The sequence below is a fragment of the Solea senegalensis genome, linkage group LG3 (assembly GCF_019176455.1).
Source record: "Solea senegalensis isolate Sse05_10M linkage group LG3, IFAPA_SoseM_1, whole genome shotgun sequence".
In the NCBI taxonomy this organism is placed as follows: domain Eukaryota; kingdom Metazoa; phylum Chordata; class Actinopteri; order Pleuronectiformes; family Soleidae; genus Solea; species Solea senegalensis.
In genome coordinates this window covers 22,702,594-23,279,309 of record NC_058023.1, presented here as the reverse complement: position 1 = coordinate 23,279,309, position 576,716 = coordinate 22,702,594, and the positions used below count along the sequence as shown (strand labels likewise).

Below are 576,716 nucleotides of genomic sequence, written 5' to 3'. Positions count from 1 at the left end.
ACTATTTCCTATCAAATTAGTAGCAAAATATTAAGCCAATAGAGTATTGATGCAATCTTTACACAAGAGAGTAGAAAAAGATTTAATCTGAATATGTACAAAAGAAAGTATGATTAAAAGTGAAAGTAAAATGTTAAGTTTTCTATATTACAACATAACAGACACAGGATCATACTGGTGGACTTCTGAGAAACCAAAACAAAAACAGAGTAAACCCTGGAGACAGCTCACCTTCTTCACCTCCACACCGCTGTCTGCTCTCACCATCGTCTTCACGTGCGCTAGACACGGCGACAGATCACGTCCCGAGTAAATAAATTAAAAATTAAAAAAATCCTACACGGAAATTCGCTCATTTGGACACCAAACGCGTTTGCTCCAAAACCGAAAGAGATGATCCGCCGCCGAGAGTGAGAGGGAAGAGCAGGGAGGCAGAAGCTGAACTGTTCACCTGCAGGTCGGGTTACACGCAGCTGAGGGAGGGAGAGGATCGTCCTGAGAGTAAACGCTAGACTGAACAGCAGCCAATAACACACCAATCGTGTGTGAGTGGACGGAGCCAAGAGGCAGAGAGGGGAGGAGAAGAGGAGGAGATGGAGGTGAGGTGCACACAGATGAGGAGGAGAGCGGGCGAGAAGGCAACAACAAACTCTCATTATTTTAGTGAAGTAAAGTTAGAAAGATATTCACACATCCGAACTTCCGCAGGCAAGAACATTAAAACGAAACAGTGTTGAAAACACATATGTTGAATCATAGTGATGTAAAACAAGCTACAACCTCGTTTTCATCAAAAAACAGCTAGTGAAACTGCATTGATTTCGACTACGTGCAGTCGTCAGCGAGCCCGGAGCGCAGGGACCGTCTACAAAGTGCAACACCCTAAAAAAGATATTTTTAAAAGATTCAATTCAATTCGTCACCATGATGGTACTGCTATTAAACTCACCTCATGTGTTTCCTTTGGCTTATACTACACCACTTAGTTTGAAAGCACTATGCCTTTATATTACCTTTGGTGAATATTTTATTTTCAGTAAAGTGACATTATAAACCTCAGGGTTCCAATTATACAAGTCATATTAAAAGTAAGTATTTTTAATTGTTAATAATAAACAGTATGTTAATGTACCCTGTTGGTTACATTGACATTTTATTTAGAAAACATACTGGTTTTTAATGGTTTTAACAATTTTTTAAATTTAAGATAGATTAAAACATGAAAAGATTTACATTATTTTAACCAGAAGTGCTACACCATGAACACTGTGTTATAAGTGAAACTATTATTGAATGAATCAGGGCTTCAACAAACTTACAGTAAAGGGCAAACATGCAGTGATTTGGACTTGTGGCTGAAGGGTTTTTGGTTCCCTCTCTCCTTCTCTCTGTATATACAGTGAGTGTGAGAGAGAGATAATCAGCCACCAGGTAGAAGCCCAAATCACTGTAAACTATCGCCATATTGACCTGAACAGCTTTAACGGTCTGTTTAAGTAATATCTTGGGCAATTGAAAGATAATTACACGTCCATACAAATAGTGTCATAATCTAAATATAAAATGTCCATTTCAGTTTTTAAGCTTTTAAAACACTGCTTTTGCATGCATCTCATAACTGCAGCAGAGACTGCCACAGCTGTCTATGGTTCATTTCACCATTGTGCTGTTAATGGCAGCTTGGCAAGAGATAGCATCCCAATTAACCATGTGTGACCCTGAAGATGTCTTCTCTCTTACAAAGTAGCAGATTTGTTGCTGTTGTGTAGCACTGTGCTGTTAAAGGTCGATACAAGGGCAAATCATGTGCCAGCAAAAATGCATTAGTCGTGGAAACCAGTAATGAAATGTTTATGCAGCTTATAAAATCAATCTTTACCCATTTTAAACTAAAAAGCTATTTTCAGATTTGCTCGTTGAAGCAGAATATTTATAATGGCATTAGTCTACTAATAATCCCCAGTATTTATGTGGTGTTGGAATAAGAAAATAGCTGCTCCATTTCTTCGCTTTACTTTGCAATATCACAATGACATGTAACTTTGTTTTCTTAAATGCTTCTGTCGGAGCTGCAGATGTGGTTTCCCACTGTCTGGGTGGGTTCAGATTGCAGAGTAGCAGATGGTGCCTTTCATGCTGCATCAAAGTAGTCTTCAACCTAATCACTTTGTCAAGGTTGTGAGCTGTGAACTTGAAGCCCCGTCTGCTGTTTGCTTCCCCGTTTACCGTCTTGTTCAGTCGAGCATCTGCACTTAAACACAACCAATTCAATTCCTGGAGAAAGTAGAGGGGGAAAGAAAATCACCTGAATTATCATCTCTGAAAATGAGTCAATTTGTTTAGTTGGAAGAGAGGCGAGAATGAGGATTGTTGTCTCACAATCGTGACATCAGTCTAATCACAATGCACTTGTAATTATGAGCTTTCCACCCGGGACACTGTGACAGGACAAATCGCTGTACGTTTCCATGGCGCCGGCGATCAAAGGGGAAGGTCTCTGGGGACTTTTGTCAGAGTGCCCATCTTTGCTATCACACAGTTGGAAAACTGATGGACGGCGCCAGTTCCTTCTTTATACCCGATGACTTAATGCTCTTTAATGTGGAAGCAGTAATTAAAATTTGGAGCATTGATTTTACAAATGACTGTAAACCTAATCTTGCAAGAATCAGACAGCAGAGCTTTCATGTAACTGCATCAATTTTAGATCCCAGTAAAGCAGATAATTATCCAATAATAACACAATAAGAATGAATGCCAGCAGGACTCTGAGTGCTGGCTGAAGACACAAGACAATTCGTTTTCGGAGTTCAGCAACCCATCTATCTGTCCATCCATGAGCTAAGACCACATAAGGATGATGATTGTGCTGCAGATAAAATGGGGCAAAAGCTGTGTTCCCTGAGGTTTGGACGGTGACATTTGTACAAGGAGGACAGTGGTGAAATCCACCAAGAATCATCATCCAGCTTAACAGCATCGTTTAGCTGAACTCCTCTCATTGTGCCATTACAGAGCTCAGACAGGGTCACGGTGGGAAATATCTTTCGAACCAGCTTTTGTGTTCCCTCACATTCCCTTGCAATAACTGATTCTGACGGCTACTCAGAGGTACCCATTTGTTACTTACTCATAATTAGGTGCAATTTCTTTTGTCAGTGTTTTTTTTTTACTCAATTATAAACCAACTCGACTGGTATATTTGAATATTTTAATTATGACAGTTCATTACGAGGACGCAATTGCGTTCAGTTTGAATTTAAGCCCAGCTTTGTGCGCATGCATTGTTCTCACTTGGCACCTCCACATTTGGGTTTTCATGCACGTCAAAACAAAACAAACACAAATCCTTTCAAACCAGACAAGTGTTGTGGCTCCGCATCAAAAATAAACCGTCACCCAAAAGTGACACTAGCCATGAGCATACTGGTACAGATCTCTCCTCTGCAGCTGGTTGCTTAGTGACAGAAAATACAATAAACAAGAAACAATGATGACAAGTAGGAGCATGGATTTATGCCGATGTTTTTTCAAAGGTTTCCTTTTCAAAGGTCTCCTACCATGAAGTAGTTGCGATATGTTTTAAAACTACAACATCGCAGTGTGAATATGGAGCTTTCTTCTCATGACAGCACAGCACAACTGTTTCCATTTCCATTATTATTAAACAGATCAAAATCAAACTCATTTCTCAGCAGTCTATAAAAAAAGTCTATTTCACAATTTCAGGCACTCCATAACTGTGTCAGCTGCTGATATTAAATGGTACAATACTGAGGTGTTCAAATACTGTGTTGATCAGCGAGAATGCAATGTTCTGGTGAGAATGAATAAACTCACACTGATGAAGAGCAAGGACAAATCCATCCATCCATCCGAGTGCAAATTAACTTTCTCTTGAATTATTCACCGTGTGAACAGCTGTTGACAAACTACATCATATGGAGTGAACTATAACCGTCAACATGTCCTGTGTCACTGCTCTTCAAATGTTTTGAAAATAAAAGCGTCATCCAACCAAGGTCAAAGGTAAAAATAATAAATAAATATATGAGCACTAGAGACAAATTATTTCTGAAAATGTAGTCATTTATTTGACACTTTTACAGCTGCTGTGTATCTGTCATCTATCAATGACGACCCTTTCAACTGTTGCACTCGAGGCTTTGACAAAGCTTAGGAGCTGCGAGATGTTTTAATGGCAGGACCTGCCATAATTACGATATGCCATAATTACTGTAGGGGTGTACAATTACCGAGCAGATCAGGTGTGAGTGAGAGACACGTTCATTTTATAGTATGTTTGTTTGTTTCACTATGTGGCATCACCATTTGCAAAAGCCATAATTATTGGTAGTAAATAAATCCCCTACAATTAAAACTAGCCATTTCACACTTCAGTAATTACCTCTGCGCTAAAGAGCTCAAAACAATTAAAAAATAAAGCTGTACATCCCACTACAGGACATTCTTTCATTATGATACAAAACTCTGGTGCACTAACGTCGAAGATTATTTTATATAATTGCTGACAACTACTGCCTCGCTGTTTTTATACGTTTAAACTAAAATATGTATATATATTAAAAAAACCTCTCCTCTGTGTGTTTTCATCCAAGCCTCTCTGTTTGTTTTGGGAGCCAGTGCGGCAGCAGAGCACATTTGTTGACACCCATGAATGTGACCTTGCAGAATTTCCTCCAGAGAATTAACCACGTTCTTCGACTAATGAGGTCTCAGACAGAGAAAGACTATATGACCAGAGTCAATAATGGTCTGGTTTTAAGGAGACTGAGAGCCATGTGAGCTGCTAAAGGGACTCACTTGACTTGAATTGACTTTTCTTCTTCTTGATGTCTAGGAAACCTGATGGGAACATGGATGTTTTCATTAGTGAGCAGCCAGCATATGGATGATGAGGGCTATTTATCTCACCATGTGGGGGTAGTGGGGGTTTGCAAACTTTGTTTGGCAAATATGAAGTCACTATTTGGTTTATTGCGATCACTGCTGTGGAGCGTATCATGGCAACGCTAATGTATTTGTAATATATGATGTAGATGAGGCAGAACAACACCCTGCTGAGAACAAAGGAAGCACAGGGTCGTCAAATATTTGTTTTGGTGTGTGATGGGTGTTCTAGTGCAGCGTTTAGTGAAAATGAATATCAAACATAAAGTGCCACAGACACACATTGAAACAAGTTATAAAATACTCAAAGACACACTAACACACTGTTGACGAGCAGGTGTATAAAATATATCAAACCTTCTACTTTAACCAACATGTAAGAGAGAAAACAAAAAGCAGCATAACCTCAGAGAAGCTCAACGTGCAAAATGCTCTAGTCTTAATGGGACTGAAATTCTAAATACAGACAACGCATAACAACATTAGTGATGACATAAATAAACTGACTTATACAATATAAATATTACACAGTGAGAAAAATCCATATAATCTGCAATCAAAATGTGGATTTAAAACATCAAAAATCTGTGTTTCTGCTATTTTTATTGTCCTATGTCATTTATAGAGACTGGGATCCACAATGTGGGTCCATGTGTAAAACAAAAATGAGGGAAATACTGTTAGATATGATGGTTTATGAGTATACGATGACTCTTAAGTGGCTAGAATGTCTTACTAAAAAAATCGCCATCATCTCCCGTTGAGATGGACAGCCATCATGATAATATTTTATATTAAAATCACTTTGGCTAACCAAACACAACATGCACCATCACCGATGATATAATAGCACCTGCATATTTTGACTCTATGTGCTCAGAGCTGCTTATTGCCAACAGACGCTCGGTGTTGTATGCGAGTTCAAATCCTCAAAACACATTATTCTGCCTGGTTCAACGAGCTGCCTACCACCTCCTCTTTGATAATGTGTGGGTATGTGTCACCTTGCAGAATCCTTGTGACACTGAGAAGTGTTTTGTAGTGTTTAAATGTGTCCAAGCCAACAAGTTTAACTGGGAATAATGGAACAAATGAAATGGGGATTTGTATTGTTAGGCAGGGATGTGATTTAGTAACACACACCTGTTATGAACTACAGCGCCTGCAGATACATGGCAACAACAAGGATCTTGCTTCTAGAGTCAAGTACTGTGTGACCTACCCATACACTTGAATAATAACACAACCCCTGACTCTCCTAAACCTGGAATGGAAATAGAATTAGCGTGACTGGTAGGACCTGGGTTTGTCCTGCTATTACCTGTTGAGAAATATCTGCTGTGAAAAAGGTCCATTACGCCACGTTTATTCTTATTCAAGACACGCTTGAACGAGATTCTCTCTGAGACTTCGCACAAGAACATAATGACAACAAATACCAAAAGACTTTGCCTGTTAGAGCTGCACATTTATTTGGGTTAGATTGTCTTCTGGCTGCTGTTTAATACATTGGCAGATTCAGGTCTGCGTGGCAGCAGCTAACAATGACAGCCTTTCTCAGTTCGATCTTCATATTTCGCAGGAAATTACATAAAGCTCTGATCCTCGAGTCCAGCTCCAATTAAATATACATCCCATTTTCTTCCAAACCTCTTGTCTAATTTACATCAATTCTTTGACTCTTATTTAAATAAACATGACTGGTGTGATCTCAATTTATTTTTGGTTTATGCAGTGGGATTAGAAAATGTGTTTTTCTGCATATTATTTCTAGGTACACATAAGAAAGAGAAAGCCTTCAGTCTTTTAATCTGAGTGAAACCATTTAAAGCACAAAATTGTTTACATGCAACAAAAGAAAAGCCTTTAAAATGGAATAGAATGTGCAATTCAATTGTTTTACAAATGTCTTGGGACAAGTTAATAGGTCAGCATGCATGCCCGACTGTGACACTGCTAATCCTACAGTTGTCAAACAGCACTCTCATGTGGACACATGAGGTATTACTGCTCAGTCACAGCTCATTTCTGTGTGTATTCATATACTTTAGCAGGCATGTTCAGTTACTTTTCAAAGACACACTGTCAACTTTTGTTCACATACTGCAGCAATCACACAAAACGGCAGCAGATGTTTGACGACTTCTGTCTTTACAGATTTCAGATTCACTCTTTAACTTGCTGGGCCTGATCCTGGCAGTGTTCACATAATAATTATATTCACTTAATCGCATCGCACTTAATGTGAATAGGGAGAGTGTGTCAAAATACACCTTCAAAGTATTTGCAATTTCACACATTTACTGGCATTGCCATAAATCTAGGTTTACACATGCAAACAGTAATGTAGGCTCCATTATAAATCAGTGTTAAGTTACAGTAAGTGGCATTCTACGTAAACCTGAATACATTTAGTTTCTTTGCCCCATCAGCATTCACATGTATTATCGGTTTGATTAGATGTACCGTGTATTTATCTGACATTATGTAGTAAGAGATAGGTCAAACCCTTTAAATCAATGTGACCCTGACTGTTATAGTCAGTACTCTCTCACTACTGTCATGGAGAAACATAAGGGAAGTTGAAAATAAGTCTGACTGTGTGATAAAGGTTTCTTCTGGTGTGTGAGGATTTGTGGAATCCTGTTTTGGAGAATTTCAAAGTCATGATATCCGACTTTATCCTCGACTTCACGAAAGCATGAAAACTAAGCAGTTCAGTGCACCTCAATTATTAAAAAGGGAAAAATAAGAAGCATGTTGCTTTTTTACTAGCGCGTAGGATCTGGAAATACAAATGATTCTGCAAACATTTTGAGGTGACAATATATTGTCTGTTTCGAGAATGTGCTGAGCAAATTAGAAATGGAAAACTGACATTGTGACGAATGTGTAAAAAGGAGGAAAACCAATTCCATTTAAAGCTTTAAACTCAACATTACAAAGCTGTCACCTAAGATCAGTGCAGATAAATGAGTAAATAGGTAAGCCAGAGGCAAAAATACAGTGATGTGATGAAAACTGGGCTTCATATAATTTTATTTGCTAACCTAAAATAACCAAATCACCAAAGATATACATTGAACCAATTAACCTATTTTTAAAGATCTGTTTTTGCCATTGACACTCAGAGACGCCACATACAGTTTGTGTTTTTGTAGCTGTGTGTTCTGTGTGCATAGGTGTGTGTTTTAAGCCTGTTTTGTCATGGACCGTTTTTCTTCTCTACCATGTTGACACACGTGTACACACAGCGACAACTGTGGGAGGTGAATAGGGTTGTTTTCGTCATACATCATGCCATCACCACGAAGTGAATGTTAAGACCCTCCCCCAAAAGAAGACACACACGCGCACACACACAGAGGTTTGTGCAGCTTTTCTTCTTAAGCCTAAACAAAGTGATATCCTTAAAGTTAACCATAACCAGTTAATTCCAAACTCTAACTTTCACCTAACCATAATTCTAATCTCCTCAGAAATTAGCTTGTGTCTCATTAGGACCGGGTTTCGATCACCATGAGGACTACTGGTCTTGACAAGATCAGTGTTTATGCCAAACAAGGTCCTAAAGAGGTAACAAATAAAAGGTACACACACACATACACACCCTTATCCCCTGCAACATTTAAGAGGAAAGGTCCAGGCTAGAGGAGGTTAGAGAGTTCACATTCCAGGTAGATAACACATTCTGTGTCCTTGAGTAAAAATTCAAAGCCAATGGTTTCATTTTTTCCAGTCTTTGAGTCTTAAAAATCATTTGGCAAATATACCTCCTTTTTGATTCCAAGTTGTATCCCCTATATCAATTCCCTGTGCATTCAACATGTTCCTACTTGGTGGTTTATAATGTCATAGGTCAAATCCAAAAATATAAGAGTAACAGGAAGGTGGTGGGGCCCAATGAAGGTGGCAGAAGTACAGACAAAGCTTTACCCTCACACTCAGTCGATTCTCCCTCTGCTGCTAAGAAGCGTGTCATCTGCAGCTCCAGAAACAATAATGTTCTCGCACAGGGACTTCCATTACCCCACCCACCCACATACACACACTCAATGGCCACACAAAAGCCCAAGGAAAAGAGGGAGGAGAAAAAAGATGACCCTTGATAAGGCACGACTGCTGAGAAACTTTCAAAGGCCCTTTCCATTTGTTCAGCTGCCTAAAGGAAAAGTACCAGACTCTGACTTGCCACCAACCCACTGGCTTGCATCTCAGTGAATTAGAGCAACTCAATTTGTGAAAACAAGTGGCACATGACAATCCATACAGACAAATCTCTGTTTGTCCAAACCCTCTCACAAGGGACATTCTCATCATGGAAAAAAAGGATTTTCAGGTGATCTGAGACATGATCTTTGGCAAAAGTTTGGCACATTGAAGGTGGTTGAAACTGCCAGTTATGTTAATATATGATCCTGATGAGGTCAAAATAGTATTGTGGAAATATGCATAGACCACTCTTGCACTTATGGTTATGTGAAAAACATCTTTTACATTTTATTCTACATTACATCAGTAAATAATCTAGACGCACTCAGGTGTTTGCGTGACCTTTCCGGTGTTGCTCTTTATGCTACGTTAACTGGCTACTAGGGATGTTATTATGAATCATTAATCAGTTAATTGCCTTTTTTTTACGAGCCCAGGTCACCCATTAGGCCCTGATGTAACACCGTGAAGAGTTTAAACGAATGATATGTCACCTATTTTTTTGTCACGCAACATGTCAGTTTCCTTTCGTTTTCATTTCTATGGACCTCACATGCTGTGTAATCAGAGAAAAGTGGACATAGTGTTTCTGGTTTGCCAGTACATTTCCTTTTGCAAAACCTCAAGGTGCCTTCAAGCTTTTCAAAGTTCAGATTCTTGTGGATGAGGTCACTACCAGCAACGTTTCCACGGGCTCGTCTATGTCTAAAATCGTAATATTTAAGAGAGGAGTCTGGCGTATTTAGCGACAGCACTGCTGATCGCGATTGGCAAGCCGCATCACAAACCCTGCCGCTGTATTTCAGTCCAGTGACTGTGTCAGAAAGTACTGAAACAAGTACTGAACAAATATTTTAATTGACTGATTCTAATGATTCAGTTACACTGAAAACAACTGCTTTACAAGTCACTAGTTTGTGTGTGTGGCGTATAAAACAAAGTCGCGGCAGTTTCATGCAGCTGTGCAGTGATGACTCCGCCCACGTTAAGTAGGTACTATTTTGTAGTGGAAAACCAACCTAAATCGTGCCGTGCCGAACCAAGGCGAGCTGGGACCATAGGTGGAAAAGGGGCTTACCAGTTGCCACTTTTATGTAAATACGATTTAAACCAGCAGAGCACCTCACACAAAACACTAACATAATTTGCAAAAGACAACAAAGAACATGGTAACAAATATGAGATAAAGCAGTTCAGCATGCAGCTCTCTCTTTTTTGCAGTACCATTATTTTTCTAATGCATTCAGCATTGAAACAGGTTTAAAAAATGTCTCTGGTTCTGGATGTAAACTGCGTTACCTGGTGGAAAGAAAACACGTTTCCCATGGTCGCCCCAGTAATTGTAAAATATTAGTACTCAGCATTACTTAGTATTTCCATATGCTTGTTATTGTGATTTGCTAAATGAAGGTCATATAAGTTAAACACCACTAAAGGATGCGTTTAAAATTTAGACAAAAAATATTTATTGTTCAAAATTAACTGTATTAACCCATTCAACTAAATCAGTAGAGTAAAATGCCCTGGAATTTGACAAGTTCATGTTCACAATATCACTCATGCACAGAATGTCCAAAAATGACAGCAAAACACCATCGACTTGTAAACATTCCTTTCCATTCTTATCCTCCGTCCTTCCTCGTATTTCTACCACAACACTCCAGTGAGTCTCTGTGCGCCAAATGAACGTTTGATGGACAGGAAATGGCTGTATTGTGACAGCTTATCTAGGGCCAGTGTGGCCTTGGATACACTTAGTCACACAAAGGATTTGACGCATGTCTGTGTACCCTTCCCAACAAGCACGTTTCATGTACGCCACTGGATATTTAAACTGACACTGAATAAAAAAAAAATAAAAAAAGAGAAACTAACTTTCTCCACTGTCTCCAGGAGGGTGCGATGAATGTGATTAGTTCATGTGACAACTGAAGCTATAGGCCGAGTCTGTCACATGTAGACAAACTAAGCTGCAGTTATTTCTGTAGCTTTACTTTTTATAGCACATTTAGTTATATTACAGATGTGTAGCTGTTTGAGACTATAAATATCAGTATCAGGTTAGTATCGTCAATTTACAGAAAGGTCCAGTTGGGAACACTTTACAGATTTAGTTGGTTTAGCTGCAGGACTGAAAATGATAAGGCTCACCGCCAGTTGCAAATAAAAGTGTGTGTGTGTGTGTGTGTGTGTCGGAGAACATTTTGCACAAATATTAATTAGTCAAATAACTCGACTGAGACAGAAGCAGCTTATTCTGTCCTTCATAATAATTTGTTCATATTAAAGTAGGCCATTACTCACTCAGTAATTAACCTATTAAGCTTAAGCTGTAGTTCATGTTTAAGCCAAATCACAAAACTTTTTCTGAGTGTTTTTTATGTTCTAGTTATGTTTTCATTTATTATTGCCAAGCTCAAGAGATCTTTAAAGAGGATAAAAATCAATGCTAATGAGTTAATGAAAAATATAGTATGTGCACAGCACGGTAGTTAAGTTTTAAAAGCATCAGATAAGATTGAACCTCTATACAGAGGCAAATCCCATTAAATGTATGGATTTGTAAGTGTATACACAACAGTCCATGTGCTTATAGAATATTAGAATAATATAGGCTTTGTTTTAGAATTTGTCACACCAGATGGCCTGTGAACATATTGACCATTATGACCAAGCTGTGCAGTAACTGACAAACTGCACGTGTCGCCTGTTTTCTGCAAACCTTTTTAGGGACACGTGTGCATCGCTGCAGTGATCTCTCCAACCCTGGCGACCGTTGGCTTGTTTGGGTTTGTTGTAGCCAAACCCCCCAACGGCAGGAGGGGAGCAGGGGGCTCCTTTCATGAGCATGTGAATGTCAACAGCAAAGAAAAAAAAAAAAAAAAAAAAACCTGCCCAAAGACCCATTAGTGAGCAAGGTTGAGAAAAATAAATGGCCGAAAAACACATTGCATAATAGGTTGTGTAAGAAGTCCCAAAAATTAATTGAGCAGTGAAGCGAAATAATTGGGAAATCATGTTGAGGCCTTGCAGTATTGTGTTGCCGCCCCGGGAATGAGGGGCACACAGGAGGGATCAGAGGATGCACCAACAGGAACACCACCCACTGTGACTTCATATTGTTCCAAACTAAACCAATCCAGACAAACGTATACATTTCTGAACATACACACACACAGCACAATATTCTTTTAACATCCTCGCTGGGGTCATAAATTAGATACAAGATGCCTGTGTAGTGTATGTAAACACTACTTATCCAAACTGGAGACTTCTTAGAGATAAGAGAGAACCTGCACGTTTCCTCACCTTGATTTTTACAGCTTTACAGGGTAATGACATTGTTGACCTCTGAGAGACAAATGATTATCACCAATAACGAGATTGCAGCTTCGCGTCCATGTGGTGCAGTGTGCGTACACTCATGTGCGAGACATGAGATTCCTTATTACTTGTGACGCGTGCTAGCTGCTACATGTGACTGCCTCAGCTGACTGGAATGTTTTATTTGTCTGATCGATTATATTCATTAGAAAAAAGTACATAGGGGAATGAGGTATCGTCCCCCTACGAGTGGGTCTAAAAAATGTGGAAAGTGTTGCAGTTTTAAGGCTCGGACCAAATGTCACTGGTAGGCACAAAACAAAAAGATATTTCTTGACTCAGGGGAAACTAAGTTTGGGAAGCACAATTTTTCAAAAATATTAAATACTACTCCTATTCTAGTACTACAAAGCTAAATGCAAATCTGTGAAGCATTCCTTTAAGTAATGAGAATGTATAAATTATTTCAAAGCAAAGTTTGCAACTGTAATAAACTCTCAACTGACCGAACCCACTGGAGACATAATGAGTATGCTCTCACATCGCTTGTGTTGAGTTTCTTTGTTTCCTTAGTTCTGTGCCACTTTGGCATGTTCACTTTTGTGAGTCCGCATGTCAGGACTTCCTAGTTACATGTCAACATGGCGCACATTTAAAGAGTGAAAGTTAGGTCATTAGTTAAGTAGGTGTGGTCAAGTGAAAAAAAGAGTCCTGATCAAAGAACTGATCCTCTAATGAATATGGATCTCTAATACTGTCACTCAATTGTTTTTTTATTTGACTGAAACAAATAATCTGAATATAATAATTCCACTCAGGAACAAATTTGTTATTAAAGGCTTCACCTTAATTAAGTTTTTACAAAAAACAGCATTTGTTAGACTTGAGGTTATTCTTAGACGATTGTTGCTTTGATGGTCAGAACAACATCCATCTGGATAAACATGCATTTCTAAGAGGTGAAGGGTCTTTGTCAGAGTCTGTGGTCCGAGATGAAGACTGTGTTTTTGTCCATCAAACCACAGCATAAACACAGATGTGGTTGTTGTCCATGTAGAAAACAGTGGGAGACAACGCCATGCTTGTCTATCATCAGCAAATACAATATTCGAGGTTCAGACAGAGACTTTATTCTTCATATGCAGCCAAGTTATCCCACTAATCATTCTAACACGAGTAGACTTTTGACATTTCTGTGCAAGTTACATAATGGGAGCTTTTGTTTGACTGGTTTGCTCAACAGGAGGTATCCACAGTAACAGGTATGTTCCCGTCTGAAGTTTATGTAAGCTCTATTTGTCTTTTATGCTCAAGTTCAAGCTGTTGATTTCAACAGTGTTTGAACAGAGAGGACAGGAAGGCTGACCCTGGTTCAGCTGCATGTCACTGTTCAAAATATACAGGGATTCAAAAATAATAGTAAGACCAACCCTGGGGGTCAGTTCATCAGATCTCTTAATGCTCTGCCATTTTAACAAGACTTAAAAAGGTGCAAGAACATTTAGGCAGGCAGACATTTAATATAATATCTTCAAGATAATAAGTTTGTAAACGTGCATGTTTACTAAAAGTAACAATCATTTGGTTTACGCAGTTTAGAGTGGTGGGCAAGGGAGCCCTTTGTAACCATCTGCAGTCTTATCAGTGGATCCCACTAAATCTTACACACTGGACCTTGAACTAATTTCTAATTATTTATCGAATAACCGCTAGTCTACAAATCGCTAAATGTTAGGTCCAGAAAACATTCATGATATATTAAAATAACATAAACCTAGTAGGTCTCTGAGATTTACAGGTCTGAAAGTCAAGCCCAGAGTTCAAATCTAAATCTAGCAGCATTTAGCCGTTATGCTGCACAGGAGAAGCGATCAATAGTACGGTGGCCTGGAAGTGCAAACTAGTATAACCAGTATTTCAACTGGTTTGCACTTCGTGGCCACCGTACAATAGATCTGAAATCAGCACCAAATGTGAATCTTTTTCAATCGAGGGTAAAAACATTTCTGAGATGCTTATTACTGAGCTCGTTTAAAGCACTTTAATCAATCTGCAAATATTTCTCAGCTCAGTGTTCATGAAGAAGATAGGTCCTGCACTAATGTTGACACTTAGAAGTCCTTGCACTGTTTAACAAACCACAGTAACCTCAACCAAAGCACAGACTGTTCACAGAAACAGGATATTATGGTAGATTAGAGTTCACAAAACATTCCCAACATAAGTGTCAATTGATTGAGCGGTGACACGGGGGGGGACAGTACAATAAATGGTCCCATCAATCTATCAATTTACTGTTGCTTTCCACTATTTAACAAACTGCCGCCAACTAATTATACAGTTGTACAACATTTGTGTGGAAGATGCATGTTTTCTGTAGTTGCATTATAAAGAATTGCATAAAAAAAACAGTGCTTTCAACTTCTCAGCAGCACTTTTTTTTATTAACCCTAAGCTAATTAGATAACATATCTATGCAAATTTAGGTCTTCTTGCTAAATTTGAATAATGATTTTAATAACTGTGCTGAGCTTTAAGACTGCAACTCACAACTGCAATCCAATATGAAGTTAATGAAATTGAAAACTGATAACATAATGCCCTCAAAATGAGGGTCTCATGATTAGAAACCCCTTTGTTGTTTTTCTTGTAGGTCAAATTAAATTTCAGTAAATCTCTAAAGTGAGTTGACTGATTCCACTATCTTTATTGAAAGAGGTTTAAAGGCCACAACAAAGTAGATTATAGTCATGCACGTGAGGTCTTCTCAGGTTACTGCTTTACTGCCTGTAGGTCATTCCACCACAAAGATATTTGTTAAAACAACTTAAAGACAGTAACACTGGAGCTGCACAACTTTTTTCCATAAAGACTTTTTTTTGCAACAAACAAAAAGGAGTCAACCTTGAGGGAGCTCTTATCGATCGATTTATTGGCTATTATTAATAAAACATAGGATAGTAGAGTTTTTAACGGCATTCCATAGGCATTCACATTTTACTCTGCATATAAAATATACAAATAGCAAATTGGCACCCAGGGAGGAAAGAGACGAGGGGAAGTCATGCAGCAAAGGACAGCGAATGGAATCAAACGCAGGTCACTGTGCCCCTTGGCACTCATCTTTCATAATAGAAATGTGTTAAGCTGTTCTGTTAAATTTATTGGCATAACATTAGCAGATCTCCCCTCAGCCTTCGTGCGCCGTATCTGCAAATAAATCTAATGAAGCTCTCTAGCACATTGTGTGGTGTCACTATGTCAATCGAGGCTTCAAATCTCTCACCTCTCGCCAACTCCACCAGTGAAATGTGCTTTCTATTTCAGCTAAGTAGGTCACCCAGCTTTCTGAGCTAGGTTTCACGAAAATTCGGACGTGCATCTCAGCCTGCCAACGGTCACTCTCGGAGAGTGCAAGAAGGCTCCTGACTCGGCAGATGCCATGTCATTATAGTCCACAATACTAAGTATATAACAGATAGTAACCATACTGCTACTCTCATTCATGGACAGCTCATTACAGAAAAATATAAACTGCAGGATTAGGGAAGAGTCCGGTTTACTGAAGCACCTTCTGGTGACCTAAAATGGTCCCAAGAGCTAATAAATGTACCTGCGGATGGAAACTAAACCCAATCACTGTGTCAGAAGTGTTTAATTATTGTCAGCTGAAGGAAACTTGCTCCCATGTGAGATGCTTTATCGAATATCTGTGTTGTGACTCAGAACACGAGACAAGTCACGTAACGTCAAAATACAAATTTCCACAGCTGCATAGACACCATAACTGGAACATGGCCATTTCTTTACAGTGCACCCTTAAATCTTGAAACACAACAGCAAATGATTTGTCAACAAGTCACATGCAAAAAGCAGGTATGTAGAAAACTGACTGTTCATTACAAATGTTCATTACAAATGGATGTAGTCTTCCACCACTAGGGGGTGTCTTTGCTGTTTGTAAAATATGTCTGTTTGAAACCAATTATATGGGGAAGTAAGCCGATTTCCCACTTATTTAGAGGAAAATAAACTGGAAAATAGTGCACAAGAGCCTCGTTAAGGTGATGCCTCTGAACTTCTAGCTGCACAACGTCAACATGGCACTGGCCAAATCACAATTCTGGAGGCTTCTAAACCAGAGTCTGGATTCTTATGGGTGACGTTACGACTGACTGCCACTTGAAGAAGCTACTGACAAGACAAGCCTCAAAGTTTTACTGTACATGAGAGCATCCTGTACTTCCTATTGAGACAGTTCGCACTTCTATTAAGGTCTTTGACGATTGGTTGAAAAAGTTAATGCATTCTTACTATTCTCAACATAATTTTCTGAAACTGTAATATCGTTCTTTTTAAGGATCTATACAAGTTTTCAGTCACTTGATGGTCCTATAGGATACAGAGAATCCTCACACAACAGATTAGAACATTTGTATGTTACTTTCAAACTTATTCACAATAACATTCTGATCCATTTCATTATTTCTGTACATATTGTTGAGATATTCGTTTTGGACAATTACGGTTTATTCATCGAGGGTTTTTTTTGTCCACTCAAAACACACAAGCCATATTCTTGACCCTTACATAAGACTTTGACTTAAGGTTGTACCTCATTAAAGACCAGGCTTTGGTTCTCAAGAGGATAATAAAAAAAGTCAGTGCTGATGTCAGAAAAAGTCCTTGAGTTGTAACTATGGACACACAGTAAAAACTAACCCCAGCCTCTGTGCAGGGTAAAAATAGAAAAAGAGGCGACATTATCCACAACAATAATTAACCTAACATTTTAACCTAACAGTACAATGCCATTTCAGCACAATAATAAAATTCACATGAAGATAGAGCAGTTCTTATTAGAGATTGTGATTACTAATTAGGGCCTTGTGAGGATGATTAGAAAACTAAATGGCACATGAATGGTTCTTCATGGGACCACCAGTGCTTGCCATTAGTTAGCCAGACTGTGGCGAGCCGCCATGGTCTAATTTGACCTGCTAGAGTTTCATAATAATCCAGAAACCTTTGAGGGTTTTCCACATATAACTTTATAAAATATAAAAGTTTTTAGAAGTTTTAACATAAGAACTTTCTGTGACTTAATGTTTGTGTTGTCCCAAACTCCCCAACCCATCCTGACCAGTTAATGCCACATACTGAATCTAATTATGTTGGAAACAAATAGCCCCACACTGAAAATATAAGGTGTCAAAATGTGACTGTATGTGATGACTGGTAAGGGATCAGTCATCACAAGACATACCTTTTATCCAGTGCATGCTGGAATGGGCTTCAGCTTCCCATGGCCCTGCACAAAATGAATGAATAGATGGCAATTAGGCTGTACACCGAGAACTCAGTGAGCTGTGTTCCCCAACTGTCAATCATCTAATTGTACCTCCTTAAAAGGAAATGATGTCCGTGTTGAGAGTTGAAAACTTTTGCAGATGTTGTTGAGCAAACATCGGCTTCCTTTTTCCACCCTGAGAACAGTGGGAGGAAGCAGAGAACATTAGATACAAAGGATGAGTCCATTACATTTTCGTAGGTTGCGTGTTAAACTGGGCAGTACATGTCTGGAAGAAGAAAAGTGGATTTGTTCAATGGGCTGTTTTATTGATAGTTAATTTAGAGTTCTATCGTTAGATTAAAAACAAACATTGTTGTTCAAACATGGGGATTGTTTTTCAGTCTGTTTTTCAGGAAAAAAAAGGCACATGAGCAACAAACAAACCATCTTCAGTCTCAACATGTTGGATCATAATTCGTAAACATGCATTCCTTCATTCTTCACCACCATAGGCAAATATTAGTATATTCACAATGTCCACTGCAGCACCACACCCTTTACTGCTCACTACCACACTCACCAACAATCACACACCACAGAAACAGTTTAGTCTATGGTGGTAGCAGGGCGTAGATATTGAATTGTCAGTTTGGTAATATATAAAAAATATATACACACACACACACACACATATATATATATACACACATATACACACACCCACACAATATTACTATACTGGAAAAATTTGTGATTTTAAAAGGTTCCTTTTTTAAATTCAAATTTTTAAATTCAAATGTAAAAAATAAATTCTCCCCATTTGTAAAATAAATATCTTACTACACATTTCCAGTGTATACTCGTACATACACCACATATTTACACTTTTAAGGTGTATCGCTTTCCTCCTGCTAAAGCAAACATCAAAAACACAATTTCCCCTCAGCATACCATGACATTTCTAATGCAGGTCACCTGTGCAAGGGTACTTTCATTCTCTTTCACTGAGGTTAACCCCTGGTGTGTTTTCCTGTCCTAAACATGCAGTTTCATTCTAATTATTCAAAAGCTTGACTACATTACAATAAAAGTTAATGTTTGTTTCCATCCAAAGCAAAGATCACAATAACTCATGTTATTCATAAGAGTGACTCATATTAGCATCCAGATATCTTCTGCTTTTTCACTGTGTGCATGTTCCTGTATGTCTTGACAACTCAGGGAGTGTCTGTGGAAAATGTTTAACCTAAGCACAGCAACAAGAGACATTGTAAACAGAATATAAAAACAAAGGATAGAGGATGCCCCAAAAAACAGCGGTCTACTTCTGGCAATGCTAGTATCAACAACATAGCTAACATTTATAATGTGTTTGGCCTTTTTACTACATGTTTAATAATATGATATTTTACGTCACATCACATATAACAAGACAAACTTACAAATGTCCCTCTACTTGTTTCATATAGCTGGGTTGCTTCGTCAGTCAGCAGCAGTGGTTTTAGCATGAAGTTAATTATCATTAACGAGCATCAGCTGTTTACGTCGTGCAGGTCTGTGGGCGGGTCGTGTGGCCGTGATTGGCTGGATGGACGTTCAATCAATCTATCATAACCAATAGATTTTCACGTATGGGGGAGAGTAATCGGAAAGTTTTGGCAAAATCCTCCAGCTCTCCTATCATTAGACGTCCTGACTCCTTAGAGTGTGTCCTTCATGGTAGGGTCCTACAGAGACTTCATAGCATAAATGGAACAGGCTAGCAAGTTTGTGCCACACTGAAATATAAACATCCACAGCATTCTGGTTAAAAAGACTGTGAAGCTATGTAGCATGTGCAAACTGTTGATTTCATATATGTTTATGCTAACTAGCGGTATCAGCTAACAAACATAGCCAATTCAACGAAAGTTAATGTTTTTTGGTAAAAATGATAAATGGTAACTGAAGTGGGGCCTGTAGCCAAGCGGAAAGGGCTCTCGGCTTGTGACTGAAAGGTTGTCAGTTTGACTCCATGCCAGTCACATCCAATGTTTCTGGAAAAGTGCTTGGCGTAAAGATCTCAGCCAAATTAAATATGAGGATTATCTGCTGTGATGAACCCCTTGAAAGGGAGAAACTAAAAGGCCAGTAGGGGGCCATTCAAGTGATAAAAATTCAGACCTTTCTGGAATAAAGTAACTATTCAGTCATGGGTTTAAGATTATATCTCAATATTCCATCATGAAATTGTAATAAAAAACATTAGTTTCACAGAATTTCAAAATAAAAGTGTCTATATGTGTTTTTATGAAATGATATATATAGTTCACAATAAAAATGGACATCCATTGTAACTTGGTGGGCCACATGAAGTTGATGGAAGGGTAGACTGTGGCAGGTCACTGATTTAAACAGTCCTGTTAAATCTATGAAATATTGCAAAAGCTGTGACTAAGAGGTGACAGTAGTTTCACCCCAATTTCCTTTAAAGTTGCAATATTTTTCTATTCTTGAGACTCTTGAGAAATGACAAAGAGACACTTCATGTTTTTATTTAAAACCTACAAGGAGTGTTCAAAAACTTTGTGCAGGTCCTACTACTTATACGGATTTACCATATATGTTCTCTGAGTTTAACCAGAGAACTTCCTAGTTTACACATTTTGTTTGTCTGCAGTACATTTCCATACTATGTTTACCTTAATGTACCAGTTGTTTTTGTGGTCAATTTTTCCATTTAGTTTCTGTTACCTGATGAATTATTCGGTCAGTTGAATGCAAGAAAGCAGTAAATGAGTGCACTACTGTCTGACCGGTGGTTTATAATTATGAGAAATATCACAAGGCCAAAATACAGAGGCACGCTCACATTTTTTCCTACTGTCGATTTAGAGTCAGTCTCCATGTCGTTGCACTGTGATCGACCAGAGGGGCTTCAGCTGAACCGGGATTTTAACCCCAAAACCTTTGAGCTGTGACACTCTAGTAGTCGCCTTCTCCTTGGATAGTATTCTAACATAAATCAACATCACAGACGTGTGTATTTCATGAACACTATGCTCACATTTATAACTGGTCTAGTACCTGTTACTTAAATTAAGACAGGGTTAGCCATTAGATTCGGGCCTCTTGGTGTTGGTGGTTTGCCAGAAGTGCCCAAATGTCATAGAGAGGAGGTAACTGCAGGAAAATGAATATACTACCCAGAAGTATATTTGTATAAATCAAAAAATTGTTTTGTTTTGAGAATAAGCCTTTTACATGCATTTGAGGAAAAGGCTGTAATTTTGGTATCCCTATTTAACAGTGTAGTGAGTAAGCCAGGAACTTATGATCTTTTCTGGTATGGGAGGGTCACCGCAGTTCTATTAAATGGATATGACTAAAATGTGACAGTAATGTTCTCACCCCACTGTCTTTTTAATGTTGCAAGATTTCTCTATTTTTGAGACTCTCAAGAAATGATGCAGGGACACTTATGAAATCTCTTCCAATTTAATTGAATTTCTCAAGAAATGAGACAGAGATTGTGTTGAAAACAATCCAGCATGTATAGTGGTGATATCGCAAACAGGAATGTGGCTTTGACATTGGTTTGAGATCACTGATTTAAACAGTCCTGTTAAATCTATGGAATATTGCAAAAGATGTGACAGTAGTCTCACCCCAATTTCCTTTAATTACTTGAGACTCTTGAGAAATGATACAGAGACACAGAAAAGAAGTGAAAGTTCATAAGGAAACTTGGTGCAAGTCCTGATACTGATAGGGATTGTGTTCATTCAAATGTGTTTTTTAATGGAAGGGGTGTTTATTCATTTAGTGTACAGTGTTATTGTTTTTCTTCAGAAATGCATATGTTTCTATGCTGAAAGAATATGTGAAAAATTGGGTAGATTTACCATATGCGGTATGTTCTCCGAGTTTAACCAGAGAATCTCCTAGTTTACACATGTTTGTTTGTCTGCAGTAAACAGAAGATGTAGACATTTCAGAAATAGCAGGTGTCACAGCAAATCAAAAAAAAGATAAAACTACTTTCCACATTCGCTGTTTTAGCTGTGGTTATTGCTTAATTTCTACATCTTACCACCATGTAGTTCACACATATAACAAAGCTAATATTATAGTGTAAAAAATACTGTCTGACCAGTGGTTTATGAAGGCCATGAAATGCTTGGTAAAGAGAAGGGTGAGTGGAGGGAGTTGTTACATTCTTGAGTCTCACCATTTGATGTCACTCATTCTTACATACTGGGCCTTTTTAAGCACATCCTAATAAGCACATCCTAATAATAAAAGCTGTTTTCACTCCCACTGTCACTTCACGCTATAATTGCAGTGAATTGGGGGTGTGGAGTGACCGGCCAGGATGTAAACAAAGAACCTCAGTCAGTAAACACACGCACTCATTAAACAAACATCTCATATGATCTAAGATACAATGTGCAAGGGCCACACACTTCAGCCAATATAAATATGCATTCAGACTCCATGTCACGAGATAAAGAAGTTGGAACACTTGAACTGGTTGGTGGAGGCAGTCCCTACAGCGTGCCACTGTAACATTTAGAACTTTGTGTGCATAACTTTTAATGATAAATATCGCTTACACTTGTCAAATGAGTTCACACCGTGCTGATCAACCTTGTCATTTCCACACAGCTCTCTCTGTGTTTCTCAGTATAGGGGTGTTTAGATTTTGTGTTGCTCGGCAACATTCCGGCGTTGCACACGGGGAGTGGAGTAAACAGCAACACTGTGCTAGTAAAGCGAGGCTTAGCTGCAAACAGGTTGGATTATGACTGAAAACACAAAGACGTGCCCAGGAAAAGTGAATTCTACTGCTCACAAAACTTGGTTGTTACATATATATAAACACTCCCTACCCCCACCAGCATCTGCGATGCCACTGTATACACACAAATTCAGTTGAGGGCTGATAGTATTGATTCACAGAGCCTGTTTTTGGATATTATTACAGATGTAGCGTTAGAGGTGCACCCTACTGGTTATCGGGGGTCCACTTGTTATTTGTGTTTTTTGGGGCTCCAGAAATGCCTTTGAACCTTTATGGTTGTCATCTGCAATAGACTGGGGAACCGGTCAAGGGTGTACCCTGCCTTTTGCTCTTTGTCAGCTGGGATTGGCACCAGCACCCTGATGTGGAGGATAAATCGGTAGACGTCGACTGAATGAATGAATATGGCTGTCATTGAAACTGTACCCAGGGGGGGCCCTTTTCTCCGGGGGCCCCAGGCATTTGCCTGGTGCAGGAGATGCTTCTTAAAGAACAGACACTCAGGATCAAGTACGAGAGCCACTCTGAACATACTCAAATCCTCTTCCCATCATGCCTCACTTTATGATGATTACGATGGCCCTCTTGATCTGCAACATCAGAACAGGACGAACCCGTTTCCCGCCCCCCGTGATTAAATTCACAACTTCATTTCGAGAACAAATGATGCCACTTTTTGACAGCTATCTTTAAATATCTTGTAGACCTTCAACAATGTGAGGATATCTGTCTAAACAGTGACCATCCACGCTGTAAGTCCAGGTTGAGATCTCTACTGTGGCTTTACTACTTAAAAAGAAGAAGTACGCCCCCCACCAACTGCTTCCTAGCACCAGTGTCTTTTCACTTGTAAAAGGCGGGGGTGATCTCCAGACAGAAGGAGTGCACCTCCCCACACCCCCTCCTCCTCTCCCCCCCCAGCAGATCGCGGCGTTGTAACACGACGCTCCGACGGCTGCCATCATCACATGGCAGATGGAAAATTCCACTCAGTCTCCATGCTTGTTAAATGGGAAGGGTCTCCAACTCCTGTTTGCATTGCTGCGCCTCCTCCTCCGCCTGCGAGCAACTGTCTGCCACGCTCGAGTAATAGGTAACTTATGCATCCATTCTTTTATTATTATTATTATTATTATTATCATCAGCGTCATTATTGTTTCTTATTAGCAGCAGTGCTGATAGTCTTTAATGATTATTCTTGCACAGTTTGCACCCGCGCATGTGTTTTGCGAGTTCATTTTGACCATCATATTTGTTGTTAAAAATCCAGATTGTGTTGCTGTGCAGTCTGAGAAGATGAAGAGAATAAAAAAAAGGATTTAAACCAAACGAATTTTAAGATGCATTCTATTTTGATCAGCAATGTACACGGACGTATGAAGTGAAGCTGCAGAGCAACAGTGGCTGAGTGGGATGAGCTTCCTGTAGAGCGCGCGCAGGGCGTCACTAGAACTAGGATGCTTTTATTTTGATTTTGTTTTTGTTTTTTATTTCTCCAACAACACGAGGATTTGTTTGTCTTCATTTATCTCACTTGTGAGACTCGCATAATGTGCCACTGCGCTCACCAGTTGATCGCATGGAGTGAAAGTGTACGTTCTGCGTGGCTCTGCTGTGTCCTGCGTGCTGCTCCACGTTTTTGCTCGTGCGTCCCGTGTTTTTTCCCTCGTTCACTTCACGAGAAAACACAAAGGCGACTGTTATTGTTTGCGCTCTGCATCCTCGAACCACTGTCCCTGCACTCGGCTCGGAAATGGTAGAAACACGGCAGAGATTGTTGTACGTGGAGTGCTGAGTGGAGGAAAAATGCTTTATTTTGTGATCAATTATTCATATAAAAACTGACTTATGTAACTGGGCATGCTGCGCGTGGCCCGCCGGGTTCATTGACCACTAATACATGTGTTGTGACTTGTAATCACAGGATCAGATTGTTGTCATGCGTTGATAGAAAATGTTTTGAAATTGTTCATTGCTGACATAATTGGACTTGTTTAAACTGTAGCCTGTGGCACTACAGCCCACAGGCTACAGTTTCCCTGGAGTCTCACTCTCACTGGAGACTGGATTAATCACATTAGCACACTCATCTAAAGTTCATCTCACATGTTCTCACTCTTCCCACTCGTCACATTTGCTGTTGTTCAACTGGAATCGTTCTTTCAAGAGAAAATCAATGGAAATAAGGTGGTGATTCATGCAGGCAGATCCATAGAATCTTCTCAAATATGTGTCATTGTCACTTTCTGTACAAAGACTGTGTCGAAGCATCAGAAAAACCAACACAACGCCCGCGTCAAGTCACATACAGCAGAGACAAAGACTAGATTCAGCCAGGAGAATATTTCAGCTGAGGCGTGTTTGAGTAGTGAGTTCAGCTTCTTGCAATCGTCCAACTCAATGCTAAAAAAAAACTCTGGTTGCCACACAGTGAATGTGTATGTGCACTTAACCTAGTCTAAACTCATCCATCTTACTTATATAAGAGTGGCATTTTAAGCTCGCCCATGTCTTTGTTGTGTGTCGCAGTGATCGTGACACAGTAAACGCTGCACAAGTGCATGAATTGAAATGAGAAGGACAGTGAATGCAAGTCTTATTATGCCCGTTCGTTTAAAAGGGCTGCAAGTTAATATATTTTCTCTATCTCTTGTTCCTTTTTTTTGATTATGTTCTCATTTATGCGATCACTTGCTTTGCCAATACAGCGTCACAAAATTGTTTCACAAACCGTTAAATGCACTGAAACCAAAGATGTTCGGTTTACTGTTAAAGATGAGCAAAGTAACCCCAACACATTCACATTTAATTAACTTAAACTGATAAGTGGATTATCAAAACAGTGATAAGCAGCAGTTTCGTAGTCAAAATGTTTTATTTAATTTATTGGGTTATATTGTATATACATATATTGGGTTATATATATATATATATATATAAACTCTCATCACGGTGACTCCTCAGGAAACTTTATTGGACTGCAGGTGGTGTTTGAACACCTGTAGTCAGGGTGAAGTGAAGCTTGGATCCTTGGCTCCTCATTGGCTGTTAGACCTAAAATGACACATATAGGTCAAACCTATATGCAGCAGTTGGGGGTGGAAGTGCCACTGCTGCTGCTGGCTGATGTAACTTGGACCTCGATTGAGTCTAAATGAGCCACATGTCTTTACACCAAGTTAGTCTCAAAGGAGAGAGAGGGTGTCGCTGACACAAAGACACCGCGTGTGTGGCAGTTTTCCAAATATACTCAATACACTGAATGGAAATCTGAGATGGTGGCACACACACCGTACATTGTAAGGAGCTGCAGCCTATTTTTATCTGCGGGACCGCATTTATGTAATCGTTCATTCAGAATCTTGAAAGGTGGAATGAAGCAATATGATCTATGATGTTAGATAATTAAAATCGAATTAACTTTGTGTAAATATCCATTGAATCACGTGTGAAAACTAACACCTTGCACCTTGAACTTTAAACCTATTGTTCATTGTAATTGCAGCAGAAAAAAAACGCCATCCAAATTGACATTGTTCCCCTGTGAGCCTTTCCCCATTTCCTTCGAAGAATGTGTTACACCATGTCCAAAACAATGCAGAGAACAGCATTCAGTGTTATCTACCTTGTTTTTCACACAGGGTTCCTTTTAAGACACGACACATTATTGGGGAAAAGTACTCTCGTGTCTTTACAATGATGACCAAACAGGAAGGACACACAGCCTCACACAGATCACAGAACTAGATATAGCTACATGAAGACTGTTGTACAGCATCTTTTACGCCGTGACTTGTGACTCGACTTATCAGTACTGTCTTGGCAAAGATAACATTGACGTACCAACTTACATGTATGAATGACAACTTTACAGGTGCATTGTTTGGGTTTTTTTCAGAGAACAACCGGTTGGCTGTCAGACTCTTACTTCTGTAACTTACTAAAGACGTGATGAACACACAGACCAGAGCATCACCCCCTAGATTGAGCGTAGGCTGCCTGAAAAGAGTTTATATATCGGGGTATCGCTATGTTGTGAAGACACTGTGTTATAAAAAGGACAAGGTCTCTCTTAAATCACTGCTAAATGATGAAAACGTTATAGAGAAGTAGTATAGTAAGTATAAAAAGTATGTTTTTGGCTTATTTAATCAACTGTCCATCTACGTTTGACTGAAATTTTGTACAAATTGCAACTTGTCAGCTATCGTTACTGATACTGATTGCATAATATGCCGTTGGGGCCCAGCGCTGGTTGCTGAAGCCTGGGCCTGGTAGTAGCTGCTGCCTCTGCTTCCACTGATGGTAGATTTGTTTATCTAGTTGATCTGTCTGCTCTACCCACGCTAGCTTAAATGATTTCAGAGTCACGATTGCAAGATGAATGGAGCCCGTTGTTGATGTCGTTTGCCAATCTGCACCACAAACATCAGCTACACAAAGTCACTTGTTTACCTTATTTACCCGGGATGTGGTCAGCTACAGTAGAGAGCTGTTGCGGGTCCAACTACATGACTACTTCTGGCGCGACTACGGTGCGTGTCTCATCATGGTTGTCATCAATGCGTGCGATGAGTTGTTGGAGAGCGGTGGTAAAATAAGTACGGTCCGTGCCGCGCTGTTGTTACGATTATCACTGTTGTTTTTAGCAACCAGCCTAAGAAGGAGCCCGGCAGGTATCTTGGGTGTGTGACTTCCTCCACATGCTGGAAGCAGTTGACCAATCACAGCGGACTGACCGGCTGACAAATCAAAGCAGAGTAGGTTTTGGCGAGGGAAGACCGGAGCACTTTATTTCTCTGAGAGGATTAAAAGAAGTATCCACTTTGGGTAAACTAAAAAGTTTTCTGATATTTCAACATGTAAACTTTGTAAAAGTTGTGACCTACATATATGTATTATATGCCTTGATATGTTCCCCTGAGACAGGAGGCAGCTACACCCAACGTTGTTGAACTTTGTTTAGTCTACAGTAAGTCACCGGATGCAGACTATGGCTATAAGCCTTCCATTTGCTACATATTCCATATGCTTTTCTTCCACTCTGTCAGCGATACCCTTAAACCCCCCCTCTTTAGAATTGGAAAACACAATAAAAGCCTGAGAACTACTCATAACCCGCATGTTTTGGAGAACTTTTGGAACATGCAGTAACATAGACCTGCTCATTCCTTTAGGTGAACGTATATTCTTAGAATCTGAGCCAGGATTACAATAGATGATAATCTGTTAACTACATCATTTAATCGATCAATCTAAAGATATCTAAGTGACAGATTAGGCAAAGGGGGACTGTCATTAGTCTCTTGTTGTCAAAACGGAGCAGCAGCCAAATGCACGACAACAACGTGTCTCTGAACAAACAGTTCAGCAGATTCGTTATGAATTCTTCATTGTGTCATTATGTGTTGAAAGACTTAATTCTCCTTGGATGTGCTGCACTTGATTCGGCATGAAGTCTGGCAGATGAATTGCCGAGGCAAGGTTTGACAAATTAGGACAGGTCTTGATGACAGTCATCTGATGTCTTCAAACAGAGACACTGTGAGGAGCACTTTGTATGAGACTTTTTGTTCCTCACAAATGAGCTTGAAAATATGCAATTTCCTGTACGGAGCATTTGCCACGGTCCTCCATTGTTGGCCAGAGTTCAAGTGGAGGCAAATCAGCAAACACCATAGCAAATAAGTCTGGAAATGTGGTGTCCTCCTGAATGAGCACTCTGTTCCAAGTCTGTGGCGGCCAGTGACATTTTTGTACAGGTGACATAACAACCTGAGATATTTGGACAAACGCATGCTCCCGTGCCCTCAAATTACACTTAGTGGATGATTCTGTAATGTCACGCGGTGGAAAATAGCACAGACTGAACATTCTTAGTCTTCAAGCTCCGGTGTGGTCAACCAGAATCTGACATTAACTCAATCAGTCACGATAAAAATAACACAAAAAATATCTTGTTGGGCCAGTAGACTAGCAGTACAGTTAAGCTGAGCTGCGGTTGTACTTATTGGAATTATAGGTCATTATAAATTCATTTATTATAAAAGTGACAGCCCTACCATGCACTTAGTCAGCTCTTTAAACTGACATGAAATCTCAAATGTACCGGCCTGAATTTCACTATGTTTTTGTCACTGTTGTGTTATGCTAATTTTTTTTTTTACCACTTCCTTATATTATTTCAGAGTTTTAGTTGTAGTTATAGCTCCAGTCAGACCATGTCTGAATAAAGGTTTACATGATTTCCAGTTGGACCAACACAAGCATTTGTGTTTTTCTAGTGTTATGTAAATGTACTGACTGTTCCTCTCAAGGTCAATGTCACTCTTGTTACAAAGCAGGATACCTGCATCACCATCTGCACACACGGACTAGTAGATCGATATTAACTGATAAGAAGAAAACAGCAAAGACTTTTCACAAACAAGGTTGTGACACACCACAGTTGTGCTCGAAAGGTCAATACAGTGTTTGCTGAAGCTCATCTCGCCTTCTCTGCCTCATGACGACACAAGAGTTTTTGTCAATATGTGTTTTTTGTTTTTTTTGTTCAATCAGAGTTTTCCACTTGCCTGTTGAATTGTCACCGTCCCTTCAATTTCACGATTGTGTTCAGAGAACGTCACAAAGACTTTTTCAACATGCACACATGAGGTGCAGTTTTCCCAGTTTTTAGCGCTTGCATTGTACTCATGTCTGTATTGTAACTGTCAGTTAATGGTTTGCACAGATCGGTCCTTGGAAATTCTGCAGCAGTTTCTTCAGAAGGTGAGAGACTACAGTAATATGAGAGAAAGGGAGAGTCCGGGATAGTGGGTTCTCGGGGGAGAGCTCCTCTCCTATTATTTCTGCTAATGTATCACATAACCATACATTTTCGTGGTCTAAACTCAGCCTGAAGGCATGTGCTGGCCCAGAGCCACATTTAGGGCTGTATGAGGCAAAGAAAACAGCACTTTGTTGTACCCCATTCCCACCGGTCAGAAAACCACATTAATTCCAGGTCCAAAAAAGTTTTTTTGGGGGGGATTTTGGAATTTGTTAAATCTGTCTTCACTCCCTAATTACTCTGCAGTGCAGGAGTTTTATCAGCTCCAGCTTCAGTCGGCATCAGTGGGAATGTCTGGTGCAATGCTACGCGCTCATTAGGCCGCGAACAGGTTAATTCAATGAGAGACAACCCAGGTAAATAATGCAAAACGGTAACCAAGCTGAAAGCATGTGAGTGTGAAGAGCACATGATAAAAAAAGGAATATGTTATGCAGAGAAGGAGGTAGTCAACACACAGAAAAGCCTTATAATGAGCAAAGCCTCACGGGCTGTTCTGGAACACGTCAACAGTAGCTGTCGGGAGATGAATCGCGATCCGTCTGAAACACATGAACACAAATAGAGCTGCAACTAACGATTATTTTCATAATCGATTAATCTGTCGATTATTTTCTCGATGAATCGTTTGGTCCATAAAATATCAGAAAACCTTAAAAAATGTTGATCGGTGTTCGTCAATCTTGGAAATGATGACGTTCTCAAATGTCTTGTTTTGTCCACCAACCAAAATGATTCACTCTTAATGATTTCTTTGTTATCCAGAGCGAAGAAATGAAGAAAATACTCACATTTAAGAAGCTTAAAGGTGACATAGAATGCTTGTATCACACATATATGTTAGTTATGGAGGTCTACTTACATATATTAACTTGTTTTCCTGATTAAAAACCTCCTAATCGCTGCAAACGAGCCGATCAAAATATCTCCTCACTGACGCTCTCGTCAGCCGCGCTGTTTCAGACCAAAACCACACCCCCAGAACGTAGACTATGTTGTGATTGGCCAGCCAACGAGCGCTTTCCCACTGTCCTGTGATTGGCCAGGTACCTGGAAGTGACGTAATAGATAGGCCAGCTCTCAGATACACAGCTCCCCCTCTGGCACGGTGGATGCTCTGCATCTCAGCAGCTACAACGAGAGTAGTTCTTCTTCTTCTGCGGTTGAATGTACGCAACCGGATGTGCCCGGACGAGTGCCCGCACCAGGAGGCGCTACGGTGGTGAGAGGAGTGGTGAGGATTTCTGATGACGACATCAAATTAAGGGCTTCGCAGAGCCCAGGAAAACAATACAACACTATTTTCTCAGCAGTGGCTGAACTGTTTGTTCTGAAACTTTAGGGTTTCATAAACGAGGTAATGACGCAGATACACACACAAACGCAGCGTTAATTGGAGCTTCCGGTCTATGTGGGCTTTAAACTATCGGAAATGTTGTTTTAAACATTAAAAAAGCTTTGAACCGATTCATCGGTTATCAAAATAGTTGTCGATTAATTTAGTAATCGATTAATAATGAAGTTATCTTTGTTTGGACCTAGAACATAAACTAATGTTTGCTTCTCGATTCACTTGGTATTGAACGACGCCTTCTTTGACCCAGGTGTCAAACCGCGGCCCTCCTGACACATCCATCTGCTTCCAACGTGTAAAACGCAAGACTGCAGATTGACAGGAAGAAAACTGAAGGAGTGTGTGTGTGTGTGTGTGTGTGTGGGAGGAGGTTGTCTCAATGTGCCACATTCAGAATGATGAATTCCTCCTACGTGGACGCACTGGGAGCCTGGCTCATTTGAAAGAAGGCGGACTCTTCGTTGTACACAGATGTCTGTCTCGCACAGCTCCATGTGATGTGGTTGCATTTTTTGTCATGCACAGTAAAACTTCACTGACTTCAGGCAGCAGCTGTAAATCTATGCTTACATCATCCTGTACGTACACAGTGAGTATTGTATTGTATTGTGGTTAAGTTTTACTACTCGCTGTGGTTTGTCATTGAGATGATAATGGTATGGTGATAATTTAGGGTTAGGGGCGTAATGGGCGTAGTGGCAGGGCATTTTGTCTCGCGCACAAGGGGGCGGGGGCAAGTAGTGCTGAACCCATCAACCTGCTGAGCAACCTGGTTTTATAGTAGGAGGAATAGGATTCACCTCTTTGTTTGTACTTAATGTTTAATTATATTTAAATGTTACAAAACTCAAAACTTGATACCATTTTGACTTGCACAAAGTCACAAAGCAGTAGAAAAAAAAGAAACGTGGAGGTGGAGAACTTGGTGTTCGACTGTTGACACCTGGCTTTGTGGTATGTGAACAGGTCTCTCCTCCCTCAAGGCTACTCAAGGCTTTTTTTTTTCTGAAGTCTACATAGTTACCCGGCAACTTCAGTGACAGACATAGTAAAGTTTTGTTTGTTGTTTTGGACAGAATTAAAGTCTATATGCTAATTGGCCATTAGCCAGAGAGATAGAAGCGTGTCAATATTTCCAAGAAAAGAAAAGAACATTCGATGAACTTTGAAAGTCCAAACGCGATAAGAATCCAATAGGATTACCTGTGAATCGATTCTACACTGACCTCCATGAGCTTTCAGTCCAAACTGCTTCCAGTGAAAGACTGTGGTCGCAATTTGAAGCAGAACTTACACTTACTTCCAAAACACCGATACATGAACATGAGACACAAAGACTAAATAGAACCGAGGCCGAATGAGAGACACTTCGCCGATTGTGCCGTGTTTGTGAGATGGACCGTTCACGTGCAAGCAAAAGCACGAGTTTAACGGGTTTCTACCAATATTATTGGCCAAGTGTCATGTTATATATTTGACAGCAGTCACCTACGTGTAAGAGTCCACAGAACAGATAGATGATAGATGCAGGCGACAGAAATATCTGTTACCCACTGACCTGTGAAATTCTTCAACAGGCCAAACTTTTCCATAGTCCATGTCATAGCCCTGAGGTCATTTGATGGAAAGTAGTCTTTTATTTAATATTTGTCTCACACAGGGCTGACATTAACGATTGTTCTGACTCATCAGCAGATGTTTGGGTTTTTTTTCTGATGTAGAAGTTTAGTCCTGATTATTTATGTATTCGTTATTTATACAAGCTAAAAATAGGGAAGACCGACACTCTAGCGAACGTAACTTGGGAACTAATCACATGGAGTGTTTAGCAAAGCCAATGTTTCTGCTTTTTCCAGCTACTCCAGATTCTGTTGTTGTTGTTTTCTTTTATCAATTTAATGAAAAAAAAAAAAAATTCTTGTCTCGTAAGAGAAGGTCTTACTTTTCACCATGGTTGTGTCTCATCAAACAACAGCAGAGGAGAAAGTCAACTTCTGACTTACACCTGCAAAGTGTTCCTGAATGGTAACTTGTTTCACTCACTTATTTTTAGTGTGTCGTTATGGCCACATTACTTCTAGAAACACAGCTGAAATGCTGCCGTTCTTCAAATGAAAGTGTTTTGGACTTGGCCGTGGTTTGGTGGCAATTAGAGGAGTTTTTATGAGGTGTTGTGCTCTTGCTGCAGTGAAGCAGCCACTTCAGAGACCCACAGCTGCACTGGCGCGAAAGAAGCAAATAGTGTTGCCTCAACTCTTACTTGAGCAAATCCTTTTTCTTTCTTTTTTTTCACCAACCCCATCTGTGTCACAACAAAGAAGAAGACACTTTCTCAACACACAGTGACATGCTTTGTAAAAAAAACATTGGCAGAAAACAGCCAGTCCAAGTTGGAGCAGCCTGTTTCAAACTGACCAGGTTAAACACAATATGTACTTCAATTTGGTTTGTTGTACAATAACTAATGTCTCTGGGTAAAGACCTAATTTGTGGTTATAAATATGCCTGAAGCTCCAAATACAATTCCCACCATGTGCACCAGCTCCAATGCTGTGGTCGATCGAGCACATTTTTTACGATTTCAACAGCGTTACAGGGGGAAATAATGTCCTACTGTAGGTCTCTGCTTCCTTTCTAAACGTACAAGAAGAGAGTTTGTTTTTTTTGTTAGCATTCATTTAGTCTGATGACGTGGTTTGGGCGTAATTTCTTCACTTGTCAGAAGACAGTGTACATCGGATTTTAGCTGAGTCATTGCTCACTTCTAAAGTTAGCTGCTTCTCTCTGAAGTTTGTGACCCGCCACCGCCGCCAACCATTTGAGTCTGGCATGTTGTAGAATTGGGTCATGATGGAGCACTTTCTGGTCAGAGGTGACAGGCTGAATATGTGTACGAAGCCCCCACGTACACTCCCAAGGTGCCATACTACAGGATGGATAGGGTCAAGGAGTTCACTGTTGTGGGAGTTTGGTATCTCACTTTAGGTGATTTGTCAGTGTAGTTCTTTTAAAAATTATCTTGTAAGAATATGTCTGAATTCACATGACAGTATAATTGAAATGATTCAATTATTATCAATGAAGTCACAGAAGTGATTATGATTCTGAGCTTCATTGAAAATTAGACCTCATAAATGAATTAGTAACAATGGAGTCGCATATTTGATATTGAGGGCAAATATTTGCATATACATGTATTCTAAAGGATTTACTCAGTTATTGTCTCCTGTTGAGGAAAACATCGCCGTCTTTGACTTTCATTGGGGCTGAATCACAAAAGTAGACAGAGATAACGCTTTATCCTTGACGTGAATGTGGCCTCGGGCAAAGTGACATCCCAACAACACTGTCTGCCGATTCTCTCATTGGTCAGTCAGTGGGCACAACCTACACCCTAAGCCTCTGACTATTGTCCACAGTGCAGCTGGGTATCTCTGGGTCTTGTGTGTGTGTGTGCATGTGTGTGTGTGTGTGTGTGCAGCTGCATGAACAAACAATCTGTCTTTGTGTGTGTTTCACAAGAGGTGGTACAGTGACGTTAGAGCCGGTGGTCTGTGTGGGAGATCACCGTCTTCGGCTCGCGAGTTCATTGTAGGTCGATACACATGAGCACGTCCGATGTGGACACTTAGCATCCGCTTAAAACTGGGTGGTCATATAGTTGTCATGTGATCCCAGGTTGAAGCAACAGTGGGTATATAACATATAGTGTCCTCAGTCTGATGGGGATGGACATTGTGTCCTAAGATTCTCTCTCTCTTTGTCCATTCATTATCACCTAGAGGCGCCCCTCTTGTTGGTACCTCAGTTATTTTCCCCTCCATTGGCCTTCTTGCTCTCTTCTGTTGAACCAGACATGTTTATATCTATGTGGTTACAACCATGCTCAAGGGAGCGGCCTATGCAAACTGTCTGTCCTCATTGGTTGAGAGAGGCCCTCCCTCCTCCATTTTAAAAGCCTGTATTTTCACCTGAGTTACTGAAGAGCTGCTGCGGCTCCTCACACTTCTGTTGTAGCATACATCCTACTTTGTTATCACAAAATCCTCAAAAAAGAAAGCGTAGGGGACAGAAAAGGGAACTTTCTTGATAATAAGAAGTGAGTATACACGCTTTCTCTCAAAGCTTTGCTTCATTGTGCATGAAAATAGTCTTTCAGTCACAGATTTCCAAAGGGAAGTGTCGTCTTACACGAGGACTTTCTTCTGTAAACTGTAGGTTTTTGGAGCAAATGCCTTTTTTTCCCCCTCCCCTTGCTTTCAGTTTTCTTGATTTACTGCAGAATGTTGAACTGTTGCAGGCAAGAGCCAACTGCACAGAAGTGGTTGGCTGATGCAAGACTTTGTTTGGGTGGAGGATATATGAGTTTGATTGTTTCAGACTAGATTAATCTCTTGTTGTTCTTTCTTAAAATGTAGTTGTATTATTTATTGTAGAGATGAAAATGCATGATGTTGTGTAACTAAATTAAGCCGAAGAAGACCATTCATCTCCTACTTTCTTTCTTTTTTCTATTGCAATAGAGTCGCAATGTAACTAAACTGTGTTATCTAATTCACAAGAAGATGGGACATTTCCACAGGAGACAATTCAGTGAGAAGTATCTGTATTGCATTTTCTGGCAACTGGCATGTAACATAGAAGAATCTCAAAAATAAAATGCCTACATTACAGCCTGTGTAGTTCAATGAATTGCTCAGACATAGAGTATTCCCTTGCAGAATTCATAGTAGTCGTAGTTTCTGTGTTCCTGCGAAATACCAGTCATTGCAAAAGTTAGAAGCGTCTCCTCCCTCCTCTCCGCAGTCTCATTGTTTACAGTTGTTTCTTCTGTTTTTGTATGTGGGTTTGATCTAGTTTGCAAATGGGCTCTGAATTCCTCATTTACAGCTGTGAAAGCCTTAAGAAAATGCGAGAAGTGGCCATTCAAACTCTAGTTTGCATGCATTGTGTTAATTGCTGGTGTGAAGTCTGATCTACATCAGGTGTCTGTCTTCCTTGCTGCGAGGCAAACTGCCAAATGAGTGACTATCTTATTAACAACAATGGCTTCAAACCCTTTAACACAGAGTGTACCGAAGACGACACAGACAGACGTTCCTTGCATTTATAGATAGATCGGACAAACGGACAGGAACTATACTTTAATGGTATGTAGTTCTAAGTCAATGAAAGAACACATGCAGCGTCGCTCACCGGCTGAGCATCCGGCGCTTCAACTGAGTCAGCATCAAAGCCACATGGACACAGGCTGACAGACAGACAGACAGACAGACAGACAGACGTTCCTTGAATGAATAGAATGATAAAGTTCAGCCAGGTTAATCCTCCTGGCAGTGAGATGTGCGGAAAGAGTCAGCGGTTGTCTCCCGCCACACAGCAGCGTGTGACACTGAGAGATTAGATGTACTGGTGTGTGTGATGTAGTTGTTAACGGTAATGCGGCCACTAAATCTGTGTTGGCTCTGGGATATTGCACTCGAAAGCTGCATTCTTCTGAAATGAAAACAGCAGACTATTTAAAAGGAGAGCCTTCTCCTGTGGGTCAAACTGTCTAAACCAAGTGGGGTATTTAACACCTCTGACATTATATGCAGTGTATACTTTTGGTACATACTGGTTTCCATCGTCTACTGTAAACACTTGTGATGCAAAGATCCTGCTGTGCAACAATTTCCTAAACAAGACAGTTTCTTACCTCATTCCCACTGGTCCACAGACCTGTTTAATCCATAGTTTAAATGGGTTTTTTTTACCAGTGGGGATGTGTTCATTTGGTATTTACCTCCAGATTAAATGACTCTGCAATTCAGCGAGTTTTTTCTTTAATCGGCATTTGCTGTAATTGACACTTAAGTTTTTCTTAGATTTTTCTGAACTCTTATTGTACCTGCAAACATTGTCTTAGAATGTGAATTAATAAAATGCAGTACAATAAATGTATACATTTATTTACGTTGACTGAGACGACGACATTAAAAACAAAAGACTTGCTTATACACATTTATGACTAGCACTTTATAGTTTGACTTATTTGAAGCTCTTACTTACTTCTAGCTCTTGTTTGTACCCAAATGTTTAAATGCACTTATTGTAAGTCGCTTTGGATAAAAGCGTCTGCTAAATGACATGTAATGTAATGTAATGTAATGTTAAAACATGTGCTTTTAGTCCAGAAGTACATAACTTCAGACAAAACATGTCTGACTGTTAGAAATCGCTTTCTAGCATATTATGGTGTTCTTTAACACAGAGGCTACTGTTCAAGCCACGCCTCCTCGTTGTTTGCATGATTTCACCGGAAATGACCGTAGCTTCTTAGCTTTTCTAGACTATTGTCTGCCACAAAGTCCTGGACAAATTCTCGTCCCATCGTCTCTGCTGACCTGCTTGTAGCTGTGCTTGTGCTGTGTCGAGGCGCGCGCCTGTTAGCGTGCTGTTTTTCCTTGTTCCTCTTATGAGCGTTAGAAGCTACGCGGTCAGTGCTCGGTGTTTTTCACGGGTCCAGTCGACTGTGTCCGGGCAGAATTTGCCGAAGAACATATAACCTGGCTCACCTGAATTTTTACTGAACGTTTTTACAGTGTGTTTGTCTCACATGTCTGTTGTGAAGGGATAAGCTGCACTGGTCCCACACACATAACGTCCCCCCCTGGAATATTGTCAAGGAGAATGTTCCGACCTCTCCGGAAAAACTAAACAAAATTACAGTCAAATTAAGCTGCCGTGGGGTTTTGTTTTGTTAGTTTGTCAGGTTTGAGATTTTTCCTTCCAAGCCTGTAAGTCCAGCAGCCCCTATACATAGACTAGCTTGGCCTTAAATATTCCACTCCCTGTCCTGTGCTGGTCCTGTCCTACTTACATAAGTTGACTATTATGTAACCCCTATATAATGCGTTTCTTTTTCTGTTGAAGAAGGCTGTGGTCGGGCGGCCTCATGAATGTGTCTTTAACCTGGTTTTAGGGTTTGTTGACTTAACACCAGCCAGTCATCTGTTTGCGTCAGCATCGGCTGGTCATGTCCTTGAGAAGGCATCAGGTTCGGCATAATGATGCCTTTTGTTTGTCATTCATGTGTTTTTACTCAGTTGTTATATACAAAGTACATAGGACCATTAATACCATAAATCAAGGTGGTATAAAGATGAAAAATAGCAGTAACATACATGACTTCTGCCTTGTTAGTGTTGGTAAAGCTGATTTCGGGGCAGTATGATTGCGTCATGTGCTAACTCTCCTCCGCGAGGTAACATAACAAACACCCTCATACTTCCAGGAAATGAGATTGACTGGTTTACAGTGGAGAGGGGCCCTGTTCTTCATCAAGGCCAAAAGGGCCCATTGTGGACAGTGAGACCAGAGAATAGATTATTATGCAGTTGCAAATCGCTTTTCTTATGATCTTTGCTTTCGACTAGAATCTGAGGTCATACCACGATTATCTGTGTCCACCTCTTAAAATGTTTGAATCATAATAAAGTCTCTGAACAGCACTTTGAATCTGAAGTGAGGTTTGAACTTTGCGTCACTGACTCTTTCCTCCCTTGTTTTGTCTGTTTGTTTGTTAGTTATTTCCAGAAGTATCTCCGCCTTGTCGACATCTTTGCCCCGAGATTGTAAAAAAACGGAATTTCTCTGCCTTGTATCGTCCTGTGCACCGCTATGCCAGGAGCTATGGATCACATGGAGCTTAGAAAAGTCTGCACGGAGGCTGATGATGAGAGCAACGACAGCCTGGACGACCGCTACATAGAGGCAGAGAAGGCCACCATAAGCAGGTCAGCAGGTCACATTTCCAAATGTGTTGACTCCAAACGGCTTCATGTGACACTGTAACTCTGGTTATATATTTTGGACCTACTAATACTTTTCTGTATAAGCCGCAACTACTGTCTCCATGGATCGTAAAAGAGACACCTGATTAAACCAGCAAGTGTACAGTCAAGGATATATTATTTGGTTATAGACAAGGAATGGAAGCTTGTAATATTTGTTTGGAGATGGTAAATGTTAATTCAAATGAATGGATTCATTCTAGCAGGTCATTAAAAGAGCAAAAATTACAATTTGTATCAATAGTTTAGATATATATCTATGCATGTATACAGTATATATAGTGTATATTGCATAAAGAGTCATAAAGTGCCTTCTTTTCAAGCATCTGCCGACACTGATTCTTTCTCGGTCCTCACAGCCAGTTCACTGACGACATTGATGATGGAGAAAGCCAGAAGTTCTTGACAAATGGGATGATGAGGAAGAAGAAATATGAAGATTATCATGACGAATATGTAAGAAAATTCACAGATCACAACACTGATGTCATCAGTTTGTTTTCCTACCGTAGAGTATAATCTGTAACTGTATTTCAAAGCCAAAGGTTTCTTGTGCGTGGTTCACCCGTCTTAAACAGATTTTTCTCCCCCGCTCCCTCTCTCTCTCTTCAGCATCCAGGTCACACCTCCTTCGGGATGTCTGTCTTCAACTTGAGTAATGCCATCATGGGCAGCGGCATCCTGGGCCTGTCTTACGCCATGTCCAACACTGGCATCGTTCTCTTTTCGTAAGTTGCGATCGAAGCGAGATGAAAGAAACAATAATGCATGCTTTTTGTGACAAGGCAGAACATTTTTGATCACACTGAGTAAATGATGAGGTAATGGAAAATGAGTTACGTTTATCAAATGCACTTGACACAGTTAGATTGGCTATTTGATAGCATGCATACTGATAAGAAGAAGTCAAGGCTGTGGCCAGTGGAATCTCTACATTTCAAGGTAAAAGCACGTAACTACAAAGAAGTTGAAAGGACTTCCTGACTCAGGAAGCCAAGCACATAGATGCAGCTTTGTTTGAAAACATTCCATTTTGCACAGAGTGTAACTTAAAATTAGTCACTGCGAGGTTACATTTATTCTTGGAGGCAATCAGAGCGTGAACCTTTGTACCCTCTGCCCTCAAGTGCACGACCAACACTGTCCCGTGCACGAATGACTTCCAAAATCTGACACCCCTCTCCGTCACCTTACACCCTCTCAATCCCACCAACTCTGTCCACCATCCAAGCACCTTTGCTGGGTGGCCTGTTCATGAGCGGGCAAAGTTGCAGGAACGTCTTAAAACGTAGGCGCTGTCATGTCGCTGAAACACAGTCGAGATGGAGCAGGGAACCATAAGCTTTTAAAACCACACAGCAGTGAACACATCTGAGCAGCTGCTGCGTGACTCACGAGTCCTTGATGTGTGTTTGATGACACCTGAAGTTGCTGAGTCATAGTTTTGCTGGTTATCATCAGTCAGGATGGCCGAGTGGTCTAAGGCGCTGCGTTTAGGCCGCAGTCTCCTCTGGAGGCGTGGGTTCAAATCCCACTTCTGACAGTTATTTTTTTTCTTTTGAATGATATATTTGATAAAATATAAAATATGTTTTTTGAATTGTTTCTCATCCAAATCCTTTTAACCTCCCTCTGCTGTACATTAAATTAACTTGGTATTCATCACTTTTACGCCAACACTTCCATTTGAACTGGGAGTAGATGCTGATTCAACACATTCCCAGTTAAACCAGGATTTAAATTCCCATTTTTTGACCAGTGGGAATGGGGTTATAAACCTGATGTTTTACTGTGTTGCACCTAGCATCAAACTTTGCTTTCCATCTCTTTGCAGAATCCTCCTCATCGCCGTTGCCATTCTCTCCCTGTATTCTGTACACCTTCTCCTTGTGGCGTCAAAAGAAGGAGGTTGGTATTCCACACAACTCCCAAACTCGGCGGTTTCCTATACGACTGATGTAGAAAGTTACTGCTGGTTTCTTTACCCTGGGGGTCAGGACCCACAAAAGTGGTCCAGGATTATTTTAAACACGAGTAATAATGAGTACAAAATGAAAATATGGAACAGCAGTCATGGAAGATAAGGAGAATAAAGTTTTTTTGACAGAAAGTAAGCTCACAATACCAGAAATTTAAACTACTGCTAGTGAAGTACTTTCTGCTCCGCAGTATTTTGCATCAGATAGTCTCACAGTAAAACCTTCATTGTTATTGCATCATTATTTATTATTTTTTTAATCTTCTTCATCTACTTCTGTTCTGTTCTGGCAGGATCCCTCATCTATGAAAAGCTGGGGGAGAGAGCATTCGGCTGGCCGGGGAAAATGGCTGCTTTTGTGTCCATCACCATGCAAAACATCGGAGGTAATGACTTATTTTGTGCGTTTATTGTACAAAGACCAACAAAAGAACTTTATGATTATGATTTTAGGGGCAACACGTTCGACAGAACAACAAAACAAAACAAAAAGATTCTTCATTCAACCATTAGAGGACTTACTAAGATACTTGAAAACCTTTTCCCCTTTACATTGTCTGAGTTATATATATATATATATATATATCGAGTAAAAACAACACACATTTTCCCTGTTGTCGTTCTGCAGCAATATCCAGCTACCTCTTTATCGTGAAGTATGAGCTGCCTGAGGTGATCCGGGCCTTTTTGGGTTTACAAGAAAACTCCGGGTGAGTGAGTTAGTGTGTGTGTTTCTCTGTGTGTGTGTGCGCTGTTAAGTACACGTATGTAGTATCATCTGCCCTGATCTTAACCCGTGTTTCATGTTTGCAGTGAATGGTACATGAACGGAAACTACCTGGTGGTGTTTGTGTCAATTGGAATCATTCTGCCCCTGTCTCTCCTGAAGAATCTTGGTAAGGATTAAGTAAGATTAGAACTCAAGTTGTCTTTAGATTAATATTTAAGCTTTTGTCAGGGTTCGTACAACAGAGCTTGGATCCAATAGGCACGAGACAGATACGTAAAATCTAAAATGAGGCTTTTTTTGCTCGCTCAAAAACACGAACAAAAAAACAAAAAAGAATGCCGAAGGCAAGAGAAAAGGCGGAAAAACAAACCTATAACCAGAAAACGTAAACTACATCAACTTGATTCAACACTCTAAACATGAACAAGGTCACGAAGAACATGGAGACAGAGGACGAAGGGAGATGAGTGACTTAAGAAGGGCAAAGGGAAAGTGGACCAGGTGCTGACAATCAGGGAATGACACCAGGTGCAAACACTCAAGGTAATCAGACAAGACAAGGACAAGGTAGATGAAGTGTAGACCAACAGGAAACCCTAAACCCTCACCAAAATAAAACAGGAAATGACAAAAAGTGACTCCCAAAACAAACAACTAACAAATTTGCCGATGTGTAACATCTGTATATTTACATGACACTAGTGTTAGTCAGACTAACTGAGTAGTCTGACTTCATGCTCTGTCAATGAATAGAACTCAATATAATAAGTCGGTGGACATACAGAGAGTGGCGCTTGGCATGCTAACAACTTGCTAACAAAGTGCTTCTCGTGTGTTATGTAATAGGTCAATATCGCCACCTAGCGACGCAGAGGCGGACAGTCGGTCAATAGTTTGCCTGCTAGTGATTCTGGGGAGAAGAACAGTAGTCCAAATTCAACAACAAGCATAGCTCACGTTAAGTGCACATGGAAACGTACCGACTGACTCCTAATAAGGGCTAATGTTCACTTGATGAAGCCTGAAGCCAAAGGTCTCAGTGCGTCCGTGATCGAGCAGCTGCCCCGAAAGCGGCTCCGCGCATGCGCCGGTAACGTAACACTAGTCGAGCCCTTAGTCAGCTCGGTCAACTCCGGAGTTCCAGTAATGTAACACTGCAGTTTAGCGTGAGGTCAGCTCAGACACTCAGATGGAACACACTAAGCAAACGTGTTTCTACTCGTCTCAGTCCTGACACGCAGCATATGGGAGTTCAATGGCCCAGATGATGACATTCAGATAATGGGCACTGACTTAAGACCTCCCTGAGCTGATACTGACTTTGATAAGCCACAACAGTGTTGGTGATGAAGCTATTGAAGTAGAGTTGCAACTCAATCCATTCATTGTTTTCTGGATTAGTAGTTGTTTGGTCCATAACACGTCAGAAAAGGTTGGTTAGTGTTTCCCAAACCTTTAAATGATGATGTTCTCAAACAACTTGTTGTGTCCACAAATGGAAATGTTTCTAATGCTTTATTTTTTGTTCATATGGAGCAAAGAAACCAGAAGCGTTTAAGAGGAACTTGATTGATTTAGTGAAGGTTGTTGCAGCCCCGCTCACAAGCATTCGTTTCCTTGTGTTCTGATATCTGAGCTGATGCTTAAAGGTCGGTTTTTGGTGACATCTGAGAATTGGATGTGACGTTTATTTTAAAATAGACAGCTGATGTGACTGAAGGCCACAGATGTCATTGCTGATTCTTTTCTCTTTCTCTCTCTCGCTCCTCGGTAGGTTACCTGGGCTATACCAGTGGCTTCTCCCTCACCTGCATGGTCTTCTTCCTGGCTGTGGTAAGTTCAGCCTCCTCACAGTGTGACATTATGGACTGGTCAACATGTTGATTTTAAAGCCTGATGTGGCCACATCGTATTAACTCGGTGACCCAGGCAGACAGACAGGATTTTTTTTCTTCACCTTATCAATCACACAACACATCACATTTAGAGGAACGTTTCCACGAAAGCGCTCTGTGATGCGCTCTATCGTCCTGACTGGGTTTTTTCCACTCTCCTCTCTGAGGCAGTAAACTTCCACTGCAGAGAGAGAGAGGGGGGGGGGATCCTCTGTCACATTCTCTGTGCCAGGAAAAACCAGCAGTGTCTGCTTAAAGGATGGGGTCTCTCGCTCTCCCTCGCTCTTTCTCTGACCGTCTGCAGTTTCACAGTGAACAGAAAGTATTTTTACACTTCTCAGTGCCCATAATTTGATTTATTTGTAGCTGCCAACGCCGATCAACACACCGTTTTTCCTCTGTCAAAATCTTCCTCTATCTGTCCTCTGAGCCAACAGACGTGCACACTGACACACACACTTATGCACAGTCAGACTGGATTAAAAACATCAGTTAGTCTCCACAAATGGAGAAGACTTCAGTGTTTACTAGCAAACAAGTCTCGCTCTCTTTTTCACACATTAGTCCTTGTTTCAACCAAAGCAGGATAGTTCGGTTTGGTTTGGTATGTGAACGTAATTATTTGCTTTTTGATTTTAGAGAGTTGGAAAGGGTACCCCCCTGTTCTGGGTTTGCGTTAGTGATGTGTCGTCCGTGAGGAGTCGCCTTCTTTGCAGCGAAAGAGAATCCATGTAGGCAGGAGCGGGACTTTTTATTTCGATGGGCACACCTTGTGGCCAAGGCCATGCGAGGAGAGACTAGGATCATACCATTATGTAAAAGAAGGAAAGGGGCAGACCCTTCGAAGATAGCCAGTGTGGTGGTACAGGCCAGCTTCATACAGAGCGACAGAGAGATGGCGGGGGTGTGGGGGGAACCAGATTTAAATGCAAGCTCAAGAAGAAATGAGCGGAAACCGAAAGAGAAGCAGCATCTGGCTGCATTTCAAAGATATTGGAGACTGTGAAGCTCGGTGCAGGGTTAGGATGGTTGGTTCAGTTATAAGAATAAGGCTTTTATGAAAACACTGATTAAAAAGCTGCGTACCAACGCACAAACCATTCATAAATGCTAAATTAGGCTAAAATAGAAGGCTCTGAGTGAGACTCAGTGATTTAGGAGCTGTCAAATGAGCCGAATCTTTGAAAAGAGCCCGACTTCCCATCACTCGTTTGCATGTGTGATGGCTGTATAGTGATCGCCGTGTCACCTACTATATATCATACCATTGTGAAAAAGTGTAGCCTGCTAATAGATAAAGAATAATAAGATGCTGGCATTATTAGTTAAAAACAATCCTCTTTGTTTTCCCACCGTGGTAGAAATGCACCTTAACTATATTAACTTGTTGTGCTGGTGTTTTGTTTCACTCTCTGATAAATTTGACAGTTTCAAAAAAATGATTACAGCGTAGAGACCATAACTCTGCGTGGTTATTTTCCAGATTATCTACAAAAAGACGCAGGTGCCCTGTCCTCTGCCTTTCCTGAGCCACCACTCGTCCAACCTCAGCATGAACTCCTCGGACATGTCGGGGATGTACGCGCTAAACCATTCCATGGAGTTCTCCCGTGCTGATGTTTCCCCGTCGGTGCCGGGCAGCCCCGACGCTCACCACTCCACCGGCGTCCACTTCGAGCCTCACCCCGATGACGACGAGAAGTGCACGCCCAAATATTTCATCTTCAACTCACAGGTAGAGTGGGCTCGGCGGTGCAACCTCTCACTGACACGTTAAGAGGTTGTTTCATGTTCAGTCTCAACACAAGAAGACGTCAACACTGTATTAACCAACTGTCAGTTTGTCATCAATGGAATTAAACAGAGGAATGTACACGCTATTCAAAGCTAACAAAGCACCAAGCATTTGCAGAGGCATGTTTGTTTAAGGTTGGGTTTTTTAGGGTGTGTGGAGTTTTTTTTTATATCACAAATCATGAATATGACATACTTTTAGTTTACACAACAGCCATAGCAGAAAGTTCCTGTGTGTTCAGTGTGTTCCTGATCTTTAAGGCTTAATGAAAGATTTAAAAGGTGCCCAACCTGTCAGTAGCCAGAGTGAAGCTGCTATTAAACCTCACTCTAAACCATTAAATCCATTAAATAATGTTTCTTCTTTTTTTTTAAAACTCTCTGTGTGTGATTTTATTTCAAAACCTGTCACTCTGACAACACTAAAATGATTAGAATTTTGAAACGGGTTCTCCCGTTTCTTCCCCCAGTCCAAACACATGCAGATTTGAGGATTAGGGGAATTGGACACTCTGTAGGTGAGAGTGTTTGTCTATGGACTGGTGACCTGTCCAGGATGTGTCCCTGGGATTGTGGACTGTGGTTTTCTGTCTGCATGACTGTTTGGTGTCTTTAATGTGTCTGTAATGTGTTTATTTCTCTGCCATGTTCCCACAGACAGCGTACACTGTGCCAATCCTGGCCTTCGCCTTCGTCTGCCACCCTGAAGTCCTGCCCATCTACAGTGAGCTGAAAGAGTAAGTGTGCTGCCACTTTAAAAAAAAATAATAATTCCACCGCACACAAACTCATTATCAAGCCTTGCAGATTGTCTTTAGTACAGACAATTTAGTGTTGGTCTCAAAACAAACTCCTATTGACCACAACATAACTGTGAACAGGGATTCTATATCCTTAATGATTAGGCAGTTTGGAACATAATAATAATCATTCAAAACTAAGAATTCATCAAATTCCAAACCAAACTCAAAAGAGGGGTTTTCAGATTTGTGTGTCACCATGGATAAATACACAGTGTGTCACGCATATGATGATAAATTGACCCAAGAACTCCAAACCTGAGAAAAGTGAGTAAGAGTGTGTGTGTGTGTGTGTGTGTTCCCTTTTTCCAGTCGCAGCAGGAAAAAGATGCAGAACGTTTCCAACTTGTCCATCTTGGCCATGCTCGTCATGTACATGCTGTCGGCGCTGTTTGGCTACCTCACATTTTACGGTAAGAAGTAGAGCCGCAACTAACGATTATTCTCATATTCTCGATTATTGTCTCGATGGATCGTTTGCCCCATAAAATATCAGAAAACCTTAAAAAATGTTGAGCGGTGTTCGTCAAACCTGGAAATGATGATGTTCTTAAATGTCCACAAACCAAAGTGATTCACTTTTAATGATTTCTTTGTTATCCAGAGCAAAGAAATGAAGAAAATACTCACATTTAAGAAGCTTTAACAATCAGAAATCTTGTTTTAATCATGACAAAAACTTCTAATTCATGGATTATCAAAATAGTTGTCTAAAAAGAATTTAGTAATCGAGTAATCATCGATTCATCGTGCAGTGTTGTTAGAAAATAGTAACGACTGTAACCTTTCGTCACATTTGTGACATCACCAGTTTTGAGCGGGTGACGTGGCTTGGCAAAAACCCTGGGTATACCCCTTTATCTTTGTGTGAAAGCATCTTACTCCCAGACTTTGTTCCCAGACTCTTTTATTGCATTCATGTAACCGGTGTTGTTGTTTTTCCCGCAGGTAGCGTAGAAGCAGAGTTGCTCCACACCTTCACCAAGGTCTATAAGTTCGACACGCTGCTGCTGCTGGTGCGTTTGGCCGTCCTCACCGCCGTCACCCTGACCGTGCCCATCGTGCTTTTCCCCGTAAGTACAGCACACGCAAACACGCCGCCTTCCTCTGTTGTCTGTCTCACCGAGCGCTGGCGCAACCCAGTTGACGTCAGAGCGCACAAACGCGCTTCACACAGAAACACACCAACACAAACTCCACCCTTTAATTAATTTAAAGGATCTTGACACACCGACCGAACCCTGCAGCCTCTCTGGGAGTCGTTTTGTGGACGAGGCTGATTTGTTTCCTGGCAGGTGAAAAAGAACACACTGTTCAGTTTTCCTCGTGTCGTCATCTGAAATCCCCAAACACATACGCCTGTCTTACTCTTCGTGTCTGGTCAGTGTTCACTGGCTTTTTTTCGCAAGATGGAGCCAAAGCCTCTGTCAAAGTCTGTGTGCGATGACCGGCCACCAAAACTATTTGTCTCAGTCACATAGCACTCTCCTCTCACTTCCCTGCCCTTATAGGGTCATGGTCTAATTTTAACTTGGCCCCAATCTGACACAAGGAGAAGAAAAGTGGCTGCTGGCCTGAGTAACACACACACACACACACACACACACACACACACACAGAAAAGGAGAGAGCGAGACAAGCAGCTGCTTATTCTTGTGTCTTTTTCTTTCTTTTTTTTTCCCCCACGTGGTTGTAGTGACACTAGTGTGCCACCAGATGGCAGCAGATGTGTTGCTATTGAGACTGAGGTGTAGCTACAGGCAGTGTCCACTGGATGGCAGCAGATTCAATGTGATTCAGTCTCAGGGGAATGACAGAATGATGCAGCAGTGACCAAAACACAGCTGGACATCACACACACACACACACACACACACACACACACACACACACACAAACATGCATTTGTACAAATGGAAATAAGAATAATACCCCCTTTAATTATTACTCTTATACACAGCTCCTCATTCTATTAACACACAAAGAGAAAGTACATCAGAAGACAGCGTAAGAGAGAAAATGTGACCGAGGTTCCCCGTCTCTCTCTGAAGTGGAAGTTTACCACCTCGGGAGAGGAAAAGAACCATTGAGACAGAGCGGGGTGCAGTTTATTGACAGCGTAGCAGGGAAGCAGGAGCGCCAACCTCTCTAAATGTGGGTGATGTGGGTTAACTTTATTTCATTTAGTTGGCAGCCACGTCGCCCCAAATTTAGTCAGCGCGCACTGATCTGTGTCTTTCACACGACACAGATTATACAACGCGGATGACAAACTGGTGATTTGGGATTATGTCTAGTCAGGGGAACAGCAAACATGTAGTTACCGTACTGAATATTCGTGTGTGACAAACACACACACACACACACACCCCCATATTCTGTGGTTTGACTTGGAGCAGCCCTCGCAGTAAAGACAGTGTGATTATAGTGGAAACGGACGAGGGTTGCTGTGTAATTGAACACAGGCCTGAAAGGTGATGCAGCGAAAAGAGCAGTGGTGAGGTGGAGCCCAGTGAAAAGAGCAGTAACACAACCTTGTGCTAATACTCGCTTGTTCACTAGGACACTGTTTTAAAAACTGGTTCTTGTGTACTGTAGAAACACCCGCATGGAAAAGGCAGAACGTGAGTCACGGCCGTGGTTTTGTGTGTTTCATTCGACTGGCCAGCGCTTCATCTCGCCATAATTTAACCACAGATCGAAAAGAATGACTTCGTCCCACAGTCAACTCTGCCAAGTTTCCATTTGACATTTAAGAATCTTCCCTCAGATAGCCTGACCTTCATCTTGAAGGGAAATGCCATTGACCTTCGTCGAGAGATTAACAACAGCTTTGTCTGCGGCCATCCTCGGCTCAGGTGGGGAAGTTTCTCCATGGGAGAGGGGAGAATGTGTGCGTGTGGGAGGACTGAGCGTTTGAAAATACAAGTGTAGGTGTGGACCTGTGTGTGTGTGTGTGTGTGTGTGTATGTTGTCCAGTCACGTGAAGGATAGTTGTAAAGGGAGGCCAGATTAGGCTTTAGCGAGATCCAGTTCATAATGAAAGGTCTTTGTGTGGAGTCAAACATGCCCCAGTTCTCAGGGTCTTGCTGGATTCATGAATCCATGGGAGAGGTCTGCAGATGAGCGTAATAACAGCGTAATAACAGCGTACTAACAGCGTAATAACGTTAAAATGCCGCCATCATGTACTTTGCGTGTCATTAGTAGCACTTGATACTGTAAACTTTAAAAGTGTCCTTTAATCACCTTTAAGCTTTTAATCCTTTAATTGTTAATTCAATAAATAATGAATTATTAAAACCACTGGGACAAACGGTGTCTCATATTTAATTATTACCTTTATATTAGTAAAAAAAAATTACTTATCTTTGTTATCTTAAACCTGTCAATTCAAACATTTGGCTCTCACTTATAACCTTTATCGAGTGTAATATAAAGCATTTGTAAAGCTTCAGGGGAACCTCTACAATGGCATCAAAGTTTCCACTTTATTAAGTGATGTAAATGAAGTCGTATTTTTGTGTGGAACAGAGATACGTTTTTTGGCACACACCACCTGTGTGCCTATCAGCTGTGGAATTGTGGAACTGAAATGCTGCAGACTATTGTTGACATGGCAGTGAAGCTCATTTAAAGCGATGGTTCGTTGCTTTTGTTGTTAAAAACACGCAGACACCATTTCCTGTTGATATTAATACCCATGAAAAGGGACTTTTACAACGTGCCTCTCTCTCTCTGTATGTGCGGTTTCGACTCCAGTTTTGAATGTACTTGCACTCTCACGTGTGCAGAAATCTGGACTCAAAGAAAACACGACCCTTGTTTTCAGTAAAAACCGGTTCAAGGCGAGAAGGTTTGCTTTTATCTGTTTCTGGTTTGGACAAACGTTGCAGGAGCAGCTCTGGTCTCAGCACCTGGCTGATTCCAGATCTGTCTGCCTACAACTCGTCCGTCCACATACCCCCGTGTGTTTATGTGTATGTGTTTAAAAGTGTGCAAACATCGCACACTGAACTCCAAAGCCTTTGCACCAGTTAACAGCCAAGTGCTGAATAGTTTGGAGCCCTGGAAAGAAATACCACGCCTAAGCCCGAGTTTTAGTCGGAATTATGCAACTGGTGACCGGGGAGAGAGAAGTTTCAGGAGAAATGAACTATCATTATTATTGTATCTGTCAAACAAGACGTTTCTTTGGCTGTCCATGTTAAAGGGCAGGCGTCACCGCGGTGCCTCCTGACAGTCACGAAGGAGTTCGCCTGGCTCAATCTGACAGAGCAGAAAATCCAGTGAATGTTTTTTTAATCTCCGCTGTGCACCCACTAACTAACTGCATATGAATCTTGTTTCAACGTGAAAGGAGACAAAGAAGGCCTGTGGAGTTCTTGGTGCAGTGGCTCTCAGAGAGACAGATGTACAGCTCAGTCTTGTCCTTTTCAGGCTCATTAAATAATGACAGACCTTCTCCTCTCTCTATCTTTCTCCACACACACTGTTTAAGAGAGTCTGCCACGGCTGGGATTAAAATGTGTCGCCATGGCGACTGATCTATCTGAATTTAGCACTAGTAACTAAAAAGAGGAAGGAAGACAGGCTCGTCTGAAGTAAAGGCGTCTTATACAATAGCAGCTTTTTGGAAAGACACACCTCCCACTTGCTGGCAAGGCCGTCCTCCTCTCACAGGCGGCTGATGCAATCCCATGGTTCCGTTGCGCTGTGGGAGATAATCCCCTGCCTTTGTCAATGGGTCCCACAGGCACCGCCCCCCTTCAACCTTCCCCCCTGCGTCCTGTGAGCTCCCCGTGCCTCAGGTTTCACCTGCCAACCTTTCACCCACTAGTGGCTCCAACAGGCTGTCTGTGGCCCAGCAGCTTAGCTGTGATCTCCAGGTTCTCCATGTTTCCCTCTCACACACACACACACACACTCAGTCACACACACACTCAGTCACACACTCAGTCACACACTAACTTTGCAGGACTTGACACACTTCAGTCAAGGCCAAGTGTGGGAATCAGTGTCAGGCACAGGGCAGCTGAGCTGACGCTCTGCCGACTCGACTGTTAATGTTAATGGAACGACTTGTGTGTTAAACATAGACATACAGTAGACAGACGACATGGACCACAAAGGTCCAGTGTGTACCCATAAGGAGGTGTAATCATTCAACCATCAGGTTTAATAATCACTTTATAATAAAACATTTCTTGGTTTTTCTAGCCTTAGAATAAGTACTTTAAGGTCTTTGCATGATGGAGGCCACTATCTTGCACCGCCATGTTTCTACAGCAGCCCCAAGCTGTTGAAGCGCAGATGAAAAAGAACGGCTCGGCCCGCTCTAACCTCGATGCATAAACCAGTTCAAAAGAAGCAGGAAATGACAGAGTTGTGTTTACATCCTTTCTAGTAGTAGTAGTTCCATTACATGCTTGGTTAGTCTTCTGTTTACTTCAGTCTTCTACTGTGGACCTCTTATACGTGATTCTGTTCTAATATTAATGAAAGGAGTCTGTGTCAGCCAAAGCTTTAAATGTCAATACTCTGTATTCCACAGATCCGCTCCTCCATCACGACTTTGTTATTCAGCGGTCGGGAGTTCAGCTGGACTCGCCACCTGCTCATCGCCGTCGTGATTCTGGCCTTCAACAACTTGCTGGTGATCTTTGTCCCGACGATCAGAGACATCTTCGGCTTTATTGGTGAGTACAATGTGCGGTTTGTCACGGGGAAACTTTAAAATGTCACCAAGGTCAAATAATAATAATAATAATGATATAAGTTGTGTATAAAACAGTTGCAGTTGAGGCCTGCACCTTCATTTCATGAGTGTTCTTGTTCTTCTTTTTAAATAAACGCTGGAGGCACAGGCGTTTCTACGGTCAGGTTGTGCCAGCTGTGCGTAACGACTTGCAAACACAAACTCACAACACACACAATGACAGAGCGTTCTGATATTTAACAAGGGAACAATGGGCCGAATATATCAGTTAAAGAGTTGTTATTGTCTGAAAACTGTCACAAAGACTTCAACTTGGCTCCAGTAGCTAATTTGACCAGATTGTGTTGAGTTTAAAAAGAAAAGGACGTTGTCCTTCATGATTTCATTTGTCCTAATTATCTTTTATTTATTTTACCTCAACGCAACATAAATTCCAATAATCAGGTGACGGTGTGGAATGCTGCTCTCTGATTGGCCGAATAAACCATTTCCCTCTGCTTTCTGTTGCAGGTTCTTCTGCGGCCACCATGCTCATCTTCATCCTACCTGCTGCCTTTTACCTCCGCCTGGTAAAATCAATCCCGCTCCGCTCCCCACAGAAGATCGGGGTAAGAGTGCAGGAACACACACACACACACACACCGACAGCTTTCTCACTGTATCATGTTCCACACTCTGCAGACTCCCGCTGTGCGTCAGCGCACATTCAATCCCTCATCCGCCTCTTGTTCTTGTCTTCACTTTGCAGGCGGCCGTCTTCCTGGTCGTGGGAATCGTATTCATGATTGGCAGCTTGTCGCTCATCGTCCTCGACTGGATTCACAACCCGCCAGGCTCCAGCGGTGGCCATTAAGGTCCGCTCCTTCTCCCCCACTCCAACCCCGACAGATTCACGTTAGAAGCGGCGCCCTGAGCCCCTCCCTCCGTCCCCACTGCGTTCTTCCACTTCCACGTTTCCCTTTTTGCCTCATCTGTTTTCAAACGTCAATCATGAAACCTCAGTATAAAGACATGATGTGCTGCACTATGATGTGCCCCCACGGAGAGAATATCACTGGAGGGAACTTCTTTATATAAATATATATATACATATATATATATATATATTTAGTTTTTTTTTGCTGCAAAGTTCTGGATGTGACACATCGAAATCAAGAGAATCAAATCCCAGCGAGGGGGGAAAACAGACTGGTTTAATGTACTTTACTGTAACCAGTTTGAAATCATCATCATCATCCTCCTCATTATTCTAGTTATTTTTGTTAAACATGAACTGTGTGGCAGTCACGCCGGGATCTGTGAACGTCAGTCGCCGCGAGCCCCTCACAGAGTGTTCTGTGCGGAGGGTTGTCCACCATGAAACAAGGAGCACTTAGCACTAGCGTTACACTTCACTCTGGTTATGTGTGTGTGTAGCGCTAACACGCGCGCACCCAATCTGCACGGACGTACAAATGTATCATCATCATCATCATGAAACAACATTTTCTCTGCTGTTATGCCACGTGTTAACAGTCATAAGCTTTGCCAAAGTCTCCGTGCGCGTGAATCGGCCCGACTGTCCACACTCTCGAGGATCTGTTAGTCACACAAATGATCCACACTGACTGTCAACAGAGGGATCTGAACATGCAAAAGTATGAATGTGTGAATGCGTTTTATCTACTGAAGAAAAGAAGAAAAGGAAAAAAAAAAAAAAAGGTGTTGTACATACGTAATAGCTTACTTTGACCTCATATAGCGCCGTGCCTTTCAGGCTGGATGAAGTCGAGTCCTCCTTTGGAACCCACATGGAATAATACACACACACACACACACATGTATATATATATATATATATATATATATATATATATTAAAAGGCACTTAATAGTGTTCTACCACGTAGTATGCTGTAACAGTGTGAAAACAAAATAAGAACAAAAAAATGATGAATTCAATTCAACCAGCAGGGCTCACGGAAAGATTACTTTGTAATCGAAACTATGTGAATTACTTTCCACATGTGCCAAACAATTACTCTCTCCGACATAAACTGGGCCTTACTTTTATGTTTCTAAAATAAAATGTGCCTATACTCTGTGTCTAAAAATACTTTGATATTTTGTGGGGAAGGTTATTCTTAGTTTTTCCTCCTCACCTAGAATTAGAAGAAAGGAACAAAAGCAGTGTTTTGTCTTCTCTCATCGCTAATTATCAATATATGAATGAGGAAGTGGCAAAAAACTCCCAATAAACTTATATGTGAGTTGAAATGAAAAGATATTTTTAGCTCTTCAAGTTTCAATTGACGGCGTCACATGACAGCGAACAAGCTTTCCCCTTAAAATGTCAAAGTATTACTTTCAAAGAAGACGGTTAATAACATCACACGCTTCAAAATATCTGAATTACAAGCAGAGGAGCAGCGTTTCAAACCTATTATACACGCAGAGGATGTGACCCATGCATGCTTGACGGTAAACCAAGCTCAATCGTCTTTTAATCTCAGACTCGGATTATAAATGATCTGTACTTTTAACAAAAATGGTCACGTTCACCCTTCACGAGGGAGAAGTCTCAGCTTTGTTGTTGTTGCGGGGGAAACGTGAGAAGCATTTTTTTTGGAGCACTTGAAGCAGAGCACACAGGTCACTTTTTCTGTCCCGGTTCACGCGGACACAGTTCAGTCATTGAGCTCCTTGGACTTAATATCAGGTAGTTACATAACTTCAGTATTCACGTTTGTTTATTTTTTTAATAAAGAGGAAAGTCAAGATTGGACGATCGTCTGGACTGAACAATATTATGGGCTTGTACTGGAGCCTTTGGTCGAGTCATGGATCCACCAGACTCCTTCATTTGACCTTTTCTCTCCGGCTCCAGCCAAAGTGGACAACTTTTATAGATCCTTTGTGGATCTATGTACATTAAACAGATAGATATTTCAAATGAAATAGTGTATTATGTGCATGTTTTTGGATTTTAAACATGGTCTTTTTGGACAATTGTAAATGCTCTGTAAATAGTCTTTATATTATGGTACACTTTAGACTCATCGTCTGTGAGCGGGTTGTCGGGGATTCTGCCTTACAAGTATTCTGCAATCCAGTGTTTGTTTTAGTATAATACACTTTAAATATATATATATATGAAACATGTGTTAGTCTTTTGTCTTGCTCTATTACTAGTTTGAAGCTTGTATATTTGTTGAAACTTGGGTCTTTATATCCTTTTTTATGTTAACTCGCCTTCTCTGCATGAATTAATCACCTGTCTGCGTCATAACAGTTTATTTCATTGGTTTTCTGGCAAACAAGGCAACAGGTTTCAGAACAGGACGCCTTAATAATCTGTAATTTAAGGTATTTACTGAATGCCGAAGTATTTCACACCACGCTGTTATCATTGCCTATTTATAGCATCTTATTTGATGATGTTACTTGAACTGAAGCTTTCCACGGTCTGAGCGATTCTGCGAGCTTTGGTACCGGCTGTAAATGTTCAATCATGGATTGTCCGCCATTTGAAAATCTTGTGTGCTTTTTTTTTTCCCCCCTTTAACACTTTGACGAATGTTTGCCTGCTAATAAGCATTTCTTTGTTGTTGTTGTTGTTGTTGTCGTCAGTGGTGTTTCTGATCACTGGCAAATCAGTAGAAGATTGGTGAGATTTGGGTTTCATCTTTTTTTTTAAAAAAAAAGCTCATTTAGAACGAGAGGCATCATTGTTTTGTTGTTTTTTAGCAGAATACTGCCAACGCTACACCTCCACCCCTTTTAGTATCTCAGGTATTGACTCTGGATGTACTTTTGCGTCATCGTTTCATGGATAATCTCAAATCTCTTCACCTCTTCTGCATGACTGAGCCAAGCTGTACAATGGTGTTGTATATTGGTGCTGGCCTAGAAGAAGAATCATCTTGCCGAGTTGTAAATGCCGATAAGTTCCCAGCAAAAATGTCGACTGAGTTTCTCACACTACTTGTACAAAAGCACCAGCTTTATTTTAGTTTGGAGAATCAAGCGTGCCTGCTTCCTGTGGATCAGGCTGGACGTTCATTCACATTTGTAATTTTACCCAAATGAAGGGGGTGTTTTGTCATATTGTTTTTCTTTTTTTTTAAAAAAAAAAAAATCAGTGATGCTGTTTCCTTATGATGACCAATAAAATGTGAAATGTAAAAGTTTGTTTTTGTACTTTTTGATGCTCTACAACCAGCTTCTTCACATGCGGCCTATAGCCTGTGGTTTCACTGTCCCTCAAAGATTCCTACACACTCTGCATTCATACAGTCGTCTGATAGGTTTGCTAGCATTGTTAGTTATTTTGTACCCTGTTAAAAAGGTACTTTCGTGAGTCGTATATGACACGTTTACCTTTATTTCAAAGAGAAACACATGCTAATGCTAATGCTAATATTGCGCACCTGTTTATTTCATACAATGACAAACAGGTTTTGTTTTTTTATTTAAAATAGTGACAGCTAATACTGTGCACTTTTAACACACGTTGAGGTTATGACCAAAATGATTTTATTGCTAGTTCTTTTTATTATATTTCGAATGCACTTTTTAAACATGTCCTCACCTGCTGCTACATCTCCTGGTTCGAATAGTGCACGACTATTAATTGTCATTGAATAGTCGTGCACTATAAGGAACCGAGGGTCAACTGACAATGAAGTCAGTTAATAATATGCATATATAATGTGCTCAGGTTAGTATTCAGGAACTAGTCTGTGGTGTTGGCCACATATTCAATGCCCTGTGGATCGGCGTATAAACATGACTATACGCCGAAGAATCTTATCGTTAACTTAGAGAAAAGGACTTCACGTTTATGAGCTGAGCTAAATTGTGATTTCTATTCACCATATACTGTATATTATAAAAAAGGAAATATGTATCAAATGAATCTTGATACACATCACTGCAGATACTTAACTCAGCCAAGGAGGTCATGTTTGAGTGTCTGTGTATCAGTGTGTGAGCAGCGTAACTAAAAAAAAGGGGATGGGATTTGGATTAAATAATCTCCAGGTTAGGTCACAAGGAGGAAAGTATAAGGTTTTAGGGGTTTAGAAAGTGATCCTGGTACAGATCACTTTCACTGTCACACTGACATGCCTACTGATTGTATATATAACAGTTTGCAAGGAAAAAGGAAGTTTGTTTTTTTGTTTTCCGTTGGTAACCAACTTGTCAGGTTCCAAACTAAATTCCTTTTCCTGCACTTTCATATTGCAAACCAATATGAAAGTGCTATGTGTGTTTTCTCTAGTTTGTTCCATACAATGAAACAAACATAGAGGCTTTTTACACGGAACTACTTATAGCTGTCAATCTTAAAAAACATATCTTTGCTTATTTACAATGGAAGCCAAGGATTGTATAGTCATTTTGCAGTGATTTATAGTCGTAGTATACGTAGTGCTGTACAGTACCAGTGTCATTTAATAAACTTGAATATACTATATATCATCAATTACACAGTCTTACATAATCTTATATAACATTTCCGTCTGTTTTGACAATCATACGATCATATGAGGCCTCGACAAATAAAGCAGATCCTCCTGTTCGTGTCTCGCTAGCATCTACTGGTGACTTGTAACACCAGCTCGCAATGTTCCCAGAAGGTTACATGAAGGGGTGGGGGGAAAAGGGGATTAAGTAACCTTTGCAGTTCTTTCCAAATTCACACAGTATCTACAGGTCAAACATCAGGCTGGACACGATAAGCTGCCGCAGATATTCATTCAGGGAGGTGCCTGTGGCCTGTGGCTTTTTCACTTTTCACTTTACTTCTGCATTTGTTTGATTCGTGCACACACACACACACACACAATATAAGATGACCAAAGGAGCACTGGAAATGTTAAAATAATGATTTAATGGTTAAGTATTAAACCTTTACAGACTAGGAAAAGGAGAAAAGAACAGAACAAACACAGGAGTTTTGGCTGAGCTCTTAGTTTAGCATTTATGGTTTTCACACATCCTAAGGATACATGGTATGTTTCTTGAAGTTGCTTGTGTTGTTTTTCTTTTAAGATGACTATGAGCTAAGGTAAACTGACATATTTGTAATTACACACATATATACATATACATATAGAGGGCTGGTGGGGAAGGACACAGCATCAGGATGCAGGTCACATTCCCCCCACGTGGTTTTGTTATAAAGATGGTTACACAACAACCTGAGCTTTGACCTCTAGTTGATGCTCAGTTGCGTCCTCCCCTCACGTCTCTGTCCTCTGAGCTCTCACCTCCGCCGACATTTTCGACACCTTTTCATTCAACCTCCTGTATTTCAGCCTCACTCGCTCTCCTCCATTTTGCCTCCTGGGCACGCAGCGGGCGACCAAATGTGAGAATACTGTTAATCCTCCACGCAGGAATAGGCAAGGCAGAATAATCAGATTTGCTGAACTGAAAGCTGCATTTGTCGGCCGCAAGCCAGGTGCATATACGCATATACGCATATACGCAAACAAAGAATTCCAAGTGCGACAGCGACAAAAGGGCATGCCTCATGACTGCAGCTGTTTGTGATATGAATCACCGGTATGAAAGAATAACAGGATTTCCTACACTTTGCAAACTATTGGTGAACGACTGGGAGTGTGACGTCACTCAGTAGTTCAAGTAGTTTCACAAGAATTGGATTCACAATCCATTTGTCACTGAGCTTCACAACAGAACTCCTTCTTTATGACCGAAATCTGTGATCACTTAAAAGCAAAGATCAGAAAATAGTTCCAAAAAATCAAAGAATTAAGAACAAAAACAAGTAATCATTTAACCGGTCTACTTTCCTCTCCTCATATCTTGTGCCCTTCTCCCTTCATCAAATTCCTTTCCACTTCTTGTTACCCATTAACCACCCCATCACATTGGATCCCTGCATTTTCCTCTCCTCGATCTCCTTCTTTTTTATGAGGATTAACTGAGCTGTTCTGTACAGGGGGCTGACTTCCAGGAATATGCTTACGGTTTATAACCTAATATCAGTGTGGGAAAAAGCCTGAGCGTCTGCGGAGATTTCAGCCACACACAGACAGTATTGGTGTAAAAACTCCTACAGTGTCCTCAGATTGGTCTAACTAGTAGACTTCACGAGAGCCATACAGCCAAGGCTAGTGCAGTGAGGAATGGTGGTGCACAGTTTCAAACAGCTGCCTGCTGCTGTAAATAACACTGATAAGAGCTGTGAGAGTGAGGCAGTGAGGGGAACTGTAAAAGGTGGATGATACATTGTGGACTGATTTATTTAAGCTGTTGTGAGTGACTTTCAAATATGAAGAAACGCCCGTAACATTCAAACCACTGTTGAGGATGAGTAAATGCTGATTTAGCTCCACATGACTCTCTCACAGCAGCATCTAGAGCTCGTGTCACTTGATGACATGCACGCGGCGCACACAGGATGTGCTTTGTTCTACTTCAAGGCAGATGGACGCAACGGCAAGATTGTGCTAGTAAAGCGACACGGCTGCAAACAAGTTGGTGAAAACACAACTTGGAAGTGACGCGGTCATTCGCTCGCGTGCTGCTGCTGCTGCTGCTGCACACGCACAAATGCTCCTTCAGTCAGGTCTGATAGTTTTGCTTGACTGGGCCCATTTTCAGATGAAGAACACAGCATACAAATATGCTCATAAACACAAGGCAGGGGTGGAATAATCGAAGGTGGAAAGAGAACTGAAATATTCTGCTCAAGTAAAAGTATCACTATTTTGATACATTTTTACTGAAGTACAAGTAAAAGTACTCGTGTGCTCAAGTTAAAGTAAAAGAGTAGCTTGTTTAAAATGTACTCTTACATACTTTTTTAACAAGGTTGTCCTTCTTTCTTGTGTCGTACAAAAAGGTCATGGGGACACAAACCTTTACCAATGAAATAAAATACGACAACACAATATTGTATCAGTTAAAATGGGTCACATTTTAAATTACATTTTAAAAAACCACACTTAGGTTAAATTCAAATTTAAAAGTACACAAAAAATCCAAATGGTATGCACTACACTATTAATATTAAAACTATTGATCACAGCAACTTTAAAAAAAAAAAAGAAAAAGAAAAGGGACACAGAGTTCTCTATCCATCATTGATTATGATATGTGGGTCATGTGCCAGCACACAAAGCAGTGATGCCAGCTGTTCCAGAGGAGTCAAGTCCTGGGATACAATATGTTCCCGGTGTGACCTCATCTTCCCTTCACAGTCAGATGTGCCAGGAAGACCTTCAGAGTGAAGCATCATGGGAGGCATCCTCATCTAGTGATTTCACTTGACTTTTTTGCCCCCAGTTATCTGATCTCTTCACCGTATCCCTGTGAGTGAGTGAGTGAGTGAGCTCAGCTTCTAATATGGTTGGCAAGTTATTTTCATGCACCGGCTGAGCCACAGATGACTGATGCAAGGATCTGCCCCGTGGCAACAGAACACTCTCCCTGCTTAAAAAGGAAAATCGCACATGCCAAGTGAGTGTTGTCACAGACACTGAAAATAATGATAAAAGCACACACGCGATCCCCAAGGTCAATAAACTAAACTCTGTTCAGAAAATGTGCTCATGAAGGATGACAAAGGACATCCTGCATGGATCGCAGCACACGCTGTATCACCAAGGTTAAGCTGTTCAGTATAGGTGTTAATAGGCTGTTGTGTAACAGCAATTCAGTGTCCATTACAGCAGAGCAGTCAGCTCAATGTCACGACCATGCAAGGAAGAAACAAAACATGGAAGGATTTTCCTATGTGTGTGTGTGTGTGTGTGTGTGTTGAGAGGGAATGTGTGAAATGTGTCTGCCTTCGTGTTATATAAGCGCTCAGGCTGCTGGTGGCTGCAGCATCATAACACAACAGGAGCATCACCAGAGACAGGCAGATGTCAGCCTTACACACACACACACACACACACACACACAGCAGGAGAGTCAATAAACACAAACACATGCTCCTGTGTGTGTGTGAGTGTGAATTGTCCCCATGCATCATAAATAAACAAACTTGTTTTTCTTTGAATTGATGTAGACTTTCCTACACGTCATTGTCTCACATGTTAAAAAATAAATAAATACCCAAAACAATATAGTTTTCTCTGTTGTCTGTTTTGTTTTTTTGCACCTTTTTGTAAAACATGGTTTATTTATATATTAATCACAGTGTTGTTGTAGCATATGGAGGTTTTTAAATAAAAACTATGGTATTCTTCTTTTTCCCTTTAATTCTTTTCAAATAATTGTTAATCCAAACCATTTCACCTATTTGTTGATGATAAAGATTTGGATTTTTTTTGTCAACTGTCATTTTAAGCTGTCAAGCATCATTAAAACAAAATTTGTAGTGTCTATTTATACAATTAACTGTGTACGTATCCGGTTTTGTATATTTCATACATTTTCTTTTATGATTATTCATTATTAGTCACAGTTTGCCTTTTTTGTTTTTTTTTTAAGCGCACAAAATGTTCTTTGTGGCGCAAGCATGCATAACATTTCTGTTGTGTTGACAGTGCACTGAGAGTACTTCCTCTCAGGCTCTCCGGGCGTCCGGGATCACAGCTCACTGTTTGATTTGGTGTGTTTTACTTGAGGGTGCAGTGTGACACACACACAAAGATGGCAACACGGTGGTAAAACCCACATTCTGGTGCAAGAGGGCAACTGTGCAGAGAGGTTTGGTATTGATCTGTCAGGAGGCGCTTCTAGGATGAGTCAGCAGATGATATAAGAGTGTAAGAGTGCAGCAGGTCAGACGTGTCAACATGGCGACGCTGCAGAACCTCATTATCAAATGTGACACTTGCGTCTCAGTGGAAATAGAGAATTAGAGAGAATTTATTACATTATTATTAGTAACCCTTTAACACATAAGTCTCAAAATGTCCATCTGGACTTTTTTTTGCTTATTTTAACCAGAAAATGTCCTGTGAGTAAGTGCTTTTGTCCATTTTTCCAGAATAACTTTCAATATCTGGGGGTTATTTACAATTCACTACATGTTAAAATAGTGTATTAATAATTTCAAATGAAGAAAACCGAAAGGGTTAAATTTGAAAGTGTTTGAGAGTATAACAGTATAAAACACTTAAAATAAAACATTTTGAGTTTTTGTCTCAATGTCCAAAAACAGGCCAAAAAATGGAAACTACGTACGCTGATTTGCTGGCTTCCTGCAAAAGTACGAGTGGAATTACCGTAATAACCACATGTCACTTTTGACTTTCAGCTTTTAGAAAGCGCTGGAATTTTTCCGACAGCACAAACTGCCGCATAACTACGGTAATGCAAAGTGCGCTTACACGAACATGTTGTCGCTAAAAGCACTTTTCCGTTTCAGTTCCCTGAATCCCTGCTTTTATTGCCAAAATATTTGCAAGAGCAGCTCTGGCGTCTCCTTGATTACAGAGGAGTAAAACATAACTCCTTGTGTGAGGAGGAGGGAGGAAAAGCAGAGTTTACACGGTGTGATCTGAGAAGAGAGTTAACAATAACAGTTTTAATAAAAAAACAAAAGACCACTTAGTTTCAGGTCATTCATTTTCACTTATTACTAATTACTGTGTAATGTGCAAAAAATGTTTTATTTTTTCACCTGACACTAGAAATGAACATTTCCACTTCACATTGACAAATACTTTTCAAAATAAAGGTTCATTATAGTGAAATTGAATTGTATACTTGGAATACTTGAGTATATTGGACTTAACCAGCTACACTGGTTTGACATAATGAAGTTCACCCTCAGTTGCTTAAAAAACAACAACATTGTTACTTCCTGTGGATAAGATAACATCACAGAATTGTGACGCATTATATTTGTGATTAGAAACTTAACATTCCACAGTGACAGGCAAACAATGATAAGTTAACATGTGTGCTGGAAAAGATTCCTGGTGGGACAGAGTGTACAGTTCAAAGGTCACTGTTGGGAGAGTCAAATCATTTTAACCAACAAAAATGCCATGAATGTGATTATGTGCTAATAACTCATTGATATGATGATTGATATGTATTGTTGTTTGTGTTTGACCCAGCTTCAGATTATTCTGTTTGTTTTTTTTAATCTTTCAAAATAAGACGCCTCCAACATGTCAGATTACTACTCTTTATTTTTAATTTACGCCCACAAGAACTTTCAACAGTTATGCACTGCAGCTTTAACACTAAACTTCAGACATTCCTGGATAATCTAAACGTGTGGAAGCCAGAGGACAAACGCACCATCCAGACCAATATCTGGGGGATTCTGATACATATGTCAGATATTGTATAAGCAGGTCTCAGACAGTATGGAATTCATAAAAGGTAAATCCATGGAGCCACAGACCCTCTCATGATGCTTTATTAAAACAAAAACAAAAACGACCCCCAGCAGCACAAAGACTCTATGTAGTTTTGAATGACTTTACTCCACACTTCCTGCATGTGATTGAATCCTCATAACCTGGCATGACTAAGCAGAATGTGATAGAAAATACTGAAAGATAATGATGACTAGGTGGACTGAGAACAATGGACTCTATTTGTTTTAAAGGAAAAGGTGTATTTATTTTGGAGTCAAGTGCGCTTACGTGTCGGCGTAATATCATCTTTTGCTTTTTCCAAAACATGAAACATGATTCACCACTTCCTTTTACCGCCCCCCCCCCAAAAAAAAAACACATATCAGAAAACAACACGCACATTCAACACATGGCGGTTTTCAGCAGGTCTGTGGAGAAGTGTGTTTCTTTCTTTGGAAATGTTGCACATGCCTACAGGTGATAACAAAGGCTTTTTGAAATCTTTGCTTGTAGGTGCAGTTTCGCTGCATCACAATGCCTCATCAACATGCATTAAACACGGGTGGATGCGTATCAGGTTACAATCAGCAGCCAATGGCAACTTCTCTACGTTATACCTTTAGTGACAGATCTTGTGCCGCTGCAGCTCCTCTGCTTGAGTGTTTAACATGTCATGGGTGTTATTTTCACCACAACAACAAACTGCAGACACGTGTTTCTCAGATTATTACTTTGAAAGTGAGAAATGAAACAAATAAAAGTCAATTTTCATCACCAGAAGATTGGGTCAAGCTTGAAAGCAAGCAGTGAGTAAACCCCTTCAGCGTATGAAGAAGTGACAAGACAAAGGATGACCTTTAACTATTTTAGTCTCAGAAAAGTACAGACACAACATGTGCAATAGAAAACAGCCAGGAAATACATTTCATAGGAAGGAAATAGTATTTTGTTTAAGATATTTAAAAGCTGAAGGTGGTGGACTTGTTGAGCTGCATTGTGACCAGGTTTTAAGCAGAAAGAGTAACATATGGAACAAACCAGACGTTACCTCTGCTTTGATTTTGATAAAGAAATAGGTTCAATCATTCGATCCTTCACCTTCTGAGCACTGGCACTTCAGCTGAGCGTTCAGTTTCATAACCTCCACCACGTAGGGAGACTGTCTGTCTGCAGGATTACTCACAATCCACCCAGCGTCAGTGTGGTTTTTTTTTTGGTGAAAGACCGGGTCATGCCTCAAGGAAGCTTTTGTGTTGATTAAAAGTGGACATGTTACTATCTGTCCTATCCAGAAAATCTGCAAAAATGCCACCACAGACAAACAAAGACACACATATTATGCGTAACAGCGTGTAGTGTTCGACATTTGTTGCTCGGAAGGGTTAAAAAATGAGCATGAGCAAAAGTTAATCTTTCATTAAAATGCCATTCTCTTGAATGTGACTTACTCAGTAAATGCAGTTATATTCAAAGAAAGGCTTAAATCTGTGAGCCTCTGAGAATTTGCAACATTTTCTATTCACAGGCCTGTTTCCCTGTTCACTGTACAAATATTAATATTATTAGAAAATAAACCCTAAGAACAAGCTGCTGTCAGGAGATCAACTGTCTGTGTTGATTATGTAGAATTATAGAACAAGTATTCGTCTGATATACAATATCAAGTGAAGATTTTGCTACAGCTGCTGTCATGAGTTTGACTGAGGACCTTTCTGTGTGGAGTTTCCATGTTCTCCCCCGTGTGTGTGTGAGTTCTCTCCAGGTGCTCTTCCCTCACACATGCAAATTGGGGATTGACCATAAGTGTGAGTGTGAATGGTTGTCCCTTGGTGACCAGGTACAGGGTGTGCCTCGTGTCAGCTGGGATTGGTGCCAACACCACCCTGCATGTTCCCAATATTAAGATCTTGATACAGTATACTGGAAAAAAGTGTCTTTATGCTCTGCCAGGAAGACTTTTGGTGGTTTTCACAGAATCTATGAATAACCTACTCAGTGCATGCATTTTAAAGATTAAATATTATGAGTTGATTCAGAAGACATTGGGACAGTATGGAGCTGTGTCACATAAGACATCACTCCTGAACTGAATAGTATTTCATATAGAGTCATACGCAGCAAGCATTCAAGGTCCACGTTGACAGTTTTCAGCAGCGCATTACTAGGTCAACAGATTCTTCATTCCCCAAATGGGTAAAACTGACCAAAAACAAACTAGTAAATCTGAGCACAGGTGGTAGGATTTTGTGCCTTTTTTTTGGCCTTTTATATCGAGTTAACATGTTACATGAAACTTAACATGTGTGAAACATGCTTAGATTTTAATTCTCTAACCAGTTCCTCCAGTACTGCCTGCTACTGTGGAGCATCCTCATACTTTTAATTTCTTTTTAAAAGCAAGTGTGGATTTAATCATTGTCTGTTTTTCCTCTGAATAGTTATCGTCTGCATCTAAGCTGGCATGGCCTGTGGGATATGCCGCAGATGTTTGGTACAGCTTATTTTTTAAAGCCGTCTTTCCTCATTGCCACATGATAGCATGAAGGGCGGACCTGCTGTAACACACAGTCATGATGACTCACTGCCACACAGGACAGAAGACTGCAGTATGTCCAGCATTCAGTGACAGCTGGCAACTGGCTGAACAGTGAACACAGGCTCCTGCAGTGTGTGGTTACTCCTTTGTTTACGTGGGTTATTTCTGGATCAATGATTGCCTCTTTGCTGTCATGCCCATCAGAATGTTTGCGCTAGACTTGCTTTCGCATGGTTTTGAAAGACACATGCGAGCACATCATTTTCCCCATGATCCCCAAAAATGCATTTCAACCATCAAAACAAAAGCACTAGTACGACATCAGCTCCGTCCCATAAGATCACATTTGGCAGTGCTAGAACAAAAGTGAAAACATTTAAAAGCATCATCAACCCTCCCCATTTCTGCTTCCACTTTCTCTCACCAAAGTCAAAGAAAGCAAAGCCCGGTCACAGACGGCTCCTCTCTTATACCAGTGTGTGCTAACGAGGCACAAACCAAACACACCTGGGTGGATCGTTAGCTGAAATGTCAGACAGGTGTTTCAGCAGAGCATGTGCAGCAACACAGGGAAAGTCTACAATAAACTAAAAACAACAACATTTACATGTTGTTTTCTTCATTTGTTATGAAGTCTAAACATGTGCATTTAAAATGCCTGCATCACAACTTTTGTACAGATGTTAAGACTTAAAAAAAAGTGCTTATTTCACTACTTTTATATTTATTAATTCCATTAAAAATGCACACAGAGAGAGTTAATAAACACAAACAGATGCTCCAACTCACAACTTTAAAGGGCTTCTGATGGTTAGAACGAGGTTTGTGTTTATGGAGTTAAAAGGAGACTCAGGTCGATTTGAGGAGCGTGTGATTGAGGATTATTACACACTGGACAATTTCATTGAATATATGACCCTAAGAAGTAAGTTTCTGTGTATAACTGCTTAAAAACAACTGTTTTTTGCAGCTTTAGAATAAGTCTTTTACATGTACTCTAGGCAATGGCCTTGCTTTACATAGGGAACCAGGATTCTGCAGCAGCCCTCATGGACAAACCAGCCAGATTATGTGTTTCACATTTTGAAGTGGAGACAATAAGGGTCCATTGTAGTTCCCCTGACATGTTTCTGCAGTTTTACTGGTTCATACTTTCCTCATTCCATGTCTTCAGAGCACCACTACACAATAACACTCGTGGGTACATGGCCGCAGTAGCGTTCATGAGTTGTTCATGTGTAATACCAGCGGACCTCCTCACATAACCTCAAGCAAGTTACCATCTTCCGCTCTTTTGACCAAAGCAAGAGTGCACCACCGACTGGAGTGGAAAGTGTACGAGTCCGTGTGGTCACAAAGTGTGGCATTTTGGCGAAACGATGACATCATCATGGTTATTACATGGTTTCTGTGCTTTGTTTTCATCTGTACTAAGATGGAAAAATACACGGACTGTAACACTTAAGTCTTTGTTTGGCTGCGTATGAGCAGCAGAGCTTGTAATTGCAGGTTTAAAAAGCTACTATTACTGTATCTTATGCTAATGTGTTTATTTAACTTTAAAGGTATTTAAAGAAGTGTCTGATGTAACAAAGGTAATGTTTTGTACTTGTTGTGGGGCAACTTATGATATGATCATTTAATGTCCCTTAATGATCTGCGCTTTGGAAAAAAAACACTCCCAACCTCCCAGGTCGATAGTGAGGAATCTCGACTTTAGAAACTTTCCCTCATATTCAACACTGATACTTTACACGTTAAGATCAAAATACACAACGTAACACCTCGCAATGCCAGCGTCCAGTTTGAACCGTGTCTACGGTCAACATAGCCGGCCTATAGATGGAAGGGCTGCAATTTAGCAAACACACTACAAATCAATCAGTCATACGTAGCTACAGTGTCACACTGCACTGCTACATACTTGCACTCATAGTGTCACAGTGTGTTCACTCACCACACTTACAAAGTCATTTCCAAGAATAGCTCTGCAGTGCGAAAATGAAAAAGTGATGTTGTTGCAAAAGCACAGTTGAGTGTCAAGACGAGAGCTGATCAGTTTTAAGTGAATACACTGTGATGTTGTTTTTCTTATAGACCTCTTCATAAAACTATAATGACAGAATGACTCTGAATAAATGAACAAATCAATGCAAAATGCGATGCTAAAGCTGGCAGATTTCTAACTTCCTCTGTTGCTGCAGTTACCATTCCCCTCACTGTATCACCTTGCCAGCTTTGATGAGCTCAGCAAAATACAACTAAATCGGCCCAAACTCAGGAGCAGAGAGGACTCACTCCAAGTGGAATTCTGGCTTCTGACTGAGTAAAAGTGTTGTGTAATAACTCTGTGATAGCTACCTGATCACAGAACTATATCATATTTAACATAATAACAATCTTGGGGCAGTGCTGGAAAGGCGCAGAACAAGCGCGAGCGCCCTTCCTCCCCCACCATCCTGTTGGCGATCAACACCATTCGTCCAGGAGGGCAAGGGGCAATCAAGCCTCACCACCATAAGACCAGACACTGGGCAGCTGGGCAGAGCACGGGAATGGAAGCTGTTGGCAGAATCGAGCACAAAGCTCTGCTTCCCAGCTGAGATCGCATCCACCAATTGCGACGGGACCGTGTTCTGTGGTCAGTCTCACTCAAGCTCGTGTACATCATCGAGCTCACGGTGCCCTGGGAGAGTGCAGTGGAGGAGGCCTACGAACGCAAGAAGCTGAGGTACGCTGAACTTGCAGCCGACGCACAACAACCAGAAAGCGAACATACGGCCAGTGGAAGTAGGCTGCAGAGGGTTCGTAGCCACCTCAACATCCAGGGTAGACCTCTCCAGGGAAGAAGAGAGAAGGGGAGCCAGTGTCTGTGGGCCTTCAAATGAGTTTGATGGCATCTAGGGAGTGAACCTGGGATGCTGGGAGTCATGGGCCTATCAGTGAAAGACCCAAGAAGGAGGGCGCCCACTTGACAACCCAATGGATGCCATCACTCAATTGACCATCCCACAGGGTGTCATCGGTCCTATTATTTGCACATCGGAGGAACAGTGGTGGAAGTGGTCTCCAGCCTCGGGTACCTGGGCGTGCATCTGAAGGATGACCTCACCTGGAGCAGCAACACTTCCAGCCTGGTCCGGAAGGCACACCAGCGCCTGTACTTCCTCAGGAGTTTGCGACACGCTGGACTTGGCACGGCAGCAGAGAAGAAGGCTCTGCAGAGAGTGGTGAAAGCTGCACAGAGAACTGTGGGCAGCAGCCTTCCCACCACCACGGACCTCTTCACCTCCAGATGCAGGAAAACGGCCACCTGCATCATGCACCCTTCATCCCCTCTCCTCAGGCAGGAGGCTACGGAGCATCAAGAGCAGGCCAACGAGACTGAGAAACAGCTTCTACCCTGTCAGACTCATGAACTCTCTGTAGCCCCCATAGCCTTCCTGCCCCCAAACAAGCAACTACCCTCCACGGTCTGTACTGTTAAAATCTGTTCTCCTCATTAAAGCCATTTTAAGGAAAGGACAGGAAAAAAGCAATGTTTTCATTACATGGCACTTCTGGAAAATAACTAGTACATTGTTTTACCGTAGTTGACACTTCACCTCTTCCTGACATCAGGTCCCAGTTTGTGTCTTCACTTTTAGCTGCAGACAGGAAACTGTCATAGTGTAAGTATTTCATTACACTTCCTGTGTTCAGTGGACAAGAGACACGCAGAGTAGACAGGAAGTCAGAAGTTTATCATGTACTGACAAGCCTGTGTTTCTCAATCTCTCAATCACTAACCACTATTTCTGTATGATGTTCATTTTTGGTACGAAAATATACCAAAAACACACACACACACACACATATTCTCTCTCACATTAACCAATTTAACCACATTCACAAAATTGAATATCAAATATAACATACTGCACCTCCATTTTTAGGGACTATTAAAACATTTTTTTTTGTCTATTTTATCTTCATTTAACCCGGAGGAAGTTCCTTGAGATAGATAAATCTTTTTTACAAGAGAGACGGCAAAACCAACTCACCACACACAGCTCAATTGTGAAACACATTCAGTAGAGAATAAAAAACAACAGTGAAATGTATGAACAGGAGGAGAACAGAAGCAACTCGACTAACACTTGTGCCCTCCTCAAATTTGCTACCTTTTGGACACCTTTGTGACAAAAATGTACACCTATGAAAAACTGCTTTTAAATCATCATACAACAAGAGTTGAAGACTTTAAATGCCAGTTTAATTATTTGAATTAATTTCTAACTTCCTCTGTTGCTGCAGTTACCATTACAAAAAATAAAAAAAAATAAAATGCAAAATAAAATACTAACACAATCAAATCAATTTTGATTTTGTTGACATATCCAAGACGCTAATCACCACCAATGCCCGATCCCCCTACTATTTATTTATAATTGATGATTCAAATAATTATTAAACATGGATTTTCCTTTTTTAAATTTAGATTATACTGTATCTTCAAGTTTCTGCAAATGACACCATGGAGAAGGAGCAAGGTAAGGAAAGGCCCTCTTCCTCAATTCAGTTTAAATAAAAAAAAAGTATTTTCTATAACCTTTGACAATGCAAATTGCAAATCTCAAAATCTTATTGTATAAACTGTATTAACATTTGTACAATAAATCTCTATGTGTGTGTGTGTGTGTGTGCGTCTGTTGCTGCTCCATTAATTCCACTGCCCTGACTTTACCCTGCGCTGTGAACTGATTTACCTTTCCGTGCCCTTTTTCCATTTTTTTTTCCCTCTCCCCGCTGCTAGTCCAAGACGATCGGACTCACTTTGTGTTTTAAGAGCTACACTATCACGCACAAGTACACAAACACACATGTACCGCCCCACAAAGCAAAGCAGCTGGAGCTGTGCGAGGAGTGAAACTGAAATAACTATCTTCACAGTTTTACGTCTTTTTCAGGTCAAAAGCAGCCGAAAAGCCAAGTTTCAGTTATAATCTAAACATGGGAAAAAAACACACATTGTGTTACATTTCCCACATTACAATGTGTTCTTATTTAGATGGATTTCAGTCAAATTCACTTAACAGAAAAAGGAAGAAATTGGAAAGAAATCAAACAAAATCAAAGATAATCACTAAGTGGAAAACTTGCAGTAATAATAAATGCAAAATACACCACATTGCAGGATAAAAAAAAAAAAAACTGAAGCCTCTTAATTAATTATTGCTGTGTTTTAGTTCGAACCTGTAACAAATCAGAATTAAACAGATTTAACAAAGACATTTTAGATTAAAATTTATTTAAATTAAAATTTAAAATAAATGATTTGTAATCATTGACCTTAGACCAGGATGTTTTTAGTCAAAGGCGCAATTGTTTTGCTCTGCCTGAAGACTAGAAGTGACTATAACAACGCGGGTCTGAAACTAGTACTGGTATCATACTGGAGGTGAGGTAGGACATTTCAATCATCATAGCATTTGAAACGAACTTTAAAAAAAGATTTATTATTGACTATTGTGCTGCCAAATAATAATTCATGTGTGCAACAATTGTTGAGAGCGACCTCTGACACATTTGTTTTGCCAGTCTTTCAGTCTCCACTCTCTTTGTGAGAGAGCGTACATCCCACAGCAGCCCGGCAGAGGTGGACAGGGAGTCAGTGGGTTCACAGGGACGACCGAGGGCCATCCTGGGTGGAAAGTTTTTGGAGAGTGAGACGAACGGCCTGGCCCTCCCCTCTGGGGCCCCTAAGACTAACGTGATCCCTCCATTTGTGCCCTTGTCATAAAGAATGCGCCCGCTAAACCACTTTCCCACCAGTAAGAGGATTACTGAGGTAATGCTGCTGAATTAAGAGATGCTCCAGCACATCTTGACATAGGAAAGATGATTTTTTTTTTTCCAATGGATGTATCTGGTCAAAACTAAACTCATGGAGATGGGAGCTGGAAATATTGGTGTTGGTTTTAGTTATCTGTGATTATTTGAGCGTTTGTCCTCTTTGTAACACTCTTGTTTTGTGCTGAACGAAGCATGAAATGAGGAAGCATGTCATTACTCTCAACAGTCATTTTTCCTCCCTTAGCTTACCAAGAAACCACCCATGGACCTTTCTAGGAACGATATTTTAGAGTCTAGCACTAATTTGAGTGTCTCGTTTTGTTAAGTATAACTCACCAGATACAGTAAGCACTAGTCTAGTGTATGCCGGTGAACAAAGTTCTTGGTTACAGAAAAACTACTGAGCAGATTTTGGAGGATAATTCTGTTTTCATAATGGATGATCACATGAATTGTTGTGTTTCTGGTTGGTCAGAAGGAACCGTGTATATGTACAGTACATACAGAGAGTGTGTCTGTTCTACAGATAAATAATCCACACACAAAAAAAACTTGACTAAAGTTTTGATTTCCTGGTGCGCAAGTCAAATGATTGGTAGGATAATAAATATACCACACCGACACTGGGCAAAAAACCTTCAAATTCAGGTTTAAAGGGGTTTCTGACCAGTGGAAATGAGTTTACTCGGCGTCCAGTCTAAATAACCGAGGAGCACAAAGTTTGTTTTATCTTCACTTAGTTTCTTCTTCATCTTTTGCTCTTTTTTTCAATGACGCAAAGTCCTGAACATTTTTTGGTGCAAGACAAATACGCACATTCGTCTTTTCTGTCAATTAACAGCCATTAGCCATGAATGTTTCTATTTTTTCACTTATGAAGTCACATTTTACACACAAATATTAGTGTGAAAGGGACCATCTTCATTTTGGCTGTTCCAATATGACGCAATCTCAACAAACCTTTTGTTCCTAATATGAGTTACGTGCAATCATTTCGAAGCTAACGCTGCGATGGAATGCAACTGGCGTGGAAAACTGTGTGAAAATTCAATGGTTATTTTGGCGTTTGAGGTAAATCTACTGGAGTGCAGTGACGGTTGTTGGATTTTTCCCACTGTGTTCGGAGGTTGTGTTTACGTAGTGACCTTGATCCTGTCGCAGGCCTCACGTCCGATCAGGATCAACTACGCCTCTGTGTGCGCGCGTATGCGAGCGTCACAACAAGGTTTCCAAAAGATAACTCACGTCCTTTTTGGCGACCTGTTTGCTTTTCAGTCTGATGGACACCAGCCTCTTTTGTGTCACCAAAATACAGCGGCTGCACTCACACGCCCACAGAAAAAGGGGCACAAGCGCACCCACATGTGGAACATGGAATTTAAGATTAAGCTAACAGTTGAAAACTCACCAGTCCCAGAAACTGTAGGATCCTACACCAGTTCAGCTCTCACGCATTTGACCCCTGCAGAACTTTTCATTCACACCTGAAACAGTTGAGGAAAAAACCCAACATTTATTTTCCTAATAAAGCATGAGGTCTCCTCCTGTGTGGAAAAAAGGGAAGAAAAAGTTGCCAGTCTATATTGTAATAAAGATCCTCCTCAGAGGTCGACTATTCCAAGAAGACACACAGTGGGGAAGGGGTAAGTAAGTTTGAGGAGCAAGAAAATCCACGGAAAATGAAAGTTTAACACATAGAGACAGGCGGGGGGACTGGACACAGGAGGGGGGGGCTTGGTGGGAGACTGGCACATTTAGAGGTGATGTTCATTTGGACAGTATACACTGGACTTACATAAGAAATGGACAGGAGGTTACCCACTGTGGGATGCTTGGACCTTAACTGGTCATTTGTGTGGATACTGTTAAAGGGAAAGTTCAGATTTTGTGTAATGTGCATATATGTGGTATTTGCACATTGTCAACACTGACTTTGCCGAGCACGCCACCATTTACATGAACCACCCTGGGACACAGAAACTCATTTGCACTGATAATACGTGTGACAGCAGGGACACAAGAGTTTTAACGGTTTGGTTTGGTACAGTACGTATTTTTTTTATGTGATTCCATTGGCAATAGTGCCAAAATAACCAACCACTACTGTTCCATTCTTTGGTACCTTTCCCTTGGCACGTACCAGAGTGAAATGGCACAGTACAGTCAGGGCGGAGCCACACCAGCGACAGTCAGTCACAGCAATCACAGTCGCTGATTGGGTGACAGAAAAAGAATAAATAAACCATGGAAGTTGAAGCAAACACCCGCCGTCTATTCTCCGTACAAAGACTGACGTCCTGTTGAAACAAGCAGCCACAAATCGGGCAGGAAAATAACAGCCGTTACGATTTCACGCTACGTATCACACTCCAAACTGTACTGTACCATGATGGAAACACAGCATTACATGGCATTGTTAGTCTGACTAAACCACACTTTTATGTAAACATGTTCCGCCAACTGAAATTGTACAAAGTCAAATTTCTAAAGTGCCCAGACAATGTGGTTCGGAGTTATGCTACTATTGCAGATTAGCACTCAAGCTGGCCTGAGTGGTGAAATTCAAGGATTTTCTAGGCTGATAAGGAGACTGATTATATGCCCTTATCAGCTTAAAGAATTAAAGACATTCTTAAGTAAATGTATGTCAGTAAGTAAATGAATATGAAGACTGGCACCCGACATGCTAGCAACTAGCCAACTAAACTAATCAAAACATGACAAAAGACCTAGTTTGATGATGTCAGGAAACAGTGTGGAATCATTGTTGACTTCTTCACCATTGTCAAGGTAAATCTTACGATGCCACTTATGGGGTGTGGCCCCAAAGGTAATGCATCTGATGTCATTCAAATTTAGGAAGCATTTGGAAGCATTTTGGCTAATTTAAAGACACTATTCAACAAGTTATATTTGTCTTTTTAGATATTTTAATGCAGCAATGTCACATATTGTATATACAGGCAGAGTTTTTGTTTGCTATTTGCTACATTTGAATGTGTTTTCTTGTGACTTCCATGTTGGAAGTCCTTTGTTCTGGTTTACATAAACTCACCGAACAGGGCGGCAGTAGACCAGCAGCTCCTGCGTCTTCAAGCTAAAAAATGAAAGTTAACATTTCCTCTATGAAACAGGTGTTTTCACTCCCAGATGATTACACCTATGTGGTTGGGTGGGGAAGTGGGCGGGGCTATGTAAAAACATAAACGTGAGAGAAGCCCCTCCTCCTCATGTAGCTGAAAGAGATCATATTCAGTACAGAATGGAAACACAAGAGAAAAGAACCTAGTAGTAGTAGTAGTAGTTTGTTATGGTAATAAATAATAATGTATAGAACTTGCTGTGGTGAGTGTGTGGAGGAATGTCATTCAATAGTTGAATGAGAGAGAAAAAAATAAGAATTTATCCACAAGTGACCTCAACGAAACAGGATCTCCAAACACACTGAGTCACTCGTCAAGTCGAACCAGTCACAGGTTACACATATAAAGGTTGTTCCTCCTGTTTATGTCCTGAAAGCAAATGTTAGACTTTCACTCAAGCTCACTTTTGCTGAGCCATTGTCATTTCTATTTTGTTCACATTTGACATTCGCTGTCCACCATTTTGCAATGAATTGCTTAGAAGATTTCAAATAAAAAACAAATCAAATGTCACGTTAGCATGTTAGCTTCTCCTTCGCTTTGCATTAGCACATGTAGCATTGTTGTGCGATACATAAGTAAGAGTGGAATCTATCATGTCTCATTCTCACCAGGAAGTTGTTGTTGTTTGTTTGGGGTTTTTTGTTTTAATCATATTATTATTGTGTTATAATGACTCAGCAACGTCATCAAAGTTGAGCGACCAGTTATTTATCTAGTGTAGAGCAACGAGTACAGCACTCAGTGCACCACAATGTCATAACCTAATGTTGCTCATCTCAAGTGACACGTTTGCAGACACCCGAGTAAAAAAAATGTCTCATAAAAGTAAAGATTTTAAAAGACTGCCAGCTGAACAGTGTTGCAAGCCTTTCTACTCATGCTTCAAATCGCCCTGTTTCTTGTGAAAGCTGTGGTTTCCTCCATTGATAGTGAGGACAGGGACAGGATGTCTCCTGTAGCATTTCACCAAATGATTACAAAATAACAGCCTACACTACAACTACGATGGTTGACAATTAACTTCTCAGAGGACGTCATCCGACATCAGCATGTCTTCATACTCTGCATAGGTGTGTGTGTGTGTGTGTGTGGCAGACTAATTCCCCAGAGTAATTAAACAACAAAAAGCAACACACCCACACCAAACTCTGCATTGACTTCTATTCATTTTAAAGCCTGAACGCATTACCCCAAACCTGAATCACAAGCAGCCAATGCTTAACCTTAACCTTAACCTTAACTTAACAGTACTTTACATCCTAACACTGACCTCTACCAGGACCTCATAAATTAAATACGGTAGGACCTAATGAGGACGACTGGTCCTGACAAGGTCAAGTACATGCACACACACACACCCATATGAGTTTGCTGAGTGGCATTGTTGTGGGCTTACAACCCAGAGGCAGCTTAATCATGCATTATACAGTTCACAGTGTCAGCTCGGATCCAGACGCCGTTACAGTGAACGCCTTGTTTCGTAAAACTTCTCAGGAATTGGCTCCCGGTGTGACAGCGGCCACATGACACGGTCGGCATTTTTCAGTCGCAGGGGTCGGCGAGAACTGACAACCCTGTTGAAGAGGGAATGAGTTGTCACGTTCTCTTTACCGTGGTTTCTACCCTTGTTGACTATTTCGACCACACCTTCACTTAACAGGCCAACCATGGACACTCCCTCAGCTACACTTCCTGATCTTCCTCCAGTGGGTTCATTCACATTGTAGTAAATGTTCCTCTGACCCCTGCTCCAGTTTCCTGAGCCTTCTTAGGTCTGCTGGCTCGAGCTAAAACCCCAAACAAAGGCTTGTACATAGAGTGAGACACACAAATGTACTAATGTGGGACTGAGAGCTGTGGAATGCACAATGTATGTGTGTGTGTGTGTGTGTGAATGTGACACAGATTATGAGTATAAACACAAGTTTTCTTCACCTTTGAATAATTGATTTCTCTCATTTTTAATGTTAAAAATGTGCCATCTGTGTTTGCTGTGTTCTGTTTCTCTTCTGTTGACATGATAATGAATATGAATAATTACATTATAATTACTATTTTTAGATTATTCAAACATTGTCAAGTCTGAGCAGTGAAGTGGAGTGAAGTCAGGAAAAACTAAAGTACTAGTGTGTATAGCATCTGAGTTACAACTACACTACAAAGACGGGACTTCCTTTTTGGGGGGGGTGGGTTCTTTTTTCTGTTAATGAAAAAGGAGAAATTGAGTGACCTTTACAAGAAAATGTCTGCACATCATTAAAAAAATCCTTCCTCGTCACTATGGAAACAGTGATCACTCTCAGAGGGTAGAATGTCTGCAGTAATCATGTGTCATAAGATCTCAAAGCTCAAAATTAATGTGAGGCCTAAAAGAAATTGGGAAGCGGTTCCTGGTATAAAGACAGAATGATGTTGCATCATGTGTCCAAGACAAAAGACCCCTTTATTTCCCTTCACCTGCAGCTGATTCCTGCAGTCAAACCTGAAGTGATTTCTTTGTTATATGAGCAAAGAAACTGGAAAATAATCACATTTAAGAAGCTGAAAAATCTGAAAACTGTTTCTCAAAATGACTCATTGATCGTCAAAATAGTTAATAGTTAGTCTGGCGTGTGTAGCTGTAGTACAAGTGGTAATAGTACAAGTAGTAGCGAGCCTTAAGAGTAAAAGTGGTATTACTACACCACATTGTGAAATGTATGACTGCACATTCACAGTAAATTACAGACTGTATGTCTTCTGTAAATCACTGCGTCCACAACACTGTACTTTCATGGCATAAATACTGTATTTATCAGTGTAGATTACACTTTAAAGATTCCTCCAGAGGGGTTTATTATAATGCAGGAAATAATTGACAGCGGACCATCGTAAAAAAGATGTTGTGAGTTTTGCAGTGGAGGGAGATAGTGACGAAGAATGTGTGCGTAATCCTTATCAGGATGTTGTAAAGCAGCAGAAAAACAGTTGTAGTATTAGCAGCAGTTGCAACAGAAGGGAACATTAGTTTCCAGTCCTGGAATTCAAAGGTTTTTCCATACGCCAGCCTAATAATTAACAGAGTGTGCTACGCTCAGTCCTCACTACATTAATAATAAACTGGAAACCAGAGCTGTGGAACATTTCCCTCTGTCTCTCTCTCTCTCTCTCTCTCTCACACACACACACACACACACACACTACACCTGACCTAACGAGATGAGCCAACATAATTGAGGATCAGGATGGCCGCTGTCACATGACGCCGTTTGAGCGTAATCTCCTTTAGATATGGAGGTCTGCTTTGAAGCTGCGCGCCCACCCTGATGTGGACCGACAGGCGTCCGGGCCACTTTCAGTCCACTTTCCCTTCAAAGGAAATACATCTGACACGAACCTGCGTCTGCGTATCTGACAAGATGTGCGAGTTATCGATCGAGAAAGTCAAGAGAGGGGCAATTCTTGTAAATAACAAACACCTAAATCACATAAATGTGATTGTGTAGTTGTAAAAATGGGAATTGTTTATCTTCATTTTCTGGCAAATGAACATGATTTCACCTTCATTTTTACAACACTGGGCCTTTTCCACCACAACAACAACACAATTTAGTGAAGTAAGTGCACTTAGCTAAAGGTTATAGATCAATAGAACATTAAAGCCATTTGCCAGGATCAAATGTTGTGCCGTTGTACGTTTGCAAACAACAGTCACATTTCTGAAGCACAATTACATGAATTATTCACGAGTCTACACACATGTGCGTGTCAACATGACACTGTTTTGACTCACTGCAGTGCTTTCGGGTAAAGAGAGGAAGCGAGGATGATGGTGGTTAGTACCTGGTTAGGCTTAGAGCTCTGCATCCAAATACACAGCAACATCACACCATGACTTCTGCTATCAGCCACAACTCAAATAAAACTCTATCTCACATTCAAACTCTTGAGCGTTACTGTGTGTCACTTTCACAAACAGGTTCAAATAAACAAATGCAACACTTACTAAACCTAATGGTGAACTTGGCGATAGCTAAACATAAAGGATAATTAGTGGAACACCTCAACGTAATGTTTTGCGTATTTCAAATGGTTTAAGTTGCTGATAAAACACTGATAATGATATCACTGTAACTAACACCAAGCGTCGTTATGATTAATAATGAAAAGTATTGTGGTGTAGTCCTGCCGTCCAGGACTCTGACTCAAAAGATGACTCCAGTACTGTTGACTTGGACTTAAACTAGACTGGATTCAGACTGAAAAGTCGAAGATAAGAGCTGTGACTAATTCTCGTATAAAAATATACACATGTCACATGTTTGAAAATGAAACTTTGAAACAAAAAAAATGTGTGAGAGACACACGAGTACGTACTTCTCGCTCCTCCTTCCTGTGGGTGTTTTCTCGATAGTCATGCAGCTCTTGGCAGACACTAAACACTGGACGTTCCTTTGATGACTTAAATGCTGACAATTTGACTACTACTTTTTTTAGTTTTTTAGTTTTTTTTTGGTGGCTGGGACTTGAACACTGAGGCCTAGACTCAGACTCAAATTTGAACTTCTTGGGGACTAAACTTAAAGTAGTGGCGAGCTTGTTATCGTATGTGCTGTTTCTATTCCTGAGTCATGTAAAGGTTTTGTACACTTATTTCCACTTGCCATACATCCAGGTTCTATTTTCATCCACATATATCCAAGTCTCTCTCGAATCAACAATACATGGAAATTATTTATTTGACATTCCAAACTGTAGACGCCTGGTTTATTAACATAACGCTGAAAAAAACCTTTTTTTCAACATTTTCACCTATCCTAGCCCAGCGTATAACACCGGGAGCGAGTGTACACTAAATATTTTCTATTTTAATATATCTACCATCGCCATCAAAGACATCAAAGATATCAAAGCTCCACGGTGCCCTTTAACTAATAACATCAAAGGTCCACAATACCACACTCCACAGTCAGTTGACTCCTTTAAGTGTTCACATATCACAGTGTAACGTACAGTATAATCCTGCATTAATCGATTAAACTAAATATACACAATACTCGCTCCTGTCACACTCAACTCAGAATTTGATGACTCTCACTTAAACTTGAACATTGGGGACTCGACTTCAATACTATCAGATGCTTTATTATACGGCAGTTGATTGATTGATTGATTGATTGATTGTTTGATTGATTGACTGACTGTAGTCATTGATCAACCCGCTGATAAACTCAGTACAGTGCTGGTCTGTAATACAGTGTCCGTAGGTTTCCACTCTCTAGGTCACTCCTCTGTTTGTACACAAACCTATGGCTGCGTTAGGGTAAGGGAAAAAAAAGAGGAGCCACGCCTACTGTTCGCTCCTCTCCTCCATTCTTCCTCCCCTCCCCCCTCCGTCTGAGCTGATGCAACGCTCATCTTTATAAAGGGTGAGTCTCCACCTCTCCCTGTAGCAGATCAGGGAGCTGTAATTGAGTGCGCCACTTCTCTGTGGAAATTGCCTTAATTGTAGTGACTACATTTAATTCCTGTCTTGCGTCAGCTTTCTTTGCGTGTTTATTTGCTGCTTGGGCCAGTGTTTCTGACTCTGATAACAGAGGGTTCTTTCTAAACGATATTTCAGCTTTTTTTTTCGTTCATATTTTCAACGACATCCACTGAAGGATCAGCGGGTCTCTCGTGAAGAAATCATCTGGACATCTTTTCATTCATTTTTCGCACCAGTGGAAGGATTTTACAGGGTTCCTGCCTCATCTGAAAGGTAAGACTGCCGGCATTTTCTCCACTGACAGTCAGTCAGTCAGTCAGTGATGAGTGGGTGTAGACGCGGCGGCACAACTCTCCTAATCCATTCACTGTCTGGTTTCATTTGCTTTGAATTCTGAAGATCACTTCAATTAAAATCAAGATGTTGTCTCTTATTTGAGCCCAGCTAATTAATATTACATCTATATCCTACCACATTAAATGAATGTTAGTTGCCGACCCCCCTCTGAGTGACCTGAGGCTTTATTTGTAAGCAGGTCAGTCCTGGTCTAAATAAATATATGATGAGTGTGGTGCTGCAGTGCTGCTCTCGTGTCTGGAGGTGGTAGAACAGCTGTCACTGTGCCAGACCAAGAGTCAACACAAATGTCTCCATTCCAAAATATCACTGTCGCGCCTGTGTGTGAGTCCATTAGAGAAGTGGCTTTAATCAGAAGCACCAGACTGAATTTGAGCGCTCTCTGCGCTCTGCGCAAAATGGAGGGGCCATGCCCATAAAGGGACAACACGTGCCTTTGTTTCCATTGGAGCCGGTCCTGGATATAATGTCACTAAACGCCACTGGAGTCACTGCGCCTTTTTTTTCCTTCTTTTTTTTTAAGGGGAGGACGCACATGTGCGCACCTACTTAATGATTGTTGATATAAAGTTAAATATTAAATGATCAGTTTTAGTTCAATCTGGTTCTTTTATTAGGGAAACACAAATCACATATGTTGTGTGTGCGAAATAAAAAGACGCACGTTTCCATGTGGTTTAGAGGGAAAACGTGCGCAAAGTCTGCGGCGTTTTCTATGTTTTTTTTTTTTGTCATTCAGCGCCTGACAGTGTGATGCCGGTCTGGTATTTTTCCACTGCTGCGTCACCGACTCCCCCCCTCCCTCCCTGCAAAGGCGAGTCACATGACCAACTGCGCGGCCATAGGGTCCATAATATTGATTATTCTGAGGGGACGCGTGAACGCGCACAGCTCGACGAGCTGGAGTGGGCGGGCATGACGCAGACAACAGGAATGCGTTAAATTTGTAATAATAAGGAAAAGAAGAGGAAGGGGAAAAAAAGAAGTAAGATGAAGAATTAATTTATACAACACATTTTTAAGTGCGAGCAAATGACAAAGAAAAAAGAAGACAACATAGAACAACAAGAATAATAAGAATAAAAGATAAAAAGTAAATAATAAAAGCAGTAAAACACAAGGCAGTAATTCAACAATCAGACGCCAAGTGTGAGAATATACAAAACATACCAATGATAAAAAAGGGGGATGTCACATGAGGCAGTAATGCAACGTCACACATGCTAAACGCCCTTAAACCAACAAAGAAGATATATAAAATAAGTAAATGTGATGTGTCATTTTTCTGCAGTATGAATGAGATTGGCACCAGAACGGAGATGGAGTATCTGAACCAGTGTCAAGATGAAGACAACAGCAGCTTCAGTGGCATTGAGGCCACCTACCAGGACAAGAAAATCCCACTGGGCTGGTGAGGAGCGACTGCAGTACTTTTCACATCTGAACATAAACACTCCACACACCCCAAACGCCCCTGGTGTTCATGTCTTTAAATTCTCTTCTACTTCCTTTTCAAACCAAAGCTCGGATCTGGACCCAGAGAATCAGAAATTCCTCCCCGAAAACAGCCTGGGAAAGAAGAAGTATGAGACTGAATATGTAAGAGCTCCTCTTTGACTCCACTTCACTCCTCTCCTGTAAACACAGGTGTCACCGTTCCCTAACAGTCTCTCGTTTTCTCCACAGCATCAGGGCAATGCTTCCTTTGGCATGTCCGTCTTCAACCTGGGCAACGCCATCATGGGCAGCGGCATCCTGGGTCTGTCCTACGCTATGGCCAACACTGGCATTGCCCTCTTTGTGTAAGTCTCTAATTATTCATCCGTGTTCACAATAAAGAGACTGAAACATTTTTGAAAATGGAAAACCAGCTCTTGACACACATGAGTGTTGGTGTCATATCTCAGCCACAGCAGAGGAGAAAGCGTGTAGAGGTGTGGTTTCATTTGCTGCATCAAGGTCTTACGCTGTTTAGATACAGGGTGGTTATTCCCCGCCTGTGGTGTGTGTGTGTGTACCCTGAGGTGACTGCACAGGAGGTGGAAGGTTTATAAATGCTTACTGCCTCTCAGTCACGTTTGCTATAGTTCACTGTGTTCTAGTAAGAGCTCCCTCTACTGGTTATACAATGTAACCAATTTAAATTAGACCCTGGATTTGTGATATTTCCTCGCTGCGCCATTTTAAGTGTAAGCAAATTTGGAGATTGATGTTGTCAGGTGAACTAAGATGCCACTTCTCCTCGGGTCATACCACCACCTCAACAGCGTTCTCTGTCAAATTATTCAAATTATTCTAAAGTATTTTTAGAGAGCAGAATCACTTGTCCACTTGACAGTCGCACGTCTGTTTGAAAACACGAGGAGTGACAGGAGAAGCAGCTTAGCCGAGTTAATCCGGCTGCCTTTGGGCCAGAGTTACGTAAGGAGAGCACGGAGATCATGAATGGAGCAGGCGACGCTTCACTGTCGTCAGGCAGCTGACCAACCTGAGCCCGACAACTGCAGGAAGTGAGGGATTACAAATCGCGTGTATAGTTGCTCCCTATCTCAGATTAAGACGATGTCGCCAACAATGTGTTTGCGTTTCAAAAACACAAGTCTGTTGACATCAAACAATGATGCCATCCAGAGCATATATTTGTTGATCCCACCGTGTATAAAGTGATAACAGGTTGTGAGTGTCAGAGGCAGGTAGGCACGTCAAAGGCTTTAAGCAGCTGGACGATCAGAGTGTGTCTTTACAGAGCAGCTCTTAAATGACCCGGACTATTAATACACCAGGCACACAGTGCTGCTGCTGCTGCTGCTGCTGCATCACAAGGGCGCTAAGATCATCCCTTACAGGGAAAACGTTGCAGTTGATTCTCCCACTCACGAGAACGTCGTGACAAAGTGCACTCGAGTCACAAAACCTCTTGTCCTGCCTCAGGCTGAGGAGAATTAACATTCCTCTTTATATTGGCCTCTGTTTACAGGATTCTCCTCGTGGCTGTCGCCATCTTCTCCTTGTATTCTGTCCACTTGCTGCTGAAGACGGCCAATGAAGGAGGTGCGTATCTGAGACAGCCGTGTATCAGTGTCTTCTTTGGATTTAATTTTTTTTTTTCTTAAAAAGAAGCCAACCTTTAATTTGTTTTCTGTTATTTCCTCTCCATAGGTGCACTTGTGTACGAGCAGCTGGGCTACAAAGCCTTCGGGTTGCCGGGGAAACTGGCTGCATCCTTCTCCATTACCATGCAGAACATTGGAGGTGAGAGACCGTGGCTTTTTGATTAAACTATTTGTTTTCCGTATTAATCACGCTCTCTATATCCAAACTGAGTGGATGTTGGAAAAACAACTATTGTCAGGCTTTGTTTTTGGAAAGTGGAGTAGCTTCCAGTAGAAACAGGAGTCTTTCTTTAAGCACGGTGTTGTTCCGTGGAAGTGCTAATTGCTTTTTATTGTCTTTTTCAGCCATGTCAAGCTACCTCTACATCGTCAAATACGAGCTGCCCATCGTCATTCTGAATTTTGTGGGACCCAACAATGAGTGAGTGATCAGATATCTTCAGGCCCGGAAAGAGTTGTATACGTTGTTATTGTATATAAGAAAATATCATCCGGTATCTGAGAATCTTGACCCACAGTTAAACATCGGCGCCACATTTTCCCTCTCCGTTGAACACAGAGTGAAATAAATGTGTTCCAAGGAACCGGTCTGATCTGCCTCGATCGGCTTTTGGCCAAAGAACAATCGATAGAGTTTCGGTAACGATTTATCTGTGGCAATGAAAATATCTATAAAGCAGTTGTGCAAGGACGTGTCATTTACTCATGCCACCGGATGTGTTCGTAGAGTCAGGACAGAAGTGTTGTGTTTGAAAAAAAAACGTTTAGACTTTCTAAATGACACAGACATCCGAGGTGAAGCCGCACAACAAAACCAAACTGCTGTCCTTTGTTTCCAACCCCCAAGTGCTGCTTGTCAGAGAAGTCTCTCTGTTGTAGCGGGGGAGGGATGACATATTAAAAGAACAGTCAGTCAGTCAGTGCTCAGTCGCTTCAAAGAGCCCTTTTAGGAGATACGGCTGGGTGCTGCGTCGAGACGGAGCGCGAGATGAGCTCACCACAGACTCGCTGCAAGTCCAAAAAACTGGCGCGGCTTAGTTTGTGAAAGATGCAAAAAGACACGGGATGTGTCAAGAATATTCTTTCAATGTGTCGTTTGTGCTCATCCTTCTACTACCAATGCTTACATTATATACTTAAAATAGATTGAATATAAGTATTATTTTTTTAATTACTTATGTGACTGACATGTGGTTCTTTGCTGTGTTATAGAGAGTGGTACACTAACGGAGACTACCTGGTGCTGCTGGTGTCCTTCTTCATCATCCTGCCCCTGTCTCTGCTCAAGAACTTAGGTAAGAGCTGCCTCCGTGTGTTTCTCAACATGTTCTGAACAAAAAAAAAAAGTCAAGAGTACTTTCCACAGGGTATCATAAAAACAGTAGCTCATGTGTTGGTGTGTTGCCTCCCCTCTCCTCTCCAGGTTACCTTGGTTACACCAGTGGTCTGTCTCTGCTCTGCATGGTGTTTTTCCTGGTTGTGGTGAGTCAAACACACACACACACGTATTTCCTGCACACCACATTGGCACATGAAGCAGTCTGTTGTTCCAGAGACGTCTTAAGTCAGAGAGCACGTTTCAACTTTTCCACAGCAGCTCCCCTTCCTTTGGAACTCTGGGAATTCATAGTGATTTCATAGTGATTTCATTAAACCACTGTCATGAAAAACACAACAAAGTAACTCTGGCATCTTTTTACTGATTCCTGACACTAGTGTAAATGTCAGCACACAACGCTCACATCTACAACCTCTTCATTTGTCCTCCAGGTGATCATCAAGAAGTTCCAGATCCCGTGCCCTCTGCCCGAGGACGTCCACGCTCTCAACGAAACCTTCAGCAAGCTGCTGAACTCGAGCTTGTCCCAACTAAACTCCACCGCCGTGGACTACAGCGAGGACGCCTGCACGCCGAAATACTTTGTCTACAACTCGCAGGTGAGGCTCTTTGACGCGCAAAAGTGCAGAGAAGAGATCGTTTGTGCCACAAAACCCCGATCAATCGTATTCATTTTGTCGCATTTTCGTGGCCCTCCAGACCGTCTATGCCGTTCCCATCCTGACCTTCGCCTTCGTTTGCCACCCGGCCATCCTGCCCATGTACGAGGAGCTCAAAGAGTGAGTGCGCAACTTTCTTTTTATCCAGCTGCGGCCTTATCAGCACGATGCCAAATTAAAATTTTCGGATTGATGTGATTTTTGTGTCTCAATTCAATATTTTGTCTCTTTTCAACAGCCGCTCCCGCAGAAAGATGCAGGGCGTCGCCAACGTGTCCTTCCTGGCCATGTTCATCATGTATCTGCTCGCCGGACTTTTCGGATACCTGACTTTCAATAGTGAGTCTTTCAAGTTTTGTAAATGCACCACAATGCACTGGAATCAAATGACTACAATGCAACAATGAGTTAACAACACCAGTGTGGGTGTAACAAGCAGTCATTGCACCCAAAGTATTGTCAGAGCAGGTCATTGACCCAGAGTTAAGAGGACAAGCCTCCAAGTCTTAATTAAATACAGATACAAAAACTATCAAGGACAGGGCCAGGACTGTTACGTAAGACTGGGAAAAAACCCACCTGATGCAGAACTGACAAGGGCGCCAGCATGTTTGTGTTCCCGTTTGCCGTGGCTGGAACATCTGAGTGAATATAGAGAAGTGTTCTTGGAACAACTAACTGGTTATACAAGAACAGGGCTGCCAGCAACGGCTTCCTCAGTCGTCACAACAGGGCAAAGCTCTGCAAATAGTTTTTGAGCAAGGGCGTGTAGGGATTGAGAAATCATCGTGACGTTTGGAAAAGGCAAAAGTGAAGCCGAGCACAAACACGGCAGCTAATCTAACGGAAGGAAGAAAAGAAAGAACAGTCTCACTTTAGTGGCACCATTCTTTTCAAGTACAAACACACACAGTCATAATTCATGTCTCCCGTTTCTGTGGAATCTACATATTCGTCACGTGCATCTCGACCGGTTTTACCTGTTCTGCTTGTGAAGTGCTTCGGCTCTAAATGGAGTCTCGCCTCTTTCTCCACAGTTCACGTGGAGCCTGAGCTGCTGCACACGTACTCCAAAGTCTACAAGTCCGACGTGCTCCTGCTGGTCGTCCGTCTGGCCGTTCTGGCCGCCGTCACCCTCACCGTTCCCGTGGTGCTGTTCCCTGTAAGTGTCAAAGATCTTAGTTCCTCCTCCACACGGAAACAGAACTTTCCCTCTAGTGTCAGAATAACCTCCCCCCGTCTCTCTTGGTAGATTCGCACCTCCATCAACCATCACCTGTCCAGCTCGAAGGAATTCAGCTGGATCCGCCACATCATCATCACCGTGGTGCTGCTGGGATGCACCAACGCCCTGGTCATCTTTGTCCCCACCATCAGGGACATCTTTGGCTTCATCGGTGCGTGTCTCTCTGGGTTTAATGTCTAAAAAAGACAAACAAACTCCAATACAAATAATGTTATGTGACTAACGTTGGGATTTTCCTTCTGCTCACAGGTGCATCTGCTGCTGCTATGCTCATCTTCATCCTGCCCTCGGCTTTCTACATCAAACTGGTTAAGAAGGAGTCCATGAAGTCTGTGCAAAAGATCGGGGTAAGGAGGAGTTTTAAACTTACGCTCAACGCCCATGGACTGCTGGGACCCGTTCGCCGTGGTCAAAACACACCAGCTCATATTGTCTCTCTCTCTCTGTCTCTCTTTAGGCCACTGCTTTCCTGATGTGCGGCCTCGTGGTCATGATCGGCAGCATGACCCTCATCATCATGGACTGGATCCATAACGCTACAGTCAGCGCGGACAAGCACGACAACGGACACTAAAGCCCCGTGCCGCAGCCGGGATGGAAGCGAGAAAGACGGCGACAACCACAAGATCTTACAACAACAAAAAAGAAAAAGAGTAATGTAAATTAAGAAAAAGACAAGAACTCACTTGCTGCTCAGCTCTGACTTCCTGAGCAACAGACCATTGCCATTCCAAGAGAATGTATTGAAACTTTGTACAGTTTGCTGTTATAGGCCACAAAGATGGTGTTTTACTTGTTTTTTTTTCGTCTCCCTTTTTATCGTAGTTTTTTTGTTGTTATTGTCGGGTTTTTTTGCTCGTTTTTACTCTCTTTTTGGTACAGCTGAAAACAAATATATGAAGGTGCCTCATAGTCTTAGAGTTCACCATGCAGCTCACACTCAGGCGCGGCGTTACGTGCATGTGCACGAGTGTGGCTCTGACCTCAGATCTGGTCTTACTGGGAGAGGTACGTGCATCTGTTGACAGCAGGGGCAACACATTTGAATGTTTATCCTCCTTAAGGACAATTAAGTTCCTTCCAACATTTGTTTCATCTGTTTACTTCTTCTTTTTTTTTTTTATCCTTCTTCAACTTTGCCAAAAACAATTTATTTGTAAAGCATCTTTGTAAATTGAGAGCACTTACAGTTTAGCACACTTGTAAAAAAACAAAAACAGATTTGTCAGTTTTCACAGGCGAGGCCCTACCACGCCACCTGCTCAGTGTTTGTACCGAGGCTTTGTGACCTTGCTTATAGTGTCAGCTTTCCTTGTAACACATACAAGTCAACAGAACCTGCCTTTTTGAGCCCAACACTGGGAGCTGCAGAGTATCTCACAACAGGACTCTTGTCAAACTGTATTTATTCTTTAAAAACCTGCTGAAGGTCCTGTTGGAATCGCGTGTGCAGCGACGACACTACTGCTTATAAAAAAAACCTGGAGGCTGCTAAGCCGTCAGTTCCACCCTTCTATGTTTAAGGGCAGGGAGGGAAACTGAAACTGTTTTTCTTTATGAGAGAATACCTTGAATTTGACCACATCTGGTGGTTGTAATTTACCTGTAAAACTTGCAACAAAACAGAAAAAAAAAGAGAAAAAAAAGCAACCTTAAAACTAGAAAGTCAGTCGTGCTCTTTGCTACTGACGACCAAACGAGAGCGTCTGTCACCAGATTGCGAGTGTTACACAGTTTGGTTACACAGTTTTCTGCTCTTGGAAAATGTTTCACACTGAAGAACTTGAAAGCTTGATGGTGACTTGCTTCCTGTTGAGTCTCGCGCCCGACGGCGCGCTGTGCTTCCAACACTAACGTTAAACATCACCAAACTGTTGTTGTCCAACATCTATTTATGGAGAAACCATAAAATCAATGTAATTTAATCTATTTTACTATATTTATAATATTGTATGTACATACATGTGTATATATATATCTACTGAGTTCAACTGTATATACGCTTTGTTTTAACTTTTTTGATGAATTGGAGCTGTCAAACAAAAATGATAAACCCAAAACTGGTGAATTGACGATATCGAATTTGCTTTAACGCGCCAGAGCTTCTTCTGTTCGTCTTGGTTTGACCGACTGAATTTTCCCGCTCTGATTCTGTGAAAACTGTTACATGTGGAAATCCTCGAGAGAGGCCGCAGCGGTCTGTCTGTTTGTTTGTTTTTTTTTAACGGCGGCCCCTGAACACAAACCCCACCCCCTGTATTCACAAACTGTTGTATATGCTCGTCTTGGTTAGAGAGTATGTCAACCATCTCTGGACCTCAGGAGCAAAGAGGGCTTCGCCCACCAGTGTTACACTCTTGTTTCAATGAAACACTTTGTATATCCTGTAATTAATGTCAAATTAAAATCAAAGATAAAAACTATGACATGGTCTTTGTCGTCTTCATTATGTCTTCTGTCCGAGCGGAGTTTGTGACTGTAGTTTATGGGCACACAGAAATAAAAGTGGACATATTCCTTCTAATGTCTGGTCAGAGGCAGCTAAAGGTATTGATTTGAAGCAAAGTTTATACATTAGAACTTTTAAAACTATGTTTTTGAGGGAGAAAAAAAGTTCAGTAACCAATATTACCTGTTTATTTGCTACTTTTTGACTAAATTCACTTCTGCTTTGACATGCACAAAATGAAATAGATTTGATTTCCAGCATTAGGGCTGTAAACAGAGATAAGAGCTTCTTTTTTCCACCCCGTCACTTTCCCCTGTGGCCTTGAACACAAACCTGGATCAGCAAACCTGTGATAAGTGTCCAAACCGGCGCACAGATAAACTACAGCACAGCCTGTGTTTTTGCTGTTTCTCTGGACAGAGCCTTGAAATGTGGTCTATGACCTGGACCACAAGTCCTCACCATGAGAGTGACAGAGCCTATCAAACATGTGGAGTGTTTTAAAAGATGCAGTTACTCTCTACCTCAAACCACTGAAGACTGACGGGATCAGAACTGTGTGGTTGTGATTACTCATCCATGAAGGGACGTCTGTTCCTCTGGCGTTTCCTTGACAACACTGCTCCCTAGTGGTAACCAGAGGACAAACCAAGATGGGACGAATTTATTTTGGATGCAAATAACTTTCTTTTTTTTTCCATTATTGCAAAACCTGGAGGGAAAAGAACTCTAAATTTACTGCAGTGCTATATGTTGCAAAATTTACTGAAAACATAACAAAATAAGACGTTACTTGTTACATCTTCAAATATAAACTGGTGATCAACACAGTCAATCAAACTATGGTAAACACACACGACTTTGACTGATTGGATGCCGAATCGGCGATGTGGATAAAATGTGTCCTGTGAACTTTGAAAAATTCTGCTTTGTCAGTTTCAGGGGAACGGGAATTGAGTGGGTGATGACAAACTGTACACACACACAGACACATATATACTACCATGTAACTCCCTTAACATCTCTAACCAATATATTGAGAACTCAATATAAAGACTGTTTGTGTACAGACCTCCATCCATCTTGGTTGTACTTATTCTTCTATTGCTTTATCCTCCACACGAGGGTCACGGAGGGCAGCGGTGCAATTCCCAGCTGATATATAGAGTAAAAGATGGAGCACACACTGGACACGTCACCAGTCCATCACAGGTCTACATAGAGACAAACAAATATCCACTCTCACATCTGCAGTCAATTTAGAGTGTCCAATTTTGCCTAATCCCCAAATCTGCATGTTTTTGGGGGGGTTTGAAGAAAACCCATGCACACACAGGGAAAACTCCAAGCAGAAAGGCCTTGGATGTACCATTAAAAGCAATTTTCACATACTTTTCCATTCAATTTTCCAGTTTATCATCTTAATATGATTGATACCATACACTATGTACATTTTGGAGAGTAAAAATTACAATATTATATAACACCAAGTTTACATTTGCACCAAATACACTTTGGGACAGTGTTAAATGCGCCTCTTGGTCAAATAGTTAAATTTCAAATTTCAATTTCACAGTGTATTCAACTCTTGTGTCAAATCAACACTATATATATGCACAGAGTGTATTTGGGCCCAATCAAAAAAAAAGGAACTAAATTGAATATTTTACTGTTACTTTATCACAACAAAGTTTATTGTGTACTTATCTACTGCAACGCTGAAACATTCTGTTTCATGGTTTCATTTGATGCCTGGTTGTTATTTCATTGGATATTCTATCAAAGAGCCATCATGGTTTAAAGGCCCAGTGTGTAAGAATTAGTGACATCTAGTGGTGAGACTGCAGATTAGAAGAAATGGATGACATCTCCACCCCCATCCCCTTCCCAAGACTATGAAAACATTATTTTAAAGCAATTACACACTAGACCCTTCCAAATGTTACACACTGGACCTTTTACAGGCAGACAAACTGTATACAGAAATGGACACACATCATGGTACCAGCCACTGTTTGTACGGTGACTGTTGAGAGATGCAACTGAGCAAACAGCTCGACTCCAAGATGGAGACAAAAAGAAAAGGTGCCAGTCACTCAATGAGGGAGAGAAGGAGGTGTTTTCCTCTGACAAACACAAAGAACATCAGGAAGCAGCTAATTTATTTTACTACTCTCTGGACACTTTGCACAGTTCATGTTCTTGCACTGACATTTATTACACATTGAGGCAGGATGTTGGGGTCAGTTTCATCTGATTAGCCCCTCCCCCAGGACCTGCACCACACAGTCACTGCTGACTGGCCATTCCATTTAGCACTTCGTCCACCAAATCAAAATTATATTCACACTCATCAGATTCCAGCCCATGATTGGGCAACAGATTAATCGAGACAACGCACCTTTTGTTAAACTAGCATTTTTCTCTGAAATATGATATATTTAACAAAAAAAAAAAAAGAACATTGACAATATTCTGTTAATAAGCTATGTGATCAGGCTGCCATGGAGGAGAAATCTTTCGTACCAGCCAGCACCCTGGGAGAGGCAATCTAATACAGGAGCTAATGTTGTTCAATGAGCGTTGCATCACAAGTATCACCCCCCCACCCACCCTGCGCTCCTTACAGTAGTTCCCAAGCCACATGATCTATGCAAAATAAAGGGCTCTTGCATTATAATTTCTGATTGGGTCATTCTTTCCTAGCAAAATATGAAAATCTATAGAAAAAAATCTTCATCGTTCAATAAAAGGTACAGATATCAAAAAAATGAAAATGCCGGCTCTCCAACAACTTTCAGTTTGGAGGCCAAATTCCAGCTTGAGGAAATTGCACTTGAGCAGCTGAATGGGTCACTGAGGGCGTTGCTGTGCCGTCAGCACAGCCGGTGGTCACTTCTTGCGAGCGTGCTTGTATTTGTCCACGTAGGCCTTCACCAGGTTGGCCACCTTGTTGGTGTTCACCTCACCGCTCTTGCTGTGACACACCTGAGGAGAAAAAAAATACAGCGAAGGGTCAAACAAACAAACAAACAAACAAGGGTGTAAAGTGACCACATGTGGGACATTATGAAAATATGAAATCCCAAGTGGACGTTAGAGTGATCAAGAAAGAAAATGGACGACATAAGAAAGAGTAAACATTTCAAAGTGATTGTTGCCTCTGCGTATACAACTTACTCACAATCTCCATCTCAATTTCGTCTTTTCAGCTCCACCTGATGGCAGTTACTGTCATTACATGCACAACGCTAAACAGGCAGATGGAGTGAGCAGTGGTGATGATCATTCTGACACATTTCTAGAAAATAACATGTCAAGACAATCATATTTTGATTGCATGATTATTGAGGGGGAAAAAAACTGCTTTACTGTTTTATGATTATAATGCACTGTCATTTGAAAGATTACATGTCATTATGGAGAGACTTAAGTGCAACGCTCCTTTTCCTGCTTTGCTGCTGTTGGTTTACATTATTATCTTGTTATTGTCTTGTTGGTGGACCATACTTATGTTTTGCCTGCAGTCTGCCAGTTACACCTGCAGAAACTGTGCTACTGTTGTTCATAGAAAAATGACTTAAGTTTTTATGCTTACACAATCATGATGTTTTTAACTATGGTTAATAGTGAAATTGGTTCATATATTCATCCATAAGAAAACTGCACACAAACGATAGCAAATGAATCCTTACTGTGACCCCATTTGGACATAACATTCAGTTAAACAGCAATATTTTTATTTAACACATTTTCAGACACAGCCCTGCAGGATGAGAAGGCGCAGGATATGTTTGAATTTCACGGGTGGAGCAAATGTAATTTTTGCAAGTGCTCACCTTCTCTACTGCCTTGCGCACAATCTCCTTGTACTCCTCCTTGGTGATTTCCTTCTTTTGGTAGTAAGGTTTAATGGCTGTCTTCACTTCATTTACAGCTCTCTCTTGAATCTGTTGTTTCTAGAACAGTGAGAGGATGTTAGATGTCTCGAGGATGAAAATAAGGACAGAAAAATACGCCATTACTTCAAAGTTACCTTTTCTTTTTTAGAGCTGTCGGGTTGAGCCTTGTGATGACCATACTGAGTTGTAGAGGATGGTAGCACTTGGCTGAGTGCCATCTGTCCCTGGGTCACTCCACCAGCTTTGGTAGGAGTGGGGAGCAGGGCAGGTTTGCCATAACCCACCATGGTGCCCACCATCTACGGAAAACCAGGATTTAAAAACACATTTGTGGAAAAGTACGTTTACATACAGCACTCGTGTATTTTAAAATGTTGAATGGACCTTATGCACTGAGCGTCACCTACTACTTGCGCTAAAATATAAGCCAGCTCCCGTAACTTCCGGTCAGTCATCAGTAATGGGAAACTTGGACTTTTTAAGGTAACGTTAGCGATATACTGTAGCTCCAACCCTTAATTTTTAAGTAGTTATTTCAGTAGTTAGCTCCAAGGGATTCAACATGGCATAAAATGAAACATTTTAAGGGGACAACAGCAGATCACTGGAGGATCCCTCTGTGTAAATACTCTTGGTAACACGTATCCGCATGTTTGGCTGACAGCTCACCGGAAATAGTTGGGCTGGCTGACTGAAAACCAGGAAGTGGCATATAGTCAATTCACCACAATTTACCATACCTGAGTCATGTGGGGATCAGGCTGGGCTGCTGCAGTCAGGCTGCCATGCTGCATGGGTGGAGGCGGTGGGGGAGGAGGTGGGAGGCCCTGAGCGCCGACAGCAGGCACCTGAAGCAGTGGCACAGCAGGGTGGAGATGCACAGGGACTGGAGGAGGCATTGCGTACGGTGCAGCAGGCTGCAGGCTGACAGGCAGGGCTCCTCGTGGGCCCTGCATGGGGTAGTGATGGTGAAGAACATTCAGCTGAGGAGGATGAGGAGGAACCACGTTCATCACAGGCACCGGAGCGTTACCTGGGACTGCCTGGGGAGGGGGCTCACTTTTAGGGGGATCTGCAAATGAAAGAAATGAACATTTAGGGCAGTGTTTGGCAGTAACAGTGCGTTACAGTAATGTTTGAAGTTTGACGGTTGATTCAGAGGACGGTGTATTTGTATAAGCACAGATATATTTCAATTCATCCATTCATTCATTAATAAAATGTGCACTTGAGAGAAGGTGTTCAAGCAGAACATGGAGATTCAAACAAGTAATGCAAGTAAAACAAGACCTTCAAAGGGTCTTTCACTTTTTGTGCATGGTCCCATTTGCAATATAGCATTACATTTATATTTTCTTCTAGTATCAAATATACCAGTTGGGTCTGAGGAAAGCGTGGATTCAAGTCGGGCTCTTTTTAAACATCCTCATTTTCTCAAACAGCAACAGTAGTGTTTCTGACAAGTAAGAATTTAACAGAAAGTTTTGACAGTAATAAGAGAAACTGAAGAGAATTCACCTGCTACTGCAGCTGGTTGCTCTTCCTCTACTCGGTTCCAGCCTCCCGGTCCACCTCTCTCCTTCTTGGAGTAATAGTCCTGAACGTCAGCAGGTAGTTTCCTCCTGACAGCCCAGCTGGATGCCGAGGACCATCCAGAGCGGTCGAGCATAGAGTCACTTGGATCTGACTCTTTCCTCCGGCCACCACCCCTGTTTTCATTGAAGCGACTGTATGCGTCATTCCCTGAATTGTTGCCTGTACCTGAGAAGTTGTTTCTGGGCTGCCAGCGGTTGTCTGAGGTCTCTTCCTGCTGGGAGTAAAAGCTCCTATTACTACCACGACCTGCACCTCTGCCACCCCGGCCACGTGACTCTCCCTTACTCCCACCACGGTTGTCTTCCCAGCGTGAGCCACCACTAAAGCCAAGGTCCCGGGTCTTGTTCTCAGCTTCACTAGTCTTTTCTGTGACCCAGTCAGGATTTTCTGACCAGCCCTGGCGATCTGGGGAACCTTCAGAAGGCACACCATTTTCAAAGCGGCCAGCGCCTCCGTGATACCTCCGTCCCTCACCACCAGACCCACTGCCCTGACCTGACCTCCACCCACCTCGACGCTCCCTCCTCTGCGGAGACTGCTCTCTGGATGTTGGATATTCAGGGCTGGGACCCCGTCTGTGAGACCTTGTTCTGGATCGAGACCTAGACCGAGATCGGGACCTGGATCTAGAGCGACTCCTTGATCGTCTTCTCCTCCTCTCACGACTACGCTCCCTCCTAGAATAGTCTTTCTCTCCATCACAGTCCCGGTCACGATCACGGCCCCGGTCTCTGTCTCGGTCTCGGTCTCTGCTGCGAGCTCGTGAAGAGCGGCTAGAGGGTGGGCTGTCATCTCGCTCTCTTGAGTGTGAGCGCCTGGATGGCTCTCGCGTAGAGTCTTTCTTAGGTGACCAAGTGGAAGTTGGGGAGTGGAAGCGGGAGCGTCGCTGCCTGCCATTCTTCCTCTCCTGGCTCTTTTCCCTCTCAGGTTGGCCCTTGTAGTTCTCGTCCTGGGTGACCTGGCTCTCTGAAGGAGGGGATCCTACAGCAGCTGAATCAGCATTCTCCTTCGACAATTCCAAAGTGGCACTGTCACCATGCTCACTTGTGGGTGAACTGCAGTCCATGGGGACAACGTTAGTGTCATCTGTAGATGGATGGTTTTCCATGCTTTCTACAGAACCATCAGCTACTGAAGGTTCCTCTGATTCGGCCCACTTTGTATCGCCGTCCTCAGCAGCTTTTGTTTCTGGGTCAGTTACACATTCCTCCAACTCACCAGCAGGAGGGGAGCCAGTCTGGACCAAGTTTTCGCATGATTTGGCTTCCACTTCTTGCAAAGATTCTTCATTATCTGCTTCATCTGACTCTGCACAAACGACCATGTCAACATCCGGATCTGTGTGCTCATCACAATGGGGAGACATCAGGTCTTCCAGCAGAGCATGTTCAGAATCAGGGGGTGATGGAGAGGCTCTTTTCTCAGAGTCCTTGTCTCCAGATGCAAAGGGACTGGCTGGCGGCTCCTCCTCTTCTTCGTCGTCGTCCTCCTCCTCCTCTATTTTGTCCTGACTGCTTTCAGAGCATGAATTAGGGCTATGAGCGGGCGAATCTGAGAGACAGGACGGGTCCTTGTCATCTTCTTCTGGCTTAATATCTTGTTCATTGGGTGGTTCCTGGGTCTCATCAGTGTCTTGTCCCATATCATTACTCAAAAGTCCTGAACTTTCTCCCATATCAGGACTGTTACAACGGTCCTGATCTGCAGTAAGGCTTCCTTCAGCATCAGATTGCTGCTGCTCGGATTCATTTGTGTCCTGCTCATTATCTATTTTTTCCTCCTCCATATTGTCACCTCCATCGTCCTCTTCCTCCTCTTCACTTGCTGCTGGGCTGCTAACAAGTTGGGAAGAGCGTTTTTTTCTTGTTTGGGCTTTCCGCTTGCCACTCGCCTTTCGGTTTATTACCTGTTTGCCCTTCCTCTTGGCTGGTGCTTGAGAAGTTTTAGTCGGCTTGGCGGACTGGTTGGTCGATGAATCAGAGTCTGATGAACTTGATTGAGGTGGTGATGGGTCAGATGCCGGAGTCTCTTCCAGAGTTTTGCTGTTGCGTCCAGATCTTCTGGTTGGTAAAGAATCAGCCTCTTTGGTGGAAGTTTTGGAGGTTGAGGCTCGGCTGCCTCTCTTCTCTCCCCCTTTGGGACATGTGATGGCACAGACGACACCCTCAAATACTGTGGGAGAAAAACTACATCAGTAATTGTATTTACAGACCCATCAATGATTTTCTCAGCACAGCCTGTCGTCTGTGTCTCCTTTAAGCCAGTCTATGGCACTATGCAAATATAGGGTATTGTAAATAGTTTGTGTGCACATGTGAAAACTTCAATTCATGATAGACATTTGCATAACAGACTAACTTCTTAACTAGCCAAATTTTTCTAACTCTCCAAATTAAAAGAATATGCACACGACTGACAGGCAGTTGAAGTGCATTTAACATTCAGCAAGCATCTTGTTATTTTTTGGTGATGGAAACTTTCACAGATTGTAGTAGACATGTTTTGAGGGTGTCTGTGCTCCACGAAAAATCATCTGTGAGGGAAGACACTTCACTCAGAATACATCCAAAAAAAATGTATTTGGGTTTACCAACTTTAGCAACTAATCATTAATTACACAAAAGATTTCCACCGTGTCTCAAAAAAAACAAAAAAACACTAAACCATGCACTTAAATGAAAAACCAAAGTTTTTCCAATGACATTCATTAAGACAATCTTACAATCTATTAGTAACACATTCAACTCCAAAGGTGTCAGATGTGACTCACCAAAATGCCCAGAGCCCAAGGGTGAGCTGGGGGTGAAGGAAGGTGGGCTGAGTCCAAAGGGAAACAAAGTTTGGCTGCAACTGGCTGGATAGAAATTCTGCCTACAAAACACAAAATGGTAACAAATAACCGTCAGATTTCCCATCAGTGACTTAATTAGACCTGACCTTGATTTTGTTCGAACAAAAAAAAAATTTTTGCTTGTAAGAATTAAAGATCATGACCCTTCATTATCTGATTGGGTGAACTTGGTTTTACTGCAATGATAATTGGCACGAGTCATGCACAAACACCACAGTCCAGAGGATGGAGAATCATGTTTTGTAGTGTCTACAGTATGAGATCAGATCAGACAGGAATCGAGGTCAGCCAGTGTAGTATTTATTTTGTGTTATGGGGTTTCTTAAATGCATCTCATAGCTGTTCCTCCTCAACATTATGTTCTAGAGATGCACAGAAAATTCAGCCACCAAAAAATTTCAGCTGAAAATGGCCAAAAAAGACATTTTTGGCCGAAAGACTTTTAACACCGAAACAGGATGTTGTGATGACACATGCAAAAACTGTGGCCAGCACGCACCTGTCCATTCCCGGTTAGAGTTTGTCCAAGACTAGTTTGGAACACCAATATAACAAGATGTGAGTAAACGGTGAAACAGCACCTATTAAATACTGGAAAGTCTCTGCACAAAAGCGAAACTTGGCTGCATTGCAGATTATCATTCACTTCACACCAGTGGTTCTTAATGGAGAAGATTCTCAATTCTCGCCCCTTTTGAGCAGCTAAATAAAGAGATTAGTTCATCTGATGCATTCTCTTAATTGCAGCACTAAAGCGTCTTCTACACAAAGAGGTTGAGACAGACCACGGAGTGAAAACAATGAAAAGTGCACTCTTATGAGTCTGTCAACACGTTTTAATAAGATCTACCAGGATCCCCTGCACTTCATCGCGACTGTACTCGAGCCTCGTCATGAAGATTATTATTTGGATGCTTGAGTTAAAGCAGCGTATAGAGAAATGATCCAGGCTACGTTGGATACGGAGAGCCCGCTAGGAGACGGCGAAGTGCACAGTGCAGGAGCGGTTCGCAGGGGAAAAAAAGGCTTGTCTGTCTACACCAGATGGGGGCATGCACCCTCGTTGTCTGATATGTTCGATGAGATATTAAGATATCATGCAAAAATTGATACCAGTATTACTGTGAATGATAAGACATGGTACTGCTATAGCCACAGCAGAAATTATTCGGATCAATGTTGCACACAAAAGAAAGAAATGCTCTGAACTTGGATTTCGAAACATCAATTTCAGTTTAGTCATCATGTTTAAAGAGTCCCCACAGCCTGTGAAAACAGCTGTTAAATGTATTCTGTGGTGCACGGGGGAGATGATGAGGCTTGCAAGTTGGGAAAATAAAGTCGTAATGGCAGTCAGGTGGGGTTTATTTATTACCTTGAGGTGCCATTAGCAGGGATGGCAGCAGAAGAGGACAGCCATGGACAGCCCTGCATCTGGGGTTTGCACTTGGCAAAATCAGTGTCATAAGGTATGTCCTCTGTCATCCAAACAGGCTCCGCACTGCAGGATAATAAAAACAATTTATTATTTTATGAAGCACCTACCAAATGTGCAGAGGACTATATGGACAATATTTAACAGTATGCTCAAACTGCAAGGAAAGATCTTTGGACGTAGTGTACCATGCAAACCAGCAGGTGGCCTTCTTAAAATATAATGATGTTTTTCCGCCACAGTACAGAGCAACATAGAAATAATATTTAAGTAGGTAGTACAATAATAGTTATTATAAATATGCAGGGATCAAAGTAATCCCAGTAGGCCAGTAACTATCCACACTAGTCATTAACCATTACAAACATAAAAGCTTAACATAGGAGTACAAAGAGCAAGAAGATGAAATTTATGATTTTGAAATAAAAACATTGAATCGTAAAAAGGGTAAAAATTAAAGCAAAAGCTGATATGGATTTCACACACTGGTGATGTATCATGTTTAACATATTTTGTTGCCAGCTTACAGCAGACTGTGACAAATTTAATAAATTCCTTCTAAAAAAAAAAAAAACAACAACCCAATTTTTGTCAAAGAGATGTAATTTTCTCTAAGGGTAAATGTTTATTTTTCCTTATGTGAAAGGAAATTACATGCTACACTTCTCCTCTACAGACCAGTAATCATAGATTCTCCTGATCTGTTGATTTCATTATAAACCAGACTATTATGACCATTTTACAACTAGCTTATAACCAACTTATAACAGTTACTTGTCACACTACAGGACATTAGTCGATTTTTTCAAGAAAACATTATCAATGTATTACTGTACATGTCATAATTTACTAGAATTTAAAAACTCATTGAAGGATGTATGCCTTACATGTCCTGTGTTGATGTGGTTGTTATTGAGACACAGGGAGACGATGACCAAGCACAGCACTCTGTCCCTCTCACCTGAAGAGGAATCAGAAACTGATGAGATTTAGCATTATATTAAAGCTAATACCAAACAATGGGCACATTAGAGAATTAACCTTTTTTCTGCTCAAAGAGGAGGGGTCCTCATCATTACCTGCAACGTACATTTACATAACATTAGACCTCGCTGAGGAAATGGAGTGGGTCACAGATTTCTTAAGGTTAAATGGGTTTGTAACTTACATTTCCTCACAAGTCCTTTTGTTTTGGCATCTGCTGTCCTCTCAGATTTTTGCCATCTTAATCTTCTGGCAGATTTGTTTCTAAAAAAAGACAATAAAATTATAATTGTTCTGGGATTGCTTTTGCAAAACATGATTTCATACTCAAACTCAAGTACTTTTCCCTGATAGTGACTGATCAAATAGTTTCATAACATTTCTTCACTTTCTGTAAGCCCTTATGATCCTTTAATTACAAAACATTTCAACACTCACTTGAGACAGACTTTTTGTTCAGGATTTCTACAGCAACAATTGTCAGCTTCAGGTTGAGTTGTTTGCTTCGTCACAGGAACCTTAAAACAGCAATGACAAAAGCAATGTGCATTTTATGGTAAAAACATGTGTATGTGAGAGCTCAAAGATATATCACAACATTTGCTAAACTTATTGTAAAATTTCTTTGAAATGTTTTGGATTACAAAACTAGACCAGCAGTTAATAGGGCTGTCATCTTTTAAGCCAAAACTGGGATATCGATTCGAACGTTTGGGAAAGTTCAAATTAAAACCATAAAAATCTATTCAAGTTTAAAATATACAGCCTACAAACACACAGACTCTGTGAAGCTGTAAGTCCAGCTTGACCTATATCCTTGCTCACTTTGCTCAACAGACGTAGACAAAAGAGATCAATCTAAAACAATACGACAAGCTCCAAAGCAGACAATTAAAGCACTAAAGCATCTGAAAGTGGTTGTGTTGAGGTATTTCTGGTTCAGCACTATAGTTCGTATGGTACTGAACAAATCTGTTAGCTTAGAGCTTAGTTAAAAGGTAACGGGGTCGACAGACACTTCGAAAAAACTGACAACCCTAACAGCTAATGACCTGCTTTGTTTGTTTTTTTGAGGATGTCATGGCTGCATTTCAAAGAGAAAACAAAACGCTGGTATAATAAAGACTCACCTGCACACAGCGGAGATTCCCATCCCATCTGTAAACATGAGAGAAAGGTCTTCTGTCTACTGGACAGGAAGGAGCCATCTGTAACTTCAAAATAAGAGATACCAATTACTTAAAGCACTTTGGAGTTAAATTTGTGGTTTCGATCTGAGTAGAAGTAAATTCATGGGTATGTATTCATGTGAGCATAACTTTGACAGATGAAGATTTATTCATGTCATTATTAGAAGCACATGGTCATAGTCTAATAAACAGTGAAAGAAACAAAGTCTCTGCCATTTCATTAGTCCAAACACACACCACTGTACTTCACATGCATAGCAGCACTGAGAGTTACCTCTGCCCATGTGAGAAGGCATCTGAGGCAGAAGACGTGGCAGCAGCTGTCAGGCATGGCAAGCTCGCCTCCAGCCAGGATGCCCAAACAGATCGGACACTTCTCCGCCTCCTCAGTATCTGCCCCATCTGACGGGCCCTGACCACCTAAAAAAATACAGAAGACGTGATATTGTATTTACAAAACAAATATTAAGAAATATTTTCTAATAAGATCAATTGAATTTAGAAATCATGGATCATAAAAATGGATAACTACTTTCAGGTCCAGTCATGTCTGGCCCTGGGCTGTCCCGATCACCACTACAACAGAGAAAAGAAGGAGGAGATTAGGAACAAGTTGAACGAGAAACTATAACTGCAGCATGATACATATTTAGGACTGTCATCTTTTATTTGAAATTAAACATTTTATTTCAATATGTGTACATTCGAGCTGTTATTTTCTGTTTGAACTGGCTATCTGTCCAACGTGTACCCCACCTATCGCACTATGTTAGCTGAGATTGGCACAGCACCCCCTGCGACCCCCATGTGTACAGGTCTCTGTTGTGTACAAAGGCAGCCGCAGAGATGCAAGCCTACATGAGGGAGGCTTTGTGGAGTTCTGGCTCAGAATAAAATCTTGTGAGAAAAGTTCCTCCTGCATTTACTAAGTACAATTGCACACTATGGTTTGTGCTATGGTTGTGGACATATACATATACATATGTATTTATATATATTTTAGTAGGGATGAGACTTTTTCCGACAATCGAGTTAAAATGTCGGGGGGGAGGGGCGTCTGGGATTTTCAGTGTACTTGTGAATTACATTTTGTCTTTCAAGATATTATATTGCCTATTCAAATCATCATAACGTGCGCTACACAAATGAATATGGCATCTCACCCAGTCAAGTCCTGCATTCTGGTGGACACTTAACGAGCACAGGTTCAAAAACCTGAGCCGTCTGGCAAAAGCCTACCTATGCATCCCTGCCACATCCGTGCCAATAGTGACTACACTGCGCACTAGCCTTCTTCCCAAACACGTGGACATGCCGTGTTTGGGTCAAAAAGTAGGTGAAATTCAATTCAATTAAATTTTATTTGTATAGCGCCATAACATACATTATCTCAAGGCACTGTACATAGACAACATCAAGGAGAGCAGAGAAACCCAACAGTTCACACAATGAGTAAGCACTAGGCATCAGTGGAGAGAAAAAAAAATCCCTCTTAACAGGAAGAAATCTGACAGAACCAGGCTCAGAAATGGTAAGATAATTTCACCTATTAGAGATGAGTGGATAGCTTGAAAAAAAAAAAGAATATTTGGATGAATTGCTGGCGGGTCACGGTTGAAATAAACAAAGAAATTAATAAATAGGGTTAACAAAAAATGTGGGTTAACATATTGACTAGATCTGAAATCTGACATTATTTTTCATCAGGCAGAAATAAGTTGACCTAGACGATCTGCGCATCTGTAGAATATTTTCCACCCTCCGCATTGCTGGTGCTGTTAAAAAAAAAAAGGCTGACACATCGTCAAAAATTCAACACGTGGACCTCGACAATCGACTCTCAAAATGCTGTGTCGTTCCCATCCCTAGATTCTACACAGCTTTAGACTTTTACTGTCATTGATTTTCAAAATCAGGCCCCTGCACCGGGTGACCTGAAACTGAAACAGAATCTCTTAACAGCAGTACTAACAATGCACTGACCGTTTCTGAATGAATTTATGAACACACTCAGGAATAAGCCGACTATTGACTCTACACTATAAACCCATGTCTTAGTGTACACTCCAGGCTCCTCAGATATATGTTATAAAATACCTTGGGCAATGACACATGAACTATGAGTGGGGCAGTGGTAAATGTGGTAAATTGTAAATGTCTCTGTCTCTAGGTACTTGACTAAACAAATACATGTTTGCACATTGCACATGCTTGCCCTTGCAATTCAAAAATGCACCTCAACAAGCATTGGCAAAGTGGTTACACTGTATTCAGGTGTAGGCACACTTATCATGACAAATAGTAAATCTAGTTAAGCTTGTTCATTTTACAGTCTTTAATTATTTTGCCCCAGGGTACATTTAATTCTGGGTTTCAGAGTGCATCCCTACACTAAGAAACAATAAGCTCTGCTATTCCGTTAAAAATTCAAGATAGAAATGGACACTGTGACAGGAGAGTTAAGGGTGTGTTATCTTCCTTAGCTTCCTGCAAATGGCACCTGCAGTAAGCAGAAAAAATGGTTGTTGGGTGGAACTGATTAACTGATAAATGCTAACATGCATAGTTCTGCAAAACCCAGATTTCAGTGCCACATGCACACACAGCAGATAATACTTTCTGCCTCACAAAAGCAGCTGAATCACTTTGTGCCAATGTGTCTCAAACAGCCAAAGTACTGAGTGTGCATAAGCTGTGAGCAACTTGAACGTATCTGGGTATCTACAGTATGAGGCACACTTGCAAAGCCAGTCAGGATTTTTTTTCAACTTGCACAGCAGCCTCTTTACATATACGTGTGATAACTGGCATTAAACGTATATTTAATTGTGGCAGGATATGCAAAGATGAGGAGGAAATGATAGTGGTATCACCTGTTAACAAAGATGCAAATCCAACTACCCAACAATAAGTGCATCTTCGTCAAGGTAATACCATGTGTTTCCTTCATTTGAACAATTTCACCTTTAATGACCTTTATTCAGTCTAAAGTGACTGTACACTTCAATAGGAATCATGTTAAAATTTTGGATGAATAAATATTGATGCCCTACATCTGCTAACATTCAATATACCGTCTCTTTTTATTGCATAAACTACATTGTAGGTCCTCTCCAACATTTAGTCGCAGTGTGAGTCACAGCTACAGTAGTATACAGTAAGTACATTTTCATTATTTTTACATCACAACCTTGGCTGATGTGCAAAGGCTGACAAAACAAGCAACAAAGATACCATATGAACAGTTCAGTAACTGTGACTGGTCAACGGCATTAAGAATGTTTGTGAAGAACGTATATAACCACATTTCCCTTCTGAGTAACACTTAAAAAATCATAACAAATCAACATGACTTGCTTTGTTACAGTGAAGGACTGATCATAAAAAGCAACTGAGCTAGTCACATAATTCAGTAATGGAGGAAGGTAATATACTAATGAACTGAATGTGTTTATTGATGGGGTAAGTGTGTGCTTACCCCATCATTGTCACTCCTCACAGAGTGAAAAAATATTGCATAACATATGCAACTGTATCTTTTCTACTATTAACCTATAAATTAAACAATAAAAATCTATGTGACATTCAATTGTCACACGACTCCCATTAACATGTTTGTCAGTAATATCATGGCTTCCAAATCATATTGAAAATGTAGATGTAAAAAAACAATTACAAAATCCCCAATGTGAGACTTGTAAGACCAGAGGTGTTCCAATGCACACATCAATTTTGTAAATAATACATAATATATTATATAGCTCATATAAGTGCACACGTGTGACGGACAGCAGGCGCAGGTAATAACTCTGCCAAATCTTGAATCTCAAGGCTTCAAAACAGGAGTTCAGATTCCTTTTCCACCTTGTTTAAATTATCTTTATCCTTACTAAATTTTATTGTAAAAGCACAGCAGTGCATTTGGGCACAACCCTAAATATGAATGAGACGGGAATTTAAAAATGTCAGCATCACTTACTGTCAAACTAAGGTGTCTCAGCAAATGGTATGTAAATAAGATAAAAACATAAGAATGAATGAATGGCCACAAAATCAAACCATGGCCATCACATGATAATGTAGCTGATGATATAATATTTGAGTATGGTATCTGATAGATGCATCTGTGATAATCTAAATTCAAATTACAGCTTCTTGTCATTTTGTGTTGCTGCTGTGCTGTTGTGAATAAGATTATAACTATGTCAAAATGTATTACATTTAAAGCATAAAGAAGTTGTGCAGAAAAGCATGTTCTAACACATAAAAAGATAAATTGGTGCATAAATATTGTTGGAGTAATGTTCAGTGTTGCAGTCTGAATCTTTCTTGTGATGCAGCACATTCTACAAGTGAAAGAGAAACAGTTTTCCATTTAAAACTAATTTTACTGAACCAACAATAGCTGACAACGTTGGGGATCGGGTAAGACCTGAGTGTTCTGATTAGTTGTGATTTTAGGATTCTTTAATCCAGACTGCACACTCATCATTCACCTTCACTGTCATAGTTGAAGTAACATAAGTCTTGCACGCCATCAGGCCTCTGCAGCGAGCAAACAATGAGCAGATTGGTCCTTTGCCCGAGACTTCCTCCCATGACTGATTTGGTGGTTTAGTCCACTTTAATTGTTTTGAAATTTGTCCAAGTGAAATCTACACAACAGACTCAAATCACAGCCACTGCAAAGGGAGAGAGACCAACGGGTCTCATTTCAAAACACTTAAAATAAACCAAGTCAACACAAGCCATCAGTCTCTAGCCTTGTGCTCAATCTGTCATCTCACTCAGTTATTCGATGGACTTTAGCTATCCATTTAACACTACCGGATAACTTGTTATTTTGAAATCATCAACTGAGCTCTGGCCTAACGGTGGATTACGAGCATTGTGTTAACTTATATCAGATAGCGTGACTGTTGTTAGTAAATAGCAGCTGAGTTCGTGTGTATCGATAGTTGTTTGGGGCAGATACGGCCTGGTTCCTGAGGGCAGAATATTAGCACCAACTTGGCCAACCAGTGCCAACACGACGGTGACAACATGGTTGTTGTTGCTTTACCAGACAGCTACTGCTAGCTAAAAACACCGCAACCTAAGCGCTAGCTGGTTGTAGTTAGCACGGAAGCAAACACGGCTAAATAGCGTCTAATATTAGCAGCGGCGATTACACTGAAGGTCATGAGTTAGCTGGTTGGCTAAGCGAATTTAGCTGAAAGCTAGCTGCCTTGAACAACAGCACCTGCCTACGTCGCTTTTAGCTTGCTAGCTATTAGCTCCTGTTAGCCAGCAGCGACAATTGTTACTCACCTTTTAGTGCAACTGCGGCTGGTCTGCACCTTTTAAATTATGTTTTAACCGTCCAAATCCCTGCTATGAAAATGTTGACGACTCGCACTATCTGGGAAGTGTTTCTGGCTAAAAACGCAGTGGAGCTTTCAGAAAGTCTCAGCCACATGTCTCACAGTCCGGCAGAGAGTCCGTGCAGCTGGCGACACCAACATGCGCCGCCGGGTATTGCAGAGCGGATTTGTCCATCTGATGATAATAAAAACAACAAACAGCTGAAGTTATCTGCACACATTTGGAATCTTTTTTATCTGTAAATTCAATTTATATTTTTAAACTTAAATATGTTACTATGTAAATTATAGGTGGACAAATGAATTTTGTGATTAATTTTGTTGGTAAAATTTTAAAACATTTTTAAAATACTTTGCACTGGCCACTTATTATTTATAACCTCCATAAATGCTGTTCAGTTTCATAGACAATTTATAGTAAATTATCTTTTATTTAAAATATGCACTGAACATGCAATGCAGATACAAAATGCAGATTGAGACTATAAGTATTGTAAAATAAAAGTTTATGTTTTGTGTATGTTGGTTAATGAAAAAAAGTTAAATGGCCAAACATATCAGTCAAAATATAAATGAATACACATATAAATAGAAAACTAGCACCATATCAGCCACTGGCTGCACAGATTTCTGGTGATCTCTCACCATATGATTAACAGACAAAAAATATATCAAGCTTTTAATCTACCCTTTTTAATAACTTTGTTTTCTTGTACACATTTCATTTTATGATTGTCACTTTTATTGCTCCATATTTAATGCTTATGTAGTCAACTTCCACTTTTTGTTTATCATGTACTTTCACGTCAGCGCAGCAGAAACAGCACACTGGATCAAATCTTACAAGTGAAACATGAGTAATGTATTCAGTGAATCACTTAGTGAACACTGATGAGTTCAATGACCATCACAGACACAACATAAGTCAAAGCGAGAGTGGGCACACAGGAGAGGCCAACATTTAGCCGACACAAAATATCACAAGCTGTGTGTGCCTTTTTACTCAGGAGAGAGTGATTGATTCAAGTCCACACAGGCATCATCATGGTAACGTTCTTTGGCCTCCAATGGCTACAGAACCTGCAACATAATGAAAGACATGGAGGTTAAATTGAGCACTACAATCTAAAATAATCTAACACAAACACTTCAGATAATACTTTAACCACCAACAAAAGGTCTCCCCTTTTGGTCATTGCAGTAAAGAAAGCACTTAACATGTTTGAGAGGAGGTGGGAAGTGGAGCGCTCAGCAAGTCTTTAACAATTCAATTATGCGTTGAAAGGAGCAAGGCAAGAGTGCAGTGGTTGAGCAGAATAAGGGGCCGAGGTTGCCAGTAAATAGATTGTTAGTTTCTATCAGACATGAAGACGTGTTTGAGGTTCTCAGTGCAAACCATGAAAACTGAATTCGCAATATCAAAACCAAAGACATGCAGTCACGTCTTTATTTAAAGCAGAGTACAGTGAAATACTGGTCCTCTAAACTAAACTGTTTTAAATAGAATACCTATGTTAAAGTGGATATTTTCAGTCTTCAATGTGTGGCAAGTTCATAATTAAGGGAACACAGCGTCTTTGAATCCAGCCCTCGATGGTTCGGCAACTCATGTTTCCATTGATGGATGTTACATGATTTTGTTGCCAGGGAATTATACATTTCAAATCAGTAAATACTTTATTTGGGATTTATTTGCTTACAAACATTCATCTGTAGCACGACTTCAGCTATTGATTACACTAACAGTCCAGCTCTTATCAGTTCATTTCAGCTATTTTAACAACTGTATCCATGACGCTACTGGACTCCACTTAGTAGTTTTTTCTCAATTTAGTTTAATTTATTAAGCATTTCAGCTGGTTTTAGTCCTGTACTTAAAACAATCTGGCACCAGCTATACTTTGGTTACCTTTATTTTTTTAGCCTATATAAACTTGTTATATATTGGATATCATTTAAGCCAACAACATATATTTTCTTTTACAGTTTTAAATGTTATCTTGCCATCTTGTTTTTACACATTTATCAATTTGGCTACAGTTGGCAGTAATGAATTACATCCTTTTATTCAATTCAATCACAACACAAAGTGTTAAAGTGTTAAACAGCTCAACAAACAAATTTATTTTTCTTTCATCAAATCCCTGATATAGATGTTTTCCAATCATCTGAGCTTGCTGCACAGGAACATATACATGATCTGCTCTACATTTACTGCTCAATGTGCATTGACGAAAATGGGAGAACCTAGTGGGGGAAAAATGAAAGGAGCAAGTGAAAAACCAAAAGCAAAATGTTCAGTGTTTTATTTAAAAACTATAAACAGTCACCAAAGTAAATAAAGCCAATCTCTAACAGACTGTTAGGTCTATGTATAGTCACACATCCTACTGACACCGCAGAAATGAGGATGGTTGGGTCGCCCCGGTCAGATGCTAATACGACAGGCAGTCATAAATGTTACACAACACACGGTAGAGAGGACAGTCTGAGGACGTGAGCCGGAATGTGGCATGGTATTAAGAATGAAAAAATAGTACAATAAAACTCCACACTATATTAAGATAGAAAAAAGTAGTGAAGAAAATATCATACCTGCACGTAAAGCAAAGAACACAGGAGAAAACCTGTATAAAAACTCCATGTATTTAAACCAATTTACAAATACAAAAGAATTTTGGTACGCGCACTGTGCCCGTACAATGACAAAACGCTTACAGTGGATATATGTCACTTGTGTGTGCGTGTTGAGGGGAGAGTGTGAGAGGGAAGAGGAAGGAAAGAGAATACCTTCAATATTTTTTTTTCTTCTACAAAATGACATGATATATTATTCCATACTCTTTCAGCCAGCAAAATGAGTTCTACAAGGTATTATAATACAAAAATGTCACAGTTCCACAAAAAACTGTTTTTCCCCCATCCCTAAGCTTTACAGCATCAGTACCTTTGCAGAATTATTTACAGGTTTTTAAGTACATTCATCCACTGCTGAGTATAGAATCACATTAGATACAAGTGACCAGGGATCATAAAAAAGCAAAAAAAACAAAACAAAAACATACTAGTTTATTCAATCCTACCAAAGTAATGCTTCTATTACTCCACAGAGCAAGTTCTCCAGTGGCTGCATCGGCATGAAAGAGGATCTTCTTTATATATATTCACAACATATTTACAAGATTCTTTTTCATTAATTGTAATGGTATTTATTTCAATAATAAATAAGTGAAAATATATTGACTCAAGTAAGAAAACCAAGCTACCAATTTTCTAAAGAAAAAAAAAGTTCTCTGCACCAGTTGCCAGCTGAGTCCTCCTCCACCCAACCCTGTGGGACACCAACGATAGGCCCCGCCCCTTCCACGCCCCCCTGCCCACATGTACTCTTCAGTCGAAAGCCACTCACTCCAACGTACACATCAGTTAACGGGAACAAGGAGAGAAAAATGAAAAGAAAAAAAAAGGAAAAAAGAGAACTTGAAAAAAATGTGCTCGTGTTTGGGGTTTCGTTGTCGAGTCCCTTGGGGAAGCAGTCGTAAAGCGCTCCCCCTTGTGGGCAGCTGGTGGAAGACCCCGTGGCAGTTTGTTTTAATGTGTGTGTGTGTGTGTGTAGGGGGCATTTTGAACACAGGTGGCCAAGGAAGGAGGTGAATGGGGTTGAGGGGAGGGTTGGCAGGTGCAGCAGAAGGAGGGTCTTTGTTACAGTTCCTATCCTCTGCTCCCCACATGGACTCGCTACGGCTCACTGGTGGCTTTTCCCCCCTCTCGTCTCAGGAGAGGGACGGGGTCGTGGTTGAGGGGGTTGAAAAAGTTGTCCTTTTGGCGTTATGCCTGAAGCGTGCGTGTCAGTTCATAAAGGCATTTGGCGAGCGTGGTGGAAACCTCCATGTTACTTAGTGCGAGCACAGAGAGGTGCGTCTCATGCCTCTTTACCAACCTGAGAGACAAAAGGAGGACAAAAAAGTACAAACTTTAAGTTGAGGAAAAAAACAATAGCAAAGGATGTGAGGGGTTCATCATGTCTTGTGGCACTTTCCACAAAGTTCAACAGTTTGGCCTGGCTCATACATTTTGCATCAGTGTGACCACAGAAGTCTGCTATGGTCCATTTGATGCAATTGTTGTCATGCACCATCTGTGGGCAAACACAAGCACCTCTATATTTAATGACTGCATGGACCGTGCAGTGTGTGCTCCCTGTACCATGACACTTTCAACATCAGTTGGTGGTGCGCTCTTGTTTTGATCAAAACAATAAATCCTACATTAAAAATTGGACTCTGGTTTGCTGGTTAAAAGCAACCCGGAGGTAGGACTATACTATTTAGTCGCCAGTGAGCGACTCTACAGGTTGTAATACGAAGTCACTTTAAATAGAGTTTCAGGCTTTCAAAAGAACATGATGTCAACTTTGAAATTATGTTCCCATTGAAGTGCAGCACATCTGGGTTGACACCAGTGTGAATGGCAGCTGGTATTGTCTGATGGGGCCTCACTGCAGGTCACATCTGAATTTCCTGTTCCAAAACCTCAAAATGGTGCTGGCTAAATCGCGTATCTCAAAGCTTCAAAATGAGAGTTCAGATTATGTTGGGCAACATAGCTGTCAGTTGACACTTGACATTGAAGATGATGCTAATCATAGACACTTGCTCAAAGTAATGTGAGGAGGTCCACCAGTACTCATGCCATGTACATTTCTGTGCTCAAAGTACATGCAAACGAGGGCAAAATCCTGGCAATACATTGCCATGACTGGAATGGGATGTAAAATGGCATGTATGGAATGCTGGATTTACATGAAACCATAATTGTAGTATGAATGGAAATGTGTAGTGGCTTTCTGTAGACATGAAAAGTGGAATGTATGACCCAGGACTTAAGCTTCACAAAGAAACATCTGTTGCAGTATTTTTCATATTTTAAAATAGACATCCTTTCTGTTACCACCGAACAAATACCATGTGAGAAACTTACATGCGACCACAGTCCGAGTGCTTGGCGATGTTCTTCAACGTTAAGGCAGCAGTTAGTCGTATGTGTTTGGTTACTGGTCCCTCTTTCTCATCCTGTGACAGGGAACAGACAATATAATCATGAATTCACCTTATATAGAAAATTAAAATTTGGTAACAAAGTATGCTTTTAGCATCTCAACTTGCCAAGAGTTTCAGAAGTCAGTCGTAATTGTGTGGGTGACTTTTTAGTTAAAAATAAATAAGTAAATCAGGGAAATGTGGATCCAGTTCTACTCACAGTGAAGTCCCTGAAGACCAGGTTTCGAGAGCCTCTGCGAAGGGCCATGAGAGCTGCACTCGGATGATTGACGATTGCTTTTGGTGCTCGTGGTGCCGGAGAACTACCTGCCACTGGAGGAGTCCTTCAAAACAAATAACACACGTAGGATCAGTGCCATTTGTCCCAGAATCGGTGTTGCTGCATTTCCTAATATAACAACAGTTGTGCTAATTTGCCATTACCCCCCTAACAATCTCCATTTAATTACAGTTTAAACATGTTAAATTGTCCATGTTTACACACTGGACTCAAATGAAAACCAGCCAATCAAGTGTTTGCTGTATGCTACTTTATAACTCATCGGACTGTATTTACATGGCTCCAATAAACAGACACTCTGATTATGACTCATCGACATCAAGTTCACTGCAGGGAAAACCCTATTAAAATGCTATAATCTGATTCAGACTATGTCTGCATCGTGTGACAGAACAGAATCCTCCAGTTCTTCTGAATGTGACCTTCTATGGGTAAAGGTAATTAATTAGACATTGGAATACTACTGGCTGGAGACTTTATTGGAAATGTTTAATTGATTCTCATTTACTTTCGAGGGTACAAGCACATACAAAACACCAGCATCAATCGAGAACTAAAGGTAATTTGAGATTTAGAAAGATGTTCATACTGGGAAGAAGTCTGATTGGGACTTTGTGCCTGTTCCTCTAGCTTGAGTGCAGCCAGCAAAGCCTCTCGAGAACAGTGTTTATCCTGGGAAACCAAAAGCAGACACATTTAGGTTAATCAGTATTATACTGTTTAAATAAATAATAAACAAAAAAAAAAGTCCTAATCAGTCAACATCATCCGCAGTTTAAAGTAGGGAGTCTTACCTGTAAATGTGTGATGAAGGACAGTCTCTGCCGAGGAAAAGGTTCACATCCTTCCCACAGACACTGGCCTCCATACATGTCCTTCCCACCATGTTTCGTTGCTGCGTGGTAAAACACCTGAGACGGTGTTTCAAACCACCTGGACAAACAAAGAGGAAAAGATCAGCAGACTGTTGACCGTGACTAAACTGAGGTTAGTTATGGACATTAGACGGTGGGTCTGTGCAGCAACGATGCGTACCTTTTACAGGACTGCCACAGACATTTAAAGTTCTGGCCTGCTTTCCTGCTTTGCTCTGGTGGCGCTGCGGAGGTTTGCTGTGCTGGGAGGTGTGGGTTGTGGTTCCCTGCTGGTGCAGGCTGAGATACAGGGGATGGGGTAACTGTTGGCTGTGGAGAAGAAACATATGATAACAGACCATATTAATATCCATGTGACTGAAGATTCAAGATTGAGTTGTTAATTAAAAGAATATTCACAGTTGTACTGGTATGCTCCATTATAAAAATGATGGATTTGTTTGCTTAGAAATCAGAAAGGTGTTGGCTGAGATGTAACCCCTGTCCATCTAGTGGTAGGAGTTGTTCTCTCAGCAGCATTAATATAGGAGGTGGGTATCGGTGAGAGCCACATGGTCTTAACTGGTCTCACCTTCTTAACCTCCACACATCAATTCCAAAACCACACCTGAACCCTTTGAGCCACAAGTGCTTTGGAGTGTGTACATACAGTATTTGTTGCAGCTGTTAAAGCTGCAGTGCATACATTGTTTTTGCTACAGCATTCATCTGCAAATAGGCTCCGTCAAGTAATACTATCAGACCTGACTGAAAATGTGTTTATCTGTATACACTGGCAGTGCAGGAACAGGTGTGGCAAGAAGCATTAAACCTGTGAAACTGCTAAAGAAGATGTTTTTTGAGCAGTGGAAACACCTTCGTAAACTTTTTATTTTATTATGAGTTATACGCCAACATTTGTGCAGCCATCTTGCTTAGTAGCACAACGTTGCTGCTGGCTCAGTCTGTAGATATAAAACTGATATCATTTTCATGTGTGTAGTTTGACATGATCTAAAGACATTTGTTTATATTTAACAGTCACACACTACAGCTCATTTCCACACTCACTTCATAGAACCTTAACCCCAGCAAAAACAATAACCACGATAAAAGGGAAATGAGATGCGTTACATTCAAGAGCAGGGTAAGAATTTTCAGTTAAGCAAAAATACAGATGCATAATAGACACTCCTATGCAAAACACATGGGGAATTCCACATCTAGCCTCATTCTTATTACAGTTCATCAATAAGAAGCAAATGGAGTAGTAACAACACCCTGTCCAACTGGAACACCATGTGTAAGACCATCTCTGGCCATCTGATAATAAAACATTACACATTGCGTATACAATGTGAAACTTCATAAATTAACTATCGATTTTCAAAATGCTTTGACACATAATATTAATGCTGAATGTAAATAATAGCTGCACTTGTTTTCTGTAATTTTCAGTACTGTGCAAAGGTGGTCACACCCCAATCTGGTCGACAGACTTGTGTATCTGGCAAATAATATTGCAAATTCAGTTGGGCTGTTTGCCTCGATGTATGTAACAATGAAACATTATTAAATTTGAGTTAAAAGCTATCTGGGCTTCCTCCTGTTGTCAGTGATTCGTTCAGGAAGAGCTGTACATTATGAATACTAGCAGCACTGTTGTTTAAGTAATTAAAATAGTTGGAAGCTGGGTTTTTTTTCCTTCAGAAAAATGTATTTCAAAAAAATGCAAACATGTCTCTTGTGCTTTCTGGATATCTTCCAATAAGGGAATAATGAAATGGTATCGTCATTAAAGCATTGCTGAAACAACAACTCTAACGGTGGCCCAAGACTTTTGCACAATACTACACATGACTTACAATTACTACTAAACAGACATGAAATACATATTTAAGGACAAACTACCCTGCAGTGACTCACCGTTGAGCCAGCTGCCTCTGTGGCGGAGCAGTTCCTCTGCTGAGTGGCATTCTCTATTGCTACTTTGGCTACTGTGCTTGGGTCTGTTCCTGCTGGCACTGCCACCATGGTGGCACTGCTGCCGGCGTTGTTGGGGTCACTGATGGTGATGATCCGCACTCCCACTTTATTAGGGATCCCAGAGGATACTGCCGCCGTGCTGCGGTCCTCGTGCTCAGCTGGCCTCTTGAGGCCTCGAGCCTCAGAGGCCACTCCATTTGCAGGAGAGGCAGAAAGACTCTGGGAAGTAACAGCGGAGGGGAGGGAGGAGTTGGGAAGCAGTTGCTGTCTAAGCACAGCATGGCCAGGCCCCAAAGGTCCATTCGTTAATTCCGAGGGAAGCCTATTGCCTACTGCCTGGGGTCCGTTGGCCAGGCGCTCAGCCTGCTGGGCTTTGGCAGTGTCCTGCTGGGGGAGCAGAGGACTAGGGAGAGGGGGGTCAGAGCTGTGACTCTTTTCAGAGGGCCCCACCTCCCCATTCCCCAAGTACTGTTTGGAAGCAATGTGATTTGGAATGTTTTTGTTTAAGTTGCCACCACTGTCACCCCGATCAAAGTCACACACTCCGTTGACCAAAGTCTTTTTGGGGTCGGGATTGCCCTCCGTTGGTTTGTTCAGGCAGGGGGACAGGGCCTGTTTCCCATTAGCAGGGTGACTCTCTGTAGCTGGGCCATTGAGTGCCCCCTGGCTGTTCCCTGAGTGGTATGGAGGTAGATCGGACTCCATGCACTTCCGACCATTAAGCAGCTTTGTACCTGCCACAACATCGCCGTTACTTGTTTTGCCATTGGAGGACTCTCCGTCTGCCAAAGAGGAGTTCTCCATCACCTCTATCTTCCTCTCATGGATGTGCAGCCCCGTGGCATCCTTGGCCTCCTCCTCCTTTTGACAAATTATCTTGTCTCCTCTAAGGGGAGTGGGCAGTGGTGGTGGCGGTGGTGTTGGAGGAGCTGCTGGAGTGTGATGGGGCATCGTTACGGGAGAAAACGGAGGAGGGGGAACGACTGGAGCCACAGCACCTTGGCTCACAGCAGCAACAGCAGCAGTAGAGGTGGTAAAGCCAGTGTTGGGGACCACGGTGAATGTGACTTGTCCAGTTGCCATAGGGCCCTGGATAATGGTAGCTGCTCCTGGGCTACTAGTGGAAATGAGCTGGCCTGGCAAGAGCTGGACCGTCTGTAGGGCTGGAGCCCCAGCAGCAGGAAGCTGACCAGGAACTAGCTGAACATTAAGCTGCTGAGGCTGAGGAGAGGAATTCTGTGTGCTGTAGCCTGCCTGGTATATAATCTGTGGACTGGAGGCTATCGTGCTATTGGGAGAGGGCACCTGTGGAGCAGGCAGGATGAGCTTCCCTCCCGGTGTAGAAGGCCCTCGCTTTGGAAGCAACAGCTGTTTAATCAAGCTGGACTCTGTGGAGGTAGGTTGTGAGGGAGGAGATTGGGAAATGATTTGGAGAGGCAACTGTTGTTGTTGATGCTGCTGTTGGTGCCGTTTCATGGACAGTGCGTGGCTGAGAGTTTGATTGGGCTGAACCTGGGTATTGGACTGAGAGGCAGGAGGTGTGCAGGGACTGGAAGCAGCTCCAGGCTGCCCTGCTATCTGGATAGTCGGGGCACCTGGTATGGTGGCAGGGTTGGCAAGAACAATCTGGTGTATGGCGGGGGTGTAGGCTGGGCTCTGCTGAGGATTGGGGCTAACTATTACAACACCCTGCGCCTGCTGCTGAGGCTGGTGGTTGGGACTGGCTATCGTGGATGCTGGTCCACTTGACTGGTTCGGCGCAGGTTTGGGAGCAATATTTTGAAATGTGACACGTGTACTCTGGGAACTGGGCACACTAAACGCTTGACCACCCCCCACCTGGATGGAGGAGGAGGGTGCCGATACTGCAGCAACACAGTGAGACTCCACTTGGGGAGCTCCACCATGAAGCCCAGCCAAGGGAGGGGTTTGAGGCAGAGGAGGATGCTGGGAGATAGGGGGGCACACACCTTGTACCCTGGCGGTGAGGATATGGCCCTGTGGTACCTGCTGAAATATGGTGACAGGTGTTCCAGTAGTAGGTATGGGGGAGTGTTGCAGTTGTTGATGAGCTGCAAGTGGAGTGGCGGGGTTCTGAGGACTGTGGTTCTGGGTGGCCAGTGTTGACGTTGGAATCTGGACCACTGGACCGGGTCGCTGCTGCTGAAGCTGCTGTTGCTCTGCTGCCAGAGGATTTGGGGGTAACTGTGGAGGCACCTGTGGGGGCATCTGGGGGCGAGAAACAGTCGGATAGCTTGCATGGGTAGGTTCCTGTGCAGTCAAGGCCATGGATGGGGCGGTAACACCAGTGTTGTGGTTAGGTCCTGGGGTCCGAACAAACTGGGATCCATGAACAGAGTGCCCTGGAGGCAGGCCTGGTTACACACAGAGAAAAAACTGCTCAGGTCTAGTCAGCAACTTAAAGCCTAGTTTATTCACATTCTAAATCCTTACAGTGCCACAATTAGGAGGTTGTGACGTTACACATTATCCATTTCTGATGTGATGCCCTCAGGTATGTTGATAACATATCGAAATGGGTAAGATATACAGTACTGTACAAAGGTCTAAGGCCACCATTAAATTAGATTTTTTAGCAATACTATAATGACCATACAGTATCATTATTTCTGAATCACTTTACTGGAACACAGCCAGAAAATACAGGAAACATGTATACAGTTTAAAATAAAAACTTGGAAAAGGAAAATTATAACTTCTCCAGGTTAATGTAATTATTTAGTGTAGCACAACCCTGGTTCTTTTAAAACTGGAGAAATTAATGTTATTGGTAAAAATATATGTTTGTCCTGTTAAATGTTTACAAATATCTGCTGTAAAAAGGTTTTATTACACCAGATTTAATCAAGACGTGTTTGAACATTACATAGATATACTGTTTGAATTAAACTCAGTGGCAGCTTGTTAATATACAAGGCCAAACTCCCATTCACATCATTCCAATACAAATGCCAATGATCACAGAATTAGAGACATGAAAACAACAAAGCCGTTGGTGGTGACCTGAGACATTTACACATTACTATATATGAAATAAATATAATTGTAGGTAGGTTTCTTTTATGTCTTTGAATTAGTTTATCCATCTTGGTGGAACCAATGAAACCAGCTCTGCTATCCCTGTAGGCCTGCCAGCCTTCACCTCTCTTCACCTCACCATCTCTTTTCTGAAGGGATTTTTTTTCCCTCTATCTTTTTACCTCTGCATATTATAGCTTTTGCAATTTGGCTGTTAGCATTGTCAAGCAAGCATCAAAACTGAGCCGTAAGAGAAGAGTTGGCATTTCTGAGAAACCATCAGTTTATAGTAAAGTATAACTGGAACAAACAATCTTAACGTTAACCAATTGTACTTGTTATACCTGGCGGTGGGCCCTTGGGGTCTCCAGGTGTATCTTGTCGTGCTGCTGGAGGTGGAGGAGCCGTTGCAGAATTTTGCTGCTGTTGCTGCTGAGACTGCTGGTAGTACAGCTGGATGGGCAGCGGGATCGATCTTCGCCGTAGCCCTACCAGAAGGATGTGAACTTGTCCGTTTGTCTTGGGCTCCTCCTGCCGCCGCATCGTGTGGTTGGGGAACACAGTCCTGTAGTGGAAGGGGCAGACGGATATCATAGTCCGTTGCAATGTGGAGTCACTATTGTGATGCCATGTCCCCTCTCCCTGCCACACAGATGCAATTGCCTTGCAATAATGCATTAGTATATTAATTATTCAAAGTCTATTAATCTCTAAGTCTTTAAATCTCCTCTGCTCCTTTTCACTTGTATGGCTGCAGCATTATCATATGCAATTAGTCTACTATGATACAGGCAGAGTGATTATGTGATACACAAACCAGCAGATAGATCCTCGGTCACTTTCTAATGCGGCTTTTTTTTTTTTTTAAGACTTATACACATCACACAACAATCAGCTATTTTAAAAGTGTGACATGGACATCAAAATGTTTAATATTTAAGCAGCTTTATTTTCCTACATTTGTTGGCATCTTGTTAAGTTTTACTTAGGTCGTGCTGCAGAAGCAAACAGCAGCACAGACAGTGCATCAAACAGAGGAAAAAAAACAACTTTTTAATGGCAACATCTGCTCTGGTCAGGGCACAGAGGTTTATCAGTTCTGTGTTGATGGAACATAAATACAGACTAGCCAGGATAAGAAAACTCACCGCAGACATTTGAGGAAGCCAGTGGCGTTCAAGATGTTGCTACGTCCCATTTTATTGCATGTGGCCAAGTACTCAGAGTACATTTCTGATCGAGATACAGAACCCTCAGAGTTTGACTCAAAGTGTGCGTTTAGCCTGATTGAGAAACAAAAAGCACAGGTTATTATCATTAAAACTCTACTTGTCCACTGCAATTAAACTATGGTTGGAGATGCATGTTTATAAATTAATCTTACCACTGCAGTGTAAATTTTTCCCCGTCTAGTTCAACGATTCCAGGTGGTGGAGTGGATTGTACTGCGACCCTTGTTACTGCGGAGACAAAAACAAGAGAAGCGTTAATGTAAAAAAAAAACAAGTGAATTATCAAATCTCAACTGAAGACCACAAAGCAAACCCAAAGAAAAACATTGATTCAATTAATATCATTTTTGTAGTGCTCCCCTAGCCATCCACTAGATGTCAGCACACTAATAGTTTTGCATTAGAAACCATGTATACTGAAATGAAACTATAGCCCAAGGTTAAACAGGTGTAAAGTCTCACCCTGGGGTAATTTGTCGATTAACACAATCAAGGCACTGTGATGAAGTTATTATTTATCTGTTTCCATAAAAACTCTGTTGTGTATTTGTAACCGTGGTTGTCTTTCCATTAGGTCTCAAAAACATCTAAATCTGAACTGCTTTCTGGGGTATCTGTGATAAAAAAATATCCCACTGTGTGGCTCAGCAACAGGTAAGTGAGTCAGTTGTACTGTCAGTAAAACGGGCAGTGACTGTGGATTTCATTTCCAACAGCTGCATAGGGAAAAATAAATTAGAAACTTGTTTAGTTTCTGGTTGGCTTCATCATGTTGAAGCTGTTGTGCAGTATTTTCAAAGTTCATCTAGCTCAAACATACAATGGTTGACATTGAGATTTTTTACCAGTGTCTTATTTATTTATTTATTTATTATATAGGTGTAGTCATTTGCAGTTTATTTGCATGGACACACCCTTTCAGTTGGGCTGTCTGCCCATTGATGGCAAAGTCAAAATAAACAAAAGGCACAACATTGATAAAAAACAACAACTGAATTTTGGATCAAGTAGAAACTACTTTAATATGAAAAACACTCATGTTATGGTTGGTTATCCATTTGTTCCAAATCTCCAGTGTACCTTAAAGATTTAGAAAGTTTTATGTTGACACATGCCAACATTAACCTATGATGGTTACATTCCTGAACAACACTCCACAACTGCACTTTCAAACTAGTCTGTTTAGAAATTAGTCTGGAGTTTACACAACTCCAATCTGCAGTGTCAAAAGCAGCATTTCAACCACAGGTATTTTGCCCCATATTTAAGAGCCCTATGCAAGTATATTTTGACTTCATGGATGAGGGTCTAAATATTTCAACCCCTATTATTTCAAGTCACATTTTTGCAAATGAAATCCCTTTTCTGATTCACAGCAGCATTATATGAATTAGAATAGCACAGCATTTATTTGTACAGCTGAAACATACCCTTTACCATTTGATGCACAGTATCAGGTCATAGCTAAGAGCAAATAAAATCACATACAGTTTGCTGTGTTGTGCCTCAAGTGTGAATGATGTAAACCAAGTGTGATTACAAATTCACACAGTCAAAGGTATCCTTTTTTTCTTTCTTTCTTTTTTTAAAATTAAAATCATTTTTTTGAAAAATACTATTAGATATATGTATTCTGCATTACTCCTGCTGAGCAGACCGGAGTCAAACCACTTCTAATGAGCACAGGTTGTTCAAACATTAGACTCATTCGCCAAATCTCCAAACCTAGCAATGTAAACCAATGTAAACCAAAGCAAACAATGAACTGCAACAATCTTTTTGCTGATTTAGAAAAAATATAATTCTAATTCCTTGGGCTGACAATTGCAGGTACTTTTGGTTGAAACATAACAGGTGGATTGTGACTGACAGATGGAGGAGATGCAAAGAAACTCACCAGGTGCTGCTGCTGCTGCTCCCTGCACAGCAGCAGGTACCTGCTCTACCAGCTGTGGTCGAACCTCGGCTGCCTGGTCAGCACTGGCCTGATGCTCAATCAACCGTACAGCTGTTAGGGCATCAGGTCCAAACGTATGAAGGTCTACTGATACTAATCGCACTAACAGGTCTGAGAAGAGAGTGAGAAGCAGGAAGAAGAAAACAAACAAGGGTGAGCAAAGGGGAGGGTGGTTTAAATCTATCATAATTCAGCTACTCAATCAAACTCAATGAGACAAAGCAATCGTAAATTTAAAGGGCAGAAAGTAAATGTCATAGAAACCAGTTACACATGAATGGAAAATATTTTAGAAAGGGAAGCCAAGTAGAATCCTATGGCCTGCTTACCTATGCTGTGGTCGACAGTGGCAATCTTGGTGCAGGGAATGTCTCCAAGCTGAGCCAGTAGATATAGCACCTCCAAGGAGGCCATGAGGAACATAAGGTCAGGCAGGGTGAGGAGCATCATTACCTCCCTGTACGAGTCCTGGTCCACATACTCGCAGATTAATACCCCATTGTCCTCTACCTTACTGAGGTTGCCCAGGATCTCCATGGCTAAGGAAGCAAACACAAAAATACATCTTTATCTCAATAGCATTCACAGCCAAAAAAAGTTAATTTAGTTATCTAATTATGTAATAATACAGCCTACTTCTGATGTATATAAACATGTCTTCATGTTGAAGAGCACTAACCTCTCATTTTGAGGAACCGGTCCCTGGACATTAAGCATTTGGTGATGGTGTGAAAGATCAGGTGAGTTGTCCGAAAGTCAACGGGATCCAGCTGGAGCTACAGGGTGTCAGACAAGATTAATTCAGTCAGACGGCAACAGCAGCAACATTCCATGTAAATATTTTACAGTCCATCCTCCTCAGTACTGAGATTACAAACCAGCAGAGAGCATGCCACTGTACTTGACCAGAACAAAGTCTGGCTTGGTACTCCATTTAAAAATGGGAGGGTCAAAAGTGCCAACTTCATCACAACACATTACACAGAGATCTAGTTGGGTTTATATTATTTACACAAAAACATAACAAGACTGCAGCTTCATAAATCTGAAGAACGGTTTAATTGCCCAACACACAAGCATGTGATTAATCACATCCAAGCCTGGCTGATTATATCAGGGACTCTATGTATGTTTCTAAAATTAGATACACGCATTTTCATGTATCTCACACTAATAAATTGAAATAGGCCCGTACAGACAGACAATATTTCATCAACAATTTCTAAATGTAAGCCTATTTTGAGTGTGTGGCTCTGACTTCAGTGCATGTCTGTAGTTGCTATACAATATGATGACAAATTTAGGTTGAATTAAGATGAGAAAGTTATTCTAACGATGGATGAGACTGCTTGTAAACTGACAGCTACAGCTTCCTCAGAAATGAAAACCATGGCCACCAGAGTCTGGAAAATATACCACTATTCTGTCCCAAAACAAGCCAGCGCATATGTTTTGCAACAGCCACTAACTACTTAATTTTCCATATTAATTAGTTAATTTTAAGTACATCAAGTGGTTATACTGTTGAGTTGTTTTGTCTTTTATAAAACTGTTTCTGTTAATCCAAAACCAATTTGAAAACCCACAAACTAATGAATATAGACACTTAACATGTTTTCTCTTACTACAGCCTGCTTTTATATGTAAAAAAAACAAGCTTGACAGAGCTGCTATGCCTTAGTTAGTGCTTCTAAATTTAAATTAAGCCAAATTGGGGGAGGAGCTTAGCTCATAATGAATTAGACATATTAAGACCAATGCAACCAATAATGTAATGCAGTTGACAAACCCCACTCACAAGAATGGAACTGATATCATGCATTAACTTAAAGGACTCTTCTCCTACTCAGTCCATTGTGAATGAGATAATGATAACTGTGTCACAATGACCTACATTTAGATGCAAAACATTCCAGAACTGACCCAAATATGACAAAATCTTGCAAATATGTTTGTACTTGTCCCCAAAAAACACAGACGAACCTCAGCAGCCACGTTGCCCAACGTGTCCAGTCCGAGCTGTCGGAGTGAGATGAGGTTACAGTGGGCACAGAGCAGGAGAAAGCGCAGGCACGTTCGGTTGGCCGCCAGCAGCTTGACGTTGGCCTCTTCGAAGGAGAGGTTCCGCAGGATAACGGCAATCTGCAGCACCCGCTGGGCCTCCATGTCACTGATGCCCTGGGACCGTGGCGGGTGGAAGAGGCTCTGCCACCGCTTCTCACATGATGTACCATCTGTAGAGCGAAGGAGGGGAAAGTTTACCATTACTGTTTACCAGACGAGGGTGTGAGCACACGTTTATCAGGGATAAGCAGCATGAGAGCGCATGAACATTTGGTTATCACATTGTCATTTAGGGACTTCCAACCTTTTCACCATAATTTGTGTTGTTTTTCTGTCTTTATACGTAACAAGTACATGACAAGGATGCTTATTCAAGGTTATTTATTCTACTTTTGTTGGGATGCTGTGATCTTCACTTTTCTTTTGTTGTTAATCTTATGTAGGCAAGGTTGGTGAAGACGCATCCCACTTCTTCCACACAACTATTCAGACCTTTTTTTTCTAAACATTGGTTATGTATGACTCAATCAGTGGCAGATCAAACTCCCAAACCATCCACCTTTAGGGAAGAATTAGAGACCACCTCCTCAGATGACATTGCCCGCTTTGCAGCAGTTTCATTTGTTGTTTTACGCGAATCACTTCTGGAATTCCAACACTGATGTTACACCAGCGTGAGTAAAGCTTTGAGTTACTTGAGCAACTCTCATCTAATTTTTCAGACAAACGTATTAGTTACATTTTTACGGTTTAATGTAAAACAAATTAGGTAAAAAAAACTGTGACAGTCATGTCATTCGTGCATATTTGATCAAAGGGCATGGGCACCAGATACAATTATATGCACTCACTCAGCATGAACCATCACAGAAGATGGATGTTAATACCAGGTGTGAACAGTGCCTTAAACTGCCTCTCATGGCCTTAATCTCCAAGTGTGTTTACCTTGTGCTGGGCTGTTCTTGTCCCAGATCAGCTCCCTGACTTCAGTGTCCTCCACCACCTCTCTCCAGAACTGCAGAGAGACAGAAGCTGTTAGCAGGGCCATTGAATGCATAATAATTACACTGATTTAATACATACAGTAACCTCTATGAGAATCAAATAAAATCTATAATACTCAGGCAAGCACATAAATAAAAACCCTCTACATAAGGAACGAATGGCTATAATATTATTTGAAATTTGAATAATTAAACCATAATCCTGTTACATTTACTCTAAAACTAAGATGACATACAGAAACAGCTTGTTATGTCTCGACAAGAGTCCAAAACACAGAGGATTTTACGTTGGTTCAGGTTGGAAATACACAACTTTGTGGACTTCAAGAACACATTTCAGTCAGAAAATCACATTTAAGATAATCTAAGTAAGAAGACCAGACTGTGGCCCAGAGTAAGACACAGAACTGCTGCTGGCACCAGATCTCACCCACAGTGAACTCTGATCTTATTTAACGATAAACTGCCCTGAATTGAGGAAAATAATGACTTGCTTAACAACCATGACTTGGCTTTTATGCATTTAATTTGACTGAAATAAAAGCGGCTGTATCTCCATTCTGTTGAAAGATGCCTTGGAGAAAACCACACTCAGGAAAGAGTAACCGTCTTAATTCCTGCCAATATTCACACTGTTAAAAGTATGAATTCTTTGTAAAAGTGGCATTTAATTTCCATGGCCAACAGAAGAGAATACACAGCTCACACACATAAAATACCCAAACTTCTAACTTTACCTTGAAAAAGTCCCGGCAGGTTTTCTCCTTCCAGTCTGTCCCAAACACCCCAGAGAAGCTGCCTAACGCTACACATGCAGACAGAGGGTTATGTTAAGCAATGTTAGAGATTAGCACTTATATTTCCACTTAGCAATTATAAAAATATGTATACAATTCAAATTAACTAGATTTTCCCATACAAAGAAAGATTTGCAAAGAATGTGTCACTTTTTAAAATGTTTTTTGCTGAGCTGAGGTGCATATTAGAGAAACAAATCAAACCAGAAACAAAAAAACATAACACGCCTTTTAACTGTTCATTATCCGAACTAAAAGTATAATCTGAGTGAGGTCGGGGACTTACAGTCGTCGAAGACGCCGGCGTGGGCCAGCAGCAACGTGACAAGTTTGGGGTCCTTGTCCAACTGCATGGCATGCTTGCTCTCATTGGAAAGCAAAGTGCAAACATTAACAGCAAAGTCCACTTCGTTGGGCAGGCCCGAAAGGAGAGACAGCACCAGTTTATTGTAATCACACGGTGGAACGAAATCCGTAGACAGTCCATAGCTTTGGCGGAGATAGTCTGAATATGGGGGGAAAAAACAACAACTCAGGGTTACTTGAAAATACACTTCTGTCAGATACCTGGAAAAACATTTGTCATTTAAACAGGCTTAATATAAAATAGTCATCACAAAATTGCCAACATGTGTTTGTAAATGAAAAGAAACATTTAAAGCTGATTAATGAAGGATCAAAGCAACATCGCATATTCACAACAGCAAGCAGAGGAGACAATGTGTCACCAGTGCTACAGGGAAGACATGAAGCAGTTTATTTCTAAAAGTGGAAATCAGTGGAAAATGTAAACATCAGCAACAGAGGGGATTAACCACAGCACAGAGCTGCAGAAACAAGGGAGAGGAGCTGTCATTTCATTCATTGCACCATTATTATCATACTACTGCCTTCACAAATCTTTAGCCACTTAAACTCTGAGTGGTTTTTACTTTCAATGAGTTTAAGCAAAACAAACGTACTGCTGTTGGGTGAAGGTCTCGTCTCACAGATCAACACGACTGCTCTTTCACTTTTTAAGTGACTGTGCAGAGCGTAAAATTGAAGATATTGGCAGACAAAATTGAAGACATACTGTAATAGCTGTAATTTCACAAAGGGGACAATCAACTGCTTGTATAATACTGTATATACTGTATATGAGGAGCCGGGTCAGCTCTACAGAAGCCGCCAATGTGGGACCACCGTGTTTTTACAATGGCCCACGATGGAGAGACTGTACATGTTTTGACCCCTAACTTGCGTAGGTTTTCCAACACACTTGGATGAGGAGGGTGAGGTGATAAATATTCAGCTACAACATTCCACTTTCACTTCAAAGGCTGATAAATTCTACACACTCCAACTTTAAATGTGTAATCCTAAAAACTAAAGCGCTGTTTGTGGTGGAAAGAATCAACACTGTACGTCAGTTGACTATGCATTGATTTTCTGTTATCAACCACTTCCATACAGATATTTTAATCTTGTGCAGAGTTTTAGCAGACTACTGCTGCCTCTGGAATCCGACCATAAAAGAGAAGAATCTGAGTGAGCAAATTTGATTTCCATGCTAAAAAGCATTCTGTGCCGATTCTCCTGCACCACCTGCAGCACAGCAACACCATGTAGAGCTGCACAGGACGGAGTCAAGCTTGGTGCCACATTTCCAGGTGGTTAACAATGGTTAAATAACTCATCATCACGGAACCAGCCAAGTCAACAAAAAAAACAAGTTCAACCACACTGTGCCACAAATACGTGTACGACAAATACCAATGTCGTTCTAAATGTCTGTATGCGCGCTACACCAACAAACTCCTCAAAGCAGATGCACATTAATGTTTTGCGTGTTTTGTCGTTCTACAGTGGTTTTAAACGGCCACTTTTTAACCCCACAGGAAAGTGTGGCAAGTAACCACTTTGCCAAACGGGTTAGGGTTTGAGGGACCATTCTCTGCCCTGAAACACTGGTGTGACTATTTTTAGACACACCTTTTAGACAAACCAATCTGTGCAGGTAACCACTGGAACTTAATACCTTATTCAAATTAAATGTTATTAAAAAAAGAAGAAATAATAATAATCTTTAGTTTCTATCAGCGAAGCAAATTTTAAAACCAACTATCAAAGGCAGTTCAACTGTAAATGTCATAGTATTCTTCACCGTCTTGTGGCGACAAGCCACAGAATAAACTCATCACTATTTGTTGTGCATCTCTACCCGACGCACATGTGTTTTGGAGTCAGTCACCTCAGCAGGCAGTGGACTGATTACCTGACAAAAAAAGGGTATGTGACCAGAGGGCTGGGAGCCTTTTAATCTAAACTCAAATGGTTAACACAACAACAACAACAAGTGTTTTGTGCTCCTCTTCATCAATACCTGCTGTCAGGGCGGTCAATTACCTCGACAAGAAGCTCAGTGGTCAATTTCACAGCTCTGTGCAGCTAATGGACATCTAACATTCACAGCACAAACAAGGGGCTGGGGCTTTGGTCTGCAGCACGACAAGATTTAGTTTGAAATATGATGTGGCTACACAGAGACTGCGCTTTCAACACAAACAGCAGCAGTGTGCAAAAAGAAAGAAGTAAAAAGAAAATGACATATATACAATTAGGTGTGTGTAGGCAACTTGCAAAGAACAAATAAGCTTGTGTGATAGCCTGGGATTTAAAAAAAATAGCCAATGGTGCTTACAAAGTGAGGAATGGAACTACATGAGAAAATGTGTAAATAATGTGTGTTAAATACAATGAGGACACATGAAGTGGACAAACTTCAAAAGATGAAAGCTTAGCTCTTGCAAATGGTCTTCTGGCAGTTTTGTGGACAGTGCAACACTATCTTTTTGTCACACGGAAAGGTAATAATTGGGCTGTCGATGTTAAAGCTCAATAGTAACTGTGTCATGGTAGGATGCATAAATTTTATTTTATTTTTTTTTTAAAAACTATGGGTTTGGAGATCTTACTTCTCAAGTAGAATTTTATAAATCAAATTGCTCAATTTGGAGACGACACAATGTCTTTAAGTGGAATAGTTTGACATTTTAGGAAACTCGTGCAGTGCCCATATCTCAGGCTTCAACTCACTCAGCATCACGTGCATGACACATTGCCTTGCATATCCTCTATGGGCACGACTGTCTTTAGGCATAGGGAAGCTGCTTGTTTAGTGAGATATGTGTTTGATTTCTACCAATTATATAAACCACTGTGCAGACAATTTAAAATTATACACAATTCCCAATCTAAAATATGTAACTTTACTTCTTTGATAGTATTAAATAGTCTTTCCCCCTCCACAACTACCTGGCAACACAATGGAATTAGACCCACATTGAGATTCACTGGCCAAAAACAGCGCTGCCACCTACACCCACTGGCAGCATCTGTTATAGCTGAACAGCTGCTATAACAATTTAAATAAAACCAGGACATTATTGGCAGATATTGCTCCCAAAATCTCTCTGCTGATGGAAAAACATTTTTATCAGCACATCCCTAATGTAATGTAATGGGTTTAAATGCAACAATGAGTTGGATTCCTTGTTGAGCCAGACGTTTCTCTGTCATAGGGTCTTTCATGTGTGATGTATTTAAAAACAATTCAACATGATCTAGCTGAACTAGGGACATGGGAAGGAGGCGCCAAAAAAAAGCAAAGATAAACTTCGTTAGGCACTTCTGGAGACAACACATCCAATCTATTCCAGCAGCTTAAAAGGAAGCATCCATATGAACGTGAATGTGCAGAATGTTTTGCTTGGGTCGGGGAACAATCTCACTGATCTGTATCTGTCAAGGTGCCACAAAATAAACAAACTTAGTAGAGCATGAAGGGAAAAACTGCTCAGGTGGTTTTGTTAAATCAAACTGAGGATATGGTGCTGAACAAAGCTGTGGACAAGTTAGATATAAGACAGTGATGCACAGACAAAACAGTGTCACATTATCTGCCAGTGTCCTCTGTGCAATATTCCGTCCAGAGACTGGTTTATACGTCTGGATACTTTCAAAACTGCTCTCTGTTGAGGATGGTCTGCTCCAAACATGCTGCCTCATTTTCTGTTTTAATATCATGCCTCACAAAAGTTGTGTCTGGTTTTGCTGTCACAGTTCCATTGAGTCATTACATCTGTAAAGCACTGACAGCTGCCATATTAACAAAAGCTTTGACTTCATCTACTGCTGAAGTTGTAGCCACGGTGCTAACACGTAGCCTAGTCTCCCATGCATCCCTCTCTCACAGCTCTGATGAACTGATGCCTTGCTGTGATCACATCTGAGCGAGTGCGAGTCGACTGACGAGCACACAGAAAGAGAGACAGTGGGTGGGGACAAGAAGCAAGAAGCAAGCAGAAAAAACAAAATATGCGCATCCATGTCACTGATACAGATCCAGGCAGAAACAAAGAGTTGAACACAGTGAGGCCATCTTCTCTGCCTACCTGATACAATATGTTGCTGGTAGTTGTAAGAATTGGGAATTGCACCAATTGGGAGAGAGGCTTTGGGATTCCCCGGCTGCGCTTCCTCCTCGTCCTCGCCGAAGTGGTGAACTTTCTCATATTTCTCTAGGTATCTGCAGAGAGAGAAAGAAAAAGAACAAGATAATGAGCCAAGACTCCCTTGGTGTACATTTTATCAGGAATTTGTGTTTCAAGTGTGTGTGAGGTCTGTCTTGACCATATGGAGCACAGAGGCAGCATTTGTCTCTGTCATACTTTGCACAAATAAAGTAAACCACTGTGACACATCGGAGTGTCGGCGTTGTGAGACTGAAGCTTTTATCAATTTATCACCAAGATTCAGGTCTAGCATTTGTACCCTATTATAGTAACTTACTGACAGGGCCTATTGTTATCTTTCACCAATCTTTAAAATGTCAAATTAAAGCAAAAATTGTTATATCTGTGTGTGTGTGTGGGGGGGGAGCATATAAATGCAATGCAACTCAAACCCAAAAGGAAGGTTTTACAGGAACTAATCCAGTGCACACCATGTAGAACCCTTTAAAATCAGGATCTTTAAATGCCACTACCACACTTAAATGATTACCAATAGTTAACAGTCCCAATTATTACACTCTAGAAAGTGACATCACACAGCCTGGCAGAGCATTGTTTGATGAACAGAGAAAATCAGGCGGAATTACAGCACTGTTGACAGACAGAAAGAGCGTGCAAAAATAAATGAAGCAGGCTTATGCACAATAACCCGCTGATCTTCTGCAAAACATGTTCATTTAACCCATAACTCATCTTATCCACATGGCTATCCTGACATCAGCATCGTCAGCAACAGATACAAAACATCACCATTTATAACCTTGTACAATAATGCCGCTGCTGACACACGAACATTAACAATGCAGAGAGACTTTGAAAATCAACAAGACTAACCCAGCAATAAAAGAAACATGACAGACATAATTATTATATTATTAATATGATATAACCAGCTGGACAGATTTTTGTGTACCATGTGTGAGCGAGAGATGAGTTTACCAAAGCTTACTTCATATGAAAATTAAGTCTGATATAAGTATAAACAAGACTTTGTCCCCTTCTACTCTCCCTTCTAGGGTGCACGATGCCACCGTCTCATGTCCAATACCCATATCAGCATTTCTGTTAACACATTAGCGCCATTTCAAAAACATAACTCTCCAGCTAATACTCTTCTCCCAAAGAGAAGAAATAAAAAAGCCCATTGCTGATTTTTATTTACATTTTTTTTTCCAGTCTGATTTTTTTTAATATATGGAGCAAAGATACCAGAAATTATTCACATTTAGGTAGCTGAAAATCCAGAAAACTTCTTTTAATAACCAAAAAACTCAAACCGATTATCAAAATAGTTGCAGATTAACTTAGTAATCGATGAATCGTTGCAGCCCTAGTGTCAACATCAATTCACAGCATCAATGTGAGCGTAGCGAGCCAGCATTACCACACAGCAATGTTTGAGGGCAGCATAGCAATGTGCCTTTTTACGTCCGGGTACAGGCTGTGCATGTGTGAACAGACAAACGGCTGATAATACGACAGGTGAAGGCAGAGCAGACTTGTGCCTGCTCTATGATAGAAAGCAGGACCTTGATGGTCTCTGCAGGTGCCGTGAGGACGGAAGATTAAGATATTGAGTCATTTTTATTGGGCCGTAAAAAGCCCCAAACATTTATTAAGTTGTCAAAAAATAAATTACACAAAATAATTTCATTTTTGACTGCACACCCGTCTGTTATTGAATTACTGCCCAGCCCTACAGCTTCAATAATAAGAGGATGAGGAAATAATTCCACCTTAAGAGTTCAGCATTTATACACTAATGTCTTTCATCTGATATCTTTGATTCGTCATCAAGAATAAAACGTATCGCTTTCATGTGCATGTCTTTAGAAAAGACGTCTTACATACCCAGTATGATTATAACTATTATTATTTCACAAAACAAAGTTTTAACCTTAAAATGACACTTAAGGACAATGAACAGGAGACAAAAACACACCACAGCTCACTTCTCACAACATTTTCACAGAAATGTTACTCATTCAACAAAGCTGACAATATATTATAAAACAATATTCAAGCAGTGCACAAGCTGAGCCTTGATGAAGAGTTAGAGATTTTACTTTCACTCACATAGGGAGGAAATCAGTTGACTGACCTTCTTGTACATGTTGTCAAGGAGACACACTGCAGTAAAAACAGTTCCTTCATGTTACTTTGCAAAGCATCTTCAAACATGAGACCAGCACAGTCATGTGACCTCACATTAAAGGGTATAAAAAAAAAAACTTAAGTTATTTCAGCTCAAGTGCAGAATATAGCATTCTTAGTCACCTATGGCTGTGAGAGACATCATGTCAACATGTTTTCCAAGAAGAGACCACTGGCCATTTTAAGCGGATATAGATCACTATTTAACTCAACTTGTCACAGTGATGTTCAAGTTGATTGGAAAACAGAACCTTTGGGGGATCAGTATAAATGTGTAATCTTTCTATTATTCTGTTTCCTAACAGGACAAGACTTTCACTGAAAGATAACTTGATTGACAGCACAAAGGAACTGCATAATTCCGAGGCCAAAACTCAGGGATCGCCCACAATTTATCTGCTATTACACAACAAAGTAGTGCTGCAACAAACTGTCATTTTCATAACCAATTAATCTGCTGATTATTTTCTCCATTCATTGATTAGTTGTATGGTCCATAACAATTTTGCACTTGCACTTGCAATGTATTCAGTCTTGTTTTGTCAACAGACTGAAGGATTTCTTTGATATGTTGAGCAAAGAATGCAGAAAATATTCACATTTAAGAATCACTACAGTTGACGATTAATTTGCTCATCTATTAATAGTTGCAGCCCTACAACACAGCACAACAGCAGCTCCGAGGAAAAATAACCAGCATCCTTCCTGGCATTTTGCCGCTTCTTTTTCACAGCAACCAAGCAGTTCACTCTTTAATTTCAATTTTGGATAACCAGAGAGTAGAAAGAGGTTGAGTAGGAAAAAAACGTGACTACAAACAAATAAATGGGATTATAAATAACACTCAGGTCGAGCGAGCTGACAGTTTTCATGATTGTAAGCCCAGCATCATCGTAATTTGTTGTGCAAACTGTCATGGAGATCCAAAAGCAACTGGATTTACAGATTCCTTGAAGATGTTTCAAGAGGCTTCTTCAGTTGTGAACAGACAACTGGATAACCTTGATGAATGACCATCTACACAGACATGGCCCAGCCCAACACACCACATCTCATAGAAGCACTACAACACCCCTTCGTAGAAAGAAATACCTGTAACACTACCAACTGTGGTCCAACTAGAGCTGTGACATGCACGAACAAGTCGAATCTTTTCAACGATTCGACTCGCAGTTGCAAACCGTTCGTTTGCATGCCATTCTTTTTATATTGTCCACGCTGCCTTCACGTGACGTGTGTGTGCCCTGTGAGTCTGAGTTGAGCGGCTTGTGACATCGTCTGCATCAACCTGAGGGAGGAGGCGAGTGCACAGCGCAACCCGAATGACTGACTGAGTGACTCCAAAACAAAACACAAAACTGCTGCTGCTGACAGACAGAAAGGGAGGAGGAGATAAAAGTAGGGAGCACCGCGCTAAAATAATACTGCCAAAATGAGGAAACGTAGCAGCATCTGGATGCACTTTTCTGGGGCAGACAGGCAAAGGCAAAACAAAATGCAAAATATGCCAAAAAAGCATCTCCAAGCTTTTTTAGGTGGGGGAAAAGCCAATATAGTGATCTCACTGTCAAAGAACAAGGATATGGTGCCACCTTATGGAATGTTTACAATGAAAACACAAGCCAAATGAATATAATCAATATTTCAGAATAACTTCCATCAATAAAGTATGTAATTGGTGGAATGTGTAAGTTTGAGTCATTCTGATCCAAATCTTACCTTATAATTACAACCAGTGATTATTTTCTTGGCTTGTTGGCTTCTAAAAAATAATTAAATATAAAAAACGAGCCAGTCTTTTGAACGGCTCTTTGAAAAGGAACGGCTCCTTAAGATCCGGCTCCCTTCAAAGAGCCATAAATCCCAGCTCTGGTTCCAACATCCAATGAGTAATTCATCTCTCACTGTCACTCTTGTCACATTTTAGCTAAATATTCCTCTCAACTGCCAAATCAGACTTTCTTGGATATTATCAACACCCAAACGTGATGTTGGGAAATCTGCCAGACAAAAAGCAAAACACACACATACTTCTACAAGCATGCACCAAAATACCTCAGCAGTGAAGGAGCGGAGAACCCTGCCTGTGTGGCCGTGAGTCACTGAGCAAACAACCCTTTTTGAATGAGGCCCCGTTTGTTCACTGTGGCCAAGGTAATCCCCCGTCCGCTGGCTGCCGGGTGACACCTCGCACTATAAATACCCTCAGCCTTCATTTGTAGAGAGTGAGGAGTGCATGAGAGGGAGAGAGAGCGGGAGAGATAGGCCGCGGTCCCAAATGCAGCAACATCTACCGCTGTCTGGGCACGAGCAAATAAAAAGGCTCTGGTAGAGGCATAGAAAAGAGAGGGAAGAGGGGTTGACTGCAACTGCTTCTTCCTGCACTTCCCCTTTTTCATACACGCACAATGAGAGGAACATCAGCCCCCCCCCCTGCTCCCTGCTTAAGTAGAATGCGATTACCAACCAAGAGCAAACTACTGGGATTTCATCCCTTTAAGCAAACCATTTAAGGAAGTGTGAGCATCATCATTAAAACTGATCTTTGCTTTGCTTCGCTTCCTGGAAAAACTTTGGGAAACTAGCATGACAAGTGACAGATAAACAAGCAGCTTCAAAACAGCCTCTGTCATTGGTATTGTGTTATTTACACTGATGTGGATCACACAAGCTGCTCACGGACACTCCTGGCTTCCCAGATGCCTTCAATGTGTTAGTGTGTGGGAGTTGATTGCCCCCTGCTGGACATGGACACAGACATGCAATCAATCCCACTGCCAACCCTCTGTACACAAAGGTTAGCTGGTAGTTAATGGTGCAGGCCTTTCAAAACACAGGCCGAGGGTGGCTTCCTTTGTCAATAGTCACCAGAACTTTTGCTGGTGACAGACGGAGCCTATGGAGAAATTTGTTATTTAGGTCCCATTAACAGTGTTTGTTATGCAACAACAAAGGTCACTACAGAGTACTGAATAAGAAAGTGAGTAAGTAAATAATGCAAACGGAATAACCTAAGGAGGAGTGTTTTCACCCAAGTGGCCAAAACAAAACAATCGCAGTTTTTTCCCTACATCTGCCATTGTTGCTATGCTAATGGTCACCACTCATAACTTGTTCAGGTGAGCATTAAGCTGCATATTAAGATTTAAAAAAAAATCTACAATGATTTTTGGCAATTTAAAAACATTTGACTTAAATTAATATGAGCACAACAGCACCACAGCACCACAGGTGCAAAGAAAACCCTAGTCGAAACAGGGTTGCAAACATCTCTATTTCATTATCAGGCCAGTGAAGCTCAATGACACAGTGATTCATTTCTTGGGAACAAAGTAAGCTTTTTTGCAGAAGAACTAAATTTCACATCAGCGCAAGATCAGCCACAGGTGATGCTTGTCAAAGAAAGTGCTTATTTGACCAATCTTTTTCCTTTTTTGCCTCTTACTGAAAAAATGTGTTTTCCTAAGACTGCGTGCTTCATTTCTTAAAGGATTAAGGTCCACCATCTACCTTTGTGTTATTGAATTTGGAGAAAGGTTTTTTTTTTTGTCTGTGTGATTTTGCTTCCTTTGTACCCAAATACTCATCCTATTGCTATTTATTTTGTGGATTTCAGTTTCCCATGAGCCTGGCTCTGGCTTCACAAATGTTTGGATGACATATTGCCAATTTACCACTTCCGGCAGGGATCTGGTTTGGGACCTTGTTCTGTACCAATGTTTGACCCAGATAATCTGAGAATTTAAAGGGTTTACAGACCGAATGCTCAACATTCATACTCTGGGGTCATCCCGATTATATCAAATGTTTAATATTCAGTTACTAAATGATTATGTCAGCACTTTAACAGCCAATAAGAGATAGATATTAAAGGAGAATGAGGATCTCGACTCCAGTTCTGGAAGACAAACAGTTGTTAAATGCATCTACCTGAACATTTCAGAGCCATTTATTCAGCCTTTGGCTTTTGTTATTACCCCTCACTGCAAAGTTAATACCATCATTACAGCCAGCTATTGCACCAGCAAGCTGCCTTGGTTTTTCTCTTCACATTTTAAAGTTTTGAGACAAATTGAGAAAAAAAATACTCTAATCTGTTGTGATGTGCTTTCAGTCACTGTAGCGATGCCATTTCTACTTGTGCAGCCTTATAAATGTTGGACATGTGTGTTGAGTAAAAGGCCCTTCAGCTATTCTTACTTGTCCTGAAAAGCTGGAGGCTATGAAACACCAAGTCTATGTAAATGAAATGATTCTAGCATAAAAGATAGAGCTGTCAATCCGCCCGTTAGCAAGGAACCTGGAGGAGAACAGACAATCATTGGTGGCCAACGCTGCTGGAAGGGAGGTGAAATTACAGACTGGCCAATATAGAAAGTCTCAAGAGCCTTCAGATGTTATCTGTGAAGTTTGCTCTGCTGCCCTTATTTTATTAGACACTTTTCAGTGGTTTAATTTGATGATTTGACACACAAAGATATTTGTGGTTCCAAGTTTTTACATCTCCACTCACATGCTGTAGCAAAAATAGCATTGTTTGGTGTTGCTTCTGAACTTCTCTTCTCAGGTCAACCATAGGTAACCAATTGTGGGTTACTGTAGCTGGGTAAAGCTCAGTCGATGAAAATAATTATCTATAAATATTAAGGAGGCACTGAAATCAGCCAATCTGAAACCCTGCTGTTTTTCAGGTCTTCAATTTACCTTGATAATCCTTAGGCAGTCTGTGCAACTGTTTACTGACTTTCAATGCCTACAGCTTTTCCTTGACAGAGTTGTGTCTGAAAAGTTGTGACATCACTACCTTGTGCTTCAGCAACACGGGACAGGCAAGCAGCGAGTGACGGCTGTGTCGCTGAGCTGCTTGCGTACCACACACATCAGTTGTTCACACAGTGAGTGTGGCAGCTGTGGAGCTGCTGCTGTTTTACAAAAGGGCTTTCCTTGACAATTTCCATTCAAAAAATACATTTTAAGCTGGCCCTGTACTCAACTAACGGCTTCGATCATCCAGTGTGCCAGCAAATATTTCACTTTGGGTGAACAGGTACATATTTAAATATTTATCTTGACATATTCAGATGATTTTCACTGCCGTCTATTCACTAGAAGGTGTGGTTACTCTAATATGATAAGGTGGGCACCAAAAGTAGTTTTTATACAGGCTGTGCACATTTCCTCAAGGATTGTGCTTTTCATCATTTCCCAGGATATAGTAACTAGAGCTGCATTATGATCAACAAAGACGTAACATCTCGCTTTTCATGCAGGGCCTTGAACATCTCTTAAGTCCACACAGCACATCAGATGAGGCAGGGGAATAAAGACACGGCTAATGCAAGTCAGATCAAAGGCCACTTTATCCAGATGTTTCAGATGAGCAGGAGAATCTACTGGCACAAACAGGAAAAAGAGCAGCACCGCAAAACAAGATGGTAACTGGAACAGTCATATCATAGTGTGAAGATTAACACTTGCAAAGCAGAACAAGGTGTTGAAATGTGTTTCTTGTGTGTAAACTGTGAATATTACACTTGTCGTAATACACAAAGCACAACATAAAGAACGCCATTGATTATTACTACATTAAAATATGAAAAGATGAGTCCTTACATTCACAGACAGTGGAGATGAAATTATTTTTCAATGCCTGCAAACCATTTTCAGCATTTAACGTTTTCTACGTCCCTATAGAAGATAAAGTAGAAAAATGCATCTTTGCACTTTGCATCAGACTCTATACTCTTAATGGGTAACCTGTGTGACGCATGCGAACTTCTGTTCCTCTACCGCCTCTGTATTTAAGAGTTCCTTAATGATCGGTTTCAAAACTCACATGGCAATGTTTGATAGTGGAGAGGGATTTCCGGGGATTTCTATGGCTGTGGTAATTCCATTGAATTCACATTTAACATCAAAATGTAATTCACATTTGAGTTCCTGTTACTGACCAACATTACTGACTGTAACTCAGTTGCTAAGATACAGGGTGTTTGATTCTTTAGTGCAGGAAAATAAAATACCAATGCACAATTTCACATGACAACAAAAACACTGATTGCTAGTGTTATGAGAGATTCTGGCCTCAGCAGTGAGGTCACAAGTCAAATACAGTTGAGGAAACAAACTGTTACCAAGGCCTGTGCTAACAGCAAGTTAATAATAAATGTAAAACATTCAAATCCACAGAAACTTTAAAAACTGTCAGTTGAGTTGCACCTGCTTCACACAGCTGAGAGGCAAAGTTAAAAGTTTGGTCCAACTATTTAGCCGTTATGAAAACGGCATGTTCCAATCTCAAAAAGAAAGACTGCTATGCAGTGGTTGATTAAGCAGAAAGAGGTGGTGTCACAAGCTTGTTTCTTTTGTATAAATCACCGTAGATAGTAAAAACTGTCCTTGGCAGAAGAGCTAGAAGCCTAATGTGCACATAATATAGCACGGATGAGAAGGTACAATCTGAAACACTACTGAAATCGGTTCAGTGGATCATTCACTGCCATGTTTATTCATCAAATCAATTTTGATTCAAGCACGCAAAAGGTCCTCTAAAAAAAAATATTCCTCAAAACAAATGTCAATATTACCGAGTCACGTTAGAACAACATTCCTTATATACATTGCAAAACAAGGCTGAACAACTTCCGTTACACATTTTGAACCATGTGTTGAAATCTCATCAATATAACAATAGATGACTTATGCATTTAAACTAACACAAAAGCATTGAGTGAGTTGTTCCTCGGTCGCCTCCCAGTGAGGATGCAGTGGGAGAAGGCAAATAAAGGTTGAACTGGAGCATCTGTCACCTAACTTGGCTTCTCAGTTAGTTAGTATAGTTCTGGGGAAGAAGTCCCGCACAGGCTGTGGCTACACCAGATGCTTCATTTCAAAACACCTCTAACTCACTCTGTGAATTACAGTGAGTGCTTGGATGCAATCCACCTCCAAAGCATGAAACAGTAGAAAAAAATCATTGTAAAAGAGTATCGACTCACAATGATCTAAATCAGTGTAGCCATGGAAAATTGCAACCAGCCTTTGGAAAATAACTAAGTCTAGTGAAGCAGTGTAGCATACAGATCTGTAGAATATAAATGTATGGCAACCTATGGAACTGTGTTCAAAGTTTTCTACAGTCACAGGTAGAGCAGAAATGTGTGCATTTCACACATATATACAGTATGTCAGAAATGTTAAAGAATGTTGCTGTTGCTTTCCCATAATGCTTTAAAAACAATCAGTGGTGTGCAATACATTTTAAGAACCCTTCTAAAACTTTATCATGGTGTATGCAGGCCTTGGTCATGTTTCTTGTTTTCCTTCAACACTTCAGCGCTTCATGTTAGCAGCTCTATCGGGCAACATCTTATTTACTGCATGTCTTTTCAATCAATAATTCCTTCAATCTCATAAACAGAGCTTATTCTCTAATGTGTCACTGTGATTTGATGCCAGTGCCTTGACCTAGAGTGTGAATCCTTCCACCCAAAAGCTGAAATGAAATCAGTGCCGTAAATAGGACCGACAAACACTGCACTTTAACAACTGGGAAACGAGCTTGATAAATGTTTCTGGACAGGATCGCTCACTTATTATCTCGCGACATTCAGATATCAAATCAGCGGCAGTAAGAGCTGGCACTGAACTGCTTATTAATGACCTCTGAGTGGGAGGTGCTGACCCACCAGACCCACATCATCTTCCCACTCAATCATAGTGGGAAGTTTGGTCAACAGTTATACCACCCAGTGAGACAACAGTCACAAGTGTGATCCCAGCAATCACACATCCTTCGCTCCTACCTGCTGTTCTACACTTGTGGGAACTTTAAGCTGACAAACAAACAAAAAACGTAGTTGATGTTTATTAAAAATGTAAAAGTTTAAAATGCCTGCAGCAGCCAGAGGTTAATCATCTATTATCACAGCTCCAATGAGTGTATCCAGTGTAACTGGCTGTGACCTCTGAACTCCCTGGATGAGGACAAGCTGAAGAATCACTCCCAATGATTACACTGCTAACCCATTTTTTCACACAAAAAAAAGGAAGGAAAAAAAATAACAATTGATAAGAAAAGTGGAACGGAAGGTGAGAATGACCCCTGTTATTAGCCTTACTTGAGGCATGACCACTGACACCAACTACATAGAGCTGACTTTAAATAAACTTAACAATGAATCTCTGAAAGCTGTCATGACAAGACACACAGTATGACGGTTATGTGGCTTCCTTTGCTCATTCATCTTATATATTCAATATTCAAAATATTTTCCATAAAAAGATAATAACTACCATCATTTTGCTGTGAGTAACTAAGGTGAACATTTAAAAACTGAAAGAAAAGACAGACGGCCATGATGGCAACGACTCCATAATCTTATGCTTCTTGTCAACTGCAGCGCAAAGTATCAACCTACTGGTATTTATAAACCACTTTCTGACACAAGATAATGGAAACATTAGCTGGTCTGATTGTGCCCTATTATAAAATATTTTAGAAGCTACACAAAACAGTCTGCTGACTTTCTACAGGAACAAATATCAGATGGAAAACATCTCTGAATTATGCATTTCATTGAAACGATGAGGAAGGTTTCCTCACCCATCTATAAAATGCGAGGAAGTTCTGTCTGTCTGGTGCTTGCATAACTGTCCAACTGGTCAACACAGGTTTCAAACTTGGCAGGTGACTTACTAAGGGCACCAGTGTGTGTAGTGTTTCGATGAGATATGCAAGATTTCGGTAAAATAAAACAAAAACATATTGGACATGTAGTAAACTAGAAAGTCAGACGACAGAAGACCAACACTTTAGTGATGTTGGCGCTTCCACCAGAGGAGCAAACTCTTATTAGAAAATAAGTTACAACTCATTTAAACAAATATATAATAGTGTATTCTGGGGAGGGGAGAGACCTCAAAAGCATTAACTTCATTAGCACAGCACAGCAAGCAGACATGTGCCTGAGGTGTTTCTCCACAGCAGCCAACGCTGTCTGATGGTTGTAGCGTATGTGAACTTTTGAGGAGCCACAGGTCTCATGAGCCGTGTACTGTGAGTAATCAAATTGGCCGCAACGCTTGCAGCTTGCAAGAGCTTCCATTGAGGGCAAACTTGGCATACATGCACAGATAATTAGACTTTGCCTGTCCCGTCAACCAGTGACCCACAATTGCCCCTACAATATCTATGAGAGGCTATGAGCATTTCCCCACTATGGCGCTCTAACTCCCCACACACACACACACACGCACGCAGGTGCTGCTGATGGGAACAATCGTTGCATGAGGTTTGAGAGTAAAGAAAAAGGAGTGTAAAGAAAGCAACAACACCACCACAACCACAGATGCCAGCTGTTGGAGAGAGCTGCATTTACTACCAGGCTCCCATCACTGGCAGCTGACTGCATTTAGATTTGGAAGCTGCCTGCAATTTATGTTAACAACACCCAGAGCTGCACAATTCCAATTCTAAATCAAATGTACTGTGGCTGCACCATTTCCTTAGAGAAAAAAACAACAATAATAAATGAAGATGCATTACTGCATTTGGCAAAACAATGTTAGAGATTTGACAAAATATAGGCCTCATACACTTCACATAAAAGATAGATCACACCTGCTGAGTGAGTAAAAGTCTCATGTTCTGTGGCAAATGTACAAAATACAGAGCTTGTCTGTCACAATATTGTACCACTGCGGCTTAGTAGCAGAGGAGAGTGAGGCTGACTGCATGTGCACATTTGTAAACATTTCCCACATGCTACCTGAGAGGATGGAAGCTGCTGCATGGCCATGTTACTCACCGAAGGTAGTACTGTTTTAAAGCAAATGCAGCGTTGGAGCAGCCTCTGGGAAAGTTAAACTCTTCTCCAAGTTCAATCCATTGGTTTTTGTCAGAGACCTGAAAGGAGGAAATAGGTTCATTAGGAGATTAGATTAAGAAGAAAGACCGGCAACGACACGAGAAAAAGAGCGGTTAAACTGCAACCATCTGTTCTGCTACAGGTCCCCCCTCCAACGAGGCAATATCACAATCACTAATCAATAACTTTCTCAAACTGTTCTAAACACTTAAAATTAATAAACACTCCGTTGTTATCTTGCAATAGCTTTTAAAGCAATATCGTTTAATTAGCTGCTAGCATAGTGAATCCTATTTACATTTGACACATCAGTAAATACAAACTGCCTTACTCCCTTTAAGATAATATCGATACAGTTACAGTTACGGCTAGTTAGCACTCGAGCTAACAGGCTAACTTGACTTTTGACAAATGTGCATTAAAACCTGACGAAGACAAACTCTATTAAAGTGTCTCTGTTACGAAAAAACTAACGCGGTAGCATGCGTTTGGCTTTTGGAGTAGCCTTTTGGTTGCCGTTGACTGTAATCACTACATGGGCCTGTGAGGCCTACATTCTGCGATCAGCCATGAAGCCGAAGAAAGATGGCTATGGCGAGAAAGAAAAAGCAAGCTTCCCCCGGCTGGAAACTGCCGGCAAAAGCCCGTGCGACACGCTGCGTCCTCCGCGGTGTTTCCCGAGGCCGGGCTCTGTGCCGGTAATCGATGTTAAACGTGCCCGCTAATTTTGAGTCGCTCCAACTGCACTCTGACTCCGAGCGGTCGGACTCTCCAATTCAAACCACACAACAAACACAAGCCACCACATTGCATAGAGATACACTGCAAACTAGCACAAGGCCAACATCGAGCCACTAACGCTTTTTATTCACACGGTTTACACTTGCAACGGGTTTCACGCACGGAGTTGTAGAGTGATCCACGGAGGAGTCCACGAACGGCAGAGTGTGGAGAAAAATCCACTTTTAGTTCCCACTCACCTTAGCAAATCCACCTAAGGAGACGACTCTGATATAGAGAGTATTCAGATCCAGCTCTTTCCCACCCACGATAGGAATCTTCTTAAACGGTGTTCTGGAGGGATAACACAAGAAATAAACGCACAAACATTTAATAAACAGCTTTGCTTTAGTCACAGTCAGGGGCAATTCAAATCTAAAGTTATATTTCTTGGTAATAAAGACGCCCCAATCTCACCCTCTGCTCTGGTGGAATTGCCGCAGCTCGTCCAGGAAAGCCTGTCCTTTCCTTCGCTGATCTAGTAGATTTTTCCCCGTCGAATTTGCCATTGTTTTTGCACGCAAAAACGTTTAAAGCCCACTTCAGTCGCTTCTTAAGACACCAAGGATCCCATACTCCGCCGGCGCTCAGTCATTCGCGAAGCTGAGTGTTTAAAAAGTTAAAGAAATAGCTGATAGCAAGAAGAGCGGCAGCTCGCTAATAAAGACTGATGCACACAGAAAGCCAGCCCGATTCAAGCCCGGACTAAGTTCCAACGAGCCGTCACAAATACGAGCGATTTACCGGCGGATGAGAAACGGCATGATGGAAGGTGCTGAATTAATGCTTTTGGTCGCGGTTGTGTTCGTCTGGAGTGGTTTGACAGTGTGTTACGGACGCGGCTCCGAGGCTATCGCACACACTGTAGAGCGGCAGAGGGATCCAGTTCTCAGACAAAAAGATGTGGAGGCCGCGAGCCCGGCCTGCCATGCGTGCAGCGCCCTCTGCGGCCACCGGCGGCACTGCACCGTCCAGAACTGAGCGGGTGTTGGAACAATAGAGACTGTTTTCTTTTTTAGGGACCGTCTGACAACTCGCCTCTCTGTTAGGAAAACGGGTCAGGAGGTACTTGGAAATGTCCCGTGGGGGGAGGGGATAACACTAATTAACATAGGTTCCTTGTTATCACCCAAAAGGCGAATCATGGAGGGCAACCATTTGCTTTACTGGAAACATGCTATTTCAAAGGCTAACAAAAAAAACTTAGAATATTTGTAACTGCCATCAAAGTTAGTGTCTCAACTCCCTGTTATCAGTTAATAACTGCTATAGTCAACATGTAACAACTGTATAATTGTAAAGCCAAAAACAGGAGATAGTAAAGACAAGTTAAAACTTATTTTCAATCCACTTACCCACAAAGTATGCTCTTGTGAATTTGTGTAGTTACTGTTTACAGGTAATCTCTTTTGTGATTAAACTAAATGCAACAGTTTTTAGTGCTGCATAGGTTATACAACAAAGGTTCAAGATATATCACCACAATTGTGGGTTTTTTTCAACTTAAAATTCAAATCAAAACTTTATCTTTAATTTGGAGAATTAAAGATAAATTAATGATCGATATTGTCTGAACTTGTTTATCGTAATAACATGTTTGGCAATATCACCCTATGTCTAAAGTATTATTCATGTGCATTTCTGCATATATCTATCTTACATTGATGACATGTGTCTTTTTGTTTCCTTAAAAATGCATAATGTGAATGTTTTTATGTATCATTTCAACCTTAACACTATTATAATGGAGTTGTCAGTATTATATACAATTAGAATTCTTATCATAACAACATAAGTGAAAGCTTGATTTAGTTTAGTTGATCTATAGGGCTGTAATGTTTTTATTTTGGTGGAATAAAGACAGCAAATAGGCTATGTCAATTCAAAATGCAGATGTTTGCACTCCTGTAACTATCTGTACAAGCATAGATTTGAAACAGTCATTTGACAATGATCATTCATAAATATTATTATTTCTAATTATTTTTTATATGGCAGTCTGTGGCTGTGAAGTTTTAAACGCAGAGGTTAGCTGCCCCTATCCCTTGCTGACCACTTCAAAATGACTTTTATCTCTCGGGATGGTTGGAAATTAGTCCTGATCCCTTTTCTCTCCGACTGCCAAGCGGATATCTTCTTGATGGGGTTACATTCAACCATTACACGTACCCCTTTGCTCAATGAAAAACCTGTCACAAAATGGCGGAGACGTACGTTAGCAGACCCCATTTTGAGGAATTGACACTAGACAGCGGAAAAGAGTGTGTCCGTGGTTGTGGTTTTCACACAGTGCTCTTTTTTGCAAACAAATTGTGGCACATCGGAGTTCACCTCACGCCTGTTTGGGCTCTGCACCCGTCAGCCGAATTCTGGGCTAACGAGTCGGTCGTGCGCTAGCTAGCTAGCTCACTAGCTTAGCAACCTTTAGTCAACTGCCAAAACCATGGACATTACGATGAGTTTATGCTGACCCAAATACTCGGCGACATGTCACAACTGAATTAATATAGTGTTTGGTGTCGCTACCCAATATTATAGCTTTTAAAATTGAGCGTTGCGTGGTTTGAACGCTAGCTTTGTCGGCGGCTCACACTAGCGTGTCGGATTTCAATCCCTTATTAACACTTACATTACGAACCAGGTTACAACTGAATCCCAACATACGCTTCCACATCAAATCTACTATCACGGTTGTCACAATATGATGTGTGAAATATCAAATACTAAACGCTCTTATCTTGAGATTGATGTAGTTTAATGTTTAGTTAACACTTTGAGGGACTGCGATGCTGTAGCTAATGGTTAAATAGGCTATGCTAGTTAGCCGCCTTGTGTGTACATTTTCGCTTAGTATTTTTAGCCTTTTGGTAAATTTCGACAATTTTAACTGTCCATGATCTAAGACCACTATAAGCCCATCATTGCGTTGTTAGTGTCAATTTAATGACTTAATGTTTGTGTGCGGTTGGTCAACAATATTCAGGGAATGCTGTTTAACAGGTGAAAGCAATATGTTATGCGGACCAGTGTTGATGTGAGCGTTTTGTACAGTAAGCCTTGAAATTTATTTTCATTTACTCACTGCCTTTGTAGTCCAGTGAAAGTTACAGCCTCTTGTTTACAACTCCATTAAAAGCAAAACACGTTATTGTGGGGTGCATTTAATACCTCTCCTCCAGTGTACTGTATATGATTTCATATACATGTTAGAAATAAAAGTAATTAAAAAAATTACTTGAAGCAGTCGAGCAAACTACTCTATTGTGAGTGCTTAACTAGCATATTGCATCCTTATTCTGAATACATGGGTATGCTCTTCTTCATTTAAATGTTAGGGGACTGTATTTTAATTTCAGCTATCATTCTGTGAATGGTGCATAAGACAAGCAATTATACACTGTGGATCAATTGCAGCCGCCTTGTGCCAAAACTACATGTAATTGATTTACGGGCAATACGTGTGTTTTATTTAGCTTTTATTGTCAGGCCTACAACAAATTATTACTTCAAAAGCATAGGTACAGCATATACTATATGTCAGGCATGGAACTGCTGTAAGCATCTAAGGGTAAAGGCTGCCAAAAATTGAATTTTTTTTACAGGAGATTTCAAATTTTTAGTAATTTAATTCACTGGTTGATGGTTTTTAATGATTTTAATTTCCCCGAGGGAACCTCTCAAAGGGATTAATCAAGTCGTCTGTCTGTGAATGATCAACTGTGGAACATACTTAGATACATACTGCTCTAATACCAATAATTATAGCTTTGTTTTGTTATATTATCTGCTCCAAAGTCCTTTAAATAATATTGTACTTGCCACAGTAGTACACAAAAATGAGTACTGAAAAAGATTGAACTTCTCTGTCCTTTAATAGGTTTGCTGCCACCCATGCATTTTAAAAGTGATGAGTAGTGTGCAGCGACTGTAAATGTGCACTTGGCGGCTGCACGTTCAGTTATGCCATCATGCTGAGGTCCTTATCTGATGTGACAGCAAGGCCTCTCGTGGCATATGGTGCAAACGGGGCCAGTGAGCCCAAGCTGCCACCAAGCACCCAGACAAAAGACCCCAGTGGGAGGCTAACTACACGTATAACCTCCTTACACCTCCCTGCAGCTTCCTGCTGAGCTCCATGTCTCTGAAGCATTGTGGGGGCTGAGTTATTTGGTGGAAAGTGGCTCCATCTCCTGGCTCATGAGTGTCATGTATGGAGGGAATATGATGGATTCACCTCATTTCCTTAGGAACACACTGTACTTGGAGGATCAGTTGAGAGATTTTAAGTAGGAGTCAGTCACAGTTGGATTAAGATGTATGCTTGAAGATTAGAGGAGGGAGCAGTGGGTGGTAGATAATGATCCTAATACAACTGGAAGCACAGCTTCACCGAGCTCTGTCTTTAAATTCTTTTCTGTACTCAAAGCTTTTAATATCTTGACAGTATTAACGGTGTTGACCGTGACTGGGGATTAAACATTTAAACTCAATGAATCAAATACATTTTAGTGTAATGTAATCTTATTTATGTAATGTTATTATAGAGACCAGTGACTTATGCCTTTAAAAAAGTGGTATCAAAGTGAGAAAAGTTGTTTCCCCATCACGTACATTACATACACTACAAGAACATAGAAATGATTGCCAATGAGTTTGAATGACCACATTTGTCTGTGATGGTGTAGAACGTTCACTGTTGTTTTGTATATTTTGTTGCTGAGCAAGCCACCACTTGGGCTTCTTGGTCCCAAACTGACTAAGAAGAAAAGGAGCAAGAATTTAATCTCCATCAAAAATCATGTCTCGTATCATATTTGTCAGATAAAAACTGTACGCTAGTACACTGCAGGTCGTAATGACCTAAATGCTAGTAAATCAACTCAACAAAGCAGACTCCAAATGTTGTGAGCTGTCTTAGTTTATTGGGTTCATTATATAGTATGAAATTGTGTAACATTTCAGTCATTGTTACTGTACATCCAAATAATATCAGTCCGGTTTAAGGTCAGTCTGCTCCCGAGGGAACAACGAGTCAAGATGCACCTAATTTGCTGCACATTTTCCATTCTATCCATTTCGCTGTTATAATCTCTTCTCATTTGCTGTCATTTTTTTATTTATTTCCATTTCATTTAAATGGTGCAACTTCCCATATGTTGCAGTTGACAGTTTTTTAATCTAAATAATATTTTTGTAAACAATCACCGTAATAAATATTTAAAATGTAACAGTATACATACTTTACACATATATATGTAAAGCACTTTTGTAAGTCGCTTTGGATAAAAGCGTCTGCTAAATGACATGTAATGTAATATATATATATATGTTTTACACAATTTACATTGAGGCCTGACACTTGACTGGTAGTACTGACCCCAGTTAGTCTAATTGTGAGATACATTGTATGTTATTATGATGATTATGATTTCATGTGGTTCCTCGTAATTGTTGATTTAGTTTAGTTCATCTTTTTCAAACATTATAATGTAACAAAATAAATAAGGAGCAAAATATAACAAAAATATAAATAGCAGCAACCACACATTAACACCATTGATGTTCTCTAAATCTTTTTCACATCTACTCTGACACATTGAGGCTCAAGGCCTGTGAGTCTATGACATCAGTTCTTTAATCCAACAGTATGATGTCTATTTGGGATGTCTATGACTCCGCCTGTCATGATTTCACAGTTAATGCCAGTCTCCTGTTTAAAAAGGAGGGAGGAGTGTTTCAGTTTCAACCTCCGATCACTAGGTGGCACTTGTGTCTAAAGGATGCGAGGGCGAGTCAAACTTGCAGGACTGTGTGTGAATCCCCTTTTCAGTCTGTATTCACTTTGTGGTCTCTATTACAGAAGTGTGACAGCATGGCTGTGTGCTGTTCCAGCTCTCATTGTTCATGACTCACAAGACATTTTAGTGTCTATTTCACTGGACCTTCAGCTACATGTGTCAAAAACAGAACCGTTTTTAAAGCAACAAGATCAATATAACATTTGTATACATGAGGATAAACACAGTTGTGGGAAATAACGTTATTAGCTTCCCTATCGTTAATTTTTGTGATGAAGGCTTTATCACTGTTCTGAGAGCATTAAGAAAGAAAAACTATCTAGCCCAGATTCTGATCCAGCATTGTTTTGATTGAGCGTTTAAAATCCAATGAGTCTCACTTGTCTAACAGGGCCTCTGTTCCATCCAACAAGGTCTTGGAACTGGTGCATGTAACAGAATACAGACTTTGTTTATGCCTGTGATCACCCCATGCTTTTAATTTAAACCTACAAACAGTCCACATACCTGCCATGAAAAGACCGACTGCAAAGTGAATCAGCGCGGTTTAACTGTAAACTGTAAAATTAACAAAATTGGAAACATGGCTGTCACATGGAGTATACTGTACACTGTATTCACAAAATCAGTTGGGTAACAGGAGATTTATTTTCCAGCCTATTAAATAACTTACTTTAAATGAAGCTGTGATTCTCTTATCAAACACACGTCACTTGGAAATGTCTTTGAAACAATAGCACACATTTGCTCTTACCATGATTTATCTTGTATAGTGGGTTGTGATAGTTGGTCATCTTTACAAAGTGGGTCCCCATATATCTAAAGTTTGCCAATGCATTAAATGACAGATGTTGAATGACACGACTATTCCTGACTGTACTCTACCTTTATTACAAAGCACCAATTGGCATACGACCCCATGTGCTTCTACATCATGTTTTCTTTCATATTCCAAAAATATTGTATTGTCACCAATTGCTGCTCAATTTTTGTTTAAAACACAACTCTGTCGATTGTTGCCACGCAGCACTTGTTTCCATGGCGACTCTAGCTTCTCCAGATGTTGATTTTTATGATGAGGTTGCAGGTAATGTTTCCTCCTGATGACTCTTCCATGGAATCTGTGTTTGTGCATCAAAGCTGCACAGTGGAGCAGTGCACCACTATCGCAGAGTCGGATGAACTGTCCTGTGGCTCCTTTGCAGGGTTTTATGTTGCATGTTAGCACTTTTATATGAAGGTTGTTTTTGTCCCCCGTTGTCTTTCGTTAACTGCCACTTTCAGACAATAAAAAAAGTCACTTTTTTATAGCTTAACCTGCTCTGTCGATAATTTAGTCTTCATTTTCATCTCAGTCTACTGCTTTGAGGGGTTCGTTGTTGTTGAGTGATAACACAAGGTTTTGAAGTGTCAGAGCATCAGCTGACAGTGAATAATGACCTGCCTGAGTCAATTAAGGCCTAACGAGATAATGGCGTTTCAAGAACAAACAAGGCTGCGCAAACCTTTGCTCACGCCTCATTCACTTTTGTTATAAGTTTATTTACTTTCTATCGTTTACTTCAGAAAAACAAACAAAGAAGAACTCATTATGATGTGGGTTTTTAGTTGTTTGTGTTTCCTAGGCTCCAACAACAGAAGAATATCCAGTTTCCGGCAGCTTCAGAAGGTCAGCTGGCAGGGAGGCCCGACTCAGCAGCTGGAGGGCTGCCTTGTTTCCTGTAGTATTTATAACAAGAAAAGGGTTGTAGTAGGGGCTGCCATGGTTTCACTACACAATGGCAAGGGTGCGGCTGAAACTCAACACAAACCTGTCCTCCCTCCCCCTCTCAAGACCAGCCCTGAAAGCCCATGAAGAGATAAATGGTGGTGAAAGGACTCATCCTCCCTCCTTTACTCCATATAGGACAATGTATCTATTTGATGGGTCAGAAGTGTCCACATGGAGACACTGAGGTTGTCACGTTTATCCCTGTTTTTTTGTCAGGCAGAGGTGTCCCCAAGGAAGGGGCCTTAAATTGAACCCATTAAAACCTCTTCTCAATCTCAATAACCACATTAGTGACGCACAATTTTCAGTTGAACAGGAGGGACCATACAGGGACACATCTCACTTGTTTTAAGGCCGAGGTCTCAAACTCGTGGCCCCCCAATCAATTTCATGCAGTCTGCAACTTAATATCAAGTTATGATAAGTTGTTTTGTGTGTTTATTTGGTAATTTCTAGATTCATTTTTTATCCTAAATATGTCTGTTATTGTGAACTATACATCATTCCAGAGCAAAACAAACACCTTTATTTTGAAATTTTGTGAAATATGGTCACCAATATCATTAATCAACATAATTATGGAATATTGTGACATCATTTTAAGCTAATATTGTCCACTCCCACTTGTCCGACCCCCTCCTTACCAGACTACACGCTCAGTGGCCCCCCAGGTCATTTGAGTTTGAGACCCCTGTTTTAAAATCATCACATTTGTTTTAACCTTTTAATTAATTAATTAATTAATTAATTAATTAATTAATTAATTAATTAATTAATTAATTAATTAATTAATTAATTAATAAAAGTTAATATATCTCACATGCTGATATTGATTGCCCCTCAGATCTGTTAAAATGCAGGTCACAATCTTCAACAGTAGACTTAAAAACAAATGTGTTTGCCTGTGTTTATAGACAAATTATACATATATATATGGGGATATTTCCTCATAAAATATCACATTTTCAATCTAAACTTCTTATGACTTCAGGTGCTGTTTCATCTAAACTGATCTGTATTACAGATTCTGCACATTTGACAGCTATTATAATTTACTACAATGTCAGAATTTACACCCAAAGCATTGGAGAATGTGAACATGTATCATGTCTTGATGCAGGAGAATGTACAGTAGAATACAGTGAACACAACTAAATAGGCGGAGTAGCATCAGTAGGTTAAGTTAGGTTAAACTTTATTGTCCAGAATGTGGAGAACCATCCGTTACAAATAAAAACATGAATTACAAATTCAAGATCATTTCAGTTTAGTCGTTTACAATCAAGTAAGTGAATTGCACCTGGTGCAAAAGATTTATTGTAGACATTTTTGTGCGTCATGGAAGTCTAACATGTTCCCAAGGGTGAAGCAGTTTGAAGTGGGAGTATAATGGATGAGATTGAGCCCTTATTATGTAAAGAGCTTTCTTATTTTTTGATACTTTTGGGTGCACATTACTCTCATGTGCATGAAATAAGTAAAATAAGGGCAATGTTCAATTTATCCCAGACTTTATAAGCACCTTTGCTCAAGTCAATTTACATATGGTTATTTAATCACTTTGAAACTTGTGGTTCCTGCTTCCTGGTTTCCCATATTTTACATTATTCATAGTGTGCCTTTGTCTATATGGTTGTTACTGTTTGTTTATGTTTTTTTTCTGTCTTACTTTTGTTATCTCTTGGTGTATTTGCTTATGTATTTTGTCTAATTCCAATGGCTATAATCTGGCAGTTTTCCATTAATGTCCCTATTTAAATAAATACATAAATGTGACATCCAACTGTACATACCAAGCCATCATCTCCTCAAAGTCTGACAAAACTGAAAAATAACTCGTTTATTTCTTATTTTATTTTATTCACAATTTACTTGAACAGCCACTCAGTGGCGTTTCGTGGCTCTATTTATGGACTCGTATTTTGTTGTTATGAATGAATTTTCACCATTCAGTAAAATGACACTCAGGTGAATCACTGACTCCGCCCCCCGGCGCAGGGAGCGCTATGATTGGCTGTTTCGAACAGCGCTTCTGACACAAACTCACAGTCAGTGAGTGTGGAGCAGCAGCGGAGAACATGAGTAACTCCTCACTCAAACTGGAGTAACACTTCAACTTTTCCAACAGGAACAAACGACCGAAAGGAACAAAACGTGTCCAGACTTTGTGCTTGAAGACTTTTATCTCGTCAGTGTTGCTGGTAAGTGCGGAACTTTTACCCCACTAGCGATATTCTTCTTTATCTTAGAGGGAGAGTTCGTTGATCTGAAAAGTGCAGAGGTTTTCTCCCGTTTCTCTCCCAAACTACATGAGGGAGCCTCGTGGAAGCTGTTGACGTGGAAAATACTCACTATTATTGTGAATAACCCACGTGTCCCGCATGCTCTTTTAAATAAATAATAACGTGAAATATAGAAAAACTGTCAAGGCAAGCTGCCAGAAATGTGAAATAAACGGTCTATGGTCACGCATAGATTTTCCAAATTGTTAAACACAGCCTTTAATGTTATTTAGTGTTTGATAAAAGCTGTTGTGTGTGGTTTTTTTAAAAAAATAAACCCCAACTGTCAAGAAAACAAAACGCTTGACTTTTCACTCGAGCCTCAAACCACTTTAAAGGGTGCAGGTGCAGTATGAACCAGATTTAAACCAGTTCACATAGTTGAGGCCGGACAGGTGTCAGTGATGTGTAATGGCAGGTTAATTGAATTTGACAGAGCATGTTCACACTTATCTGTCCCTGATTGTCAGGTGAGAGTAAATCAGGTAAGAGTAGTTTACAGGTAGATGTGACCTGGCTGTTGGATTATAAGTGGGTGACGTCTTTATGATTATGAGCAGTTTGGGTATATGGCATAATCATATTTGATATTGTTGTGCATTGTGATGAAAATCTCCCACATTAATCTACCCGTGGTGAGTCAGTGAGTGACTTGATAATATAAATATAGTCAAAGTGAGTCATGTGAAGGGCGAGAAGGATTTGGCATGTCAGCTGAGATTGTGAACATCATGTTGACGATAAAGCGTAAAAAGGAGGCAGAAGCACTCACTCATTGAACATTTTTTGATAATTCTACAGCCATAGAACCAAAATATATCCAGGCGGCCTGATTATCATGATGGTCATAAAAGGGTTAATCTGAAATGAGTCAAGCAATACTATCATTGCAGGGGTGGGTGGAGGCAAAAAAAAGAAAGAAAAAGCATTTATCCTGTCAGACTGAGCAGTAGAATTCACTTTTGACTGGAAAGACAAAGCAATGGCCATGAAAAGTTTCACACTCCAGCCTGTTTGCAGTCATCTTGCTTTACTAACACAATGTTGTTAATGCCTCCATCTGTCAAAACAATTCTAAAACAAATCACTTCCTGTGTGCAGCACAGGAATGTCGCCAGGCGACACACGGCATGTACTCATTTGACAATGGTTTCAAAGTAATGCTACATTTGTTTATGTTTAAGAGTTGCGCACTGCAGTTCTAATATTGTCTTTCCTTTTTTTAACTTTAATATATTAACTTCACAGTAAGTGTATGTTTTTGTAACATTGGTTTCATTAATTCATGTTTGTTTTCTAATCTGGAAGATTGAGAAAATTATTTTTATGAAATCTTAATAGCTGTGAACTTTCAGAGAACTTTAAAAAAAGAAAAATATATATGTGTGTGTATATATATATATATATATATATATATATATATATATATATATATATATATATATATATATTATTAATTTTTTTCAAGAAATGTCCATCCCATCCCATGTGTAATCGAGAGTGTTGTTGTTGTTTCTTAGATCAAAGTGCACACACACACACACACACAGATAGACATGTTTCCTGCCGCTGCACCTATAGTGGCGGGACACTCAGGAAGAAGGACACATAAATATGAAGTGTTGTGCATGGGACGTTCATGTTTTCCTGTTTGAGGAAAAGCGATGAAGTAAAGGGGGAACAGCTGCTTCCTGCAAAGAGGGATTCAACAGTAAAAGACTCTCCATGCTCTGGTCATAAGTTTATGGAGATGACGAGGGTTTTTATTAGTATTTATTGCCATCATGGCAATATTACATTTTTTGACCTTGAGAAAAGAAGAATTGACATTTCATTTCATGCATTCCATATAGATAGTGATGAGGTCTGGAAACAGTTTATATGTACTATTATTGGAATTAATTTGCCACTTTTTTTTATTTTAGCATCTCCAGATTATTGTGAAATGTTCTCAATTATGTTTGATGGGATTTCTAGAGAACTTTCATCACTTACATTAACACCTCGGCATGAAAAGATGACAGTGTCTGCCAGAGTCATGATTACAGACTAGAGTGCTGCCCCCAAGTGGTCGAAACATAATTGGCTACAAATAAATTTGGCAATCAACGGCAGATTTGTTTGGATACTTTGTAAAACCACATCGTAAAAGCAGCTCAGTGATTGGTAGATCCCCTCAGTGCATTCAGCAGGTTGACTGTTTTCTTCTCCTCTACAGAACAATGGCGTGAAATTAAAGCTAATCTGTTACTGAGAACGATGACATTTTCCCAATAGTTTCCCCAAGCACTTTACCTATCTTCACACTTAATGGTCCAGACCAAAGTAAACAAATACAGTATGTTTCAGGCAGGGATGCCACTGACTAGTACTTAATGAATAGGTTCCCCTATATGAGTAGCAACCCCAATTCCAGCTATCTTCATAATCTCCATCTGCTTGATCTCTGGCATCAGGCCTCATGTTATTGGACCTGCTGCAGCTCATGCAAGGAGTTAACACACACACACACACACACTGCTCCTGTAAGCTGTACCCTGAATAAATGAGGGGTAATCCAAGATTTCATTATCATCTCCTTTGTGTCCACACATGCGGCATCAAAAGCCCATATGTCCCCATGTGCATTTTCAACTCATTAAGTCTCCTTTGTCTTCTTTGTGTGTGTGTGTGTGGTATTGTATTGCTTATACATGGTGATTGTGCGAAATAATTCAAATTATTATCTCCACTTAAATATTTAAAGGTACAATGGACAGGATTGTTTGGGCATTATTGGTCAAAGAAAAATCTATCATGACATTTCAATATAATGTAAATCAAGCAGTCAGGAAGATAACAACACTTCTACACCTCCTCTTAACATCACAACTAAATCTGTCGTGTCACAGGAAGCCAGTCAGATCACAGGGCAGCTCAGGGTGAGAGTAGGATGCTCAGATCGGCTGTGCCACTGCACCCACTCTGCATCCAGGACTTTTCTGGTGCTGCAGCTGCAAAGAAACCTAAAAGATTGAAAAAGAGTTAGAAACATGTCAAAGGCAGCAGAGTTCCCAAAATGTTGCTCAGTAATCTGGCCTGCATCAGCTTTAATTTCTTAATGAAAAACAGACCATTGTCTTTGTTTTTAAATCAGACATTAAACAAAGTAGTTTCCTCCTAAATCTTTTGTGGTGTTTTTCAAGCTTAATAATTTGTGGGGTTTTTTTAGTCATCTCCTGTCATGTCCTGTTGGATTAAGAAAGATGTAGGACACGCTGAACCAGCTGAACTCAAACCTATCTGCGTCATGTGGACTTTCACTGAAGCTTCTGAAGTTCATGACACTGACAACAGTGACATGAACAGTAGAAACAGTGACTGAGTTCATGTCATGGACTGACTGAGTCTTAATAAACCCAAACATGTCAAATTTGCATTCTACTCAGTATGTGTACATGATATTAAACAATTTATGTTAATTCAACTAAATGTAATTTCTTAAAGTCAGACTGACACATATGGTTGGTAGTCAAACTGCTGTTGCTTGTATAATTCAGGCAGATCAGAGTTGGACTAAAGTTGGTAGGGCCGCAACTACCGCTTATTTTCATTATCGCTTTATCTGTAGATTATTCTCTCGATGAATCGAGTCATTGTTTGGTCCTTAAAAAGACAGAAAATGTTGATCAGTCTTTTCTCAAACCTGGAAATGCTGATGTTCTCAAATGTCTTGTTTTGTCCACAAACCAAAATTACTCATGACTTTATTGTTACACTATTTGGAGCAAAGAAACCAGAAAATGTTCACAATTGAGAAGCTGGTAAAATCAGAAAACTTGCATTAATAATGAAAGGACCAAATATAATGAAAGGATCAAATATGTTGATAAGTGACAAATCACATATCAACATATTTGATGATAAATAATCCGTTCACAATCGATGATTTGAGTGATTGTTTCAGCCCTTTAATAAGGAAGAGATCATTAAACGGAATGACAAGACAATAGCGACCAAAAAATGGCAAGTATTTAGTCTGGCACATTTTTTGGGGGCTGTGTGTATACTGATTATGTTCAAGAATGGAATAGTTTATTTAGTTTCATGGATGGTAGGAAGCCTGAAAATGCTACCATCTAGCCACAAGCTGAATTGGTAATCACCTAATACTATAACAAGCTGTAAGGGGGCGTGTTGCCACACTTCATTCAACTAATCGATTCCTCACTAGTGCTCATATTCTGGGGTAAGGACTGTTTCAGTTGAACAGCGTAGTCCCGCTACAACTGTCGATGGACTTAATTGTGCATAGAAACATACTGAGTGAAGATCTAAAGGAGCCTATGTTTTCCCCCCACTGTGTAGCACTGGTAAGGCTGATTAAGGTGAAAGGGCTTTTAAATCCCACCCCTCACCCATCCATCCATCCCACACGCACTAACCAGGATTATTATTTGACGAAACAACGTGACTAATTAGGCTAAGCTCGACGACCCCTTGACCTTTCACATCCCCTTGGCCTATGTGAGGAGTTGGGAAGGGGCAAAATGGCAGTTTGTGCTCCACAGGCTTATCTGAGCTGAGCTGACCCTGATAAAAGCCTGTGTACTTGGCCACACTGGGACTGTGCTCGCCTTGGACATTGTACTGTACTTTTGTTTGTTGGAAGGGAAAACTTAAAAAGACATAAACTCAACAAAACTGTTATTTGATAGACCTTAATGAGGGAGTGTTGTGTGTGTATACAGCAGCAGAGAAAGAAGTATCTATCCTGTCAAACTGTTGAATAACCAGCTTTTCAGTATAGTAGAATTCCCTTTTTATGGGTGTCTCTTTGTTTTTTTAATCATACCCCAACGTGTTTGTAGCCTTCTTGCTTCTTGAGTCGTGTGGAGCTGCATTTTGTGAAGTCATATGACAGTGGATTAATCCTACTGAACAATTGTTTATATTCAAAAGTCACATGCACACTACACAGCTTTAATTTTTCCGTTGAAGATATTCACTATGAAAGTCTTGCTTGTTGTTTGTTTTTTTTTGCAGCTAGTCAGATGTCACTTTTCAAACCTAAAGTTGAAAAAGTGACAGTTGGTCAACAGTTTCCATGTCTGACTTGAGCACGTCTTGATGGTAGGTAAGATCAACGGTCAAGCTGGAATGACAGTGTGTTGTTTGCCGGTCTGTGACGTGTCTAAAGCACTGATGTAACTGCAGTGCCTCTGTGTGTGTGTGTGTGTGTGTGTGTGTGAGAGTGAGGTCAGCATCAACAGAGGGCACCGTGCCAGCATGGCTGCAGCTTAAAGGATGCTGTGCCAGTGTGTCAGTTACTGCTGACTGACTCAGTTAATTGGTGGCTTACATCAGGGAAAAAAAGTATAGAAGGCGACTGAGAGAATGGGGAAACTCTGGATCGGGCTTAACTGACACTGTGTTGGAACTCTGTCATCAGAGAAGTGGCTTGTTGCAGTTTGTCTGCAGCTCTGCGCTGATGTTGTCACTCAATGTCAAATGTTTTTTTTCAATTGTAGGTTACTGGGCCAAGAGTTGGCATTTCATGTCATGGGTCTCATCTACATCACAAAGCCTTGTCATCATCATGTTGCTCCCTCTGCAGCAAACACTGGCATGATGACAGGATATTTTAACTAACTTTTCACGGACGTTTTGTTTTCTTCAGTTAGACAGACAGATATAGCGATGTATGTATCTATTGCCATATGAGTGTCTTGCAATGTATTGGTTATCACAGAATCATTGTATCGTGATAGTATTGTGTATCATACTGTGAGGTTCCCTGGGATTCCCACCCCCCAATCCTCTGGTGGCACTACAGAGACTCCTTCGCTCACCCCTCCCTTTCCCAAGCACATCAGGGAACTACAGTGGCCTTCAAATGTCATAAATGAGGAATAGAAAAGACGAGATACGATTTGTAGGAAGACTCTATAGACTGACTTGTGTGGCGAGTTCATTGTGCTCATACGGTTGCGGCCCCTGTTTACTGAACTAGACCTCTGTGCCTCTGTTCATGAAGGTTACATAAAGCTGGGTAGGAGGTGTGCTCCTGAGTCGGCCATCAGTGGCTTTGAAAACCCAGCACTGACCTAGTGGCGTGTTGGGAGCTGTGGATTAGCATCACTGAATCAAAATGGGATTGGCAGGTGGCTCCCACCCATTCAAGCCTTTAAGATGGGCTTTACTCCCACTGTCGTCTCACCTCTAAGGACAGACCACTCCAACAACGACAACCGGTTGGAAACCGAGAAATGTTTTAATCCATTCCAAGGGCAGGTCGTCTTTCTTCCTGGAAAAGCATCGTGAGCAAGTTTATACAGGCCCATGGGGGACTTGGAGAAAAGTTTTTTTCTGTTGTTCTTTCGTGGGGATCACTTTGTCAGCCAACCGTTTAGTGTATTTACTTATTTCGTTCTCCTCCATTGAATGAATTTCCCTCTTGGCACAGTGCAGCGGGGCCCCATCTGTAGCAAAAAAAAAAAGGGGGCGGTTGGGCTTTAAATGAAACACTCCTCCAACAGGGTGATTAAGTCCAGACACAAAGGGCTCAGCAGGAAGAAGTTTCATAGAGAAGGAGTTGATATTGCAGGCAACGGGGAGGTTGAAGCGGGTTCAGTGGCTCTTTGCTCCACATCCACATCCACAGCATCACTTCTGCTGGTGATACACACAAAAACACGTAGTAATTCTTTTTATTCTAGACAAGTTACCTAGTTAAATGTCAAAAAATAAAAAAACATGCTGTTTTTCCAAAAAATAGAATTGGAGATAGAAGTTATTTCCATTTTTCTTTTTTTTATTAATTTGCATTGATGGAATCGGTTAAATTGTAGCCTTTGTTGTCTCAAATGAACATGATTATATGTGCGACTCTACCCCACACTGGGGTAAAATCTGCCAAATCCTTGGTTTGAAAAACTTATATAAGTAGTTAAACAGCAGTTTGTTTGTTTTTTGAATAGTTCAAATGAAAGTTTTTAGGTAAAGTTGGATAAAACGTGTAAAGTTTTAACGTTTCCTCCTTTTTATATTTCGACATATTTTATATGTCCCTTTGGGTGTCCCACCCTTTGGCTTCAAAATAAGCACAACAAGGCAGCGGAGGGAAAACTGTTTCTGGATCACGTGTGGCTTTATGTACTCCATCTGTGGCAACTTACAGGAAATTAAATAATGAAAACAAATCCTTTCCCCCAGAGACTCCCACAAAAATCCCTTATCGATTTGTTTACTTTGCATACTCTTTGTTTTCCAACACATTATGCGGGCATAGTGGGAAAATCAAAGTGACATCACCTCTTAAACATTCCACCCTGAAATCATTACATAACGGGCTCTCGTTTCTTTTTTGCACTTATGCACGGGTGCTCGCATGCTCCGCCGTAGTGCTGCGGGCTGCATGTGTGCACCACGTGCAGTGTGTTGTGATGACGACGTGGAGGTGGACGTGCTCTGTTGTCTGGAATAGCTCTGATCCTCTTATATGATTACTGGCTGATACCAGAGAAAAAGAGAGACATAGAGAGATGCGACCTGCAGGGGGACAGATGTCTCTCAACACACACACACACACAGAGACAACACCTATGTTTAGTCCAGGCTACAGGGAAGTTCAGACTAGATCCCTTTCCTTTAATAGAGCTAAAGTCTATTGTACTGCTCATGTCTGCCCGGATAAAGGAAATTCCACTAATTTATCCACCACATTTTGCTGACAAGTAGGGGATTGTTTGAGAACAAAGGTTTTTAAAAAAAACAAAACAATGACGTTATCTAAATTAGCTGTCACAGCTAGTTGATAAGTCCCATAAATGAGTCATCTTGAAATGTGTAGTTTAGTCTGTGTTTAAATAATGCATTTTTTTTGTGTGTCTGTTGATACTGATACAATTCCGATACTGATACAATTCCGGAGGTCTGTGTCATACTTGCAGATAGCTTCTTGGCATTTCCACATGTGCATATACATGCCTGTTTAGAGCTGAAAACAATTAATCGATTATTATGGATTACTAAATTAATTGCCAACTATTTTGATCATCGATTAATGGGTTTGAAGCTTTTTTCATAATCAAAACAAGATTTCTGATTGTTTAAGCTTCTTAAATGTATTTTTTTTTGGATAACAAATCATTAAAAGTTCATGATCAACATTTTTTAAGGTTTTCTGATATTTTATAGACCAAACGATTAATTGATTATGAAAATAATCGTTAGTTGCAGCTCTACTGCAGTTTCAATCGCACATTCCATTAAATATCAGAAAACCATTGAAAATGTTTTGTCCACAAACCAAAATGATTGACTTTTAATGATTTCTTTGTCATCCAGAGCAAAGACATTAAGAAAATACTCACATTTAAGAAGCTTAAACAATCGGAAATCTTGTTTTAATCATGAAAAAAGCTTTGAACCAATGAAACGATTATCAAAATAGTTGCCGATGTAATTTAGTAATCGATTAATTGTTTCATGCAGACTTTAGTAAACCTCTGTGCTGGATGTAGAAAGTATGATTTCCATCTTACCGTGTGGCAGCCCTCATTCACATTCTTGGCACATGATTAACATAAACAAAAATCAACAGTGATTGTGTGATTATGTTTTTTGTTGCCGTGCATGGATGCGTGTCCCTGCAGTACTTAGACGTTTTTTTCACACAGTGATTGAGCCCATTCTCTGGAAATAGCAGTTTTCCCAAGGGGTTGAATCCCAAAACAAAGCTTGTGTTTCATCGTGACAAGAAATACAGGTTAAGCAACCCCAAACATGACCAGGGTCTTTTGTGTACCAGGTTTCTCTGCCTCATTTACTCAGTTAATCCTTAATGTGACTTCACAAATGTAGGAATGGCACACATGTGCACCTGAACCAAAGAGAGTATTGGGCATATTTTGGAGATTTCCACACTGCCCTTTTTTACAGAATATGATACTGCTGTCGATGATGCAAGATGTTTTGCAGAGATGCTCAGCTGCATGTTTGGCCCCTAAGTAATGAGCATAATCTCAAATTCTCTGAATGGAAATGTGGATTAGTGAAAGAACAGAAAAAAATGCAGATTGAACATGGGCGACAGAATAGTCCCATCATTGTCAAATGTTTTTTTTTTTTTCTTCCTTCCTTGGTGACCCATCTGGAATGTGCGTTGGTAGTGAACAGTGTCCAGTCCTGTCCTTTCCAGTGAGCCACTCCCAAGTTCACAATCGCTGTGAAGCACGTTTTGTCTTCGCCTCCCTGTTTTTGGCTTCGATTCTTTGGCCCTCCTCTGTGCTTGACATTTGCCTGTGTTTGAAAGCCTTTGGTCCCCGTAGGGAGTCGTTCTCGCAGGCTCAGCTGGGGCTGCAGATGCACACAACTGGAGTCCAGAGCCAGAGATTTGCCCTTTGTCCCGTGTTGCTAAGTGTGACCCTTCACATACACCCACGTACTGAAAAGAAGCAGGGCCATTCTGGACTGCCCCCCCCTCCCCTCCCCTCCTCTGAAACCCTAAATATCATCACTCTGTCAGTGTTTCCGTCTTTCAGCTTGAGGATTTTCCGGAACAATACATTTGAAAGACTTCACTGACCCTTGGAATTCCTTTCCGACCTGATCTTTGACATTTCTCGATCGGTCCATGGTGCTCACGAGTTGCAAGATCAAACCCTATTATATTATTATATTATTATAATATTTATATACTTTTAATATTTACCACAATTTCATTTTGAAATTTTGAGCACAACCAAATGGCCACAGAGAAGATTCCAATCTAATCCTATGGTTGCAGTTTTATATTCAGTCTGCTATCACAGTATGGTTGGAATGATGCATCTAGTCAATAGAACAGAGCCAGTGAAAACAGCTGGGAAAAATCAACATCTAGGCGTCTGATTTACTGGTATGATGTCGTCATGTGCTCTCTTGTTTTGGTCCTTGGACGTTTCCCCTCTGTTCTGTAACTAAGCTGAGAGCCTTTGTTTCTGGACACGCACCCTCTAATGAAGTCTTTAATGACTCAAGTACAAGTTCTGCTGTTCTGCTGATTCTGACCCTTTTACCTTTAAACAAGCAAGGAGGTGAGGGAATATAAAAGGAAGTTAAGGTAATCCCCACCACCCACCACCCATCTCCTCTATCCCATATCATGCCATTTCATGGTAACCTGATTGGGAGTGGTGTGTGTGTGTGTGTGTGTGTGTTGCAGGGAGGGTGGCATTTCTGACAAAACAATGGACGCTTTGTAAGAGAGAACTGCTGTGACAGAATTGTTGGTGGAGAACAGGGGGGGCCAGTCGGAGCTTATCGAAGCGAAGCCACTTCATTAGGGCTCTCCCTTTGTGCCTCCCCCTGCTCCCACCCTGCCTCCCTCACTCCCTCCCTGTCATTCTCACACAGCCTTTCCCTCCCTGCTCACTCTTGAAAAGCACAGAGGCTAGAGCCACTCAGGCTGCACAGTACTGAGCGCAACGTGGGCTTTTGGCTTCCCATTGATGAGGATGTTGTTTTGAAGCAGACTGGACTTGTTTGGCGCGGTTTCCTCGCTCTGTACTATTCTGTTGTTGTTGCGAGGTAAGTCCTCTTGTGATGTCATCCTTCCTGTCCCGTCCCGTCCCGTCCTTGTCCGCTGACTTGCATCGTCTCTCCTCCGGGCTGCAGATCTGATGTCGGATGAGTGGACACAGCATTCTGTCGCAGGCCTTTTGATGAGTGAATTAGGATGTGGTTTTAGTGTCTGTGGTTATGAGGCCACTCTGCATGGTTACATCAGAGGAAAACACCAGAACCTACGGAAACTGCGTTCTAGAAGTTTCCCAAAAGCCGTTTTTGGTGAATATTTGATTTATTTAAAGCATGTCATTGGGGAATTGGAGGAGGGGTAGACTGTATTGCCTCAGCTGTGTTGGCCAAATTATCAGTGTTATTAGGACCTACATGCTTCTGATTACTTTCTCCCCCCACCCACCAGCTCCCTTTGTCAAACACAAACCCTTGGGGACACATGAGTGTCGGGGTAATCCTTCACATCCTGTGTGGAAAATAAGGGCATAGAGGAGCACTCAGACCAAACTCATCACTTCCTCATGAGAAAATCTGATCTACTCAAACTCACTTTGTGTCCAGTAAAAACAGCAGCCTTGCGTCTTTCTTACCCAGAGGTCCGTTCACTACATCCTGAGAGCCTCTGTGCTGCGTATATCCTGTGAAACCGTTCCTCCATTCCTGCTACAGTCGCGTATATTCAAACATCCCAACTGATCCACCAGACCACCCTCCAAAATGTGAATTTATTTCTTGTAAATCATCGAAACATATCTGTTTCTCAGTGGAATTCAAAGAAAAGGCAAGTTACTGCCTCTTCTGTACTAAATTCTGAAGCTTTTTCCAGGGGAATCATTGTAGGATACTGATTTAGGAAGAATGTCTGAAATGAGTTTAAAGACTGTATGGACTTAATAAGATAATCAGCGTCTGTCCTGAATCAGGCTGAAAAGTCTGTGTAGAATTGGTTAAGCTTGCAGGTCATCACCAGAGCTATTTTATGAACTATTGACTAACTTGCAATGATTTCAAAACTCTTATTTTAGCGGAGTTTCCACTTCATAATGTGTCTGAATTTTAAATTGTGACGTCGTGTTTAGGAAGAATAAACTTTTCAACCTCACAAACGATGCAGACAATGAAGCAGCAATGCTCACTTATTACGTTGGGGAGAAAAAACAAATGAGTTACATATAAATGATATTCCCTAGTGTACTTTGTCCTACTCGGCAAATACGGATGTCATATTGTTACAGAATAGCTAGAGCTTTAAGCAGTTAGCTTGTTCTTAACTAGTCTGGTTAAGAAATCTGACCACCGAGATCAATAACACACAAATCTAGTTTATTAGGAGTCGGGAAGTAAAATGTTTGCTGGATAAAGTTCATTAGGTCCAGTGTGTAAGAATTAGTGACATCTACTGGTGACACTGCAGATTCCATTGTCTCTCTCGTTTCCTTTCCTCCTCCTCCTCCTCCTCCTCCTTCTTCTTCATAGGTTTATGAATCAAGTTTATGTCGGTGGAGAAGATCTTTGTTTACGTTGTTAGCTTCCGCTTCAAACATGAAGCGTGCGTCCGTTTGTTGCACTGCCATGTTTGTACAGCAGCACAAAGTAAAGCAAGACCCTTGGCTAAAATACCGTACATGTCAAAGTGTTATTCTAAAGCTATGGAAATGAAAAGATTTTTTATTTTGAAACAATGAAACACTTGTACAAACATACTTATGTTCAGTTTCTGCTGATAAAACTCCTTAAATGTCACACACTAGACCTTTTATGCCCCTGCTTGCCAAGAAATACTTAACACCCGAAACTGCTGATTCCCCTTATGTTCAGTTTAAATGCTAAGCTCAAAAACACTCTCCTGATCAAATGCCACGTGCGTCTTCACAACTGATTTCCAGAAACGAGCAACCGACTGCCTGGACTTCCTCATTCGTTCACTCTGCGAACCGCAATATCTATATATAAAGTCAGAAGTCATCCTTCTCTTACTCACCAATCTTTGTCATTTATCCACAGGATGAAGAAGTGAATCGATCATCGCAGTCATGGCTGTCCAGGCTGGCATCCAGGTAAGCGTGTCACCACGTCGGTTTCTTGAAGTGTTTGCCGAATTTGGCCAGAGGGGAGAGCAAAGAACAATTCACAAAGATGTTTTCACACTTGATATGTAAATTAATTAAATTCTGACTTTGGAATTTCCTTTTCATCAGTTTTTTTGTCAAATCCTCTTAAATCTCGACCTAATTATCAGTACAGCGCCCTCTTCAGGCCTTACCAGTGCCAGGAACACTGTCAGACTATGTGCCAAACCGAGGAAAAACTTCCCAGACATTTTAACAGAGGTATGCAGATGACATAGAACCGCAGACATCTGTCTCCCGCTCAACAGCTGTGACGGGCCCACCTGTGTTACGGCACGCCGTCTTGCTGTTGCTGTGCATGTCTGACGTTCCACTGCTGACACCCTAAGGAGTTCCTCCTCTTCACATTTTTTTAGGGGGAGAGGGTGGAATGCGCCACGCTTATTTTCCTCCGCCGTCCACTCCCAGCAACGAAGCGCGAGTCATCCTCAAGATCCAAAACAACAAGTGTATCGTGTTACAGATTTGTCACATGGCTGCACCCCGGCGTGAAGAGACTTTTCTCTGTCATCTGGTTTTGATAATCCCGGCTCTCTTGGAGTGTGAATATGCAAAATATGGATGTCAGAGCTGTGCATGTAGCATGTGGCCGCAAACCTGTCAGACTGATGATTTGTTGGCAAGGCTACGAAGAGTCTCCACGTAAGTGTTGATGGACTGTGGTGGGATGCTGTAGCGTCAGATTAGCGCCGTTTAGGTTGCCATGATGGGGTTTGGAACGTCAAACTGGGATCTGGCTTTTGTTTCCACCAGCTGTGTCAGCCACGTAAATACCTTGACATCACACTATATCTGTATTGGCAGATCTTTAGCTTTAAAGTTTATTATAGGATATCGACACCGGGATCTGCAGATATGCGAAATGACTACAACAGCAGGCTGAATAGGCTGCTACCTCCTTGACTTCTATGCTGGCGCCCTCCACAACAATTTATTTTTTACATTTATTTATTTCCTATCTATATCTGCAGTGACATAAGTAGACACAATATTATTTTAATTTCACTACAGAAGAGACTAAATGACCTCCGCAGTAGGCACAGGGGAAGACATGTATTTCAATATCGGTTATCGGTCCAAGCACTCCCGATATATCAGAGTATCGTCAGAACCCTCAATATAGTACATTCCTATAACGCAACAAGGAAAAACATGATGCATGCTTTCACGATTGTCTTTTAGATTTTAGATTTTCTTGACACGTCATTGATAAATCAGTGACCACATCCAAACTCATAAGTATTGTGACCATAGATTTAACCGGCAAAGCAAGTGAGATTTAAAATGTAATGTATTTGATCCAACAAATCATCGTATCTTGGACATAGTGTAATGTTGTCCATATAAACACAGCAGGAGGAAGAATAGCTGTTCTTTGTACTGAAGAGAAGAGAAGATAAAAAGGGAGATGGCCAGATCTACATAAAATAGCACACGAATGGGGAAACCTCAGTGAAGACACACAGGAAGACGAGGAGGAGCAGCGCTCACACAGTAGATCAGCACATTCTTCATTAATACCAGGGAGACGTCGGGATGAGCGACGGCGAGCTCTTTTCTTTCCTCTCATTTCAGAAGAGAAATGTTGACCCTGTTAGTTCAGCCTGACCAAACCAAACAGCGCGGTGCTTACTTGTGATCCTGAAGCAGCAAAGGTCAACAGCCAGAGCATGGGAAGTTTTGAAAGTCGGGTCACTGCGACGACACTTGTTAACGTAACCGGATGCAAGTGTTTGAAGTCGTTTTAGAAAATGTTTTACTTAAAAATGTAGTGTAACAGTGAATGTCCATCGCAGTCAAACCACTGTCAAATGAGTTTTTATATACGGTCACGAAAACATCCAATGTCATGAGAGAGAGTCTTTATAAAAAGGCAATGAAAGCAAAGGTAACAAGATGATGATGGTATTCCAGTAAAAGGAAGTCACGTCTTTTAGACCTTCCTGCTACTGAGTGAGTATTGTTTGAGATCCGTCCAGTCCAAATCTCCCTCTTGATAAATGGCTTGGATTAAGCGCATCAGGTTATGCTTTAAAAACTCAGGAGGTGGCTGTTTGTGCTGGATTACCAATCAACATTCCCGCAAGCCAATAAGGAGCGAGAAAAGAGATTAACGGAGAATTCATGCCCCTGTACTCGGATTTCAGTTTACGACTTGAGACCGAACGCTCACGGTGAACCCGTATTCTGTCAGGTGACACTGTATGATGTGGGATTATCCTCCACTATAGGTCCTCTCTTCTAATCTGTACAATGTCCTTTTTACGTAACATGTGAACATTACACTACACTGCCTTATTCTCTAATTAGTTGGATGACTACAGAAGCACATATGTTGTTGTGAAGCTGCTGAGCGTGAACACAGTTATATAATACATTCGTGTGGTTGGATCAGGTGTTTTGCCCTCGTCCCTCTCACTCTCTCTCTTGTGCTTGTATTTGTTGGTTTTCTGGCTTAAACACTGACCTTGTCAGGAACTGGTTAAGAATTGTGGTTAGGTTAAGGTTTGCGGTAGGCATTATTAACTGGTTATGGTTAAGGTTAGGGACAAAAGGATAGCTGTGGGAACCCGTGCGTGTGTTTTCTAACATCCGATGACTTTCTAAAGCGCGTTCAAAGCGATGACGTCCTCTCTGACGTCTGTTTTAAATGCTATAGGCTCTTTACAACTGCTGAGGTCACCCAACAATGACTTTATTAATGTGTGAAAAGGAGCCAAAGGCCAAGTCGCATGAATTTTAACGTTAAAGGCCCATTCCACCAAATCAAAATCGTTGTAGTTCACCTATTACATAGGGATGAACAATTTATTGTTGATTTCAATCACAATTTCCAACGTAAAGGTTTTTTTTAAAAAGGTGCTGTTTATGCTGTCTAATGCCTTGCATTATGGGGAATATATATATGTTCCCACCCCCTTTTTTCAGAGCTATTATCTGAGTGCATGAAGGTTAAAGTTCACTTGTTGTCCATTCTCACATTTAGCTTTAAAGGTCTAATGTGTAAGAATTGGTCACACGGCAAGACGACAAACAAACATTTGTCTACTAAGCCTATTGCAAGTCTACAAAAACAAATCTGTTTTTATTTTTATGTACTTACACATGCATACTTAGTAGTATGTTCAGTTTCTGTCAATAAGTCCTTGAAAGTAGTATCACACCACCAAACCGAAAAGACACATGCACGCAATCGGAACACTAATCATTATCCAGTGCCGTTGGGTCTTCTTGGAGCATCCACACATGCCCATGACTGTGTAACGGCCCCGTTTGTTGACTGTCTCGCTCTCGGTTTCCTGTTTGTTTGCACAAGCAACATGATGAATTTCATGGCCTGAATGAGAGCAGGCCTTGTTTAAGTACAATATCCCCCTCAGGACAGTGGATACAGAATGCTTTCTCTTCCACGATGACATGTGATGTGCACAAAGATTAAAGGTTGTATGTTAAACAGATGTCAACAATCTAGAACGGGGAGAGAGGGAGGGAGTTATGTAATGTCTGGACAAGTCATTGAAACGCACATCTGGTGCTGGTTTGTAGATCTCTCCTCATCCTTCTGTCTGTGAACAATCAAAAGGTAAAAACAAAAACATGGGGCACTTTGCAAATATGAGTTTGAGAGCATTTTTCTGAGCAATACGCGAGCAATGTGAGGTGGTTGTATAACAAAAACAGACTCTTTTTTTCTGCCTTCATGTTGAAGACGGTGCAGAGCTGGAATGTGAAAGTGAAGGGAGCGGGTGGGCGTGTATGTCGGAGGAGATGGATGTGATGGGACGTCAGTTTCAAGAGCCAGGATCAGCAGCTCGCTCCAGGCTGAGGCTGAGGCCGCTCACCGTGAGCTAGCGTTAGACTCGTCTGAGCAGTCAAGTGTGACTCTGTTTCCTTTTGGATGTGAAGCAAAGGAACGTAGATGAGGTTGTATCTACCATGTAAACACTAAGTATTACCTGGCAGAGCGGTGTAGGAGGGTGTAAGCTTGTCGTTGAGGAAGAGTGTGCCGTGATGGGGCTATACGAATCTCCCACAATGCAAATCTCAGTGGTAACTGGAGTGTGATGATGCTTGTATGTATGGAGTACTGTTGACCTGTGGAAAACTGCTAACCTATATTCAGCGTTACAAGTAATCCACACTATGAACATACATACTGACAACACCAAGTCAAGAAGCAGGGATGTAAATAAGAATATAAAATGACATAGCAGAATTTCATTTTATTGTCAAATACTAGTATCATTAATAAAAAACCAAACAGAAATCTGATTAAACATCTATGAAAAGACAATTAAAGCAGGTCTCAGGGATACATATATAAGCTGCTAACTGACTGCTGATGGTAGTATGATAAGATATTGACCGAAATATGTAAAGTGTTTATAGATATGTTATGATTTGATGCTATGCAAATAAAATGTAATTGAGCCTGCAGATCAGATTATCAGTAATGTTAGATGTGATATTGGTGTTGGACATGAACAATTGTTCAGTAACCATGGTGATTTATTACGGAACTATAAACAAAATAGTCTGTTTTCAGAACAACTCTCATCGTAACAAAACAATATGATTTGCATAAACAGTATACAGTTCTCTTTGTGTAGTGAGAGGAGTTCAACACAACACACGCCAACAAAAACACTATCAAGAATATTTTTTGATTATTATAGTATAGTAGTATTATAGTATTGTGATATTTTAGTGTTTATATTTCATAGCACGTCTAACGAAGTTTAAGTGTTAATAGTGTTAACCTTCCTCTCTCTTCGTCTCGTTACTCTCCTCTCCAGGTATGGTTCGGGGAGAAGTTCGACGCCCCCCTGCTGAGCCCCAGGAGCCCTCGCAGCCCATTAGCACAGCGACACGGCCCCGGCCTCGCAGATGTCTTCCAGTATGATCAGTGGCTGGCAGTGCGACATGAGGCCACGCTGGTGCCCATGCAGGAGGATCTGGCCATCTGGCTCACTGGCATGCTGGGTAAGTGCTGTGTACCGTCTGAGATGGCTGAGGCTTTTGACTCCGTGTTTGTTTGTCTTAAAGGTGATATTTGTGAAATGCTTTAAATGACAGGGGGGAAAAAAAAGAAAAGATACGTCATCACACCTGTGTTGCGCTCCCTCCACTGGCTTCCTAATTATTTTAGGAGTGATTTTAAAATTCTATTGTTAGTTTTTAAAGCTCTTAATGGTTTGGCACCACCTTACCAATCGGAACTCCTTCTTCACACGCCTTCCCGAGCTCTGAAGTCTAATAACAGGTTGCTTTTAGATGTGCCAAAAATCCTGATTAAAGAATTGGGCGATATTGCCTTTTCTGTAGCTGCCCCCAAACTTTGGAATGATTTACCCATGGAAATGATATCTGCCACCACCATTGAAGATGTTAAATCACTATTAAACACCCAACTTTTCTCATTGGCTTTCACTTCAGGATAAGAATAGTGCCTTTAACTCTGTAAAGCATTATGTTTTGTGTTTTTAAATGTGTTCTAGAAATAAAGTTGACTTGACTTGAATTGAAATATCCACTGACCACAAGAGCTTTAGATGTTTATAATTCAATAATGTACATCTTCCACCCTTGTTTTCTTTTCTCCTCTGGTCGAGACGTTTTTGGGAGGAGTGGTGGGGCTTTTCGGTTTGAAAATGTTTAAATATTTTCATAATCTCTGATGACATATTATGATCATGTTATTGATGTGTGGCTGTGCTGATGGACACGTACATGAGAGTAAATCAACTCGGGACATGCTCACAGTTTCTCCCTCCAGACTAGGAACATACCGAAGCACAATTGACATAGGTTTCCCATGTAATTGGATTTGGATGCCACTGTTTCCAACTGGGCTTCAGCAAAGCACATAAACAGCGGTGGAACAAAATCCCTCATTTCACCTGTCCCTGCCATTATTTGGACATCTTTTGTCTGCCGTGATACAATGGGCCTGTGAGGAAACTGAAACCGATTCTATTGTTTACTTCTGAAACTGTTTTTCAGAAGTAGGCGTCCACTTTGTCTCATGAAGAATGTGGGCAGGTACTAGAAACGCTCAACATGAGTTATTGACCGTGACTGTGATGACCTGCATCCCGCGTTTTGAGGTGTTTTCCTTTTTTAAAAACCGTTTGACCGACCAGACCACTGAGGGGGCCGGATGCTGCAGAAACAGGTGGCGTGCAGTGGATCGTGTTTCTGCCCTCTAGGCTTGGTTGGTGTTTTGTGGAAAATAAAACTTTTGTGGAGCAATGGTAGTCGCTTAGTGTTATGGCCATTGTGGAATTTGTTCCCTGTGTGAATCAAGTCAGACGCAGAGGCCTTTGTTGGGAGGGCGGTGATTTACAATAAGAGGTTGTGGGAACCACAAGTCCCCGAGGAGTTTGTAGATTTGGTGTCCTACGACAATGAAACGTTAAAAAACTAGAATAATTTAGTGTGGAATATGTGCTTTACTGGAGAAGTGAGATTAAATGAATTTTCATGAGACAAAGCAGTAAACAATACACAGACACATCCCGACAGTCAATTTCAGGCCATTTTTAACTTGTATCCATTGCACTTTCCCAAAATAAAAAGGTAAATAAGTTCTCTTTTTAACCTCCAAACCCGTCTCCACCTTGCTGTCTCATGAGCTGAGGGACACTCTGTAACGTTGTCAGACTCTTGAGTCACTTATTTGTTTTTAGTGGACATTTATAAACACGGTCTCTGTGTTTGCAGGGGAGGAGGTGAGAGCAGAGTTTTTCATGGACGAGCTGAACAACGGCGTGAAGCTCTGCCAGCTCATCGGCGTGTTGCAGACTAAGGTCGCCCAGAGCTGCCCCTCCGCACTGGGCAAGGTGAGTCACATGGCAGCCATGAAAACAAACGTTGACACTTGTGGGCACATTTCACGCTCACGTGGAGAGGAACTGCTGCACGTCCTAGTCCCTGCGCTGAATTACACGCACACATCTTTCGTGACATTTGCGAGAACAACACGACAGACTAGGCTGGCTACTCACCATGACCATGCTGTATTTATACTGCACACATCTGGCTCCACATCTGTCATTAAACACGACACAGCGACAAATGGCAGCTGGTAGCCGTGACGACTCAAAGTCAAGACTAGAGTTGGTGTAAATGAGATTCCTGCTGCGCTAAATGATTAATCATCTCACTTTACATCATACTTGACGTGTAAACAGTAACTGGGGTTCATGATGAGTGTATTTATCCCCCCCGACAGCTGTTCCCCATGAGGAAGGTGGCATGTAAGCGCGACGCCTCCCCGGGTTCCTTCTTTGCCCGCGACAACACAGCCAACTTCCTGGCCTGGTGTCGACAAATCGGCGTGGAAGAGACGTATCTGTTTGAGTCGGAAGGCCTCGGTAAGCACTGCAGTGGGAAAACTCCACATCAACCTCTTTCCCCTTTATGCACTGTTTGACCTCCAAGTAACAGCTTCAACATCCTTTTGATGGGTCACTGACTTGCAATGGGGGGAGTGCTGCCTCTTTCTTTCCTGCTCGACACTTTAAATGCCTATTCTTGCATGAGTAACTTTGTTGTAAGCGATCTCTTCAAGTGTCTTCAAAATCAGGCCCAGCAATTGTAACTGTGATGTTTAATTGTAGATACATTTAAAAGACTTAGAAACTGTATAATTACGTTTCAACCTTACTGTATACTAATATTTAATAATTTTCCTTCATTACTTACTTACTTACTACTTAAATTCAAGATGTGAATTTTGCTTCACCTTGTCTAACAGTTCATTTTCTGCCTCAGTGCTGCACAAGGAGCCGCGGCAGGTCTGCCTGTGTCTGCTGGAGATCGGCCGCATTGTCTCCAAGTAAGTCTGCACAGAAGATGCTGTTGTCTTTTTATTTTCATTCTGCTCATCAGGTAAATTAGGGCTGCAACTTCATAATTGATTCATTAACCAAATACTTCTATAAAATGTTGATCAGTGTTCACCAGTCCTGGAAATGATGACGCATAAATAATATTCACATTTAAGAAGCTGAAAAAAACAGAAAGCCTGTTTTAATTATTGCAAAAAAAAAAAACCACTACCGATTAATTGATTATCGAAATAGTTGACGATGAATTTAGTAATCGATGAATTTAGTAATCGATGAATGTAAACGCCGTGTTTGACAGATACGGTGTGGAGCCTCCTGTGCTCGTGAAGCTGGAGAAGGAGATCGAGCTGGAGGAGACCCTGCTGCTGACGGAGGAACCCCCTCCCGCCGTCAAAACCTTCAGTGTTTGCTGTCAGCACGGGGGCCTCTACCAATCTGGGGTAAGGCCGTCACACTGTTAGGTTCAGAAATGAACCCTGGCTCTGAGGTCAAAGGTCAAGGTCACAATTATGTATATAGCACATTTTAAAAACAACCCGTTTCCCCAAAGGAAGTATTGAAATCAGTGCTGTCAGCTAACGCAAATCCATTTTAACAGCGTCCATTTTTTATCGCGAGATTAACGTTCTTTTTGGCCGAGCAAACTTTGTAGTTTTGTGTGTTACCAACCAAGCTGGCAGACCCCCGAACCGTAGTAAGGAGACCTCTGAAGACCGTTAGCTCCTTTAGCTCGGATTAGCTCGTGACAGTAACAACACATTAAACCACGGGACATTATTTACAACACTGCAGGGTGATACACAGCCTCTCTTATTATTGTGCGGCTCTTTTGACAGCACTAGTTAAAATACATGAAGTAAAGTTACCAAATAAGATTAGTAAAAACACAATGGAAACCACACATAAAAATAGAGAAGAAACAATAAGACTCAATAAAACGCCCTCTGCTGGATCATGCAGTAATTGCATCAGATGGTCTTTTTAAGTTTGAACCTTTTCTCTCTCACGTTTAAATAAATGAGGTCCCCAGTCTTGAGTGAGCTCTGACAAACTGGTTAAACACACAAACTGTAACCGAGCCTGTGCACTTCTATAATGAATCCCTCCACCTGGAGGCAGCACGTGTGGCATGAGCCTCTTGTGCGTAGCCTCAGTCCACATGATGAAATTGAAACCCGCTGTTTATTCAACAGTTAACAATTCCCCTCCGACCCCGCCCCTGACTGCAGAGAGAGTAGAGGCTAACAGCTGATCACGTTCCCGTCACGTACGTGTGGCACATGTGTGACCCAGTTGAAGGCGAGCCCGGGATTCAGCAGAGTTCTTGCCGCTTCACTGGCGCCCCCCTAAGGGTACATGACGCATCGCAGCATCGGTCGCATGACTCGCTAACCCCCGCATGCCCGTGACTGGCTGTGGCACGTGACCGCCGGGGCTGCAAATATGCAACGTCACGCAGCCAGAAGTAAAGTGTGCGGTGAACTTTGTGTTCATATGTCGGAGGAAATGTACCATTACACTTTAGAATTCTCTAAACTATCACTGACAGACACTGCGATTGGTTCAGCGGTTGGGGGTTTAACTCCCACAGGAAACAGCTGGACTCACTGAAAATAAACTGGTATATTTATTCACATATGTATTTGCCCTCAAACGCTGACGCCGCTGCGCGTTAGACGCTCGCAGCAAACTCACGTCAGTGCAGTTTTGTGTGAGATAGAGTGTGACTCGACTTATTCAGTGGGTGTAATTACATTACATTGCATATAGACCAGCACAGTCTGAGGTGATACTGCGTTGTGTGTCCTCACAAACAGAGACAGCAAGAGGTGACGTGATAAAATATTTAAATGTCAAAACGTTTATGAACATATTGATTATTATATGATGCCAGTGAAGTGAGAAGCTGGGAGACGGTGACCTTATGGGTCTCTATTGTTCTTTGTAGGAGCACGGCATGGACGAGCCGCCCTGCAACTGCTCCAACAGAGTGTCCATTGAGTATCTGTCAGAGGGACGTTACAGGCTGGGGGACAAGACCATCTTTATTCGGGTGAGACTCACAGACGCGCACACACACACACACACTTCCCCTTTCTAATCCAAAGTTGTCCCATTTAGACGCAGAGTAACACAGCAGCCCCCTGTGTCCCCACGATCTTTCTTGCCAGAGAGCGAGTGGTTATGACGCCATAGTATCGATTACTATCTACATATCTTTTTTCTTCTTTTGTCAGCCCAAAGCCGTGTTAATAAATGTGCTATAAATAATGTCTTTCTATCCAATTAAAGTAAGTAGTAGGATTCACACTGACAACACAGTGCGAGTAAGTGAGTCACAGACAGATGGAGAGAAACCCCAGCACAGAGGTCCTCTCAACTTTACCCACAGCTCTGACTGGACACATGTAATCGTGTTACCTAACAGCGATGCTACGTGTCGGACGATTACATCACAGTTGCGCTGCGGTCCAGTGGGTCAGGCCCCAGGACAGACTCATTTACAGCTCTGCAGAGACTCTGTTGTTGTTTTTTTAAATTGTACCCATCGGCTAATTTCCGTCTGTAGTCGTGAGGTGGGTTTATGTAACAGGATGAACTCATGTACACACAGGCATTCACAGCAACATAAATCACAACCATATGAAGTGTCACTGAGCATGACATACTGCAGTGTATTCAGTTTATATGTTGCTTATAGTCCGTTAATATATTGTGTGTAAACTCTTTTGTGTCCCCTCCTCAGATGCTCCATGGTAAACACGTGATGGTGCGTGTTGGCGGCGGCTGGGACACACTGCGTGGCTTCCTGACCAAGTACGACCCTCTGCGAGTTCTGCAGTTCACCACGCTGGAGCAGAAGATCCTGGCCTTCCAGAAAGGTCCTCCCGGCCTGGGAGGTCACCACCATGGCGGTGCAGCTGCCCCGCCGCCCCCTCCTGACATGGATCCCCTCGCCGCTGTTAACAACCTCATGTCATCAACGTCCTCCTCTTCCTCCTCCTCCACCTCCTCCTCCTCGTCTCTCTCTGGCTCAGGCAGTAAGCAGACGTCTGTGACCGCCGCAGGTCAGGTGGGTCGTCTCCACGCTGCCTCTCCTGCCTGCACACCGACGCTGCCCAGGAGAGGTGCTGCAGCAGCACCCAAGAAGAACCTCCAGATGACGCCTTCCTCCTCCCCCAGGAAGCCCACGCAGCTGCCCCTGCCCGTCACCACCAAAGGTTCCTCGTCTTTGCCCTCCACACCTGTGGGAGGCTCCTCTAAACTTTCTCACACCGCTGGGTGTCAGGGTGGGCAGGTGCAGCGCAGAGCTGTGACTCCATCAGCAGCTCCATCATCATCATCTGCCACCACACATCCGACCCCCGCCTCCAAACTCAAGCTCAGAACGTCACCACGCGGTGCTGCCTCTCAGCCCAGAAGCCCCGTCTGCCCTGAGCCGTCTTCCAAATGCCCCAAGCCCTCCTCCCCCACCACCACCATGCCTCGCCCCGTCACTGCTCCAGCACGGGCTCCCACACCGAGAGATGCTCGCCCCCCGCTGGCCACCGGCCAACGTTCTCGCCTCGCACAGCGCCGCCCTGGCTCCCCAGCCTCACGCCTCCGCCTAGAGGCAGCCAGGCGAGTGCGAATAGCCACGCGAGCCGTCGCCGCCTCTGCGCCGACGTCCAGAGCGGCGACTCCACAGTCCCTCGCCTCCACCCCCAGCTCACGGACAGTTTCACCAGTGCCGCCGAAGCCGACCTGCTCCCAGCCCAAAGGCAGAGAAGCCATAGCCAAAGCCAAGGGGGGGCCAGCCCTGACCAAGGCTGCTACCCCTCCACGAGGTATCACTGCTGCCCCCGGGCGCATCCCAGGAAACAACACTGACCCCTCCCCCTCCAGCAAAGCCAATCACAAAACACCAGCCACAGTACAGACGGCCGCTAAAAAACCAGCAGCCGCAGCTAACGCCATCAAATCCACTTTAAAACCCGAACCAGCTCCAGGACGAACCCCGGCCCCGCAGAAGTCCAGCAACAACAACATCAACAACGTCAGAGCCGACAAAGTCGAGTGCGGCGTCGGCAAGAAGACACCCCAGAGCAAGGGCAAGAACCAGGACACTTACTTTGAAATGAACAGCAGGAGGAGGCTGAAGACGTAACTGGACGGAGGCTGGTGACGCAGCTTCTCCGCACGATAACCAGCACTTGATGGCGCTCGCGCTCTTCAAACAAACAAACAAACAAATAAATAAATAAATAGTAGTCATCACTAATCTTCATGGAAGAAAAAAGCTTCTACATTTTCATCTGCAAATGTGTTTTTATTTGTAGATACATTTGTTCCGTTGTCGTTTAAGAGTTTTATTTTTAATCCTAAAGGGTCCGAGATGTCATGATTTTAACAATTAACATTGTTTGTTGTCGTGAATTAACACTAAACAGGAAAACTTGCACAATGTTTACATTTCCACCTCTGTTACTCCCGCAGTCACCTGAACGTACTTTTAAAGAACGAAGGATGAAGTTGTGTGGAAGAAACTCCCGTTCAAAGCTTGCGTACAGGACACGGCGAAATGCAGTTTTACCGCAGTACCGCACGTGTCCCGTTTTCTTCGTCATGTTACTAATCTCGTGGGGGTTTTTGTTCAATCTTGTTTTGTTTTCCCACCAGTGAGAACAGGCTTTCCACTGGTGGGCGCTCAGATTTCTATTTTTTGTATAAATGATATCCAGACGGGACGTTTTGGTCTCGGTGTCGCCATATAAAGCGTCATCGGGATTGTTTCTGTCGTGTCATGTGCCTTCATCAGAAACCTCTCGTTTCTGGGCGGCATTAGAGAATGTATTAGATGGTCGCGGGTGGTGTCGGGGTTAAAATTGCACACAGTGTGTACGAGCACTCATTTACTTTGGTTTCCTCTGAACTACTGATTTTCTTTTTAACAAGAAACTCACTTTTTAAGCAGAATCTACTCGGTATAGACCTGTTTTTATATGGTTTCTGTTTGTTTGTGTGTGTGTGTGCGCGTTTAAAAATCTACTTCTGTATGTGATGTCTGTGTTTATGTGTGTGATTGTACATAGGAGTATAAAGTATATTATCAGTGAGGCTTTTTGTTTTTCATGTTTGGCACTTTACAGAGACCTCTGTTTGTCACACTTTGAATGTTGATTCTGTCGTGTCTCTTGTCCCTGCTACCTTTGTTTTTTTGTCATTTTGATTAATAAATGGACAAGTGTTTTGAAAAAAAAACCATCCTTGACTGTGTCTTATTGGTTTGGTTCACATATTCTTCTCTAAACTTAAAAATAGTGGATTTCAAAGTCCTCAAAGCTTTTCCCTTCATACTCATTTTGACAGGTCACTCAATCTGAGCCAGTGTTTCCCAGCCCTGGTCCTCATGTTTTACATGTTGCTCCAACACACCTGATTCAGATGAACAGCTCGTCACCAAGCTCTGCAGAGGCCTGATAACGAGCTGTTCATCTGAATCAGGTGTGTTGGAGCAGGGCAACATCTAAAACATGCTTCTCCTGCTGAAACATGACCAAATGGCTGCTGTTATTGCACCTCTGTACCTGCACATTCACTGTATACGTTATATTAGACTTTATATATATATAAAACTGTAGTAGTAGAAGTATGTCCTGCTGAAAAACAGGTCAAAATAAAAGTTATTTGTTTCATTACTACATATTGTGCATAACATACGTCAACACGATTTACGTTATGCACAATATGTTGAGTTCCAATAAACCGACCGAGAAACGATCTGCTCATATTGATTTGTATGTTTCTCTGTGGCTCCGCCCTGATGCTGCTAATCACTCCTTAATGAGAAACACCTGTGAGTGTGTGTGTAAAAGATATGTGTTATGTACCTGGTTACTTTAATCTTTAACTAATTAAGTGTATGGAGTGTTACAAGTGTTACAAGTTGTAACACCATAAAAGTGCTTTTTTAATATTACGACTTTATTCTCATAATATTACAACTTCATTCTCGTAACATTATGACTTTATTCTCAGAAATTACTACTTTATTCTCATAAATTACCACTTTCTTGTAATATTATGACTTTTTTAATAATATGGCTATATTCTCGTAATGTTATGACTTTATTCTCGTAAATTCCAACTTTATTCTTGTAATATTACGACTTTATTAATAGTATGACTTTGTTCTAATAATATTACGACTTTATTCTTGTAACATTATGACTTTATTAATAGTACAACCTTATTCTAATAATATTACGACTTTATTCTTGTAATATTAAGACTATTCTCGAAATATTCCAACTTTATTCTCGTAAATTCCAACTTTATTCTTGTAATATTACGACCTATTAATAGTATGACTTTATTCTCATAAATTACAACTTTATTCTTGTACTACTAGGACTTTATTAATAATACGACTTTATTTTCATAATTTACGACTTCATTCTGATTATGACTTAATTCTTGTAATTTCTACCACTTGTTTGTACCCAAATGTTTAAATGCACTTATTGTAGGTCGCTTTGGATAAAAGCTTCTGCTAAATGACATATAATGTAATGTAATGTAATATTACTACTTTTTTTAATAGTATGACTTTAATCTCGTAATATTAAGACATTATAGTCATAAATTACGACTTCATTCTCGAAATATTACAACTTTATTCTCAAAATATGACTTTTTTAATAGTATGACTTTATTATTGTAATATTATGACTTTATTCTCAAAAAATGATCAAAAGATTTTTTTTTCCCTTCAGTCTGTCCCTAATACTCCATCATAATTCTGCAATCTAAGCTAACGACGAGTGAGTTCCATTAGTGTCAAATGTAATCAGTGACACGTGTGCGTCTCCTGCTGAAACATGACCAAATGGCTGCTGTTATTACACCTCTGTACCTGCACATTCACTGTAACTGATTAGATCTCGTGTCGACACACAAGCACATGCACACTGACTCCTTTGTTGCACTTGTCTGTTGTATATCTTAGTAGTAGTAGTAGTATTAGTAGTAGTTTCATTAGATTAAAAAAATAAAACTGTAGTAGTAGAAGTATGTCCTGCTGAAAAACAGGTACAAATAAAAGTTATTTGTTTTATTACTACATATATGTTGAATTATGTTATGCCATATCTTTCCAGTTCCATTAAACTGACCAAGTAACAATCTACTCATATGAAATTGTACTTTTCTCTGTGGCTCCGCCCTGATGCTGCTTAATCACTCCTTAATGAGAAACACCTGTCCTGGCAGCCAAAGTGCTTATAAGCTGCTGACACAGCATCTCAGAACCACTCTGAGTGGGAGAGTGTGTGGGGGTTGTGTTATGTGTTATGTGTCTGCTTACTTTAACGTTTCACTCATTGAGTCAGTGGTGGAGTGTTACGGATTGTAACACCACTAAAGTGCAGGGAACATGTACTCATTTTTTTCTGTCCCTTTCTTTTTCTACTTGATCGTCTCGCTATTTTGATGTGTTTCCACAGGGAAAGCACAGGTGGAACTGAAAACATTAACGTCGACTCTGTTCAGTCCATCTAAGTTAAAATGACCTGCGGGCCAGTGAACTTCTTGTCTGGTCAGGACTTTTTCTTTTTTTTAAAGTCCTGGGCAGTACAAGTACAAGTGAAGTAGCATGGGCCCTGAAGCTGAGTAAGCTCAAGGGAATTTAACTGTCTTTAATTTGATTATTTACACCTGTGATTTTCCCTCAATGACCTGTCCACATGGCTGCTGTGCAAAAGGCCCGTTATCAAATAAACCATTGTTTACATCCACACAAATCGTGAAGTTTCTGCTGAAATAGAATACAACAGGGAATAACCTTTTACATGGCTATCAGAATAAAACATGTGAGTGCATTTAAATTTAATTTAAATCCAACATCCAATTTTTTTTGAATCCCTGAAGTTAAAAGTAACTTCTGTTACAGTGCTGCCCTCTAGTGGTTCTGATGAAACACTGCACTGGGGTTGAGTGATAGTTAATATTCCTTTTTTTTTTTTTTTTACCAAAACCAATATATCCAACTGCTAGAAATTCATTCAGGAATATTGTCTTTTTCTTTGTTACCACACACTGCAACACACACATTAGTGAGATTATGTTGCTAATCCTAACTTTTAAAGCACAGTCACTCCCAAGCATAAGAAATTAATCCCTAGAAAACTTCTGTAGCGTCTATTATTGTAGGTCCACAAACTGTCTGAGGAAAAATGAGAATAATATGTCATTTAAAATGAATTGTTATTGTCCTCTCACAACCCATCTGCATTACCGTAATGATCCACCATGGGGCAGCAGCTCTCACTATGAGAACTCCAACATAGTTGACAGGACAATTACAGAACAAATTATTCTTAAGATTACAACCATGTCTCACACAAACCTTAACGTAATTGTAACTGAAATGACCACACAGTAATTGTACAACAGTTTCTTTGTACATGTTGTCATTTATTAAATATCAACATATTAAATAAAAATGACATTTGACCTTACATTTAAAAAAAAAAAACAACAACAAAAAACTCAACCATCTGCATTTTACTTTGGATGTTTTTGTTTGTTTTTCTTCTCTAAAATGTCAGAGTTCAGCTCAGCTGCTACATAAAGTACTCACTGACGTGTAAGAAGCTGGCATTGAAAACAGTCATGTCAGTGCATCGTCGTTTTTAAAAAAAAAAGCCTGAGAAAGGTCATGGCACACGTGTGTGAGATTCATACATGTAAAGATCAGTCTGTGCATGTTACACGTGAGGAAAACGGCTGAGTCAAGCACACGGAAGGGAAAAGGAGTGAAGGACAAAACACTGTCTGAGTAAAATAACTGTGCGACGTGAACCACAGCTGAGACAGTTCGTATTCGTTTTCTCAAAAAAAAATTTTTTTTTATCTCATTTGTTGAAATCCTCTTCACGTCCTGATAGCCTTCAAAAGTAAAAGTCTGGGGGACATGACGTAGGCTAAAAAGTTATCAGCACTTCAAATCTGTACGTATGCTGGTATAGAAGTAGGATTTTTGTGAAGAGACAAACGGTGCGACGAAACTGAAAGAGGTGATAGTCGAGTTTAGCCAACGATCAAGGAACTCAAGTAACTAAAATGTCAGGTGCATCTGCAGCAGAATGTTTGTGTTCTTATATGTCGTGGAGAAATATGGATGGAAGTAAAAGCAAAGCTTCAGGCAGTGAGAGCTTTTAAGAGAGGGCAGATTATGTGTAAGAGCCTGTGGAGCTCAACCAATGTGAATATTTTCTGGTTTCCTTGCTCTATATCAAATAGAATGTTTGGTTTTAGTGACAAAACAAGACATTTAAGAACATCATCATAATTTTCAGGTTTGAAAAACACCGATGACCAAACCATTACTCGATTCATCGAGAAAACGATCCACGGATTCATCCATTGTGAAAATAATCGCTGGCTGCAGCCCTGAATTGATGCCAAATCTTTTGGCCCATATATTTATGTGCATCTGATAAAAGATAACTACTTAATGCTGACATAATAATAATAAAAAATGTGCTTAACACCAGTAACTAGTTATTGAATAACACTTATGGTCCGTCTCTCCAAGGTACAATTTATGTCGGCACTATAGTGGAGTCATACACAGTATTTTCAATAAAAATAATGTATATGTAAGTAAATATTTAAAACGTGAAACAGGTCATCGGAAAGCAAAAAAATAAATAAACATAGGGATTGAAAACACTTAGTGACATAGCAACAGGTTTCTGGCTGATTCATTATTAAAAAATGGCAAATATCTGCCTGATTAATCACTCTAACCTCTGGTGGTTTGCTGTTGCAACATTCTCCACACTCCTACAGATTTTCTTTTGTTCCCCTGACAACTGTATTTAGTTAAGACTGTCTTTAAGTGAAGAGAATTTCAACAAACAACACAATGAAGTGTTTTCCCAAACAAACTATGAACTCAAGCTTTGAGATACAGTGAATCCCAGAAATCCTTTAAATGTTACTGTTTGACTGAAGGCACAGATTGTGTTCCATTAAAAAGTCTGTCGTTTAAAATCAAACTCCAAACACATGATGGTCTGACGACATGAAAAACAACGACTCTCGCTGTATAAATCGTTAGTAGTGGGCGACTAAAAAGTGTTCGTCACAGTCTTCTTTGTTTGTGTGAGATTTAAAACTTTCTCTCAGTGGTTTTTTAAAAATGTTTATCCTGAGTAAGTCTTTCACTCAGCTGCTCCAGAGTCAAATCACGAGGAATCTCATTCCTCTCGGTCCAACAGATTCTCTGGCGTCTTTATAACTCTGGCGGTCCAAGCCTGTGTGTGTCCACGATGCGTCGCTGCATCAGAGGCTCAGAGGAGCAGCGGCGTGTGTTCGCCCGCCGGCTCCATGCGCTTGGTGAGCTGCCGCACTCGGGCCATGAGGCGGTTGGGCAGAGGGGGGAAGTGGTGGCTCGGGTCCAGGACGTTGGTCTTGCGGCGCTCGCGCTCCTGCATCCACATGAGGTACGGGCTGGGCGGGAAGAACGGCCGAGAGCGCTCGCGGTACAGTTGCAGGACGATGCCGCACACGCCAAGCACCACCCACACTGTGATCAGGATGTAGTCTGGGTGAAGGAAGGAAGGAAGGAAGAAAGAAAGAAATCAGCCCAAGGCCACACCCACAACAATACTACTACATTTGTATTTAAAAGTAAGAGAAGAACGATCTCTGTCCAGATGAGCATTTTAGGTCCCATTCAGAGTTAATCTGTGTTCATACTAATACACATGCAAATGTATATCACATGACCATTCAGGTACACCGGCGTATATGTACTTTTAATTTTAACTGGAAGAGTAAAAGGGACCACATAGCACCAGTTCTGGCCTTCTTCCATTGGCTTCCTGTCCAACTTAGGATCAATTTTAAACTTTTAAATGGACTAGCTCCACCTTATTTATGTATTTAAGACCCACCTCCTGTCTTTGGCTTCTTGGTTGTGGTTGGGTCGATCACGCGGAATGAGAGAATGAACGTGTTATTGTGCACGTCATTCTTTTCTCTCTTTGAAGGTTGTTTTAATCCATTTAAGACATTGTGCAATCAAGCCTGTAAAGCACGTTGGTCAACTATGGTTGTTTTAAAACATGCTGCTACATAAGTAAATTTGACATTGACATGAGAACAATCGTGATTTTCTTTTTTATATTAGACTGACGATTGTTTTTTGAGATGATTGTATTTAAACCTGTATTTACTTAAGTACTCAGGCGTCATCTGATCACAGAAAATGCATTTTAACGCCAGGTGTTAAGTCTCTGTTTTGGGGGCTTAAAAAAAAACACACTGGCGTAGTGTGCACGGTATCTGAGTATTTGGAGTCTATTTTGATGTTTAACATCTTAAAGTTTACGTTACTGGTCTCAGGCGTGAACTCACCGATGGTTTGGAACGGCACGTCCGTGAACATGGCGCTGAAGTTGCTGTTGAGCAGGCGTTTGAGGATGTTCAGTGTGATGTAGGAGAGGCTGGTGTACATGTAGGCGTTGACGGCCAGAATCACCGCGTAAGCGCCGACAATGCCACACGTGCAGATGTTACCCTGAAAGCATTTGAAAAAGTAGAATCAGAGATTTAGTTCAATCACAACTGATTTATAAGAACATATAAAAATAGGTTTGCATGTCTGTTTTCTATTCTTAATACATTAGAATGGAAATAAGTAAATTGAATGCTAAAAGAAAAAAATAGCACTAAAATGCTAAATTGAAGTAAAGGAGCAGTTTAACATTTTTAAGAGATAGGCTGGCTCGCTTTCATGCCGTCACATGAGGAAAAACTCTCTTGGCAGCAGACGGCAAAGCTCAGTGAGCACGAGGAATCACTTAGCTGAGAAATGTAAAAACAAGGATTTGTGACTATTTCCTGGGCAGATACTGGCATTTTGGCATCATAAAAAGACAACTTAATATTTGTTTAAGTTCTGTTAGTTTACACTTTTATGAAATGGTGTGCTTTAAAGAGAAGCGAAGGTCAGCAGCCCCTCTAGTTCAATACATATCCTGGACAGTAAATCTGTTGCCAACAATATTGAACTTATAACAACAATAATAATAATGAAAAACATATATACTACTACATAAAGATACCAGGGTGTAATATTTAGGAGGGCTAATTGGTGGAAATTGCATCTACTTTCCAAAATAGTTGTATAATTGTACAAAAAGTACTGTTTGGTTTTGCATCGCCATATTTCTATAGAAGCCCGATGAAAGGAACATGCATTGATAGAAGAAGCGTTTACCCACATTAGGTCACTTTAACCTCTGAAAGGGACCTAATGACAAATAAAGGTAGACTGAGTGGGAACGTGTGAAAGAGTGTTTACATCCTTTCTGGTGTGTAAAGGCCGCCCTGGTTCTCTGACACGCTTGAAAAAAGGTGTTGCATTCTACAGTTACAGTATGTTTGTATAATGAAACTTAAATGTGACGCTGTGGTGAGGAGGTGTAAGTGTAAAAAGCCGTTACCTCTCTGGGCCAACGCACAAAGAAGAGTGGCACAATGATCATGATGCAGCAGAACGTCACCCAGAAAACGACATCCGATTGTCTGAAGACATCAAGGTCACCTGGAAGAAGTAGCACAGCACATGGTATACAGCTGTGTTAAAAGAACTTTACCGTGATTTAACGTGGAAAAAAACAATAGTGACTTCTGTTTGGGGAACACGCAGAATTTCGTTTTCTCACCCAGAGGAGTGAAGAAGACGGTGGAGGCGATGAGAAAGCCGAGCATCAGGCCGACCACGACGATGCAGGCCATGACCGAACCAAAACGCCACCAGCTCATCACCAGGAGAACCCCGCCCACCACGCCGATCACTGCCGACACAGCCAGGCGAACTGTGGAGGGATGGAAGCAGACATTGTTTTTATTTCATTGCTGCAACTGTCTGTTATTATACTTCCGCTTTAGTAGTGTAAACAGTGAGAAGTAGACAAAAAGAACTCACGATCATAGTTCAGCTCTGTGGTCCTTGTGATCAGCACAAAGAAGAAAAACGCTGCAAAGCTAAAGCCCATGCAGAACAGCTCTGTGGGACAAACAGGAGCATGAGATATTAAAGAGATAAAGGCTGCAAATATGTGTTTGTTTAATAACTAAAACAAGATGTTTCAGCTTCTTTAATGTAAACATGTTCCACTTTCTTTGTTTCATTTTAACATTTTAAGGACCAAACAACTAATCGATTCATCAGGAAAATAATCAACATATTAATTGTGAAAATAATCATTAGTCGCGCCATGTACCCTTTAAATGCAGCTGCTGGAACTGGATGGAACCACATGTTCCGGAATAAAGAGGTTATGCACTTGATCTAACGTCTCACTCTGGCATTTATTAGAGAACTACTGGCAGCATCAAAGTCATGGGTTGGAGTTTGGAACAAATACATTTAAGCTTCGCATGCAAGATCACATGAGAGGACCATGCTCAAGACCAGTAATAATTTTCCTTTTTAAATGCATAAAGAAACAGAGAAGCACACACTGGACTAAATAAAATGTCATACTGTATGTATGTTGGAGAGCCAGAGCTTTGCTTCGTTTCTATGAGAAAGTTTACATTTACAAACATGACCTTGTATCTCACTGGCCTTTTCCTCATGCTCCTGAAGTGAAATGTGACTAAACAAAAACAGTTCTTCGTTCAACAAAGTTTGGGTTTGATTCCCAGACCTCAAGAGAAAAAAAAAAAAAAGACGTAATGATTTATAGCTCCAAACAAAAAAGGCTGACCTGACGCCAGGATGGAACCAGAAGTAGAGAGAAAAAAATGAATATGTCCCAGCTGTACTAAAAACCACTTTGCTGTTAGTGGAATTTTCACCCATAACTTACATTTCACAAAAATGTATGTAAGTGTTATTAACTGCAATACTGATAAGATTAAAATACATATACATTATTTAAAACAACACTCCTTACCACATTTGAAGAATCGGTGTCCAAAAAAGCAGACAAACAGGCCCACCAAGCCAGTGATGGTGAAAAACACTTTTGTTGATACCTTTCCTAAGAAAAAAAAAAAAAGAAATAGTAATAATAATAATAATAATAATATAAATCAAACTGATCAACTGTTTTCAGAACAATGCAGCTCAAGTTTCAACCTGATGTAAGAACTAGATCAGGCAATGCAGGTCTAGTTCAGTTTTACATGAATCACTGATTCTGCAGCGACAGATTGTCTTATCGGCTTTAGCTCAAATCATCAAGGTTAATGTGTTTTTCATCTGTTTTGACAGCAATGCAAAATCATTTCTGGAGCCATTCATTATCTGGCAGTTAGCATAGCTGTTAACAGTGCTAAATATGCAATAATATGATATTAAAAATCCAAGGTATAGCCATTAGATTTAGTGGCTTTAGGTGCTCACCCAGAGTTTGACAGCCATCCAGGGTGGAAGCAAAGCTACAGGCATAGGTGTGAACAGGGACGTAGGGGGCTGAAGTGTTCCACAGTGGGTCTCTGACAATGACCGAGTAAATGATGCCCTGGCCGGGGATGGAGTTGAACACCGCCATGCTCATATCTGATGACGACAGTGTCATGACCTGCAGGGAGACAGTGTGACGGGCTGTGTGTCAGCTGACCCTACTTGTCAATAAGAAAAACAGATTTCCGCGGTTTAATCACGTGTGCGTTTATGCTGCTTACATGTTTGCCATTCTCCATCATACCACTGATGTCAGCCACGGCCTGAATGCCACTGAACAGGCTGCGCTCTGATAGGTCATTCTCGGGCAGGAAGTACTGGTAGATGTCGTACTGCAGACGCCAGCGTGTGTTGGCTCCTGTGGATTCATCGCAGAGTGGAGGAGAATTGCCTCTGATGGAGAACAAGGACAGAAGGGACAGTCAGGAGAACTCAAACTTCACCTTGTGTTCACCTCCTTCTGTGACTGCTTTTGTCTGAGGCTCTTTTCCTACTCAGCGAGACAGTGAGCCTTTCACTCACTGTACGTCAGCAGTGAGTGAAAGGCTCACTGTCTCGCTCATATGCACTTAACTCACTAAACAAAGAAATCTAAGTGAGATGACAATGGTCCGTGACTCTTCGTCTGAGCTGTTTACCGGAAACTGCCCCACTATAGTGAACAAGTGTCTCTACAAAACTGAATATGATGAGTTCGTGCACAGCAAATGGAAACAATCGAAAGGATATCATGTGGTTCTTATGAGGCGCATAAGAACCAGTGGTTTGTTGATGCACAGTGAAGTGTTCCACTTTGATCAATGTGGTACTGACTTCAAACAGGATATGAATGTAGTTGGTGTAGTGAAGTAGTGAAGCTACTTTGAGAGACATGAGAAACGAAATCAAAGCTGAGTTTCTTTCAGAAACTAGAGAAAAAGAAGTTAATTGCTCTTAAAAAACTCAAGAGCCTCCACAGAATTTAAGGCAGAGAAGGTGTATACACTCAGAAAGGCCTTTTCCAAACTTTTAAAAACTACCCAGCATAAATCAGCATAAAGAATGTTTCTGTAACATCATCTGATACTAAAAATATTATTGTGGCCACAAAGAAATCGTCTCACAAGACAATAGAGACAAACAGTGATAAAGAGCTGAAAGCTATAAACAAAATGTATACAAAATGTATAACATATTCCCACAAGTGAAGGAGGCATTTCATTATGTATTATTCCTGAGCAAAATACTGTTTCCACTGGAGTGAATTCAATGATATTGGTAAAATATGTGATTGTCCTGCTATATGACATCTATACTGTCAGGCCAAGTTCATTCGAGACATGCTTGAGCATTACATATACATGTTCTAGGAGTTTAACTCATTTAATTCAGCTTGCTAAGCTAAGATTGCTAAGACCAACTTTCAGTCACATCATTCCAATCCAAATGCCAATGATTTGACAGACATACAGTAAAAACAACACAGCTGGACTTTTGCACAGCATTGTTTGTTTACAGTCTTCCTCCAGCTAAACAGGCCTAACAGGAAGTTGGGTAATGCCATGTGGTGCATTACCTCGCATATCCTGTGTTTGCAGGGGCAAAACGAATCGTGGTCTCATAGAGGTTGTAGTGAATGTTGAGATTTGGATCGACATCCAGGTTGGACTCCATGTTGCAAGCCCCAGGCACTGGGTCTACAAGCAGGTGAAAGAGTGTGTTTATCATCAGCGGTGTCAGTGGAGGACGACAAGAAGAAAGAGAAGACAGCATGTTCGTTTCACCACACAAGGAAGAGGGCAGCCATGTGGGTGTAACCGACTTCAGACAGAAAAATATCAGGCCTTGCAGAAAGCATTCACGCACAACATGCATCATCCCTGTTCATGATTTTTCACGCACGTGAACTTTTTCTTAAATCAGACATGGCATTAACATCCCTCCAGACTGATCTGACCCCCTGCTTTAAGTGCAGGTCTAAATGGTCACAATCCATCCTAAATGCGTCCTCAGATCTGAATGCAAAAACAACATTTGGAAGTGGGTTGGTGGTTTAAGGTGGTTTTTTTGGTGGTTGCCAATTCCTAAACTGAAGTAGTTTACCAGTATTCTTAACAATACTCAACGGGCAGGCAAATCCAGATACAATATCATTTTATTCGAGCTGTGAATAGTTGTACCTAGATTATTTCGATCAGTTCACTCAGGATAGATGTTGAAGGCGACATAGACCGGAAGCTCCAGTTAACGCTGCTTTTGTGTGTGTATCTGCGTCATTACCTCGTTTATGAAACCCTAAAATTTCAGAATACAGTTCAGCCACAGCTGAGAAAATAGGGTTTTATTGTTTTCCTGGGCTCTGCAAAGCGGGAAAAGCACTTCCGTTTGCTGATGATGTCATCAGTAAACCTCACCACTCCTCTCACCGCGTAGCTCCTCCTAGTCCGGGCATATCCGGTTGCGTACATTCAACCGCAGAAGAAGATGTCAGAGCATCCACCGTGCCAGAGGGAGAGCTGCGTATCTGAGAGCTGACGTGCTAATTACGTCACTCCCAGGTACCTGGCCAATCACAGGACAGTGGGAAAGCTCTCGTTGGCTGGCCAATCACAACACAGTCTGCGTTCTGGCGGTGTGATTTTGGTCTGAAACAGCGTGGCTGACGGGAGTGTCAGTGAAGAGATATTTTGATCGGCTCGTTTGCAGCTCGTTTTCACCATGGAAACAAGTTAATATATGTAAGTAGACCTTTAATACCAGGTCTAGACAGGGCCTAAAACTCACCAGTGCTAGAGAGAGGTAGAATGACCCCGATGCTTGCCACAGTGTCACTGTTGGGTGAAGACAGGAACAGTGAGAGGGATATTTGGGCCGGCAGCAGAGACGAGAGCAGGCCAGAGTCCACTGCTGTCATAGAGAGATCTTGACTTGGCATCTGAAACACACACATAACAAATATAGAGCAAAGGTTTGTCAGCAGGCAAAGCACAAACAGAGCACATGTGAACTTGTCTTTATGACCAGGATCACTTAACAAACAGATAATTGTTAATCGATCCAGTGCAGCAGCTGTACTCTGCAAGACCTCACCACATACTAATGTGTTAGTGTGCTGATCAGTATCTTGTATGTTTCTGCAACGCTGTCAATCAAAAACTGGTTCTGCTTCAAAATTAAGACAAAGTAAAGATTTAGCACAGATCAAGCAGCTATGATTAGCATTAAAACTCTGTTCTCTCACCATTTCACAACACACTCGGGTCTTTGTTCCATGGATTACTGTGTTAGTGACCCACACAACACGCCTCACACTGAGGACTGTGGTTCATTGCAGTCTACATCCTCCACAGACTGTGACCTTTCTGACAGTGACAGTCTCTATTTATTCTATCTCTGAGGACGGTGGTGACCTGAAGGTTAATTAAATATTTCTGGTTGTTTCTGGAAATTCACTCAAAGAATTTAGAAGAGACTCTCTCTCGGAAGCTCTCACAATCTTCTTTTAAACAAATTATTTTTGTTTCCCAAGAAGTACTTGTTATTGGCAGAGCAGTTGAAACACAAAGGTTCAGCAAAAGCTTGACTACAAAGGATAAGTTTAGTATCTTTCTTATTCTCAACAAAGACCAAAACAATCAATGAACAGCTCAAACTAACAAGTAACAGTAACCCTGATATTTAAAATGTTCCAATCCAATCCAATTTTATTAAAAAACTTTTGAAAACAAGTGTTGTACAGTAACAACATGGGTTTGGAAAAAGCCGGTACAGTAATATTAAAATTCATGTGACATGTAAAACACAAGTTAAAAAAAGATAAAAAAAAGCCAATTATTTACTTTTTGTTCTTATTTTGTTGCATTAAAGAGCTCTTCTTATGACAAAAAAATGTATATTATTGCACAAGCTGGAATTTAACCCAATGTGTTCTTAATGTTTGTTTGTGCCAGTAGTAGTAGAGTCAAACACGGAAGTGTGTTAAATAGTTCTGAACCCAGTACACATGAATAGAAAGTTTATAATACATTTTTTTAATTTCCGACAGGTCGAAAAGCTGTGTGTGTGTGTGTATGCACACAGGAAATAAAGGAGGTCGATAGAGAGGAGTTCTTCCTGGCTAAGATCTCATAGATCTTGCAACAAAGTCAGAATGGAGATATATAGTCTTGACTCCACTGCACATACAATAACTCTGTTGTGTCACACTCATCTTGTTCAGAGTGGATAGTGCCACCATTCACTGTAGTCACAACTAAATGAATCCAACATGACACAGAGCAATCACAAGAGTGTAAAGATGGTAGTTATTAGTCACCACCAGGTACAGCAGTGATTCATCACACAAGACAAGCTTTTGTATTTCCTTTTTAAAATACAGAGCAGTAGATCTGACTTTAAAAAAATCCTATGGTGTTCAGAAATAGTTGACATAACGTGCCAGTCACCATAGACAACAACGATCTTGTATTAATTCTCTTGTGAGAGTGAATAAAGGGGGAAGTTAGACAGATAACGCTAACAATCTCAGGAAAGTGAAGCATTTTGAGTGCGTGTTCACTCTTAAATAAACCTGTCTGCGCACATACTTTTTTTCAATGAGAATTTCTTGTTTCCATGGTGAGAGTGATCTGCTCCATGTCAGAGGCATTTGTTTTTTTGTTTCTTCTTCATGTCTCCTTCATGCTTCATTTCTTTTTACCACAGAAAAAAAGCTTTCGGTCACATGATTTTTTTGTTTTCTTCTCTGCTATTTCAATCAGAAGAGAAAAGTAAGGCAAAACTAAACAGGTCTAGGTGGCTTGGACCTAATGTGTTCCCTGAGACTGCTGAGACCATGGCCAGAGGGTTGTTTCCCTCTTGGTTGCCCCTGTCTGCTGCTCAAGACCAGTAAACTCTACATCAGCTGACTGCCACTGCTCTCATAAGGGTCAGACGACTCAGCTCACAAAGCCTCATTCATCCATTGGGCTTAAACCAACTCAAAAAGCAATCTGTAAGACCACAACATGCATGACTGATAGAGGCAGCTACACAAACGGTTATCTCAGCTGTTGATATCGGCACTCTCATCACTGCTTAACAAAGGTTTATCTACAACCTGTATGTTCACAATCAGTACAATCAGTACAATTCATCACCCACCCCTTGAACAAATACTTACCTAATCGAAAGACTTAATCTCAAAAAAAAACAAAAAAACAAAAGAAGTCCTGTAGGCCAGAGAATCTCATTTGATTAAATGACCTAACAAATCAATGTAGGCATTAGAAATGTGCTAGACTGTGGTGAAATCACATAATTATCACTTTAACTCCACTGTATCCCGCTACTAAACACCCTTCTAATATTAATGTCAGTTAGTTGTGACCTAAAAAAAAAAGAAATACATTTTTAATCAGAAGATACGATTCTGATATCTGTATCCTACATCTGAGTCTACAAGCAGCAGTTCACCATGACTCAACTTTTGTTTACATCATAAGCTGCTTTCTTTTTTAGCCCCAAGTAAATTCTTTGAAAAAGTTTGAGTCAAATGGCTTCAAAACAGCTGCTGAGGGTTTTGTAAAAGGAAATTGACAGATGTCATCTGAAACCACACACATATCGGACAACACCAGCTGTCAATCACACTGGTGTCCGCTCATATGTGCCATTCTTAATCTTCTTTCTTCCTTTAAATGGGATGAACTTTTAGAGGATCATTTAGAACCATAATAATACTATTACTCTCTGAAATCACTCTAATATATTAGTGCTCCTGAACAGAGCAGCAGTCACTGCTGAAAAGAGTAAATTAAGTATTACTGCCATCCATCAGTTCATTGCTGTAGCGGTAGTGAGGAAAGTGAGCACTTTCTCACCCTGTTGTAGGAGAGAGTGACGTTGTGGTGCTGTGTGTGAAACTGCAGAGTGATGAAAGCGACCTCCGGAGGAATCCCGGACACCATGGCCTGCACCGTCTCATTCTGGGAGATGTTCACGTTTTGGAACATTCCCGGCAGGAAAACTACCCGGTCTGTGAATGAGAGAGAGAAAACATTGCAGTAACTTGATTGGAACTTGCAGCACATACAGCTAAACAAATCAGCTAATACCCCCGTGTCTCGCTACCTCCACAACAAGCTCAGTCAGTGCCATAAAATCTTTGAGATAATAACAGAGTAATATGATCATCAGCAGTTTATTAAATCAATTATTATGAAACAACCAATTAAAATAACTTCTGATCCAATATTCTAAATTTAACTGCAGCGCAGGCAGGTCAAATGACAAGCCAGTATATATAATACCGTTTATAGAATATTTCTCTCCCTCTCACATGATCTTTTCAACTGTTGCCCAGCCTGTGGATGTGGATTTTATTAAGTTAAACAGATTACATTTCTTTAGAAGTCTTTAACATGGCAAGATACGGCATTAGCCCTGGTGAAGGTATGCACGCATCCAGTGCCATTCTAGAAACACTGTTTCTTGAAAGAAATTACAAAACTACAATATTAAAATCAGTAAAACATTCATGATTCTGAATTACAACACAATCTTCAGATGTAATGTGAAAATCATTGCCCCGACAGTTAACGCAAAACTTTCAATGATAATCTACTTTCGTCAAAGCTATTATTCTTTACTGTTGGATATAAAAGAGAAAATGATTCATTAACTATGGATTAATTCATTAATAGGGATTAACTTTCTCTTTAAAAGTGGAAAGTGTACAAAAGCCCTGACCTGTTGCACCATGAGGGCCTCAAATGATCTATGCTCAAACAGCAATAACACAAGAGTTCAATCAGGACAGATAAATAAACACAAAGGCAAATATTCACAGCACTCTCAGGGCATGAATTAGTCACTTGGCCTGATCAGCTTTTAGCCTTTTAGACATCGATGTGACACTGCACTTTCCTCGCCGTTTATCTCTTAGTGTTCACCCAGATTTATTTGTGTTTATTATCTTGTAGTCGTGACAAGCACAGCACAGAACTTTCACAACATGACCTATGGACCCCATCTAAAATACCTACCGCTCATTTTTACTTTTACTTCTCACCAAATCACGTTTACATGGTTCACACTTCACTGTAGTATAGTATTTGTCTGAAGACTTACATTTCTTTTACATGTTCTGCACTGATGGGATCACATGAATGGTATGTCATACTAACAGAATGAGTTTCAAATCTTACAGCTGAGGAACTAATGCAAAAGATGTGTTGATGGTGACACACGTGCTGGCCAACCCATGCACTTTGTTTGCTGGTCATTCTCTGAAACTGGAATTATGTCCCACTTCATTATTTAGACATGCACATGATTTTCACATATATGTTTATTACAGTACTGTTCAAAAGTCTTAGGCCCCCATTAGATTTGTTGTTTTGGCAATGCTATAGAGACCACAATTATCGGTCACTTTATGGGAACATACTTAAACAATTTCCTTTGGGATAATAAAAGTATTCTGATTCTGATTGACTTTCGAGCAATAGCATGAGCCAGCACGTCAGGTTTATTCATAAAGTGTGAGTTGACAGCTTGTTAATATAAGACAAATAGAAAAACAACAAAGCTGATGGTGACCTAAGACTATTGCATGCACAGTATACTGTATTTATGGTTATGTTGGAGTGACATACTTGTGCTCAAGTGATATGTAGTTATGTCCCTTGAAGTAGTACTTTTATGCTGCTTCCTTTATGTGAATATGTGCTCTTGCATATATCCTCTGAAATGACGTCAGTCAACTTTTATCTGTCATCTTTTAATGTTTCCTCTGTCGCCCTGCCATGGACACAAACAAGCTTGTGTGTCTAAATCAGGCATATTTACTGCTAATATCCCTATTTATATATATATGTGGAGAGAGAGAGAAGGGTACTACTCAGTGCAATGTGATTATGACCACAGAGAAGAAGAGGACAGACTCATCCATTCAATTATTGTTGACACTTCTTGAAAGATTGCATCACAAAGCGTCACAGTTCTGTGTTCCCAAAATGTGTCCTTTTTCTGAGGCTATCCCAACCTTTCACACAGTCAATAAGGAGTGGAAACAGTCAATATGTGTAGTGAAATAGCAAATAATTGTACAAAGACATAGATCATTAGTTACATCTGCTTTAAATCTGGAAGCTGAAGGTAACACTGCAGCAAATATCGTGTTATCACCTCACCTGGCTCTTGTCACTGCTCACTATATAATCTTATGTAAAATATGTTATAATATAATGTATGTAATATGCAAGTCATGTATTTGATTTATTTTATCTTGCACATTAAACTAAATTATTATTTGTTTTACAACACTAAATGTCTGTTTCCCTTCACGTGATTACAAATCCAGATGTTAAACTGACGCTCATCATGTCTGACTGACTTTCAGCGCAATGTTTGCGTAAAGTTGTGATGCTGTTGAGATTGACAGAAGCTGTTTGCTGTGGTGTTTCATCCATGTTGCAGTGCTTTGAGTTGTCTCCGCCACCGTAGTAATGGGTTTTTTGATATTCATACATGTACATACTTGACGCTAGCTAGCTAAAATGGAAATAAAACATTTAGCTACACAAAGCGGCTCGAGACACAGTGATTTGACAGCGCACATTAACTTGAGTGCAAAAGAGAGGATTTTTTTCCATTTCCTATTGAACAACACGCTATAACACCTCATATCCATATGTTTTATAGACTAAAGCATACAAATGACAAGTTAAAAAGGGTTAAGTTCGAGATTTAGCAACTCACTTTCCACTTGAGCGTTAACTTCACATATCGAGTGAAGCAGCAGCAGCAGCAGCAGCAGCGGAGACCAAGTCCAAAGAGACATTTTCCTCTTTTCTTCGTTTATTCTACCAGAAGACGCTTCACGCTGTCGGTCACAGAACTCATTGATAACCTGACATTCTCTTGTGTTTGGACACAAATTCCTGCAAAGAAAAGAGCGGCATGCTGACAGAGCGGAGCCAGCGCTTGCGACACAGAACGATTTCAGTCCGACATCGACTGCAGAACGACGCTGGCGCTGCCGCGAGAATCACGCCGTGTCTCGCGACGGTTCCTTCTCCTGTCCTGTCCTGACAGCCGCCCTCACCAGTATTTCCCAAACTTTTCATATGGGGGGGACCAACATAAATCGTGACCAGATTAAATTAATCGATTAGTGACTGTTATGATGACACATTTTGTATCTCCACGTTTGTGGACCTCTTTGCCAGCTTCTGCTCTCATTGCAGTCACAAGTTACTTTAAAGTAGTACAAAAACACTGCTGAATTTTGTCAGATTTACAGAGAGAATAGTTGGCTATTAAAATAAACAATAAAATGTGAGCAGGATACTTCACATACTTCAAATTATGACTCTTAACTGTTTCTATTCCTGCTTTATAGTTGCTGTGGACAATATACTAACATGGAGTAGTGAAAGTGAGAAAAAAAGCACTTGCACAGGCTGCCCAAGAAAACAAGGGAGTCTGTGATGTGAAACACATCTGAAATCAAATCCCACCCAGTAGCGACAATTTTATTTTTATGGATTTATTTTACCTCAAGCCCTTCTTTTACTCATTCACACTTTGCAGGCACCACAGTTCCATGCATGCTGGCAAAACAAGCAAACACAAGTACCAACAATAATTTAAAAAAAAGAAAGAAAGAAAAACGTGTGCACACTGCTTCTATCTGAATCACCAGACAGGAATGCAACACTGTAGCATAATGCAGTATTATGCAGTCAGGGAATGGGGAAGATCTTTGTTGTAGAGTCTTTAGGGAAAAGGAGAAGTGGTTTGTGGCAACAGAATGTACATAACTGTACCCAATAGTGGCAGCAGATGGATGGGGAAGGGGGCTGGGCAGTGATCTGGGCTCTAACTTTTCCTTAAGCTGACATCGGCGCTGGTCAGCAACGGTGACAGAGATGTGCTCTCTGAAGCGTCTTCTCTCTTCAGAACAAGGAAAGCCTCACGACTGATTCCCAGCAGCTCACGAAGTCCAGTGTTCTCTAGCTAAAACACAGACACAGAACCTGAATCATGATTGAACAGTACCAACAATACTTCAGAATGTCTCATAACTAGTGCATTAGTGGATCCCACAAGCTTTGTGTAGGTTTGGACTCACATAGAGTACATGTAAAATTACTTCTCAGTGACGGGGGAAAAAACAAAACAAAACACTAAATACAACTGCTTGCATCTGTAAATATGCATGTCCTCAAGTTTAATCTAATGGCTCAAATTGTCACATGAAATGTGTGGCTTGTAATGTCAACCCACAGGTTAGCATTCAGGTTCAGTTTAATAAATGTATTTGTATCAAGGAGAGTGTACATAGTACATCTCAGTAAAAGAAAATATAGCTACTGGCTAATTTCCATCTATAGTCCCCTTAGGTCTCTGAAGTTTTTTTGCGTACTTCTGTTGTGGTTTTGGTCTTCCATCTTTAGTGTTGCCATTTTCTCTCAGTTGTCAGAGTGTACTCTGTCCAACCACTACATTACAGACAGACAAAGATAGCAACTAGCCTGTGAAATATGTCGATGGGTCTTTACCATCCTCCTTGATAAAACTAGTATTGTGTATGCACTTCATATTCACGAGTCATACATCCTTTCTGAAAATGACTGAATACTCCAAGTATGAAATGCAAGCTACATCCGTGAAAGTCAGACAAAGAGGAACTTGCACATATTGTATCTAGTATTGTACATTCAGCAAAAAAACATTTCCATGATTATTAATCCAATGTAGAAATCGATTTCCATAACTTTTATTCTTCACTTCATTTATTTATTTTTGATAGCTAGGCTCGTGTTTTTGGATTTGTTAGCCGTGACTGTGCAGTAGGTCTAAACATTTGCTTTTACCTCTAGCTGTTTAATCCTCTCCTCATCTTCACATATCCGCCCCTCGTCCACCTCTATTGCCTTCCTCATCACGGAGGCCATCTCATTGATCTTGTCTATGTGTGCTTGCATTTCCTAAAAAGGGTAAAGAGTAAAACATCAATATAAGACAAAAGACCAGAAGTGCGTCTGACTTGTACACAAAAACATGCAGTTGAAATGTTGTGTTTATTTACAGTTCAATTAGAAAGTTGAGAGAAAACTGCTCTGGTAGTATATGGTAACAATAATTTACAAAACTCTAAGTCACCAATAGCAAAAGCTGGTCTTGACTAACCGTGGTGTGCTGCTCCTTCAGCTGGCTTACAATAGTGGGGTCTTCCCTCTTGCTGGTCATAAGAAGCCTGAAGACCTGCTCCCTGTATTTGGTCATGATGAGCTCTAATGCAGACTGATGTTCTTCCAACGATGTCCGTAATTCTGCAGAAAGAGTGAATCAAGGTTTGGTTTTGACATTTTTTGGAGTCTGTTAAGAAAAAATTTCTCTGATTCTCCAGTTTTCTTTCCGAAATCCAAAAACACACAGATTTGGGTTTAGACATTGGACACTCTAAATTGACCGTAGGTATGAGTGTGAGAGTGGATGGTTGTTTGTCTCTATGTGGCCCTGCGATGGACTGGTGAACTGTCCAGGGTGTACCCCGCATGTCACCCTATATCAGCTGGGATTGGCACCAGCGCCCCCCTGTGACCCTCGATGTAGAGGGCAAAGCAGTAGAAGAATGAATGAATGAATGAATGAATGAATGTTAACAAACAAATGTAATGCTTGATGACAGATGAAATGTATAGTTAAACTTCTACCCATAGAGTAACAACTCTCACTCACTAAACTGTTCATGTTACAAAAAAAAAAAAAAATCAGCAACATGAAACCAAAGTCCATGTGCAGACCTTTATTTTCCTGCTGGAGCTCTCTGATTTGACGATTTTCTTGTTGGATTCCAAGTACCAGACTGGATCGAGGCCGATGTCGCGCAACTTGGTTCAGTGCATCAATCTCCTCCTGGTACTGTAAACAAGGAATAAACAAACTAAATCCAGTGAACAGGCGAAAGTGTTTAATGTTTTACATTTTTTTCAACAGGTTTCACTCCATTTATTGCCAGTTTTTTGGTTGTTTTTTTTATTACAGCATCTACAAAATAAACAACCACATCTAATCAGAAGCAAGCATCGTATGACACCCTACCTGTTTCATGGCCTCCACTCGCTTATTGAGGGATGTCGTCTGTTCGATTAACATCTCAGCAGCATTGTCATGGTTACGAAGCCTTTCCACTAATGATTTGGCATCTGCCAAGACGTTCTCCAAGGTACAGTTCATGCCTGAGAAAAGGTAACTCATTATTATGAGGATCTATGTAGGTTAATTGACAACAGTGCTCTAGATTTAGTCAAGAGGGGTGGACTCCTTGTGCAATAATTATAAACTCAACCTTCAGACCAAACAATTAACTGCATTATAAATGCAATGTTTCATTGTATGTCATAAAGTTATCTTATCTTTCTCAGAAAAGTCATTTTCTGACCTCAGATAGGCTAAGGAGTCATACTAAAATAAATCAGTAAAGCAAAAAAAAAAATTAACCATAATAGCTCAGAACAATGTATTATAAACTATATAATGCGTTTTACTTATAAACTTACGTAAAACACAGAGAACTGACCAAAGATACAATGAACGCGTATATGCTAATTGGGTACATTGCTAATCTAGACACACCTTATGACAGCTGCAGTGTTAAGCTGGCATTACTGTGTTGTAGGTGACATAACCAGTAACTGTAGGTCAGGACTTGTGTTCGCGATAGCAAGTGTAAAGGCAAATACACACTTCAATTCAGTTAACCAACATGAAGTAACGTTCTAACAAGTCTAAGCTAACTTTGTTGGTGATCACTAACCACATTCAAAGTCATATAAGGCATATCGTTAAATGCATGGTGGTCTAACAACTCAAGTGCCATGCAAAATGTTTGAATAAAAGGAAACTGATTAAAGAATGAAAAGCGTTACCTGGAGAACTCAAAGTGCAAGACATGAGGATTTAGTTAGCCCGCTGCTTCCTGTTGATGTTTGGCAGCTAGCATTAGCTAAAGACTAACATTAGTCCTCTCCGAGGTTAATAAATGAGCTCTTTTCACTTTTAAAGCATTTTAAGAATTGAACAGGTTAACTAATTTTGTTGAACGCTCTTCTTGTTCGTTGTAAAGACGGGTTTGAGCTGCTACAACTGTTGACAGCTTATCTAAGCAGTGGAAAGTAGAAACAAAGCTTCCAAATACCGTCAAATTCTGCGAGAGTTTATGCTGGCAGGACATTCTCGCGACAACGATAGCGAGATTTGGTTAAAACACAGAAAATATGGCGGACAGGGTAACGCAGCTCCAAGACGCTGTCAATTCGGTAATGATTTTTTGCTGTATTTAAAACATTAGCGCAGTATATTGACCAGGGACGTAATAAATAAACCATGAGTGTTTATATCATTTGAAGGTAGTATGTACTGTGAAGCAGTATGTCCTATATGTATCACTATTAACCCGCTAACGTGATACATCACTGGGGAGCTAACGATAGGGGCCTGTTTCATGAAACAAGTTCACTTTCAGGTTACGTTGCACAGTACTGAGCACTTTCAAACTATCCAACTCTGCATAATATTGTGTTCAGCTTGCAGATCAGTTTTGTAATGCCATCGGGGTCCTGCAACAATGTGCGCCTCCTGCATCCTTCAGTAACATCCAGACAGCCATCAACAAGGATCAGCCCGCAAACCCAACGGAAGGTGTGTTATTATTCTTTCTTTTAAAGCTATGATGTAGTGTTAATCTAATTTGCCAGAAACAACAAACACTTAAATCTTGTAAATTGTACTGTTTGGTGTCACAATCTGCAACAACATGGTTTTTATCAGCACTGAAAAGCAACATTACAAAAAAAACATCTAAAAGATCTAATTTATTGCTGAACTGAAATCACAAATGTTTGTGACTTCAGCCATCCCAGTAGAGGAACAATCACAGAGAATGTGTTATTGATCAGTTGACCGCTAAAAAAATGAAAAAAAATCAGCGTTTACATATTACTCCATTAAATCAGAACATAGCTAAATATTTTTCTCCCAAACATATAATTATATAATTTATGGTATGTTCATGCATTCTCTTTATTTTTTTTTTATTGTTGCGTTTATACACATCAGTTATCTTCTCCTAACTTTCTCTGTAATGCTTGTCTTTAGAGTTTCTCTAACTGTACTGTTAAAAGTTCCACTTTTTCCCCGCTTTACCTGTTGCTAGATAAGGATACGATAAGATGTAGGTTGTCACCTTTAGCCCTTTTTTGAGTGACACTTAAGTTAGTCCTTGTGCCCTGCATTTTGGTTTGACTCAAAATTTTGAATTTGCTGCCCAGAATATGCCCAACTGTTTGCGGCCCTGATCGCCAGAACAGCAAAAGACGTGGATGTACTAATTGACTCTCTGCCCAGTGAGGAGTCCACGGCAGCTCTGCAGGTCAGTTTTCACACAAACATGTTTGAATCTCAAATTATCCTTCAAATGTCATTGGCTGTCCAATACAGCAATTTCACCTGTAATGTTTGATCTATGTGAACGTGTACTCTCAGTAAAGCCCCTTTTCCACCAGCATGGCACGATATGGATATTTTGAGTTTCCATTAGTGATAGTATCTGGTACTTTTTTTAGTACGCGCTCTGGCAAGGTTCCAAGTGAGCTGAGGCGATACTATGCGGGATGTCGTTAGGCTGCCAGCCACTGATTGGTCAGAGTGCCGCCACAGGAAGAGGCGTGAGAGCTACGTCCAACACAAGAATCAATCCGAACAATGCCGAACTGTAGATCAGTTAAAAAGACTTAAATATCCTGAAAATGTGGGTTAATCTCCAACAATTACCAGGACTGTATGTCTAATGTCTAAAATCTCATCACTTAACAGAGGAGTCTGGTGTATTTAGCGACAGCACTGCTGAAAGCCTGGGATTTCTACCGTTGTGTTTCAGTCCAATCTTTTTGATTAACTGATTCTAATGATTCAGTGCACTGAAAACACCTGTTTTACAAGTCACCAGTTTGTGTGTGTGATGTGTCAAATGAAGTCACGGCAGTTTCATGCAGCCGTGCAGTGATGACTCCGCCCACTTTGAGGAGGAACTATATTGTAATGGTAACACAACTAAATCGTGTAGAAGTGAAGCGAGCCAGGGCGAGGCGAGCTAGGACCATTTAGTGGAAACATAACTTTGGATCGACTGTTTAAAATACCCAAAAGCATTTACATGACCAGAGGAACAAACCAATTTCCAGTGTTCTGTCAGTAGAGGGAGCCATATGAGCATTTGGACAGTTTCTCTCTGCATTGATGGCTCTAGCTCTGCGAACCAGTGTGATGTTTTAGTCTATTTTTGATGGATGGATGGAAACCTAGATCCTACACATGCCATCCTGAACTGAAAACGATTTCAGAGAAAGGTATAATTAGCATTGGTATGAGCTTATTATTTGGGTCTGTGTGGCACAGGAAATATAGAGACAGAGGTATTCATACAGCACATCTATGTGCAGAGCATTTCCTATCACTCATCTTTCATACCCATTCACATGCACAGCTGTCAGGAGCAACGTGTAGACTAGTGGTGCCGGGAATTGAACCCACAACCTTTAAGTTGAAAGACAACTTGCTCTACCCCTGAATGAAACCACATAATGCCACATAAGTTCAAGAAATGCATGGGTTTCCTGCATGAGATGTTCGTTCCAGCTGAACCAAAATTATGTCAGGGCTTTATAAAGAAATATGTGGCCTTGTTTATTAGAAAATGAAATATACATTTTAAAAGCATTGGTTATTCATTGACAAAAACAGCTTATTGTAAATGATTATGTGACTGTGATCTCCCATCAGGCAGCCAGTCTCCGACAGCTGGAAGAGGAGAACCACGAGGCAGCAGCTCGCCTGGAGGAAGTGGTTTACCGTGGTGATATGTTGCTGGAGAAGATCCAGAGTGCTCTGGCTGACATAGCCCAATCTCAACTCCGCACACGCAATGGTGCCCTAAGTCAGCCATCGGCGGCTGAATCCTGACCCACACCATGCACAAAACATAGGACTCTATTTTGTACCATCAGAGAATAAACTGCTAGCCTGAAAATATTCAAACCCATACTAAAAGTGTCTGAATACATGTTTAAATGTGTAGGAGATTCTTACCAGACTGGTGTGGATGAGATGAGGTTTGAATATTCACAAAAACTAAACTTTTTTTTTTGGTCCCATTTAAGTAATTTGGTGTAGAAAAAGTAAGGCCTGTTACACAATGGATGCATGTGCTGTGTGTCACGGCTGTAACATGTCTCTCTTTTTATTTAGGAACACTTAACCTCTTTATTTTTTTTTTATGCAAGTGGCGGGCCTCTGGCAGCAAAAAATTACAGTGAAAATGATCTTTCTTCACAATTTTGCCATCTTTATGTTTCATACATCCCAAAAACAACAGGTCCTGTTTCAAAGTAAAAGCACTCCACATATTAGTTTTGTTTCCATTAAAAACAATTCAACAAAGTTTTATTATGAAACATGCAGCATTGACTGATGTGTTTTCATGCCAGGGAGTCTTTGCTTTTATGTAGGTACAGAGGAGTATTTGGAGTCTTTAACATTTTCAAAGGCAAATTCTGTTTAGAACATAGCGGAAGCTGCACTGAAGCCCTGCAGCAGTTGAGCTTGAGACATGCACTCGGTGTAAAATATTGTTTCATCCTACTTCCTCATGCTCTAATTTTGTATGTTTTATGGAAAGTATATGCTGTAAATGACGTTTTAATATGTTTTGGATGAAATTGTCCTAATTTGAGTTGCTGCTGCTCTCAATAGTGACATAACTGTTTTCTGCTTTATTTAAATAAAACTTTGGGCACATCATTATTGTAAACAATTTATTTTCAGTTCAAGCTCTTTTCTCAGTTTTGTAAGCGATAGTAATGATATTTCAATTGGTTTCATATGAAAGATACAAATAGTGTGTAATGGGAGATGACAGACTGTTGTTAAAACAGGAAATATTGTATGCATTTATTTATAATCAAGTCCTAGATGTTTTTGAGAACATAAAAACAACACCTGTACATTGACTATTGATGTAAATGTTGTCACCGGTAACAAATGTGGGTAGAGTGTTCCCACAGATGTGCTGCTGCCTTGGCTTCATGGTCTGGGGGGGTTTCGAGAGTGAACTTTGCAAAGTACAGGCTGCAGGCCAGAGAGCCCATAGCACAAATCTAAATATAGTTGCAGTGTCACACAGCTCAGTGAGTGCCATCGATGTGAGAAAATGGAAAAATATAAAAACAGCCTTGTCTATGAGACACCACACCCAAAAGTGTCAGCAGGCTACACCCACGTTCTTTGCCTGTTGACACTGTGGCTTTAACAGTAAAAGCACTTCAAATCTACAGCAGAGAAACTTAACCCACCAACCTTTGCTGCTTTTCACCACTTCTTATTTTTTTCTCAGAAGTATATTAATTTGTCACTGCATCCACAAAGATCTCTACACAAGGAAACTCCCAATAAGTTTAACACATTACGGAGAAGCCTTGCTGGGATTATTGATGGGAACAAGTAATTATCACTCAGTGTGCAATATAAGTGCAATATTCTAATCTGAAAAATTCATTTAAAATTATGAATTATGAATACTTCATTTAAAGTATTCAGAATCACACCCACAGTGATCTTAAACTGTTTCACAAAAGGTTTATAGCTTGATTATTGCATTATTTAAATAGCTTTGGTCTGTGTCTGTGTCACTGTCGTGATTTTACATTTATCACAGTTTGGGCCCTCTGTACTGCGGCCATTTTGATGGGACACATCAAATAGTCAAATTTATGATTTGCCTATTTTGCTTCCTTGGTTTCAGGGTGTATTTCAGGGCTCGTTCAATGTCACACTGTCCTGTCTTACATTAAATGAACAAACCCATCGTTCATACAGTATGGTCAGTAACACCTGTCCTTATTGTCAAAATGGCTTCTGTGCCAAGGGACCATTGCTATGAGGCTTAAGCCTAATACAACACCCATAGGATATAGATTATTGTTTTGATATTTTCATAACATACATTTGACATTATAATATACAATAATCAATTTTATTTTGCTCAATGTCTCATGTTTTGGTCCATAATTTTAAAACCTGCATCTGTATTTTGATAACAGTGTGACCTTTTATTGACCTTAGATACCCATATTGCACCTCATAGGACATTCACTTTTGCTTTTTGTAATAATTTTAATAATAAATGCAAAATAGAAAAAATAAAAGAGGACAAACAATATTAGATTTTTAGTAAGGGTTTGCAACAAGAATAATGAATAGAAATCTCGCTAGTGTATTATCTCACTGCTGCAAGTGCTTCCCAAATAAACCCGACCACAAAATACAACCCTTATCATTGGCTGAGGCACATGTCAATCATGTTTCAATCCCACACACGATAGGCCGGTTGGATACAAACGGGCCCTGTTCTCAACGCTGATTGGCTCTTCGCCACGTCGGTCATAAAGCTACGCCGTTGCGTTTCCCAGAACGTGTGATGAGAGCAGCGGTCACAGGAAGCATCGCTGCCTATTTCATATTTATAACGATAAAGACGGGAGAAGCGTTGGGTTTCGAGGTCAGGGGTTACAAATAAAGACGGCAAAATTATTTTTGAATAATTTCAAGTTGGCTTGTCGTGGACGTGAGATCAATTTTTTGATGGTTTGGCGTTGATATCGGCGATGTTTACTGTTTAGCCTGACTGGCGTGTGTATGTATAAAGGGTTTCGCCAGTTAACGGGAGCGTGTAGCTGTGTAGCTGCATATTAGGCAGAAAAACACGGAATAACATTTAATATTTCTTCACCTGTGTCGTGGCTGGCGGCGAGCCAATAATTGACTCTGGAGCAGGACACGGAGGTAAGTGAACAGATTTTCTCACAAGAAGCTGTTTACTTTTGTCCTGCCGTGTTTTCATTTATTGATGGAACGAAACATCCCTAACACGTAGCAGAGAAAATAGCTAGCTAACAGAACACAGCGTTAGTCTCACCCATTATCTGTGTGAAATGTAAAGAGACGCACAGCGAGTCCTATCTACCGTCTGTCATCATGTTAGACAGCAGTGGCGGAGCTAGAGGTGGACACTTCTCTACCACCGGACATACTTTACCACTGTCGTGAAGGTACATACTATCTTTAAATCATGATGACTACAAGCTAGCACCGAAAAATCTGTACATGTATTATGTTTTGTCAATATGAAATACACACTGACCTTGACGGTACATTTAATAAAAGTTCAGGCCATATTTTCATTATTACCATTTGAAAAACATGGAGTATAAGATAGGTTTTCACAATTCTTTACATTAAAATGTGCCTTTACCTGTTACCGTCAAAGCGAATCTTGGGAAGAAGAACCACAAGGTGCAACTTGAAACACAACATAAATACATGACATGACATAAATAGAGAGTGCAATAGCTATTGATGTAGCTATCATTACTGCTTCATTTAATAATATTTCATAATATTTGCTTCTTATGCTAAGTCAAGGAATGTTTTGGTGTTCAATTGTAGCTAAATGTGTACGTGAGAGGGACATGTCAATAACTTAATTTATAAATGTCCTCAATCATATCACCCATTGGCTTGATTTCCAAAGAAAAGAGAAAAACCCTTATTGGATGACGACTACCTATGAGGTGTGTGTATCCATCAGTGTGGATTGGAAGGGTAGTTGAGTACATCAGAAATACACAGATCTGCCACAGTGACGTAGCTACCAGATTTAATGTTGTGGATGATCAATGTATATTATGGAATAACTGATACACACTCTTAAACAGGCTTTTGAATTTTGTTTGTGAGCATGCATGTGTGCCCCCATTCCTCATGCGGGTGTCATGACTGAGTCCATTCATTCAGGATGGAGAGGGCTTCCTGACCAGTTACTTTAAGTACTCAAAGGGTGGAGTGTGTCTGTAGGTTTCCACACACAAATGCATACTGAAACAAACTCGAGAAACGCCATGTGTGGAAAAAGTTACACTCTAAAGCTTCTGCCTTAAGTTGGCTTCATTTCAACTTCCAAGAAATCCACACATGTGAGGAGTCTTAGTCTGAGTGTGTTAAAAATATTCATTCACTGATCTGATCTCAAAGTAGTTAAGTCTTATTCAAAGGCAGTTACAAGCATAGTTATCTGTCACTAGCCATCTTATTTTTACCCCAAAATTTGACTCATTGTCCATATGTAGATTATAGATTGTCAGGTTTGAACCATGACTCTTTCAGCAGCATACATTTTACTCCATATTTTGAGGCTACATTCAAATTGCTGTCCTCACTAGAGCGTAGTCATGAAGTCTTGTTTGTTTCACTGAGAGGGTGGATTTGGTTTCCCAAAGCCAAACCATGTTAGTCTGAGCTCAAGGATCAGCCTGCTCAGCTGTGATGTAACACCTTTCAACTGTTCAAATGTTGTTTCTTTTTCCACTTTGGTTGGAAAAATTTGCTTCAAACTCCGTCAGACTCATGACTCAACTGTGTACATCAATTGGTCTTTTATTCTGAAGACCATGGTGTCACCGTAGGAAGAACACAGTTGTAACTCTTGAAATTAACGATGGCTGAGTTGAATTTAATTGCCCTCTGATGTAGACCACTGTCACAGTAAACATTTTTAGTTATTAGCAGCAAAAACAGCGGTGTGACTGGTGACATTGTAAATAACTGCATTCATTTGGGTGAGGTAGTGTTGATATTTAAAATACAAGCTTACTGGTACTGACGTGACAGACCATTAGGGCACTAAAAGGAAATGACTCATTGTTTAAAAAAACCAAAAAAAACGGTAAAGTTAAGATTTAAAGTTAAAATTTAGTTTCGTTTCCAGGCTTTTCTATGGGAAAAATATAAAATAAAATAAAAGGTCTGCTGTTGAAAAAATAGTGTTGCTTTTCATCATTAACCTAACACTGCTCATTGTACAAAATAATTGTTGTATTTACTTGAGTAAGCTCACGCTGTCAAATGGAGCACATGAAATAGTCAGCGCACATGAATTGGAATGTAGTGACTGAACAAATCATTTTCAACAATGTAATTTACAAATTGCAAAGGCAAATTGCAAAGGAAATTAAAACATCAAACTCATGCACATTGGAAACGATTAATAATTCTTATCCTTGCAATAGAAAATGGAGTTGTAATGTTGATGATGATGGTGTTGTGTGGCACTTCTAAATATTAATCTGAACCGTGACTTTGAAAAAATTGTTTTGCACATTCAATTGCATTTGTCAGAAAAATCGGATTCAAAGAAGCGGTGTTTGCATTTTTAGTTTTCCTTGACTTAAAACTGTAGTATGTATCTTTCAAATATAATCCAATGTCCATTACATTCAAACCATTGTGAAATGAGTTCACACTTTTCTTACCAGTGATAAGATTTTGTGTCGCAATGTGGCTTTACCATGCTGCATAGGGATGTGATTAGTTTATGTCACGATAGACGGAGGCAACAGCAGCATTGTGCTAATAAAGCAAGACGACCACAAAACATTACAGAAGTTAATTCTACTGCTCAGAAAACCCAGGGATTTTCATGCTTCTTGCCACTGCCCACCCCTGTGCTTTCTCTGTATACTCACAAACTCTGTTTCAGGGAGGTCTGACAGTATTACTTGACAGCTTGAATCTGAGGCACCAGGTACATTATTCTTGATATAACCTATTTATCTACATGCCCAATTTAAAGCTGTAATGGTATTGTATGCGGAGGGTCCACATTAACTACTCATTAGTCTACTTGTGCTGATTTACATTTATTATATTGATGATTGGTAATGTTTTGTTTTAAGTTGAGCTTCCTTTGAGCGGTGTACTCAAGGCAATTTCTTACAACTCTCTGCTGGAACCTCTCAGAGTGCACAGTGTGCTAAAAGTGATTCAGTCATTTTTTCCTCAGAAGTAAGGAAGTGTTTTGTTTTTGTGAGATCACTGGGGCCAGGACGGGAAAATGGCTGGTGTTTAGACGAAACATGGTTCCTATCTCCAGGCTGCAGGGCTGTTTTTATCTCTGTGCGAGCTAATCAAGCCCATTCATACCTTTCTCTAAAGCTAAAAAAGGTTTGTATAATGAATTGTCCTCATCCACCCTCTTCCTCTTTACCTGCGTTACCCTGTTGGTAGCCTTAGAAACATGTTTCTGCAGCAGCCTGAATCATCGTGTTTCTCACTTTGAATCGGAAGCTTACTTAGTTCACTGACATGCATGGGAATGGGATGGGTGATTTTTCTTTTAAAAAAGAAGAATATTTGCTCTCTCTCCATGTACTAAGGATTTAAGTGCTTCATTGATGTGATGCATTGTTCTTGCTCTGATTTTTCCCACCAGTTATTTCAAAACTACTTGACATTTTTCTGTCCATCTATTTCTTTTGGTTTGATACTATCCAAGACTGAAAAATTCACAGGAATGCCTACTGAAAAATATGTGTGTACATTGCACTCTGCATTTCTTGGTATGAAACACTGCACACCATGAGCTAGGGCTGAACGATATGGACAAAATTTCATATCTCGATATTCATGCCAGATATCTCGATATCGATATGATACGATATGACTACGGGTTCGGTGAAAAGCAAGCATTTTTCAGAAAAATAAAAACATCATAATACAAAAGACTGTGGAAACTTTCCACATGGAAAGTGTTTTATTGATGAGAACTCACTGTGAGACTGTGTACACGGGTACCATGTCTTTTGCAATGTGGCATGTTATAGCGTCTGTAACGCCTTTATGTCTGGTGGACGTCGACTCATATGGTGTAACACTACTGAACGCATCAGTAAACACACTTAACTTGGGCTTCTTTTGGGATACCTGAGAAGTCCCCGGTGTTTCTCTCATTGTAATACACTCTTCGTGCAGCACGCGATGGTGTTGTTTCAGGTGGTGAAACATGTTTGTTGTGCTACCTTGGTTCGTTGCAATTTTCGCCAAGCACGACCTGCACAACACCTCGCTCGGGTTGACATCCTTTTTAAAATCCAAAATACCTCCAAATAATGGAGGATGATTTATGTTTTGGCACAAAATCGCCACCGGCCGCATTATCTTCTGTCACTTTTCTTTCCCGCTGTGTATGTCGTGTGTGTGTGTGTATGTGTGTGTGTATGTGCGTGTCTCAGTCTCCGTCTCCCTCCCGCCCTCCTATGTTTGTCATTGGTTGGCTTCAGCTGTCGTTCCACAGCAAGCATGAAATAAGGTTTGTGGTTGGCTGGCCGTAGTGGTGCATTCAAGGGCAATCGTAAAAATGAAGTTTATTGTGACTGCCAGAGCTGTACATGCAGGGCGAGCGCGGGGGAAAATCTATTTTGTTTATATCGTTGCTTTTTCGATATGAATATCTTGAATGTTCATATCTAGATATCGATACGATAACGATATATCGTTCAGCCCTACCATGAGCCATACATAGCATGATTCCCTGTCTATGTTAGGCGATCACGATAATATTTCTGTCCCAAGGATCTGACTCGTCTTAATGTGTGCTCAGGGGATCTGCTCCAGAGAGGCACTCACTGAAATGTAAAAATGGATTCCTTCTCCTCATTGACCTTTACCTTGTTTAGCCATTCATTTAGAATCGACATTTAAATCCAGACTCTTTTACATCATCGGGTCAGACAGGATGACTTTCTTCATCGGAAGCAAAGAGTGAAATGTATATAATTTAAGGGCTTTTTATGTAAAGCATTCCTGAGCATGTTTTTTCTATTTCAAAATCTGACCGTTAGTTATTTATTTCCCAATGCACTGGACAAACATACTGTATTCCAAATCCATAAAACTAATGGTGTATAACTAGGTGACTGTGCTAACTGAAACAGTGCAGATGGATAATCATGTTAACTTGTCAGCCACCATTGACAACTGCAATTCATCAACCGATTATTATTATTATTAATAATAATAATAATAATAATAATAATAATAATAACAATAATAATAATAATAATAAATGAATCAAATGATTTATTTATGTTAGTTAACACATTTTTATTCGCAGATACTTGATGAGTGCACTCAGTGTTTTTATCCAGGTGTATCCAATACTGGCCGATATATAATGTTTTCATAATCGGCATTGCACTGATTCCTAAAGACTATCATTGGCCATAGAAAAAGAGATATGGGTAGACCTCTACTGAAGATTGAAGCAAAAAGGACAGCAATCACCAGAAAGTGGCAAAATGGTGTTTATCAGCACATTCTTGAAATAGGCTGTACTTGTCTGTTGCGAGAAGTGACAACTGTTTTTTTTTTATTGAAGGCGTCCCTGTTAGCTGTCAATTAAATTTTCCTGCCAAGTTTTGCAGTTGCAGCTGTGATTTAAAAAGTGCAAAACTGTTGAGCAGCACTATCCCAGGAAAGCAAAAGTTGGTGTGTGTAGTGTAGCTAAAGTTTGTAAGCATAAGCTGCTGGTTATATCACACCAAATAAGGCTGCAACAATAAAAACCCCACCCCGAGCGTATTGGGTGTGTTTTATTGGTAATGAATTGAACTTTGGTAATCGGATAGTTCCGTGTAGTCCTCTTCACTGTCTGATGAAAAGCATATTGTCAATTGTTTTTTGATGGATGATCAATTTATCCATCAAAAATATTCTCATCACGCTAGTTGAAGCAGTGTCTGGCCTGATAAGCTCTTCTTCTTCTTCTTCAGGATAGTGTGGCCATGACGGGAGGGACTGCAGCCGCCCTTCCCATGAGCAACCACACCAGAGAGAGAGTGACTGTGGCAAAGCTGACGCTGGAAAATTTCTACAGCACTCTGCTCACCCAGCACGAGGAGCGGGAGATGAGGTAAAACCCTGCTTTCACAGCCGACAGTACACACAACCCACATATTACACAGAAACACACCTGACCCCATCGCACCTAATGCTCGTTCACAGAATCATTGTATCGTGGAACCCTGTGATTCCCACCCCTGCTATTAACTGCTATGAGTTCAAGACTACTTGTCACAGCAATTGCGTGTAGCATCTCATGCACCCTGTTGTTCACACGGGGAGTGTAGCTAGTATATAGCTGCTGCAAGAGAAAGTCTGTCTGTTTCATACTTTAAAAAACAGCTGATAATTGTTATGTTGTGTATGCAACTACAAAAACTAGAATACAATGCGACTGCGGGAAAAAGTCTGTTGGTCAATCCCTTAGTCAGGAAGTGAAGTAAAAAAAACAATGGAGGCAGCAGCTCTGAGTCCCATGGTCAGTCTGTCTGAATCCTTTGACTGTTTGCCTATGTTAACAATGCAGCCCGGTTGAGAAAATTATTATTACTTTATTATTTATTATTTTTGTGTGCAAAGCAGGGATGAGGGCGTGGCGTCATGATGGCGACCCTACATGAAACTGGAACTCAAAAATGCAATAGCTAACTCGTTGCAAGATTTGCAATAATCAAATGAATCTAAAAGTCAAGTTATTAAAGTTTGCATTCATTTGATTCGGTTGCAAAATTATACATATTTAAACATTTGATAAAATTGCAATGCAATCCCAGTTAACTTTTGAGCTGATTAATCATGATAAAAAATATATTATTTTTTGACAGGCCTATGTAAAGTCAGCTGTTATGTATCAGATATCACTTCAGACACCAGTGTAAAGCTAACTACGAAGAGGTGTTTCATCACAGGTGTGTGAACACAACAAAGTGCATCTAATAATCGGCCTCTTGTGCTCTCATGTTACATGAGAGCTGATATCTGGTTCAGGTAACATGGATGATTCCTGTGGCTGACTGGCTGTATAAACTAAGAGAGGATTTATTTTCAGTGTTTAACACATTTTAGGTCATCTGATCCTTCATTGTATGTCCCCACTTACAAATGTACAAAGGCATCACTGTGTTATTCATATTTTTATTTATATTATGGTTTTTGTTAATCATAGGCAGAAAAAGTTGGAGAAAGCAATGGATGAAGAAGGTTTACCAGATGAGGAGGTACAGCTTTTCCTTTTTTGTCTCACTTCTAAATCTCAGATTTTTTTTCCCTTTACATTCTTCTATATCATATGTGAACTTTTTTAAACCGCTGAGGGTTTTTCTGTGTTTTGCAGAAAGTAATGCGGCGCTCCCAGCATGCCCGCAAGGAGACGGAGTTTTTGCGACTCAAGAGGACGCGATTGGGCTTGGATGACTTTGAGTCACTTAAAGTGATTGGACGGGGTGCTTTTGGAGAGGTACATTAAAACTCTGTTCATTTCAGAATTGTTGCTGTGCAGGTGTTGAAAACTCAAAGGTATCAGGATTGTGTATCTGTGCTTTTTTTGCAGTGTCAATTTCAACTCCTCAATGTACTTTCAATGCACCAATATTTTAATGTCTCCTCCTGCAGGTACGTTTGGTGCAGAAAAAAGATACAGGCCACATCTATGCCATGAAGATTTTGAGAAAAGCAGACATGCTGGAGAAGGAGCAGGTAAGCATTTGTCAGCTATGTTTACAAGGCACCTTGATAGAACCACTGCTGCACCTGCAGTCATGTTGTGTGCAGTCTTAATTTGTCCAATCTCTTTCTGTAGGTCGCTCATATCCGGGCAGAGAGGGATATTCTAGTGGAGGCAGACGGAGCCTGGGTGGTCAAGATGTTCTACAGCTTCCAGGACAAGAGGAACCTCTATCTTATCATGGAGTTCCTGCCTGGAGGTATGTTTCCTAATTAATTCATTTTTAGTCCATAAAATGTCAGAAAATCGTGTAAAATGTCATTTAGTTTTAATGTCAAATTGATGACATCCATAAACAAGCCATTTACAGACATGAAACTATAACATGATCACACTTATGAAACTGTTATTTTATAATAAATCCACTCACCCTTTAAATGATTATCAATCTAACCAGTTTATATTCAAATAATGCCAAGGGAACACTTTTCCTAGTTGTTTCTGAAATGTACCTTGTATAATCACTTTGTATACTCTGAAATAAAAGTACTGAACAAAATTTACATTACAAGAATTTGAAGGAAATCATAATATTCTTGTTTCCAGGTGACATGATGACCTTGCTGATGAAGAAGGACACTCTCTCAGAAGAAGCCACCCAGTTCTATATCGCCGAGACTGTTTTGGCCATTGACTCCATCCACCAGCTGGGCTTCATCCACAGAGACATCAAACCTGACAACCTGCTGCTGGACTCTAGGGTGAGACACCACGCACAGAAATTTGGTAAAGCCTAGAGTGTGTGCTCATCTTTTCACGATCAAATGTCTCTTTGCTCCCAGGGCCATGTGAAGCTGTCAGACTTTGGTCTGTGTACAGGACTGAAGAAGGCCCACCGCACTGAATTCTACAGGAACCTGACGCACAACCCACCCAGTGATTTCTGTTAGTAATTCATTTAATATACACAATGTTACCAGATCCAGACACAAAAGTTTACTTGCACTGTAATACATTTCAGACACACTGAAAACTTGTACTCCTGACTGTTCATGCTCGTCCTGTGCGTTCTTTCTTGCAGCCTTTCAAAATATGAACTCCAAGAGGAAAGCAGAAACCTGGAAGAAGAACCGCAGGCAGCTGGTAAGGATCTGACATTTTACTGTGATGAAGCTGGTGTTTCATGTGTTTCATATGTTTGCACACATTAATAAAGTGGTTTTCTTTTTTTAACCAAGTCCTCTAATAAAACCAGTAAAAAGCTCTCAGTGTGTGAAACTAGTGAGAATTAGTGACATCTAATGGTGGGACTGTGGAGTGCAACAAACCCAAGCTCATCAAGTAACGTCTGTGGCCTTCACACACCAGAAAGGATGAACTCTCCCCACTCCCACTTCCACTCTGCCGTTTCCTCAGTCTTCTTTGTTGGTGTTGCATAGATGATAAATGATAAAATGTAGTCTCCTGGCTGCAAAAATGGTGTTCACTCATTGTGTGTTTTCCCCCAAATGGGAACCTAATTTGCAAAATTGACTTTATGCTCTATTATAGGAAGACCTGAAACTTAAAATTTAGACCTTAACTCCTTTTTCAATGTTATGCTGTAAATTAAGTAAACATCATGCTTATTTATTGATTTACTTTGCTTCAAACAATGCAGTTTGCAACCAGTGGAGTCACCCCCTGGTGGCTAAATGCTAGTACGGTCCTACTTCCTGAGCTTCACTTTTCAAACCAGAAAGTTGGGTCCTGTGCATGAAACAAATATCTGCTCAGGCTGCTTTAGAAACAGGTCAGCTCAAGATAGTAGATAAAGCAATCATCTCCTTATTCTAAGTAGATATAAAAGCCTTATTCTATTCTATGAAAACCAAACAAATGTATGGGTAGTATATTCAATTTCTGCCTATAAAGATTACTAAATCTTACACACTGTACGGTTAAATTATAACATGACTTTCTTTGTCAAAGTCTTCCTTTCCAAACTGACTGTGTGTGGCTTTTAGGCCTATTCCACTGTGGGGACGCCGGACTACATTGCTCCTGAGGTCTTCATGCAGACCGGTTACAACAAGCTGTGTGACTGGTGGTCTCTGGGTGTCATCATGTATGAAATGCTCATTGGTAAGCGGGCACTTGTCTGAATCAGAGTTTTTCACTTGAAAATTTAAAAAACGATAGAAACCACAGAGTGCTGTACACAGGAACAATGCACCTCAGAGAATATGTGTTTTTAAAAATCCTTATCGTCTCTCTTCAGGTTACCCGCCATTCTGCTCAGAGACGCCACAGGAGACGTACAGGAAGGTGATGAACTGGAAGGAAACACTTGTCTTCCCACCTGAAGTCCCCATCTCAGAAAGGGCCAAAGACTTGATATTAAGGTATTAAAATTTAACAGATTTAACAGTTATTCAGCAGTTTGTATACAGCAGCAGCGCATAGCCAACAATTAAACGCTCCCTCAGTTAGGTCTGGCAGATTACTTGACAGAGCCCATTTCAGAAAAAAGGAAGCAGGATACGACTAACAACAAAATCATGATGAACTACAGCTTTAAGATGACGTTTTCTGTCACTGTAATTTGTGTGCAATGTGTGTGTACGTTATAATGCAGTTACATTATCAGCCTGCTCTGTGTGTGTGTGTGTTTGTGTGTGTGTGTGTGTGTGTGTTGCAGGTATTGTGCTGATGCTGAGAACAGGATTGGAGCAGTGAGTGTGGAGGAGATCAAGAGCCATCAGTTCTTTGAGTCCGTGGACTGGGAGCACATCAGGTAGTACAGGAAGCATTTTCTTCTTACCTTCTTTTCAACAACCAAGGCGGCTCCTCCAGGAGCTTCTTCCTCACTCCTCAATCCGTCCATGATTCCCTCTGTCCTGCCTCCACAGGGAGCGGCCAGCGGCCATCTCCATTGAAATCAAGAGCATCGACGATACCTCTAACTTTGATGACTTCCCTGAATCAGACATTCTTCAGCCAGGTCTGTCTTGTAAAGTATTTTACATCACAATTGTGAAACCTATATTGATTTTCAACCTACTGAGCCAAAACTACACTACTTTTACATTTTGGTCATTAATATACTAATATAATGATAGCTTTAAATACTTCTTCAGGCTTTTTCAATCACATTGTATCCTCTACAGTGACCCAACTAAAATGATAGTTAAAAAAGATCTCTCTTCTTTTTGTTTTTGTACAGCCAATGCAACAGAGCCGGACTTTAAATCAAAGGACTGGGTGTTCCTCAACTACACTTACAAGCGATTTGAGGGTTTGACACAGCGAGGCACCATCCCCACATACATGAAGGCAGGCAAGGCCTGATGTGCTCACATGTAGAGACAGTGGTGTGGACAAAGAAAAAAACAAAACAAAACACAGACGTTTACGGACACAGGGTCGGGCCCTGGAGCCCTGCTGGTGCTGAAGGCTGCACAGCCTCTCAGTCTAAATTTAAGCTTCATCACAAGTTATCTACTGTAGGTCTGCTCAGCCGCTGCAAGAACACCCAAGAGCATTACCGCATTACCTCGGTTGTTTATATCGTATACCTGTGCTGTCCTTAGCCATAGCTCTCAGGCCACCTCACTAACTAGGACACTAACTCAGCCTATCTGCATGTTCAGCGGCATATTGCTTCTGGAGAGATTTTTTTTTCCCCCAGCTTGAAAACAAATCACTGCTTTGACATCTTTGCATTATTATTATTATTATTATTATTATTAATAATATGTTTTAACACTAATGGTCAAATTGCCTCTGATGCAATTAGTTCTTGATGTTGAAGACATGCACTGTAGTTAAACTCTGGATAATTAGTAAGAACTGGAACCCCTCACTTATTGTATGTGCTCATTTAAAGGAAACTTCCAGCATGATTTCTAGTGTTTTTGCCTCTGTTTCAGTTCACAAAAAAATCTTGAATGTCAGTTTTATTCAAGAGATGCTAAGCTCGTGATCGGGTAACTGGTAGCGCAACTTCTTCCAACTTAGTTTCCAGTTAAAGTGCAGCTGGTTGTCAGGAGAATGTGTAGGATGAAATAAGTTTTGCTGTCATTTTCATTTAAAGAACAGCGGTGTCAGTTCAGACTAGAATACCTCCGTAATAAAAGGATGCTTTGGACTGTTAACTTTTTTTTATAATCTTGTTTATTGGCACTCAGCAGTTAGCTGAACCTTGCTACTTTGCTTTGATAAGCACATGTTAGCGTTGTGGTACAGTAAAATAACTACGTTCAACTTAACACCTGCTAAACACGATCATCATAGAGAGCGCTTTACTGTGCCATGGTTAGCATTTAGCTCAACGCACCATTATGTCCAGGTGCAGCCTCAGAGACGTGCTAGCATCTGCTGTATACTCACCTTTGTTAGCAACTGTGTCAGTGTGGCTGCTGTTGTTTTCACTCTGTGTGTGCAATAATGCCAATAAGTGCTCCTGGAAACACCCACTGTAGTAGGAACTACCACAGAGGTGCTTTTGATTATCTGTCCATCTGTGGTCACCACAATAGCATTGTAGGGTACACTCATAAAACGTTACAAGATGTAAGTGGAGGGTTGTTGTGGTCAGTGATCGCTGAATGGCTGAGGTTGAATTTTAAAAATGTCTGGTTGTTTTCTCTGAACCTAAATGCTGTTATGAAAGTGATATGGAAAACTGTGTAGGACAGTAGCAGGTGATGAAACGTAATTGAGTAAAAACTCAAATCATGCTGGAAATGTTCTTTGTGACTTTGTGACAGCTCCGTGGGGCAGCTCCTCGTGTGGCGTTGCTGTTCTCAGACCATATGTGAGTGGAGTATAATCTCTGGGCTCTGTCACATTGCCAAACAAACTGCACTGTGTGCCACTTCCCTTTTAGCACCAGCGGGTGTGCTAAGATCTGTGCTACCATAAATTCTATTTCCCAGTTTTAATTCTAATCTGTCCAACAACTTAGTCGCTTCCTTCTGAGACAGAAGAAACATGTAAAGTGCCTTGCCGATCTTATCAGAACTAAAACAGAACAACTTGAATCAGAAATTATAATAATAAGTTATGGTGGGGAAACAACTGAAAGAGAAAGGGGGGGAAAAATAGACACACAAATGTCTGATCAGTCATATGGTTTTTATATGTTAAATAGAAGCTGGTAAAAAGCTATGTCATCAAAGCAAACACAGTGAACGAAGTGAAACTGTTTGGTAAGAACAGGTCAATGTGATGTATAGCTTGTGGTTTATGTCTTTGATGTTCCTAAATGTCTTAGTTGATATTGAATTTGTTTTCCATTAGTTGGTTAGTTTTTTCCTCCAAAAGAAAAAAAAAGAAAAAGAAACAAGGCTTGATTTTCCCAACGAAAGGAATCGTCACATCTGCTCCGAGCCGTCTCGACACACCGTGCTAAAAATACTTACCAAAGAACTCTGACCGTCACATGTAGCTGTCGCTTACTGCACTTAACTTCAAACTACCTGTTAGAAAAAACGTTTCTCAAGAAAGACGTCCTTGGTCATGGAATAATTTGCCATTTTATTTTTTGCCGACACATCTGTGGAGTGTCAAAATATCAGAGAGGCTAAAGACGTCCACGCAGGGACTGGATACACACTGATAACTTTCCCACACTGAACTACATTTAACCATTTAACTGTTGGAATCCCACGTGAAACTGTCTGTTGAGTTATTTATGGAGGAGGTGTTTTAGCAGGTTGAAAAATAAGTGTCGTATTATCATATCATCTATACCAGCCTCTTTGTTTTTCTTACATTTAATCTGTTTTACTTTAATCGAAGTAGTCCTGCTGAAAACCTGTTTATGCACCAACGAGACTGACCAATAATGTACATGGTATGCTCAACTGAGGGGAGAGACGTGTGTTTTCATTGTTTTACTTTATTTATTTTCATGTTTTCCTTGAAGGTGTTGATAAATCCGATTTTGTGATAACGTTCACCGTATTTAAAGTTTATGAGTTTTGTGTTTGCTTTCCCTTGAATTGAAAGGAGCATCCATTTAGGACTGCACTTTTGTAAAGCTGAAGGAGTAACAAGAAAGAGAAAGGGTCAAAATTGATGCAGCAGGAGCTAAAATATCATATAATGTCCTACTTTTACTATAAAAGATAGTTGTTTTTTTTTACCCTTTAGAACAAGTTAAGGCCTACAGTAAACTGCAGTAGTGACTCCCATGAAGTAAAATCTGGTCCTAAACAGATAGTACATATTTTTGAAATGGGGTTGTAGGAAGTACATGTAAACTACTTTAATAGTCCAGTTTTAGTTGGACTAACAGTCATGTAAATGTACTGACCATGTTGAAGTACCTCAAATCTAAATTGAAACATGACAGATAATGTCTGGAAAAATAATAGTCAAACAATCTGGATTATATGGAATACAAGACGACCCTATGTGGCCATTGTTTTATTCCACATTTGGATTCAACCTAAAACACACAGAGGTCAGAGGACGCTGTAAGAGGAGTCAGAGGAGTGTGTGCTCTCACTGGACGACAGCATGAACAGACACAGTGGGGGATTTTGCTGTTGCTACCGCCAAAGATTCCTGGTTGTGTGTAATCAGTGAAAGACACTTGACATAGACTGGATTGAAAAAAAACAAGCTAATCTAATAAGAATTGTTGAGTGAATGTGATTGTGTGATGAAGTTGCAAGTGACAAGAAGTGATATTTTCATGAAGTAGATATTTCGGTGCTTTCTTTTGTAAAACGCATGCTCTGTGCTGTAATAGAGAACTTGTTACAGTAATCAAAAATACATGCACATAGAAGGTAAGAGGAGGGTTAATCCATGCAATTCTATGTGTATACAAGATGACTTGAACTCCATTACTGTGCCACTTTATCTGAACAGCACTCAATGATGGTGACATTCAATTTTCCACAAGTTTATCATCTAATTACACTGGGCTTACAGCTGTCTGACTCACCCTGTGTGTTGTTACTGATCTAATTACATCACATAATCTGTCATTTTAGAGAGCATATTGAAATGCATCTGGGCTAATCTGTGTCAGAAACTCCAAAGCACCATGATTTTGCCGATAACAAAAAAACCTTCCCTCGTGATTAAACAAGAATTCGTCTCCCTGTGAACATGTAAATGGTTTTAAAAACCTCTCCACAGGTCAGCAGCATGTCGTGAGGTGTTTTAATGTAATGTATATATATCGTCATAGACACTTGAAGGAAACTGCGCAGGGTGAAAGAGGAATGACTCAATAATATGTTCATTCACAATGGTGAGTTTTTAAGTAGATGAAGTGCTAAAAAAATAATAAAATCAAATACTCACAACCCTAACACTCTTGAGGTTTCCTTTTTTTTTTTATTGGGTATGGGATTGAAACATGGCTGAGTGGTTCTCTACATCTGTGATTCCCAAAGTGTGGACGCTGTAAAGGCACTGCAAAGGAGCTTCGCGAGGTCATTCAAAAATGATTAACAATTGTAAAATAATTGGTGGTCATTGTTAAGTTATTGTGGATGAATTTGGACAATTAATTGATACATTTCATTTTGTGGTGTAGATATGCAGAGGTCAAAAAGGGATGTGTAAAGTTTGGCAACTTTTCTAAATTGACATTTCCCATAAAAACATTTTCAGAATGTTAATCCAACAATCCTGTTCCGCATATTGTAATTATTGTAATCAATATTAGTAATCCCTTTTGAATCCCAGATTTAGACAATGACGAACAAAATGACGTAATTTGATCGTGAAAAGATGCTTAAAATCAATCCTTTTTTTAACACGTTCACTAAAGAGCGTTCAAATTCAAAATAATAGAATGAATCGGGTCAGTGAGTCTAATGTCATTCATAAGTTGAAGTTTTTTTCATTAAACATCTGCAACATTAATTGTATTTTTTTAATAATCACTCAATTATTAGTTTTTTCCCTTCAAAATCAAACTGAATACTAAAGATTAGTTTTATTCTCTAAAGTGTCCTTCACTTTACCCCCAAATCGCCGCTAGAGGGAGCTCTTAGTGCAAATCAGTGCGGCTCCTGTGAGAGGAGCATAAATGGGCTCACAGCTGTTCAGCTGGTGACATGTGCAAACCTGTTTGTTACCCACGACTTATGCTATGCATTTAAATGCATAAAATCACTTTTTTTAAGTATAATAATCACTTTTTGTCACACACACATTTATGATCCAGACTAAATCACTCGAATGCTAATTGGTCTAACGTGATTAAAGTATACATTTAGAGCTGAACAAATCTGGTAAATATTTGAATTTCTATAACAATTTTGCAGCCCGTTCTTACAGGAAACATTAGTCACCATAATCATAAATCCCCCCTTAACAGCATAATATATTCCAACCATACAGTACATTTAAACGTGCATTAATTACATGAGGTTTACAGCCTACACATTAAATGTAGTGTTTGTGCAACACACACATCACTTTTAGAGTACAATGAGGGCACCTACATGTCAACATGGCCATGTGTTTTCACGTGTGGTCCCTGTCACTGGACATATGGTTACGTGGCTGAATGACCAACAATTCATTTCCTCCCCCATCACAAAAAATCTAGTTGTGTTAACCGGGTTTCTCTTAATCCCTTATCTCTATTAAAGAAACCAGGTTTCTGGTTTACATTAAGAAAGCAGGTTACTGGAGAAAGCCGACAACAACCGAGTGAGTGTGGGGGACGTTGTAACATATTCCACGAAGCATTAATCACACACACACAATTACCTGATGATGTTGTAGCAAAAGTACTGTACTTCAAATTATATCTGAGTAAAAGTTTATTTTTTATCATATCTGGGTATATAATACAATATACGAGCATAAAAACAAGCATCAACAACAAAAACAAAATAGATACTTTTTCAATAATTAAAGCAAAACAAATATTTGTTGACTGGCTGATTGCTTATTCGTAAAGTCTTTATTCATGTGTTTTTTTCCGGCTTGTATTTCCTGTGATACTACGACGCTTCCGGGGTCGACAACTGCAAGAGGACACTACTTTCTCAACAAACGGGATTTAAAATGGGTTAACGAGCCAACCGTCGACACGTGACCTTCGAGTTATATAATATATAGGTCAACACGTTTCTCGCTGGCACGTGCAGTCTTCCTTCTTACATAAAGTCTCGTGCAAAGGTCTCAAATTACACTATGTAGGTAAACGCCACAGATCGTAAACGCTTGGAAAGATGGATCACTTCGATTTATTGCTGTTGTGGGGAAAATTGGGACAGCATCATACACTGGGAAACAGTTTGATATTTGGAGAGGCCTACATATTTTCTGCCCCATATTAGAGTTTTATTTTTAAAATATAAAATATTTTCTTGTTTTTTGTACATAAATGCTGAGCTAATTCAGCATGTGAACATGATTTGGTGACATTTTGGATGCCAAAAAGCAACACAAACAGAGGAGAAGACATTTTTGTGACAAAGGCACAAAATATCACTCAAGGCAAACACAATTTAGATTCAATTTAATGTTTTTACAAAATATTACAAAATTGACCATCAACTATTTTGATAATCTGAGTATTTTTTCAATAATTAAATCAGATTTTTCAGCTTCTTAAGAAATCCTTAAAACTGACTCATTTTGGTTTGTGGAAAAACAAGTGTGAGAACATCATCATTTCCAGGTTTGGTAAACACTGATCAACATTTTCTGACATTTTACACACCACAGTATTCGATTAATTGAGAAAATAATTGATAGATCAATTGATTATGCAAATAATCATTAGTTGCAGTCCTAACATCAACATATAGAACAGAGTAATCTATATATTCACTAAGTGTATTGCATTATGATGGCACACATTAATCAAAAAATCAGTAGGAACCATGGTACCGGAATCATTGCTAAATTACATATGTAGTCCTTAGGCAACAGGTACCAAGAAACAAACCATTAAAAAGAACACAACAGATTTGCACACAACAGATGTAGTGTGAACAGGTATGTATGTGTGAGAACAGAACAGCAGGTATGTTTTCAGCCAATGTTCGAATACAATGATAAAAATATTAATTAATTTTAAACATGTGATATGCAAAATACCATTATTATTATTTACAGTGCCTCATCAATTTTCTGTATTACTTAGAGCAATAAATATGAATAATAATAGTCCTTAAAAACGAATGGTCCTAAAACATCATGGCTGCTTCAATAATGTCTTTATATGAGTCTTCTAAATATACTTTAACATAAAAATTCACACAATTTCATGATGGTACTTTAATGTTTGTGTTTGCCTGTAGATTAAATACTAGGAAATGATGACAAAGTGAGAGGTCTTAGCTTTGTTGAGTCTAATCTGTATTAATGGAGCACTCATGATATTCCGTCAGAAAAGTCGAAAATGTTGTGTTCAGAGTGAAAAGATGCCGTTTAAGTGTGTGAACTGGCTGAAAGCAGCTTTTCTTGTCAAACACGGCACATGAATGAACCAGGTAAAACAAAAAAGGTCATAGTGGAGGAGACAAGTGTGAGCCTTTCCGTTTGTTTCCCAACGAATATGGGTGTCCGAGTCTCTGCCTCCACAATAATTAGAAAGTAAGAGGAAAAAAAACTATAGTTGGAGAAGAAGGAGGAGGAGGAGAAGAGGAGAGGAGGGTGTCGGAAAAAAATGAAGTCAATTATACAACGCGCCGGCTCTCTTCCACAGCCTCCTCCTCTCATCTCCTCCACTACTATAGCTGGTGGCTCCACACTCGCCGCGGCGCTCCGGAGCCTTCAGCGGACACCGGCTACTGTCCGTCGGCATGTCGGCCGGTGGCTCTGAGGGGACGGCGGACCAGAGGACAGTGGGTAGGTGCACTTTATATTATAAACCCTTATATTATACACAATAATGTGTTTTATTTAGTTTATTTCTAATATTTTTCAACTTCACGGGTGTTTTCCTTCTGCAAAAAGCAGAGATAACAGTAATAATAGTTGCAACTTAAATACGCGCCGGTCACCCGCACACAAACACTCAATTGTAAAAAAAAAAACAACACACTTTAATGCTAATTTGTTTGTTTATTCAACTTTAAAGTGACATTAAACTGGTGACAACGCACAGAGTTACTGTAGTAACAGTAGTAGCGGCTGTGACGGCACTACCCAGCCACATGAAGGTAGAAGTCAGTAGCCGGCTAAAGTACCGGTAACTTGCTAAGCTGTTGTCCCCATGTTACCCACCGGCTATCGGTGATGCGCCGTGTGCGCGCACATCCCCTATGGTGGTGGAATCCTCTCCATTCATCATTCTGTAATACGTGCTCGTGTCCGGCGGGACGCGCGCGGAGGGTTGCCCTGTTCCATAACAGTGTCGTGTGGACAGGGAGGGGGTGTCGTCACGTGAGGTAGGCAGTGTGTGTTTGTTTTCCTTTGCCGTCATAAAATATATCAAACCTGAACCATACAGTTCTTTCGCCGTGGACGAAGTGTTTCTCCATCATGTTTGTACATCCTTGAGGTGTCCTCGTGCAGCCTAGTTTGGCACGTGGTTCCATAAGGTTTGTCAGAGTGTCACGAGTACACTGTGGCTTTTCGGCTTCGTCCATAACTAGGTCAGTAGCTCAGTGGAGCAGCGCTACCTCCACCGTCCAGCAGAGGGCGTAGTGGTCCCAGAGCCAGGAGCTCCACAGTCATGTCAGCAGCACACTAACTACAAACTCCTGCAGCCGAGTTTTCTCTGAATGCTAAAACATATTTTCCACAAAATCTGGCAAATGTACTTTGCTCACAACTGCACCATTCTTTTTGCTAAATGAAAAACAGCATTCATTATTTTTGAAAGATATTTGATCCATTTTGTGCTCAGAGATTTGCAAAACTATAAGAATTGGGTATAGGAGTTTGGAACATGTTGATAAAGGAGCCTCACATTTTCAGAATGATGCATTTTCCATAATGTGCATAGTAGCAATTCTTTGTGTGCGTATAAAATGAATTTTATTTGGGCGATTGCTACTACTGTGCTTTTTATTGCAAAATCCGAAACTCACCTCTGTTTTCATAATACAACAACTCATCTTGAGAAGTATTAATGTTAGATAGTAAACTGATTCTTTACCTCCAGCACCACAATGTAAAACTAAATTAGTCTTATTCCCCTGGTTTCTTTTAAAATAAAGCCTCATCAATTTTACTCACCAAAAATTAATACACAGAGCTCACAGAGCTGCCTATATGCTTTAACAATCCTGCATTAGTTGATATATTGTATACATGTAACCCCTGCCTGAAAACATAATTTGCTTTGTAACGCAATATACAATGTATAATATTTGCAAAAATAGCAACTTTTGTAGAAAACTGTGCATATACACATAAACAATCGACAACATATGATGAATTATAACTGTTGGATTTAAGCTGCCCTCTCATTTACAATTATCCAGAAGCATGGCTGTGTTCCTAGAATCAAATATAAATATCTCATGTGGCTCAGATGTCACTAAAAAAAAAAGTCATGTCATACTGAGGTGTGAAGACACACGTCCTACTGATGTGTGGCCCAGTTATTCAAAGGTAACCCGTAGAGAGGGTTTTTCCAAAGAGAATAATCCCTATGCTCCAGTACTGTATGTACAGATATCACGTTTTAATAACCTTTATTTGTCACGGAGTGTGAGGGATGTTTCTGAACTTGCAGCCACGCAGACAGAAATGCAGCTCACTGAATGACACTGCTCCTGCCACAGGAGAAGCAAAGACAGAGCAAAACATGCAGAAATATGTTAAGAACAGCCGGAACAAAGAATAGTTTTCACCGTGGATCCATAAACACACTAAATTCTGTTTAAACGGACGGTGTCATGAAAGAGCAATAGAATATGAAATTGCTACTATATGTGTGTATGCTTTTAGAGTTTTCTAAATATATTTTAAACAGAGTTAATCTTTTAAAAAATTGTTATATGAATGTGTGTCGCACTGGTAGGTACTGCATCCGATTTTGTTGCTCAATGGCAATAAAGTATGTTTACTATTTTATCAGGGTTGATCAGTTAATTGTTTTTTAAAATGAAAGTGACAAAATTACACAATACAATTAGCAAATCTCAAAGACTGCATCATCATTCTGTTTTGTTTCTTTTGTAGTAATGCTCCATCTTGTTATAAATCTAACAGCAAATACTGAATGTGAGGCTTGACTTAATATAAATATATGTATTAATCAAATCTCAATGGCAGTATTAAATAAAAGATAAACTGTAATCTTAATATTTTACCAAATCATTCAGTCTTACAAATAGTACAAAAACACAGTATTAAAGCCTGAAGGTTGTGTTTTGCACAGTAGCCTGTGAGTGAACAGATGATCCAGGCTTTGATAAATAGTGCAAGGTCTGATGTGACAGAAAGAAAGTGAGTATTTCAGTAGTTTTAAGTGTAGTTTCTGTCAAAGTATTGATCAAATGAATGCAGACACAAACGCTGCTCTATGATTTTCTTGTTTTTTTAGTTTTTATTTAAAGATGGAATTGGGCTTTTGGAAAAGTAATCTGTAGGTGTATTGTGCTGGCCTTGTGAACAACCATCGTCCTTTAAAACATGAAGAATGAAAAGATGCACTAGAAACTTGCTAAAAAGATTAAATAATATGCAACCTATGGTTAAATAATAGTTAATAAATGAATGTGGCAAGAATAAAAACTATCAAATCAGAAATTCATCCTTGCTATGTTTCGGGTATATATTCCAAATGAGGTCACAGTTATTCAAGTGTTCTTAATTGCATGCCTTTTAAAAATAAGGGCTTGGCTAAAATGAAGTGCATGTAGGTCATCTCATGATGGCTTTCATTAGCTCACACTCGTTTGTTTCAGTAATATAGTACGTCATAAGCCGCCCCCGCTGGCTCGGCATCTCATCAGCATTCATGTCACAAGCGATGCCTGTGGCTCTTGTGTGCCTCACGGTGTTGACCATTTATCTGTTAGTGCATCTATTTGTTACAGAGTGTTTTTCAGCCTCTCGGCTGTCACAGGTGATCATTTCCTGGAACATATGGGAACGGTGTGACATTGAAATAAGCGTGCAGTGAAGAGCCGTTGTGGGTGAGATGGAGAGTCTGCACGTGCTCTCTCCCACGCTGCAATTATTATTGTCAGTGATGACCCACAAAACCTATCTAGGGAAGGAAATGATGTTGTCATTTCCTTCCTGTCATTAAAGATGCAGTATGAAACTTTTGGATTATTTTTTTTTTTTTGTTGTTGTTGATGATGTTATTTCTCTGCTTCTGTTTGGTCTTAGTGAACAGAAATGATATAGCAGACTTTTGGTTATATTTAAAAGTTACTCACTGCAGCTTTAAGTTCACTCCATTGATTTTGAAGTTAAAAAACTTCATGTGTTTGACTTTCAAATAATCCCCACAGCCGTCAGACTTGAACATCTGCACCGTGTAGAAAAGTGGAACAAAACACTGTTAAAACACTCACTATGTTTACATTATTCCTCACAGCCTGCTAGATGTCATACATCTGTATATTACATGTGTCTACTACTACACTGTGGGCTGCTGGTGAAGTGAATGGTGTGAAAAAAATAAAATAAAATCCTTAACCAAAGGAAAACAGGCAACGGATGCTATGCAGCAAAAAATAAACACAACAGCAGCCGTCAGTTGTCAATTAATTCAATAATTGATTAATAATCAAATAATCATTGCAGCCCTAAACAGGATTCAGGCGTGGTGCGGGCCACGGCGGTAACATTTGGTAACTCTACTCCTATTTTGTTTTTGTATTTTTTATTATTTATTATTTTGGCACCAGTGAAGTCAGAACCAGCAGACACACATGTGCATTCATTATTAAAAGTTTGCTTCTTCTTCCTCTTGTCATCGTTTCCAGCAGGTTGCACACTGAGGTACAACGCCACCCGTCACAGCATCGTCTGTTACTATTATACGAGTTAGTCATAGTCAACATTGACATTGAAAAGCACTTTTTGGCCCAAATGGATGTCACAGTTTTCTGATCCTCACAGAGAAAAGTAGGTCAGTGTTACAGCATTATATAAGTATTAGGTTAGATGATCGCCCAAACCCCCATTTACTCTCACGTGCCTTTCAAAGTGACAAACGGAGGATACAGCTGGAGGTTTGATGACGTATAATGGCTGCATGAGACAATGACTGCAACAGATGACCAGACTGAGCCCAGGCATGTGTGTGTGTGTGTGTGTGTGATTGTTGGTTTGGCAAGCGACTAAGCAGAAAAGAGAAGAATTTTTGCCGTCCTGCACGTCCTACAGACATTTTTTTTAAAAAAAGTTATGGGTCAACTTTTAAATGCCTCATGCCCTATTTTCCTGACCGAGTCTTTGGAAAATAACTCACTACCGCAAACATATTTTACTCCTCGACAGTTATACAGTATGTATTGTATTGTGGACAAAGCATTATGGCAAACACTAGTGGAATTGTTTTCAGGATGTCACAAAACTTTGCCAAAATGGCCCCAGTTTTAAAAATAAACGATATTTCATGGGTAAAAACGAACTATTGTGACAAGCAATTATGTGGACTTTTGTACAGAGTGAAGTCAATTACTAGGTATATGTAAATATTTCTGTTCTGGCAAAGAAAGGTCATGTCATGCAATTTTTTTGAGCAACTGAATATTTAATGACTTCAGTCTCATTTGAACTTTTAATTGTAGAATTGAAGTACTACTTCATTGAATGAATGTTAATATTTTAATTCTATAATTACTGAAAACGTAATTTTTTACTCTTTTCTTTCAATTCTTAAAGAGTATTCAGGTTTTGTTTTTTAATGATTGAAATTTACACATCAAATTTCCTGACACAACATTCAGATTTTTTAGATAATATTTTCCCAAATTCTAAATAAATAAAAAGAGTTCCTTTCCTCTGATCAAAACAGCATATATTCATATATTATTTTCATTATCAATCAGGGTTTATGATCCAATGGTAATCATTTAATATTAATAATTGATTGTTGCCATTATTTTGTCTTGTTTTGTATTCATTTGTAGTTGTTTAGATACAACTGTATTATTATAATTATTATGTCTTTTTTTCAGTTTTTTCATTACAGTGTCCTACTTATTAACGCAGCTCTGACAAATTACATCAAATTAATTAAGTTAAACTATTCAACAGATACATTGTTTTCATATAAATCAGGGTTTAAGCATTTATTTAATTGCAATAACAGATACTAATATATATGTACTCTAACACTGTATTTTTGTTAATGTCACAATTTTCAGTCATTAAACTGAACCAATTAAAATTTAAATGAAAAATTATCCATTTGGTCCGAGGCCTTTGCAGTCATATCACCTTCACTCCCCTCAAAGAACTCTTTTTATTGTCTGCCTTGTATTTGTAAACCAACCTGTCTGATAAGTTTATTTGTGGTGATTTATGAACAGTGCATCTGTCACGCTGGCAGATCTCAAGGCTGACATATTTATTTTGAGTCTCTCACGACTATGCAACGCTTCTTTTCATGTACCAGAGGAGCCGGGTCCGAGCCAGATGGGACTGTCACTGCCAGCTGTCGAGTTGCCAAGGAAACGAAAGGGAGACGTAGAGGAGAGATCAGATGCCCAGCTACAGTAAGAGGAGTGATGCAATTCTGCTTTATGTTGGAAAGACAAACTCGTTGTAAATTCCACTTTATATTCACCACAAACACAGCTCTATTACTATACATCCCTCCTTTTTACACTCACTCGGTGTCCATGCTCTCTTACAGGGAAGGCCTTGACTTCCAAATGGACGACGACCTCAGCAGGTACATGACAACTCATGTCTTTATTCACACACTGTGGTATTAGAAGATTCAGGCAAAAAGTTATTTCATTGCTTAAGTTCATACATTTATTTCTTTGCAGGTCTGAAGGAGAGGATCAGCAAGTCAAAATGAAATGCTTCAGGTGATTCTACTATTCAGTGTTTTTTTTTGTTTTTTAAATTTGAAATGAATGTCTTAGTCACACTAGATGTACTTATTTTTCACAGAAGGTACACAATCGTGCAAAAACAATTACAATAATTTCAAAAATAATATAGATTGTGATGTGAAGACGACATTGCTTTAAATATTTAACCTCATGTTTGTGAAATGATTCTAAACAAGTGTTTGTTGTTGTTTTGTCTATAAAAAGGTTTAAAAAGCACAATTAACTTGTTTCTTTAAAAAATACAAAATGTACATTTTAAGTGGCTTTTTCTTTGAATCACACCGTTTCAATGTGGTTGCCTTTGAAGTCACCTTCTTTATCATCTCTGCTAATACTTCAGTGGCAAACATCAGAGAGAGGAAGGAATTATTCAGTATTACTACTCAGCCATTGTGTTGTCTTTGGTTGTTTCAATAATGTGTGTTTTTTTCACTAATGGATCAAGACTATATTGATCCATGATTGCTGCGCATCCTGCTGCCAAACACACAAATTTGAAATAATTTGCACTATTGATTGATCTTAACCATTTTGTGCTTTTACACGTTGTCCACAGGGAGCCTCATCGCCAGATTGAGAAGCGGCGAAGGGATAAAATGAACACTCTCATTGACGAGCTGTCCACGATGATCCCTGCCTGTCAGCCCATGACTCGAAGACTTGACAAACTCACTGTGCTGCGAAAGGCTGTCCAACACTTGAAAACCCTCAAAGGTGATTCTGGTGATTCTGACTCAACCCAACTTGGTCTGTGGCTACTTGGTTCCTATCTCCTACATTTTTCAGCCGATTTCAACAATTCATATTCATATAATTTATGCCTCAAAACGTCTGGCTGGCGCACGACACTCATGGCTCAATCTCAGAACTTGTCTTTGCTGTGATTTCCAGCTGGGACGAGCAGCGCCTTCACAGACACCAGCTACAAGCCTTCCATTCTGTCTCACGATGATCTTGAGCACCTTCTGCTCAGCGTAGGTGCTAATGTAAACACCTCCAGTTTGAGTTGAACTCCTTGACTGTTAACATGTAAACATACTGTATCCTTTTGTCTTCCAGGCTGCAGACAGTTTCCTGTTAGTTGTGAGCTGTGAACGAGCGAAAATCCTGTTCCTCTCCGAGTCCGTCTCCAAGATCCTCAACTTAAGTCGGGTATGTAGCACTGACGCCGTGCTACATCACACACTGTTTTGAATGTAACCAGATTGTGAAGGAAAAAAATGCATGAAAGAAAGAAAGAAAGAAGTCCAATAATTGAAAAAAAACTGATCTAAAAGCATAGACTTCCTCCATCCCTTAAAACGTATTCACCCCCTAAATTATAATGGGTTTGTCTTTAACCCCTTCTCGGTGGTATTTGATAATTCTTCAGAAAGAAAGAAACGGACAGAATACAACCTTAGTCGAGAAAAAAATTAATTGAGCACATTTTTCAGCAGGGAAACCTGTATTGTGTTGGACGTCAGCTCACATGGTAAGATTAATGACTTTGGATCGTGTGTGGAGGCCTGATGTATGAGGCGAGGCATCTCCATAAATTTTGTGTTAAGTTTTGGTGCAATGTGAAAGACTATGAAACTTGAGCAAACAGTGGGGATGCTGAAAATAAATAAACAAAGACAATCAATCTAAACTAATTTATTACGATGGTGAGTGCCCCCCAGGTCACCTCTGAGCAAGATACCCAATCTCCATTGCTCATTTTTAATTGGGCACTCTAAAGTGTGAGTGCCTCTGTGTAAAAAAATCTCTGGCAGATCAAATGTGCGTATCATCAGCTATGGTGACCCCTAGAGAGAGGGAGCAGCTGAAAGAGAATAAATAAATGTGAGCTGTTGGTGTTCACAGTTGGAGCTGATCGGGCAGAGTCTGTTTGACTTCATTCACCACAAAGACATCAACAAGGTGAAGGAGCAGCTGTCGTCCTCTGACCTGCATCCTCGCCAACGCCTCATAGATGCAGCGAGTAAGTCTCATCACCTGTGGGTCATGTCTTCATGTGGGGGAGATCAGTGTTGGTGTCATGTCTACAAATGCCGCGTCTCTGTAGCCGGAGCTCAGGTGCAGACCGATGCCCCCATCAGGACCTCTCTGTCCACTGGGGCTCGACGTTCCTTCTTCTGTCGCATGAAGCACAGTCGGGTCGCTGGGAAGCACGAAGACAAACGCCCTCTGCCCACTACTTCCAAGAAGAAAGGTGAGCACATGCAGAGACTAACATGCAGCAGTTTTAAGAGCAGCATGCACCATAGTTCACCCACAGATTAGGATGGTTTATACAATGGTTTACAGCATGTTCACTGCTGTAAAAACTCAAAATGAACATTCTAATCTGATTCTGACTCTGAGCAAACACTTCCAAATGCTTATCTGTTTGACTCCTCTTAAAATACCAGATGGATGGGACTTTACTGCTGAGGGATTTACAAGCCTCTCTGCTGTTTTCCATTATTTTATTCTGAGGTGATTAAGTTCATAGGAACAGCCGAAATGTGTCAACTACATATACTATAGTTTAAGTTTCTGAGGGTGGAGCCTGTTTCTCTGTCTGGGCTTTTTGTGATCAAAATAACTTTGCACTTCTGTTTATTTAGCAGCTGCCTGAACTGTGAAGTCAATCATCTCCAGTACAACAGTGATTACTTCCTCACACAGGAACTTTATCATATTGTGGAGATTTCACAAAGCTGGATTTGTGAACATTGTCATGTTCAGACCTGGCAAACCTGTCTGCAGTTTGGTCCTAAAGGCTAAGCAGAAAAAAGGATTGTGAAAAAGGAGTGAGATATTTGAACGTGTTAATGAGGTCACTGTTCAGGCAGCTACAAAGTCAAATGTAAACAAATGTAGTGGAAGATGTCTTCCGGGCCTTGATTGCTTAAGAGCAAATAGACAGATAACGATCTGTGGAGGACAATGGATATGTTGCGTGTTAAAAAGGCGATGTGACCTCAGATTTGATGGAAACGCATAGACAAGGCAATAATGACAAGAAGTACTGTACTTTGTTTTCCCTAAAAAAAAACGAAATGAGTATATGCAGACTGCCTGATGGTAAGGTGAAGAAAAAAAAGAATTAGTCGTTTCTCAATGTGGGTCAGCTTTACCGAGCGATGCCCTTGTGGAAAGAATTCAGGGATTGATCTGGACTTTTTTTTCTAACTCGGAGACGTGCCACAATTTTGTCCTCCGCAGGAAGTAGGTCGGTGTTACATCATTATATAACCACGAAGAACCAAGATGCAGCAAACTCCTCTCACTGTACAAGCTTGGTGGTGGAAACAGGACGTATAGCAGCACTCAGTGGCAAACATCAGCAACTGCACCACAGCATGTTTACACTGCCTTCTCCCATAATACGCTGTCATGCTCTAATAAATAAATATTGAAATCAACAAATTTAAAATGGAATATAATAATAATTTCAAAAAGCCACAATTATTAACATTAAATTCAAACATAGGTAGGTTTCTACACAAAAAGTGTCCCCTTTGATAATTTTGTAGCATCACTCGATGTTACTACAGATGTATGAGTGCACATGGAGAATTGTATATTATTGAGACTTTTTATTATTTGTGTTATTCAAAACTACTTTTTGAAAATCAAACCATTGATTCATTTTGTGTCTTTACACATACTGTACATAGATGTATATTAGTGCTGCACGATCGACATAATCTGACATTTTATGGACCAAACAGTTAATCAAGAAAATAATCGTCAGATTAATTGATAATGAAAATAATCATGAGTTGCAAAATTCACTGGTTCGTTAACATGTGCAATCCTGTGTGTAATATGTAAGACTTTACAGTTAACACTCACACATTTTACAAAACAATATTTGTGTTTGTGCCCACAGACACCTACAGATACTGTACCCTACACTGCACTGGATACATGCGGAGCTGGCTGAGCAGCCAGATGGACTCCGAGGGCGACACGGAGAAGGAAACCTCAAACCTGACCTGTCTGGTGATGGTGTGCTGCCTCCACCCTCACGTACCCCATCACCCTTCCAAAGACCTCAAGGTCAACCCCACTGAGTTCATCACCCGCTGTGCGATCGACGGCAAGTTCACTTTTGTAGACCAACAGTGAGTTTCACAATTCCAACTACACGCATTTGTACCATATCTCCCTGTGTGATGAGGCATGGATTAGGTTATTAGTACATGACTCCGCTGAGAAAGTAATGGCCTAGGCAGGTTGTGCTGATTTGGGGCCTGAGCGCCGTACAGCGTGACTTTGGGCGGTGGAGATAATCTTTTTTGTCTTTGCCGTTGTTTCTCAGAAGGAGGTGTGCGTCTTGATGACATCACACGAAAGACTCGTCTCATTTTTGGGACGTAATGTCACACCACAAATATGGTGAATCATCCTACCAAATATCAAGTGTTAACATGTAGAGTGGCACATTATGATGCCTTTACCCCACTGTTAGTGTTCTCGAGCGGCACAAACCTGAGAGGCAGCCAGAGACGCGCAGAAAGCAAGAGGGACAAAACTCCATCTTAATTCTCTCTCTCCCTTCACAGAGCCACGACTGTTATTGGTTATCTGCCGCAGGAACTCCTGGGCACCTCGTGTTATGAGTACTTCCACCAGGACGACCTGCAGCACCTCTCAGAGAAACACAGGCAAGGTGATGGAGCAAAGTCTATACTGCTCGCAAATTTGATCCCATATCAGACACAAATGATAACTCAGAGGTGACATATGTTCAACAGCAACCATTAGTGTTTTGAACTGTAGATTTTCCATCTAAATCAGAATCTGAAATATGTTATTGGGTAGCATTTTTACAGCGGGCACAACTTCAGAACAACCTACTGAAATAAGAAAAGAAAAAAGCGAATACAGTGGAAAAAGTAAAAAAAAGATGAGTAAAGTAAACAGTTGCAGTGACAACAGGCATGTGCACTCATGAATTATAAAAACTAAAGAAAAAAGATGCTGCACTTAGCTGTCCCACCGTCTTTAACACAAGTCTACTGCAGAGAGTGGTACGGAGGCCTTTTTTTGGTTCCGTATCATTCAGTATTTGACAATTCTGCTCACTTTGCCTGTATCCCATGTGTCAAAATGCTACGAGCTGCATTACTGTGTGTGTGGCGGTGGGTGGTTGCTGTTTGTGGCTCGCAAATTAAATTCAATTATGAATGAACTGGGTTAGTACCACAGTACCACCAGTGTTGTTAGTAAAGCTTGTATTTCAATTTAATACTTTCCCATAATCTCTAATGACATATCATGGTCATTTTATGTCTTAATATTATGGATTTCTTATATATTATGTAAGCTTTAAAGGGTAACTATGGGGGGGGACAATGAGCCAAATCTTGTACTAGTGAAGCAAGAGTGAACTAAGAAAGCCAATGGCAAAAGTTATGTAATGGCAAATGCTAAGAAAAGTGCTTTTCTAAAGAACAGTAGGCCCATCTAATTTTTTCTAAATGGCCAAACAGCTCTATAACAGCATTTTTTAATTAGTTTTTTTAATAATCTCCCCCTGTGCTTTGTGATGACACCTCTGTCCAATCTCTTGACAGTTCTTCGATGCAAAGAGAAGATTGAGACACAGTGCTACAAGTTCAAAACAAAATATGGCTCCTATGTTTCACTCCAAAGTCAGTGGTTTAGTTTCACAAATCCGTGGACCAAAGAAGTTGAGTTTATTGTGTCTGCAAACAGGGTTATGTCGTAAGTATTGCCATCCATCACGGTGTGGTCAAGTCTTCCTCTTTCACAACACCTCAGGCACATTATTGTTAAATATGTATTGTTTTACATATATTTTTATAACTTCCAAAACCTTTTACCTTTTTGGAAAAATAACACATGTAATGCATTAAAGCAGCATATGTATTCCTTTGCACCAGCAGGGGGCCTGGTCACACAAAAGATGATGAGGAGGGAGGTGGTTCTAAAGCACTTCAGGGTAAGAAGGATTTACAGATGATATATTCACATACATACTCTTGTCCATGTATGAAAGTTTGATGGTAGTTTTTTTTCCTTCCACAGAAGTCACAAAGCAAATACCAATAATTCCTGGCCTTTCCAGTGGATCAGGGACAATGATCTACGCAGGCAGTATAGGGACCCAAATAGCAAATGAGCTCACAGACTCCTACAGGTGCCTTCTGTGTATATGTATAAATAAATCATCCTTAATGTTACACAATGGATCTTTTAAAATGATATGATATGAATATTTAGCTTTATAGGGGAAATATGCAGGCCTGGTTTTAGACTGCTTTGATTGGAGGAGCATTAGAAGATTTCTACTAGAGCATGTACTGTTTGTGTGTCTAGAACTACAGCCAGTGAACTGTGACTGTCTCTGTTCAGTGTCCCCAAACATGTTCAGTGAGGACTCAGGATGTCTTTTTCCTCAGGCAACTAATGCTGCTGCAATATGGGTCTCTCTCCACCAGAGGATGTAGCATGTTTGTTTGTCTCTTTTGTGTTTTTGCTCTCCCTAATTGGTTTCAGCAGTAAATATGACAATAAACACACACACACATGAGAATCAGTATACACAACCCTACAATGCTCTATTTGGGTCTGATCTTGTGCTTTGAAATTAAATAATCCTGATTCTGCAAAACACATACTCCGTATAGGAACTGAGAAAGCTTCTTTCTGCTTAAAATAACTTCTGGACCTTTGACACTTACACATTTTTCCAGGCACTATCACAGTGTTGCTCAGTGAGCAGTGATTTGCTGCTGCACTGCTGCAAGTGGATTAAGCAAACCTGAGTGTCATGTGATTGCAGGCTTCAGTAGATTCCCACCTCTGACCGAGACATTCTTAAATATTTAATTATCTATTTACAGGGCAAATCTTGTTTTCTTGAAATTTTTTTCTTTTCACAAATGTTATTTGATTTTTGGACCCAGACGTGTACATATACATAAAGGTAACACACTGTTTTGTTTGCTGCTGTGTGTTTTGACCAGAGTGAACTCGTCTCCATCAAGCGGAGCATCCAGTCCGTTTGGTCCAGTCCAGGAGAAATGTTCACTGGTTTCCCCTCAAACCAGCAGGAGTGTGAGTGACCAGAATTATTGCACATTTACTTTCGAGCAAATGCAACTCTGTTAGTTGCCATTTGTGTTTGACCTTGTGATAAGCGTATCACCCAACTAAAAGAATTTGCCAAGATAAAGTTCCCCAGTTAATGTTGCATATTACATTTTTATTTTTTTGTTGCAGTGGTATGTGGAAATGAGAGCTACACTGTACATTTACAAGTAATGATGACAAGGGGAGTTTTCAGTTATGCAGTTACATGACAATGACCTGACAATGCAATAATATAAAGAGGTAATGTTACATGTAATAAAACAAGACACTATTTTCATTGTAAAATCAAATTCAGCTTAGAATTATTTGTATTACTTGTAAATAATTAAACGTAAATATCTAAATTGCTTTCCCACTGCTACATGGGAACATGTCCTTATTCTGTAAACCTGCAGTGAGTGAGTGAGTGTGAAACAGAAGAGAGTCTTTATACAGTGTTGATTGGAGATGTAGAGCAGCTGAGTGAACCAGGTGAGCGGAGGAAGAGGCAGGGTGAATGGAAATGTTGGAGGTGACTGTGAATGAGGAGTGAATTAGCTTAAACTGGAGCGTACGATGCAGATTATGACAAATCTTGTAATATTGCTTTCTATGTAGACATAGTCATTGTCAACAATTTATTTACTTTGGGGCTGTATTGTGTTTTTTTATTAGGTATCCAGCAGAGACGACACAATGGGCAGTTTATCACAGTCTCAGTCGGACTCCAGGACAGCAATGGGAGCTAGCAGCGCAACATCTGAAAGTACAGGTACTGTCAGCATCCCATTATGTTTATTGTACGTATTTGTCAAGAAAAAAAAGAAACAGGAAACAGGGGACATAGTTTGAAAAAGGCCCTTTAAAATCAAAATTGTAATAAAATGATACATAGATAAATTCAATGTTGCATTATTCACACAAATCAGGCACATGAAATCAACTTGTGTCCCTGCACAGTTAAGTCGAGCTATGTTTGTAGCCCAGCAACTGCATTTAACTGGAATTACTGTCCTATCCCACTATGAAAGCACCAGTCAATGATCATATGAAGTGTGTCAGTTGACCTATTACGATACAGACCAAAACAACAAGCACCATCAGTGCCACCAATAATACCAATTCTTAAGCTGGCAGAACATTAATTTAGTCTCCTTCTCAGTCCAATAATACACGGGTCTGGCATTCAGTTATTTTACTTTCTGTAAATTATCTGGATGCGTTGGATCAACAGAAATTTGTGCCACACAGGTGAACCATCACAGTTATCAGACTTGGACAACATGGTGGTGCCAGGCCTGAGCAACTTCACCAACGATGAGGCAGCCATGGCGGTCATCATGAGCCTGCTGGAGACGGACGTAAACATGGGTCAGTCTGGAGCTTTTGAGGACTTACACTGGCCTTTCTAGAAGGCAAAAACACTGTCCACCACCATATGTGCTTTTTGTGCCATTTTCTTGCCCTTTGCCAAGAACCTGGCTCTTAACTCATTCACTGTTCACTGGTCTTAAAAAGGCTGGCTGCAGACACAAGATGGCAGACCTCAGACATGGAGGACCGCTCGGAGAGTTGTCTGATGTCACATAATACCCATGATGATTCTACTTTCAGCTGGTTTACGCCCTGAAAACAAGTTACTCAAAAATGTCAATAGTAGAAACACTGAAATGAAAAGAAGGAAAACATCAAAACTTGAGCACCTTCAACCAACTTGAACAAAATAATGAATATAAATAACCACTAACTCCTGACTCCATGTGATATATTTCCTCTGGCAAGTAGTTCTAGAGTCTTACTTCAAAAGCTCTAAAATAAAAAAAAAAATTATTAAGTGAAGTTTTTGCACTGATAATGCCACAAACTACAGCATTAATAGCTTCAGTGACTACATTTAGGAAATTTTATTGATAGAAATTGAGTCATTTACCCATGTCTTTGTTTGTATTTATAAAATACGTTATTGGCTGTTTGTAGCTTTAGAATAAGCTTTGTATATGTGCTTCAGGTCCTTGTTTTACAGAGGCTGCCGTTTTGCACTGTGCTGTTTCTACAGCAGCTTGAACGGATGCCTTTTTGGTATGCAGAGGCCACCGTAGTTCCCCGACACGTTAAGGAAAGGGAGGAGTTAGAGGTGTGTTACAATTGGCAGCGTTTGCATCACTTGTTGCGTCACTAATTCTTGCACACTTGAACAAGAAGAACAAGAAAAAAACCCATATGTAAACTTGTAAGGAATTGAAATCTGAGTGGATACAGACTTGGAAAAATAGTAATGTATTGTGCAGTATATGGGAGAAAAAACTAACATGACACACACTAACAAAGCAGAATACATCTGCTGTGAACCTCTTATGTGCTCCATGTTTTGAGATTTGCCCTTGTGTCTGCTGTGTTGGCCTCTTCACTGGACCTGGACCAGAGGCTGTAACACCTCGTACTTGAGGACGCCAGGTGGGAGTTTAAGTTGGTAGGAGATACTGTGATTAGCTTGTTAGTCATGCAGCTCTGGCCTGAAGGACAGAAGGACGTCACCGTGTCCTCAGAGTCCGTGGTGATTCCGGGTTGCATCTCCAACCGTGGGCAGTGCTGCTAAAGAAAGTCCTCAAACCTTTTTACTTTATTGACAGCTGTGGTACCAGGTGATAACTGATAAGTTTGTTCTGTTTATTTTCTGTACTTTTGAAAGATTCCAGATGGTAAGGAGTGTACAAAAAACTGCCAATGCTACTTTGAGTGAGCTGAAAACCCTTCTGTGGGTTTAAATTGAGTCAATGGAATAGTATTTCCACATTTCCTTGAATATTTAGTCCATTTGGAAGGTTTTAATTAAAGGTCTAGAGTGTAGAATAAAGGGGGGGGGGGGTTATTATGTAAAAGTGTACTGTGTTCTCTTAAATTATCACCTAAAAATGTACAACTGTTGTGTATTATTTAAAAAGAGCATGTTCCATGCTCTGCTATGTTTGTTTACAAACAGTGTTCAGTTGGTTGCATTATACAACTTTACCATTAGGTGGCACTACATCTTACGCACTGTTTCTTAAACACAGCTGCACAAACCACCAAGCTGCCTGTAATGTTTTAATGTCAACAAAAGATTCAAATAATGCAACTATACTTTACAAGCTTTTTTCATTTCGTCGGCCAAGCAGCTGTCAAACATACAGACTTCAAACACAATCATTGAAAAAAAAAAAAACTTGAATAAAAAAAATAATAATACTTGAATATTAAGCAGTTTTATTATAAAAAGTACAACTTTCTTTCTTTCTTTCTTTTTGGATTCATAAAATAAAAACAAACAGATAAACCAGACGAGCACCTGCCAGGTGAAATTTAACAGATCTTAATGTTAGTTTTCACACTGAAGAACAGAGCTCTATTACTGCCTGTGCACATATTTACTGAAACCTACTCAACACAGTTCTGTGAAGGACAACCACTGTCCACTTCACTCCTGGGAAAATGTAGACAGACTGTGGCTATGAGAACGTTCTCCAGTGTTAACAAGACACAAGCAAGTCTTTTTTTTATTTATTTATTTTGGAAGACATGTGTTTGTGTCTCCTTTACACTACTGTTGCCCTAAAAGTACTTGCCTTCCACTGCACAGAAGTTATCCATTGCAGTTAAGGAGCTAATTATGGAGCCATCTATTATTGAATAACCCATTACCGTAAAAGCTATTCTGAATGTAATCCGTGCAGAGGTAGTGCACAGAAATCAATTTTAACACAAGCGGTGCATTCACAAGTGAAGGTTGAGGGTCTGAGCAAATGGCCATGAATGATGTACAGTATATTATGAAGCTATTTATTTCCTCACAACCACACGTTTGATGCCAGCTTTCTGTTGTTGACAGGCTGATGAAAGCGGGTTCACCAAAAATAAAAAGCAAAAAAACATTTCATCACAGCACAAACTCCTGATATCAGCTGTGTGAGAGTGTGTGAGTGTGGATTTTAGTTGAAACCCAGTGACTGGCCTTCATGTGTAACCTCTGGTTTGTATCACTGATTCTCCTTATAGTTTGAGAAGCATCATGTGATTGATTGTGTTGCCTTGAACACATGCTGTCTCAGCACAGGGTTCGATTGTGAGTCAAGCCCTCTGTGCTTTCATTGACTTAGAAATAAAGTGTTGGTAATGGACATTATTTGCTGTTGCCATCAGTGCCACTTAACAGACACTGAAGTGTATTGAACATGCCCTGCTTAAGACAAAATGTCTGATATTTGTATGTGCAACCTGTTGATGTATCTGCTGTAACAAGGGATGGAGGTAGATTTTGAAAGTAAAAATTGTTGTTTTTATTCAGTAGTCCAATTTCTTTTGTCATATCAATGTAACTTTTTCACGAGATATGTGTGTGTATATGTGTGTGTATGTATGTATATATGTATATATATATATATATACATATATACATATATACACACACACACCTATACCATTTGCCTTATTTTTATAAACACTGAACCTATTTGGCTCGTTTTAGGTGGATATTGAAAGTGGAATCAACAGCAGAGAATTAGTAGATGATGAGGAGGAGATGAGAAACAAGTTGAAGAAGGCAATAATACGAGACTGCAAAAAAACAAATATCCCCTGGCTACATGATATATTTCCAGCATGGCTCGACTCTACTCAGTTTGGTATCGTTTTCTGTGACTAGAGTCCCTCCTCCACAAGCGATTGGAATCATTTAATTAGAACGATTAGTTCAGTACTTCCCTCACAGCTCGCACGGAACCTCACAAAAAAACCTGGTGTCAAAAACAGCACCAGGTACCAGATACTATCCCTAATGGAAAAGCAAAAGTGACGAGGAGATTAGACTCGAGTCGAACTAGAACTGTATATTAGAAAAGCACAAAAAGGACTTTAAATTAGAATAAAGTATTAAAACTGAAATAAAACTCATTAGAAAAAATATTTTTTCTCTAAATTAAAACATAGTAGTGTAAATGTAGCCTGATTCTCACTTCATAATAACAGTATCACATTTTCCTCGCACAAGTCCACGATCTCAATCACTTGGACAGAAAAATAAATGTATATTACAGTTTTACAAACGGCACTAATTAATTTATTTATATTAGCTAAGTTTGATTGTTTCCCTATTTTAATGCGTCGTCACTGCTCCATCATGGCTGACCCTGGACATTGCAAGGTTATGAGAGGTGTATTTTAGTCTCAATGTGAAGAAGGTCAGCAGCAAATCCTGAGACACTTGTGAGTCTAAAAAGTCCCCCCAGGTTAATCAAAAGGTCAGATAAAGGAAGAGTCAAAGGTCATTGAAAATTCAAGCGTGTATTATTTACTGGATTAACTCGCAGTGATTAAATATACGATCAGTAAGTATGTTTGTATAAGTTTCCTTTTTAAAATGTATTTTAAATGTTACAGTCGTTCGTCGCTTAATTACAAGACTGACAATCAAAAGCTATTTATTTATTTTTAACCAACTCTTGGGCTCCACCTGCAGTACCTTCAAAAGCCCAACAGGGGGATGAGCCCCGCGACAATTCCTTCAAAACATGATGGTTTATTTTAGTATTAGTCACAACTCCTGCCTCCTCAGGTGGAGCTAACAACGAACAGGCAGGTCCACCATTTTTGATTCTCTGTGATCTATGATGTAGAACTAGAAATACACGCACGCTCCACTTTTCACATGCATTCACTGAGGTGTTAACAGACGTGATTTTAGGTCACGTTGTTTGTCACAAGATTCCTGTCCTTCCCATTCTGATGCCCGGTTATAATCATGCCTGAATACATGGCGTTACAAATAGTCAAACAGGTTTACCTACTTAAGTGGCCGGTGAGTGTGTGACTCAGCACAATTTTCTCGCCTTGGAGAAATAGAACATGGGACCGATGAATACGCCAAACCTGGGGAATAAACTGGATAATTCAAATATGTTACAGAAGTTCAAAGAAGATGGAGTTAAATTGGAGGAAAAGTATATTTCAAAGGGAATTATCACCAGGACTGGGAGGTAAGAAATGACTGCAGGCACAACCACAACCAGTACATTATACACGGCCTGTCTCTTCAGTGCTGACTCAGGGCCTCGGTTTGCATGTGTGGTGTGGGCAGGGCTCTTCTGCATCAGCGACCAGATCATTCTCCCAAGGCAGGCGAGCATTACGATGAAGAGGCAGGCGATGATGATGGGGACAGATGTCAAGATGATGCCAACATCTGTCAGTATACCTGAAAAGACAAAATTGCAACATCAAAATACCCTCCTTTATATTTTGTCCAGTATTTGACCTTTTTTATTTACGTAGATTTGAACTGCTTCGTAGCACACTAACTGTACCTTTGTGATGCATCAACACAGTGCAAAACTCTTACTTGTGCCCAGAATGAAGAGCAAGGTGACTCCCCACACCACAAGACTCACAGCCATCCGGTACTCCCACTTCCTCACTCTCATGTACAGCACCGGTTTCACCACCGCCAGGTATCGCTCCACACACATGCAGGTCAACAGCAGGGGGCAGCCAATCGTGTTGAACATGCTGCAGCTGTCTGTTACCTTATCCAGTAGATATGTATTGTTGGGTGTGAGTGTGACTGAAAAATAAATAGACATGAAGTGGGTTAGCTTTGCTGTGGGATTATGTAAGATGCAAATCATTAGCCTGAGTCACTGTATATTATAAAGATGCTTTCCCATGATACATTTCCAGCACGGCTCGACTCTACTCAGTTTGGTATCGTTTTCCGTGACTAGAGTCCCTCCTCACTTCATAATAACAGTTTCACATTTTCAAGTCCACGATCTCAATCACTTGGACAGAAAAAAAAATGCATATTACAATTTTACAAACGGCAGTAATTAGACATTTCAAAACTAGCAGTAATCTCTCACTGTTTCTCCCTCATGTGTATGTCCGTCTATTCTTTTATTCTAACCTCAAGTAAGTGTCTATGAGCGTTTGTACTTGGTTCAGTGGTCAACTATGGTGTGCTAATAATCCTCACCAGTTTCATTTCCTTGCAATTCCGGCGGTATAAAGAATCGCGCGGGCACTGTGCATATAAACATGAGATTCATCGCTACAAGATTCAAACCCAGGACCTGAAAGACAAAGGCACTGGTTTAAAAAAAAAGTTGAGGGGTTAGGGAGTGAGTTATGTTTTGTATCAGAACAGCATGCATCCTTGTAATATGTATCGTAACAGTTTGATGATGTTTTCAACATCTTTACTAAAGCAAACCTCGCAGATTATGATTATGAACGACTGCATTTGAGAAACAAAATCTGATTGACCTGCAGTCTGAGCCTTAGACCCAAATCAGATCTGGCGTTTAAATGCATCCTGGAAACATATGGGCAGATCTGGCAACCCAAGCCCTTCATTCAAATACACACTAATGTCGTGTTTATGTATGTGTGTATTGTAGTGTCTTGGAACAACCTCCAAATGGGATTCTGTGACGCTTTCAGGACACACAGCACAGAAGTGTTCCAACCTGTACTTGACTTGGTGCGACTTGGATTTAATTGTGTCAATTCCGTAGTAACAACATGCAGTTAACCAGTAGGTTAGCTTCTGTTAGAACAGAACATTGTACTGACCATTGAGGCAGATATGGATTTCCTTTCCTTTAGAAACAGCAACAGCAAGGCGGTATTGGACACCAATCCTGTTATCAGGAAGAATATGTCTAAGGTGAACCAGGCATAGGGCCAACCCAATTTGTAACAGTGAACCACTAAAATTCTAAAATTTGTCATCTGTCCGATGATGATCTCTGAAAGTCTCAGGAGGTGAGGCTGGTGTGCTGGAAATTAAAACAAATCCTGCAGAGGAAAAAAAGTTCTTTGTCATATTTGTCATTTATAGCCTTTTGTAACATTGGAAAATGTGATGCAGATTATGTGTCATCAACACTGTGGGGAATCCCTGCGGATTGAACAGGGCTCTCCCTAAAAGTTGAATTTTGGGCTCTTTCCCCATACTGTAGGATGGAAACTGTGCTGTTCAATTCTTCTCAATCAATTCCATAAAATCTAAAATCTCCGTGTGGCTGAACCTTTTTATATGATAAATCATTTAAAAAAAAGATGTGTCTTACATGTAGTGCTCTGTGTTCCATTTGTATTATCAAGGTGAAAAGCCAAAGGTAAAAACAAAGCTTGCCATTACCTGTGCGGCCTGTCTGTGTGTCCTCCCTCGCAGCCAGTGGTCACTGACTCTCTTTACGTCTAACTTTAAAGAGCACATGCAAAACAAATGAGCAGGTGTTAGTTTTCCACGCTTAAATGCAAAGAAGTATACTTTATATGTAAAGTATGTTCTTAACACAAATTTATTCTTGTAGAACAAAAGATTTCCATATGACAGGTGTTTACGGTGTGACTGATGATGTCTTTCTTTCTTTCTTTCCTTTTCATTTATAACATATTTGCTTGACTACATCATTTGTGTGTCTTTTTTAATTAAGTAAATTTAATTTAATCTTTTTAAAATTCTATAGTCTTTGAGCAGTACAACCATCCACCAGATGCTGTATAATTTTAACCCTTAACCCGAGTGTATCGCAGACGACACATTTGCGCAAGCACACTTTGCATTACCGTAATTACACAACGGTTTGTGCTATTTATTAAGAAGTTGCACTTTAAAGCCAACTATGGTTATTACGGTTGCAGGAAGCGGCGTATCAGCGTCTTTGTCACCAGAGAGGAGAGAGTTGGAAAAACACTTGTACATAGTTTCCATTTTTTGGCCTGTTTTTGGGCATTGAGACAAAGACTCAAATGAACCTTATTTTAAACATGTTTTGTAGTGTTCAAATTTCGAATTTAACATGTTCATGTGCAACTGCAGTGTTTGTTTCCAAATTAAACTTGGGCAAAAGCACACAGGCCATTTTCTGGTGCTTTTATGGTTAAAATACGCAACAACAAAAAAAACACTGCTATACTGACAAACACCAGAGTCGCATGCATTGTGCAAACTCATTTCGTCTCGAGCGTAACAGATATTCATTTATATTTCAAATGTATGTGCTACAGCTTTAATAAAATAATGTCTTTATTTTACTGGGAAACGCAGAACTGGTTCTTGCCATTGTGATGCTGCATAGAGAGGATGGATGGATGGGTCTGAGGAAGGCTTTTTGGATGACTTACTCTAATTGCCTTAGAAAATGGATGAATACTTTCATGAGTGGAGCCTGTTAATGCTTCTCTTTGAGCGTCTTTGAGAGAAACTGGTTGGACAAAGTCTCACCTTTTTGACTCTAAAGTCATTTGCTTTCCTGTCAGTGCACCTTGACGACTGCTGTCACTCTGTCACTCAAGCCCCTGTGCGCACAAAAACCACTCCATCTCCACCACATGTCAGTGTCACTCTGCAGGCAAATGAGTTTGTCTTCTCATTTTTCAGCTGTTGCGTGACAGTGATGAATTTGTTGGAGCCACATATATTTTCCACGTCTCTTTTCTTCCTTCTCCCCTTTTCCCCCCTCCATTCCCTCTCTTCCTTCAGATGAGCACACACTGAAAATACGCGCTGAACCATCGACTGTTGAACTAAACTATACTCTCTTTATTAAGCTTTTATGGCAGTTTCATTAATATACAACAAACAGCAAAATAACTCTCTCCAAATCCTTCAAGAACATGTAAAGTGCTTCTTTTCTTTTTTTTTACTTTCTAAATGAGTGTTTCTACTTGTGTGCTACTGATACAAAAGTCTCATATTTAGAGTCTAAAGTAAAGCAACAATAAAGGGAGTTTATGCTGTAAATGCTCACATTGTCCAGATGGTTAAGAAATGTTTAGGTTTAAAAAAAAAAAAGCATTTTCATCTGTTTCCTCACTCAATATGTACAAACCAGTGCCTGTTTGAGCCTCTGCCTGACAAGTCTGCGTACCCTGATAAATCTTTCTTTTTAGTTCTTATACTCATTGTGTGCACAATGTTTTTAAAATGACACATTCCCATGATTTAATGCGTACTATGTTCTTAAACCCATTTGAGGCCTGAATCGACAGAATGTAAAAACCAGTATAACCATCAACCACAACAAACGTTATAAAAGTGACAAATGATAGAATGACTGAAATGAGTTTAAATCCATAGGAACAGCACAGAATAGGTTCCATTCCAGTCCCACAGTAGCATTTTATATTACACAGTGTGTTCGCTTCACAGAGATCCTTATGGTCAGTAATAAAAACAGAGCTGAAATGTCACCTAAAGCCTTTTTTTACGACGTCACACAAGGATCTGGACTAAAAGGACTGGCAAAATATCCTTTAAGTACTGTTCCATTAAAGTGTACATTAGATTATCTCTGATAGGGATTCATTTACACAATAAATATAAAGCGTATTTATTAATAAAAAAAATCATTTCTGAGAGCTGCTGAAACACTTCTTCACGCATGAGTTTTAAGTTTAATTGAATTAATACAACTCCCGGTGTCCCTTTGTCAACAGGCTACATGAGGCATCCTGTAGAATTCCATGTGCAGTATCTGCAGCAGCAACAGCTGTTCAACAAAAAGTTCCAAACTCCAAAATCAAGTCCAAACTGTAAGCGTGCAGTAAAACACCGCTGCCCGTGCTCTGGCAGCATGTCCATTCCTGAACTTTCCCTTCATGTCTGCTTCACATCTTTGCATTTGCAGCCGTCTGTGGGAGTAAACAGGGCTTAAGAAAAGACGCCCTGTGTTTTAAGAAAAAACACTTTATTCCTGTCTTCTTTCAAACAGGACGGACAGAAGTTAAAAGACGCAGCTACTGCCATGGCCGCTGTGGTATGGGGTTGGGGTTTGGGTAAATGGGTGCTGGTGCCGGGTGGGAGTAGACTGGCACAGCCGTATTGGGGTTTGGCGGGTACGTCGGGGTTGGGTACTGCGCCATGACGTGAGGCTGGCTGTTGGTGGCTGTGTGTACAGGTGAGGAGGCGGCAGACGAGGAGGACGGGAGGTGGAGGTAGAGAGGAGCGGATGGCGCTGATGGGGCGGAGGGCGCCGTGGGAGTCGGGACCCTCTGCAGGACGACGTGCGGGTACAGCTGAGACTCGGAGCGGTAGAGTCCGGGCAGGGAGGCTTTCAGGAGACTCTCCTGACTCCTGTGTCACAGAGAGACGGAGAACGTCATGTGCACAACTCATGGCAGCTGCAGACCTTCATTTTAGTATTAATAGAACTGCAGCCGTGTACATGCATGAGGAAACACATAGCAAATTTTGCCTCAAATACTTCAAAGCTATACGCCACATGGCACATGTGCAACACCTTAGCAAAATGCTAAAATCTAAATTCTAGATGGAGTGTGGGTATTTCACCTCTGATATCCTCTGTTCTCATATCCACTGAGGCCTCCTGTCAGGTAGAGGGGGCTGTCTGGAGCCAGACGGGGGTTCATCCTCTGTGACAGGTGGAAGATCTTAGGAGGAGGGAAGGATTCCCACGCACCCTCCTCTCTGTCCAGCCAGCACTCGCCGCGACGGGCTGAGTGTTTCTCTCTGCGCCTGTGGAGACACAGAGAGAGAACCTCATCAGCTGACTGGTCTTCATCCAAGAGAACAAACAAAGAATGTAATTGGGGCAATCATGTGCTGGGCTCAAGGGGACCATCACTTTTGGCATCTACCTGCTCCGTCCCTCCCTCTTGGCCCGGTCACGGCCGGATCGCTCTTGCAGGCAGCAGATGAGGAAGGACAAGGACATGGCGAGGATGACGATGCCACTCACCACTGAGGCAAGCACGGCCACTCTCAGGCCACGGTCCTCTGGTCTGGGGATCGCTAATGGTAGGGACAACGACTCGGGTTTAGAGACTTAGGTGACACAAATCGGACATGGTTTTAAAACCCGCAGACACAACAAACTTTGTTTTTCAATCTTTTAATCCTGAGAAAGCACAGACTCGGCGACCCAGTCGAGACCAGTCAGGGCCACACACTTGGCGTTTAATCAAACGATTTCACGGAGGAGATTCCGGGGGATTTGGGATCTCACAGAAACTTGTGTGATTAATGTGACTCCAGAACGTAAGCAGACATGGAGGCGGACTGTCTTAGTCAGTCTGGGATACGTCTTGAAGGACACATTAAACAAGCAAATCATACAGGTTTGTCCTCTTTCTCTTCACGTTCATCCTCGTCACACTGTGGGCAGCGCGGTCAGCTCGCTCTCATTGGTTAGTGCGGGGTTCTGCTCACGCCCCTCTCGCTATTCTGTTGTAAATATCAAACGTCTTTATTGGGAAGACTCTGATGCGTGCTAAGACGTTAAAATCTGGTCTGTTGACCCCTCACACTACAGGATGATTTAGCCAGGTAATGTGTTCAAATCAGCTTAAAATCTAAAGTCACCCAAGATTGTTGGAAGGGCCAGATTGGGACGAGTGTGGGACAGGATTTTTTTTTTTTTCGGAAAATGTTGGAGGCTCCCATTTGTCATTTTGGCCCCTATCACTTTTCCTTCTGGCTGTGGTGTGAGTCCGGTATGTCTTGTCTAAGTGTGTGGTTATAATGTATGGCATAATGTCACATTCTGACACCTGCAAGGGATGTTTTTCCCCACCTTCCCTTTCTCGTCAGCAGCACAATGCTAATTTCACACGACACATTTGCATGTCGATAGGAAAAGTGCGAAATGTTCCCCGCGGTGCTTTAAGTGTAAGCTGCGACCACATTTCATGCCACAAACTGGAGAAACGACTCCAGGCACCGTAGTTATGGGTATTGTTTATACTGAACACAGGCGAATGAGATGGTTCATTTAGAATCATGATGATGCATCCGTGCACCAATTGTAAACCAAAAGTACCTATTTTGCCTGATACCCCTGCTCACCTTCACAGACAGGTAGGTAGTTGCTCCACTGTGGCTTCCCTTTCCTGATACTGCAGTAGATTTTGTCACTGCCGACCAGCTGGTATCCCTCTCTGCACCAGAAGGCCAACACACTGCCAATGGACACTCCGGTTCCACCTTCAACATAGAAGGAACCTCGACGTGGAGGCAGGACGGGGGTACATGACAGACCTGAGGAGAGAGGAGACACCTCGGCAGTTTATCCAATAGATAACCCACATACATAAGTGAGGAGATTGTCTTTATTCAATTATATTTGCACCACATCTAATGTCTCTGTGCTGTGCTCTCGTTTGGCTCCAGCGCCACGTAGAAGATTTAAACTCAGTCAAGTCACTCGTCTTTTTAGACTCAGCATGGACGTGTCTGTTCTGACATCATCGCTCACTCAGAGTAGACACCAAGAGAGGGGGAAAGATGGAAAGCTCTATTTTTATCCTCCTTATGCTACAATAACCCCGATACCTCTGAGAGGTTTCGCGATACAGCAGCTGTTGTTAGAGAGTGCTGCGGGGATTTCTCCGGCTACCAGGAAATCTCATCAGCATAAACCTACAGCACCGCCAACTGTGCTAAACATTTATTTCTACACGGTAGGTCAAAGCTCAAGCTATGTAACGTTGTTAGGTGGTGTTGGAAGAGTTATTTAGTCCTTTACTTGGGTCAACAATCCACAACAGTGAGAAATAAAAACAGTAAAGACGTTTACTCCTTTAAAATCACACTTCTCATATTTTTTTAGCCACATTTGTAGTATAAATAGCTCTGGAAGTTGCACGGTCACAATTTTGGCATCTTGTATGTATAGACATGCACAGTATTACCAGGAGCACATACACAAGGCAATGTTACATGTGTGCTAGGGCTTTGCTGTGTCAGTATTAGTGTAATCTGTGAGTGAGTGTGTGTGTGTGTGTGTGAGAGAGAGAGACAGTGAGAGAGAGAGAGACAGACAGAGAGATGTCATCCTTGTATAAAACCCTGTGAACACACAGGCTGCTCTCTGCTGATTAGGAGTGACAGATGGGAGGATTTCTGCAGAGGCAGAGACAGAGAGGGAGAGGATCCCATGATCCTGTGTGAAGATGACAGCATCTCTCACACACACACACACACACACACACAGCAGACACGTGCATAATGGGTACAGTGCAGGGAAACAAGGACAAGCTTTTCAAAGTGGACACTAAAAGCCATTCTGTACCTCAGTCAGAGGCCGCATACTGATGATGTCACAACATCAATTATTTATTCCATTAAGATATGACTTCATTAGTCATGTCATACTTATCATCTACTCATTAAAGGCATTAAATTGTAGCACTGATCATTGAAAAAAAATAAATATATATTATAGATATATATATAATATCATTTCTTTCATTTAAATATAGTTTAAATTCAAACATAATGACAAAACAGATACTAAGTGTTCAGGTCCTGGACTGTGCAGTGTTCCAGCATGCACATGTCATACAGTATCAATGTAAGTGGTCAAATGCAGCACATGCACTTTCTTTTTTTTTATTAAATCCAAACTGGTGCGGAAGAGAAAGGAGTAAAGGAAGCGAGTAAATGTCCTTCTGTGACGAATGCAGACAGAAGTATAAACGTATGCTCTTTGCCAGTTCTTTGCAACATGTCTGTTTCAACTTAAAGCCTAATACAATCCAGGGATTATTCTGTCGTCTATTTTAAGGACTGAAAATCACACTTATCGTTTTCTAACTTGCATTTTAATGTCATTTATACTTGGCTGTGACTTGCAGCAGTCCAATTAGCGTTTGTTTATATGCTTGTTTTCATTTCCACATTAAGAGTCTATAACAAGCTGTGAACACACCCACCCACCACATTTGGATTCTTTGAGAACTTTTGTTAGTGCGTGTATCTTATGCTGTTTATTTCCTGCTCTCTTTTTTTTTTGCAGCTTTCCTTTGTGTCTGTTTAGTTTTACTTCCTGCCCTTGTGCGCTTCCCTGATTAGCCACACCTGTTCCTAATTGTTTACACCTGTGTCTCGTTATCTCACCTTCCCTGTTTCCCTGTCAGTTTGTCTTGTGTGGCCATAGTTCACATCTCAGCTTTTCTTTTTTGGTCATGTTTGTTGCCTAGCGAGCATATTTGCGGTATGTTTTTGGACTCGGGTCTCGGCTGAACGTGTTCTGTAAAGACTGAGTCCTACATTTGGGTCCTTGTCTTGTGTCGGACCTTAACACGTGGTGCACCGCCTGAGAATTCCAACCCTACGCTGTGCTCACTGACCTTTCAAAGCCTGACCAATGGGATGCCAGCTGTGTGTGACGGAGGATGCTCTACCGACTGAACGGTGAGTGAGCAGCGATCATGTGAAGGCATGTTCTTCAGCTGAGCCAACTCTCAGTGGACGGATCATTGAAAACAATGTGCTAAAAAGATTCAAAAATGCTAAGGATGATGAGCTGTGGCGATCATTTTATTATTCTCGTACTATCATCTGCATTTATATTACCATATAACGGCTGGCTAACAAACTTGGCACGCAATCCGTGACCATATTCTGTGCTTCTTCTGGAAACCTTACTAAATCTTAAAAGTGAAATGAAGCACACACACACACACACACACACCTGCCAAAGAAAGAAGTCTTTGCCACTAAAAGCAGATAAAATATTTAGTTTGTCTTTTAAGACTGCAAGAGCTTTTTTTTTCTTTCTTTTTTTGTTGGCTTTTCTCGTCGTCATTGCTGTAAACTTAGAGATGCTGAGGTAACGCTAACCTCCTGCGAGCGATCATGCTCTAGTAAACAAAAAAAGACACCAGCGTGAGATGGGCAAACACAAAACTCTTGGTGGAGAGGGAAAGATTAAACATGTGCGTCTTTGTTCAGGATTGTTGTGGACTCAACTGCACTTCATTTTAGCTGGAAGTTGTGTACATGCACGTTCATGTCATTACAGCGGGAGACGTTGGTTCCTAAGCGCAGAGACTTGACTTGTGTGTGTTTTTGACTCTTGTGCTGTATTTGCTCGGCCCTTGTTGATCTGTCCTCATTCACAAAGCCTCTGTCATTGTGAAAGCTGTGAGTTGCCAGTCACAGAGTTCAGCTTCCATCAGGGGGGCTAATACACCTCCGGACAATCCAACCTGGCAACCCAACACTATCACCCAAGCATCCCCCCCTCTGTTGCATTCTTCTCTGAGTCCCTCCAGCGCTCATCTCTGTCGGGGGAGCACTCGGAATAGTTTGTGATTAAATAAAGATTAGGCTCTCTGCATTAAAGATTCAAACATACTCACATGCACAGAAAGAGGGAGCAGGACATTCACTGGATTGTACCCATGCCCTATACCTATATCAAGAATATGTCAAGTTGCATATGGATTTGACATAAAACCCTCTTTCCACTGACCAAAAAACCCACAAACACCTGGCAAATTCTGCAGTGGGAACAGATGCAACTCTGCAATAGACATGAGTGTTTAAACTTGGGCACTGATCAGCAGTGAGAACTGTTGGGATCAGATTAAAAAAATATTAGTAACTGTGATATTCAACAGGGGAGAAATTGAGATGAGAAGAGTTTTCTTTCTCCAGCAGTTCTATAGGTGTGCAACAGAAAAGGAATGTGTAATATCTAATATCTAATAATGTAAATATCTCTCTTGCTAACACATTTTTGAAGTGTTGGATGGAGTGTACATCAGGCTTTGGTATAAATTGAGCAAACAATAGTGATAATACTTTACTGTCCACAGATGTATACATTTATCTATAGCTTCACAGGCGAATTGTCCACTGTGGAAACATCTACAGCAGGGGTGTCAAACTCATTTTTGTTCAGGGGCCACATACAGCACAATTTGATCTCAAGTGGACCGGACCAGTAACAATCGTGACCAACAAGAACTCCTTTGTTTTTTCTCCTTTGTTTAACATTTAATGAAGGATATTTTAACAAAACATGACATTTCTTGAGAAATTTAAGTGCAATTGAAACAATATCATGCCTAAATTTACTATTTGCACATCACATTGGATCTATAAAGGCACAAACATTTAGTCACAGGTATCTGGAAGTGAAAAATATTGCATTTGACATTACGTTTAGATTGTAAACGTAGTGTGAAATTTTAACAAATTCATCCTGTGGGCCAGACTGGACCCTCTGGCGGGCCGGTTCTGGCCTCCGGGCCGTATGTTTGACTGATCTACAGGAACAAGGGAGATACTGTAGGTGCCCATGTGTCTGGGTTAAGGCCTGTAGAGTCGAGGGCAACCTCCATATGTGGTCAGTTTCTTTTCATTTTTAACTATGAGCGACTCTTGTTTCATATAAGACGCAGTCATGTGACCCATTATTCATATAGAAATAGTCATTAGTGCAGCTTTGATGCTCTCATCCTCGGGTGTAATGAGTTTGAAGCAGCTGTGTGTTTTCTGCATCAGTGAAATGTACGTATCCTGTGTTAATGTGGGCTTTTTGCATCAAGTACTGTAGTACTGTAGACTTGCTTTACTTTGACAAAGGAAAGATTTACCGTCCTGTGGTCGGACAGTTTTCTCTGGACGCATTTCAGTGGTTTAAACCCCGACTGAGTCAGACTTCACTGGTTAGAAAACATGGGGAAAATGAACATTCTACGATGACTAGTTCATGTCATTTATCCTTCTGTTAGTGTCATCTGAACTCAACTCGCTGCTTTCTTCTCTCCATCAGTGTATCTATTTCTGTGGCACCACGCCGATGCGTGGCATCACAACGGATTACCTAATCCCCCTGACTCTCTCTCAGTGAGCGTCCCTGTGCAAACACATAAAGGCACGAGTGTTTGACTCACCCATGCGTTAGGACTCATGTCCTGTATGCGTCTCTAGTGCTAACTGTGTGGATTTTAGTCCATGTTTATTTATTTATTTTTTGGTAATGAGTTTATTCTGACTGTACAGAGATCAGAGGCACAAGCTGACAGTTAGTATAGTATTTGACCAGATAATCTGTCTCATTAACCAAAGACATGCCAGGAGAGAGTCCCCTTCACGTAGTCGTGGAGAACAGACGTGGTTGAGCTTTATACATGTTTAAAATAAGAAAAGAATATTGGGAGAGAAACTTTTGGACAGAAAACATTCTTGAAAGTTGCATCAAAGAGAATTCTACTTTTCTTTTTTGCAGCTATCTTGACTGCATTTGAAGTTAAGACAGCTAACACTCACTAAAGCAGTTTTTTTTCAAGACATGAACTTCACAAAAAGTCGGGGACATTCTCTGGATGTTTGTTGTTCACATATGAAAAAAGAAGCAGGAGATTATCTGGTTACAAAGGAAAGTTGCTGGAACAATTAGGTGTGGAAATTCAGTTACTCAGCTGGCAGGAAAAGTTCCAGGCTATGCATGTTTGAAAACCGCGTGTAGTTTGGATGGTTTTATTGGGAGAATGAAGCCTTGTCATTATTTACTCTTATCTAAATACTGGATACGACTGGGTATCACTGCTGGTTTCCTGAATTGATTTAATTCTGATTCACAAGGTCTCTATTTAATTTATTTGATTCAATATTGATTCATTTAGAGATATATCAGTTTCCATACCAATTTTGCTTGTATGTTTTTCACAGAACTAACAAAAGAGAACTGCAAATTGTTGACCCCAAAGGAATTACGTGAATGCACTTTTTATTTCATATGACCACACGGCGCAACTCTACAGCACAGTTGGTGATAATTCAAATTCTAACTTGTTAATGTTAGAACGTGTCCAGCCTACAAACGCCACAGACGTTTTGTTTTCTACACTATAAATGGAAAACAAACAAAGGGGGGGGGGAGTAGTCATCCCCTGCAAACCGATATAAAACAGGAAGCAAGACACCAAATGAAACTTGTGCGATTGTGTGATCGATCTCAAAATTTCATGAATCAATATCAGCTTTTCCAAATAATAATCAATCTGAAACAAGAAATCTTTTTTTTTTAACCCAGCCCAAATATCAAGTTAAGGCATATGCGTATATTTCACTGCCTTTTCACTTTCATTCCTCCTGTTCCTTAGTAGTCATCTCCCTGTGTCAACCATCATGGCTGAGAGAAAACTCATTTCACTTCAGACTCTTCCATCAGTGTCTTTGTTTGGACTGCAGTGCTAGTTTTAAGCCGTGGGAAGGTAATAATGAAGTTGATTCACTGCCAGCAGCCATATTGGATTGACAGCAGGAGGCAGAAGAAACTCTTTGTGTGAAGCTCACCAAGTCCTCGCTGTTCAAGGGTGAGGACAGTGTGTGTGTGTTGTTGACAGAAATACCATTGGCTTTGCAGGTGCATGGAGTGTGTGTGTGTGTGTGTGTACCCAGGCATGTCGTGTCCCTGCAGAGGGCCATCTGCAAAAATGCAGGCATTACTTTTGAAGGTTAGATCTTTTTTTTTGCATTTTTATGATTGAGACAAAGCAGTCTGCTCTTATAATGTGGAATTATAAATAGTTTTCAATGCATTTGTGAAGGAAATAAACAAAATACTCTACATCTGCATCTGTATGTGCGTGTGTTTGTCGTGCCATCACCAGGGTTTCTTCCACTAGAAATAGCTGGTAATAGACAAAGGTAATTGGCTTTGCTTGTCGGTTAATCAGATTAAATGCATTGTAACCTTAGACGTTTAGGCTTTTGGCTGACGATCTTATCTAAAGAGACTCGGGTTGAAGAATAAGCAGCTTATTGTCAGAATAAAGTAGATGCTGTATTTAAAACTGAGTGGTATTTATTTTTCCAGAAGAAGAAATAGTTTAGAATATTTAGCCACTGGGAAAACAAGAACTTGTTTGCAGTTGCTGCCCATCACTGTACATTTTGCTCTCCAGTGCTTCAATATATTAAAACAGTGAAGGGACATGTTTTCCCCCAAAACCATAGAGGAACTTTGCCAGTAAATTGTCAACATGAGACATAAAGACATATTTGTGGATGAGAGGCCGGTAGGATTCACTGTAAACACTGTTTTGTTGGCTTAAGAAGAGGCAGTTACTGTCTGCACAGTGACTGATGCAAGTATAGACCTCATGCAGTAATTAACACACACTTTCTTTCAAGGTTGTGATACTGTGTTAATGTTCTAAAGCTGAAATAACCGCTCATCAGCAGCTTGCCAACACCGTAACGGGAATGGACAACTGCCATTGAGCCCGACCAGAAAAATGTACACCTGCTCGAGCAGCGCACACTTTTCGATTTGGCACTTTCTAAAAGTTGGAAATGTCACTGATGTCCATGTATTATTCTGAATATAGCATCACATTATGATACATGTGTTTTATGTGATTAGTCTGAAATGAATGCATGTCTTTATATATTACTTTTAGCAATCTTTAAACAATGTATCCATTAGTTTTAGCTGAGTATTTTAATAATATCCACTTACTTGTATTTATTTATTTATCTATTTCTATGTGTGCTACAGCTGGTTTTCTGTCATTCAAAAATGTGTAGATGCTCGAGCAGCAGTTTCATGGATACATAAGGCGATGGAATAATGGACATTGTTAGTATATCCTGTCTAAAAGCAAGGTGATACTGTAGGAACAAAATGAACGAATATGAATAGAGTCACATATTAAAGATACTGTCCACAAAATAAAAAAGAGGGAGAGGAACTTTTTAGTATAAATGTGTATAAGTGCAGAGTCAAATGAGGAGCACCTGAAAACAAAGTCATCAATAGAAGGACACTGATCAGTTTACTTCCAGGAACAGCAGGCAGTACGGGAGTCATGCAGATATTGACTAAGTCTAAAAGCTCAGGTTTGATCCATCCACTCGAAGAGTCTAAACCTTCACACGTCTGCTTCATCAGTTTGATCGATAATGAAACGGTGCCTTCAAAGCTCGGGATAGAAGAGACATAGAATAGCTCCTGTTTGACTTCTGAGGTGGCCTTGCCAAGCTTACTATAATATTAAAGAAACACATTTACATGTTGACTAAATTACTGTGATATAGTCTCTTAAGATGAGAAGTTTGGCCATTTTTCTTATGAACTTGCATACAAACAGACTTTTTCTGCTGTTTTCTGTTTTGACCTGGCCAAATTCTTATTTTAGGATAACAGAAAAGCAACTGTAGCACACACAGAAATAGATCATGAATGCATAGATAACTACAAGGAAGTGGAAATGATTAAATAATCAGCTAAAAACAATGCTAAAAGTAACATATAAAGACATACATTCATTTATATTGAATTGGTATAGAATGAAAGGGTTAGAGGAATGCAAGCAAGCAAAATAAAATAAAATAAGCTTCACTAAAAGTAATCATATCCATGCAAACTTATCCAATCCAACCTTACACTGTCAGTATAAAGATAAATATATCGAATTAAAAGAAAAGGTTCACTCAGTGACTTGAAATGTGGCTGCTTTACCACTGATATGCACTCAAAAGATGCACAATAAATGAGTATAATTACTGTTTTATTTATTTATTTTGTCCAATAAATGACAACTGAGACTTGGTTTTATGCTCAGTCAAACAAGCTTAAAAGGAAAAAAGGAAACAAAGTGCAGCTTTTATCTCATCATACCACTGGAAAAAAGTAGTTTATACTCGCTCTCTCTCTCTCTCTCTCTCTCTCTCTCTCTTTCTCTCTCTCCCTCTCAAACACACACAACACACACACACTTTGCTTTTTGCTTACACCTCGAGGACTTTTCATTTTTAAAAGCTCTCACATAAAACCTGGTCTGGTGAAATTCATGCATGTGGTGTGATGTGGAAAGCCACCTGATTACCAGTGTGTGTGTGTGTGTGTGTGTGTGTGTGTGTGCTATTAAAGTATAAAGTGCTTATTCCTGCTCTGTCACACATGTGCTGTAATGAAACAAGCGACTGTGTAGTTCATGCCTCTAAACCTTTAAGAAGATTGTTGTTGTTTTGGCCGAGTGCATTTCTGATGTGTGGGTGAGAATTATGATTGTATTTAGCACGTGCGGCTTGCATTTTGTCTCGTGCTATAGGCTGTTTCTGAAAACACGTGAGGATATGAGGCTTGTGTGTGAGGAGAGGCGGCTCACTGACATGACAGTGGATAAGGAAAATGAAACAAGAGAGACAGAGAGAGCCAGTGAAACTGTGTGAGGCAAGTTAAGTGATGGGGAAGAAAAGGCAATCAGCTAAAAAATGCAGATGAGACTGGAGGAACACTGGAGAAAATAAACAGGGGAACTAAGGAGTGACCTATAGGCAGAGAGGGAGAAAGAAGCAAGGGAGAGAGGGGGGTGAGAATGGATGAGAAGAGAAGAGAAGGGCAGCTCATGCACCAGTGGTGGTGTCGTCATGTGAGCGACTTCAGCCTGGACATTATAAAGTGTCTTTAGACATGAATGTACAATCATTGAAGCTCGTGAAGAACGTATTGTCAAAGGTCATAATCTTACTTTAACACCATAACCATTAGAATCCAACACTTCAAGGGATAGTTAAGTTGTTTTTTTAAGTGAGTTGCATGAAGTATGTACAGTACATCCAGAATATGCACCTTTATCTTCGGGGAGATGGTATAGATCATTTAAACGCAAATCCAATCGGCAGAAGCTCTCCTTTCTCCCATCTTCTATTACATTTCTTAATAAACAACGTGCTCGTGGGCATGAATGAATGACTCATGTAAGGTAGTAATTGTTTGACCTTCTGGGGTCAATAAGTGAGGTAGGCGATCTCGTCTTCATCTAACGTGTCTTCCACTATGAGCAGCTGCCTGTGAGATGGGAGTGCAGGAACCACGTGCGCGTGCATCTCAAACTTGCTTGGAAGAAGCACAACTATACTGTGTGTGTATATATATATATATATATATGTGTGTGCACAAACTTACCAAGTGATTTAAGACACATATTGTACAATATAGCTTTCGTTGACAACACTCTTGTCTCTTGAAATCCTGGTCTCAGAAACAAACTCATCAGAGTATCATAGCACATACAAACATTTAGGCTAAATCAGGATAAAATGAGGTCAGACACAATCAGTTACATTTTCAAAGACGTTCAAATTGGAGCTTCACTCTGGTTTATGGCCAGTAAGTTATGCAGTGACTAAGTTGATGTGTTGTTTCTTCTTTTATTATTAACTTGAAAGCTGTTTCACACAAAACAGTGAAACTTTCATGTTCTTTAAGGTCAACATTTGAATGCCGTGTAATAGTTCTAGTTTGTGGCAGCAAAAGAACAGTATGTGATGTTGACAACATCCTCGGCAGTCCTCGATGAGTTCACGTGTGTGAGAAGTTGAGCAGCGCTCCTGAAAAAGTCACCTACCTGTGATTGTAAACCAAATATTTTGGACATTTGTACTTAATTTTGTTTTGTTTTTTTAGACTAAGCTATTAATTACTGAAGCAATTGCCAGAATAGTTACCCTGCTTCTCTGTTTCCTGTTTGTTTTTAAGATTATTTGGACCTTTTGAGTGTGCAGTAAAATGAGAGGAATGAGAGTTGTCTGGGAGATATACTAACCTGTGTAGTTGCTGGTGATGCTCTGAGTCTGTATTTCTGCCACAGTCCCTGTCAGAGACTCTGTCAGCGCCTCTGTCGGAGTCTCGGCTTCGGTCTGCAGATCTGGCTGCAGCTGGATTGTCGTACCAGTCCATTCCTCTGGCAGTGACTCTGTATTGTTGCTCTGTGTATCCTGTGTGCTCAGTGTGGAGCCTTCACCCAGGACCAGAGCACAGAGCAGGGGCTCGAACAGCAGCAGCAGCAGCAGCAGCAGCAGCATCCAGAGGTGGGAGCTGGAGCTGGTGCTTTGGTTGGTGCAAGCCACTTTTGGACTCATCGGGGTCAGATGACGAAGAGAAGTTCTGTTAGAGGAGAAGGTCAAAGCCTCATGGTCGAGTTTTGCTTTGGGTCAAAATATGGTGGAGAAATGCTTCAGGGGAAAGTTTGCTTCTCTCCTGTCCTCATTCTTGTTGTCCTCGCCTCACTTTTCTGCACTTCCTGTGCGCTCTCTGAATCTCTGTCTTCTTCCTTCTCACTTTCTCTTCTGTCCTTTTTTTCTTTTCCTCACTCCCTTGGTGGAAACAGAGAAAAAACCCTGGCGTTGTTGCTCATGACGCTGCTGTGCTGCATGGAGGTAAGAGAGAAAAAAGGGGGATGAAGTGAGGCAGCGTGTGCGTGTGTGTGTGGGTGTGAGATCTCACATAATGCATGTGTGCATATAAGGTATAGATCCAGCTGCAGTCTGCTCCCTCTCTGCTCACTTGCTGTTGTTTTCCCTCCAGCCTCCTCCTCTTGGTCTGGCTCTCTCGTGCTCTCGCTGCTCCCTCGCTCCACTGCTCTCTCCCTCCCTGATCTCCAGCTGACTGAGCTCTTGCATAACAGAAACTCATTCGCTGAGCTGTGCTGAGCTGAGCTGTAACTCATGCTGCCTTAAGTCCTGATCTTCCAGGTCCCCACCCTTCCCCTCGCTGCTTCCCTTACCCGTGTTCCACTTTATTCAGTGTACAGGTATTTTAAGGTTTCACTTACATTGATTTACTATTGAATCACTGCCTCATGGGAGGTCACACGCTGGAGGTCAGGTCCACTTTACCAGGCTTCACCATCAATGAACACTCAGCAGAATAATCCCACAGTAACAGGAGAGAGTCAGAAGTGACAGAATATGACAGTCCTGCTTCTCCTGCTCTGCATGCTTTTGTTGTTGTTATTTCTTCACCCCACGGAGTATTGTTTTTAGCGGCGCTGTGTGTCTGTCTGTTTGTTTGTTTGTTTGTTTGTTTGTGCTTCCACATATGTATGGTTACTTATCAGCGTCTCGTGAGACTTGAGAGCTCTGTTTGAACCCTGTGAGAGGAGCATGCTGCTTTCTCTCTATGGCCTTTTAGACATTGGTTGACATTGTGACAAGCACCTACCGCCCAGAAACTCTTGAGGGCAGGCAGTGTAGTCAGTCTGCTGTCCTCGCTGTTCAAACTGAGGACAGAAGCAGAATACAATGTTAGTCACAAGTTATGACTTATAGTAAAAACAGTATTGTTTTTATGGTAGTTTTGCAGCCCACCGGCGGACTCATCGGGCTTAAAGAGTTAAAGTTGTTACATCTCACAAATAGCCTAAGTCCAACTAACTTTAATTCATCATTAACATTTTAGAGTTATTGGAAGCTTAATTACAAAACTGAAATTGCAGCTCGCTGACGACAATTTGGGAATAAGTGACTTGGTGTTTGCTCAGTGACATGGTCCCCTTAAGTTCAGGCTGTGACACTAAATCTAGGTCAGATTTTCTACTATTCCACCACACTTCATATCCAATCAGGAGCCAGAACTTCACAAAGAGGTTGTCCTCTCTGCTTATGACTGAGGAAATTGATCTTGAGGTAATGTTAAACTCAGGCACTGGATGTTCAGGTAATATTATGAATTATGGGTATATTTCAAGCAGTAATTCAGTGATTCCATCTTTTATTCTTTATTCTCAGTTTTTCTTTTCAATTAAGGCCACAGACTAAGAATCAGTGCCAGCCCAACATAAGCAAACTAAGTGCCTGCTTAGGGCCATAATTCATAATTTTATTGTTTGTTCATGACACTAACTTTTGCACATTTTACATAGTTTTCAACTAGTTATTAACACATTTTGTTCTTGTTTGTGTTATCTTGTTAAAGTTCCATCTCTTTCTTTCTGATTTATATACGTGTTTTTTTTTTAGTCTATCTGGCTTCTCTGCATTTGCATTTATTTGGGAATTACCAAGTCGTTGTTTGTCATTTTAAGTTATTTGACTTTTATTGTAGTGTGGCTTTTATCTTTACTTTTTAATTTAATGATAATATAACCTGATTATTTTATTATAGGTTTTTTTTGTAGCTCTTTAACCGTTGTTGCACTTTGGCACCTTGCAAATTTAGAATAAACTGTTTTATTTTGTTACTTTTTATTAGGCCTGACACCGTATTCACATCGTAGTGTCATTTTGAATACAAAGTGAAAATCAACGCAAGACCATTCTTCTGATTTTGCTACCATTTAAAGGTTGACTTTGGGATGATGCAAGCAACACATAGCGTTAATAAAGGGCCCCGAAATCTAACTTTTGCTTATGCCCATGAAGGCTTAGGACGGCCCTGATAAGGATATGAGGAGTGTTACATAGGTGCTATAAAAAATATTCCACTGTCTTGTGTGTGTGTGTGTGTGTGAAGATATAGGACTGCAAGTATCTGTGAGGCACTCGTATAGATTCAGTTTAGAGTGGAGTCAGTGTGTCCTGAGTGTAAGGGAACTTGCTGACAGAACTATTCGATTGTCTTAGTGTCTCCACAGACCAGTGAACAGTATCACAGTGTTGCGTAGACTTCTGCATAAAGGAATTGGATTGGTTTATTGAGCTCTTCCTTCTTGGAAGCGAGCAGAGACACAAAAACAAATGTTAACATTTACCAGTAATGAATCATGCTCACATGGTAAGAAAGATATAAGAAAGCAAGTTTAGCTCGCTTCTCTTTGACAAATACTCACTGTAGCTGTTGCTTACTTAAAATACACAAACCTTTATATATTATTTAAGAGTTCTTTTCAAGTCGGAATGAAACAATTTGCCTTTGTTCCAGCCAAAGATCCAAAGATCATTTGTCGGTTTCTCCTGGTATTCACCCGGATTAAACCTTGTGCTTGAGTAATCCATGTTTTCACTGGTGTAATGGAACACCGCAGTGCAGAAAGATTTTGGCATAATTATGTGAAAATGAACTCATCATATCCAGTAAAAGTTGTTTGGTTTTTTTGGTTCAGAATAAATATCCTCATATTTGCAGATTGTGCTGTGGTCACTGCTGTCTGGGAAACAAGCCAAGAGTCCAGCTACAGGGCTTAGCTGGTGTTCTGTAAATATTTTTCCACATTTGTACCTCAGCGGTACAAACTGAACTCACAAAATAAGCATTTACTCTGCAGGGCTGACATGACTGATTAGGAACATACTACACTTCAGTGCAAGTGCACCTGAAATTTCTGTTTCCCCCTATATCTAGCACTTGGACATCGTGTCACAGTGCATCACTGGTGATGTACAATCTTTCAAGTGGTGAATCTTATACAATCTTCTTCAGCCTGAGCTGAAATATCAACTGCCAGGGCTTTGGGTACACTGTAAAATACTCATAGTAAATAACTGTCTACTAGTTGCATCACTTATACAGCAAATGACTGTGTCCATGTACTTTTACACTAGGTCACTGTATTATTTTACATTAAATCACTATCACGTAAGTAATAGCAACTTCCGTTATACTGCATTACTGCATTTAATAGTATTACTACACAGTTATGCCATATATTAATGTGATTTAGCAGTGTTGTCTTGTATAGAAACTAAATGTAACTGTATTAATCACTTATTATATAATTTTCCTCTAATAGATATGCCTAATTATACAATAAAACACAAAAATACAGTATTTTACTGTAAATGATCGCGGATAAAGCCTGTGAAATGACAAGGATGTAATTTATTGTGAAATTTATGGTTAAATCCTGTGAAATCCTGAAACAGTTTCCCTGGTTGCGTCTGAATCTCCTGTATTTCTTTTTTTGCATCCATCCATGTGATGAAAAAGGTGCTCTCCATGTCGGGATGGATACTCAGGTGTAATATGATGAACGGGGCAGCTCTTGCTGATAATTCTGTTGTGAGAAAGGTCCGCGCAAAGTCGTGAATAATTGATGCAAACAGGACCAGGACCAGAAATAGTAGAGAGAGAAAAGGAAAGAGAGCAATTGTGAGGGAGCAGACAGTGCGAGCGATTACAAGACGGTGAGGAACTGGGAAAAGAAAGATGGATAAAGTGAGGTCCAGCACTTTTAGCCCCCGAAAAAGCCGCCATTTATCAAATGCCCAGTCTCCTAATGGGGACATGGTGGGCTCTCCTGCTGCGGACTACATTATTTACAACCACAGCTTTGCCAAAGTGGACACACGGAAGCCTTCAACGGACTGATCCAAGATTTTATTTTAAGCTATCAAATTCTGACTGCACTAGGCAGAGTTTTTATGGTTAAAAAAATAAATAAAAAATACACCCATTCTGAGGTGTAAATCAGAAAATGGGTCCGGAACAGCGATAGGTAGTTTCAGGTGTCAGGATTTAACCGACACTGAAATGTGAGTGATGAGTTAGCACTTCCTGATTGAATTCATCAACTTCTACAAATAGTTTCTTCATCTTCTTCTTCTCGTGTGTGGTTTCTCCAAGTAGAAAGATATTCAAAAGATAAGTATTTACTACAAAGCTGCACTTTGTCAATATTCCATGTGTAACAAGAATGCTGTCTCTCTCTAGTTTCCCTCTAAAAGCAACACTACGTTAATTTAGCTTTGAAGCCACAGCTCAGACCTTGCAACAGGAAAAGCAAGCAGATAAACGCCTTGCAACAAAACATATGGAGCTTTCTTTGTTTAGAGTTTGGCACAGAACTGTGTCTTTGTCTATGATATCTTCTCTAATTTCAATTCTGAATTCTGGAAATGTCATTGAGAACCCTTAGAATTATATTTACGTTTCATGGATGTGCCTTGTCTTCATCTGATCTCAATCCAACATAAAACACCTCACAAATGAATACATTTCTTTTATTTGACCTACAAAAACAGTTAACTATGGACAATCTTATCTCTTGGCTGACACAGTTATGTCCACGTTTCCCTGCAACCTCATGACTTGTGCCAAGACAGATCCAGGTTAGCTCAGCTCAGAGCTGACCCTTACAGCAGGGATTTGCTAAACTTTTTTAATTATTTGACATTAACTACATTCAGCACACACATTATTCATTATGTAGAAGCCATAATAGCTTATATGATGAGTTATTTGAATTCTCAAATGTAGGATATTGTCTTGTAAAATGGCAGAAATTAAATGATGAATTATATGATACAATAATCTGATTTGGTGAAATCATTACATATATTTGACCTCATAACTGTCCGATATCATGATTCACTGTTGATATTATCTTAAATATAGTCTTTTTTTTTTTTAGCGTTGCATCTGTATCATATGCACTTTTCACAGACTGACCCCAGTCAGACGGCAATTATCGGCAACTTGCATACACAGCACAATCAATTATATATGGTGTCTTTAATATGCTACCAGCAGCAATTTCTAACATACATAAATAAATAATTGTGTCATTAATTATGAAACATGCTATAGGTTAATTAGTGCAGCAGACAAACTGTAGCCTCCCACTGTGCATATACTGTCAGCCTCTGACGATAATGAATGCTGAATGTCATGTTGTATATGTGTAACAGGGACAATACACAAAGAACACAAGCCTTATATACAACAATAATAAATCTTCTCCGCTGACTGTGTTTTTAGCCAAACAGCTATTTTCCGTTTTTGATCTCAGGGCAGGTAGAAAATGATGGTTTTGGTTCACATTACACAGTCATTTGTGTCATTATTCTGTTCTTATTATATTAACCCTTATTTACACACACACACACTGACAGGGGTTCTGTTACTATCAGCTTCATTTCCGATTTTTTTTTGCATTTTGTATCATCCACACCCATGTATATTGCTATATTTGTGTTTTAAGCACTGCAGCATATATACACACATATATATATACATACATATACAGCTGTGTGTGTGTATATATGTATATATATATATATATATATACAGTATGTGTATATATATATATATACATATATATGGTCTTGACACAAAACAAATCACTTCCTTTATGTCTTCAGGCAACACAAGATGTAAACACCACTATGTTGAGAAACAGTGGAGCTGATGGACTTAATCACACAGTGATCTTTATGTTTTAATTAACAACAATCTAATGTTTAGTTTGCAGCTTCAAAAAGGATGAAAGCTTTTATTCCTTTTCTTCTTTTTTTTCAGCTTCATAAATTATTACATTTTATTCTTCACTCATTGTTCAGAATGTGAGGATCTGTCACTGAATTCCAGCTGAGCTCATGCCTCTCTCTTCTGCTCCCAGACTGCGTCGACCAGTTACTGTCACTGTTTTAGCACTGCATAAAACTCCTCTGTCACTACATCGTCGTCAGCATCATCATCATCATCAGTAAACAACTCTCAACACAGTGGGGTGCTGCGGCTGATTGGATTCATGTTAGTCCTACTTTTAATGATTACTTTTGCGTCTCACAGTTTGTTCTTCTGATTCGTGTTGTGACAAATCACATCAGACGAGGGGGATTTGAAGGGCAGGTATAGGTCAGCTCAGGAGTGAAGGGCGATGGGGATGGTTCAAATCCCTGGACCAGCTTGGAAATAATCCTCCATCAGGAACCATTGACTCTGTAGCCCTGATTTGACCTTTAGCGCTTGGAAACATTTTGGTGTGTGTGTGTGATTTCTTTCTCTTTTACAGCTCATTTATGAAAGAAGTGAACTCACTACCACTATGTGGTTGACTCAACACATATTTAAGTAAGAATGAGAGCAAAAATGTAGTTGTGAGGAAACTGGGCCATCACAGGCACACATGCGACATAGTGAAACTTGAATAAAACAAGAAGAAGAAGATGAAACTCTTCCTGTGCTTCATTTTCACGCACACACACACACACACACAGAAAGAGGTCACAGCTCAGAGGGTTTAAGTAAGATCCGAGCTCGGGGTGACTCCCTGCAGCTTTGCTGTTAATTTGGAAGACGAGCGACAGTGGCAGATTAGAAACAAGCAGCCCGACAGATAAACAGGGGAACATGCGGTGACGCTCTGTCAGACTCTGAGACCCCCTGTAGCTCGTCTGAGCTTCCACTTGATCTATGCTGCAGTAACCATCAATAACCACCAAGACGCTGATGAGTTGGTATTGTTCTGAGAAAAGGGTGGATGAGAGGAAAGTGACCCGGTGACTTCTCAAGTTAGTAAAGATGTTCTCAAACTCGTGGCCCGTGGGACACATGTGGTCCCCCAATCAATTTCATGCGGCCTGTAAGAGAGAAAGCGTCTAATTCGGTCCTTTTTAAATTAGCAACTTACATTCCTAAGCACAAACCTAACAACTTAAGTTACAACAAAGTATAGGGCCAGCTGCAACTCACAAAGACCTCTGTGTAACCCTGGCACCCATAATTTGTCTACAGAGTGCTCCTCATTATGTCGTTGTTGAACCTAACCAAACTGGGGCAGAAGACCGATAACTCGACGACGCAGTCCTCCCCAACTCAGGGGGGAATCAGCAGAGTAAGGCGCCAGACATCTTGACCTGACATCTCTCTATCTATCTGTCTCTCTCTCCTCCAAACCAAAGTTATACCTTAACTCTGAGATTCACAGGGATGCCCAGCTGTTAACATCCCCTTGTTAATGTTTGGCATTGTCTCAGTTCTCCTCAGATCACGGCCCACCGCTTAATATCATGTTATAATGACATGTTATTTTTTTCTTTAACCGATTTCTTTTTCTTTTTCCTCATAAATATGTTTATACTGTGAGCTATGTATCCTTCCATATCAAAGCAAACACTCTTATTTTGAAATTCTATAAAATACCATCATAAATAATATTATTTTGATGTATTTTCCCACTTGACTAGCCTCCTACTGACCAAACTAGACACTCACAGCTGTTTTGTTTATTAAAACAAAGGAATGGATTTACAAAGTCTCATTTTGGAGTTTAAAAATAGAGCAGACTATAAGTGTAAATGATATAAAAGAATGTGTCTGTAACAGCTAAAGGCTAAAGTACTGACATTAGACTGGGCTGTGGTTTTGCCTTTGTGTTACATGTTCTCTGGATGTGATTCCTAATCTGAGGTTAGGGTTTGCGCAAATCTGGTGTGACATTTCTATTAATATTTTAAGTATTTTACGAGGCTTTAATCCAGAGGTGGGTGACTTCCACTCTTCCATCAGCGACGACAGGGATGATTAATAGAGAGCTAAAAAAAGACAAACAAACACAAAAACATCCCAAAACACACCAAAATATGTCTGATCTGGACACGTTTTACATTAAAAAAACAAAATTAAAACTCTTTATAAAGATTTAAGTATCACTATGCATACATTTTGTTCATCTAAAGCAATCAAACATGGTTAATAATCAGCCATAATGCCTCATTTTTGTTCTATAAATGAATTGTTGTCTCAGCGACACACTGCAGTTGAAAGCTGTACAGGGATACAGCGCTATCTTGTGGTTTTCAGGTGTCACTGCACTTATTCTGCCAAATGAAAAATTATTTCACCTACATTTTACACACTGGACCTTTTTTTTAATGAAGTGAGGAAAACATACGGCTTTATGTGAAGAGAATGCAGCACCACAACTGTGTGGACAGCTCCCTCTCAGCCTCAGCACTGTTTCCGACCAGTGCAACAGTATTCAACACGTGAAGAACATGTGTCTGACTATGTGTCATATTTATGAGGAAGATTGAATGAGATTGTACAGTTGAGCAATACAATTGAGCCTTAAAACTAGTGTTGTAAATGGAATTTAAAACAAAAATCCTGAATGTGCTGAAATATTTGTCTGAGCGATTGAAATCAGCCCGAAAAAGACAAAAACAAAACAGAAACACTATTACTGACAATGTTGACTCAGCATCTCAGTTCACAAAAAAGATTTATTTAAATTAGCAAGACTGCACTCTCTTTCTCTCTCTCCCTCACACACACATACACACACACACACACACACACACACTGTAAAGTGCAAAGTCACTGACAAGGTTTCACAGATTTAAGAGTAAAAGAGGTTTAGAGGGAATTAGTTTACAGGCATTGGGTTACACAAGGTCCAATTAAGAATACACACAAACGGAAGTTATATCCTTACATTCGTGTGTGTGTGGGTTGTAAGAAGGATGAGTGCAATCATGGCCATTAGATTGTAACTTTACTCGTGTTCACATGTCTTGCTAATTTGAATAAATCCAATTTCTTCTTTGCTGTCACACATCACAGAAGTTTGATTGGATAATCCCAATAAATGTCTCCTTGCTTTTCTTTTTTAATTTGCTGTACGAAAAGCTGAGAATTAATCCTCATTACACAATGGAGGAAAAGCTGTTAGGGTGACACGCTGCTTAAAGCATGTGTAAACTTTTGTCATGTGACAGCCACCACACAAATACACTTCTATCATGTAATGCTCCTATAAGTATTTGAGACATTTTGTAATCTTGTAACTGATAATGTGAAGGTGATACATGTGAACTGACAACGTTTGTGTGTTCAATCAGAATAGGAGAGATTACAGAGTGGCCCCCAAACTGCATTACACTGTATATTCAACACTAATACACATATCCATAGGAGCAGCGATGCATATTTGTTTTATTAGATACAACAAGCACAGTAATCTGACCTACAGCTGCTCCCAAATGAAGAGAGCCATGGACACTGAAGCTACTCTTAAAAAGTAGTAAAATACTATGTCGAATGTGTACTTTTCATAGTTTGCTTTACACTACAATTTCACACATTTGCACATACTTTAATACCCTCTCACACACTGCCGGCACAGCCATCGGGAGCAATTTGGGGTTAAGTGTCTTGCCCAGGGACACATCGGCATATAGACTATAAGAGAGCCACGAAACAAACCCACAACCTTCCATTTGAAAGACGACTCACTCTCCAGCTGTGCTACCGTCGCCCCGAAAATCAAGCCAGATAAACAATAATTGCCACAGGCAAAACAACATAATCACGTCGTTCACAGTTAAAACCCAGTTTTAACAGCATCCATTCAGCCTGTTTTTATTAAGATGGCTTTCTCGCACATTTAAAATAGTGGCCAGCAAATTGGTTTTCACCCTTTTTTTTTGTTAATCCCAAAGCAGCAGCAGCAGCAACAACAACAATGCTTTCAGTCTCAGATAAAAAAAGCAGGCACAGTTCATCTTGAATTACAACATAGAGAATTCAACCATGTTTGAATGAGTCGTTGCCTTTATAACTTTCTTATTATATTACAGAACTTTCAGGCAAACTTAAATTTGACATGAACATGAAAACACCACAGCTGGTGGTGTTCTAAGACTTTATACTGCAGTACTATATGCTGCAGATTTAACTGTTACGGTTACCCCATTTACTCACTAAATCCTCTAGGAGGCAGTGTGTGACTGCAGCCTCATCAGAAAGAGCTGGGCTCATGAATTCCTGATAATAAATGAACTGATAATCATGTACATTTTTTATTTATTTAAACACTGTTTTGTTTACTTTTTACACACACACTTAGTATGAAACACGGCAATCCTGCAATTTTAAAGGATAGTTTAGTTGTTTTTTAGTACTCAGGGCACGGAGTACAGAGTACAATTTATACATTTTATTTTCACAAAATATTATAAAAATTCTTACTGTAGGCTATTGTGAATGTTTTCATTAGTTTCGCATGCTGTCAGACAGTGCTTTGAAAATATAACCTAAACCTAAGGTAACTAAGAAAATGGCTGTATGTACATGAAGGTGGGTGTAGACTTCCAGTTTGCAGAGTGAATCTAGACAGGAACTAAGACTTTATTTAATAGCCACTAGGGGGCGACATCTGAAATTGGAGAATGCAGTGATTTATAACATCAGTAAACATTTTGGTGAGGATGTAATAGCCTCCAAAGCTGGTTTCAGGTCTTCTCCACAAAAACTTGATCTCAATTTTGTAAACAATGTTCCCATTTACAGGAAAACAGATGGACTATGGCAGTGTTTCCAAAGCTTCCGTGACCCCAATCACAAAATTTAATTGAGCAAATTTGCATATTGTTTGAGCGACTTGTTGTCTGTCATTTTTGTATTCATTTTGAATCGGTAAACAAATCATTTCCAAGTAAACTCCATTTTATGCATGATGTAACTGAAACATAAACATAAAGCTCGCCTAGAGATTTATGGAACTTCTGTTTTGGACCCCATAAAAATCTCCTGCGACCCATGTGTGGGCCCTGACCCAGTGTTTGAGAACCACTGTGGTCTGACAGCAGGGTATATCTCTGCAAATATTATTAGGTTATTTAATTTGCCCCTTCTTTTACGTGGTTGAAGGTGTTCCAGTTTCCAAACAGGCTTTAAAGTGTTTTATGGAAATGTCATCTTTAAAATTTCATATCCTGGGTGTTTGTTGAACTTTTTATTTGTTTTCCTCATAATATCTTATTAATAAGCACAGAAGCTGCTCTTTATCCGGATAACATTCCAATAATGTCCGTGTGCAGCGTGCACACCCGCACAGCCCCTAACTTTACACGATCCTGATTGGTGGAGACGCAGTCAGTGAGGGTGGCGCAAAGCATGGGCTTCATTAGCATAACAATCCCGCCTGATAAATGTACCGGCGGCCTTACCTGATGTCGCTGAGGGTATCACACACTCACAGAGGAGGAGAGGAGAGGAGAGGAGAGGAGGCTCGGACACATACACACTCCACCAGCGTCTGCAGTCTGTGCGTAAAAGCGCACAGCCAAGACAGACTTCAGAGACGGCTTCCCTCTCCCTCCCTCCTGCCTGCTCTCCAGGGTCTCGTCCGTGACCCTCAGGCCCGCTTCTGCTGAGTTGTGGCCGGTTCGTACCCGAGCCCCGGGTCACCCATGAGGCTTGAGGCCGCAGCCAGGATGGATGTGTTCAGGAAGCTGTGGAGTGCGAGGAATATGATCGTCGTCGTGTTCATCCCGCTGGCCCTGCTTCCATTACCACTCATCCACCCCACCAGCGTGAGCAAAACAATTATTATTATTATTATTAGTAGTAGTAGTTGTTGTAGAAGAAGTATTATACAAGCAGAACTGAAAAGTAACTTCTGTCATTCATCAAGTTGTTATGTTATTATTAATCAATCAATGAATGTTCCAGCAGTGTGTGGCAGGCAAGATGCACATACATAGGCAAAACTTTTTTTAATAACTGAAAGTTGCTCTCGACAAAGTTTTCAGCGATTTGTTTTAAAGATAATATAAGTGTGTTAATTACCTAGACAAAAATCCATAAAGCTGTAAACAAAACCTCCAGCTGATGTGTTGATAAGTCCCTCCTGATTGCTTCTAATGGCTGCTGCTGTGTCCTGATGGGATTTCGGTTTGTTTGTGTGTGTGGGTTAGCGAGATTGAGAGAGAGAGAGAGAGAGAGAGAGAGAGGGAGACAGTCAAAAGGCACACTGTTCCTGTTTTGATGAATGCTTGTTACAGAGCTGTCCTGATCATCAGCTGAGTACTTTCTCTCTCTTTGTGTGAGTGTGTGTGTGTGTGTGTGTGTGGAGGAGATGTCTCTACATGTTGATGAGATGGAGATGAGTGTTGTGCTTAAAGAGATAGTTCAGGTTTTGTGAAGTGTGGTTGTATGAGGGCGAGTCAGCCACCTCAGACGCTGATGCTGCTCTTGAAAACACAGACTTAAGCCCCTTTAGCAAAGACGTCTCATGTCTCCAGTATCTTCAGAACATGTTGGCCACTTCTGCTCACCTAGAGTTTGAATGACTCTAAGTTAAAGTGTATACATCGCTCACTGTCCCACACCAAAGTTCATAGAGAAACTCACTGCAGCTGCTGCTCTACTGTTGCCTCATTTGGACAGTTTGTGTCACTTAACTAAATGATCCTAAACACTGAAGTCACAAGATATTAAATATTCAAATCACTGATTTTCTCTATGGACTGAAAACATTGGTGCGAACCTCTGAGGCTGCATCTCAGCGTCAGCATCAGTTGGCACTTCAAATATGTCAAACCCTCAACACACACTTTAAAGACATCTGAAGTGAACAATGTCTTCATTCGGACAGCGTGAGAGTAACTTGATACTCATGAGGTGCTTAGGTTTGAGTCTGTGCGGTCGCTCATGTTTCTGCAGACATTTGAACTTGACAACAATAGGATTATCTCAATCTGCACAAACCCAATCTCGGGAAAACGTGTTGCTGTTTGTTGCCAGGGTCAGATACTGAGCAAAGTTTTGTTGCATTGAGTGTGTAAATTCAACTAATCTGACATGCATTTCACTGTATGTGAGATTGTACTTTGCTGTGTCACACTTTTGGGATTTCAAAAAGGTTTTTTTTTTTTTTTTGGAAGTCTAAGGTCCAAATGATGCCCATTAGCCCCAGTTTGCCCCAGCAAACACCGGGTTGGTTACAACAAAAAAACTGCTCTTTCTGAAACTGTTTCCTTTGAAACTCCCAAAGACACAATAAATCACACAGAAGAAAAGGTATTCCATCCAAAAAAGAAAGAAAAAAGAGACTTAACAAGTTGCCCAGGTTGCACCACTTGCACAAACCATGGTAGAGGGGAATTAACTCTCTCGTGGCAGCTCAAGAGAAGCTTAAGTAAAACAAATTTTCTTTTTGTTTTTCCTAAATGTAATAAATATAATACTTAAGAAATACATTGACAGACATTGATTACGCTTCATTCATGTAATATCAACTGATGAGTGAGTGCTCACTTTACACAGTTACAATCACCAACAGTGAAGAACAACCTTTTTAAATGACCTATTTCCCATTGTGCAAACACATCTTATCTTTCAGATAAGAATCCCAGTTTAAGTGTTGATCAATAGTTAAACACACTGACAAATTGCATACGTTTACATGTGTTTAATTTCACTTTATGGTTCTATTTTCAATAGTTCACAGAAGGTTAATTATGAAGTCACAGGTTTTTAGCACACAAATATTAGCACTGGGCTAAATAAGTTGATAAATAACATGTAACAGAGGTATAGTGGGCACAGGTGTGTGCTAATTGTGACTTTGTAATGATTCACATACAAATGCTTGTGTATCTCATAACATCATTGATTGAAAGTGTGTGTCACATGCTCACACGTTGTTGATTAGCCACTCAGCGCTGTCAGCCAGGAGCCTTGTTATTCTGTCAGGACTGGTGCATGTTTGGCAGGAGTAGGCGGCACATGATGAGGCCAAGGGGGGGGGGGCAAAAGAACAAAAGCAGCACTACAAAGAAAAAGAAAGAAACAATCCAAGCAATTAAGTTATATAATCAACCTAAGGCCACGCTGGATTTTGGCCCCCACGTGGCCCAGATGGTGTGAGGAATGTGTCGGAGGTTGAGAGTGACTGTGTGATTGTGTTTGTTGTGGTGCTGTGTCCAGCTGCAGCGGGACAGAACATCAGCTGGGTGCAGTCACAGAGGTGAGACACGGAGAAGCAGAGTTAGTGAGAGACCTGCACGATGTCACGCTCACGCCAACCAGGGACATTTCCCCAAACGTTCATGGCCTCAACAAAAGGGAGCTCAGCTGGGGGCTTTAAATTAAACCAAACCAACTCTTAGGCACGTGAGGTTCAACACTTCTAACACTTCACTATTCACCTGTAACGCCTCCTCCACCTACTTTGGCGATGCAAATAGATACTTCATCAGCTATGGTGCAGAACCAGAAACTCTTCCCCACAGTGCTTTTCAGATGCTCAGAGGATGGTGTAGCTTCATTGTGACACTGCAACACCATTTGATAGGCCAAGTGTAGATCTCAAGCCAAGCTGTGCTCACAGCGCCCTCTGCTGGACTATGCAGTTATTACTCCAGATGGTCTGAGGAGCTCCTAAGCTTTGTGTTTGACTCCCTAAAGCTAAGTGTGCTTCTTTGTCTGTATCTTGATACTAATTATAAAGCATTTAGTAGGAAACTAGTGGCGTGCACCGCCATTACTGGGATTCCTACCAAGTTGTTGTTGTAGCTGCTCATTAAATTAAATTAAATATGGTGCTTAAATTGTCATTGCTTTGAACTTACATAGATATTTGTAGATGTCAGTACATGTACCTCCACAACAATTTAATACGTAATATGGTGAACTTGATGTAGATGCGTAACTAAATAACTAAAAACTACATTGACCACAGCACTGAAGATGGCACTGGGCAGCAGCCAGCTCTGGTTCATCCTGTTCCTGGTCTTGTAATGGAAGTAAGGAGTGGCATGAACTCATTATCTCCTGATGTTGAGATACATGTGGGTCAGAGGAACATCAGACACGGCGGGGCAGGTATAAGATGGCACCATATAGTAGGCAGGTGAACTTGGGGTGCTCCAACAAAGGCTTGACATCTGATAGTGAGAATGCATATTGTGTTTATCTCTTCCTTTCACAAGCACATTTGGTGGCCCAAAGGAAGGGCATTAAGGATAGAACCTTAAAGCTAATGTACAGCAAAGCTCTCGCCTACGTACACGTGAATTCTTCATTTTAAATCTATAAAAACATTCTCTGCAAATAAACCCTAAATGTTACATGTGACATGTCCTTGGTACGTGAATGATTCTCTAAATGTAAAGGTGTAGTTGGGACTGGAGCGGTAACATCATATAAAACAAACGGGATAAAGCAGATTAGAACATTAAGACGTAAAGTTTTGCTGTATGGAAAGACCATATTCTGTTTAATATTACATGTTAGAATGTTTTAGGGCTCCACTAAACATTACATCACTAAACTTACTCATCTATCTATGTATTTTTTGTACACTGTAGCTTAGTGCGTGATTGTTATCTATCAGGTTAAGTTCTCTGCTGAGTGGTTCAGTGTTTTTACAAACACTTTTCCCTGACCTAATCTGCCTATCAGGAGTCTTGAAGCCACTGTGTGTGTGTGTGTGTGTGTGTGTGTGTGTGTGTGTGTGTGTGTGCCATATCCTAAACTGAGCACAGAGAACAGGGAGCTGATGAGACAATCAATGAGCTTCTGTCATACTGTTGCAAACGTTAATAATGATTAGGTTTAAAAAGAAAATGATTAACTAGGCCACGTTACCATATATAATTAGTTAAATAATGCACAGAAACACACTCCTCAAAAGCGTATGTCACTAGAGCTGCAGCTAACGATTATTTTCATAATATTATTTTCATTATTTTCTCGATTCATCGTTTGGTCCATAAAATATCAGAAAACCTTAAAACATATTGATCGGTGTTCGCCACACCTGGAAATGTTGATGTACTCAAATGTCTTGTTTTGTCCACAAACCAAAATTATTCACTTTTAATGATTTCTTTGTTCTCCAGAGCAAAGAAATGAAGAAAATACTCACATTTAAGAAGCTTAAACAATCAGAAATCTTGTTTTAATCATGAAAAAAGCTTCAAAGTGATAAATTGATTATCAAAATAGTTGTGATTGATTCATTTAGTAATCGATGAATTGTTTCAGCTCTATATCTCACAGGCTATTTTCCCCATCAGATTACCATTATTGAATTGACTGCTGCTCTGTGACACGTCTCAGTGTAAAGTCTGGAGGTTGAGACCTGCACCTCTGCCTACTTCAGCACTTTGGCATTGACTTGCAAAACAAAAAGCAGCACAAACGAATGTTTAAGGATCTGCAGCTGTTGAGTTTGTGTGACAACTGTCCTCTGATAGACATAAACCAATAATCAATGAGCAGTGATCATTGAATCACATCAGCTGTGTTTGTGTCCCTTTGTGTTTACTTATTAATCCATGCTCGTCTCTTTTATTTGTTCTTTCTTCCCGAATGCCGCCTCTCCTGTCCTCTTTCCATTCATCTCAATCTCAGTTAAGATCAAGAGTTTTGGCCTTAACTTGACTGCGTTAATCCCGTTATCAGGCAACCTTCTCAGTTACCTCATGCTTACTGAGTGTGAAGGTCTAGTTGTGACTGATGTGCTTCTGATTCATCTTCATTAACGAAGAACACACAGGAAACTAGTGGCTAATGTGCAAAACCATACTTTCATAATACATGTAAACATGATAAGAATTTTAGAAATTGAACCAACTAGCCATCATTTAAATTGAATTAGAATTCTCGTCTTTGATTATGAACCCAAACATCTTTTATATGTTGTGTTCGCAGCCTAATCTAATCGATTCATCGATTAATTGTTTCAGCTCTGGTCAGCATTGACCTATTTCCTTATGTATCACATCGTTTTTCCACAAACTACATGCAATGTAATGCATGGGTGAGGCTTTAAAGGGATCCTACAGTAACACATTATTCATTTCCATAGTTTGAATGTCAGTCAAGTCAAATCAGGTCTGGACACACTTCCTCCTGGAGCCTCTGAGTTCATGAATTTCAGATGAATTGATTTTTTTTTTTCCTCATGTAAATGTATTGCAAGCTTGCACTGTATGCCAGTGTTAATGGCAGGAACACGGTCTAATACAGTAGGAAGGACACATTTCAAAAAGTCGCGATCATTTTCACAAGGTCTTAACAAAATGTCACGAGATTCCTCTTTAGTTTTTAACGTCGGGGAGCGTGTGACTAAGCCTGCTGGTGTTACAACAGAAGCGCAGCATGCAGACTGGTATGTTGATATTATGTAACCACAACAAGATTAATAGCGACATCCGGGCGGTTTGTGTGTTGGAGCGAGTCTGTGTGTACTCGATTTTGTTACCAGTTAAACACCTTTTCTTGGATAAACTTGCCTGTTTCTGGACCAGTCGTCCTCATGGAGACCATAGTCTGGTCCTCATGAAGAAGAAACTCATTTGTCAGACGCTGCGATAAGGCTTTATAAATGAATGGAGTGTCCTAACCAGACTAACTGTGCAAACCTGTGTGTGTGTGTGTAACAAGCGCCTTAAAAGAGCATGTTTTATGATCTTATGAAAGGATCTTCGCTCCTGTGTGTCTTTATTATATGAATAAGTTTCTAACACTGTTCAGATAAGTAATTCCGCAGCCTTTTCATATTGAAAGGAATATAACTTGATGTTTTTGTAAATAGAGCTTTTGACTTTGTTATTGAGAGTTATTTAGAGTGTGACATAAAAAAAAAAAAGAGACTGGAAATGGGTCTTTAATATTTGAAACAATCTTTTAATTTTGTTGCCATTTGTTGTTGTACGTGCAGGAGGCGTGCTGCGCGTACGTGCTGATGGTGACAGCAGTATACTGGGTGTCCGAGGCCGTTCCTCTGGGTGCTGCTGCTCTGGTCCCAGCTTTCCTCTACCCGCTGTTCGGAGTCCTCAAGTCCAGCGAGGTAAGTCTGTTGAGCTGATTCTGCAGGATGTTTGACGTTTTATGTGTCAATCTCTTCATTTGGTGAGTTTTCTTTTATTACAAATGAAATTTGCACGTGTATAAAAGATAATTGATCACACAGCTGCAGAGACACAGTATAGTAAACCTCTTGGTCCAATATCCAGACGCCATCCTATACGGACCTGGACCTATTTGTATGTATCACTGAACGTAGGTTTTCTTGCCTTAATGGCACCAGAGGTCCAGGGAATGGAGCCCAATTACATGTGCTGTATATCACCAGTGAATTGGAGCCACACTGGATGCATGAACAGAGCGTCAACACCACTGACCGTCTTACCTCATTTTGTATCAGTAATCATGATTACAGCAGCTATGCTGAGTGAACCATGCTGGTTTTCCCGGGATTAGAGCTCTTGTCTATTTATACCAAACTTTTAATATTTTTTTACCATATTTACAAATGTAATCTTCTCCAAAATAGACGATTAATTAAGTATTGTATGTGTAGTTTTATCAGAAAGCCAGCAATAATATCACTTGACTCATCGAGTGAGGACACATGTAGATGTTACAGTGTGGTGACCTTTGACACTGTTATCGAGAGAAGTTGGTAAACTGTGTCGGGCTCAACAGTGACCCAAGGCTGCCTTTGAATATTGGGATATCCGATTATTACAATGTGTTACTGTGCTGGTGTTAAGAGTCACCTGATCACACTGCTGCACATGTAGATGTACAGTAATTCCAGATTATGGGGGTACTCACAAGTTAGGACGAACGGTAGCATTAAACATTATTTGCAAGTGAGAGACATTTTTGGATTAATTTCCAGGACAATTTTAGCATAGGTTGTGAAATAACCCTGTTCTTTGATCAAAGTACCGCCAGGGTTCTTTAAATGAAATGTAAACACTTTTAACACCGCTAAGAGTGAACTTCTAAGTGGTGTTAAACTGTTATGATTGTACCAACTGCACAATCATGCAGTTAAAAGGATATAATGGAAGATCAGTTTGAGATTATATGACAGACCAGCGTTCAGTAACTAAAAATATTTTATTTCTTAAAGCACAATCATTTCTAGAAATAATTTCCTCCTGGTACGTAAGAAGCAAACCCTTTTGAAATAGCCTGTGTGTGCTACAGATGCTTAGCTGAGTTTTTTTTTTTTAAATATGTATTTTACGGGGGCATTAAAAGTTTACCTTTAATGCACATTTCAAGGACAATTTCAGATATTTAAGGGGCATTTTGCCTTGAGACCTATGATTCGTGGCTGCTGATCAAGTGCCAATCGGTATCTTGTGTCAGCAATTGGAAAATCATGCTAGAAAAGGCAGCTTTTGCAAGAGATAAATATCTGAGATATATATATATATATGCATTTTTTTTTTAAACAGTTATTTCTTCTACCTTTTCCCCTGTTGAATAATTTAATCCAAACTACATATATAACTTAATGTCCCATTAGGTGTGTGAGTGGTTTGGTGGATTGCATCTGTGCTATATTTATAGCGCTAGGTGTCGAGGTGACGTCACTCGGCCGTAAAAGTTTTATCAGCCATGACTCTGCGGAGCGTGAAGACAACCCCATTAACCTGGTGCTCCACGTCATAATTATACCACTGATGTTTCAGAGTGTGACACCTTCCACAGTCATCAGCACCGGAGCCTGTCTCTGTCTCATGCTCTGCTCGCATGAAAATGTGAATGCTTCTTTGATCTTAACAGCGAAGAGTGTTTTATACACCAAGTAACACTTTGTTTCCTTCTCCATTAAACTCGCCTCCCTCGTCTTTCCCTCTTTCTTATCATTACATAAAAAAGTGAGCTGTACGCCTCATGTGACCAAATCACTTTGACATTTCCTGTTAACGCCGCTTTAAGCCTCTTGTGATGGCGTTCCGTAAATATGCCAGCGGAGAGCTTTATGCAACTTTACCAGTCTATGACCTTTTTTTCCCCCGTGACTCAATACAATACCTCACATGAACCCACGAGTGATCAACACTTGTTTCTATTGGCTGATAATTCACAGCTATACTGTATGTGTGTACGGCAAGTGCTAAATCTCGCCTATTTTTCTCTTAAAACCAAAGACTTGAACCTGAATGAGAATAATTTAACCAGGTTTTCAAACAAGCTTCACTCACCGATGAGCTGAGAAATCACTGGAGCTCATGTCTCTCTTCTCTAAAGCTCTAAGCATTGCCCTGTGTCATTATTTTCTTCTGCTCTATTTCATCTATCAAGTGAAATCACAGTTACAAAGCAACTGGGGCTGCACAGGTAACTGCAAAATAATTGAAATCACAGTGTGACCAAGTGCAATATCCAAATCTAAAGACACTGCAATTATAGTATTGGAGAACGATAATAAATGGGTGACAAAACATAGCATAATGATGAAAGTCTTCAATGTTGCACGGATTCATGTACACAGAAATCATGACAAAACTATGTTTTGTCTCTCATTGATATCACACGATCTGTCAAAGTAATAACAACATAATTCTTTGACCACATCATAAAACCTTGTCTGCAGCAGAAATGCCTGATTACTTTGTATGAAGTGTGAGAATATTAGTTGTTTAATGATGTTATCAGCAGCAATTCCTCACATGGCTTCCTCCCTAATTTAAAATCACCATTAACTGATTGCATTCCGCTGGATTTTTAATGAATAGAATTTGACCTAGAACATTCCTAGATTGCTATTATTTATTTATTATTAGGACTTCAATGGAAAATCAACACATTTATTTTCAAAACACCCAGATTTTACAACAAAACATTTAGTCACTCCTTATTTTTTTATTGAGTGTTGTCGCACGATTGGAAGTCTCAGACTTTTGTGTGTAAAACAGTCCAGAGGGACAATGTGAAAAAATGCTAAACTGTGAGTGTTGATCCAAAGCAAGTGGGGGTGAGGCAGAGAAAACTCCAAGGATGACTCCCTCCTGTCTCCTTCTGTGAACAATTTAAAGTATTATGTAAGCCAATCTGTGTATGTGTGTGTGTGTTCAGGTAGCGGCTGAATACTTTAAAGACACCACTCTGCTGCTGATGGGAGTCATCTGTCTGGCAGCTTCCATAGAGAAGTGGAACCTGCACAAACGCATCGCTCTGCGCATGGTGATGATCGCAGGAGCCAAGCCTGGCATGTGAGCAGCACACACACTCTCATATACTCATGCAAAACACACAAATACACACACACTTTGATTTATAACCAACAACTCACTAAAGTAATAGTCAATGCAGTTAGTGGAAGTCCTTGATTTATTGTCCTTGATGTTTATTGAAATGTGTGGAAAACAACATAATTAGCAAATAAACTTATTAGAAACATAATGTTCTTCCTCTTGGGGACTAAAGCTTGCACTCATTCTCCCACAAATAGAAATGTCACAGACACACAAATGTCAACGTGCCTGTTTCTCTCACGCAGGTTGGTGCTGGGCTTCATGTGCTGCACTGTGTTTCTGTCCATGTGGCTCAGCAACACGTCCACCACAGCCATGGTGATGCCCATCGCTGAGGCCGTCCTGCAGCAGCTCATCTGCACCGGCCTGGCCGACAGCCAAGGCAACTCCGAGACTGCGGACGCCCCAGAGGATGACAGCGGTATTTGTATTGTTATTATGATTATTATAATCTTTATTCAATCAGGAAAACTCTCATTAAGAGTAAAAAAAAGTCTCCTGGCAGCATATTTAACAGAGTTACAAATGGGAAAATAACAAATTGCAGTAAATTAGCAAAGACCATTATTTCCACTATGTATGCAGAATGTAGGTCTTACATTTGGAAATAAACTCCAAAAAGAATAAAGAATAAAAACAAGTGGTTATGGCTGTCGTAGGTGGCTTTCAATGTCTGTCTGCAACACACAGACATGAAACACACGCTTACACAAAAGCCTGCAACAGCACACTCACACCAGACTGTGTACATTAGTTCATCACGCACTTTAAGTAAAAAGCTTTTTTAAAATTCCCTTCCACAGCAGCTGCTTCCCTGTTACAATCTCACACTCACTGTTGTTGTCGTCGACAGCTGTTTTAGACGAACAAGAAAACCGGGACAGGAACCAGCTAAAGCTGATCTATCACAGCAACAGGTACAGTATATGTACAGTATGCAGTTAGTGTGTGTTTGTGGGTTTGAATGTACATGTAAGTTGTGTAACGATGCTTCCTTTGAAAGGCTCTGTCGAATTTCTCGTTCACCGGAAATTTGGTCCACTTTGATCCAGAAGACTTTCTTCAGAGATTTAGATTTCGAGAACAAGCCAATATAGTATCATTTTCATGTGTTTGTTTTTTTCTTCCTTTCTTTTCAGCAATGACCGCACCAAACAAGAGCTTGCTACATTCAGTGAGGTGAGACTTATTATAATAAAAGATATAATTAATAGGGAGTGAAAAATCCTGGAATTAGCCCAACAGTCACATCCTATGTCTGCATCAAATATGATATTTAAAAACCTCCCCAAACTCAACACACCTGTGTTTGACCCACATACTTATGCCAGCAGGTTTTCTCAAGCATGAGTGCCATAAAATCCAAACATTGTTATTAAATTTATATATAAATCGTTTTATATATAAATATATATACTAGAAGTTGCAGATCCCTGCCTAAGACTATAGGAAGAGTTGAAACTGCTTGCCTGATAATAGATAATGAAAACCATACCTCAGGCATAATTATTTTCTCCATCGTATTCTGTCTGAAAAATGTAGGTCAGAATGTAGCTTTTGTTTTTGCTGAGTAGACATTAGTGCAAAAATCAACGTGCTTTCTCTCGTCTTCAGGCTCACACTGGGGAGGTAAATGGTTTGAGTCCAAAGCCAGTCTCAAACCAGGACTTCATCGGTAACACTAATGGACACCTGTCGCAGGTTCGGAACCTTTCGTTGGAGTTAAATGATGCACATGTGAGTGAGAAATGCACAGTTTACAAGTTAATATACAAACACACTCTCTTTCTCTTTCAGGTCGCCGTTGAAATTCCAAACGTGAAGCGGGTGAAGGCCAGGAGAGACTCCCAGTATCCCACCAAGAAAGACCACATGATCTGTAAATGCCTGACGCTCAGCATCACCTACGCCGCCACCATCGGTGGACTCATCACCATCACGGGCACGTCAACCAACCTCATCTTTGCGGAGCAGTTTAACACGTAGGCACATGTGCACACACACACACACACACACACACACACACGGCAGACTCACTTGTCTAATGAGGTAAAACAGGTGTAAAACATAGAGCAAAACAAGACAAAATAAAAAACAAAACAACTAAAACAAGACTAGGCAGAACAAGGAAGGTCAATAACACACAAAAAAGGGAGAACATTAATTATGTAGGGAGTTTGGTTTGTTTGGATTTGGATGCATTTCAGTGATTATTATTTTTTGGCTGCTGTGCTGCTTGGACTGACACACTTCATGTTAATTGAGTGATGTTGTTGCACGGGGCCCAAGATCAAACTAATCAGTCTTTACAGTGCCAACAGAGCCGATTTCCTCCAGCAGCAGCAGCAGCAGCAGCAGCAGCACTAAGCCTGACAGAAAGGCTTTCTTCATGTCGCAGCCTTGTTGGACAAAGGTCAGGTTTTGAGTCGGCTTGGTGTGGGTGTGTGTTGCCAGTTGAAATAAAATTGACAACATGAAACACTGAGCTGCACATTTTCATGTGATTTATAAAATGAGCTAAAGGTGGCGAGGGCCCCCTAGTAACGCACACATGCTGTGATGACATTTGTGATTGACATTTTGCTTATGGCATTCTCACGTCAACACATTTGCAACTAAATGGATTCTTTTTGCGAATGATCTTTTCTTTTGTCATTTTGTGACTCCTCGACACATCCTGCCTGTGCGACTGTGCGTCCGCAGTTTCACAGAAACTAACACTTGACTAGATGAAGTGTTTGCAGCCCCAACAGCAGCAGAATCCATGGCTTTACTGTTTCAATTTAAATCGTCAATTAAACCCTGCATGCAGTATTTCATTCACTTCATGGTAAAACAGTGCAGTAACAGCAGCAGCACGGCAGAGGAACATGAGGGGAGTTTATGTCTCTCGGCCTCTGGGAGGTTTTCTGTGGCTCGTGGAAGGATAACCATTGGGATTAACTCACAAACTAACATAACTGTAAAAGCAAATAAAATAGGCTTTTACAGTTACATTTACACCCATAAATACTCTTTTTGACGCTAACTGTTAATTCTGACATTATCTTTTTAATTGAGAATGAGATGATGCAGCTCCTGAACTTCTTCAGGCTTCAGGCTGAGAAAAAAGGAATTCTTGCTCGATATAACATACAGTTGTTGCAGACAGGGAATGAGCTCATGCTTCCATCTCTGGTGTGAAAGCATGGTGGAAACTTATTCTGGATTCATTTAGATTTGATCTTTTTTTTTTTTGTCTTCCTTTTACCGATGCTGATTTATTCTCCTGTGTATCTTCAGCACACTGCAAATACACTCAAACCTAGTTTGATGTTTGATGTGATGGATGGCAGAGTTGCTTCTGCAGCACATACTGTACATCGCGGTCATTGTCATCGTCGTCGTCGTCCCCTCTGTGCGTTACCTTTACCCTGATTAGTGTCCGTACAGCGCAGAGCTCAGTGAAGCACATCAGAGCAAACATACTTAAAGCAGAGCCAGACACAGCAGTGGAAACTGAGTGATGTGTTAGAGCATGAAGTGCACTGAGGATGAACGAGCACAGGATCACTGCACTGAGAGCTGAACGAATTATGTTGTTTGTTTATTTTTAAATATTGCATAAACTTTATATTACTGTACAGAGACATAATAGTTTGGTAACAACTATAATAAGGGAGGTGATATTATAATTATATCATCATAACACCATCTTATTGCTAATGCAATTTTCAGCTTTGTACTAAGGACTACCATCAATGTAATATATTCACATTAAAAAGTTTTTAATGTTTTTTATTTTTTTTACCATTATTACTAAGCTATTACTTGTGGTTAAGATGGTATTTCCTTAAAATTACTCCTATTACTACAAATTATTACAAAGATGTCAAAGAGGAGGAGACACTAGAGACTAAATGCACGAGTGAGAAATCTATTAAGAGAGCAAAAGTAAAATGAGGTAGAAGAAAACAATGTATTTACAATAAAATGTCGAATTTAAGTGAGAGCAGTGAGAGCTTCTCCCTTAAGGGGTTGCCACATCGGATTATCTTCCTCCATCTTGCCCCGTCATTGTAGGAGCATAATGTTTTCACACTACTCAAATGTATAAAAATGTAACCAGAAAATCGTACGTCATCTAAAAGCAACTACAGATAATCTTTTTTTTTCCGGTTAAGAAGAAATTATACTGAAGTCTATGTAAATCTTGTCACAGTGATACTTGACTCTTATCAGAAGTGCAGAGCAGATAAGAAGATGAGGATGACAGCAGCTGTCACTCAGAGCAAACACATGAGTCCAGTGTAGGATCAAGGGTTCACAGTGACCTCAGTGCTCATGTGATCTATGAGCCTTTTAAAGAGATTGGGTATAACTTTCTGAAGGAATTGCCGCGGGAGTACTGCCCTCTTCTACCCGAGCTGAAGCCGATCTGATGTGATACATTTGTATGAGTGAGAAGTTGAAATGGTGAGTTCACTTCTCCAACTGTATGTCTGTTTATTTAGAAAGAAGTTGAAAATTAGTACAAAAATGAGGGATTGAAAGTGGTAAATACATCCATTAAGGTTTTCACAGTAAACACAAATATTAAATACCACTGTTAGAGCGACACTAACATAGAGGAAGAAGAGATACAGCACAACTGAAAGAACAGGTGCAGTGTTCCTTAAGAGCACCAGTGTGTGACAAGCTGATGTGATTGTCACTCTGAAGCTGACGTTGAGATGTCTACTATTGCTCTATAACTGCACTGACTTTTGCTTTTTATTACTGTCATAGTAGTTAAAAAATAGTTTAATTCATCACAGCCCTCACTGTCTTTCTTTATGTATGCATAAACTCAATTAACATTTAGTAATCTCTGTTGGGGTTAGTGTTAGTGGTTTCTTCTGTTGCCGTGCAACAGGAAGCCCTGGGTTCACAGGGCATTTCTACATGGAGTTCTACATCTGTCCACGGTGTACCCCACGTTTCGCCCTATGTCAGGTGGGATTAGCACCAGCTGCCTTGCGACCCTCACGTGAAGGATAAAGCGATCGACAATGAATGAATGAATGAATCCCCTTTGTTGTCATTGCCAGGTGCCACTATATAAAATGTTGCCTTGAAACCTACCACCTTATAATCATAATCATATCGTCGTAAAAAAAAAAAAAACTCTCTCTACAGTCGCTATCCAGATGCAAAGGTGATAAACTTCGGCACATGGTTCATCTTCAGCTTCCCCATCGCCATCATCATGCTGGTCCTCACCTGGCTGTGGCTGCACTTCCTCTTCCTTGGCTGCAAGTGAGTGTGTGCATGTTTCATGGTGTTAAACAGCTTGTATCCTGTGCTGTTCGTATCCACGTGTGATTATGGTCTGTGCATAGACTCATGATAATCCCTCCCTCTGTCTGCTGTTGAATGTCGAGCCGTGTCATCCTCTGGTGTCCTGTGGCTGCCGGGGTTGGAAAGCGCTGAGTTGCGTGTCCGGGTTCTGTGTGTTTGTTGACGTCGCTGTTGTGTGTTCAGCTTCAGGGAAACGTGCTCACTGAGTAAGAAGCGCAAAACCAAGAGGGAGATTATATCAGAGAGGAGGATTCATGAGGAGTACGAAAAACTGGGAACCATCAGGTGTGTGTTTATCTTACTTTCAAATAATAACATTATCACCCATGTAGTTGTTGCTCACAGACTTTTTGTGGTTTCTGCGGTTTTCATGTGTGTCCCAGCTACCCAGAGGTGGTGACCGGTGTTTTCTTCGTCCTGATGACTCTGCTGTGGTTCACCAGAGAGCCCGGGTTCGTGCCTGGTTGGACCTCTCTCTTTGAGAAGTAAGTGGCTCAGAATGTTGCGACAGGCACAGCCGATGTCAGAATGATGTTGTCATTATCACTGTCATGTGTTCGTGCTCAGACAGAGATCAGTGGTCCAGTTGGTCAGTAACACACGCTGTCAAATTGTCAAGTTGATTTTAAAAACAATTTACTCAAGCAGTGATCACGTTAAACAGGTTTTGTTTTGATCAGTTTATGAACATATTAAATGAAATCTCTCGCCTTTTATTCAGAGTGTTTTTCATTAGGCTTCACGTAAAGTTACCTATTGAAACAAAGTGTGAAAGACACTGAAAAGAAAACTATTTTCCTCATCACCTTTACCTGAAATCTTCTCCCTATCAGGAAAGGCTATAGGACTGATGCCACCGTATCTGTCCTTCTTGGCTTCCTGCTCTTCCTCATCCCTGCCAGGCGACCCTTCTCTTCCTCCTCCTCCTCTTCCTGCAGAAACACGGGTATGTTATGCAGTTTTTGTTTTATTATGTGTATATATATACATATATATGTATATATATGTATATATATATATATATAAACAGCCTTTTTAAATAATATTTCTCTCTCCTCCTCACTCATATCTACTCTATCCATCTGTTTCTCAGTGTTTACAGTTGCTGTGATGTCCTGAGTTTTGCGTTAATTGAAAAAAGTTTGAAAAACATGATGTTCGGAAAATAGATTTTTGACAAGCATGTAGCTCTTGTTCCAACATGCCTCCATTTATGTAAACAGACTCTGCAGGTTGCTTTTTCGCCTGTTTGTTGCAGGTTCACCAGGTCAGAGAAAACTTGTGCATCAGCCCAAAAGAAAAAAAGAAAAGAAAAGAAAAAAGCCTGAAAGTGTGACATCTATTGTATTTCACAGTTTCACGCTGCTCAGCACTTGATGTTTTCCTGACCTCTGAACAGTGTAATCTCATAGAGAGAGTGCCAGCTGTTTGTCTTCGTAGAATTTTGATGAAATTGACTTTTGTTTTGCAGAATGTGTGTTTTTACTGCTGATACATTGAGATTAAAAAATGACAGGTGGGCAGTAAACAATATAAAAACTGAAATGTGAAGGAAAAAAAAAAAATCGAATTAGTGACGACTGAGTTCCAGCTATCTTCCCCGATGTCAGGGTGAATGCTGGCTCACTGTGCACTGTCTTGACTTTCCTGAACTGAACAGAGCCATTGTGAATGTCATCACTAACACCTGTGCGTTTTCCCGCTCAATCATGTCAAAAGCAAAGCGGCAATTTTGACAACACTTTCAATTAGAAATTATGAATGAATTTATATTTTCTTGAGATTTTCTTGAGACGTTTTTTTGTAACTTCATTAAAAATAGGAAATACAGGAACATAATAAATTAAACTTATGAATATAATGCTAACTTTACATCATTACATCAAATGTTAGTATCCCCACTGTGCTGATTTTGTCCTGTGTTCTGTGTTTTTTCCCTCACCAAATGCATAAAATGATCATTCAGAGTCAGACCCTCTGGCTCCAATGATCACCTGGAAGGATTTCCAGAGACTGATGCCATGGGAGATCGTCATCCTGGTGGGAGGGGGCTACGCACTGGCCGCTGGTTGTAAGGTACTTGGCATCCGCTTGATCTTAAGTATTCTGTGTCAAATTTCTTCCCAGGGCTTTATGTATTATGTTCTAAACACAGTTAACATGATTTAATCTTGTATTGAAATGAGTGACTCTTCATAGACGTAACCTAAGAGACTGGTCAAACAAAATGTCAAACATAAACCCGGATTTAAAAGCATCAAATTGAGAGGGTGTAATATTTGATAGTTCACTCACATGTGTTGTATCTACTCCTGTGTGTGTGTGTGTGCAGGTGTCAGGCCTGTCGGTATGGATCGGCAGACAGCTGGAGCCCATGAGCGGTCTTCCTCCCTGGGCCGTCACCCTACTGGCCTGCCTGCTGGTGTCGACAGTCACAGAGTTTGCCTCCAACCCAGCAACTCTCACCGTCTTCCTGCCCATCCTGTCCACACTGGTACAACACTCACTCACACGCACACATACACACCTCTCACACGTTGGGTCTTTGGCAAGAACTGGCTCCAGGTCATGCCCATGTCAAAATATCAGATTTTGGAAGTGGTGTGGAAAAAAAGAAAAAAAAAACTTGTGACGTTTGAATGAACCGACTTTCTTAGTACAATGATGACGTTCTTCACCTCCCTGTTAGTTTAGGAGACACAATTGACTGTAATGACCCTAACCCATCACATGGTCTGAGGTCCAGGAATAGTCCGTGTGAATAGAAGTCAGAAATGTGTTTCTACTTCTCACTTGATTTATGTCTGTAAACATTTTTTTAGTCTCAATTGCTTGTTTCAGGTCTTAGCATCATATCATATCACATTCTTTGTGTTCTTGAGTTCCCTATTTAGAGGAAAATAGACAAAAAACATGGTATATATGAGTGGGCACCAGTGTGATTGACAGCAGGTACAAGCCTGACTTCTGAGAACTTTCAAAACTCAAGGTCTCACAAAGGGAGTACATTTTACACCTGGAAGACTATCTCCATACAGACTTAAGTAGACACCAAGCGAGAAAAGCCCTGTGTTTGGATAAAGCATGAGCAGGTATGAAATAGATTCATGTTTCCATAGTAACTGCATATGGTACAAATCCACTGTTTCCACTGAAAAACATTCACACACCTGATGAGCATAACATACAAATAATTTAGCAGGTGGTGTAAGTGCAGCTTGTTACATGCAACGATGGAAAGGTCAATGCACATTATAGTGGTGCCACATGCAACCAAGCTTCGATTGGACGATACCGGCTGTGAATCACAATGAGCGTGCACTCATATGTGCCGCACTTTATCGTCTATTTTGGTCCAAATGGGAACAACATAGTTTAAAAATTGACAGAATACTTGAAACTACTGTAGAGATTGAGACCATTAACCCCTCAGGAAAATGTGACATTTGCGTGTGGTTACACCCCTAAATTTAAACACTTTGAGTTAGTTACAATTCTTTTTGCAACCAGCAGATGCGCCCCCTGGTGGCTGTTCAATATATTTTCACTTCCTATTTGTTTTCGTGACGACGTGGAAGACATTTTTTTTAATATGGTCTATGGTTTAGCCAGAGTGGAACTGTGTGGATGATTTCAGTTTGAACTGCTCTTTTGCCACTGGTTTGTAGAGGGCTCGTCTCATTTAAAGGGTGGTAACGTGTATTTATGTGCATCAAATTGACCATGTGGTTAACTGGTTCCTACGTTTGACAGTTAATGAACTGAGCGCATTTCACTTTCTTTTGGTGTTTTTGTTTGTGTTTCTCTCTCCCGTCTCCTCTTTCTTTTCCTTTTCTGCCCATGTCTCCTCCGTCCGTTGTCTCTCATTGTTCTCTTTCACCTCCTTCTCTCCCTCCAGTCAGAGACTCTGCTCATCAACCCCCTCCACACTTTGATCCCAGCCACCATGTGCGTGTCATTTGGGGTCATGCTTCCAGTCGGGAACCCCCCCAACGCCATCGTCTTCAGTTACAGCCACCTGCAGATCAGTGACATGGTAGGACACGCACACACACACACACACACACAGTCCCATGCTCTTTGTGCACCTGCGGCATCAATAGGGTACAGTGTGTCATATTTTGAAGATGTATTTCTTCACGCTAAACTAAAATAGCTAAAGCTGGTGCTTTTTGTAAAGTTAAACATTTCTGACATATTTCCATTTAGTTTTTGTTTAATTAATTAATGTATTCATCTTTACATTATTTATTTCATTTCCCCACTAGGTGAAAGCAGGCTTTGGGGTGAACCTTATCGGCGTGGCGGTGGTTATGTTGGCCATAACAACATGGGGCGTTCCGCTCTTCAACCTGAATGAGTTCCCAGCCTGGGCAGCAGCCAGGAACGTCACTGGAAGCTTATAACCACTGAGAAGGGGAATGGTTTGAATCAGTGGGAGATGGAAAGAGACAACAGACAACATGTCTGTGTGGAATGTTGTGCCTGAGCGGATGTTTCGCCCTGAGGTGAGCCCTTTGCTAGACCTTGATGGGAGGAAGAGAAGAAAGGGAGAGAGAGAGAAAAAAAACACTTGGCTTAGATTTAAGAAATAGAAATATATTTTGGCATCACAAGGAGATGTCCTTGTGAAACTGGACTCTGGATTGAACTCTGACCTCCAGCAAAACAACTCTTTTTTTTTAACCCTCAATTAAAGACTTTTGATGAGGATTTTCACTGAATCACTGAAGATATCACTAAAAGCTACAGAGGTAATCAAGAACTGATATTTGATTTATGATTGGAAAATGTTAAATAACTTTTTAAGAGCTACTTCATACCCTTTTCTGTGGAGAACACTGGTATGCAGATAGAAATAAGCTACTCTGATTTCATAGAAAAGCTTCTTTTTACTGCAAAACATCGGCTGCACACAAATGTATGGTTATTTATCCAGATTACATTCGCTGGAACATTGTGGGCTGGTGAAATCTGACTTTGGTTAGCCGATACAGTTTAAAAACAGCAAACTGCTGTGTTTAAAAAGTAAAAAAGGGCTGTTGCTGTTGCCTTTACAGCTTTTACAGATGTATACAATAACCTTTCATGAGAGTCATGCAGAAACATAAGAAGTGTCATTTTGTATTTATCAACAAACGGAACACATATACACTGTCCTTAGCTGCTATCATGTGCCTGAATGTCTTTATGAAAGCTGATCTTGTGCCTATTATACTGTGAACAAGTTAATATACATTGGCCACAGTTGCTCTACATCCAGCTGCTTGTACTACAATATTGATGTGACGAAGTAATCCAACCTCTAACTGTGACAGTGTTCGTGCCTTACGCGCAGGAACTGGGTTCACTGCCAGCACCCAAAGCAGTAGTAAACAGTTTTTTGCTTCACTTCATTACAATATCATGAATGTGCACTATACTTTTTGTAAGATAAAATAGGTATGAGGTTGTTGTATTTTATACTTTTCTCTCACTGTTAAGCAGTTTTGGAGTAACTCTCTTGCCCTTTTACCACCTTAAATTGAACACCAATTGGGCAGAAAACACTTATCGCTTTTATCAATCACGTGTAGCTTCACGAAAACTGGATGCACATTTTATTTAATGTATTACTTAAGTATGTTAATCAACAGGACAACCATGCTCAATTGTTTTCTTCTCGACATGTGAACACAGCAGATAACATCATGTTTGGGATGTTCTAAAATGATTTGAATGGTGCAAGTTTGTCCAATCAGCTGTCAAATCACAGTCGCTGTTACCTGATGTTGAAAGGGTTTGCACATAATGGTTGCTGTACTGTGCAAAAATGGAAAAAGATGCATTTTATACTGTATTTTTACATGTGTAATTTGTGGCCTTTTTATATCATTACAATATAAACATGGGGTTTGGTGTAGGCAGAATCAGAAGCCTGTTTCTCTTGCATAATTTATTTAGTTCTCCTAAAAGTTTCATATGTAACCTGGGGCCATACTTCTTTGGAAATACATACAGAATTGTAATATAAAGATATTGTGCCTTTGCCTATTTCCAAATGAGTTGTAATATTTCTAAATGATGGTATTCATTTACAATTCAACCACACTAAAGATGATATACATGTACAACAATAAAGAAAAACATTAAAGTTGTGTTTTATATTTTAGCTATTCAAACAGTTACACTAGACTTTTTAGAGATTTTTACTGATGCAGCACTGTCCTGGAAATAAAATCTAATCAAAAGGATCCACCATTTTTAAGTATCAAAATATATATGACTGGTCCTAATGCAATAAAAACTTCAACAACTCAGTGATCTGACAGATAATTTAATGGTTGCTCAGAGACAGAGAGTGGGTTAATAAATCTTGGACAGTGTTGAGTGCTCATTAGTGACTCAGACCAAATAACTGAGTGTGTGCATGTACTGTAAGTGTGGATATATGTGTGGGCTGCATTTTTCAGTAATATAATATTACATGTAGGGTTTGTCAATAAAGCTAACAGAATAATTCCAGGTGACCCAACAAGACATAGATTAATTGATTGTAGATCCTTTTCCTCTTTTGTCCCTCTGGTTTCTTTTATAACAAAGACCAGATCAGCTGACACCACTGGTTAGTCCTTCTGCCATTTTAAAGATGTTTCTATATGGTGTCTCTGTACATAAGGATATAAGGATAAGGATTAAGTACAGGTCCTCCATCCACATCACGTTAGAAAAACCACTCTCCAAGTCCTGCACCTCCAGCTCTGGTGTGAATTAGCCTAAAAGCCAGTCCATCTGCAGCTCATTTATGAAGGCTGCTGAGGCCCATCTGCAGGTGTGAAGCCTTGTTCCTGCATCTTGTCTTTGTATTTCAAGTAGACTCTTCTCTTTGTGAAATATTTCACCTGCAACAAAAACAGAAAAGGTGAGATTCAATCCTGCCCAAGTGAATTAAAACGGTGTGTAGCAGATTAGAAAAAGAAACATGAAACTTTACCCACTGAGCAGGGCATTTTCCCTCAAATTCACTCTGGTACTTCTGGCAGGCTGAAACTTTGTCACCATTATAATCCAGACATTTCCACAGCTGGTCCCTGGCGTCCCAGCAGGCCTTCCTCTCTGCTGAATTTGGAGCCGACATCACTTCCTGAGTTTTGGAGGGGATGTAAGAAAAGCAGAAATACACAAGTCTGTACTATTATACTAGTTAAAGAGTCATTATTTTAATACTACCGCTTATCTCATGCCATGTAGTTTCTGTGTGTTATGATCCTCACAAAATCTCTGGCTAAATATCAGGCACCTTTACATTAGGATTAGTCCAACATTAGACTGCAAATCATTTAATCATTTGATTCTTGTTGGAGAAGGAGCAATGCACATTTATGTCCCTCAACATGGACATGCAGGATTTTGATCAGTGACTAATTTACATCTGTTGTCCCAACATATATAAACTAAAGTATATGACATTTATGAGAAGAAAGAAAACGGATAAGGAATATCAGTAAAAGCTGTATTCCACTTCACAAAGACGGACAAACGACAATATAATATGAGCGATTTGACAAGTAAAACAGAAATAGGGACCTCAATTGTAACGCTCGTTGGGTGTCAAAATGTTAAATATAAACGAACAACATATTTTGGTTGTCTATAAAGGAATGTAAGATGATAGTATCTATGTTAATTCTGAAGACTCACTCACTGAATGAAGGATTAAAAACCTCCCGGGGTTTTTCTTCTTTCTCTCTCCAGCTTCTGTCTTCTCCTGTCACTCCACAAAACCAGGAGAATCACTGTAATACCGCCGTATCACTAAAAACACACGATTTTGAAGAGGTTTTGGTCACAGTAGCGTTGTGTAAAGTGAAGGACGTGCACCGCGGTACTTCCTTGTCGCGGCGTGATGACGTCGTCTAGTCGTGGTTAGCAAAGTGTACCAGGTGGTGGCGCAGTTCGTTAATAATTGTGGCTGAAAACAAGCCCGTCAAACATTTTACGTGTAAAATTTTGAGTTAACAAGTAAATACGACGCATTTGAACACAAAGTTAGCCTGAAGAATGTTTTTGTGAAAGCCAGTGAATGGATGAAACACGCCAGAGTAAGTACTTAATTATTAGTTAGTGTGACGCTCTTTCAAACATGTGCTTCATTAATTATAATATGCATGCACTTGTTTTGCAATTTTTTAACATGAAGTGTTCAACATTTACACTCCGGATGAAATGTCATTGATGTCATGTTTCATTTATGGGCCATTGGTTTACTATATAGTTTCAGCCTTTTTCATTGCAGCCATTTTGACATGTTTAGCAGGAAAAGCTCAGGAACTCAGCCATCATTAATTTACATCATTTACACCTGCGCTTTTCCAACTGTCACCTGTCAAAATGAAAAAGCCCCCCAAATAATGATAACTAAAAAATAAAAATCAGTGAGTGTGTCAGGAACTGTTTCGCAAGCTAAATCATGAAAATCAAATAAATAAATTATATATCAAAAGATAGTGACAACAACTTTTCTTTTGTGGAATATAATGTGAATAGAATATATACAGTACTGTACAGTCAGTAAGGTACTATCTATGTTTTCCAAACTACAAGGGACAACCTATAATTTCTTTAATGATTCCTATAAATGTATTCATCTATAATGTTGTGGTTTATAATGTTGTGGTTATTGCAATGATTTTATAACAACATAAATCGCTGCAGTAATTCAAACCTGTTTCCCCCAAAGTAGCCTTTATCAGAGAATAAAGGTGAGATGTTGTTTGTGTATGTTGAAGTTTATGTTCATGTTTCATTGAAATTGGTCCAAAAAAAAGCTTAATGTGAAAACCTCTTTTTATTCTTCTGCAAAACACCTGTTTGCTACTGAGCTGCATCCACAATTAGGTGTGTGTGTGTGTGTGTGTGTGTGTGTGAGGGAGACAGTGCATGCATGTGTGTAAGACTTGCCAGTGAGTAAGGACAGAAAATGTGTGTGGTTGATCAACTCTCTCTCTCCCTCTCTGTGTCTTTTTCTCCCTCCTTTAGCCACAGTGACGGAAAATAGTCCGACTGGTTGCCATGGCGCCCAGCACAAATCCATCTCAGTTTGTCTTCTTGTGCAGACTGAAGGGAATTAAAAACACAAGCACTCTACTGCAGGGGTGAGGTGCGTGCCCTCTTCTTAGGAAAGTAAGTGTTTGTCCCTCTGTGTGTGTGCGTGCATGTGTGTGTGTGACTTCAGTGTGTCTCTGGTGCTGCCTCAAAGACAGAACATTCACTATTTATGTCACACGCCATTTAACAGCTGACCCGACTTTTAAGTGTGTTTCCTCTGCTGTCGATGAGATTGTTTTAATCTCTGCAGCAGTATGGAGACGTAAAGCCTCAGAGCATAAGTGATGTTCCTTACACAAGACAACACAAAGTCACTGAATGTCTGCAAGTTAAAAGGACCAGGAGTTAGTGGCATCCAGGGCTGCAGTTACATCCTGCAACCAACTTTTGCTTCATATTAGTGTATTTTATGCATGAGAAATTATGGCATAAAAACATGAAAGCAACATGAAACATGAGAGCCAGTGTTAGATTGGTCTTGACTTTGGGCTATGATACAACCATGGGGAGAAAAACATGGCAGATTCCATGGATGTGTAATATAAAGGTCTCTTTCCAAGGTTACTTTCTCCTGATATATACCCTCTAAATCATGCACACTGGACCTTCAAAATAATTCATCTGAAAATGAATATATAGTGGATTAAAATGTGAATAAACCACAAAACGGACATACTGTAACCCTGTTTCAAGTCAATCAAATTCTGGTTGAGGTAACTATGGCGTGGAGACCTCTTATATACCATCGGTAACAATATATCAAGGATGTAGTTTAACCTGCAATTCACTTTATAAAATCCTTAAAATCTATTAATCTAAAGACAAACTACCATGCCCTTAGGTTTTTGTTTTAAAACCAGATTGCGTACATTTGCATGTTTTATTTTTCAGCTACTACGATTCACAAGTTCTTTAATATTTAATTGTGAATATTTTGTTCTGTAGATGTGCTTGGTTTAAGTAGCCAAAACAGTATTAGGGGAGCATTTTTTTCATAACTGGCTGCAGAGTTTTAAAGTCATGCTGGAAATATCTGAAAAATGAAGATTGTGGATGTCATGTATGCCTCTAATACTACATTATTCATTCTTATTTCTGTTGATTGGCTCTATTGCTTTTTTATTAAGAAAGGATCCACTCATTATATTATTTTTGAACTAAGATACATAAAATAGTATGAAAATATTGATGAACATGTCTTTGTTGCTGTACAGTCTGTTGGGGTTTACCAGGTTATGTGCCAGTTCTAGTAAATGTTACGTGCACTACACAGGTTGCATCATTGGGATTTAAATCTTAATCCTGGCAGTGTTGGTGATTTAACATGTCAGGAAGTGCTGCCTCTCTCCACCTCAAACTGTAGCTCTTGTAAAGTATTTTGCTTTACATGTGCACAGCCTTTCATTACTCTCTGATAGCTCTTGAAGATATTGCCTCATTCTGTTTGAAGCTCTTACTGCCTGGGTTTTTTTTTAACCAAGCACATTAGGCTTAGTATGAAACCCGAGTCAGAGTCTCAGCAGACAAGGTGTATTTACTGACATGATTGTTTTATGACACCTCCCTCTGTTTTTGACCTCACATTGGTTGCAATCTTTTCACACTTTCCAGTTTACACTGTACCATCGTATTTGATACATATAATACATTTTTATTTGAGTTGTCTCATGCTCCATTAGAGTGTTGGCATGTTGTAATGCAGTTAAACCCATGCTAACCAATATCTGCTTGGATGAGAGATTAACCATAAAGCCCAGGCTGTGCTTGATTGTGTTAAATGTAGCTGTGGGCGAATGGGGTTCCATGAAGTGTATCCTGTGTATCAACTGGTGCCTTCAGACTTGTGGGTGTGACGTTGTGTGTTTTTAATGGTGTAGTTTTGAGAGAATGGTTGCTAAGCAATGGCAATGACAGGTGGATAACTTTAATGTAATTCAAGTAATATAGATGGAGGACAACAAACAACAATTTTGGACTCTATATGAATAAAGTAACAGTATATTCACTTATCATACATTGAAAAATAAAGCTTTGCCATTTTTGAAAACCTCAGCAAAAAAAAGAAACACAACTCATGAACCTGGAGCTTTCGGAGTCTTTCCACTTATGATATTGTATTCACAAAATGGGGGGTTGGGTTGTTTAAATTTTACCATAATACCACAATATTCATGAGTTTGAGAATTGTTTCCTCAAGAGTAAATAATTCAAATGCTGTAAATGTCACATCACAATAAGACAGGCATACATGTGAAAACACACACTTAAATACACACAGTGTCATGCCTTTTCAGTTCCTCTCTTGGAAACACACATGCATGCTCATATCTATTGGTAGGAGCTGTAGCTGCTTGATACAGTCAACAAATGACAATCCCGACATTAGTCTTTTCTCCAGATGTCAGAATCTGGTCTCTGTGTGTTTTCCGATCAAGGAGTCGTCTCTAAAGGAAACCTCTGAAAGATCTTTGTTGACTATTATAGGGTGTATATTCTCTCTAAAGTGATAAAGTATTTGCTCAGTCTGAAGTCAAGAGAAAAGAATAGAAGCTGATGTGAATTTATATGTTTACAGCATTACAGCAGTGGCTGCAGTGTCTTTATTTCTTCTTCTTTATGGGGTTTAGTAGCAGCTTGCATCCATGATGTTGCATCATTGCATGATAATATTTACACACACGGTACATAATAGAAGCCTTCAAAACTGAAACATGCACTGTGACTCTTGTATTTTATTGTTGCTACATTGACATTTTGTGCACACATATTTGTGTTAAAATGGCTGATATCAACAAAACGCATGCATATATGTTTTTTTTTCACACACACACACACACAAACACACAAATTACATTTAACATTTACCCAAAACCAATTTATTTGCAAGTCTAACAAGCCACACACAGAGCCACGTTGCTCCATGGCAGGCATCGACCACTGTCTCTCTCTCTCTCTCTCTCTCTCTCTCTCTCTCTCCCCTCACATACACACACACGCACACACACACACACACACATCGACCAGTATTCCTGTATTTGTCAGCCCGGTGGCGTCCACGATACTGACCCCCAGTTGCCACCACTGGACATCAATATCAATGTCAATTCTGAAACAACATTCACTGTCATGGCAACAGGGGTTTGGAAACACACACATAAACACAATCACAGGCACATAAACAAAGCATGTGGATATAATAATTATGGTGTGAATGTGCGGCTTCACTTGACAATTTAGAGAAAGAAACTATTTGACAGCAAACTCTTCACTTTAAAACTCAGTGTTTACATCACCAAGACCGCATCATACGCTGAATGATGGTGAATTAGTGGTACAGTGGATCCTCTCTCAACTGGAAGGTTATGGGTTTGATTCCCGGCTCTACTACTCCTACATGTGTCCTTGGACAAGACACTTAACCCCATGTTGCTCCTGATGGCTGTGCTGGCAGTGTTTGAATGGATATGAAAGTTGTGTGACAGAAAATGTGGACACCATAGTTTCAACCAAAATGTTACACTCTTGTTCCGAGTTGCACAATTTTGGGCACCACTGTAATATTTGACAAGAAAAGCACAATATAAATACAAACCATTTACCTTTTGCTCCGTCATATAATGTCACATATTATAGTGGTGCCCAAAACTGTGCAACTCGGTACAGAAGTGTAACATTTTGGTTGAAACTATGGTGTCCATGTTTTCCCAAAGATATTATGTGTGATACATTGAGCGGATGCAAATCCGATAGACGGAGCTGACAAAAGATGACCTGAATGAAGTGCAGATGAGATGTTGACTCTACAGTCAGAGAGAGGAAAGAGAGAGCAAACATAATCCATAATCCATAGCTGCCAGTGTGTGGAGCTTTACACTGTAACAAGATCGAAAAAAAACCTCTTTATGTTTTTGCAGGAGGCTGAAGTGGTGGTGGGATTGTCACTATGTATGATGTATGTATGTTTGTTTTTTTTAAAAAGTGTGTTTCTAAATTATCTTTTTTACATCAAAGACTCAACAAGGAAGCATTTTTCAAGGAGCATTTACAATACTTTCTGTCCGTATTAAGTCTGGTTTTATTAGTAAATTCTCAAACCAGTGTTAGAATCATCAACATGTTGTTAGTTCACCAACCACACTCACATTCTCCAAACAAATGCACAGGTTTTTATCCCGGAAGCACCGGGGCAGAGGGAATATTGTAACAAGCATCCGAAAAAATGTTGGACCAACAATTGAGACAAGGCTCCAGTCTGAATTAAAGAGGATTATCGCTCTTAATTTATGCAAATGAATGCGCACACACTAACGAGAGCAGCATGTTATTGTGTGACCAAAGCCTGCCTCACACACACTCACTCTCACAAACATTCATAAGCTTCCACAACTGTGTGTTATTGCACCACTGAAGCCTGTTGCTTGTGGAGCTACACTCAGTCTGTTTCACAAGATACACACTCACACAGTATTATGCCATTGTGTACTTCATGGGAATCTTGCAGTCCAACCTCTGCCAAATCTCACCATCACACACACACAGAAAGAGAATGATTCCCTAGTGGGACAGTCCTGGCTTGGCTTGATCCACATTCTTGTTCTGTTGTGTGACGCTTCTTCAGTTCAGCAGACTAAAGCCCTTTCACTGCTTTAAACACACACACTGTGAGGTAAAGCTTTCTAAGGCACTCCAATGAAGCTTCTCATGAAAGTCCACCACTAGAAGATACGGACCTGTTGACTGTCTCTGGTACTCAGGGGTCAGATAATGGATGTTTGAATTACCTCTGCCATACATAATGTTTGTTTCCTATGCTGTCACTCTTCATATGTTACCTGTTTTCCCATCAAGTACTTGTCTTATCATAATACAGCAGATCAGTCCAATTACCACAAAGCATGAGTCATTCCATCTAAATGAGCATAGAAAAGTATGTAATATATGTAACAAGGACAGAGCACTTAACTACTGTAAATGAAACCAGCCACAACCAGCTGGACACTGTAGTATGAAAGTAAAGCTGCCTGTAACTGATAATTATTTATTTAGTTTATGTATTATTCACTTGATTGATCTATTGGTTGTTTCGCCCATAAATGTCAGAAAATTGTGACAACATTGATTCCCACAAAGCAAAGCTGTTGAGTTCACTGACATAGAGTGAAAAAAGCAGAAGAATTTACCTTTAAGAAGCTGAAATTGAATAACTTATTTAAAAAAAAAAACCTATAACAAACAAACACAAAAAACACAATTGAAAATGGATTCATCAATTATAGTAATTGTTGGCTAATTGACTAAGCTGTTAACTGCTTAATTATTGCAGCCCTAATAGAAATAATAAATATTACAGTAACACAAACAGATTTAGGTGAATAATGCAGTATTCACGTATCATCAAATTCATTATTCAAGTTTATTCGTGTTTTTTTTCAGCAGACAAAATAATGCTACTGTAAATTAGAATTTCACACACTGCAGCACACACTGCTCACACTCTCTCTCTCTCACACACACACACACACACATCTGTCCCTGTGGTCATGTCATAAGAATATTACAGCAGTGATTTCCACAGTGGGCGGCGCGCGTTACATATGTGAGTGCGCGTCCCCACTCACCCAACCAGACCTCACTTCTTAAACCAAACCCAGCCGAGCCGCGCTGATCCGAGCCAAACCAACCCGAGCATTTTAGAGGCAGCAGAGGAGGCACGATGATGTGGTAGCGCATCTTTACGCACCTGATCCCTGCACAAACCCACCGTCTGCCTCTTTACGCTCAATTTTCACGCCGACACCATGGAGACGGCGCTTCACAGGACCGATGTTCTCGTTTCCCAGCTGCTCCTTTTCTGCCAAATAGGTAAGAAAGTGAGTGGAGTGTGGCTGCTGACATGTGATGCTGTGCTCAGACTGAAACGATTGAGCGCTACGCGTGTGTTTTATTCCCGTGGATAATCTGCACACGCCGGGTGTGCGTGTTCAGACTATGCAGTCAGCGCCAAAGAAAGATGCATTTTCTCTCGTAAATGACATTTCTTAAAACGTGCCCTTTTTGAGGGGTAACGTGTTTTTACAGAGTGAATATTCCTGTCCAATCTGATTTGGTTCCAAGCAAAGATTTCAATTAACATGTTGAGCCATTTTCTTAAACACAAGTTGAAGTATAGGCGGTGAATGACATGCAATGTGCAGTGTGATTGTGCTCTGGTTTCTGTTATCCTGGTGGACAGTGGATGTGTGAAATGTGCTCTGTAACTTGGAGCTGCTGCTGCAGCAGTAAGCTACATATTTTTTTATTTTTTTTTACAAATAATGTTTCTATGATATTTTGAAGGGTCATGTGCAACCTTCATTGTGCTTAAATTGTAGACCTATACACATGAGTTCAAATGCATGCATGTGCCCCATTTGTGTAATTTTGATAGCTAAACACCCATTCTTCCTTATCTGAAACTATTGTTTAAATGATAAATAATTAAACATTTCAGGGTCCCTGGTGTGCATGTACTAGACAACAGTTCTATAGGCTGTGTAGCCTGGTTGTATTGAAATGGGTAAACACTCCAGTCTTCCAGTTTCATCCCAACAAGTGGATAACTTATGTTCAGTACTCTGAGCATGCAAGTTTTCAAGCTAATCACTTTATCAGGCCAATCAGTGTCAAATTAACATCAAATAATCATAATGCACCCTCAGTTCACACTTACACCAGTGGCATCTGCAAAATCTAGTTTAAAGAGAAAGATTAAGCTTGCGTTTCAGTGCTCCCTCCATATTTTCACATTAATTCAGGAGCCCTGAAATACTCTAAGCTTCATATCCATATGATTTTGAAGCTCAATTCAAGCTCTAATGGGAAAAAGAAATCACCTTATGGCTAAGCAAATCAAAATTACACATAATGTCATTGTCATGCTTTACATAGAGATGCAAGGACTGATAAATCTGTAGAAGCAATATATGAGGCAAGTAATTAAGCTGTAAGCAGCTGTCCTGATGCATAGTAACAAATGTCAGCTGGGATGCAACTAATGTTTGAATTAGTCACGCTGTTGCATAATTTGTCCTGCAGAGAGCGCTGATGAGCACAACCTTTTAAAATGTAAATTATCCCACTCACTATACTGTATATCACACCCATTTACATATTTAATATAGTCTCCTTTAAAGTGTTTACCACATTTTTACTCCATAATTACCCAATATTGATAATGTTATTAGCATCAAAATGTAGGAAACCTATGTGGTCTGTAGTTTAGTTGAGATCCTCCCAAACGCTCAACGACAGCTCCCTGGTTGTCTGCTTTCTCCCGTCCTCAGTACAGAATTGGTTGACATTTCGATTTGACCTTTGGGAAATCAAACAGCATGCTAAAATGTTTGACCTGGATTCGTAAAAAGGTTATAGTTGTACCATTCAACTAAAGTGTAAGAGGTGAATCTCGCGACACTCAGTTGAGGAGGATGAGATCAGAGGTTTTTATGTCCTGAACTCATGCTCCCATTTGATGAGATTTACTCAGGAGATCCCATTACAGTTTTATTATTATTTTTTAATATTCTGCAGTTTGGTGCAGAAACAGAAAATAGGGTTGATGTGACAGATTTGGTGAATGAGCACTGTTACTACTGAAACTTAAGCTCACATTTAGGTTGTCTCCCAATTTCGCACTGCTCTTATTTCAGAAATGATCTCTACATTTAGCATCTGTCCACTATTTACTTAACCCCTTCCTTCACCCCTTCTCAGAGGTTGGACTGTGGAAAATAAGTTGCAGCCGTCTGAATTTACTAGCACAACACTGTTGCCTTATGATTTGTATGTAGAATTCATACACTACAGTATTCATCTTGTCTATTCACCTTTCTGTTTTACACTGTACATAGAGGCTGGGTGGGGGTTGGGGGGTGCTGAACGGAAATGGAGCATCCCTCAGCCATCTGTCCTGTAGTTGGACACCACACAGAATGTTTTTTCACACACTTCTGTGTAAACACACACGCAAACAACTCACAGCAATGTTGTGAGAGCTCTCATTGCAGCTTTGTATGACTAAGCAGTTCAGCCAGTTAATAGTTTTTATAGCTCAACCGAGTAACGCGTATTTCCAACAACAACAACATGGTTCCCTCTATACATTATACTTATCACACGTGTGCTTGCTGCCTGTCCATACACACTGTTCTGCATACTTTGGGTGTAATGTATATAACTCCTTTTTTCATTGTTTAGAAAACCAGATAACAACATTACAACAATGTCATTAGTTTAAATCTTCAACAGCATTGTCAGTTTTTTTTTTCTTCTCTCCATACAAGATAAATTGAATGTGATGCCTTCTGCTAGCAAACACCTGCATATGTTAGCTGTTTCCTGTCATATGGGGTGATACATTTACACTCTTGTCAGACTGCATTAGATGACTCACTGTTATGATTTCATAGGGTTTTGCTGCATTGGTCTAAACACCCTTAAAGCTGTAGTAGACACAGTCCCTAGAAAATAACGTAGTTAATTATTGAGTGAGCAATTTCTTCTTTTCTGAAACACTCAATATTGACACAGCTTTAAATGATTTTGTCTTGCTTTCTTTTAGACTCCTTTTCATTTTTGTTTAATGTTACTTTGCAGCCTAGGCAGGTCTTGTCAATGGTGGAACAGCAAATTTCTCAGTGTGCAGGTGCTTAGTAGAACAGCAATAGATGTGCGCTCGCCTTTTAATCTATTTGGTAGATTCTCCTTTCCCAAGGCTAGATTTTCCTAAGAATAAACAAAAAAATGCTCTCTCAGATCATTGGATTTACCTCATGCTGAACTATTATTATTGTGGAATTATTATTCAATAGTGTTGCCTACAGCAGGTTTGAAGGTTTGTATTGTCCCTCTACAGTCAGTTGAATGGGAAGAAGAGATAAACGCACTGTGGGATTATTAGATTGATGACACATGTTGATTGGTGAGATTGAGGGACTCAGTTTGCATGCTAAAAACAACTCAATAACTGGCGCGTACAGACATCATTCGTCTTTGTGTGTGTATATGATATATTTTACAAAACCACTGCAGGGTTAACTATTCATGGGTGTATTTTTACACTATTAAACACTTTGTTACACTTAATAACAAAATATTTGGTCTACCAAGTAGACCAAACCAACGAATTAAGCAAAAACTGAGATAAATGTCTGTAGCTTTCCTCCATACTCGGTGTAATAGCCAGTGTGTAATATTTAATGTGAGTTCAGTGATCATATGCTCTCCTTGTAAGAAACCATCTGGCCAACCAGGGCGCTCAGAGTGGATGAACCAGAGGGGATTCATCCGGTCTCACATTAGGAAACCTTATAGTGTCATAGTATAACAAAACACTGGCATACACATTCTGCACATGCAGAATGTGTAAATAATATGACGAGTGAGAACATACACCCAGATTCAGAGTGTTTGGATAGATAGATTTCAAAGGTAAATGTAACTTATATATCTCTGTATTATCTCAGGGATTCTGCTGGTACTGAGTGCCACTGTGATGTAGTTCTTGTTTTCCTCCCTAATTTAAAGTATTTATAACATTTTCACCCACCATGTGATGTCCAACTCAAACATTACTGTTTTGATGAATTGAATACCACGGTAATTAGGGAGTTGCTATGCTGACTGATCACTTTAAAGCTGCAGTATAAGCAACTTGTTAGCCGATCTATTACATCCTGTTGTCTATGACGCCTGCACAAATATCACAATGTCTATTAACCACCACTTATTATTATAACATTCTCTATTCTTAACTTTTTTGTGACTTTATACTGTATAGTATAGTATCGTATAGAGATGTAATTGCATGTCTCCTTACTTCTAGCTTTAACTGGGCTAAAGATGAGATTATGTGAGCAGTAAAACACACACACACGCACAGGCACATACAGCATGATAAAGCTTTATAACCCAGTGAGGGAGATAAGTCTAATTTGCACAAGTTTCCACAGTTTATTTTGTTTTTATGTTGGCAGTCAAACATTTTATGTTCTGAATTTTACAGACTTAATATTCCAAGCTTTCATTATAAAACCAAATTCTGTACTGATGGAAGTGGGTTGCACAGTTACTTTACTTTTAAAAAAACCACAGATGTTACATTAAATAATTGAAAGCCTGGTTTGGGTTAGTGATATTTTGTGTTCCTTCCCTAGGACACTCTGCCTCTCCCTGCTGGTTTTTCATCTAACTTCTCCATCTAAAGCATTTTATTCATAATTGCTGCTCTTATCCTTAAATCCACTTAGCAGCCGTCTGCTCCTATTGTGGCAGCATGCGGTCACAGTTATTTTAGATCCGGTCTGTGCTATAAGGACAGCTGGATCTCTTTGATGCTGAGCAGCCTGGACAAGGACCTCGGCTCAGTGAAACACTTGTGTCACTCAAAAGTTTGTGCAGTAGACCTTGGCAGTGATTGGTAGTTGGTCGTACAAATTCTCAAAAGTAAATTTCAAAATCACAGTGGTAGAAAATCACTCTCGCAAAACTCAGCAGAGCAGACACAAATATAAAGAGGAGAGGGGGTTTGCAACGTCAGCTACAATATGATTTTGCAGGTACAGCAAACAACAGATGTCCACAGCTTCTGATGTGTTTGTTGTTGGTGAGAAACACAGGCTTCTTTTATTCCTTCCTTCACCTTCTCACTCTATCCTGCCTGGCTGGTTTTGCAGCCTGCATTAATGGAAGCCAGTGACATTGGATGTCAGATTTCCAGTGCTGAGCCAGAACCATGTGACAGAAATACAAACTTCTCAAACAAACTCCTGCGGCATCAGCCACTTCTCCACTGTTAAATCACTAAATCAACACTTTCTACCACAGCCTGTAAGTAATAAGCAGTGTATTTAGTATTTGTTATGGGTTTTATGCTGCAGGATTGCTTGATAGTTTTCTTTGACCTTTGCATTGGAATCCAATGCAGTACCTAAAAACTCTCCAGGAAGTTTGTATTTGAGTTTGTATTTTGAGGATCAGTGCATTCAATTTATAAATAAATGTATTTATTTATTCAAGTATGTATTTGTAGTTGACCATAGTTTATACAGTTTGTTGTACGACTGTGGTATGAAGGCACATGTGACCAGACTGTTGTAAAAAGCCAGTTGTCATGGAGAGGATTGAGATGCCTTTTTCTTGTTGAAACCTGGAAATCATATACAGTGTTGCCATTGCTTTTTGATATAAGAGACAAATTGTAGCATAAAATATAATAGATGATAGTCTAGATAAGAGCCTGTACTTTCACACCTACATTACTGATTTCTCTGAAGTTTGGATGTGCAAGGGGATGGTATTTCAGATGTACTTTGAGCCTGCTTAAAAGAATCTTGAAGCTTGGTGTTTAGTTGGAAAAGTGACTGCTCACAAGAAGTCCACCTGAGGAGTAAGTAAATGGTCTGTATTTATATAGCGCTTGTTTAGTCTAGTCTAGTTGATGACCACTCAAAGCTGCTTTATACTACAGTTTTGCCATTCACCTATTCCCTCCCACAATTTTCGTACAGTGCAGCCCTGTATAAAAGTGTGATCTTTCATACTCATTTGCACCATTCTTGCCCAAGACTTGCAGAGACTCCCTATTGCCCCTAACCTTCGTGTTGAAAGAGGACTCGCTCTACTACTGAGCTACCGTCCCCCGTCTGTGTTTTAAGTATTAAAATGAGGATTTGCATGTCATATCAGTCTCTTTCATCTCATTCTTCGTAGTGTCAAAACCACTTTTTGGTCCCCAATATCACAACCGTGAATTTGTATCAATACCGATATCAGTACGATATGTTAACTTTGCTGTCTATATGACATTTGTGCTGATGCATTTGCCACTTAACTATAATGATAATGATCCAATAGTGTGCGTGGCAGACCTTTGCTGCTCTCATTCATGTCCTTGTCACAAGACAGTGGTGTTGGACGTTTGGTAAAGCATTTATATTGTATTTAAGGCTTACGTTACATTTTTCAATATATGATCTCGTGATTTTGGCCAGTATCGGACTGATACAGATACTGACTATCATAACGACTTATCCCTAATTAAAACTGCAGTGTGTATATATGATTAGAAAGGGCGGAGGTGTGATAGGTTCCAGGGAGAACGGTGAGAGAGGATTTCGATTCAACATATTTGGACAGAGGAATAACTGAGGATAACCAATAAATGAGTGTGGGTCAGATGAGGAGAAGACCACAGTATCACGGAGAACAAAAGGTGAAAAGGAGAGGAAGAGTGAAACCAAGTGGCTGAAACTAAACTCCAATGCTCTCGCTGTAGTCTCTCCAGTCGAAGAGCTGTGTCTGAAGTTTCACCAGCTGACAATGGCTGTCTGTCTCTGCCGGTGCCCGCACACAAAAGCCACTGTTGTGTTTTTAAAAGACTGGCACCAAGGACTGAGGCTGCTGGAGAGGGAGAGAACCTTTCTGCCTCTCGGCCGGACATCTAATGGGCATGTGAGCCTTTTACAGCATGAATGGACTCGTGGAGACAATGGACACTCCACCTTCCAGGATAATTCTTTACATAATATGTGTACATTTCTTGAAGCGATAACCAGACACTTCACCTTTAACTAAGTAACTACTGAATGCATCTGAATCCAACATACTCATCCTTCCATGTTATGGAGCACACTAAAGATGTTCCTTGCAACAGTTGTGTTTCCCTGTTGTATATAGTATTTGTTCTTGCTGTCGTTGTGTGGCTGTGAGTCATCCGTGTTCCTGTTGTCTTGCAAATTTTGCAAACACGATGATTCAAAGGCATTGTTTGAAATCCTAAGACCTACATCCGGGGTCATACAGGTCGTGACAGCACTGAGGCTCACCAAAACCACCCTGCTTCTTGTGGCTTTGCCTTGCTTGATGTTGCAAGTGGTATGAACTAAAATGCAATTCTAATATGACTATTAAAGGATGCAATGTATGTTTTTAACGTTGAAAGTTTTTGGCTCAAACTTGACATGATGGTATTTGTGTTGTGGTATTGCAATGGACGATTCACAGCACAAAGTAATTCTACAGCCAAAACACTGCAGAGAATAGCGTTGCCTCAGTCTCTTCTGTGTTTGTCATGCAGACGTTTTTATTATAGCACAACAGAACAGGAAAATGATTCTTACTTTCATTTTGTTCCTGGTCTAAATGTAATAGTGTTTTGTTGATTAGTCATGACTGAGGTGAACATTTCTGAGGTTTGTGTCACTGATATTTAAATGAACAACACAGTTCTACTTCTCTCTTTGAAATGTAACTTTGCATATTTCTTTTATGTGACATTAAACAAAGTTGGCAAGTCAGTCTAATATCCTGTTGCAGTGTTCAAAGACAGAAACACTGAAATTACAAACAAACAATTAGTGTAATCACAATTGAGAGTCCCCTGGGTTTTTGTTTCTCACAAATACATGTATGTTTTTGTTTTTTTTTATGTGAAAAATGTTCTAATTTCATGAGCTGCGGGGTTGTTTTTAAGTCAATTAGGCAGCATTGAAGTCAAGTGAGAACAAAAACGAGCTGGTCTAATGAAAGTTAGTGGATGCGTGACTTTTGCTTTGTCAAGCGTGGAATTCAGAGACAAACCGAGTGGAAGTGAACTCAATTGAACACAGGACAGACTTTCTTCTGCCAGTGAGAAAGTTCATCAGAGGACTGCAACTGTGACTAACTGGTGGTTGAAAGTTATTTAACCCTCGCACCCACCAGCCGACCACCCTCCTAAGTCTTGTGCACGCACACACACACACACACTTTTACACACATTTCAATAGAAATGTTTGGGTGGGCAATTGCACATATGTACGTACTGTACACACAGTGCAAAAGAGACGTCTGCTGTATATTTGTACTACGTTTTATAAACACAATATTTTTTTTATTTATCGTCTGTGTGTTGTGTATGCGTATATTGTGTGTGCGTGCGCGCTGCCTTCCAGACAAGTGAGGAATTGGGAGCGTGACCCCGCACTGAAAGATAGAGAAGAGAGGGGTTGGTTTTGTATCCATGGCGATAGAGAGAGTCGGAGGAGGAAGCTGACAGGAAGTCGGGGTGTTCCACACGCCATCGGGGGGCTCCTCTGTTGTCATGACGCTGTGAACTGTTGTCACAGAAAACTCAGCTCTTTGAGTCTGAAAGCAGATTAAAAAAAAAACAAAAAAAACACGTTGACTGGATTTGTCAATGAGTGTACGTCATCGGCAGCCTCAACACTCGTCGATGAACAGTCATACTTTTATACTAAAGGAATCCAGCTGTACCATGTGAAACAGAGATAGTTTATTGTCCTCGATGGACTTTCCAGACTGTGCGGTCGCTGTACTCAGAATTTTAATATTTAAGTTTGTAATGTGTCATTCTTCCACTTATTACAGCAGGTCCACACGCCAGCCTTTGCTCTCCTCATTAAAGAGTGATCACAGCTTTTAGTTACAGTAAATCTTGCTGCTGTACTAATTTACTGCTGTGCTGCACTCAACTCTTACAGGATTAATAATCACGTACAGTGCTGTACAAAGACACATGCACACACACACACACACAGTATTTTCTCAGTTTGTACAGAACAGATGGAAATGGGGGATCTGACCGCTCAGAGTAGTGGTACTTAGTGGTACACACACACAGGGTTAAAGTGGATCTATATAATCATAAGTGTTTACTGTTTGAAACAGAATTTGCTGTCTGTATCCACACAAAACACATCCAATTCTCTCGCATACACACACAAGCATACATATGTGTTGTGAATACAGACTTCCTTCAGTCCACAAAGCTTTCTCCATCCTACACGTTTGCTTGTCCTATAAATTTTCTCACATCACACAGTCCTGTTTTCACATCTGCTGTGTCCAATGTTTGTGTGGTTGCGTCACCTCATTAGTCAGACACATTCTGAGGTGGAACATTTAATGCAAATTTGTACTCATTGCGTGCGTGTTGGTTTTAAGACTCTCTGTGTCTGTTATTCATAGCTTTTTGAGGAAATATGTTCGGCCTGTCTGCTTTAATTTTGTAGACTATTCGAGGTCAGTCCCCTGTAGGTCTTCTAACCCTCACAGCTCATCAGAAATGTCTCAGTAAATTGTGGAGGAAACATGCTCGTCCATTCCCTTTACACCAGGCTCTAGATCAGGTTTGGAAACGATTGGGAGTGTAATTAGGCAGCTCAGAAGAAAAGGAAAAATGTGAAGTTGTCAGTGGCGGCTGGTAGATAAAAATGTTGTGGGGGGCATACTTTAATGAAAAGAGAAAAGAAAACACTACGCAAATCAAAAGAAAAATACAGCTGACGCGATCGATTAGAGAATAGACAGACGGAAGACACAGAGAGAGAGAGACACGGAGTGTTGCCTCTTGCTGTGACAGTATAGTGTTATTTCAAACTAGTTTGTTGTTCACAAAAGTTTATAAAGATTACACATGGTAGTTACGGACTGTATCATTTTGGGTTAGGGTTATCCTGCAGTGTGTGCGTGGATTCTGAATACTCCCTCTTCCTCTCACTGTCTAAAGATGTGCTGATTAGGGGTTCATTTACTCTGTTGTGAGTGTGAAAGGTTGTTTGTCTCTGATGTTTCATTTCTTTGTGTGTAATTCAGTGTGTCAGGAAACTGTGCCAGTGTTGTTACAGAACGTTACGGGTTATTTTCCATTTGACATACATGGGTCTGTCTTGGTTCGTTCATTTAAAAAAAAAAAAAAATCTATCTCATGACAACTGTAACTGTCCCCATATATCCAACTCCAATGTATGACCTACTACCCTTACATACTAAACATTTCATCCTTTGAGCCCCAACAGAAATCTAACCAGCCATCACTCTCCAGTTGTCACCGTGTGTTTTTGGTTGAAGCAGAGCAGCGTTTTAAATATCAGAACAGTTTGGTTTTATTGTGATACACTGGACATGGAGGGTGTCACCTGACACTGTGTGTGCGTGCGTGTGTGTGTGTGTGTGTTTTTTAACCCATGCAGCTGTTCAAGCTGCATTACCACCTTCAACACTGGGCCCCAAATTCTCACGGTCACCTCCAGACACACACACACACACACAATGTCCTTTAAAGTTGTGGGGCTCCAGACAAAATGTCCCCACAAATGTCCTCACAAAGATAGTATGTTTTTTTCCGGACCTCACAGTGATATAAATACAAGTACACACACACAGAGAGAGAGAGACAGAGAGATTCCAGTGATAGGCTTGTCTGATAAGGTTTTATATTGCGGCTTTAGTACTGCTGTGTCCCTGTGGGACAATGCCTGTTTTGTTTAGCACTCAGAAACAATATCCTGCATTTAATATTGAGCCCAATCTCGTTAACTCATAACCTGTGCTACTGGACTGCACTGTAAGGCTTCGTTCATTCAACTGGACACCAGAGAAGACCAGGGGATGTCTTTCTCATGCTGCAGCAGTAGTGGCAGCATGCTGATGAACCTTGAAGGACCCTGAAATGCCTGGGATCATTTGATCGTTAGGTTACATTAAGCAAGAATGTATGCCTGTGGTTGGAAACTCATTAAATGGACAGTTAATTGGTTGGCATTGTCTCACAGTTAGATGAGTAGATAATTATGTTATGTGCTCCACCATCAATATTTAACGGTATAGTGTGTGAAATTTTATATCCCTTGCCTCAGTCTTCGTTTTCAAGTGTTTTGGAGAACCTAAAACTAAAAAGAATAATGACCCAGTGTCTGGTATAAAAAGGCTCATTCTGGGGTAATGAAAAACAACAATGCATACTATCAGGACAATTATTTTACCTACATTTTAATGGACCTTTCAGCTAAAATGCTACAAGTGATAGACTGTCTGCAACTCTCCTGCACTTCAAGTGTAACAATCATGATCCCGTGTATAGTTTCAAATTTGACCCGTAGCAAATGAGATGGCGGCTGATATGGCAACAAAAAGAGTGAGACGGTGAATGAGGGAGAAGTGGAGTATAACAATTTAACCAGCTGACACTCAACACAGCTGAACGATATATAAGTTATAGCTCGGCCCCTGGAAGTATGTGACACTGTGTGTGTGCGCGCATGTGAGACTGAGGTCAACAGGTGTCACATTTCCTGTGTTAATTTCTGATCAGTTATAACAGTTGTTGTCTGAGACTCCTTTCACTTAACAGGAAATATTGAACAGTAGTCAGCCTGAGCTGTCTGTGTTTAGGACACTCTGCCGAGAGCTGCTTCAGTTGACTGTATGTTACTGACCAATGAACACCCATTTCTATATGTTGAAAAGCAGTGTGCGTTTGCGATACATGACCCTGCTTATATTAAGTTGAAACGACCACTGTTTCAGCATGTTCTCTTGACTAAATGACAAAAGGTCAGCATTTTCCTTGAATTATTGATTACAAATTCTCTAATGTTTGTCACATGTTTGTTAGCTAACCCCCACACACAGATGTAATTAACACACCTTTTAACTAAAAAAAGAAATCAAAGATACACATCTGTATTTTGGTAGATTTTTGGTACACATGTTTGCTGAGTGAGTGACCTTCATATAAGCCATGTGTGAAAATGTTTTATTTTTGAATATTTTTTAATACTTATTTATCTGCTACTGAAGACATATTAAAAGCTGTATGGTTCTATCCCTGAAAGGAAGTAATTGCTGACTGTATCACTGTATTGCCTGGCCTGGCTCAGGTTAAATCCTTTTGTGAAAACAGAACAACACTCATTTGCATATGTATGACTGTTTAATAACATTACAATACCTGCTTTAGCACCGAACATTAACATTTTTAACTCAGAAACCAAATTACAAACGCTTTCGTTTTCCCAGAACAGGCAGTATCAGCCTCTAGACACAGAAATGCACAGAACGTTGCTAACACTTTTCCTCTTGTGGTTTGAACACACAGGCTTTCTGTCCCTAAGGAAATGAAGAGCGGGGTTTAATAGAACCACAGTATTCACGTCAGTGAAAAAAAAATCTGCATGTGACTGTGTAATGCAGCTTATTAATGATTCCCTGGTTGCAGGGATGCTGGTTAAATCCGCCCTTTGAGTCCTGTAGTCCAGCATGGTGCTGTTCATCAGTTTCTAGCTGGGACCGGCTCACTTTGCAACAACATAGACCCGGTTTCAGCAAGTCTTCTTCACTGCCACAAGCTATTTAAGGCTGTTGCTGTATATAATGCAAAAATCCAACACATTTTCCACCCAAAATGTGTTAATAATTCACTCGTAAACATGAGTAGTTACTGTTGCTACAACATGCTTATCCCTCATAACTCTCTATGACGATCAAACGTCCATAACCTGTCCGTGGAAGTGATTGAAAGGTATTTTAAACCCATAAGAAACCAGTAAATGCAGTAGTGCAAGGAACAAGGGCAAATAGATCCATTAGACCAGTTTGAGTACATCATCAGAAATCACTCCTGGATTAATCTAAGCGTGACTGATGAATGTAGGAGAATCTGAGGAGACACTGAACTGTTCAGAGGGTAAGAGGAGAAAAGGTGATAACTGAGTCATAGGTCAGATAAGTTTACCTGACTGTGATATCTTATATGCATAATTCAATTTTGACACTGCTCAAAAAGATCTGCATTGGAGTTTTCTGTTTCTAAATTTGACTAGAGTGGAAAAGGTTGTGACAAACCGCAATAGAATCAGACTTGGCAAATACATTAAATACTGGTATACTTTACACCAAGCATGTGCATTTAACATACACTGATGCTGTGATGTGTTTCATCAGATAAACTTGAAAGCCATTATTCTATCTTCTGTTTGGTGTGTGTGTTTGTTTGTTTGTTTGTTTGTTGTTTCACTGGCACTCTTTTAATTAAGTTGTGTCAATGCAGCTGTGATGGCTGACTGGATAATTATCATGAAAAATGTGTTTATCTAAATTTGCAGAACTCCTAATAAAGCCATAACAACCGTACATGGAAACATTGATATACCTTTTCTTTCCCAAATATCTATATGTTTATATACATATCACTAAAATAACTACTTTCTATGTAGATGCAACATATTACTCATAAGATCAGATATTGCTTTTATTAGAAAACGGCTCAAGTACTAATGACGTTTGGCAAGTGAGTGGAAATGATCTTCAGTTGTGCATTAGCTTATTCTTCATATTACATGTTTGTGAGTGAATTATGCTCAGTGACACTTTAGTATAATAGTCAAACAGTGTTTTGCATGTATTTTCTATGTTGTTATGCCCCACCACATATTTTTCTTCATTTTTAATTAAAAGCTAACTAAAACCTTATTTTCACTGAGTATTTTTACTCAATTTCTCCAAAACCTGTGTGCAGTGCTAACTGCAGTGCTCATTGCAGTGCTATTTGCAAGTATGATGCAAACAACACTGTAATGCAGACCTGCGTGCAGCACTATTTGCATCATACTTGGTCGTGCACTCATAATACTGTCTCATGCTTTTGAGTGCACAGTTTCAGCTGCAGCTGTGTCTCCAATGCAAGAACTACTCTTTTACTATTCTGTGGATTTTTATGTGTGTGAGAGTGAGCTGTGTGCATGTGCATACATCTCCACCACTGCCATAGATTTAATTAATTCTGTGGGAAACACTGGTATCAGGTGTGTGGCAGACACACATTCTCAGTTGGCATTAAATCCAGCTTCATTATTTACAGTGACAGCCATGGACTAAACGTGGTGCAGAGTTTAGATTAAGCCGAATCATATTTTTATTATAGATTCATAACAGTTTTGTGCTGCACTTTATTTACACATTGGAGAATTGAGTAGGTGTGTGGACGTGTACTTTGACCTTTCCAGTATGATACCATCCATATTCCACCATCCCATTCCTGCAGCAGTCACCAACAGTAAACCTTGAATGTCAGGTCTCTGCTGCCTTCTGGGAAATCTGGTGGAGCAGATAGAGTCCAGATGGGTGGAATAAAACCGTGATTCTGCTGTGAGCTTCATGCATGATCAGCTTGCAGCAATGAAGGTCCAACTCTATCCACTGTGCTCTTAAAGTTGCTCACCGGTGTCTGTTTTGCTGCTAGCTGTTGACCTGTGCAGTCCAGACTCATTTTTCTGTGACTGAGAGCTATGCAACTCTCCACCTCTCTCCACAACCCATCAATGCTTTTGTTGAACTCCATTACCAATTTTTTTTCTTTCTTTTTTTTAAATCTTTTTATGTATCTGTTAATGTGAGATAACCCATTCAGTACTGCTGCTTTCAGAAAGTTTATATTGTGAACAGTAGAGAGATTATCAGAAATGAAGAGGAAAGAGGTGACTCAAAGGTCACGGGCAAGACCTGAACCTGGTTCATGACCAAGGTTACTGTAAACACATGAAGTCGCATGCTTGATTTTAGATCTTCATGATCTGACCTGTGTGGTTATTATGCATCCATCTTCTAAACCACTTATCATTTGAGGGTTGCAGATGGCTGATCTTGGGCTAGCGGCAGGGTAAATCCTGGGAAGAGATAAGTTACTCTTTGTGGACTCTGGAGGGATACAGTTAGAGGACAGATGAAGACTGTACAGCAGCAAAGACAGACAGGTGACATGTATCGTGTGTGGCCATAGTGACAATGAAATCATCACATCAACTCTTAATCCATTTCCGTTCTGTGGTTTTCGTGCATTGAACAAAATTCAATTCAAAGTCAATTTCCATTGTAAAACTTTTCAGTCTTGTGCCAAACGTTATACAAAGGACAATTCTGCACCTTTCCATTGTTAATGGACGCTGTTCTCTAATAAACTCCCAAATATAACATAAAAACTACCAATTATCCGGTTTGTGTGTGCAACCATGTGTGTGCACCAGTGTGTGTGTGTGTGTGTGTGTGTTGCACCGAGTTGTCAAGGGTAAATTAGATTAAAAACCCTCACAGTGTGATGTTAATGAAGCCATTATTGATGCTACAATCCCACAGTCAACTCCATTCGTCACTCTTTCCCCCTTTTCCCCGCTTTCATTCATTTCTCTCATCAGTCTCTCCTCTTTTGTGGGAACATGAATGTAATCATCACACGGGATTTCTAGCGAGGCGGTGTGAATGAGGCTGGAGCTTCTCACCTCCTTTCTTCCCCCTCCATCTTTTCTTTCTTTACATGTTCCCCATACAGTATATTATACAGATATTGAGGTATGTCTTTCTTTGCTTTACAATGTATTGTATGGCACAATACAACACTGTGATCATGCTTCCTGTATTATATATGGGGAATTTCAGGGGAAGAACCTTTCCCATACATTTCCCCTTTTGATCTATGTATTAAGTACTTGATTGATCTTTTTTGTCTAGGGTCATTAATCAACTTTCCCACTATGTTTTGGGCTCACCTAAAGGTATAGAAACATTCATAGTCTATACAGAAAAAGAAAGAATTTTCTTTTCACATTTTACGGTATGCATCACTGGTGGAAACATTTTTGTGGGATTGCAGTAGCAGCCGAAATTAAACAAGTGTGAGCTACAACATTTAGATTCCTTGTGGCTCCATCTGTGTCAGGGTTTGCTGAATATTCATGCATGCAGAGGATTTTACAGATGACACAGTGAGCTTTTTTAAGGCATTTATATGTCTGCAGTGGCTCTGTCGCATGTGGTTGTGTTAAAGCTATTATATTGTACAGTATGTTCTATGTGGGGAGCTATTTACTCAGCTGAGCTCATCTGTGCTGCATGGACAGACTTAATGTTGTGGATAGGATGATAGTTGTTTCTGACCTAAATTTGACTCAACACAGCACTTTCATCTTCGTGAGTGGAAAAGTCTGTGTGCAGCAAAGGATCAAAAAAAGAAGATTGTTGTTTTATTCACTTCTCATTCATTCATGATCGTTTGCCTTTATGATGATTGTTTTTTTTTTTTTTTTAAATATTGTAATTTGTAAAAGCAGAGTGGGTGAGTCCTGCTCTGTCTTTACTGATCAGCCACATGGGTTGTACCAGTGGCTGAGGTTTACGGGAGGGGGTAGCATAACAAGTGGTCCTGTGAAATTGTGTATATTGTCTAAAGTGCTAAAACTGCTCATGTTCTGGTCATGCTTTCAGGGAATTTTGTGTTTTATTGAAATTGCTTAAATGACACTAAATCTGTGTGTATTTCTCTGTCTCCTGTAGTTTTGGCAGCAGAGCCGCTGGTCCGAGGCCTGAAGAAACTCCCTGAGGATGTGGACTGGTCATACACAGGTCTGTACACACCAGTAATGGTAAAATATACACAGTAATAAGACTAATGCCATGTGAGTGGTCATAAGCTCTTTGCAACAAATATGACAGAGTGATGTGCCATCTGGTGTAGATGCTCTCAGCACTTCATCTCAGAATGTAACAGACAGCTATTGGTTTGATCACTAGCTTCTTTTTAGACACCCAATCAGAGGGGCAGGACTTGTCACGTTGGTAACTAAGAAAATGGAGAACCTTGTTTTGTGTGATATGTCAGACTGAAGTTTTCACAACAAAGACAATGAGCTCGACCAGACTGTGAATATTACTGTTGAGTTGTTTTCTTTTATCAGCGTGTGTTGAAATCAGCTGCTGTTGGCTGTGGTGTTCTCTGGTGCAGATGGGTCACAGGAGAGTTTCTTTTGGTTGCCAAATAAAATTGTTGGTCTATCTATTAAATATAAGTACAATATCATGGCAGCAAAAATGGTGGGACACATTTGGTCATCAAATTAGGATGTGATATTTTGTAAATTTTTCAATTGTGAGCCTCTGTGTAACATTTTTGGAAACACAGCTGTAGCCAAAAGAGTGGACCCCTGGCAGAAAGCAGAAAGTATTTTGAAATGATATTTGTGGACATGTCAGATTCAGTCATGTTGGAAATGAACTCGTCTGGATTTCACCATGTTTTTCAAACATTCAAACAATTGTACATAGACATTTGACAAATTGGATTTAGTACAATTTGTTCAGTCATGTAAACATCATGAATTTTAAACAAAAAGTGAAAGGAGTAATGCAGAACATACTAGTCTGTACATTATTGGTGATGATATGTTGTCATAAACATAAAAACCCAAGCATGAATATGTGACACACACCAAACAAACAGAATGTTCATTAAAGACTCATTTGATATGACCACCAAACAGGTACAGGAAGCGTCGTACTACTTCATAAAACAGACAGCTCCATCAGATGTCAGCCTCAACACTCTGATCATCACATGAACTGAGGAAATGATTTAGTAACATCTCCCCCAGGACGGCCTTGATCTGCCTCAGAGCATATGGTCAGATGACACGAGCAAACAGAGCACAAAGCCCCTGCTGTGCTAAGCTGTGCTCCAGCAGAAACGGAGAGAGGGTAATGGTCCCACAGGGAGGGAGATTAGCTTCTTAGTGGTCAGACAGAATCAGGATGAGTGATCCAGCTCAACAGGTCATTTGGCGGAACACAGAGCTATTAGAATTATTAACCTGCACCCAAATGGGTTGCTGTGATAATAGACATGTATCATTTGAGTCACATGATCTTATACACTACAGGCAAATGGAGGACACACCATTTACATCCCTAAACCAAATAATTGCAGTGTTACATTCAAGACAATGTTTAAACCAGTGGTCTCAAAACATGTGGCCCTCCAAACAAAATCAAGTTGGAACGAGTTAATTTTGCATCATAAATATGTTTTTTTTCATTGTTAATATTGTTGCATATTAAAATAGGCACTTTTATTTTGAAATGATCCAATCCAATCCAACTTTATTTGTAAAGCACTTCAAAATAAACACAGTGGACCAAAGTGATGTACAGAATAAGGAATAAGTGTAAAGACAGAAAAGCTAACACGAAGCAATGGAGTACATATAAAAAAGGAATCAATAAGGCATATTGATATATCATTTAGAGCTCATATTGTCCACCACGACTGTTGCTTTTCCCAAAAAAAGTTGGCAGTTTTTTTACTTGACTGGCCCCCGACTGACCAGGCGAGACACTCAGTGGCCCACAGGTCATTTGAGTTTGAGACCCCTGGTTTAAACAGTTTACTAATGGAGTTGAAGAAAAGACAGAACCCCAGCAGAAAATATGTGTCCTGTATCTGCACCACTGAGGTCTTAAGAATGTAACTGTGCCCTTTTATGCACAGGTATAGAACTGGAATAAAGAATTGCAACATTCATTCAGCATATACAGTAACTGATGATGAAAGGGTGAAGGTGGAGGAGGAACACAGAAGGGCATCCCTGTGTGTTTAGCAAGCAGTGTGAGTGTATTGCTAACCCACCTATGGAGGTGCATCTAATGCGCTGTTTAAATTAGAATGAAAACACTGCACCATTGACTTTGGACCAGGTTTTTGTTGTGCAGTGGCTTTCTGCTGCCTCAAGACAGCAAATCACCAACAATTCATCTGACCACACCTCATTTTAAGACCAACACAGCCATGTGCACACTGATGAGCGCAAGTGTATTTGCTTCCTATGTGAAAATGACAACTGCATTGGTTGGAATCTAGCGGTGACATTTGCACTGCACTGTGCGCGTGTTTTGCGCCACATGTAAGATAGAGCCATATATTTTTATTGTTTCATTGACCTAAGGGCTTGAATAATTTTTTTTGTCATTATTCCTTGAATTAGTTTTTCTAAAATATACGTATATGATGTAAAGGTTGTTGTGACAGGATGAGCGGAGAGACCATTAACTGCTGCTCTCGAGAAACTCGCGCTGTAAGTGTGTGTGATAATTGGACCCACTTTGCTTACTCTGATTTTGTTTTTATAAACCAGAATTTGTTTTAATTTGGCTGAAATATGAAATATTGTCATGGTAATAAAAGAGATGAAAAAGAAATATATAAATCATTTAATGCTTGTCATCGGTCTGGACATCCAGTTAAAATTAATTTGGCATTAAATCTGAAGCATTTCCATGTTTAAATGAGCACTATAAATCCAGTGACTTTCAGGTTCATTCAAGTGCAGCCATGCGATTGTGTTTATGTGACTCATATTTGGCATAGCAGCATGGATTTCAATGGATGTATTTTTGACAAGCAGTTTTCTTTCCCAAATCTTTTCAATCCAGTCTTAAGACACACACACTCAGGTTTGCACAGCTATTCTTCGTAGAACACTTGCCTTATCCCTTAACCTTTACCTTAACCATAACCAGTTCGTGCCTAACCTTAACCTTACCACAGGTAAATCCTCAGAAATGAGGTTCTGCCTCATTAGGACCATTTATCTACTACTGGTCCTAGCAAGGTCAGTGTTTATGCCAGATAAGGGCCTAAAGAGATAACAAGAACAAACACACCTACACTTGTTCAAATGTAATAGATCATTTTGTGTGTGTGCTACACAGAAATGTTCCTGAATGATTAGCCTTTCTCTTTTAGAAGTGGAGCTCACTCAGTTTGTTCCCGTCTCTTTGAATATGCTGTTTTTCTTAATTTCATTTTTGTGGAGTTCGTCTTCACAGCTGAAGACTTCTTGATAGCAGTTCATTAAGATTCACTGTAACTTTAGCCTTTCCGTTGTGTATGTGTGTGCGTGCGTGTGTTCACAATCTTGTTTTTCTGACCAGCTCTGTTACGTGCCTTGTGCTGTGCACTGAGCCATGAGTAAAAGCATTAACATTTGAAAGAAACACACTTCATTGTGAGGCACTGTGCACAGCTCTTTAGTTGGGTCAGAAGTAGGGGGGCACAAAAGGAAAATAAAGGCAAATAAAAGAAAAAGGGGGGCAGGAGAGTGAGAGGGTAAGTGACAGAAAAGAAGGAGAGGAGAGCTGTACTGAAAAGATGATAGAGGCAGGGGAGGAGAGTGTAAAAGTAGGTTAGATCAGAATCACAATAGAGGTTTTTTCATTGTGCTTTTCTTAAAAACAGACTTAAACCCAGTAACCTATATGTACACTATGGCCTCAAACCAAACCATCTACTTATCATACACATCAGTAGTGTTACATGTAAAGGCTGCACGAATGGCACATTGACAAAGTAACATTTAAAGATTTGAAAATCATACCCTTATTGATGCGTCGGTGTCTAATATTGTTATTTTTATTTAAAAGATATGGTGCTCTAACAGATTTCCCCACAGTTTGACTCACTAGTGTCACTACTTCATGACTCCTCGTGGTGGCACTTATCACAGGAATGTGGGTAATGGGAACAGAAGATAACTGGCTAAAGAGGTCACTTTGCATATTTCTTTTTTAAATTAATGATGTCAGCTTTTCCTTTATTCTGAGCTTTAATTCCTCTAAATCTTGGTGGTATTGAAGTGTCTAAAATTGTACAATATCTTACCCCTCTTCCATGCTATTTTCGTTATTCCTCTCTGCGTTGTCTTGGGGGGTCTTCTGCCTGGAGGACTCCCCTCAGGTCCCCATCTGTTGGGTGTGTGTGTGTGTGTGTGTGTGTGAGAGTGTATATGTGTAATCAAATAATATTTTCTGAATAAAGACAGCAAAACACTAAATCTGTCTGTCTGGTACAAATTTTAAAAATGTGTATGTCTGCACATTAATTTGTTCAATTATGCCGTAAAACCATTTACATTCAGATTTTTCCTTCATTATGTGACTGGAAAGAAAAGTGGGTTTGTTGTTTATATGTCGACATTGAAAACCAGATCACACTCTTGATTAAGTGGTGCGATAGAAAAGATGTATGTCCTCAGCGTTAGCACAGACAGCTCATCCTCCCTGCACAGTCATCAGGATTAGGCCGATATTTATGGATAACATGAGACTGTGTGATGATGGCTCTGTCTCCTCCCAAACCCCAGAATAAATCTTCATGTTAAATTCATGCTCACCCTGGCGATGCAAATTTGGGTCATTGTGTGGGTGTGAACAGTTAACAGTCATTTGAATGTATACACTGAGAAAAATGAAGGGAAGGTGATATTAACGAATATTCCCTTATTCCCATTGGTTGTGCCCAAAGGGTTTTCATGGTATTCTAAGTTATTAACAGTTATATAACTTGAAAAAACTTCACATTCATGTTGCCTCTTCATTTTTTGACCTCCTGCTGTGTTGTAACCAATTCAGTCCCTTTTGCATGTTGAAATATCTTTAAATGGCAATTAAAAAAATGCAAATTTTTCGTGCCAAAATATTATTACATCCCCTGCCATTTGGCTGAAAGATTGCTTCTGTCTCCACATGACTTGATTTCATTCATGTTAATTGAATTTGGCAGGGTTTTTTTTACCTGTTGAAATATGTATACACAAAGTGCAGTTTTCATTTGCCAAAAGAATACAATTTTCTCTTTGTGACGGGATGGGCTCTATCAGTGAGGGTTGTATTTGACAGATTTGAGCCCACTTTCTACCAAAAAGAGGGCTTTTCTTTGGCTGAAAGGTTGATTTCACTCAGGAGAGCTATGTTTGACATATTATTGTCCACTCAGTTCCATTTACCTGTGGAAATACACATGTCAAGGGCCAAAACAACAAAATGCTATTTTTTTTCCACTTGGCAAAAGGTAATTACAGCTCCTACTGTGTGACTGAAAGGTTGTTTTCTTCCTCAAGCATTAAAGTAGACATTTGTTGCTTTGATTTGCACTTCCACCACATGGTGGCCAGATAATTTGACTTGTTGGCACTGCTGATTCCTAACTGACTTTGAAAATGATGAAGACACATTTTTTTTCTTATATGATTTGGAATTATGTCATATAATACTAACTAAAGAATTTCAGATCGGCTTCATCCCAAGTACACATTTTTGATGACATATTGCTGTTTTATTTAACAGTGTATATCTTTTCAGAGCCTTTGATCTGAATAATATTTCTCCCCCTGACTTTTTGTTATCATATTACTAATTAGAGGGATTAAGTGTCTGAACACTGTTGTACAGAATTGAATACTGTGCCAGGCAGATGCCATGGAAGCTTTATTCCAGTTATTTGTGTGTCTCTGTCAGCTTGCTGCTCCATTGTGCCCCGCCCCTGCCTCATCTCATGTTTGATGTTTGATGTCCTCTGTGTACATGCGTGTGTGTTCACCACCCACAATGTTCTAAACTGCTCTCTTAGTCACCAAATATGACGAGATGCCTGGTCTTCTGCTCTAGTTGTTGTTCAATCTGTGTAGCTGTTTGCAGCATTGTAAACATAAATAAATAAGTCATAATCAGCTGATTAGATAATAATTGGCAGATGCACATTTTTTTAAAAGAATTTTAAACACCTGCTGGGTTAATCAGTCTACCTCTAATCTCTTTAGATAAGGTAAACTAAAGCTGAAGAAGCATGTTTCTTTTCTCTGGGTAAGTTGAATAAATAAATGATAGTATAAAGCCTGTTTACCATTTACTATAAAACTAAAACAGCAGCAGAAACTCATGTTTTTTGCCTGTTTCATGTTCACACGTCTAGTCGGAGCCTTCAGAGATCACATCCAGACCATAGAGAGACTGTGATGCAAATCTTAAGATTTTTTCCTTTCCTTCAAATATTCTGACAGGTCTGATCCTCAGATATGGTGTCTGCTGTCAGGACGTCATTACCATATAGTAGATCTCACCGTGAATGACTGATGAGAGTGTGTGTGTGTGTGTTCCTTTGTCTGCCATACTTAATAGATTCATTTATAGCTTAGATTGTATCAGCTTCAGATTTACTCCATTATGACAGTCAGTCTCTCTTTCTCTCACTGCCTGTCTCACTGTGTGTGTCCATGAGAACCAGTCGTCCTCATACAAAACCGGGTCCTCATGAGACAGAACCTAATGTCTGAGGAACTGGTTAAGTTTAGCTGTTAGGCGTTAACTGGTTATGATTAATGTTCGGGATAATGCTTTCTTTAGGCTGTCCAAATGAATGGAAGTCAGTGCAGTTTTCTTAAGAAGATGTGTGTGTGTATGTGCACTTGTAACCCAGTTGTGCATTCAGAGACATTGATTCTGGATTATAATATTAAAAGAGAGAATTTTTTAGTTCTGTGCTCTGATATATTTTTTGATTGTTTTATTGCTAAGTGAATCACATGGCACCAGTTGTGACATGAACAGCTGCTCTTCTGAAGAAATCAAGTCATTGAATATTGAGGAATAGGTTGATATGTTCTGTCTGCTCACAACCTTAAGAAGTGCCTATTGTAGCTGCACTGTAATTTTAAAATGATCCACAGCAGATGTGCTGCATGTTGCATTATTTGTCAATTCCATTGTAATGTTTTTTCAAAATAAAATCAAGCCAAGATTATTTTCCCACTAAAATCTCTAAAAGATTCACTTCCACCACAACCCTGCTTTGTGTCATAAAACAACCCACTAAGCTAGCATTATATCAATCTGTACTCTGCTACCATTCTTATTATCACTGCCAGGATTTCTCTTATTAGAGTCTCATAGTTTTCTCGACTTTCAGTTAGTAATTAACAATGGAATAGCGGTAAATTCTTTCTTCTTTAGAAAAATTAAAATAATTAATTGTTACCTGCTGTGCATATTGTTACTATGCCATTTTTTTAAATTGATCTTTTTTTGTGTGTTTTTTTATGTATGGAAAGAGGTTAAACTATTCAAGTGCTTTTTGTTTAATCCTATCAGCCACCCAGTAATGCATATACAGAAGCACCAGTGTGGGTTCAGCATAGAACAAGAGACATTTTTGCTTTTTAATATTTGATTCATATTCAGCTATTTTTGCTGGTAGTGATGCAGACAAGAGCAGACACAAAAAGTCCTATATTATTTATTTTAATAATGCTGCAAGTTTCCTGAAGTTAGCTCACCCAGCAGTGCAGGACATTTTCACTGAGCTGTCTTAAGATGTGGTGAAAAGAGCAGCGGCATCAATTTAAAGGGATAGTTTGGATTTTTCGACATAGACACCAGTAGTAGAGTGGATGCAACACTGACAAATCATTTAACGAGTCTCCGGTTCGGAGATCTCTCCCCGGAGTATAGTTGTCCTGGGAGAGAGCCAGCATCACAAAACGAACACGTTTTGCACCACAAACAAGCATGCATATGTTATGTTAAAACATTTTAACAATAAAACGAAAACGAGTGACCTCATCTCAGAGGAAGCCAGGACATATTGTACTTCTGCCTGCATCACCAACCCCGGAGAGTTCTATTTTTATTCTCCAACATTCCCAAAATCAACTTAAAGAAGCATCGCTGGCAACTGGACCCAGTGGCCAGCTGTCTTTAGACTGTCTCTGATAATAATATATAAATCATTAGTATTTATGTGGATGCTCAGTTAATTGCTGGTGACTATTCACTATAGACTTATTTTTACTGATCTATAATATTACACAATTTAACTGCTCCTTATGCTGCTGCAGAGATGAAGTCTTTTTTACATGAAATTAATTAAATTGACACCTCATACACAGAGGTCATTTGGTGTCTTCTGTAATATAAATAACATAATATATTGCATTCTCGTGTTGCAGCACATATAAATATACATTGTATTTATTGTCATTAGTCATCATGTGTTTTCTGATTTCAGATAATACATTTTAAATATCATGCAACCTGTGCAAGTTTGTCTTTAATGGTTTTAACACTCCGATGCAGAGAGAGTGGGAGTGAGAGAAACATCTAAGGTACCTTTAGGTATAGCTGTTGGGGTTTAGGTGAATAGACCCTTTAAAGTGAATCACTAAGATGATTGTGTGAACACACACAACCCAAACTATACAGCTGATATCTGTTCAATCATGTGTGACCAGTTACAGTTAAACCATCTGCTCTGACCTCATTAGACCCATTGTCTTCATTGTTTTACTGTAAAGCACACACACACATGCATAATAACAAGTACGTAAATTGAACACGACACCAAATTATATTGAGTAACGTGTCATAATCAAACTCTTTTTTTAAAAGCATTTCAGTTGTCCAGCACCATGTCCTGTAACTCTACTCTAAAAGAACATTAGTCAGCAGAGTAAGTGTAGTAAAGTCAGTTTACACTGTGAAACACTGCTGTATGTGCCTGAAGGAGAGAGCAGATGAATGGCTGCACAATGAATTAACTCATCAACTCATGCAAAGGCGGGAACTATTCCTGTTTGCACATGACTGGAAATAGTAGTTCAGTGCACAGTGTACATGTCACTTTCAATTGTAAATGAGTATTTTACACAGGCGAGGTAACAAGTGTATGCAAATACAAAGATGTAACAAATTGAAACATGTGATTACTGTATACATTGTGAATTACATGTATTTGTACACATGCATTTCTTTCTAAACATCAACTTGAACATCAACTCATGAATAATGGATCCAGTCACAGAGCTGGTGATTTGGCACAACACTTGTCAACTGGAGGTAGAAACAGAAAAATGTCACTTTAATTGGACTTATTGTGTTGCATGTCTGACTGCAAAATACTGTTTATTTACATTATTCATGTGAAAGATACAGTCTTCTCCCTCTCTCTCTCTATCACACACACACAGAAACACACACAGGTTTGCACAGTTATTCTTCTTAGGACACTGCATTTAATTCTATTCAGTTGGACAGCCTAAATAAATCAATCAATTCATCCATCTTCTACCGCTTTATCCTCCACAGGAGGGTCACGGGGGGTGCTGTGCCAATCTCAGCTGACATAGGCGCAGGGGCCACATGTAGACCCAAACAACCATTCACTCTCCCATTCACATATTCCCATATTCCCATATTGCATGTTTTTGCACTGTCGGAGGAAGCCAGAGAACCCGGAGAAAACACATGTACACATGGGGAAAACATGCAAACTCCAGAAGGAAGGCCCTTCTTCCAACCGGGGCTCGAACCTGGGGGTTCTTACTGCAGAGGCAAGAGTGCTAACAACCGTGTGCCCTGCCTAAATAAATCATTATCCCTAATCGTAAACCTTACCCTTAACCTTAACCCTAAAACCAGTTGTTAACCACCAAAAAGCCCTTTAAAGTTGTGAGGACCAGACAATAATCCCAAAATGTCCTCACTCCTTGTGGCTTATATATGTTTTGTGTTCCTCACAGTGATGCGCATACAGGAACACACACACACAAAGCGATAGGATAAAGTATGACCTGAGGCCAGCAGCCATGTTTGACCTACAATTTGACCATCTGCAATCAATAGAGTTGAATCCATTTAACAGCCAATATATTCTTTGTAAACATCCGTACATTGGTTTACATTTACTTACAGTACATCTATTACAAAGGCACATTAAAGGTGCTATGTGAAGTATTTTATTGTTGTTCTACTCAGCCTTTGGTTTTTGTCAAAAAACTGCAGAGCACAGCTGAACTTCCAGGTTTTCGAGTGACTCTCTTTATTCATCCTCTCATGTGCAGGCACCCTGAACCAGCACAACTGGGCTCAGAAGTACCCGGCCTGTAACAGTGGCAGACAGTCTCCTGTGGACATTGATGAGACCTTCACCCAGGTTAGGCTGCAGTACCAAAACCTGCAACTAGAGGGCTGGGACAGACTGACAGCGGAGTCCAGCACCATCCACAATAATGGGAAGACTGGTATGTTGATGTCTCTTTACTGTATCTTTTTTGCAGTGCCTAGGCTTTTGCATTTTGAGAAGTAAGTCTTAACAGTCCAAGCTTGGAAAGGTAGTTTCATGTTTCCACACTGAAAACAACCACAGTCTTTATTTACCATTAAAACCATAATTTCTTAAATGTAATTACAAGCTGTGTTACTATTGAAAGTAGTTTTTTTGTTTGTTTTTTACAGCCCCTGACATAATCCTTTTGCTGTAATACATGACATCTTAATCCCCAAATGTAAAAAGAAGCTTAACTTTTTAGATAACAAGTAAAAATAAGTCACAACCTGTAGAGTAATGAAGAAGAGAAGCAGCAAGGATAGTAGAAGTGTGGAGTTGGGTGGCAGCACAGAGAGATCATGTGGAGAGGGAAGGAAGATCAATGTCAAGAGGCATATGAGATGAAACTGAGCAACAGAAGAGCAAGAGGTTGAAATGAATGTATATATTTATTTATAGAGATACTGTGTGAATGTAGAAAGAGATGCCTGAAAGAGGTGAAAGATATCACCACCATCTTCATAATATTACTGTGTGTGTATGTGTCATTACAACACAACGAGAGAAATAATAATTGATCTGCTCTGTCTCTTTACACTTGACATTCCTTTTATTTTTTTAAACTGACACGCTGTAAAATTCACATTCATACTGCTCAGCATGCACAGTCTATTCAAATCCAACATCAATGCTGAAGATGACAAAGATAAAGGAGCCTGATCAGATGTCAGTCATGATGACCACAATTTGTCCACATTTACCTCAGCAGCAGCCAGTCTCTCTCATCATTTCCACCTTTAAGGAAAGACAAACATGGCTTTTGTGTCTGTTACATCACTGCAGCAGTGTTTCAAAGTCTGCCAGTTGTTTAGAGGCCAGAGGGTTTGAACATGTTCAGCTGTAGTGGAGCTGGCTGCTCACAACCTGCTCACCAGAGTCACTTGGCAAAATCCTTTATACCATAGCTACAGACATTACAATGCTAAAAATGTTGTTTTAACTCTGTTTGTATTACGCGTCGTCTCCTTCTTCTCCGAAAACAACATTTTCTTTGCCATCCACATTTTCACAGTTACTCTAATTCCACTCCCCCCTGATAATTTGAGGGGAAAACAAAAGCAACTATCCTATCACAGTTTGTTTCAACATGAAATTTAAGTGTAATGTATTTGTGTGTGTGTTTTTAGTTGCCATTGAAGTGGAAGGGGAGTTCTTTGTGAGTGGAGGAGGGCTAAGCTCCAGATTTCGTGTCAGTAGAATCACATTCCACTGGGGCCGCTGCAATGCAACATCAGATGGGTCTGAGCACAGTCTGAATGGCATGAAATACCCTCTGGAGGTAAAGGCAGTGTTTGTTTGTCCATGCATCAGCACTCGTAAGCATCATACTGGCAAAACCTCAGCTCAGCTAACCTACTTGTTTCTCATACAGATGCAGATCTACTGTTACGATGCAGATGAGTTTCAGAACCTGGATGATACTGTTAAGGAAGGAGGGAGGGTCTCGGTCTTGGTTGTGCTCTTTGAGGTCAGTGGACAAGTTGGTTAGTGACTTAGTGTTCGAGTCTGTCAGTCTGTTGTTTCTTGAAGTGATATATGTTAATAAGTTCCACAGCAGAATGTTCATGTTCTCATCCACAGGTCAGCCTGGATGACAATGAAAAATTTAATCCTGTTATTGATGCCATCAATACTGTCAGCAGGTTTGGTAGGTCATAAATGATCCTTTTGTCTGCTAAAATTACAAGGGTATGCTTACATTATCTTAGCGTTTGGGGACAATGTATTTCTATGTCCTGTTCATGTTATCCAGCTGTTGATGCAAAAAACGACAAGTATGAATTAAAGAAAAGTGTTACTCACAGATTTGATAGAGTGTGCCTGACGTCTGGTGCTAGACATGGCTTTTGGAAGTTACCTTGAGAGTGCTAGAGTTGCTATTCAGTCACTAAAGCAATGATAAAATTGTGTCTGCGAATGTTGAATGCACTTTGTCTGGCGAAAATTCGAGGGAGAATGAACTCCTTTTGGATGTTGCTTAAGCATAACAACAGCAAATGAAAAAGAAGCTAAATTTTGCCCTTCATTTTGAAAATTCTTTTTTCAAGGCTGCTAGTTATTGGTTATGGCATTTTGCTTTTGTGGGGTCTTTTTTTAGGTAAGAGTGGCTCATTGGAAGCTTTCACCTTGCGATCCTTGCTGCCTAACAACACAGATAAATATTACATCTACAATGGTTCTCTGACTGCTCCTCCCTGCTCTGAAATAGTGGAGTGGATTGTATTTAAACAAACTGTGGCCATTTCGGAAACACAGGTCAGTAGGTTTTGTCTCTTTCACACGCACCTGTTTGTTTTTTAACATCTTAGCACTCACTGTAGTGAATAAATAGGAGTACATTTGACATTAATTAAATCTCAGTCATTGAGAATTGTCTTTTAAAATCTGTGGAAGCTGCTACTGAATGAATGGCTCATCATGCCTCATGAAAGCCTGCAGGCCTGTGTCACACTCATGTAGAGCTTTGAAGAAATGAGAGAAATGTGTTGTCATATGTTGTTTTTCTGTACTCGCTCACGTAGAAGTCGTCACTCACTTTAGCATTCACTTTTAAAAAAATGTCTCTCACTGTTGCCTGCAGTTGTTCTTGTCAAAATGTGAAATTCCAAAATAGGGTTTTTGCAGTGGTATAATCAGATTTAAAAAAAACAAACAAAAAACAGCTGTCATGCTTTAACATCACAGGCTGACAGTCTAGCATCACTGCAGTTTGATTTCAGGTTAAAGACATTGAAGCAACCACAGATGAAGTCATCTGTTTGATAATAATCTGTTAAGCAGCAGAATATTCGAGAGTGAATGAGGTCATGGTTGTGTGTGTTTTGTATGTGTATGTTCGTGTGTGTTTCTGTGCGTGTCTCTGCATGCATGACCAAAACTGGGAAAGTAACGCATGGCAGAAGCACATTAGAGCTAACCAAAAATAGAACCGGGTTGTCTCTCTGACTCTGCCTGGCACCAACGCAAACCTCTTAAACTCACACACAAGATTGCCATTACTTCCTCTTGACGCTGGTGTCTCTGTCTTGTCTCTTTCTGTCTGTTGCTTTTTCTCTCCAGCTGGAGATGTTTTGTGAGGTGATGACCATGGAGCAGGCTGGATATGTGATGCTGACAGATTATCTTCAAAACAACTTCAGGGAACAGCACCAGCAGCAGTTCATTGGTCAGGTGTTTGCCTCATACACTGGAGTGGAAGAAGTGCTTACACCCAGTATGTCATCACACACCCAATATTTGTTTATTTCCACTTTTAGGTTTTTAAATCCTTGTAAATGTGTTAAGTCTGCTGTTCACATTGCTATTAAATGATTTTTTTATTTCAAGGATACCTAATGATTCCAAAATTCAAAGATAAATATTTTCCCCAACCCCAAAGTCTTATTTTCTCTATTAATTGAAATCGTGGACATCCCTTTTCATCTGCAGCTGTCACATTGTCATCTAAGGTCAGCCTCGCCATGTTCATCAAAAGATTTAATTCATGTTGATCTCCAGCTTCATGAAGTCAACCCTCAAGTGAAGTGGGTTGCCAGGGAGCTCGACTTTGTAGTTCGTCCCTGCTGCTCTCAGAGCAGGCAATTTATTTTGCTTCTCTTTTTGAAATTGAAATAAAGTATTTAGATATTCAGGGAAAGGTCTTTTTTTGTCCGTTTCAAATTCATTCATTTTCTAACTAATCTTTATGTCTTTCCACTGTCTCCAGCCTGCAGCTCTGAGCCTGAGAACGTTCAGGCGGACGCACAGAATGACACCACCATCGTGGTGACATGGGAGCGTCCCCGTGTAGTTTATGACACAACCATTGACTGGTATACTGTAACCTACCAGAGGCTGCAGGGCCGAGACCAGAGCAAGCAGGAGTACAGGACGGATGGGGACCAGGATGTGGTACAAACGCATTTCTCTACATTTCAGCAAAAGACAATTAAAAGCATTAACTTGCAAAAAGCTCCTGCTCACTGTTCCTATGCCTACAGTACGTCTGCATATTAAACTAATGAATTGGATAGAGTGTTTTTTTTTGCATTGTCTCTGGATGCAAAATAATTTCAAGTTAAAAGTGTAGGATAATTTACACGTCACAAATACTATGATGTTGTTCTGACATTTATCTGGCAAATGGTAATTATAAATGAGCATTGATTGCACAGACACAGGAATAAATCTGGCAACATGCATTTTCATTTCATGGGGCCTGTGATATCTGCACAGTATTAACTAAATTTTATAATTCCAAAAAAATCAGTAACATGTATGCCAATATGTAAAACTACACAAACTGTTATATGATTTGTTAATTTGTAGTGAAAGTTGAAACTCCCACTGCTATTCTCAGTGCTAGCTACTTCTGCAGTCTGCCGGAATATACAGTAAGTCTTAGGATTCAATAACAGCCAGATCCATATCAGCTCAATTGGAAAAAATGTGTAACATGAGTTGACAGAGTGTGTGAGCTCTCCTGACAGTTGTTTTTCAGAGAAACTAATTGAAACTGTCCTGTTTGATTTTATAGGGAGCCATCATTTCCAGCCTGCTGGCCAACAGCAGCTATGTGGTTCAGGTGGTGGCGATTTGCACCAATGGTCTCAGAGGACGATGGAGTGACCAGATCATAGTGGACATGCCTTTAGAAGAACCAGGTACACGCACACAGTCACACAGACACACACACACACACCCAACAGCATCTTACCCTAACTTTCACAACTAAATGCCCAAACTTAACCCTTAACATTAACCAAAATCAAATCCTAACCCTAAAAGAATAGTCTTAATCTCAAACATCCCTTTCAAGGTGTGAGAGAACATCACCTCCCTTTCACAAAATGTCCTCACATCCTGTGGTTTATAAGGTTTTTTTGGTCCTCACAACATGGTACACGCACATTTAAAAACAAGAACAAAATGAAGAATGTATTTTAGGTTTAATGCTTTGTTTTTTTTCCCTCTCTCTCTGTAGAAAGTGAATCAGATCCTGACAGCCTCACAAAAGATTTGCAAGTCAACAGGGAGGTAGGACAGTCTGTGAATGTGTGGTTTCACCTGACACCACTCTGTGTGCTGGCTTCTATTTAGTTGCATTATTTTGTGGAGCTGATGAAGTTTGTCTTTTATTAAATCATATCAGTGGGCCTAAATATTATGCAAATGATTGTATGGAGAGTCATACTAAAGGATATGACAGACTGCTGCTGCATAACATTAATGTTGATCACTCCTCTGGTAAAATGTTGATGAAGAAGATGTAGGCCCAAAAAATCTTTATAGTTTTTGTTACCTTTGTCCTCCATAATCATGTAGATTATGGAACAAAACAAACCATACTCAGCAGTGCATTTTCCTCCTGTGGCAGGTCTCGACTAACGCTAAGTGGGGGAAGCGTGACAGTCAAAATCAGGTGGATTTATTTCCAGAGGACCACAGTCCTGTGGAGGAGATCCCATTGGAGCAGACCAGAGTTTACCAGCACCAACCCACACACCAACAGAACCAGCCAAGAGATCAAACCCAAGCAAACCAGAATGTCCCAGCGCAGGTCAGTCCCAGTTCAACCCCAAAGACCCCCTCTGATTCTGCAGTCCTACAGAAAACCCAACTCAACCATAGTGGGAAAAAGAAACTGAGACAAAATATGTCTAAACCGGATGATATGGATCAGAACTGGATCGAGGAAGACAGTATCCCAACAGACCGGCCCTTAACAAAATCAGGTTTTGACAGAAATGGTGCTATCTGGGTAACTGAAGCCACTGAACAGCCAGGCTTCCTGTTTCCAGTCGCTCGAACCCCTACACTGCAGACGATCCACCGACAAATCACAGAGGAGGCATCACTGTCACTGTTTCCACAGCAGGTACTTCACTTTACTCTTGCTGATGTGACTTACATTCCGAATAGCACAATAAAATGCATGAACTAAATCTTGTCATTTTTTTCCATCTGTTTGTTCTTTGTACCGTTTGTACTTTATCTTTACTTGCAGTCAACTGATCTAGGTCCACAAGACCATGCTATAGAAGATGGCCTTGATTTTTCCCAGTCAGACCTCTACACGCCTCCTGTGGAGGAAATCCAAGTCACAGACATCTTCTATGAATATACAGTCCACAAATTTCCCTTGGAAAGCTCCGCATCTGCTGCAACGGACTCCTCCGCTGTTGTAGTGCCAGGTCAGATCTGACAAGAAGAGTTCTTTTCTTTGTTGTTTGTCTTGTTTACACAAAAACGTCTCAGATTGGTGCTGCTACTGCATCTATTCCTCTGGTGCCAGAAGGGATTTAAGCTCATAAATGTTTAAAGAGATAGCAGCAGAAGAGGGTCTGTAGCTGCTTTGCTTAGTACAGATACTCCCAGTTTTGTGGAGAGTGTATCCATTTTTTCCACGTTTGTATAAAATGTCTTGTTTAAATGTATGTAAAAAATCTTTCAAATTGCTAATATTATTTGATAGTGATTCATAAATTTAGTTGTAGTATAAAAGTGTGTTGTGCTGGTGTTTAAAATGTATAGTGTATGTATTTATATGAGTCATGTGATGTGGTATCTCAATACAGTACATCAGAGCGCCTGGTGTCTCACGTTGCATTACATCATGGCATGATGTGAATTCACGCACATTAGGTCCACATCATGGCATACCTTATCAAGTTATGTCTTGTGCTGCCTCAAAAGCAGCCTAAAGCAGCGTGTTTCGCATCGCTACATTTTTATTTGTCTCACAGGTAATAATGTGGACCAAGTCTCCCCATCAGTCCCTGAAGACGGCAATGTCCCTGTGAACAAACCAGAAACCGTCACCTCAGTCTCCTCCTCTCCTTCCTCCGCCTGGATCACAACAAGGACAGCGACTGCCAGCAACATCCTTGCCGATTCAGTCTACAAATCCCTCACCACCTCGCCTCTTCTCAGAGTGCTGATGCACACGACCCAGCCTATGTTTAACGGTAGGACAAAAGTTTACATTCATTTTCTCCTCCTTTGAAAATAGTCTAATAATTCACAACACGAGGGATTTATTTGTATCAACAGTGTACATATTTTTTGGTGGTGGGTCCAGACTGAGGTGCAGTTAACTGTGGTCGGTGGTTGCCTTTCTCCTCTAATATTCCATTGCTTTTGGACTAATCACTGCTGTGCTCTGCGATCATGGTGGCAGTTTGTGCAATGGAATGATGTTGATAATAGCAGCAGTGGTGGTGGCTGATGGTGCTAATGATGATGGGCGGTGAGAATGTGTCTGGTGTTGTTGATGATTACTGTGATAGCCTGCAGTTTCCTCACTCTGTCCACTTTCATTCACTTGAATCTACTCAAGCCTGGTGATTAGTGTCTACTTCTTGAATTGGTCTTCTTTAATTCTGGGTCTCCATTCTTTTCTGTGGCTAAAGGGCGTGCTCTAGTGGTACTTTCCCTCTAATGTCTTTAAAAAGAAACAGGATTCACTCGACATGTTTGTCCTTATCGAAGTGATTTATTACATCTTTTTCATTCAAAAACACAACAGATAACTCCTTACTGAAGGATTGATGGATTGGCAAAGTGTTTATTTTCAGTCTTTGACATTTCTTGCAGCAAATACACCCACGTCCACCGTGGAGAACTCAACCATTGACCACTCCTCTCGTTTAACAAACCCTCCTAGCACTTCCAGTGGGGTGATCGTTCACCCTCCAAACCCTGCAACCTCTGTCCCAGGAGGAGGGTTCTCTACATCACTCAACACCTTAAATAAAAACACCATCATTTTTCATCCTTTTCCTGTCCTTCCTAAAGATGAGAGGAGAGTTGAAGGTAAGTCCTCCAAGGATCATGCTAATTTCCATCCACAAAAGGATTCAGATCACCCTCGGTCTTCTACCACCGTGGGATCAGAAGATGACGCAAACACTGCATCTCTGTCTCTTCTGCTTGATTATAACTTGAGAATAATCAACTCATCAAAAACTAACCTTGTTGAAGGAAATACTCAAACTCCAACTTCTTACTCTCAAAGTAACTTTTTGACTCAGGGGGGTCAGGACATCTCACCACGCCCCGACAATGAAGAGGAAGTCAGGACACATCAGCATGAAGATGAACTCAACTCCAGTTCACTCTCATCTCTCTTTGATCCTAACAATCTATCAACAGAGGACAGTGGATCAGGCTCTGACCTTGAAAGTAACAGGTTTACTCAGGACTTTGAAGATGCTGTAATCTGGACAGACCTTTCTACAGTTCCAGACTTAACTCTTACCTTCAGTGTTGATGATACTAGGGAAAAGAGTTTAACTGAGACTGTGATAGCTGCTGAAACGGATAGTGACGTTGACGGTACAAGAAGCAAAAATAACAAAGAAGAAACTGCAGTAAAAAAGAAAACGTACACTGAGACAGACAGTGGGGCTGAAACTGAGTCCAACTCCAGAGTGTTTACCTGGTCTGAGGACATCAGTGGTTCTGGAGAGGGTAGTGGAGATAGAGGTGGTGAAGGAAAAGGAAAGAAAGTCAGTGATGATAAAGATGATATCAAAGCATTAGCTGAAGAGGAAGGTGATGCCAAAAGTGACACATGGAAAGACGGCAACAAAGAAGCTGCGTTTGTTAGAAGAAATGGACCACAGCTGCTTGTCAGTCAAAATAATCCAAAAGCAGTTATCCCACTGTTTGATAGCAGTGAAGAACATAGCAAAGGTGATCGTAATGGACATGATGAAGAGGATAAAACCTGGGAGGGAGACACTGATGGTGAAAGCAACATAGGTACGGAGAGTAAGAAACATAGTGAAGGAGGTGCTAGAGATGATAGCGATGCAGGACTAACTGGGGAAGGTTGGCAGAAGTTCTCAAGGGTGGATGAATTGTTGTTTGATGCTGGAAGAAATCCTGTGTTGGGTCACCTAGACCCATTGTTCAGACTGACAGACACCAGCAAGGCCATGGAGGAGCAGATGAAAGGTAAATATTACTTTCACACAATACAAGGCAACTTGAAAAATACATAGTGGATGACGTTGTTTATCCAAGCCAGCTCAGATCATAGTAGTTTATCATGTTCAAGTACAAATTGTTCATTTATTTATAAAAACTTAGAGATGTAATAATCATCCATTTTATATCAACAAAGGATGGAGTTGCACTTTAGTAATGTGCCCTGGGAAAATGTTCACTTGTAAAAACAATCCTCTTCAATAAGTTATTTTTAATACAGCTTTACTGTGTTGCTTAATGTCATCCATTAGTTTAAAAGATTTTTTCCTCCAAAGGATAAGGAGGACGGTAAAGAGACATCTCACACGGAATATTAGATTCATATCTTATCAATCTTGTCTGTTGGGAGCATCAAGGGGTTGACCTCTGACAAATTTCACCTCCTTACCATTTGTGCTGACTGATGCTTACGTGCTCTCTTGAATTCACAGTATAGTCATGATAATACAGCGGCAGTGTTTGTGACATTTTGGTTGTGATTTACAAGTGTGATTTATGAGTGATGAAAGGGTTTTTGGGGCCCACAAATCAAATCTTCTATAGTACCGGCTCTGGATGCATCACCAACTGTTTGATAACATGTTGCCATATCAACCTTATGTGATAATGATTAAAAATGAATTGTTTAATGTATTGCTAAAACAATGCTCTTCTATCTCTGTCTCACTGACTCTGCCACAATCAAGGTTCAGGTTGTTATTTTCCAAAGGGCCTTTTTTTGTACAGCCAACAGTAACCACATATACGTATTCAAAACCTATCACTGACAATAAATTAGAAATAATTAGAAATACTTTGATTTGATTTGCATCTATTTCATCTTTATTGCTAGTTTTAGAGTTAGAGTCCAAAATAAATATTGAGTTTACAATGATTATCTTATCAAATCTAAATTAACACATACATACATACATTCATACATACATTACATTCTAATGCAGATGACGTACATACATCGGCTCACATGATATACTTACTTCACTATATATACTTACACTTTATTCCACTTTATCTGCATGTGGCTGATAATGTGATTGAAATTATTAAAAATATAATACTATATCATAATGAGTAGGATTAAATGACTTTGATTCTTTCGACTCTTCTTTCTCTCCCCCTTTTCTCTCTCTCTCTCTCCCCTCTCACCCACCACACGTCACCCTCCTTGGCTCCATGTTTCTGTCAGAGGGCAGCAACAGTAGCCATGAGTCTCGGGTCGGGATGGTCGGAGGCGTGGAGAGGGAGAAGAGGACAGTCGTTCCCCTTGCTGTCGTCTCCACACTCACTATCCTCTGTCTGTTGGTGCTGGTGGGCATACTCATCTACTGGAGGTAGACACACACACACACACACACACACACAGATGCATCAGTTTTATCTGTGTAGTTGAGTTACATTCTGATCGGATGTGTTTACATCACAGGAACTGTTTCCAGGCTGCAAATTTCTACCCAGATGACAATGCATCACCTAAAGTCATATCTGCTCCGTCGACACCATTGTTGCTGGCTACAGGTGATTTGCCATCTTTAAATAGTGGGTACTTGCATAGCATGTTTGGGAAACACTATTCGTAGGAGTGCTAACTGCTTTGCTCGAACTAAAGAGGCCTCTTGGATGAGTGCTGAAATGTCTTTCAGAAAAGTAAAGAACCTTCACAGATACATTATGTGCGATGTTAATCGTGCTGAATTGCTCACCCTTGTGTTGCAGATGGTCATGAGCCATTGACAGTGAAGCAGTTTGTGAAGCACATCATGGAGTTGCACACGACCAACACCTTCTTCAAGGAGTTCGAGGTACATGATTGTTCCTGATGTTTGACTTCAGTGAAATGTCTGTGAAGAAAGAAAGAGGTCATAAATATGATTGTTCATAAAATAGACAGTCGATGCTTACTCTGTTAGGAAACAAAGGATTAATCAGAATAGAAGGATCACTAAAGAGACAGTGCCTCATCTGTCATAGCCCCTAATGCTTTTCCATATCTCTATTAACATCATGCTCTATAGGGATCTCACTGAGCCCAGTGATGATGATGTGTAGCTTCAATGTACACCGTATTATACAAATGCCACAAAGTGTGTTTGGTACTAGCCATAGCAAAGCTGCTTGGTTCTCATTTTTGACTTTTAAATACACAACTTCAAATGTGACAGACAGGTTTGTACAAATCTTCAGATGAAATTTCCATCTCTGTAACAATTGTGAAACAAAATGTCAGTGACATTGAATATCTAAAAGCTGGACATTGATATCTGTTTGACAGCAGTGAGTGGGTTTGTTACATGCTATAGGAACATCTGCATGGCATTAGTCACCTTTGTTTCCCAGCATGTACCTTGTGAGTAACACACACACACACACACACAGATAGGATTAATTGATCTATTCTTTTTCCTGGGTTATTTCCTGTGTGTTTGTGTGTTTCACCCATCTTGTTACAGTGGTATTGCCTCTTTTGCTGCAGCAGCTCTTAATTCTCATTGAAGGAGCATGCAGTCAAATCACAGCCTGCACAATGACACCTCGCTCATACACAGTGTAGAATAGAAGAGCATGACTAAGTTCACAGATCAGATAAAAAAAACAAACAGTGTGTTTCCCTCTGAACACAGTCTTTCTGTGTGTATCTGAACCCCATATTCCTGGACCTGCACTGACTCCTTGTCTGTCTGTCTGTCATCTTGTCCCCTGTCCTACTCTCCTTTCACCACCCCCACCACCATCGTCGTGCTTTCTGCATCCTCACCACCCTCCATTAGATTGTCAAAGAATCCTATGAGGTAAGACACCTACAGTATCACCAGTAATCACCTGCAGATGTGCTGTTATATTTATTTATTTATTTTTACAACTCTGAAATAATTTAGCTTTGTTTGAAGTGATATTGACCTTATCTGACCCTCTGTTGACGCTCTGTTGTCCTTTTCTTGATGGTATCATCTATTTTCAGATGTGATGTTCAATGTAGAGTCATACAAAACGGCTCTTTTCTTCCTCTCTATCTACTGCATACTAGAAGAATATTTGTCAGTTGCAAATAAAATGTTTAATCCTTCTGTCCATACAGTTTCACTGCTCTATGTCTTTAATGTGGCCTTTCATTTTCCAGCTTCTGCAACATGTACTAGTAATATGCTCTGAAAAGCAATGAAATACTGTACCTGTCCAGAGAAAGTGTTTTTGCTTGTTGTGCTCTGTGGTTTCATTTCCTCTGATGGATTAATCTAATTCCTGTTTGTGTTGTTGTGTACACTGTGTTGTGTTTCAGGAGGTACAAGCCTGCACAGTGGACATGGGCATCACCGCTGACAGCTCCAATCACCCCGACAACAAAAGCAAAAACAGATACATCAACATACTGGCCTGTGCGTCACATGTGGATATGGTTCAACAATCACATGTTATTGAAGAGTCTGACAGTGATGCTAATCTGTGCTTTTCCTCTCTCAGACGACCACAGCAGAGTGAAGCTCTCCAACAGCTTAGACAGAGACGGGAAATGCGGTGACTACATCAACGCTAACTTTGTTGATGTAAGTACAGTCATGTAGTCTGTTAACTTGTCCAAATTGTACTGGGTATTTTCTTGACTACAGTAAACAGAGAGTTTTACTCTGCAGGGTTATGAGCGAACAAGAGCGTACATCGCAGCTCAAGGCCCTCTCAGAGCGAGCACGGAAGACTTCTGGAGGATGATCTGGCAGCAGAATGTTGGCATCATCGTCATGATCACCAACCTCAAGGAGAAAGGACGGGTACGAAGTCACTCTGCTGCTGAATCAAGGGCGGAAAATGTATGATATGCAGAATTTCAGGAACACTTGGCTGCTATGAAACAACATACTTCATTTTCCAAAGGTCTATGTGGAAGAATTAGTGACATCTCATGTTGAGATTTTCAAATTGTAACAAATGGAGGATTCCTCTGCTCACCCTCCCTTTGTGTGCATCAGGGAACTATGGGACAAAGGTTTTACTTCAATAATACAAAAAAACACACACTGTACGGGTATGAAAACCAAATGATGTCTATTTTAAAGGTATTATACACTAATGCACCTAAATGGTGCACACTGGACTTTAGAAAGTGAATTTCTTAAGAATCATTTCATTACTGCCACCTTGTGGTTTAGATTGGTTAAGTCAGCTGCCATGCAAACGGCTACACAGCATTTCTTTAAGTTTTAACTTTTTCTTATGTTCTCTGACCTTTGACAGACCAAATGTGACCAGTACTGGCCTGAGGAGAACCAGGAGGAATATGGTCCATTCCAGGTGACACTGAAAAGCAGCAAGACTCTGGCATACTACACACTGCGTACGTTCACTGTCAGAGATGCCACAAATAAGGTACGTGACACACATGTGATGTGTAAGAACAGCAGATTCGAGTAAAAATGTTTTGGGTACAAATTGTTTCCACATATATGCGGAAACACACACACACACAACAACAGTTGCTCTGTTCCTCCAGGTGTCTCAGAAGAGAGTTGAACGCACAGTCCTGCATTACCACTACACCCAGTGGCCAGACATGGGCGTCCCAGAATACACTCTACCTGTCCTGTCTTTCATCAGAGCATCGTCCCGCGCCCACACACATGAGATGGGACCCGTCCTGGTACACTGCAGGTAGAGAATTGTCATTGTTTGACACGGCGAAAGCAACGCGAGAGGTAGTATTTCAGAACATACTTTGTGTTTGTTTCATCACAGTGCTGGTGTAGGAAGGACAGGAACCTACATTGTGATAGACAGCATGCTGCAGCAGATCCAGGATCAGGGGACGGTCAACGTTCTTGGTTTCCTGAAACACGTGAGGACTCAGAGGAACTTTCTGGTTCAGACAGAGGTTAGTGAAGAGACACAAAGATGTTTCAGTGTCCAGTTAGTCAGTACTCACTAAGAACATGGTATCTCGCTCTGTCTCTCTTTGTCTCTATCCTCTAGGAGCAATATGTTTTCATCCATGATGCTCTGATGGAGGCCATCTTAAGCCGAGACACCTCGGTGACCTTAGACCTCCTCCACACCTACGTGTCTGACCTCCTGACTCCTGGGGGGTCAGGCAGGACACGCATGGACAAACAGTTCAAAGTACACTTAACATTTTTGTAACCCAAATCATATAAAACCTCTGTAACATTAAGTTAGTAAAATGTGGCCTTTACCGTAGACCATATATAAAAAAGTGGATGTAGTCTTCCAATTTAAAGGGTCAGTCTAACCAGGAAGTAATAGTAATTGACTGGCCATCGGTGTACAATTATGACTAGGCCATAGACTCAACGTCACATTGGTTTTTGATCCTTTTTTCCTGCTCTCTCTAAATGTAATAATTATTGCTGTTTCAGTTGATCAGTCAGCGTCAGGCGAAGCATGCAGACTACAGCACTGCTCTGAAAGAGGGAAACGCTGAGAGGAACAGAGCCAGAGCTCTGATGCCTGGTAAGCAAAACTATATTATTAACTGTACTAACTGATAACTAACTGTACTTTTTATTTTGTTATGTGAGAATATACAGCAATAATGCACAATATCAGTTAATATGATGAAGGCCTTGAGGTGACTGTTTTATTAGTTGATGTAGAGTTCACTGTCATATCTATATTTATGACCCTCATTATCTAAGATGGCATAGAGATTACATCATACATATTCCTACATAAGTTTATTCAATCAGATTCACCTGATCAGCAGGAAATTGCTGGTGTGTTTTATTTAATTATTAAAAAAAGGGTCGTGGGGGGTGCTGTGCCAATCTCAGCTGACATAGGGTGATAGGCGGTGTACACCATGGACAGTTTGCCAGTCCATCACAGGGCCACACATAGAGACAAACAACCATTCACTCTCACATTCACACCTACATTTAATTTAGAGTGTCCAATTTACCTAATCCCCATATTGCATGTTTGTGGACTGTGGGAGGGAAACCCACACACACGGAGGGGAGAACATGCAAACTCCATGGTTCCAACCGGGGCTCAAACCCGGGTCTTCTTGCGTCATAATAATATTATAATCAACTGTCAAGCAGTTGAAGCCATACAATATATTCTTTTATCAAGACAATAATGCCTGTTAAAACAGTATTTGCTGTTTGATGAATGTTACACTAATAACTTGAAAACAAGATCACATAGACAACAGGACAATCAGTAAAAAATTGACCGCAGTAATACATAAATAATTACTTGTAGCAAGAGGTCACTAAAATTAAGTGAAATCAGATATTGATGTTTTAAGGTCAACTAGTTAGAATGTGTAACCCTCTGCCAGATCATGATGTCCCGCAAGTAGAGTCATCAAACCAGTTTTAATGCCAGTTACAGCTGAAGTGTGCTAATAACTATAATATAATAATTAGCTGCTGTAACCTGGTTTTACAGTAAAACCATTCTCACTTTGAGTCAGTGGTAGATTGAGGTGCAATACGCCAGGACAAGGGGTAAGTTATTAGTGGAGCAAACATGGATAAGAGGCTCATAAACAATGCTAGTTTTACCTAAACTCATGCCTTTTGTTTTTCTGTACAGTGGAGAGATCACGAGTCAGTCTGACCACTTCAGAGTGCAACTCCACTGGCTACATCAACGCCTCCTATGTCATGGTAACACAACTGATCATCGTGTGCTCTTATTAGTCCCAGTTTACTATTTTTTTTGTGATTCATGATGTCATATTTTCACAGGGACATCACCACAGTAAAGAGTTCATAGTGAGCCAAACTCCTCTGAGCAGCACAGTGGCCGATTTCTGGAGAATGATCTGGGAGCACAACACACACACTGTTGTTCGCCTGCAGGATGCACAGAGTCAGGTATAACACGCACACGGATACTGGCATTTTCAATATAGGTCTGACAAAATGACTGGATATAATGCACACCCTCGTACATGTTTTCTTGTTGGTATCAGAGTGAAGAGGGGGAGTGTTGTGACTACTGGCCCAGTAAAAACCAACCAATAAGCTTTGAGGGTTTCACTGTGTCATACTCCGGGGAGGAGTATTTGTGCCTGTCCAACGACGAGAGACTTTTGGTGCAGGACTTCATATTGGTGTCTCCACTGGTAACACAAACACACCTTCTACATGTGCTGTCGTATACTATAAATAATAGTACTACTATAATAACAACAATAATAATAATAATAACAATAATATTCAGACACCAGTCCATCTCGCTCTCACACACCTGAATCCTTTTTTCCTGTTTTCTCTCTGCATCCATGTAGAACAATTCCACATTGGAGGTGCGTCAGTACAATGCCCCCTGCTGGCCAAACCCAGACAGTCCAATCAGAAACGGTTTTGATCTGGTCAACACAGTCAGACAGCACAGCAGGCCCACAGACAGGCCAACAGTGGTACATGATCCGTGAGTACAACACATCCATTTGACGGTTCTTTTCCTACACAAGGCAGATTTCCCATGATGGTGTGCTGTCATTTTCTGTTTGTGTGTGTGTGTGTGTAGGTTGGGTGGAGCTACATCAGGGCTGTTCTGTGCTCTCACCACACTGTCCAATCAGTTAGAGGAGGAGGGAGCTGTGGATGTTTACCAGGTGGCACGGATGACCAACCTCATGAGGCCAGGGGTATTTAATGATATAGTAAGTACCGAGAGACACACACACACACAAATAAACAAAGTATACAAATGCCACATTTAAAATAACAGTGAGGTCATTTTGAGACATACAGTACCGTATTTACCGGTTGCCAGGTTTGGAGCAACACCTTTGTTTTGCAAGAATTTGCTGCTACGTGGTGTGTGTGTGTGTGTGTTTGTGGACACCAACAGGAGCAGTACCAGTTTCTGTACCATGCTGTGCTCAGTCTGGTGAGCAGCCAAGAGGACCAGAAAGCTCTGCAGAGTCCAGAGACCAATGGATCTGTACCACTGGGCCATAGCAACATTGCAGAGAGCCTGGAGTCACTCATGTAGACACACACACACACACACATACTGAGTGATATACTGACTGAGGTCTGGTCTATGGTGAGATGATGGGAAACACTTAAAATGACAGTACAGTAACAATATGATAACAATATGGTAATAGTATAGTAGTAACGTACTATTACGTTACTACTATATCTTATTTCTACAGTCATAGCCTTTTAATTCAAATCTGTGTGGGGCACACGGGAGGAAGAATTTCAACAGCATAATATGGTTATTGTCAATTTTCATTCACAACCATGTTCATTAATGGTAGCACATAGTACATTCTCATTGCTAAGCTATAACCTGGAGGGCATTACCGTAATATTGTGTACCACACGATTATCATTCTAACTACCAAGATGGAAATTTGAAATAAGATTGTGTTTGCCATAATGTTATCACTAGAGTATTTCAACAATTATCCCATTGTTATTGTACTGCACAGTAAAGTGTCACCAGATGATAAACACCGACAGCTCTGTGTCTGTGGTTCACAGCTGTGTCCACTCAACATGCCGTCGCTTTAATGTTCAGTAACCACAGTTCATTAGAGACAAAATAAAAACTAACAATCCAGTTAAATCCAGTGAAGCCTTAACTTATCTAAAGCACTGTAGGGATTGGAAACAAAATCAAATCATTCCACGTTCTTTGCTTTACCCTTAATCCTCCCAACACATCATTAAAGGAGACTGTCTTTACATATAATACTGTCATATCCTGGTATTCATTCACAAATCAGATAGTGTAAACCTTTATATGTTAACTAATGGCCTCAGATATGGTTATTAGATCTAATTGTAATGATTTATAGGTGTTAAAAATGAACTTGGGATTCACAAAATGTGGGAACTCTTTCTGATTGGTCCGACAGTGATTGGACCTCTTAGTTAGACCAAAAGTTAGACACTGAAATCAAGCTAATGCTTTGAAATACAGTGGTATAGCCCATGTTAAAATCTGCTACCAAATCAGTGTCACTGCCTTTTCCAGAAAAAAGCTACAAATGTTCCATGTGTGCCCGTCTGTATGAAGCAACAGAGGCTGAACACAAGTCTCCTCAAACACGTCATCTCTGAATATTTCATCATGAATTATCTTCCTCAATGAGGGGAGACATCTTCATTAGTACCACTTATAGACTTACTTTAATTCTCTTTATTGGAAGCTTTATTTAATATTTACTTCTTGTATTGCTATTTTCTCAAATTATTTTTCCCCACTAATTTTCCCTGTCATTATTTTTAGCTAATCTTATTCTTTATTCCACACATATATTTCATCCCTGAAAGATATTGATACAACAGTAAGTTTTGTTAAACAGGCAAAGCACAGAAAATAGACATGAAGTACAAATGATCACATTGTTAGTGCAAAAAAAACCCACAACATTTTTACTAACATATTATTTTATTTTTAAGGCCTCACTCGTGACAGTAAACTGACTGTTGGTATTTCCTGCTGTTTTTAAATTCCTCTGCTTATGTGTTGTCACTGCCACATGGTCTCTGATGCCTTTTTGTAATTCATGTTATTGTACCTATTATGTGTTTTGATACAACTGTGGGACTGATATGCCAAAATATTGGTACAATGTGTGGATTTTATCCATTTTCTTCAAGGGGATCAGTGTCTTGTTGCACTCGGTGGTTTAGTCTGTGCACATCAGGGACGAGATGATGGAAAAATGTCTTTACATCCAGGTGTTAAAATAAAATGCAGCCTGGAATTCAAAAGAGATATTCCACTCAACATCGATCACTGAAGTCAAACACTCCCTGTTGACAGTTTGAAAAGATTCAAGTTACTGTGTCACAGAAATATAAATCAGTAAAATATCATTTTTTAATAGAAAAAAAATCAGTTTCAGATTTCAGACAATGAGAGAAGGTGTGTGTTTTTGTGTAAGGAGCTCAGTTTCCTACGGAGCCACGGCCACGGAATACTAATTTGTTCCTATGAAATAGGTATAATGTGTACACGAAACATTCTCATGAATTACCTGAAGGGCTGCACAAGTAAAGCGAGCGAAGAGGGCTGAAGGACAGAGATAGTGGGATTGAGTTTTATTTTAGGTTGGGAATGAGTTACAGAGATATTCCCCAAAGCCTGGCATCACAAATGTCGTGCCAAGGTAGTTATTCCCGACAGGATTTGTATCGAGGCGGAGGCGGGGTTATGTTGCTACCTGTCAAGTAACCTGGCTCTTAATATTCTGTTTAAATGCCTCTTGCTAATAATGATTCCTTGCAATGCCAGGCTTTTCATGCACACGCTTTACCTATGTCGTGGCCACAGTGTTCTCATTTATGAGGCAGTCTAAATGTTTGCGTCTGGTCAGACTAAATCAAACAACCGCTGACTCATTTTCAAACAGTGTTGAAATCTGAATCTGTGAATGTCGTGCGTCCCTGCTCCACCATTTCTGTTCAGATCCCATCAGTGAAAGCAGTCGGTGACTCAGCAGATCTGTCTGAACGCTCTCTGTGTAAATATCCCTGCATACACCCAAAAGGCCAAATTACTGTATGTTTATATTGTACCTCTATATATTTTCTATTTTACTATAAAAGGTGATTTTCTAGTCATTTACACATATATAACTGTGTGGATTCTATTTGATAATTTTAGCCTGGAAATATTGATCATGTTTAAAGTTTTAATGGAACGTCGTCTCTTTTTCTTATCTTTGATTCAGTAGAAGCTTCATGTGTCTACCTTTATTTCCAGATATAAACTGGTGCAGTATGTACAGAGCAGCAGAATTAAAGAATTGTTTCAAACTTGGTTTATGTTTCAAACTCATCTCTTTTTATAGGAAGTCAAAGTTGTTGTTGTTTTTTAAAGTGAAGGCACAGGACAAATGGGTTCATAGATTGAACATGCTTTTATTTCTAATATAATACATGTGTATTGCATTGTCTCCCCTGATGGACCTGTACATGGCTTGATAGCAAAGACAAATAAAAAAAAAAGTCAAATAATCAATGCACATCCAAAGATTAAGTCAACACCAAAAATATATGCATTTCTCTATATAATCATGTTAATATTTGTCATAGTAACACATGATACTGTAGCAGTCACATAAGATAAAGTGTATATAGTGCATTAAGAATAGACCTCGTTATGCAGTGAGAGTATGAGAGTATGAAAGTTTAAGCAGCAAAACTAAAAAGCAGATTCCTGCCCTCACTTTCTGCACAGAAACATCTCACTAACTGAAGCACTTTCACCTAAACACACCATGTTTCTATAGCCTCCCATCACCTATAGCTTTAGGAGCGTTAATTAAATATCTGAGGTATTAAAGTCCACAATGAAATCAAAGATAATAATTGTACTTAGTAAATAGTTGGCTTTCTTTGCCCAGGGTCTTTGCTTTGAGGTCACGCTACTTGAATAAAAATCACCAGAGCTTTCTTCATGTATAGTGATTTAATTTGAAGGGCTCTTTGTGAAGCAGATTGCTACTTCAAACTACTCATCTTTCAAACCAAAGCTGTGGCTGCAAGAGTTTAGCGAGAATATGTGAATAACAATGGGTTGCATTCCTGGTCCAATGAAAAAGTCCAAACCATCCTGATTAAATTGCAACGCAAGGCCAATCGATTTCTTTTATATTGGCCATGTTACCCCTGAAATGTTCACACAAGCTTATGTAGGAAATATGACATCGTCTTTTGTTTCTGACACGAAGTAAAAACATCGTTAACATGGAGCTTAGTGGTAGTTTTTGTCATGTGAGCAGGTGGCGCTGTCAATTACAGAAAAGGTGATAAACTGATGAGAGAAGCTGTGTGGTTACGGTTTTGCAGTACATCGCAGATGAAATGATGCATACTCACAAAAAACCCACATATGCATTTTTATATAAATGCTTTTGCTCCCATTTTTGATGTACTGAAGATGATTGATGTAAGTTTTTCATTCAAACCAAATGCTTACTTCTCTCAAATATGGTTCACAAACTCATTAAAACCTTTATTACAATAATCCATCCACCTGGGTTAAAGACCATGACTATGGCCACTCGAAAATGAGCTGCGATGCCGCCATTAAAAGTTCAATTCATGGAAAATGGGAACAAAAACAACAAAAACATAAGTGTTGCATATATTATACATATATACTGTATGTGTATATAATATATATATATATATATATATATATATATACACATAGAATTTACTTTTTAGTTTGAAATAAATAAGAACACATTAAGTTTAAAAACAGTGGATAGTTCAGCATGGTTACGCACTGTGGTGACTTTAAACTCGTGCATTAAAGCTGCGAGTAACAAGAACCCTCATAACTTCTCACTTGCATTCATGTGGGTTGGATTATACATTTGACAGAACATATTAAATTGTTCTTATTATGGCACACAGACGTGTGAGGATCAACAGTACTGACATGTCATTAACATATTATTTATCTGTTTGTGTTGTATGTGCTGGGGATCCAGCTTTTCTGACCATGCCGGTCACAATAGGAAAAGCACAGGTGTAAATGAAATGAATGATTTCAGGATGTATACTGTTGCACTCTCGTGACTGACCAACTTGAACTGAACACAACCACTGTTAATGTGATCTGTAACATCTGTGCTTTACATGGTCTTTATTAGTCGTAATGGCTGCTGTGGAAAAGGCCCATTCAAAGTCGCCCCTGCTGCTATAATGCATGCTAGTTAAATAAAAGGCCCCTACACTTCTAAACCAGGGAAAATGCTATTATTGGCACATCATTCATCATTCCAATATCACTCTGCCAGCCACGCCTTCAAAATAAAAGCCTTATACAGTAGGCAACTAAAGGGATTCTAGATCGTACACTGCTGAAAATGTTTTCAAATGTTGGTTAAAAGGTAAAACGCACCACGGGAAGATGAATTATTTAATATTATATTTATTATTATTTTTATTAATAAGTTAAATTAAAAGGCCAGGTAAATGATATCAAACCTTTGCTCCCTATTCAAGGATTTATAGTGAAGTTTAAATATGAAGTGAAATACACTAAGTGCAAATACCAGTAATATCGGCAGAAAAACATATTGCTGTTATATTAATAATGTATAAAATATAATTTGGGGAAAATAGCTAGATTCTCTAAATAAAATACTACAGCACCCCAACTTCCACCTGCAGAAAACGATCACTCTTTTTTTTCCAAATGTCAATGTATGTGCTGTAAAAGTCATTTGTGGAGTTCCAGTCGTGACTAGAAGCCTCACGACCTGCGTCGTAATGTGATGACCTTGGCATGTTCACAGTGAGGAATCGGCACATTTGAAAGGAAGTGACTCTTTGCCACTGGTTCTTTGTCACTGCCTCTGATTTGGACTGTGTCAACTTTGCGTGAGAATTCTTAAAAAGACGATCTTAACTCAGGAGAGATCAAGGTGGGCCCGACAGCGAAATACACAACGCCTCTCTCCTCTCTGTCTGTTTTTAAATGTGTGTCCTCTTTTCATCTCTGAAGACTTAATTTCCCTGACAACCCTGTTAGGCAGAGAGCAGGAATGAAATTAGACAGCAGTACAAAGCAAACAGAGTGTCTCTGTGTGTGTGTGTGTGTGTGTGTGCGCTTACAGAGTTGGTTCGTTTGCGTTTCCAGCAGTCTGGGTTGAGTCTTTTCTGTTCGTCTGCGAGAGCTTTGGCCTCTAGGGTGAACGCCCGCCGCTCCTCACTTCGCATTTTCTTCCAGTGCTCACCGAGGAGGACGCTGATGGCTCTGCAACACACACACACACACACACACACGCTTCCATTGAAGGAACATGGATGCACTGAGCGGCTTCACAGCACACACTGCAGACCACACACCTACCTGTTGTCTTTGCCAGGATATCTCTGTGTGTACTCCACCCTGAACTTCTTGGCAAACAGCATGAAGGCGTTCATCGGCCGCTTGCACTTAACTGCCGTGGCGGTGTTACCTCCCTCCTGTGCACTGACAGACTGACTCTTGTTTGGCTTTTGTTTGGCATCTGTGACAATTGGACAGATTGGCATTAGGCTGGAATTTAAAACCTCTGACAGAACAGTCAGTGCTAACTCCATTTCGGCAGCCACTGTGAACATGGCTGCCAGTGGAAACACTTAGTTCAGCTACTTAATTAAAGGCTAACCTAATAAAAGACATGTCTGCTTATGGATGGATGGATTAAGAGGCTGAAGTTTGTATACTCCTCATTCCTTACACCAAATTCCACAGAAAAAAAATCTGCTATTTTACATCACAACACATCACACATTTTTGATTCAATAGTGTCTCCTTCATTAAGTTTAAATGTGTTATTTTGTGAATCCAGTGTTAGAAATTCTTTGGTTTAGATTTACCACCAGTAGCTCCTGTGTCCTTGCAAGCTATAAATGCTGATATATACAACTGTGCTGCTGTGTTTCTGTGCTTCATGTACTACTGTGTGTGCCTGTAATGTCTCTGCTTATTCCTACAGTGACTTATCTAAACATTTAGCAGACTTGAAGCACGGCATCTCTACCTCGTGACGCGTCCCTGTCCGGAGAAGCGGCTCCTCCGCTGGACTGGGAGGCACGTCGCCGTCTGGCCATACTGCTCAACACATACACCGCAGAGGAGTCCAGAGGAGTGAAGTCATGGCTGTGAGAGAGAGAGAGACACACAGAGACACACAGAGACACACAGAGGTCTTTCACACACAGCAACTCTAGCTTTAATCACTGAATCCCCTTCAATTTAACATCCTAGTGTCTATTTTACCTCCTGAAGGCGTCAAAGACCAGTGAGACGTCCGTGTGTTTGGCATCTCTGTGTCCTGGAGGCAGGCACATATCCCCTACTTCTATTTCATAGCACGGTATCCCATAATGCACCACAGTCAAGCTTGGGTAGAAGGACGACCATCCTAGTAAACGGAAGGGCAGAGATTGAAGTTAAGAAGTCACTTTCATGATACAGCTGTACTGTGGTCATAGCATCACTCCTACCTTTGTTTTTCACGTAGAACGGGTGGTCCAGTTGGCACCTGGCGGTCACGGGGGTGTGTCCGAATGTGCCAGGGTCAAAGGTGAGCTGTAGGACAGCCTGACCAGACAGCACGACCTCTGAGTGCTCCACCAGCTGCAGACCCTCAGAGCCATAACTCTGTGAAAGAGCGTATGTCTACATACATTATTATGTTGAAATGGAAACGTAATCTGCAGTCTGTAAAATTTGGGGTATTTTTTTCGGTGTTGATTTAATTATTCTGTCTCTGTGTAGTACAGAAGCAAAAGAGGCTTTTAAAGCAGAACTTTGCATGTTTTTTTCTCTACGGAGGGTAGAAATCCTTCATAGTTCCACTTCAAGATGTCAAATAGAATGTACCTTCAGAGATCTGGACTGCTCCTCATCATAGGAGTCCAACTCCTCAGCATCCTGCCACTCCACATTGTAGCCACTGTGGAACCGCAGATGAGAGCCTGGCGACGAAGAAGAAGAAGAAGAAGAAGATTCATGACATTCATGTCACGTCAATACAGTAAAGGAGACGGATGATATCCAATCTTGAATGAGAACTGTGTTTGCACATTTGTTTACCTTTGAGAAAACAGTGCCAGGCAGTGGGGGGCCAGGAGAAGCTCCAGCCCATGTCTTCATCGTCAGAGAGAGAAGATCTGGTGGACACCGCAGAGCCACATTCACTTGTCGTCTGCCAAAACAGCAGGGCGTTAGCACATGGCAAGAATGTTGTGTTGGCATGAAAATGGCAGTGAGTCAAGAAAGGGAGTAGGTAAACTTTAGGCTCTACCCTGCTGCGCCGACGCTCCCTGGCATGACCTCGAGGGGGTGACAAGGTGCTGTTGGGGAGACGAGGAGGAGGAGGAGGAGGAGGAGGAGGAGGCCGGGCATAGGAATGAAGATCACCTCTGGAGTTTGATATGTAGACTAAAGAGGAGCTGAGGAAGACAAAGACTTTTCAGTTTGATGGTCAGAGATGGTCCTGACAGAATACAAGATCTGCACAATGCAGCAGATCTATATGTTTATTTAAGTTAAGGGGCTTATGAATTGAGTTGTATAACATTGTTATACAACGGATACAAAATGTTTAAAACAACGAAAACATGTTTAAAATAGTCGACCAACCCACACTCTCTTCCATAGACCTTATGGGTGTATATATAAAGTGTGTAATGTTTTCGTTTACATTATTGTCACCTTCTCAGCATTGACATCTATATGTCTAATATTACAGAATGTTGCCCCGTTTGTGGTAGTTCTTGTTTTAAATTCTAGTGCCTCTATAGCCCCTTTAAATGTATTTTATTAGTGCACTCACCTGCTGTGAGAAGACTCCTGCAGTAGTGGGCTCTGAGACCCAGTGGCGATGTGAGCCAGCTGTGTCAGCCGGTGTGTGTCAGGAGGCTGTGGACTGTGTGCTTCTGTGAATCCGCGTGTCTCCTGGTGAGACACGCCTATCTCCACCTGGTAAACGGTTGGTGCTGCCGGCTCCGCCTCCTCCGGAACCTCCTGTAAATCTGGCAGATCATCTGAAGGCAGAATACAAGACACAGGTCCCATGTCATTGTCACTTCATATCCCCAGTCACTGTGTTAAACCTTGTGTTTGCTGGTGTCTTACGTACCATATTCCATGTAGCTGTCACAGGTGGGGACGCCGGGTGAGGTGGGGAAGTGTTCAGAGCAGAGGAGGTCATGTGACTGGTCTCCGTCTGCATCCATCGTCACTCCTAAAGGTGAGAACAAATGAACACACAGGACATCACTGTGTGAAGCACACATGACACACTTGGCACTAAGTCAGACTACATTGTGGTTTGAGCATAAGAAATGTGTTTATCTTTAAAAGTGACACAATTTTAAATTAAAATTACAGCATAAATTCCCCCCCAAAAGTCCCAGTTTTGGGATCAGTGAAGTCTACACATCTGCTTCCACTCCTTTTTTTATTATTTTGAGGGAAAAAGTTAATAAAAATGTAATTCTAAATAGACAAAGTACTCAATGAAGAGTGTTATGGTGATAAGGAATGTTGCAGACATACCGGTGTGTTCAGCCTGAGACTCGTGCTCCTGGACATTGAGGTTTTTGGGGTCACTCGACAGCACGGCTGGGGTCACCACCTCCCACACCATGATGTCCACAGTCACTGAAACAGGGTTACACAACACAGCTGGATACTTGTTCAGTAATGTAGGATTTCTGTAAAGTGAAATATACCATATATATATATGGTTAGGATAATCTACACATCGCTGATCATAGATGTGAGCTGACGTATATGCCACTGACAAACAACCCCACTGCAATGACACACAAAGAGAAACATAATCCTTTACAGAGCTGTACATGGTTGGAGTGATATAGGGTAACTCTGGCTGTCTGCCATCACTTAAAAAAACACACCTAAGTATAGACACATGCTCAACGCTCCAGTTTAGTTCTGTCTTACTGTTATGATAGAGAGACTAGGTTAGGAACAGTTTGAAAATGTCCGATTCACAATATTATTGCAATTTACTGTAAAAAAAAAAAAGGTTAAATACAGTATTTTTTTTAAAATCTTGTTTTAACATATAGTAAAAGGGTGTGGCCTTCTGTCTGTAGTCTACTTTCATGTTATTTGTATCCTCCATAAGCTTATGGATGTAGTGGAAACTAATATACAAAGACATCACTGAGGTCAATCTTAAACTGTTACAAAACCATGTTTACTAAAATATAACAAAATGTGGTTGTTACGAAAACTATACATTTTTGAAGTAAACATTTTAATGTGAAACACAATACTTCTTTTTTTTTACTGAGACCCTTGAAGGGCCAGTGTATAGGAATTAGTGACATCTAATGGCAAGACTGCAGAATGCGACAAATGGGGAACTCCTCCCTCTTTGAAGCACATCAAGGAACTACGGTGGCCTCCACATACCAAATATGATGCATTTTGTGTGGTAAACTTTCGTCTCAAAACTCAAAACATATAGTCTGGTTGGTTTATCCATCGGGCTGCAACATGGAGCTGCACAAGAGCTACATAACAACAAATAATTAATTTTTATACACTAATACAAACATACCTGTGTATATTATATTCAATTCATGCCCATAAACTCACCTAAATATTACACAAAAAGCTATGAAATAACACAATATTATAACTGCAAACTGCATTAAACCATTATTTCTCAACTGACAACTATCCTTATCATGGAAATTCATCCCCATCAATTAAATGGGACAATCTCACAGTTTGCACACATGTAAACGTGATAAGAACGTGTTTATCTATTACTCAATGTCCTCGTCATGTGACTCATCTTGTTTATAAACTTTTCAGACACTGCGCGCATGCGCATAAACGGCCCATTCATTCAATGCTGAGAAGAGCAGCTATAATACAGTTGTTGTGAGTAGTTTATACCGAGTAAAAAGCACGACATCGACCACCCGGGGAAAACTGACAGTAGTCACAACATAGAATGCTATTAAATGATCATAGTCTGGACGTTTATGAGCTTTGTATATCGTAAAAAAATGGAGCAGTGTTTGTTGACGCGAAACAAAAAGTGCCAAATACTAAAGTTGCGTCGACGAGAATCCATTCGACCTCAATCCTCAGCGGTTTGACATAAAAATCCACATAACGACGGACACTGAGCAAAGAAATAGCGATGAAATGTATTAAAAATGACGAACCATCTTGTTGCGCAAAGGCAGCTCCAACAAAACCAGCCAGCTCTCGTCAACAATGAAGCTGCGCTGGAGCTAATCTGCTTTTTAACACTTAAATACACGATGTCAGCTCCACATTATTACTCGTGTGTCAACTTGAGGCAAAGCGCACTCGCTTGACGAAAGACGTTGTGCAATTTAACACTTAAAAGCCTTTAAATTATTTCAATGAACTTTCCTCAACTCACCACAGCCGTCGCCTTGTACGGGGAAGGGGGCGGGTGTAAACACATCTTACCCTGCGAGTCTATTGGCGGAATCTGCTGTCAATCACCTGCCTCTCGCTCCCTCATTGGTCAGTTTCTTCCTGGCTTGTTCTCTTTAATAAAGTCACCACAATAATAATAACAGTGACAAAACATGTGCGATAAGAGGATGTAGTTTCCAAAAAACAGCCACATTACAATTGATACATACACACACAAGTTTGCACAGTATACTGTACGTAGTGAGGACACATAATGCATGTATTGGTCCTCACAATACCAATACAAGAACACACACGTAGCATATACATTTGACGTGAGAACAACAATTCAGATACTGCAATTGTGTGTGTGTGCAGTGGTGCTAAAATAAATCTGTATGGGATAAAATCTAGTTTGCGTGTGGAAAACATTTGCAGCAGTAGCAGAAGACAAATAGCCCTCAACTAAACTGCAAAGTGTCCAGTTTAACAAGCACAACAGGAAGTTTCACTGCGTTCAAGTTATCTGACACTCGTTTATCCGTGGTCAAACTTCTTACAAAGGCTTTTACGGTAAAAAAAGAGAGCCTGCGCTCCAATGTCTCAACATCCGGTTTTATTTCAAAATAAAAACACAGCGAGCTGTATCTCGGAGTACACGTTTGAATCTTTGAATTGGAAAAATTATGAAAACGGTCATAGCTACAATAACTGGACTTTCAGCAACTGTGTAAAGAGAGTTCTCTCAAAGTTCTAAATAAGAATTAGAATGTTTGTGAACACAGCCTAGTCAGAGTTGTCCAGGATCTTTGGAAAATGTGGTTTTAATTACATCTCAAAGTTAATACATTTTATAATAATACGAATAAATAATAATAATAATAATACTTTTATTTTATTTCTCTAAAACTGTACAGTAAAGCTATATAATCTACAGTATGCTAGTAGTCATAACTTGTGGAAAGTTTATTTTTTTATGATAATTCTTTGATTAAAAAGTACAAACAGGGGAATTATAACTTGAAATTTCTCAAAAACTGTACAGTAAAACATTTTTATGATTTACTGTACGTAGTAGTCAAATATGTCCTGAACACAACCTAGTTTGATAATTATTCTATTAGAACAGGGGTGTCAAACTGGCGGCCCGGGGGCCACATGTGGCCCTCCAATCAATTGCATGTGGCCCGCCGGGTAACTCTGTGCAGAGTTAACCTCTGTAAATTCTCTGTTTTTGTTCATAAGTATGTTTTTATTGTGACCTATACATCATTTTATATCAAAACAAGCACCACCTGCTACTAAATAGTTGGTTTTTTTTACACTTTTTTTTTCTCTAGACCGGCCCCCTCTTTACCAGACTAGATGCTCATTGGCCCCCAGGTCAATTGAGTTTGACACCCCTGTATTAGAAGGTGTGAATAGGGGACCTGTAACTTGAAATTTCCTATTAACTGTGCAGAAAAAAATGTTTGATTTATGGTATGATAGTAGTCATAGATGTTTGTCAGTCTAATCCTGGTAAATGTAGTTTTTGTACATCTGAAATTGATCTTTTTTCGATTATAAAGTGCTTTCAAACGTGCACTCAGAGCTATGACACGCTCAGTGTTTTTATTTTGAAAACCGGATGTACCTGTCCTTACAAATCAGCTTGACAGATTGACTCTTTTTTTTTTTTTGTACCGTAAAGGCATTTGTAAGGAGGACGTTTCAATTGGCGTCAGGTAGTTTGAACGCAGTGAAGTTTCAGCCAAGTCAAAGACACGTCCTGGAATCCGTAGAATATCCAAATATACACACTTAAGTGTAATTCATTATGTCGTTTTCCAGGGGTAATGAAATAAATATGAAGCTGTATTCATAAACAGTATGTAGTAAAATATATAATATACATAATAAAATATTGTATATAAATATACAATAACATATGCTAACTATCTGAGAAAATCCCAACATAAATTTAGAACACATTTGTTTCACCAATGTAATGGTGTTGCTGACAGAATCATTAAAACAAGACGTCCAACAATTATAACTATGACGAATAATAATAATAAAGGACAAAATATGTTTAAAAACACAAGGAATTTCAAATAACACGTTAATAACACACCAAATCAAAAACTGAAATAATCAGCAAATAGTGATCACACTGAGCTTTGGCAAGTAAAGTGTTCACTGCCCCCCAGTGTGCACAGTGCAACACTACATTAAAATACGTCAAGTTAGACAGGATTACGGTCATTACGGACAGAAGTACGGTCAATACGCCAAAGTAAATGAACAAATAAGACCTAAAAAAAAATGTAACGTGAACGTGTAGGTGACATAATGGCATTTTACACACTTTAAAAAAATACCTTTTCCCCCATGTTTTGCATGTAATGGTTCAGGTTTGTGAACCCATTCTAAAATAGCTGCTATTGTATTTTATTTTGAAGAACGAACCGGATATTCTTTTGTTGTTGTAAAGTTGTAAAGTTAGCCGGTGATCTTAACTCGCCTGCTGACAAGAGACGCAGCATTTCCTCCCTGTCAGATTTTTTTTTCTTAAAAAAAAACCTAACACATTACTTTGTTTTTGCTGTGGTTTCTTCATGTAGTCTAAATGCAGACGTACTTATCCAGAGTTCTGGGTTTCGTTGCCTTCCGCCTCTGCGTTCACTGGTGAGTTTTACAAAAGTTATTATTTTTTTTGCTTTAAACTGACGTCTCTCGGTTATTATGGCAGCTGTACCGTTACTCTCGCCATACACTGACCTGGTTCCGCTCTATCTGTGTGAGTGGAACACTTGAAGTAACTGTGATAACTAACACGTTTAACAGACTTCACGGTGAGAGTGTGACTAAGTTTTTAAAAACATCACACGGTGTCTGTGTTTGGAGCGTCGGCAGAGTTCAGTCTGTGTCGAGCTTCCTGCTTTTCTAAACTTCCTCTGATGTAAAAGAAGCTGAAACTCCAGCGTTAACCCAACCAAATGTGTTAGAAAACACTTTCTCTCTCGTTTTGTCTTAAAAAACATGAAATCATTTGACAAAATATTTGATTAGAAAATAAAGTATTTCACAGTAGAAGGTGAAACTTCAATTACTGTATTTAATGTGGTAATGTAGTGTTAAACACTTTATTTTCAACTTAGAACTGAATTGATTGATCTTGTGTAACCAGTTTGAATGTTTTTAGGTTTGTCCTACCATTATAATGTTTTGTGATCATTAATGAATTATTGTTGAAATATTTCATGAACCACCTTGAAGTGTGTAATGGACCCCCAGTCCAGGGGAGCCACATAAATCCAACACAATATCAAACCTCTGTCATCGTCATAATATGAGCATTTTCAACTTTCTTGACCTGCAGTAAATCTGAGATTGCTACTTGCGATAGTTTGGTTAGGCCAAGAAAGTCAGACATTTTCTTATGTTTGTTTGTTTTATTCTTTTTTTACTTTATAATTTTCTCAAACACAACAAAGTTTATTTATGTCGTCTGCGTTACAGAAAAATCCGTGTGTAGGATTAGTCACCTCACTTCCCGGAGTATGTTCACTCTGAGTTGTGCATGTTGAATGACAGAAAAAGCTAACATGGATAATTGAATGTACCAATACTGCAATTCACCATGGCAACAAGTAAATAAAGAGTCACCATTTTTACTGTGTGGCACATTTATCTAAATAGCAGCAGCAGTGAAGGAACCAATACTCAGGACCGATACTATAATAACATTTCTATATTGGATCACGTGTTTCAGCACAAAGTCCTCATCAGAGTTTAACTGGTCAATGGAAGCAAAGACACCATTAGACATTACACATGGTTGGTGGTTAGCAATTTAAAATTGTATTTTTGTCCACATTAAATCACGTTATTAAACAGACTTTAATTCAATTTCCTTTATGGAAAGTAAAGTACTGAAATCCTTGCGTTTGTTAGATTTAATGTTTAAATATATGTATTTGTCGGTACCCTGATATGGTATATGATACTGTATGTATATTATATATTTAAAAACTGTCCACTTCACAGCATCAAATAGCTATATTCAAGGGTAAATTCAATATTTTTTTGAAGTTACTGTTGCAACTCAGTTCAAGTCAACTCAGTGTAAGAAATATAACTAAACCTGTTTTTTAAACGTCATCGATTGGTGTTCTCTAAAAGATTCTGTCAGCATTACTGTTTAATGCAATTGTCTCCACTGTAATTCACTGAACCTGCCTTATATTCTTACATGTAAATATTACAGTACAAGATGAAGAGCGTCTTTTTTTCTGCTTCTGTCTTTTGTCGCCCGAAAGCTAGGCGATGGATGAAGAGCAGACCCAGGTGAGCGACGAAGAGCCTAGAATCCTGCGAGAAGAGAGCCGGAGGAGGAGGAGGAAGAAGGCCATCTCATCAGCCTCGAGCACATCCATGGACCAGATCACTGTTGAGTTCATGCTGCCCACAGTGGCACATGGTGGCAACAGCCCCACTCTGCTGCTGGAGGTTGCTGGAAACTGGACCGTGGAACAGGTCACCTAGTTTTAAAATTAGTAATATCACTACTCCATGTTTTGTTTTTGTTTTTTTTTTAATATGCAAGATAGAGGTAGTCATAACTTTGACTCAACAACACATAAGAACATGAAAAAAAACACATTTTGTAAAGACTGAAGATGTGACCTATAAATCCCCCCTGATGTCCATATAAGGAGTTGTGTATTATTCCCACAGCAGTTTACCAAGGGTGCACCTGTGGCACAGATCTGTGCCGCGTGAGAACTAAAAGAGGGTTAAAAGAGGGACCGAAGTAAATGATACAAAGCAGTGACTGTAACATGTAAAATACTCATTGGTATTTTTGTTTGTTCTCTTCTTCCTCCAACTCTTTGGGTCAAAAGTACTGTGTATAACCACTATTTTTAGTGTAAAACAGGCTAAAATGGCTATAAAACATATTCATTATGTTGATTTCGCAGGTGAAAGCTCAGGTGTGGCTGAAGGCAGTGACTTTGAATGTCTGTCCGGACTTTTTCCAGCGCTATTCCCCCGACCACTGCATCCTGCTCTACCAAAAGAAAGGCACCGTGTGTGAGATCTACGACAAGCACCAGGTCTTTCAGACGCTTGACTGCATTCGCTACTGGAGAGGTACTGACTCGTGACAGGTGTTCTCTCTTTCACTCGTGGACTCAGCAATTGAGCTGCTGCTGATCAGGTACATGTCTGTTTGTGTTCCAAAACAAGCGTTGAAAAAGGATGTGGGGCGGATCCAGCTGGTGCCCCGCCCCATGCCCTCAGACGAGTCTGTGCAGTACCAGCGCTACCTAAACTACCTGATCGGATACGACGTGACGGACGTGAGTAACGTGCACGACGATGAGCTGGAGTTCACCCGCAGGAAGCTGCTGACGCCTCGCCGCATCGAACTGTCCAACCGTGACCCGAGACTCTACTCCATGGACCCGTGGGTTACCTGCAAGCCACTGCCTGAACACCTGCTCAGCAAAGTATGTGTGTAGGATTTTGTCATTTGAGTGACATGTACGCTCACTGGCCACTTTATTAGGTACAGGGGACACCTAAAAATGAGGCAGGAGTGGCATGAAATACAAATAATGCCACATTCAGGGTCTTTCCTCCTCATTTTGATGCTTGAGCTGAATTTCTGTCGGTAATTGACAAGAATATTTGATGAGAAAATAATGTATTTCACAGTAGAAGGTGAAACTTCAATTACTGTATTCAAGTACATGCACAGATGTATCTAATAAAATGGCTGGTGAGTGTTCACTAAGGGGCTTTTTTATTTAAAAGCTGTAATAAGTAACATCTAAACAGCAAGAGGCGAAAGTGAAACTGGTTTATTGAGCAAATCTTTTTTCACAGTATTCTTTATGTCTGAAATAATGCTTCTTTACTCAGGAATTAAGTCATTTGTGCCTCTTCTCAGATTAGTCACAGTCACATCCTGGTGGTGATTCACATCACGACAGCTAGTCAGACCATCAAGGTCTCTATTGACGACACACCAGCACAGGTAGGACTATTGTGAGCAATGCTCACTACTCGCTCTCTGTATTGTAGTTTCTTTTTCTCTTACTGTATTGTTTGTCTTCTGTTCAGGTACTAGTCAGCTTTTTTGCCAAGATGGCAAATAAAAGGGTTTTGCTGGGCATCCCTGAAGACATGTGTGAGGCTGACTATGTGCTCCGTGTGTGTGGCAGGTAAGACGTCTGCACTGAGTCAGCGTAATCAGTTTCGCACTGAGCGTAAAATGGTATCGGACAAGATGATGTTTCCGAGCAGAGGTCACTAATAAGGACACAGATGTCTTCCCATCTGGACCTGGACATATTTTGATAAATAACTGCCTTTAGAGAACCAGAGGTCCAGGAAAGTGCAGATCAACATATTGACCAGTGGGGCCACACAGTGGAGTAGTGGCTAGTATTGTTGCCTTATAGCAAAAATGAGCAGGTTTGAGATCCGGTTTGATTGACAGCATGTCTGTACAGAGTTTGCATGTTTTGGTTTCTCCGGTTTCCTCCCACAGTCTAAAATCATGCAGAGGTTAACAGAGACTCTAAATTGACTTTAAGTGTGAATGAGAGAGTGAACGGTTGTGTGATTAAATCAAAACAAGAGGTTTTAACAAAACTTAATGCAACTTAATTTACTCAATTAATTTCCCTTTTGATCCCTTTTCAGTTGATGTGCATGTTAACTGCTTTATTTTTAAGATTCAATTGTCTTTCTTATGTGGGCCTGTTTCATGTTTTCATCTCATATGAATTATATGAGAGCATGATTTCTTTCTGTCCATCTGAGTAAACAAAAATGACACCGGAAACTAAGAAACTAAGTTATAAATAATATGAGACAGGCTTTATAGAGGATTATTCTGAGCACGTCATTATAAATGTAGGTTTTAAACTCTGAAAGTAGTAAACTATACAGTGTGGGCTCACACAGGGAGGAGTACCTGTACGGGGATAAACCTCTGCAGAACTTCAACTGGGTCCGTCAGTGTCTGAAGAATGGTGAAGAGATCCACCTGGTTCTCGAGAAGCCGCCTGATCCTAAACTGGATTCGGTCCAGAAGGAGGACTGGGCACAGGTGGATGACTGTACCGGAGTTGCAGGTAACGGCAAGAACTGTTTGGGATGTTTGTGAGTGATGTACGACGTCTATTGCATCTGTTGAGTTGTTAGTGGCATGTGATACGTACGTCCACTGGCTTCACCAGGAACCCATGAGCAGCTGACCATCGATGAGAAAGACCATGAGCGAGTGTTCACCATCTCCATGTGGGACTGCAACAGGAAGTTCAGGGTGAAGGTGCTTGGTATCGACATCCCAACGCTGCCCAAAATCCCGGAGTTTGTTGTCTTCATAGAGGCCAGCATCTTCCATGGTCAGCAGCTTCTAGCTCAGGTAAGACAACAAACATGCAGCACAAGTGAAAAACACAGGACATGAAATTAGCAACACAATGGCAACTCCTTGTGAAATTAAACCCACTGCAATGTTTATAACTCATGTAAAAAACTGATTTGTTAACTAGTTGATCCCTTGTGATGTGAACTGGCTGCTCAAAGAGATGTCCAGTTTGTATTAGCAGTAGCTTAACAACAGCGAGGCTGATGTCAGTGACAGAAATATTTAAAATAGCTGCTGATTCCATACTGTATTCTTTTCTGTGACTCATGTGTGAAGGTCATTTAAATCTTTTGGGAGATGGCCAGACTCCACCACTTACTATCATGTAGTTCACCACAGTGTTACAAATGAACAATTTAAGGAGTGAAATCTGGCTAATAGGATAAGAGAAAGGTAGCATTTGATTCAAATACTTAGAGCTACTGTCAGTGAAGTTCTATGGTGTTTCCAAAAATGGAAACACAAAAAAAATATGCACCGTTCCGAACCGAACGATGGATGTTGTTTTATTTCAAAACATGAAATGTACACAAACGACGGGTCTGTAGAAACATGATGACACAAGATGGCTGACTTCTTTAAGACCCCAGCTTTAAGTACATAAATGACAGATATTGTATTGTATATGAAATGATATGATGATGATATTGTACAGGTATGAAAACTGTAATAAACCCATGCAAATGTGACATACTGGACCTTTAAATTACCACACAGAGCCATGTCTGACCATCACTGACAGCAGGGTTTAACTCTTGTAATGTAATCTTTCAGGAGAGGACGACCTCCAAAACCTTCAACGAGGAAGTGCTGTGGAACAGCTGGCTGGAGTTTAACATTAAAATCAAAGACCTGCCTAAAGGTGCACGCCTCAACCTTCAGGTAAAGTCTGACAACTCATTCAATGTTCCTGTAAATATCCCACTCAGATTCTTTGTGTTCTGATGCAGGAGCGATGGATGATTTCATTTAGCTTGACTTATCTACTCCACTTCCAGGTAGTCTGTGGGAAACAACCTCAGACACCAAACACCAAAGGAAGCTCCTACCAGGACAGTACAGGAGGAGGCAGCCATGACGGTGAGGTCCTCTGACCTGTAGCTCATTGATCTCATGCTGACAGTTTACAGAATAACGGCTGATTGCTGTGTGTCTCTCTGTCTTTGATCACCTTTCAGCAAAGACCAAGAGTCGTCTCCTGTACTACGTCAACCTGCTGCTGATCGACCACCGCTCTCTTCTCCGCCAGGGCGAGTTCATCCTCCACATGTGGAAAATGCCCGAGAAGAGTGAGGAGAGCAGCAGCAGCATCAACGCGGACAAGCTCACCTCAGCGACCAACCCGGACAAGGCCTCCTCCATGGCCATCGCCATTTTACTGGACAAGTACTGTTATCCTGTGGTGCTGCCCAAGAGCCGAGAGGTGCTGGCAGGGGCCGAGGAAGCAGAGCGGGGTCACAGGGAGATGCCCAACCATCTGAAGAAGCAGTTTGGGGCTATCGTGGCGACAGACCCCCTGCATCCACTCAGTCCTGAGGACAAAGAGCTGCTCTGGCACTTCAGGCACGAGTGTCTGCGTAACCCCAGGTACTTTTTATTTTAATATACGATTGCTAGCACACGGCCTTAAGTAGAACTGTTCACATCTGGCATTAAAATGCGTCCTGGATGCTTCTTCTGTGGCCACATGTGATTGGATCTGGCATCCCCACCGATTATTGAAATACAGACTGAAGTCAATACAGTAAATTGTGTTTTTAGTGAGTCTGACTGCACAGATTTGTCTGCTGTGTGTCTGTGAGAGAGAGAGAGCAAAAAGACATTATTATACATTATTATCATTGCATGATAATAATGTATGAGCACTGATTAGTGTGAAAAAACACTGCAACTGCTGCAGATCAGACTCTGTCAGCTGAGGAATGGTCCTCAAATTTGGACAGATACCAGGTCTGAACGGGGTAATTAAAACCATTGTTCCTCTTACTGATGGATATAATTTCCTGCTGCCCTCAGAGCGTACCCGAAGCTGCTGGGCTCAGTCAAATGGGGCAAACAAGAAGATGTTTTGGCAACACACCGTCTGCTGGAGCGCAGCAGTGCTTGGGACAGCAGGTAAAAAGGTTTGGGTCTAATTCATCAGTCCACAGCAGGTGCAGAGTCCCATCACTACTGTAACTCTTAATGTCGTTCTCTTTCAGTGGTCTGGACGTAGGCCTGGCCATGCAGCTGCTGGACTGTCACTACTCTGACGCTCAGGTTCGTTCACTTGCGGTCAGGAAGCTGGAGACTCTTGAAGATGACGATGTGCTCAGGTATCTTCTGCAGCTCGTACAGGTGACTCTTTTCACATGGATTTATCTTTTTATCCCAATCATTCAATTGCTCTTTTTGTCTGGGCATGGAAATTGTCATTTATTGTGTAAAATGAAAACTAGGGTGTTTCTCCTGAGACAATTTGTTCACAGGCTGCTTCAAAGACGCAGCTCCGCAACACATACACGTTGCATGTTTGTCATCTGATGTGCTTTTTATATTTGAATGTCTGCTCAACTTTGCATGGACAGTGTGAATTATCAGTTGAGGCCAACAAAGGGCCTTTGGGTCTGATAGGGAAATGACTCCTCCACAGACTGATTATTTCCTCTGACACATGGAGGTTTTTATTCCAGCACATTGTCAGGGTAGACTTTTATAGAATACTCCAGAAAAGTGGCGACAAAGGTGTTTCCACTGTACCAGAACAGGTATTACAGGTGTAAGTCAGACCAATGAAATAAACAATACAATAGTCAAGATTATTTTACAGATATTGAATGTTAAAACTAAGTGATTCATTTGTATAAGATAAGTAGTGGTTACAAACGTAATTGGTATAATTTACATTACACTTTACTAACAACCTCGTACTAGTTTTGCACGAAGGGGTAATATTATGGGAATACACTTTTATTTTGAATTTAATATCCAGTTAGTAACTTGTTAACAGTAAATGATATTAGTGTGGTATAAATATGCAAAAAAAACTAAACAAAAATCACCAGAAATGATGCACTGCAACTTTAATTTCAGAATACTGGTATTTGTCCAGCAGGTCATCCTGGGGGGGCAGTTGTGACAGGCGGCACTGGCTGCAGTGTAAACTGCCATTCTGAGTTATCGCCATAAAAAGTAGTAGTTTTCGCCGATAAATGTTGTTGTTATTGTTATTTTCAGAGTCTGGAAACATTACCAAGGGCATGGGTTTGGTTACAAGACTGGTGGAGACACTGCGCCTCTGTGTTGTCAGAACAGCATATCTCTCTCGCTCTCATTTCCTCTGTGACTCGCAGTTATGTTTCTGCTCGGCTGTGATGTGTTCACCAAAACCACATTGTTCCTACCAGTATTAGAGACGGGGCAATGTGGACAGTACATGTGCACGAATGCTGTGAGAGGAGAGTGAGAGTAGAAGTGAAAAATGTACTGGACCCAAACTTAGAACTAAACTTTTTGTAAATACCGGAATTCCCCTCTAAGTTTTTAATAGAATACCAGTTTCTATTCAGATTGGCCACAGTGTGGATGTATCCAAACGGTTTTTCAAAATGGCTTTGTGTACATTTGTCTGTCTGTGTGAGTCTATGTACTGATTAATCCAAAGTAATCCGCATTTATTTGTGTGTTTCCTGCAGGCGGTCAAGTTTGAGCCCTACCATGACAGTTCTCTGGTGAGGTTCCTGCTGAAGAGAGCGTTGAGGGTAAGCAAGAGTGACATCTTTGTGTGTCTCTTTTCACATTGCACTGGTTGTGTGTGTGTGTGTGTGTGTATATAACATTACAGTTCTTCATGTATACATGTATTCTTCTCTCCACAGAGTAAGCGTATAGGTCATTTTCTCTTCTGGTTCCTGCGCAGTGAGATCGCTCAGTCCATGCACTACCAGCAGAGGTACGCGGTCCTGCTGGAGGCCTACCTCAGAGGCTGCGGGGAGACCATGCTGCAGGACTACAGGAAACAGGTGAGACACACACTGTACCACACTTATATACCACACTATACACAACCACTATAACCTAATAATATTGAACTGACAGTAAAAATGATGCTCCTTAGGTGGAGATGACGGAGGCTCTGCAGAAAGTCACCCGTGAGATGAAGGCGATGTCTGCTGACAAATACGACATCACTGCACAAGGTTAGGAAGAAAGATTTGACTTTCAGGTCCCACTTTAGCTCTTTCCCACTGGAAAAATAGAAATGTCTTATGTGTATCATCATCACAATATCATCATTTGCAAAGACTACTGTAATACATGCACAGTTTCTGTTGAATCAATTGCACAGTTCTGGACATACAGAAAAAAATACCACTAACAAAAGTCTGCTCAGCATTTGACTCCTGCTGCTATAACTACTACATTTCACCATCCTCTACAAACCTTTTATTTTGATCTGATGTCTATATATGATGTATATATTGTACGTTGCGATGCACACAGAGGCAAGAAAACCTGTCGTAGTTCAGTAGTCGCAGTATCTGTTATGTTTTAAAGATTCAAATGAAATACATCCTCAGGAAGTGAAACCAAATGCATTTGTGTGTGTGTGTGTGTCAGTGGTGTTTCAGTTACGTCAGAAGCTGGAGACCATGTTGTCCTCTGGCCTGCCAGAGAGTTTCAGGGTCCCTTATGACCCTGGATTGAGGGCTGGAGCACTTTTGGTGAGGGACAAACACACACTTACTGACGTCAGGGAAAAACCCATACACACTTACACTTGTGTTTTCATAAATCCACTTTTGTGCAAGTGTTAAATAAGCGTTCAAAGACTACCGTGATTTCACATCAGAATCATAGAGTCACTGTCATTTCACAACAAATGTCTGTGCTTACAGATTGAACAGTGTAAAGTGATGGCGTCGAAGAAGAAGCCACTGTGGCTGCAGTTTAAGAGAGCCGACCCTACCACTCTGTCCAAAGACCCCATCGGCATTATCTTCAAAGATGGGGATGACCTCAGACAGGACATGCTCATCCTGCAGGTGAGTAGTAACAACAACAACAACAATAACAACAACAACAACACAGAAGTCAACAACATTATTGAAAAAGTCTCTTATTCCGTACTATTGGTTTCTTCGCGTGTCGCTGTAGATTCTGCTGATCATGGAGTCAATCTGGGAGACTGAGTCGCTGGATCTGTGCCTGTTACCGTACGGCTGCATTTCCACTGGAAACAGAATAGGTCGGTCAAACAAACAAACAAATAAACAAACAATTGGACAGATTAATTGGAGAATCCGGCACCAAAGTGCACCATTGCATGGTGTGATATCCCTCCCCCCCTTTTCGCTCATCTTTATTTCTGTAGGAATGATCGAGATTGTAAAGGACGCCACCACCATTGCTAACATCCAGCAGAGTGTTGTCGGGAGCACGGGAGCGTTTAAAGATGAAATCCTCTATCAGTGGCTGCGGGAGAAGTGTGTCAGCGAGGACAAGGTGTGGCAAGCCGATCCAAGTCAACAAACCGTAGATTAACACACAGGATGTAGCCTTTGATATTATGTATAATGGATTAAACGTGCTGATGGAGCACAATTGTAGCACTCGCTCAGTTTGTCAGACATTAAGGAAGTATCAGTGCAGCAGACAGGAAGGAAGCAACCCTCAGGGTTTTTCCTGTTGCCATAATAATCACACACACACACAAACACCTCTTTTCCTCTTTTGTTTGATTGTTTCTGCTCTGTTTTTAACAATCTACTGTATTTTTTTTATAATCCTAAAGATAATTCTTTGTGTTGTGTTACAGTGAAAATTATAATGGAAGTCTTTTCTTGTCACACATTCACAAAGCGGCAAGCTGTTGCCTCTTCTTAGACGTGACCCTAAAAAGGAAGTTGCGTGTTTCTTTTTCTCTGCAGTTCCAGCAGGCAGTGGAGAGGTTTCTGTATTCTTGTGGTGGATACTGTGTGGCCACATACGTCCTGGGAATCGGGGATCGCCACAATGACAACATCATGATCACCGAGTCTGGTACTGTCGCACATTACAACCTGAACTGTCTCTCCTTTTTACATCTTGTTAGGCAACAAAGTCAAATCGTGCCGTATTCTGTTTGTTTTGCAGCAAATCTAACACATTGCTTCCATTGTGCTATGAATAACGCATTTATTAAACATGGAGCTCAGGAAAAACAAAACTACTACGGAAGGAAACACTGAAAACTAGTCTGCTTTGTGTTCCTGCAGGGAATCTCTTCCACATCGACTTTGGTCACATCCTGGGGAATTATAAGAGCTTCATGGGAATCAGTAAGGAGTGGGTTCCCTTCGTGCTCACACCGGACTTCCTGTACGTCATGGGAACATCAGGAAAGAAATGCAGCCCCCACTTCCAGAAATTCCAGGTGCAAAAAAAAAAAGTGGCCCGCCACTTGATATCCAGCTATAATGTGACATTTCTGTATGTTTATTTGATTTATAGACGAATTTTGCATCATGAATATGCTAATATTGTAGACAATTTCTCATTTCATATCAAAAGAAACAGTGTGAAAAGTGTCATCATAAATATTATTATTTCGATGTCTTCTTCCCAAAATCTTTCTCTGTTTCTCAGGACGTGTGTGTGAAGGCTTATCTCGCACTTCGGCATCACACTAACCTGCTCATCATCCTCTTCTCCATGATGCTCATGACTGGTATGATGTAACGTTTTCGTGTTTATTGTCCTTTCACAGCAGATTGTGAATGATCAATGAAATGAATCATTGTTTTTTTTTTCTCAGGTACTTTTAATGTCTGCACCAAAACCTATTCATACTACTACATTAATGACATATTGAAAGAATGTACACCTCGTAGAGCTCTGAGATCGACTGCCTCTCCTCAGATAGTCAAAGTGGAACAAACTCTCTGTGGAACTGGAATTAAAAACTCTTCTGTTCTCATTTGCTTATGACTGAGCTCTTTTAAAACATTTTAAATTTTAATCTTTAGCCCCTTACATTCTTCTAATCATTTTAGAGTCACCATATTGAACGTATTTCATGCGCCGTTGTAGTCTAACCTTTGGTTTGTTTCTCTTTTTTTATTATTAGCTGCCTTGTCTTGCATTTATGTATTTTTCACGTATGAAACAAGAAAAAAAAACTTCTCTATGGAATAATACTCTCTGATCTTGTGGCCATTAACAGGAATGCCCCAGCTCACGAGTAAAGAGGACATTGAGTACATCCGCGAGGCGCTGACGGTCGGCCGCAACGAAGAGGAGGCCCAGCGCCACCTGCTGGACCAGATAGAGATATGCAGGGAGAAAGGTTGGATGGTTCAAATCAACTGGTTCGTTCACCTGGTGCTGGGGATCAAACAGGGTGTAGACAAACGGTCCACTTAGCACAAGTGAGGGAGGATAGAAGATGAGATGTTATTGTCTGTGATATTTACCGGACAAAGAAAGAAAATTGTGAGGATTTTAACTTGCACATAATATGAAGACCTGACGCCAAGTTGCACAAGTGGTGAATTCACACGAAACCTGCAGTGCAGATCATTTTGCCTCCCCCTCCTGGTAGTAATTACACATGTCCTCATAAAATAATGTCATAACAATGGAGTTTTCATTATAGTGCTTTGACCAAGTTCAACATCGGCGTCAATATTTCATTTTCTTTTGCTCGCTCTTGAAAGTTACTCATCATGTTTCCAAAGTCTAATGAAATCTATAAAGTATATCATTTAAATAAGAGATTGTATGATTCAGACGTCATATTGATTTGACTTGAGTGAACAGTGGAAACTCCAGCATGTCATATTTGAGCTTTCAGATAGAATAAGCATTTTTCTCAGACTTTTCTCCAATTCAAAATCATTTTCTACTGATGCAGCACATTTTTCTTCGTTATCAGCCTTTTGAAAGATGGTACATGTGATTCTGTTCGTTCCATTTTACGGGAGCGAAAAAGCTGTTACCGTTTTAAAACATTGTTCGTAGATTGAAGGTGACGTAATACTGATGTTGTTAGTGTTGTTGCTTTTTGAATTACACTGGCTGTTGACGGAGACTTTGTACGTGTATTTAAAAACAGGTGCTGTGTTAAATTTAAAGTAAATAAATAAATAATGCTAATATGCAACTGCTGTAGAGGGCAGTTAAAATGCCACAGTGACAAACTGCGCATGCTGGTCAGTGCCGAGGTCACTTCTTACAGGTTAATGGAAGAAATCTCTACAACTGGGTTTTTATTTCTCGCCCAAATTAAACACACTTATTCACAAACAAGGTCTTAATTCACATCATGTCACGTGTGAAACCAGAGACTGTGGGTGTAAAGACAATCTGATTTGTTTTCTACGTTGTAGGTAAAACTTAACAGTAGTTTTTTTCCCCAGTTTTTATTTTTATTTTTTTCAGGAATGACCTTTTAATGATGCCGTTGGTGCATTTATATATTTCCAATCTCTGAGGAAATATGTCATTGTTACATAATTATGTTAGTTTTTCTGCAAAATTTTGTCAGAAAATGAAAGCTATTTGCAATAAATCCTTATCGTATGTCAGAAACTTGTACGTAATGGTTTACTTTTCTTTCTTATTTCCCTCTAATGTAATGACTAATATAAACTGTGATAATCAGCTTTGACCAGAAGATGGAGCAGAGCAACACTGCAAACCTTTTCCCCTCAGTAACATGCTTTCAGTGATAACACCAAATCAATCAATCTTATCCTCTTCTTCCTTCTTCCTGCCTCCCTCACTTCCTTTCAATTACACTCTTCTTCTTTCTCTTCCTCTGTCTCATCACAGTATCACACAGAGCAGCATGAGTGGGTGTGCACCTATACTATATATCTCTTTGATGAATGGGCACACACTGATGTAAAGTGTATTGACAGTCTAAATGGATTATAGATGGATAAGCCTCTTAATTCCCTGCAGCTCTGCAGCTTCTTTCCTTCCTTCTTTCTTTCTTTACTGTTACTGTAGTGATTGTAAGCTTTAAGGATTCATGAACTGTGTAGAAGCATGTCGGAAAACAAGTGATGAGGATGTTTATTCAATAGAGGGCGTAGAAAATGGATGGCAGAGCCTCTCTGTCTGTTACTTATCGTTCATTTTATTGGATGTGATAGTGTTTACCTGCTTTGTTTTTCTGTGTATAGTTAGGAGCTGCAGTACCTATGAGGACCAGCAGTGGAGGGAAACTTATGTGCCTAACTTTTGGTCAACTTCCTGTGTGTTATAACGTTCCCATCCCTCCTCCCCGTGTCACCTCAGGAATGATTTTAGTAAGTGGAGACATCCATTCTGGCTCCTGCTTGGATAATGTGTTGTGGGATAGTGGAAAGGTATTTGTAGATTTACAGTCAGACCCACAGACCTGATATAAAAAGTGGATGTACTGTCTTCTAATTGTCTTCTACAAGGAAGTGAAAACAGACTGAACAGCCACCAAGGAAAAAAGAAGTCTGTATGAATGGAAAAATGGGAAATGAGCTTCTACATCTCACTTGATTTAGTCGCTAGTTTTCTAGTTTCTTGGTCTTCTTCAGTAGAACATGATGTCCATTTTAAAAAATACAGTGGCACATGGGCGTGGACATCAGTGTGATTAACAGAGCCCATGACAGAGTGTATGGGCAAACTTTTTGTAGGGTAAAATTGGGTTTAAAAAGAGAAGCTTCAGATTGTTATTTTCACTTAGTTCCTTTCACCCTATCTCTAGACCCAATCTGATATGTGAAAGGGGTCTAAAGACTTTCTGACTTCTTTTTGGTGGGTGACAGAGAACAAAACAGACACTGTGTGGGGGAAAGTGACCACTCTGGGTCAATTGTAGTATTGTAGCCTATTATTTTAAGACATGCACTGAAAATGAGTCCAGTGAAATACCATCGAGCACGTTGTTTCCAAATGGCTCCTTGCCAAACTCGCTTCTTGTGGGAAACCTCTTCCTCCGCTTTTCAAATATGCGACTGACTGACACTGAAATTGCTCTGTAGCTTTAATGGAATAACTTCCCAAGCTGTGACAGGTGTGTGCAACTGGTTGTGGGAGGAGTCAGGAAGAAACTGGAGTGAAGTAAGTGGAGCATTGAAAATCGATTCACTCTCCTTCTCCATTATCCGTGGTTCCTTTCCAGGAAGACATGAACCAGATCAGACGACGGGGGAAATCACTGTGTGTTTGCACTGTGTGTTTGCACGTGTGTGTGTGTGTGTGTGTGTGTGTGTGTGTGTGTGAATCAGTGTGTATTCCTGTTCTTGTGTCTTAGCTTCAGCATACATGTCCTGTGCTCACTCCCTCATGGTGTTTTATTTAAGGTCATAACTTGGCTTCAGATGAATCTGAGTTAATTAGCACATGTGAAACTAATTCATCTATGAGTTCAGGTGACATTTAGAGCTAAAGGTTAAGAGCTAGGAAAAAGAAACCAGTGTCCTCCCACGATTTCAGATGCTCATGCCTGTGTGTGTGTGTGCACATGCTGTATCTACATCTGCGTGAATGTAAATGCAGAGTTATGTGTTCATGTATGTGATGATGACGTGTGGGTGTGATGCGCTCCAGTCTATTTATGGCAGCCGCACTGAAGTGGCCCGAAGAGAATAAATACAGATGTAATGCTTCCCTTTTGATTTCACACTGCGCGTGTGATAACTCTTTTCATGCATTTGTTTTGTTTTTAATCTTCCGTGTTTGTGCCGCATAACATTTTTCCTTTAGCGTTAGCAATGAATCTTTAGTGGAGTGTTAATGCAATTTTGTCTTTGTACAGTGTGCCAGGTTCCATACCATAATATACAGCGTGGAAGAACCAGGAGCAAAACTGGGCCGAGACATGTTTTTCTTATTGATTTATTGTTACGTGACAAACTCTTTCATAGATATTGTACTAGACTGATTAGTCACTTGGGCTTATCAAGAAAATGTCCATATTTAAAATTGCAGCGACAGAAGTCTTGTTCAATACATTTTAATTTAAGGTGTATAAAACAGTTTATGGACGGAAAAAAGGAAAACCACCAAAATACCAAAATCAACACCATATACGAGCCATAATAATAGCTTCTTTGTGTACATACACTATCTGTTATTTCTCATTAGTGTGTTTTTGTGAGAGTTTCTCTGTTGGTGAGCAGCAAAACTCAAAAAAGATTCTGTTGAAATATCCTGGTGATGTAGGTTCTGACCCAAGGAAGACAAGGAAGTCATGCATCCATCCATCAATCCATACCACTTCTCCTTTGAGTGTCACAGGGGAAGCATGGAGCCAATCCCATCTGGTGAGAAGTAGACGCAATCAACCACTCGCATTCACACCTACAGTCAATTTAATTTAAAGCTCTAGTGTGTAACGCCAACAAGGAATGCATTGAACGAGCAGAGCAGTGAATCGAACACATACATTGCCGTTGTTAGGGTTACATTTATGATCTATGAGGGTTAAGAGGGGACGTTTTTCTGGGGTATTTCCTTCATTGATGGGGAGGACATGAGGACGGTTGGTGTAACAGAAGAGGACACAAGGGATAGGGCAGGATGGAGGCAGATGATTGGCTGTGGAGACCCCCCAAAAGAAGGAGCCAAAAAAAGAAGGAAGTGTAGAGCTTTCACTTTCTCCTTATCTGTTCACTGTCGTCTCACTGTCTGTCTGGCTTTACTAGTGTAGCTGTTATGCTTTTGCATTTCCTCTGTCTGTCGTGATGTAAGATGGATCACTCTCTGCAGGCAGCACTCTGTATTTAGAGTAGGCGTAGTGGAACAGCCAGTAGGAGGAGCGCCCAACGCTCTCGCTGAACTGCTCCGTGAGTGGCCAAAGCCTCCTGTCACTCCCGGGAACTTTTCTGTGATCGGATTGGTGAAAAGCCGCCTACAACGGACCACAGAGGAGATGCAAGCAGTATCATCTCTCTCAGAAGAGAAGTTTATGATTGGAATCCTTCAAAACAATCCTGCCTACTGCACCTTTTAATGATAAGCTTTCTGCTGTGACGCGGTGACGATCACACACACACACAAAGAGCCCCGTGCAGACTGTAGTCTGAACTTGACCTTTTTGCGCTTTCCACGATTACAACACCTAGCCGTTAGTGTTACAGCCTTTAATATTTTACAGTCTAATCTGTAACTGGAACCTGAACATGGAGGTGTGTTTGGGCGCATGCATATATATGTGTGTGTGTGTCACATCAGATATCCTTACTGACAGAATGCAAGGGTGCATGCGTGTGTGCGTGTGTGTGTGTGTGTGTGTGAGTGTGCAACCCGACACTCCCCTGCGCTCTATATCTTAATTTAGCATCAGTTCCCATCAGGTACACCAATTAGCCTCTTAGGAGGTTGGCCAAGCAATTAGATGGGGAGGAAGCTCAAAACACAGCAAGACATGTGAAACTAGTGTTTGAGTCTTTTAAGTTTAGTAGGGGGCAATATTTGACAAATGACATAAATAAGACCCTTGGTATACTTTATATTCTAAATATCCAGCAACAAAGTGAACAAGAGTGAAGGGAAGAGGGTTAGCAAACCCTAGTTACAGTTCCCTGTGTTGCTTCTCTGTCCAGGAGAAAAGTATCCACACCAGCATCTTATGACACAGATGTTTTTTTTTTCATGGGCATCGAGGCTTTTAATTGAGGCTCAGTATCCAACCAATTATTAGGGTTAGGTTAGGTGTGAATGTGAGAGTGATGGATGGATATCACCTTTCTTGACATCATTATATTGACGTTCACTGAAATGAAATGGACCCCCCTAAAGCTTTTAAGATGTTGCATGTATTTCCTTTTTCCCTAAAATCTGTGAAACATCGTTGAATCCTCCAGTCACACGTGTGAGGAGGGAGCAGAATTCCCGTGGACACACGAGCGCGAGAGAGCTTAACTTCACCAATTCAGACAATATCGTGCAAAACCATTATTTCTGCAACAGTAATGAATAAACATTCTGAATTGATTACAACTCTGATTCATGCCTCTGACTGGCTCCTTCTCCATAGCAACAGCAGAAAGATTTCAAGGGTATTTTAGTTCTTAGAGCTGGATGCTATGTCAAAAGGGTTGTTTACCTATTGACAGGTAAACTTTTAGTGTAGCTTAAAATGACTGCGGCAAAAATGTAATTGCTCAACTGCAAATATCACATAGTGTTGCTTTAAGTCAAATTAGAATGAGAAAAGCTCTTTACAGCAGTGTAACGTCTTTATGATAAATGCATGGATTATTTGTGATTATTTATTTTCAGCTGCTGATTGCCTGACTTCCTGTCATTGTCCTGATGAAGCGGTGCATTTTCTGTACGTCCAGTGTGACAGACTTGTCGTTCACCCCATTCTTGTGCAACTTTCATCGGTGGGTGACTGGTGAAGGTACAGTGTGTATCATTTCAGTTCATTGTGCATTGTGGTCAAATGTAATAACATGGTCCATGAGACCATGTCTTCAGAGCCTATAAACATGAAAGGCTAATTCTGGGGGTAAAAAAAACAACAATAATTCATACAATCAGGCCACTGTAGAAACCTTATTACATAATTACGCTCATTTTTATCTCAAGTTTCTTTCAAATTACAATGACTTCACCTTCATTCTACACACTGGACCTTTAAACTCTGTGAGGCACACCCTTAAGATCCCACAGGTTTCACCTCAACAGAAGGCGGAGAAGTTAATGCACATTAGAGGGCCTGATAATCTCTGCTCCTCTCCGTGTGGCTGTAATTCCTTAGCCAAACACCCAATCAGCCAGCTCGTCTGTTACCCATGAGTCCTGTGTGCAGTGCTGTGCATTAAGTGAGTGAACACGAGGAGCTGAGCTGAGCTGTGTGGACTTTTTGCTTTCTTGCTCCACAGATATTCAGTTGGTGAGGCGTATTATTGCAGCAGGGCTGAGCTTCCACTGAGCTGGGGATTGCACGAGTGAGTCAGAGTGTTGCCGCTCCTCGTCTCACCTGCTGCTGAAAACAAAGCAGCATGATTGCCTGACTGACTGAGTGAGTGACGAGGGACCCAGAGCAAACAGGGCCTGTCACAGAGAGTTGAGCAGAAATGGCTCTGCGCAGATCACCCTCCTCTACCTGTGCCACAGGTGAGTGCCACAGATACCCATATAGAAAACCCTCCCGTCTCTCTCTCTCTCTCTCTCTCTCTGTCTGTCTCCCCCCCTTTTATTTTTCCTGTGTGTGGCATTTCCCTCCTGCATCCTCACCCAACAAAAAAAAGGACACACTAGACAGGACCACCGTAGAGTAACCTGCCTATTGTGCCGTCCCTGTTCCCCCTGTGTGTGTCTGTGTGTGCGTCAGCAGCCTGTCAACACCAGGCCAGCCGTCAGCGGGCAGCTCTGTAAGGCAGGCAGGGGATACAGTTGCATGGGAGGCTGCTGTAGTAAAAATATAATAGGCAACGTCGAGGTGTGTATCCTGTTTCATGCCACGATGTTAGAGGTCGCTGTAGGTGTTGCCCTTGTGTGCTTTTGTATAAACACGAGAGAAGAAGAAAAGAAGTTTATTTTGAGTTCAGGGAACCACTCTCTTCCGTCACGCGTACACTCACTGTGCCTGGAAATCTCTACAAACAATGTTATAGATTTTGTTGCGTAGTCTACTTTAGTCATAATCTGGATTTCCTCTTCTTCTTAGTCCAGTAAGTTCCGACAGGCTGAACATTACGAGGTAACTGCTGCTGTAACTTCCAGGGCAAACCCTCGATGAAATGAAAGGAAACACTGTATTTGGCACTACTAGTTAGCGTTAATATTAGTGCAAATGCACAGGGGAACCTAATTAGGCACCGGTTCTCATGGTCCCATGGTCCCATGCTGCTTCCTGATGTCATCAAACTAGGTCTATTGTACTGTAATTGTTCTGATTGAGAGACCCCTAGTGGCAGAAATGACATACTGTGTGTTTAATTTGATAAAGCAGTCAGAGCGCTCTGCACTGATGTCGTCCTACTGTCCTTATCCCGTCTCAACGCTGGATAATTTGGCCTCAGCGGAGAAGAATTCATCTTTTCGAAGATGACTTCATCGCAGACGTGTGCTCCCTTGCGGTAAAGCATCAGCAAGGGATCTCACTGCTGAGAAGAGAGTTATAGCTGAAATAACATGGACACTGCTCAGCTTAAAATGCTCACACACCCTGGTGAAGGTGAACCTGCTGTTCAGAAACCAGCTGCGCCTGAGGAGCTCACTTCAGAAGAAGCAGCGCTGCAGTGCATGAGCCTTTTTAAAGGGCTGCTTCTCCAGTGAAGACATGGAGAAACAATGCAAATGGACGAGAGCTGACTCTAGACAAGGAGTAACTGGACTCTTCTGAGAAGTCTGAATTTACTCGGCCCAAAGTCACTATAACACTATCTTTGATAATGAGGGACAACGTTTTGGCAGCTTGTTTTCACATGTGGAAAGTTCTACCTCTGTCAAATTACAGAGGCCCTCTAAACATAAAAGTACACTGAGTTTGATGCTTGTATGCAATTCCAACATTCAATAACTAATTCTACTTATTTAATTCTTAAAAAAACAAACATCCAGAATATATAAATATGCTAAAGTTAAAGCTGCAGTACGTAACATGCTCATTTTAGTTTTTGATGCTGTTATTCGTCCTTTGTGTAACATGTTATTCCTTGAAATCTGATGACTCGATGTACAGCTCAGATGAAGTGCATTATTCCATTTTTCCTGTGTTTATTACAAGATATTGCCACTTCTGAGGGACACAAAAGTTGTTAGAAGCCTTGAAATGGCTTCCATACATCCTGTAAGGCGAGACGAGCCGGAGCTGAGAAAAAGGGATAAAAGTGTCTTTATTAAGTTTTGTGTTTGTGCAGAATAGCCCCCTAAAAGTTGTTCTTTGTCTCAAGAGCAAGTAAGTAAAAAGTATGATTTCCTTACACAATCCCAGACTAACATTCCATATGATCTGATTAAGAGGAACATTTTGAGGAAACCCATGTCTTCTACTGTAAAGAGGGTAAATCTTATTTAAACAAATGTATTCCAGAATTTCATTTATAACTGAATTCTAAAGCAGAACAATGTTGCGTGTGTTTAATATATTCATGCAAGAGGGATTTTCTCTATTGAAACTGGCAAGCGTCCATTTCCAGGCCTTGCTCTCTAACCTCCGGGCTTACTGCGCTGCTGTGAAGTGAGCTGTGAGGCACAGAAACACGAGTGTTGTCATAAAATGTTTTTTTTTTTTTTTTTCTCTGCCTTGATCCGCTTGAAAGGGAACATTATCAAAACAAAACCACGCCCCCCTCCTCCACTGTTGACATATGTCATGGCTATACACCACGTTTGAGTGGCGAACTTCTGCGTGCGTGGATGAAAGAGATTGAAAGATTCGCTCCGTCTATGGGTCTGAAATGGGAGCACAGCACGTGGCCTGGTGCGTTACTATGGCTACAGCTGTCTGTATCCCTAAAATAACCACACATGCCGCACACATGCTAACCTTGTTACAAAAATGACAATCTGTTGCGGCTTCTTCTGACAACATGGAAGTCAAACGGCGAAGATGGAGACGTCTCTCTTTTGTCACTGCTGCATGAGGAGGAGAGACGAAGTGTAGGGAGGAATCACAGCGTCAGAGCAACAAGTCATGTGCCGGTGTTTTTGTCTTCCCCGCTGCACGTGTGCAGACGTTTGTGTCCTTTCATTGTGCTCCTCATGTATTCAGGCTAATTGTTGCGAGCATTTCTATGTGCAGGCTTGTCCTTTTGTAAAGTGCTTTGAGACACGGCTTGTGATCGACTGACGCACGTACCAATTTGCACAGTTTGAGACAAAGCTCTGCCTCATGAGGGCACTTTGCATATTCGTGAGTTCTCCACCTACAGTGAGTGCTAACTGAAAATGTTGATTGTCAAATCCAAGAAATGATGCGACTCCACCAGAACCACAGAGAACCAGTTTGGGGTGTTAGAGAGGAGAGTTTGTGTTTGAGTCTGTCTCACCAAATCCCCAAAATGTACAGTAAATGGGCAAAGTCAATGCATTCAGAGTATTACACTACATCTGAATGGTTAATTCTATGAAAATACACAGCTCATTGTCAGGGAAGTGTGAAAACGCATAAAATGGTGGCAAGAATTAAAAAAGCACCTGCACACCTCCTGCTGTCCCAGACATTATGAGGTACGGGACTATTATCTTTTTTAAATGTCATGTAAAATGTCATTTCATGGCCTTTTTAAACCATTTTCATGTGTCAAGGATTCAAACTAAATGTTCAAAGTGGAGGCAAAGGTCATTAGCTCTATTAAGTGCTCAAATCAAAGTGCATTTAATCAAATCAAGCATATTGTGGCATGTCATATTTGTTTTTATATAATCACCTTGAATTCATTTTATGTGTATCTGAGTAAAATGGGTTAAAGAACCAACAAAACAATGATAAACTATTATAATGTGACATAGTACAAATTGTCGTGGTTTTATGTCGATATAATTAATAATAATAAATTAACAATAGGTTCCTCGCATGAATTCGTGCCAGGAGCCGTTTCGGCCCCTGCCATTTGTGGCTCGGGCCCTAATAATATCCCTATACCTTTGTGGTCGTTTTGAGTGACGTTACATTCAATTATTCAACATTTCACCAACCACATCACTGACATTGACGCAGAGGTCCAAATAGAGACTCAATGTCATCCCTAAAATCACTGCTCTTTCTTTTGTATCTATAAGAATCTCTCGGCCATGAACAAACAACAAACTAAGCACCCACGCTGCCTCCAAAACCATTCACTCCCTTACACCTCACCTCGCAGAACAAACAAACAATAGCCAATGAGTCTTGTCGTCTTCTTAATCCCCACTACATACAATACCGGTGTCATCATGGCACAGAGGAATAGCAGCACTAAATAATCTCTCTTAATCTGTACAAAAACGTGTTTTTGTTAATTCTGCATGCTTGTCCAAAGCTGCGCAGGAAAGATGTGAAAAAGCACCCGAGTCAATACGAGTGAATCATCCAAGAAGCTCTTGGTTCTCCGTGTTTCAGTTTTCTGTTGCGTCTCTGGTGGGGAACATTTTCACAGTGAAGTGAACTAAGAGTAAACTGTGGTCTTTACCACCTCCAGCTCCACAAGGCTGAGTTCCTGTGAAACTCTCATCATTTTTTTGGCAAAAAGGGATTTTTCATCACATCTCATTGTAAATGTCTTTCAGATTCATGGTCCAACAGTGCCCTTCAAGTGACCAGGGCACTCAGTGAGTCATCCTCCATTCAAAGCGACGTCCTGTACCACCTGGCCCGGGACGTGTCTGCGACGGGAATGGACCTCATGTCTTACAGCATCCTTGAAAATGAAGCATGGAAAGAAGAATCATGGGCTCCGGAGTCACAGATCCTGTTACAGGTGACTAAAACGGAAGAGAGGCTGCGTATGGAATAAAAAGTTAAGACTTTAGGGATCACCAGTAGACAAAATATTACATACAGGTAATGTTTCCTGTGTGGGTGATGTATGTCATCACCTTTTTGCTATTTATATGCTATATAAATGTGCTATATAGAGAGACTGATGTGAAGTAAAAGTTGAAAATATAGGTTAATGTTAATTTAGGGAATATACTTGATTAAGACTGATGACTAGCTGCATGCATCATGATATTGGTGAAGCTATGGCCCTTTAACCCTTTAACACCGAGCGTATCGCAGGCGACACGTTTGCATCGGCAACATTCCAACAGTTTCTGAAAGCTGAGAAGTTGCACGTCAAAGCCAACTTGTGGTAATTACGGTAATGTCACTCGTGCTGCTGCAGGAAGCAGATGAATCAGCATTTTTGACACCAGAGTGGAAAGAGTTGGAAAAACGCCTGTACATATAGTTTCCATTTTTTGGCCTGTTTCTGGACAATTGAGCACACAAAATCTGGTGTTCATGGACAAATACAGTGTTTTTTCTCCATAAAATGTTTTTAAATTGTTAATACACTATACTAACATGCAGTAACTTGTAAATAACTGCCAGATATTTAACGTTATTCTGGCAAAATGGGCAAAAGGATGTAGTCACAGGACAATTTTGTGCTCTTCTACGGTTAAAATAAGCAAAAAAAAAAATTCCAGCCGGACATTTTGAGGCTTAGGTGTTAAAGGGTTAAAAAGAGACGTGGAAATATAAAATACATTAACTCAAACGTATTGTAATAATTTATGTCCTTTTTTCCTCTATGCTGTGCTTTCCTCTCGTCAAATCTTACACACCACCACCTCCCAGTCCTTGAAAAAGTCCCCCCCACATGACTCTTTGCATGAAAGCACACAACATGTGACTGGTCAAGAGTTATAGATCATGAAAGAAGAAGAAGTGAAGGGCTATCAGCTCTGCTTCTATACAATTTATAGAAAGTTGTGATTCTAATGTAGCCAATGGGAGGGAAACCACAGGTCTCTCTCAGATATTGGGTGCAATCTAAGAAAACAAGGCTGGATCCTCTCACCACACTGTAAAAAAGCTGCTGCTTGCTGTTCAGTCTAGAGAAGAGGGCAAAGATATTTGTAATGGAACGGTCAGGGAAGTGAAAATGCATTTTGTTCTAGGACAATTTGATTTTTTCCCCCAGTCAGACGACTCAGAACACTTCATTGTTCAAGTCTAAACGTGTCATTACGACATTAAAAGAGAATGCACAGTGTAACGCTACACTCACACGAAGGCAGTGTACGTGTCACACCGAAACACTGCTCATTCACTTTGTTGAAAGGCATTGTCATTCCTGGGCTTCACTTTGAAGTTGAGAAATGTCTTAGCAAACAGAAGCACGAGCTCCGGGCCAATCTAATCACATTTAAGCTCAAAAACTTCAATCAGAGCTCTCAGACAAGGCCGTTCTCCTTGGTGCCAGTGTTTTTGACATTTTGACAGACAAAGTGCTCCTGCCAATGGTGTATATCACGTTGCCATCACTTAAGCAAAATGACCAAGATACAATATTGACCGGAGCCAAATCCAGTATTTTTTTTGTCTGGGTCTGAACCTGAATCTGACACAGTTAGAGGAAGCGGAAGTTTACTCTGACGGTCACAGTGGTTCTAGCCTTTATTTATACTTACAGCAAATGACAAAAACGATCGTTACATCCAGAATGTGCATGCACATCCAACCACCATGCTTTATTTTGAGTTGTTGTCGAGGGAAAGGAATAGTCAAAATAGTAACCCCGGTTCTAAACAGAAACTCTCCGTCAATCATTTATCAGTTTCTACTTATTATTGTGACCAAAGGTTTGTGTAACCCCTGAGCAAGGTACCCAATCCCCATTGCTCATTGTCATTTGGACACTCTAAATTGACTCTAACCACTGTAGCCTATGAATGTCAGACAGTGCTGCTGACCACAGTGAGACTTACACATTGATAAACCATGTCATACAACACTATATAGTATGGTGGTCAACAGTTAAGTTTACAAAAGTATGGACACTGCAAGCAAAAATATTCTGCATAGTAATGTAGTCAATTATAAAATGAACAACACACATTAAAGATCATTTACAGTCTCTCTTTTTTAATTGTTCTGTATTTCTTTTCCATTGATTATATTATTATAATATAATAATATTGAAAAAGACCTGAAATTAGTTGAAACTAGACCTGCAACTTCACCATCACTTCAGACAGTGACCAAACAACAACACTACCACCTGGAACCACTAGGGGCAGGAGGATTGCCTGTTGCTTCTCTCAGCCTGACGAGCTGATCGCATTTAGTGAACCAGAGGGGCATTTTTTACAGTGTGGCACGCTCCGTGCCAAAAGCGCCGGCGGTGCGCAGAGGCAGCCTCCAGATCACACAGTTGGAGGGAGATGGTATCACCAGCGTGTGATCCTCAGGCTGCTGCTCTACATGCGCCGCGCAGCCGCTTCATCTTCATCACTGGACAATGAAGCGTGGCTGCGAGAAGCCGCAGCTCCTTCTGCTCCGTGGACTAACGGCATTGACCTCCAGTGTCATGTGCGCGTGATGGGGATGAAGGTGGTGGTTGTCTGAGTGAAGACATCGCAAACTTTCACCCCTGCTCCTTTTCATCCCTCTCCTCTTCTTCTTTCTTCTTCTGCTGCTACTCTTGTCTGCTTCTCAACAACATGCAGATCTCCCAGAGTGAGGACAAGATCCCGGTAAGTAGACATCAGCTTCCACCTGCATCCCCTCCATCTGCTTCTCTAGTCCTTGCCTTGAGAAGTGAGGATTTTACAACCCGTTGTAGTAATTGTCAGTATACCTCTTGTAGAAACTGTTATATTTAGCTACTGTAATTATAATAATGATAATAATAATAATGATAATGATAATGATAATGATAATAATAACAACAACAACAACAATAATAATAACAATAATAATAATAATGATAATAATAACAATAATAACAATAATAACAATAATAATAATGATAATGATAATAATAATAATAATAACAACAACAACAATAATAATGATAATGATAATAATAATAACAAAGATAATAATTAACCTACACGCATGAGAAAAGCTTTCTGGAATCATTCACACTGAACCAAGTGGGAATCTTCTCAGTACAGTTCAAGGACTCAAGGAGTAAAACATGCAGTGAAATGAGGAGGATGCACAATATCACAAAGTGATACACTTAATATAATTCGAAATGATATCAAATTCTGTACATTCAATACTGAAATTGAAAAATATTTACAGCTTGAATAAATTCACATGCATAAAGTGACGATTTTAAATATTTTAATATATTGAAGTTAGAGTCCTGGGTGTATGGAGGTCAGATGGCCATTGTGACCACAATACATTATCTTTATTTGGTGTTTGTAGAAAAACAGCTAAATATTTCATATTTAGATTTTAGATTGAATCCTGAGAGGCAACACTGATCAGTGCTAACATTTAACATTTAAAGTGGCTTTAATGCTGCTTAAATGCTGTGGCTTATTAGTGAAGATCTCTTCTGCTTTTAATGAATTAATTCTGAAGCATCAATAATGTGAAATGGAACTCATTTTGTGGGTTTGAGAGTTCTTAATGGTTTGAATAAGTGTGCGGTATTTTAATGTTGTGACTGTTTGATGTACAGTTTATTGTCTGCACCCACAATTGCTGATGGGACCAAATGTGGGTAGAGCCTTGCTGAAGAGATTCAAAATCAATGTCATCCTTGTTGGCACGGCAACTTTATTTGTATAGCACAATTGAGTGAGTGCAGTGAGGCAACCCAGAGTGCTTTACAGAAAACTACAGTTTTAAAACACAGTAAAGATAACACAGCAGCACAGGTTGAAAACAATGCAAGGACATTGCCGTTGACACAGTTTTGAAACGGTTTCATTCATCAGGGTTTTAAACTGTGTCAAAGCTAAAAAAGCAACTTCAAATGGGATCAAAACAGTTTTATAACATAAAAAAAAGAATAAAAGGGCGTTGTAAGATGTTTTATACTTTTTTTTTTACAGGCAGGAAAAAAAAGCATAACACTTGTTAAACAGGTGAATATCTTTTACAAATCTAGGTTAAAATATATCAGAGCGTCATAAACATTTTATTGATACAACCAGTATTTCAATCCTTTGCTATTGAAATAATGCAATAATTATTTTTTATTTATTGCCCAGCCCTTTGCTCCCCCCAACAGTTCCGATGTTAAACAGCCTGTGTCCACTCACACAGTCAACAGAAAAGGTCTAATTAGTGTAAAGTGAAACCACCTGTGTGGGAGGACTATGGCCATGAATGTGCTCTTCAGTATTGTAGCTAATGTAGCCCGAGAGGAACCAAAGCATGAGGCCAGATTTCTGTTCTGCTGACAGTCCAGACGGTGCGTTTTATTATGTCTCTCTTTTAAAGGTCCAGTGTGAAACATTTAAGAGGGTTTATTGGCAGAAATGTAATATATTACCCATAATTAGTATGTTTTTGTACATGCATAATTACTTTTGTTTGGTTTTCATTGCCTTTCATTAACCTTTTACGTGTACATTTAGCCAAGGGTCACGTTTTAAAGGGGAGACTTACTTATGCTGAGGCCACCGTAGTTCCCCAACGCTCCTGGGAACGAGATGTAGTTTTAAACTACGCTTTTACAAGGTTAAACAAATAACACAGCCAGGAAAACAGTACTTTCAAAGTCAATTCCATGAAAAATTAAGCTAATGTGCCTTTTGCACAGCAGCCATTTTGACTAGTTGTACCCGGAAACGCACCAGTGTGTTACTGATCACATTAACAGGCTGTTCAGTCCATATAAGTCAGAACATTGTGACAGTTAACTAGCATGCACCCTGAAATTGAGGAAGCTAAACGCAAACTCAGCCATCGCTCATGGTTCTATTTACGCCTGTGATTTTACCGTCAAAATGGCCGCTGTGTGAATGTGGTTAAAGCCGTGGTGAAGGTAATTTGGAATCAGTTTATTCACCAAATTTCATTCAGTATTTTTGCATTGTTTATTTCAACATAATAAAAAACGGTAATGATTTTCATCTGGGATGCTAGCCAGCTAATTTGTTGCTAGTAGCACATATGTTCCTTGTTAATGAATGTCCCTGAGGAAAACACAATACATATTCATCTCATTTTGAGCAACAAGTTGACGGGATATTGCCTTGTCTTCCATTCATTTGTCCACAGCCTCATGCATGAGACTTTACCTCAATTAGGACCTTTTTAATCGAGAAATGGCAACAAACACACGTGCCCTCATACACACAGCCAGACACACATCACAGCACGTTTTAGAAAACTGTCCTCAGGTAAATTCTGCTTTTAGAAAACCACTACTTTGGTCGTTACCCTGAGCTTATCGAGCGTTCCCTCCTGTGTCCTCCATATTTAGTCTCACTCTGTGCTCTTTCAGTCTAAATAAAGACTAAAAGAACCAAAGGTGATCTGATCGACTGCCCACTCCACTGCTGAAGGTTCTCACTTCGGTGTTTTGAGAAGCTTCCAGTAGCCACTTATGTTTGGTGTGTGCTGACATTTCAATCAAACAGTAATTACATAACCCTGTTGCTTATAGGTGCAGGGTGTGCTGTCTTTCTGTTCATTAATTAGAGTGTGATAAATAAATGAGAGTATGGTTACCTCCTTATCACAGCAGTTTATAGTGAGCACTTTCTGGGTGTTTTACTTTGTTTATTTCTTCTTCTTCTTGTTGTGTCCCTTCAGGTTGTGGATTCACCTACAAGCCCTCAGTATCACAGAGAAGGCCTTTACTTTGCTGACGGCCGACGGAAAGTTGACTACGTCCTGGTCTTCCATCATCGCCGCCACAGTTCCATACGTCATCCCAACAGCACCTCAGTGTCACATGACAGATTATCTATTGTTTCCAATGGCAACTTTCCCCAGTCAGTGGGCTCCGAAGCAGGTGCAGGAATAGGAGCGGGTGTGCCGGGGGGAGAGGCAGCAAGTTTTGGCGAGGTGTTCATGGAACTTGGATTTGCTGGAGGGAACGAGACAGTGGAGCCGGCTGACCATGAGATGTGTCTGATCAGACAAGAGTTTGAGGCCAGCCTGCTGGAGGCCGGCCTGGAGATCGAGAGAGACAAAGAGGTGAGAGTGTTGTCATACCATAGACTAAATATAAAAATGTGACATAGTTTGAAAAACAAAGCTGAGAAAGTAGAATGGAAGGTGGACCCCCACTGCTTGCAACAACAACGCTGTTTTATTGGAGATCAATGGAAAATTAGACGACTTTCTTCTTGATTGCTGTCAGTTTTTTTTGATGACTTAATGCCCTCAATCACTAGTTTCAGGTCTTCCCAGCACATATGAGTGAACACCAGTGTGATTGACAGGCAGAATTTTACAATAGGAGCCTGATTGCAGGTGAAAAAAAATCCTTTTCAAACAGACCATGTAAATTTTATATACTGTCTATGCGTCATACTAATGCCAATATTCATTATACATAACAATTCATACAATTTAAACTATGTGACTGACATAATGGCAACAAAAGTATTGAATTATTGGATTTATAGGACCAGTGTGTAACCTGTAGGAGGGTATTTAGAATTACATTGCAGTGCAGTGCATTGCATGTACTTTGGACAAAGGCCTTGCATTACGGCCTTGCTGTGTCCCGCTGTGTTTCCATGGCAGCTTGAATGGACAAACTAGTCAGAGTGGGCATGTTGCATTTTTAAGCAGAAGGAGGCTTGAACCAACTGGGGGGAAAAAAATCTGAACTTAATAACTGTCATTTTTTTTTCTGACAGATATTGTGATTGAATTTCTATCTGCAATGTGGTCTTTTTAGGTCAGGCTTCACTTCAGTATTCACTGTAATACAAAATTTAAAACTGGTTGGATCATTTCTCCATGACACCATCAAAATAATAAGTTGAGTCATTGCGTTGTTTCAAATTGTGATTTCAATTCAAAAACGTCAAACATGCTCCTTGTTATGTGAAGGCCACTGTAGTTCTGTGACATGCTTAGGAAAGAGTGGAGGTTCTATTAATTAGACTTATTATTAATTAAGAATTATTCATTCTTCCTCACTGGACCTTTGAATGACTTAACATGATTTTTTTTTTTTAAATATAAATCTTGCTACAGGATCTGATGTAACTGTCTTGAGCTATTTAAGGTGAGTGCCTACGTACAAATGTGGCTCAGAAGTAGAGGATAGTGGTGGGTGAAAATGCAACACGAAACTCAGCATATAATGTGTGTATTACACCAGCAAGGGCATAGGGTCACATGCAGGTTTCCATTAAACATCAAAATGTGTCTTTTACTCCCCTTTTCTATTAAATGTACAATGTTCTTTCTCCTCGTGTAATCACCTTGCTGCTGTTAAACAGGAACCCTGCATGAAAAAGAAAGTAAGACACAGCCCAGAGGAGTCATTAACTTAATGTTACTGATGAGTACATGTCAGCTGCAGGCCAAACAAATTGCAGGTGCAATCATAGCCAAAGGCACAGTACGATCTCCACTCACAGCTTGTTATCTACAGTGCAGGGTGCTTACTCAGTTAATATGAACAAAACATGTCCACAGTATGATCAAACTCCAATTACAGGGTCAATGTGTTCCCAGTGCACATGATAGAAAGCTCAAAATTCTGTCTTTTTCTGTCATTTCAGTCATTTTCAGAAAACCTAAAAGGGACTGACAGTCTCACGATGTCTTCACTTTTTTTCACTTTTTTTCCAGAAAGATTTATTTGTAGCCTGGCATTGACATGTGTTTGAGAAACATAGAATGTAATTTGGACGTATTTCCACCGGCTCTACTCGCCTCGGTACGGCATGGTTTAGGTTGCATCTTGTTAAGTAGTTTTTAACTTATCTACAGTTCATCACTGTTCGGCTTGATTTGTATCTCGACGTCTCCGGAGCACAGACTCCTACTCCACAGACTACAGCGGCAGGGTCTGTAATGCCGCTTGTGATCGGCGGTGCTGTCCATAAATACACCAGACTCCTCTGTTAAATATGGAGATTTCCCTGGTAGTTGTTGGATATTAACCCACGTTTTTAGGATTGTTAAAGGTGGCATAGAATGCTTGTATCACACATATATGTTAGTTATGGAGGTTTACTTACATATATTAACTTGTTTTCATGATTAAAAACCTCCTAATCGCTGCAAACGAGCCGATCAAAATATCTCCTCACTGACGCTCTTGTCAGCCGCGCTGTTTCAGACCAAAACCACACCCCCAGAATGTGGACTGTGTTGTGATTGGCTAGCCAACAAGAGCTTTCCCACTGTCCTGTGATTGGCCAAGTACCTGGAAGTGACGTAATAGATAGGCCAGCTCTCAGATACACAGCTCCCCCTCTGGCACGGTGGATGCTCTGCATCTCAGCAGCTACAACGAGAGTAGTTCTTCTTCTTCTGCGGTTGAATGTACGCAACCGGATGTGCCCGGACTAGTGCCCGCACCAGGAGGCGCTATGGTGGTGAGAGAAGTGGTGAGGATTTCTGATGACGACATCAAATTAAGGAAGTGCCGATCCGCTTTGCAGAGCCCAGGAAAACAATACAACACTATTTTCTCAGCAGTGGCTGAACTACTGTGGTTTGTTCTGAAACGTTAGGGTTTCATAAACGAGGTAATGACGCAGATACACACACACACACAGCGTTAATTGGAGCTTCCGGTCTATGTGGGCTTTAAGTAGATTTAACTGATCTACAGTTCGGCACTGAATTACATTCTTGATTTGGCTTGATTTGTGTGGTCGTCCCCTCCTGTGAGGGCACTCTGGCCAGTCAGTGGCCGGCAGTCTGGCCAATCACCGCATAGTACTTAGCACGCTTTTGGAACCTCGCCGGAGCAGGCACTAAAAATAGTACTTGGTACCAGGTACCAGGCGCACCTATGGTAAACCCATGGTAAATTGCCGTGGGGAATAATACAAAACTCCTTATATGGACGACCTGGGGGTATGGGTTTACAGGTCACATTCAGGCTTTAAAAAATTTAGGATTCATCGCATTTTTAGTAGTAGCAATATTTGTGCGGAACTCACAAAATAGATCATTTTTCTTTTGTTTTTGTTCATAAATCCAAGCCATGTCAATGTTGAACTGTGATGTATTTCCAAATTTCACAAATTCAATCTGATTTTAAAACATTTTGAGTACTTTTTGCTCATGTGTGTTTATATAGTAAATAAAAAAAATACACATCGTTTTATAGCATGTATATACTGTGTTTTAACATACTAATGGAAAAAAAACTGTGTTCTAAGGGTTAATTATTAAAACATAGTTTCCCACCTTTTGAAGTTAAGGCAAATAATTCATAGCAAGTTAGCAAAGACAAACGGGCGGAAAAGACAAGTTTGTTATACAGCGTTTAACTCTCAACACTATTCTTAATGAAATCTTTCAGTTCCACCAACAGTATATGATGAGGACGCTGTTCATTTTGGATTCACTATATTCACAAGGGCATGACAGTTTCATCTGTGCTGATGGACTTTAATTCTACTTGCTGTAGCAGCTGTCAGCTGCTGTGCTGACCTCTATCCATTCACCAGTTTAGCCCTAAACGGGTAATTTTGTTTCAGCTTGTACTAATTGCTCTCACTGAGATTGGTTGTTACGAAGCAACCAGTATGTGTGTGTGTGTGTGTATGTGTTTGGTGGGTTCTTGGCAGAACCCACTGCATGTGTGTGCGCTCTGCACCCTCACTGCCAGAGTTGTACAAATGTAGTTATTGTTGAAATTCCACTTGTTAAACGGATGATCCATTGCTGCACATTGGCTCCAACTTACAAGAAGAATCATTTGGCATTTAAAAGTGTTGCTCACTTCAGCTGTTGCCGCAGCACTGACAAAATAAATGTCTGCAGATCTCATGAAAGCAAATGGTTTTACTGTGTTGTTCCAATGTACAGAATTAGCCACTGGTGTATGTGTGCCTGTGTGTGCTGGCTAGCAGCCAGTTGGCAGTGGTGAGTCTGCAGGCTAGTATTAATCAGATTGTTGACAGTTTGGCCATGGAGCCTAAACCAGGATCAGATTGGCTGACTAACCAATAGCCCCTTATCTCATCACATGGACTGAGGTATAGTTTGAATCTGCTGGAGCGAGCCGAAGCATGTACTCAGATATCCTTCATTTATCTATAGTGACAGGTAGTCTTACAAAACAACAAATATAATTACACTCCTTCCATCACCGTGGAGCCTGATGTGGTGGGAAAGAGAAGGAACATCGACTGCATGTTGCTCGTTTTGTCACTGCCTCTTTATATAATAACACAATATACACCTCCATAACTGACTCAACTTGTTCCAATTTGTCATCTTACATCTTGTGTTTAAAGCATTACCTTTGTAAACTGTACTTATAAGAATATGGATAGAGTCCTCTGGTTTCCTCAATGAAGTCAATCAAAAAGACTCGACAAATGTTTAATTCCCACTTGTAGGACATCAGTAAACATTTCCCTCAGGTGTAAATTGTCTTAATCATTAGATTCCGGACATATTTTAAAGCATATGACATCAACTTTGTAAATTATGTTCCACTTTTTATAATATATACTTTTTAACAAATATGAGAGGACAACAGTGTGATTGACAGCTGGTGTCATCCAATAGGAGCCAGGGTTCAAGTAACGTTGTTGAATTTTCTTTTGCATAACGTCAGTGTGGCACCAGCCAAGTTGCAATTCTGAAGGCTTCAAAACAGGGGTTCAGATTCTTTGAGGGTGACATTTCCACACTGCACACAGGAAGTGATTTGTCTTATGTCAAGACAAACAGACGCAACAGGAACATTACGCCAATAAAGTGAGACGGTTGGAATATGACTGAAAACTCAAAGAAGCACACATGAAAAGATGTAAATTCTGCTGCTCAAATAACCCAGTTGTTTAGCGGCTTGGTGGGATGAATGCCTATTTCTCTCCACCTTCCCCTGTGCTACCGCTGTATACTCACAAACACTCCCTCAGTGATTGTATTGCTTGACAGCCCATTGTCAGATGAAGGACACAGCATAGAAATAAGCGTGTTGTTTCTGTTGATGAAGAGCAAACAGGCAGAATAATACCGTCGTCAACAACAAAAATCAACAAAAGTTACGCACTGCAGCTTTAAGTGTTGACCTCTGATAAAACAGGTCAATTAAATGTGTGCCAAAACGGTTTTAACGGCCATTGCAGAGGGATTAAGGATAATCTAAGATTAATTTGGTTATGTGATCAACCTCAATTGTTCTTTTACAAACAAACTGTATGAAGCATATCTAAATCATGAATACATTGATCACTGAATAACCAAAATAAAGGTCCTCATCCAGGTCTTGGCACATTAGCCAGTCCATGATGTGTATAAATGGACGTCTAAGCCATTGACACAAGGCAAAAAGTGCTGTTAAGATTTTCAGTCAGGAAAGGAATCAAAAAGCAAGGATGGATACGGTGACATATTGGATATACAATGATCTGAAATGAGTGTTTTATGTAATATTTCTAAAAAGGTAACCCAAACATTTTTGATGAAAAACATAAAAAACAAACCCAGTCTATTGTTTTTCATAGTTAATGTTCAAGTGCTGCTCTGAATGATTCTGTTTGTGTCCAACCTGTTTGTCTTCAGATTAATTAGATGCTGGGGGGGCTGTTGCTTAAATGTCAAACTTGTTGACTGTGCCAGGGGATTATTGAGCTGACCTTTGATCTCTCGGGGACATCCTCTTACGGAACAATTTTAATTAAATCAGAGGTAGATGTTAATTCAAGAAGTGGAGCTGGGACATCTGAGAAATTCAGTCTGTGGGGGCTTGGGAAACAGAGCAGTCTGAGCAGGATTAAGTGTTTGGTAAGACTTCCATGCGGTAAAGTTTGGTCTTTTTCCAAAAATAATGCTTTACCACTTGTGTCTTTACGTTACCTGCGCAAAAAAACATTAGGACTGGTCTCTTTCTCTAGTCGATTTCACTAATGCTATAATCAGCCAGAATGTTTATTGAATTTTTACTGCACACTTAATTCACGCAATACAGTACAGTTAAAGAGTGTAGCTGATATACAACCACCTTAACTGTGTACAGTACAGTATAACCAGGCTGATCCATTCATTCAACCTGCAGGTCTCCTGGAGATCCTCTAATGTCAGCAAACCCTGTAGCTTCCACTTATAGCACCTTTCATGCTGCTTCTCTTTGTGAATCTCCTTTGTCTTAATTCTGTGTGTGTGATCCATTTTTGCCCCCCCACACTCTGTCTTTGTTATTGTCTCTATCTCTATGTCGTCTCTTGACTCAGTTTTTCACTACTCTCCATCCGGCCAACCCTTCACACAACCTATCACCGTCTCCTACTCCGTACCACTGTACCCACCCATAGACCCCCCGGCTGAGTCCTACTTACCCCCCCCACAGAGATAAAGAGCAAATTGAAAATCCCCTTACTAATTAACCTTCTCCAGGCTGAGAGGTATTTATATCCTCTGCTTTTTGATGAAGTGATAAAGGGAAGAGAGGTTGAGGAGGAGGAGGAAGAAGGAAGCGAAGGAAGAGGAAGAAAAGGGGGTGACAGAGCTGATAAATGAATGTCTGTGAGTGGGTAAAATATAGTGGATTATTACATGGAGCCACCAGGATGGATTTAGAGAGTACATTTCTGCTGGATTAGTGCATGTGTGGTCTGTGTTCTTCCTGATTAATCTGTGAGCAAGCATTGTTACTGATAGCGGGTAGTCGCTGTTAAGACTGAGCAGGTTTTTACTTCCCCATTAACTCACTGTCTTAGGGCTAACAGCAACAGCTTTACAAAAAGATCTAAAAAACATGGTTGTCACAGCTGGTTTGGAAAAGGACTTAATATCACGATTGAGACATTTCAAACCCACGTACACTGTATTTGCCAGATCAAGAGGAAGCAAAGACATTCAAGGGAAGTGAGGTCAAACCTTTTGCACAAACCTGTGGCTTCTTAGTAATAAAAAAAAAACAAAGAATACACCAAACGTAAACTAAACAAAAACAACATAACATGACACAACAGCATCAAATCCAGACTTATTCTACATAGTTACTGACGCCTTCCATGTTAATAAAGTAACCTATGAGCATGTGCAAGTGTCTTGAAGTCTGATTTGAGGCACTGATAACAGGCCGGCAGGTTAACCAGCAGGGAAATTCTAAAAATGGGAGTGTAATTTGACATGGAAAACAAAATTGTGAAATGGGGTGGTATATGTTCTAAAGACTAATTAGGGAGTTGGGGAACAGGTGAGTATGTGAGGCCGGAATAACGGATCGCTATAAGGCAGAAGGGACAGGAGAGTTGATAATCTGGAAGAGGCAGATGGAGAGTGAATGATTGCAACCGTGCTTTGCTCTTGTCCTCACTGAGGAGGTTTAAAATACATCGATGTAATCACCCAAAAGTGACAATGAGCACCAAAATAACTATAATCTCCACATTCTGCACAAGCCGCAGCTTCCGTGAGACTGGGAATTACTTTGACAGAACAAATTGTTTCAGTTGAAATGCTGTAAATGCGAATGTTAACCACATTACTTGGACTTAATGCACTCAAGTCTGGGTCATTATAGAATGACAAAGGCTCCACATAAGAGCATTTTTTGCTACTTCCCATTTCTTATTTGAAATGCTTTCTTTTCAAGTACAGTTAAATGTGCAAGTTGGAGTGCCATTTCAGTCACGTGATTACTAAATGTTCTTTATTCACTGAGCCTATTTTTTAAATGTGTTCAGGTTTTTTTATGCACATATTGACGCAGAAAATGGAAACCTGCAGTTAACGCTACTATCTCTCTTCATCGCTTTCTTTACTTTGACGCTAAAGGTTGTTTTTCCATTGATTCAATTCAATACGAGGTGAAAGAAATACACCCACAGGCTGCCTTTTGATTACATTTGTTTTATTGTAAAAATGTCCCATTAAAAGTACAGTGGTAAAGGTAAGATGGCTTTACACTGCACTGTGTCCTGGGGTAGGACAAAGGGAGCGTGGATGTGAGAGAGGGAGAAGATAATGAAACAAAAGAGGAGTAAGAGTGACAGTTAGTGAGTCAGTCAATCACTCAGTGAGAGTCATGCCGGTGGCAGAAGGTACAGTAATGTACGTGAGGGGGGCGGGGGGAGTGAAAGATGTCAGGAGAGTAGGAGTCGAGAGAGGAGAATGAGGATCGTTTCAGGTTTCCATAGTTTGAAGTGCCACCTTTATCTTTTCACCCTCGCCCTCTTACAGAAGCTGGTGGGGGTCTGAGGAGGGTAAGGTTACCTGGCTGTTGCCTCCCGCCAGCTCTGCTGTCTTTCATTTCTTGTTACACTCTCTCTCTCACAGTGCAGCCCAGCTCCATAACAGCTACTGCTGTGCTGCTTCGTATGTTTTAGAAGACGAGTTTTCCCTGATGTACATGTCATGTCCTCACATTTCATCCAGTCGCACAGGGGGAGAGGAGACTCTGTCACTTTACTCAGAATTGTTCAGAATTCACATGCCACTTAATCGTACTTGAAACCTCCAATTACCAAATTTTGCAAATGCATCTTAACATTTAATCATAATTAGTGCGTGGGTGCTGGGATATGATTCATTAACACTGTGAGTTGGATGAGTCAGGATTAGATTTTTCATCTAATAAATACATTTGGCGGAGATGATTACAGAACAAAAAAGTAAAAATATGTCAGTAATAGGCTGCGGTAACGAGATCAGCCTCAGGCTACATCCATCTTTTATAAAGACCATAATAATCCTGCTGGCGAGTCTGGCGAGCCAAACTGATTCACAGCGCTTGGTTTTGCCGGATCTAAGAAGGACTGAGGCCAATGTTGAGATCTGGAGGAATAAAAGCAGCTGAGAAGCAACTGACTACAGTTGAAAGTAGAAGAAGTCTCTCCTGCTTAAACAGACTCTGTCGGCTATAATGGATTGTGAAACAGTTCTGACAGATGGTCTGGTAAACCAGTAATACACTGCCGGCAGTCTAGCCAAACAATCTGGTGACATCATTTTTATTCGGAAACTTAAACCCAGACGTTATGCAGTGCTTGTACACATAGAATATGTAAAAAACACAATATTATTATTATAGTTTCCAAATATTAAACATGGAACAGAACATTTCTGTGTCCTTTGCCACAGAAATGTTTGGTTACTGTTGTAAAGGTGAAGCAATAAAAAGACACCAGTAAGGACGCATACTTTTTCCTCAGAGCCAGTGTTGTGTTTTATCACAAGAAGAAAAAAATTGCTATTCTCTGCATCATTTATGCCATAAATTACTTTGCCATTATAGCACAAAAACCTTCCACTGACAAACACGAACTATGTCATTTTTGACATCAATGTTACAATGACACCTGTACCTATACTTCAGGAGTTTATGTAACCTTTTTGTAATCAGTGGGCTCACACTCTGCAGTCTCCATTTATTTTCTGACAGTAAGGACATAAAATGAACAAAAACCACAACAGGTTGAAGTACTCTTTCCTGGCATATCACAGGCAGGAAGGGGACGAGGTAAAGTGACGGGAGATGTATCCGTCCCACATGTCTGTCTGGTAAGACAATAGGCAGCGAAACAGATCATGTGGAATTATGGACATTAACATGAATTACAAAATAATAACTGGTGTTGTTACATTAAAAAAATGTATACATGACTAGAGTTGTGACTACAGTCACTGCAAGAAATGGAAATACAGTTGGATTTGCTGCTGTTGGCTCTGCTCTTCAGGTGCTCCCAGGCTTGGTCAAGCAAGACATCAGAAACCATTTCAAACTTTGGAGCCTGTTAGACGCTGATGGACGGCCTTGGTGTGAGAGTAGCTGTGATTGGAGTGTGACTAATAGATTGTGGGCAGCTGGCTGTCAGCTGATTACAGCTGGGGTGTTATGATTGCTGTGTCCTGCGTGAACAAATGCAAAGCTTGATTTTTGTTTGTTTTTCAGTTCAAGGCCCATGGCCCCAGCTTCACTCGGCTCCATGCTCCCTGGCCAGTTCTCTGTCGAGAGGCTGAGTTCCTCAAGATCAAAGTACCCACCAAAACGGTAGTATCAGCACCCGTCAGAGGGATTTTATTTTGCAGTCAGTCAACACAGACATTGTGTTTCGTGGTTCACGTGCAGTCGATGAAATCGAAAATACAAAACCACTTGTGTGCAATTAAGCACAACAGCGTCTTACACAATATACCGTTTGTTTCACCAGAGTTACGAGCTTAAAGAAGAAAGTGGTTTTGGGTCCAGGATGAGCACGGTGTGGAGGAAACTGAATCAACCTTTCCAGCCCAAAGTACCACAGCAAGACCATGGACGCACCAAATTTCTCTCACACTGCTTCTCCAGGGACAAACTCCACCTGTGAGACACGCACGTAAACACACACACACACAAAGTGGTCATGTCAGCTATGTATTTTACAACATACTAAGCAATTAGAGGACAGCAAGAACTGCATAACCTTTAGGTGTAAATATGACAAGATGATGGATGAGTATGTACATACTATTTACATAGACTTTAGGGGCCGGTTCAGGTTGTGGTATTAATATCTGTCCTGATTGTGTCTCCTGTGCCCATTTGTGACCACATCTACCTACATAATTCAGTGTATAGTGATACACACGCACATCATCTCTATTCACAAGGACAAATGTTTTGCTTTTAACCGGTCTGATCTGAGATGAGTCTGTTGTCAATGTGTGTGTATATGTCCGTGGGTTTTTATACATTTGTGTTTGCAGAGGTAGAAAGAGTACTGAAATATTCTTCTCGAGAAAAAGTAGCACTATTTTAATACAATTTTACTCAAGTACAAGTTAAAAAGTAAAAGTTGCTTTGTCACTTTTTTAACAAGGTTAGAGAGAGAAATTAAAGAGTCAGGAGGTGCTGAGTGTATCAAAGCCCTACTCACGCAGCTGTAACATTAAAAAACATTTTCACTGTATTCATTTCATTGTATTGAAGCTGAGAAGTGTAAACAACACTATGATTTCACCATGAATCTGCAGCAGCTCAGAGGACGTCAGCTGACGTCATTGCATCCTGCTCATGTAAAATAACACATTCAGGACACATTAAGCGTGTTTCACGCCTGAACTTAAAACTATCCACATGTGATTGGATCACTCAGGATGGATAATACCAGGTCTGAACAGAGACAATCATATTTAGGTCAATCTCTTAGCATGAAACACAACAACTAATAAGGCATATTTTGGTGTTAGAAGTAGGAAGGATACTGAAAACCTGTGCCGCTTTTTTTTTTTTTTTCCAGGTACAACATCACATCTAAAGACACGTTCTTTGACAATGCTACACGGGGCAGAATAGTAAGGGTTTCATTTATATATTTCTTTCTGTCTTCATCTTCATTTGTATGTATTTGTACAGTATGGCATTGAAACTGAAGTCTAACATTGTAGCATCTCCCTTAGGTGTATGAGATCCTGAGACGAACAGTGTGTGTGCGGACCTGTCAAACCATAGGTGAGGAACTGTGTGTGTCTGGAGGAATTATTGAAATATATTCCAGCCCTTTATTTAGCATATTTATGCGTATAACACTTTTAAGCTGGCCAATAGTAAATTAATTGGACTGATTCTAGATGTAAATAGCCTCCCACGGGCATAAACAGTTGAGACGAGCCAGATTTAATCCATTATGTTGTTCCAAGTCAAAAATGGTGATAATCAATGATTTTATTAATGACTTTAGAAAGTGAAACCCTCCTGTCAATAAGTAAAAATAGCAGAGTCCTGTTTTAGAGGAAACCTTGTGAAGTGCTGGCATTGAAGCCTTGTTTGACAGATTTATGAGCCTTTGTAGGAGTTGGATAATTTGTACAGTCAAATATCTTGACTGTACAAATATGTACACAATAAGTGTGTCACACTGATGTGATGTCAAGCCAGATCGAGTATTATTCCAAACCTTTCTGATCCGCACTGTACAGTTTGGTGGGGCTTATTTCGACTGCAGGTGTCCACTGGGATGATAAGAGATGAAATCAGAATGAGAAATACTTTATTAATCCTGGGGGGGAATAGGTTTATAGATGTCATTATTACTGCAGTTGTGATGTCACTTGTTTGTTAGCAGCCATACAGTACAGATTCCAAAAATGGTGATTCATAATACTGTATGAAACATAAAAAATGAATCTGTCGTCAGTCTGCTTGAAACGTTCAGTGGGTGCACTAGTGACTGTTTGTAAACATCCCTGGCGATTTGCATCAAGATAAATTCAGCATTTGCTTTAGTGTTTACTGTACATATATATCTGTACATTTGTATGACGCACAGCAGCTGCCTGTGCATTTATGAGACCCATCAGCTCCATATAGAGATGGGCTGAGACCCAGTTTATTTCCAGAGTCCACCATATGTCTGTTTGGCTTTGCCATCACAGCAGAAGGTCTCAGCCAGCGGGTACTGATGGAGCTGCGGGGGGAAAGAAGGCAACAGAAGACAGAGCTGCCTCTCTGACCTCCCTCCCTTTTTTTTTTTTTTTTTCTTACCAGTACGGCTGATGTACCAATTTGGTTACACACACACACACACACACATCTTGCACTCCGCATGTCTCTGTTGCTCTCCTCCATCTCCCGTACAAGTGGGTCAGACTTCTTGGGTCAGACTGAGATTGAAGCAGGGGCCTCTGAGACTTGTGGTTGTTTCGAGGTGGTTGTGTGAGCATCCGTCCATTTGTATGTCCAAGAGTGCATGTGTGTGACAGAGAATGTGAATTGATGTACTGGACATTAATATCACAGACAATCACACAGGTCCCAGTCGCCTTTCATGCAAACATATTTAATTCATTGGATGTCATTTGACGTATCAATGTCATCGCTGCACTTCACCGTTCGGGCCATCACCTCCCACAGGTCACTTGACAGAGACTAAAAGTGGCACTTGAACTACAGTAGTCCCAGTCGCATTATCGGCTTGCTCTCCACTTGAATCTATCTATATTTTAACTCATCGCCACATCAGACCCTTGCACTTTGTGCTGGCATCTCCTATGTTGAAGCTGCACCCTTGTCTTGTATTATAATACATTTCTTACATTTATCACCTTTAAAGTTTGTGCATCACATGCAAAGTCCATCTGCAAACAGCCATTCGGCTGTAACTTAATCTGTAAGACTATGTCCCTTCATTTTCAAACAGAAACAACAAGGAGCCACACACTCAACTCAACTCAAGTGTGTCTTTGAACAAGTGAGAGTCTTCTTCAAGACTTCCTCTGGAATTCATAAAATATTACATCAAAGGTGTAGCCATTTGGTGCTCACTCCTTATTTGTAGTTGGGTAAAAGTTTATGTGGTTGTTTGTCGATGCCGGTGACTCAGGCAATTTAAGTTTAAAGACACAAAATGAATTCCTAATACGATTCAGATCTGTCATCTACATAAAAGGCATATAAGAGATTTGGTTATTATTTGGATGAAAAAAGCCAGAGAGGGAAGCATTTTTTCACATGGTCTATTTCTGTTTTCTTATGTCTCTGTCTTTTCCAGGCATCAGTACATTGATTGCTAAAGGCGTGTATGACGCTGCATTTCCACTTCACGATGTAAGTGTTTATGCATGTAATTACCTCAAGATGCTGTTTCATATACCTTGCAGAGAATTTAAACAGTTTTTTACATTTCATGGTAAAGTAATCCCACTTATAGGTACTGTAAGTGTGAATGGGGGAGAGACTTTATTTCCCTGAAATAAAGTGATGCCAATGAAGATTAGACAGTCACTCTAAAATCTAAATGTTGTTGTCTCACCTGCTCCACATCTGTGTGCTTTTTTTTTGTAAAATCTGAGCAAAGATTTCAGCTTCCCCTCTTGTTCCACAGGGCGACTTCAGGATCATGGGACACGATGAAGAGAGGAATGACAGACAGGTACTTTGCCTCCTCTCTTTTCCTCTTGCATCCTCTTCTCCATTCTTCTGATTTGTAGGAGTAGGAGTTTTGTGCATTTGCCTGCTCCAGTGCTTCAGAAAGTGACTTGCTAATATAATGTGACAGACGGAAGAGACGAGACAAAAATGAACTGAATCTCTTCATCTGCCTAATCAACTCACAGATTGAGGTTTAAGTTCAGTAAACATTACTCTGCTGCTCTGCACTGACTAACTCATTTTTCAAAGGAAAACAAAGAAATCTGGTCTCAGTCAAGATAAATGAATAAATGAAGCAACTTCCCTGTTATCGCATGATTCATTATAATTGCATTAATGCTGTATATAAACCATACACCTTATTGTGGCTGCATCATGTGCCTTGAGCACTATAGTAGCCAACAGCAGGCACTAATGGTGGGTATTATTTATTAAGTACATTCAGACACATGTTCTTCACAGGGGCAAGGAAACGCATGAAATATACAGAAAGAAATGATCTTCATGCATTACAACATTATTTAAAGTGCTGCTCTTTGTCTTCATCCACTGAGGTTTAACTCGACCAAACACAGCATTTCTGCCTCCAGATCAGTTCTGCCTCCAAGGATTGTTTGCTGATTTTCTGCCTTCTGCAATTGGTAAACCATCAACGTGATAACACACACCCACACTGGCCCCATCACTCTGTTCTGTTCTCTCTGTCAGGTTCTGCATGAAGAGTGGGCCAGATACTCAGCCTTCTACAAGTACCAGCCCATCGATCTTGTCAGGTAATGTGACTGCAGCACACAGATGTGTGAAATTCCATCACATTACAGTACAGTCGCCACCTCATTTCATCACAGCAAGGAAATTAACATCCTAACTCTTCTTTTTTTTTGTTTCAATGTCTTGTGTAAATTCTGCCCTCTGACCCCACAGGAAGTATTTCGGGGAGAAAATCGGCCTTTACTTCGCTTGGCTCGGTGTTTACACTCAGCTGCTCGTACCAGCCTCCATAGTGGGGATCATTGTGTTTGGCTATGGGGTGGCAACACTGGATACTAACATACCCAGGTCTTTGCATATGTACACACATACACACTTTTTATTCAAATTATGTGTCAACAAAGATGAAGTAACACATTTACATTTCACCTGATTTGAACTTTAAAGAGTCTAAAGCTTCAGGCAATTTGATATTTGCTAGTGTCCACCACCGTGGTAATGTTATGCACACATGCTTGTACACACACAGTAGACAGGGATTGCCCAGATACCTGCTGTATCTGGCTTTAGTCATTGTTGTGTGGGAGGAACACAGAAGGGTACAGCTGGCAGTGAGTGTGTGAGTGTGTCCTAAAGCACATGGCTCATATTGTAATCTGCAATGACTCTGAATACTATGAAGCTTCTATTGTGCTCATTTGTTAAACGCTCCATTAATTACAAATGGTTAAATGTAAAAAAAAAAAGGATCTTTTAAGTGGGACAATATCTATAAACACAATTCACACACACATGCATTTAGTCCAACATCCACTGTATATGATGTATTGTATACTGTACCATGGTATTAAAGTTGTCACATGACGGCGCTCTGTGACTGAAGTCTTGAATCCTCCCCGTCCACAGTTTGGAGATGTGTGACGAGCGTCTCAATTTCACCATGTGTCCCTTGTGTGACGGAGCCTGTGACTTCTGGCAGCTCAGCACTGCCTGCGGCACGGCCAGGGCTTCACACCTCTTCGACAATCCCGCCACCGTCTTCTTCGCCATCTTCATGTCTCTGTGGGGTGAGATTATGTGTCTGCGTGAGTGTGTGTTTCAGTGTGTGTGTGCTCAATGAGAAGTTCCTCTCTCACCTCAAATTCATGTTATTATTGGAGCACCGAGGTGAAACAGTATGTTTGAGGTCAATAGATGCAAAAATGCATTACAATTAGGATTATGAAAACACAATTAGCAGCACAAACACAGTAGTAAAACAAAACCGGTTGTTATTTAATGCTCAGATATGTGTAATTGTGACAAAAAGCAGTTTTAAATGGTTGCTCATTTTGAAAAGGTAACAACTCCTGAAATTATGATGATATTGATTTGACGTTTGTTTTACATGTTTTTATTTACTATATACTGTATATTACTAGAGATGTTCTGACAATACAACTAATAGAAAGCCAGAAATAATCAACATACTAAATGCACAATGTACACAATTGTGATATCGAAACTTAAAACTTTCAATGCATGTTCACTGAGACTGCAGTTACCTAATGTGGGCTTTTCATTAAGTTGATGTGATTCCTATTTATGTCAAATTAGATATAAATTACACTTAGGGTTAGTGTAGGTTATTAGTGTGGTTATTAAAAACACATGTAACCGTGTATGTAAAGGTGATACTAATTCTTAACTAATAACGTTGATATTTGTGTGTGTGTGTGTGTGTGTGTAGCGGTGCTGTTCTTGGAACACTGGAAGCGTCGTCAGATCAGTTTGAGCTTCAGCTGGGATCTGACAGGCATCGAGGAAGATGAGGTACACACACACACATGCACTTACCTACAGCTCACAATGCTTTTAATTTTAAACCATTGTGCACTTAAAAAGGATGACAAAATGGATGGATGTAACGCATTCTCTGGTTTCAACCACAGGAACATCCAAGGCCCAGATATGAGACAATCCTTCTCAAGAAGAGACAGAGGAAGCAGAAAAAAAAGAAACAGAAGAAGAAGAGTGAGGTAGGAAAACACTGGTTCAAGACTACATTTCAGCCTGTTTACTAAGACCACAAGGGTTTAGATTGTTACTACTATGAAGAAAATGAATAATTTCTTTTCATATTTACACAATGCCTCTTAACATTACTGGTGGGAATTACGACACTGGTTTGAAAAACACCACATTTAAAATTACAATCTATGCATACCCATAATGCCCCATGGTTATGTAGCAACCAGAGAGAGAGACCCTGGTATCCACTGTATATGTGTAATCATGAAAACTTTTTACCTGTTTCTGTTACTGTTGGAGTCAGATCATTTCTGATGATGAATTGATTTCTAAGACAGAAATTACACTGACACTGGCAGGAATGATGGCAATAATCTAACGTCTGGGAATGAACTACATCTGTAAATTGGGTCAATCACATTGGGTCCCGTTGGCCCACATACACTTCTCTGTGGTGAAATGTGGCTTCCTACTACAAGCCTGAGAGAAATAACCAATTCACATGATCCAAGAGCCGTGCAACGCCATCTCAAAACCCGATTTCAGGACAAAAGCATGAAACCTGGAATCATGCTGGTGTGTGTGTGTGTGGGGTGTATTTTTTAATAAAAGAGCATCAAACAGGCAAGTTCAATAGTTGATGATATAACGTTGTTTAAGGTTTGACTGAGACTTTACTCACCTGATTTGCTTTGTGTTGGAAGATTCATCCTAAACAAACATTTAAATATTAATTTATGTTACAGGGACATGGAGACCGAAACCTGGTCCTAATGAGTGAGAACCTCATTTCTAAGTAACTGGTTAACTTTAGGGCTAAGATTTGGTTTATGGTTAGGTTAAGGTTGGGGTTATAAACTGGCTATGGTTATTTCTGTCCAAATGAATGCAAATCAATGCAGTGTCTCAATAAGAACAGCTGCGCAAACTGGTGTGTGTGTGTGTATGTGTGTGTGTAAATTGTCCCTCTGTCTTGCAGCCAGTGAAGCAGGAGGACGGGACAGTGACAGGGAAGGACAGATGGAGACAAAAACTACTGTCTGCCATGGCTGAAGGGATACCGGTAACCCCTCCCCTTCTCCTCCTCCTCCTCCTCCTGTCTTTCCCTTCTTCCTCTTCTCCATCTCCTTTTCGTCTTCTTTCTCCTTCACCTCCTTTCCCCCTCTCCTCTCCCCTCCTCTGTTTCCCTCTCCTGCAGGCTGCTGTATATCTGTTCTTCTCTTCCTGTCCCATCCTCTCGCTGCTACAGTCTCAGCTGCTCAGGTATTTGTCCGTGTAACTTTCTGTGCATTTCATCAGTGTCAATCCACAAGGCTCTTTCTTTCTGGGATCAAAAGCTTGAACTAAAATCTGAAAAGGATTGGAGTGTTTCACAGAGTCAAAGAAAAACTCCAGGGCATTCTCTTTGAAATGAAAAAAATAAGCCTTTCATGTTCAACTTTTAAAACAAACATAATACAGTCGCCTTTCAGCCTCAAGCCACACCCTGAAGACCATTCCAAAAATGTTTTCTTCTACTTTTTTTCTGGTTGGTCTGTTGTTGAATTGACAGAAAGTTCTGATGGAATGATGGATTTTTTTCAGCATTTCTAGTGGTTTATCACTGTCCTTTTTTTTTTATGAATGAATATGTATAATTTATAATAATGGACATTACAATATAACACAATCAACTTTAATCCAGAGATGTGACTATTTACAGTAGTTTTGTTGTAATAAAACCCATAATGGTTCTTATTGGTAGGTCATGAGCGACATATTCACGGTGATGCAGCTGCTTTGGTTTAGCCCTCTTTTTGTTTTTTTAAACATGTACATATACTGTGTAGTTTAGAGTACACACAGATCCCTCGTTCAGCACAAGAGCAGATAAAGACAAATAAAAATCAAGAGAGACAGCAATTGAGGTAGAAAAAGGTTGACAAATTGAAAGTCGGAAAGCTAATGTAAAGTCAAGTCACACCAGAACCTTCAAAAACTTGGTAGTTAGTGATGACTTGATAGGTCACTGGTTCCATTTTCTATATAATGTAAAACACACTCAGTTGCATGTGCCTGGTCATATATATCATATATGATTCAGATCAAAACAATGTGACACAAAGGTGAAATGTTGAAGGGTTATCCTTTATTATCCACTGTGGTCTCAGTGGAAAAAAAAATGTTGCCTCTCAGATTAGATCAGACCTTTATCTATGAGGTTTGGCCGTTGAGTGATTCAAGCAATCAACCAGATTTTATTCATAAACACATTTCAAATCCAGTTTTTAAGCATTTGTGTCATGTGTCCTGATGAGATTGTCAGGAATGTTGAGTTTCTCCAACAGTGTAGGGAGGTGGGAAGGTAGTATCTCCTGTGATCCATCTGTGGGTCCTAACCCAGTCTTTAGCATCCTATAGCACATGTTTATCCAGGAAGTCTTGGTCGAGAAAGCCTACGATGTATAAAGGATCTTTCAAAGTTTTGAATGAGACACATGACTACAGGTTAACTGACAGGCCAATCAACATCATAGTAATAACAGCTGATGCTGATGAATTAGTATAAAATCATTGCCAGCGCTTCATTCCTCCTGTAATAAAAAGTGTAATCCTGTGGACATGTACATTCATCAAACAGTGATGTAATAACATTAATAATGACTTTGAAATGACTAATGCTTTGCTGACTCACCGTTTGGGTCCAGCGAAACCCCTAAAAATGGAACAGAGCCATTGTTCATTAATGCCATTAGATACTTTCTTTTTCCACAATGACAAGTCACTTTGTCTCCTGGGGGGAAAAAAAGTAGTCATTTTTGCTACTTTGGCAACCTTTTGTCTTTAAAAAAAAAAAAAAAGTCCAAAAATTATTCAAGACAAAGAGACAAGAAGGCAAAGACAGAGACCTACTACAAATAAATGGAGGGACTTGGAGAAACATAACGATGGAGCGCAGCACAGGGAGGGCGGTTGTGTGGGAGTGATGCATGCTGGGCAGGAAGCCAGGGGTAAGATTAGTGACCGTCACTATGGCGACACAGAACTAACTCTCTCTCTTTCTCCCTTTCTCTCTTTTCCTCACACGTACAAACAAACCATTTAATTTATTACCTGAGAAACTGTACTGTACGTTCACATCTAGAGGATTGTTTGCAACTGAAGAGTGTCAATTGTATTTATTCATTTTAATCAGTAAATATTGATTTCATTATTTCATTTGACTGTAAAAACTGTAACTGACAGGGGCCATATTTATATTGAACGATGACTTCACCGTTTTTAATCCTCCACAATAGAGCCTTTGTGAGTTTTGTTTGAGCTCTACATTTTTTTTTTGTTTGTGGCGACATTTCCGTGCTACACACAGCGCAACACATTTCATGTCACCACTAAGCAGATGACGCGCGGAAAAACTAACACACTACAAGTAAAGCGAAATGCAGCCAAAACGTGTTTCTACTGCCAAAAATAAACCTGGACGTTGAGTTTCATGACGATTTTAGCCTCACACAAACATGATACACTTTAATCTCTGATATTGAAAATGTGTGATCTGCCAACAGCGATCAAGTGCTCACTGAACAACTGCCTGGCTACGTGCCCGTGTCTAACACATAGCTTACTACTACTGTAGTACTGTAGAAAAAAGTCGAGACAACTCTGTTTCTGTCTCTCTCTCTCTCTCTCTCTCTCTCTCTCTCAGGACTGCGCTGTTGTGGTCATTACTCATTGGTCCACTGGGGGCAGTAGAAGTTCCACACTGGAACTTTAACATCATCTAATGAGATGTATGTGCCTGACAAAGACAACAATGAGACTGCACATCCCTATGTGGCTCTGTGAGGGACTGACGACCTGTTAAGGTCTACCTTCCCGCCTTTTGCCCTATGTCAACTGGGATTGGCACCAGTGACCCTCATGTTGAGGACAAAGCGGTAGAAGATGAATGAATGAATGAGTCAATGAACGTTTCACTCATCAACAGGCATCAGTGATGCATCAATTTTCACATCTGTTCGGTTGAACGTATTGCACAGAGGGATTGTACAGTATATAAGGACATAGTGTTAATGTTATGCAAACTACTTTTTGTATCATTGTGGGAACTTACAATCATCGCTCTATTATGGTCACGGACCCATTCTTTTCTGCCGTCTTTGTGTGCAACTGTCACGGGCCCCTCTGAAGCCAAATATAACATCTGACCCATTTACTACTGCTGCTCTCTCTGATGGCCGTCCCCACATACCTACTCCCTCTCACACACTTTCACTCCGAAGGTCTCTCTGTCCTTCACTAAGTCAAATTCCTTCAGCTTTGTAAGTTTAATACACTCAGTGGCCACTTTATTAGGTACACAGGACGCCTCATAAAGTATAACAAGAGGGTTTTTTGAGTCACCGTTTTGAACCAGTCTGTTCATTCTCCTCTGACCACAGCCATCAACGTGGCATTTTCTCACAGAGAAATGCTGCACATTTATATATTGCATTTCTTTAAAGCACCACACAGAATTAAACATAATGGAATGATTAATGCAAATGTAATCTGAAAGTCATTTGTCTGTGGTTAAATTGAGACATTAAATTGACTGTATATGTGGTTGGCTGGAAGACTGGCACAGTAGATCATATGATGATCGACGCTGATGATCAGTTTGTCTCAGATACATGTTGTACATGTTATTCTGATTTAAAGTTGTCTATATTTTGGGTTAAGCAAAAGTTGTTTTCCTCTGGTCTGTGAAGAGAGACAAAGCGAAATGAAGCTTCTATTGCATGTTGCACTGTGTCAGTTTATTCACTAGATGGTGCCATTGACTCAGCTGACACTATTCTGTGTGTGTGTGTGTGTGTGTGTGTGTGTGTGTGTGTGAAATTCCTCTCTGACTCTGTCTGAGCCTGTCCATGTTAGGTGTATGTGAGAGCATTTGCCTATAGTGGGGTCACATTCCTGAGGATGGAGAGATGCAGCATTTCTCATTGCAGAGATCAAACCTGATTCATTCAAAGACCGGACGGTCAAAGAGATGTTCTTTTGGGTCACATGTGGGTGGTTATGATCACAGTCAGCAAGTTGGAGAACATTAAAATGCATTTTGTTGCCAAATCCCTGGTGGTGGTGGAACCTTATACTGTGGTCTCTATTTTACACTCATGCTGTGTTTGAAAACCAGCGGAAAGGAACTTGAGAGGGAACTTCTCTTGAGGAGGCTTTTGGGTTCTGCACCTCAGATTTCCTGAAATGTTGAGGTCAAACAGTCAAACTGTGTGAGTGACTACAAATTGTACCTCTCTTTTCCTCCTCTGTTTCCCCCGTCCTTTCCATCAGACTGCCACAGACAAACTGACCTGGAAGGACCGTCTTCCTGGATACTGCATCAACGTTTCCTCAATCCTCTTTATGGTTAGTACATTCAAATTAGGTTAGTCCAAACCGCACGTATTAATGAAAACATAGATGTACAGTGACCTACATCAGTGTCTTCCTTGAAATAATAATCCCAGCCACTGTCATGTGACTGTCAGACGAAATTATGGTAAAGTAATGACTAATTCATTTCCCTCTTTCTTTTTTTGTTCCAGTTTGGCCTGACATTTTCAGCAGTTTTCGGTGTCATCGTTTACCGCATCACGGTGTCCGCTCTGATGGCGATGAGCCCCGACCCGGAGACCAAGTCCAACGTTCGAGTGACGGTTACAGCCACTGCTGTCATCATTAACTTAGTGGTCATTCTGATCCTTGATGAAATCTACGGCGCGGTGGCAGTGTGGCTGACTGAGCTAGGTACTCAAACACAAACTGTCATTTTTTTTTTTTTTATGTATGGTTTTTTGTGTCTTTGAGCTAAAAAAACTAAAAAAATGTGTCAATATTTACGGGAAAGACATGGTTTAGTGGTACCAACCATGTCACGTAACTCTTGGCAAGAGAACCAAGAGGTTTTTTTTTTTTTCCTAGAAGAATGTTCCTTGGAAATGTCATCAATCAACATTTAAGGGCTGCTCAAGATCAGGCAACATTTTTCTGAGGACATGCTTTAGTTTCATCCCAGGCCTTTTAAAACAAAGAGCAGTTCAGGGAATGTTTTTTTCATGGAATAATATTTAAAACTTTGACATATTTCAAAGAAGTTGAAGGGAATAATAATGAAGTTTGCAACTCACGAAATCTATATTTCTACATCGGGTAGTCATTCTGCATGTGTAAGTGTGAGAAACAGAAAGTCCTTTCTGCCTCTTACTGGACAGTTTGATGAAACTTTGATGTTTTCATGCTCCAGCTGTTCCATCACTTCTCCCCGGAGTTTTAAACCACATTTACATTCATTTTCAAAACCTCAGAAAAAGCGGAAAAGAATGTCAGACTGTTCCATCACTTCTCCCCGTGAAGGTTTTAAACCACAGTGTTACATCTCATTTTCAAAACTGGCATACAAACTGACCTTGTCAGGACCAGTAGTCCTCATTGAGACCAAAACCTGGTCCTAATGAGAACGTTATTTCTGAGGAACTGCCTAAGTGTGAGGCTAAGTTTGAGGCTAAAAATGTAATTGTGGTTAGGTTAATATTAGGGTTAGGCTTTAAATGGTTACTGTTAAGGTGAGGGATATGGCCGTCCAAATGAATGGAAGTCATCACAGTGTCCTAAGAAGAACAGCTGCACAAACTCTTGTGTAATGTGTGTGTTTTTTTGTGTGTGTGTGTGTGCGTGTGTGTGTGTGTGTGTAAGCGAAAGAGAGAGGGGTTGGGCCATGTGAAACCTGCCAGTTTTTTAACCTACTTCCAACTCACTGATCATGTTAGAACTCAAATTCAAAAATTGGACTGACAGAGTCACTTTTTTGAGGAACAGCACAAAAACCTTTAACATGCATTTTTACATCCGTACCCTAAGGGAACAAAATGTTATGTCTCTGAAAGCAAAAAATGTAATCGGACTTACAAAGGTGGACTCATTTGCCTCTGTCTCTGGCAGGGAGAGTGCAAACTATGAAGATGAACGTATTTCCTAAATACATTTTTCAATGTATCTCCATGTTCTTGACCAGATCAAAACTATTGACGCCATCATCTCTACATTTATACGAGCAGGAAAGAACCCTAGAATCTGTAGAGCCTCCTTGCAGCAGAGTAGACCATTGTCACTGCCACGTTAAAGATGACTTTCAAAGTGGTCCACTCTTCCAAAGTCAACAGCTATCTGCAATAACCACCTATTCTTGCTGGCTAGATTCGATGAGAGATCAATCAACCATGTGCCACTTTTGTGTTAACCCATTGCATTTTTTTTTTCAGTTATTTCCAATTACGGGACTTTTTACAGACCCACTTTCCAAAATTGCCTCAAATCCTGCCTAGTAGTGGTAAAGACCATAATACTCCCTGCTGATGCTTTGAAAAAAAGGCCATATTTTGTAACTGTATGACCTTGTTTTGCCATCAAATGAATCAATTGTTGAGAAAATTAGGGCAAACTGGCGAATTACAGACAACCCTTTCCGATCAATTTTGGAGAAAAGCTGTGAACTCATCCTCCTCTTGCACTCAGTTTAGCCTAATTCAGTTCAAGGTGCGACAAGGGCTCACTATTGCAAAGCTAAGCTCTCCAAAATCTACCTAAATACAGTAGAGGATAAATATAAAAGACACTCTTTCTCTCCATGTGATTTAACAAACATGTTTTGACTGTGCCCCAAATGTGATCATTGTGATCTCTGAACTACTTGATTCAAATTCCACCATCACCAGAGAAAAATAATAATATGACAAACATTCAAATGAGTGTAACATGCTTTCACTTATTGCAGGCAGCAGAATTCCTTTGCTTTTTTTTTTTTTAAAGTTTAAAGTTAATTCACCAGTCTGCAAATAAAATTATATTAGTGAGACTGATGCAACGCAACATTTCTCTTATCTACAGGCAGTGATTTTTTACCTCCATTTCTCATTATCCCCATAAACCCTTAACAACAAAAAACTCCTTTTGTTGTTGGACACAGACTAATAACAATATTTAACATTTCTTACTGTTAATTATGCCTTTTCCCCCTTTATTTATTCATCTATTTAAAATGTTATTTTTTCTACGTTTTATTATATTTTTATTATCTATTTTCTTTTTTAAACTATTATACCAGGTTGTCCTGTGTTAAAGGGGTCTGAGGGTAGACAGAAGGACTGAGGGAATCATGGGGGGGAACTTGTTATAATAACAAAATCATGCATTTGTATAATCCAGTGACAGCCAAAGCTAACATACTGTATACTGTACAAATGTTAAACTTCATGCACCATTTACCTTGCTCCTTTTTTCCCTCTCTTTCGTTTGCTGTCTTATAAAACAGTGACGTGTCGCCTCTGTGATACAGTTTCACTTTGTTTATTTGTTTTTTTTCCAGAAATCCCCAAAACAGATACCACCTTTGAGGAGCGTCTCATCTTGAAAGCCTTCTTACTAAAGTTTATGAACGCATATGCACCCATCTTTTATGTGGCTTTCTTCAAGGGACGGTAAGTCTGGTTTCAACTGTCAATTTTGATCTTTTTTTTTAATTGCAAAGGAAAACTTTTTGTCATTCACTGGAAAGACACCTAACGACACCAAAAAACAAACATCCCTAACTGAGTCTGTGTGGTACACTGTGTCTCCACAGGTTCGCAGGTCGACCTGGGAATTACGTGTATGTCTTTAACAACTATCGGATGGAAGAGGTTTGTTCTCGGTCTTTTAATCGGAGACTGTTCTCATTTTAAGTGAATGAGTAAAACATCAGCTGATGATGAGTAAGAGAATGAAATCAAGTGCTTGTGTCTCATTCAGTGTGCACCAGGAGGCTGCCTCATCGAGCTGTGCATTCAGCTCAGCATCATCATGCTGGGAAAACAGCTCATCCAGAACAACATCTTTGAAATTGGCATCCCGTAAGTACACCACAGAGAAGTAAGCCACAAGTGTAGCAGGTGTGACAAGCAGTGTCTTCAATATGGCACAAGCATATGGTCGTCTTCCACTTTCTCTGAGCATGAAGATGCAACTCTGTGTTTAACCTATTTTTGCAGGTTGATACCAATGAACTAGGATGGAAGTTTGGGCAAAATATCTAATTCACATTTTTTTTGACAGATTATTGTCATTTGATTTGCAGTTTAATGGTTTTATGTCAAGCTTTTGCTCTCCCACAACACATCCCAACAATAACTTCACTTACTTATTCAGATTATCTTACCTGACATGACCATCCCCCCACTATCACCTCATCCATCTTTTTCATTGCTCTGCATTTTAAACTTTGTATTAATTTTTTTACTCCATCCACTGTGTTGTCCATTTTATTTCATCTTAACTTTTTATCTTAACTTTTGTGTGTTTGATTTACCTCCTCCTTTAAAGTGACCTTAAGAAGGTGCTTAAAAATGAAATGTATTACCATTATTCTTAAGCTTCAATTCAAATTTTATCGCGTGACATGACCACTTGCGATACAAGCAAAATATTATATAGAGTAAAACGTTTCTATTGAGCAACGGAGCAAAAAAAAGCTGTGATAGTGTTAAAATGGAGTAATAGCAATAAGTAAATAATGATTCCGAGAGAAATACAGTTTTCATAGGGTACATACCAAATCACACCATCTGTTATTTGCTCGTTGAACTGTTTTTGATTTAAAAATGATCAATTGTTCAGTTGTATTGTGAATCTGGCAAAGTATAATCACTTCTCTCATCTTCCTTTGTAAGTTATGACACAATCCAACAATAAATCTCTCCAAAGACCTGATAGCACAATATAAATCACTCACCAAAATAACTGTGAGGTAGGCAGTGCCTTTCTTTTAAATCTTTGTTGACTAAAACTTTAGAGAAGAGTGTTGTTTTGTACATAAACTGAACTGCATGAGACTGCATTCCAGTTACTTTAAATTAAGGTTTGCACTATGAGTTGTTGTGCACACTTACTTTCTACTAAACCTGACAAAAGGCTGCACAACACCTACTTGATAACAAGCACTTACAACATTCCGTCAGCCCTTCTTCTTCTCCTAATAACATTCCTCCCCATGTCTGTACAATAGTACTCCATCTTGTGAAAAAGCTCAGCTTGTACATGCAAATCCTGAAGGTTAGAGGTCAGCTCTGTTTATAACAACTGTCTCACAGCTGAGGAGGCTTTTGGCTTCAGGCTTCACTGTTACTGTTGCTGTAAGCACAGCTTGACCTCCAGACCTGCTGGGGGAGTCTCATCATACATGGTGGTATCTCGAGGATGTCCTGAGGGATTGGCGAGCCACAGCACATACCATCATACCAGACACATGCCATCTTCTCATCTGCTTCACATTCACCCAACTAAAAGCTTTCACATCCTGGGATGCAACCTGGAACCCAAATGTCTTCGTCGTGTCAGCCAGTACAGGGTTTTATGGGCAATCTCAGGAGTCGCTGAGAGAAGACAGAGACATGAGGCATTTTCACAGGTTGACAAACGTGTGCCTGAACCTAAAGGCTTCTGCATGAAGATATAATGGATACAAACAAGCAACTGGACATGATGTAGATGAATTGACCTGAATGAAAACAAAGTTAGTTTCATAGCCTCTTCAGTGATAGTGCCTTGAACCATCTAGAAGTGGGTAATTGGGATAATGTTGCCTTTTTAATCATTTTGAAAAGCAACTCTGGTCATTATACTAAATGATGTCTGACCAAGGCTTGTCTTTTTTAGACCATGTGAAAATCCCTATAGATTAGCAGTTTCTCAAATACTCAGACCAGACCCTCTGGCATTGGCATTCACAGTCACTTAAATGACCTTTTCTTCCTCAATCTGATGCTCTGATGTTTGAACTTCAGCAGGTCGTATTGACCATGTCTACTTGCCTAAATGCATTCGGTTGCTACTGTGTGATTGGTCGATTATTTGTTCTCTATAATACATTAATACCTTTCTCAAGTTTGCACGCACATCTAGAATGCACTGGAATTTGTTTTGTATTTCTTTTATGAACTGTTTTTGGGGCGATGGCCGCTCAGTGGTTGTGGGTTTGATTCTTGGCTCCGCTAGTCGGTGTGTTCTTGGGCAAGACAATTAACCCTATGTTGCTTCTGATGGCAGTGCTGGCAACGTATGAATGGGTATGTTGATGCACTGTATGAAAGTGTGAGTGCATGGGTGTGAATGGGTGAATCGCAAAACTGTTTACCATTTGGTTGAGGAATAAAGTTGATCGATTTGCACTGGATTGAAAAACAGACTCCCATCCTACACAGAACACAAGCAAAAAAAACTGGTGAAGTGGTGAACTCAACCTCCACATCTTTCCACAGAGGATTCATGAGTATAGAGACTTCACATTAGTGTCATCAAGAGCAAAAGCAGTGACCGCTGCACTAGAGTGATGGCCTGTTGAATTACAAATGAAGGGTGTATTTGTGCTGCGTCTTGGGAAAACTTGTGTAGAGTGGAACAGTCTAAGATGACTCATCATAACGTGTTGATGTTAATGTAGTGGCAACATAATGTACGACAAATTGTACAGTACAACACAGAGGCTGTCACGGAGGTGAACAGGTCGTGAGTGTTGCCACTTCATGATAGAATTAACAACGGCTGTGTCGCACAGCTCATAAAAAGTAGCCAAGAGATTGTTTTATCGCTTCAATTAGCTTGAAAAATCCTCAAACAAAAATCCCAACACAAAAACATGACTTTTTAAAAAAGAAATTCAGTGTATCTTACGTATCCTGGGGATGTCATTGTCCACTACAAAAAAATAAACAAGCCATAAATCTGCTTAGCGATCAGAAGATACGTCTTGCCGCTCCAGAACTCGCCCCAAGTTACGAAGTTATCTTTGCTATCAAAGTCCACTGATAGGGTACAATCCACGGCTACAGTGCAAACAGGGACACATCTCATGGTGCCAGCTGGACAGAATGTGAAGAAATAAACACAAAGTGCAACAGTATAACTCAATTCCAAAACAAAACATGGCAGTAGACATTAAGGTACGCATGTCTCTAAAATACTTAAATTCTCTTTTATTGAGAAGGTCCCACAGAATATGACGTTGAGAATTCTTAGTACTGTATATCATCCTTGTACAGAAAATGAATATAAGTATTTCCAAAACCACAGAAGGAGAAAATGGAAAAGGAGATATAATGGATGATTAAATCCAGAAAAATCCTTTTGGCTTCTCCCTCTCTAGGGGTCAACACAGCAAATGATCTGCATATTTGATTTGGAAGAGAGAGTTTTACGCCAGACACCCTTCCTGGTGCAAAACTTCCCATTTATCTGGGTTTGGGACTGGCACTATAGGAGAACACTTTGTGGCCCCTGAGGCTAGGGTCTGTCACAGCAGAGTGTCCATGTAACAATGGGCAATGGGGTTTTGGTACCTTGCTCAGAGGTACCCTAGCCATTGACCTGGCTGGGACTCAAATTGGCAACCCTCTAGTTACGAGCCAAATTCCCTTTCCGCTTGGCCATGTGCTGCCCCACTACTAACTATCAAACAAATACAAAAAAAAATAGGAGTTGCTGTGTGACACCACGTGGCAGTACAACAATGGTAATTGCCTGTGACCTACATCAGTAACATCTAGTCTCTTCAGTCTCGTGTGCTGGTCTGACGATATCTACATCTAGTGTGTGTTTGTGTGTTGAGCATTAAGCTGCTTTTATTAGAGTTTTTACAGGCACACACATTCACATGCACAACCACGTGCATAATCAATGGTACCTTCAGACATACATTATTTACAATCACAAATACACACACACACACACACACACAAACCAAAACCAAACTGTCGATTAATTTCCTCGATTAATCGAGTACTTGTTGGTCTGTAAAATGTCAGAAAATGTTGATTCCAAACCCAAATAATGATCTTGAATATCTTGTTTTGTCCACAAACCACAAATATTCAGATTTAGAGAAGAAAGCACAAAATATTCATATTTAAGAAGCTGAAAAATCAGAAACCCTGTTTTAATTATTGAGTATTAGAAATTGGTATTAGTATTAGAATAGCTGACGATCAATTAAGTAACTAATAAAATATTATTATATATTTAATTGAATTAAAGCAAAGATCTCTCTTTCACTGGTTTGGATAGGAAGGGATGTAAAGGTTTGTTTTATAATCATAAACTAAACATGTCATAATGTTGATAGATTGGAAATGTCTCACTCCAATAAAGTTACGGAAAACAACATTTTTCTGTTATGAGATAATATCTTATGGCTGCTCACACGGTGCAGCTTTTTCCTTTTTAAACCTTTTTTCTAATCTCGCCCATCTCTCCATCTGTTCCGACAGGAAGCTGAAGAAGTTGGTGCGTGCGATGAAGGCTAAAGGATCAGCGGAGGCAGAGAGGGAGGAGGAGAGGCCTCCACAGCAGTGGAACCTGGACTATGCCCTGGCTGCCTTTGAAGGCCTGACACCTGAATACATGGAGATGAGTGAGTCTGCACACACACACACACACACACACACTCACACAGAGGAAATATAGCCTCAGGGACAAAGAGCAGCCATTTAGGCACCAACATACTTTTAAAATGAGTATACCTGAGGTATTACATCATCTGTATCTTCAAGGACCATTGTGATTCTTTCAGCTAAACTTGCACACCTGCGTTGTAGAGGTCTCATGATGACTGCCTCTTTAGTGCAAGTTAGTGCAACATCTAAATCAACTTACCATCTACTATGAATGTAGTTATTATTAACTTAGTTAGATTGTTGCATCCGTCCACATGCAGAGGTTTGTACATTTAAGTATCTGGAGCAAGATAAACAATATAAAACATCAAATAAGAGACATTAACATTATGAGACCTTCCATACATGTACATAGTGTGTAAAATGTGTGGGGGAAGCCAGAGGTGTTTGGGGCTTGCACTCGGTGATTGCATCTGTCATTACTTAGCAACCCAAAAGTGGGAGCTGCGGAGATGACTGTGAAGTTGCTGTAGCCTCTCTATAATTGTTTAGCACTAATAATTTATAAATAAATTTCTAAATGTAATAGTTAAAATAATTGTATGTATCTAACATTTGTCAGATTATCTTTGATATATTACATAAGCCAAACGGACAGTGACTCCAAGCCCGTCTTCATTCGAGCCATTGAGCGGTCGCTCCAAAACTCAGTAGCCAATCAGCACGCAGCTTCCTTAGGCCCGCCCATGGTCAATATTGCAAACAAAGAGCCAGGGAGCGCAAAGAACAAGTTTAGATTTTTGTTTTCATACATTCCTTGGTAAACAACGCAGTGGCTGCGTGTAAGAGCAAGGGCCATTTTCAAGTGAGGCTTAAAAAAAGACAACTATCTATTGCACTGAAAGCTCCCGTCATATACACGACAATTTTTACATAATTTCATTTTGCCCTGAGCCCTTGCTCGTTCCTGTTTTTCAGTTTGAGTCTTAATCCTCATTGACATTTTTCTCCTGAGTAAATGGGCTGAGTAGGAACAATCCTTTTTTTTCAGCTCAACCACAGAACAGGCAGCCAGTGTACCGTGATGAAAAATGGGTACGGGAACAGTCATGGAAAACCTTTAAAGTTTTACATCTGTGTCACTGGGGGAACTGTGTAAATGATGTTTTTTGACCATATGTCAATTGTTTCTGCGTTTAAATTTAAACCCGCTGTGGACTGCCTTGATTGCCATGTCTGTTTGATAATATTAGTTTGCCTTTAATGTTGTAAATTAAATACTTTGGGGGAATAAACCCTGTGAGTCATCACAAAATAATACACAGAGCCTCGATAAATTTCATCCTCCCAAGGATTAGATGAGTTCGAGTTCAAGATGGCAAACAAAGAATGACTGCAATAGTGTAAAAAAAAATGTAATTAAGTCAACACAGAAGAATATGTGTCTCAGTGAAAATAAAAAGACAAATCAAGATTATTGATAATTTTCATATGCTTGTCAACAGTATGACAGTCTGCTTAATGCAATCACTGAGGCCAAACAGATGTGAATGCTTTTAAAAGTTGACTGATTCACTGCCTGTGACATAGAAGTGTTACGTGTGCTAGTACACACACACACACACACACGTGATGATTTTTCTTGAGATAAAATCAAGCCGCTTGTGATCAGCTGATTTGTCACATAAACAGCTGCTTTTGCTTAGCTGTGTCAGAGCCACACGTTCAGGCCACACGGTTGGTGTAGTGGTCAGCACAAGGGCCTTTGTGCATGGAGTTTGCATGTTTTCCCTGTGTGTGCGTGGGTTTTCTCCAGCTTCGTCCCACAGTCAAAAACATGCAAAATGGGGGATTAGGTAAATTGGACACTCTAAATTGACCATAGGTGTGATTGTGAGAGTGCATGGTTGCTTGTCTCTATGTGGTGCTGTGTTGGACTGATGGACAGGATGTACCTGTCAGCTGCAATTGGCACAGCAACCCTCATGTGGAGGATAAAGTGGTAGAAGATGGATGGATGTTAATGGACGTTGTGAATATCCTCTCCAGATATGTTTCTTATGGACCAAACCTAAAAATGTCATATACGTGTAGAGTATGAAATTTAAATATGAGAAACCTTTATGATGAGTTCACACAATGATGTTTAAGACTCTCAGCTCCATATTGCTGATAGTCTGTGCTGTATTTAGATCTTGTGTCAAAAGCAACAGCAACATTGCTCTAATAAAGTGAAACAGCTGCAACCACGTGCTAGGATGACAGAAAACACATCATAGACAGGAACAGACAGGAAGTTAGTCAAAACTTAACACCCGTCATATAGTGCATCGCCACTGAAAATGTGTATGCAGTGAGCAAATAAAAACCTGTGCTTAGAGGAAATCCCTTAAACGGATAAAGACAAAAATGGACAGTGACAGATGATGGAGCTGCACGGCGAGATACTGTATCCTCAGGCATTTCCTAGTGGTTGACAACAGCAGTTCAGTACATGTATAGCAATAATTCTATTAACTGATAACATGTGTGAGGAGGATTGTGAAGCAGGACTACTTGCCTTATTGTGCTCTCGGGTCAAAGCCATAAATTATTGAGATTTTGGTGAAATTGTAAGCAGCAAATAAAATTTTGTACTAGCGTGAGAAATATTCTCGTAAATGCAGGGTCCAACACTCGGATCAACAGCTTAAAAACATGGACCAGGCTGATGTTAGAACACTGTTTTTGTCAGTCATTTTCATCTGATCGTGCTGCAATGAAATTCAACGTGATGTGAGGAGAGAAGAACGTGAGATGAAGAAAAATGCAGAGAAGTTGAGGAATGAGCTCTACATTCAAAGTCACACATCATTGTTAGTGTGTAAATGGCTAATCCTGGAATTGTCTTACAACTTTGTTGTCTCAGAGTTAAGGTGTATGTGTGTGTGTGTGTGTGTCAGCCTCATCTCAGGTAGATAGCGAGGTCATTCTAAGCTCGCCCTCTGGCGCTCACTGCTCTTCTGTCGTATTCTCTTCCTCACCGCTCTTTGTCTGGGAGTGGTATCCAAAGGTGAAGCCGTCAGTCTCCTGCTCGCTGGAAATCCCCGTTCCCACACTGCTGAGGTTCCACTGTGCTGATCAGCCTTGTGTCAGCCACAGTTTAGGAATGTCTCTCTCATATTTGTTTCCTCATTTGGATGTTGCTCTAAACGGATCGTTATTTATTCATCTTCTAATGCCAGCCTGGCTTCAAAACACGTTTCTCTTGTTCCCCTTTCTCTCCTGCCAGTGATGCCACAGTGTGTGACATATACTGTACAGTACATTCCCATCAACTTTAGTTTTTATTAGTCATAGATGTGACAGTGTGTAATCTAATCAGACTTCATAACTTACACAAACACGCACATAGGGCCACATAAAACGAGCCAGTTTAACTGGTGCAATGATAGCTTCACCTTAAAAGGCATGTTCTGAAAGCTGGACAGACACTGTGACTCTAACCAGAAAAATGACTTTCATGAATGTCAGTCTGTTTATTCTGATTCCTTTCCCACACGTCAGCCTTTCTCTTCCTGTGTCACATGGCAGAAATGTGCTGATGTCTTTGTTACATCATTCGTAACGATTGAATTGCGTCAGACCTCTCGTAATTTCACATTGTTTAGCACTAAGCATTGAGGTTAAACTGTTTTGAACTCGTGACTGTAGATAACAATAATATAAACAAAATCAAATTATTTTCTTCTGACAAATGGATTGATTGCCTGTCGTACACATCAGTCTGACAACCTGTGCAGTTCATCATGACAATAATTATTCAAAGTGTTTTTTTTTTTTTCTTTTACAAGGTTTTAAACATTCAGGTTCTCTGTGTTTTTGTGTTTTGAGGACGGAGCTTGGATGAGACGAAAGATGGAATGTTTAGTGGGATATGTCAGTTAGTTTTTCTCAGACGACTATACTTATTAATGGCTGTCAGGTTTAAAATAAAACATAATTAAAGGTTTCAGGAAGAAGTCATGGTCTCAAATAATATATAATACATAATATATTTATTCTTCCTCCAAAGGGAAACATAATTACAATTACATTGTCTGAGCACAGCCAATAACATAGCCTTTACATGATGTTATTATTATTATTTTTGCTATAAATGTAGCCACAATCAGCTACGTTTATGTCTCTCACCATGGAAATACATCAGAGGTAGTATTTTTTTTCTATCACACTATTCCTAATAAACACTATCATTGTCTGTTAAATAAAGAAATAATCTAGTTTATGAATGTCTTATTAGTGTATTTAGTATAACAGACATAGTGACAATGTGGATTAAAAACAATAAGCTTCATTGAAGTCTGGATCAGAGACAGAGGAGAGAGTGATATTTGCAGCAGGATAGTAGTATTTCATATGCAGTACCATCCATGACGCTACTGTAATGTAAACTTGAAGCTCACAAGCATCTGGCTTTGTTTACTGCAAAACCACAGTGGACTGTCATCAGATTGTCTTTTTAGAACAGGAATTCTTATTATAAAGGCCTTTATTGTTGGTTTTATTCTCACATATGTTGCAGTTGATTGTATGCATTTATTTGACAGTGTGTATGGGGGATCTCCTTGAAGATAACACATGTACACATTTTTTGATTTATGTTGATTTATGTATTCTCTTCTACCAAATCGCCAAAATTAGTAGGGATCACTGTTGCCATATAGTAATCATATTTGTAAGATAATTTCACCCACTGTGCGATGTACGATCAATAATTTCAAAAAAGGCCAAAATGTACGATAATTTCTGTATTTTCCATCTGGCAACACTGGTAGGAATATAGCACTATAAAAAGTTGAATAATGTTTGAACAGGAGCAGAAATATGTCTTTCCATCAATCTATCTTACATTTATCATAATATTTACTGATTTTGATTGATTTGAAAATCCTTCTTTTCATAACCTTTTGGCCTATAAATAGGGTTTACATTACATTACATGTCATTTAGCAGACGCTTTTATCCAAAGCGACTTACAATGGAATCAAGTACAATTAGCCAGGGGTGGAATCGAAGTTGCGACCATGATGTCTTTGGTACACAAGGTAGGGTCTTAACTACTGAGCCACTCCACCCTACTGTACACCTACTGTAGCTGTTTAATAATGTATTTTCTCTGTCTGTCTTCTTCTGCAGTCATCCAGTTTGGTTTTGTCTCTCTGTTCGTGGCGTCATTCCCGCTCGCTCCGCTCTTTGCCCTGCTCAACAACGTCATCGAGATCAGACTAGATGCTAAGAAGTTTGTAACAGAGCTGCGCAGGCCAGTGGCCATACGAGCTAAAGACATCGGTAAGCTGCTCCGACACTTACAAACGCTACGCAACACACCAGAATACATACGACACGAAACCTGATCAGTTACACAAGAATCTGTCAAAATAAGTATTGACTTTCCCCCATAAATCGTCTTTACTATTTTAGACATCATGGGACACCAACACTCTCCACTGAAACTCGACTGATTACATTTTTTCAGGGTTAGCAGTTCCCCCAGGCTGCGAGATGTATAAATTGACGCTGCTCAACAGTTCAAGATATTCATGTTTTTGCTGTCGGCTATTATCAAATAGTTCTTTTTACAGCTTGACTGTTATGCATTTTGAGGTTATCCATAGGCTTTTGAGTTGCTTCACTGGGTTCAAACATCATCCCGCGAGTCAACTGAGGGACGGTGTGTTCCCGCAAATCACTAAAGTTTGCAGATTTGAAATAACATTTCTGGCTGCTCTATTGTTATCTGAAACCAGTATTTCTGTTTGGTCAACATGGTCATTTCATGGCCTAATATAATACATGTTTGATAGCACCTTAAGTGGTTTAAGACTCGCATGTCTCACAACATGGACACACTTCTGCACTCATGTTTGCTCTTCTTTTTAAAGGGATATGGTACAACATACTGAGTGGAATGGGAAAGTTCTCAGTCATTATAAATGTAAGTATTAATTCAGTGTCCTGCATTTACATAAGCGATGAAGGCAGATGTGTCCACAATATTGTAAGCTCACTGACATCAAAGAAATAGATGCTGGATTTAAAAGGTTGACCTCAAACTTCTCTGGGTATGTATTTTTGTGTGTATTTTAGTATGAAATTCTCATGTGCAATTTAAGTTGTAACTACATATTTAACATCTTTTGCCGCGTTTGCACCGAATGGAATGGTTGTGTTTGGTACAAATTTGTTTTGCATTTCTATTATTATCAAAATAACTGCCCCCAGCCACCCCATTTTTGGTGATGAGTGATGGTACGGGATGGTACAGTATGGTACGGGTGGATCTAGACACATTGCAGTCAGCCGATTGGGCAACAGAAAAGCATCACTCCCTCGCAGCCGGTGTTTCTTCAAAGCCAGTAGTCTATTCTAACATAAAGCTTGATGTCTTGTGCACAAACCAAGCTGAAAAAAACAAGCTGCTGGAAGTCGTCTGTTATTATCAGACATAGCGCACGCTCCACCTCCCAAGGTACTGTTCTCAGTTGAAAAGCAAGCCTGACCGAGGGCTTTACCCTTCCAAACCAAACCGAACTGTACCATGATGGAAACATGCCTTTAGATATGATTAAAACAGTGCATAAAACACCTACTGACATACTGATCTGTGGAGGTCGAGGTGTGTGTTTATTTGTAGGAGTTAAGGAAAGTTCTTCCCGGGATCTGTCCTTGGCCAGCTAACTAAATAGTATTCTGCTCACTTTTAATACTTAACAGATTTGTGGAAGATTTGGAAGAACAATCAGCAGGTTTTATTTAGTCTAGAGCTATGGCGCACCGGACTCACATGCACCCACTTTAGACGCACTGGAAGCTTCTCGCTAATGGAAAACTTGAGACAGAATAGATCTTGAATCCATCAGTTCTAAAAAATGATGTGGATGTGACCGCTAGTGCTTTTTAACATATGAAAAGTAACTAAGTGTTAAATAACTAAATGCTGACAGCAAAATATTTCTCTGCTTCACATTGTCCCTGCGTCTCTCTTTGTCTCTGGAGGCCTTTGTCATCTCCTTCACATCAGACTTCATCCCTCGGCTCGTCTACCAGTACATGTATAGTCAGACCGGCACCATGCATGGCTTCATTGACCACACGCTCTCCTACTTCAATGTGTCCAGTTTCAAGTCCGGCACGTCACCACAGAACTCAGGAGACATCACCGTCTGCCGGTAAACACACACATGCACACACATGCAGTATTTGGAGGTAACAGAGAAGAACACTAATATTGTTTTATTCAGCTCTTTCCAGGACAATATCTACTGTCTACACATTTTACTTAGAAATCAACATACTTTATTATGTAATCAAGCAATTCAAAAGTCAACATTTGATATGTATAATAATGTAAGATGAGAATTATTTTAGCGTGATCGATTTTTGAGGGCCAATTCAAAATGTTGACGTGTTTTTTTAATGTGGTTGTTTTGTTCTATGGGATGGATCAGCAACTATTTTGGGTGGCACACCTTGACGAGAGGAGGCGTTAAGGAAGACCTTTTCAGAGGAATGTAATCCGAGACAAACCCAGTATTACAATAACATATCATCTGCATAGTCTAAAGCTCAATATTTTCCTGACATACAATGAAACAGTATATACTCTTATCAAAACTAAAACTAATCTCCAAAGATATTCATATTCTTATTTTTTAGCAAATAAACTGCAAATGTTAGAGACGTTAGAGAGAGATTGGGTGGAACTTGTGATTCTTCTTGGGTTTTGTGAGAGTGAGGTATTCCTTTGAAGTTGACCAATTTTGTTTTCTCTAAGCAGCAAATGTGGTAAAATCAAACACAATATTAAATCGTCAGGTAATCCCGACGTTATGGTGCAAACACAGTGAGCAGTATGGTCCTTTTGAATCCAAAGGCAATGGCCGCGGAAATGAATGTATCATTTCCGATGTCTAAAAGCCAATGAATCTCCACTGGTCCGTAATCAAAGACAGTGCACTATTGTATCTTGTGTGAATTTTCACTCATGCCAGTGGCAAGCGTCTCTTTCACAACATCAATATAAAGCACTGTAGAAGAAAAGGTCATGGATGCCATTGCCCACAGATAGCTGCGGCTGACCTGCTCTTACATAAGGGAGTAAAGAATGACAAAGCAAGAATCGAGTCTTTGTGTCCGTATAGTGTGGTATGTCATGTCGGAGACACGTCACGTTACTCTACGCCCTCGACAATTTTATAGGCATGAAATTGGCTGGTAGATGTTCTAAGAAGGGAGCATGTGTGTGCGGGTTGAGTATTGTGTACATATCGTGTGTTAGCTGCTGATGTTGTGGCCAAAGCCTCTGGGCTAAAATGATTCAACAGAGAAAGTGATTCAAAGTATGTCCGATGTTTCTTTCTTTTTCTCGTTCTTTTTTGGCCCAGTTAATTCTGAAACTCTGGTATGAACTTACACATGCAGAGTAGGGTGTGGGTTGAGGTTCAAGAGTGGATGAATGAATGGATGGATGATGGTGTCATACAGGGGATGGAGAGATTAGAGATGATCAGATAAGGGTGTAAAGATCTTGAGAAGGAAGGGGAAACTTCCATGACAAATGAGAAAGGTTAGGGACAGGGCAGTGTGGGGGAATATGAATATGACAGTGGTGGAAGGTAGGGCAGAGGGGGTTGGATGGGTGGATGATAAAAGGACGTGTGGTGTGATCGAGGCCAAGTGCTAAGTGTTTTAAATGTTTAATCACATTTAAAAACAGCAGTGTGAGGACCGTGAAGACAGTTTCTGCTTCAGTGGGCAGAGCATCTCTGTCCGTCTCTCCATGTGTTAAGTCCCCAGCAAGAGTCCGTTACACCGAACAAATGTCTGTTATACAGGAATAACAGTCCACGGAGTTCCTCTATTGACCAGTTTCAATCAAATATTCAACCAAGTCACGTTATAAGCCATGTTTCCTAACATGTCAAGTGTAGTGAATTATAGGAGTAGCTGTATTCCCTATTAGGTTTGTGTATGGATGGCCAGTCTTGAAACTAAACCTACGCAATTGTATTTAAGTTATTAGCTCACCAATTGAGTAATTGGAAAACAAATTCACTGATTAGTCGACTACCAAAATAATTGTTTCTTTCAGCCCAACCTTACAGATCACGACTGGCAGACAAACATCTGTCTGGCGTCAATGTCAGACATGATGACACCACACCTTGGTGATGTTCTATCCAAGAAATGTGACAGACTTAATTGTTCCCATCAGACCAGGGGTCGACAACAACTTCATGAGCTGCAGATTATACCAGAGATAAGCTGAGGAGATGCTGAGTATCTGTGGATTTCTATATTAAGATACTGCAAAACCAGACCTGACATCTCAAGTCCTATTTATGCTTCTTTGCGTTGGAAGAATGTTGTTGGCGAAACACAACTTGCCTCCGTAGTTACACAAAGTGCAGTGTGTCTCTAAAAGTGTTAGAATATTAAAAAGGTTAGTGTCCCCCACTGCTTGGTTGACACACGCATTATATCTTTGCTTGATTATGCTCTTCCTCCTGCTCTGTTTTCATTTCAAATGTGGATGTTTTGTTATTGAATATAGCTTTTTTCTTTTCTTACATTTCAAAACGTAAAACATTGCTGTATTCCTGGATCCCATGGGGCAGTGTGTAGGCAAGAGGAAATTTCTCTATCTCCATTTCACGCAAGCACACACACACACACCTACCCACTCACATACACATAGTCTGGTTTCCATGACTTCAGAGGACATTACATTGACAATTGACATTACATTCATTTCCTGGAGACTAACTCTAACCATAACCATCACCATTACTGGCCCAACCATATCCCCAAACGTAATTGTAACCATAAACCTTAAAATGTAGTACGCGATGGGGACTTGACTTGTTTTAGGTACCTGTAACACACACTAATTAGACTAGACTAATTATAATATAATTGAGCAGTCTTATGAAAGAATATTGAGTTAGATGTTCTAGTTGCTGCCAGTATTTCATCCAGACATGGAGTACCGAGAAAATGCCCACGCACACACACACACACAGAGCCTTTTGGATAATTACATTTTCTGTTAAATTCCTCCTATTTGAGTAAAAGTAACAGCACAGAAAGGTCTTGTTTAACTGTTCGGTTCATGTTGTCGATCTACAGCACAATTGTGGAACTGGCTGGTGAGCGAAAGATGAATATATCAAAGGCGAAAGCGAGGGAGAGTGGACTCTCACTCACAGGCAGCATTCCTCACTCATGACTGTATAAGGAGAAGGAATCAGAGACCATAAGACACTGCTAAAACACACAGACACTTTTCACCCTCACTCCCTATTTTTTCCATACGTGCTTTAGTGAGACACCTCAATCAGGCCTTTTCATCTATCTCAGCTTCAGAGGATTTTTTTTGTGTGTGAATGTCGTTTCTCTTAATGTGAGACTTCGGTCTAAGTTGATATTTTAAAGCAGATGTATGTTCCCCTTAACAGACAGTTTCCAATGTGATCGGAGTTTCCTTCATTCTTTTTCTGTGGAGCTGTTAGAATTAATCAGCATTGTGTGAAGTCATTACACACAACAGTTTCAAATCACATTGAATTATTGTGTACAGTGTTTTATAGACTGAATATATAGTGCTATTCATGCTTTTTTTCCACATAAAGTAACACATACCACTATTCTTAAGAATATAATGGGAGATTAATATTCTGTCAACATTTTGGAATCAGGACTATAGACACAACCCACAAGCATTGATTATCCTTTGGTTGAAATGGTAGTCACAACATGGCATTACTATGAAGTCATACATTTATGTTCTTTTTTGTAATAATGCAATAATAATTGCCTCCAATAGGATTAGCCTCAGACATGATCTGAGGCCAGTTTAATCTACCAGTAATTATTTAGCATATGGTCTATAGTGACATCATGGACACATTCTCATAAAAAAAATGAAAGAAGTTAGCATTGCTTTATTGGGGTTTATACAGCGTGGACGTTGGCTGCATCGCTCCTCTGGTTTTCATTCCACTTGACTTTGACGCTGCCTAGTGTCAGTCCAAATATCCTACTGAGTGCATCTGTCTGTAGCTTTGACTCGACATAATGCAGACCTCCATCAGTAAATCTCTACCTCCTCTATGTCGTCTTTGTCTTAAGTGATTTGGGAGGATGGATTTTTGGTTACATAAAGCCAAGAGGGTGTGCAGACCCAGTTTAATCTGGGTCACCCGCTGTCCCTTTACTCCACACTGGAGTTTATCTGTAGAGAGTTCATAGATGGCTACTTCAGTATTCTGATGATGTGGATGAACTGTTTGTTTAAGTCTTTTAAGAATATGCCCTATCACAATATATCTCATATCTCAAAACATATCTTAATCTTTCTACTTTGAGCTTGAAGAGATTTTTTCTGAGAGTGTCTCGTGACAGCAGAGGCGAGGGATGGCACCTGGGTCAAGCCTGTGGGAGGCACACTTAACGTAATTACTTTGATTGGTAGTCAAATGAATTACATTATGTTCTTTCAATTGCATTATAAGCCAATTTCATACTAGTTGTGTACAATAAAGTGTTCCTTTTTTGACTGCAGGACACTTTGCTTGTTGTCAGTGTCCCAGCGATTTTATCCCCTGTACGCTCACATGGGCTCACTTGGACAGTTTTGGAAACATTCTCAAGGAGGAAATGATCACAGAGGCTGTGGACCCTCCTCTTATTTCTTCACCTGTGTTGATGTTACAGTTTGTTATAGCATGCCGCAGATAAAGTCATTGGTCTTACAAAAGTAAAAAAATCTGTAAACGAGACACATTTTGGGCTCTGTGCCGGTGATCTCATGCCAGATGCGAGTAGTAGGTCACATAATTATAATGATGATTGTAATGATTATGTTGTTAAAGCAACTGTCAGTGGGTGAAAAAAATAACCTGTTCTCTGACTCTACACCACAAAATGATTTATTTAAGTGGATATTTTTAATTCTCTCTCTTTCATGTATAATCATACTGTAATTATCTCCTACGACTGCGGTGGTAGACAGTTGCTTGACAGTTACATAGCCCTGCATTTAGATAGTAGTGTAATAAAGGTATTTACATGAAGCCTTCACTAAGTCATTTAAATGTTTGACCCTCAGGTCCAGGTCCACAAAGAAAAATCATAATTTATTGTCATGTGTAGTTGTGTTTTAGATTATATAAATGACTGACTGCATCCGAGTGGTTCCATTATAAATAAACCCTAAAGTGGAACAGACACTATTTATGTTGTGCAGGAGTGATTGCATCCACATGGAAACAGCTTGGCTTTGTCCCAGCAATTGCTGAACATACACGAGATGTAGTCTCATCATATCTATCAGGGCATATGTGTATGTTGTTCAAACCAGATGTTTGCTAATCCTCTTTTTTAATAATCCATCCTTATATTAAATGTTTTGTTCTTTCATAAGAGCAGTCCGACATTAAAAGAAAAACTGCAGGATTTACGTTGCACATCATAAAATATCCCCAGATTGACAAGGCAAACAAGACCGTTCATCCATCCATCTTTTCCCGCTTTGTCCTCCACATGAGGGTCGCAGGGGGAGCTGTGCCAATCTCAGCTGATGTAGGGCGATAGGCGGGGTATACCCTGGACAGTACGCCAGTCCATCACAGGGTCACATACAGACAAACAACCATGCGTTCTCACATTCACACCTATGGTCAATTTAGAGTGTCCAATTTACCTAATCCCCATCTTGCATGTTTTTGAACTGTGGGATTAAGCCGAAGAACCTGGAGAAAATCCAGGCACACACGGGGAGAACATGCAAACTCCATATGCAGAAAGGCCCTTGTTCTGACCAAGTCACGAACCCGGGTCTTCTTGCTGCAAAGGAACCAGCAACTTGTGTGAACCAATTTTATAAACAAACATGCATAGTTTGTCTGAGGAATGTGTCCATGTGTGAGAACTCACACTCCATCAAGCCTTTAACTAAAACAATACTTTTGTGATAGCCGGAACACATATCTTTATGTTTGCATCTGTTTGTGTTTTGTCTGATCAGATCAAATTCATAAAATGCAGAATCAAATAAATTGTTGTACTGTTGCTTTTTTATGATCATCATGAAAAAGTAATTTTTCCTCTTCTTATATTGTTTATGGTTCTTGGTCTCTTCACTTTTTTCCTCTAATCCTTCCTTCAAATCGTTCCTCCTCCTCGCTCTCCTCACTTTCAATCAACACGTGCTTCAAATTTTCAGCCTTTGTTGCGCCAGCCAAAATGAAGAGTGTTTACTACAAAGGCAACAAAGAAAATGAGTTTCTAATAAAGTTTATTGCACTTTGAGTCAGGTTCCTAGCTGAGGGAAGTAGTATGTAGTAATGAGGGTTTGTCTCAGCCAGGTGACGATAAATCAGGATAAAAATAATATTGAACGAGGAAGGTTTGTCTGAGACAGTTTCTTGACTGGAAGCTGCACTAAAGAGTTTGCCCGCCAGTCATTGTGGTTTGTAGTGTTGTAGTCAATACCACACTAATTGAGACCAAGAGAAGACTAAGGTTGTACTGAGACTATGACAAGTCCAGGACTTAAAAGGACCAAACCCCATTCAAGACAAAGACCAGAGTGCACCAAGACCATGACAAGAAAAATACTCAGGCTAAGTCAAGACCAAGGACAGAGTGCACTGATACATTTAGGGACCAAATCACCCAAGTATTGGAGCAGTAGTGCAGCGTGTTGTGTTTGCCATGTATTTTCTTATATATAATCAAAATGAATTATTTGAGGTTTAAGAAAGCAGACTTATTAACAGGTAGTTGGTGACATCTCCACTCCCAGACTAACCCATCATGTTGTCTCCATGAATCTAAGGCAGGAACGTGTAGCAGATGTTGGTGACAAACAAATCCAACAACAATTGACATCACAATAATGATTCAAAGAAATCAATTGTAATCTCAACTGGTCTTGAATTAAATCTCCTCTAGCCATTGGCGACTTCATGGGATTGTTTGGTGGTCCTCTTTGGTATTAATGTTTACCCTTACCCTCATGATTCCAAACTGTATATGTTTATTTCCCACTAAGCATGAAGCAATAACACAATATAAATTTGACTTGCGCCTTTTTTAGGCATCCATGCTGTTTACATGTGTGTTTTTGTTCTAGGTACAAAGACTACAGGGAACCCCCTTGGTCTCCGGACGCGTACCACTTCTCCAAACAGTACTGGTGTGTGTTGGCTGCAAGACTGGCTTTCGTCATATTGTTCCAAGTATGTGCTGATTGTTTTCTTGTTTATGAGCTGATGTTAATTTCAATCGAAGTATGAAGTATAAAGAATTAAATGACAAGCACATTACACAAAGGTCAACTAATAATATAGTAAAAAAAAAAAACACATATGGCACTGATTTGCGTAAAAAAAGACGTGAGAAGTAATTATGAGTGCATGTGTTTGTGGGCCAGTCAGTTCTAATGCTTACTAATGCTTTACTGCAATTACAGTCAGACATTACCAGATGCCAGAGTCAATTATTAACCAGCTCATTTTGAGAAAGGCTCTCACTCATTTATCAATGACATATGCCCATCAAATGTCCAGCTTTTCTTTCATTATTCATCAAGACCATTCTTCATTATCTATGACAGGAATTTTTTTACCAGGTCTCTCAAGTTTTTAGATCAGACTTTTTCAGCCTCCTATTATAAAGTGATTCAGTGATGTGATGCTTTGTTTACCTAATAGTACACTAAAAACTACTACAATTGCTAACCACCACTGCATCGTACTTCCAATGCTGGTTTCACACTGGATGCATGTGAAGCATGTTAGTGCTGATCTTAGTTTTGTGGGACTTCTGTGGAGCTTCTGATGTGTTTTACATAGAGTTTGCCTTTGAAAATCATAAAAAAAACACACTTTAAACTCTCTAAATACTTCTCTGTATTCATTTAATTCATTTAAGTATGAAGCTATACATATGTCTGTTTCACATATGACACAATAAAACTTTGTTGAAAAAAAGGAATTGAGTCAGGAATCTGAAATGTAAGAAGTGCTTTTACTTTACATTAGTTCACATGGGGAACACATGGTTATGCGAGGTGAAGTGCAATAAGATTGAGGAGATGAGAATGTGCAGGATAATTTGTAGCCCCAGGAGAAGGTGGGTCTTCCCCTGCCTGCAGCAGTCTCATTGGCCTTGACAGGCGTGTTGAAGGCGAGGTTTCTTCAGGTTGATCTCGCAAGGACACGATCCCCATACTGATGTGTTGTTTTCCGTGTTTACCGACCGAAAGGGAACAACACATGTACAACCCATCGTTCAAAGTATACAAGGACGTACAAATTGAATTCGATCTCTTGCTGAGAAATTGCTAATACTGGAATGGATTGTCAACTCAAGTACATATGTTTGGAATGCTGGACGGATGCAGACCCACAATTTAGTATGACTAGAACTGCAGCTGCATGAGCATGCAGAAATGTACAGTGGCTCTCTGATGATAGAGGATGGAAAGCACTTTTGTAAAATGTAAGTTAAAAACCTTTGTCACGTTGGAGCCAACAGTAAAAACTTGAACACATCCTTCTAAAGCCTAATCAATAATGTACTTCCACAATTTAGAGTATGATTATCTCCAAAATAGGTGTAGCATAAAGTAAGTTTTATGTTCTATGAGTGTTAGGGCTCAGAGGAAATTGTTTTTCATCACCTGTCATATTTATTAACCATCTCTCTCCCTTCATCTCTACATCAGAATCTTGTGATGTTCCTCAGCCTCGTGGTTGCCTGGGTCATTCCCGATGTCCCCAAAACCATCATGGAGCAGCTCAAACGGGAGAAGAAGCTCCTCGTTGACCTATTTTTAAGGGAAGAGAAGGAAAAATTCCAGCTCATTCGGCGGCTCTTCACCAAGGACCCTAGCCTGCAGCCAGGCAGCCATGCGGTCCACACAGGGCAGGACTTTCCCAATCTAGGTCGCTACAGTACTTTACCCACAGGCCCCACGCAGGCCTCGTCTGGAGAGGCAGGAGGTGGTGGTCCGAGGGCAAGGTGTAGGGCGGCAAGTTTCAGCCAGTTCACCAGGAAGATTCCTCCGTCGCCTAAGAATGAACATGAGAATTTAAGACACACAGCGGTGTGACTTAATAGGCTGGGGGTACATCACCTGAGTCTCAGGACTGTGTCCAAATACGTCTTTGGCTGTGTCCCTTTCAATGTCCTCGCGTGTGTGTGACACAGCAGCGCTGTGACGGAACACATCACAGCCTAGTCTTGAACATTTGGTTAACTTTTGCTTATCAGTCTCAGTTTAGTTGAATGTGCTACGTCCACGTTGGTTGAATGGGTGTGCACGTTGTTGCTATTCCCACCTACAGCTGTTCACGTAAAAGTGTTGACATTTTTACGTTTTTGTAAAAAATACTTAAGTGAGGAATACTAGCTTCATAGCGTAGACAAGCAATAATTGCTAAACTATTTAGGCTGATTGAGTGAGTATTACAAGAACCTTGGATGAGACTGAAGACAGATCTATGACCGAATGGACACTTAGTCAACATACATGTGACTATACAGTATGTATTACTTCTCTTCATGTTATATTGTAATATTGTGAACCTAATTTGTAGCATCTCCAACATTTACAATGCATCGTACTGAAATCACACAAGCCTTGTAGAAGAGCTGATTATTTCTCTCTTTTTCTTTTACACCATTTATTGGACCCATTTATTGGACCAGAGCTCCCCAAACAGCTGCTACTCATTGTCTTGCCCTGTACACTGATGGATGGATGCATATGCCAACAGGGCACACTCTTGTACGCCAATATTAGATTTCAGACATAGTTTCTAGATTGCGATGAATTGAAAAGCGTTTTTCCTGTTAGCCACGTGGACTTTAACAACTGTCTATAGAGTTTTCTAATGACTAGGAAAATCATTTGTCAAGTGAAAAAAGTACTTCAGAAGTGTTGTCTTCAGACAATACTGCGACTTCTATGCTGGTAAGTGATAAATCTGGGTTCCGACTACCCAAACAGAAGAGCTCGCGTAAAAGAAGTTAGTGGCGTCATCCTATTTTTACAGCAGTGTTAGAGGTTTGTGGAGAAACAGTGACTAAACATATTTAAACATCCGTCATTTCAGCACTGATGCATTTGATTTTCTGTGAAGACGACGTCAGCTAGTTAGCGGGTTCAACTATTGCTGTACACTGTAGATGGTAGCATATTAATATATGTATATTAATATTCATACTAATGAACATAACTTTTGCTTGTTAAATTCAAACTCAAATTGTAATTTTACATTTTTGTTGTGTCATGAAAGATAATGCTGCCTTCAAGTATAACTTGTGAGCTTGTGGTTATGACATAAGAGTTCATATATGAAGCTATTGTCATGAGAACACTGCTGCTAGGCAATCTGTAATGCTCACAGAAGATTACATTACTATACTAGTCATTAAATAGGAGGCATAGCTCAGACGTTGTTCCCCAATTTTCTAGTGAAGCCAACAAAGCATTGATTAAAGACTTGATTAATTATGTGTGTCCCTTTACAACATTACGAAATATGGAAGGGCCCATTGTGATGTCAAGTTTGTATATTGAAGCCCGCAAGAAAAACAGTGTTAACTTTTGCTATTGTTTCCCATTTGATGTTTCACTTTGGCTCCTTTTTATTTGAACACCTACTGAGTCAGTGGCAGTGACACATCACACACACACTGCAGGGGGTTTAAAGGCCCTGTGTGTAAGAATTAGACTGAAATGAACTGAGGACTCAGCTCACCCCTCCTTTACAAAGTATGTGGAATTATGGTGACCTTTACATACAAGAGAGGATGTTCTTTGTTTGCGCGATAAGCTTCAGAGAAAAGATGGTGGCCTCCATAAAGCAAGGCCCTTGCCTAAAGTACTTATGAAAAGAAGAAGATTATACATTTACACAGACACACTTATGGGTGTTATATTCAATTTTCTGCCAACAAACCCCTCACTTACGCGCACAAATTTCTAGTTGTGTCAAGTTCCCGCCCTCTTGATAACACTAATATAAAGTGTGCTAACCCAAATCCAAAATGAATTTTGTTTATAAAATGCTTTGCGGTTTGTTTAATTGAGATATTCAGAATTATTGAAATGACTGGGCACTATCTTGACCCAGGCCTTGTTACGTTTCATTCATTCATTCATTCATTACTGTTTCAGGGGCCTTGTCACTCAGTTTGGACTCACTGGCCCTCTTTACACCTGGCATTAAAATGAGTTTTCTGTGATTGCATAATGGAATTGGATAGTCCCCGTGTACAGTACAGGTGTAAATACACCCGAGGACGGATTGTTATCTGATCTACCAAACCACTTCCGGAGGTGGTCAGAGACGCATTGTAACCACATTGAACAGCAGTGTGAATGCGATGCATCTCCAATGAAAGCATTGTTTTTTTTGCCTGTTGAAGACGACTGTCGATCAGATCTTGATGTGGACACTGTAGACGCATGTTAATACCAGGTGTAAATGCATGTGGTGAAGCGCTATCTGATGGCTATCTGATCACAGAAAACACATTCTAATGCCAGGTGTAAAGGCGGACACTGACACAGACTTCTTACTTCTTACATCCCCATCTGGTTTTAACTTACGCTGGTATAGGAGTTCCAAAATACATTTTGATTGTTGATTAAATATTTTTTGTTGTTTGATCGCTGTGCTTTTATTGTTTTATTTGTTGTTTTCTGTTCTATTGTGGCCTTTTCTGAGGTAGTCCTTGTTAGATTTACTGTCTCAAAGAGAAATACGCAGAGATTAAATAAACTTACTGATTAGGTTTCCTTGCTTATCAATGTCATTTCCCCTGGTAGGCTCCTGTACTTGCTGACATTTACTGAAGTTAAACTGTCTTGTCTGTGGGTATTGTGATAAGTTTTTCACGTGTGTGGAAAAAAAATTAACATGAAGATGAGCTCCCTGTGGAGGATAAAGCAATATCATTTAATCAGTTGATCATTTACTTACAGGTAGAAGTTACAGCAAAAACAATATGAAAAACATTCCTTTGTGTAAAAATGTGTAAAATTCTTGTTCAGTTTATGACTCATGTCATGTGACGATGCTGCTCTGTTTTTGTTTCCTTGTAAATGTTTAAATTGTGTCAAAGGTACATACAATAAGCTCCACAACCTGGAAAAACACAGTGTGACAAATCACCACCTTAGTGTCCTGAGTGTCCCTGAAGGCAACACTAGCCACACTTCCTGTTTGTGGATTCAAATGCTCTTGAGTGTAGGTGAGAGTGAGATGTTTTTCATCAAATGTTGAAGTCTTTTTCGCTATAGACAGCACGATATTCACACAGAACAGGACTATGGCAGCACAGTGTTCAGGTAAGTGGTGAATCTGTGACGCACAAGACTGGATCATTCATGAAATCTGGACATGTGTGACTTCTGTAAATGTTTGTACTGACTGAATCACTTTCAGTACACATTACAACAAGTGTTCATGATAACAAACAGAACTAAGAATTATGGGAAAATGGAAGAAGGTCTCTTATAATCTGACTGTTTGAAACCAAATGAACTTTTCAAGGAAAGTTTAAAAAGCCCTTTGGAACCTCTTGACATTTACGTCTGCTGTGGTATAGTCCAAGTGTAGTTGAATTGTTTTAAAACTGTGACAGTCCTTTACTGCACTCTCCTTTATATCCTCATCAAAGAAAAGTGGTTAGAAATGGACTTAAGAGGTCATTGTTTGGACATTAGTTTTTGTTGCTGCTTCCTGTTTGTTGCTATAGTCATCTTTGTTTCTTGGATTAAGTTGACAACAGTCCACATATACATCCTCTCGTCTACTGTTTCCTATGTATTTCCAGTGCTCTCTATGTGTGCGTTTGTGATGGGGGGATGGATTTTTGGATTACAGTCTTTTGTTTGTTGTTTACATTCATGTACGTGGGTTATCCTAGCCAAGGGGTTAGCTTAGCATCGATGAATACTCGCTCTCAAAGCGAGGGGGTGACTTTAATTTACGCAGATTTGTTTGTAACATCCACCACCGATACTGTACAACCTGAAATGCTTCCACATGCCATTTTTCAGACGGTTTTGGGATTCTCTTTTCAGGAGGAAAGTTTATTTTGTGTCCTCCATTTTCATAGCAAAACAATGTAACATCACTGTCACAAGTGTATCTACAACCAAGCTGCTGTCTGACCACCCTCTGCTGGACCATGCGGTATTTACGTCAGACGGCCTGTGACGCTTGCAGGCTGTATGTTTTGAATTTTAAATGGGTGAGTGGTCATCAAACATATACAGACCATTTACGGTATTTAGCCGCTTTGCTCAAGCAGGTAAATTACCTGGATTAGGATCTGCAATCCAGTATGTTACACTTACTGTCTTTGCACCGTTTATCCTTTGTCAGCACATTGAAATGACAGCAGCGTGTGCACCTTTTTTACACCACAGGAACTCCCTATATAAGCCAAATAAAGTCCCAAAATAAGATCATGATCGACACCAGCTGTTCAACTGCGGGTGGCGGTGCACACACACACACTCAGCATCCTGAATGTAGCATTATGGGATTCACATTCCTGACATGAATGAGCCTCCAGCTCTGCCAATCACTGTTGTGGACCAGCTCTTGTTTTCTTTTTTTGCTGAGTTGTGTTAACCTGAGCATTAAGCTGAACCACAAAACGGCTCTAACTACTGGCCCCAGTAAACTGATGCTTTAGTTCAATTATCGTCTCTTCAGTTGATTTGTTTTCTAGAGGGGGGGAAAGAAGTGCTGGGCTCTGATTATAGAAAAACCCTGAAATGGTGATCTCCTGTCATATTTTAAAGGTTTGCTTTCAATGTCAACGGTGGGTTTCCCAGCTCACTTCACAACGCCGCTGTCAGAGATGAGAGGTACATACATATTTGACTTTCTAGAGGCTTGGCTTTTGCAGAAGACAGTCAGAGCATGAGCTAATGGTTGATCACATCACATCCACAAACCTGTTTGTTCATGCAATAGGATGATATGTGGAGCAAAGTGGACTGAACGGGGTGAGGGGTGAACAATTTGGACAACTGAGGAAAATGAGATGAAGCCTGTTTTGGGGAGTCCCACAGGTTTCCCGTTACACAGACCTGCATGAACGTTGTGAAAGGGAAAGAAAAGAAAGAAAAAGGAATAAATATAAGCTAAGAGACACAATAAAGAAGGAAAGAAGGGGCAGAGTCGATGGAACAGAGAAAAGTGAGAATAGTGCTATTCTGTTTGTGAAATCATTAGGATTTTACTTCCCTGCCCAGAGAGACAACTGTATTTTCCCCCCTGTGTTAGAGTTTTAGTTTCATCGTGCCCTCTGAACACAAGGTACTGTGCATTGTTGCATTGTGTTTTAAAGGTCCTGTACGTAAAAGTTAGCAATATTTATTGGGGAAGATGCAGGTTGCAGCTGACTATCCCTCACCTCGCACAGCTGGTGGATTTTATGTCTGCTTTCCCCAGATGTTGATGACGTTTTCAGGAAGTTTCCCCTGTGCGACAGGAATGTGTTTGCCAGTTAAGTCTGCACAGACTGTGTCGTCACATGCACATTATTTGACCTATAGATTTGAGACCACCCCTTATCAAAATGTGGTCAGGAACTCCACCGTCTCTCTTTAAAGGTACAGTATGTGGCATTTATTGAGGAAATTTCATGTTGCCAAATGAAAATAATTTCTGTCAGAGGGGCTTCAGGAAGATGCAATAGGAAATGTAATAAGCTGTGGCCTAAGATTGTTGCTTACTTCTTATCATGTTTATGCGTGCACACACACGTGGTGGTTTGAAGAACTGGAAAAAGCTTTGGGTGTGATTGATAGTCTTTTTTTCTCCTCTCTCCTACATCCTTGACATTAAATGAAACGGAACACACTGTACATACTTTCTGTACGTACATCCATATTAACATGACACATTACCCCTTATAAATCATAATGCATCATTACATTTTCTATATCAATCTTTAAAACCCATCTTACCTTTTTTATCGTTTTTTTTCCCAATCAAATTTCCATTTGTTTTCTGTAATAACCTGCAGAATTACTGTAAATGCAACTGCGCCACATGGTGTCATGAAGTGCACTTCTATCATCTACATGTCTCTGTAAGTATGTGATTCTAGCCTGTAGCTAATTCCTGGCCTGCCCCGATTCGTCGTAAATCTTCAATTATTTTCCCGTCTCTATTAATCTACAGTCTTCCAGGAATTACTTCATACAGGTCATTCTCATACACAATGTCCTTTAAAACACATTTGACCCTATAAGACTCAATATTTCAGTTGTGATGGTTCACTGAGTGTAAAACCAGTTTTCCCAGGGATTTTGGCCAACTAACATTACGTAATCAAACCACAGCATCAATCAATCACTCAATCCGACTTTTTTTTTTTCATAATAAGCGACGCACCTGAAAGTGCTTCACAGGATAAAAACATGGAACAACCCTTATTATACCCTAATAGCCACTCACTGTAAGATGAGGTGGAAAGAAAGTGAACAGGAGAGTGAGGGTGTACAGAGCATGCAGACGTCAAATAGTCTGCATGCTCTGTACACGCACACTGTCCAGGAATCAGGAGAAGTCAAAGCATCCCATTAACTCTTACTGGTGCAGCTGCAGCTCCAGAAACTCGCTAACCTCACTGAAAATGACCAACATTCAAACTATACAGTGAAGGGAGAAGGATGGATTCACTTTGTCTGTGCCCTCGAGTAACACACACACACCTATTTTTCCCTCCCTCTGCCACTCTGGAAGCACATATTTCTTCTCTTCATCTCACTCTCCTCTCCTCCTCCTTGCTTTTCATTCTCTCTCTGTCAACTGCCTTTGTTTCACCTCCAATAATTTATGATAGGGCATTTCTGTAAACATCTGATGTGAATGTTTTCATGTTTCAGTCTGCAAAATGCCCGCTGGCCACACCTCGTGTTCACAGACGTGCAAACAAACACACACACGCACACACAAATGATGTTTTACATACCAGCCATTTTATTATATACGCCTATTCAACTGCTCATTAAAAACAGCAAACGGTAAACAGCAACTCGATGCATTTCAGCATGTAGACCTGGTCAAGAATTTGAAGAATATTTACAGAGAATGGTCTAGAAAAGGAACACATTCAGTGAACATGCCAGAGGTCAGAGGACAATAGCCAGATGTCTAAACATGAAGCACATGGGCTCGAGAAGCGAAACCACACTGTGTGCTACTCCTGCCACTTTATTAGGTGTCCACTGTACCTCATAAAGTACCACTGTTAGTCGTCGGTGGAATGAGCGGGATTCCCCCTTTATTATGCTACTAGGCCATCTGCAAACCATCCCTGTGTCTTCCAGACTGAACCGGAAGCAGTTGGCACCACGTTTTATTAATATCACCATCTATTTTCTGCTGTTTTCCTCTTTTGCACCAACTGTTACCGTACAAAGCCACATAAAGCGCAAGTCTCATGACAATTTATGCCATTATTCACTGGTTACAAACAAAAGCACCAAAGCTCACAGTCACACGTGCTAATTTAGCGCATCATAGCATGATTCTGGCTCAAAAATGGCTTATAGAGTTCCAGCCTTTTCTCATTGAATACAACGTGAAAACAGATCAGTGTATGAACACAATTCATTGTGTGTTATTGTCTCCAGCTGAGATGATCTTTTATTTTAACCTTTTGTTTCATTGTTTTCCTTAAATTTGTTATTTTTGGATGTGAATATGAAGTTCAGTCTTGTTTTGTTTTTCCTGTGTAATGTGCACCACTGTGATCTTATTTTGGTTTAGGGTTAAGAATCCTGCTGTTTTTGGTTTCAGCATCACTACATACCATTATTAAGCAGCATGGACATATTAAACAGTATAAAATCGCTGCAGTTGTTGCATTTTTGTTAATCAAATTTTAACATGTAAAATAATTTAGCGACAGTCTTTGATCTTGATACTGCTCTCATATAAACAAATACTGGAATCACATGGAAATGAATTAGCTTAGCAAATGTTAGGCGGCAAGTTTTTTAAAATAATTATGATACTTTTACTTTCTTGCTAAGAGTTAATTTTCCTGCTGAAAGTGTGATGAGAATTTTCATATAACAACAGAAATGCTGGAGCCACATGGTGATTTGTTAGCTTAGCATAGACTCACTCCAAAGCTCATTTTGAAGCTCCTGTATTTGGCAAAGTATTATATATTTCTACGTAAGTGCTTCCAGCTTGGTGGTACAGTGGTACAGCACACCGTACACATTAATAAGAACATAATATGCAAGAAAGAAGTGGCCGCTGAGTGTGCGCTAGTCCTGTCAACGATGCACTCAGCCTCAGCTGGGATTAGCTCCAGCTCCAGTGTGATCCTCGAAGGCTAAGTCATATAGATGATGAATGGAGACCTGCTTTAAGATGTTATGTTCCGCTCAGCTAATGACCTTCTGGCTCTATAGGCTCATAACTAATGCACACATTTGAGAATGGTATCGATCTGCTCATTTAACTCCCAGCGAGAAAGCCAATAAACATGTAGTCAAACTTGAATGCCGAGTTTGACAATAAACAAACACAATTTTGTGTCTATTAATTGTCGCTGCAACTAGCTCTTGTAGTGTGTAGTCAGGTATGAGCAAAGGCCCTGCAGTGGAAGTGAGGAAGCATGTGGAAGCCACTTTGGCTGTGCAGATTAATTTATCCAATGTTTGCTGTACTTGCTGCACAGTCTTCATGAGCTTATATCTCCATTTTGTTTTTCAGCATTCAAAGGAAACGGCAGCCACCACAAGACGATGTTCCTCATTCTGTAAGTACCACAGCTCACTGACTGTATTCATGTCTCAGTTGACATAGCAATGATTGAGTCGCGTTGAAGTGTGAACAAAAGGGACATTTATCATCATGTGTCACTCGCTCTCATAATGGTGTCTTTACATCCTGGTGAGCAGTTGGTCAACCGCGTCGTTGGCTGCTCCGCCCTCCATCCCCGACTCCTCCACCAGCACCTTCCTCTGAAACTCCTGCATTAGGAGAAACATGTTAAGAGATTTATAAAAAAGGACTGACTTTTTACCTTCTTAATCTTCTTAGGAAATATCTTGACAGGGTAATTGTGGTTATTACCAAAAACAATAATACAGATGGTCACTAATGCCACTTTTGCACCACATTTAGCAGCTACACACCATGTTTTTAACGAGGATAATCCCCTTCAATAAAAAAGGCGACTGACTTATTTACTATGTGCAGCATTCCAGTGAAATATGTGTAGCCTTGACTGGTGATCTGATACAGCCCATGGCCAAGAGAAAAGAAGTTGGATTTGTATTTGTAAGGGTCACTGGTTCAAATCAGAGGACGGTTTAAAGGCTGGGGTGTCAAACATGCGGCCCAGGGGCCAGAACCGGCCCGCCAGAGGGTCCAATCGGCCCACAGGAAGAATTTGTTAAAATTTCACACTAATCTAAACTTAATGTCAAATGCTCCAGATACCTGTGACTAAATGTTTGTGCCTTTATAGATCCAGTGTGCTGTGTAAATAGTAAATATAGGCATGATATTGTTGAAATTGCACTTATATTTCTCAAGAAATTTCATGCTTTGTAAAATTATCCTTCAGTAATGTAAAACAAAGGAGAAAAAACGAAGGGGTTCTTGTTGTTCATAAGTTATTATGCTATTATTTTACTATTTTTACTGGTCCGGCCCCCTTGAGATCAAATTTTGCGGTATGTGGCCCCTGAACTAAAATGAGTTTGACACCCCTGGTTTAAAGGCTGGGGTGCCCCTGAGCAAGGCACCCGATCCCCTATATCTCCCCGGGTGCCGAAAAGTGCTGTTCTGTGTCCAGCTTGTGTGTGTTTTTTTATAAAATTTTATTATATTTATTTTTATTATTATTGTTCTTTTCAGTCTCTATTTAATACTCCGCTGCAACTAAACACTTTTAGATCACAGCTTGAAACGAGGGCATCATAATATCTTGCCGTACAGTCCTCATCTTGACTGCTAAAAATAATTAAGGCACTAACCCAATTGTTAGGTTTGCATCATCGGAGCTGCAGCTTATAAAAACCTGTGTCCAAGGCAGAGTCATTTGACCCAGCCGTGAATGCTGACTGTGTCCTTTGTAAAACTTTGTTTGACTTCTTTATTTCTTATTTTTTTAATATTGGCCTGTGGAAAAGTGACTTTATTGAGAAGCATCAGTGGGGTGAAAAAAAAAATCCCTCATCCTTGGTCACTCCCACAGTATTTGATTGACAGGTAGTGGAGCCCAGCAGGGAAATGATTGCTTGGCACTGGTGTGACGTGAAGTAAATGCTAACTCCATGAACCCGTCACTTCACCAAAGCCACTTATTGGACTTCAAAGCATCCATTCATTTTGATGAGCGACTGACAAGTCTAATTAACAGACGCCTGAACTCTGACCCTGAACTCTGACACATATGTAATTCGATGATGACGACAGGCTGCTTTTCGTCTCTCCAGGAGCTTTGAAACACTAGGAGCCTTTTGTCTATAGTTGTCACGCTGCGGTGTTGAGTCTCAGATTGTTAGCATTTCAAACGTGTCAAAGAGCAGATTTGTCGGCTGTGTATTTGACATCCACACTCATCCTTACTCGGAATCTTCTGAGCCTCGACAGTCGCTCCAGCAGAATCTTCTCCTGGCTGGACGTCACTTCTGCTACGTGAGTCTGCCACTGCTGCTCTTTTTCCTGAAACGAGCAGCATTATTCACATATTGATGTATAAATATAAATGTGGCACTGATCAATATGTACAATGTCAAAGAAGTGGCTCTTAATGGCACCTGAGGTCTGATGTGGGCCAATAGAAGATCCAAAAGAAAATAATCTGTTCTCCCTTAAGGAAAATCATCTCTTTTCCCTTTCAGCTCTACAGAACATTTTAGTGTACCATTAGTTTATTATTTCATTTTTGGCAGCCTTCACCATGGGATTAATAGATATATCATAGATTTACATCTATATAATAGCACCTTGTTTTCCCCACATTGTTAATGTATCTATATATCTATATATCTATATCTATATATATATATATCTATATATATATATATATAGATATATATATGTGTGTGTGTGTGTGTGTGTGTGTGTGCGTGCGTGTGTGTGTATATACAGTATGTGTATATATGTGTGTGTGTATATATATATATATATAATGCTAATAATAATAATTGCTAATAGTTATGCTAACAGGACCATAGAAACATAGAAAAGACTGAAGATATTCTTTTCAAAAATACTACGTCTATTCTAGTAATGCAAAGCTAAATGCAAATCGGTGAAGTATTCCTTTAAGCAGCATTAGCAACTCTTGCTACATAGTTTGCCGTGAGAGACACAGCTCTGCTGACCTTATGTGTGAGTCCACTGTAACATCTGATCCAATAATACTACACGTTACACCACTCAGTCTGGAGCGTGTGCATCTGTGTGTGTGTGAACGAGAGATGAAAAGTGCTGCGCCTGTTTGTGTATCGCTGGCCTCTGGTTTCATTAAGCATGTTTATGTGTGTTTCTTATGTAAAGGGTACATTTTCACACATGTGAGAGAGAACATTTGGACTATCTGTGTATGGACGACTATAAACATTTTCGATGAGATGCATGTGAGATGTTGATTTCAGTGGACAAAGCCTGTCATCAATTAACATTTTTGTCATTGGAAGTGTGTGTGTGTGTGTGTGTGTCGGGGGAGCAATAACGTGTAGAGGAAGCTGATGTGAGCAAGAGAGGCATTTCATTTAAGAGGAAGCCTTGCTGACACATATGGAGTGAAGGTGAAAGCAGTTAAACTGCACATGTACACTCTCTTGCAGAAAAAAACAATCACGGCATTCTTTTCAAGAGGGCTTTGAGTTGAAAATTATCATTCAGCCATTTGCTCCACACACACACTTTCTCTGTCCTCATGGTGTGTGTGTGTGTGTGTGTGTGTGTGTGAGGGGAGGGCAGCACACTTGAAACAAGTGGCCTTAAAACTGGTGAGCACTGACGAATGATGAATTGCATCAACACTTGTCCTCTGTCGGTGATCCAATCACAACATCATTTTGGTAATTAACCATCTGGCCAGTTGTGGTGGTTGTGAAGTCAAATGTGCCGAGCAGTCGGCGGGGCTTTAGGTTGAAACATATACAAGCAAGATAGAAATATGTCCCTAAGGTGGGTGGAAAAACATTCCAAAAGCAGGTTCTGTGGACATTTTTTTTTGGGGGGGATACTTTCTTCTGCCATGGAGGTTATGATTTTACTTGTATTTGTCTGTTTGTCTGGGAGCAGAAAAAAAACTTCAAAAGGAAACTACAGATTTTGATTAGATTTTGTATTGATGAACAGTATAAATATTTGCATAATATATCATCTACATGGACATCATGCAGACAAAATGGAACTGTGAAAGCTGCTTCGTTGTGTGTCCACGCATTGCCTCGGAGCGTTTCACTTTAACCAGCAACATTTGTCCTTATACTTTTTTTCCATTTTCGTTTGCATGCGTCACTGTAAAGATGCTTAACAGTGATAAGCCTCTTTTTTTTTTTGCCTCTGCATGTCCCCACAAATCCCCCTTGTCTTTTATTCCAACAAAAACATATTGTTTTCCTTTTATCTACTGGAAAGCAAAATATTCTTCATCTTCTCGTCTTCACAGCCAATAGACACTTGTCAGAGACGATGCCCCGGAGCGCATCTTAATATATGATCTGAATTTATGATCGTTCCCGTTTATTTGTGTTTATAAAGCGTCTCACAGGCCGCACCTAATTGTCTTATGATTCATATACGGCCTGCGGGCCCTAGTGTGTGTGTTTGGCAGGGGTTTAGTTAGGGTTCAGTGGAAAGTACATGCCGTATGGAGGTGAGAGTGACTGTCCTCTCTATCAGGGTAAATGTTGTCATCCACTTCCTTGTTTTTTTTTGTACGTGTAAATATGTGTGTGTGTGTGTGTGTGTGTGTGCGCAGCGGAAACAGTGACAGCAGTCCATGTCCCTTGTTAACCTCACACACTCCTGTTAGAAGCAGGGCAACTGCTCAACGCGCCCACAGTTCGATGCAGTTCTACTGTGTCCAATCCCTGTCCATGACGTTATCTGTTTTGGCAAATGTGTGTTTTAGAACGGTGTGAACAGTGTGAGCTCAACTTTTCATTTTGCACAACGTTAAATATATCTTTCACTCCTGTGTGTGTGCGTGCGTGTGTTTCGCACTGGGAAGCGCGTGAGTGTTTGATGGCAGCTGATAAGCCCAGCAGCCTTGAAAGAGGGCCAGAGCTGCATTCCCCAGCCTTTCCATGGAAGTGAATCGGATTTTGCCCTGAGTGATGAAGTGAACCTCGTCGGTAAATGAACACTTATCGATCCAGCATCGCACTCCTGCCTGTCTGCCTCATTGCTGAGCCTTGTCTTTCCATTAGATTGAATATAAGCGTCTGGTCTCACGAAGTGTTCAACACAGCATCTTAAAATATGATCTTATGAGCCAACCAAAAGAGAAAAAAACAAGTAGAAAGGAAAACATATTTGACATGTAATAAAGCTGACAGTGGAAATGATCTTGTAATCTTGTCATTACACTGCTCACAGTTGTGGTTACTCCTGTTTGGCTGCGAGGTGCAACCTGTTTGTTTGTGTTTAGTGGGATTAGTGCATGCAAAAAAAAAGTGTTTGTTTCAATAGCCTGATTTTATGCACTCTCTCAGTTTGTGCCTGAAAGGATAATCAAAGCAGAAAATTCTTGAAATATCACATAAAAGTTCTTCCACAAGAGGATGTGGAAAAGCTGGCATAATGACATATGGTATTAGGTAACGAGAAGGTGGAGGAGAGGCGGGACGTGTGGACAGATGAGGTAACGACAACATTCCTCGACTTACTGAAACAAGCAGATATTATTATAACAGTTGGGAAGCGGCAACGAAATCTGTTGTTGTTTTTTTTCATCACACATCTTTTGATCTTGCTTGTCACACATTCTTATCCTTCTTTTGTGGTGACCCTGAGTTTTGCGCCACCTACAGCTCATCTCTGTGAAGTAACAGTCACTGGACAGCAGTGGATGGAGTGAAACATGCATAAATGAGCATTTTCTTTATTTCATTTGAGCTGCATTTTAAAGTGGAAGTGCAGCTACTGAGGCTGGACTGATGTTGTGTTTGTGCGAATAGTGTAATAGTAAAGAGGTTGTTTGGTTTGGACTAGTGGTGTGTGTGTGTGTACTCACCTTCTTTCTCTCCTCTATTTCCCTGAGTCTCTCTTTTTCCTGCCGTTCTCGCTCCAGTTGCCGGTGGACCTCCAAACACACAGAGGCACTTGTACATAATTTTTTTTTTAAAGCAAAAGTGTTAATTTTTTACTGGTTTCATGAAACTTTGAGGGTGACTTGTCTTCATCTCTTACCCGCTCCTCCTTTTTCATACTGCCGTCATCCTCAAAAGCCCCGGCTGCTTCCACCACTTCTTTTGACATCTTTCCTGACATTCCCAGAAATACATAGTCTTCCTCTTTGCACAGACCCCTCATGGACTGGAAGCAGGAAAATAACAGCAATTCATTTGATTTTGCCTTGGGCACCAGTTGCTATACTGCTGTACATGAATAATCCATTCACCTATTTTTGCATTTGTTTATTCACCTCCTTGGGAAGTGTTTCATATTTTGTTGTCCAGTGACATTGAATGATTGTAGAATGAATAATTACCTCAACATTAATCATCTTTCACGATGATTTGTATATTTTGTGATATTAAAACAAGTGATTCATTCGGGAAAAAAAAAACCCAAAAAAACCAAAACTTTGAGTATGGTCTGCGTTAAGATGATGTTGCCTCCATCCACAGGGTGCAATTAATCATTTGAATAATTTTAGCTTGAAAATGATGTGACTCATATTCTACATCCTTCACAGTCACCACATCTAATGACAGAATGATACTATACAGCTGTGGAATAAATCCACAGTGTAAATGGCTGCATATTACTTGATATTTACAACCTTTCTGTGCTGGCTCCTCCAAGAAGAGGGATTAAGTTCAGCTCTTTGGTAATTATCTTGCCGAAAGGATGCGGGGTAGAGCAGGAAAATATACATGAAGGAACTTCTATCCGTCAGTACGGTCATTGATGCACTTAAACCGCTGTTTGCAACTTACGTACCTTTGACATGGGGATTCCTTGAAACCGCTTCACATGTGTCATCTTAATCCAGGACAGGTCTGTGTTTCATCACACACAGATGTTCAGAGTTTGATAAAGTGGACACAAGCTCTGCACGGGTCAAATTATCATCAATTCTTGTCCATGACTCACCTGCAGGTAAAACACCACTTTTGCCGCTTACTGATCAAACACCTGCCGTTCACTGATTCATCCCTTAACTCAGAATAACCACAGGCGGAGATCCAGTTGACTGTACCCGACTGAAACTCCCAACAAAAGCACTCACATGTGAGTTATGGAGGTTCTTATACGGTGACGGCACACAGCTTACATGCTAGTCATTTCCACAGTTCAGTGGCAGATGTGCCACTGTCCCACTAAGGGCTAGTGAGTGATGGATCCTCAGCTCTTTTTAATTCAGGTCACTGCGTCTCAAACTTTCCCACTGGGCTACCAAAAGGCCACGCAAGTGCTTTGTATATGACAGATACAGCTGTGTTCGTTTTAGGATTATATATCTGCTAGTTCCAACTGGAAAAGAACAAAAGTCAAAAAGCAGTAACTTGACATTTTGTTCAATTCTTCTTGCTGAGAACAGGATGAAAATGACGTGTTTTAGTCTTAATGCTAACCATGAAGCTACACAGCAGCTTGAGGCCTTAGCCATTTAGCTTAGCACACATACTAAAATGGCGGAGTAGATTTATTACCATGGTTTGCCACTGGTCAGTGATTAATCTTAATTCTGAAAAGATGACTGTATGAGTTATACAATTCAATAATGACATTACTATTTTGGTGAATATTATTATTTGCTTTTATTTCTGGACAGGTGCCAGTTAGCTCAGCTTAGCTTAGCATAAGGGGTGATATGGCTGGTAACCTCTTAATGTGAGCGACAGTCTTAGCCACTGCTATTATAATATTATTTGAAATTTGTATTTGAAATACAACACATTGCCCTGTCCAACACCACATCAGTCCTATTAAGCAATAGAAAGCTGCAGCTTCAGTGTTTGCCTGCCTTCTGCGACTTAATTTGCCCACAGGGAACAATAAAGTCTTTCATGCCCTCTTAGGTTAATTAATGGCACTTTCACTGGGCTGCTGCAAAGAAGCCAGACAGCCACATCAACCAGTGGTGTGATGGAAATGCAGCAGACATTAAGAGATTCCAGTGAACTCACTCAATCATGGCATTGACAGTGTTATGAAAACATGTCTGAGAGCTGCAGCCTCAGCGCTGCTGTGTCGGAGCAGCTCCACAGCGCTGACTAAAGATCGAACCAGAGCGAGAACCGTATGACTGGCATCAAAGTTTGTTTTCACGTTGAGATTCCACTGTGTCACGGCACATTTATAGTGAGAGGCAGATATGAAAAAAAAGACTGGACAATGAAACAAAAAGACATTTCCACAGTATGAAATGTATACGTGAAAGACAGTGCAGATGCATGAAAAGACTCCCCTCCCGACCACAACCCATTAAACATAATGATACAACGTTGTGTGTTTACATATCTGTGTGATTATCATACGTTTCACATTGTTCCTATTAAAAATCTAACATGAATTACAAAAGGGCTTATATAGAGCGGCATCATGACATATCTTTGGTTCTGTGTTATTATTTTGTATTGATATGTTCTGTGTCCTGTGAAATTACATAAATACATAAATACATAAATAAATACAGTTAATAATTTCATGCTTGTGCTAATAATGAAAAAAAAAAAAACATTATTCCATGACCCAGTATTTTCCAGAATAATAAGCTCCAGACCTGTGGCAGTCAGGTCAATGACTAGTGCTGCCTTTGAAGAAAGGGTTTGAATAATAAAAACAAAGTTTAAAGTATCACTGTGGGTGAGTTACAGGGGTGCAAAATAATAAATAAATTCATCGTGACACTCAAGAGTAGTGTATGCTAATTTGTCTCTGGCATTACATCATCATTTTTATAGGTTGCTCACTGTACAACAAACCTCAATAGGTCTGGCAACCATATAAGTAATGGTCTCTTGTGTGGGCCTTAATGAGAGCCATGCAGTGACATTCAGAACACACAGTATATAAAAAACATAACGATGGTCGTATAACTGTCACATGTGTGTGATTATTATTGTAATTAAGTTTGCTCATGGCATAAGGTTGCAGTAATAAGGTAATAAAAATAAATCAAGAAAGAATCCGAACATGTGTACTTACTGCATGGTGCACGTAGACATTTGCACATACGCGCGCTTGCATATTGGTCCGCTAAAGTGTCTGTATGATCGGCACCCTGCAAACAGCGACCAGCTGTGACCCTTGAACTTTGACCTCTGAGGCCCTGACATCACTCGTCTTTTCGATCACAACAGGAAACTTCCTTCTGTAAATGTCTCCCCAGTGGAATCAATGAAATGACCCTTGAGCAAACTTTAAACAGGAATAATTCACGCCTTATTGTCAAGCTGATGAGATTCAGTAAATGTCATGCAGCTCTTTGCACTGCGTTATTAGCATTTTGTTTGCCATTTTACTCATCGTACCACACTCTTTGAGAAGTGAAGTCTACTACTCACTTGATTTGCATTCCTGATGATACAAGGTCTCAGTCGCTAGTTTTGGGTCTTCTTCAATAGAACATTTAGAGGAAAATGGTTCTTAGTTCCATTATGGCCTGTGTATTTAATAACTTTCTTTACTTCTGTCCTGGACTCATTTTGAAGATGACTTTTCCCATGATCTTCTGCATCTGTGGGACATAAATGCAAAGGGTGACACATTTGCTTTGGCTTCATTCCTAAATTTCTGCTTCATGTCAAATTCGTTCACACTGGATACTGATATCCCACCTTCACAGTCTTAAGTCTTAAGACCTGTCATTTGTACCGTGGCAGGGGATTTACTTTAGGTCCATATGTCAGAATGTAATAGTCCCAGTGGGCTTCAGTTCTACGTAGTTTCCTTGCAAACGTATTTGACCATGTGTGTCCTTCCTTGTTACATTCTCCCGCTTCTCCCTTATGACGTTGGAAAATGCACTCCCACGATAAACAAGACAGAATGACTGATGTCTGAGTAGGTGATCGCTTTGAAAGGAAGACACATCCATTTGCCTGAACTTGAAAAGCATATTTTAAAGTCCCGACACAAGATAAATATTAATATGTTTTTAAATGAAGACAGAATATGCAATCACATCGCCGTGCATGGGGTTTGGATTAGGGTCACTTCTCAAGTCTTTGCCTCTTTTATAAGATGACTTAAACCAAGGCATCCATTACATGGCACATTTGAACTCCCTCACTTGTGGTAACAGTGTTCACTTTGTATTGTCATAGACAGTAAATGCCTAAAAGTGGCTAGAACGTTGTATTTAAAGAATATCCATTCCCTTCCCCAGAGTTATTACGCATTTCCACTTGCATGTACATGGCTGCGGTTCCATTTGTAGTAAAATGAGGGTCTGCATCTGTTTCGCGTTACACACATGAGAACTCAATCTCACGTAACATTCCCGTAGACCAGCAGACCTCCATTCAAGAAAGTGTCCATGGTCATCGTCTTCATTGTCTCGTCAAGCTCACGCCACCATCGAGACGGCACATGCTTAACTTCCTAGTCTGTGGTCCACACGGTCAAATGTTTGGTTGCTCGAGTACAGAATGTCCACACAGTGTAAACGACATATTAGGGGTGCGGCAAAAAAAAACGATGTAATGAAATGTCGTCATATTTTGCGATGTTATATTGCGAGCAACACAGCATCAGTCCACTAGATGGTGCTGAGTGCTCAGTTGAGCTGTTGTGTGAGTATATCGCAATATATGATTGTGCAAATATACGCAACATCATGATACTATTGTATTGTGATAATCGTGGTGTCTCATATAATTATACAGGCTATAATTGACCTCTGTGGACCTGTGACTATGTTAAATATCATAACATATGTCTGCTCTCACTATAGATGATAGAAACTGTCCCAGATGGCTGAAACAACAGGAAAAAAAACCAACCGCTTCTGTTAAACCTGGATAAATACTATACTATATAGTGACCCTTCTTGACTAATCTTAATCTCATAATCTGATAGAGACAGAAACGCATTGGCAGAATTAAGGAGTAACTTTTAAATGTGGGACACAGTAAACTGTGGTCATTTCTTTGGATTTCCTCTGCAATGACTCTTCGCAGCAGAGACAGATGTGTTGTAGATCAGCAATAAACCACAGCTGCTCAAAGCTTGGATAAGTGCACAGTTTAGCTGAAGTGACACAGGCACTGTGGCCCGACGCCTGCGTGAATCACATCCTTTTTTCATTCCAAAGATCTAATTCAGTGCCTGAGTTCGGACATGAACGAGCTGGTGTGTGTGTGTGTGTGTGTGTGTGTGTGTGTGTGTTGACCTAGTGTGACTCCGGGAAAACTCCTGTCATGACGGATTCCTGACACGCCTTGTGTCTTAATGCCTGATCCCTTTGGCCAGTAAGCCAAGCTCATCAATCGGCTTAGCTTCACCTCAGTACCCATTGTCCGGTACATCTGATGAGCCTCGGGGGACTTGGCTCCACCTGCGGGACACTCATTGTAAAGTGATATGTGTGTGTGTGGTATGTGGGGTGTGAGGCAACATATTGGGACAGTAGGGGTCCATGTGTGTGTGTGTGTGTAGGTGCAGATATCCCTGCAGGCACAGTTAGGGTGTGACTGTTGGAGACAGTGTTTGGCAGTGACACTGTTCGGACAATCCCCTGACCTCAATCTCTGGTAGAGCAGGAGTGTGTGTGTGTGTTTGGATGACTTTGTATGTACCGCACGCTGATGCATAAATCTGTGTCAATCATTTCTGTGGGCCCATTCCTTTGTCCAAGCCATTTAAGTTAAAACACCACACAACCCGTAATGTTTTAATTCTATTCGACAACTATGAGGTGGCACACATGACTAAATACATTTGAGCCTGCTGAAACATGCAGAACATTTGTCTCACCCCTCTGGCAGTGAGAGTGATTACACACAACGTTGTCCTCCACTGAGGAAAAGCCACAACTTAGGCAATCAATGTCTGACCTTTGCTGACACGCACTTTCTTTATTTGTCTGTATCTTTCCTCTGAATGCTGTGTCTGCTGATGCATCATTGACTTTTCTTTTTAGGTGTTTCTGATATAGGTTCCATCATGCTCCTCGTGGCTGAACTGGAGGCAAAAGTGAGAAACACGTGTCCTCACAGATTGATCAGTTTCACATTTTATTTGGAAATGGTGTTGACCCAAAGCCGAGCTTACACGACATAACTCATTGGTAAAATGAATACATTATTACATAGCAACACAAGGCGAGTATGAGTATCCAGATTTCATGGAATATGTTGAGACATTCCCTCAAAAACCACAAACGACAACCTCATGCTGTTTCTCGAAAACCCCCCAAAACAAACCTCAGAGGTCTGGTGTCTGTAAACAATCAGGCTGTGAAACCATGATGTCTGAACCGTTTTTATTTTTTCTAATTTTACAGCAATACATCAAATATTAGACCTAAGTAGTGCATCAGTTGTCTCCCCCACTTCATGTCTACAAATTAGCAGACGTTTGATAGCGAGGCAGTAGTTAATGACTCTACATGTGAGGTTGTTTTTTTTTTGGGAATATCTGATCTCTATAAACATCATGTTGCTGAGATGTAGCTCGACGAGCCGCACATGAATCTTCCCCGAGAAAATACATTTAAGTCAAATTTGTCAGCTAGCCAGACTTATAACATCTCAGGAGGGACAGACCTTGTGGGTTTAGGATTAAAACATGAGGTTTTATGACCAAAACGGGGTGATTATCTGTGAGAGAATCAGATAAGGTATTACTTAGAGGGTCGGGTTCTGACTCCACTTGAACAGGGACTAAAATAACATGATGTCACAGAGTTCTGGGAACAGGAGTGCTGTGGCGAGGATCCCTCCGTATCCCTGGTGAAGCTCAGAGCTCCCATTTCCATCCTCATCCTGTGTGAGCATGTGATGAGACATGGAAGGAGATATCCGTCATGTAGGACGTGACACACCGCAGAAAAACGCACCTCAAGTCCTGTTCCTGAAGATTTTAGAACAATAAGCACGCGAGCGACAGAGTCCAGAGGGTACAAATCATCATAACAAGCTTGAGGAAGTGGTTCAAAGAGCCCTGTAAAAATAATTTAGTGTGTAATGTCATTTTTCAAGGGAACCCGAGGTGTTAAATAAACCAGAGCTCTGGCTTCTCGAAATATTCGAAAAACAGGAGTGATAGCCATTGAATTCCCCTCGTATCATAAAGTGGCAACCATTCCAGAATTATTGTCAAGTATGGAAGTCATTAGTGCTGTTAGAGGCTGTCTGTCATTACCCTAGTTTTCATTCCTCAGGCTTTCTGCACTTTTCTTCCACAGATGCATTTTTGTAATTGAAAACCCGATTCATTTTTATGCTACAAACTTGTCTCTGCTGGTTGTTTAAACCATCCATTCAACAATTACAATGCAGACAGAAATGACTAACAGACATCCAGATGCTGAGAGGACATCAGATTTTGGTGATTGGTCTCCCTGTGACTTCGAGACAGTTCTAGTATTTAACCCTGACGACGGCACAATACCTGCAGACGCTTCATTTGTTGGACTTAATCGTCAAAATGATAAATATTGTCATTCTGAGATCTAGGGAAGGAAATCCAACCACTATGGCTATGTTTATTTACTGAACTGCATGGCCCATATTTTTTAGTCCACATTATTAGTGGCACATAATGATTTTGTTAAGTTTTAACAGTCAGTTTAGACACTTGAAGTAATCCCTTGTTTTTCCACTGTGGGAGGAGCCCAGAGTATCTGGAGAGAACCCACACACACACACATACACACACACATACAGGGAGAAGGTACGGGTCATTAAAAAAATAATACGAATAAAAAAAAAGTGTACTAAGCAGCATTTATCAAGTTTCTGAGAACAGAAATGAAGAAGAAAAATAGAACTTGTGCTGTAGTTTTGTTATTGCTGTGTGCTAATTCCATTATAACGTGTCTAGCTTTATGTTAACTTAGTTGTGTTTGATCATGCTTCATTATTTTCATTCAGGACTGAGTTATAAACAGTATAAAATCAAATGTTTTTATAAATTTGTCTTATTAACAGACGGAAAGTGATGCAGTTTCTGCCGTGAATGGGAACAAAAGTCAGTCAGTGTTTGTCTTGGAGCAGCAAACCCTGACGGCTCACAATGGTGTTCTCTCAAGATGGCAGCTGTGCACTTGCTCGAACAGAGCGGTGTTTGATTTCCGGCATTTCCTCTGAGGAGTTCAGAACATTAGATTTGATCACTTGGGTCACATGGGGTCACTTTACGTTTTGAAACGTTGATGCTGTGCTTTCTTCGTCCCTGTTGGGCCCAGCGACGAAGCTCACCTTGAACTCATTGCCAGATGAAAACAAAAGAGTTCAGTTTGTATACTCAGTGGATTTGAAACCATAATATGACCCCGGCCGTTCAACACATGCAGGATCCTGGGTGGGTGTGAATCACTCACTGACAGACTACACAAACTCACATGGGTCAGATGTAGTTAACAACAAACACAATACAGACAAACAACCTTGACTAAAATAGAAACCTGTCATAATAATTTCATCCTCAAGATGATATACATGGCTGTGGGGACTTAGGCGCAGGGTGAGGAGGGAGTCCAACAAAGACTCTATTGATACAACTCATTCCTTTGATTTCACGGGTTTAGTAACACATTTGGCTGATAAGGCAGCAAACATCCATTCACTGCACTGGAGTCGGATGCAGTGGCATCACTGATCACTGGATTTAAGAAAGGCAAACAAAGGACAAGTGATGTGTGATCTCCTGGCCCTTTGTGGCCGTTTCTGTCCCCTTGGTCCTCTGCATCTACAGCTCCGACACTAACATGGCCGACATGTGATTTGATGTGCGCTTTTGTGGCGCCCTTGGTTTGTCATAAAACTTCAGCAACTGGGAGAAGATCCCTGATCAAAAGCTGTGTTTGGGCTTTGAAGTGTTTCTGCAAAAGGCATAAATATGATTAGCTCGCGCCTACATTGGGATATTTGCATGTGATTTGAGTGGCTGTTGCTTGGAAAGTTTCTTAACCGGTCACTCCCGCAACATGAGCAAAGTGAAGCAAAAGAAGCAGTTTCATTGACACTATTGTGTTCTTTGAACAATACATTTGTTTATTCTGTTCCTGTGTTAGATAAACAGGGGAGAGGACAGGAAGACATTTAATTTACTGCTCTAAAATCCAGAGTTGTCACACAGTGTTGGCTCCAGAACAGTTTTTGCTCCCATTCCCTCTGTTTCTATCCATTTCCAGCAATACCTAAAGGAGAAATGATGTCACATTTACAAAGAGCAGACTCCCCTCTCAATCGAAGTAGCCTACATTTGTTTCCAAATAGCTGATATTGTGTGTATGAATGGATAAATAAGTATAGACCAACATTTCTTTTGGCAAAAAATAAAAAAATGTAAGTTGAAATTATTGTTCATATACCTTTTGGAAATTTGTCCAGGAGCAAACCAAAGATATTTGGAAGGTAATGGTTCTGCTGTGTTATTTTGTCAGGCTGTTGGTGGCTGCTCTGTCCATTTAAATTAGAATTGGCAAGTGCAACACAGAGACACTTTATTTTGATGAGTGTTTGAGTATCTCTTCCAGTAAAACACCTATGTACAGGGAGCAGCTCTCCTCATGGATTTGTGGAAAAATCTATACATACAAAGGCTTTTCGCCCACTTGGTCCCTCTCTTTTATTCCTATACATCAACCCAGTGGGTGGTCAGTGCAGCATTTAACTCCAGATGTTCTCAGAGATGACCCCACAGCTCAGGAAATTTCACCTGCCAATCATTTAGCTGAAAAAGCATTTTCTCCATTTCCCCCATTTCCTCTTTTCTTACACCCATGACGAGCGTAATACGGGCTTGACCTCTGCCATGTACACAGGCCCCTCATTGTCACTTAATTAAATGTCTCCATGTGGGGAGGCTTCTCGCACACACTGCCAACGTCAATACTGAATGCTCTGTAGCTTAAAAATCCCTTAAGACTTTAAGCATTTTTTTTTTTCACTCCTCGTGATTGAGAAATTGGCAATGCCTCTGTTTTCCTGTGCCAGCCCTAATGTCGTGTAACATGCAGTTGGAGAGACGTCCAAGTTATACAAAAAAAATAAAATAAATACTGTGGACATCATTCCATGCGGTCATTGCTGAGGTGAGGTCACTTCCTGCACAGCTGATGCTTGAATTGGTTAAAAGAATATGAAGTAGTTGCTATAATGTTATGTAATGTTAGAGTCAGAAAACAAGTGGGAAAAACTCATTCATTTAATAAAAACCATCGCTCTCGCCAAAGCCAAAGTCCGGTTTCTGATTCTGAGACCGCTTTGGCTGTAGACCATTTACTAGTCAGTGCCTAAATTGGTTAAGGCACTTACAAACTCTTGATAAGGTTAGAAGTAATTTAGTGGCAGGAATAAAGTTAATTCCCCTTTCAAGTTTTTTTTCCCCCATCAGGCCTTGCAAACTTTTTTTTTATTTATTGTGTAACTGCCTTCAAATACTGTATATCAGGGGTGTCAAACATGCGGCCCGGGGGCCAGAACCGGCCCGCCAGAGGGTCCAATCGGCCCACAGGATGAATTTGTTAAAATTTCACACTAATCTAAACATAATGTCAAATGCTCCAGATACCCATGACTAAATGTTTGTGCCTTTATAGATCCAGTGTGCTGTGTAAATAGTAAATTTAGGCAGTTTAGGTAGTAAATTTGTAAAATTATCCTTCAGTAAATGTAAAACAAGGGAGAAAAAACAAAGGGGTTCTTGTTGTTCGTAGGTTATTATGCTATTATTTTACTATTTTTACTGGTCCGGCCCCCTTGAGATCAAATTGTGCTGTATGTGGCCCCTGAACAAAAATGAGTTTGACACCCCTGCTGTATATACTCGTCTACAGCCTTGTATTAACCTTATAAATACTTTACATAGCTCTCTGTTTTGCACCCTCTCTGGGAATCATCCACGATCATGTGAAGCATTACTTCAGATACATAGATTGGAATATTCATCGCAGAACATACCTATTTTTGGCAATACCAAGAGCTGAGCTCCCGAGGACCATATTAGGACCTGGATCTGGGACCTGCGAGTTTGAAAATGTGGAATTAGTGGATGCTTCAAAGCCGTTTTATGGAATGTACAATGTTTGAATGTAGTTCTTGCACTGGGTACGACCTGGCTCTTCTACAGCACCGTTTAATCCCCAGAGCTTTTGACATGAGAGCCCTGGTGATATATTGGTTTAAAAGGGCTCCCACACACCGAGATGGTCTTTGAGTCTTAGTAGGTATTAAATGAAATTGTTGATTCTTTTCATGTTAATTCAATACTTTTTTGGATGCATTGACTCAGTAATTTAATTTAATTTAGTTTTACAAGTAACAGTTTTTGGGTTGTTTTTTTTCACCAATGCTCTTGTGCAAGTGTGACTTGTATTCATTCATGTAGATGTAGTTTTAAATACATGGTCTAATAATGTTTTTTGTATCTTAACCCTTAGACCACCATTTCCATTAGGCTATAAGAATGCGCAATACACAGTATTTTTTCACCAACTATATAAACACACCTGAGAAAAAAGTACTACATTTTTAAGAAATCGGATTGAATGTGTGGCATTTAGAAAAATGGCACATTTCAAAGTTATCTTGGTTCGTTTTTATGAACCAAAAACCAATTTTGCCAGGTATCACTACTCCCGTTTTCGGAAGATGTGATCGATAAACACAGGATGTCCATATAAGAAGTTGCACAATTTTACTGGTCATATGGAGCCAACATTTGTTTAATGGGCAAAAAAAAAAAAAAATGTTGAGAACAAGCTTGATCGACAGGTGCCAAACCTTGTCGAATACTCATATCCCCATTGTGATCCCGCCATCTGTAAACACTGGTGACCTGTGACCCTCAGGCCTTCAGCAGGCTCTAGGGCTGTGTGAAATTCCCAAGTAGCTTTCAATTCCTGAGCTCAGCATGAGGATCTCACGCACAGCTCAGCACGATCATCTTAGTCTATGTTACAGAACACCTCCACCCCCGCAACCCCCACCAACAGGTATCAACACGGGATTGAGAGGAAAAGCCCCTTTATGCTCACGTCTGTCAAGCCAACACTGTCTGACACTGAAAAGAATCCTATTCCCTCATATAATCCACCGTCTTTTCTTGCTTGTCAAGCATGCAACGGGGATATAAGTAAAGACTCTAACACCCAGGCCAAGCCTACTAGTAAGCATACTTATAATAGCTGGAGTGGGGAATACGAGAGCATGGAATTTCCTTGCAATAGATCTTTTTCATTTCCTTTTCTGGTCACAAAGCTGACAGGCTTGGGAATGCGAAAGAAAAAAGACGCTGCAAAGTTGATACTTTTAAAGGCACAAAACCATTAAGGAAGCAAGCCAGGGATTTGAGGTTTTTACCCTCAATTAACACGCCATTACTCGTGGCAGTAGCGGCATGTGACACAGATTTAAGAGCTGTTCTCACCAGTTATGCAGGCTTTTGTGTTTCAGCAACACCTCAGATGAACACCATGTTCATCTCTTAATACTGTCTGGAGCTGTGTGCTCGTGTGACATCACAGATTAGAACAGAAGTTGGCGATGTCGGCACTTTTAGCTCTGGCTATAAGAGGGAGAATAAAGACCCATGTGCAATTAGACATGCAAGATTTGCAGGTTTTTGAAAGGTCAACACTGGTCAACATTAAAATGAGTAAGAAAAAAGTAAGGGTTTGGTTTATGCACAGTTTAAATGAGTTTATGTTACAACAGCAACCTTTACCGATTCAATTCTAAACATTTTAGAGCACTGGTTGCACAAGTTTCCTAAACACTACAATTAAACTCTGTGTTACACTGTGTTAATGCATTTACTCATACACATACAAAACTATTTTGTGTAGCTGCTGTTTGCTGTGTTTGAGTAACTGTGCTGGCAACCAGTACTAAACATATTCCATACTTTTCAATGTATCCATCTGTTTATCCATCTTTTTTCAGTAGCATGTCCGCTCTGACTCCACAGTCCACCCAGGGTTTATGTTTCTTTCATTAACCCATTTGCTCTTTTACAATTATGCACTCCCTAAAGCACTTTAAATATAAGCACACATGCAGTCAGCAGTTGCTGATCTGCTCTCCTCTGCAGCCTGACAAGTGGTAAGATCCTCTTAGACTAGGAGATTACTGCTTCAAATCCCAGCTCTGCATGTATGAACATCTCCTTAAGTCCGATCTACTGCACTGTAAAACCGCTGGGTCATTATAGATGCCACATTTTGACAAAGTTAATATAACAAAGCAAACACACAAGCCGCTTTACACCCCAGTGTGAAGGGGGGGCATTTTCACAACTTAACAATCACAACTTAAGGTGGGAGGAAACAATCTGGAGAGAATTCTCTCTTCTTAAGCACGATGGGTTACTTGGGGGCAGAGAGGGGTGATGGATAATCATGCAAGGTCTAATTGATGTTGTCACATAATGTGACAAGCTTGGGGGTGAAGATAATCAGCGGTGATTGACCTCATGACTCTAGTGCGCCTTGTTTTGGCCGAGTCTGTTAAAAAACCAGTGTGTGAATTCAGGCGAAATCATTTTCATTTGGCAGAAATTGAAAATAAAATAATATAGATCATTTAATTTATACAATCTCCCTGATTGATGATTTTTATTGCGCTTCAAACAATGTTGAAAAAGATGTTTTTACGTTAAATGTTTCAACATTCACATTTGTTAACTTTTTTCAGATTTATTTTATTACTTTTTATATTGCCATAAGATTTTTTAATTTATCCGTTATTAATTTATTTTATCTTGTGTGATGTATCTTCTCATTTGATATGTAATGCGACCTTGAGTGTCAGAAAGGCTCTTCCAAATAAAATGTATTATTATTATTGTTAGCATTAACTCTAGATCATCTAGAGCATTAACATTAAAATATTCATTTTAAATTCAAATGGTAGATATAAATGCTAAATATAAACATAAATGTTAAATATACATATTCAATCTAATGAAATTATTATGTTTCCATATTAAATCTTATGTAGTTTTTTTCAGAACAGTTAAGTGCAGCAACCCTTGACTTCTTTTGATTCATACCCAGTTTTCACAGTTCCTCTCTTGTCACAGTCCTCCCACGCTGTTTAAAATAAAGCCATAAAATATGTTTTTTTTTCTTTAATTAATTATTAAGAGGAATATTCTAATACTTAGTTCTTGCTCAGCAGTGATACAAAAATGAGCTCAAGAGTGAGTGAAAACACAGTCAACTTGACGTTCAGATACAGTACTCTGTGTGGTATTAAAGTTAGTTAGTTAGTTAGTTAAAGTTACTTTGTCGTTCCACTCTTCTTGTGTCCAGACTGGTTTCTTAGAAACAGAGGGAGATTTTATCACACCACATTCATCCACAACAATTAAAGAGAACAGCTTCTGTCAGCGCAGAATCAGAACAACATGAGGGAAAAACATTCAGCTTTGATGTCTTTCATTATGATAATTACCTGCATGCTGTATAATATTTCCCTTCAATACAATAAAGAGATTGATCTCATTAGACGGCGACTGCGTGGTTTTCCTGATAACATGGCTGCTTAACCCTACCCTTATCTGAAGAAGGTTCATTGCTTGTAAGACAGCATTTTCTGACTGTAAACAGAAGTTTGCAGAGCACTAACCAAAGTCCAGTGAGCTGTTAATCCACTGCTGCCTTCATAAGCAGACCATTAGGTGAACCTTATGTTGGCCAAGTGGAAAGGGAACTTGACTTGTAACCGGAGGGTCGCCCCAGCCAAAAGGGTTGGGTACCTCTGAGCAAGGTACCCAACCCCCAATGCCCCCCGGGCGCTACTCAGTGTGGCAGCCCACTGCTCCTAATTCTAGGATGGGTCAAAATGCAGAGAATAATTTCCCCAAGGGGATTAATAAAGTATCTATATTAAAAAAATATATTTGAAAAATGGTGCTTCCCAACCTCAGTTTCCCCTGAGTTGAGAGATATCTTCACTCTTTTCTTTGCTACTTATCCACCAGTGAGCAGTTAGCAAAGTTAGCAAAGATGGTGGACACTGTTTACATTCTGGGAATGAGGTCCGTCCCCCTACGAGTGTGGAATTAGCACTGCAGTTTTAAGACACGGACCAAGGCACGGACCAAGTGTCACTGGTGGACACATACCAAAAAAAAGAATGAAGATATTTCTCGAGTCAGGGGAAACTGAGGTTGGAAAGCACCATTTTTCAAAGGTTGTGCAGTTTCCTGGTAAGTTTACAGAACTACCATACTTAAAAAAAAAAAACCTGAGCTATCCCTTTAACTACAGCCAGTTGATAACCATCTCAACACAGGTTACAGGATGGTCATAGGTAGGGCCAGTGAAACCAGAAAATGACAAGATACCCAGCAAATGTTGAACGTGCTTCATGCCACAGGCCTCAGGTGACATCTGGACTTGACGTCACATGTTCGGTCGATGATTAGTGAAGGCTCAAATGAGCTACGTTACCAGTAGACCTTTCATTAGTTTTTTACAAGTGGATTTTTCCCTTTTCAAGCCAAAAGATCAGTTGACAAAAACAAATACACACCAGTCCTCCCTGGATAATGTTGAAAAAAACACGTGGCTGCTGCATTCCTTCTTCAATCCCAACAACAGCCTGTGGCCATTTTTACTGACGCTGGGGTGACTTCATTCCAGAAGCACTTTTCATATGTTTTTGAAGGAAAAACACAACAATGACATGTGTCATGTGTCTTTGACTGCATGAAGATGACTGTGCCTCATAGTAAGCACGTGATGTTGTCATGCAAACAATCATCTGTTATGTATCACACTGTCACTGAAAGCTTCTTCTCGTTAACCTCTGACTCATTCTTTCTTCATACAAAGAAATTTGAGAGCGACTCTTGAATGAATCTTCTTTCAATCAAAGTGTATTTTTTTTTATTTCTCAGTTTGTCTGTCTCTGCTTTTGTGTGTTTCTGATCATTTTTGTGGTTTTTTTTTCTCATTTAGTTGTGGCTTAACATCATATCAAACATTTCATATATGATCATTTCAACAACACACAAACTCTGCACTTGTATGCAAGTTGGACTTTGAGTTAGTCCTGCATTTATTCCGCATTAGTGCTGCAGACAACGGGTGCCATTGTTAAAGTCCCTGGATATTTCCTGCATCCGTTCCATATTAGTCCCACAGATAATTGATTTGTGCCCTCCGCTTAAGAACATCACTTTCTGCAGTGTGAGTGAAATGATGTGAAGCAGCTGGAGGATCGAGTCTCGAGTCTGAGTCTCACTGTGTACAGACATGCACCGTCTGTTGAATAATCTATTCACCACTGACCTAATTTAAAAAATAATAATAATACATTTAATACTGGGCCACACGGTTAGTGCCTTTGCACCAAGAAAACCTGGGACCTGATCGGAACTAGGGCCTTTGTGCATGGATGGAGTTTGCATGTTCCTCCCACAATCCAAAAACATGCAATATGAGGATTAGGTAAATTGGACACGCTAAATTGACTGTATAGGTGTGAATGTGAGAGTGAATGGTTTAATGGTTGTCTCTATATGTGGCCCTGCGATGGACAGGTGAACTGTCCAGGGTGTACCCCGCCTATTGCTCTATGTCAGCTGAGATTGTCACAGCACCCCCAGCGACCCTCCTGTGGGGGATAAAGAGAATCAGAACATTTTATTAATCCCTGTGGGGAAATTAGATAATCAGCTGTCTTCTAGGGATTAATTTCTTTAGAAAATAAGCTTAATAATTTCCTAAAACCATGCAAATGCTGGATTTGGTAGATGTTTTAATAGATGCGATATTGTGGCATTTAGTGAAACGTATAATGAACAAGAAATACATTGGCCAGGGCATTACTGTGGCTTGCCAGTGTGTTTTAATAGCTTTTAGACCAACCAGAGCCTATGGCACAGAGAATAAGATAAGTCATGTTGGCTATACATCGGTACTTGTGACTGGAATCACATCATTGTTGGCTTTTAATGGAATTCAATGAGTAGGAAATATACAGAATATCACCAGAAGCTGCAATTATGTGAAAAGGGGTTATATTTTAGTTTAGTCAGACTCTCAAGTGAACATGTAAAAAGCACAGGCTAACAATCTGAAAGGAAACATGTTTTTACCCAGCAGCAAAGCAGATAAATGGACCCATCTCTCTTTTCCAACACAAGATTTAGCAGAGTGTGGTGGCTTCAGCAATGGTTGCTGCTGCACAACTACGTGACCGGCCATTATCTTCTTTTCTGTCTTTCAGCAACTGAAAGATTGATAATGAAATGTTTCCAACTTTAAGAAATATAGGTTTTTATTAATAGGAAGACACAAAAACAACTCACAATTAAAATGTGGTGAATAGCATCAAGGTGGCCTGAGGAAAACAAACAAATGGAATTTCTTGAATCTCTGCCACTGCCAGCAGATGTAACAAGAGCAACCTCTGGTTTTTTCTTTTTTTTTTTCTTTTCTTTTCACACTGTCCACGAGTGGAATGAATAAATATAATGTGTATTACAGCATAACAGTATGGTCAGTTGTGAATGCAGTGTACATGTTTACATTTGGTCACAAATCTCAGTCACAGAAATCCTTGTAATTTAAGACTTTACCATAAATATCTGACTCTCAGAGTGGTAATGCGAAGAATTTCAAGTGCATTGACAGAACAGGCCCCTGCAACTGTTGTCTGTAAGTTACAGTGTCCTATACGCTCTGCCTCCACACTGGTCAAGGCACATGTAAAGTCTCACTGTGAAGCACCTTTGCAGCCCAGCTCCATAAAACAATCTCAAAATGAGTTCATAGCTTGTTTCATTATTTTTTTTTTTAGAGATTTTTTTGCCTTTTGAGAAGACGTCTTTCAATAAATAACACAAATATTTTCATACATCATATATATATAGATTAACATGTATAAAATACATGCATTTCATATAATTTAAATAATTTATATGTCCTCCATCACGCTCGCGCCCTCCCTCCATGCCCGTCTCAAACGAGTTCTCCCGTAACAGCAAAGCTGCACTGGTTTGTGGATATGCAGCACATTAAAGTGAAATGTCATTTCAATGGACCCAAGGTTTCTCCTGTAGAAGAATCATTTTTATAGCAGAATCTTACTCTAAACCGCCATGACACGTAACCTTGTGGTGGTGAGCATGAGGAAGAGGAGCCAAAATCTTTTTTTTGGAAGTAAATTCCATGCAGGTAGTTCCCAGCGGAGTTTGTCTCGTCCTGTTTACGTCCTGTGACGTTTTCTTGACAAAGCACAGACGCAGGAAGTGTCTATGCGTATCCACCTCCAACGCACTAAATTGTGAACCTGCGTCAGTGCTCGCACAAACGTCTGCGTGGTCTTGCACTGTGAGTTCCAGTTCTTGTCATCAATGCCCCTGCAGCCACCCTTAAAGGGCCTCGGGGTCCGACAGCGTGTCTCATAAAAGAACTGCTTAATCTCCCGCGTGGAAGTGGTATCAATTTTAGCCAGGACGGTAACCGCGTTCCCTCCAGTGTCCACTGCTTGGGTTTTATCAGTCACCCATTGGCTCTCACTGTCACACACAGAATATTCCCCACGGTAGCTTCTGTGCTCAGCATAGCGCTTCTTTCGTGTCTTGTTTCCCACCGGTCCGCCTTCTGGACCGCTGCTCACGAAGTCATCCGCGGGGTACAGCGGTGGAGGCTGCAGTGGTGGTCGGTCGCTCAGCAGCACCCGGGGTGAGTTGTACCGCTTATGCTGCCTGAGTAAGTCTGAGTTCAACATAATCACCTGCTGGTCCACCATCCCGTCACTGCTCCCGCCACCGTGACCCCCCGTTCCCCACGGCTCGACATCACCCTGGTCCTCTAAGGGAAAGTTGTTATTGAGAAGAGGAGGCAGTGTATCTTGGGGCTCCATGTCCCTGCTTTTACCCTGTTGGCTCTGGTTACCCCTGGTCTTCCCCCTCATCAGGTCAGCCTGAAGCAGCTGGATGATAAGAGAGTTTAACGTGTCAGGACTTGGCTGCTGCTGCTGCTGCTGCTGTTGTTGTTGCCCCTGGTGACTGCTATCCATGTTGGTTGCCTGGATACCATAGAGGTACACGAGGACCATCACATACAGCAGGATGGACATCACTAGATTCACCTGTAAGATCTGAAAAGACAAAGAGAGACACACTTTTAAGGGCTATGTTATCATTAAATACAGTAAACAGGGAGAATTCAAATCATGATATACACTGTGTTACACCAGCTGTGTTAACGTGCTTCATCTGCCCCATTTACACACACTAACACCTTGAGGCAAGTAGTGGAGAAGTTATGGTAAAGAAATGCACCAAATGTTGACAGTAAGTGTTACATAGGCATGTTGGGGTGAGGCCTTTGGAGAAGAGGTGCTCTGAGAAGAGACGAGTCATCATTAGGATCATTAGATGGCAATATCACATTGCTCGACTGGGATGGCTGAGAAAGAACATAAACCCCAAACCACTGTGCACAAGTAGATGCACCCAGATGAGCATTAACTGTAACTGAATTTGGGTGTAGGAGGTCCCAGTACCATGCCTTGGGGGATCCCTTGAGGGAGCAGAAATGGTAAGGACAATTTAGCCTGCTATGCAACATAGAAGTCAACCAATTGCAATAATCCTGTGGCTTTTCAATTCTTTAGCCCTGGCTGGTCTAAAACAAGGAGGGCATTCCTGGAATATAACTCTGGAGACAAAGATGTGAGTGCATTTCAGGACATCAAGTGGTTGTGTCTAAGTGGTTAAAAGAATTAACAAATAGCACATGAGTAGTGATGGGAGCATGATGACGTTAACTGAATAATTGCTGTAATATAATACTGTGAGCTCATTAGAGAAACGCCGGTCTGTTTTATAATTGATCGTAGGTGTATCGCATCTTACCAATCAGACAAAGAGTGGTTCTGCAAAACAACAAAAACCTATCACAAGGTAGGGCTGTGTCAGGGGAATTCACTCACAATTCTGAGAGGTTCAGTTCGCAAAAATAATTGAACATATGTAACATGTGTTAACATTTTCCTTCTCTTTGTCAGCAAAAGCTTTGTGTTCATAGGCTGATTGACTGAGGGTAAAACCCGCTGGAATTGAGGGATTTCAACTCAGTAGCTTTATGGTTATGCTTGGCAGCCACATGTTGTGCGTAAATATAAAGCAGTATAGGTTTAAAATAAATGTGCATGCAATAAAAACGTCTCGGCTTGAATAAAAATGTAAAGAACATACTGTGCCCATAATGTATAGTTTTTTTATAGCCGTTTTTTTTTTCATAATCCAAGCAGTCCAGTCTAATAAATTGTTTCTTAAATGTAAATGGAACATATATGCATTCTATGCCAGTTACATTACAAAAGTAGATACCAGCATCATTTACTGTGTGTGTGTATAACCACTCCTGCACAAAAGTCACTGGAGTTTGCTGTTGATGTTACAAATAAATGCATCTTCTGTAAAAATCCATGTACACATACATAGTTTTATCTAAATCTTTATTAAATACTTGTCCATTGTCGCATACGATGGGATGTTGAGCTTTATCACAGGTATAATAATAATAATAATAAAACAGCACTCATCTGGGCTTACATGTTAGAAGACTGTGCTAAATCTTTAGACACAACTCCCCTAAAACCAGGTTTACCCTCCAAATGAAGTAAAAATGATTTCAAATATTCCGGCCAACATCAATGTTGGTCCACCTCCCTTAAAATGGGCAAAACTTTCTTATAAAAGTCAAAATCACGACACTCACCGCAACCTTTGTCTTTTCACTCATCTTTCCTTCTGCCCGGGTTATTAAATCCAAGCACATGAATGAAGATCTCTTTATAAATCAGGTGCCCCGCCCATGAAACGGCATGCAGTCAGACAAATGAATTTATCCTCCTGCTGGCATAATCCCGATCATAAAAGCCCCTCACTGTAGTCGTTTATGATGTTGACATTCAGGGTGCATGGCAGAGGCAAATGGGGCTTGTGCCTTGAGCAATAATTTGCTCTGTGTACAAAGCGATAATGAGCGTGTACATGTGTGTTTGCGCTGCTCTGTATTATCATGCTTGACAAACAAGGACAAGAAAGAAATAATAACAATAACGTGAGATTAGAGTTCGGATTATAATTAGGAGTTGGTGTCACATTCACACGGTTTGTTAATCCGACTAAAACCAGACTTATACATCCAGATAACGCAGTTGGGAGTCAGATTTCTACTGATGTTTAACTAGCCCCAAACTGACCTCATGTTGTGCATATTCTAGCCCCCAGAATTAATAGATGATGCTGGTACACAGAAAAAGAAGATTATGATCGAAATCCATCCAAATAAAGGAAACACCTGATTCACGAACAAGGTGAAAGGGAGTAAATTGTTACTAGATAAAGTGACGTAGACACACTTTGAAAAATTTTTTTAAAAAGTATTTGTATACTGGGACAAGAATAGTCCAATTACATTAAAAAGTTTTGATTTAACATACAGACTAAGTTTCAGGAATGAGTCCCTGAATGTCGTGAGTGAGTGAGTGAGTGAGAGAGTGACAGATGTTAATGCTACTGAGGGACGGAATTAAATACAAAAAACTGCATCCAAAGGGAGAACAGATTGTCAGGAAATCATTATGAAAGCACACACACACACACATATGGCACGGTGACAACGAAGGACAGATTCTGTTATCCTTGACCAACAGGTGCATGCTGGGTCTAAGTGGTGATCATTTTAAAGATCAGAAGAACAGCGACAACGACAATGATCTATTCATCAATTTTGATTTTGTCGCTTTGTTGTCGTGTTGCTTTATTCTGCTGTTAAAGGTCCAGTGTGTAAGAATTTGGGAAACCTATAATGGTGAGACTGAGACGGAGATTTACTCGTGTGTCAGATAACTGCGGTGAAACATGGCCGCACAAGATGACGAGGTCATTGACTAGAGTACATATAAAAGGCTAATTCTACAACAAAAAACTAATTATTTTAATGTTGAATAGATTATACACTAATGTAAGGGATAATATATTCTTCTTCTTATATAATTGTCTCATTATGTTTTTTTTTCAAGATACAAATAGGACGGCTGTTTGAGTGGTGTAGCTTTAAGCTGGAACAGATTTGTAAGGAAATGGTGTGACTTTTAAACCAAAGGGCTGTATATGCGCAGCTGCTGAGGAGAATAATAATCCATTTCAATTCAATTCAATTCAATTTATTTGTCCCCAGGGGGCAATTAAAGGCAGACAGGGCAGTTACACATAACAACACACAGACGAGTAAAAGATGAATGTAGTGAAAGCGATCTCTCTGTGAGCGCGGCCCTATGATCGCCCTTCTGTCCCAGGCTGAAAACAGAGCCTCGAGGACGTGCACATTAGTTCGTTCTCTCTCAGATCACCTGATTTTCATTATTCTGATAGAAGTATTGATCAATCCTTCAAACACGTGTTTCTTACCCAAGCTTTAACATTGCTAGATGAAGTAGTAAACACTAAATTGAAATCAACGCAATTGGCAAAAGACGCAATTTTAAACACTCAGTTTTTCCCTGATTTCAGATTATTGTACTATTCTAAGAAAAAAAAAAACAGTACATAAAGGTTCAAAACAATTCTTAGTTAATACTTTGATGGCATATCATGAGGCAACACTTCCACTTCTAATATATAGTAAATAATGAACTGAAGCTAAAAATTATATATACATTGCAGTTTGATATTCCACCTAGTACAGTCATACTATACATTTAAATACCAGTGCATGTTTGACTGCTTTTAAATATGTAACGCAGTGACATTTACTCCATTTTAAATTTCTTACATTTATCTGGGTACATTTTTATCTAAGTCACTCTTCCTTGTGAAGTAACGACACTTCCAGAGTTTGCCATTATTCTTTCCAACCGTGCAAATCTCTGCCCTCGCTGAAGCAGCTGTTGGCTCAAACAGGCAGCAGAAGAGGTTCCAACCTAGTCGTCAGCCTTGTTTCTTCTAAAATGACAACGACATCTCCCGGACCCACTAAAAGCAGCATTAACTGTCAATCGCGCAATCCGCTGTGGTCACCGAAAATGCAGCCTCTTTGAGTCCAATCCAGAGCTTGTTCGTGACCTCCAGAAGTAAATGGAGTGTAAATATGGAAAATTAGAAGAGCAACAGGTCTGGACAAGGAGAAACATCTAAAACCCAGAGGGAACTCTCATGGGATTCCTCACATTGTTCATCTCCAGGTCATCAGCAATTCAGTGCAGTCATGTTCAGGACAAGAAAAGCGCATCTTTCCTTATTAGGAGCCCGTTTTTTTCCCTACAGTTTTCCTTAAACCCAATTTGCCCCTTAAATACAAACAGGGTTGATTTGACACAGCAGTTTGCGTGTTTACAAGACATTCTCTGAGCGCTGTGCTTCACACTTAAATGGATAATTGCTCAAGGAAGATATATTTTTCATGTGACATTCAGATGCTACTGTGGCCTGAAAATAGTCTCAGAACTGAAAAAGGCGGGTTTTTGGGGCTTCACCGCCCCCCCTCCCCATCACCAGCACAACTCTCCATGTGACTCCCTTTAATTGAATATGAACTTGACTGAATTGTTCTTGGCAATTTCTGGTGCCAATGAACCAGACCAGTTATCTAAAACGATCGCTCCGGGGCAGATTACCAATCACACAAATTCCCGGACAAAGAAATGGAACAAGACGGAACAAGAACAATCTTTCTTTGAATCTTATGCCTTAAACTACTTGATTTGCTTTCCTATGCCCCATTGTACGTCTCCGCCTGCTTTTCCAGTGGCAGGAAATATGGTTTCTTACTGCCAATGGCAAAGATGGCAAAGAGTTGTACACACATCTGTTTTTTTACAACGTGTTTTCTTCTGCTTAAGTTATTTTTGTGGTTTACAAATCATGTCGTGTTTTTTTTTTTCTTTTTCCGAAAGCCAATGTGGTGATTTTAAATGCCATAATTTATTTCTGTCCATTTACACATTTGTCCAAACAAACACGATTTTTGAAATGTTTGTGGTGAATTTGAATTGACAAACCAAAAACGCCGGTTTTGTTGCATTAGGATTCTCAACAGTTGGTGCGGATGTGATTGTTAAAGGACTATTTGTCTCTGTAATTTCACCTCCACGCTATATTAGCAGATTGGTCTCGTCTCGGTTCGTGTTTTGAAGTGGCAGCTAATCCCTACACACTGGGCCTTTTTATGGAAAATAAAAGTGAGCCTGATGGACAAACTTCAACAACTGATCCCCGGAGTGAATCGACAGGAAGGGGGTCCTGCTCACATCACAATGTAACCAAACAACAATAATGTGTGGTTTGATGTAGAAGTAGAATCTGGGTCCGGTTCATACTTTCTGTGTCTGTGTCTGACTCGGAAATGTGAAGCGGTTTTCCACAGACAAGGAACACGACTGTAGACCTAGTCTAAGCCTGAAGACACAAAAGACCCTCTGGCTGTAGATCACAAGAGTGTGGAGCAACTGACCCTCATGTAAAACATGTCACTCGGTGGCTCAGTGCTGATGTGTTTCACATGCCGTCAGTGACACACAGGTAAAGGCGCAGAGGACAGGTCAGGGCTTGATGGGACCGTTCCTAGACTGTCGGCCTCCAACCCTCTAATTAAATAAGAAAAGGACCAGACTGCTCGTCTCTGAGTCCACACACCCCCCCGGGGCTGTCACTTCAGCGACATCCCACAGGGTAACAAAGCAAAAACAAAGCACAGACATGCTGCAGTGTGTGTTTAAGGCCATTAGCAACCAATTAATGTAACTGATGTAACTGTAAAAAAAAGGACACACCCTGAAATGAGCCAATTTTGTTTAATTGCTATAAATTAAAAATGAAGGATGTCATGTATTTGATATTAACAGACGTATAATATAGGGACCGCAACATGGTTTCACATTTGCAGATGTATTACATTACTCTTAAATGTGTGTATTGTCATGATTCTCTGACAAATATACTTTTCATCAAGTCCTACATCATATCAGTTTTTTTATATTCTTATAGCAGCAGTATAAACATCTGTTGCAAAATCACTGGGGTCAGGCATAGAGACCGGTGCTCACTCTGGGGAGATCAAGGCCAAAAACATTATTAACGATCATGATCACATCCTGGCATCGGAGTTTGAGTTTCTACCCTCAGGTTGCCGGTTTCTTTTGTCCCTGAGCAGAACAAATAGATCATCTGAATCTTTTGTTCCCGCAGCTATCAAACAACTCAGCTCGGGTCGGGGTCAGTTTTACTCTCGCTGTCGTTTCATCTGTGTCCCTGTATGTCATGAATGAGTGTGTGAGAACGTATGATTGTGTGGGAAGCTACAGATGAACTGCCCTTCTGGGGCCAATAAAATGTTCTGAATCTGAATCTAAATCTGAAGTGAAGTGGTTGCAAGAGACTGTCTGCAGGGCCTTTGTGCCAAATATGTGAAAACAAAGAAGAGGGTACAGCAGGGAGATGGAAGGAAGGAAGGGAGGGAAGAAGGATGGAAGGAAGGGAAGGGAAGGTAAGAAAGAAACACAAGTGATTAGCAAATGAAAGTTAGTTGCCCGGTGTCACACGTTTAGATCACTCATCAGCCCAACCCTAAGACACAGCCTGTATGAAACGGAGAAGAGGCTTATTACACTTCTTTTGATTTGAAATCAACTTATTCTAAAACTTTCTTTGCAGTTCTTGGATTCCCATGCAAAACACACTGCTAAGAGTTGTATTACATTGTCAATATGGACTTAAAATCCTTTTGTGAAGTGCAAAATAATAGTGTCAAATAATAATAATAATAATACTCACTAACACAACCCTCCCTTTATCCTCTTATTGTTCTATATCCTCATATCTATGTGTACGTGTCGCCCTCTCTGCTACCAAACTGCTCGTTCTAAATAACATTCTGCAGAAAATGTTGCCGTTTGGTTCCACGTCTCACGCGCTCACCGCGGCCGCTACAGGCCGGTGTCAAAGCTCAGAGCTGCTTTCGTGAAGAATGTGCATAAATGCATTTGAAAGGGTCCAAAAAAGTGTGAGTCAAAGGAATATGAGATGCAAGCAGTGCCCTGAGGATACAGTTGCAAAAAACTACGGCTCTTCTTTCAATGCAGTCAGTGAGAACCTACACACTGATGAAGAAGGTGGTGTCTCTGAGCTCCTGCAGGTTTTGTCTGCAGTGTCACGGTGCTACGATGGATGGTTACCAGTGGAGTTCTGAGTGTTTCATGATGAAGTCTAGGTCAAGCACCATGGCATCATGGATTGTTATGAAGACACCGTCAGACATTATCAGACAAGTGGGACATAAGCTTCTGTTTTTCGTAGGATTAAAGGGATTTCAAGGGTGTGTGTTGTGTTTGTTTGGGCAACACTGCTGAGAGTGGACCAAGCTGACACCAGGAAATGATTCTTCTTTTGACACAAGCAAATCCAATATCACACAAGTACATGTAGGGAGGATGATGATGATGATGATGATGCAGAACTTGCTATGCTTTGAATGCTGATATTAGGGATGACCAAATCCTGATCTCAATCTCAACAGCAACACTTTTCCTTGGTTTACTCAGAATATAAACTGTTATCAAAAGTGATATTTTCACCATTTTGGTTGCAGTTTATTGACATGTACACAAACACAGGAAGATTATATCGTTTACTGACAGTGGGTCTGTTTTGAATGGTGCACTTTACATCTATGTTACACCAGATCTGCTTACTGTTGAATATCTGCCGTTATCGTGTCCTAATCTGGTACATAGGTCGTTTTGGGATGAAAAAAGCTGACAACCAGGGACATCCATAATGCTTACAATACACCATGTTAACAAATCCTTCCAAGGCCTTGTTGCATTTAAATACTAGAATAGTTTCGAGCTATGCATACAGTATACTGTATACTACAGTACAATCCATATCTTGGAGAGGCAACAGGGACATTTTATGTCTGATGTTGTTCCAGGTGTATTATTGTTTGGTCACTGTAAGAACATGGCAGCATTAACTCCCTCTTGTATTTCAAGCACCTTTTTTATGCAAAAAGTTGCTTGTCAGATGATCAGCTGAAAGCTCCTCCCACACCTTTGTGATGTCAGGTTCAAAAAATAAGTCATCTTTTGTCACTATTAGTGCACCAACATCAATCAAAGTCTCCTCATCATATAATCTCATTTGTTCTTCATCACCAAAACCTCCTGCTCTCATGCTCTATATCATCTGTACGTTTCTCTGTAGCTCCCTGCTCAACTGTCTCACTGCAAAGTCGTGATAACAATTCAGTTAACTTTGAACGCGCAGAGGCACCAGTGCAGCAGTCTTTTATATGTCTGTAAAATGTAAATATTTCATCAGGACTGATGTACCAAAACGTGCGGCAAGAGTCCGAGTTTGCATGTGCTTCGTTAGTTTGTCGGTTCTGCGCGGCGGTCTGAGGAAGTGTAGTTCGAATCACGTCTGCTGACTTTAGAGCGACGTGGCCCATGTAAACCACACGGAAAAGATAAAGGACCGAAAAAAGAGTGATGAACGGCGTCTTTTGTGTGTGTTTATACACGCCTAAGAGCCTCAAAAACAACACTCCTGTCAGTGTGTTTGATTTTTTTTCTTTTTAATTGTGTGCGTGTGCACCGATCAGTGGTTGTTTTCGTCTTCACCGTGGATTATAAAAGTCATAGACTGTACAGAAGTGTGGGCCAACTCAAATAAACACTAAACCTCAGCAGCGGCCCCCGTTGCTCCGAGGCGAACACACACGTCTAATACTTCTGCAGTCGAACACAGCAAGCCCCAACAATTCTTAGACGTCTAAATATTTTGACTTTTACTCGTAAATGTGAAAACCATGGAACTCGCAGTCCGGAGTACTACTTTATTGAAAAATACTTTCATGACATAAATATTGACACAAATTACGCATAAGTATGAATGACAGACTCACGTTAGACAGTGTGATGCAACTGTTGTGAGTCTGTGTGTGTGTGTGTGTGTGTGTGTGTGTTTGCAGATGAAATGCAGGCTCATCAGGGTGTGGTGGTGATAAAATGTCACAAATAATTGCACACACTCTATCCTGGTGAACTCCAGATTGTAAAGGGCATGAGAGGAAACATGCTGTTTTACTGGCAGTGGCATGTTAGAGCTCAACAGTCACCCACCTGTCTGTCTGTCTGTCTGTCTGTCTGACTGACAGATGCATGCTATTGGCAGACTTTTTTTTTATTTGCTTTTTATTCTTTGATGCAGACTCACTAAGTGCACAGTGATTGGCAGTTTAAATGAGTGCTTATAGTGTGTGAGCATAGTGGAACATTTAGCTAAGCAGTGGCCTACCCAAGCTTGTTCTTTTAATTCAGGGTGAAATATTTGTCAGCAAAATTTAAAATGTAACTTAAATCTAAACATTTCTTCCTGTGTTAAGACTCTTTACTGTGAACAGTGTATTATTATGCTGTGGTTCAGTGGGTAGAGTCGTGTATGTTAATCGGAAGGCCGGGGAGTGGTTGAACCCAGGCCGCTCTCTAGTCTGTGTGCAGATGTGTCCTTGGGCAAGACGCTTCAACCAACTATACAAACTATAGAAACACAGATCATTTACCATGACTGACCTGGAGGGAACACACACACACACACACACACACACACACACACACACACACACACACACACACACACACACACACAGCCTGCTCACATGTGTGTGAAAAAAAAAAAAGCTTCTTAGTACAGCGTTTATATTGATCTCATTAATAAAAATAATAATCCCAACTCAGGAAATGATTCAAATGAAGTAAGTTTCAAAGCATTTGGGACCTCTGTTCATCCTTGACCTTGAGCAATGGTCTGGACTTCATTTGCAGAACCACTACAGAGCAGTTACAGATCCAGTTCAGGCGATGGGGGCAATGAACTTAAAGCTATACTGGGCAAGATTGCCAGAAAGACAGTTAAAGCAGGGTTTATTGTCAAATTATACCCATACGTATGTTTGTATAAAAGTGTAATTACTTAAATATAAAAAAGTAGCCATAGAATAAGCCTTTAAAGAGTAGTTTCAATAACCTCTAGTACCTGCTCTGACAGACCATTTTTGACCCATTTGTGTTTTATTATTTCCAATGCTGACGTATCAACCTTTCCACCAAAGAAATATACATTCACAGCTGCTTGGTATAACAGCCAACAGAAGAATATTCTCTCTCTGAAATCTTATATGTGTTGGGTACGTCCTGCCGTCTCAGGCCAGATCTACCCAAGACTGAAAACAGCGAAAAATCAAGTTCTCTCTCGGATCACAACAAACTAAGATGCCTGCCCCAGCTTTAAGGTACAAAAACTACATCTGTAGCACCGACATTTGTCCTTCGTCAGCTTAAGATCTGCAGTTGTAGTTTTTATTGTAAGAAGTGGGCTGGTAAATTCCAGTAAGACTTGAAGCCTACATATCAAATATGGCTCACCAAGCAAATAGGGAGGGATGGGAAGGGAAAGTAAGTAAGTAGACCATGGTTGAAACAGTTAATACTGTTGAAAAAAAACCATAGCGGAAGAAGGGAAACTGAAAATAAAACATGAGGAAAGGAAAACAAGGCTATCGCAGAGAAATAATAAAACAATTAGAGACGGGAGGTTGGTATGAAAACAGCAAATCACTGTTGAACCTCTGAACTGTGCCTGGCCTGGAGCCTGCTAATCCACCGGCAGCATCGCTTAATAAGGCATTTAGAGCTTCAAAAGGAAAGAAAAGGCGATGAGGAGAAAATAAGATCAGACACATATGACCCAGTCTTTTATTCTCCTTGGCAAGAATTTCTATATCCACAGTGAATTTAATAATGAGGAAGAACAGCCGGCGTCACGAAACGCTCAAACAAATGTATTTGTCCCGATAACAAATTACGATCTCGTGACTTAACTCCAGCCTCGCGGACACAGACAATAACTTGCAGAAATCGACCAAATAAAATTAACTTCAATAACAGTATCGTCCTGAAGATTTTATTGCGTTTTACCTTTAATGGTGTCCCTTTTGTACCGACCGTGGGCCTGGAGGGAGATTATGCTTTTGTTCAGGCTGTCGGGCTAAGACGACATGACGTGAACTATTTAGACATCCACCGTTGCATGTGGAGCAGGAGGAGAGCACTGGCGTTACCTTCAATCCCCAAAAATATCTCACTCTCTGGAGTCATCCCAACCTGATGACACATGAAGGCAGAGCAGGCCGGACTGTACATGTCACCGCTGACTCCTCTGTGATCTCCTAAATCCCAGCAGGGAAAACAAACATGCTATTTCAACCCAAAAGTCTTAAAAGGGCTTCAGAAATATTTGCCATTAGCGCACGCTGACATTAACAGCTGTTTACTGACTAATCTAGCCGACGTGTTTACCATTACTTACCAAGCGCTGTCTCCAGCTGTGAAATGCCAACGTTTAGTCATGTCATATACTTCAAGTAGAATTCGATTTATTTATTTATTGAAGTACTGATAGTGAATTTGACCTCTGTATTTAACCCTACATCCTTTTTACACACCAGTCGTGAACACACGAGCCGGGTGCGAGACCTGTGGGCAGCGCTTATGTGTGCCTGGGGAGCAATGGGGGATTTGGTGTCTTGCTCAGGGTCACCCCAACCTTTGATCCATGCAAGGATTTGAACTGGCGACCCTCCGGTCACATGCCTCTTGGCCCATTCAAGAACAACAACAACACTTTGTGGAAACACGTATTTAAGGCCACGCTTATGCAGCTCTGTGATAAAAAAGACAGACAAAGTTAAGGTTTTAAGGGTCAGTTACACAATGAAAACACCATAAGGGGAGTCGAATGATAAAAAACAACAACAACAAGTAACCATGAAATTGAGCCAAATTCCAGGATTCTTGTGCCTATTACATTTTTTGTTTCAACACATTTTGTTTCAAAATGAATGTGAAGACCAGAGATGATCAAACTGGTGGATTTGGTGCAGCGGAGAGGACAAAAACAATCAGAACTGTAGTCAAAAATAACTGTTTGTAAAAAGGTTTAAAGGAAAAATTTATTACTTTATGGGGTATAATGACTATTCTTCAAAATAACACCAAAATGTTTTTCCAAAATAGAGTTAGAAACACTCTAATGACACAGACCGGATAGATTTAACAAAACAACATCAAAAAAGCTCAGTAAAACGGAATAAGAGGGACATTATAAGTAAGTATTACATGTCGTGTGAGCTATCAAACTAATGCCACAGTTGTGATTAAAAATCTTCACGGTACTTCTATAAATTTAGATCCAGCTTCATTCATTCAGTCCTTAAACTTGTACTAATAGCTATCTAACTACTATGTCAAATATCAGCTGTGAAAAGGGACATGTTTTTATTAATCAAACTCATCGACAGCTCACTAAAGACCAACTTTCAGTCACATCGTTCAAATCCGAAAGCCAATGATCACAGAATTTGATCGACATAAAGACAACAAAACTGTTGGTGCCCTGAGACTTTTGCACAGTCCTTCTACAACCTTCTGGAGTCTCAACTCAGTAGAACCTCTGGCACAAAATGACTCCTGGTCACCACTAAGCACAAAATAAAAACAGCCCTGACCCATTTGTTTAACCTATTTGTCTAAACCTGCTACCTCAGGACACTTAAAGCTATATCAGTTAGAGACCATGACGTGAATGGTGAGCATGGCAGTTGCCGTGGAGACCCCCGTGATGATGCAGTCAGGGCACTTAGTGATGGGGCTTAGCGAGCAGTATCCCCAACCAACAAATCCTGCAGAGGGATTTTGACATGGCAAAGTCTGAGCCCTAATACTGTCCAAGTGACTCCAGATATTACAGCATGAGAGCATGACGTCATTCTGTATGCTGTATTTACGTGTGTCGCTCATAAATAATCAACATGGTCGTAAAATAATCAATACTCAACTGCTGAAGTCATCAATAAAAGTCTTTCATTGCCAACTGCTCGTCGAGGGAGTTCTCCTTGTAATCAAAGGTACGCTCGATGACAGCATCGTAATTACACATCTACAGGTGGTTTTTGTGGTCCTTAAAATGACTGTAAATAGAAAACCAACGTGTAAATGTGGCTTAGGAAAGCCAAAAGATTACATAAAAAAGTTTTTGAATCTCAACCTCCCACCTAGTTGCTCTGTGTGGGGAAGAAAAGGTGAGGAAAGAAATCCAGAAAGTGTTTGCAGAGATGATCAATAGAACTGTGCAACACATTTTGCATGCAATAGACATTTGATAGAAGAACTGGTTTGAAAATAGATAAACAAAAGGAGTGTCGAGGTCATGATGGGGACATGAAAGAAAATATTTTTGAAAACTGGCTCTGTGTGTACAATTCTGTCTCATTGTAGATATTCATGTCACTTATTCCCATGTCACTATAGAGGGCGATGGTGACAAATCCTTTAAATTTGTATTTCACAATTTGTTCCAAATTTCTTTAGGGTCCGAGTGGGACTTGCGAAAAAGAAGGCTCCACACACATCCGCCGGATCCGCCGGATCCGCCGGATCCGCCGGATCATCCTCGTCGTCTTCCTCCACATCCCTCTTCACTCTCTATTCACCCCCGGGATTTTAAAGTAAGTGCAGGGAAGGGCAGAATTCCTGTCGTAACAGCGAGCTACCCTCTGAATGTATCGCTGCCTCCAGCCATGTGAGTCATCTGCGTTTGTGGTGATTATCTCTTGAGAAAACTAGTTTTTGCACGAGTGTGGTTGCAAATGTAAAGGCATGCCGTGTGTGTGTGTGCGTGCATGAGAGTGATGTTTAAGTGTATGTTTGCCAGTGCAAAGCTGGCATGGGAAGTGGCAGGAGTCGCATGCACAGATCAAACTTGTGTGTGTTGAACAACGACAACAGACAGCTGTGCACACTAAGTGTGTGAGTCTACATGTATGCACATATGTACATACCGACAGGTACACATTCCTTTATCTGACAGTGAAAACAGGCGAGGACACACACCTTGCACTGAGTCTGAACGCAGAGGGCGGCAGGACTTCTAAATAACACACTCTGGTCAACTATTGCTATTCCTGGTGCTCTTATCTAACGACACAATGTTTAAGTCATTTTTTAATTCTAAAGACAGTTTTAGTGCTTGCAAAATGTTTCCCAACAGGACTCTGTAGGTCACTCCCATTTTGTCTCGGTACATAAACAAGACATCCACTGTTAATCTGGATGTGTCTGCGCTGCATCGAGACGTAAATATCTGTCTTGATACGAGTCACCAGCGAATCTCCGGTGGAGGAAAAGCAGCACTTTTCAATTTGTTTTCATTCATTCGCTGCAGCAACCTCAGTCATCTCCACAGCTCCCAGGCTTCTGGTTGCTTAGTAATTAATGACAGATGTGGTAGAGCTGATAACCGCCTTGGTTCAAAACAACTCTGACCTCCTTTGTGTGTTTTTTTTTGACAGAAGTCAGCGAGTCCATCAATTTGCTAAAAAACTTCACCTGAGAGACAAAGATTACAGACAAAGCACACAAGCAATAGAAGCAGATGCTTTCTACAGGACTCAGCCTAACGCAAGTGTCCTACGATGCTGTGGGTGGCCATTGTTGACTTTCCACATTTACCTTGATCTTTATTATTAGTATTTTGGATGAAAACATTAGGCACCACATATTTATTTTTTTTGTTTTACCTCCAGGACTTTGTGGAGCAACGTTTGAACACGTTGGATGTTTTTTTTTTTTGTTCTTGCACGTGCATCTTGTGCATATGTGAAACACATTCCTGCAAATGCTTTCACACAATTCCAGTGACTGATGAAGCACCAAGAAATGCAGGATGACTGCAGGAAAGTAGTCGTAGAAGTAGAAGATTTGAGGTTGCACTCTACCAGTAACTATGTGTCTGCACTTGTGAAATAGTTTTTGTGACTGAGCCACACCAGAAACTCATGGAAATGAATATTTCCATCTCATGTTGCAACTCTAAATAGACAGCTATTAACTATCAAGTTCCATGAAGTCGGGTGTTTTCTGAAAGATTTATTTAAAAGAAAGAGTTTTAAAGCCTAACATGATTTTATCTCACTGTTTTCAAAGTCTAGACAGCCCTTTTAGCTTGCAGTTGGGTTTAAGTCTGCATCAAATCCCACAAATTCAGCACAGTGACAGCAGTATCATCAGGTGACCTGAATTACAGAGCATCTTCAGAGCCGAGCCAAGGTTATCCGGGCCTTCGTGTTTCACGCATGCTGGAATGAGTGAACGCAGCTGTCAATACGTTTTGGCCCGTGAACCCGCGGCGGCACAGAGCTGAAAGTTCAAGTTTAAAGTTGTCTTTATTGTCCTCCAGGGGAAAATTTGCTGTACAGCTGCGGCAAAAGCGCAGCACATGTCAGCAAACCACACTAGAACAAATGACATTCACAAGTTGTCCGACAAGACAGTGGAGGAAGGGAAATTGTCACTTCCTTTGACCTTCTTTCCATCAAAAACTCTACTCAACAAATATGCCTAGCTTTCTGTGATCACCGAGCCTCGTGCAGGAGGAGAATTGTCGCTCAAGGTACTTCCTGAGATTGTAGTGTGTTTTTGTTACTGCTACACTGAGAAACACAGAGAGAGTCGGACTTAATGTATGTGTGAACTCATTTAACAATGGAAGCGAATGTAGTGTGTTGATTTGTTGATAACTAAAAGTTCTAAGCGACAGTTTTTAAACGCACAGGGAACATGCATGCACGGGTGAGCTTTGTGCCACACACACGCAGGGTCTACATGATGCTCAAAGGATAAAGAACTGAGAATCATGATGTTGAGATATTTATACTGCTGCACAGCCTGGCCTATACATTCATGCACTCTTTGTTCATTATTGTTGTTTTGTTGTGACAAATTAAACTCAACCGCCCTCCTGAGCAGAAACATCTGTAAAGCAGCGTGTATAGTTCTGGTTCTATATGGTATAAATTATGACCAGTCTGATCATAGGGAACCACAAGAGAGATGACGATGGGATTCTCTCCCTGCATCTGTGTCTCCAGAGTGCATCTGTTTGAGTGCGTAAACAAGTGAAACAGTCTTGACCAACACCTGTTTATTCCATGTGTGACAGGAAGATGAAGAAGCGTAACATGACGGCGTCCATTCATCTCCTCACACAACAGGACAGACAGACCAAACAGGACTGGCCTCGGTGTTGGATGTCTGCGGTTTTGCTCAAAGAGTGAATGGAAAAGAATCCGCTGTTACTTTGATGTGGTTTCCATTATGCCCTACATCTGACAAGATCCGCTGTGGCGCACACACACGCGCGCACACACACACACACACACACACACACACGTTGAACAGTGGTTTGTGCTTTTGCTTCAAGTTGCCCTCCTTTTTTGTTCATCAGTTTTTTTCTGCTTTTTCTCCACCACTTTGTGGCATTTGTTGCTAAAAGCTTTCCAGAGTGACATTTAAGTCGACTTCACTTCATATCACATCAGCACTTAAATTCTCATCGTGTCCACAGGTCTGATACGGGGTCTGAAGCAGACGGGGAAACTAAGACTGAATAGAGGGGCAGGCCGACAACTGAGAACTGTGTGATCTGAATAGGTCCGAGCAGTACTAGGTTATAATAACCATCCCAATTCAGCCACAGAGATCAGGGAACGCTAATCCAGCATCAATCCTAATAGAATCACAGACACAGGAATAGACTGACCTTGCTTCAGTGTGTATGTGTGTGTTATGGTAGTATTCCCTGGATTAATGGTCCAGATTACCAACCTGGCACCGTGGGTAACTCTCCCTGAGCCCCACAAGTCCAACAGTCACATAAAACTCCACACTTTGTGGAATTCTCCGCTGCACAAACCACACGACTGATCCCAGGACAATATGTCGGAATTATGAAATAATTCTCATTAGAAAGATCTTTAATTTAGAAAGAGGATGTTAAAGGTCGCAGTTAAAAGTCGGGAAGTAATGGAACTTGACAAGGGTCAGAGTTCAGTGAACGACCTCTTCATCTCGCGTGTACGCCATCCTCTCCTCGCCCAATGTGTTTGTTTTGTTTTGCACTGTCTGCTTCCAGCCTCAGAGCCCCACAGTTCCTTGTTAGTTGTGGTGGGTTACTGACTACCCAAGTGTGGATCCAGGTTGTCCCAGCTCAGAAACAGGAAATCACATATGTGTGAAGGCTGACTCCGTGCTGAGAGGAGAGTCTTTGTCATGGCACAGGCAGGCAATGTAGAGAGCACAACCTAAGTAAGAAGACTAATGTTAGGCCTTAGCAAAGGCACAGACTCTATACAGAGAGAGATTAGAGCGACCCTATAATTTCAGGTCTTCTTAAATAGAGCCTGATGTTAATTTAGTAAATTGTAAATATGAAAGAGCATCTGTGTGACTGACGGCTAGTGTCAACCACTAAATCTCAACATTGGAGCCATGGTCACATGATGAGGACATATTCATGTCATAGACATCAAGACACCAATAAGCCTCGGGTAAATAGCAAAATAGAACATAGCCGTGTTGTATATTTTCTTTAAGTGGAAGATCTGTGAGGCCTCAGATTTAATCTTCACATCTCCTCATTTGTAATTACTATTAAATAGCTCTCAAACCACGAGGCGAAGAGACAAGTGGGTCATTAACACGATTAATGAGTCGCACGCATGATCCACATGATCGACTATCTTCTGAGTGGTTATAAAACAAGCATCTCAAGAAGCAACATCAGACAATTACTGAGCTTCTGGAACAGGTCAGAATGAACTTGTTCACAATAAGATGGGCTCTGTTGTTTTGTCCTCCCAGGCACAGCTTGTCATCTGACTGTCATCCTAAAAATCAGTTTCATTCTGACTGTCTGTCCCATGGTTTCAAAACAATGTCTGCCACAGAATTTGCCCTTTGAAACCTACGTGACTTTAACCTCTTCTTCCCTGTTATATCTCTGCAATGACAGGCTCTATGTGCATTATCTTTGTATCGAAATCAAGATAACATTGGCGAGATTCCGCAAGTGTAAGCATCACCGTAGATACCACTGTGTCAGAGTAAATACAGATGGAACCCAACATAAACAAAGGATTTTATTTTTCCCCTCGCCTAAAAAAATGTTGCATTTTAAAGTAAATATCACCTTTAAAAATATGCAGAAGTAGCTTACAAACTCTTGGTTGTAAAGTGAGACTCTGTGGAGTCTCTGCTGTTGTTTGTTTACATAATCACGCTGATTCTCCGGTGCCGCTTTTCAGTGCTTACACTGTTACGGTGTTTTCTACTCCTGCTGGTTTGATCGACTGGTGTTTTAACTGTGTTTTGTGAACATCAGAATGTTTTTTATGAGCCTTTAGCCGAGTCCCTGACCTTTCTGTAGGTATGCAGCATGTCTGTGTTTTATTAAAGTGAGACGTGTCTTTATGACGTGTGACGATGCCCCCGGTGGCGTCAGGGAAGAAGAAGAAGCATGAATTCATATAGCTAGAAATGTTATCACGCCTACTCTCTCACTGGCTATTCTCTGGACAGTGACCAGCTCCGGTCACACATCAGCTCAGCTGGACATCACACAGATCGTGTACTCGCACACAGGCAGGGAAATGTCTGTCAAGTGTCTGGTTCAAGTGATTTGCACATTTGTGTTTACAGTCAAAGCTGCTCAAGAGAGATTCATGGCTGTATTGCGTGTAAGAAAGCAGCATTTGTCTCCATCTGGGTAACAAAAGTGGGCTTATGACACTCGGTAAACAAAGTAAACACACAAAGAGGGAGAGGGAGAGAGAGAGGGAGGTGTGGCTGTGCTCTGAGGTTAAGTTCAAAAAGAGGAAAAGGTTACGGCATTTTTCAGGCCGTTGGCATCAGCGTGTCCTAGGTCTGATTGTGTCCTCCTGTCATGTGTAGATGCAGATCGCTGGTCTGCGCGGAGGCTCCGCAGGCATAGTTGCTGCACAGTACATCACTGAGCACAATAATTGGCCGTACATGCTCATAAATAGGCCACTTTTGCTAAAATAAATTAAAAAAAATAAAATGTGGAAATACAAGACATATTTTCTCTCTCATGGTTAATAAAATAAACCAAATGTTTAAATACTCCATGAAATAAGACTGGAGCACCAATCGTACTTCGGAAGTTTCAAGTCGGCCTTTGTTTTTAAATATTCGAATGCTTTTAATAAGTGGTGGAGGGGGGGGCAGCTGTTTCATGCTTTCAGAAGATGCTTTCAGTTAATATAAATACAGTTCACATGCTTGGTCTTGATATGCAACTCTTTATGTCAGTGGTGTCAAACTCAAATGACCTGGGGGCCAATTAGCATCTCGTTTGGTCAAGAGGGGGCCAGTCTAGAGAAAAACAGTGTTCCGTAGCGGGGTGGGCAATATAAGATATTCATGATGATATGAGACTGAATTTCAAAGTAAAAGAGCTTGTTTTGATATAAAATTGCGTATACTTCACAATAAAAACCTATTTATGATAAATAGATGACGAGGATAACTCTTATTAAAACATCTTAAATAAATGGAATTTAATGTTGAGTGTAATACATTTAATAAAGCAATAATTACAACCGAATGTCTTATTACTATTATAAGAAATATTGCCAGCTAATTAATTTTGTGGTGGGCGGGCCACATGTAATCGATTGGAGGCCAATTTGACTTAATCTGAGATGTACTATCTAGATGCTTAGATATTTAACTTTACACATTTGATATATCAGCTTTATTTTAATTTGTCGTGACAAAAGCATCTCATGTTGAGTCTGAATTTTGTTAAACTGCCAGCTAAATGCAACGCCATATGTAAAAAAACATATTCCTCTTCCAATTAGCCGACTGTAACATTACGTTTATGTGCAATTTGCGATATATTCACACTAGTGTTGTGTTTGCTTCTTCAAACTCCTTTAAAACCACCTTGCACTTGCTGTGTTGTTTTGCTCTTTGTTTAAAAGCAGCCGCGTGTAACACGTCCACGCACATGCTAATGTTTGTTTCAGGTTCCCGCAATGACGACCCTGCGATGAGTTGTGACGTATATCGTGGCACCTATTTACTTCATTAGCTCACATGTTGCAACAGAGAACTCTTGCCTCAACTCCTATGGATCAAACACACACTAGATCGCAATCTTATTTTGCCTAAAGTAGCAGTTTGTTGGAACTCTCGTGCGGACATCAGACCTGCAAGCTAGATTTGAAATGTCAAAGGAACATAAAACTGGATATCATTAATCTTACAGTTACCAGATTTATGAATGAAACTGTTCATTTATGAATGCGTTGTTATCGCAGATAAAGTCATATGTCGTATGATTGATGACTTAAAAAAAAACAAAAGAAACATTTGGCTGTTTGGTCTGATTTTGAATTTCTTAAAGACATGTGCATCATCTCGCAGATGTTCAGTGTTGAGGAGGCGTTGATGCCAGAAGCATCGAATCACACCCAGCATTTGAAATGCAAAGGTGTACGACTAAGGGGGTTACAGGGGTCATATGTTAGGATAGGACAGGACAGGATTAATAAATAAATGCAATACTATGTTGAAATTGAAAGAGTCCAAAAACCAAGCTGCCGTTCGTCTTCCTGTTTGTGTTACTGTGTTTTGTTTTGTTTTCTTTGCCAACGTCCTTTCACCCAGGCTGCCAAAACGAAAAAAACAAAAATCTGCTCAAATTAATTTAGACTACTTACTTTAAAGGTGCCAAGTTTGCCTTAGCTGATAGTTTACTTGCACAGACATGAAGGCCAGTGAAAGTGGAACTGAAATGTGTTGCTGTATTTTTGCACAATTTGAGTGATCAAGGATGTTGTGATAAAGGATGATTGATTGATTGATTGATTAAGCGATCGTACACGTATCAAACAAACCTGTGTCTTGAGGTTCTGCCAACAAAACCTCCACATGTTACACACTGAACCTTTAATCTGCAAATGACACCGTAAACATCAATGTGCTGGCATTATTACTGTAAGTGCATTATTGCATTCATGGTAGGTGGCATGTTTCTCAAACAGTACGGAGTATCTCAGTACGAGACACTGATGCAGATACAGAAATATGGACAAAAGCGACAAAACACCGTTTAATCCACTGTGTGTTTGCAGCTGTACTCAAGCATCTGTTTTTCCTGTCCTATTTCCTGTCACCTTTTATCATGCAAAGTCGAGCTCATTCTACGCCACAACATTTCATGCATGCCACGTCTTACCTCAATTCTGAATATCATCGGACGGCGTTTGGCGCAGAGAGTGGGACGGAATATTTTCCTATTCGAGAGTTGCATGTTAGGTCATGCAACATTAGGTTTCCAGAAATAACTGTTATCATTAAATGTGAGGGCTGCACCAACACTCTATGGATGCAGCTGTAGATCATGCATTTACTGTCAACAGCTGGATCGGCTATTTGAATTTGCAAAGGTTTAATTTGCCTTGACAGGACGTTGACAGCTTATTAGACGCAAACAAACTCACCACCACCGTCCCGCTACACACACACACACACTGGTAATGAAGTTGTCCTGTATGCTCATGTGCATTTGGGTTTTCTCTCCCCCTGCTTTTCATAAATGTTTATACTCCACTGCTGAACTGAGAGATGTTGCACATAAGCACTAAACATATTCTCCGTGCATGAACATTCCATCTCCCCTGCACTCACGCTGGAAGCAAGAAACAATCATAAACTGTGCAGAAAAAAAGGAGATGGAGTTTTTCCAGTTTTCTCAGTGAAGTCAATCCGGAAGAGGGAATATACCGACTAGCCACCAGGGGGCAACTCTGCTGGTTGCACTCTCTGAATGAAAATCAATAGTTAAATGAGCCTACTTTTCATTTAATTTATAATATCAGGAATTAATGTTAATGTCTCATGCACTAGCTTCAGGTCTTCTTCAACAGAACCTTGTAAACCTTTATAGACAATGTTCCCATTTAGAGAAAAATAGACAATGTGGTGTCGTCCAACATCGGCCACATTGTGTTTCTGGAGGCTTCAAAATGGGAATTTAAATTTTTTATTTATGGGTCAACAACATGAAGACAAAACCATGATTTAGCTCATTTGGCCATAGTTATGGTCTTTATTTGATCATTTTATATATATTTAAACTATTGTTAAATTTGCTTTATGCTTTAAGGACGGCTAGTCCACAAAGTAACTTATAAAAGGACGGTCCTGGCATGAGAGCTGCTCCATAAAATCTAAAGTCAAAATTTGTTGATACTGTACCGAGAACAACTGGTCATCTCGGGTTCAGCAGGATTATCCAAAAGCAGTATTCCTGTGAGGTCAACGTCGAGGGAGTGATAGAATTTGTCATTTATGATCTGACTGTAACTTATACTGTACTTAAACACCCACCTCCAGACATTCACTCCTACACACTCTCAAGAGTCTTTGACCAGGACATGCTTTGAAATCCATTCCCACCTAAAATGTATTGAAACACTTATAAATACACAAAAAACGAGAGGGATTGCATATTTCCACCTTTAGTATCTAATGACGCTGAAATCAGTGCGTTATATTCATTTTTACATCTATTAAACTACCACAGTTTGAGCAAAAGGTTTGTGTTGATGCATTTTTACGATCAAATACTCTGCTCCTATAAAGAAGACTGTTTAACAGGAGCATTAATGTGCAATTTAAGGTTTTTGGATTTCATGTTTTTCTTTATCCAATATGCGATCCAGTGAATTTGACCAGTATATATAACGAATACTGTGTAAAATGACAAATCACCACTAGCCGTCACCACTGAAATTGTCAGTTTACTGCATCAGTAATTGTGATTTGGTTTGGCCATGGGCCTCAGAGCTTATGAGGAATTAGCTTTTGACTGTGTTGTCCCTGCATTCCTACCGATAACACCTGTCCAGTGTGAGTGAATGTTAAAGTCACCTCACCTCCTTTGCAGAGTAAAATCCAGTCTAAATGAAGACTTAAGACATGCACCTACTGGCAGGATTTTGTGACATCACAACTAGTTTGGTGCCAGAAGGTTGTTCACTATGCAACTTACATAAGTGTGATATGACCTACCATGAGCAGGCCTGTCCAAAAGTGCCTGAAGTAGATGTGCTTCCATCATAAGACACAAACGATGGCTCAAAACAGTGTATTTTTATACTTTTGTTTGTAACAACATGCTGTAACAGTGTGGCGCCTTAGCCACAGTATTTCATGCTCTATCACATTCACACGGTGCATATATGTGTGTAAACATAGCGACTTAAAGCGGCATAATGACTCCACGCTTCAGACTCGAGGGCATTCCTTGAATGAGTTTCACAGGTTTCAAACAGCCGAGTTAAAGGTTGTGATTTAGGCTCCAGGGTTAAGATTAGTCTTATGTTAGGGACAACCAGGGAAGCCATGTAATCAAGGCGACATGCAGTGACTGGGTCTGTGTGCGAGTGTGTGGTTGAGATGCCGGGAAGAGAGTTTCGCCCTCAGGCCGACTGAACATCTGCAAGCTCGCATATCAAAGGTGGCCACTAACCCGACACATCAGTCCACAAAGATGTCACCTATAGGCTTCTCGTTCTATAAGGGCAGAATGAAAATGGCTCTGAGACACACCGGAGCTGCATCCTTTCATTCCACCACTCTTGTGTCTGTGTCCACTTCATCCGCTCTCATTTCTACAATAAATATGAAGTGACTTTAATTTCGCCATAGTTTCAAAGCAATGGGTTGAATACAATAATCATTTTAATGGCAAAAGATGAGAGATCTTAATCTGATATAATCCCTGAAGATAAGACATTTATAGCACAGTTTCAATTTTGAGTGAATTTTCAATTTGACGATAGGTTGTGCATAATAAATACACTAAATAAATGAGTCAAATGATCTAAATTAAAATCAAAATTTTTTATATTCAAACTATGATCATTTTAACTTAAATAAAAAAAATGTGATTTCAGTCAATAGTTTGTACTTTTTTAACTAACTTAACAAAACGTGTAGGGTGTATAAATGACCACAATACTGATCAGCAGCAACAACTAAATCTAATCTGAAATGACTGTATAAATAAATGACAATGAATGATTTTTGAGCATTTCTGCAAACAGCGACTTCTCTTGAGTGAATGTGTTTCTAGTGAACGCTCGAAAATAACCACATTTCTTTTATTTTGTCGTACAACTAAACCTCTGTAATTGGCATGGCTGATTCCAATGCTTCCTCTTTAAGAGTATTGTTGCACCTGTGAGGGTACAATTTATTGAATGTATACATTCACTGCTATTGCTGCAAATACCAGGTCAAGCAAATGCATATATTGACCTCTTCACACACTATCTAGGATATGTTAGAAACTATTGTCTGAGAACGTGGAAAAATGAGTGCTGAGGAGTTTAGACTGAAAACAGTTCCTCTCTAGTCTTTGTCCGGCAAATACATCTTCCTTGGATGCAAAGATGTGCAGATGTGAATAGCTCTGTCACTTTACTGAAAACTCCAAAACATGAGGAAATGAAGTGCAGAGAAGAAAAGACTGAAACACTGAAACATAGATGTGTTTCAGGACGCAACCCCAGCGCCTCAAAGCAGTGAATGTTGCTGAATTTGACATGATTTTAATGAATACGTAGCAACTTGTCTAATCATTCAAACTTGGCAAGGTGGTGTCTAACACATTTTCCTGAAATAAATATAAACAAAGCTTTGCATGGACCGTCACGCAGCCTCTAAATTCGACAGTGCAAACACACATCAAACACACAAAATGTCTGTACGTCTATTTATATGATTCCACGTGGTCTCATTTGAAATGCAAACATGTACATGTTCGGTGCAGATGGAAATCAAACCGCAGAGCAGAATATCCAAAGCACTTTCACATGTGAACTATTGCATATTATCGATATTATATTGCTTTAGAGACATTTCTTTACTGATGAAATAGTCCACTAGCTGTCTCCAAGTGCTCAGTATTTTTGCAATATTGTTACTTAAATATTGTGATAACATCGTATCGTGACTGAAATATCACAAAGATATAGTATGACTTAAATATTGCAATAACATTGTATTGTGACTTAAATATTGTGATATTATCGTATTGTGATTTCAATATTGTGATAACATTGTATCGTGATTTAAATATTGTGATAACATTGTATCATGATTTAAATATTGTGATAACATTGTATCGTGATTTAAATATTGTGATAACATTGTATCATGATTTAAATATTGTGATAACATTGTATCGTGATTTAAATATTGTGATAACATTGTATCGTGATTTAAATATTGTGATAACATTGTATCGTGACTTAAATATCACGATGATATTTAACCCTGACATAAATATTGTGATAAAATTGTATTGTGACTTAAATATCCGATAATAACGTATCGTGATTTAAATATTGAGATTACATTGTATTGTGACTTAAATATCCCGATATCATATCATTTAAATATCGTGATAACATAGTACCATATGTAGCAACAGATTCACAGTCACTGATATCAGTATCATTGCCGACACATATGCAGTGGACACTGACACACTTGGCTCAGAATGGAGCAGTGTCAACTGCATCGTGGGCGAATTGTTTCGATTTTGTCTGGCGGTGTTCGACAAAGGTTGTGAAATGTGGCGATCAAAGCCAATCAATCGACCAATCAAAGCATGTTATGCAAATGTTCCAACACTGGTGCCAGCCAATCAAATCATGGTGACACCAAACATCTTAGATAAGGTTGTTTTCCTCAACAATAGCCAACATGGCGGACATCGCATCGCCACCACTTTAGCAACTTTTGCTGAGTAGCGAGCCATAGCAGACTCTGCTCAGACAACCTGCAGAACCATCTGTATGTCGGCCATTTTGGGTGCATTCAAATTTCAATCCACAAGGTTGTGTAAGTACATGGAGCATTTTTAAAAAAAAGCCTTTGTGGAATCCCATCCCAGTGGACTTTATCAGTGATCCTCTGCATCGGGACGTGGATGGCATCAGGAGGTCACTGGGTTTACTTTTTTAATGTGGAAACATGAGAGTGGAAAGAACAACAGGCTGGGAGGTCGACTCAGACACGGAGCGGGGGATGTAATGAGAGGGAAAAAAATGAGGGATATAAAGATCCAGACAGGGAATTTGAGGGAGATAAAGAAAATCGTTCTGACACAGAGGCAGATTACGGGGTCGAAAAACCCATGTGGAAGGTTGAACTGTTACATGACTGAACTGCTGGGAAGCTCGAGCCTTACCTTGAAACCACATGATCTCAATCTGCTCTATCTGCCTCTCAAGGAGATGTGGAGAAGACAATGAAACAGACGAGGAGAGAAAGTTTGGTTCTGTTCGGAACGGTGATAGAGTTTCAGTTTCGATTTAGAATTGTTTACATCAAAGTAAGAGTTAAGGTTACAGGTTAAATGAATGGATTTCTGTAATGAATATCCTGACATGTGTGTCTGCTCTGTGCCGTCTCTGTTCCACAGAGCAGAGAGAGCGGTTTGTTTGTCTCTCTCCAGCCATAAGAATGTGCTGCATATAAACACTCGGCTAAATGTGTAAACCATCACCTCGGGCCGGGTGGGCGGGGAAACTGAGCTGTGACCGTATAGAATGAAATGTACACCTTGGCCCAACTGCCATAGCAGAGAGTATAGAAAGAAGCATGAAGGGGAAAAAAAACAACAGACTTTCTCCTAAACACAAGCTGAACCCTGCAACATCTTTTCTCAACCTTTCAGCAGCCTTGCTTGTCTGGAGAGAGACCTGCTCCAAACATCTCAGATTCTTGACCCCGACAGTCTGACAAATCATCTCACCTCAGATCCGTTAGACGCACTTGAGACACTTGACTTTTATCATAAAACCCTGTGACGCTTTGAAAAACAGAAACTATCCCCACATAAAATGAAGAGGCGCGGAGTGATAGAAGTTACATGTGGTGCTCCTGAACGTGACATCACTCTGAAGTATGAGAGAAAAATAGATAAACCTTTTAATTCACAGAAGCAGAAAGACCAGGCTGAAACCTTAGCATTACTAATATGTCTGTTTTTCCCAAGAACCATAAGAATTATACTAGATTCTAGAGAAACGGCTCCTTTTTTGTCATTTGACAAAAAAACACTTACATTTAAAGATCTGGTTGATTTTGAAAATGCACAAATAATGTACACAGTAGAAAACAAACATATCACAGTATCCAATGGTCCAAATGAGGTGAAAACAACTCACAAATCTCACTTTAAAGCAATCACATGAGTCAAATTATGGAACACTGTCATGAAATAGGTTCAATCGAAATGTTCAGAAACACCAGACTGTATATACACAGTCAATTTGACAGTGTTAAATCAACACTTTGACACACATTGAACTTTGACACTGCATAATGTAACGTGTACGATGGAAAATCATCTCACTCTGTGTCTTTAACCGAAGCAGGGAGCTTCAAAATGATTGATAAATATTAAAGATTAAAGAACGGGGGGAGCTTCACAATTCACACTTTGTTTCCTCTCAGACACAACAATTTAATTCTTATATTTGATTCTGTTTCAGTGTAAATTAGACTACTCATTTTTGTTGTGATGCTGTTTTCTATACCATCTAAAAAATCCCTTAAGAAACGACAAATTCCAGAGGGACTTTTTGTATTCTCCTGCCTCCTGAACTCTTGCGCAGAGAAACCTGCACCATAAAGAGACACACGTTGATCAAGGTGATTAGTAATAAACCTCATCCAGATCTGCTTGTTTACCTGCTATTGCTGCATCTTAACTCTTTAGAAAAATGATAGTGTTGTCGTATAGTTTAAACTAAAGTTTATCTCATATCACAGATCAAGCTTTTAAAAGACAAAAAAAATGCAGGAATGAGTGTGGATGGCAGTCAAAGCCATATACTGTCATAAGTCGTCTGGTTGAAAAACAATCTATCTTTGTGAAGCCTCGAGATTTGTGAATCTCGGAATATTGTATATCAAGCATTTGAGGTGTTTGGACCAGGTCTCTCCAGATGTGCAGAGCTGCTAAACTGTAGAAAACGAGTGATTGAAATCATAAACTGCCAAGGAACATGTTTACTGATTTTATCAGAGTCGCCCCCTTGTGGCTAAGCACTGCCCCTGTCCTACTACCCAGGCTTCACTTTTCAACATAGTTTTACAGACAGCCTATGGTCAAAGCTAGCCTCACTAGCACTGGCAATAACTCACTGTACCCACAAGAGGGCAGTAAATTAGAGGATGCATTCAAAGAGGCAATCTCACATCCTTTGTAGCATAAAAGCAGTGTTGTTCTGCTCCGTGTCTATTTCTGGCCACAGTTGACCGACCACTGCTTTTCTTGTTCATCCTGACAGCACGTCTTTATTGGAAACACAAGTTCATTTCTTCGGTGAATCTCTTGACGTACACTTTGTCCGAATGTTCGCAACGTGTAGCACTTTGTGGTGACGGCGCGATAAATCAAAATCTCAAGGCACTTCACGTGATAAGGCCAAGACAATGCAATCGTTAAAATGTGCGCTGTGAAAAAGTCAACCTATGAAAGACACCTTGTGGGACGGAGAATGGTTGTGTGACTGTAGTTTTTGACGGGACGAGGTGTCGGGGATTTTTATTCAATGTTCTAAACTCCAAAGAGCATCAATACATCAGGTTCAATTAGTGCATTGGTCAATCGATCCTGAAATCCTAACTGACTCCTCGCACTCAGACTTATTTTCTTTTGTAAGAGTAAGAACCTAATACTTTCATTAAGGCAGTAAACGGGAAGACCCGAAGAGGAAAGTTCAGGGGACTTAATTCCTCTGGTTCCACCATCCACCATCTTCTCTGCCACTGCTGCTCTAATCCTATAAAAATCAGGCCTTCACTGACCTACACTACGAGAGACAGTTCAACCCGTCATTTCAACTCTTTTTGTTCATTTAAACCTCTAATTTGCAAAATAACGTATAAAGTCAGCACACTTTTTCTTTTCTTTTTTTAAACCACAAGTTGTACACAAGTTCCAAGGCATGAGTGCAGTCAAGATCCACAGTGTTTGTGTTGTGCAACAGTAAAAAGTGTGGCAGGTGATTGCCACGGGGAGTGAAAGTTGATCTGCTGCAGTGTGAGTTGTTTGTGCTTCCCAGGTGCAGCGTCTAACTGTGTTTCGTTACAACTTATTTCTTAATATTAGACGTTTCTGCCGTCACCAGCACTGTGACGCTGGCTTTTAAAGCTATGGTGTGTAACTTTTAGTGGTTTCTGGTGGTTGGTAAAATTGACTCTGTCAATGAAAACTATCCGACCTGAGGGAGCATTTGTGTGTATACACCTGCTGCACTGGGGACAAAAAGTGTTGATCCCATCAATCTGCTGAATTATGTAGTAGAATTCACCTCTAAAATGTTTTGAGGGCGCCTCTTTGTGTTTTTAACCATACGCCGACCTGATTGCTGCATAATGTTGCCGTCGCCTACATCTGTCTTGGCGTGAAACAAATCACCTCCTGTGTGCAGCACGGGAAATGCCGCCAGGCAAAACATCTAAGCACCGTGATACTGACAAACACCGAGAGAGTTGTATAGAGCTGCTCGGCTTAATCTGCATTGTCTGAACTCAATGGTTTTTTTAAAAAAAAAACGTATGCACAGCACAGCCTTGACCTTGACCTTAAAACTGATGACATTTATTTTTGTCATCAGGTGCCGCTGGACAAATCCTGCAACAAGGATATTAGAAACTGGGGCAACAAACAAAACAGGTACAAGAGGTGGGAGTGATGCAGATAGAGGAGGGGAGGGATATAGCACAAAAAGGGTGGAATGCAGGGGCGAAAAAGGAACAACGGGACCAGTCCATAGTAACACTAGCAGTTTGTTAAACCACCTGGGAGCCATTGTGGACCCTTTTATCCTTATCTTCTTTATGTTCTTTCCATGAGCCCAACCCCTAATCTGTTCACACCCCTCACTCCTTCTTTTTCTCCTTTCTCCTGCAGTAAAACACAAAATGGGCCTTGTTAAACTGAGTCTTTGCAGCTGCACAGCACCCACTGCTCCGACATGCACGCAACAGCACACAGCTGTAGTATAGTATATGCTCCTCTCGGGGCCTGTGAGGCCATTTTTTTAAGTGTCCATAGCCGGGAAAACAATAAAAACAGGCCTCTCTCTTTTTCGCTTCCTTCCCTGCGTCCTAATTCTCTTGTCCTGCTGTGTGGCGGCATGTCAGGAGAGACTCTGCCTCAAACCCACTGCTGCAACAGCTGCTTCTGCACACAGACACACACACACAAGAGAAAAAGCATCCACCAAAGGTCCAAGACGCCCACTGATGTGCGCCATTACGCAAAGCTTCCCAGGCCACATGTCATGTCAGACATACCACAGCACAACAAGGCCGTTACACAGAGTTACTTCCATGTTAATCCATATAGATACACAGTAGCTAAGATAAACATGCATACGTTCAAGAAAATTCTGTCGAATTCGAACTCTGAGCTCTCTTGAGTTTGTATTGCCCTTCTTTTTAAGTTGCTTCCACTTGTAATTTGAGCCAAACCCAATTGACCACACAGCAATTAAGTTAAACGTTATTGTTTAACATCATCAAACAAACCATGTCATTTTATCAAAAAGTCGCGCGCGCACGCAGGCAGAATGAACATTTGTTGTTACTTTTCATCACCAGCTCCCAACATCCCAAAGTCTGGTGTTAATTCAATATCCTGTATATCCACAATATACCTCTGAATGTCGGTGGCGCACGGAATATTGATTTACCACTTCTCCACGTCCCAACACGACACATTATGTGGTTCCATTTGTTTTTTAAAAATAACACTTTTGGAAAGGTTTCACTCCGCAAAAGACTTAAGAGTGGACTTCTGAGCGCAAGGAGGCTGCCTCTAACTCGTGCGCACACTTGGCACACACATACACACACATGAGGCGAGGAGCGCGCGTGGAGGGAGAAACTACAGTTTGTTTTGGGAGTCACTTGTGACATTTCCTCTGTCGTTCCCAGCACTTACAGCGAGCCCAGTCGCTCAAACACAGGCTGAGCCACATCTGAGAGGTTTTTCCTGTGCGTATCGATCCAGTGACGCTGCCTCCAACACGCGCGGGCGCACGCGCCTCTGGAAAAGCAGCAGGACTTCCGAGTGCAACTACAAATAGCAAGAGTTTCTAATGTTTGCGTGTGTGTTATAGCGAGCAATGTAAAAGACCAACCCTTTTTTTTTCTACCTGTGCAAAGAAGGCTATAGTTTGTCAGCGCGCGGCTCCTAATGGCCTCTTTTTAACTCGCCAAAGCTGAAGTTAAGTGGAAGGAATAAGTCCCTGAACATGTCACGCACCTTCTTATGTCCAAAGGACATCGAATATTTTCACTGAAAATATTCCAAATTCAGTTTTCCAAAACTTTTGTCATATGCAACCTGGAACTTCAGCAACTCAAAATGCACCCTTTTAATTATACCTGTATTTGATACAACATATGCTGTGCACTTGAAGTCAATAAGTGCTGACTTCTCGTCATCTTGAACATATACCAAACTCCAGTGTCTCTCATCTCTTGAGTCCCAGTGACACCAAAGTGTGTTGTTGTTGGGTTTTTTTTCAGCGAAATGCTTCCAAAACACAAACAAATAAACGTGTTCCTACCGTAATAAAGGTAACCATAGCATCGGCGGGTTAGTATCCAACAGAGTCGACATGAAGGTGATTAATTTTTGGACAGAACGGCGAAAACTTCCCACTTTCTGAGGAGACAGCCGCCTGGTCTGTGCACCACACTGATTCTATGTGGAGAGGATCAGGGTGTGCGTAATGCGCTCTCTCTCTCTCTCTCTCTCTCTCTCTCTCTCTTTCTGTGTGTGTGTGTGTGTGCGCTTGCCTCCTGCCTCCCTCCCTCCCTCCCTCCCTCCGTCTCCTCTCTCTCTCTCTCTCCCTCTCTCTCTCTCTCTGGACAGCATAATCTACGCCGCTCTTTCAGTTACAGGACAGATGGCTCCTGGCGCATGTGGCTGCAAAGACCTGCATGCATGCTGCCACTGTCTGTCAGCGCAACAAGCCTGCTGACATGAATTAGGACACCGAATTAGTGTGTGTATGTGTGCGTGCGTGCGTGCGCGCGCGTGCGTGTGTGGCCTTCGCGTCATCTGACGTTCTGCAAGACTAACTTACAGTGAGGTATAGATTTGAGGAGGACATTTAGTTGAAAGGAACATTAGGAATGGTGTAAATGTGAAAGACATTCTACTTCCAGACATTAGTCATTACATAAGAAAGGCTCTGCTTTAAGTACTAACACGTGCCAGATGTTTGCCCCAAAAGAAAAGTTCATATTGACTATTAAGATGCATTTTCCTCCCCTCCTTTGTTTATATAAGAAGTTATGCTCTACAGTTTTAATGTCAATCACCTTTTAGGAGGGCAATATGAAAGAGTGAGGAGTTGTTAGGAAGTTGTTGAGCGTATCATCTCATGCATCATCAGATAAACGAGCATTCATATGACTTGTGTTGGAAGGCGATAACAAAAAACATGTTTTGATGTTGGGATATTAGGATTTGCTGGCAGTCTATATCACATTAGTGACTCCGTTTGACTGAAGTCCACTTTGTGTTGTCATGGTTCAGGTGTGTTTTATGCATTAGGGTCACATGGACAAAGTCATTTCTTGTATCTGTGTCCGGGCTGATTTCACATTTCAAGACATCACAACCAGCGGCAGCAACACTCAGTTAACTGCACATCTGGTCTAACTTCTTCCTGTCTTGTCTATCTCAGGAGCACATGTGGAAAAATACTGTAAATATGCTTTCCGTTCATCTAATTTAGTTTTGTTTTACAGCCCCCTTTTCCCCTCTCCCTCAAAAGGCCCTCCCTTTTGCCAGACCGCAGTTGTATATAAGAATTTGTTCTTAAGCTGTGCTGCCTGATTAAATTAAGGTTAAATAAATGAAATCCAGTGTACACAGGAAACAACTGACCGGGATAGACTCAGCTGATGTTTTTAGTTTTCAGGTTACGTCTCTAAACATTAGAAGTCTAGCATGTCAAATTAAGATAAAAATAATTGTACGAATGAGCCATTTATATTCATATCCGGAACTGGGTCAGGACTACAGAAGCCGCCATTTCCGACCCCCATGTATTTTACACATCTGTTGACTTTGAATGCTAAGACTACAAAGGTTCGCCAACACACTTGCAAGGGAAGGGTGAGATGAGGGTTATTCACCTGCAACATGACACGTCACCATTAAATGGTGCTACATTTTTACGCGCTATACATTTAAAGAGATACTTTGGAGTTTCTGACCACACACTGTGCCGTGGAGACACATTATGATAACGGGTGGTCTCAAATCTTTTGGCTAAATAGTGGGCACGTGGCGACACAGTGTGTGCACTGGAAAGTTTGTAATTGGCAAACACATTCCTGCCACACACGGGAAACTTCCTGTAAATGTCAACATGTGGTAAAAGCTGGTGTAGAATCCGTTAAAGCTCTTAAGCTCTGTTTTAGTGGCGGGAAAAAAAAGTTCATAAAATTCATGTCTGCATGTCTAAATTCATTGAGCTGCTGTGGGTGGAGTGGCTCAGTGGTTAAGACCCTACCTTGTGTACCAAAGACATCATGGTCGCAAGTTCGATTTCACCCCTGGCTAATTGTACTTGATTCCATTGTAAGTCGCTTTGGATAAAAGCGTCTGCTAAATGACATGTAATGTAATGTAATGTAATGTAATGTGATTGGCTCATGAGATATTTGCATTGATGTGCAGTTACACAGGTGTAACTAATGTTAAACAAACATTATTTTTCTAAATGGATGCGGCAAATTAGTCGTATTATTCAGTCAATCATATGAGACATAAACTGCGATATTAGCCAACGTGTGGCATCTAATGAGTGATATAGCCAAGGAGACGATGTCATATCACTTCATTTTAAGGTCCTTGTAAGGTCCCACTAATAAGACCTTATAAAATGCTATAAAAAAAGTCCATGTTATTGTTAAGAAAAGACTATTTTATACATTTATTGTTGCTTTTAAGATATTTCTAGTGTCTAAACATTGATATACCCATCATGATGAGTACAGAATTATTAACAATAACTAGACTACACCAGTGGCAATTAACACCTAATATCCCTTTATTATTTATTATTAGCAACCTCATAAGCACTTACTTGAAAATGATTAACACATTTTATACAAAATAATAAATAAGATTTCTTTTTTAAATTGCTTGTAATGTTAGATGTTTGCACCTAATAAAGTGGCTAGTGACCCTTCTTCTGTGGTCCTAATGTTGCAGCTCTTCAGAGCAATAAAAGATAGAGTTGCGCACACAGCTTCAAATGTAGAAGACTGTAAACTTTTGCCGCCATTTTTAATGTTCTTTGATTGACCACTGCCTGAAAACCCCCATTCTGTCATCTGCCTTTGAGTAAAAGAACAGAACATCTTGCTTTACTGTCAGAAAATCTGCATCATAAGGTATAAGCGTCACTGGTTTCACAGTATAAACAGGCACATGTACTTTTAGTCTGGCACTTTACAGCCATGAAACATGTGGTCACTTTTTGTTTTACCATGTGTTTCTGTTTCTGGGGCTGCTCATGTTCTGTGTGACAGCTTTGTTTGCTGCTTTTATGCACTCACAGAAACAATGTCCAAGCAAACACTCAGCTGGTATTAATTATAGACAGATGGATGGATGGACTGAGAGAAGATGGATGGATGGACTGAGAGAAGATGGATGGATGGACTGAGAGAAGATGGATGGATGGACTGAGAGAATGATGGATGGATGAGACTGGAGGATGAGGATGGATGGATGGACTGAGATGGAAGATGATGATGGATGGACTGAGAGAGAGATGATGGATGGATGGACGATAGAGACTGATGAGGAGATGAGAGATGATGGAATAGCCCGGACTGAGAAAGAGGATTGAGAGATGGATGAATGGATGATGATGGATTGGAGAGAAGGATGGATGGATGGATGGGATGAAGATGGATGGATGGATGGACTGAAGATGGATGGATGGACAGAGAAGATGGATGGGACGGACTGAGAGATGACGATGGATGGATGGACGGACTGAGAGAGGATGGATGGATGGGCGGACTGAGAGGATGATGGATGGACGGACTGAGAGAGGATGGATGGATGGATTGGACAGATAAAGAGAAGATGGATAAATTAATGGATGGATGACGGAGTGAAAATGGATAGATGTTGGATGGATAGACATACATGTAGATTGAAAAATAGATGGAAACAACAACAACAACAATACAAAAACGTAGACTAGGTTTTGACTTTTTCTTTCTCTCTTTTTTCCCACAGTTTCCAGTGTGTGTGTGTGTGTGTGTGTGCGTGTGTGTGTGAGTGAGTGAGCGCATGCGTGTCATTTTCAGTTCAGTTCAAGATCTAACGACACGTCTTATTTTACTGATAAAAGAAATAAACTCTTTATCTCTATGACTAAGCATTTGTTATCCGACAGAACAGGTCCCTGAACACTGTGCCTCTCATTCAGCTTCATCACTGTACTGAATGTGTTCAATATTTAATCAGCACGATGGCAACGCACATCTCCTGCACTTTTCCCTGGGGCTCCACATGTGACCTGACAGCTGTGTCATTTTTACCATGGAACCGCAGCGTGATCATCAAATATGTAAGGGGCGGGGATGGGCGGGGGCGACTTTTAGAGGCGAGATGAGAATGAAAAAGCAGTGGATGACAAAAAATGGCATTAGCTGAGAAAGAAGATGATGATGATTTCCCGCTATTGATGGAGGAGATGAACTGTCAGTGTGGTCGGCATGAATCGACCACATGAGCAAATAGTCCCACTGGGTCAAGACCTGTTTGGACCTACGTGTAATGTTTTTAACTCACCTGACTTTTACAAATTGGGCCGACAAATCAGTATTTTATATATTTAGTCTTTTACGTCATTTTATTTCAGTGTAAAAGAGGAAAAAATACAGAATAACAACGTTACCATATTGTCACTGAGCTCCATTGTGGTGCTGCTGCTGTTTTCTTCTTCCTCCAACTTGTTTGTCATGAGCTGGTTTGTGACGTCACATTTAATGCACGGGTGATGAGTGGCAATAGAGACGAGGGTGACAATCGTACTCCATTTTCTTTGAGTCCCGTCACGGTGTTTGTACACCAAACGGATTATAACGCAGACATGTATTGTGTTGCATTTGTCATTTTGGCACTGGCACGATGCAGATGTTGTCGGAGAAACAATTCAGGTTCACAGAGCATTGTGAGTAGAGCTGTAATGGGTGTGGTTCGTGCACCACAGTGACATGTTGGTAATCGGGTCCAGCTGCTATTAGGACTCCGTGCCTTTGAAGTAACTGGATTCTCAGATGTGACGGGAATCTCTAACACAAAGTGCTTGAGTAGCCACAAGAACATGCAGAAACAGCGTATGATTCTTGCTCAGTTTGTATGTGATCATGATGTCAAGATAACTTGAAGTAATTGTCGTTGTAGACTCGAGTTCTATACTCTCTTAGAAAGTTACCACTGACACCAGCTCAGTGCAGTGCACAATAAAACCAGAGAAGCCACTGAATACAGCGTCAGTTCCCTGAGGAGGAGATTAGCTTAGCCATACTGAGCTTAGTGGTGGTAAGAGATGGTTTAATTCGTGAATGTAGTCTTGTGGTTTGCGAGGAGCATTTTACTGTATAGCCACAAGGCGGCGACTCCACTCGTTGCAAAAAAAAGACTATGGAAAAATGTACCTAATTCTTACTTGATTTATAATTATAACAAACGTTTTCTGAGGAGTTAATAGTCTCTATTACTAGTTTCAAGTTGTCTTCAATAGAATAAGATGTCAGTTTAAGAAATCGTGTTCCCATTTCTAGGAAAATAGATGATAAAGTATTGCATACATGAGTGGACGTATAGAATTTCAAAAATTGCAAATCTCAAGGCTTCAAAACAGGATTTGTTTTTCTTCTTCGATTATGGGATTTAACAGCAGCTTGTATACATGATGTTGCATTTCTGACTTCTTATGGAATTAGAAAAGTCCTACACTACCCAGTTTGTCATATTCTTTCTCCTTTTTTCAGTCTTATACTCTTCACACCCTCTCATCTCCCCAGGAGTTGACAACTGGAAGACTACGTCCACGTTTTACATACGGTCTCTGCTGTATGACCAAAAATGTTACTATCCTATATATTTGACATTTTATATTTGAGTTCAGCACTACTTTTATTGACAGAAAAGAAAACTTAATTTTATAAAGTGTGGATAAAACATTTCTCCATCTATTATTAATCAGCACTTTATCCTACTCATTATATAACAGAATATTCTAAATAGAGAATAATATTAAATAATACATAAATATAATGATGAATGTCATCTTTATGTGGCAGAACTAGTCTCATTTTAATCTTTACAAAAGAGACAATATTGGTAGTTTTGCACAATTTTGCACTTTCCTGCTAGTTGCTGTCCAAGGTCCTGAAGTAAGTTGAAACCAATTATTTAACATATCTCAAAAGAACTGAAAGTATTTGTAACTCTGAAGCCTATGATTAGTCCTGGTGAAACCAGTCACTCATTTTTAGAATTACAAAACATTACGTCAACAGCTTCTGACAATGTATGATTTGTCACTGCAGAGACAATTTGACCAGGCACTGAAAAGAATAGAGACATGACTGGAAGTTGCAACTGGAGGTGTACATCCTCGACCTAAATTGTGAAATCTAGTGGAACCAAAACATTTCATTTTATTTCTCTTATTTCGCAGTTGACTTCTGTACTTTTGCATTGCTGCCTTGCACAATCTTCTCTGTCCTTCTTGCTTGTGTGTTTAATTCTCTCTTTCTACAATGACAACAGGTGAAGTTACAGTTAAAGTTTCATCTACACTCTGACCTCCTCACAAGGCGAAATGTTTTGCACTTGAGGTGAAAATGTGAATGCTGATGTTAGACGTGTGCCAACACACGTGGCGGCTGAGGAGTGTGCACTGCTCCGACAACTTAAGTACACCACCACCTGTTGGTGGTACTGATACTGTGGAGTAAAAATATAGGTAGGAACAACTTTCGGCATGGAGTTTGCATGTTCTCCCCCGTGTGTACATGGGTTTGGTCTGGTTTCCTCCCACAGTCCAAAATCATGCACAATTTGGGGATTAGGTAATTGGACACTCTAAAGTGAGTGTGAGAGTGAATGGTTGTTTGTCTTTATATGTGGTCCAGGGATGGACTGGCGACCTCTCCAGGGTCACCTGGGATTGGCACCAGTCCTCTGTGACCCTCATGTGGAGGAGAAGCTTTTTATTCTGGAAAACAAATAGGCACAAGCCCTTACATTTTCTGGTCTTCTAATGGTTAAAACAAGCAGAAAAAGAGGTCAGACAGACATTTTGAGTCTCAGGTGTTAAAGGGTTAAATGCACAGTATATAATATCTGCTGCTAACAGATTCTCTCAATCAAAACAATAAAACATGACTTAAATGACATCAGGGAACAGCATGGTATCATGAGCTTTGGCTCTCTTACTGGCTTAGTGACTGATCCTCCCCTTTTTTCTCCAAAGTATCTTCCATATGTATATATATGTCTGTGGGTATGTATAACTGTGTATCTCCCACATTCTGCTATGATACACAAGGCAAGCGGTACATGACTTTTTCATCCCTTATTTGTATATTTAAATAGCGTTCCTTGTCATTATGTAAACTTATTCTTATAATTTCATTAGTTTTGAGGCTCCACATGTGTCTGCCTGTTGTTTTTCATTTCTTTTACACCCTCTCTGTCCGAGTTTGCGCCTCGGCCCTGACTTCCTCTATTCAACACAGTGCGGAGCGTGTGACCCCCACCATCGACGCACAAAGCAAATTAAACCGTGTTTACTGAGTAAATTCAGTGCGCTTTATACTGACATCACCCCCACTGCACACTTTTTGTTTTCTTTACACAAATGAACAATCAAAGCCACCATGAGCAAACGCTGCTGTTGAAAACATCAACCGCAAGCAATTGACGGGACACTGACTTTCGTCATGCCATTCTGTGTGACATCCCATTTATTATTATTCCATGGAACATTAAACAGTGCTGATGGCAGTCACACCCATATTAAGGAGAGATCAACACAGAACACACATGCTTATTAAAAATCCAGTTGGATGATAATTCCACCTTTTTTTTCCCTTTTTTTCCAGTTGAGAGAGTGAAGTGATGAAGATGAGGAGATGGGATATGGAAAGAGAGTTGAGGTAAATGAAAAGGTGCAAGAAGTGAATGAGATGAGAAATAGAAGAATATGAGAAGAAGGAAAGTTAAAGTTTGGAGTGAGATGTGACGAAGAGAGGAGACGATGGAGGCAAAAAAAAAAGAGGAGGGAGGATGTTGGGTGAAGGAGAAAGTGCAGTTGACACTGTGCTACTCTGCCTCCCAGACACTTAGACAAATAAACAGAGAGAGAGAGAGTGTGTGTGTGTGTGTGTGTGTGTGTGTGTGTGTGTGTGTGTGTGTGTGTGCTCATACCTCATACAACTTCTGGCTTTGACAGAGTGGGAGCCTTCTTACACGCTGAATAAACACACACACACTCACTGACTGGCAGACCTCACATTTCGAGACTGTGTTTGTGCTGATTATGCAGAGCTCCACTTGAGGAGAGTGCAAGTGTGTGAATCATTTATTTTGTGTTTGTGTGTGTGTGTGTGTGTGTGTGTTGTGTTGAAGTGTGTACCCCAACCATAATAAATATACAAGGCTTTGTACCACATGAAAGTCACTTAGTAAAAGTGAGTGTTATTTAGAGACTGTATAAGAAATGGACGTCGTCTTACGGGTTTCCTCCTGAAGCCAACCAGGAAAAAAAAGAATATATTCAGTAACTACAGGGGGGTGACTTCCATCCATTCATCCATCCATCCATTTTCTACCGCTTTGTCCTCCACATGAGGGTCACGGGGATGCTGTGCCAATCGCATCTGACATAGGGCGATAGGCGGATTACATCCTCTACAGTTCGCCAGTGGGGGGTGACTTCTCCACAAAATGAGCCTGATTCTTACTTGATTTGTAACATGATTCTTCCATGATGTTGATTTGGTATGTTCCCAATTAGAGGAGAATGGATGATTAAGTAAAGTAAGACCGACAGCTGGTATCATCCAACGTCCGGTTGCAGGGTCAACGCGGCGCCAGCCAAATCACAGCTCTTGAGACAAAGATAGCATTTAACCTTTGTATGAAACTGTTTTTTGTTCTTCAACCCTAACCCATCAACAACCAGCATATGGTTTAACTTTCTTCCAAATTAGAAGCTATTGATAAACCACTGCCAGCAGCTAATAGTGGCTCTAAATTTGCATATAAGGTCGGCCTGTTTGTCTCGTTTCACTCACAGCTGTTAGTTTAGCTTTAGTGACAATATTGACAGCTTGGATGAGAAGCAAAGAACGCCACAGAAAAGGAATGTACCAAGACTGACATGAAGAGTAACGGTTTGCCATTATGATGATGTTTAATATACAGCACAAACGTGATCTGGCACGGTGTTGTTTGAAAGCTAATGAATCATCGGTGGCATTCACTTTGTTACATATCAATGACTGTGAAAATATGATAAATCACTCATGTGTTCAAATTTGGCTGGTAAGTTTACACAGAGAAAAAAAACTATGCTACAAGCCAAGACAAGCCTACTTTTTATCACTAACCCTCCTCTTCTGCAGAAGTACAGAAGAGGAGGGTTAGTGATAAAAGAGTAGGGTATGACGGCCAGTAGCGAAATACAAATGCAATAGCCGGTGTTTGGCCAGAGATACAGTAAATCACAAAAGTAAGCCATCCGGCAAATCAAACACGCTGATCACTAGCAGGTGCAGCCAAAAGTAAAAAAAAAATAACAGAATCTGTAGAAGAGTCTTCAGGTTTCTGTCTCTAATTTGGTCAGTCACATTTGATCAGGCTTTGATTGTCTGACTGTAGATGAGCTGAAAGGATTGGAACACAATCTGATGTAGTGGTGTTTCCAAGGACGACAGATGAAGTGGTGTATCCTATGAAAGGTATAAAATGAGCCATGACATCCGCATTTCTGTGATGATCAGGCCTTTTGTCTCCAGAAATGGTTTGATACCTGGCAAAGAAAGAGGGATCAAACATCGAAGTCGTGCAAATACCGTTACCACTGGATGACACACAAGAGCAAAAGAATAGAAAATCAAAGACCTCTAATTGATTCACAAAAATATTCGCCTCTGTATGTGACTGACTGATGTTAATCTCTCCAACAATAGCAGAACCAGCTCCACTCACTTTAAAATGCAGTCACACTGGGCTGCCTGTATGTGTGAATGGGGAATGGGGCGTGGGTAAAGTTATGCAGTTGTGCTTAGCCAACCATCCCTGAGTAAATAAAGCTAATTTAATTCAGTATAGACACACACACACACACACACAGTGCACATAAGGTGAAACATGCGATACTACGTGGTAGTATTCTTTACATCTGTGTGTACATGCACTGTGATGGGCGCCCTTGCTGTGCGTCGTCCATGTTTCATCAAGTGTTAAATGGTAAAATGAAGCGTGTGTTTTACTTTAGAATCCATGAAACGTCGCAGTCACTGGCCTGCACTGGCCTCCTGCCAAAGGTATTTCCCTGCCTTTCACCCAGTTCATTGTGGGAGAGGCTCCAGCTGAATGAATGAGAACGCTTTTAACAATTACTCAAACTACAGCGTTTTCTTAACATGCAGATCATGTTCCTCTTCATCAGTGTGAAGCAAAATACTAGGGAGAGAGGACGGTTTTGCATACACTTGTCTATTTATACCTACACAGTTAATTACCTCTGTAGTTTTGCTCCTCAGAAGCAACAAAATTATGTACAGGAAAGAACCTCCCCCCCAGTTACTCAGAACTTAACCAGCTCCTTTGAAATGAGGTTCTGCCTCCTCAGTAGGACCAGGTTTTGGTCTCCATGGGGTCTCCACTGGTCCTGACAGTGTTTGCCGAAAAGGTCCTGAAACAGTGACACACACACCTCCACCTCTCCACTCATCCAGTTAGACAAGTTGGTGTGAGACAACAAGCAGCTGCCTGAGGAGTATAACCACCTGGGTCCATGGCGATATCTGTTTACCTTCCTTAGAAATGGGTGTTTCTATGTGTTACATTTTTTTCTGTAGGTGATAACAAACGGGGACAAAGGGGGTTTCTTCTGAACAAGCTGGTCCACATCCTTCTCTCGTCTTCCTCTTTCGTGTTTCACTGTCGCTGGAGTTTATCCTGCCTGACACATGAAAGACCCTGAAAGTGAATGAATGTTAAAAGCAGTTCTTTTTGGTGAAATGGCTTTTAACAAGCACAGGTTTCGCATAGGCTGCTTTAGGTTGGATATATATATATATATATATATATATATATATATATATATATATATATGTATATATATATACATATATATATATATATATGTAGTATATGCGGCCCGTGACAGCTGATCTGCTGCATCTTTCACAGCTCTTTCACGCACACCGGGTACCTGTTTCTTGCTCATCTGATGTGCACAGCTTGGTTCTCACTAAAAACTTGGCTGCCAACGATGTCAAGGGGAAAAAAACACTTATTATAAGGCTCACCTAGTAAAATATCCCCCTGCTTAACCTATGACATTGTAAGAAAAGTTTTTTTTCCAAACAGAAACAGACATTTGTAAACCAGTCACTCTCCTGCACCAAAATGTGCATATTAAGGAGATTCTGCGGTCTTCTGCTGCCTTGTTGGTAAGTTTGTGTAGAAATAATTTACACCAGAGTCACAAAATGACACATACAGACATACTTAACATAGGGGGATTAACAACTTGTGATGTAAAAAATCACTGATTTGGTGCATGTGGTTTTCCAGCTTCTGTATTTCAGTGGGAGAAGGCTGTCTAAAGTGAGGGGAAAAGCCATGACGTTCATTTTAAAATATCGTAGATTAATCAGATTTTGTCGGATGAGCCCTTTTGCGAGGCTTAAATCTGTTTTTCCTTGTGCACCCGTCAACCACATTTCAAACAATTTACAAAGTCGTTGTTTTACACATCTTTCATAAACCTTGACATGAAGGGATCCCTTTTAAAGCTTGTGCTCAGTGAGTGCTTAACAAACCACAGTCTTGTGTTATGGCGTGAGTCCACAGCTCCACAAATATTGTTTTAAATTGCCACTGCAAATTGCATTTACACTGGAGTGAGACTTTACAAAAAACAATGTGGTCATAGTGGGTTACAGGGGCTTCATCCATCCCGAGGCAGGAGGAAGTGAATGGATTCCTCTACAGAGGAAAAGGCACAGACACGATAGTTTACTGCAGAGGGAATGAAGACCTTTGTTAAGATATTATATAACCAGTCCACATGGTGGTTCAGGACTGAGTTTACATCAGGGTAGAATAAGTAGTACATTGTAGAGAGACATGCTCTTTAGGAACCATGTACGTTGATCACTGAACAATAACTCATTTTTAAGCAGCTCATATGACAGTCTTAGCTTCTTTTCTTTTTTTATCATCGTTTTACTGAACATTTGCTTCAGCCAAAGTCAATGAAAGAGTGAAAAATAAGGGAGATTAAACTAAAGCAACCGAGGACCCTACCTATAAGTATGTTGTGAGTGAGTGTATAATCACTTAAAAATGAGCATCATTTAGTTTTTGTTGCAGATTGAAAGGTTGTTTGTCTCTATGTGGCCCTGTGATGGACTGCTGACCTTGTCCATGGTGTGCATCGGTGGCCCTATGTTAGCCGGGATGGGCACCAGCAACCCTCATGTGGAGAATAACGCTGCAGAAGATAAGTGATTTTTGTAGCCTTAGCACAAGCCATTTATAAAAGCCACCGCAAGTCACCAGCTCTGTCTTGGCAATGATTCTGCTCGTCTTTGGGAAATGCTCAGTGGTGTTGCAGTCTGGCGATGACGATGCTGCTGACATCATTGTCATGCTCATAAAACCACTTAGACACATAACGCTCGACGTGGAGGCAATCCACTCGCGGTGGGTTATTACAAAAACAAGACGTCCTGTTGTTTTATGAGAACGTTCTGGTCTGCAAGATTGTATGCCACACATTTAAAGAACAAACACATGTGGTGTGTTTCTAATTGACAGTATTTTATGGCACTGTGAGCAAAAAAAAATAAAAAAAACTTTATTGTCTTTGTACCTAAACCCAAACCACATTCATGCTATTTATTCATTTCAGCTAAAAGCTCAACAAACATTTGAAACACTACTCTGTTGATATGCACTTTTTTATGGCGACAATTTTGACATTTGTCACACTTCTCCACTCATTTACTCCTTTAATGTATTTTTCACTCACACAGCTGTAGCTTTTAAATAATCTTTTAAATATAAGGTCACCAAATTATTATTATTTCCTGTGAGGCCTCGAAATGTTTGTGTGAACATGACAGATTGCAAAAGGAACATTTATTTTTCTTAATTAATACCCTGTGAGCTCAGACAATTACAATAATGACAATAAACTTAGATCTGGTCATGGATTTATCAAGTGGGTTGAAAGCACATCCAGGTTAACGCTCGTCAACCCATCTCCTCTAATTTCCTTGATGACCTTGATGTTTGGATTACAGGGCCCCAGCGTCAGTGTTTCTCTTTTTAGTTACAGCCCTCAGTCGGCTTTGTTCTGCCCAACCTGATTTAAATATTTGTGTAGGTGTCCTCCCTCTCATGCTCTGGGAAAACGTCTTGCATGCATACGATGGATGCTGCGTGTCAGTCAGTCAGTCAGCATCTGCAGCCAATTTGTACAGCTAAGAGAGGTCATTATTTGATGGATAGGTTGCTGTCCATTGGGTTTTTTTGGAATTCTTTGACATTGTGGGCGGACCAGAGCCCCGGCCTCAGGGAGGCGATACGGAGGATGTTTTATAGTCACTCTGGGAAAGTGGAGTGGATACTTAGAAGAACCGACCATCAGATTCAACTGTAATTCTGATGTTTGATGTTTATTTTAGACAATATGCTGTCATTGTTCTTGCTCCAGTACATCCTCCACACTAAATAAATCATTTGCTATTGCAATTCATAGGATTCTTTACTGATCTGGCGATCCCCCTGAAGCATCGTTGTATGAATCACTGCCTTCAACCTTCTGAAGTAATAATGATAGTTTCTGATAAACCTGCTCAATTAAAGGTCCAGTGAGTAAGAATTAGTGGCATCTACAGGTGCAGACTCTAACAGAAGGAGGACTCCTCCTCTAATGCATGCGTCAGAGAAGTACAATGGCCTTCACATATCAGAAAGGATGTTTTTCTTCTTTACGTGTAGTAAGAAATCTTACTCAAGGCTATGAAAAGCAAACATTTTAGGGTTAGGGTAAGGGTTAACATTTTTCAATAATAAATAATTAAACATTTTCAAAGGTCAATATACACTTACCGGAACATGCTTATAGGGAGTATACAGTACATAGACCATATATGTAATAGTCTTCCACATAAGTAAAAAGATATCGATTAACTACTGAGGATGAAAAATAACTCAAATGTTTGTGGGAGTTACACTTGACTTGATTTATAACCCTTGTTAATTTGTTAATATATGAGTGGACTGACAGCTGGTATTTTCCAATAGGAGCTTCTTATGCATGTCTTATGCGTGACATCACAACCGGCTGCCACATGGTAGTAAACTCAATCGCTGCTAATAAACCCTTATTGGATTTTGTGATCCATTGGGATGACTTTTTCTACACCTTTTAAACCATTCCAAATGACTGCTGCAATATACATTCAATTTATTTGTGACCAACCAGAGCATATAGACCATGACACACCCTGCTCCTTCTTCCCAAAGGCCAGTCATCTGTTGTTGCTCAGACGTACGCGCGCAGTTTCAACTGATTTATGAACCGGTAAATTCAGGTCAAACATGCGTGGAAAAGGATATCAAGCTAATGGACAGGATTCTGCGTGAAATGAATACTAAAATAACGTGTGCTGAGTTGGAGGGAGTTGAAGGGGGAATTGTCTCACAGCTTGTGCATTTTAATGTCCAACATTTCTGTTTCTGAGACGGAGGATGCGTCTTCACCTAAACCTGTTTCCGCGTGGACGGGCCCTGAGGCTGTTTCTCGTCTTAGCTCGGATTCTGTCATCGCAACTGCTAAAAGCAAAGAATTGATCTTTCACTTGAGCTGAACAAGAGTGAACATGAGGTAAGCTGTGAGAATGTCGCGTTTGCAGGTGAAGGTCAGGTGAAGATTATAGACTGTCCATCAGAACCAGCGAGTGAAGACTTTACGTTATTGTGGAACACTGGTGAAACTGGAGCTTCTCATCAGAGGATAGTGTCATAAGATTCAACATAAACGCTTAAAGAAACAGTTGTGGTCGTTTTTCTGGGAAGGTTGGTGTCCTCTGTTGTTTTTTTTTCCTGTTTTTCATCCTTGGGTCTTTTACTTGCAACTGTGGCCGGGATATGGTTTGGAAAACCACACACTTGTTCCGGTACGCATGAGTTTGAAAGTTCTGAGGTAGCAACAAGAATGCAGTCCCTTCACCGGTGTTCCACTTTTGAACTCCACTGTTCTGTCTCTTTACTCTTTGTTGTTGGGAAGATTCCAACAACAACAACATTAATTGCCTCATTGTCCCAGGTTAAATACAAGACTGGCTCTGCTGCTGCTCGTAAGATCACAATGTGCTGCCTTTTTGTCGTCGATTATGTGAATCGTTAATTGAGAAGCTCTCTTAAGTGGATCCTTTAGCTGTCAGTCAAAACAAATATTTTTTTAAAATTAATTTAATGAGCCACAGCACATACATTTTATTTATTTGACTGTATAGAATTCAAATGAAAGCCGAACATTGTGCAAATCCTGTTGATTTGTCTGTTTGTGACGGCTCGTTTTTAAGCACCCTCTCCCTGATCACTGTTTACTCAGATTTATTCATATTTTTGTTTTACTGCAGAAATTTAAGAAACTAATTGTTCATCTTTGGAAGAACAAGCCTGTTCCCACGTAGCTAGGAACATATTCTCATCTACAATATATCCATCCGTCCATTTTCTAACTTTATTCTCCACAGGAGGGTCGCAGGGGGTGCTGTGCCAATCTCAGCTGACATAAGGCGATAGGCGGGGTACATCCTGGACAGTTCGCCAATCCATCGCAGGGTCACATTTAGAGACAATCAACCATTCATCTTTTGGTGTTTCAACCGGTTACACGTTTCTACTGCTTTCTACACCTTCTTCCTAAACCCTCTTCTCCCCTTACTGCATTCTTCTGTGTCTGTGTGACAGTGATCCTTGGCCCGGAGCTGAATAGCACGGGAGGAGCGAGGGATGAGGAAAAATAATAATGAAAAGACATAAGCACTTTGCGTTGAGAAAAAAGGGAGGAGACATGGAAGGGAAGGAAGATAAGAGGAAACGTGAAGTTCAAAAAAAGAATGAGAAAACAGGTGAGACGAGGACTGAGAGAGGAGGAGGCGAGCGGCTTCCACTCCTGTCTGGATCAAATTTCTGCCCAGTTTCATGGGTCGTCGCTTTGCTTTTTGCCCTATGCTCTTTCACACACACACATGTTCACACACACACACACACACGCACACAAGCAAGTCCACTGTTTAACAGGAATCCGAGGAGCCGTCAAAGTCTCCCAAAATGACATGATTTGCAACAAAATACAAATACCCACAATGTACGGTGTATGGGAACAAGTAACAAAGGGCAACAGTAGGATTTCGTTTAAAAGACAGAAAAAAATTCAACAACATTTTGACAGGAAAAAAAAAGACATAAACAATATGATGGTCGCTCACTACTAAGTTTTCCCAGCGTGAAGTTCGTGAATTTTCCCTCAGGGCCTCTCGATTCCTGGGCTCAGTTGTTGGCTCAGTCTCATATTTACAATACACACACTCACTCAGTCACACATGCCTTTATCTCCGTGCCTCTGCGCTGTCTTTTGCTTACACACACATATGCTCTCGCTTACACGGGCAACATTTAATCTGCGGTGTGAAACACTTCTTTCGCTTACACTCCACATTTTCTTCAAAGACTTGAGAATCTCCACGTCTGCTGTTCTTCACTGTGGCACGCAACATGCGCAGACAAACATGTGCACGCTAAGTCTACTGAACATTAAAGTGCCAACATCTATGTAAATTCAGTCATATGATCCTCTCAGAGAGGGGTTTTATAGAGTAGGTTTATCCAGGTTATCACAGTGCTATACAACAAAACTGGTTATGCCTAAATTGAAGCTTCGTCTATTTGAAATAAAGCACTGAAAAAGAAGTAGGAAGAAAGTTAGTTCCTCTTTAAAGCTGTAGTGCGTAACATTTAATATAAACAAGTCAGCTCTGATAGTTGCAAAATACATAATGCATTGTAGGTTTCCACTTGAAAACACAGAATCAACACGGGCTAGTTTGTCCATTCGGGTTGCTGTAGAAACATGGCTGCATCCATAAAGCAAGGCCCTTGCCTAAAGTACATGTAAGATGCTTAAAACAAAACAATCTTAGTTAGAATGTATATACTTATAAAACCATACTTTAACTGTAACACACTGGGCCTTTAAGTCTGGCAGCAGATGGGTGAAGTCTACTGCAGCATCCACGGGTTGTTTACAACTATGGAGCTTTAAACTTTGACCCTACATTAACCAATCTTCACATGGAATAATGTCACGTTAAACAGAATCTTCACTTCATCTTGACCTCTATTACTTATCTTGACTTATACATCTGTTTAACTTATTTAATTCCTGAACATAACCTAAAACACACTTGTCTCCCATATATTATCACAGCTCATGAATTGAATGTAACAATGTGATATTGTATGTCGCTATTGGAAAGAACGTGAAGTGTGATAATTGTTCCTCCTCCCAAACAAACAAAAAGCAGAAGACAAAAGACTAATTGAGTTCAGCATGAGATCATTGTGCACACTAACTCACTCATTTTCCATAACAAACATCCTCTTTTGGCACAGGCCTCGAGTGCAACATCAGGTCTTTCCTTTTAGGCTCATGTGGAATTTGCAAAGGATTTATAGGTAGCTATTAAACGCTAGTAAAACGTGACAAAATAGCATTTGATTGTATTTGCTTACCCTATAGAAATGAGTCAACCATGACGGCGAGAGCGGAAATGAGCGACAGCTACTGGAGGTACGAGCCTGACTAAGGCTGGGTTCGTGGGTTCGAATCCCAGTATGTTAGACACATAGATGTGCTCTATGAAAGTGTGAGTGAATGGGTGAATGGCAAAACTGTAGTGTAAAGCAGCTTTGGTCGCCAAAACTAGACAAGTGCTATGTAAATACAAACCATTTACCATTACCATCTGGAATAGTAGACCCTGATGTGGCTTGTGTTCCTGCCGTGAAGTTTGTAGGCCAAACTGGTAATAGCTGTGGCAGCTACGTAAGTCGCTGAACGTCCTACAAGCGTGACAGAGTGAAGCCCAAGAAAGAATCCTGTTGTAATGCACAGAATAGGAATCTCAAAGTTACTAGCTCCTCCCTTTAGCTGCTGCCAAAACAGTGGGACAGTACAGATCGGCCATGTTGGTACCCTTCACAGCTTTTAACAAAATGACACAACTGAACGAGACCTGTACAAACCTGGTGGAAATGGGGAACAGGGCCAACAATAAAATTCCTTCTCCACAGGAGTAGTGCCGCAAAAGTTGATGTGCTTTGTCTCAGTTACCATTATCCCACAGTCTTTCTCACTCTGTGTGTCCTGCTAATTTGCACACACACACACACACACAAAAGCAGACTGTCTGTTCTGAGGGCACCTCCAATACCCCGTGTACGACCGTGTGGCAAGTCTAAGAAACAAAGGAGGGGAGATAGAGGGGTAGGCAGGGAGGAAAGGAGGGACAGGTGAAGGGAGAGAGGGAAGGAGGGTAATTCAAGGCCGCAGGTTTAGTTTACCTGTCGTGGCAGCCAGACGGCAGGAGAGTTGCTGCATTAGATCATCCCGCCAGATAGAGGAGGGGGGAAAAGAGAGCTTTTTATTTGTGTTTGTGTGTGTGTGGGAGAGTGTACGTGCACGCGCACGTGCGCGTTTGTGAGACTGTACAAGAGCACAAGGGTTGTCGGGTTAGATTGCCTAGTCTGATAAATCCACAGTTCCCATATGGGAGAAGGAAGGGTAACAGGTAACACTAGAATAAGTGGTCCTCGTGGAATAAATAAAGACGTCTCCTCAGTGAAAGGAGAGGAGGAATTGGGCAGGCATTTGAAATGTTTATAGACTTTATAGGCGAGCGACAGAGTAGGCAACATATATTTGGTTTTACTGTTCAGTTGTAATCTTTCAGCATGATGGAAATCAAGCGATCTTTGAGAGAGAACTGGACATCTGCACCTCCTCTAGTCTCTGCTTCCACTGTGACGTCATCATCACAGGGCAGGTCAGATAGAGGGGGCTCTCCTTTTGATTCTTCTACTAACGACTACACTCACACGTCCCTTCAGTAGAAGGCTGCTATTCCATTATTAACAATAACTGCCAATGCTGCAAAACAACTTAAAAAAAAAAAAAGAGTAAACACAATTAAAAAAAAACATGTCAATATGGGTGAAGCATTTCACAGGTGGCAACATAGCCTCAGGTCATCTGTGGTGTTTGAATTGCGTGCATCTGTCCAATCTTATCTGGTGGGAGGAGCTTATACAAAGAGTTCAAAATGTAGGGGTTTACCTGATCCTGCGAACTACTACTAAATAATAATAATAACAATAACAATAATGATATTTATTGTTATTATTATACAATAACAAGACAATGTTCAGCAATTAGTCCAATCCAAGTGATGCATTGCTAAAATAACCAATGGCTCCCAACTCGTGCCATTATAAAAACACAAAGATGGTTGAGATAATTTCAGGAGAGTGAGAAAATATGTATAAAAAAAATGAATCTGAATTTTTCAATGTGTTTTTTGAAAGGTTTGCAGGATATGTAAGCTATACTGACACTGACGATGTGATCTCTGAGATTAAAGTCATGGCTGAACAGGAAAAGATTTGTTTAGGGGATCGTCATCACATGGCTGCTTTAAGTGTTTGACATTCAAAGTCAAGGCTAATAACAGATGACAGCAGGGCCTTGATTTGTCACTACATGTTTTGGAGTTAACTGGTTATTTTTTTAGGAAACAAGCCATGGCAGATTTTGGACAAGGGTAATTAGGGCGGATGATGATAGTGGTGTCAGCTACATAAATAGCGTAACATCACACTAGTGTAGCTCGCCAATAAATTCCAGGAGGAAGAAGACGAAGACGACAGAGCAATGAAAGGGTAATAATGGAGGACATCCAGAAGCTTTGTTTGAGAAAAGGCTTTCATGAAAACACATCGCACAAAACCAACCAATCAATGGACTGTAGTGTGTGTACATCTACCCTTTAAGAGCTAGATCATGGTACTTGGTACCCAAATGGGTAAGGGGTTCAGGATTTATTTTGGTACCCTTGTCAACGCTTGATCAAATAAGTGCACAACATGTCAAACTGAAATGTTCAAACTGAACAAAAATAGTCAAATACTCTCTATTATGAATAGCCACCATCGAAAAACTGAGTAAACATTTATTTCATTTCAAGTCAAGACTCACTTTATGACCCCCTGGAGTATTTTAGATTTACTACTACTATAGCAGAAGGTGGAACTGTTAAGTATCAGTTCTCTTCACCTCAAAACATTATTATCCCAGGCTTGCATTCATAAAAAAACCCAGCAGGACATAAACATTAAAGTGCAGCACAAACTATCAAACTACAGTATTCACACACTATCATACAGTATGTAAAACATGACTAAAATGTTCATGATGAGGACTTTTCCTGTATATACACATTTACAGGTCCAATTTGTAACATATTGAAGGGTTTTGGCAGATATCCACTACACTACACATAAGTGTGTGTGTGTATCGTTTACTGCATTCCAAAAAGTTGAGATATTTTTGTCTTGGTGTGGCGCAAGAGTCCCTCGAAAAATGTCCATTATGGACCACACACCAATTGTATGTTGCAGCTATTAACAGGTGTTGCAATGTGTCTTGGAGTAAAGATAACAGCACTGCATGCACGGATTGCTATTGTAAGCACTCTTGTAACCATCCCGCGGCTCCACATCACCACTGAGTGCATCCGTGTTTACTCTGACTGTAACCTCACAGCAGTACATTCTCATACAAAGACCGTGGCTGTAATAAAGCAGCAGGCTATCAAACACACACTGAGAACGGGGTAAACATACAATGGAGAGGAAGAGGGTGTTGGCCTGCAGAGAATTGCAGGAGAACTGAGAGTGACAAAACAGTGGGCAATCAAGAGCAGAGGTAAATGCGGACAGGAAGGGTGTGAAGCATGAGGACAACCTGACAATGTGTTAATAATTTGTTCCACGAAGCTGTGACGTGCAGAACAGCAGTCGGCTTATCACCCATGAATAGATCCTATAGATTGGTGTGAATCAAAATGTGAGCTGCCATGTGGGAAATGGGGGAAATAGGAACAGTTCTTGTTTGAAAAGCCTTAACAATACAAAAAATCTAAGGTTAATGGTTTCCCACAGAGGCATCAAAACAACTCCATAAGATCTCCACTTGTAGCACCTGTCACTTTGTCCCAGTGACACGCGTGTCCCCTCAGGGTGACTGATGCTGGCCATCTGGGGTCTGTTGCAGGGTGTGGCTGGAAGCTGGACTGTGTGCGGTGCTGTCACTGTGAGACCGTTAGCGATCAGTGACCCTCATGTAACATTTATGTCAGTTTAGTCAACAACAAAGTCACAGTTTATGCAGGAATACAACTCAACACTATGTTAGAATGAATAACTACAGTGGAATTAGGCCCTTTCCACATGGAAATGGAACAAACGTAAACAGTCTTTTTCTTTTTTTCTTTTTTTAATTGTGTCATGCTTAAAGAATATGGGCTTACAAGACACCATTATTCAAACGAACGAATCACAGACAACGCTAAACTAATCAACCTACCTGGTGTTTTTTTCCCCCCACGCTTTAGAAACAAAGGTCGCCAACTTGTATACGTTAAACTTAAAGGTCCATTCCATTCTGTCGTCATCAGTGAACCATAATATTTCTGGGTTTTGAGGACACATGTCATTCATAAACTTGGTCTTAAGTCATCGTAGTGAGGACCATAAAGACGTAAGTGTGACTCATTCTCAATGTAATCCCCATAATTCCCCATAAAACAATCTGTTTTCTTGAAGAACATCTGCCAACTTCAAGGGCATGTGTGTTGTCACACCTGCAAATGTTTTGGACAGAAGTTTTAAAATGATTGTAGCATTTTACTTGACAACAAAGCAAGTTTAAGACAAAGGGTTGCTTTTTATTTGTCATTTTAACCCACTCATTGGCAGCTTGTGCACAGTTGTGTTCATTCCTCACTATTGAAAATAAGCGGTTCAGCCTTTTCCTACCCACAGACGTTCAGTGGTGATGGAATGTTTTCCATCTGACAAACCTTAAGTCAAAGGTTTTATAATCACTGCGCTACACTGCAGTATTGTAGGAAGTGCTAAAATCACAGAAAGTAACAGGCATTTTGATTTATGAGGCCTCAGGCTTCACCTATACAAAGTGCTGGTACAGTATGGCAACTATAATGCAGAATAAAAATGTAGAACAAATTAGAATTGATTATTTATTTATATGAGTCAAATTAAATCCCAAAAACTGGAAGAAAAATGCTTCATGTGTTGCATGCACACATGATACAGTCAGATGGTCAATCTGGTCAATCCACTGACTGAAGTAAATGTCAGAAAGACCATAGTGAACTTTCCAGATACCAGAGTAAGGTGATACGGAGGAAAAATATGAAAAAGTGGAATGAGCAGGCATCCATTGTCAATTAGACTGTCCTTCTTGTCTTGTTAGGACATTGAAATAGTGTGTTCACGTGCTGGAGGGTGAGAGCATTCAGAGATTTCCTCTCAGGCTGTAGGAGGGGTCACGGGGGTTGAAGCCGACGCCCAGATTGCCTTGCAGGGACCTTATTGATGCATTTATTTGCGTCACAAGTTGATTTGTCTTTGTCATGAAAGTGCGCGGCGGGTTGTGTTCCTCTGAAGGGATCGCCTAAAACAGTGTGGTCATGACACTAATGTTGTTTTTTTTCTTTCTTTGTTTTTTTACTGAGCAGCAATGCAGCATGTCTCGTTCAAACAACTTTTCACTTTTACTTCTGAGAGTAAATAAACAGTACCTTGACATAAGGCATTATTGTGTAAATCCACATAAAATGGGGATTTTAAAATACATGCAAACATGTTCGTCACACTGAAAGTGGGAATAAGAAAGGTCTTGTATCAGAGAAGTAATGTTCACCTGCTCTGGTCCCCGCTAAAACATGTGTGTGTGTGTGTGTGTGTGTGCATCTGCTGGTGCACAAACAGTGAACATATCCAACTTTATTTAATAATTGCCTTAAAGATGTGAGGATGATTTTATCAAATAGAATAGGATTTAAAACAAAGTATAGCTTTACAATGGTGAAATAAGAAAAATCAGTGGGGCTTTGCTCTTTGTCTCCGGCTGATGAAGGCTGATGAGGATGTGTGCACGTTGTGCAGTGCACTGCACCTGCAGTTATTGTGTCTTTGTGTGTTTATGTGAGCGTGTGAGAGGAATTCCTTCCCACTCATAATGCACCAGCTGACTATGTCAACAAGTATTTTCACTTACGTCAAACCAGTATGTTTTCTTCGTGGCTCATTATGTGGCACCTTGTGTTCTCTGTTTCAGATTATCTGTCCTGCCACTGTGTATTTCCCAGCCCCCTATTTTGTGCACGATTCCTTTAGCAGACACCTTTTTCCCCACATCATTACTGACTGGACCTTTACGTTCATCTCACACATCGGGAGTAGTTTTTTGTGCGTTACCTCGCCAGGTGTCTTTTTAATCCTTTTTTAACCTGGTGAACTTTTCCCAGTACCTCCCTGCTTGTCACGCAGAGCTCCACAGCTTAACCTGGGTGTGATCAGTGTGTCAACCACGTGTCTGCTTTATGTAAAACCTCCACAATTGTTCATAGAGACTCTATTTAAGCTGTGCATTCAAGGGAATGATGTTAACCCCAATACAGATTCAGTTCAACACTTTTTCCATGATATGCTTGAGCACACTGCAGGAATCTGACACAGCTGAACCAGAGGGTGAGGTATTGTTATTGTTGAAATACCACACAGATTATGTACTGTATTCAAATTCCCTTTCACGATGTCCTGATAGACGTTAATAATTGAAAGTGTCCCTTACAATACTAAAATAAACACAACCAGTCATTTCATACAGTGCAAATGCAATAATTCACTAGCGTACCTGTCGCTACCCTACCTGCCTGTACCTGCAGTTCATTATGGTCATGATCAGTGTTTTCAGTCATGATATAGTCAGTAGCCTATCATCAACGCTGTCCTCCCAGCAACCTCTCTGTTTGAATTTTTTGGTTTCCAGCTGTTGTCAGGCAGTGCGCATTCATGTGCATTCAGGGCGGAGCTTTGATGGGAATGGGTGCGATGTATGAATCCAAAAGAAACCCCTGGGAATTCTCTTTATAACGCTCAATTACATCGAGGGGGGTGGGACAATAAGGTTATCGAGACAAAAACAGAAGAAAAAAACCAGCTGCTCTGAAGAAGAGGACGGGGATTTAAAGCTCTTTTCTGTTACGTAGACGAGGCCTACATACTAATGGCACTTCTCCATGATACAAAGTCCCGGCACATATGAATTTGCATGTGTGCAGCGTTTTCATGTGTGGAATGTGGCACAGGTAGTCAGTTCAACAGCCTAAAGCGGTGATACTTTCAGATAAACAAGGCCACCATTGTCAGCCTGGCATGACAAGCTCTTCTCTATTTATTTATTTTGAAACATCAAAGTGGATCTATTGTCTGTTTGCTGAAAGGATGTGACAGAGAGACGCCTGTGACCTTGAGCATGAACATCAGGTTATGTTTTTTGGAGGGTGGCTGTTTTTAATTTACCAATCGCTGACCTCGTTGATACCAGTTTGCTGTTCTTTGAAACAGGGAAAACTCATTTCAGGCCCAGTTATTTGTACCTAAATCTTTACATAAATTGTGCAAACAAACAACTATAGAACAAGGAAAATGCTAGAAAACTTTTTTTATTTACAGTGTAACACACAACGACCAGCTATTTGTCTACAGACTTCTCTCGCAAAATCCACACAGGACTGAGACAGAAAAGGCTCCACTGCTGCGTGTCTTTCTGCAACGCTGTCAATCAAAAACTGGTTCCACCTTTCAAATACTTCCTCCGCAGCCACCCACTGCTCCATCGACTCCGAGAGAAGCTGAGCTTCCACGGAAGTGATGTTGTGTCACCATCGAGCTCACCGCAGTGAAAAAAACAATGCCAATGCTACGGGAATGCAAAAGTCACGTCAGACGATCCATCATCCGCGATAAACAGCTGATTCTGAAGGAACTAGTGACACGTTCTAAGCGCGTTCTAGGGTAAATACAACACAGTGCATATTTGACACTATTTTAGAGGAAGCTGAGCTTCCTTTTGCGGTCTTAGAGCAACATGGAGTAGAGAAGGTGAACCTTGATCAATGAGTAATTGATCAAGGCCATACGCAACATCAATGGGTCAGTACTAATGATGTGTCTGTTTGTCTGACACTGATTCAATTTAGAGTAAGTAAGCAGTAAGTGTGTAAAAATTGCAACATGCTGGACATGCTTTTTGTTATTTTTGAAGGCTTAACTCTTTAGAAGTTACAAGTATTTTAACATGCCAGATATTGAAAGTTATTCTGGAGAAATGGGCAGAAGCACTCACTCACAGGACACTCTCTGGCCCTTTTATGGTTAGAGAAAAAATAAAATAAGCAAAAAAGTCCAGACGGACGTTTTGAGGCGTAGGTGTTAAAGGGTTAAGAACTGTTTTTGCAGTGTGCAATGGGTAGTAATAGCTGATATCTCCCAACTGAAAAACCTGGTCACATTTGAACAATGTAGGCCTAATTACCACAGACATGTATATACAGTATGTCCTTATGTAATTAATACATTTATCTGCTTGATCGGGAATTTGGGCTGCTGCCAGTCGTTTGTATGAAGTTTCTGTTTCTATTAAGTTTAGAATGTTGTTGCTTCTAAAGCTCATCAGCCCACACACATACAACACTGGTCGTTCCCTCTCTTTCTTTGAATTAGGGAAGGGCACAGCTGACACTCTCTTAGCCCACACAGGAGCTTTGTGAATGCCACAGATACACTTACTGTCAACACTCAAGGGCGTAAATTCTGGGGGCGCCAACTAATCAAACCAGCAGATGTAGAAAAAAAACCTTAACAGTGTAAACATTGATGAAATGTCACTGGAGAATCAGCTTGATCACGTAAACAAAGAGAACACACTTTATCACTTTGCAACCAAGATTCACTGATTCACTGCAGCAGAATAAGAGCACAACAACAACCAGAACTATCAGAAGAACTGACATCCACCAGAATAAAATCACTACAGAACACCGAGCACAGTTCGTAATGTTCGTTGAAGGCACAATACCAGCTATGCTAATTATAATAATTATATAATTATTCGTCGAACAATTAGCTTGTAAGATTACTACCGCATGCATGTGTCAAATAATTACATCTTGTATGGTTAGGTTAGGGTTTGTAATTCTCCAGGAAAAAAAAAAGAATGTCCTCTGAAGTCATGGAAAACAATATTTAGTAAATTCATTTTTTTCTCAGTGAAAAAAAGAGGGAATATTTGTAAATTGAGAGGGTCTGTATATTTATTTTAACCAGATAATCTGCGCAAAGGGCAGTTAACTGTGAGTTTACATGTGTATACACTCATTCAGTATATCCTATACAGGCAGTTATTCATATTTATATATACAGAATATTCATATTTTGCCACGTTGCATCACAGTCAGACCCAAGCAGTCCACACACACACACACACACACACACACTGAAAACCACATGTCTGTCTGTGGCTCATTGAGGACGTCATGCAACTGTGCAGTATGTTTCAGTTCAATGTTATCTTGACTTTTCCATCTATAAAGCAGGAGACAGACATCAGGTGTTTGTTGCAGGTGAATGCTCCGTCAACGCTGTTGATGAAGCAGAAACACTAGATACACAGGGCGGCTTCTGCCAACAAAGGTCTTCTTCACTTTATTTGGTTTTTATCAATCAGTCAATCAAACAAACTTTATTTATATAACACTTTTCACACAAGGCAATGCAACTCAAAGTGTTTCACAGGATGAAAACCCTACACACCCATCAGCTCACCCCGCAGGGATGTGACATGAAGTAAAAGTGCAATTTTCAATGAGGTAAAGAAGTGCCTGTGTCACTCCACAGCAATTCCAAATTTATGAAAATACTTGTAATAACTAACTTCAACTTATCAACGTATATCAAGTTATTTCCTGATATTTTTCTTTGATTATTAGATTCGTTTTGCATCATTCATCCATTGTTATTATGAGCTATATTATTTCATTTCCAAAAGACTTTTATTTTGAAAGTCTGTGAAACATCTTATCGCCCACCCCCTACTGAACAGTGCCAGACTAGATGCTCAGTGGCCGCCAGCTCATTTGAGTTTGAGACCCCTGTCCTGAAGGTTTGATTTTCTTTTAAACACAGTTTGGTTAACATTTCTGTCACTAAATCTTTCAAGCAAACAATGTGTTGTATGTAGAAAGTTAATGGGTTTTCTCATAAATCCTTAGACTACATCAAATTTTTTATCTAATTTGTTCAGTCAATTTCAATCATCTTTTATTTCATTCTATATATTCAGCCTTTCATCATATTCAGACTTTCTTTCAGTATATTCTTAAATTCATTTTCTTTGTTTTCTCTTCTGTGAGCAATGTTTTTTGTTTTGTTTTATCCAGTGTGTTGTTTTGTTTGTGTGAGCACTATATAAATATAATAACAATCATCATTATTATTATTCATACATCTACTGGTGTATTACCTGCTTCTCAAAAAAAACTAAAAACCCTGCTGTTCATGATCTCCAAACCCTCATGGCTTAGTAACTGACAGTATCAGGGCTATTATTGTGTTGTAATAAAGTGGTTTGGCTTGACATAATCTGTAAAGTTTGCCTACGGTAATAAAGTGAGATTGATGAACGAAAAATAGAGAGCTTTGGCCTCCAGACAGCAATTTATTATTATTATGTTTCGCTGCATTTGCCCGAGAGCAGGAGAGAAAATAAAAAGAAGGGGAAAAAAACTGTTTCTTACATTTTTTTAAATATAACATGTTATATAATTATATATATATATATATATGTATATATATATATATATATATATATATATATATTATATACTGCATTTTCAGACTGTTCAATAACACATAATATAATAATAAAACCTGCCAATTAGCAAAGTGAAATAAGTTATAAAGCTGCCAATCATGAAGATTTAATATATATATTTTTTTTTTACGAGGCACATTCTCTACCTGACAGTCTTTTCTCTGACAGCTGAAGAAAGCTGCTGTTGTTTTACTTGCTGGGCCGTGCACAAACCTTTAGTGTGACGCATGGAAAATAGAGTTTAAAACATCATCAAATTATAGCCATGTACAGTATAGTCAAACAAAAACATCGCTTGGAATGTTTCTTTCGATCTCTGTGTCCCTGCTTGTGTTTTCTTCCTCTTCCTCTTCCTCTCAGTTTTCATTTGCTGTCCATCTGGGAAAGAGGGACACGTTTATATTTTATCATTTCAAAGTTCAGATCATACGCATGACTACTAGTTCATGTTTACATTCCCATCACCTTGTTTGTAATAAACAGGTCACGACTGATCACTAATCGCTGCAGTAGAAGCCAATGAACCTTGTCATCAGTGATTTTAAAGATGCCTCCACGACTGTGTCACGTGATTTATCTTCTGTTATAATGCTCATCGGACGAGTGAGTTCACATCATATACAGTATTTATTTATGAGCTGTGTTTGTGTTACTTTGTGTGCACATGTCTGATTAGTTTGCATACAGTAGGTTTGATCATATATAAAATAGCACATAATCATTTCCACCTTTAGTTTAATGTATAAGATGAAGCAGATACAACATGTGCATTACTCCTTTTACAGCACATCAGCCACTAATAATCGTATTTATAAGTAAATGTCATACATCTCAAATCCGCACATAAATAATGGCAGGTCCTGGTGTGGATAAGCGTTCTCTACGAAAGTTAGGGAAATCACAGTGTGTCTGTTTATGTGTGTGTTGCCAATCACATGCCAGAGTGTTAGTGTTACACAACAGCCTTGCTTTGAAATGATACTTGTGTTGCGTGACTGATACATGGTGGTCCTGACTGCAAAGTTAAGGTTAAAGTACAGACAGTTGCTTTCTGTACTTTGAAGGCCAGAATAAAACAACTGGTTCACAACAGTTTCAGGGTTGTTGTTTTTTTTTTTGTTCTGTAGCAACTGATCTGTCCCAAGCAAAAAGAAAATCTGTAGTATTTTTAGAAATAAGAAATAACCATTACTGTAGTTTTTTTTTTAACTGCGTCACCCTGCCTCTGCAGTGCTAGGCCATTAAACAGGGTTAGTACTTATAATAATCACCTAATCATCCTCATTATCATTATGGAACTCGGCAGAAGCTGCTACTCAGAGAGAAAATGAACAAACCTGCAGCAGGCTACGTGATATGCTACCAGGAAGAAGGCGGTAACCATGGAAACCTGCTTGCGATTATGCCAAGTGGTTCGCTTGTACCTATACCCAAGGAAAAAAAGGAGATGACTGCTACTGAAATAGATAATGTTGTATTAAATAGTTATTGCTGAAAGTCACCTTCTCCATCACTGCTAACAAAAATATCAAGTAACATTTACCTTTAAATCACATGCATTATGAGGTGAAGATTAATGTATTTCTTTGTTCCATTACCGTATCTTTCCATTAAACACTATAGCAGTCATCAGTTTGTCTTCACAACGCAGTGGCTGTAATTGTTTTATATTATGAAGAACCCCATTCATTCATATAACTCTTTATGGAGGGCTATAAAAGAAATAAAGACGTGATTGTTATTTAATCCTTTTCGTGATGGAACCCGACTGCAGTATAAAGACCAGGGAGTGGCACCCAGATTAAACAGGCTGTAGAGATCCGTCATCCCGCTAACGCTCGACTTAGCATTAATAAACAAATTACTTCACCGACTTCTCACCTCAGATGAACAGGCTGCCTGTCGTCCCACTGAGCTACAGTGGCCGCTGTAATCTCACAACGGCTGCCGAGACAAAATCGATATGAACAGGTCAATGTGGGGTCAGTCTGCCTCCTGGACATGTTTATTGATACAGTGAATTTAGATTATACGTAATCATCTATGCTGGGATTTACACAACAGGAAGGTTTTTCCAAGTCACAGCTTAGGGGTTTTACATGTCAGACATGAAACGGAAAAAGATACAAGTCTTTAAATCCTAATGCGTATTTTTTATCTCTGTAAAACTTGATATCAGTCTGTTGACATCTATGCGACCCTTTTCTCCGTGTGACACCTTTATTAACATCCAGCCTGAGGGATCCGATCATGTGAAGGATTGCGCTAATTTAGGTCTGAGCACTAATCCGTCCTGAATATGCCCTCAGATTAGACAGAAACTATTGCCGGAGATGGTTTGATGTTTCCACAGCATGAACTCAATCTGTCCTTCATTAGAGACCATCACCTCAGGTGACTTTATTGATTCTTTTTACACTAGTCAGCGCTCATACGTTAACGTAATTGTGCGATAAACCTCTTTTATATGGTTAAAACTATTAACTTGGGTTGTATTAACTCACTCAGGACACACTTTAATATCTGGTCTGAACAAGGCCGGCATCATCAAATCAGTCACAGATGGCATGAGAGAGCAAATCAATCCTGTCTGTTGGAAAACGCCACATGGAAACGAGAGATGCCAGAGCAGTCTTAACATCTCAGGAGGAGAAGTAAATACAGACGATGGATGGATTTCACACATGTCTGAATGTAACTGACAAAAACACAGCTGTCCGGAGGAAAGAGGTGAAAAAACATTTGAATATTTATTGGGCTTCATCAGTATGGATGTATTGTTGTTGACACGCATTAGACTTTGTGCTGCTTTGTGAGAATTTTGTCACAGATTACAGATACAGATACCAGATACCAGAACCAGGCACTCTGAGAATTAGTGGTGAGAATGGTGGGACTGCAGATTCTGACAAGTGGGTGACTTCCACCTGTTTCCTTCCCCAAGAGCGTCAGGGAACAACAATGGCCTCCAATGTAAACACAAATCTCTCCCCACTCTCTCTGCCAATTTCGTCTTATTTATCATTCTTCTTTTTTTCTAATTTTAGTAGAATATTCGATTCATGCCAATAAACCTTCCTAAATGTTCCACACATAAAGAAAGGACATAACTCTCTGTCTGGTCACAGTTATAAAGACACCAGTAAAAACACAGGTACTTTTCCTCCGAGCAGGTGTTCCCCTGCGTGGAATATAATATAGAGTATAACCGATGTAACATAATACATACTAGATTTCTATTATTTTCATTTCCTATGTGTCATAAATGGAGTCATCTTCTGAAGCTGGAACACATTACAGCTAATTCAATTCTGATGCACTTTGACCAAATGATACAGTATGTGCTGATCAAAAGACGTGAGAGCAATTTCAGTTTTCCTGTCTTGTAGATTTGCCTTCTGGTTGCTTTAAGGACAATAAATGCCTCAGTTTCTGTGTGTGTGAACTCAAACCTCCTGCGGTTTTACACCACTCCAAGTCTAGTTACTGCTGTCAGTCCTCTGCTCATCTCAGTTGGATATTATTGCTGATACTTTGAACAGCTGCCACTTTCTTCTGATGTTCTAGCTCCAAAGCCTTGCCCTGGCCAACAACTAAAGCCGAAATGATGAATAACAGCCGTCACTCAAAAAAACCTTTTTCCACCACATGTCTGTTTTGCCGCTGCCTTTACTTAAAATATATTATTATATAAACGTATTATTTGAATTTAAGGCTTAATATGTAACATTTCTGCATTCAAATATCTAAAACAAGGCTAAATGTGTTGAGCTGTCCTCTTACTTTGAACTTGTGATGACACATCAGTACCTCTAGTTAAATGGTCGGTATTTATACAGTGCTTTAGTCTTGACCACTCAACACATTGGCATGTAGACTAGCAGAGACGGGAATCTAACCCACAACCTTCAAGTGGAAAGACTCTACTACTGAGCAATCGCTGTTTTATTTTTTTTTTAATTTCTTGTTGTGTGTTTGTCACTAATAACTCTCGACTACTCGCTACCATTTGCTTCAATGTCCACTGCAAGGAAATCACAAAGACTAATGGGAAGATGTAAACACTAAAAACATAAACACAAGGTCAGGATAAAGAGTAATATTTAACACTTAACCAAACCCATAAAATGTCCGTCTGGACTTTTTTGCTTATTGAACCAGAAAAGGGACAGAAAATGTCCTGGAACTAAGTGTTTTTGCTGATTTTTACAGAATAACTTTCAAGATCTGGCATTTCTTTACAATTTACTGCATGTTAAAATAGTATATTAACACCTTTAGAATTAAGAAAAACAAAAAGCTTTATTTAGAAAAACACTGTACTAGTTGTACACGAACACCCGATTTTGCGTGTTAAATTTGAACTGTGAACAGTATAACACATATTTAAAATAACATTTGTATCAATGTCCAAAAACAGGCCAAATAAAGGTACTGGCATAATTACTCCTGAGTTATACTGTACAGTACTTAAATGTAGGTGAAGATGTGAATTAATGAGTAAAGTAGTAAGAATTGACGCAAAAACGTAACCGTCATTATCATTTAGCCACATGTTGACGATATTTTAACTACAGATTTACAACTTGATAACTTGTGCACCACTTGACAACAATGTTTTAAGGTTGATAGAATTTTAGAATGTCTTCTTCCTGGTCTTTAATCGAGCAATTTAAAGACCTGTGAAACGTTTGAGAGCCAGTTCTTTCCTCTGCATGTGACTGTAAACCCTTGACCTAATTGTGACCCTGACCCTGACCTGTGCCCCCCTGCTTTTAGGGCCTCTAATTTATGCTCAGTAACTCTATCTGTAGTTTCATGTTGTGCATTTTTTGAAGACTCACTGAGAGAGCAGTTGCACCTCGAGTCTGACTATAGACTAGAGGACTCCACCAAGACAAAGACTTCTTACACAAAACAGGGGACAGGCTGTAATACAGTAATGTGCAAAAGTCCCAAAGTGGATTTGCAGTTTAAATGACCATATAGAATTAGAAAATAGAGGAAATATTCCTGCCATATAAAACATCAAAACATACCTTCAGAAAAAACTGCTTCTCTAGGCTTAAGTGTCCTTGTTTGACCTCCTTTTACACTTAAAAATAGTAGCACCTTGGCTCTTTAAAACCTAAATAAAGTGGAACCGTGATTAATGTCGTTGTTAACACGTGTGTTTTTGTCCTACTATAAAACTGTCTATCTCACCAGGTTTATTCCAGACATGCCTGAGCTTTACATGCACATGACGTACGAGTTAAACTCACTGGACACTGCTTACTTGTAATCACATCCTCTCGTTCAAAATGCCAAAGGTCACTGAATTTGACAATATGACAAAGCTGTAATAAAGACATTTGAAGACTGAGGAAAGGTCAAGGAGACGAAAGGAGTGAGAGGCCAAGGAAACTTTCAAAATCTGCTGAGCAGTGTCTCCGTCTGTTCTTTGAGACACCAGAAGAGTCCAGTGGGGGACACAGTTTACAGAAGCAGATTTATTCTGAAGTGGGTTTTTTTTGTAAATATTCCCATTTGAATTTTACTAAAACAACAACGTCATGCCAGGTACTTTTCAGCCATGTTTGCAAGATGAATCCATTTGAAAGTTTCTGGAAAATGTGGGTGCACAGGTTGTGATGTGCTTCATTAAACAGCAGAGCCTGTGTAAGTTCATTTTTCTTTGGATGGGGAATGAATAAATTGCAGTTTTAACCATATCGAGTTTGAAATTGTTTAACTTGTCATAAACACCGTTATCACCAACGTTATAATACAGTGATGTAAATAGGCTGAACAAAGTCAGCTATACAGACTTTTCACTGGAGGCAGATTTATTCCCAATAACATAATTTCCTCCTCTTCCACAAATATACTTCAGACACTGGTACAGCCAAATTAGACTAAGATGGAGCGATAAATAAGGTGATTTTTATTATTACTAAATGTATTTATTTATTTTATTTATTTGTTTCATTTTCACACATCCTGGTATATGCAGTAGAACAGTATTCTGATTTTCCAACAGAGGTAACTTAGGTACCACTGGTGGTACTCGTACTACAGTTTGAGAACCATGGGACTATTTCATTCTCTTGTCTCATGACTAAAGCATTTGAATCGTAATTATGCCTTTTGTCTTGAAAATAAAAAAAAATGACAATGTTAATCTACTTTAGATTCATGATATTCATTCCCAACATACAGTGTCCCATTAATCAAAAGATGAAAAACATTTGTTCTTTGCTGAAAGCTGGACAATCTCGTGAGGATCTACTTATGCATGGATCGTCTTTGTGCCAGTGTATGCATCTGCGTTCTGATCTGGATTTGATCACCCTCGGCCTCAGAATTACTTTGAAATCCTAACCAAATAAATGAATAAATCACAAGGTTTTTATGATCCAAATTATTGGAACTTCTAATACAAAAAACATGAGCTTCTCCTGCTGGGCTGTTGGAACGGCACAAGCTATTATATCAAACTGATATGTAATACTAATAAAATGTAATTTGTGCAGTTTTTGTTTTTTTTATTTTGCTATTTTATTCTTTTATTAAAAAGTTAGCACATTTTAGCATCCGTGCTTATGTTGACCTTCTGCTCAAGTCTGAAGTTGGGTTTCAGTAAGGTTTGGTTCGTCAGCAAAAAGAGACCATTTCAGGGGTCGTACGCACAGAAACACGTTCAGGATAATGTGCGGAAATGTATTATGGCAAGCTTTTACTATCATCAGCTTTTTGTCCACACAGAACTGGCATTTTGGGAGCAATAAAATGCTATTTTTGGAAAATGGGTCCCAGAGTGAAAAATATCAAAATGCCACCCTTGTGTTTTCATGTGTACAAAAAATCCTACTTGATGAAGATGAAGATATGTCATAGTCCCACCTCTCTCTTGCACCTGCATTCACTACCTTCTCATTGTATCTTGTCTTTCTTTCTTTCTTTCTTTCTTTCTTTGTGTTGTGTGACAGTTAACAAATACTAATCAATTGTGTGGCTTGTTTTATTCATGAAAATAAAATCTAAAAAAGTGCTTTTGTGAGAGAAGTGTAATGAAAATATTAGTGAACACAAGTAAACATTAAAAACCGTGCACCTGCTGTCCATCTCCATTTGCTCGGGGCACATAATACCAATATTGCTAGTTAACCATATCAACAGATGTCAGGTAAAAACATACAATTAAGATAACAAAACCCCTTAACCATCAGAACAGCCCTATCACTTCGCTTTTTTCTCTTTGCCTCTATTCCACTTGTATCCCTGTCTCCTATTCAGTAGTTTCTGTTTTCCTCTTTTTCTCTTTCTGCAATTTCCTCCTCTCTTTGTTATCCCGTGGGGGTGACCCTTCCTCCTCTTCCACATCCCTGATTCAGAACAAGAAGGGCTGTAACTTCAGCGCAACATCTCAGGATCTATTACAAAATTAGCATTAGCGCCAGGAAGAGAACAGAGGGGAGAACAAGAGAGGTTTTTCTTTTATCATTCTCTCCTTCCCTTCCATAATTGTTTCCCTTGTGTCTCTGAAGTGAAAAGTGAAAACTTAGAGACAGATCTTTGTTTTCTTATACGGCTACATTTCCATATTAGTTAGCGGGCCTTTATTTAAGTGAAGAACTTTAAAAGGGTATATCTTAAAGGTAGGGCTGGAGATCCTGGAAAAACAGTTGGAGCACGCTAAGTTTTTTGGATATTTGTTCAATTGGCAGCGGGATGACGAAAAACAACACATCAGACAGCCATTTTTTGCACTTATGATAAGAGATGTACTTCGTAGTAAGAGTTGCTAATGCTGCCAAAGTGATTGTGATGAGCTGTTCGTCGATGGTCCGTCATTGTCGGGTGCCCTTTGTCAGTCACAGGGACCGAGAGCTCTATTTGGACTATGTAGTGTTTTAGCTAGAAACAATTGGCGAACACCTGGAACGTTCTGATGCAAATCAAAGTTACAGACGGATTTCAGAAGACTCCTCCACCTGGTATGTGGACTCGGTCGTTATTGTTATCTGTGAGGACATAATGATTGGGCAATTTCATTGTATTATATATCTTTCCTTTGAAAAGTCAATATCGTGCATATATTTTTTCAGCTGTCTTTATCTGTTTGTAACACAACTTTTGCCAAAAGTTTGAAACTATTGCCAAAAGTTTGAAACTATTGCCAGCAGTTGATGGATAGGTAGTAGGGGGTTCTGACTTCATATGCACACACACACACAAACACACACACTGCCCTGTGTATGCTAAAAACAGTTGGCAAGGCAGGGAAGAAGCCAAGTTTTGACAAGTCTCTCTCTCTCTCTGTCACATGCGCTCCTTTCTGCCTCACTCTTTCACCCTCGCTATCCATCATCTTCCTCTACGTCGTTCCTCCCCCTTTTTTTCAGATGTCACTCTCCTCTCATCACCTCCCGTTCAAGTCATGTCAGCAGCATTTTTTTTTTTTAACTTTCCCAGGAAACATAGACACACAACATGAATTATTTCCAAGGCCCTGGAAGGGATTTAGGTCAGAGGCAGCCCTCCACATCCCTCATCTGTCTTTAAAAGTGGTGGCTCAAGAATTAGAAGAAAATCCTTACATTTATTAACATTACTGTATGAATTAGTGACATGTAGATTGCAGGAAATGGAGGACTCCATTGCTCACACCTCCCTTTCCCAGGTGTCTTATGGTGCTTTCCACTATACAGTTGTAGCACGGCTTGGCGTGGCTTTTTTTAAATTTTTATTTTTTTTTGCTTTTCCATCAGTGATAGTACCCGATACTTTTTTAGTATCTACTCTGGTGAGGCAATACTAACAGGCTGTCGGCCACTGATTGGAGTCATGAGGAAATGTCCGACACAGGAATCAAACCAAACAATGTGAAACAGTAGGTCAGTTAAAAAAAGGTGTAAAATCGTGAAAACATGCGTTAATCTCCAACATTTAGCATTGGACATTTCTAAAAATGCACCTTTAACAGAGGTGTCTGGTGTATTTAGCAAAAGCACTGCTGAAAGCTGGCGACTGTGAGCCGCATCACACCCCCTTCTGCTGTATTTTAATTCAACGGACGAGTTAGAAGGCGTCCATGCTCCGGTCATGCTACAACAAAAGCATCATTAAGCAACTATGCTGCCTTTCACATTGAAAGGATCAGTCATCATCATCAGTCTGTCAACTCTCTCCACTTTACTGCTCTCTTTGTGGTTTCTTCCTTCTTTTGCATTGGTATATGTGGGGGCGGAGCCACTTATAATAAGCTTCAGACTAAATGGTAGACTGTTGTATTATTAATATAAAACTACTTACTTTAATGAATAATTATTTCACATGTGCTTTAGGCAAAGGTCTCTCCCAAAGAATCAAACCTATCATTGTGTGTTTTGAAGCGGAAGCTTTTTACACAAATAAAGAAAAGCAACATACTTTCTGTTATTTTTCTAATTAAATGGCTTTGTCCTGACTGGTCAGCGGAAAATACAGACACATAACATTTAGGATATATTCACCAATACTTTCTTTGGGTTAGGGTTAGTTCACAATTCAGTAATTGTGAACTGAGTAAAGGCTCAGAATTCTTCTCATTGCTGGAGATGATTCCTGTCAAGTGCACCAGCATGTGGGGATGTGATGAAGGCAAAGAGAGATAATGGAGAAGGAAATGAAGTGTTGGGGCGACTGGCAGACAGCAAAGTCAAAACTCTCTGTCTCTCTGAGAGGGAAAAGATGGATGGGGAGAGGGAAAAGAGAGAGAGGTTATCACTTCCACTCAGACAGATGTGTTTGGTAAATGTTGCTCATCCTTCACTGCCTTTCTCAAGTATGGACGTTCACAAAGTTTTTTTTTGTTTCCTTGACTATGCAACATGAGCTGTTATTGGTTTATAATGAAATGAAAAACTGTTTGTTTTCCCTGTGGTGCCGAGAGCTCACTCTGTGATGAGAGACAGAGAATCTGACTTCAGTTCCCTACAAGGAAAAGTGGCTATGATTTCAATAAATAATTTAAATTTATGGTGAAAAGCGGGCAGAAAAAAACATTTGCCTAAGTTTAGTTAGGAAAGAATATGTACATATACTGTACATTGTAGAATGTGAACGCCTGTGAAATTTGTCTTTGCTGTATAGTTTATGGAGGTTATTTTATTTTGGGATATTTCAACCGTCAGTTCTGAGATTTTAATAGTTTTGTTTTATTAGATGCTGGGAATTATTGGTGGTTAGTGAAAGAATTGGGGGCTAAAGAACAATCTTGGGCCCCACCCTCTGAAATGTTCCACTACATTTCAAATTTAAAAGACAACTGATTTCTATGGCTTTAGTTTTAGACGCTGTGCATAAAACAGTGCATATTATAGCTGTCCTAAAGAACACTTAAGGAGTTTCCCCATAGACCATTATGTAATAAAGTGGATGTCCAATTGTGGTCGTTCAGGTTCCGCCTGAAGCCAACCAGGAAATAAGAGAATACTGAATAGCTCATAGGTGATGACTCTGCTGGGGGCAAAAAGAACTAGTCCTAAAGTACGTTTGGGTCGAAAGCTTCTGCCATGACCATCAGTGATGCTGTGGAAGTACAAGATGGCAGCCTAAACACTTAGGCTTTAAAAAGCTTATTCCAAAGCTAGGAATACCACATCGTTACACAAACATACTTATGCATAGTATAATTACATTCCTGCCAATAAACCCTCCTAAATGTTACACACTGGAGCTTTATTTTATCCACCTGTCAAAATTATCTACAACTGGGTGAGATTGTCGGCATGAGAACAATATTTTCAATAAAATTATTGTGGAAAAACACTGTACTCACACTCGCACAGCCTCCACGGCCACAGCAGTTAACTATCATGTAATGAGCGAGTAACACAGGAGGCTGCTCTGAATCTGTTTCACAGCAGGACAAAGTTTCCCCCCCGAAAATAAACACTGGTCTGGACATGAAGCTGTACTGCAAGTTAGTCTTCCTACTGGCAAAGTCATCTGACATCCACATCAAGATCTTACTATGACAGAAAACAGCAGGACAACTGTTTCACATGAGGAGTTTATAACCAATAGCAGCAACACTCAAACCACAAATGAAAGTTAACCAGTAAAATCTGTGTGCCTTTCTTGGTTTTATTTAGATGCAGTCACTCTGGTTCACCCTTGCCAGTTGTGAGTGAATCATAATTCTGACATATGGGGAAACAAAAAAATTCAGCTGGGAATAGCTCCTAAATTCTTTCCCATGTAGACGGCCGGCGCAGAGCCATGTGGCTGTTTATTCTTGCTCACCATCTTCACCCAAGTGAAGTGTGTCTCTCAATTTGTTTACAGTGGCACTTCCAGGTATTTCAAAGCATTTCAAAGGGAAAGAAAAGATCATTTGTGGTTTTGTTGATATTTGATGCAACTTTGAGGTGTGCACTGTAGATCATTTTGTAAAAAATTTACCTATCACCAATGGTCTCTCCACCAACTTCAGTGTCTGACATTTGTATTATCTGTAATGGCCACCAGGAGGAGACTCCACTAAAAAAAAGTTGAATATAAATATTGACCCTATATAGGGGAAAATGGTTGATGAAGCATGTTATTTGGGAACTAATTATGTGACTGACAGCTAGTCCAATAGTGGTCAGGTGTGGTTTCTTTGGAGTGCAAAATGACTTGAAGTCAGTAGGAGTTCACGCTACACAAGGGACTGGAGATGTAAGGATGACGCACTATACATCATCACCTGTATGTAGGGTTTATGATTGGAGTGGATCTGAGGAATTTTGACTGGCGTGCGTCTGTAAAATGAAACAAATAACAACAAAATTAAGTAATAGTCACCTCCTCATCACCTCTCGCTTCATCTTAATCTAATTTCACTATACCAGTGTCAGAAGTTTATGTGAGGGAGCGGAGGGTAATGAGAGAGCAAATGATCTTATTGGGAATAAATTTGCCTCCTTTGAAAAGTCCTTGGCTGAGTTTGCTTGGCCTATTTACACCTCTGTATTTTAAAATTGGTAATAATGGTTTTACTTCGAGTTCTCTTCAATATTATTTGGTATACAAAGTTTGAGAACAACTGCCTGTTTAAGGTTATCTCCACCATCGGACCTTAGATTGGGGTGGAGCTGAGGGCAAATATTACCAAAGTGTAGTTCAGGAACTATGCTGGGTTTTTACTCTAATGTAACAGCTTTGGAGACGTTGGTCAAACGTGGTCAAATGGCTTGTTGCAGCGAGATTGGGGGCTGTCAACACTCCGCCTACTGCCTGTTAGCGGAAAACCAGTGTTGCAAGATCAGGGCCACCGACCAGGAGTTCTGAGAATCAGGAGGTCTTGCAACGCCTTGGTTTTTTTTGACTGTGAGGATAAAGCAGTAGACATTTGATGGATGGATGTCTATGGTGTTGTCTTAAAGGTGAGCCTTTTAAACTGCATCTAATGTGAATATCAGGGGATTGACTGCAAGATGCAGAACTCGCTAATGACCGGATCCCAAACGTCTCAACCAGACTTAATCAAAATGGTGTACTCAAAGCCAAAATCTGCTGTTTCAGGAAGCATATTTTTGTCTGAGGTTTACACAGTACTACCCAATTTTCTGCAGGTTAAAATTCATTAATCAGGCTGACAACAGCATCATTGTCCAAACAGGCCGTTCTAACACTCAACACAGCACACTATCAAATTCCCCTAACTCTCCAACACATACAGTATTAATAGGAAGGCACAACTTGTGATATCAAAGAACCTTATCAGCATTTGTGTGGAGTTCCTGGAGTTTCTCCGGTTGTAAAGTTAGTTTTGTGTTAAATCTGGTCATAAAGGAGGTCTAAGATTGTGCTTTTCAGTGCCTCCAGCCAGTCCAGTTCCTATTATGTCATCAGGTTATGTCACTCTTTCATGAGCACTGACAAAAAGCAATGCGCTTCACAAAACTGGAATCACACTTTTGTGCTTTAATTATTAATTAAATGAATCACAAATTAGCAAAGTATTCAATTAGATCGTCTTTCATTCAACAAGAGCTTTTTCAATTGTATGTGATAAAAAGTAGTAAATATGGTATGTTTTCACTGTGTGTGTGCGTGTAGTTGGTACCCCCTTGCAAGAAAAATAACATTAATCATACTTTAAAGCATCAACATTAATTAAACAGCAAAGCAAAACAGATTAAAAATGTGTTTGCAAGGTTGAAGGCATTACAAATTTGATTCGACAAGTTGTTCAATTAAACAAGCACATTAAAAAGTCAACCACTTTTGAAATAATTAACTTAATCTTGTATTATTGAAACATATTAAACAATAGTTTCAATTCCATAACAACGATTATGCTACTGAAAATCTCACTGACGCACTGTGGCATTATTCCATTGGTTCTTCTTCCTGAGATAATGTTTCTTTTATCCTACTGGCTATGTCAAATGTGCGTTTAAGCAGGGTTCCACATTGTGGTCTTTAGCAAAACACTAGGTCCACCTGTAGCAACATTTAGTCTTTTGCGTTATGTCATAAAGACATAAAAGCTGGTCTGTGTTCAGAGTTGCATGAAAGCAGAAGTCAAGTGTACTGTTGTCTTGTCTGTTGAGTTGTTACAAGAGGACTCTTTTATCATCGACTACAGAGCCTCGTGAGGAGCATCCTGGTTTGACCGAGGGTGTTAAACAAAGCAGGCCCAGAATTTCATAACAGCTCCCGTAAAACTCTATCTGTGTAAGAGGCAGCGTGTCGGTGGACATCACAGGAGTCTACGCTATCAGCCAAACTCACTTTAATAATGACTGCACTGTAGTGTTATGTAATCTGGTTTTTCAGCAGCCCACCTCCGTCAAACCAGACTCACAGTCACCACTGTCTGTGGACACAGTGAAGAACAAAAGTGACCTCAGTTCTCTGATTGCTGTCTCTTCTGTGCTCAGACCCCAAATTCTCTATTAGCACTAAAATAAAAATTGTTTTGCCATCCTCACACCACATGTGACTGCTGAAATAATTTTCCGTGCCCATGGCAAGTTATGTAATCAAAGTTGCAGTAAGAGGCATCTGTCAAGAACACTTGCAAGCCATAGCGCTGTCCTTAGGCAGTGAACACACCAAGAGCTCATTTCACCAGCAGCTGAACAAGACATAGCAGTGAAAACAGCATCCGTAAATGTCTGTGTATATTATCATTCATCCAATTCTCCAAAAGGTCACTGAATCAGTAGCAGCTTGAAGAGAAGAAAGGAGATTTTGTGTTGCAGTAGTATCAGAGAACAGCAAGATAGAGACTGTCAGATCATAGGAACCACTTAATGCCAGCGTCTTACTTTCCATGTTCAGGTATCCGCGGACGCTAGTGTGACATACACTTTGTCATCAGCCAATTTCTGCAGTCCACGCAGACCCTTTGTGGATGAACACTGTAGTACACACCAATAGTGAACACACACAAATAGGGGACAGAAGCTGCGGGCAGTTGGGTACGTTGTTCAGGGCGACCCTCCAATTGCAAGCCCAATTCCACTCCACTTGGCTGTCATTTGAGTCCACTCTGACTGACAGAGCAACACTTTCCATTCCAGTTGGTGGAGCACTTTTGTTTTGCTCAAAAGAGGCATCAAAGTAGATACAACATGGACACCTCATGTGTAGGACATACAAATGCAGGTAAACAATGGAGTTGAGTTGGAGTTGGAATTGAGTACGCAGACCCTCGTTTTAGTATGAATGGATCTGTGGCCATGTGTGAAGCAGCTCTCTCTCATGCAATGTGAAATGTACTCTTGGAGCCCAAGGACTGTCGTTTGGACACACTGTAGTTCCATGAGCAACAGCATTGCTGGGTTTTACCACCAACTTTTAGAAATGAAGAAGCCTCCTAGACGTGAAAAATCCTCAAGAGATGCCAGTTGCTACCGATTCAATGACTTTTTGGAGAGCATCCATGACTGTGTGCTGGCTGCAGTTGATTCCAGTGGATTCCTAGTCCAGGTCCTGGTCCATGAGAGTTGAAAAGCATAATCAAGATTCTGGATGTTTGAGTAATAGACATTTAGTCAATATACTATTTGTCAGCTGTCAGAGGTTTAGCGACACTGCTACAAGGAGGAGTCCGTGAAATGTTGGTACATTGGTAGCAACAGTCCATCATTTCTGTTGCATCAGAATTGTCGGAGCTCGAGTTCAAATTTTCCAACTTGAGCAAGTGAAGCAAACATATTCAAATTGCACATCTACTATGCATGATTCACATTGTGGTATTTCATTTGCCCAACACAGCTGAAGCAAAATCCATGTGTGTACTTGTGATAATGCCCTTGGTCATAAGGGCATTGACTGATGAGGAGCGTTGAAGAGTCTGAGCTGCAAGCACAGCTGTGGGTTTATTTACACATTTCACCTGTGTTTGTCAGTCCTTTGCACGCACGCACAAACACACACACAAAACAGAACGGATTAACTTTTGTTATAATAAACCCATCTGGCTCAAAGAGTCAATATGGCAATACAACCTGTTAATGGTGAACCCTGTGGTTTTTAGATCACCTTCCCCTTTTGTTGTGATTCTGTTAATCCAGCACGCTTATTGTTATACTAGAGCTGCATAAAGATTGTTTAATTAAGCCATTGCCCCAAACAGGCTGCATAATGCAATTAGACTCACAAACACACAACCAACCACATATAATACACCTTAAAACTGGCAGCAAAGTAAGCCACAGACCTACTGCCAACAGTGTTGTTGTTATTTCTAATTTAAATATAAACTGGGTTCTTTCTAGAGAAGAAACTCAAAATACAAAATAAACCTTGCAAAATTAAATATAATTCTGTCCATCCATCCAACCACCTATCTGAGATCAGGTCGCGGGGGTAGAAGCTCTAGCAGAGAGTCCCAGACTTCCCTTTCCCTGGCCACAGTATCCTGTTCTGACTGGGGATCCCCAGGCGCTCCCAGGCCAGCGAGGAGATATAATCTTTCCACCTGGTCCTGGGTCTGCCCCTCAGTCACCTCCCAGTTAGACGTGCCAGGAACACCTCCCTGGGGATGCGCCCTGGTGCTTACCAGGTGCCCCCGAACCACCTCAACTGGCTCCTTTCAAAACAAAGGAGCAGCAGCTCTAGTCCACGTCCATCCCAGATGGCAGAGCTTCTCACACAATCTCTAAGGGAGACCCCAGCCACCCTTCTGAGAAAAGAGATGCTGATTTATTGTTCAGTCATTTTGTTCAGAGACAGACAGATCATGGAAGTTTGCAGCTCCTCTGCTGACAAGCTGTTTTCACTCAGCTTCTGTAGATGTATGTTATTAAAGAAAAGAAAAAAACCTCCAAAAACCATATTCCCTGATGGTTTTTAACAGTTTTCCAAAGTTTATTTTTCTACTATATAAAATTGTTGTTGAATGTTAAATAGAATGTCCTGGAATCTTGCCTAGCTGTCAGCGTGGACATGTATAGTGTTAAACTTTTTCTTACATCTGCTTGTTTGACTTGTTACTCTAGGAGAATGATCAGCTTCACTTTATTAACAGATGCTAAATCGAGCCTCCCATGTGACTTTGGGTTTGGCAGCAAACTGGTGTATTACTGGTGGAGTTGCCTTTCTCTCTTGCACTGTTTGAATTCCTATAGCAATCTCTTTGACTCTAAGAGACACTGAACTGAAACAGAAAGGGTGGTGATTCAGTTCAGTATCTTCGGCTCTTGTCATTTCTAAAATACATTTTTTTAGAAATGTCCTTGCTAAATGTTGGAGTTTATCACACATTTTCTGGAATTATACATCTTTTGAACTGATCTACAGTTCGGCATTGTTCTGGAATTTGCTGGGGCAGATCTTCTGACAGTTTAAGTTGCCGAATCACTGCCCTGGTATGCTGATTAACGTACAGTTCACTCAGTGAGTGAACTAATCACTTGATGTATCAGTACAAGTACTGTTTCCTCACAGGGAGAAGAACTGAGACGTCTCAGTCCGCTGTTTAGAGAAAATGTTGGCGTTTAACAGACATTTCTGGGAATTGTATGTCTTTTGAAGTGATCTACAGTTCGGCATTGTTCTTGGATTTGCTGAGGCAGTTCTGACAGTTTAAGCCGCTGACTAACTGAAACGGTAAACTGGTGCGTGGATTAACGCACAGTACACTCAGTGAGTGAACTAATCACTTGATGTATCAGTACAAGTACTGTTTCCTCACAGCGAGAAGAACTGAGACGTCTCAGTCCGCTGTTTTTGTCATATTGCAGTGGAGAATATGAAAGGTGGCGAGGTCAGAATGCAGCACTTTTAAATATAATCCAATCTCGTTGCACTGTCCTACTCCTCTCATCACAGTTTCTTTAAGAAGAAACTTGTTCTTCACACCCATTTACACCATTTCTACGAGGATCCTGAAATTTACTAAAGACCCATAGCCTCTTCATTTAACTTTCAGATTTTCCTAATTCTTTCTCTTGAAAGGTTGAACCTCTCTCTCTTAAACACAGAGATGCTCCATCTGCACTTGGAAGTTGCTCCACAAATGTCGTGTGCTTCGGTTTGACTCCTTGTGTCCACAAAACATACTCTCAGATTTCTGCTCGGGTTACCTAACCAACAGAATGCCAGACATGATTTTAGCAATATAAAAAGGAAGCACCACAAAGCATTCCAATATCTGAACAAGAATGAAAAAATAATGCTCTCAAAATTAAAGCCATCCTCTTTAAAGGCAATGGAGAAGGAACAAAAATGTTATACGATTATTTTAGAAATGTTTTTTTTGTCCCAAGGCAAAACAGATTTACTGTCCATACTTTCATTTATCATTGCTAAGAGCAAACACATTGCTCATTGTGTAAGAATAACAAAATCTGCTCCTGGACTTACGGCATTACAGTGGTTCTTTCTCACTCAAGCTGTGTTTCGCTTTGGAATGGTAAAGCCCTGGATCAGACTTGAATTTGGACTGAGAACAGTACTTTTACTTGGTAGGTGGGCTGTGGGCTGTTACTGAAGGCCATGTCCGCTAGATACGTAACATGACCTTATACCAGTGCAACGACAAGGACCTCTAACGTGACACAACAACACAACACAACAGACCACAATGAAGGACACCCAGCAGCTCTTCTTTCCTGCTCAGTCTGAATGAGACGTCAAGCTCTATATGAAAATAGACCATGGGTGTTGGAGAAAGGGTGTGGCGTTTTTCTGTCTCACCATCAGTTGACTGTTGTGGGTGGAGCTATAGTGTACCATTTTACTCTGGTACCCTAAGGGATGGTGCCGAAAATAGAATGGATTATTTTGGTACTATATCTCCATTCATCCATTTTCTTTCCACTTTATCCTCCACCGCAGGGTCGCGGGGGGGTGCTGTGCATATCTCAGCTGACATATGGCGATAGGCGGGGTACACCCTGGACAGTTCGCCAGTCCATCACAGGGCCACATACTGTATAGAGACAAACAACCATTCACTCTCACATTCACACCTAGGGTCAATTTAGAGTGTCCAAGGTACTGTTCCTAATAGTACAAAATAGGTACTATGTCCAAGTGCCAAAGACTCTAAAGACTATCTACACATTATTTGGTTTCGTCTGTAATAAATCAATTTAGACCTAATTTATTTTGATTAAAATGACATGTCCAACTGTCATGCATTTGCTGCTAATCACAATGTTCAACAGTCTCTGCTGGGACAAAGACAGAGAGAACAAAAGGGTGGGAGCACAGTCCCAGCGAGTCACATCCTTCTGCCGGTGTCGTGACAGAAAACATGACTCTCAGTGACTAATCCAACAGGAAATGGAGATGAGCATTAATCAAAGCTCTGCTGACGGCGGTGGCACGCATGGATTACTACCATAAATGCAGACACATATATGCATGTTTTATTATGCCATATTAGTATATATTACTCTCACACAAATACTAAGTGGCTTAACCCATGAACACAATGTTTCCGTAGACCATCTGCATAAAGATTGGTAGAAGAATCATCTCAGTTCCCTGCCAAAAATCCATCCAGTATCCCTTTGGTACTATGGGATAGTGAACTTATTTATTTTTACTTTTAAACTAAAAACAACAAATGTATACATTTTACATTTTTAAGGAGCTGACCATTATTAAACAAGGCACCACCAACACTGGTGGATTTTAAAGCCAATATAACTCGATTAAAGGTGCAATGTGTAATGCTTGGTGATTTTGAAAAACGTTATTGGAGAGCCAACACGGAGCGTCAGTCTCCTGTTAATGGTCTGATTTTTCCAAGGATGGAAGAAGATAGCAGAGGTGCTGACATTCTCTCTCAGATCACTTGAAAACAGGTTCTATCAAGTTACGTATACTATCAGACCTGACTTTTGTGTTTGTATGGGTTCAATAACCGCACCGTGTAGCTTTGTTAACGTTGCTTGAACGCCAAAGTATTCATACCCAAGATACATCCGTGCCAAAACTCTTAAAGGCACAGTAACCTGCCACTTACAGAACATAACCGAACCAGGCCCAACAGGACACTATATAGAATATTTTAAATTTTTGCACACACACCAATTAGTGATAGTGAATGTGTCTTCTGTATGTAACTCATCCTTATTACACACCAGAAGTGAACACACACAGACAGGGCACAGGAATCAGCATTGTGTGTAATTTGACAATGAAATTGATATTCATGTTTATTTCTGACATTTATGACTAAAGCTGAATGAAACTGACGTGTAAATCCCCAACTCTGCAAGTGACTGACCAATAAATGCCAGCAGGACTGGATTTTACTGAAATCTGTCACAGCTCTGTGACTGGGGGGGTTAAAAGTCACGTCTTTTCTCCTTTGGGTAAATGCCGACTTAATCCGAAGGTCATAATCTCGCACCGAGGTGGCAGAGTTGGTCATTAATCCGCCTACAACGTCATTAGGGAAGCCCCCACAATCACTGCCCCCTCCTCTTTTTTGTCCCCATTGGAGTGAACACATCCGTTTGGGCTTTGCACTTAATCTCTGTGATGAAGTGGGATTGTGAAAAATCTGGTCGATGGAAGCGGATGTGATGAGAGGAAGTGTGAAGAGGATGAAGGAAGAGGGAGGAGAAGAGGATATAGGTGGGTCTTAATATCGGATCTCTTTAAAAATCTGACATGCAGATTATAAGGCCTTTTCATCCGCTACATAACAGGCGTCCATTCATGAAGTGGTCTGCACGTCACAGCAATATCCTATAGCATTTGTCCCAGTGGACGCCTCCCTGTGACGTCAAAGCATCTGGACCATACGACCTGCTGTCTGTGGCAAAGGCAGGATTTGTGTTGTAGTACATATGATGATATTAGACAATATGAGGCCTGTTACTTTTGAGAAAAGGTTTGAAGGAACTTTATACTTTTATACCCCATTGTACCCCTTGCCCCTATGATTCAGCGTCCAATTTGCACGTTGCTTGTTTTTTGACAATGGCATGTTGAATCGTTGGTAATAACGTCATTCAAGTTGCCTAAATTTGATTTCATTGATGTTACATTCACTTGACATGATGTGTGCACTGAAAGGAACCTATTAAATGTTGTGTGGTGGCCATTTCATGGTGGGATTGATCTTCAAAGGAAAGAAGGTGACACGAGAACTGAACATCCTGTCTGAAACCACACATACATTTACTGGTGTATGATTTTTTTGTGTCAGGTCTTTGTTCAAGTATGTAAATGGATCATTAGCTGGACTGGTAGGCTAAAGTTACATAATAAAGGTTGCATTTGATAAAGAATGATCTTTAGAATTCTGACTGAAGCTCGGTAGTTGTACGGGCTGCTGGAATAAGAATAACTAATTCATGGAAAGACTCCTCACACTGCTTTTAGTTGTGGAAAATATTACAACAGTATCCTTTTGGAGACAAACTTTGTCCTTGGGAAAAGCTGAGTTGAATAGAAAGTGCGCCTTTGTCCATCGGGGAACTCCAAGTTACTGTAATATATTATTTTAATAGACTGAGGCTGCTCTCTCGTCTTACAATGTTATCATTGACATATTATATTTACTGCAGTTACATAACATGTAATTGAAGTTTACAACCAAACGTTGTGACATTTTGGACTACAAATCACCACATCAATGCTAACTGTGTTTGTGTTCCTCTCCTGTTATGTCATGTGTCATATTCAAGTATTATTAGATGTAATTTTATACACTTACTATGGGATTGCCACAACATACAGCATGCCCAGTTACCTTTAATGGAAAGTAAATGCTAAATAGCGTCATCGTGTATTTGCAGTGTAGCTAATGTCAGCTGATCTCAGGCCTTTATCTTATTGTTTTTCTCCTCATTCCCGTGCTCACATATAAATTTATTAAAGCCCCACATTCCTGTTCCTGGATGGATTAAGAATGAAATATGACTACAATGTTCCCCATTAAAATCACATGTTGAAGCCACATGTTATCCCCATGTGCCTTTTGCTTGAGACCGTTCGTAGGCCACATCCATACTAGAATAAAAATGATCAGCATTCAGACAGCAGTGGTGAAGAGTAAGAACATGAATTTCTTTTTATCCAACTCACAATCATGTGAAACTGTAACTCAAAGGAATACGATTTGCATTCAGCTTTGTATTACTAGAGTAGGGGTAGTATTTTTGAAAAATTAAACGGTGTCCAGGTGTCCTGGAAAGTCCTCATAAGACCCTCCTACTACAGTACACATCACCCATGCTAAGCATTATGAAGAATGACCAATTTTCCGAATTAACCACGCCCACTTCAAATTTCTCAATCAATTTGTACAATAGTTGTCGGACACTACACAAGAAAAATGTCCAGCCCAGACGATGTGTCGGGAACTCCCAAACCCAAGGTGCTAGAATAGAATTATATCAGGGAACAAATGTCTCTAGTTTGTATAAAAATGAACTTTTCTGGGTTGTTTGGGGTGGCATGGGATCATGAGCTTTGAGCATTTTTTAATTAAAACTGTGAAGTATGGCTGTAGCCTTAGTCTCTTTTTAAGAGAATAGCATCAGATGTACTACAGACACACACACAAAGGTTTCCTTCGGTCAGGTCTTTTTTGAACAATGTTAAACCTGTTTCGACAAAAATCTTGTCCAGATGCCTCATCAATAAATACCTACCAGAATCTCAGTGGTGCATCCAACACAAGTGACCACGAGACACTGCTCAACAGACCGGAAAGGGGATGGGACTTTATAGCACACTGGCTCAAATCAAATTTAAAACAAACATTTTGTCACTTGGTAGTTAAAAATCTGCACAAAAATAGTACATGCAGTGTTCATCGTAGTTCAAGTTTCGGGCGTCTATTATTTAACATCTACGTACCTCGTCTTTTTCATAAAATGTAATATTTATAGCATCTGTAGTCCTAATTATTTCAGAAGACACAATACACAGCGGTGTCACCAGAGTCCCTTTACATTCAGTGGGTTTATGATGATGGTGTGAACGCAGACTTCCAGCCATGTGTCCACTCCAGCAGATGTCTCCTCTCTGTATCTCGCAGCACTGCGCCACTTTCATTTTCCCATGACAACTAGCAGGAGCTTTGTGGTCGTAATGGTAACGTGCACACACTCACTTTCACTGGATGAAAACAAGTCGTCTTTGCACATCATGTGAACACAACAGCCTTTGACCTCTCTGATAAAAGTAAACATAAACTAAACCTTTTTTTTTCTCCTTCCAATTTTAGTGCACTGTCTCTTTATTTAACTTTAGCTCCTGCCATGTTCACATTTCACGTTGTTGTCCTACAGTCCTACAGGCCCAGTTATGGAAAATGTCTTTTTTGGTTGCTCGATAGTCAGACACAAACAATAAAAATAACAGATACTGTTTTATTTTTCCCAAACTGTTTGGGTCAGTGTCCTTGGAACTTATTTGGAGAGAAGAGCAGTGAGATATTCCTTCAACTATTCCTACTGGACGATGTCCAACTATTTCTGAGTGATTACTACCGAATGGGAACATACTGCTGTAAGAAGCTGTGGGCTCGTAGCCAAATGTTTTACATCTGTCAGTAGCACAGGCTCATTCTGCCACTCGTTCCTCATGTCCAGGATTACATGAGGAAATGATTACATAATTACCATGATTATGAGCATAATGGTAAGAAAGACAGTTCTCAAACCATCGATCGGAAAACACAAGAATAAACAATGCAAGATGGAACAATGGCACACATTAGAATACAATCAGGACATCAATGGAAGGATCTGATGAACTCAAATGAAATAAACACTCAGTCTGGAGGCAACTAATCAAGAGGAAGAAGAGGAGAGCAACAGAAAGTTCATGCAGCAAAACAAGCACAAGCTCAAATGTACAGAATGTCAATACTTGGTTCTGCAGGCAAACCTGCACTAACAGAGACATGTCAGTCCCGTCCACACAGTTCTGTGTCTGGCAAGTGATTTCCACATGTAAGAATAAGCATCTTTCCATTAAAAGCTCCCATAGCCTGAGCACTTCTAAAAGCATATGTATGCTAATTACTTTTATTACTACCTATCTATTAGACACCTTATTGGAACATCCCAAAACCAAGAGAAAGTGCATATCCTTCAGACACTCATATTGTTGAAGAGGCCCCTCACTTCCTACCAGCAAATGGTCATTTAAAACAATGACTTTAGCTGTGTGATGTCAGCTGAACCGCCACGGTTTTATAGTGCGAGGTGATCCAAGACAGGCTCCACAAATCCCCAGCGTTCCATCAGCAGTGCAGACAGGAACGTGATACTCACTGAGCAGTGACAGTTTTATAATCAGTCGTAAAGTTCAAACCCAAACTTTATCCTGATGTGAAAATTCCATTGTAACTGTGGAGTTAAATACTTTATTATCTTAGGCTCCTGCTGCTGCTGAAGGGAAAGTGAATGACAGGTGAAAGGTCAGTACCACCGTAGCCCATTCTGTGAATCAGTCAAGTGAAGATTTGTGTGTCGGGTTTCATCGATGTTACAGTCCAACATTCACATTTTTATGTGCCATTCTCTACACACTATAAACTGTAACCATCTCATTTTGCTCCTATTACTACACTTTACCTTAGTTTTCCACGTGGACCCTGTGCATGAAGCTCAACCCTAATGAGGTGATATACTGACCATGTATCACTATTGTAGCTTGTGTTTGGTCCAGATTTGCTTCCAACTAGAGCTGCAACTACCAATCATTTTCATAATCAATGGATCTGTCGATTATTTTTCTCGATTGATCGAGTAATCGTTTGGTCCATCAAATGTCAGAAAACGTTAAAAAATGTTGATCAGTGTTTGTCAAATCACTTTTAATGATTTGTTTTGTTAAATGGAGCAAGGAAACAAAGAATATATTCACATTTAAGAGCCTAAAACAGTCAAATCTTGTTTTAATCATGAAAAAAGCTTCAAACCGATTAATCCATTATCAAAATAGTTGACGATTCATTTGGTAATTGATTAATAATCGAGTAATTGTTTCAGCTCTACTTCAAAGAGTACTTTTGAAATTTAAATTGAGTGTTACCACAATACAGCTATGGGCTTTTTTGGGGATATTTGTTGATTTAGACATTTTAATAGTTCAAAAACTGTCAGGTTTTCAAAACTAAGTTGGGGTAGTTGTTATTTTTAGTGAAAGTATATTTGATCCTTTTTCCAAATCATGGGAAATGATACTCTTTACCAAACTAAGTGTTTGAATCTTAGATTTTGGCAATTTTATGTGATGTATCAACATGTTCAAAGTGACATAGTTCTAAAGTACTCCAAGCAAAACTGGTGGCAGAGGGCCAGTGGTTGCCAATAGCAACCATAATCAACAAACCACTGTCAGACCAAATGTGGGTGTGATATTGTGGATTTTAAAGTGTGGTAAGGACACTGTCCCTCTGACTTTTAACCCTACAGTGCATTGTGTTTTGAATGGGAAGGATGTTGACACTATGAGGTAAAATCATGATCTTTTCCCAGCATTAATCATGTGTTTTTGAGCCTAAACGTACCCACAAGTGATTAAGACATTATCTGTTGATATTCAGATCTGTATATTGTTGATTTGGCTCAGACACATGAGCTCCCCTCTATCTGTTTTGAGGAAACCTAAAATCCCTGCAGCCCCCATATACAGTATATCCCTGGGAAATGACCAGCCTGCACCTGGAGAATATATGAACACAAAAGGCATCACTTATGAAACAAACACACATTTCTTTACTGACATTGATTCAAGAGATTCAAGATCTTTTATTGTCATTCCAACACACATTGAAACATGAGGTAGGAACGGAATTTCAGCCTCTGATCCCAAACAATTAAATTAAATTAAATTAAATTAAATTAAATTAAATTAAATTAAATTAAATTAAATTAAATTAAATTTTGAAATAAAAAAAAAACAAAACAAGAATAGAATAAAAATAAGATTTAGCTAACTAAATTTAAATAACAACTACATTTAAATAACAGAATATAGTCAGACTCTTCAGATTGTCATGTTCCCCATTAACTGTCCCTCTGGAAAGGAACCTCTTGATCACGCCGTGCTGATTTAAAGTTTGGCCCTGGAAGGAGTACAGCATGTTAAAAGGGACAGTTTTCTGGTGATCAAGCATCAAGCTGACAGGACAATTCACTGTGCTCATTTGGGACCAGAGCCAGAGTTTAGCACACATTACAACTCGTGATGAAGTAAGTGCTTGAATCATTATTGTTATAAGAGCCTAATTTATCAGCGCCTTTGGATTATTTGAGATATGACTAGTTAATGTACTTTGGTGGCAGTTTGTCTCTGTGAAGATGTGTGTTTTGGTCATGTGATCATTGACTTGCCTGTTGAATAGAGTAAACTGGGCATTTCTCAAATCGCAAGTCTTATAGCACCATCTAGTGCGTGCAGGTGGTAAAGCACCGTTTTCATCTTGTAGAGTGAATAAAAATGTGATTAATAACACTGCAATCATTTATATAAAGAAACATATGTTAATGTAAAATCACCTGGAACTCATTGTGAAGCTAATAAAGAAACATCATATAGTATTATAAACAAAAAGTAAAGAAATGTGTGTGTGTGGCCCATGTGTATGGTTCTTCCACATGCTACTGAGGCCCCTGTTTGTTAAATTAATTTAAAAACCAATAAACGTGCATTGGCAAAGATGATTCTGCTGCCCCTCCCACAAATGCACTTTCCTTACAAATGTGACACCATTTAAGAGGGAAATGAACAGACCTTCCAACGGTATAAGATTTATTACCAAGAAGCATTGTTACAACAGAGATATAAATGACCAAACACAAATTGCCTTACTTGTTGTGCTAAGTTTATATATTGTTTGTGTCATTCTAAATGAATAGAGGCTTTTTTTCATTTCCATATCTTGTATAAAGTAAAATTTAGCAAAGCAGTCTGCATTTCCCTTACAGCCTGGATTAATTGTATGACTTGTAGTATTTCATTGTGTCCAGCAGATGGCGCCATAGCTGTAAAGTTCGACTGAGTGCTTTCAAACCCTAAGAGTGAGTGCCATCATGAGAGCTGCAGGACGAGCCAGCCACTGTGATTCTATAGTCAAATTACTATAGAGAAAATAAAAAGATAACATAATATGAACTCAATCAGCCAATGAGAAAGAGATAAAGAGAAGAATTACAAGACAAACAAGATGAAAATATAATAGAAGTACTATGTAAAATAATACATACAATATGAACAGTATAAAGGTGACAGGTGACAGAATGTGTACTGTTTTCTTCAAGAGGTAACTGAACTTGCTTATGTTGAACATATTTCACCTCTCAGCTAAGAGTCATTTGACCTGGCAGTGAATGCAGATTAAACATATTTCCACAGGCTAAAAATCCAGTTTAAACCCAGATTAAACTGTTTTTTGTTTTGTTTGTTTTTTAAGAGTTGGGGGGGGAGGAACTCCCCTTTCAAACCGTCTTTCTTTCCTGGCCAGAATTCAAAAAATGTCATCATTTTAAGTGCTTTAAGAAACACTCTGTCCTTCAGATATGCTGTGCCATGAGTTTATGTTGTGTTTGCTTGGTTTCTGCAGTGTAAAGTGGAGGATAATTGGATTTTTTTTTTCTTTTGAATGAATTGAGTTCTGTCTCAAAGTGTTGCGGATTTGAATGTTTGCGGAAAATCGTCTTTCTCAGTGACTCCTGTGATATTATGGAATACCATGTTTATTTTCTCCCTCGTCTGCTCCTCTTCCTTTGGAGGTTTTGTTGACTCATTCACACACCTTGACTCAGGTGACTGAAGTGGGTCAGGGGGTCAATGACTGGTATTGTTGTTTCACATAATGACTCTCTAGACGGGTCATCCAGCACTGCAGAGGTTAAATATCTGGATTTTTCCGCCAGTTATTCAGAGCTGAAGACGATTCTTGGAAGAGAGGTGACATGACAAAAGCAAGGAAACAAAGTTAATGTATGCACAAGGTGAATATGTTCACCTGTTGAGGAAATGATTTGCTAAGTGCTGTCATACTGAAAGTGGAAAAACCCACATTGATAAAGTGACACACACACACACACACACACATTGCATTGCACCACTCTGCTCACTGCAGTCCTTCACAGAGCCAACCCATAATCTTATTAGTCTTCACATTTCCTGTCTACCTTTGAATGTTCCGGGCTGCAGCTAAAGTACAACACACAGTCACGCTGCTTTTCAATTGTTGCGCAACCAGAGCAGCTGCAACTTTCAACCAAAATTAATCTGAAACTTCTTTCCTTTAAAGAGAAGCGACTTCTCTTTCACAGCGAACAGGAACACCCTGCTGCATTTTCCTCGAAAGTTTACTCCACAGTCATTGAAATCGTGCAGTGTGATGTGAAGACGACTGGCAAACGTGCAATTAATCGTGCAGATAGGGAAAATATCTCAGTCGAATCAATTAGAAAAACATGTTCCCCTTGACTTGAAATGGTAGTGAACATAACAACACAAGGTTCTCATGGTGTAAGGCAGCAGATAGATTAATAGATAGCAATCAATAGATTACATCCATTTGCATCGCATACATATCGATGATCAACAACAAGCTGCAGTGGCAGCACAGTGACTCCACTGTCTCCTTTTCGTAACTGTAACAGTTCCACTATTTGTCCTGCAGAGGGCACACTCTCACTTCATATCACAGCCAGAATAGAGCCGATGAAGAGTAGGACCTTACTTCCTGTGTGTCACATGACACTGACTCGCTCATCTGTGTGGTCAGTGAAAGTGTGAGTCATTCTGTGGAATTTCTCCAAAAGGGGTGTGTGTGGGTGTGTGTGTGTGTGTGCGTGTGTGTGGGTGTGTGTGTGTGTGTGTGTGTGTGTGTGTAATGTTCAGATTAGATGACGATATTAACATAACAGAACACACTGATCTGAACACAGCCAGCCCACAAGATGGTCAGACAGACAGATTACAGATCCTACCCACACACATACGCGCACAGACATAAACACACACACACACACACACACACACACACAGGTCTGGTTGGCAACATGTGCACTATGACCTACAGCGTGGTTTTAATCTGCTGGTACACTCCTCCTCCTCACTCTGATATTTCAATCCAGCTGCAGTGCGATGTGTCATAGAACATCCAGCTGTGTGGCAACTGCACAACACAAACATTATCATACAACGTAATACCATTACAAATCAGTACGCACCTCCAACAGTTGTAGTTTCTGTCTTATTTTATTTTCTATACAGATATATACTGTACACACACCGCAATATGAGTGTGTTTAAGTGGAGACAGGTCCGTTTACTACAAAGATGTAATGTTGCATCATTGCATTCTTCTGGTATCAGTCATGCATCTCATTATCCCCTTCATTGTCATATGCTCTCACTCTTACAATGACATTTCAAGGGCAAACACGTTTTCTGTAGATTCATCTATTCAATTCAGTGTCAAAGTAAAGGAGCATCCACAATCCACTATCAAGTAAGAAAATACTTGATATTTTACATATTTTATATATCATATATATAACATATACAACATATACACATTTTACTATGTGTATTTCTTTTATAGTTTAAGCTTTTATCTTCACATGTCCAGAGGATGACTATATGATGATAATGTGAAAGTAATAATAATTGATGGGGAACATATGCTAATTTGCTAATACATTTTCAAATGAGAAGCACCATATTATTTATATTATTCAATAGAGCCTACATAATAGCTTCTTCTTCTTCTTCTTGCTTCTTCTTTTTGCTTCTACCTTTAGGGGTTGCCACAGTGGATCATCTGCCTCCATCTTGCCCTAGTCATTGTTTTCAGTGATACGCACATATTTGATTTGGCAACATCCATCCATCTTGTACCGCTTTATCCTCCACATGAGGGTCATGGGCTGCGTCATTCTCAGCTGACATAGGGCGATAGGCGGGGCACACGCTGGACAGGTTGGTTTGGCAACATATCAACTCTAAATAAATTGTAAGATCATAAAAACGCCTGCACATGTGCATCTCCTCAACGCTGTTGAGAGAAATAGGAAGACGTCATATCAGGACACAGTGTCGGCAACAATATATACTACCTTTGCATGCATACATTTACATGTATTTGCTTGTTTACTAAGCAGTGTTGTACATTTAAAGTGCGTGTAAAAGTGATATATATAATGACATATATATACTGTATATATACACATACACATGTATATATATATACATATATATATATATGTATATATATATATATGTACATACTGTATATCCCTACAGGAAATTGTGGTAGTAACCATGATTAAAAAAAATTGGTTTCGTATTAAGTAAAAATTCAGAACGTATACATACTTCATATTTTGGACACAAGGGTAACATAAGGGTAACACAAACGCACACTGAGTGTTAGCCGATCTTTCTCAGTCATTTGAATTTGCAGAAGTGACTGAGCTGCAACACCGGGAACTTGTTTGTCCTTGAAATCACCTCTTGTTGCGCGGCAAGTGGCTTTTGAGTTTCACACAGTTTCACATGAAGCACTTCCTGATAAAGTGTTGTGGCATTGTAATGAGGAACAATCATACTCTTTTGTAATGAATCCGCCTGATTCTGGGACTTGAACCTCTGACGCAGGCAACATTAGTGAAAAACGAGGGTCATCTTGGGAGTCAGGCATTGCGATGTCATGCTTTGGCAAATTTGTTTTACAAATGACTGTAGGACCAGAGAGACAGAGAGACAGGCAGACAGCTACAGCTAACCACATAAGATGAATATGACCTGGATGACAGAGAACAGAGAACATTTATATCACTGACTATTCAAAAATTCAGTTTAATTTCAGTGTGGTGACATGTTTTCACACAGTAACATTGTTCTGCGTAAGAATGAGTGGTTCCCAACAGAGGACCTTCACATACCAGAGAGGATGGGATTTGTCTGTCTCTAAGTGTAGAAACATGGCGGCACAACATGGCAGTCTCCATAAAGCCCCTCCATAAATGTCCCTTGCCTAAAAAATATATAAGAGGGTTTTGTAAGGCTACAAAAGTAAGCATTTATTTTTAAGGGACTCTACACTGTATTCTTATAAGTAGTATATTCATTTTCTGCCAATAAATGTTCCACCCTGGACCTGCATACTGTCCCTCCCCCTTTTTTTTTTTTGCAATGTCACTGTGGAACTCTTGCAGACTGCTCATAATAATATAATGTGCATAACACAGTAAGATAGAGAGTTCAGCGGGTCGGCAGAGCTGTGCTTCATTTCCAGTCTAGACGTCCCACTCTGTTTCTTGTTATAGCAGACGTAATAAAACATATAAGGAATTTCATAAACAGTACTTTGCCCTCCTTCTATCATCCATCTTCTGTAAATTGAGGGTGCACGAGGGAAATCTAGAGCTAATGCCGCTTGATAGATCGCCAGAACAAAACATACACAGACACAAGCAGCTATGCAAACAGAAAAGTCCTGGTCCAACCACAATTCAAGCCGTGAATCTTCTTACTGTGGAGCCTCTTACTGCAAACGCTGCACCACCGCCGTGCTGCCCCGACTGACTTTAAACACTTAATCGTAAATTAGAACGATTGAAATGTACAGCTGTAACACATAAGTAGCTGTAACTAAAATAGTTGGTCAGGACTTTTAACAGATGAGTAGCTGATGGATAAACACTTGTAAATAAGTGAGGCATAAATTGTTGGAATATGAAGTTAACATAATTTAAAGCTGCACTGCAGAAGTTTAGGTATTGACTGCAGTTGCTGTTATTAGACCACCTCTGTTTGGGCTTTGTGAACAGAAACAATGGAACATTATTTGTGTGCTGCATCCTACAACAGACCATGGTGATAATAGTTTGGGATTTTACTTAGTTTTAGTTTTTATTTCGTTTTGACTTTTTGTTTTTAAATTCGTTCGAGTTAGTTCTTATTTTTTGTAAACGCTGAGTTCTAGTTTACTTTTTTTTAGCTTTCATTTTTTGTAATATGGAGTACTTGCCATGTGCAAGATTCAAAAAGGTGATCGGAAGTATTGTGTCTCAAATACAACCTTTCAAAATTAGCGGCAAAGAAAAAATAAATACACTTCATATGAACCCAAAAGGGTTATGTATGAAATAAATCTACAAAGACGAAGAAAACTAAGCGCAATTTTACTTAGTTGTAGTAAGTTTTATAAACACACAATTCAGTAACCCTAACCCATTTCAGTTAACGAAAATGTTGTTGTGTTATGTTTCAATCCTTAAATGTCACATGCTACAGTTATGATATTGGACAAACTAAAAAAAAAGAAGATTCCTTTTGTTGTAGCCCCAGTGAAACTTATATTTGATGACATGGGAGATTAAGTTGTAAGAGGTTACTGTGTTCACAGAGGTGCTGGGAATGAATTTTTACAGACGTTTCCCAGCAGATTCTCAGTAACCAACACAGACACACGGGAACCGCACATCATACGTCACACGTAGCTTGTGCTTTGTGTTGTTCGCCTCACACCCCATGACAAAAACAATGGTGTGAGTCAGAGGCCTGCAATCTATACTGGAAAACACATGTAGTAAGTGCTATTTCAAAATCTAATTACAGCATTTCTGAAATCAAGAAGTTCATCCAAGACTTCACCAACAAATTACCTCCAGGTCAGTCGGTCTTCTAAAGTAATTTAATTGTCATTAGACTTATGATTAGCATATTAGCATATATGCCTATGATTAATTAGTACGGTGACTAACAAGGGCAATCACACTGCAACAACCTAAAACACATGCAGAAGGAGAAACGAGCTGCATTTTCACAAACACTTCAAATTCAAAAACACAAATGAAAACAAAAACACACGCAGAAGCAAAACACACACAAACCCCAAAACACACAGGACAGGAAACAAAACACCAAGCAAGTGGGACTTGCAAGTGTTTTGGGACTTGCGTGTGTTTTGGGATTTGCTTGTGTTTTGGGGTTTGTGTGTGTTTTCTGTCCTGCGTGTTTTGGGGTTTGTGGGTTTTTCGCCTCTGCATGTTTTTTTGTTTTCGTTTGTGTTTTTTGGCCACTGTAAATTAGATATAATTTAAAGCAGTACCACAGGAATAGTCATTCTTCTGTCTACTATACACTTACAACCAATATACGTACTGCTGTTTATTAATGCAAATATCATCACTTGTTTGTCCAAACTGGTACATTTGGCTGCATGTGTGCTTTGGAACACTGACATATTTGTGTCACCTCACTCAACCTCTCCTGGATTTGCATGTCGGGTTAGAGGTTTGGCAGCGACAGAGACAGGAAATGTTCAATTCCTCTTTGGCACCACTGTCAAAGTTTGACTTTAAATCACATAAATTAGCCCTGTATGAAATGGTGGCCTGGGGAAGAACCATGGTTTTGATTTATTTAATTACTTATTTTCACTTTGAGTATTTTACTTTATATATGGATATGTTATAGATGAATGTATCACATAAAAAGATAAACAGATGATGACAACAATAACTCACAAAAGGCTATGCACTGCAGCTTTACTGCAGAAATTCCATCTTCCATGGAAAGTAATTGGTGAACTACTTTGCATAGGAATATATTAGTTTCCAGAGAAGAAGAGCATCAGTGTCATTGTTAAAGACTGTGGACTTTGATATCTGGGTATTTCGAAATTACAGAGAAGCGTGTGCGTGTGGTCATGCTGTCTCACCGTCCGTGACTATAGGATGAAACAGATGCATCACCATGGACACTAGGTTACCATCTCTTTCATCCTACTGTAAGCGCCGCCTTCATACACCCACACATTACTGGTTACTTGTGTAATGCCATCAGAGACATGTTTTTTCCCCCCGTGTCTCGCTGAGTCTACGTGAGTCTCCACACATCACTCCCCTGGTTCTATTATTCATACAGGCTAAAGAGGAAGAGGAGGAGAAAGATGGGCAGAGGAGGAGGGATTAGAGCAGGTTATGTTCAGGTGGACGTGACTCTGCTCACACTGACCATTTTTAACTTCACTCTCCAGGTCTTCTTCGGGTTTCTCTTCATCACTTATTGCCCCTTTCCTTTCCTCTTCAGCCTCAGCATCTGATCTCTCCTAACTTCTTCTCTTTACATACTCATATGATGATAGTACCACCCCGTGTGTTTCCCTTACTTCTCATTCTTCTCGTCTTTGTTCCTCTCCGTTCCTTCCCTTTTTCATCTCATGTCTCACGTCTTCCTCTTTTCTCCCTCTCATCCTAATGTTGTCATGTCTGTTGCCGCGAGTGATCCTGTTAGTCAGCCCTCTGTAACCCATTAACTTGGCGAGGCTTTACAAGGAGTCAGGACACTGATATAACACGGAGTAAGCTGCTGTTTCCTGATGTCATGAGTACTTTAAGTCATTGGAGTCTCTTCAGATTTATGACTAATCTAATCTAATGTCTGTTTCACACTGACAAGGTGGTTGGCTTTAACTTGTTAACTGTACTTTGAATGGACTTGATTATTTAAGGCATTACCGGACGAAATCCACACCTGTGTGATGATCATGATCTCTTATTTATACAACTGGATAATGAGTGTCAACAGCAACGGCAACTCTGAAATTAAACACTGTTTACATAAAGTTTAGCTTACCATCCAACACAAATGATACACTATAACCGACAATTAGCAGTTACTGATTCTATTTTCCAGAAATGTAATATTATTCGATTTTTCTGGTTGGAACCAATCACACATTAGGCATTGTCAGATATATATGTATAACAGATTCCCTCACAAACTTTCATTTCATTGCAGTGTTGCTTTGAATGAATATCATGACATGTTTAAATTTCACCCTTTCATTAATTCAAATACACAAGATGCAGTTTCAGTCACAAGTCTCAGTGTTCTGTTTTTCCGTCAGTTTGAAACCATATGGTCTTGATTATAGGAAGCAGGATAGCTCCAAGAAAAGGGTTCGAAAAAACAGTCACACTGTACTGAAACCACGAGATGAGCACGGACATGCACATGTTTCATTCCCAAAAGATGACACGGGGCAATGTCTCCATCTCTGAAAGGGGGTGTGATGTTTATTGTCCAAATCTCTTTTATATTCTTTTCTCTTTTGTTGCTTTGCTAGTATAGCTGCCCTGTGATTGGCCAGTTTCTCCTGTCACTGCATGGCCAGATTTCTCCAAGACTGTTAACAGAGCCTTAAGGAGGTGCAGAATTCCAGTCTCAGATCACTTGATTTCCATAATGCTTGATAAAGTTTGTTTGGAATTATTGCTCAATAAAACCAAACGTAAGTTGCCTGCCCCAGTTCCAAGATGTCCTCATCTTTTGTTTGTGTTAAATCAGCATTTGTTTCCCCTCACATGTCCTCGGCTCCCTGCAGAGTCGGGTACATTCCATGTGACCGCAACATCCTGGTTTTTAGCTCAGGCATCAACATCTCCTAAATCCTAGTGTCCTCCTGTAATCAGCTGTGATCTCCGCTGTACCAATAAATGTACCAAATGAAATAAATATCCTATATTTAACATGTTGTCGCTCTGCAAAACAAAAGCTCAACAACTTTTCTAACTGTATGTAATATTTAAAATATTTTCAGTGGTTTACTTTGATGATGTCAGACAGATCTTTACTTTTGACGCTATATTTACTCTTCATACAGTACCTTTACTGTGCAATGTTCAGTTTATGTTTATTTCAACAATTACTTTATGTTTATTATGTCACTCAAAAACTTACACCTCTGGAATGCACCCAAACAGACCTAAATCACTGACATTAGTATGTTATTTTTGAGTGTTATTTGCAGTTTAATGACCTTTTGCTCCTCCTTCTCTTTGTACTAATGCAACATAAGCTGTTTGTGTGTGTTTTTTAAAGTGACTTGTTGCTAAGATTCCATAATGAAACGAGTTATATGAAAACTGTCCAAGTATGACTTGTTACTCATTTAGGTTTTGCCAACTCAGCTAAAGTCTTTTTCCTTTTTCCCCCCGTGCACTCTGGTAATAGAAGTAGCACACATGAGAACACTAGTTGGAGATACGGTGATGGAGCTGTGCACAGCATCACGTAGGAGGGCTTTACTGTTAGTGCCAGTTTAATCAGGGATAAAACACGGCCTCTTTAATCTGCTCCACTCCATTCAAGGCCCACTGCTGAATGACTTATCCTGTCCATTGAGAGCAAAATCTCCCCATCAATGGCTTTTTGCACAAAGAGAAAGGGATGAGTTTTCAGTCCACGTCACACACAAAGCATTCCTCACACAACAGAAACTAAATCCATTCGGTCAACTTGAGCATGTGTGTAGATAAACTCTTCCGTCGCCAAGCACTGCTTCATTTTTAAGTGATGAGTAGCCGGTGAAGTTCAGCCGACGTGTGCAGCACCACCTTCATACCTGTCACCCGCCGTCAGCTGAGCACCGGTGCGTTTGCTTTGCTCAAAGGCGAGGCAGTTTTATTTATAGGGCACTTTTCATACACAAACACAGATTCAAGGTGCTACCCAGGAACATTTAGAAGCAACATATTTAGAGACAAAAATGTGAGAAATGATTGCAAAAAACAATAATTAAAACAATAAAACAACAACTTAAACTAAACTTAAATGCTTAAGATTAGAAGTGGTAAAAGAGGTAAACAAAGTTAAAGTAAAAGTAAGGATATACTGTATTTAATGATATACATATTAATTAAAGGCACTGATGATGGTGAGGAAACAATAATTAAATCTCTTGCATTTCATACTAACAATCTGATGATAGTATGCTAATCAATACAGCTAAGTAGTATTGTAGTAATACCAGCTTTTAATCACTGAGCTGAACGCTGCATGAGAAATAACAACGTTTTACCACAATATTACTAAATTACTACCACACTATTCCCATTTGTTGCTATGCTGTGATGTGACCAGTAAAGCTATCTATTATGGGTAATACTGTTAGTGACAGTTGGTAAAGACTGCTGTGTCTGCTGCTGGCTTTTAGTTTCCAGGGGTTTGAACCAGTAAACTTCCATGCACGAGCTGGACAGGAACGTGTCACGTTGCCGTGTCTTTACTGGAAAAGAGGAAGGGTTACCTAAGACCATATGATCACAGTTTCCAGAGAGAAAAAAAACAAAAACAAAAAATCATTCCCAGGTTGTTAAAGAGTAAGAGTTTGGGATGGAGTCTCTCTCCTGTTATGAGCTCCTTCCACCAGCATGGACAGATGCACATGCTTCATACATGACCTGGTCTCGCCGCCTTTGAGATGCTCTGCTGATGTTGACATGTTTTGTGTTTGCTGTTGAGGTTTTTTTTAGATTGTTTTTTTTTTTCAAGCATATGGGCAATTGTTTTCAATGCTGGACTCACGATATTTCCACTTAAAGTAAGATAAGATAGTCCTTTATTTGTCCCGCGATAGGGAAGTTTACAGTGTGACATGAATGCGCAGGAGCTTTCTCTCTCTCTCTGAACTGTCCTGTGATTGGTCAGTCCCTCCCTTTACACGACTGATAACTCCAAATTGAGTTCAGTCATTAATCAGTTGATTAATTGAGTTTTACGATGTGTTTAAACCTAATTGTCTGCTTCAGTGGTCTGGACCTGATGGCTGTTTGGCTGTTAATGCTCACTTCTAGTGGAAGGTGTGTGTCTAGAGTTCAGAGTCCAGTTCCTTGGTTTGCATTAGACGTCTTTGACAGCATTTCGAACACCCCAAACGAACAGCATCAGAGGCACAAACACTCCATGGTTTGGTTCAATGGGATTAAAAAAATAAATAAATAAGAAAAAAAGGCTGTCGTGAACTCTAAGTCTCAGCAGTTTGAACCATAGACATACATGAAGTGGCCTCATTGAGTGTGAGTGTGTAAATGCGAGACCACTCTGTGAACCAGTGCAAGTAGATGTGGACAAGGGGCAAAATGCATTAAAGGGCCACTTCACCCAAAAATATATACCGTTTTTTAATAATCTCATTCCCACAACAACAGAGGAAGTTGGGATTGATAAAACTGACAAAAAGTCGAAAATAAAAGCCCTGCACTGCTCTTCACTGTATTTCTGTCAATTATAATAAAGAATTATAAGTAAAAGATCTGAAAAAGTTAAATACATTTTTTAAAAAAATGGTCAAATTGAATCAAACTCTAAATATTGACATTTAACTGATTTTGATGCATTTTCAGAATGTCTATTCATTTCATACTCCGTGACAGAAAACAATGATTCCACTAACATTCTATGGTAAAGGGACCTGTTTTAAAGTGCAATGATGTGTGTGTGTGTGTGTGTGTGTGGCGCCCAGCAACACACGAGTAATGCATGCTGCCCTCTCGCATAATTACACACCTGCACACTTAAGATGGTGGCAACGCTGACTCATTCTCCAGCCACGGATGCGGCGTCTGTGGCGTAAACCAGTAAACTTCCACACACGTGTCTGACCTCAGCGGGTGTTTTTACAGGACATGGGAACGTTTACCTATGACCACGTGATTACTGATGTGGGGCAGTCATAAAGACATAAACACCACTTTATTGACCTTACTGATGCAATGCAAGATATCTGTGGTATGTATGTCAGTCGTTCTGGGGGCTTTTGTAGCTCCACACTGACCTTGATTTAACACAGCCGACATTGGCTCATTATATAATTGATTTTAAAAATGTATCCATTATTTATTTTACCGTGATCATTTAGCCAGTGTTTGTGGCAAACTATTTTGACAAAGCCATCATTTTAACTCTTTGTGGTCGTGGTTGTTTGGCGAGGATTCACCTCCTGAGCATCCGGCTGCTGTGAATGTGTATATTTGTGAATCGCATCATGGGTCAAAGAGTTTGTTTTGTGTGCGTGCGTGCGGCGTGTCCGCGCTCTACGCGGATGTGTGTTTGTGATTGGCGCATGTAAACGAGATTATGTTAAGCTGAAATGGCACAGGAACATGATGAGCTAATCGGGTCGAATGGGAACAACATGCTGAGTCATGATTAGAGGAACAGAGACATAGCACTGCTCACCTGGAGATGACGACACATTTCTTTGAAGGAGAGGCCGTAGAAGTTGTAAATGTCTCCAAATGCTCATTTAAATATACACAACTGGGCCTGCTCCAATTACTTTATTTCTTTGTTGAGTTTATTGGGAACACACACACAGTCCTGCATCAGTACTGAGGCAGCTATTTGTGGAGACGCCAAACTCCATGAACCATTGCCTGACTCTGCAGCTTTCCGCTCCCACAGAGATCACACAAACACACACTCACACACAGCAGCAACACCAGACCACCTGCACATGCACACTTTAAACTGTAAACTCTTTTTAATACACACCATTAAATTTAAAAAGCAGGTTTCATTTAGTTCACAGCGTCTGAGTGCAACAGGGTGAGGAAAAGGGTGAGAACTAAAATTATAGACAGTAGAATGCAGGGATGACGGTTATGTTCATCCATTTTCTACGGCTTTATCCTACACATGAGGGTCGCAGGGGGAGCTGGAGTCAATCCCAGCTGACATAGGGGGTGAAAGGTGGGGTGCACCCTGAACATCCATCCCAGGGTCAACATACAAGGGGTACAGAGGGTTAAATGATTAGAATGTATATTTAACCTAATCGCCAATCTTAAGAACCTGTGCACACATGGACAGAACATGAAAACTGTTCTAAACTGGTCACCCTGCCATGCGGAAGCCCCTGATCTAATATGTGATGCCAAAAAAGGTCTGCATATAAACACTTACTACACATGGAGGAAGTGAGTCAGTGTGAGCTAAAAGCTTGTGCAAAGGTCTCAGGGTTTGTGTGATGGCATAAAACTCAGGGAAGGCAAACCTGTCTGGAGTCACATAGGCAAGTGTGAGTCTGTGTGTGTGTGTGTGTGTGTGTGTGTGTGTGTGTGTGTGTGTGTGTGTGTGTGTGTGTGTGTTTCTCTGTGTGTGTGTGATGGAGCAGTAAGTGGTGGAGCTGACAGTAGTCACATAGCCACAGACTGAGCCAAGATGCTCAGTCTGCCCAATTCAGACCGGAGGAAATACCACATTCGCCTGGCAAATCCAGACCGCACAGCGTATGTTATTAGCGAGTCAGCAAATAAGTGAGTGAGAGGACTAAATGGCATGCCACTGAATGCACCATCTGGCACTAAAAAAAGGCCAGTTCATGTTAGTAATCGGTTAAGATAAAACAACCAGGAACAAAGCTATTATACAAGCCTGATTCAGAGGAAAGTCTTTTGTGTTCATCCGAAAAGTAGTGTGTAATTGGAGCAGAAGAAAAAATCTAATCAATTTATTATCACAGTAAAAGTCAGATAATCAATGATAGAGTTTTACTCCTGAATGAAAGTTACAGACAAAACATTTCCTTTTAGATCAGAGGAATTTAAATTTTTATATTTCATGAAAGAAACTAATTCAAAACACACTTAAAGATCAGTTTTAGACGTAAGATTCAGTCATTAAATGCATTCTCAATTAAAAAACGTTATTTTTACAACTTTATCACACTCACTGACTGTAAATCTGATGCATTTCATTGCAGTGACTCACTCTGCCGAGAACACGGACACTCACCTCTACATGAGGCTCGCACTTCAATCGCACTTTTTATTTTAATATCAGGGTCATTTTATGACAGCAATTCAGCTGCTGCTCTGGCATGAGTGTTGTTGACACTGTGAGCCAACCGTGCCAGGTGAAGCCCACCTGTCCGCCATTGTCAGGAAATTAAATATTGATTATAGTTCAAATCATTCAACATGGCAACAGCAGCAGCCTGGTACCGGATCCAAGGTCAGAAGCCATGCAGAACCTGGTGCAGATCACATTTTCTAAACCTTATAATGCCAGCCTGTAAAACTTTAACCCTCAGTCTCCAAATATCAAATATCTGATCATTATTTTATGTTCATATTTGTGTACGGATCTTTGTTATTACACATGCAGGAAATATTTTTAATGCATGGCCACTTTAATTAAATGTTTTTAGTAAGTATAAGCTCTTATTGGTCCTTAAACTGACTGTGATTTATTCATCTTTTAACATGACCCCTTCAGTGACTGAGTTTGGTGAACATGCTGCTCATTATCTGAGTGTAGTCAGAAGCAGGGTGACGCTTTGTAACTGGAGAAAGCACTCGGAGAACATAAACCTCTGCCAAGGCCGCTCAGTTTCCCACAGTGTCAATACGCTGATCCATATGTGGATCATCTGATCATTTTTCTTCCCTGTGACATAACCTACATCCCTACATGAGATGTGGTTTGGAAAAAGCAGCAGATGCTCAGTTTAAAGTATAAGATAAATACAATATAACTCAAGTTAATACAATATAATTACAACAATAAACAATAACATATTAGAATATAGTCATTAAAATGATTAAAATATAAAATATTGGCACAGAGATGTAATGATATTATGTACATGGTAAAGAGTGTAAAGTATACATCTATAGATAGATAGATAGATAGATATTTAATGCATTACCTTCTTGGTCCACCAGGGGACCACTGCCTACACCTTTGGATTCACTGTGCTAGTAAAGCAGTAAAATATGAACCTTGGTATTCATTTAAAACAAAAAATACTGTATATAAATGATAGATATTTTTTTATATCATCACAGTATATATTGTAGAATGTGCTCTCTGTGTGTTGTCTACATTGTCTACCGTATACTTGGGTGTCTGTGTATAATATACAGTCCTAGTCCTGATACTTGTCGCTATAACAACTGTTCTTGTGACTTGTCATCACTTTTTTTACTGTACTGATGCATAATCACAGACACATACTGTCACTTATTCTGATAAGCTGCATGTGCAAGTGCACAGTGCGACTCATGATTATTGTAAACGGTAAGATAATAAAGGCAGGAGTGCCAGAGCACGTTGTGTTCGCTGCAGATTAGCTCCATATAAGGAAAACAGGATATTGATGTTGGCTTTGTGCCAATAAGCAAAACAAAAAAAACATTGTTTTTTCTCTGGAGTGAATTTATTAGTCCAGCAAAGTCAAGTGAACAACATCTCATCCTCTCTCTCTCTTTCATGCATAGTACTCAGATTAAAACAAGCACTCGTTCAAAAACTACATACAAATAAATTAAGAGAATAATAAAATAGTTAAAAAAAAATAATAATTCAAGTATCTCGAGCAAAAGAGTTTACAGCAGCTTTGACCCCAGCAGACGTTCTGCGTTCAGACCCAACACATTAGTACAAAAACTATAACACTTCAGTCATTAAAAGACACTTAAGAGTCCTTTCCTGTATGTACACTAACATTTACAAGGATATTATTTAGCACTGAAACTACACCAGATAAAAAATAAATAATATAACTGTGACATGGAGTTATTAGGTGAAATGTGGTGCCTCTCCTCAAGCAATCGAGTTAAGAGAAATAGCAAGAGAAGCAGTGACAGGCTTGGAAAAACAAGCACTACAGGCACTCTATGGCAAAAAAAAGAAAAAGACAAATCACCCCCTTCATTGTGAAAAAAAAAAAGACAGTGACGCATAAACCAAACAAAGGTTTAAAATACAGATCCATATCCCTTCTGTGCAAATCACCTCATTTTGTAGTGTCAATTAAATCAAAACATGCCAAATTCTGGAAAAACATGGACTTAAAGTTTACAGTGGAAACATAATCTGATTTGCCTCTGATCATCAACAATACAAACATGAACACCTGGTTGACAATTGGGTCAGGTTTTTAACCAGTTTCCCTGAAGGCCATTTCATTTTGATAATTGTGTGATTCCTTCCTTCAAACTGAATGAGGTGTACACACCCCAGTTTATAAAACACAGATTCATCTGTCTGACGTAACATGGGGGAAAACAATAAACAATAAAAGGTGACGTCCACGACTGAGATGCTGTTTTTGTTTGTGTTCATTAGTGATACTCTCGCTGGCCGCTGGAGCCTCGCGACACATCGGTGCAATTTCATTGGCAGAGCTGCAGGACGTCATGGCGACCAGACGAGCTCCTCCTCAAGTTCTGCAAACAAACACAGAAATAAAAAAAAAAAATGTTAAAAGACTTGTAACGCCTTCTGTATACGGAGGCTAACTGCGATGACGTAGAGCACGTACACCAGCCAGCAACTACACACACACAGCAGTGCTCTTATAAACTTCCTCAACACTGACTGCATCATGTAACGTAATCTCTAAACCACCGGTTACATCACCTCCTTGACATTTTTAGAAGACGTGAGAACCTAGCGCCGGCTTCATGAGTGTGTGAGCAGGTTGCAGTGATTCTGTGCACACCTTAATCCTCGGGTGATTATAAATGAAGCTGACAAGCTTCTGTGCGGCACACACCTTTCCCCTGGGACAGCAGAAAATAGCACAAGAGCTTTGTTTGAATTTCAAACCGTTTTTGTTTGCTTACGTTAAACTCGGAGCTTCTATCTTTTATTATTCAAATATAACAAAGAAACAGGAATAGTCATGTCTGATGTTATTTCTGCTATCACTGCAGACACAAGGCAAAGGTTGGAGGCCATTTTGGAAATTGTTCAGCAGCTGCAGTTAATTATCTTGTCTTACAATTAAACGATCAATCAAACATTATTCATATAGCACCTTTTTTTTTTAATGAAAAAAAGTACTGAACAAAAAGTCACACGCAAGAACTAAGAAAATGGAAAACATCTGGTGAATCAAGTAGTTTAAAGTGATTTAAATGATTATATAATGGATTAAGAAGAAGCTAAGCTCAACTCCTCTGACAGCTTCATACCGACTGATTTAATAATTTTTATTGTGCTTAAGTTTTGGACCATATTGCCCAGCCAACACAAAACAAGAGTAGTAGTAGTGGAAGCTAAATTCAGCTTGTTACGTCTGTGTTTTGGCCAAAATGAGCCTGCTGACTACAGTTAACTTCTGTGAGTCACCAGCCTGGACCTGCGTTGGCAGATTATTTATTTGTAAGAGACGAAGCTGCAGTGAAGCCGCTGTGAAGCCGCTATGAAGCCGCTATGAAGCCGCTGCGTAGCCTCCGCTACAGCTTGTTTACCTTTGGAGGACTAAGAGCAAAACCACTCTCAGATAGTGGAGTGTGGTTCGTCTTTAAGCAGCACATGACGGGGCCAAAAATAGATCAAACACAGGGACAAAAACAGGACAAGTCAAGCATGAATCAGCGGAGTATAGTAACAAGCAGACAGTGGTGACGTCAACACACAGGAATCACAGGAATGTAAACTAGGCAGTGACTTCCCCCCGTACAAATATGGAGCGGAGATGTGTTTCCTTTTTTCCCCTCACAGCCAGGAAACAGTGCTGCACTATGCAAGACGTAATTTCCCATGTAACAAGTCTGGGAAAGTGCAGAGTTAGTGTAAGCTGTGTTACGGAAAACATAATTTATGTTGCTTATATGGCATTTCCCTAATGTATGTTACAATTTTCTGATGAATGGAGTGAGAACAAGAGCAGATTTCAGTGAAATACTGAAGAAATGTGGAAAAATTAAACACGATGTAAACAAAAGACACAGCAACAGGAAGACAAGAGGATAGTGAGGACAGACACTGAACTGAGCAGATACTTACAGGCAAACTTTGCCCAGCCAGTGCTGTAAGATGAAGAGGAGGAGGAAGAGGCAGCAAAGGAAAAAAGGACGGGACACAAGTGAGTGAAAAATACAGACAAAGACTGTCAGAAAGGAGACATGGGAAGATTCTCCTGGAGAAAACGTTTTGCCAACTTTAGCATCATAATTAGGCACGAAGCATCAGCTTCTCGTGATTTGAGATGAATTAAGACTTTGCATAAACCCACCTTTCCAGTCAGGGTGAGAGGGAGGTGTGAGGGGCTGCAGAGGGCCAGAGAGGAAACAGACGGTGGCATCTCCTGGATCGGAGCTTCGTCCAGGTCATCGATGCGAGGTTTCTTGATGATTGACTCGGGGCTGGTCAGAGGAGTCACGCTGTTCCTCCTGATCAAAGTGCCAGGACCTCTCTTGACCTCCTGCGGGAGGGCGCAAAAGTTACACATTCAGTTTATTTTTCTGGTGTGATGGCCTGAATCTGTCAACCACAAACTTTCTAAGGGAAGTGAAAGTAAACCAGAAAGTCCCAGAAGGCCCAGTCATCACATTACCTCGGGTCTGTCTCTGTGGGTGTTCACTGCGTCCACATTCAAAGAGATGGACTCCACTTTGCAGCCATAAGCGACAGGGGTGAGCTTCAGCACGGTGTGGAGTGGACACTTCAGGTACGCCATCTCATCTGGTGCATTGAAAGGCAGGAAAACACACTTGTGAATATAAATATCTCATGAAGATGCTTTTGAGTTAAACCATGGGATTTACTGGGATTTGTGGTAAGCACCTGCACTCTTGTCTAGGAAGTAGGCGAGCAGGCAGCGCATGACGGCCTGGTGGCAAATAACCAGAACATTCGCCTGCCTCTCAAGCTCCATAATGACGGGCTCCACTCGCTGGACCAGGTCCTGGTAGGACTGCAGTCAGGAAAGAGGTTTTTGTTTGTTAATGATAGTTAATTTGATCATAGTTATATAAAAAATAGCTCTGGAATGTCATTTAATGCTTATAACCAGAATCTGGATAGGAGATTAAAAAAGTCCTTTTTCTATTGTGACAATGATTGTTAACTGAGCCTAAAGTGAACTAAATGCTTTGTGTTTTGGGAATATGGACGTGTAGGTGTTTGGTTTGTATGTGTACCTCTCCAGCAGGATAGCGATAGTAGTATTTATCTTCATCTCTCAAAGCAAACTCTTCTGGAAACTTCTCCTTCATTTCATCGTACGTCATCTCCTCACAGATCCCCTAAAAAGGAAGACAATATTTTGTTTTGTGAGCAGTGATTGTTGTCGCATGATGACGTTTCAATCGTGTGTTTGTGTTTATGTGACACTCACAGCATCGATCTCATTGAGCGCCTTCCACTGTTCGTACGGAACTCCCAGGTGCTCGGCGGTCTGGATGCTGCGACACAGCTGACTGGTCCAGACCTTCAGATCCTGCTGCTGTTGCTCCTCCACAAACCGAGCCAGCGCAACAGAAAACTGCAGCAGGAAGGAGATGGCATTAAACCCTTGTGACTATTGATTACAATGTTTCTGAGCTTGTGAACCACTGATTTTTATCATCTCTTTCACGCCCCTGTCCTGTTGTTCATACCTGTTTTCCCCGTGGTGAGAGGCCGGAGTCACCACCGAGCCGTCCCTCCAGGTTGTCGGTGCTCTCACCGTGCCGACACAGGTAAATGGTCCGGGGCTGGATGTGGATGTTCATCAGGTAGTAGACGATCTTACTCTGGATGTGATCCTGGATTCGGTTCACGAGGAACTTTCGACCTACGTCAATCACCTTGATGAAGGAGAGATCCCTGAAGGAAAAGGACACGATGAGTGCTTCATGTAAAAGGTTGTATGTGACAGTGGAGATGGTCCTGTCAGAGCTAACGTCAGAGCTAACGTGGAGGATTTACTTGTCATGCCGATCGGGGTCCAGAGGCTGGTAGCTGGTTTTGTAGCATTCAATTCTCCTCTGGAAATCCAACATGGCGTCTGTCTTGTTGCAGTCCCGATAGTCTGGACACGACACCTTCACTTCCTGCACAAAGATGAGAATTGACAGGCAGCATGAGACCAGAGAACTGTGAGCGGTTTGAGTTGTTTAACATACAGCACAATGGCGTTTCTCACCATAATGTTTGACGCAATGACGCTGGGATCGTCGCACACAGACTCGATGAAAAAGATCTGGGCACAAAAAGGGAAAGCAGTTGGAATTCACTGTCTTAGCTCCGATGCTGTAGAACTTGACTTTTTGCGTCACCGTGGCAACGCTTACCTTGAAGCCATTTTCATTGCCAAACGTCAGGATCATGTCTCGCCTTTCTCTTGTCGTGTTTGTAGCATCAAAGACCTAAAGTACATCACACAGGTATTTGTCAGACAAAGGGGTTTTTCATTATCACTGCAGATGTTAGAAAACACGATGAACGATGGAAAACTCACCGCTACGTGACCTCCCTCGTCCTTCAAATAGGATTTGACATCCCTCAGGGCTGCTAAGGCACACTGTCTGAAAAAACAAAAAGGTGTTAGGAATCTTAATCTTAATATATCTCTTAATATGTATAGAAAAGTAATATGAGTGTGGCACTCACTGCCTGATTTTCACGGCACATTCATTATCAGGCTTAAAGAAGTCAAAGGAGCTGTAGTTCCTGACTGCCTCCCTGCGATACTCTCCCACGTTGAAGACTACAAAAAGAAGACAAACATTAAACCCAATCTCCTGGAGAACTAAACGTGAGCTGTTGTTTTTCAGGGGGAACATTTTGATAAGCTATGAGCGAACTGTGTGTGTCTCTGTGTGTGTTTGTGTGTACCTTTGGTGGGTAAGCCGATCCAGTTGAGGTAGCGGGTGAGTTTCTTGGAGATGTACGTCTTCCCCCGAGCTGGCAGGCCAACCATCACAATGACGGTCTGGGGGTTGGCAAAATGGGGGGCCCCCGTTGCTGTGGAGAGAAAAGATATTTGTTTCTAAGCAAATGTGTATGTTAAAGAGCAAATGCAGATTTACCATCCTACAATAATGTAACCTTAACTCTACTACTAACTGGCCACACAGAGAAGTCACCCTCCTGAACCACTGACCTTTAGTATCATCCCTGCTTTTATCTCCACACATGACTGTCTGGAACTGGCAGACTTTCCTTTCACTTCACTGCACGTCTGACCCACTTCTCTGCATTGTTGTGTTCAGTTCACCACATAAACTCTATTAGCAGCCCTGAGGCCCATGGAAGTTTTCCTATCATACACTATGTCACGGGTGTTGGTTGAATATGCACAAATCATGGCATGTGTTGTAGTTCACTGGGTTTGTGGCTGGAGCAGTAAATGCAAACTGTAGAGAGGGTTTTTTTTCCCACAATGTTCCCTGTGCTTTTCCCTTTTTTTTTCCTCATTGATCAGTATCCCATCAATAATAGATGAGCAGCAGCTAAGAATAAAATGACCAATGTGAATCGAGATGTGCTGCAACTCAAGCAGCAAAAAAACCCTATATATACATATATAGGGTTAGAATTCGGTACAAAATCTGTTATTTTATTGTCATGCTTTCAGCCGCTCATTGACAGTCAATTCTCAGTAATTTGAAAACTGCTTCTTTTTCTAAACCCACATCCTCCATCTTTCATCTCCACCCTGTGTAATCTCTCCTCTCTGTACCGCCTGTCGCGAGACAGGGGGTCGCCCCATGTCCACGCGCTGCCGGCTGACCAATAAGAAAGCGGCGCCGGTACAATAGCATCTCACGCAGGTTGCGGGGAATCGTGGTTACCATGGTGAGCCGGGTTTCGTCACGCTCCATCGGAGGAGAGACGGAACGTGTCGCACATGCTAATGAACGCCACCACTGAGTCAAAAAAAGCCGGTGTCGAACATGTGCGGCGAAGACTGTGATACAGGAAATATTAGAGGTGAACTGGAGTTGAAATGATAAAAGCAACATTTCCTGTTCGGCCGTTATTACGAGCGTAGTGTGGAAATGTTAACTTAAAACAGTAGCAACGGTCATTTTAGCCATAGGAATGGCCAACATTCTTTGTCTCGTAAAAATAACGACGTGTTAAAACTGTCGCTGTGAGTCTGAAGAGATACAATACTACGTCATTTCAGGAAAAGGGTGAAATAATTTCATGGTGCGTACCTCTCCGGGGCGCCGCCGGCTTGTCATCCTTGGTGGGAACCCAGATCTTTTGGATCCTGTTCTGTGTCAGCTCCCTGGGCATTCCTCGGGGACTCAAGAGCTGCGCAGAACACGCCTTTATTAAAAAATGAAAAAAGGTTTTTCAAAAAGAAAAGAGACGGTTGACGAGTCTGTCCTGCCGCAGGTGGAAGTATAAGAGTCCCGTCCGCTCAAGGGCAAATAGTCGGTCCGTTCAGGGCGTCCACAGGACACGTTGAGCTGATAATCTGCCGGTCTGAAGCGCACATCCGCTATTTAACCACAGCACACCGCCCGGCCGGGAAACCACGTGGCTGCAGTGACCGAACGCACGCTAATCATTCACACTCACGCTGAAGCAGCCACAGCGCCGCTCTGTGGCAAACTCAGTTAATCATTTACACTTTTACATTTTATTCTGCAATTGTCTATTATTACAGGAATGAAGCGTCACATGAGTTTTAGGGGATCTTTGTGTTTTATGAGTTGTGACTTCCCATAAAACTCCATGGACGGAAGGTTTTCTTATTATCATTGTTATTATTATTATTATTATTATTATTATTATCATTATCATTATTATTAATATTGTTGTTGTTGTTATATTAAGTATTTATACATCACATCGTTTGGCTCGTTCAGGACACAGTTCCAAATGTTTGGATTTTTATTTATTTATTTTGGAAAGTGAAACTTTTCTCAGCATTTTTTTG

At 40.3% G+C, this 576,716-nt stretch overlaps 21 protein-coding genes, 2 long non-coding RNA genes, 1 other non-coding gene and 1 pseudogene across 42 annotated transcripts in view; 12 read left to right on the top strand and 13 right to left on the bottom strand.

Moving 5' to 3' along the window:
• The window catches only part of LOC122766157 (amphoterin-induced protein 2-like), a 3,710-nt gene extending 3,165 nt beyond the window's left edge, over nucleotides 1–545 (bottom strand). Inside the window, exon 1 of the mRNA XM_044020813.1 lies at nucleotides 232–545. The gene's annotated coding sequence lies outside the window, so the exon portion shown is untranslated. The remainder of the gene's footprint in view (nucleotides 1–231) is intronic.
• A 22,941-nt stretch (nucleotides 546–23,486) lies between these two features.
• Nucleotides 23,487–52,343, top strand: slc38a4 (solute carrier family 38 member 4). 2 transcript variants are annotated; one of them, XM_044021784.1, is made up of 16 exons: nucleotides 23,487–23,616; nucleotides 38,278–38,487; nucleotides 38,904–39,000; nucleotides 39,157–39,272; nucleotides 40,379–40,452; nucleotides 40,816–40,908; nucleotides 41,151–41,232; nucleotides 41,336–41,418; nucleotides 43,027–43,085; nucleotides 44,631–44,882; nucleotides 45,599–45,678; nucleotides 46,054–46,154; nucleotides 46,690–46,814; nucleotides 51,296–51,440; nucleotides 51,971–52,068; nucleotides 52,209–52,343. In XM_044021784.1, exons 2-16 carry the CDS (start codon nucleotides 38,372–38,374, stop codon nucleotides 52,311–52,313), a joined length of 1,626 nt encoding a protein of 541 aa, XP_043877719.1. In that variant the 5' UTR covers nucleotides 23,487–23,616; nucleotides 38,278–38,371; the 3' UTR covers nucleotides 52,314–52,343. The 2 variants fall into 2 exon arrangements, with proteins under 2 accessions (XP_043877719.1, XP_043877720.1); XM_044021785.1 differs by lacking the exon at nucleotides 23,487–23,616 and adding an exon at nucleotides 34,681–34,808 and having other exon boundaries at nucleotides 52,209–52,337.
• Nucleotides 40,005–40,087, top strand: trnal-uag. Its single transcript has one exon. It is a non-coding gene; the product is annotated as a tRNA-Leu (tRNA).
• Nucleotides 52,344–79,668: 27,325 nt separating the features above from the next.
• On the top strand, nucleotides 79,669–88,862 carry slc38a2 (solute carrier family 38 member 2). The gene is made up of 16 exons (XM_044021904.1): nucleotides 79,669–79,998; nucleotides 81,374–81,493; nucleotides 81,606–81,681; nucleotides 81,769–81,884; nucleotides 83,060–83,133; nucleotides 83,242–83,334; nucleotides 83,541–83,616; nucleotides 84,408–84,490; nucleotides 84,619–84,677; nucleotides 84,966–85,133; nucleotides 85,234–85,313; nucleotides 85,432–85,532; nucleotides 86,231–86,355; nucleotides 86,446–86,590; nucleotides 86,689–86,786; nucleotides 86,897–88,862. Exons 2-16 carry the CDS (start codon nucleotides 81,375–81,377, stop codon nucleotides 87,011–87,013), a joined length of 1,530 nt encoding a protein of 509 aa, XP_043877839.1. The 5' UTR covers nucleotides 79,669–79,998; nucleotide 81,374; the 3' UTR covers nucleotides 87,014–88,862.
• Nucleotides 88,863–91,033: 2,171 nt separating this feature from the next.
• On the bottom strand, nucleotides 91,034–106,342 carry scaf11 (SR-related CTD-associated factor 11). The gene is made up of 15 exons (XM_044021949.1): nucleotides 106,157–106,342; nucleotides 101,379–101,422; nucleotides 101,121–101,266; nucleotides 100,787–100,870; nucleotides 100,095–100,174; nucleotides 99,841–99,920; nucleotides 99,714–99,751; nucleotides 99,560–99,633; nucleotides 98,613–98,738; nucleotides 97,157–97,257; nucleotides 94,309–96,558; nucleotides 93,531–93,862; nucleotides 92,925–93,089; nucleotides 92,728–92,847; nucleotides 91,034–91,876 (listed from the first exon to the last, which is right to left on the bottom strand). The coding sequence occupies exons 2-15, from the start codon at nucleotides 101,392–101,394 to the stop codon at nucleotides 91,781–91,783; spliced, it is 3,708 nt and encodes a 1,235-aa protein (XP_043877884.1). The 5' UTR covers nucleotides 101,395–101,422; nucleotides 106,157–106,342; the 3' UTR covers nucleotides 91,034–91,780.
• A 2,158-nt stretch (nucleotides 106,343–108,500) lies between these two features.
• On the bottom strand, nucleotides 108,501–142,784 carry arid2 (AT rich interactive domain 2 (ARID, RFX-like)). Its single transcript, XM_044021419.1, has 21 exons — nucleotides 142,259–142,784; nucleotides 142,042–142,135; nucleotides 141,002–141,099; nucleotides 128,919–129,052; nucleotides 124,769–124,987; nucleotides 124,423–124,490; nucleotides 123,627–123,696; nucleotides 122,601–122,851; nucleotides 121,297–121,393; nucleotides 120,947–121,156; nucleotides 120,558–120,728; nucleotides 118,813–118,888; nucleotides 118,577–118,711; nucleotides 117,773–117,993; nucleotides 114,330–116,764; nucleotides 112,585–112,733; nucleotides 112,344–112,482; nucleotides 112,139–112,221; nucleotides 111,469–111,592; nucleotides 111,190–111,281; nucleotides 108,501–110,149 (listed from the first exon to the last, which is right to left on the bottom strand). Exons 1-21 carry the CDS (start codon nucleotides 142,348–142,350, stop codon nucleotides 110,038–110,040), a joined length of 5,070 nt encoding a protein of 1,689 aa, XP_043877354.1. The 5' UTR covers nucleotides 142,351–142,784; the 3' UTR covers nucleotides 108,501–110,037.
• An 8,681-nt stretch (nucleotides 142,785–151,465) lies between these two features.
• On the top strand, nucleotides 151,466–177,451 carry gas2l3 (growth arrest-specific 2 like 3). 2 transcript variants are annotated; one of them, XM_044021990.1, is made up of 9 exons: nucleotides 151,466–151,611; nucleotides 164,239–164,291; nucleotides 169,160–169,346; nucleotides 171,087–171,205; nucleotides 171,598–171,739; nucleotides 172,140–172,203; nucleotides 172,515–172,656; nucleotides 174,165–174,269; nucleotides 174,963–177,451. In XM_044021990.1, the coding sequence occupies exons 2-9, from the start codon at nucleotides 164,268–164,270 to the stop codon at nucleotides 176,361–176,363; spliced, it is 2,184 nt and encodes a 727-aa protein (XP_043877925.1). In that variant the 5' UTR covers nucleotides 151,466–151,611; nucleotides 164,239–164,267; the 3' UTR covers nucleotides 176,364–177,451. The 2 variants fall into 2 exon arrangements, with proteins under 2 accessions (XP_043877925.1, XP_043877923.1); XM_044021988.1 differs by lacking the exon at nucleotides 151,466–151,611 and adding an exon at nucleotides 162,058–162,243.
• LOC122766810 lies at nucleotides 158,221–164,543 on the bottom strand. The gene is made up of 3 exons (XR_006360109.1): nucleotides 164,498–164,543; nucleotides 164,216–164,315; nucleotides 158,221–158,346 (listed from the first exon to the last, which is right to left on the bottom strand). It is a non-coding gene; the product is annotated as an uncharacterized LOC122766810 (long non-coding RNA).
• A 3,442-nt stretch (nucleotides 177,452–180,893) lies between the features above and the next one.
• tm7sf3 (transmembrane 7 superfamily member 3) lies at nucleotides 180,894–196,116 on the bottom strand. Its single transcript, XM_044021557.1, has 12 exons — nucleotides 195,408–196,116; nucleotides 192,527–192,681; nucleotides 189,450–189,600; nucleotides 188,242–188,362; nucleotides 186,908–187,079; nucleotides 186,627–186,804; nucleotides 186,175–186,261; nucleotides 185,199–185,279; nucleotides 184,936–185,088; nucleotides 184,714–184,814; nucleotides 183,623–183,785; nucleotides 180,894–182,807 (listed from the first exon to the last, which is right to left on the bottom strand). The coding sequence occupies exons 1-12, from the start codon at nucleotides 195,487–195,489 to the stop codon at nucleotides 182,554–182,556; spliced, it is 1,698 nt and encodes a 565-aa protein (XP_043877492.1). The 5' UTR covers nucleotides 195,490–196,116; the 3' UTR covers nucleotides 180,894–182,553.
• A 65-nt stretch (nucleotides 196,117–196,181) lies between these two features.
• fgfr1op2 (FGFR1 oncogene partner 2) lies at nucleotides 196,182–199,880 on the bottom strand. The gene is made up of 6 exons (XM_044021558.1): nucleotides 199,586–199,880; nucleotides 198,759–198,895; nucleotides 198,461–198,578; nucleotides 197,844–197,986; nucleotides 197,528–197,641; nucleotides 196,182–196,667 (listed from the first exon to the last, which is right to left on the bottom strand). The coding sequence occupies exons 1-6, from the start codon at nucleotides 199,608–199,610 to the stop codon at nucleotides 196,530–196,532; spliced, it is 675 nt and encodes a 224-aa protein (XP_043877493.1). The 5' UTR covers nucleotides 199,611–199,880; the 3' UTR covers nucleotides 196,182–196,529.
• An 8-nt stretch (nucleotides 199,881–199,888) lies between these two features.
• med21 (mediator complex subunit 21) lies at nucleotides 199,889–203,513 on the top strand. Its single transcript, XM_044021559.1, has 4 exons — nucleotides 199,889–199,975; nucleotides 200,243–200,357; nucleotides 200,987–201,087; nucleotides 202,497–203,513. Exons 1-4 carry the CDS (start codon nucleotides 199,934–199,936, stop codon nucleotides 202,674–202,676), a joined length of 438 nt encoding a protein of 145 aa, XP_043877494.1. The 5' UTR covers nucleotides 199,889–199,933; the 3' UTR covers nucleotides 202,677–203,513.
• A 1,668-nt stretch (nucleotides 203,514–205,181) lies between these two features.
• On the top strand, nucleotides 205,182–220,421 carry LOC122766772 (serine/threonine-protein kinase 38-like). 2 transcript variants are annotated; one of them, XM_044021928.1, is made up of 14 exons: nucleotides 205,182–205,553; nucleotides 211,376–211,515; nucleotides 212,611–212,662; nucleotides 212,779–212,901; nucleotides 213,057–213,140; nucleotides 213,244–213,367; nucleotides 213,715–213,869; nucleotides 213,951–214,053; nucleotides 214,190–214,251; nucleotides 215,115–215,232; nucleotides 215,369–215,492; nucleotides 215,789–215,884; nucleotides 216,000–216,091; nucleotides 216,314–220,421. In XM_044021928.1, the coding sequence occupies exons 2-14, from the start codon at nucleotides 211,388–211,390 to the stop codon at nucleotides 216,436–216,438; spliced, it is 1,386 nt and encodes a 461-aa protein (XP_043877863.1). In that variant the 5' UTR covers nucleotides 205,182–205,553; nucleotides 211,376–211,387; the 3' UTR covers nucleotides 216,439–220,421. The 2 variants fall into 2 exon arrangements, with proteins under 2 accessions (XP_043877863.1, XP_043877864.1); XM_044021929.1 differs by lacking the exon at nucleotides 205,182–205,553 and having other exon boundaries at nucleotides 211,129–211,515.
• Nucleotides 220,422–223,444: 3,023 nt separating this feature from the next.
• On the top strand, nucleotides 223,445–240,057 carry LOC122766855 (annotated as a pseudogene).
• Nucleotides 240,058–241,587: 1,530 nt separating this feature from the next.
• On the bottom strand, nucleotides 241,588–244,847 carry LOC122766902 (G-protein coupled receptor 15-like). The gene is made up of 4 exons (XM_044022137.1): nucleotides 244,743–244,847; nucleotides 244,144–244,240; nucleotides 243,511–243,732; nucleotides 241,588–243,366 (listed from the first exon to the last, which is right to left on the bottom strand). The coding sequence occupies exons 1-4, from the start codon at nucleotides 244,743–244,745 to the stop codon at nucleotides 242,984–242,986; spliced, it is 705 nt and encodes a 234-aa protein (XP_043878072.1). The 5' UTR covers nucleotides 244,746–244,847; the 3' UTR covers nucleotides 241,588–242,983.
• Nucleotides 244,848–246,697: 1,850 nt separating this feature from the next.
• Nucleotides 246,698–272,436, bottom strand: zgc:162331 (uncharacterized protein LOC793007 homolog). 4 transcript variants are annotated; one of them, XM_044022132.1, is made up of 7 exons: nucleotides 272,335–272,436; nucleotides 261,887–261,944; nucleotides 260,490–261,092; nucleotides 249,985–250,176; nucleotides 248,778–248,931; nucleotides 248,470–248,655; nucleotides 246,698–248,253 (listed from the first exon to the last, which is right to left on the bottom strand). In XM_044022132.1, exons 3-7 carry the CDS (start codon nucleotides 260,803–260,805, stop codon nucleotides 247,917–247,919), a joined length of 1,185 nt encoding a protein of 394 aa, XP_043878067.1. In that variant the 5' UTR covers nucleotides 260,806–261,092; nucleotides 261,887–261,944; nucleotides 272,335–272,436; the 3' UTR covers nucleotides 246,698–247,916. The 4 variants fall into 4 exon arrangements, with proteins under 4 accessions (XP_043878067.1, XP_043878068.1, XP_043878066.1 ...); XM_044022133.1 differs by lacking the exon at nucleotides 272,335–272,436 and having other exon boundaries at nucleotides 261,887–261,957; XM_044022131.1 differs by lacking the exons at nucleotides 261,887–261,944; nucleotides 272,335–272,436 and adding an exon at nucleotides 261,230–261,295.
• A 3-nt stretch (nucleotides 272,437–272,439) lies between these two features.
• On the top strand, nucleotides 272,440–293,632 carry slc13a4 (solute carrier family 13 member 4). The gene is made up of 16 exons (XM_044022122.1): nucleotides 272,440–272,700; nucleotides 278,841–278,969; nucleotides 282,002–282,138; nucleotides 282,426–282,601; nucleotides 283,034–283,097; nucleotides 283,320–283,359; nucleotides 283,795–283,881; nucleotides 283,978–284,162; nucleotides 287,338–287,457; nucleotides 287,683–287,784; nucleotides 287,883–287,984; nucleotides 288,333–288,445; nucleotides 289,466–289,575; nucleotides 289,832–289,993; nucleotides 291,398–291,535; nucleotides 291,768–293,632. Exons 1-16 carry the CDS (start codon nucleotides 272,578–272,580, stop codon nucleotides 291,903–291,905), a joined length of 1,926 nt encoding a protein of 641 aa, XP_043878057.1. The 5' UTR covers nucleotides 272,440–272,577; the 3' UTR covers nucleotides 291,906–293,632.
• Nucleotides 293,633–293,799: 167 nt separating this feature from the next.
• On the bottom strand, nucleotides 293,800–295,407 carry LOC122766901 (cytochrome c oxidase assembly factor 6 homolog). 3 transcript variants are annotated; one of them, XM_044022135.1, is made up of 3 exons: nucleotides 295,180–295,407; nucleotides 294,473–294,622; nucleotides 293,800–294,380 (listed from the first exon to the last, which is right to left on the bottom strand). In XM_044022135.1, exons 2-3 carry the CDS (start codon nucleotides 294,614–294,616, stop codon nucleotides 294,282–294,284), a joined length of 243 nt encoding a protein of 80 aa, XP_043878070.1. In that variant the 5' UTR covers nucleotides 294,617–294,622; nucleotides 295,180–295,407; the 3' UTR covers nucleotides 293,800–294,281. The 3 variants fall into 3 exon arrangements, with proteins under 3 accessions (XP_043878070.1, XP_043878071.1, XP_043878069.1); XM_044022136.1 differs by having other exon boundaries at nucleotides 294,473–294,628; nucleotides 295,184–295,407; XM_044022134.1 differs by having other exon boundaries at nucleotides 295,184–295,407.
• A 6,811-nt stretch (nucleotides 295,408–302,218) lies between these two features.
• ptprz1b (protein tyrosine phosphatase receptor type Z1b) lies at nucleotides 302,219–351,938 on the top strand. Of its 3 annotated transcripts, XM_044022118.1 has the most exons (34): nucleotides 302,219–302,448; nucleotides 318,730–318,798; nucleotides 328,896–329,075; nucleotides 330,289–330,440; nucleotides 330,534–330,629; nucleotides 330,743–330,809; nucleotides 331,260–331,417; nucleotides 332,222–332,375; nucleotides 332,868–333,052; nucleotides 333,678–333,804; nucleotides 334,125–334,177; nucleotides 334,518–335,018; nucleotides 335,148–335,334; nucleotides 335,887–336,108; nucleotides 336,737–338,101; nucleotides 339,321–339,465; nucleotides 339,558–339,649; nucleotides 339,848–339,933; nucleotides 340,900–340,920; nucleotides 341,409–341,505; nucleotides 341,591–341,673; nucleotides 341,761–341,895; nucleotides 342,359–342,490; nucleotides 342,615–342,772; nucleotides 342,857–342,992; nucleotides 343,091–343,237; nucleotides 343,495–343,588; nucleotides 344,681–344,754; nucleotides 344,836–344,964; nucleotides 345,063–345,215; nucleotides 345,381–345,523; nucleotides 345,623–345,758; nucleotides 345,950–346,111; nucleotides 351,843–351,938. In XM_044022118.1, exons 1-33 carry the CDS (start codon nucleotides 302,385–302,387, stop codon nucleotides 346,091–346,093), a joined length of 5,685 nt encoding a protein of 1,894 aa, XP_043878053.1. In that variant the 5' UTR covers nucleotides 302,219–302,384; the 3' UTR covers nucleotides 346,094–346,111; nucleotides 351,843–351,938. The 3 variants fall into 3 exon arrangements, with proteins under 3 accessions (XP_043878053.1, XP_043878055.1, XP_043878056.1); XM_044022120.1 differs by lacking the exons at nucleotides 336,737–338,101; nucleotides 351,843–351,938 and having other exon boundaries at nucleotides 302,222–302,448; nucleotides 345,950–348,883; XM_044022121.1 differs by lacking the exons at nucleotides 336,737–338,101; nucleotides 340,900–340,920; nucleotides 351,843–351,938 and having other exon boundaries at nucleotides 302,222–302,448; nucleotides 345,950–348,883.
• Nucleotides 351,257–357,047, bottom strand: LOC122766899 (HMG box-containing protein 1-like). 6 transcript variants are annotated; one of them, XM_044022127.1, is made up of 13 exons: nucleotides 357,009–357,047; nucleotides 355,133–355,237; nucleotides 354,714–354,818; nucleotides 354,408–354,618; nucleotides 353,877–354,024; nucleotides 353,666–353,777; nucleotides 353,453–353,547; nucleotides 353,074–353,230; nucleotides 352,847–352,991; nucleotides 352,608–352,726; nucleotides 351,932–352,091; nucleotides 351,694–351,835; nucleotides 351,257–351,603 (listed from the first exon to the last, which is right to left on the bottom strand). In XM_044022127.1, the coding sequence occupies exons 2-13, from the start codon at nucleotides 355,221–355,223 to the stop codon at nucleotides 351,586–351,588; spliced, it is 1,503 nt and encodes a 500-aa protein (XP_043878062.1). In that variant the 5' UTR covers nucleotides 355,224–355,237; nucleotides 357,009–357,047; the 3' UTR covers nucleotides 351,257–351,585. The 6 variants fall into 6 exon arrangements, with proteins under 6 accessions (XP_043878062.1, XP_043878060.1, XP_043878061.1 ...); XM_044022125.1 differs by having other exon boundaries at nucleotides 355,133–355,290; nucleotides 357,009–357,046; XM_044022126.1 differs by having other exon boundaries at nucleotides 355,309–357,029.
• A 2,457-nt stretch (nucleotides 357,048–359,504) lies between these two features.
• pik3cg (phosphatidylinositol-4,5-bisphosphate 3-kinase, catalytic subunit gamma) lies at nucleotides 359,505–372,985 on the top strand. The gene is made up of 24 exons (XM_044022568.1): nucleotides 359,505–359,677; nucleotides 361,312–361,528; nucleotides 361,975–362,146; nucleotides 362,243–362,505; nucleotides 362,949–363,035; nucleotides 363,122–363,222; nucleotides 363,971–364,140; nucleotides 364,246–364,433; nucleotides 365,214–365,321; nucleotides 365,438–365,519; nucleotides 365,618–366,026; nucleotides 366,456–366,554; nucleotides 366,641–366,776; nucleotides 368,114–368,179; nucleotides 368,297–368,440; nucleotides 368,536–368,617; nucleotides 369,039–369,142; nucleotides 369,317–369,463; nucleotides 369,576–369,666; nucleotides 369,793–369,923; nucleotides 370,349–370,460; nucleotides 370,676–370,833; nucleotides 371,046–371,127; nucleotides 371,623–372,985. The coding sequence occupies exons 2-24, from the start codon at nucleotides 361,319–361,321 to the stop codon at nucleotides 371,820–371,822; spliced, it is 3,342 nt and encodes a 1,113-aa protein (XP_043878503.1). The 5' UTR covers nucleotides 359,505–359,677; nucleotides 361,312–361,318; the 3' UTR covers nucleotides 371,823–372,985.
• A 5,312-nt stretch (nucleotides 372,986–378,297) lies between these two features.
• ano2b (anoctamin 2b) lies at nucleotides 378,298–437,476 on the top strand. 2 transcript variants are annotated; one of them, XM_044022769.1, is made up of 27 exons: nucleotides 378,298–378,515; nucleotides 382,614–382,804; nucleotides 385,545–385,571; nucleotides 388,603–388,989; nucleotides 398,849–398,947; nucleotides 399,108–399,259; nucleotides 400,176–400,230; nucleotides 400,336–400,387; nucleotides 402,426–402,481; nucleotides 402,759–402,806; nucleotides 403,514–403,578; nucleotides 403,730–403,864; nucleotides 404,423–404,583; nucleotides 405,246–405,328; nucleotides 405,448–405,534; nucleotides 406,506–406,589; nucleotides 410,840–410,914; nucleotides 411,094–411,295; nucleotides 413,910–414,021; nucleotides 414,165–414,222; nucleotides 414,332–414,432; nucleotides 418,840–418,982; nucleotides 424,144–424,296; nucleotides 424,890–424,942; nucleotides 426,004–426,176; nucleotides 433,145–433,250; nucleotides 434,741–437,476. In XM_044022769.1, the coding sequence occupies exons 1-27, from the start codon at nucleotides 378,476–378,478 to the stop codon at nucleotides 435,125–435,127; spliced, it is 3,285 nt and encodes a 1,094-aa protein (XP_043878704.1). In that variant the 5' UTR covers nucleotides 378,298–378,475; the 3' UTR covers nucleotides 435,128–437,476. The 2 variants fall into 2 exon arrangements, with proteins under 2 accessions (XP_043878704.1, XP_043878705.1); XM_044022770.1 differs by lacking the exon at nucleotides 406,506–406,589.
• A 783-nt stretch (nucleotides 437,477–438,259) lies between these two features.
• Nucleotides 438,260–481,910, top strand: LOC122766575. Its single transcript, XR_006360090.1, has 3 exons — nucleotides 438,260–438,376; nucleotides 443,787–443,832; nucleotides 481,848–481,910. It is a non-coding gene; the product is annotated as an uncharacterized LOC122766575 (long non-coding RNA).
• LOC122766574 (U2 small nuclear ribonucleoprotein auxiliary factor 35 kDa subunit-related protein 1-like) lies at nucleotides 442,667–452,480 on the bottom strand. Its single transcript, XM_044021552.1, has 7 exons — nucleotides 452,424–452,480; nucleotides 450,366–450,475; nucleotides 450,213–450,271; nucleotides 449,457–449,582; nucleotides 449,281–449,349; nucleotides 445,653–445,748; nucleotides 442,667–444,046 (listed from the first exon to the last, which is right to left on the bottom strand). Exons 3-7 carry the CDS (start codon nucleotides 450,252–450,254, stop codon nucleotides 443,957–443,959), a joined length of 423 nt encoding a protein of 140 aa, XP_043877487.1. The 5' UTR covers nucleotides 450,255–450,271; nucleotides 450,366–450,475; nucleotides 452,424–452,480; the 3' UTR covers nucleotides 442,667–443,956.
• ntf3 (neurotrophin 3) lies at nucleotides 466,141–500,160 on the bottom strand. Its single transcript, XM_044021551.1, has 2 exons — nucleotides 500,015–500,160; nucleotides 466,141–468,506 (listed from the first exon to the last, which is right to left on the bottom strand). The coding sequence occupies exons 1-2, from the start codon at nucleotides 500,030–500,032 to the stop codon at nucleotides 467,610–467,612; spliced, it is 915 nt and encodes a 304-aa protein (XP_043877486.1). The 5' UTR covers nucleotides 500,033–500,160; the 3' UTR covers nucleotides 466,141–467,609.
• Nucleotides 500,161–569,245: 69,085 nt separating this feature from the next.
• pfkfb3 (6-phosphofructo-2-kinase/fructose-2,6-biphosphatase 3) lies at nucleotides 569,246–576,270 on the bottom strand. Of its 3 annotated transcripts, XM_044021548.1 has the most exons (16): nucleotides 575,986–576,270; nucleotides 574,658–574,786; nucleotides 574,433–574,529; nucleotides 574,281–574,347; nucleotides 574,114–574,188; nucleotides 573,966–574,022; nucleotides 573,749–573,873; nucleotides 573,439–573,646; nucleotides 573,177–573,323; nucleotides 572,980–573,084; nucleotides 572,624–572,753; nucleotides 572,394–572,521; nucleotides 572,073–572,261; nucleotides 571,844–571,866; nucleotides 571,306–571,356; nucleotides 569,246–570,276 (listed from the first exon to the last, which is right to left on the bottom strand). In XM_044021548.1, the coding sequence occupies exons 1-16, from the start codon at nucleotides 576,065–576,067 to the stop codon at nucleotides 570,270–570,272; spliced, it is 1,620 nt and encodes a 539-aa protein (XP_043877483.1). In that variant the 5' UTR covers nucleotides 576,068–576,270; the 3' UTR covers nucleotides 569,246–570,269. The 3 variants fall into 3 exon arrangements, with proteins under 3 accessions (XP_043877483.1, XP_043877485.1, XP_043877484.1); XM_044021550.1 differs by lacking the exon at nucleotides 571,306–571,356 and having other exon boundaries at nucleotides 575,986–576,269; XM_044021549.1 differs by lacking the exons at nucleotides 571,306–571,356; nucleotides 571,844–571,866 and having other exon boundaries at nucleotides 575,986–576,268.
• Nucleotides 576,271–576,716: the final 446 nt, after the last annotated feature.

What these genes read in the sequence shown, in the direction of transcription:
- arid2 (XM_044021419.1), bottom strand. Translation starts at nt 142,350, where the DNA reads ATGGCAAATTCGACGGGGAAAAATCTACTAGATCAGCGAAGGAAAGGA. An exon ending in CCTGCCGGGACTTTTTCAAG is followed by an intron (nt 123,697 to 124,422) that starts GTAAAGTTAGAA and finishes GTCTCTCTGCAG; the next exon opens with TTCTGGAGAGAGGTGGTGGA. An exon ending in CAGAGGCAGCTGGCTCAACG is followed by an intron (nt 112,734 to 114,329) that starts GTGAGTCACTGC and finishes TCTTCTCCACAG; the next exon opens with CCAACAGTTACCCCATCCCC.
- tm7sf3 (XM_044021557.1), bottom strand. Translation starts at nt 195,489, where the DNA reads ATGTCTCTTTGGACTTGGTCTCCGCTGCTGCTGCTGCTGCTGCTGCTT. An exon ending in TGATGGAGAATGGCAAACAT is followed by an intron (nt 186,805 to 186,907) that starts GTAAGCAGCATA and finishes GTCTCCCTGCAG; the next exon opens with GTCATGACACTGTCGTCATC. An exon ending in ACACCGATTCTTCAAATGTG is followed by an intron (nt 185,280 to 186,174) that starts GTAAGGAGTGTT and finishes TTTGTCCCACAG; the next exon opens with AGCTGTTCTGCATGGGCTTT.
- pfkfb3 (XM_044021548.1), bottom strand. Translation starts at nt 576,067, where the DNA reads ATGCCCAGGGAGCTGACACAGAACAGGATCCAAAAGATCTGGGTTCCC. An exon ending in TGTGCCGTGAAAATCAGGCA is followed by an intron (nt 574,348 to 574,432) that starts GTGAGTGCCACA and finishes TTGTTTTTTCAG; the next exon opens with ACAGTGTGCCTTAGCAGCCC. An exon ending in ATCGCTATCCTGCTGGAGAG is followed by an intron (nt 572,754 to 572,979) that starts GTACACATACAA and finishes TCCTGACTGCAG; the next exon opens with TCCTACCAGGACCTGGTCCA.
- LOC122766772 (XM_044021928.1), top strand. Translation starts at nt 211,388, where the DNA reads ATGACGGGAGGGACTGCAGCCGCCCTTCCCATGAGCAACCACACCAGA. An exon ending in AAGGTTTACCAGATGAGGAG is followed by an intron (nt 212,663 to 212,778) that starts GTACAGCTTTTC and finishes TGTGTTTTGCAG; the next exon opens with AAAGTAATGCGGCGCTCCCA. An exon ending in GACGGGGTGCTTTTGGAGAG is followed by an intron (nt 212,902 to 213,056) that starts GTACATTAAAAC and finishes CTCCTCCTGCAG; the next exon opens with GTACGTTTGGTGCAGAAAAA.
- med21 (XM_044021559.1), top strand. Translation starts at nt 199,934, where the DNA reads ATGGCGGACAGGGTAACGCAGCTCCAAGACGCTGTCAATTCG. An exon ending in GCCCGCAAACCCAACGGAAG is followed by an intron (nt 200,358 to 200,986) that starts GTGTGTTATTAT and finishes TTTGCTGCCCAG; the next exon opens with AATATGCCCAACTGTTTGCG. An exon ending in AGTCCACGGCAGCTCTGCAG is followed by an intron (nt 201,088 to 202,496) that starts GTCAGTTTTCAC and finishes ATCTCCCATCAG; the next exon opens with GCAGCCAGTCTCCGACAGCT.
- gas2l3 (XM_044021990.1), top strand. Translation starts at nt 164,268, where the DNA reads ATGGCTGTCCAGGCTGGCATCCAG. An exon ending in CTGGCTCACTGGCATGCTGG is followed by an intron (nt 169,347 to 171,086) that starts GTAAGTGCTGTG and finishes CTGTGTTTGCAG; the next exon opens with GGGAGGAGGTGAGAGCAGAG. An exon ending in GGGGCCTCTACCAATCTGGG is followed by an intron (nt 172,657 to 174,164) that starts GTAAGGCCGTCA and finishes TGTTCTTTGTAG; the next exon opens with GAGCACGGCATGGACGAGCC.
- slc38a4 (XM_044021784.1), top strand. Translation starts at nt 38,372, where the DNA reads ATGCCAGGAGCTATGGATCACATGGAGCTTAGAAAAGTCTGCACGGAG. An exon ending in GAGAAGGCCACCATAAGCAG is followed by an intron (nt 38,488 to 38,903) that starts GTCAGCAGGTCA and finishes CGGTCCTCACAG; the next exon opens with CCAGTTCACTGACGACATTG. An exon ending in TGCCCATCGTGCTTTTCCCC is followed by an intron (nt 46,815 to 51,295) that starts GTAAGTACAGCA and finishes TGTATTCCACAG; the next exon opens with ATCCGCTCCTCCATCACGAC.
- slc13a4 (XM_044022122.1), top strand. Translation starts at nt 272,578, where the DNA reads ATGAGGCTTGAGGCCGCAGCCAGGATGGATGTGTTCAGGAAGCTGTGG. An exon ending in CTAATGGACACCTGTCGCAG is followed by an intron (nt 283,882 to 283,977) that starts GTTCGGAACCTT and finishes TTTCTCTTTCAG; the next exon opens with GTCGCCGTTGAAATTCCAAA. An exon ending in TGGACCTCTCTCTTTGAGAA is followed by an intron (nt 287,985 to 288,332) that starts GTAAGTGGCTCA and finishes TCTCCCTATCAG; the next exon opens with GAAAGGCTATAGGACTGATG.
- LOC122766574 (XM_044021552.1), bottom strand. Translation starts at nt 450,254, where the DNA reads ATGACACATGTGAAGCGGTTTCAAGGAATCCCCATGTCAAAG. An exon ending in GTATGAAAAAGGAGGAGCGG is followed by an intron (nt 449,350 to 449,456) that starts GTAAGAGATGAA and finishes GTGTGTTTGGAG; the next exon opens with GTCCACCGGCAACTGGAGCG. An exon ending in CGAGGCTCAGAAGATTCCGA is followed by an intron (nt 444,047 to 445,652) that starts GTAAGGATGAGT and finishes CTCCTAATGCAG; the next exon opens with GAGTTTCAGAGGAAGGTGCT.
- LOC122766902 (XM_044022137.1), bottom strand. An exon ending in ATTGCAAGGAAATGAAACTG is followed by an intron (nt 243,733 to 244,143) that starts GTGAGGATTATT and finishes TTTATTTTTCAG; the next exon opens with TCACACTCACACCCAACAAT. An exon ending in GCTCTTCATTCTGGGCACAA is followed by an intron (nt 243,367 to 243,510) that starts GTAAGAGTTTTG and finishes TTGTCTTTTCAG; the next exon opens with GTATACTGACAGATGTTGGC.
- scaf11 (XM_044021949.1), bottom strand. An exon ending in CCTCTTTGAGCAGAAAAAAG is followed by an intron (nt 99,634 to 99,713) that starts GTTAATTCTCTA and finishes ATTCCTCTTCAG; the next exon opens with GTGAGAGGGACAGAGTGCTG. An exon ending in TGCGCAAGGCAGTAGAGAAG is followed by an intron (nt 91,877 to 92,727) that starts GTGAGCACTTGC and finishes TTTTCTCCTCAG; the next exon opens with GTGTGTCACAGCAAGAGCGG.
- pik3cg (XM_044022568.1), top strand. Translation starts at nt 361,319, where the DNA reads ATGGATGAAGAGCAGACCCAGGTGAGCGACGAAGAGCCTAGAATCCTG. An exon ending in TGCAGGACTACAGGAAACAG is followed by an intron (nt 368,441 to 368,535) that starts GTGAGACACACA and finishes GATGCTCCTTAG; the next exon opens with GTGGAGATGACGGAGGCTCT. An exon ending in ATACGACATCACTGCACAAG is followed by an intron (nt 368,618 to 369,038) that starts GTTAGGAAGAAA and finishes TGTGTGTGTCAG; the next exon opens with TGGTGTTTCAGTTACGTCAG.
- zgc:162331 (XM_044022132.1), bottom strand. Translation starts at nt 260,805, where the DNA reads ATGAGTCCAAAAGTGGCTTGCACCAACCAAAGCACCAGCTCCAGCTCC. An exon ending in CATCACCAGCAACTACACAG is followed by an intron (nt 250,177 to 260,489) that starts GTTAGTATATCT and finishes CTCTCTCCTCAG; the next exon opens with GTCTGTCATGTACCCCCGTC. An exon ending in GAGAACAGAGGATATCAGAG is followed by an intron (nt 248,254 to 248,469) that starts GTGAAATACCCA and finishes TCTGTGACACAG; the next exon opens with GAGTCAGGAGAGTCTCCTGA.
- slc38a2 (XM_044021904.1), top strand. Translation starts at nt 81,375, where the DNA reads ATGAATGAGATTGGCACCAGAACGGAGATGGAGTATCTGAACCAGTGT. An exon ending in ACTTTGTCTACAACTCGCAG is followed by an intron (nt 85,134 to 85,233) that starts GTGAGGCTCTTT and finishes GTGGCCCTCCAG; the next exon opens with ACCGTCTATGCCGTTCCCAT. An exon ending in ATGTACGAGGAGCTCAAAGA is followed by an intron (nt 85,314 to 85,431) that starts GTGAGTGCGCAA and finishes TCTTTTCAACAG; the next exon opens with CCGCTCCCGCAGAAAGATGC.
- fgfr1op2 (XM_044021558.1), bottom strand. Translation starts at nt 199,610, where the DNA reads ATGTCTTGCACTTTGAGTTCTCCAG. An exon ending in GCTCCAGCAGGAAAATAAAG is followed by an intron (nt 197,987 to 198,460) that starts GTCTGCACATGG and finishes CTCTTTCTGCAG; the next exon opens with AATTACGGACATCGTTGGAA. An exon ending in TGAAGGAGCAGCACACCACG is followed by an intron (nt 197,642 to 197,843) that starts GTTAGTCAAGAC and finishes TACCCTTTTTAG; the next exon opens with GAAATGCAAGCACACATAGA.
- LOC122766901 (XM_044022135.1), bottom strand. Translation starts at nt 294,616, where the DNA reads ATGTCGGCTCCAAATTCAGCAGAGAGGAAGGCCTGCTGGGACGCCAGG. An exon ending in GAAAATGCCCTGCTCAGTGG is followed by an intron (nt 294,381 to 294,472) that starts GTAAAGTTTCAT and finishes TTTTTGTTGCAG; the next exon opens with GTGAAATATTTCACAAAGAG.
- ano2b (XM_044022769.1), top strand. Translation starts at nt 378,476, where the DNA reads ATGGCTCTGCGCAGATCACCCTCCTCTACCTGTGCCACAG. An exon ending in CTCCTCTACCTGTGCCACAG is followed by an intron (nt 378,516 to 382,613) that starts GTGAGTGCCACA and finishes AATGTCTTTCAG; the next exon opens with ATTCATGGTCCAACAGTGCC. An exon ending in AACAGAAGAAGAAGAGTGAG is followed by an intron (nt 405,535 to 406,505) that starts GTAGGAAAACAC and finishes TCTGTCTTGCAG; the next exon opens with CCAGTGAAGCAGGAGGACGG.
- LOC122766899 (XM_044022123.1), bottom strand. Translation starts at nt 355,439, where the DNA reads ATGTACAGCTCTGTAAAGGATTATGTTTCTCTTTGTGTGTCATTGCAG. An exon ending in GTCTCAGGCTGAACACACCG is followed by an intron (nt 354,819 to 355,132) that starts GTATGTCTGCAA and finishes TCTCACCTTTAG; the next exon opens with GAGTGACGATGGATGCAGAC. An exon ending in CAGGAGTCTTCTCACAGCAG is followed by an intron (nt 354,025 to 354,407) that starts GTGAGTGCACTA and finishes TGTCTTCCTCAG; the next exon opens with CTCCTCTTTAGTCTACATAT.
- ptprz1b (XM_044022118.1), top strand. Translation starts at nt 302,385, where the DNA reads ATGGAGACGGCGCTTCACAGGACCGATGTTCTCGTTTCCCAGCTGCTC. An exon ending in CCACAATAATGGGAAGACTG is followed by an intron (nt 329,076 to 330,288) that starts GTATGTTGATGT and finishes GTGTGTTTTTAG; the next exon opens with TTGCCATTGAAGTGGAAGGG. An exon ending in ATACATCAACATACTGGCCT is followed by an intron (nt 341,506 to 341,590) that starts GTGCGTCACATG and finishes TTCCTCTCTCAG; the next exon opens with ACGACCACAGCAGAGTGAAG.